This window comes from Mobula hypostoma, chromosome 11 (assembly GCF_963921235.1).
Source record: "Mobula hypostoma chromosome 11, sMobHyp1.1, whole genome shotgun sequence".
NCBI classification, from domain to species: Eukaryota; Metazoa; Chordata; class Chondrichthyes; order Myliobatiformes; family Myliobatidae; genus Mobula; species Mobula hypostoma.
In genome coordinates this window covers 81182998-81715532 of record NC_086107.1, presented here as the reverse complement: position 1 = coordinate 81715532, position 532535 = coordinate 81182998, and the positions used below count along the sequence as shown (strand labels likewise).

General features: G+C 46.2%; 5 protein-coding genes across 16 annotated transcripts in view; 1 reads left to right on the top strand and 4 right to left on the bottom strand.

The window, feature by feature from the left end:
* The window catches only part of LOC134353873 (serine/threonine-protein kinase BRSK2-like), a 288528-nt gene extending 238541 nt beyond the window's left edge, over positions 1 to 49987 (bottom strand). For both annotated transcript variants that reach the window (XM_063062367.1, XM_063062369.1), the window contains exon 1: positions 49830 to 49987. In XM_063062367.1, coding sequence (XP_062918437.1) covers positions 49830 to 49914 — 85 coding nt within the window. In that variant the 5' untranslated portion in view covers positions 49915 to 49987. The remainder of the gene's footprint in view (positions 1 to 49829) is intronic.
* Positions 49988 to 140891: 90904 nt separating this feature from the next.
* On the bottom strand, positions 140892 to 376110 carry LOC134353871 (serine/threonine-protein phosphatase 6 regulatory subunit 3-like). Of its 2 annotated transcripts, XM_063062365.1 has the most exons (24): positions 375685 to 376110; positions 324086 to 324318; positions 300595 to 300781; positions 296320 to 296457; positions 289508 to 289573; positions 285362 to 285474; positions 253627 to 253740; positions 237009 to 237174; positions 232727 to 232879; positions 230902 to 231069; positions 229101 to 229165; positions 218689 to 218804; positions 213204 to 213289; positions 211179 to 211268; positions 203056 to 203153; positions 201051 to 201108; positions 199652 to 199785; positions 196436 to 196554; positions 194007 to 194172; positions 190592 to 190701; positions 173421 to 173604; positions 166059 to 166181; positions 160292 to 160390; positions 140892 to 141090 (listed from the first exon to the last, which is right to left on the bottom strand). In XM_063062365.1, the coding sequence occupies exons 2-24, from the start codon at positions 324310 to 324312 to the stop codon at positions 141087 to 141089; spliced, it is 2784 nt and encodes a 927-aa protein (XP_062918435.1). In that variant the 5' UTR covers positions 324313 to 324318; positions 375685 to 376110; the 3' UTR covers positions 140892 to 141086. The 2 variants fall into 2 exon arrangements, with proteins under 2 accessions (XP_062918435.1, XP_062918436.1); XM_063062366.1 differs by lacking the exon at positions 160292 to 160390.
* Positions 376111 to 376203: 93 nt separating this feature from the next.
* Positions 376204 to 387678, top strand: LOC134353870 (uncharacterized). 4 transcript variants are annotated; one of them, XM_063062363.1, is made up of 4 exons: positions 376204 to 376224; positions 378799 to 378840; positions 380031 to 381369; positions 382613 to 387678. In XM_063062363.1, exon 4 carries the CDS (start codon positions 383907 to 383909, stop codon positions 385038 to 385040), a length of 1134 nt encoding a protein of 377 aa, XP_062918433.1. In that variant the 5' UTR covers positions 376204 to 376224; positions 378799 to 378840; positions 380031 to 381369; positions 382613 to 383906; the 3' UTR covers positions 385041 to 387678. The 4 variants fall into 4 exon arrangements, with proteins under 4 accessions (XP_062918433.1, XP_062918434.1, XP_062918432.1 ...); XM_063062364.1 differs by having other exon boundaries at positions 376218 to 380178; positions 381205 to 381369; XM_063062362.1 differs by having other exon boundaries at positions 376218 to 380251; positions 381205 to 381369.
* Positions 387679 to 408992: 21314 nt separating this feature from the next.
* On the bottom strand, positions 408993 to 433204 carry hspbp1 (HSPA (heat shock 70kDa) binding protein, cytoplasmic cochaperone 1). Of its 7 annotated transcripts, XM_063062355.1 has the most exons (10): positions 433084 to 433145; positions 431600 to 431828; positions 429485 to 429627; positions 428175 to 428361; positions 423828 to 424052; positions 421175 to 421330; positions 420628 to 420675; positions 415046 to 415142; positions 414543 to 414654; positions 408993 to 410590 (listed from the first exon to the last, which is right to left on the bottom strand). In XM_063062355.1, exons 3-10 carry the CDS (start codon positions 429608 to 429610, stop codon positions 410516 to 410518), a joined length of 1026 nt encoding a protein of 341 aa, XP_062918425.1. In that variant the 5' UTR covers positions 429611 to 429627; positions 431600 to 431828; positions 433084 to 433145; the 3' UTR covers positions 408993 to 410515. The 7 variants fall into 7 exon arrangements, with proteins under 7 accessions (XP_062918425.1, XP_062918424.1, XP_062918423.1 ...); XM_063062354.1 differs by lacking the exon at positions 431600 to 431828 and having other exon boundaries at positions 433095 to 433204; XM_063062353.1 differs by lacking the exon at positions 431600 to 431828 and having other exon boundaries at positions 433084 to 433189.
* A 6361-nt stretch (positions 433205 to 439565) lies between these two features.
* Positions 439566 to 484837, bottom strand: LOC134353868 (histone-lysine N-methyltransferase KMT5C-like). Its single transcript, XM_063062352.1, has 9 exons — positions 484770 to 484837; positions 477681 to 477807; positions 474767 to 474932; positions 472259 to 472368; positions 463288 to 463451; positions 451020 to 451039; positions 449383 to 449519; positions 448552 to 448721; positions 439566 to 443113 (listed from the first exon to the last, which is right to left on the bottom strand). Exons 2-9 carry the CDS (start codon positions 477788 to 477790, stop codon positions 441549 to 441551), a joined length of 2442 nt encoding a protein of 813 aa, XP_062918422.1. The 5' UTR covers positions 477791 to 477807; positions 484770 to 484837; the 3' UTR covers positions 439566 to 441548.
* Positions 484838 to 532535: the final 47698 nt, after the last annotated feature.

Below are 532535 nucleotides of genomic sequence, written 5' to 3'. Positions count from 1 at the left end.
GGTATTTATCAAGAGCACTGCATCCAGCATCCTCTCTGACTTTCTACCATCAGACAGGAGACTCCGATGCACAAAGACAAGAACGGTCAGGATGGGAAACAGCTTCTTCCCTCAGGCCATAAGGCTTCTGAACTCCCTGCCGCATCGCATTTCATGTGTCACTGGATAATTTGCACTGTACCCTGCAATATTTCACTTATGCACTCCTGAAACAGGAGGCGGACAAAGTTAAGGTGCTCTAAACGGCAACTCCTTTGCTTGTAACTTCAGAAACAGTTCTATTTCCATCTTTAATATCTTTATTCTTCCCTTTCAGGGTTCTTTTGAAGACCCTGACCTGGAGTTGCATGCTGACTTCAGTCCTTTGTGGGAATGGGACCCATTCTCGGGGTTCCATATCTGGTGGTTGCCCAGGGTTCGGCTTGAATTCGAAAGCCTAAGATCTCCGGGCTTTGGAGACGAGTGGATCAAGGGTCAGTGTCACGGCAGGAGAAAAAGCTCAGAAAAAGCGACGTCACGGACTTTTCACATCGTAAACCAGTGAGTTATTTGTTATATCTCCCAGCTCGCTGGTGAAAAACAGAGACGCATCCTTCTCCCTTATTAAGGAGAGAGAGAATCTGCAGTATGTCAAATGTCGGATGAAACGCGAAGTCTTTGGGGTAACTGCAAGTCTGTGTCTTTGCTATTGCTTTGCTCACGCTGGGTGCTCGGTGGTGGTACTGATGTCTGTTTTTTTTACCGGTGGGGGGAGGGAGATTGTTGCTCGCTGTCGCTCACGTGTGGGAGGGAGGGGAGCTGAGGGGGACTTTGGGGTTCTTATGTTTATTTGTCGTTCATTCTTTGGGATACTTCTCTGTTTTTGTGGATATTTGTGAAGAAAAAGCATTTCAGGATGTATATTGTATACATTTCTCTGACATTAAATTGGACCTTTGAAACTTTTTTATCTATGTGTAATTCATTTGTAGATTTAATCCTCAAATTTCTAAGTTATTGTGTGTTATGTATACTATTGTGCATTACACCCTGGTCCAGAGGAATGTAGTCTCATTTGGCAGTATACATATACATATATAGTTAAATACCAATAAACTTGACTTGACTTGACTAAAGCCACTTAGATCACATTTCTTCCCCATCCTGAACTTAGTCTGAACAACAACTGAACCTCTTGACCACTGCATGCATTGAGTTGCTGCCACATAATTGGCCGATCCAATTAGCCAGTCTTCCATGGATCCAATGGCTATTACCTTTTCCACCAACCTGCCATACAAATTTCAAAAGCATCAGTACACCGAGCATGCTAACAAACTTCTACAGGTGTACAGTTAAGCGTATCCTCTACTCTCTGCGATCTCTTACATTCCTGCCCATTTGTATTACCCCACCAGACCAAGAATTGAGTACAAGAGCAAAGAGGTCCTTCTGCAGCTGTACAGGGCCCTGGTGAGACCACACCTGGAGTACTGTGTGCAGTTTTGGTCTCCAAATTTGAGGAAGGACATTCTTGCTATTGAGGGAGTGCAGCGTAGGTTCACAAGGTTAATTCCCAGGATGGCGGGACTGTCATATGTTGAAAGATTGGAGCGACTGGGCTTGTATACACTGGAATTTAGAAGGATGAGAGGGGATCTGATTGAAACATATAAGATTATTAAGGGATTAGACATGCTGCAGGCAGGAAGCATGTTCCCGCTGATGGGTGAGTCCAGAACCAGAGGCCACAATTTAAGAATAAGGGGTAGGCCATTTAGAATGGAGTTGAGGGAAAACTCTTTCACCCAGAGAGTGGTGAATATGTGGAATGCTCTGCCCCAGAAGGCTGTGGAGGCCAAGTCTCTGGATGCTTTCAAGAAAGAGATGGATAGAGCTCTTAAAGAGAGCGGAATCAAAGGTTATGGGGATAAGGCGGGAACTGGATACTGATTGTGGATGATCAGCCATGATCACAGTGAATGGCGGTGCTGGCTCGAAGGGCCGAATGGTCTACTCCTGCACCTATTGTCTATTGTTCTATATACCAACTGCCCTCTGGGTAGGAAAGTTGCCCCTTAGATTCCTATTAAATCTTTCCCCTTTCATCTCAGTTCCCCAGGTCGCAGGGAGAATATGTAAATTATATACATGCACACACACACACACACACACACACACTCTCTCACAGACACACATACACACACACCACACACAGAGAGATACACATACACACTCACACACACACACATAAACACAAACTTACACCTCCTTTGGTAGAGACTTATTTATAGCCCGCTACCCAGTATGTTGAATTATTATTTAAATGTTATTTTCTGTGCAGTTTAACAATTAATGGCCTGCTGGTATTTTAAATAATTATTTATGTACATATAAGTGTTAAGTATGTTTCCTAGTGGTCACAGTATGTATATACAGTTGTTGCAAGAGCCCCCTAGTGGTTACACAATTCTGACTCCTTCTGGAAGCTTCTCTGGTATCACATTACTTTTAATTAGGTGCTACCTGATTGGTTAACTTTTATCTACAAATTTAAATGGAATGTTTCTCATCTATGGTACAAGAAAGACTAAATACATTGCCCTGCCATCTCTTTAGTCTTTTTCAGTTCTTTGTTCTTAGCTAATAGACTTTTAATACTCCCCATTTCCTATCCTTGTTGTTCCATTGGCATTTAATAAAACGATCATGAAGCAGCACGTTTTACGTCTCTTTCTTGACTTCCAAAAGGACCTTGTATCAATACATCAGAATCCAGCATGCAGACTGGTAAAAAAATAGCAAATTGCATTCATGAAGCATATCTAACAAAATTGAAGGAAGTTGTGAAGGCAGCTCAGTCTATCACACAAAACAGCCTCCCTTTGTTGGGCTCTATCTGCCCTTCTGCTACATCAGGAGAGCAGCCAGCAGAGTCAAGGACTTCTCCCTCCCCAGATACTCTTTCTCCTCTGCCTTTCCATCAGGCAGAAGGTACAAAAGCCCAAGAGCATGCACCACCAAGCTCAAGGACAGCGATTAAGATTCAAGATTATTTGTAAGACCATAGGCTAAAAGTAATGGGAACAGATGTAAGACATTTGGCCCATCGAGTCTGCTCTGCAATTTCATCACGGCTGATCCATTTTCCCTCTCAACCACATTCTCCTGCCTTCTCCCTGTAACCTTTCATGCCCTGACCAATCAAGTACCTATTAACCTCTGCCTTAAATATACCCGATGACTCGGCCTCCATAGCCACCTGTGGCAACAAGTTCCACAGATTCACCACGCTCTGGCTAAAGAAGTTCATCCTCATTTCTGTTCTAAAGGGGCATCACTCTATTTTGAGGCTGTTCCCTCTGATCCTAGACTCCCCCACTATAGGAAACATCTTCTCCACATCCACTCTATCTAGGCCATTAAACATTTGATAGGTTTCAATGGGATTCCCCCTGTCATTCATCTAGATTCCAGTGAGTACAGGCTCAGAGCCATCAAATGCTCCTAATTTAACTCTTTCATTCTCAGAATCATTCTCCTGAACTTGCTCTGACCCTCTCCAATGCCAGCATGTCCTTTCTTAAGTCATCATCATTATGTGCCTTGTCTTATGACATGGATGATTATGGTCTTCCATCTCTCTTCAATCTGAGAAGTTCCAATAAGCTCTTTAAAACTTTCATTTGTCCATCCCCTGATGTAACTCAGGAATGTCATGTGCCGCCCCGATCAAAATCACCCAAAATAACAACAAAAACAAGGAGCAACCAGAACCCATAAATACATCCTAAGGTGAACTACGGAGCCCAATCCACAAACCGCATCAATTAAACCTTCCCCAATTGTCAGAACTCCAGCACAACCCTCTGACAGCATCATGCAAGAGGGAGAGAGAGACCTCAGTACACGTCCTAGAAATTCCAGCTGCCGTTTCCTGAGTGATGAAATCAGCTCTCTTCTTATTCCGGTTTTTTGCAACACTTCCTCATTTATTACTCTGTCCTTCCATAAAATTTTCATCATTCTTCCCAAAAACCAGATTTCTTCATCTTCGAGCCTTCCCTCATTTTGCTTTGATATTGTCCAGCATTCGCTTCCATATGTCAGTGTGGAATGAACGCAGTACCACAACTCTCTGAGTTTCGTACCCAGAGAAACGGTTGTTCTTTGGTATCTTGCTCCAACACTCAAAACACTCAAACGTGCATTTAATTATCCCAATTCTCCTTCCATTTTCACCATCAGCCTGACTGTCACGTTATTGAACTTCCCATGAACTTCCCATGTTTGCCTAATTGTTTCTCAGATAAGGGCCCAACACTGCTCAAAATACTCCATATGAGGCCTCACCAGTGCCTTATAAAGCCTCAGCATTATATCCTTGCTTTTATATTCTAGTCCTCTCGAAATGAATGCTAACATTGCATTTGCTTTCCTTACCACTGACTCAACCCGTAAGTTAACCTTTAGAGAATCATGCACAAGGACTCTCAAGTCCCTTTGCACCTCAAATTTCTGAATTTTCTACACTTTTCGGAAACAGTCTATGCTTCTACTCTTTCTTACACTTCCCGACACTGTATTCCATCCATTTCTTCTTTACCCATTCTCCTAATCTGTGCTACTTCTTCAAATCTACCTACCCCTCCACCTATCTTTGTATCATCTGTAAACTTGGCCAAAAAGTCATCAATTTCGTCATCCAAATCATTGACATATAATGTAAAAGAAGCGGTCCCAACACTGTAGAACTAATTGTGGAACACCATTAATTACCAGCAGCCAACCAGAAAGGACTCCCTTTATTTCCACTCTTTGCCTCCTGCCAATCGGCTAATGCTCTATCCATGCTAGTATCTTTTCTGTTATACCATGGGCTCGTAGTTTGCTAAGCAGCCTCGTGTGACACCTTATCAAAGGCCTTCTGAAAATCCAAATCTACCTCGCTTTGGAATTTTACTTGATTTGACTACCGGCTCCGTACTTTCTCAGTAACTGTAACACTGTATCTTGAAATTTCTTATCTTTTACTACCTCACTATAATTATGTCTGGCTGATCTGTCTAACTGACACACAAAACAAAAGCTTTCCATGGTACATCGGTATCTATGACAATAATGTGACAGCCCTCACCACCACTGAGCACATTTACAAGGAGCGGTGCAGAAGAAAACAGCCATTATCAGGGACACACGCCATCTAGGCCATATCCTCTTCACACTGCTACCATCAGGCAGGAGGGACAGAAACCTTACGTCCCACAGCACCAGGATCCAGAGCCATTGTGGATAACTTCACTCAACTCTGAACTTACTCCCAATCTATAAATTCATGTTCAAGTACTCATCAACTCATATTCTCAGTATTTTTTATTTGCATAATTTGTCTTCTTTTGCATATTCGGTGTTTGTCAGTTTTTGTTTATATAGTTTTTCCATAAGTTCCACAGTATTTCTTTGTTTCCCTTTAAATGTCCACAAGAAAATGATTCTCAAGATAGTATACATATAATATGTCTTGAGGAAATAACAAGATAGACAAAGGAGAATCGTTGTGGATGTTGTGTATTTGGGTTTTCAGAAGGCCTTCGACAAGATGCCACACGTGGAGGCTGCTTAACAAGCTAACAGCCCATGGTATAAAACAGGGGTCCCCAACCTTTTTTGCACCGCAGACTGGCCGACTGGGGACGGCGGGGGGGGAGGGTGTTCAAGTAGGGTTAAACTCACCTCAACATGTCTTTTACAGAAGGTTGCCAACTTTACCACTCCCAAATAAGGGACAAAAGTAGCAGTCAAATCCGAGGACACTTTACCCCAGGAAAGACTACCATGACCATGAAGCCTTGCGCAGGCACCTGTGTGCGCATGCACGTACGTGCTGACTTTTTTCCCACAAATCGGTTTTGCCTTCATCTTCCTGACTTATACTGTACATACATTATTTCTATTTTATATAGGCTGTGTGTATTTATCATATCATTCCCGCTTTTACTATATGTTAGTGTCATTTATTTTCGGTTTTATGTGTCATTTGGTATGATTTGTTAGGTTATTTTTTTGGGTCTGGGAATGCTCAAAAATTTTTCCCAAACAAATTAATGGTAATTGCTTCATCGCTTCACGCCATTTTGGCACAAAAGGTTTCATAGGAACGCTCTACCTTAGCAGGGGAAATACAGGACAAGGGCAGTCCTGTATGGGACAAACAAATTTAGCCCAATATACGGGATGTCCTGGCAAATACGGGACAGTTGGCAACCCTATGTTCAAGTTCAACAGTGTGTGACAGGGAATGAGAAAGGTGTAGCTGACTCATATTGTTTCCTCATGGCCCGGTAGCACATGCTTTGCAGCCCGGTACCGGTCCGCGGCCTGGTGGGTAGGGACCACTGGTATAAAAGATACTAGCATGGATAGGGCATTGACATATATGTACTTAGATAATAAAGTTATTTTGACTTTGGAAAAAAATACTTTGACTTTAACAAGATAATAGATGGGAAACCATCCCACAGGACATCACTATATAATAACTAGTGTGTGTGTATACATATATATAATCACTGTAAAATAACATTATATATTTCTGTGTCTGGGAGTTGAATAAAGAGAGGCTAGGGAAAAGTTTGCTGAAAAAATTTGATTCTTAAAGTGTAACTACAAAAAAGGCAGTGAGATGAAGGGTGTTTCATAGATTAGGTAGCAAACAGGATATTGTGAGTGGTGAGTTAAAATCTCAGATGCAAAGTGCTGGATGAACTCAGAATCTGGCTTCTTCCCACATCATTTCCAGTGTTGATGAAGGATCTCAGCCCGAAAGATCGAATGTTTATTCTCCTCTACAGATGCTGCCTGACTCTCCGAGCTCCCCCAGTTTCTATGCATTTCTCTGGATTTATTGCATCTGAACAATCTCTTGTGTTTAAGCTTTCAGAATCAGAATGAGGTTTATTATCACGGGCATATGTCAGGAAATGAATTATTTTGCAGCAGCAGAACAGTGCAATACATAAAAATACTGTAAATTATAGATGTAATAGGAAAAATATACTAAAGGAATAGATTAAATTAGTGCAAAAAGAGGGCAGAAATAGTGAGGTAGTGTTCATGGGTTCATTAACCTTCAGAAATCTGATGGTGAAGGGGAAGAAGCTATTCCCAAAATGTTGAGTGTGTGCTTTCAGCCTCCTATAGCACCTCTCTGATGGTCGTAATGAGAAGAGAGTGACAATGCTGTAGTGAGAGCAGGAGATGAATTACTTAATAAATACTACCTAATACTTAATAAATATTCGCAGAGGAACAACGTGTAATCAAGAAAGCATCAGTTCTTCTTTAAGAAGCCTTCAAGCTCTGTGGACTGTGAATAAGTAAATTAGTGAGAAGTCACATGAGACCTCCAGATGGAGGGGGTGGGGTAGCAGGAGGTGGCGAGGGGGAGGGATGTGAGACTTTGTGGGGGGAAGGGGAGGGCGGGGTGGCAAGTCACAGCGGGCCAAGACAGCTGTCAGTCGAGTCAGGTAGTGACAGATGGAAGATAAGGGTGCTCAGGGAGAGACAAAAACAGCTGAATAAAAGGTTCAGAACTGGGATAGAGGCTGGAATTAGACAGTGGGATAAGCAGAGGGAATGAACATCAGAACCACAACGTTGTGCAAGCTCTTTAACCTAACCCAGGATCAACCCTTCCCTCTCACACAGCCCTCTGTTTTCCTATCACCACAGCACCTTTCTCTTCACCACCCCCGCCCCCCGCCACTGAGCCCATCTACGCGGAGTGTTATCGCAGGGAAGCAGCATCCATCATCAGGGACCCCTACTACCCAGGTCATGCTCTCTTCTCACTGCTGCCATCAGGAAGAAGGTACAGGAGCTTCAGGACTCACACCACCAGGTTCAGGAACAGTTATTACCCCTCAACCATCAGGCTCTTGAACCAGAATGGTTACCTTCACTCAACTTCACTTGCCCCATCACCGAAATGCTTCCCTAACCTATGGACTCACTTTCAAAGCCTCGTCATCTCATGATCTCAGTATTTATTGCTTATTTATTTATTATTATTATTTCTGTCTTTTTGTATTTGCACTGGTTGAACTGGTCTTTTGCTGATTCTATTATGGTCATTATTATATTATGGATTTATTGAGTATGCTTGCCAGAAATTGAATCTCAGGGTTGTATACAGTGACGTGTATGTACTCTGATAATAAATTTACTTTGAACATTTGAATTTTGAAACGTCCTTAATGTTTGTGGGTTATTGTTAGCTGTGACTGACCATGCTTTCATTGTAGGGTTGAGCGAGCTAGGCTCTTTTCTGGAGTGCAGGAGGGTGAACGGTGACTTGAAAGAGGTGTACAAGATGACAAGAGGCATAGAATGAGTGGACAGTCAGAGACGCACAAAGCAGTACCCCTCTTGTCCAACAACTGCATTGCTTTCCGAGCCGGTCTGCCTAGCGGGGGAAATGGCCTCCGACACCTGGCTCACTATCAGGCTTATTAGCACTGATGCACTCAGTGGCCATTTTATTGGTACTTCCCATATCTAATAAAGTGACTGAGTGTATGTCCATGGTCTTCTGCTACTGCAGCCCATCCACTTCAATGCTCAATGTGTTGTCTGTTCAGAGATGCTCTTCTGCACACCACTGTAGTAATGCATGGCTATTTGAGTTACTGTCTCCTTCCTGTCAGCCTGAACCAGTCTGGCCATTCTCCTCTGACCTCTCTCATTAACAAGTCATTTTCACCCATAGGTTTTTGTTTCTCGCACCATTCTCTGCAAACTCTAGAGATTGTTGTGCACAAAAATCCCAGGAGATCAGCAGTTTCTGAGATATTCAAACCACCCTGTCTGGCACCAACAATCATTCCACAGTCAAACTCATTCACATCACATTTCTTCCCCAGTCTGATGTTTGGTCTGAACAACAACTGAACCTCTTGACCATGTCCGTGTGCTTTTGTGCATTGAGTTGCTGCCACATGATTGGCTGATTAGATACTTGCATGAACAAAGTGATCACTGAGTGTATGCTATGAAATTTGTTGTTTTGCAGCAGCACAGTGTAATACATTAAAAGTTACTATAAGTTACAATAAGAAATATGAAAAGTAAATAATTAGTGCAGAAAGAGAGCAAAATAGTGAAGCCGTGTTTATGGGTTCATGGACCGTTCAGAAACCTGATACTGAATGGGAAGAAGCTGTTCCTAAAGCACTCAGTGTGTGTCTTCAGACTCCTGTACCTCCTCCCAGATGTAGCAAGGAGAAGAGGACGTGTCCTGAATGGAGAGTGTTCTTCACGATGGATGTCGCCTTTTGAAATTGTACTCGATGGTGGGGAGGCTGGAGCTGCTGAGTCTACAACCCACTGCAGCTTTTTCCGATCGTGTGCAGGGGTCCCTCCATACCAGATGGTGATGCCACCAGTTAGAATGCTCTCCACGGTAATCTGTAGAAACTTGCTAGTGTCTTCGGTAACACGCCAAATCTCCTCAAACTCCTAATGAAATACAGTTGCTGGTAGGCCTTCTTCTTAACTGCATCAATATGTTCAAAGTTTGAAGTAAATTTATTGCCAAAGTCACCTGAGATTCATTTTTGCAGGCATTCACAGTAAATACAAAAAACACAATAGAATCACTGAAAGACTGCACCCAGAGGATACACAAACACCGATGTGCAGAAGACAACAATCTGTGCAAATACTAAAGAAAAAAACAATAATGATTATAAATAAGTAATAAATATCCAGAACATGAGATGAAGAGTCCCTGAAAGTAAGTACAGACGTTGTGGGAACAGTTCAGTGATGAGGTAAGTGAAGTTCAGGGAAGTTATTCCCTCCGATTCAAAAGACTGGTGGTTGAGGGGTAATAACTGTTCCTGAACCTGGTGTGTGGGTCCTGAGGCTCCTGTACCTTCTTCCTGATGGCAGCAGTGAGAAGAGAGCATGACCTGGATGGTGGGAGTCCCTGATGGTGGATGCTGCTTTCCTGCAACAACACTTCATGTAGATGCGCTCAGTGGTGGGGAGGGATTTACCAGTGATGGACTGGGCCGTATCCACTACTTTTTGTAGGTTGTTCCATTCAAGGGCATTGGTGTTTCCATATCAGGGTGTGATGCAGCCAGTCAATATACTCTTCACCACACATCTATAGAAGTTTGTCAAAGTTTTAGATGTCATGTCAAATCTTCACAAACTCCTAAGGAAGTAGAGATGGGGCTGTGCTTTCTTTGTAAATGCACTTACATGCTGGACCCAGGACAGATTTTTTTAAACAAAAAATACTTGATTCACAGTAAATTATTTACAATAAACCATTCAATAACTGACTACATTACCATTACATTCTGCACAGTTCAACAGTTTCAGCCACTCACGTGGCACTCTGATGGTTCATATTCTACAACCATTATTGAGGGGTATACCCCCTGCCATCCAACTCCTCCCACTCCCGCAAGAGAAGAACCCTAAGCCGTGGTCTTTCCCCAGCGGGCCCTTGTGGTAACTGCACCAAGCTTCAGTGCGTCCCTCAGCACGGACTCCTGCAGCCAAGAACGTGCCGGTCGGCAGCATTCTGCCACAGACATCTCCATGGGCTGGTAGACCATCAAGTTTCGGGCCGACCGAAGAGCGTCTTTCACCGAGTTGATGATCTGCCAGCAGCACTGCGTGTTGGTCTCCATGTGCGTCCCCGGGAACAGCTAGTAGATCAGAGAGTCCTCTGTTACGCAGCTGCTGGAGATGAAACATGACACTAGTCCGTCCATCCTCCTCCACACCTTCTCTGTGAACTCACAGTGGGCAAAGAGGTGGGTTACAGATTCCGCCCCACTGCAGTCCTCCCGTGGGCAGTGGGGTGTGGAGACGATGTTCCGGGCGTACAAAAGGGATCTGACTGGGAGGGCCCCTCTCACCACCAGCCAGGCGAGGTGAGAGGGTCCCAGGACAGATACTCTGAAGTGATAACATGGAGGAATTTAAATGACTCTCTCCATGGTTAACACAACACTTTACAGTACCAGCAGCGCAGGGCTCAATTCACGCCACTGCCTGTAAGGAGCTCGTACATTCTCCCGTGACTCGTGGGCTTCTCTGGGGGCTCCAGTTTCCTCTCACTGTCCAAAAATGTACCAGCCGGTGGGTTAATTAGTCATTGCCCCACCGGACACTCGGCTCTCAGCTGTGGCTTCAAGTAGCCATTTGCATGTGACAGCGGTGACACCCCAGGACACCACTTCGACAGGCCGGCTAAACCAGGTGAGGGTAGTCGGCGGCCTCAGACCCCAGCGAGATGGAGACATGCCTGTGAAGTCAGCTCTGGCGGGCTGGGAGGATGAGATCTACAGTAAGCCCCAACGGCCAGGAAGACAGTACTACAACGCTCCAAGGAGAGCGAAGGGCATGACAAGGCACAGAAGACGTCATGGTCATCCACTGCAACTAGGGAAGACCCCAGTTTGTGACGAACACTCATACCACTGGACCCGGACTTCTGAGGTTGAGAGAGTGAAACTGCCCCAGTGGATTGTGACTAGTGGTGTCCCACAAGGATCTGTTCTGGGACCTCTACTTTTCGTGATTTTTATTAACGACCTGGATGTTGGGGTAGACGGGTGGGTTGGCAAGTTTGCAGACGACACAAAGGTTGGTGGTGTTGTAGATAGTGTAGAGGATTGTCAAAGATTGCAGAGAGACATTGATAGAATGCAGCAGTGGGCTGAGAAGTGGCAGATGGAGTTCAACCCGGAGAAGTGTGAGGTGGTACACTTTGGAAGGACAAACTCCAAGGCAGAGTACAAAGTAAGTGGCAGGATACTTGGTAGTGTGGAGGAGCAGAGGGATCTCGGGGTACCTGTCCACAGATCTCTGAAAGTTGCCTCATAGGTGGATAGGGTAGTTAAGAAAGCTTATGGGGTGCTAGCTTTCATAAGTCGAGGGATAGAGTTTAAGAGTTGCGATGTAATGATGCAGCTCTATAAAACTCTGGTTAGGCCACACTTGGAGTACTGTGTCTAGTTCTGGTCACCTCACTATAGGAAGGATGTGGAAGCACTGGAAAGGGTACAGAGGAGATTTACCAGGATGCTGCCTGCTTTAGAGAGTATGCATTATGATCAGAGATTAAGGGAACTAGGGTTTTACTCTTTGGAGAGAAGGAGGATGAGAGGAGACATGATAGAGGTGTACAAGATAATAAGAGGAATAGATCGAGTAGACAGCCAGTGCCTCTTCCCCAGGGCACCACTGCTCAATACAAGAGGACATGGCTTTAAGGTAAGGGGTGGGAAGTTCAAGGGGGATATTAGAGGAAGGTTTTTTACTCAGAGAGTGGTTGGTGCGTGGAATGCACTGCCTGAGTCAGTGGTGGAGGCAGATACACTAGTGAAGTTTAAGAGACTCCTAGACAGGTATATGGAGGAATTTAAGGTGGGGGCTTATATGGGAGGCAGGGTTTGAGGGTCGGCACAACATTGTGGGCCAAAGGGCCTGTACTGTGCTGTACTATTCTATGTTCTATGTTCTATGAACGGCTTTTCCACTTAAAAACTCTCCCACCCAGGTTTCCACATGATGGACAGCCACCATGAATGCCCCCAAGAAAAGAATCTCAGGGTAAGACTTGGACTTTGATTATAAAGTTACTTTGAACTTTGAGACTGGATCGGCAGATTTTTTTTTTCCCTAGAGTGAAGGTGACCTTGGATGTTCATAAAGTAATGAAAAACATAGATAGCATAGATAGTCAAAGTCTCTTTCCCGGGGACAAGAGGGGAGGTCAGTAGATGCATGTGCCTGGAGTTGGAGGGGCTTGTTTTGTTGTTGCTTTGTTGGGTTCTGTTTTTTTGCATTCTGTTGTTCTGGTATATTGGCGACAGAATGTGTGGTGTCATTTGTGGGCTGCCCCCAGCATATCCTTAGGTTGTTAACACGAATGATGCTCAAAACATTTATTCATCTCCATACATGCTGTCTGACCTGCTGAAGTCCTCCAGCATTTTGTGTGTGCTGCATTTCACTGTATGTTTCAATGTACATGTGATAAACAAGTGAATCTGACTCTTAACACCACTACCTGAAAGCTCGTGGATTCTCCTGTCCTCAATATTCACACAGCAAACCTCCAGGAGGAAAAAAAACTCTTCCAATTTCCAGTTACAGCTTCCAGGTTTAGACAGTCACAACATGTGAGCTTTCATCCGGGATACATTCAATACCCTTTAGATAGCCAATGATCTCAGTTTCTCCTTTTAAGTTCACAGAGATGATTTTGGGGACACAGCAGGGAGTGAGGGTTCAATTGGGGGTTTAGAAACAAAAATGTGGGGAGTTAGAGGTCAGGAAATCCAAGGTCCAAAGTTTAGTAGCACGGATGGGTTGCACTCCAGGTTCATGGATCGAAGGCCATCCAGCCCAGTGGATGGATGTTGGATCAGTAAGTGCTGTGGAGGACCAGTGAGGGCGAGGCCTAGTGACCCTTCAGGTCAGCAGGTCCTGGATTCAGAGGTCTGTCCATTCAAGAGGCACAGGGGGCCAATGACCCCCATGTCAATGAGTCATTGAGTCCAGAGTTCGTGGGCTGAAGTTCAGGGTCCCGTCATCAGAGAATCCTGGGGTCAATACCTATGATCGAGGTTTGAGGGGTGAAAACGCAAGTCAATGAGTCCGTAGGTTGAGGCCTGATGGCCAAAGCCCTGGCTCTACAAGTCCAGAGAGGAAGTCAAAGTGCCAAACTGTGCCTGTCTGTACTACTGGAGGCGGCCTGTTCTGGGGTTGCAGGTCTGTCTGTGTGAGGGGGAGGCTGGCAGGGAGGAAAGGGGCTTGTTTCGATTTGTTGTGGCTGCTTAAGTCATTCTGCTAAACATTGTGGGCATGCTATGTTGAACCGGAATGTGTTGACACTTCAAATTTCAAAGTAAATTTATTATCAAAGTACATATGTTACCGCATACAAACTTGAGATTCGTTCTCTTGCGGGCATATTCAATAAAGTTATAACAGAATAATAACCGTAATAGAATCGATGAAAGACTGCACCAACTTGGGTGTTTAACCGGTGTGTAAAAGACAATAACCTGTGCAAATACAAAACGAAAGAAACAAAAATAATAATAAATAAATAAACAATAAATATCGAGACATGATACGAAGTCAAAAACCATTTCCTTGGTCTTGCTGACATGGAGTAAGAGATTGTTGTTAAGGCACGACTCAGCCAGAGTTTCAATCTCACTCCAATATGCTGTTTCATCACCACCTTTTTGCAGGCTGCCCTCCACCCAGCACAACCTTGGCTGTTAACACAAATTGCACATTTCACTGTATGTTTTGATGCACATGTGATAGATAAATGAATTGGAAAATAAAGTTGCTCAGCACCCTGATCGGGTAATATACTGCCAGTCCTTCATTGTTATTGGGACCAAACCCCAGAACTCCCTTCTCTGTGATGGGTACATGGAACACCCTGCCAGAGGTGGTGGTAGGGGCATTTAAGAAACTCTTAGATAAGCACATGGATAATAGAAAATGGAGGGTTATGTGGGAGGGAGGGTTTGATTAACCTTAGAGTAGTTTAAAAGGTTGGTACAACTTTGTGGGACAAAGGGCCTGTGCTGTGCTGTAATGTTCTATGTACTATGTTCTAACTATGGGATCACCTTCACCGCAGATTCCACAGCAGCTGAGGAAGGAAGCTCACACTGCCTTCACAAGGGCAGTTACAGATATGCCTTTGCCAGCAACACAGACTTCCCAATAAAATGGAAAGAAACAAGGATGGTTTGCTCTCCAAAGTGCTTTAGTATTTTAATGAAACACTTCACTTAACCCAGTGCAAACTGAAAAATTCCTCATGGTTGAGACCCAGAAGCTGGAAAAAGTGATGCATGAATATTTTATGACTCAATGTGCAATCAGGCCTCGACACACTACTCAGCTTGAATTCACATTTGTAAATCACCCTGTGTCTGAGCGTGGAAGAAACATCACTTGCTAAGGGAGGAACAAGCTCTCTGAAAAATGTCTAACTGCCGATCTGCTTAACAAAAGACCAGGGGCCAGGTTCATGACTTACAAGGGCTACATTTGAAGAGAAGAGCCATGTTTGGCAATCTGTGGCTGGGACACTGAGAACACCTTAAACAAATAATACTGATTCATCAACCAAGATCAGATCAGTAACTGTCAAGAAAATTAAGAAACAAATGTTTGACCATAATACCATAAGACCTAAGAGCAGAATTAGGCCATTCGGCCCATCGAGTTTGTTCCACCATTTCATCATCGCTTATCCATTTTCCTCTCAAACCCATTCTTCTGCCTTCTTCCTGTAGCCTGTCATACCCTGACTAATCAGGAACCTATCAAACTCTGAATTAACTTGGCCTCCACAGCTGCCTGTGGCAATAAATTCCATAGTTTTACTGCCCTTTGATTAAAGAAATTTCTTCTCATCTCTGTTCTAAAGAGACATTCTTGAATTCTAAGGCTGTGCCCTCTGATCCTATACTCTCCCACTACAGGAAACATCCTCTTCACATCCACTCTATCTAGGTCTTCGAACATTCCATAGGTTTAAAAGAAATTCCCCCTCATTCTTCTAAATTCCAACGAGTACAGGCCTAAAGCCTTCAATCACTGCTTGTATGATAACCCTCTGATTCCCTGAATCATTCTCGTGAACCTCCTCTGAACTCTCTCCAATGTCAACACATCCTTTGTTAAATAAAGGGCCCAAAACTGTTCATACAAATCCTTCAGGGAGATAGTACAGGAGGCTCAGTTAGGGAAAATACAAGAACAGAGACCATAAGAGCAGAATCAGGCCATTTGGCTCATTGAATCTGCTTCACTATTAAATCACTTTCCTTCTTAATCCCAGTCTCCTGTCTTCTCCCTGTAACCTTTGACACCCTTATTAATCAAGAACCTACCAACTCCGCTTTAAATATTCCCAATGACTTGGCCTCCGCAGCCGCCTGTGACAATGAATTCCACAGATTCACCACCCTCTAACTGAAAGCATACTTCATCATCTCATAAAGGATCCCTTAGTGCAAGAAATTTGCAAATAAATCATCAAGAGAGACAACATCCAAATGCGAGAGAGAATGTGATCGATGGAAATAAGGAAGGAATGAAACTTCTTGGATTTCTATATTAGGAGAAGTCATTTTATCATGAGGATGAGCTGAGCGAGCTAGGACTTCCTCTTTGGAGTGAAGGAAGATGACAGGTTACCTGCTAGAGGTGTACAAAATGATAAGTGGCATAGATAGAATGGACAGCCAAATACCTTTTCCCAATGTTGCAATGGCCATTTTGAGGCAATTGGAGGAAAGCATAGGGGAAAGTCAGTGGTAGGTTTTATAGAGAGTGATGGCTTCATGGAATAGCCGACCAGGAGTGGTGGGAGAAGGAGATAAATTAGCTAAATTTTTAAAACTTTTAGATAGTCATGTGGATGATAGACAAATGGAGGCTCTGTAGGAGGGAATGTTAGATTGATCATGGAGTAGGTTAAAAGGCTGGCACAACATCAGTGGCCCATACAGTGCTCTATGTTCTCCAGCTTCACTGAGGATCGTCAAATTGTCAAAGTGGCGAGGCATGTGAGTTCTTGAGATCCCAAGAGTGATGCTGTCCGGAGCTTAGCCATCTGGTGCTTAGGTCCTGGTAGAGTGACCCATGGTGGTAAGGTCCAGAGCTGGTGGAAGATGGTGAGACATCACAATGGCAGTGAAGGCGGAGGAAGGCTACAGCAGTTGTTTTGCGTTCCATGCTACTGGACTCTGACCCTGTTCTGTCAAGCACCGTGTGGTGGCTGCTGTGCATCAGCCTCCCCACATTAAATAAAGTCACACAGAACCATTCCCTTGGGAGAACATCACACCCAACTCTACTACTGCTAAAGGCCAATTTCTTACATACAGCTGCTTCTTAATGCAAATATCTCATCAGCCAATCATGTGGCAGCAACACAATGCATGAAGCATGCAGGCATGGTCAAGAGGTTCAGTTGTTGTTCAGACCAAACATCAGAATGGAGAAAAAAATGTGATCTAAGTGACTTTGACCATGGATTGATTGTTGGTGCTAGACGAAGCAGTCTGAGTATCTCAGAAACTGCTGATCTCCTGGGATTTGCACGCACAACAGTCTCTGAAGTTTACAGAGAGTGGTATGAAAAACAAAAAAGCCATCCAGTGAGCAGCAGTTCTGTGGGCAAAAACACCTTGTTAATGAGAGAGGTCAGAGGAGAATGGCCAGACTGGTTCAAACTGACAAGAAGTCTAGTCAAGTCAATTTTATTGTCATTTAACTATATGCATGTACAAAGTGTATATAACATGTATAATCATATAATGTATACAGAAACAAATCAACATTTCTCTAAACCTGGGTATAAAGCACAGTAGTGCACACAACACATGATAACTTATGAAGGTAAGGATAACATCTACAGATGAATCACACATAAATAACAAACTGAAGTGCATCAATATTGAATATTGTAAGGTACGGAACAGATTAACCAGTGGCACTTCAAATACAATGCAGCAGGGAGTTCAGAAGCCTAATGATCTGGGGGAAGAAACTATTTCCCATCCTGCCCGTTCTTGTTTTCATGCATCGGAGTCTCCTGCCTGATGGTAGAAAGTCAAAGAGGATGCTGGATAGATGGGTGGGATCATCAATAATACTAATGAGCGCTCCTGACAAATGTCCTGGATGGATGGTGGGGAGACCCTTATGATCCTCTCAGCTGTTCTCACAGTCCTTTGTAGGGGCTTCCGGTCTGATGGTTGACTGCTCCCATACCAGATGGAGGTGTAACTTGTCAGGACACGCTCAATGGTGCTCCTGTAAAACACAGTTAAGTCGGCGGTACGGGGAGGAGCCTGGCTTTCCTCAATCTCCTTAGGAAGTGGTGACACTACTGCGCCTTCTTGTTCAGGGAGGTGATATTAGGGACCAGGTGAAGTCATCCGTGATGTGAACTCCCAGGAACTTGGAGCACTTAACTCTCTCTATAGAGAAGCCATGTATTCCCCAGAGGGGGGTGGTTTGTCTGCACCTTCTTGAAGTACACCGTGATTTCCTCTGTCTTCTCCACATTCAGGCTTAGGTTGTTCTTCTCACACCAGTCCACCAGCTGCTCCACTTCCTCTCTATACTCCGTCTCATCATCGTTCTTGATAAGACCAACCACTGTTGTGTCATCCACAAACTTGACAACACCGTTTGAGCTGGATCCTGTGACACAGTCATGCGTCAGCAGTGTGAACAGCCCCGGGCTGAGCACACAGCCTTGGGGAGAGCCAGGGCTCAGGGTAATGGGACAAGAGATGTTGCTGCCCACATGGACTGACTGTGGCCCTACCGTTAAGAAGTCCAGGATGCAGTTGCAGAGGGAGGTGTTGCGACTCAGCAAGGACAGTTTCCCCACCAGTTTCTGGATATGAAGGCATTGAACACTGAACTGAAGTCTATAAACAGCAGCCTGGCATATGAGACCCCATTTCCCAGGCGGAAAAGGACAGAGGCTACTGCATCGCCAGTGCATCAATTCAAGCAAAAGGCAAACCAGAAAGGGTCCAATGTAGCCGGGAGAAAGGCTTTAATGTGCTCCATGATCAGCCGCTCAGAACATTTCATAATGGTTGATGTAACTGCTACTGGATGATCATCATTTAGGCAGGTTACCGTCACCTCCTTTGGCACTGGAATGATGGTTGCTGCCTTGAAAGCCAAGGGGACAATAGACTGCTACAGAGAAATGTTGAATGTATCTGTCAGCTGAGCCGTGCAGTCTTTCAGAACCCGACCTGGTATATTATCAGACCCCACAGCTTTGCATGGGTTGACTTTGGCCAGGGTCTTCTTCACCTCAGCTTCAGCCAAACAGAGTGTCTGTTCCCGAGGGGCGGGGTGCCTTCCTTGCCAGCACTTTGCTCTGTGCTTCAAACCGGGTGTAAAAGACATTCAGCCTCTCAGCGTGTGAAGCATCCTGGTCACTGACGTGCCGGGTAGATTTGTCATCTGTAACCCTCTGAATTCCCTGCCACATGTGCCTCGTGTCTCTGGTATCGCAGAAATGACTGTAAATTCTCTGAGAATGCTCCCATTTTGCCTTCCTGATGGGCAGCTTTTGCTCCCCTGAGAGCTGTCACATCACCCGATCCAAGGGCTTCACCACGATCCCTCAACCGTGCACAGACCTCTGCAGTGAGCCATGGCTTCTGATTTGCGCTCACCTGGTTGTGTTTCATGATGGTAACATCCTCAGAACACTTCCCTATGTAGCTGCTCACCGAAGCCACATACCATTCCATGTTAACGTGATTGCCATTGGTAGCAGCCTCCCTGAAGACGACAGTAACTCAAATAACCAGGCATTACAACAGAACAGCATCTACCAACACACGACACGTTGAACCTTGGCCGCAGCAGCAGAGGACCACACCGCGGTTTCACTCCTGTACCTAATAAAGTGGCTACTGAGCGGATATTCTCTCAATCTGATGAGCCGAGGGTGAGATTGAACAAAATCACCCAGTATGCAAGAAGGTTTAATGCAGTATCCATTTACTTCCTACGCCCCAGGAAACATCGCAGCCTTCCCGACAATAATCAGCTGACCCAGCACAATCCAGTCTGCCTGTGAAGCAGAGAGGGCCATCAGAATCGATTGCAGACAGCCCGGCCAAAACCGTCTTCACACCAAGATCTAAATAATGAATGGGATGGAGAAGTTTCTTTTTAAAGCAAAAGCTCTTGAGATAGTGGATCCAGATACCCCCATCATTTACTGCTCATTCCTAGTTGCCCTTGAACCAGGGATGCAGTGCTCCCAGGAGACACAGGTGTGCCCAGGTTGGCCAAGAACAGCACATTTCCTTCCCTGAAAGGATATTACAGAAACCAGATGGGTTTCTGTGACAGTCCAGAAACTCAATGGTCACTGCAGCTGAAATTAATCTGCATTGTTATTAAAACAAACAAATCTAGTGCTAGTTCCACCCTCAATAGCTCACATCTCCCCAGCCATCGGATTTCTAAATGGTCCATATTCCTCTCCAGCAATATTTCATTTTATTGGAGCTAAATGTAATTTATGTCTTCCACTCTACTGCTGCTGCAGGCAACTTTCATGAATATGTCAGTGATAATAAATAATAAAGTTTAACTCCTTACTTCACCCACACGTCACACCCCAAAATAAACAATACAGAGTATCAGACGATGAAGGGTCTCGGCCCAAAACATCGACTCTTCATTCCTCTCCACAGATGCTGCCTGACCTGCTGGGTATTTTGTGTGTGTTATGATGAATGTGAGTTGCTGGTTAAGTGGACTCATCACACTCTGTATCACAAGTTTCTGATGACTGACTAACATCTGCTGGCAGCATCTGGTTTAACTTTCCTTCTCATGTTATCTCCTCTTGCCCACTGACCCTCAGCTCCCGGTACTCCCCTAATCTGCATCCTCTCACTTGGTCCTGATTTGATTTCCCAGATCCTGGCTAGTTAGCCGATCACCAGCAGGGTGACAGATTATTCTCCACCAGTGACCTCTGCATCTCTCCAAGCAAGGGAGGGTCTTGCTCTACCCAGCTTCACCACAACCACCGAATGGTGGGTGGACCTAGAACAATGTAAACCAAACCATGTGTGTGATAGACCATGACACAAAATACAGACCCAAGAAATAACCACAAGGAGCATGCAAAGCTTTGGAGGCCAAGTCATCGGGTATACGAGGGGTGATTGATAAGTTCGTGGCCTAGGGTAGAAGGAGTCAATTTTAGAAAACCTAGCACTTTTATTTTTCCTACATTTATACACTTAGTCCAGCGGTCAGGGAGCATACGGATCCCTTCTTTGTAGAAGTCGGCATCTCGGACCTCCAGAAAGTGGTCCACAACAGGAGTGACTGACAAGTTTGTGGCCTAGGGTAGAAGGAGATGACTCATTAACTTCAAACTTCCTGCATTTTCACTCAGAGTTGTACTGCAAGTGCATGTAACAAGAGCTGTATAACTCATCTCCTTCTACCTAAGGCCACAAACTTATCAATCACCCCTCATATTTAAAGTGGAGGTTGATAGGTTCTTGTTTAGTAAGGGTATCAAATGTTACAGGGGGAAGGCAGGAGAATGGGATTGAGAGGGATAATAAATCAGCCATGATGGAATAGTGAAGCAGATTCAATGGGCCGAATGCCCTGATGTGCTCCTATGTCTTATGGAAATTATATGAGGTCCAGAGATGTAATTGGTTGCTTCATCACCTGTTAAGTCCCTAAGGTTGCTGTAGCTGGGGGTGCTAGTGGGGATAAGCTCCCATTACCTACTGTATTAAATGTTCCCAATGGCATGCGTCTCAAATAGCCTCTGACAACCAAGTCCAGCTCCTGGCCTTCACGTGTGGCTTAGCTACTAAGCCAGGTGGAACTGTTTCTACTGACAGAAGGGGCAAAGGCTGGTTACCAGCGCATAAATCAGCCACTTTAGGCAGGTGGGGCAATTGGTAGTTCATGTAGAAGGAAAACTCTGATCTCAAACTTGCACTACCTTACGGCTATACCCACTCATGGGGAAGGCTTCAGGAGTAAACCTTGAGGGAAAAACCCAGAGTTGGAATCCTAAGACAGTCCTACATTGAGTTCAACACTGACCAGCAACTCCTGAGACACTGCTGGTACCAAACTGTATCAGACTCTGCTGTTCCTTTGAGCTCCTCTGATGTATGGAGGGGGGAGTTACCTGGGCAACAGCTTGCTCTCCGTATCATACTGCCCAGGCTTGCGTATCTATACAACTGGGACAGAACATCCATGGTCGACCGTGACACGGTCAATGGAGGCCTCACTTGTGGTCACACTTCAAGTGTCTAGACCTCAAATTCTGGGAATCTGTAAACATCGCCAGCACTTTGTCCTGGCCTAGTCGGAGCAATACAGCATGGATACAGGCCCCTCGGCCTAACCAGTCCGTGATGGTCACGTTGTCCATCCAGCTGGTCCCAATTTCCTGGGTTTGGCCCATATCCCTCCAAATCCCACACCTCCACATACCTACCTAAGTGCTTCTGAAATGATGCTACTGCCCATTCACAGAAATGCGAAGAAATTTTTTTAGTCAGAGGGTGGTGAATCTATGGAATTTGTTGCCATGGGCGGCAGTGGAGGTCAAGTCATTGGGTGTAGTTAAGGCAGAGATTGATAGGTATCTGAGTAGCCAGGGCATCAAAGGTTATGGTGAGAAGGCTGGGGAGTGGGACTAAATGGGAGAATGGATCAGCTCATGATAAAATGGCGGAGCAGACTCGATGGGCCGAATGGCCGACTTCTGCTCCTTTGTCTTATGTCTTATCGTACCTGGCTCAACCCCTCGCTATGGCAGCTCGTTCCATGTACTCATCAGCCTCCCTGTGGAAAAAAGTTGCTCTTCAGGTCCCTTATAAAGTTTTCCCCTCTCACCGTAACCCTGTGCTCTCTTGTTTTGGACTCCCGTACCCTGGGGAACAGTCTGTTACCATCTACCTTACCGATGCCTCTCATAATTTTAAACATTTCTGTAGGGTCGCCCTTCTTTCTCCTGCATTCCAAGTAATAAACACCTAGCTTGTCCCACCTCTCCCACTAACTCAGTCCTGCAGTCCTGGCCACAGCCTCGCTTCACAAAACATTTTCCAGTACTGTACTCCTTCCAGTTGAACCACACCTTCCTTACAACAGGATGACCAAGAGAGTGCACAATACTCCAAGTTTGGCCTCAGCCAGCACATTAACAACTGCAACATAATGTCCCTACTCCCTTACACAATGCCCTGACTGATGAAGGCCAACATGCCAAGTGTCGTCTTTACCACCCTGTCTACCTGTGACCTCATTTTCAAAAAACTATACACTTCTGCTCCCATGTCCCTCTGTTCCATTGCACTTCCTTATACCCCACCATTCACAGTATAGTCCCTGACTGGTTTGACTTTCCAGAATGCATTACCTCACACTCGCCTGTATCTAAAATCCATTCGGCACTCCCCAGACCAATTCCCTAACTGATCAAGGTCCCTGTAGTCTATAACCACTTTCTTCACTATCAATAACATCTGCTCATTTTCAGTCAATCACAGATTTACTGACCAAGCCTTGTGCATTGGCACCCAAATAATTTATATAAGTAACAAACAACCAGGGTCACGAATAATATAGAAACATAGAAAATAGGTGCAGGAGTAGGCCATTCGGCCCTTCGAGCCTGCACCGCCATTTATTATGATCATGGCTGATCATCCAACTCAGAACCCCGACCCAGCCTTCCCTCCATACCCCCTGATCCCCGTAGCCACAAGGGCCATATCTAACTCCCTCTTAAATATAGCCAATGAACTGGCCTCAACTGTTTCCTGTGGCAGAGAATTCCACAGATTCACCACTCTCTGTGTGAATTTATTTATTCTCTCTTTTGTACTTGCAGAGTTTGTTGTGCTTTGCACATTGCTTGTCCGCCCTGTTGAGTGCGGTTTTTCATTGATTCTGTTATGGTTCTTGGATACACTGAGTATGTCAGCAAGCAAATGAATCTCCGGATTACACATGGTGACATTATTGTACTTTGATAATGAATTTAATTTGAACTTTGACCCCAGCTGCACATCACTAGTCACTGGCCTCCATTTCTAGAAACCAACTTCAACCATCAATCTGCTTCCTACCCATGACCCAACTTTGAATCCACCCGCCTAGTTCTTCCAGATTTGCGTGGGACTGCAGCTTGCAGACCAGCCTACATAAGGGATCAGTCAAAGGCTTTGCTAAAGTCCAAAAAGACATCATCCACTGCTCCGTCCTTATCTGCCTTTTTTGGCTATTACTTCAAAAAATTCATCAAGCACATCTTCCCATGCACAAAACCATGCTAACTCCTCCTAATCAGACTCTGTCTATCCAAATACTGGTAGATCCTGTCCCTCAGAATTCCCTTCAGCAACCTCCCCACTACTGAGTGGCCTGTAGAACCCTGGTTTGTCTTTGTTACTGTTCTTAAAACAACAAAACAACGTTAACCACCTTCCAGTCTTCAGGAACGTCATCAGCGGCTAATGAGAACACAAGTATCTCCACAAGGATCTCCACAATTTCCTCTCTAGCCTCCCACAAATTCCAAGGAAGCTTTGGTCTGGCCCTGAGTATTTATCCACAATAATGTACCATAAGTCTGCTAATATTTCCCTAATCTCTTGAGCAACCATGGGCACAATTATACAGATATACGTTTCATTCAGTAAATGCCATCCTGTTGAAGATTAAAAACAGGGCTTCACAGGTGGTTTACAGCGTCAGTGATCGCCATCTGGGGTTCAATTCCCACTGCTACAAGGTATTGTATGTTCTCTCCATGACCATAGGGGTTTCCTCCCAGTGCTACAGATTCCACATTCCAAAGACGTACAGGTCTTTGGAATGCGGAAACCAGGGTGTACATGGAAGTTCAATTACTTATGGAGCATGTTGGAACAGGACGGTAGGGCTAATGTTAAAATTAGAAGGACTGAGATTGCAAAGTGGACGTCTGAGCGTTTGAACAAGGTACTACAGAATAACATAATTTCTCTGGGTACGAAACTCAGAGTGCTGCAGTGCTACGTTCATTCCACACTGACATATGGAATGCTGAACAATATCAAAGCAAAATGAGAGAAGACTTGAAGCTGCAAAAATGTGGTTTTTGGGAAAAACTATGAAAATATCATGGAAGGACGGAAAAACAAATGAGGAAGTGTTGCAAAAAGCCAGAAGAAGAAGAAAATTGATATCGTCAATCAAAAAAGAACAGCTGGAATTTCTGGGACACGTACTGAGGAAAGAGAAGCTCGAACATCTTGCAGTGACAGGAAAAATTGATGGGAGAAAAATTCATGGTCAACACCTCATGACATTCATGAGCTACATCAAGAGATGAACAGGAAAAAGTTTTGAAGAGATTACTAGAATTTGCCAGATGAAAGGCAGATGGAAGACTATGATCGCCCACATCATACGACGCAGCACATAACGATGATGATGACAGCTTAAGCTTAGTGAGTTGTGGTATGCACTGCCCCCAGCATGACCTCGGATTATGTTGGTCACTGAAGAAAATGACTCATTTCACTGAATGCTTTGATGTTTTGATGTACATGTGACAAATAAAGGGCCAAAACTGGAGCAACAGAGAGATCGATCGGAGGGTGCAGCGTTGGAGGAGGGTAGAGGGATAGAGAGAGAGCCAGACTGGAACACAAGGCTGAGCATGTTGAAATGAAGAGTTTGCTGCATGGGAGCCAGGCTGGGTCAGTGACCACATTTAAGAGATATTTTGACAAGTACGTGGAAAGGTTTAGAGGGATATGGGCCAAAAGGGAATAAGTTTTTGGGCAGCTTGATCAGCATGGCCTAGTTGGGACAAAGAGCATGTTTCCCTGCAGGATTAATTTATGATTCTATAAACTTCCTTCAGTCCTCTGACTTGAGTCTCTTGCAAATCTACAATTTTCGATGCTCCTTTCCTGCCCTCAGTTGCCCTGACTCCTCCAACCCCTTTCCCAAATTCTTGTTGCCTTTTCCTCTTCAAGTAAGAGGCTCTTTAAATGGGTAATGCACAAAAGACGTAAGAGGAGCTCAGCAAGTCAGGCAGCATTTATGAAGAGGAGAGTGGCCCATGGGAAAAAAGGGAAGAAGGGACACCAAGATAGCCTATCACCTGCCTCTATTGCTCCTCCTCCTTCTCCCTTTCTTCCATAGCTCACTCTCTTCTCCTATCAGATTCCTTCTTTTGTCAACCCTTTACTTCTTCCACCTATCCCCTCCCAGCTTCTCACTTCATCCCCTCTCCCGTCACCCACCTTTCCCCTCACCTGATCTCACCAATCACCTACCAGCTTGTTCTCCTTCCTCTTCCTTCTTATTCTGGCATCTTCCCCTTCCTTTCCAGTCCTGATGAAGGCTCTAGGGCCACGATTTTGGTTCTGATTCTTCTTCATAGATCATTGCAGGACTTGCATGTGTCCAGGACAATGAAGTGGCCAGGAAAATCATTGCGGACACTACCCACCCTACAAACTGCCTTTTCCAAAGCTCCCTCTGGAAACTGCCATAGGGCTGTTTAAACAAAGACTTCACACCATCTTAAAAGTCTCTTGCAACAGGCAGTTAATCTAATCAACCATTCTAGTTAGCACCCCCCCCCCCCGTATCTATTACCTTGTCACTGCACTGTAAACACTTTTTACAATGCTGCCTGCATTCTGGTACCTATGCACATTTTACTCCACATTTGTACCCTAACTTTATCTCTTGTACAATTCTTTATCACCACTGAGGGTGGCGGAGTGGAGATATATCTCTACCAAAAGAGGTGTAAGACACCCCTTCCCTCCAGTACCTACAGGTCACTCTTGGGCAAGGTGTAGCACCTGCTTTGCCACCCGATCAGGGTCATGTGAACCCATGGGAGCAGGTGGTGGATGGTCGTACAAGCAGCTGGTGCACATCATAAGTCCTGGTTTTACGACCACTGACACCAGCAGTCTCTGAAGAGTATTGATAATGGCTGGGGTCACCCGTCTTGTAAAGACACTGTCCAGAAGAGGTCAATGGCAAACCACTTCTGCAGAAAAATATGCCTAGAACAATCATGGTCATAGACCATGGTCACCTACGTCATACGACATGCCACATAACAATGATGCTGATTGCTGAATGTTGTTTTTTGCTGCATGTTACACTCTGACCAACACACCACAGCAAGCTCCTAATACATTGAGTCATAGAGGAGTACAGCACAGAAACAGGCCCTTCAGCCCATTTAGTCCATTCTGAGACCGTCAGACTGCCTACTCCCATAAACCTGCACTAGGGCCATAGCCCTCCATATCCTTGCCATCCACGTACCTATCCAAGCTTCTCTTAAACTTTGAAATCCAGCTCGCATGCACCACTTGTGTTGACAGCTCATTCCACACTGTCACAACCCTCTGAGTGAAGAAGTTTCTCTAGTGTTCTCCTTAAACCTTTCACCCGCAACCCATGACCTGTTTGTAGTCCCACCCAACCTCAGTGGAAAATGCCTGCTTGCATTTACCCCTCATCTATACACCTCATAATTTTGTATACCTCTATCAAATCTCCTCCCAATCTTCTACGTTCTAAGCAATACCTTCCTAATCTATTCAATCTTTCTTTTTAGCTCAGGTCCACCAGACCCGGCAATTCCTTGTAAATTTCTCTGAACTCTTTCAACCTTGTCTACATCTTTCCTATGGGTTGGTGACCAAAACCGCACTCAGTACTCCAAAATAGGCCTCACCAACATCTGATACAACTTCAACATAAGGTCCCATCTCCTGCACAATATATTGATTTATGAAGGCCAATGTGTCAAAAGCTTTCTTTTTTTTTCTACTTGTGATGCCACTTGAATTGTGGACGTGTATTCCAAGATCCCTTTGTTCTACCACACACCTCAGTGCCCTACCATTCATCGTGTAAGACCTACCCTGGTTGGTTCTACTGAAGTGAAAAACCTCACACTTGTTGGCATTAAATTCCATCTGCCATTTTTCAGCCCCTTTTTCCAGCTGATGCAGATCTGACTGCATGCCAAGATTGCCTTCCGTGCTGTCCACTCTTGGTTTCATCCGCAAATTTGCTGATCCAGTTAACCACATTATCATCCAGATCATTGATATGGATGACAAACAACAATGGACCCAGCACTAATCCCTGCGGCACACCACTAGTCACAGCCTCCAGTCACAGTGGCAACCATCTACAACCACTCTGTGGCTTCTCTCACAAAGCCAATGTCTAATCAAATTTACTACCTCATCCTGAATGCCGAGGCGACTGAACCTGCTTGACCAGCCTCCCACGAAGGACATTGTCAAATGCCTTATTAAAGGCATTTAATGGAAGGGGCAGAGCTGAGGATGATGGCACTAAAAGGCAACTCCTTTGCTTGCATCTTCAGGAACAGCTCTATTTCCATCTTTACTATCTCTTTTTCCTTTTTCAGGGTTCTTTTGAATACTCTGGCCTGGACTTACACGCTGACTTCATTCCCTTGTGGAAATGGGACCCGTTCTCAGGACCTTGTGACCAGCCACTTTTCGATACGCCAAGGACGCAGCCTGGAATACTGGCACACCTTCAGGGCACTGGATTTTTGTGACTCTGGAGGCGGGTGGATTTGAGGTCGGTAATGTGATGTGGGAGAACACGGAAGATCGGAAGCAGCGAGCGGGCTGCTGGCTGTGTGCCCAGAGACCCGAGTTCTTTGCGCACAGAGCTCAGAAAAGGTGACGAAACAGACTTTTAACACCATAACTCAGTGAGTTGTTTTGTTATGTCTCCCCTTTCATTGTGAAAGGGGGACACCTCTTTCTCCCTTATTAGGAAGAGAAAGAGCCTGTGGTATATCGAATACTGGGTGAACGAGTAGTCTTTGGGGTCTGCAAGTCTGTGTCTTTATTGATGCTTTGCTGCACGCATGAGTGCTCAATGGAGGGTGACAATGCTCTTTTGCTGGTGGGGAGGGGAGGGGAGTTGTTGCTTTGCTGCTGCTTGTGTGTGGGAGGGGAGCTGGGGGGGCTTTGGGATTCTAACATTCAACTGTCATTCATTCTTTGGGGGCATTCCTCTGTTTTTGTGGATGTTTGCGAAGAAAAAGAATTTCAGGACGTACATTGTATACATTTCTCTGACTTTAAATGTACCTATTGAAACCTAAAGTCCATGTAGACAACATCCACTTTCCTGGTAACTTCCTCGAGAACCTCTAAAAGATTGGTTAGAGATGACCTACCATGCACAAAGCCATGCTGACTATCCTTAATCAGTCCATGTCTAAGCAAATACTTATATATCCGGTCTCTTAGAATACCTTCCAATAACTTTTCCATAACTGATGTCAGAAACACTGGCCTATTATTTTTTGGTTTCAGTTTAGAGCCTTTTTAAACAGTGGAACGACACTGGCTGTCCCCCAGTCCTCTGGCACCTTTCCTGTCGCTAAGGATGTTTTAAATATCTCTACTAGGGCCCCGGCAATTTCTGCACCTGTCTCCCTTAGGGTCCGAAGGAAGACCTTTTCACGCCCTGGGGATTTATCCATCATGATTTGCCTCAGGGTAGCAAACACGTCCTCCTCTGTAATCTGTACTGGGTTCATGAAGTTGATGCTGCTTTGCTTCACTTCTATAGACTCTGTATCCTTCTCCCGAGCAATGCATTTAACATCTCCCCCATCTGTTTTGGCTGTGTTCATGGATTACCATTCTGGTCTTCCAGAGAACCAGTTTTGTCCCTTGCAATCCTTTTGCTCTGAACATATCTGTAGAATCTCTGGGGGGGTGGGGTATCCTTCACCTTGTCTGCTAGGGCAATTTCATGCCTTTTTTCAGCCCTCCTGATTTTACTTGCTCTGGTATTGGGAAATGAACCCAGTCAGGTGTCAGATCTCTCAGTGGGAGAGCATTTTGGAGATATTGATCACAATTGGAGAGGGATCGGAACAGACAAGTTAGGAAAGCATTTAATTGGAGTAAGGGGAAATATGAGATTAGATTATGAAGACACGTAGTCCCCTTTTATTGTCATTTAGTAATGCATGCATTAAGAAATGATACAATATTTCCTCCGGTGTGATATCACAAAACACAGGACAAACCTAGACTGAAAAAACTGACAAAACCAAATCATTATACATATAATTACAACAGTGCACAATACCATAACTTGATGAAGAAGGTCCGTGAAGTTCAAAGTTTCTCAAATGTCCCACATCTCACGCAGACGGGAGAAGGAAGAAAAACTCTCCCTGCCATGCTGACCACAATCCGACTCTGAGTCATCCAAAAACTTCGAGCTCTGATCAGCCCAACGACACCAAGTACTGAGTGGCAGCTCTGCTGAACGATTCAACCTCCTTCTCGGTCGCCGAAAGCAGGCAAGGCCGGGGATTTTGAGGCCTGCCCTCCAAAAGATTCCCGACCACACAGTAACAGCAGCGAACGGGCGAACGGGCGTTTCAGAAATTTCTCCAGATGTTCCTCTGTGCTTTCACGTCCATTCTCCATCAAATCAGAATTGTCCACGGCCCCTATTTAACAGATACGACATCATTTTTCACCGGAGAGTTGCGCACGCACGGCGTGCTGCCATCTTCTCCTCCCGAGGAACTTGGAAGCATAAATTGGGAACAAATGTTCTCAAGGAAATGTACGGTAGAAATGTGGCAAATGTTCAGGGGATATTTGCATGGGGTTCTGCATAGGTACGTTCCAATGAGACAGGGAAAGGATGGTAGGGTACAGGAACTGCGGTGTACAAAGGCTGCTGTAAATATAGTCAAGAAGAAAATAAGAGCTTACAAAAGGTTCAAAAGATAGAGATCTAGAAGATTATAAGGCCAGCAGGAAGGAGCTTAAGAATGAAATTAGGAGAGCCAGAAGGGGCCATGAGAAGGCCTTGGCAGACAGGATTAAGGAAAACCTCAAGGCATTCCACAAAAATGTGAAGAGCAAGAGGTTAAGACGTGAGAGAATAGGACCAATGAAGTGTGACACTGGGAAAGTGTGTATGGAACCGGAGGAGATAGCAAGGGTAATAATGAATACTTTGCTTCAGTATTCACTACAGAAAAGGATCTTGGCGATTGCAGGGATGACTTACAGCGGATTGAAAAGCTTGAGCATATAAACATTAAGAAAGAGGATATGCCGTAGCTTTTGGAAAGCATCAAGTTGGATAAGTCACCAGGACCGGACGAGATGTACCCCAGATAACTGTGGGAGGTGAGGGAGGAGATTGCTGAGCCTCTGGCGATGATCTTTGCATCATCAATGGGGACGGGAGAGGTTCCGGAGGATTGGAGGGTTGCGGATGTTGTTCCATTATTCACGGAAGGGAGTAGAGATAGCCCAGCAAATTATAGACCAGTGAGTCTTACTTCAGTGGTTGGTATGTTGATGGAAAAGATCCCGAGAGGCAGGATTTATGAATGTTTGGAGAGGCATAATATGATTAGGAATAGTCAGCATGGCTTTGTGAAAGGCAGGTCATGCCTTACCAGCCTGATTGAATTTTTTGAAGATGTGACTAAACACATTGATGGAGGTAAAGCAGATGTAATATATATGGATTTCAGCAAGGCATTTGATAAAGTACCCCATGCCAGGCTTATTGAGAAAGTAAGGAGGCATGGGATCCAAGGGGACATTGCTTTGTGGATCCAGAATTGGCTTGCCCACTGAAGGCAAAGAGTGGTTGTAGACGGGTCATATTCTGCATGGAGGTCGGTGACCAGCAGTGTGCTTCAGGGATCTGTTCTGGGACCCCTTCTCTTTGTGCTTTTTATAAATGACCTGGATGAGGAAGTGGAGGGATGAGTTAATAAATTTGCTGAAGACACGGAAGGTTGGGGGTGTTGTGGATAGTGTGGAGGGCTGTCAGAGGTTACAGTGGGACATTGATAAGATGCAAAATTGCGCTAAGTGACAGATGGAGTTAAACCCAGGTAAGTGTGAGGTTGTTCATTTTGGTAGGCCAAATATCATGGCGGAATATAATATTAATGGTAAGACTCTTGGCAGTGTGGAGGATCAGAGGGATCTTGGGGTCCGAGTCCATAGGATACTCAAAGCTGCTGTGCAGGTTGACTCTGTGGTTAAGAAGGCATACGGTGTATTGGCCTTCATCAATCGTGGGTTTGAGTTTAAGAGCTGAGAGGTAATGTTGAAGCTATATAGGACCCTGGTCAGACCCCACTTGGAATACTGTGCTCATTTCTAGTCACCTCGCTACACGAAAGATGTGGAAACCATAGAAAGGGTGCAGAGGAGATTTACAAGGATGTTGCCTGGATTGGGGAGCATGCCTTATGAGAATAGGTTGAGTGAACTCAGCCTTTTTTCCTTGGAGCGACAGAAGATGAGAGGTGACCTGATAGAGGTGTAGAAGATAATGAGAGGCATTGCTCTTGTGGATAGTCAGAGGCTTTTCCCCAGGGCTGAAATGGCTAGCACGAGAGGGCACAGTTTTAAGGTGCCTGGAAGTAGGTACAGAGGAGATGTCAGGGGTAAATTTTTTATGCAGAGAGTGGTGAGTGTGTGGAATGGGCTGCCGGCGACTGGTGAAGGCGGATACGATAGGGTCTTTTAAGAGACTCCTGGATAGGTACATGGAGCTCAGAAAAATAGGGGTAACCCTAGGTAATCTCCAAGGGAAGGACATGTTCAGCACAGCTTTGTGGGCCGAAGGGCCTGTATTGTGCTGTAGGTTTTCTATGTTTCTATAATATACATATTTAACTCGCTACTTTTAGATAAGTAGTGCAAACAGAGATTAAAAAGAGAGAGTGTTCAGGTTGTATTGTCCATTCAGAAATCTGATCAGTGGGGAAGAAGCTGTTCCTAAAATGTCAAGGTCCTGTCCCTCCTCCTTGATGGTAGCAATGAGAAGATGGCATGTCCTGGTTGATGGGGTCCTTAATGACGCATGCCACCTTTTTGAAGACGCCTGAATGCTGGGGAGGCTAGTGCCCGTGATAGGGCTGGTTGAGTGGACAACTTTCCGCAGCTTTTCCCAGTCCTGTGTAGGATGAGTGTAAATGGGATGACGATTGGGTGTGACAACGTGCTTGTTCCATGATAACTCACAGCTAACCTCAACATTAAAACAAAAAGGTCAGGTACCTGAATAGGAAAGGTTAACAATGAGACAGGTACATGGATAGGAAAGGTTAATAGTCAGACAGGTATCTGGATAAGAAAGGTTAGCAGGGGTCAGATACGTGGATAGGAAAGGTTAGCAGGGGTCAGGTACGTGGATAGGAAAGGTGAGCAGGGGTCAGGTACGTGGATAGGAAAGGTTAGCAGGGGTCAGGTACGTGGAAAGGAAAGGTTAGCAGGGGTCAGGTACGTGGATAGGAAAGGTGAGCAGGGGTCAGGTACGTGGAAAGGAAAGGTTAGCAGGGGTCAGATACGTGGATAGGAAAGGTTAGCAGGGGTCAGGTACGTGGATAGGAAAGGTGAGCAGGGGTCAGGTACGTGGAAAGGAAAGGTTAGCAGGGGTCAGGTACGTGGAAAGGAAAGGTTAGCAGGGGTCAGGAGCCAGACCACCTGAAATCATATAAAAAAATCTAGGGTGCCTAAGACTTTTAAAAATGCAAACACGAGGAAATCTGCAGATGCTGGAATTTCAAGCGACACAAATAAAAATTGCTGGTGAACACAGCACGCTAGGCAGGATCTCTAGGAAAAGGTACCGTCAACATTTCAGGCCGAGACCCTTTGTCAGTCCTGATGAAGGGTCTCGGCCTGAAACGTTGACTGTACCTCTCGCTAGAGATGCTGCCTGGCCTGCTGCGTTCACCAGCAACATTGATGTGTGTTGCTTAAGACTTTTGCACAGTTCTGCAGGTAGCTCTGTACATAGATTGATTTATGCCTGTACATGAGATGCCTGGCAGGAAATGATAAAGTAGTGGTGGTTGGGGGTGTGGAGGGGTGGGTGAGTGGGTGAAGTAGTGGTGGTTGGGGGTGTGGAGGGGTGGGTGAGTGGGTGAAGTAGTGGTGGTTGGGGGTGTGGAGGGGTGGGTGAGTGGGTGAAGTAGTGGTGGTGGGCGTGTGGAGGGTGGGTGAGTGGGTGAAGTAGTGGTGGGAGGGGGTGTGGAGGGGTGGGTTAGTGTGTGAAGTAGTGGTGGTTGGGGATGTGGAGGGGTGGGTGAGTGGGTGAAGTAGTGGTGGTTGGGGGTGTGGAGGGGTGGGTTAGTGGGTGAAGTAGTGGTGGTTGGGGGTGTGGAGGGGTGGGTTAGTGGGTGAAGTAGTGGTAGTTGGGGGTGTGGAGGGGTGGGTGAGTGGGTGAGGTAGTGGTGGTTGGGGGTGTGGAGGGGTGGGTGAGTGGGTGAAGTAGTGGTGGTTGGGGGAGTGGAGGGGTGGGTGATTGGGTAAAGTAGTGGTGGTTGGGGGTGTGGAGGGGTGGGTGAGTGGGTGAAGTAGTGGTGGTTGGGGGTGTGGAGGGGTGGGTGAGTGGGTGAAGTAGTGGTGGGTTGGGGTGTGGAAGGGTGGGTTAGTGGGTGAAGTAGTGGTGGGAGGGGGTGTGGGGGGGTGGGAGAGTGGGGGAAGTAGTGGTGGTTGGGGGTGTGGAGGGGTGGGTGAGTGGGTGAAGTAGTGGTGGTTGGGGGTGTGGAGGGGTGGGTTAGTGGGTGAAGTAGTGGTGGGTGGGGGTGTGGAGGGGTGGGTTAGTGTGTGAAGTAGTGGTGGTTGGGGGTCTGGAGGGGTGGGTGAGTGGGTGAAGTAGTGGTGGGTGGGTGTGTGGAGGGGTGGGAGAGTGGGGGAAGTAGTGGTGGTGGGCGTGTGGAGGGGTGGGTTAGTGTGTGAAGTAGTGGTGGTTGGGGGTCTGGAGGGGTGGGTGAGTGGGTGAAGTAGTGGTGGGTGGGTGTGTGGAGGGGTGGGAGAGTGGGGGAAGTAGTGGTGGTTGGGGGTGTGGAGGGGTGGGTGAGTGGGTGAAGTAGTGGTGGTTGGGGATGTGGAGGGGTGGGTTAGTGTGTGAAGTAGTGGTGGGTGGGGGTCTGGAGGGGTGGGTGAGTGGGTGAAGTAGTGGTGGTTGGGGGTGTGGAGGGGTGGGTGAGTGGGTGAAGTAGTGGTGGGTGGGGGTGTGGAGGGGTGGGTGAGTGGGTGAAGTAGTGGTGGTTGGGGGTGTGGAGGGGTGGGTTAGTGGGTGAGGTAGTGGTGGTTCGGGGTGTGGAGAGGTGGGTGAGTGGGTGAAGTACTGGTGGGTGGGGGTGTGGAGAGGTGGGTGAGTGGGTGAAGTAGTGGTGGTTGGGGATGTGGAGGGGTGGGTGAGTGGGTGAAGTAGTGGTGGTTGGGGGTGTGGAGGGGTGGGTGAGTGGGTGAAGTAGTGGTGGTTGGGGGTGTGGAGGGGTGGGTGAGTGGGTGAAGTAGTGGTGGTGGGCGTGTGGAGGGGTGGGTGAGTGGGTGAAGTAGTGGTGGGAGGGGGTGTGGAGGGGTGGGTTAGTGTGTGAAGTAGTGGTGGTTGGGGATGTGGAGGGGTGGGTGAGTGGGTGAAGGTGGTGGTTGGGGGTGTGGAGGGGTGGGTGAGTGGGTGAAGTAGTGGTGGTTGGGGGTGTGGAGGGGTGGGTTAGTGGGTGAAGTAGTGGTGGTTGGGGGTGTGGAGGGGTGGGTTAGTGGGTGAAGTAGTGGTAGTTGGGGGTGTGGAGGGGTGGGTGAGTGGGTGAGGTAGTGGTGGTTGGGGGTGTGGAGGGGTGGGTGAGTGGGTGAAGTAGTGGTGGTTGGGGGAGTGGAGGGGTGGGTGATTGGGTAAAGTAGTGGTGGTTGGGGGTGTGGAGGGGTGGGTGAGTGGGTGAAGTAGTGGTGGTTGGGGGTGTGGAGGGGTGGGTGAGTGGGTGAAGTAGTGGTGGGTTGGGGTGTGGAAGGGTGGGTTAGTGGGTGAAGTAGTGGTGGGAGGGGGTGTGGGGGGGTGGGAGAGTGGGGGAAGTAGTGGTGGTTGGGGGTGTGGAGGGGTGGGTGAGTGGGTGAAGTAGTGGTGGTTGGGGGTGTGGAGGGGTGGGTTAGTGGGTGAAGTAGTGGTGGGTGGGGGTGTGGAGGGGTGGGTTAGTGTGTGAAGTAGTGGTGGTTGGGGGTCTGGAGGGGTGGGTGAGTGGGTGAAGTAGTGGTGGGTGGGTGTGTGGAGGGGTGGGAGAGTGGGGGAAGTAGTGGTGGTGGGCGTGTGGAGGGGTGGGTTAGTGTGTGAAGTAGTGGTGGTTGGGGGTCTGGAGGGGTGGGTGAGTGGGTGAAGTAGTGGTGGGTGGGTGTGTGGAGGGGTGGGAGAGTGGGGGAAGTAGTGGTGGTTGGGGGTGTGGAGGGGTGGGTGAGTGGGTGAAGTAGTGGTGGTTGGGGATGTGGAGGGGTGGGTTAGTGTGTGAAGTAGTGGTGGGTGGGGGTCTGGAGGGGTGGGTGAGTGGGTGAAGTAGTGGTGGTTGGGGGTGTGGAGGGGTGGGTGAGTGGGTGAAGTAGTGGTGGGTGGGGGTGTGGAGGGGTGGGTGAGTGGGTGAAGTAGTGGTGGTTGGGGGTGTGGAGGGGTGGGTTAGTGGGTGAGGTAGTGGTGGTTCGGGGTGTGGAGAGGTGGGTGAGTGGGTGAAGTACTGGTGGGTGGGGGTGTGGAGAGGTGGGTGAGTGGGTGAAGTAGTGGTGGTTGGGGATGTGGAGGGGTGGGTGAGTGGGTGAAGTAGTGGTGGTTGGGGGTGTGGAGTGGTGGGTGAGTGGGTGAAGTAGTGGTGGTTGGGGGTGTGGAGGGGTGGGTTAGTGGGTGACGTAGTGGTGGTTCGGGGTGTGGAGGGGTGGGTGAGTGGGTGAAGTAGTGGTGGTTGGGGGTGTGGAGGGGTGGGTGAGTCGGTGAAGTAGTGGTGGTTGGGGGTGTGGAGGGGTGGGTTAGTGGGTGAAGTAGTGGTGGTTGGGGGTGCGGAGGGGTGGGTGAGTGGGTGAAGTAGTGGTGGGTGGGGGTGTGGAGGGGTGGGTGAGTGGGTGAAGTAGTGGTGGTTGGGGGTGTGGAGGGGTGGGTGAGTGGGTGAAGTAGTGGTGGTTGGGGATGTGGAGGGTGGGTGAGTGGGTGAAGGTGGTGGTTGGGGGTGTGGAGGGGTGGGTGAGTGGGTGAAGTAGTGGTGGTTGGGGGTGTGGAGGGGTGGGTTAGTGGGTGAAGTAGTGGTGGTTGGGGGTGTGGAGGGGTGGGTGAGTGGGTGAAGTAGTGGTGGTTGGGGGTGTGGAGGGGTGGGTGAGTGGGTGAAGTAGTGGTGGTTGGGGGTGTGGAGGGGTGGGTGAGTGGGTGAAGTAGTGGTGGTTGGGGGTGTGGAGGGGTGGGTGAGTGGGTGAAGTAGTGGTGGTTGGGGGTGTGGAGGGGTGGGTGAGTGGGTGAAGTAGTGGTGGTTGGGGTGTGGAGGGGTGGGTGAGTGGGTGAAGTAATGGTGGTTGGGGGTGTGGAGGGGTGGGTGAGTGGGTGAAGTAGTGGTGGTTGGGGGTGTGGAGGGGTGGGTGAGTGGGTGAAGTAGTGGTGGTTGGGGGTGTGGAGGGGTGGGTGAGTGGGTGAAGTAGTGGTGGGTGGGGGTCTGGAGGGGTGGGTGAGTGGGTGAAGTAGTGGTGGTTCGGGGTGTGGAGGGGTGGGTGAGTGGGTGAAGTAGTGGTGGGTGGGGGTGTGGGGGGGTGGGTGAGTGGGTGAAGTAGTGGTGGTTGGGGGTTGTGGAGGGATGGGTGAGTGGGTGAAGTAGTGGTGGTTGGGGGTGTGGAGGGGTGGGTGAGTGGGTGAAGTAGTGGTGGTGGGGGTGTGGAGGGGTGGGTGAGTGGGTGAAGTAGTGCTGGTGGGGGTGTGGAGGGGTGGGTGAGTGGGTGAAGTAGTGGTGGTTTGGGGTGTGGAGGGGTGGTGAGTGGGTGAAGTAGTGGAGGTTGGGGGTGTGGAGGGGTGGGTGAGTGGGTGAAGTAGTGGTGGTTGGGGGTGTGGAGGGGTGGGTGAGTGGGTGAAGTACTGGTTGTTGGGGGTGTGGAGGGGTGGGTGAGTGGGTGGAGGTGTTGATCAGCCTCACTGCTTGGGGAAAGGACCTGTTTTCTGAGTCTGATGATGCATTCACTTTCTTTTCCACCAGCTCAGCTTGCAAGGTGTTGTAGAAACTGACAACTGCAGGCCGTTGGCGGAAATTTGCCTGCAGGAATTTCCCCAATTGTCAATATTTTATCCGTTATATGACCTCAGGTTTTTCCGAATCTCCGGCATCATACAGCAACTCCTCTACCAGTATGAATGCTGAAGGACAGTATTAAATTAGTTGATCTGCTGTGGTGTTAAACTCAAAAGCTGCAGAACTACTGTAATGTTTCACCTAACTCCTCTGCCAAAACATCCTGTATCAGGGACGTAGAAAAGGGGACTTTCTGAGATTAATTGTAGAGCAGCATGATCACGACTCCAACAGCTGCCACAATATTAGCAGCTTAACCCCTGTAGATGAACAAAACAAATACATATATACAGAATTATCAATTAAAATAGTCTTAATTCAAGCGCGATGGACAGCGATTTTCATCTTAACATCCATATTGTCAGACTGTAAGAGCATAATTTAAAGCATTGAGAGAGAGAAAGAGAGAAGGGGAAATAGAGAGAGAAAGAGAAGGAGGAAGGGAGAGAAAAGAACGAAGAGAGGGTGGGACAGGGAGGGAGAGATGGTTAGAGTTGGGGTAGGGGGGTAGAGGGGGCATAGAAAGTGCAGTTGAGGTGAGGGTAGAGAGGGGGTAGGTAGAGAGAGGGGGTAGGTAGAGGGGGTTAGAGAGAGGAGGGTTTAGAGGGGACGGGGGTTTGGGGGGGCTTAGATGAGAGGGGGACTGGGGAGGTAGAGAGAGGGGTGTGGGGCAAGGGGGAGTGGGACAGAGAGTGGGGGACAGAGAGAAAGACAGAGGGAGAGACATTGCGAGAAATGCAGAGAAATAGAGAGTACAAAAGGCAGAGGGAGAGAGCAAGAAAGCCGGAAAGCAGAGAGAGGGAAGCAGAGGAGTTAGGGAGAAAGGCAGAGGGAAGGAAAGGGGCAGAGAGAGGGAAGAAGAGTGAGTGTAACACAGAGGGAGGCAGAGAGAGCGAGAGAATGGTAGACAGTGAGACAGACAGACAGGCAGAGTGAGGGGTGGGGGATGGGGATAGGGGGTGAGGGGGTGAGGTGGGGTGAGAGAGAAAGACGGTGCGAGAGAGCACAATGGGCACTCAGAGATAGGCAGAGGGACAGAGAGAGAAAGTCAAAGGGAGGGAGAGAGGGAGAAAGACAGGGTGGGGGGGGAGAGAGAGAGACAGAGAGAGAAAGGCACAGGGAGAAAAAGAGTGGGACAGGCACATGGAGAGAAAGAGTAAAACAGAGGGGGAGAAAGAGACAAAGGCACAGTGAGAAAGGCAGAAGGAGAGAGAAAAAACAGGCAGTTTGAGAGGGAGACAGGCAGAGGAGAGAGATAGAGAGAGGCCTGGGGGGAGGGAGCACGAAAGGAAGAGGGAGAAAGGCATGAAAGTCAGGGGAGAGACAGCAAGTCAGAGAGAAAGGCAGAGAGAGAGGTAGAATGAGAAATGCAGAGAAACAGAGAACAAGGAAGGCAGAGGGAGAGTGGGACAGAGACTAAGAAAGACTGAGGCAGAGGAGTTAGAGGGAACGGCAGAGAGGAGAAAAGCGGGGGAGGGAAGGAGAGAAAGATAGAAAGAGGGAGGGAGGGATAGAGCGGTGGCAGATGGAGAGGGGGAGTGAAAGAGAAGGGGCAGAGGGAGAAAAGAGAGAGAGTAACAGAGGGAGAGGGAGAAAGGCAGAGGAATGCAGATAGAGAGAGAACCACAGATGGTGGGAGAGAGAGAGAGAAGCAGAGAGGGACAAAGAGAAAGAGAAAGAGGTGCAGTAGGAGAGAAAGATGGAGAAAGGCAAAGTGAGGCAGTCAGTGGGGAGGGAGAGAGAGAAAGACTGGGGAAGAGAGAGAGAGGCGGGAGGAGGGGGGAGGGAGAGGCGGGAGGAGAGGGGGAGGGAGAGGCGGGAGGAGAGGGGGAGGGAGAGGCGGGGGAGAGGGGGAGGGAGAGGCGGGGGAGAGGGGAGGGAGAGGCAGGGGGAGAAAGAGAGGTGGGGGAGAGAGAGAGGGAGAGTGGGAGAGGGAGGGGGGAGTGGGAGGAGAGGGGGAGGAGGGCGGAGTGAGAGGGGGAGGAGGGGGAGTGAGAGGGGAGGGGAGGAGGGGGAGTGAGAGGGGAGGGGGAGTGAGAGGGGAGGGGGAGGAGGGGGGAGTGGGGAGTGAGGGAGAGAGGAGTGGGAGAGGGGGAGAGGCGGAGGTGGTGGGAGTGGGAGAGGGAGGAGGGGAGGAGGAGGAAGGGGGAGTGGGGAGAGGAGGGGGAGGGGGCAGAGTGAGAAGGGAGGGGGAGGAGGGCGGAGTGAGAGGGGGAGGAGGGGGGAGTGGGGAGTGAGGGAGAGAGGAGTGGGAGAGGGAGAGGGGAGGGGGAGGTGGTGGGAGAGGAGTGGAGGAGGTGGAAGGGGGAGTGGGGAGAGGGGGAGGGGAGGGGAGGAAGAGGGGGAGGGGAGGAGAGGGGGGAGGGGAGGAGAGGGAGAGGGGGAGGGGAGGGAGGGGGAGGGAGGGGGGAATGAGGGTAGGAGGGAGGATGGGGAGTGGGGAGTGGGGGAGGGGAGGGGGAGGGGGGAATGGGAGTAGGACAGAGGGTGGGGGAGTGGGGAGTGGGGAGTGGGGGAGGGGAGTGTCAGGGAGGGAGGGGGAGTGGAAGAGGGGGAGGGGAGGAGAGGGGGAAGGAAGGTGAGGAGGGGGTAGAGGGGGGTGAGGAGGGGGGAGAGGGGGGTGAGAGAGGGAGGAGGGGGGAGTGGGGAGAGGGGAGAGGGGTACTGGGGAGAAAGATGGAAGAGAGAAAGGGGAAGTTAAGAGTGGGTGAAGGCGGGGTGGGGGAAGGCAGTGGGAGAGAGGAAGGTGTACACACATACACTCTCTCTCTCTGAGAGTGACACACTGATATGTACAAACTAAAGGGCAAAGAGGGTGATGCAGACATGCACACTCTCACAGGGGCACAGAGTGAGTGTGAGAGTCACACACACAGGTGCTCAGAGGGCAGAGAGAAAACACACACACACAAATATTGACGGTACTCTGTCCTCCATGCTGCCTGGCCTGCTGAGTTCCTCTAGCATTTGTAAGCCAGACAGAGGGTAAAATGGCATACCCTGGCAGTAGCCTGGAGTTTATATGGAACAGCCTGGACCACAACATCACCTCTGAACCAGGAAGTTATGGTTTCAAGTCTCACAGCAGAGAATCTCCTCAAGGCACTCTCCCCATTTATCACAAGAACACAACAGAACACAAGTGACGGAGTGGGTCAATTGGCTTGTCAAACCCCTCAGCATTCATTATGCTAATAACTGAGCTGTTCTGCATTAATTTGTCCCATTTCCCAATAATCCTCAGTTCGTCAATTTGTTAAATGTATCCACCTCATCCTTAAACATGTGCGTTGATGTGGCCATTACCATCCTGGTTAGAGAATTCCAGAGATTTACTACCCTCCATCAGCACTAGCTTCTACAGTGTGTTTCTGTCTCCCTTGTTGGGCAAACAAGATGACCTCAGTCTTGTTATGTCCTCTTGGGATCCCACCTGTTTGGACAAGGCCATCCCATATTCACCCCAACTCCAAGGAACAAGCTGTTTAGTTTTTATTGATAGGACATCCCTCACATCCCAAGACTTAGCCTGGTTAATCTGCTTTTCGCAGCCTCCATTGTTACCACATCCTGACGCTGGACATGCACCAGTCCTCCCTGATGGGTCATCTGGGGAAAGGGTGGTACGGGTTGGTGCCCCAGGGTCCCCGGGTACGTGTTGGTGCCCCGGGGTCCCCGGGCATGGGTTGCTGCCCCGGGGTCCCTGGGTACGGGTTGGTGCCAACCCAAGTCGTAGGTTGTGCTGCAGGCACAGCTATCCCCAGTACATCCTCGGACAGTATCGGTTGTTAACGTAAATTACGAATGTTTCGGCGCATGTAATCTGGTTTCCTTCCACCGTCTGAAGATGTCGGGGTTCAGGTCGGTGAGTGTGGGTTCGCTCTGTGTGCACGGCAATGCTTTCAGGCTGCTCCCAGCACGTTCCCCGATTGTGCAGGTCGTCATAGAAACTATACCCAAAGAGGAAAACTGGGACAATTTTCTTCAGCCCTCAGAAAGTTGCCGAATTTCGCTGGTGCCATCTTTTTGATGTACATGTAATCTTTAACATTAAGCAATGTGTTGCCTCAATTGTGACAAAGTTGTGGACGAGACAGACACATTTGCAGAAAAATAACTTTGATACACACACAAAATGCTGCAGGAACTCAACAGGCCAGGCAGCATCCTTTGGCAGGTGTTGGCCCGAAACGTCGACTGTACTCTTTTTCATGGAGTTTGCACATTCTCCCCATGACAGCAGCTTTCCTCTGGGTGCTCTGGTTTCCTACCACAGTCCAAAACCACGTGCAGCCAAGGGTTCTGCACAGTGAGTTGAGGGCATGCTGTGTTGGCGCTGGGAACATGGCAACACTTGCAGGCTGCTGGTCATCAACGCAAAACAAGGCACTGCGATATGTTTCAATATACACGTGACAACTAAATAAAGCTAATGACATCTAAAATGTGGTAGAAAGTACTACCCAGATAAATTATAGATGAAACCATTGGTAGTTGCTCAATATACTAGTGTGCTGTTGAAATAACATTAGATAAATGACCAGATTTACAATGACAGAGGCTCCATTATATATTGTATATGTGTTCTATACATTGCTGACAGCTCATGCGGTGAGTACGTTAAATCCACAATCACATATCACACTGACAGGTTTTGCACACAGCCGTCCTACACCAGACCTCTGAGTTACTATGGGAGGTGAGAGAGGGTCTCATCTGAATCACCGGTTTTATACTCTGGAAAGAAACAGTGTCACTAATTTTGGACTAAACTCTGAAGGATCAGAACAAAATAGATACCCAATTTGAAAAGTAATATCCAACTTTATAAGGGATAACATTCTGTAAATATGGACCAGTGACAGGTTGGGTACAACCCTGACCACACTGCATATACACTCCTATACCCACCGGGTACAACACTGACCACACTGCATATACACTCCTATACCCACCGGGTACAACACTGACCACACTGCATATACACTCCTATACCCACCAGGTACAACACTGACCACACTGCATATACACTCCTATACCCACCGGGTACACTGTCCACACTGCATATACACTCCTATACCCACCGGGTACAACACTGACAACACTGCATATACACTCCTATACCCACCGGGTACACTGACCACACTGCATATACACTTCTATACCCACCGGGTACACTGTCCACACTGCATATACACTCCTATACCCACCGGGTACAACACTGACCATACTGCATATAGACTCCTATACCCACCGGGTACACTGACCACACTGCATATACACTTCTATACCCACCGGGTACACTGACCACACTTCATATACACTCCTATACCCACCGGGTACAACACTGACCACACTGCATATACACTCCTATACCCACCGGGTACACTGTCCACACTGCATATACACTCCTATACCCACCGGGTACAACACTGACAACACTGTATATACACTCCTATACCCACCGGGTACAACACTGTCCACACTGCATATACACTCCTAAACCACTAGGTACAACACTGACCACACTGCATATACACTCCTATACCCACCGGGTACACTGCCCACACTGCATATACACTCCTATACCCACCGGGTACACTGTCCACACTGCATATACACTCCTATACCCACTGGGTACAACACTGACCACACTGCATATACACTCCTATACCCACCGGGTACAACCCTGACCACACTGCATATACACTCCTATACCCACCGGGTACACTGTCCACACTGCATATACACTCCTATACCCACTGGGTACAACACTGACCATACTGCATATACACTCCTATACCCACTGGGTACACTGACCACACTGCATATACACTCCTATACCCACCGGGTACAACACTGACAACACTGCATATACACTCCTATACCCACCGGGTACACTGACCACACTGCATATACACTCCTATACCCACCGGGTACAACCCTGACCACACTGCATATACACTCCTATACCCACCAGGTACAACACTGACCACACTGCATATACACTCCTATACCCACCGGGTACAAGACTGACAACACTGCATATACACTCCTATACCCACCGGGTACACTGACCACACTGCATATACACTTCTATACCCACCGGGTACACTGTCCACACTGCATATACACTCCTATACCCACCAGGTACAACACTGACCATACTGCATATAGACTCCTATACCCACCGGGTACAACACTGACCACACTTCATATACACTCCTATACCCACCGGGTACACTGACCACACTGCATATACACTCCTAAACCACTAGGTACAACACTGACCACACTGCATATACACTCCTATACCCACCGGGTACACTGTCCACACTGCATATACACTCCTATACCCACTGGGTACAACACTGACCATACTGCATATACACTCCTATACCCACTGGGTACACTGACCACACTGCATATACACTCCTATACCCACCAGGTACAACCCTGACCACACTGCATATACACTCCTATACCCACCGGGTACACTGTCCACACTGCATATACACTCCTATACCCACCAGGTACAACCCTGACCACACTGCATATACACTCCTATACCCACCGGGTACAACACTGACAACACTGCATATACACTCCTATACCCACCGGGTACACTGTCCACACTGCATATACACTCCTATACCCACCGGGTACAACACTGACAACACTGCATATACACTCCTATACCCACCGGGTACAACACTGACCATACTGCATATACACTCCTATACCCACCGGGTACAACCCTGACCACACTGCACATACACTCCTATACCCACCGGGTACAACCCTGACCACACTGCACATACACTCCTATACCCACCTAGTACAACACTGACCACACTGCATATACACTCCTATACCCACCTAGTACAACCCTGACCACACTGCATATACACTCCTATACCCACCTAGTACAACACTGACCACACTGCATATACACTCCTATACCCACCTAGTACAACACTGACCACACTGCATATACACTCTTATACCCACCGGGTACAACACTGACCACACTGCATATACACTCCTATACCCACCGGGTACAACACTGACCACACTGCATATACACTCCCATACCCACCGGGTACACTGTCCACACTGCATATACACTCCTATACCCACCGGGTACAACCCTGACCACACTGCATATACACTCCTATACCCACCGGGTACACTGTCCACACTGCATATACACTCCTATACCCACCGGGTACAACCCTGACCACACTGTATATACACTCCTATACCCACCAGGTACAACCCTGACCACACTGCATATACACTCCTATACCCACCGGGTACAACACTGACCACACTGCATATACACTCTTATACCCACCGGGTACACTGTCCACACTGCATATACACTCCTATACCCACCGGGTACAACCCTGACCACACTGCATATACACTCCTATACCCACTGGGTACAACCCTGACCACACTGCATATACACTCCTATACCCACCGGGTACAACACTGACCATACTGCATATACACTCCTATACCCACCGGGTACAACACTGACCATACTGCATATACACTCCTATACCCACCGGGTACACTGACCACACTGCATATACACTCCTATACCCACCGGGTACAACACTGACCATACTGCATATACACTCCTATACCCACCGGGTACACTGTCCACACTGCATATACACTCCGATACCCACCGGGTACACTGTCCACAATGCATATACACTCCTATACCCACCGGGTACACTGTCCACACTGCATATACACTCCTATACCCACCGGGTACAACCCTGACCACACTGCATATACACTCCTATACCCACCGGATACACTGTCCACACTGCATATACACTCCTATACCCACTGGGTACAACCCTGACCACACTGCATATACACTCCTATACCCACCGGGTACAACACTGACCATACTGCATATACACTCCTATACCCACCGGGTACACTGTCCACACTGCATATACACTCCGATACCCACCGGGTACACTGTCCACAATGCATATACACTCCTATACCCACCGGGTACACTGTCCACACTGCATATACACTCCTATACCCACCGGGTACAACCCTGACCACACTGCATATACACTCCTATACCCACCGGCTACACTGTCCACACTGCATATACACTCCTATACCCACCGGGTACAACCCTGACCACACTGCACATACACTCCTATACCCACCGGGTACAACACTGACCACACTGCATATACACTCCTATACCCACCGGGTACAACCCTGACCACACTGCATATACACTCCTATACCCACCGGGTACACTGTCCACACTGCATATACACTCCTATACCCACCGGGTACAACCCTGACCACACTGCATATACACTCCTATACCCACCGGGTACAACCCTGACCACACTGCATATACACTCCTATACCCACCGGGTACAACACTGACCATACTGCATATACACTCCTATACCCACCGGGTACACTGACCACACTGCATATACACTCCTATACCCACCGGGTACACTGTCCACACTGCATATACACTCCGATACCCACCGGGTACACTGTCCACAATGCATATACACTCCTATACCCACCGGGTACACTGTCCACAATGCATATACACTCCTATACCCACCGGGTACAACCCTGACCACACTGCATATACACTCCTATACCCACCGGATACACTGTCCACACTGCATATACACTCCTATACCCACTGGGTACAACCCTGACCACACTGCATATACACTCCTATACCCACTGGGTACAACCCTGACCACACTGCATATACACTCCTATACCCACCGGGTACAACACTGACCTTACTGCATATACACTCCTATACCCACCGGGTACAACACTGACCACACTGCATATACACTCCTATACCCACCGGGTACAGTGTCCACACCGCATATACACTCCTATACCCACCGGGTACACTGACCACACTGCATATACACTCCTATACCCACTGTGTACAACACTGACCACATTGCATATACACTCCTATACCCACCGGGTACAACCCTGACTATACTGCATATACACTCCTATACCCACCAGGTACAACCCTGACCATACTGCATATACACTCCTATACCCACCGGGTACAACACTGACCACACTGCATATACACTCCTATACCCACCAGGTACACTGTCCACACTGCATATACACTCCTATGCCCACCGAGTACAACACTAACCACACTGCATATACACTCCTATACCCACCAGGTACACTGACCACGCTGCATATACACTCCTATACCCACTGGGTACACTGACCACACTGCATATAGACTTCTATACCCACCGGGTACAACACTGACCATACTGCATATACATCTCAATACCCACTGGACACAATCCCTTTGACACTCCTATACCCACTGGGTACAACCCTGACCACACTGCATATACACTCCTATACCCACTGGGTACAAACCTGACCACACTGCATATATACTCCTATACCCACTGGGTACACTGTCCACACTGCATATACACTCCTATACCCACCGGGTACACTGTCCACACTGCATATACAGTCCTATACCAACTGGGTACAAACCTGACCACACTGCATATATACTCCTATACCCACCGGGTACACTGTCCACACTGCATATACACTCCTATACCCACCGGGTACACTGTCCACACTGCATATACACTCCTATACCCACTGGGTACAAACCTGACCACACTGCATATACACTCCTATACCCACCGGGTACAACACTGACCACACTGCATATACACTCCTATACCCACCGGGTACAACACTGTCCACACTCATATACACTCCTATACCCACCGGGTACAAACCTGACCACACTGCATATACACTCCTATACCCACCGGGTACAACACTGACAACACTGCATATACACTCCTATATCATCTAGATACAACTCTGTCCACACTGAATATCTACTCTAATACCCCCTGGATACAACGGTATCCACACTGCATATACACTGCTATACCCACTGTCCACACTCATATAAACTCCTCTACCCGGTGGTTAAAATCATGTCCACTTTGGATATGCACTGCTATACCCACTGGATACAACTCTGTCCACACTGCATATACACTCCTATACCATCAGGATACAATCTTGTCCACACTGCATATATACTCTGATATCCACTGGGTACAACACTATGGATACACTCCTATGTCATCTGGATACAACACTGTACACACTGCAAATACACTCCCATACCTTCTGGGTACAACCCTAACCACCCTGCATAAATACCCTGTCCACACTGCATATATACTCCTATACTCAGTGGATTCAACTGTGTCCACACTGCATACACACTCCTATACTCACTGCATACAACCCTGTCCTCACTGCATATATATTCTGATATCCACTGGGTACATCCCTGTCCCTAACTCTTTTACTCATTGTGTACTACCCTGTCCACACTGCATATACACTCCTATACCCAAAATACTGTGCAGATGCTAGGGTCAAAGCAACACTCACAACATGCTGGAGGAACTTAGCAGGTCGGGCAGCATCCGTGGAAATGATCAATCAACGTTTCGGGCCGGAGAAGCATTCCTATACCCACTGGGTACAACACTGTCTACACTGCATATATACTCCTATACCCACTGGATACAACCCTGACCACACTGCATATACACTCCTAAACCACTAGGTACAACACTGTCCACACTGCATATACACTCCTATACCCACTGGATACAACACTGTCCACACTGCATTGGACTCAGCATTACAACACACACACACACAATTATTTTATAAGGTATACGTAACGGACTATTATAATGATCATGGAAACTTACGATGCAGATAAATGCCATTGATCCTACTCCAAAGCAGCACTGATAAATACGGTTGTATTTATTTGCGACTCTCTCCATTGTGCCTACGTGGTTTATAGTTCCGCAGCATGGGTTTGCATTACGTCTTCGCTGGTCTGCCTGTCACTTGCCCAGGTTCCGGGGACGGAGACTGCACTAAGCATTCCCTTGCGGTTAACGCAGCGCCTGGAAGCGCTTCCCTCCGCAATCAACTTCCGAATCAATTCTCTCACTGCTTCCAAACAGCACCGAGAAACCCCAATGCAAGCAACTGAGACGCGGCGAGTATGAAACGCAATCCACTGAACACACGAACCATTCTAGGCTTCATTTGCATGTAATTTTTAAAAAAACTAACTTCCCGGGACCTTTAAAAATGATCTTTTTTCTTCTCCTCAAAATGACGTATACCTGTAATATGCATTCATTTTCTGTAGCAACATAAGGGATTTATAACTCGCCGCTGCCGTCTATACATATTTACATTTGTTTGAAACACTTTCGATTATAAACAGCCAATATCGATTAAATTCAAATCCAAATTAAATTCAATTAAATATCCAAAATGAGAACAGAAAGCTTTTGGAAATCTAAGTATATACTGTATCAATCAATTTACTTCGCTATTAACGTAATCCAAGACAAAAAAAAATCCTTAGGTCGGCGTAGCAGGTTCAAAATGCACAACGATTTACTTTCAGGAAAATTTTGCAATTAACAATATGCACGAAAAAAAATTCAATGCAACTGAACATTTCAATCGGAATCCCCTTAAAGTTCAAATTAAAAATCTGCACGCTCCCTTTATACGGCAGCCCTGCAGAATGAATCGGTATTGGGCTGTCACCGCTCAGAATTTAAAACAACGAGGCTCAAATTCAACCTCTTTTATGTTGCTTTTTTTTACAAATCAATTCTTGAGAATAATGCAATGTTGTACATGAATTAATTAATTACCCCTGGTCTTAGAAGGCATTTGACTGAAATGGCCAGCGCATCCTGTCGCTCAAGGATAGAACGGTAAATAAATCTTACGTGCAAAACAATAAACCCGCTCTGCAAAACCTTAGATTAATTGATTGTCTGTGTCTTTTCCGGCTCCGACACAGATCACAAAGGGGCAGTGGCTTGCATTGAAGCGCACATTTCATCATCAGATGCACAATATCAGATAGATTGTTCAAAAAATGGTTCCAAACCTGTCTGTCCTTTTCCAAGTGTCTTCTCAAGCCGGTACGGTCCCACATATTGTGCACAGCCTGCCTCTTTTGTGGATGTTGACATTGTCTCGATTAAACCTCCTTTTTTTGCTCTTGGGTTCTAATTTACGTTTTGAAATTATGTTTGAAAACCGCCCTCTTTTATTCCTGTCTCCCAACCCTCCCCCCACCCTCCCCAAGACCCTCGGGTTAGTAAGACAGGAGATGCAGAGTATCCTGTGCCCCGGTCGGCAGCATCCTCTCCGCTGTCTCGGGACTGATCCAGCCTCTGTTCTCAGCTCATCATCCGACCTGCTCTTCCCTTTTTTTTAATGCCTCCATCCGGGAACCCTCGGTGACACCCAATCGCTTTTTAACCCTTTGCCTTCCTGGGGATACCGAGCATTCAAGAATCAGGATTCAAGATTGCTTATTCTCATTCTTCAGTAGCCCACCAGCACCACTACTTTATCATTTCCTGTCAGAGTCTCCTACTGCGCAGACACTCCTGTGCCTAGCATCACTTTATGAACACACAGTCAATGTACATAAGCTATTTTATATATTTATAGCTATTTTCTTTTTATTATCATGGCCTGGCTGTGTCTGTGCTCGTACCCATGTCCGTGTCGCGTGTCGCATGATTGCGTGCATCTGTCCATGTTGCATTATTGTGTGTATGTACCTGCATGCGTGTGTGTGCATGTGTGTCCGTGTGCTCGTGCGTGTCCACGTCCGTGTGTGTTGTGCCATATCAAATCCGGAGTAACAATTACTTCAATCTCCTGTACAGTTGTCATTAAACAATCTTGAGAAAGTGTAAAGGAAAATGGAATGATTATTACTCAGCATCTGAAGCAGTCGGGAAAAAGACAACAATAAACTGAACATGTTAAAAATACAATGCATAGCATGATTGAAGTCTTCTACAGTTATGAAGAGACCATCCAAGATGCTTGTTTTACAAACAACAATAGGCAAAAAGATATATGCACAGAATATGCATATTTTTATAGAGAATATGCAGACTAACACACATTTGCCCAGTTTTAAATAAGCATGACATCAGAACAAAGAAATATTTGCTATTGAAATATTTTTAATATTCATAACATGGCTTCATAGATCGGAGTACTGAGTTGGGATGTTGAGTTGAAGTTGTATAAGACGTTGGAAGTGCCAGATTTGGAGTATTGGGCGTGGTTCTGGTCACCTATCCAGAGGGGAGGCAGTTCGAGTGACAGTATTTCAGTGCCAGAAACCCGGGTTCAATTCCCACCGTCTAGAAGGAGTTTATACGTTCGCCCCATTCCTCTCACTGCTCTGGTTTCCCCCCAAGTTCCAAAGATGTACGGGCTAGTAGGTTAGCTGCTCACGGGGGCGCGACTGGGCAACACAGCCTCGTTGGGCTGGAGGGCCTGTTACCCCAATGAATAGCAACAAGATTGAAAGAGTACAAAGAAAACGTACGAGGATTTTGCCAGGACTTGATGACCTGAGTTATAGGGGAAGTTCAATAGGTTAAGATTTTTCCCCCTGGTGTAGGAGAATGAGGGGAGATGTGATAGAGGTATACAAAATTATGAGGGCTATAGATAGGGTAAATGCAAGAAGATGTTTTCCATTGAAGTGGTGAGACCAGAACAGGAGGTCATAGGTTAAGGGGGAAAGGTGTAATGTTTAAGAGAAACCTGAGGGAGAACTCCTTCACTCAGAAGTTAGTGAGAGTGTGGAACGAGCTGCCAGCAGAAGTGATGGATGTGGGTTTGATTGCAACATTGAAGGGAAGTTTGGACAAGTACATGGCTGGTGGGGGGGGGAAGGTATGCAGGGGTATGGTTCAGGTGCAGGTGGATGGGACTAGGCAGACTAACATTCTGGCACAGACTGGATGGGCCGAACGTCCTGTCTCCGTACTGCAGTGCTCCACTCGGTATTATTATACACTGTCAAAGTACGTCAAGTGTGATTTTAATAATCTGGCCGAATCCAACACTACAGATTTCTGACTTACATCATTTTGAATCTTTACTGGTCTCTGACAAGGATTTAGTGGGTTACTGAGGTACAATCAGGGGTTCCCAACCTTTTTTATGCCATGGACCGATACCATTAAGCGAAGGGTCCATGGACATGTTGGGAACTCCTTCGTCCAGTAATGGGTGGGCGGAGCAACTGCCTCATGACTCCGGTGACCTTGAGTTCAATCCTGGTCTCCAGTTCTCATTGACGGAAGGGACCAACGACTGCTTCAAAATTTACATTAGAACCAAACAGCGGCAGTAAAAATTGATGATAATATAAGCAGTTGGACTAAAATTCAAAGAGGAGTTAGACAGGGATGCATTGCCTCACCGGAATTATTTAATATCTATAGTGAAATGATTCTCAGAGAACTACAAGACCTAGATGGAATAAAAATTGGAGGTGTTAACATCAACAATATAAGATATGCAGATGATACCACCCTAATAGCAAGTGCTGCAGAAGACCTACAAATCCTCCTAGACAAAGTAGTACAGACAAGTGCAGCTTTTGGTCTAACCATCAACTGTAAAAAAAAAATCCAAATGTATGGTAATATCAAAACAGCAGGATACTCCCAACTGCCAATTGTACATCGGTAACCAAGAGATTGAACAAAAGACCAGCTTTAATTACCTTGGTAGCTTTATATCACAAGATGCTAGAAGTAAAGTAGAAATAAAAAGAAGAATTGCCATTGCCAAAACCAACTTCCAAAAAATGAAACCCTGTTACCTTTTAGACACATTTCTATGACAACAAGGCTTAGGCTACTAAAATGTTACATCTGCTCAATCCTGCTGTATGCTTCAGAAACATGGACTATAACACCAGAACTCCAAAGAAACTTAGAAGCAACAGAAATGTGGTTTCTTAGAAGAACGTTGAAAATATCATATAGAGATAGGGTAACTAAAGAGACAGTACTCCAACGTGCCCATACAAAAAGATCTTTAATGAGAACATTAAATGAGAGGAATCTTAAATTCCTGGGCCATATCATCAGAAAGGGAGAAATAGAATGCCTGACATTACAAGGCTGTATGCCTGGGAAACGTGGAAGAGGAAGGCAAGGAAGAAAATATATGGACACTGTGAAAGAACTAACAGATCTAAGTGTACGAGATACCATTGACGCTGCGAGGGATCGTTCGATGTGGAAAGCCATGATCGCCCAAGCGTGTAATGCACAGGGCACATGAAGAAGAGGAGAACCATAGCATAGAGATAGGCCCTTCACCCCAGTGAGTCTATGCTGACTGTTAACAGCAATCCTCCAGTAACTCCAGTTACCCTCCGCACATTTCCATTACAGATTTACAAAACTAATATTCATTTCTGGCCATCTCAATGTGGAGACTTTGCAGAAAAGATTTACCAGGATGCTGCCTAGATTGGAGCCATGAGGAGACGTTAGTCAAGCCGCAGCAATTTTCTCTGGAACGACATACACTGAGCAAAGATTTGATTAGATGTTCATAATATGACTTGAGGCTCAGATAGAATCCTACATAAAGTAGCGAACACGGACCAATGCATCACAGGTAAAGCCCTCCCCATCATCGAGCACATCTGCACGAAGCATTGTCACTGGAAAGCAGCATCCATCATCAGGGACCCCCACTACCAGGTCATGCTCTCTTCTCACTGCTGCCGTCAGGAAGAAGATACAGGAGCCTCAGGGCTCACACCACCAGGTTCAGGAACAGTTATTACCCTTCAACCATCAGGGTCCTAAACCAGAGGGAATAACTTCACTTACCCCATCACTGAACTGTTCCCAAAAACTATAGACCCACTTTCAAGGACCTTTCATCTTATGTTTCAATATTTATTGCTTATTTATTTATTATTATTTATTTCATTTTTGTATTTGCAGTTTGTTATCACTTGCTCACTGGTTGGACCCATAAGTTGGTGCGGTCTTTCATTGATTCTATTATGGATTTTATTTTAAGATTATGAGGACACTCCGTCCTCATTTATTGTCATTTAGAAATGCATGCATTAAAAAATGATACAACGTTATTGAATATTTATTGAGTATGCCCACAAGAAAATGAATCTCAGGGTTGTGTTTGGTGACATACGAGGGGTGAATAATAAGTTCATAGCCCAAGGTAGAAGGAGTCAATTTTAGAAAACCTAGCACATTTATTTTTCAGCATAGACCCCTCCGACATTTACATTTAGTCCAGCGGTCGTGGAGCATACGGATCTTGGACCTCCAGGAAATGTCCACAGCAGGGGTGATTGATAGGTTTGTGGCCTAAGGTAGAAGGAGATGAGTTATACAGCTCTCGTTACATGCACGTGCAGTTCAACTCTTTGAGTGATGATGCAGAAAGTTTGAAGTTAATAACTCATCTCCTCCTACCTTAGGCCATGAACTTATCAATCACCCCTGCTGTGGACACTTTCTGGAGGTCCAAGACCGTATGCTCCACGACCGCTGGACTAAGTGTGTAAGTGTAGGAGGGGACTATGCTGAAAAATAAATGTGCTAGGTTTTCTAAAATTGACTCCTTCTACCTTAGGCCACAAACTTATCAATCACTCCTTGTATACGTACTTTGATAATAAATTTACTTTGAACTTTGAAAAGCCAACCAGTTTCTTTTTCCCAGGATGGAAGTGTCTAGTATTTGTACCGGAGCACATGTCCTTAAGGTGAGGCTGTTATACAAAGGAGATGTGCAAGACACGTTTTATTTTTTAACTCCAAGAGTGGTGGCTGCCTGGAGTTCACTGCCAGGGATGGTGGTAGAGACAGACAGCACAAGAGCACTTAAGAGACTCTGAGGTTTGTTTTATTTAAAGACACTGATCCTTCCGGCCCGGTGAGCCCACGCCACCTAGTTACATTCATATCACCAGTTAACCTACTAATTGGTACATATTTGGACTGTGGGAGGAAATGGGAACACCTGGAGGAAACCACAGTCACAGGGAGAAGGGACAAACTCCTACAGACAGCTGGTGAATTGAACCTGGGTCTCTAGTGCAAACTAACTGCTACCCTGCTGTGTCACTCATGAATATATATTGATAGATATAACGAGTATAGGTAGACAGATGCATATGCAGAAAAGGGATGGACAGGGCCAATGTGTAAGGGAAAGGGATCAGATTAATTAGGAGTTTGCAGTTTAATTAGCATGATACAGACATCGTACACCAAAGGACCTGTCTTGTGCCGTACTGTTCCACAGTACTGTGGAAAAGTCTTAGGCATCTTTATACAGTTAAGGGTGCCCAAGTCTTTTGCACAGCAACGTAGATCAGAGAGCGAGTTTGTAAATCTGGTGGGAACAGAGGATAATAGACAATAGACAATAGGTGCAGAAGTAGACCATTCGGCCTTTCGAGCCTGCACCGCCATTCTGAGATCATGGCTGATCATCTACTATCAACACCCAGTTCCTGCCTTGTCCCCATAACCCTTGATTCCCCTATCCATAAGATACCTATCTAGCTCCTTCTTGAAAGCATCCAGAGAATTGGCCTCCACTGCCTTCTGAGGCAGCGCGTTCCATACCTCCACAACTCTCTGGGAGAAGTTGTTCCTCCTCAACTCTGTCCAAAATGACCTACCCCTTATTCTTAAACCATGCCCTCTTGTACTGGACTCTCCCAGCATCTGGAACATATTTCCTGCCTCTATCTTGTCCAATCCCTTCCCCCCTCAATCTCCTTAATTCCAGCGTGTACAAACCCAGTCTCTCTAACCTCTCTGCGTAAGACAGTCCGGATATCCCAAGAATTAACCTAGTGAACCTACGCTGCACCTCCTCCACAGCCAGGATGTCCTTCCTTAACCCTGGAGACCAAAACTGCACACAATACTCCAGGTGTGGTCTCACCAGGGCCCTGTACAAATGCAAAAGGATGTCCTTGCTCTTGTACTCAATTCCCTTTGTAATAATGGCCAACATTCCATTAGCCTTCTTCACTGACTGCTGCACTTGCTCATTCACCTTCAGAGACTGATGAACAAGTACTCCTAGATCTCTCTGTATTTCTCCCTTACCTAACTCCACACCGTTCAGATAATAATCTGCCTTCCTGTTCTTGCTCCCAAAGTGAATAACCTCACACTTATTCACATTAAACGCCATCTGCCAAGTTTCTGCCCACTCACCCAGCCTATCCAAGTCACCTTGAATTCTCCTAACATCCTCATCACATGTCACACTGCCACCCAGCTTAGTATCATCAGCAAACTTGCTGATGTTATTCACAATGCCTTCCTCTAAATCATTGACGTAAATCGTAAACAGCTGTGGTCCCAATACCGAGGCCTGTGGCAACCCACTAGTCACCACCTGCCATTCCGAGAAACACCCATTCACTGCTACCCTTTGCTTTCTATCTGCCAACCAGTTTTCCATCCATGTCAATATCCTCCCCCCAATGCCATGAGCTCTGATTTTACCCACCAATCTCCTATGTGGTACCTTATCAAATGCCTTCTGAAAGTCAAGGTACACGACATCCACTGGATCTCCCACGTCTATCTTCCTGGTTACGTCCTCGAAAAACTCCAATAGATTAGTCAAGCATGATTTGCCCTTGGTAAATCCATGCTGGCTCGGCCCAATCCTATCACTGCTATCAAGATACGCAGCTATTTCATCTTTAATAATGAACTCTAGCATCTTCCTCACTACTGATGTTAGGCTAACAGGACGATAGTTCTCTGTTTTCTCCCTCCCTCCTTTCTTAAAAAGTGGGATAACATTAGCCATTCGCCAATCCTCAGGAACTGATCCTGAATCTAAGGAACATTGGAAAATGATCAACAATGCATCCGCAATTTCCAGAGCCACCTCCTTTAGTACCCTAGGATGCAGACCATCTGGACCTGGGGATTTGTTAGCCTTCAGTCCCATCAGTCTACTCATCACCGTTTCCTTCCTAATGTCAATCTGTTTCAGTTCCTCTGTTACCCTATGTCCTTGGCCCATCCATACATCTGGGAGATTGCTTGTGTCTTCCCCAGTGAAGACAGATCCAAAGTACTTAATAAATTCGTCTGCCATTTCTCTGTTTCCCATAACAATTTCTCCCAATTCATTTTTCAAGGGCCCAACATTGTTCTTAACTATCTTCCTTGTCTTCACATACCTAAAAAAACTTTTGCTATCCTCCTTTATATTCCTAGCTAGCTTGCGTCCATACCTCATTTTTTCTCCCCGTATTGCCTTTTTATTTAAGTTCTGTTGCTCCTTAAAAATTTCCCAATCATCCGTCTTCCCACTCACCTTAGCTCTGTTATACTTCTTTTTTACTGCTATGCTATCTCTGACTTCCTTTGTCAACCACTGTGGCCACTTTCCCCCCTTTGAATCCTTCCTTCTCCGGGGTTAAACTGATTTTGCACCTTGTGCATTATTCCCAAGAATACCTGCCATTGCTGTTCCACTGTCGTTTCTGCTAGGATATCTGACCAGTCAACTTTGGCCAGCTACTCCCTCATGGCTCCATAGTCTCCTTTGTTCAACTGCAATACTGACACTTCTGATCTGCCCTTATCCCTCTCAACTTGCAGATAAAAACTTACCATATTATGGTCACTACCTCCTAATGGCTCCTTTACTTCAAGATCAGTTATCAAATCCTGTTCATTGCAAATCTTGTCTGTAGGATGTTGGGAATGGTGAGGGTGGAGTGCCACAGGAGGAGTGTGGGACAGGGGGCACAATGGTGAAGGTGGAGTGCCACAGGAGTGTGGGACAGGGGGCACAGGAGGGATGCCAGGGGTGGGAGGTGACGGGGGTGCAGACACACCCAGCCCTGAGACATCAGACAAGGTCATTAGATTCCAAACAATTGGCTTATTGATCATTGCAGACTTTCTCTCTGGTGCTTCCCTCTCTCTCCCCTCTGCCCTCATCCCTCCCCTTTCCCCAACTATGATTCCCCTCTTCCTGCCCCCTTCCCATTCTCAGTCCACAACAGAGACCCATATCAGAATCAGTTTTATCATCACTCACATATGTCATGAAATGTGTGTTTTTTTTTGCTGCAGCAGAACAGTGCATTACGTAAAATTACTACAGTACTGTGCAAAAATCTTAGGCACCCAGCTGTATTTATGCGTCTAAGACTTTTGCACAGTACTGTGTGTACATTCTAACTACCAAGCCCCCCACACATTGATTTACATTGACCAATTTAACCTATCAACCTTCATGCCCTTAGTGTGTGACAGTAAAGGGGGAGATTAGGGAGAAGTTACAGTGCACCTGTGGTTGGGCTCTACCTGTTGTTGGCAAGACCACACTCAGAGTATTGTGCGCAGAGGTCAGCCAGCTCTAGGAAGGAGGGCACTTGGCCAGAGAGGGCGCAGAAAGGATTCACTCGAATATCACTGGGCTTGAGCTGTATGGAGCGGCTGAACGGGTCGGGACCAGTTTTCGCCGGAGCGTAGGAAACTCAGCAATCACAGAGGCTGATTTATTTTTCCTTTCAACCCCATTCTTCTGCCTTCTCCCCTTAACTCTTATCAAGCAAGAAATGGGATGAATATAGTGGGTATTGTGGACTGTTTGTGTACTCTTTGACTCCATGGAGTGCTGAGCCTCTGTAGATGACTGAAAAATGCTCCCCCCCAAAAAAATCAGAAAATCTGAAAGATAAACAGAGGATGCTGGAAACACTCAGCAGGGCAGTTAGCATCTGTGGAGAGAAAAAAAGCAGAGATAATGGCCAGAACCAGGAAGGTAGATACAGTAGGTATCTCTAGACTTACAGAGAAGGGACGGGGATGGAACACAGGAAGTATCTGTGAAAGGGGAGACCAAGAGAAGATGATGGACAGTGACTGGTGTCAAGCAGGAGAGGGGATGAAGGTTCAGGCTGTTAACCTGTGGAGTGCAAACAGAGGCAGCAGAAAGGAGGGGGTAAAAGTACTGAAAGTGTGGTAAAGTAAGCATTAGCTGCTGAAAATCTGAATTCAAAAAATACTCAAAATTGGTCAAAGCAGTCAGGCAGCGGCTGTGGAAAGAGAAGAATAGTTAGAACATAAAAACATAGAAAACCTACAGCACAACACAGGCCCTTCGGCCCACAAATCTGTGCCGAACATGTCCTTACCTTAGAAATTACCTAGGGTTACCCACAGCCCTCTATTTTTCTAAGCTCCATGTACCTGTCCAGGAGTCTCTTAAAAGACCCTATCGTATCCGCCTCCACCACCATCACCGGCAGCCCATTCCACGTATTCACCACTCTCTGCGTAAAAAACTTACCCTGACATCTCCTCTCTACCTACTTCCAAGCACCTTAAAACTGTGCCCTCTCATGAAAGCTATTTCAGCCCTGGGAAAAAGCCTCTGACTATCCACATGATCAATGCCTCTCATCATCTTGTACACCTCTATCAGGTTCTACCAGACCAGCAGGGGATTGAAAAGCAAAACAAGTCTGGAGACACTGAAATGAAAACAGAAAATGTCATGGCCATAGAGCACAGAAGACAGAAACAGGCCCTCCAGCCCACATAGTCTTTGTCAAACTATTATTCTGCCTAGTCCTATTGACCCACACTCAGACCACAGTCCTCCATAACCCTTCCATCCATTATCCATCCAAACTTCTCTTCCATGTTGAGATCGAACCTGCATCAACCACCTCCACTGGCAACCTGTTCCACACTCCCAGCACCCTCTCTGGAAGAAGTTCCTCTTAAGTATTTCACCTATGACCTTTCGTCTCATCCACCCTCAGTGGGAAAATTCCTGCTTCCATTTACCCTGTTTATATCCCTCATAGTTTTCTATACCTAAGTGCTGGGAACACTTGGCAGGTCAGGCAGCATCTGTGGGGATATAACAGAGCTAACATCGCAGGCGATGAACACCCACCATAGGAGGTGACCACACTGAAGTGCCAGCCCTGCCTTTTGTCCACCGTCTCTCTCTCTCAGGCTGTTACCTGTTCTCTAATGGAGCAACTTTCTGCTGGTCCATAACACGGGGACATCATCATCCTTTTGACTTCCACCATTACACAGTCCCGACCCACGCCCATCAAAAGGGACCGATTCGTGACTACAGCCCATGCACCTCCAGAAACGTCTCTCAGCACCTCCTCTCCCACTTCCTGCAAAGACTTAAAGATCAGAAGACTAAAAAAAGAGCTTTATTTGTCACCTGTACATTGAAACATAGAGTGAAATGTGTCATTGGCATCAATGACCAACACAGTCCGAGATGTGCCCGCCAGTGTCACTGCCCTTCTGGTGCCAACATAGCATGCCCACACATCTAGTTATTTCGTTAGTTAGTTAGTTAGTTAGTTGGTTAGTTAGTTAGCTGTTTAATTGGAGCTACAGCATGATAACAGGCCCTTTCAGCCCAAGAGCTGCACCCATGTGACCAATTAACCGACTAACCCATACATTTCGCAAACTGGGAGGAAACCGGGGCACCCAGAGAAAACCCTCACTGTCACGGGGAGGACATACACTGTCACGGGGAGGGAGGACATACAAAGTCCTTACAAACAGTGTCAGGGACTGAATCACAACTGCTGGTGCTGTAAAGCATTGCTAACCTCTATGCTTGTACCGCCCCATTCCACTTCATGCCACTCCCCTAGCTCCTGTCTTGATTGTAGCTGCACTACTGACAGTAACTTACATAATAATACCTCTGAGATACCTTCCCTTCCAAAAGGCTCCTTCAACGACAGTACAACTTCTCTGTTTCCTGCACCAATTACATCTTCCCCTCCAGATGAAAACACAGCTGTCCATTTCTCTCCTCAGATGCTGCCTGACCCACCTCAGCAAATCAGCAAATCGTATTTTGCTACACTTTCCCCTCCCTTCCCTTTCCAGCCACATGAAGGGTTCGTTTTCTCCGTGACTCTCTGGTTCACACTTCCACCTGTCAACACCCATGTGCAGCCTCAGAGGACATGACACCTGCCTTTTTACCATTTCCCTTTCCATGTGAAGCAGCAACTCACCTGCAGTTCAATGGGTGTCCACGACGTGGTCTCATCCAGGCTGTGGGACCAAAAAACAGATTTGGTGATCACCTAGCATTCTGTCTGCAGGGATAACTCTGAGGTTCTTGACAGTTTACAGTTGAACTTCTCTCTCTCTCTCACACACAGTCTCATCACTTGCACTTTTTCATCAAAACAATATAAGCTTAAAGACCAGGATCTCGCCTTCTATCTGTGCACATGATTGTTTGCAAGTATCTGACAACTTCAGATAACCAGTCTTTCCAGTTTATGTTGGAATTAAAGCAGGGAATTCTGGGAGGATCAGGGGCTTGGGAAAGTGGGGAAAGGGGTAGAATATAGAACATAAAACAGTACGGGCTCTTCGGCCCATGATGTTAGACCATTGGAAATGGGAGCAGAATTAGGCCATTCAGCCCATCAAATCTGCTTTGCCATTCCATCATGGGGCTGATTTATTGTCCCTCTCAACCCCATTCTCCTGCCTTCTCTCTGTAACCTTTGACGCCCTGACTAATCCAGATTCTATCATCGTCCGCTTTTAAAGATACCCAATGGTTTGGCCTCCACAGCAATGAATTCCACAGATTCTACGACCCTCCTCATCTCTGTTCTAAAGTAGTGTCCTTCTGCATTATGCCAGCCTCTGAACCTCCTCCGAGATCAATCTAACACTTCCTTCCCACATCGCCCTGCTTTGTTCTGTCTCCCACGGCCCTGTATCAGATACTTCAGCCACCTTAACAGCAATGTACCACTCTGTGTATAGAATACCTACCTCTGACACCCCCACCAACCCCACCCCCACCAACCCTCTGACACCCCCACCATACCCCACCCCCACCAACCCTCTGACACCCCCACCATACCCCACCCCCACCAACCCTCTGACACCCCCACCAACCCCACCCCCACCAACCCTCTGACACCCCCACCATACCCCACCCCCACCAACCCTCTGACACCCCCACCAACCCTCTGACACCCCCACCAACCCCACCCCCACCAACCCTCTGACACCCCCACCAACCCCACCCCCACCAACCATATAGAATACCTACCTCTGACACCCGCACCATACCTTAAAATCACCAACCACCTTAAATTTACCCCCTTTTGGGCTGGAATTTCTGGGCAATGATCTCTCATGGTGACATGTTGGTGACAGTGGACCTTAGCTGATTCTCTCTGAACAGAATATTTTAGCCTGTTTTGCTAAATCTCTCCGGCACTTTAAAAAAAAATTGGTTCAGATTTCCAGCATCTTCAATTTTGTTTTCTTTTGCATTTCAATCGGGTTTTAAAGTCAAAACCTATATTTTTTGTCATTTGCACAAGTACATTTAGTGGCCACTTTACTAGGTACACCTGTACACTTGCTCACTAATGCAGATACCTAATCAGCCAATCACATGGCAACAATTCAATACATGAAAGCATGTGGACATGGTCAAGAGGTTCAGAGCAAACATCAGAATGGGGAACAAATGTGATCTAAGTGACTTTGACTGTAGAATGATTGTTGATGTGGTTTGAGTACCTCAGAAACTGCTCATTTCCTGGGAATTTCACACACAACACCTCTAAGAGTTTACAGAGAATGGTGCAAAGAACAAAAAACATCCAGTGAGTAGCAGTTCTGAAGCCAAAAACACCTTGTTAATGAGGAGAATGGCCAGACTAGTTCAAGCTGACAGGAAGGTGACAGTAACTCAAATAACCACACATTACAACAGTGGTGTGTAGAAGAGCATCTCTGAATGAACAACACGTCGAATCTTGAAGCGGTTGGGCTACAGCAGCAGAAAACCTCAAACACACACTCAGTGGCTGCTTTATCAGGTAGAGGAGATGCATAATAAAATTACCACTGAGTACACATATGCACACAGGAGCAATGAAAAGCTTACTGACAGTAGCATTCACAAGAAAAGCATAAACTGAACAGTAAGTAAATACAAGAACAGAGAGGCCCATTTTAATGCAAGGTAATCAAGGTGGTCACGCTGTTGCCAGGACCGATATGACTCGGTGTTTCTCTCTCCCCAGATGCATGCTGACTTGCTGTGCTCTGTTTCTCACTGTTCCAGCTGGCTCATTTCTCTCCACTACCTTCCCTCTATTGATACCTTGTCCACGTGGATTACCTGCCATTAAGTTCAAGTTTAATTGTCATTCAGCCACATACATGAACACAGCCAAATGAAACAGCGTTCCTCTGTGGCCAACATGCAAAACGCAGTGCCGACAGCATACAGCACAACATACGATCACAAATAATAATACAGCTCATGTCCCTGAGTGGCATGGCTGGTGCAGTATGGGATGTTAACAAGCCTTCACTGCCCTCTCTGACAGCAGAGTTTTCCATCTTCTCTTGCTTTCCAACCTATTACAGACATTTCCTTTGACTGTTCCACCTCTCCCCTCTCTCTGCAAGTCCATCTGTGTTTTCTAAACTCTCCCAGCTCTAACAAAAGGTCACCGACCTGAAGCATCAGCTATACTTCTCCCTAAAGACGCTGCCTGACCTGCCGTGTATTTCTGTGTTTGTGCTTCAACATGCTAATTTTTAAAAAAAATCTAATTCTGAGCAGTTTTCTTTAGGAAGGGTAATAGATCACAAAGAGATCAGTACAGCGCCCCCCCCCCATCTATGTGCCATTTAAGAGACTCCTAAATGTCCCTAATGTATTTGCCTCTACTTCCACCCTTGGCAGCACTTCCCACACACCCACCACCCTCTGTGTAAAAAACCAACCTCTGACATCTCCCCATGCTTAAAATTAGGCCCCCTTGTACAAGCCATTTCCATCCTGGGAAATAAAGCACATTTTCCACTCAATATATGCCTTTTAATATCTTTTACACCTCTATCAAGTCACCCCTCATCCTCACTCGCACCAAAGAGCAAAGCCCTGGTTCAATCAACCTATCCTCATAAGACATGCTCTCTGATCCAGGCAGCATCCTGGTAAATCTCCTCTGCGCCCTCTCTAAACCTTCCCCATTCTTCCTATGATGAGGAGACCAGAACTGAACGCAAACATCCATTGTGGTCTAACCAGAGTTCTATGGAGTTGCGACATTATCTTGCGGCTCTTGAGCTCATCCCCTGGCTAACAAAGGCCGACACACGGCACCCAGTCTTAAACACCCGGTCTGGTTGCATGGCAAGTTTGAGGGACCTATGGACGTCAGCCCCAAGATCCCTCTGTTCCTCTATGCTGTTGAGAATCCTGCATTTAACTTTGTATTCTGCCTTCAAGTTTGATCTTCCAAAGTGAATCACTTCACAATTTTCCAAGTTGAACTCCATCAGCACAGATCCAGTTTAATTATCATTCAAACCATACATAGATACAGCTGAATGAAACAGTGTTCCTCTGGGGCCAAGAGCAAAAAATTCAAAAATGCAAGCAAAATAGTGAGGAACATTCAGAATAGCAAGTAACATAATTCAAAATAGTGAGCAAGGAAGCATACCCACTCAAAAAAAACCATACATATAGTCCAAGACCTTGAGTGACCTGTCTGGCAGTCTCCCGGCAGTGCAGACGCATGCAATCCAGCCTGTCATTCCACCACTCGAACACAGAGGGGCAGCACTGACGGGAGAGACCAGGCCCCAGCTGAGCAGAGACGCCACGCGGTAAGTGCTTCCGCATCTCTCACCCGGCAAGCCTGAGGCTTGAGGCCTAGTTCTCGCTACAGCTCCCATCTCATCTGACCCACCACCAGACCAGGGTATCAGGCCTGTGGCAACTTACATTATCACTGTCCAACAGAGTCTTGCGATTGCAAGAGAAATGCCTGAGATAATCTCCCACGGTTATACTGCACCAACTTCAATGCTTCTGAGTAGCGGGCAGCAACACAGTCTGCAGCCAGGTTAACAAACTGATATCCCAGCCGGGTCCTCAGACACCAAACCAGCTCTTCAATATCCCAAATGGGTCCTTTCCCAATATCCTGAGTGGGGCTTGTTTTGCCGTTGATGTTGTTACTTGTGTGTTCTGCTGAACATTGTGGGCACACTGTGTTTGCACAGGAACGTGTGGGTGACATTTGCAGACTGCCCCTTAGGTTGACACAAACGGTGCATTCCTCTTGTGTTTCTATGTACAAGTGACAGATAATCTTGAATCTTGTGTGGGATTCCTCGCACATTATGCAAAAGGATTGGTAGACTAATCAGTCACTGTAAATAGCCTGCAGCAGATGAGCACACAACTAGGGGGAGGTGGCGCGAACATGGGGGAAAGGAGGAAAGAGTTAGTGGGACCCATGATCGGCTCCATTACTTCTCGTCGATTAAGGCGTCAAGCAGGATGGGAATCGACAAGGACAAGAGCAGCGGATCGGTGGGTGTTCAGTGTTTGACCAGTCCCTCTCTCGCTCTCTCCCTCTCGCTTGCTGCCGCTGCAGAAAGTTGCACGCTGCAAGGTTTGATCGGCGTGGCTCGTAGCTGTGGAGGACTCTGCCAATCATGTTACACGTGCTTCAGGATTCTGGTTACTCGTTTTCATTGGTCGTATGTGTGATTTGATGGGGGTGCTTCGGTGCTCTGCAGCCTGCAGTCAATGAACAACACAGTGCCAGGCTGAGCGAAACTTAACACTTCTGGACTCTGCAGTTTGATGTTTAATACTCTTGTCTGTTGTTTGCTCGTTCTTGCTGCTTGCATGATTTGTTCCTTAGCTTGTGCGTTGGATATTTGATGCTTTCTTTAGACAATAGACAATAGACAATAGGAGCAGGAGTAGGCCATTCGGCCCTTCGAGCCAGCACCGCCATTCACTGTGATCATGGCTGATCATCCACTATCAGTATCCAGTTCCTGCCTTATCCCCATAACCTTTGATTCCGCTATCTTTAAGAGCTCTATCCATCTCTTTCTTGAAAGCATCCAGAGACTTGGCCTCCAGAGCCTTCTGGGGCAGAGCATTCCATATATCCACCCCTCTGGGTGAAAAAGTTTTTCCTCAACTCCGTTCTAAATGACCTACCGCTAATTCTTAAACTGTGGCCTTTGGTTCTGGACTCACCCATCAGAGGGAACATGTTTCCTGCCTCCAGCGTGTCCAATCCCTTAATAACCTTATATGTTTCAATAAGATCCCCTCTCAGCCTTCTAAATTCTAGAATATACAAGCCCAGTCGCTTCAATCTTTCGACATACGACAGTCCCGCCATCCCGGGAATTAATCTTGTGAACCTACGCTGAACCCTCAATAGCAAGAATGTCCTTCTTCAAATTTGGATACCAAAACTGCACAAAACACTCCTGGTGTGGTCTCACCAGGGCCCTGTACAGCTGCAGAAGGAGCTCTTTGCTTTTATACTCAATTCCCCTTGTTATGAAGGCCAGCATGCCATTAGCTTTCTTCACTGCCTGCTGTACTTGCATGCTTACTTTCAGTGACTGATGAATGGGTTCCATGGTTTTCTTCATTTTGTGGCTGTCTGTGGGAAGACGAGTCTCAGGGTTGTGAACTGTGAACATACTCTGACAGTAAATGTACTTTGAACCTATGCACTAGGACTGTTGGACTGATGGACTGGCTGCTGCGCGCTCTGAACACATTATTTATTAATTTACTGCCACACTAACCTATCCAACATCGAGGACATAATATACACAAAGGTGCTGGAAAAGGGCAAGTAACATCATGAAGGGTCCCACCCACCCTGCTCATGAACTGCTTGTCCAACTCCCATCGCACGTAAGGAGAAGGCTACGCTCACGCCAGGAACACCAGACTCAAAAACAGCTACTTTTGCCAAGCACTAAGGCTGATTAACACCTGCAACCACCAACCCACCCCTCCACACCCCCACCCACCACTACTTCACCCACTAACCCCCCTCCACACCCCCACCCACCACTACTTCACCCACTAACCCACCCCTCCACACCCCCACCCACCACTACTTCACCCACTAACCCCCCCTCCACACCCCCACCCACCACTACTTCACCCACTAACCCCCCTCCACACCCCCACCCACCACTACTTCACCCACTAACCCCCCTCCACACCCACACCCACCACTACTTCACCCACTAACCCACCCCTCCACACCCCCACCCACCACTACTTCACCCACTAACCCCCCCTCCACACCCCCACCCACCACTACTTCACCCACTAACCCCCCTCCACACCCCAACCAACACTACTTCACCCACTAACCCCCCCTCCACACCCCCACCCACCACTACTTCACCCACTAACCCGCCTCCACACCCCAACCAACACTACTTCACCCACTAACCCACCCCTCCACACCCCAAACCACCACTACTTCACCCACTAACCCCCCTCCACACCCCCACCCACCACTACTTCACCCACTAACCCCCCTCCACACCCCAACCAACACTACTTCACCCATGAACCCACCCCTCAACACCCCCACCCACCACTACTTCACCCACTAACCCACCCCTCCACACCCCCACCCACCACTACTTCACCCACTAACCCCCCTCCACACCCCAACCAACACTACTTCACCCACTAACCCACCCCTCCACACCCCAAACCACCACTACTTCACCCATGAACCCACCCCTCAACACCCCCACCCACCACTACTTCACCCACTCACCCACACCTCCACACCCACAACCACCATTACTTCACCCACTAACCCACCCCTCCACACCCACAACCACCACTACTTCACCCATGAACCCACCCCTCAACACCCCCACCCACCACTACTTCACCCACTAACCCACACCTCCACACCCCCAACCACCATTACTTCACCCACTAACCCACCCCTCCACACCCACAACCACCACTACTTCACCCACTAACCCACCCCTTCACACCCCCACCACCACTACTTCACCCACTCACCCACCCCTCCACACCCCCAACCACCTTCACCCACTCACCCACCCCTCCACACCCCCACCCACCACTTCACCCATTATCCCATTCCTCCACACCCCCACCCACCACTACTTCACCCACTAACCCACCCCTCCACACCCCCAACCACCACTACTTCACCCACTAACCCACCACTCCACACCCCCAACCACCTTCACCCACTCACCCACCCCTCCACACCCACACCCACCACTACTTCACCCACTAACCCACCCCTCCACACCCCCACCCACCACAACTTCACCCACTAACCCACCCCTCCACACCCCCAACCACCACTACTTCACCCACTAACCCACCCCTCCACACCCCCACCCACCACAACTTCACCCACTAACCCACCCCTCCACACCCCCAACCACCACTACTTCACCCACTAACCCACCCCTCCACACCCCCACCCACCACTACTTCACCCACTCACCCACCCCTCCACACCCCCAACCACCATTACTTCACCCACTAACCCACCCCTCCACACCCACAACCACCACTACTTCACCCACTCACCCACCCCTCCACACCCCCACCCACCACTACTTCACCCACTAACCCACCCCTCCGCACCCCCAACAACCTTCACCCACTCACCCACCCCTCCACACCCCCACCCACCACTACTTCACCCACTAACCCACCCCTCCACACCCCCACCCACCACAACTTCACCCACTAACCCACCCCTCCACACCCCCAACAACCACTACTTCACCCACTAACCCACCCCTCCACACCCCAACCCACCACTACTTCACCCACTAACCCACCCCTCCACACCCCCACCACCACTACTTCACCCACTAACCCACCCCTCCACACCCCAACCACCACTACTTCACCCACTAACCCACCCCTCCACACCCCAACCCACCACTACTTCACCCACTAACCCACCCCTCCACACCCCCAACCACCACTACTTCACCCACTAACCCACCCCTCCACACACCCAACCACCACTACTTCACCCACTCACCCACCCCTCCACACCCCCACCCACCACTACTTCACCCACTAACCCACCCCTCCACACCCCCACCCACCACTACTTCACCCACTAACCCACCCCTCCACACCCCCAACCACCACTACTTCACCCACTAACCCACCCCTCCACACCCCCAACCACCACTACTTCACCCACTCACCCACCCCTCCACACCCCCAACCACCACTACTTCACCCACTCACCCACCCCTCCACACCCCCACCCACCACTACTTCACCCACTCACCCACCCCTCCACACCCCCAACCACCATTACTTCACCCACTAACCCACCCCTCCACACCCCCAACCACCACTACTTCACCCACTCACCCACCCCTCCACACCCCCACCCACCACTACTTCACCCACTAACCCACCCCTCCACACCCCCACCCACCACTACTTCACCCACTAACCCACCCCTCCACACCCCCACCCACCACAACTTCACCCACTAACCCACCCCTCCACACCCCCAACCACCACTACTTCACCCACTACCCCACCCCTCCACACCCCAAACCACCACTACTTCACCCACTAACCCACCCCTCCACACCCCCAACCACCACTACTTCACCCACTAACCCACCCCTCCACACCCCCAACCACCACTACTTCACCCACTCACCCACCCCTCCACACCCCCAACCACCACTACTTCACCCACTCACCCACCCCTCCACACCCCCACCCACCACTACTTCACCCACTCACCCACCCCTCCACACCCCCAACCACCACTACTTCACCCACTCACCCACCCCTCCACACCCCCAACCACCACTACTTCACCCACTAACCCACCCCTCCACACCCCCAACCACCACTACTTCACCCACTCACCCACCCCTACACCCCACACCCCCCACCACTACTTCACCCACTAACCCACCCTCCACCCCACCCACCACTACTAACCCACTAACCCACACCTCCACCCCCCACCCACCACTACTTCACCCACTCACCCACCCCTCCACACCCCCAACCACCACTACTTCACCCACTAACCCACCCCTCCACACCCCCAACCACCACTACTTCACCCACTAACACCCACCCCTCCACACCCCCAACCACCACTACTTCACCCACAAACCCACCCCTCCACACCGGCAACCACCAGTACTTTACCCAATCACCCACCCCTCCACTCCCCCAACCACCACTACTCCACCCACTCACCCACCCCTGCACACCCCCACCCACCACTACTTCACCCACTTACACACCCCTCCACACCCCCACGCACCACGACTTCACCCACAAACCCACCCCGCCACACCCCCACCCACCACTACTTCACCCACTCACCCACCCCTCCACACCCCCACCCACCACTACTTCACCCACTCATCCACCCCTCCACACCCCCAACCACTACTACTTCACCCACTCACCCACCCCTCCACACCCCGACCCACCACTGCTTCACCCACTCACCCACCCCTCCACACCCCCAACCACCACTACTTCACCCACTCACCCACCCCTCCACAACCCCTCCCACCACTACTTCACCCACTCACCCACCCCTCCACACCCCCACCCACCACTACTTCACCCACTCACCCTCCACTCCACACCCCCAACCACCACTACTTCACCCACTCACCCACCCCTCCACACCCCCAACCACCAGTACTTCACCCACTAACCCACCCCTCCACACCCCCACCCACCACTACTTCACCCACTCACCCACCCCTCCACACCCCCAACCACCACTACTTCACCCACTCACCCACCCCTCCACACCCCCAACCACCACTACTTCACCCACTCACCCACCCCTCCACACCCCCACCCACCACTACTTCACCCACTCATCCACCCCTCCACACCCCCAACCACTACTACTTCACCCACTCACCCACCCCTCCACACCCCCACCCACCACTACTTCACCCACTCACCCACCCCTCCACACCCCCACCCACCACTACTTCACCCACTCACCCACCCCTCCACACCCCCAACCACCACTACTTCACCCACTCACCCACCCCTCCACACGCCCACCACCACTACTTCACCCACTCACCCACCCCTCCACACCCCCAACCACCACTACTTCACCCACTCACCCACCCCTCCACACCCCCAACCAGCACTACTTCACCCACTCACCCACCCCTCCACACACCCAACCACCACTACTTCACCCACTCACCCACCCCTCCACACCCCCAACCACCACTACTTCACCCACTAACCCACCCCTCCACACCCCCACCCACCAGTACTTCACCCACTAACACACCCCTCCACACGCCCACCCACCAGTACTTCAACCACAAACCCACCCCTCCACACCCCCACCCACCACTACTTCACCCACTAACCCCCCTCCACACCCCCAACCAACACTACTTCACCCACTAACCCACCCCTCCACACCCCAAACCACCACTACTTCACCCATGAACCCACCCCACCACACCCCCAACCACCACTACTTCACCCACTAACCCACCCCTCCACACCCCCAACCACCACTACTTCACCCACTAACCCACCCCTCCACACCCCCAACCACCACTACTTCACCCATGAACCCACCCTTCCACACCCCCACCCACCACTACTTCACCCACTAACCCACCCCTCCACACCCCCAACCACCACTACTTCACCCACTAACCCACCCCTCCACACCCCCAACCACCACTACTTCACCCACTAACCCACCCCTCCACACCCCCACCCACCACTACTTCACCCACTCACCCACCCCTCCACACCCCCAACCACCACTACTTCACCCACTCACCCACCCCTCCACACCCCCACCCACCACTACTTCACCCACTCACCCACCCCTCCACACCCCCACCCACCACTACTTCACCCATTAACCCACCCCTCCACACCCCCACCCACCACTACTTCACCCACTCACCCACCCCTCCACACCCCCACCCACCACTTCACCCATTATACAACCTGACCCACCACTACTTCACCCATTCACCCACCCCTCCACACCCCCACCCACCACAACTTCACCCACTAACCCACCACTCCACACCCCCAACCACCACTACTTCACCCACTAACCCACCCCTCCACACCTCCAACCACCACTACTTCACCCACTAACCCACCCCTCCACACCCCCAACCACCACTACTTCACCCACTCACCCACCCCTCCACACCCCCACCCACCACTACTTCACCCACTAACCCACCCCTCCACATCCCCACCCACCACTATTTCACCCACTAACCCACCGCTCCACACCCCCAACCACCAGTACTTCACCCACAAACCCACCTCTCCACACCGCCAACCACCACTACTTCACCCACTAACCCACCCCTCCACACCCCCAACCACCACTACTTCACCCACTCACCCACCCGTCCACACCCCCACCAACCACTACTTCACCAACTAACCCACCCCTCCACACCCCCAACCAGCCCTACTTTACCTAATCACCCACCCCTCCACTCCCCCAACCACCACTACTCCACCCACTCACCCACCCCTGCACACCCCCACCCACCACTACTTCACCCACTAACACACCCCTCCACACCCCCACGCACCACTACTTCACCCACAAACCCACCCCGCCACACCCCCACCCACCACTACTTCACCCACTCACCCACCCCTCCACACCCCCACCCACCACTTCTTCACCCACTCACCCACCCCTCCACACCCCCAACCACCACTACTTCACCCACTCACCCACCCCTCCACACCCCCTCCCACCACTACTTCACCCACTCACCCACCCCTCCACACCCCCACCCACCACTACTTCACCCACTCACCCTCCACTCCACACCCCCAACCACCACTACTTCACCCACTCACCCACCCCTCCACACCCCCACCCACCACTACTTCACCCACTAACCCACCCCTCCACACCCACAACCACCTTCACCCACTCACCCACCCCTCCACACCCCCAACCACTACTACTTCACCCACTCACCCACCCCTCCACACCCCCACCCACCACTACTTCACCCACTCATCCACCCCTCCACACGCTCAACCACTACTACATCACCCACTCACCCACCCCTCCACACCCCCACCCACCAGTGCTTCACCCACTCACCCACCCCTCCACACCCCCACCCACCACTACTTCACCCACTCACCCTCCACTCCACACCCCCAACCACCACTACTTCACCCACTAACCCACCCCTCCACACCCCCACCCACCACTACTTCACCCACTCATCCACCCCTCCACACCCCCAACCACTACTACTTCACCCACTCACCCACCCCTCCACACCCCCACCCACCACTACTTCACCCACTCATCCACCCCTCCACACCCCCAACCACTACTACTTCACCCACTCACCCACCCCTCCACACTCCCAACCACTACTACTTCACCCACTCACCCACCCGTCCACACCCCCACCCACCACTGCTTCACCCACTCACCCACCCCTCCACACCCCCAACCACCACTACTTCACCCACTCACCCACCCCTCCACACCCCCTCCCACCACTACTTCACCCACTCACCCACCCCTCCACACCCCCACCCACCACTACTTCACCCACTAACCCACCCCTCCACACCCACAACCACCTTCACCCACTCACCCACCCCTCCACACCCCCAACCACTACTACTTCACCCACTCACCCACCCCTCCACACCCCCACCCACCACTACTTCACCCACTCATCCACCCCTCCACACCCTCAACCACTACTACATCACCCACTCACCCACCCCTCCACACCCCCACCCACCAGTGCTTCACCCACTCACCCACCCCTCCACACCCCCACCCACCACTACTTCACCCACTCACCCTCCACTCCACACCCCCAACCACCACTACTTCACCCACTAACCCACCCCTCCACACCCCCACCCACCACTACTTCACCCACTCATCCACCCCTCCACACCCCCAACCACTACTACTTCACCCACTCACCCACCCCTCCACACCCCCACCCACCACTACTTCACCCACTCATCCACCCCTCCACACCCCCAACCACTACTACTTCACCCACTCACCCACCCCTCCACACTCCCAACCACTACTACTTCACCCACTCACCCACCCGTCCACACCCCCACCCACCACTGCTTCACCCACTCACCCACCCCTCCACACCCCCAACCACCACTACTTCACCCACTCACCCACCCCTCCACACCCCCTCCCACCACTACTTCACCCACTCACCCACCCCTCCACACCCCCACCCACCACTACTTCACCCACTCACCCTCCACTCCACACCCCCAACCACCACAACTTCACCCACTAACCCACCCATCCACACCCCCACCCACCACTACTTCACCCACTCATCCACCCCTCCACACCCCCAACCACTACTACTTCACCCACTCACCCACCCCTCCACACCCCCACCCACCACTACTTCACCCACTCATCCACCCCTCCACATCCCCAACCACTACTACTTCACCCACTCACCCACCCCTCCACACCCCCACCCACCACTACTTCACCCACTCACCAACCCCCCCACACCCCCTCCCACCACTACTTCACCCACTCACCCACCCCTCCACATGCCCACCACCACTACTTCACTCACTCACCCACCCCTCCACACCCCCTCCCACCACTACTTCACCCACTCACCCACCCCTCCACACCCCCACCCACCACTTCACCCATTATCCCATCCCTCCACAACCTGACCCACCACTACTTCACCCATTCACCCACCCCTCCACACCCCCACCCACCACAACTTCACCCACTAACCCACCACTCCACACCCCCAACCACCACTACTTCACCCACTAACCCACCCCTCCACACCCCCAACCACCACTACTTCACCCACTAACCCACCCCTCCACACCCCCAACCACCACTACTTCACCCACTCACCCACCCCTCCACACCCCCACCCACCACTACTTCACCCACTAACCCACCCCTCCACATCCCCACCCACCACTATTTCACCCACTAACCCACCGCTCCACACCCCCAACCACCAGTACTTCACCCACAAACCCACCTCTCCACACCGCCAACCACCACTACTTCACCCACTAACCCACCCCTCCACACCCCCAACCACCACTACTTCACCCACTCACCCACCCGTCCACACCCCCACCAACCACTACTTCACCAACTAACCCACCCCTCCACACCCCCAACCAGCACTACTTTACCTAATCACCCACCCCTCCACTCCCCCAACCACCACTACTCCACCCACTCACCCACCCCTGCACACCCCCACCCACCACTACTTCACCCACTAACACACCCCTCCACACCCCCACGCACCACTACTTCACCCACAAACCCACCCCGCCACACCCCCACCCACCACTACTTCACCCACTCACCCACCCCTCCACACCCCCACCCACCACTACTTCACCCACTCATCCACCCCTCCACACCCCCAACCACTACTACTTCACCCACTCACCCACCCCTCCACACCCCCACCCACCACTGCTTCACCCACTCACCCACCCCTCCACACCCCCAACCACCACTACTTCACCCACTCACCCACCCCTCCACACCCCCTCCCACCACTACTTCACCCACTCACCCACCCCTCCACACCCCCACCCACCACTACTTCACCCACTCACCCTCCACTCCACACCCCCAACCACCACTACTTCACCCACTCACCCACCCCTCCACACCCCCACCCACCACTACTTCACCCACTAACCCACCCCTCCACACCCACAACCACCTTCACCCACTCACCCACCCCTCCACACCCCCAACGACTACTACTTCACCCACTCACCCACCCCTCCACACCCCCACCCACCACTACTTCACCCACTCATCCACCCCTCCACACCCTCAACCACTACTACATCACCCACTCACCCACCCCTCCACACCCCCACCCACCAGTGCTTCACCCACTCACCCCCCCCTCCACACCCCCACCCACCACTACTTCACCCACTCACCCTCCACTCCACACCCCCAACCACCACTACTTCACCCACTAACCCACCCCTCCACACCCCCACCCACCACTACATCACCCACTCATCCACCCCTCCACACCCCCAACCACTACTACTTCACCCACTCACCCACCCCTCCACACCCCCACCCACCACTACTTCACCCACTCATCCACCCCTCCACACCCCCAACCACTACTACTTCACCCACTCACCCACCCCTCCACACCCCCACCCACCACTGCTTCACCCACTCACCCACCCCTCCACACCCCCACCCACCACTACTTCACCCACTCACCCACCCCCCCACACCCCCTCCCACCACTATTTCACCCACACACCCACCCCTCCACACGCCCACCACCACTACTTCACCCACTCACCCACCCCTCCACACCCCCTCCCACCACTACTTCACCCACTCACCCACCCCTCCACACCCCCACCCACCACTTCACCCATTATCCCATCCCTCCACAACCCGACCCACCACTACTTCACGCATTCACCCACCCCTCCACACCCCCACCCACCACAACTTCACCCACTAACCCACCACTCCACACCCCAACCACCACTACTTCACCCACTAACCCACCCCTCCACACCCCCAACCACCACTACTTCACCCACTAACCCACCCCTCCACACCCCCAACCACCACTACTTCACCCACTCACCCACCCCTCCACACCCCCACCCACCACTACTTCACCCACTAACCCACCCCTCCACATCCCCACCCACCACTATTTCACCCACTAACCCACCGCTCCACACCCCCAACCACCAGTACTTCACCCACAAACCCACCCCTCCACACCGCCAACCACCACTACTTCACCCACTAACCCACCCCTCCACACCCCCAACCACCACTACTTCACCCACTCACCCACCCGTCCACACCCCCACCAACCACTACTTCACCAACTAACCCACCCCTCCACACCCCCAACCAGCACTACTTCACCCACTAACCCACCCCTCCACACCCCCAACTACCACTACTTTGCCCAATCACCCACCCCTCCACTCCCCCAACCACCACTACTCCACCCACTCACCCACCCCTGCACACCCCCACCCACCACTACTTCACCCACTAACACACCCCTCCACACCCCCACGCACCACTACTTTACCTAATCACCCACCCCTCCACTCCCCCAACCACCACTACTCCACCCACTCACCCACCCCTCCACACCCACAACCACCTTCACCCACTCACCCACCCCTCCACACCCCCAACCACTACTACTTCACCCACTCACCCACCCCTCCACACCCCCACCCACCACTACTTCACCCACTCATCCACCCCTCCACACTCCCAACCACTACTACATCACCCACTCACCCACCCCTCCACACCGCCACCCACCACTGCTTCACCCACTCACCCACCCCTCCACACCCCCACCCACCACTACTTCACCCACTCAGCCTCCACTCCACACCCCCAACCACCACTACTTCACCCACTAACCCACCCCTCCACACCCCCACCCACCACTACTTCACCCACTCATCCACCCCTCCACACCCCCAACCACTACTACTTCACCCACTCACCCACCCCTCCACACCCCCACCCACCACTACTTCACCCACTCATCCACCCCTCCACACCCCCAACCACTACTACTTCACCCACTCACCCACCCCTCCACACCCCAACCCACCACTGCTTCACCCACTCACCCACCCCTCCACACCCCCACCCACCACTACTTCACCCACTCACCCACCCCCCCACACCCCCTCCCACCACTACTTCACCCACTCACCCACCCCTCCACACGCCCACCACCACTACTTCACCCACTCACCCACCCCTCCACACCCCCTGCCACCACTACTTCACCCACTCACCCAACCCACCACAGCCCCACCCACCACTTCACCCATTATCCCATCCCTCCACAACCCGACCCACCACTACTTCACCCATTCACCCACCACTCCACACCCCCACCCACCACAACTTCACCCACTAACCCACCACTCCACACCCCCAACCACCACTACTTCACCCACTAACCCACCCCTCCACACCCCCAACCACCACTACTTCACCCACTAACCCACCCCTCCACACCCCCAACCACCACTACTTCACCCACTCACCCACCCCTCCACACCCCCACCCACCACTACTTCACCCACTAACCCACCCCTCCACATCCCCACCCACCACTATTTCACCCACTAACCCACCGCTCCACACCCCCAACCACCAGTACTTCACCCACAAACCCACCCCTCCACACCGCCAACCACCACTACTTCACCCACTAACCCACCCCTCCACACCCCCAACCACCACTACTTCACCCACTCACCCACCCGTCCACACCCCCACCAACCACTACTTCACCAACTAACCCACCCCTCCACACCCCCAACCAGCACTACTTCACCCACTAACCCACCCCTCCACACCCCCAACCACCACTACTTCACCCACTCACCCACCCCTCCACACCCCCACCCACCACTACTTCACCCACTAACCCACCCCTCCACATCCCCACCCACCACTATTTCACCCACTAACCCACCGCTCCACACCCCCAACCACCAGTACTTCACCCACAAACCCACCCCTCCACACCGCCAACCACCACTACTTCACCCACTAACCCACCCCTCCACACCCCCAACCACCACTACTTCACCCACTCACCCACCCGTCCACACCCCCACCAACCACTACTTCACCAACTAACCCACCCCTCCACACCCCCAACCAGCACTACTTCACCCACTAACCCACCCCTCCACACCCCCAACCACCACTACTTTGCCCAATCACCCACCCCTCCACTCCCCCAACCACCACTACTCCACCCACTCACCCACCCCTGCACACCCCCACCCACCACTACTTCACCCACTAACACACCCCTCCACACCCCCACGCACCACTACTTTACCTAATCACCCACCCCTCCACTCCCCCAACCACCACTACTCCACCCACTCACCCACCCCTGCACACCCCCACCCACCACTACTTCACCCACTAACACACCCCTCCACACCCCCACGCACCACTACTTCACCCACAAACCCACCCCGCCACACCCCCACCCACCACTACTTCACCCACTCACCCACCCCTCCACACCCCCACCCACCACTACTTCACCCACTCATCCACCCCTCCGCACCCCCAACCACTACTACTTCACCCACTCACCCACCCCTCCACACCCCCACCCACCACTTCTTCACCCACTCACCCACCCCTCCACACCCCCAACCTCCACTACTTCACCCACTCACCCACCCCTCCACACCCCCTCCCACCACTACTTCACCCACTCACCCACCCCTCCACACCCCCACCCACCACTACTTCACCCACTCACCCTCCACTCCACACCCCCAACCACCACTACTTCACCCACTCACCCACCCCTCCACACCCCCACCCACCACTACTTCACCCACTAACCCACCCCTCCACACCCACAACCACCTTCACCCACTCACCCACCCCTCCACACCCCCAACCACTACTACTTCACCCACTCACCCACCCCTCCACACCCCCACCCACCACTACTTCACCCACTCATCCACCCCTCCACACCCCCAACCACTACTACATCACCCACTCACCCACCCCTCCACACCCCCACCTACAACTGCTTCACCCACTCACCCACCCCTCCACACCCGCTCCCACCACTACTTCACCCACTCACCCACCCCTCCACACGCCCACCACCACTACTTCACCCACTCACCCACCCCTCCACACCCCCAACCACCACTACTTCCCCCACTCACCCACCCCTCCACACCCCCAACCACCACTACTTCACCCACTCACCCACCCCTTCACACCCCCAACCACCACTACTTCACCCACTAATCCACCCCTCCACACCCCCAACCACCACTACTTCACCCACTCACCCCCCCCTCCACACCCCCAACCACCACCTTCACCCACTAACCCACCCCTCCACACCCCCAACCACCACTACTTCACCCGCTCACCCACCCCTCCACACCCCAACCACCACTACTTCACCCACTAACCCACCCCTCCACACTCGCAACCACCACTACTTCACCCACTCACCCTGCACTCCACACCCCCAACCACCACTACTTCACCCACTGACCCACCCCTCCACACCCCCAACCACCACGACTTCACCCAGTAACTCACCCCTCCACACCCCCAACCAGCACTACTTCACCCACTCACCCAGCCCTCCACACACCCAACCACCACTACTTCACCCACTCACCCACCACTCCACACCCCCTCCCACCACTACTTCACCCACTCACCCACCCCTCCACACGCCCACCACCACTACTTCACCCACTCACCCACCCCTCCACACCCCCAACCACCACTACTTCCCCCACTAATCCACCCCTCCACACCCCCAACCACCACGACTTCACCCACTAAGCCACCCCTCCACACCCCCAACCAGCACTACTTCACCCACTCACCCACCCCTCCACACGCCCACCACCACTACTTCACCCACTCACCCACCCCTCCACACCCCCAACCACCACTACTTCCCCCACTCACCCACCCCTCCACACCCCCAACCACCACTACTTCACCCACTCACCCACCCCTTCACACCCCCAACCACCACTACTTCACCCACTAATCCACCCCTCCACACCCCCAACCACCACTACTTCACCCACTCACCCACCCCTCCACACCCCCAACCACCACCTTCACCCACTAACCCACCCCTCCACACCCCCAACCACCACTACTTCACCCACTCACCCACCCCTCCACACCCCAACCACCACTACTTCACCCACTAACCCACCCCTCCACACTCGCAACCACCACTACTTCACCCACTCACCCTGCACTCCACACCCCCAACCACCACTACTTCACCCACTCACCCACCCCTCCACACCCCCAACCACCACGACTTCACCCAGTAACCCACCCCTCCACACCCCCAACCAGCACTACTTCACCCACTCACCCAGCCCTCCACACACCCAACCACCACTACTTGACCCACTCACCCACCCCTCCACACCCCCTCCCACCACTACTTCACCCACTCACCCACCCCTCCACACGCCCACCACCACTACTTCACCCACTCACCCACCCCTCCACACCCCCAACCACCACTACTTCCCCCACTAATCCACCCCTCCACACCCCCAACCACCACTACTTCACCCACTCACCCACCCCTCCACACCCCCAACTAGCACTACTTCACCCACTCACCCACCCCTCCACACCCCCAACCACCACGACTTCACCCACTAACCCACCCCTCCACACCCCCAACCAGCACTACTTCACCCACTCACCCACCCCTCCACACACCCAACCACCACTACTTCACCCACTCACCCACCCCTTCACACCCCCAAACACCAATACGTCACCAACGAACCCACCCCTCCACACCCCCACCCACCAGTTCTTCACCCACTAACCCCCCCTCCACACCCCCAACCAACACTACTTCACCCACTAACCCACCCCTCCACACCCCCAACTACCACTACTTTGCCCAATCACCCACCCCTCCACTCCCCCAACCACCACTACTCCACCCACTCACCTACCCCTGCACACCCCCACCCACCACTACTTCACCCACTAACACACCCCTCCACACCCCCACGCACCACTACTTCACCCACTAACCCACCCCTCCACTCCCCCAACCACCACTACTCCACCCACTCACCCACCCCTCCACACCCACAACCACCTTCACCCACTCACCCACCCCTCCACACCCCCAACCACTACTACTTCACCCACTCACCCACCCCTCCACACCCCCACCCACCACTACTTCACCCACTCATCCACCCCTCCACACTCCCAACCACTACTACATCACCCACTCACCCACCCCTCCACACCGCCACCCACCACTGCTTCACCCACTCACCCACCCCTCCACACCCCCACCCACCACTATTTCACCCACTCAGCCTCCACTCCACACCCCCAACCACCACTACTTCACCCACTAACCCACCCCTCCACACCCACACCCACCACTACTTCACCCACTCATCCACCCCTCCACACCCCCAACCACTACTACTTCACCCACTCACCCACCCCTCCACACCCCCACCCACCACTACTTCACCCACTCATCCACCCCTCCACACCCCCAACCACTACTACTTCACCCACTCACCCACCCCTCCACACCCCCACCCACCACTGCTTCACCCACTCACCCACCCCTCCACACCCCCACCCACCACTACTTCACCCACTCACCCACCCCCCCACACCCCCTCCCACCACTACTTCACACACTCACCCACCCCTCCACACGCCCACCACCACTACTTCACCCACTCACCCACCCCTCCACACCCCCTGCCACCACTACTTCACCCACTCACCCAACCCACCACACCCCCACCCACCACTTCACCCATTATCCCATCCCTCCACAACCCGACCCACCACTACTTCACCCATTCACCCACCACTCCACACCCCCACCCACCACAACTTCACCCACTAACCCACCACTCCACACCCCCAACCACCACTACTTCACCCACTAACCCACCCCTCCACACCCCCAACCACCACTACTTCACCCACTAACCCACCCCTCCACACCCCCAACCACCACTACTTCACCCACTCACCCACCCCTCCACACCCCCACCCACCACTACTTCACCCACTAACCCACCCCTCCACATCCCCACCCACCACTATTTCACCCACTAACCCACCGCTCCACACCCCCAACCACCAGTACTTCACCCACAAACCCACCCCTCCACACCGCCAACCACCACTACTTCACCCACTAACCCACCCCTCCACACCGCCAACCACCACTACTTCACCCACTAACCCACCCCTCCACACCCCCAACCACCACTACTTCACCCACTCACCCACCCGTCCACACCCCCACCAACCACTACTTCACCAACTAACCCACCCCTCCACACCCCCAACCAGCACTACTTCACCCACTAACCCACCCCTCCACACACCCAACCACCACTACTTTGCCCAATCACCCACCCCTCCACTCCCCCAACCACCACTACTCCACCCACTCACCCACCCCTGCACACCCCCACCCACCACTACTTCACCCACTAACACACCCCTCCACACCCCCACGCACCACTACTTTACCTAATCACCAACCCCTCCACTCCCCCAACCACCACTACTCCACCCACTCACCCACCCCTGCACACCCCCACCCACCACTACTTCACCCACTAACACACCCCTCCACACCCCCACGCACCACTACTTCACCCACAAACCCACCCCGCCACACCCCCACCCACCACTACTTCACCCACTCACCCACCCCTCCACACCCCCACCCACCACTACTTCACCCACTCATCCACCCCTCCACACCCCCAACCACTACTACTTCACCCACTCACCCACCCCTCCACACCCCCACCCACCACTGCTTCACCCACTCACCCACCCCTCCACACCCCCAACCACCACTACTTCACCCACTCACCCACCCCTCCACACCCCCTCCCACCACTACTTCACCCACTAACCCACCCCTCCACACCCCCACCCACCACTACTTCACCCACTCACCCTCCACTCCACACCCCCAACCACCACTACTTCACCCACTCACCCACCCCTCCACACCCCCACCCACCACTACTTCAGCCACTAACCCACCCCTCCACACCCACAACCACCTTCACCCACTCACCCACCCCTCCACACCCCCAACCACTACTACTTCACCCACTCACCCACCCCTCCACACCCCCACCCACCACTACTTCACCCACTCATCCACCCCTCCACACCCCCAACCACTACTACATCACCCACTCACCCACCCCTCCACACCCCCACCCACCACTGCTTCACCCACTCACCCACCCCTCCACACCCCCTCCCACCACTACTTCACCCACTCACCCACCCCTCCACACGCCCACCACCACTACTTCACCCACTCACCCACCCCTCCACACACCCAACCACCACTACTTCCCCCACTCACCAACCCCTCCACACCCCCAACCACCACTACTTCACCCACTCACCCACCCCTTCACACCCCCAACCACCACTACTTCACCCACTAATCCACCCCTCCACACCCCCAACCACCACTACTTCACCCACTCACCCACCCCTCCACACCCCCAACCACCACCTTCACCCACTAACCCACCCCTCCACACCCCCAACCACCACTACTTCACCCACTCACCCACCCCTCCACACACCAACCACCACTACTTCACCCACTAACCCACCCCTCCACAGTCGCAACCACCACTACTTCACCCACTCACCCTGCACTCCACACCCCCAACCACCACTACTTCACCCACTGACCCACCCCTCCACACCCCCAACCACCACGACTTCACCCAGTAACTCACCCCTCCACACCCCCAACCAGCACTACTTCACCCACTCACCCACCCCTCCACACACCCAACCACCACTACTTCACCCACTCACCCACCCCTCCACACCCCCTCCCACCACTACTTCACCCACTCACCCACCACTCCACACGCCCACCACCACTACTTCACCCACTCACCCACCCCTCCACACCCCCAACCACCACTACTTCCCCCACTAATCCACCCCTCCACACCCCCAACAACCACTACTTCACCCACTCACCCACCCCTCCACACCCCCAACCACCACTACTTCCCCCACTAATCCACCCCTCCACACCCCCAACCACCACTACTTCACCCACTCACCCACCCCTCCACACCCCCAACTAGCACTACTTCACCCACCCACCCACCCCTCCACACCCCCAACCACCACGACTTCACCCACTAACCCACCCCTCCACACCCCCAACCAGCACTACTTCACCCACTCACCCACCCCTCCACACGCCCACCACCACTACTTCACCCACTCACCCACCCCTCCACACCCCCAACCACCACTACTTCCCCCACTCACCCACCCCTCCACACCCCCAACCACCACTACTTCACCCACTCACCCACCCCTTCACACCCCCAACCACCACTACTTCACCCACTAATCCACCCCTCCACACCCCCAACCACCACTACTTCACCCACTCACCCACCCCTCCACACCCCCAACCACCACCTTCACCCACTAACCCACCCCTCCACACCCCCAACCACCACTACTTCACCCACTCACCCACCCCTCCACACCCCAACCACCACTACTTCACCCACTAACCCACCCCTCCACACTCGCAACCACCACTACTTCACCCACTCACCCTGCACTCCACACCCCCAACCACCACTACTTCACCCACTGACCCACCCCTCCACACCCCCAACCACCACGACTTCACCCAGTAACCCACCCCTCCACACCCCCAACCAGCACTACTTCACCCACTCACCCAGCCCTCCACACACCCAACCACCACTACTTGACCCACTCACCCACCCCTCCACACCCCCTCCCACCACTACTTCACCCACTCACCCACCCCTCCACACGCCCACCACCACTACTTCACCCACTCACCCACCCCTCCACACCCCCAACCACCACTACTTCCCCCACTAATCCACCCCTCCACACCCCCAACCACCACTACTTCACCCACTCACCCACCCCACCACACCCCCAACTAGCACTACTTCACCCACTCACCCACCCCTCCACACCCCCAACCACCACGACTTCACCCACTAACCCACCCCTCCACACCCCCAACCAGCACTACTTCACCCACTCACCCACCCCTCCACACACCCAACCACCACTACTTCACCCACTCACCCACCCTTTCACACCCCCAACCACCAATACGTCACCCACGAACCCACCCCTCCACACCCCCACCCACCAGTTCTTCACCCACTAACACACCCCTCCACACGCCCACCCACCAGTACTTCACCCACTAACCCCCCCTCCACACCCCCAACCAACACTACTTCACCCACTAACCCACCCCTCCACACCCCAAACCACCACTACTTCACCCACTGACCCACCCCTCCACACCCCCAACCACCACGACTTCACCCAGTAACTCACCCCTCCACACCCCCAACCAGCACTACTTCACCCACTCACCCAGCCCTCCACACACCCAACCACCACTACTTCACCCACTCACCCACCCCTCCACACCCCCTCCCACCACTACTTCACCCACTCACCCACCCCTCCACACGCCCACCACCACTACTTCACCCACTCACCCACCCCTCCACACCCCCAACCACCACTACGTCCCCCACTAATCCACCCCTCCACACCCCCAACCACCACTACTTCACCCACTCACCCACCCCTCCACACGCCCACCACCACTACTTCACCCACTCACCCACCCCTCCACACCCCCAACCACCACTACTTCCCCCACTAATCCACCCCTCCACACCCCCAACCACCACTACTTCACCCACTCACCCACCCCTCCACACCCCCAACCACCACGACTTCACCCACTAACCCACCCCTCCACACCCCCAACAAGCACTACTTCACCCACTCACCCACCCCTCCACACGCCCACCACCACTACTTCACCCACTCACCCACCCCTCCACACCCCCAACCACCACTAATTCCCCCACTCACCCACCCCTCCACACCCCCAAACACCACTACTTCACCCACTCACCCACCCCTTCACACCCCCAACCACCACTACTTCACCCACTAATCCACCCCTCCACACCCCCAACCACCACTACTTCACCCACTCACCCACCCCTCCACACCCCCAACCACCACCTTCACCCACTAACCCACCCCTCCACACCCCCAACCACCACTACTTCACCCACTCACCCACCCCTCCACACCCCCAACCACCACGACTTCACCCAGTAACCCACCCCTCCACACCCCCAACCAGCACTACTTCACCCACTCACCCAGCCCTCCACACACCCAACCACCACTACTTTACCCACTCACCCACCCTCCACACCCCCTCCCACCACTACTTCACCCACTCACCCACCCCTCCACACGCCCACCACCACTACTTCACCCACTGACCCACCCCTCCACACCCCCAACCACCACTACTTCCCCCACTAATCCACCCCTCCACACCCCCAACCACCACTACTTCACCCACTCACCCACCCCTCCACACCCCCAACTAGCACTACTTCACCCACTCACCCACCCCTCCACACCCCCAACCACCACGACTTCACCCACTAACCCACCCCTCCACACCCCCAACCAGCACTACTTCACCCACTCACCCACCCCTCCACACACCCAACCACCACTACTTCACCCACTCACCCACCCCTTCACACCCCCAACCACCAATACGTCACCCACGAACCCACCCCTCCACACCCCCACCCACCAGTTCTTCACCCACTAACACACCCCTCCACACGCCCACCCACCAGTACTTCACCCACTAACCCCCCCTCCACACCCCCAACCAACACTACTTCACCCACTAACCCACCCCTCCACACCCCAAACCACCACTACTTCACCCATGAACCCACCCCTCCACACCCCCAACCACCACTACTTCACCCACTAACCCACCCCTCCACACCCACAACCACCACTACTTCACCCACTCACCCACCCCTCCACACCCCCAACCACCACTACTTCACTCATGAACCCACCCTTCAACACCCTCACCCACCACTACTTCACCCACTAACCCACACCTCCACACCCCCAACCACCATTACTTCACCCACTAACCCACCCCTCCACACCCACATCCTCCACTACTTCACCCACTAACCCACCCCTCCACACCCCCACCACCACTACTTCACCCACTCACCCACCCCTCCACACCCCCAACCACCACCTTCACCCACTCACCCACCCCTCCACACCCCCACCCACCACTTCACCCATTATCCCATCCCTCCGCACCCCCACCCACCACTACTTCACCCATTAACCCACCCCTCCACACCCCCACCCACCACTACTTCACCCACTAACCCACCCCTCCACACCCCCACCCACCACTTCACCCATTATCCCATCCCTCCACAACCCGACCCACCACTACTTCACCCATTCACCCACCCCTCCACACACCCACCCACCACAACTTCACCCACTAACCCACCCCTCCACACCCCCAACCACCACTACTTCACCCACTAACCCACCCCTCCACACCCCCAACCACCACTAATTCACCAACGAACCCACCCCTCCACACCCCCAACCACCACTACTTCACCCACCCACCCACCCCTCCACACCCCCACCCACCACTACTTCACCCACTAACCCACCCTTCCACACCCCCACCCACCACTACTTCACCCACTAACCCACCCCTCCACACCCCCACCCACCACTATTTCACCCACTAACCCACCCCTCCACACCCCCAACCACCAGTACTTCACCCACTCACCCACCCCTCCACACCCCCACCCACCACTACTTCACCCACTAACCCACACTTCCGCAGCCCCACCCACCACTACTTAACCAACTAACCCACCCCTCCACTCCCCCAACCACCACTACTCCACCCACTCACCCACCCCTGCACACCCCCACCCACCACTACTTCACCCACTAACACACCCCTCCACACCCCCACGCACCACTACTTTACCAAATGACCCACCCCTCCACTCCCCCAACCACCACTACTCCACCCACTCACCCACCCCTGCACACCCCCACCCACCACTACTTCACCCACTAACACACCCCTCCACACCCCCACGCACCACTATTTCACCCACAAAACCACCCCTCCACACCCCCACCCACCACTACTTCACCCACTCACCCACCCCTCCACACCCCCAACCACCACTACTTCACCCACTCACCCACCCCTCCACACCCCCACCCACCACTACTTCACCCACTCACCCACCCCTCCACACCCCCACCCACCACTACTTCACCCACTCACCCACCCCTCCACTCCCCCAACCACCACTACTCCACCCACTCACCCACCCCTGCACACCCCCACCCACCACTACTTCACCCACTAACACACCCCTCCACACCCCCACGCACCACTACTTCACCCACAAACCCACCCCGCCACACCCCCACCCACCACTACTTCACCCACTCACCCACCCCTCCACACCCCCACCCACCACTACTTCACCCACTCATCCACCCCTCCACACCCCCAACCACTACTACTTCACCCACTCACCCACCCCTCCACACCCCCACCCACCACTGCTTCACCCACTCACCCACCCCTCCACACCCCCAACCACCACTACTTCACCCACTCACCCACCCCTCCACACCCCCTCCCACCACTACTTCACCCACTCACCCACCCCTCCACACCCCCACCCACCACTACTTCACCCACTCACCCTCCACTCCACACCCCCAACCACCACTACTTCACCCACTCACCCACCCCTCCACACCCCCACCCACCACTACTTCACCCACTAACCCACCCCTCCACACCCACAACCACCTTCACCCACTCACCCACCCCTCCACACCCCCAACCACTACGACTTCACACACTCACCCACCCCTCCACACCCCCACCCACCACTACTTCACCCACTCATCCACCCCTCCACACCCTCAACCACTACTACATCACCCACTCACCCACCCCTCCACACCCCCACCCACCAGTGCTTCACCCACTCACCCACCCCTCCACACCCCCACCCACCACTACTTCACCCACTCACCCTCCACTCCACACCCCCAACCACCACTACTTCACCCACTAACCCACCCCTCCACACCCCCACCCACCACTACTTCACCCACTCATCCACCCCTCCACACCCCCAACCACTACTACTTCACCCACTCACCCACCCCTCCACACCCCCACCCACCACTACTTCACCCACTCATCCACCCCTCCACACCCCCAACCACTACTACTTCACCCACTCACCCACCCCTCCACACCCCCACCCACCACTGCTTCACCCACTCACCCACCCCTCCACACCCCCACCCACCACTACTTCACCCACTCACCCACCCCTCCACACCCCCTCCCACCACTACTTCACCCACTCACCCACCCCTCCACACGCCCACCACCACTACTTCACCCACTCACCCACCCCTCCACACCCCCACCCACCACTACTTCACCCACTCACCCACCCCTCCACACCCCCACCCACCACTTCACCCATTATCCCATCCCTCCACAACCCGACCCACCACTACTTCACCCATTCACCCACCCCTCCACACCCCCACCCACCACAACTTCACCCACTAACCCACCACTCCACACCCCAACCACCACTACTTCACCCACTAACCCACCCCTCCACACCCCCAACCACCACTACTTCACCCACTAACCCACCCCTCCACACCCCCAACCACCACTACTTCACCCACTCACCCACCCCTCCACACCCCTAACCACTACTACTTCACCCACTAAACCACCACTCCACACCCCAACCACCACTACTTCACCCACTAACCCACCCCACCACACCCCCAACCACCACTACTTCACCCACTCACCCACCCCTCCACACCCCCACCCACCACTGCTTCACCCACTCACCCACCCCTCCACACCCCCACCCACCACTACTTCACCCATTCACCCACCCCCCCACACCCCCTCCCACCACTACTTCACCCACTCACCCACCCCTCCACACGCCCACCACCACTACTTCACCCACTCACCCACCCCTCCACACCCCCTCCCACCACTACTTCACCCACTCACCCAACCCACCACACCCCCACCCACCACTTCACCCATTATCCCATCCCTCCACAACCCGACCCACCACTACTTCACCCATTCACCCACCCCTCCACACCCCCACCCACCACAACTTCACCCACTAACCCACCACTCCACACCCCCAACCACCACTACTTCACCCACTAACCCACCCCTCCACACCGCCAACCACCACTACTTCACCCACTAACCCACCCCTCCACACCCCCAACCACCACTACTTCACCCACTCACCCACCCCTCCACACCCCCACCAACCACTACTTCACCAACTAACCCACCCCTCCACACCCCCAACCAGCACTACTTCACCCACTAACCCACCCCTCCACACCCCCAACCACCACTACTTTGCCCAATCACCCACCCCTCCACACCCCCAACCACCACTACTTCACCCACTCACCCACCCCTCCACACCCCAACCACCATTACTTCACCCACTCACCCACCCCTCCACACCCCCAACCACCACTACTTCACCCACTCACCCACCCCTCCACACCCCCAACCACCACTACTTCACCCACTAACCCACCCCTCCACATCCCCACCCACCACTACTTCACCCACTCACCCACCCCTCCACACCCCCACCCACCACTACTTCACCCACTAACCCACCCTTCCACACCCCAACCACCACTACTTCACCCACTCACCCACCCCTCCACACCCCCAACCACCACTACTTCACCCACTCACCCACCCCTCCACACCCCCAACCACCACTACTTCACCCACTAACCCACCCCTCCACACCCCCAACCACCACTACTTTGCCCAATCACCCACCCCTCCACTCCCCCAACCACCACTACTCCACCCACTCACCCACCCCTGCACACCCCCACCCACCACTACCTCACCCACTGACACACCCCTCCACACCCCCACGCACCACTACTTTACCTAATCACCCACCCCTCCACACCCCCAACCACCACTACTCCACCCACTCACCCACCCCTGCACACCCCCACCCACCACTACTTCACCCACTCATCCACCCCTCCACACCCCCAACCACTACTACTTCACCCACTCACCCACCCCTCCACACCCCCACCCACCACTGCTTCACCCACTCACCCACCCCTCCACACCCCCAACCACCACTACTTCACCCACTCACCCACCCCTCCACACCCCCTCCCACCACTACTTCACCCACTCACCCACCCCTCCACACCCCCACCCACCACTACTTCACCCACTCACCCTCCACTCCACACCCCCAACCACCACTACTTCACCCACTCACCCACCCCTCCACACCCCCACCCACCACTACTTCACCCACTAACCCACCCCTCCACACCCACAACCACCTTCACCCACTCACCCACCCCTCCACACCCCCAACCACTACTACTTCACCCACTCACCCACCCCTCCACACCCCCACCCACCACTACTTCACCCACTCATCCACCCCTCCACACCCCCAACCACTACTACATCACCCACTCACCCACCCCTCCACACCCCCACCCACCACTGCTTCACCCACTCACCCACCCCTCCACACCCCCTCCCACCACTACTTCACCCACTCACCCACCCCTCCACACACCCAACCACCACTACTTCACCCACTCACCCACCCCTCCACACCCCCAACCACCACTACTTCACCCACTCACCCACCCCTCCACACCCCCAACCACCACTACTTCACCCACTCACCCACCCCTTCACACCCCCAACCACCACTACTTCACCCACTAATCCACCCCTCCACACCCCCAACCACCACTACTTCACCCACTCCCCCACCCCTCCCCACCCCCAACCACCACCTTCACCCACTAACCCACCCCTCCACACCCCCAACCACCACTACTTCACCCACTCACCCACCCCTCCACACCCCAACCACCACTACTTCACCCACTAACCCACCCCTCCACACTCGCAACCACCACTACTTCACCCACTCACCCTGCACTCCACACCCCCAACCACCACTACTTCACCCACTGACCCACCCCTCCACACCCCCAACCACCACGACTTCACCCAGTAAATCACCCCTCCACACCCCCAACCAGCACTACTTCACCCACTCACCCAGCCCTCCACACACCCAACCACCACTACTTCACCCACTCACCCACCCCTCCACACCCCCCACCCACCACTACTTCACCCACTCACCCACCCCTCCACACGCCCACCACCACTACTTCACCCACTCACCCACCCCTCCACACCCCCAACCACCACTACTTCCCCCACTAATCCACACCTCCACACCCCCAACCACCACTACTTCACCCACTCACCCACCCCTCCACACCCCCAACTAGCACTACTTCACCCACTCACCCACCCCTCCACACCCCCAACCACCACGACTTCACCCACTAACCCACCCCTCCACACCCCCAACCAGCACTACTTCACCCACTCACCCACCCCTCCACACGCCCACCCACCACTACTTCACCCACTCACCCACCCCTCCACACCCCCAACCACCACTACTTCCCCCACTCACCCACCCCTCCACACCCCCAACCACCACTACTTCACCCACTCACCCACCCCTTCACACCCCCAACCACCACTACTTCACCCACTAATCCACCCCTCCACACCCCCAACCACCACTACTTCACCCACTCACCCACCCCTCCACACCCCCAACCACCACTACTTCCCCCACTAATCCACCCCTCCACACCCCCAACCACCACTACTTCACCCACTCACCCACCCCTCCACACCCCCAACTAGCACTACTTCACCCACTCACCCACCCCTCCACACCCCCAACCACCACGACTTCACCCACTAACCCACCCCTCCACACCCCCAACCAGCACTACTTCACCCACTCACCCACCCCTCCACACGCCCACCACCACTACTTCACCCACTCACCCACCCCTCCACACCCCCAACCACCACTACTTCACCCACTTACCCACCCCTCCACACCCCCAACCACCACTACTTCACCCACTAACCCACCCCTCCACACCCCCAACCACCACGACTTCACCCAGTAACCCACCCCTCCACACCCCCAACCAGCACTACTTCACCCACTCACCCAGCCCTCCACACACCCAACCACCACTACTTCACCCACTCACCCACCCCTCCACACCCCCTCCCACCACTACTTCACCCACTCACCCACCCCTCCACACGCCCACCACCACTACTTCACCCACTCACCCACCCCTCCACACCCCCAACCACCACTACTTCCCCCACTAATCCACCCCTCCACACCCCCAACCACCACTACTTCACCCACTCACCCACCCCTCCACACCCCCAACCACCACTACTTCACCCACTCACCCACCCCTCCACACCCCCAACCACCACGACTTCACCCACTAACCCACCCCTCCACACCCCCAACCAGCACTACTTCACCCACTCACCCACCCCTCCACACACCCAACCACCACTACTTCACCCACTCACCCACCCCTCCACACCCCCAACCACCACTACTTCACCCACGAACCCACCCCTCCACACCCCCAACCACCACTACTTCACCCACTAATCCACCCCTCCACACCCCCAACCACCACTACTTCACCCACTCACCCACCCCTCCACACCCCCACCACCACTACTTCACCCACTCACCCACCCCTCCACACCCCCAACCACCACTACTTCACCCACTAATCCACCCCTCCACACCCCCAACCACCACTACTTCACCCACTCACCCACCCCTCCACACCCCCAACCACCACGACTTCACCCACTAACCCACCCCTCCACACCCCCAACCAGCACTACTTCACCCACTCACCCACCCCTCCACACGCCCACCACCACTACTTCACCCACTCACCCACCCCTCCACACCCCCAACCACCACTACTTCCCCCACTCACCCACCCCTCCACACCCCCAACCACCACTACTTCACCCACTCACCCACCCCTTCACACCCCCAACCACCACTACTTCACCCACTAATCCACCCCTCCACACCCCCAACCACCACTACTTCACCCACTCACCCACCCCTCCACACCCCCAACCACCACTACTTCACCCACTAACCCACCCCTCCACACCCCCAACCACCACTACTTCACCCACTCACCCACCCCTCCACACCCCAACCACCACTACTTCACCCACTAACCCACCCCTCCACACTCGCAACCACCACTACTTCACCCACTCACCCTGCACTCCACACCCCCAACCACCACTACTTCACCCACTGACCCACCCCTCCACACCCCCAACCACCACTACTTCACCCACTCACCCACCCCTTCACACCCCCAACCACCACTACTTCACCCACTAATCCACCCCTCCACACCCCCAACCACCACGACTTCACCCAGTAACCCACCCCTCCACACCCCCAACCAGCACTACTTCACCCACTCACCCAGCCCTCCACACACCCAACCACCACTACTTGACCCACTCACCCACCCCTCCACACCCCCTCCCACCACTACTTCACCCACTCACCCACCCCTCCACACGCCCACCACCACTACTTCACCCACTCACCCACCCCTCCACACCCCCAACCACCACTACTTCCCCCACTAATCCACCCCTCCACACCCCCAACCACCACTACTTCACCCACTCACCCACCCCTCCACACCCCCAACTAGCACTACTTCACCCACTCACCCACCCCTCCACACCCCCAACCACCACGACTTCACCCACTAACCCACCCCTCCACACCCCCAACTAGCACTACTTCACCCACTCACCCACCCCTCCACACACCCAACCACCACTACTTCACCCACTCACCCACCCCTTCACACCCCCAACCACCAATACGTCACCCACTAACCCACCCCTCCACACCCCCACCCACCAGTTCTTCACCCACTAACACACCCCTCCACACCCCCACCCACCAGTACTTCACCCACTAACCCACCCCTCCACACCCCCAACCAACACTACTTCACCCACTAACCCACCCCTCCACACCCCAAACCACCACTACTTCACCCACTGACCCACCCCTCCACACCCCCAACCACCACGACTTCACCCAGTAACTCACCCCTCCACACCCCCAACCAGCACTACTTCACCCACTCACCCAGCCCTCCACACACCCAACCACCACTACTTCACCCACTCACCCACCCCTCCACACCCCCTCCCACCACTACTTCACCCACTCACCCACCCCTCCACACGCCCACCACCACTACTTCACCCACTCACCCACCCCTCCACACCCCCAACCACCACTACTTCCCCCACTAATCCACCCCTCCACACCCCCAACCACCACTACTTCACCCACTCACACACCCCTCCACACGCCCACCACCACTACTTCACCCACTCACCCACCCCTCCACACCCCCAACCAGCACTACTTCACCCACTCACCCACCCCTCCACACGCCCACCACCACTACTTCACCCACTCACCCACCCCTCCACACCCCCAACCACCACTACTTCCCCCACTCACCCACCCCTCCACACCCCCAACCACCACTACTTCACCCACTCACCCACCCCTTCACACCCCCAACCACCACTACTTCACCCACTAATCCACCCCTCCACACGCCCAACCACCACTACTTCACCCACTCACCCACCCCTCCACACCCCCAACCACCACCTTCACCCACTAACCCACCCCTCCACACCCCCAACCACCACTACTTCACCCACTCACCCACCCCTCCACACCCCAACCACCACTACTTCACCCACTAACCCACCCCTCCACACTCGCAACCACCACTACTTCACCCACTCACCCTGCACTCCAAACCCCCAACCACCACTACTTCACCCACTGACCCACCCCTCCACACCCCCAACCACCACGACTTCACCCAGTAACCCACCCCTCCACACCCCCAACCAGCACTACTTCACCCACTCACCCAGCCCTCCACACACCCAACCACCACTACTTGACCCACTCACCCACCCCTCCACACCCCCTCCCACCACTACTTCACCCACTCACCCACCCCTCCACACGCCCACCACCACTACTTCACCCACTCACCCACCCCTCCACACCCCCAACCACCACTACTTCCCCCACTAATCCACCCCTCCACACCCCCAACCACCACTACTTCACCCACTCACCCACCCCTCCACACCCCCAACTAGCACTACTTCACCCACTCACCCACCCCTCCACACCCCCAACCACCACGACTTCACCCACTAACCCACCCCTCCACACCCCCAACCACCAATATGTCACCCACGAACCCACCCCTCCACACCCCCACCCACCAGTTCTTCACCCACTAACACAACCCTCCACACGCCCACCCACCAGTACTTCACCCACTAACCCCCCCTCCACACCCCAAACCACCACTACTTCACCCATGAACCCACCCCTCCACACCCCCAACCACCACTACTTCACCCACTAACCCACCCCTCCACACCCACAACCACCACTGCTTCACCCACTCACCCACCCCTCCACACCCCCAACCACCACTACTTCACCCACTCACCCACCCCTCCACACCCCCAACCACCACTACTTCACCCATGAACCCACCCTTCAACACCCTCACCCACCACTACTTCACCCACTAGCCCACACCTCCACACCCCCAACCACCATTACTTCACCCACTAACCCACCCCTCCACACCCACAACCACCACTACTTCACCCACTAACCCACCCCTCCACACCCCCACCACCACTACTTCACCCACTCACCCACCCCTCCACACCCCCAACCACCACCTTCACCCACTCACCCACCCCTCCACACCCCCACCCACCACTTCACCCATTATCCCATCCCTCCACACCCCCACCCACCACTACTTCACCCATTAACCCACCCCTCCACACCCCCACCCACCACTACTTCACCCACTAACCCACCCCTCCACACCCCCACCCACCACTTCACCCATTATCCCATCCCTCCACAACCCGACCCACCACTACTTCACCCATTCACCCACCCCTCCACACCCCCACCCACCACAACTTCACCCACTAACCCACCCCTCCACACCCCCAACCACCACTACTTCACCCACTAACCCACCCCTCCACACCCCCAACCACCACTAATTCACCAACGAACCCACCCCTCCACACCCCCAACCACCACTACTTCACCCACCCACCCACCCCTCCACACCCCCACCCACCACTACTTCACCCACTAACCCACCCTTCCACACCCCCACCCACCACTACTTCACCCACTAACCCAACCCTCCACACCCCCACCCACCACTATTTCACCCACTAACCCACCCCTCCACACCCCCAACCACCAGTACTTCACCCACTCACCCACCCCTCCACACCCCCACCCACCACTACTTCACCCACTAACCCACACTTCCGCAGCCCCACCCACCACTACTTAACCCACTAACCCACCCCTCCACACCGCCAACCACCACTACTTTGCCCAATCACCCACCCCTCCACACCCCCAACCACCACTACTTCACCCACTCACCCACCCCTGCACACCCCCACCCACCACTACTTCACCCACTAACACACCCCTCCACACCCCCACGCACCACTACTTTACCAAATCACCCACCCCTCCACTCCCCCAACCACCACTACTCCACCCACTCACCCACCCCTGCACACCCCCACCCACCACTACTTCACCCACTAACACACCCCTCCACACCCCCACGCACCACTATTTCACCCACAAAACCACCCCGCCACACCCCCACCCACCACTACTTCACCCACTCACCCACCCCTCCACACCCCCACCCACCACTACTTCACCCACTCACCCACCCCTCCACACCCCCACCCACCACTACTTCACCCACTCACCCTCCACTCCACACCCCCAACCACCACTACTTCACCCACTCACCCACCCCTCCACACCCCCACCCACCACTACTTCACCCACTAACCCACCCCTCCACACCCCCACCCACCTTCACCCACTCACCCACTCCTCCACACCCCCAACCACTACTACTTCACCCACTCACCCACCCCTCCACACCCCCACCCACCACTACTTCACCCACTCATCCACCCCTCCACACCCCCAACCACTACTACTTCACCCACTCACCCACCCCTCCACACCCCCAACCACCACCTTCACCCACTAACCCACCCCTCCACACCCCCAACCACCACTACTTCACCCACTCACCCACCCCTCCACACCCCAACCACCACTACTTCACCCACTAACCCACCCCTCCACACTCGCAACCACCACTACTTCACCCACTCACCCTGCACTCCACACCCCCAACCACCACTACTTCACCCACTGACCCACCCCTCCACACCCCCAACCACCACGACTTCACCCAGTAACCCACCCCTCCACACCCCCAACCAGCACTACTTCACCCACTCACCCAGCCCTCCACACACCCAACCACCACTACTTCACCCACTCACCCACCCCTCCACACCCCCTCCCACCACTACTTCACCCACTCACCCACCCCTCCACACCCCCAACCACCACTACTTCACCCACTCACCCACCCCTCCACACCCCCAACCACCACTACTTCCCCCACTAATCCACCCCTCCACACCCCCAACCACCACTACTTCACCCACTCACCCACCCCTCCACACCCCCAACTAGCACTACTTCACCCACTCACCCACCCCTCCACACCCCCAACCACCACGACTTCACCCACTAACCCCCCCCTCCACACCCCCAACCAGCACTACTTCACCCACTCACCCACCCCTCCACACACCCAACCACCACTACTTCACCCACTCACCCACCCCTTCACACCCCCAACCACCAATACGTCACCCACGAACCCACCCCTCCACACCCCCACCCACCAGTTCTTCACCCACTAACCCACCCCTCCACACCCCCACCCACCACTACTTCACCCACTAACCCACCCCTCCACACCCCCAACGAACACTACTTCACCCACTAACCCACCCCTCCACACCCCCAACCACCACTACTTCACCCATGAACCCACCCCTCCACACCCCCAACCACCACTACTTCACCCACTAACCCACCCCTCCACACCCACAACCACCACTGCTTCACCCACTCACCCACCCCTCCACACCCCCAACCACCACCTTCACCCACTCACCCACCCCTCCACAACCCGACCCACCACTACTTCACCCATTCACCCACCCCTCCACACCCCCACCCACCACAACTTCACCCACTAACCCACCCCTCCACACCCCCAACCACCACTACTTCACCCACTAACCCACCCCTCCACACCCCCAACCACCACTAATTCACCCACGAACACACCCCTCCACACCCCCAACCACCACTACTTCACCCACCCACCCACCCACCACTACTTCACCCACTAACCCACCCTTCCACACCCCCACCCACCACTACTTCACCCACTAACCCACCCCTCCACACCCCCACCCACCACTATTTCACCCACTAACCCACCCCTCCACACCCCCAACCACCAGTACTTCACCCACTCACCCACCCCTCCACACCCCCACCCACCACTACTTCACCCACTAACCCACACTTCCGCAGCCCCACCCACCACTACTTAACCCACTAACCCACCCCTCCACACCCCCAACCCCCACTAGTTTGCACAATCACCCACCACTCCACTCCCCCAACCACCACTACTCCACCCACTCACCCACCCCTGCACACCCCCACCCACCACTACTTCACCCACTAACACACCCCTCCACACCCCCACGCACCACTACTTTACCAAATCACCCACCCCTCCACTCCCCCAACCACCACTACTCCACCCACTCACCCACCCCTGCACACCCCCACCCACCACTACTTCACCCACTAACACACCCCTCCACACCCCCACGCACCACTATTTCACCCACAAAACCACCCCGCCACACCCCCACCCACCACTACTTCACCCACTCACCCACCCCTCCACACCCCCACCCACCACTACTTCACCCACTCATCCACCCCTCCACACCCCCAACCACTACTACTTCACCCACTCACCCACCCCTCCACACCCCCACCCACCACTGCTTCACCCACTCACCCACCCATCCACACCCCCAACCACCACTACTTCACCCACTCACCCACCCCTCCACACCCCCACCCACCACTACTTCACCCACTCACCCTCCACTCCACACCCCCAACCACCACTACTTCACCCACTCACCCACCCCTCCACACCCCCACCCACCACTACTTCACCCACTAACCCACCCCTCCACACCCCCAACCACCACTACTTCACCCACTCACCCACTCCTCCACACCCCCAACCACTACTACTTCACCCACTCACCCACCCCTCCACACCCCCACCCACCACTACTTCACCCACTCACCCACCCCTCCACACCCCCAACCACTACTACTTCACCCACTCACCCACCCCTCCACACCCCCACCCACCACTACTTCACCCACTAACCCACCCCTCCACATCCCCACCCACCACTATTTCACCCACTAACCCACCGCTCCACACCCCCAACCACCAGTACTTCACCCACAAACCCACCCCTCCACACCGCCAACCACCACTACTTCACCCACTCACCCACCCCTCCACACCCCCAACCACCACTACTTCACCCACTCACCCACCCGTCCACACCCCCACCCACCACTACTTCACCAACTAACCCACCCCTCCACACCCCCAACCAGCACTACTTCACCCACTAACCCACCCCTCCACACCCCCAACCACCACTACTTTGCCCAATCACCCACCCCTCCACTCCCCCAACCACCACTACTCCACCCACTCACCCACCCCTGCACACCCCCACCCACCACTACCTCACCCACTGACACACCCCTCCACACCCCCACGCACCACTACTTTACCTAATCACCCACCCCTCCACTCCCCCAACCACCACTACTCCACCCACTCACCCACCCCTGCACACCCCCACCCACCACTACTTCACCCACTCATCCACCCCTCCACACCCCCAACCACCACTACTTCACCCACTCACCCACCCCTCCACACCCCCACCCACCACTACTTCACCCACTCACCCACCCCTCCACACCCCCAACCACCACTACTTCACCCACTCACCCACCCCTCCACACCCCCTCCCACCACTACTTCACCCACTCACCCACCCCTCCACACCCCCACCCACCACTACTTCACCCACTCACCCTCCACTCCACACCCCCAACCACTACTTCACCCACTCACCCACCCCTCCACACCCCCACCCACCACTACTTCACCCGCTAACCCACCCCTCCACACCCACAACCACCTTCACCCACTCACCCACCCCTCCACACCCCCAACCACTACTACTTCACCCACTAACCCACCCCTCCACACCCCCAACCACCACTACTTCACCCACTCACCCACCCCTCCACACCCCCAACCACCACTACTTCACCCACTCACCCACCCCTCCACACCCCCAACCACCACTACTTCACCCACTAACCCACCCCTCCACACCCCCAACCACCACTACTTCACCCACTCACCCAGCCCTCCACACCCCCAACCACCACGACTCACCCAGTAACTCACCCCTCCACACCCCCAACCAGCACTACTTCACCCACTCACCCAGCCCTCCACACACCCAACCACCACTACTTCACCCACTCACCCACCACTCCACACCCCCTCCCACCACTACTTCACCCACTCACCCACCCCTCCACACGCCCACCACCACTACTTCACCCACTCACCCACCCCTCCACACCCCCAACCACCACTACTTCCCCCACTAATCCACCCCTCCACACCCCCAACCACCACTACTTCACCCACTCACCCACCCCTCCACACCCCCAACTAGCACTACTTCACCCACTCACCCACCCCTCCACACCCCCAACCACCACGACTTCACCCACTAACCCACCCCTCCACACCCCCAACCAGCACTACTTCACCCACTCACCCACCCCTCCACACGCCCACCACCACTACTTCACCCACTCACCCACCCCTCCACACCCCCAACCACCACTACTTCCCCCACTCACCCACCCCTCCACACCCCCAACCACCACTACTTCACCCACTCACCCACCCCTTCACACCCCCAACCACCACTACTTCACCCACTAATCCACCCCTCCACACCCCCAACCACCACTACTTCACCCACTCACCCACCCCTCCACACCCCCAACCACCACTACTTCCCCCACTAATCCACCCCTCCACACCCCCAACCACCACTACTTCACCCACTCACCCACCCCTCCACACCCCCAACTAGCACTACTTCACCCACTCACCCACCCCTCCACACCCCCAACCACCACGACTTCACCCACTAACCCACCCCTCCACACCCCCAACCAGCACTACTTCACCCACTCACCCACCCCTCCACACGCCCACCGCCACTACTTCACCCACTCACCCACCCCTCCACACCCCCAACCACCACTACTTCCCCCACTCACCCACCCCTCCACACCCCCAACCACCACTACTTCACCCACTCACCCACCCCTTCACACCCCCAACCACCACTACTTCACCCACTAATCCACCCCTCCACACCCCCAACCACCACGACTTCACCCAGTAACCCACCCCTCCACACCCCCAACCAGCACTACTTCACCCACTCACCCAGCCCTCCACACACCCAACCACCACTACTTGACCCACTCACCCACCCCTCCACACCCCCTCCCACCACTACTTCACCCACTCACCCACCCCTCCACACGCCCACCACCACTACTTCACCCACTCACCCACCCCTCCACACCCCCAACCACCACTACTTCCCCCACTAATCCACCCCTCCACACCCCCAACCACCACTACTTCACCCACTCACCCACCCCTCCACACCCCCAACTAGCACTACTTCACCCACTCACCCACCCCTCCACACCCCCAACCACCACGACTTCACCCACTAACCCACCCCTCCACACCCCCAACCAGCACTACTTCACCCACTCACCCACCCCTCCACACACCCAACCACCACTACTTCACCCACTCACCCACCCCTTCACACCCCCAACCACCAATACGTCACCCACGAACCCAACCCTCCACACCCCCACCCACCAGTTCTTCACCCACTAACACACCCCTCCACACGCCCACCCACCAGTACTTCACCCACTAACCCCCCCTCCACACCCCCAACCAACACTACTTCACCCACTAACCCACCCCTCCACACCCCAAACCACCACTACTTCACCAACTGACCCACCCCTCCACACCCCCAACCACCACGACTTCACCCAGTAACTCACCCCTCCACACCCCCAACCAGCACTACTTCACCCACTCACCCAGCCCTCCACACACCCAACCACCACTACTTCACCCACTCACCCACCCCTCCACACCCCCTCCCACCACTACTTCACCCACTCACCCACCCCTCCACACGCCCACCACCACTACTTCACCCACTCACCCACCCCTCCACACCCCCAACCACCACTACTTCCCCCACTAATCCACCCCTCCACACCCCCAACCACCACTACTTCACCCACTCACCCACCCCTCCACACACCCAACCACCACTACTTCACCCACTCACCCACCCCTTCACACCCCCAACCACCAATACGTCACCCACGAACCCAACCCTCCACACCCCCACCCACCAGTTCTTCACCCACTAACACACCCCTCCACACGCCCACCCACCAGTACTTCACCCACTAACCCCCCCTCCACACCCCCAACCAACACTACTTCACCCACTAACCCACCCCTCCACACCCCAAACCACCACTACTTCACCAACTGACCCACCCCTCCACATACCCCCAACCACCACGACTTCACCCAGTAACTCACCCCTCCACACCCCCAACCAGCACTACTTCACCCACTCACCCAGCCCTCCACACACCCAACCACCACTACTTCACCCACTCACCCACCCCTCCACACCCCCTCCCACCACTACTTCACCCACTCACCCACCCCTCCACACGCCCACCACCACTACTTCACCCACTCACCCACCCCTCCACACCCCCAACCACCACTACTTCCCCCACTAATCCACCCCTCCACACCCCCAACCACCACTACTTCACCCACTCACCCACCCCTCCACACGCCCACCACCACTACTTCACCCACTCACCCACCCCTCCACACCCCCAACCACCACTACTTCCCCCACTAATCCACCCCTCCACACCCCCAACCACCACTACTTCACCCACTCACCCACCCCTCCACACCCCCAACCACCACGACTTCACCCACTAACCCACCCCTCCACACCCCCAACCAGCACTACTTCACCCACTCACCCACCCCTCCACACGCCCACCACCACTACTTCGCCCACTCACCCACCCCTCCACACCCCCAACCACCACTACTTCCCCCACTCACCCACCCCTCCACACCCCCAACCACCACTACTTCACCCACTCACCCACCCCTTCACACCCCCAACCACCACTACTTCACCCACTAATCCACCCCTCCACACCCCCAACCACCACTACTTCACCCACTCACCCACCCCTCCACACCCCCAACCACCACCTTCACCCACTAACCCACCCCTCCACACCCCCAACCACCACTACTTCACCCACTCACCCACCCCTCCACACCCCAACCACCACTACTTCACCCACTAACCCACCCCTCCACACTCGCAACCACCACTACTTCACCCACTCACCCTGCACTCCACACCCCCAACCACCACTACTTCACCCACTGACCCACCCCTCCACACCCCCAACCACCACTACTTCACCCACTCACCCACCCCTTCACACCCCCAACCACCACTACTTCACCCACTAATCCACCCCTCCACACCCCCAACCACCACGACTTCACCCAGTAACCCACCCCTCCACACCCCCAACCAGCACTACTTCACCCACTCACCCAGCCCTCCACACACCCAACCACCACTACTTGACCCACTCACCCCCCCCCCCACACCCCCTCCCACCACTACTTCACCCACTCACCCACCCCTCCACACGCCCACCACCACTACTTCACCCACTCACCCACCCCTCCACACCCCCAACCACCACTACTTCCCCCACTAATCCACCCCTCCACACCCCCAACCACCACTACTTCACCCACTCACCCACCCCTCCACACCCCCAACTAGCACTACTTCACCCACTCACCCACCCCTCCACACCCCCAACCACCACGACTTCACCCACTAACCCACCCCTCCACACCCCCAACCAGCACTACTTCACCCACTCACCCACCCCTCCACACACCCAACCACCACTACTTCACCCACTCACCCACCCCTTCACACCCCCAACCAGCACTACTTCACCCACTCACCCAGCCCTCCACACACCCAACCACCACTACTTGACCCACTCACCCACCCCTCCACACCCCCAACCACCACGACTTCACCCAGTAACTCACCCCTCCACACCCCCAACCAGCACTACTTCACCCACTCACCCAGCCCTCCACACACCCAACCACCACTACTTCACCCACTCACCCACCCCTCCACACCCCCTCCCACCACTACTTCACCCACTCACCCACCCCTCCACACGCCCACCACCACTACTTCACCCACTCACCCACCCCTCCACACCCCCAACCACCACTACTTCCCCCACTAATCCACCCCTCCACACCCCCAACCACCACTACTTCACCCACTCACCCACCCCTCCACACGCCCACCACCACTACTTCACCCACTCACCCACCCCTCCACACCCCCAACCACCACTACTTCCCCCACTAATCCACCCCTCCACACCCCCAAACCACCACTACTTCACCCACTCACCCACCCCTCCACACCCCCAACCACCACGACTTCACCCACTAACCCACCCCTCCACACCCCCAACCACCACTACTTCACCCACTCACCCACCCCTCCACACGCCCACCACCACTACTTCACCCACTCACCCACCCCTCCACACCCCCAACCACCACTACTTCACCCACTACCCACCCCTCCACACCCCCAACCACCACTACTTCACCCACTAACCCACCCCTCCACACCCCCAACCACCACTACTTCACCCACTCAACCCACCCCTCCACACCCCCAACCACCACTTCACTTCACCCACCACCCACCCCCACACCCCCAACCACCACTACTTCACCCACTCACCCACCCCTCCACACCCCCAACCACCACTACTTCACCCACTAACCCACCCCTCCACACCCCCAACCACCACTACTTCACCCACTACCCACCCCTCCACACCCCCAACCACCACTACTTCACCCACTAACCCACCCCTCCACACCCCCACCACCACTACTTCACCCACTCACCCACCCCTCCACACCCCCAACCACCACTACTTCACCCACTCACCCACCCCTCCACACCCCCAACCACCACTACTTCACCCACTAACCCACCCCTCCACACACCCCCACCACTACTTCACCCACTCACCCACCCTCCACACCCCCACCACCACTACTTCACCCACTCACCCACCCCTCCACCCCCACACCACCACTACCACCCACTCACCACTCACCATATCACCCACCCCTCCACACCCCCACCCACCACTACTTCACCCATCAACCCACCCCTCCACACCCCCACCCACCACTACTTCACCCACTAACCCACCCCTCACACCCCCACCACTACTTCACCCACTCACCCACCCCTCCACACCCCCAACCCACCACCACTACCACCCATTCACCCACCCCTCCACACCCCCACCCACCACAACTTCACCCACTACCCACCCCTCCACACCCCCACCACCACTACTTCACCCACTAACCCACCCCTCCACACCCCCAACCACCACTACTTCACCCACTACCCACCCCTCCACACCCCCAACCACCACTACTTCACCCACTCACCCACCCCTCCACACCCCCACCCACCACTACTTCACCCACTAACCCACCCTTCCACACCCCCACCCACCACTACTTCACCCACTAACCCACCCTCCACACCCCCACCCACCACTACTTCACCCACTAACCCACCCCTCCACACCCCCAACCACCACTACTTCACCCACTCACCCACCCCTCCACACCCCCACCCACCACTACTTCACCCACTAACCCCTCCACACCCCCAACCACCACTTCACCCACTCACCCACCCCTCCACACCACCCACCACCACTTCACCCATTAACCCACTAACCCACCCCTCCACACCCCCAACCACCACTACTTCACCCACTAACCCACCCCTCCACACCCACAACCACCACTACTTCACCCACTAACCCACCCCTCCACACCCCCAACCACCACTACTTCACCCACTAACCCACCCCTCCACACCCCCAACCACCACTACTTCACCCACTCACCCACCCCTCCACACCCCCAACCACCACTACTTCACCCACTAATACCCACCCCTCCACACCCCCACCCACCACTACTTCACCCACTAACCCACCCCTCCACACCCCCACCACCACTACTTCACCCACTCACCCACCCCTCCACACCCCCACCCACCACTACTCCACCCACTCACCCACCCCTCCACACCCCCACCCACCACTACTTCACCCACTAACACACCCCTCCACACCCCCACCACCACTACTTCACCCACAAACCCACCCCCCCCACACCCACCACCCCCCCACACACTACTTCACCCACTCACCCACCCCTCCACACCCCCACCCACCACTACTTCACCCACTCACCCACCCCTCCACACCCCCAACCACCACTACTTCACCCACTCACCCACCCCTCCACACCCCCACCCACCACTACTTCACCCACTCACCCACCCCCACCCCCACACCCCCACCCACCACTACTTCACCCACTCACCCCCCTCCACACCCCCAACCACACTCTCACCCCTCACCCACCCCTCACACCACACCACCCACTACCCACCCCTCCACACCCCCACCACTCACCCACCCTCCACACCCCCACCACACTACTTCACCCACTCACCCACCCCTCCACACCCCCACCCACCACTACTTCACCCACTACCCACCCCTCCACACCCCCACCCACACTACTCACCCACTCACCCCCCCCTATCCACACCCCCACCAACTACTTCACCCACTACCCACCCCTCCACACCCCCACACCACCACTACTTCACCCACTACCCACCCCTCCACACCCCCACCCACCACTACTTCACCCACTTCCACCCCCCACCACTACTCACCCACCCCTCCACACCCCCACCCACCACTCTTCACCCACTCACCCACCCCTCCACACCCCCCCCACCACTACTTCACCCACTCACCCACCCCTCCACACCCCCTCCCACCACTACTTCACCCACTCACCCACCCCTCCACACGCCCACCACCACTACTTCACCCACTCACCCACCCCTCCACACCCCCACCCACCACTACTTCCCCCACTCACCCACCCCTCCACACCCCCAACCACCACTACTTCACCCACTCACCCACCCCTCCACACCCCCACCCACCACTACTTCACCCACTAACCCACCCCTCCACACCCCCAACCACCACTACTTCACCCACTAACCCACCCCTCCACACCCCCAACCACCACTAATTCACCAACGAACCCACCCCTCCACACCCCCAACCACCACTACTTCACCCACCCACCCACCCCTCCACACCCCCACCCACCACTACTTCACCCACTACCCACCCTCCACACCCCCACCCACCACTACTTCACCCACTAACCCACCCCTCCACACCCCCACCCACCACTATTTCACCCACTAACCCACCCCTCCACACCCCCAACCACCACTACTTCACCCACTCACCCACCCCTCCACACCCCCACCCACCACTACTTCACCCACTAACCCACCCTTCCGCACCCCCACCCACCACTACTTAACCCACTAACCCACCCCTCCACACCGCCAACCACCACTACTTTGCCCAATCACCCACCCCTCCACACCCCCAACCACCACTACTTCACCCACTAACCCACCCCTCCACACCCCCAACCACCACTACTTCACCCACTCACCCACCTCTCCACACCCCCAACCACCACTACTTCACCCACTCACCCACCACTCCACACCCCCACCCACCACTACTTCACCCACTAACCCACCCCTCCACACCCCCACCACCACTACTTCACCCACTCACCCACCCGTCCACTCCCCCAACCACCACTACTCCACCCACTCACCCACCCCTGCAAACCCCCACCCACCACTACTTCACCCACTAACACACCCCTCCACACCCCCACGCACCACTACTTCACCCACAAACCCACCCCGCCACACCCCCACCCACCACTACTTCACCCACTCATCCACCCCTCCACACCCCCAACCACTACTACTTCACCCACTCACCCACCCCTCCACACCCCCACCCACCACTGCTTCACCCACTCACCCACCCATCCACACCCCCAACCACCTGTACTTCACCCTCTCACCCACCCCTCCACACCCCCTCCCACCACTACTTCACCCACTCACCCACCCCTCCACACCCCCACCCACCACTACTTCACCCACTCACCCACCCCTCCACACCCCCAACCACCACTACTTCACCCACTCACCCACCCCTCCACACCCCCACCACCACTACTTCACCCACTCACCCACCCCTCCACACCCACAACCACCTTCACCCACTCACCCACTCCTCCACACCCCCAACCACTACTACTTCAGCCACTCACCCAGCCCTCCACACCCCCACCCACCACTACTTCACCCACTCATCCACCCCTCCACACCCCCAACCACTACTACTTCACCCACTCACCCACCCCTCCACACCCCCACCCACCACTGCGTCACCCACTCACCCACCCCTCCACACCCCCACCCACCACTACTTCACCCACTCACCCACCCCTCCACACCCCCTCCCACCACTACTTCACCCACTCACCCACCCCTCCACACGCCCACCACCACTACTTCACCCACTCACCCACCCCTCCACACCCCCACCCACCACTACTTCCCCCTCTCAACCACCCCTCCACATCCCCAACCACCACTACTTCACCCACACACCCACCCCTTCACACCCCAACCACCACTACTTCACCCACTAATCCACCCCTCCACACCCCCAACCACCACTACTTCACCCACTCACCCACCCCTCCACACCCCCAACCACCCCAACTTCACCCAGTCCCCCAACCCCCCACACCGCCAACCAGCACTATTTCACCCACTGACCCACCCCTCCACACACCCAAGCACCACTGCTTCACCCACTCACCCTTCCCTCCACACGTCCAACCACCACTACTTCACCCACTAACCCACCCCTCCACACCCCCAACCACCAATACGTCACCCACGAACCCACCCCTCCACACCCTCACCACCACTACTTCACCCACTGACCCACCCCTCCACACCCCCAACCACCACTACTTCAACCACTCACCCACCCCTCCACACCCCCAACCACCAATACGTCACCCACGAACCCACCCCTCCACACCCCCAACCACCAATACGTCACCCACTCATCCACCCCTCCACACCCCCAACCACTACTACTTCACCCACTAACCCACCCCTCCACACCCCCACCCACCACTGCTTCACCCACTCACCCACCCCTCCACACCCCCAACCACCACTACTTCACCCACTCACCCACCCCTCCACACCTCCTCCCACCACTACTCCACCCACTCACCCACCCCTCCACACCCCCACCCACCACTACTTCACCCACTCACCCTCCACTCCACACCCCCAACCACCACTACTTCACCCACTCACCCACCCCTCCACACCCCCACCCACCACTACTTCACCCACTAACCCACCCCTCCACACCCCCACCCACCTTCACCCACTCACCCACTCCTCCACACCCCCTACCACTACTACTTCACCCACTCACCCACCCCTCCACACCCCCACCCACCACTACTTCACCCACTCATCCACCCCTCCACACCCCCAACCACTACTACTTCACCCACTCACCCACCCCTCCACACCCCCACCCACCACTGCTTCACCCACTCACCCACCCCTCCACACCCCACCCACCACTACTTCACCCACTCACCCACCCCTCCACACCCCCTCCCACCAATACTTCACCCACTCACCCACCCCTCCACACGCCCACCACCACTACTTCACCCACTCACCCACCCCTCCACACCCCCACCCACCACTACTTCCCCCACTCACCCACCCCTCCACACCCCCACCCACCACTACTTCCCCCACTCACCCACCCCTCCACACCCCCAACCACCACTACTTCACCCACTAACCCACCCCTCCACACCCCCACCACCACTACTTCACCCACTCACCCACCCCTCCACACCCCCAACCACCACTACTTCACCCACTCACCCACCCCTCCACACCCCCACCCACCACTTCACCCATTATCCCATCCCTCCGCGCCCCCACCCACCACTACTTCACCCATTAACCCACCCCTCCACACCCCCACCCACCACTACTTCACCCACTAACCCACCCCTCCACACCCCCACCCACCACTTCACCCATTATCCCATCCCTCCACAACCCGACCCACCACTACTTCACCCATTCACCCACCCCTCCACACCCCCACCCACCACAACTTCACCCACTAACCCACCCCTCCTCACCCCCAACCACCACTACTTCACCCACTAACCCACCCCTCCACACCCCCAACCACCACTAATTCACCAACGAACCCACCCCTCCACACCCCCAACCACCACTACTTCACCCACCCACCCCTCCACACCCCCACCCACCACTACTTCACCCACTAACCCACCCTTCCACACCCCCACCCACCACTACTTAACCCACTCACCCACCCCTGCACACCCCCACCCACCACTACTTCACCCACTAACACACCCCTCCACACCCCCACGCACCACTACTTTACCAAATCACCCACCCCTCCACTCCCCCAACCACCACTACTCCACCCACTCACCCACCCCTGCACACCCCCACCCACCACTACTTCACCCACTAACACACCCCTCCACACCCCCACGCACCACTATTTCACCCACAAAACCACCCCGCCACACCCCCACCCACCACTACTTCACCCACTCACCCACCCCTCCACACCCCCACCCACCACTACTTCACCCACTCATCCACCCCTCCACACCCCCAACCACTACTACTTCACCCACTCACCCACCCCTCCACACCCCCACCCACCACTGCTTCACCCTCTCACCCACCCATCCACACCCCCAACCACCACTACTTCACCCACTCACCCACCCCTCCACACCTCCTCCCACCACTACTCCACCCACTCACCCACCCCTCCACACCCCCACCCACCACTACTTCACCCACTCACCCTCCACTCCACACCCCCAACCACCACTACTTCACCCACTCACCCACCCCTCCACACCCCCACCCACCACTACTTCACCCACTAACCCACCCCTCCACACCCACAACCACCTTCACCCACTCACCCACTCCTCCACACCCCCAACCACTACTACTTCACCCACTCACCCACCCCTCCACACCCCCACCCACCACTACTTCACCCACTCATCCACCCCTCCACACCCCACCCACCACTACTTCACCCACTCACCCACCCCTCCACACCCCACCGACGCACCACTACTTCACCCACTCACCCCCCCCTCCACACCCCCTCCCACCACTACTTCACCCACTCACCCACCCCTCCACACGCCCACCACCACTACTTCACCCACTCACCCACCCCTCCACACCCCCACCCACCACTACTTCCCCCACTCACCCACCCCTCCACACCCCCAACCACCACTACTTCACCCATTCACCCACCCCTCCACACCCCCACCCACCACTACTTCCCCCACACACCCACCCCTTCACACCCCCAACCACCACTACTTCACCCACTAACCCACCCCTCCACACCCCCACCACCACTACTTCACCCACTCACCCACCCCTCCACACCCCCAACCACCACCTTCACCCACTCACCCACCCCTCCACACCCCCACCCACCACTTCACCCATTATCCCATCCCTCCGCGCCCCCACCCACCACTACTTCACCCATTAACCCACCCCTCCACACCCCCACCCACCACTACTTCACCCACTAACCCACCCCTCCACACCCCCACCCACAACTTCACCCATTATCCCATCCCTCCACAACCCGACCCACCACTACTTCACCCATTCACCCACCCCTCCACACCCCCACCCACCACAACTTCACCCACTAACCCACCCCTCCACACCCCCAACCACCACTACTTCACCCACTAACCCACCCCTCCACACCCCCAACCACCACTAATTCACCAACGAACCCACCCCTCCACACCCCCAACCACCACTACTTCACCCACTCACCCACCCCTCCACACCCCCACCCACCACTACTTCACCCACTAACCCACCCTTCCACACCCCCACCCACCACTACTTCACCCACTAACCCACCCATCCACACCCCCACCCACCACTATTTCACCCACTATCCCACCCTTCCACACCCCCAACCACCAGTACTTCACCCACTCACCCACCCCTCCACACCCCCACCCACCACTACTTCACCCACTAACCCACACTTCCGCAGCCCCACCCACCACTACTTAACCCACTAACCCACCCCTCCACACCGCCAACCACCACTACTTTGCCCAATCACCCACCCCTCCACACCCCCAACCACCACTACTTCACCCACTAACCCACCCCTCCACACCCCCAACCACCACTACTTCACCCACTCACCCACCTCTCCACACCCCCAACCACCACTACTTCACCCACTCACCCACCTCTCCACACCCCCACCCACCACTACTTCACCCACTAACACACCCCTCCACACCCCCACGCACCACTACTTTACCAAATCACCCACCCCTCCACTCCCCCAACCACCACTACTCCACCCACTCACCCACCCCTGCAAACCCCCACCCACCACTACTTCACCCACTAACACACCCCTCCACACCCCCACGCACCACTACTTCACCCACAAACCCACCCCTCCACACCCCCACCCACCACTACTTCACCCACTCACCCACCCCTCCACACCCCCACCCACCACTACTTCACCCACTCATCCACCCCTCCACACCCCCAACCACTACTACTTCACCCACTCACCCACCCCTCCACACCCCCACCCACCACTGCTTCACCCACTCACCCACCCATCCACACCCCCAACCACCTGTACTTCACCCTCTCACCCACCCCTCCACACCCCCTCCCACCACTACTTCACCCACTCACCCACCCCTCCACACCCCCACCCACCACTACTTCACCCACTCACCCACCCCTCCACACCCCCAACCACCACTACTTCACCCACTCACCCACCCCTCCACACCCCCACCCACCACTACTTCACCCACTAACCCACCCCTCCACACCCACAACCACCTTCACCCACTCACCCACTCCTCCACACCTCCAACCACTACTACTTCACCCACTAACCCACCCCTCCACACCCCCAACCACCACTGCGTCACCCACTCACCCACCCCTCCACACCCCCACCCACCACTACTTCACCCACTCACCCACCCCTCCACACCCCCTCCCACCACTACTTCACCCACTCACCCACCCCTCCACACGCCCACCACCACTACTTCACCCACTCACCCACCCCTCCACACCCCCACCCACCACTACTTCCCCCTCTCAACCACCCCTCCACATCCCCAACCACCACTACTTCACCCACACACCCACCCCTTCACACCCCAACCACCACTACATCACCCACTAATCCACCCCTCCACACCCCCAACCACCACTACTTCACCCACTCACCCACCCCTCCACACCCCCAACCACCCCAACTTCACCCAGTCCCCCAACCCCCCACACCGCCAACCAGCACTATTTCACCCACTGACCCACCCCTCCACACACCCAACCACCACTGCTTCACCCACTCACCCTTCCCTCCACACGTCCAACCACCACTACTTCACCCACTAACCCACCCCTCCACACCCCCAACCACCAATACATCACCCACGAACCCACCCCTCCACACCCTCACCACCACTACTTCACCCACTGACCCACCCCTCCACACCCCCAACCACCACTACTTCAACCACTCACCCACCCCTCCACACCCCCAAACACCAATACGTCACCCACGAACCCACCCCTCCACACCCCCAACCACCAATACGTCACCCACGAACCCACCCCTCCACACCCCCACCCACCAGTACTTCACCCACTAACACGCCCCTCCACACGCCCACCCACCAGTACTTCACCCACAAACCCACCCCTCCACACGCCCACCCACCAGTACTTCACCCACAAACCCACCCCTCCACACCCCCACCCACCACTACTTCACCCACTAACCCACCCCTCCACACCCCCTACCAACACTACTTCACCCACTAACCCACCCCTCCACACCCCAAACCACCACTACTTCACCCATGAACCCACCCCTCAACACCCTCACCCACCACTACTTCACCCACTAACCCACCCCTCCACACCCCCAACCACCACTACTTCACCCACTAACCCACCCCTCCACACCCCCAACCACCATTACTTCACCCACTAACCCACCCCTCCACACCCACAACCACCACTACTTCACCCACTAACCCACCCCTCCACACCCCCACCACCACTACTTCACCCACTCACCCACCCCTCCACACCCCCAACCACCACCTTCACCCACTCACCCACCCCTCCACACCCCCACCCACCACTTCACCCATTATCCCATCCCTCCACACCACCACCCACCACTACTTCACCCATTAACCCACCCCTCCACAACCCCACCCACCACTACTTCACCCACTAACCCACCCCTCCACACCCCCACCCACCACTTCACCCATTATCCCATCCCTCCACACCCCCAACCACCACTACTTCACCCACTAACCCACCCCTCCACACCCCCAACCACCACTACTTCACCCACTCACCCACCCCTCCACACCCCCAACCCACCACTACTTCACCCACTAACCCACCCCTCCACACCCCCAACCACCACGACTTCACCCACTAACCCACCCCTCCACACCCACAACCACCACTACTTCACCCACTAACCCACCCCTCCACACCCCCAACCACCTTCACCCACTCACCCACCCCTCCACACCCCCACCCTCCACAACTTCACCCACTAACCCACCCCTCCACACCCCCAACCACCACTACTTCACCCACTATCCCACCCCTCCACACCCCCACCCACCACAACTTCACCCACTAACCCACCCCTCCACACCCCCAACCACCACTACTTCACCCACTCACCCACCCCTCCACACCCCCACCCACCACTACTTCACCCACTCACCCACCCCTCCACACCCCCAACCACCATTACTTCACCCACTAACCCACCCCTCCACACCCACAACCACCACTACTTCACCCACTAACCCACCCCTCCACACCCCAACCCACCACTACTTCACCCACTAACCCACCCCTCCACACCCCCAACCACCACCTTCACCCACTAACCCACCCCTCCACACCCCCAACCACCACTACTTCACCCACTCACCCACCCCTCCACACCCCCACCCACCACTACTTCACCCACTAACCCACCCTTCCACACCCCAACCCACCACTACTTCACCCACTAACCCACCCCTCCACACCCCCAACCACCACCTTCACCCACTAACCCACCCCTCCACACCCCCACCCACCACTACTTCACCCACTCACCCACCCCTCCACACCCCCAACCACCACTACTTCACCCACTAACCCACCCCTCCACACCCCCACCCACCACTATTTCACCCACTAACCCACCCCTCCACACCCCCAACCACCAGTACTTCACCCCCTAACCCACCCCTCCACACCCCCAACCACCACTACTTCACCCAATAACACACCCCTCCACACGCCCACCCACCACTACTTCACCCACTCACCCACCCGTCCACACCCACACCAACCACTACTTCACCCACTAACCCACCCTTCCGCAGCCCCACCCACCACTACTTAACCCACTAACCCACACTTCCACACCCACAACCACCACTACTTCACCCACTCACCCACCCCTCCACACCCCCAACCACCACTACTTCACCCACTAACCCACCCCTCCACACCCCCAACCACCACTACTTCACCCACTCACCCTCCCCTCCACACGCCCAGCCACCACTACTTCACCCACTCACCCACCCCTTCACACCGCCAACCACCACTACCCACCCACTCACCCACCCCTCCACTCCCCCAACCACCACTACTTCACCCACTCACCCACCCCTCCACACCCCCACCCACCACTACTTCACCCACTCAACCACCCCTCCACACCCCCAACCACCACTACTTCACCCACTAACCCACCCCTCCACACCCCCAACCACCACTACTTCACCCACTAACCCACCCCTCCACTCCCCCAACCACCACTACTCCACCCACTCACCCACCCCTGCACACCCCCACCCACCACTACTTCACCCACTAACCCACCCCTCCACACCCCCAACCACCACTACTTCACCCACAAACCCACCCCTCCACACCCCCAAACACCACTACTTCACCCACTAACCCACCCCTCCACACCTCCACCCACCACTACTTCACCCACTAACCCACCCCTCCACACCCTCAACCACCACTACTTCACCAACGAACCCACCCCTCCACACCCCCAACCACCACTACTTCACCCACAAACCCACCCCTCCACACCCCCAACCACCACTACTTCACCCACTAACCCACCCCTCCACACCCCCAACCACCACTACTTCACCCACTAACCCACCCCTCCACACCCCCAACCACCACTACTTCACCCACTAACCCACCCCTCCACACCCCCAACCACCACTACTTCACCAACGAACCCACCCCTCCACACCCCCAACCACCACTACTTCACCCACTCATCCACCCCTCCACACCCCCACCCACCACTACTTCACCCACTAACCCACCCTTCCGCAGCCCCACCCACCACTACTTCACCCACTAACCCACCCCTCCACACCCCCAACCACCACTACTTCACCCACAAACCCACCCCTCCACACCCCCAACCACCACTACTTCACCCACCAACCCACCCCTCCACACCCCCAACCACCACTACTTCACCAACGAACCCACCCCTCCACACCCCCAACCACCACTACTTCACCCACAAACCCACCCCTCCACACCCCCAAACACCACTACTTCACCCACCAACCCACCCCTCCACACCCCCAACCACCATTACTTCACCCACTAACCCACCCCTCCACACCCACAACCACCACGACTTCACCCACTCACCCACCCCTCCACACCCCCACCCACCACTACTTCACCCACTAACCCACCCCTCCACACCCCCAACAACCTTCACCCACTCACCCACCCCTCCACACCCCACCCACCACTACTTCACCCACTAACCCACCCCTCCACACCCCCACCTACCACAACTTCACCCACTAACCCACCCCTCCACACCCCCAACCACCACTACTTCACCCACTAACCCACCCCTGCACACCCCCAACCACCACTACTTCACCCACTCACCCACCCCTCCACACCCCCACCCACCACTACTTCACCCACTCACCCACCCCTCCACACCCACAACCACCATTACTTCACCCACTAACCCACCCCTCCACACCCACAACCACCACGACTTCACCCACTCACCCATCCCTCCACACCCCAACCCACCACTACTTCACCCACTCACCCACTCCTCCACACCCCCACCCGCCACAACTTCACCCACTAACCCACCCGTCCACACCCCCAACCACCACTACTTCACCCACTCACCCATCCCTCCACACCCCCACCCACCACTACTTCACCCACTCACCCACCCCTCCACACCCCGAACCACCATTACTTCACCCACTAACCCACCCCTCCACACCCACAACCACCACTACTTCACCCACTCACCCATCCCTCCACACCCCCACCCACCACTACTTCACCCACTAACCCACCCCTCCACACCCCCAACCACCTTCACCCACTCACCCACCCCTCCACACCCCCACCCACCACTACTTCACCTACTAACCCACCCCTCCACACCCCCACCCACCACAACTTCACCCACTAACCCACCCCTCCACACCCCCAACCACCACCTTCACCCACTAACCCACCCCTCCACACCCCCAACCACCACTACTCCACCCACTCACCCACCCCTGCACACCTCCACCCACCACTACTTCACCCACTAACACACCCCTCCACACCCCCACGCACCACTACTTCACCCACAAACCCACCCCGCCACACCCCCAACCACCGCTACTTCACCCACTAACCCACCCCTCCACACCCCCACCCACCACTGCTTCACCCACTAACCCACCCCTCCACACCCCCAACCACCACTACTTCACCCACTCACCCACCCCTCCACACCCCCAACCACTACTACTTCACCCACTCACCCACCCCTCCACACCCCCACCCACCACCACTTCACCCACTCATCCACCCCTCCACACCCCCTACCACTACTACTTCACCCACTCACCCACCCCTCCACACCCCCACCCACCACTGCTTCACCCACTCACCCACCCCTCCACACCCCCAACCACCACTACTTCACCCACTCACCCACCCCTCCACACCCCCTCCCACCACTACTTCACCCACTCACCCACTCCTCCACACCCCCAACCACCACTACTTCACCCACTCACCCACCCCTTCACACCCCCAACCACCACTACTTCACCCATTATCCCATCCTTCCACACCCCCACCCACCACTACTTCACCCACTAACCCACCCCTCCACATCCCCAACCACCACTACTTCACCCACTAACCCACCCCTCCACACCCCCAACCTCCACTACTTCTCCCAGAAACCAACCCCTCCACACCCCCAACCACCACTACTTCACCCACGAACCCACCCCTCCACACACTCACCCACCACTACTTCACCCACTAACCCACCCCTCCACACCCCCAACCACCACTACTTCACCCACTCACCCACCCCTCCACACCCCCACCCACCACTACTTCACCCACTAACCCACCCCTCCACACCCACAACCACCACTAATTCACCCACTAACCCACCCCTCCACACCCCCCCACCACTACTTCACCCACTAACCCACCCCTCCGCACCCTCAACCACCACTACTTCACCCACTAACCCACCCCTCCACACCCACAACCACCACTAATTCACCCACTAACCCACCCGTCCGCACCCCCAACCACCACTACTTCACCCACTCACCCACCCCTCCACACCCCTAACCACCACTGCTTCACCCACTCACCCACCCCTCCACACCCCCAACCATCACTACTTCACCCACTCACCCACCCCTCCACATCCCCAAACCACCACTACTTCACCCACTCACCCACCCCTCCGCACCCCCAACCACCACTACTTCACCCACTCACCCACCCCTCCACACCCCCACCCACCACTACTTCACCCACTCACCCACCCCTCCACACCCCCACCCACCACTACTTCACCCACTCACCCACCCCTCCACACCCCCAACCACCACTGCTTCACCCACTCACCCACCCCTCCACACCCCCAACCACCACAACGTCAACCACTCACCCACACCTCCACACCCCCACCCACCACTACTTCACCCACTCACCCTCCCCTCCACACCCCCAACCACCACTACTTCACCCACTCACCCACCCCTCCACACCCCCAACCACCACTACTTCACCCACTCACCCACCCCTCCACACCCCCACCCACTACTACTTCACCCACTATCCCACCCCTCCACACCCCCAACCAGCACTACTTCACCCACTAACCCACCCCTCCACACCCCCACCCACCACTACTTCACCCACTCACCCACCCCTCCACACCCCCAACCACCACTACTTCACCCACTCACCCACCCCTCCACACCCCCAACCACCACTACTTCACCCACTCACCCACCCCTCCACACCCCCAACCACCACTACTTCACCCACTCACCCACCCCTCTACACCCCCAACCACCACTACTTCACCCACTCACCCATCCCTCCACACCCCCAACCACCACTACTTCACCCACTCACCCATCCCTCCACACCCCCAACCACCACTACTTCACCCACGAACCCACCCCTCCACACCCCCAACCACCACTACTTCACCCACTCACCCTCCCCTCCACACCCCGACCCACCACCACTACTTCACCCACTCACCCTCCACTCCACACCCCCAACCACCACTACTTCACCCACAAACCCACCCCTCCACACCCCCAACCAGCACTACTTCACCCACTCACCCACCCCTCCACACCCCCACCCACCACTACTTTATCATTTGTCATAGTCACCTTACGTACAGGCACTCCGATGCCTAGTGTCACTTTATGGACATAAAATCAATGTACATGAGCTGTTTTATGTATTTATAGTTATTGTGTTCTTTATCGTATTTTTTTTGTGCTACATCAGACTGAGAGTACCAATTACTCTATTCTCCTTTACACTTGCGTACAGGAAATTACCTTAAACAATCTTGAATTTACTTATTTGGAGATGACAGCACAGTAACAGCCCGATTACACCCGTTTCCAATGAACCTACTGACCCGTACGTCTTTGGAATGTGCGAGGAAACCGGAGCACCCGAAGGAAAAGCTTGGAGTCACAGGGAGACCATAGAAACTCCTCACAGACAGCGAGCAGGAAACGAACCCGGGTTGCTGGAGCTGTTATAGCATTTCTCTAACCGCTATGCTCCTGTGCCATTCAATATGGAAAGAGTAAGCATAATAGAGGGGTAAGGAAGGCAGAGGGAAGAAAGAAGTGGAATTAGAGGGTTAGTGAGGAGGGGGCAAAATAAGAATACACAAAAGCAGAGGGAGAAATATGAAGGCGGGAGTGAAGGAGAGAAAGGACAGGATTACGCCAAGCAAGTATGTATTGTTCAGATGCTCATCCTGTTAACTGTAATAGAAATACCGAGCTCTCTTGAGTCGAGTACGATGTTCTCCTCAGGGGTTGTCTATGAGTGAGTCCTCAGGTGACTCTGGAGGCCAAATTGCATACTGGGCTCACTCGAGTCGAGTACGATGTGCTCCTCAGAGGTTGTCTATAAGTGAGTCCTCAGCTGAGTGTAGAGGCCAGTCTGGGATCCATATATTCTGGTGCATTGTTGCCAATAGTAAGAGGTGGCTGTGGCTCTGTGTTCACTCTCTGCTTTCACAGCTGCAGCTTGTTTTCTGTGGCACAGTGGAGAATGCCCTCTCGCGACAGAGACCCGTTAGCTGTAGAAAGCAGCTGAGAATGATTTACAATGAAGCCCCCAGTGTGTCTAATATTACCTCTGAATATCATGTTACACAACATCACTGCTCAGCAACATAACTTCACCATTTGGCAGTCTCACTGTTTAGAGCCACTTAGGTATGATTACGTTAAATCATATTCTGAAACCTCTCTCCAGAAACCAAAGCACAATATCCAGACTGACACACTGGGGCAATACTGAGGGAGCTGGCACTGGCATGATGAAAGGCCATTGGTCCTGACCATTAACTCAATTCCTCTCTCCACTCCTCAGAGGCCGACTGACCTGCTGAGCGTTTACAGCATTTCCTGTTTTTGCTTCAGATTTCCAGCATCTACAGCGTTTTTTTCCTGTTGATTTTCTTTATTAATACGTTGTAGGTGGACGTGAGGAATGATGAGAAGAAGAGGAATTCTTCAGGACTCCACCTATTCGTCAACGAAGAGTAGCACGGCAGCATTGCGGTTAGTGCAGTTGCTTTACAGTTCCAGCAGTTCAGTTCCCGCTGTGGGGAGGAGTTTGCATGTCCTCCCCACGGCTGTGTGGGTTCTCTCTGGATGCTCCAGTTACCTCCTACAATGTATTGGTCAGGGTTAGGGTTAGTGAGCTAGTGCCATGCCATGTTGGCGCTGGAAGTGTGGCAACACTTGCAGGCTGCCTCCAGCACATCCTCACTGATTAGATTTCACACATTTCACTCTGTTTCAATGTATATGTGACAGATAAAGCCAATCTTTCTCTTAATCTTGAACTTGCCCAGTGATCTCCCAGACCGGTGGGATCTTGCCTGCATGTAAGCTGCCATCTTCCATTAGCTGTGGCAAACCTTGGGGCATTGAAATTCACAAAGGGCCGAGTAATTTAAATTATCTTTAGATTTGTGAAGGAGGAAGGAAAGATAATGAGGGGAGCGAGCTACAGATGTAATTAAACAAACATAAAGGGGAGAGAACAACAGGAATTCTGCAGATGCTGGAAATTCAAGCAACACACATCAAAGTTGCTGGTGAACGCAGCAGGCCAGGCAGCATCTCTTGGAAGAGGTGCAGTCGACGAAGGGTCTCGGCCTGAAATGTCGACTGCACCTCTTCCTACAGATGCTGCCTGGCCTGCTGCGTTCACCAGCAACTTTGATGTGTGTTGCATAAAGGGGAGAGTAAGCTCGAAGATTCAAAGTGTGTTTATTGTCAATGAATGTATAAATTATACAACTTGAGATTTGTTTGCTTACTGGCAGCCACAAAGCAAGGAATCCGAAAGAATAGAATTTTAAAAAATTAAGACCAACCCTCCTCCACCCCTAGTGCCCACAGAGAAAGAGGAAGAAACAAAACAAATCACATAAACAATAGAAGCAAGCAACGACAACAGCATTCCAAACCAACTTGAGCCCTTAAATCTAAATCCCCAGAGCAGCCCAGAGTAGGCCCAAAGCCTCGGCATTCAGTTCATCATATGAGCGGGGCAAACCACTCCGAAGTTCACAGACACGAAGCACAGCAGCCGGGGGCAGTCTCACAACCTTGGCATCAAGGAGAGAGGGGCCCCCAGACTGTCTGGGCTGGCATTTAATTTGTCTGAACCTTGCACTACAAAGCAGGCCCCGCCACGGCAAATTGCTCCAGGCCTAGGTTTCGCTGCCGGGGAAGCCATTCTCAATCACTCCAAATGGGCTGGAATTTAGATTGTCCAAACAGTGTACCGTACCTCACATTAGGAGCCGAGCCTCACTGCGATGAATCGCTCCAGGCCTAGAACACACCGCCCACTTGGGGCCTGGATTTCGCTGCTGAAGAAGCCATTCTCAACCTCACCAAATCTGCTCCCTGAGAGCGATCCACCCTCACACCCAGACAAGTTTGACGGGCATTGGGACTCCCCTGCTCGGTCTTCCCCCCTCCGAACCATTCTTTTTTTTAAATTTCAAAATATACTTTCTTCAAAATTAAAATTATATACGATAAACCATTCAATAACTTCCCATCCTTTACATACGTTTCCATTATGGTCTGTATATATCCATTCTTTTGGCCACCCACATGGCGCTCCAGTTGTTCACCTTACCATATCATTGTTGAGGGGTATACTCCCCACCACCTGACCCCTCCCACTCCCACGGGTGAAGAAACCTATACCGTGGTCCTTCTCCATCGGGCCCTTGCGGTGGCTGCACCGAGTTTCAGTGCGTCCCTCAGCACGTACTCCTGCAGCGAGAATGTGCCAGTCGGCAGCATTCTCCCACGGACATCTCCATGTGCTGGTAGATCATCAAGTTTCGGGCCGACCGAAGAGCATCTTTCACCGAGTTGATGATCTGCCAGCAGTACTGGATGTTGGTCTCCATGTGCATCCCCAGGAACAGCCCGTAGATCAGAGAGTCCTCTGTTACACACCTGCTGGGGATGAAACGTGACACTAGCCCGTCCATCCTCCTCCACACCCTCTTTGCGAACTGACAGTGTGCAAAGAGGTGGGTCACAGACTCCTCCTCACTGCAGTCCTCCCGTGGGCAGTGGGGTGTGGAGACAACGTTCCGGGCATACAGGAGGCCTCTGACTGGGAGGGCCCCTCTCACCGCCAGCCAGGCGAGGTCCTGGTGCCTGTTGGTGAGATCTGGTGATGAGGCATTTTGCCAGACGAACTGGACAGTCTGCTCAGGGAACCACCCCACTGTGTCCATCACGTCCTTCTCCTGCAGTGCCCGCAGGATGTTCCGTGTCGATCACTGCCTGATGGCCCTGTGGTCAAAGGCGTTCTCCTGGAAGAACTTTTCTACAAAGGACAGGTATGGCGGCAACGACCAGCTAACTGGGGCGTTGCGCGGGAGTGGGGCCAGACCCATCCTTCGTAGTCAGGGCGACAGGTAGAACCTGGGCACCTAACCATTCAGTCCAACGAGCACAGCTCCAACTCCAAGTGTGCTGGTTTTGCAGCGCACATCTCTCGAGTTCATTTCACCCTCACTTGCCCCTTCCTTGTGATAGTTTACCACAAAGTGCTATCAGTAATGTTTTTAATCAAATTCCTTTGCCAGCAAGGTATCACACGTCTTCGGTAGCACCACTCGACTTTATTAACAAGCAACCCAAATCACGGAGATAATTGCATGAAAGGTCACTGGAATGGGTGTAACAACATTTACATTGGAGGAGCTGATTTCTCAAACTTCAAAGTAAACCTTGTTATCAAAGTCCATATATCACATACTGTACAACTTCAAGATGTACTTTCTTGCTGATCTTTACAGAAAAGTAAGGAAATAAATTAGAATTTACCAGAAAAAGACCGACAAAGCACCAACGTGCAAATAAAAAATGATACTGAGAACACGAGCTGTGGAAGTCATTGGAAGCTAGTCTGTAGGTTGTGGAATCAGTTTGGAGTTGTGGTCAGTGTCGTTGAAAGCAGCGTACATGATCGGGGCATCCAGGTCACGCTCCCTTCTCACAGCTGACACCAGGGAGGAGAAACAGGAGCCTCAGGACCCACACCACCAGGCTCAGGAGCAGCATGGGTAACTCCACTCAAAGTTCAAAGTAAAGTATGGATCACCACATACAACCCTCAGATTCATTTTCCTGTGGGCATTCATAGTAAATCCAAAGAAACAAAAACATATTAATAATAATAATAAATAAATAAGCAATAAATATTCTGAACATGAGATGAAGAGACCTTGAAAGTGAGTCCATTTTAGTGATGGAGGAAGTGAAGTTGAGAGAAGTTTTTGCCTTTGGTTGAGAAGCCTGCTTGTTGAGGGGTAATAATTGTTCCTGAACCTGGTGGTGTGAGTTCGAAGGCTCCTGTAGCTCCTTCCTGATGGCAGCAGCGAGAAGACGGCATGGCTCGGATGGTCGGGGGTCAGCGATACAGAAAAAACAAAGCCATGAGAATGGTAAACGGTTCTTTGAAGAGACAGTACAGACACATCAGACCGAATGGACTATGTCATTAAAGTAAACACACTGGTGTGACATTCCCCAAGAAGAAATCAGTTTGCTTGCTATTTTTCCAGTAGAGGTATCAAAACAGCCAGTGATATTTCTAAAAAGCAATGCACAGAAAGTGCTGGGGGAACTCAACAGGTCAGGCAGCATCTATGGAAATGAACAAAGAGTCAACGTTTTGTGGCATGACCCTTCTCGAGGACTCTCTTGAAGTGATATTTCTATCCCGTCAGCCTCCTCCTCACCCTATGTGAGGATCAAGTCACTCAGCAGTAATTTTCAGTTGCAATTAGAAGTAGTCAGCCAAGCTCATTAGATGCAATCAAATATGTTGCATTGCTCTAGCACAGAAACACTAAAGAGGAAGAATTATTCCCAAAAATCACATTCCCTTTCACTAAAATCTGCTTCTGTGCTATACGACTCTATGACATTCAAATAAGATTCTTGCACACTGCCATTATCGGCCCTATCATCCAAATACCATCATGATCATCGTGTGGTGTGTCCATCTGGCAGAGGCACAATACAGCAATAGGCCCTCCCAGCCCAATCACACCCATATGATCAATTAGCTTCCTAACCTGGACATCTTTGGGGTGTGGGAAGAAATCCGCAGGGCCACGGGGAAAAAGTACAACCTTCTTACAGGCCGCCGCGGAAATCGAACCTGGGTCGCTGGCGCTGTAATAGTGTTACGCTAACTGCGCTGCCCGGGCCGCTGGCGCTGTGACAGTGTTACGCTGGCCGCGCTGCCCGGGCCGCTGGCGCTGTGACAGTGTTACGCTGGCCGCGCTGCCCGGGCCGCTGGCGCTGTAACAGTGTTACGCTAACCGCGCTGCCCGGGCCGCTGGCGCTGTAATAGTGTTACGCTAACCGCGCTGCCCGGGCCACTGGCGCTGTGACAGTGTTACGCTGGCTGCGCTGCCCGGGCCGCTGGCGCTGTGACAGTGTTACGCTGGCTGCGCTGCCCGGGCCGCTGGCGCTGTGACAGTGTTACGCTGGCTGCGCTGCCCGGGCCGCTGGCGCTGTAACAGTGTTACGCTGGCTGCGCTGCCCGGGCCGCTGGCGCTGTAACAGTGTTACGCTAACTGCGCTGTCCGGGCCGCTGGCGCTGTGACAGTGTTACGCTAACCGTGCTGCCCGGGCCGCTGGCGCTGTAACAGTGTTACACTGGCCGCGCTGCCCGGGCCGCTGGCGCTGTGACAGTGTTACGCTGGCCGCGCTGCCCGGGCCGCTGGCGCTGTGACAGTGTTACGCTAACCGTGCTGCCCGGGCTGCTGGCGCTGTAATAGTGTTACGCTAACTGCGCTGCCTGGGCCACTGGTACTGTAACAGTGTTACACTGACCACGCTGCCCGGGCCGCTGGGGCAGTGACAGTGTTACGCTAACCGTGCTGCCACGGCCTGTACGGCAGGAGTTCGCACCGAAGGATCGGGACATGATTTCTTCTTCCAGATCTGATGCTCAGAAGAAGTGTTACTCATCACCTGATCCCTACGTGTCAGTATCTCAACGTGCGAGAGATAAGAGAGGGCGAGGAATTGAAGTGAAGATGTGGTTCAGGAGACAGCATCAGACCAGGTGTAGCAGGAATGTTCAATGTCACCAGGATAAATCTGTGGAACTCCTACCTGCAGTAGAGTGGGAGAAGTGGATATACCCCAGTCCATCACGGGTAAAACCCCTCGCCACCACTGAGCACATCTACGTGAAACACTGTCACAGGAAAGCAGCATCCTTCATCAAGGATCCCCACCACCCAGGCTATGCTCTCTTCTTGCTGCTGCCATCAGGCAAGAGGTACAGAAGTCTTTGGTCCCACACCACGAGGTTCAGGAACAGTTATTACCCTTCAACCATCAGGCTCCTGAACCAGAATGGATAACTTCACTCACCCCAACACTGAACTGTTCACCAACCACAATCAGCTTGAAGAGTTTGAAGAGCACAGAAAGCGGGGTGGAGAGGTCAATGAAGAGGAACAATTAGGGGCCAACGTATTATGATTAGTGTACTCACACCCTGAACCTCTCCACACTGCAATCGTGATCCAGAATATGTGTAACCTGAGATTATGCTCATGGATACATGGTACCCCATAAAATTAGAGGCAAGCTCACACAAAGGCAGCACTTTCAAACACAGAATCAGAATCAGGCTTAAAACCACTGGCATATGTCATGAAGTTTGTTTTTGCGGCAACAGTACATTGCAATAAATTATTTAAAAGTCGATAAATTACAATCAGAAGTATATATAAAAAGAATTAAATTAAGTAAGCAGTTCAAAGAGAGTAATGAAAGAAGAAAATAGATGCTGAGGTGGTGTTCATGGGCCCATCGCATCAGTCCAGAAATCTGATGGCAGAGGAGAAGAAGCAGTTCCTGAAATGTAGGGTGTGTGTCTTCAGGCTTCTGTACCTCCTCCGTGATGGTAGCAGTGAGAAGAGGGCATGTCCTGGGTGATGGGGGTCCTTAATGATGGATGCCACCTTCTTGAAGCACCGCCTTTTGAAAATGTCCTCGATGCCGGGGAGCTGGTGCCCATGAAGAAGCTGGTTTGAGTTTACAACTTTCTGGAGCTTGTTCTGATCCTGTGCAATGCCCACCATCCCACATACTAGACAGTGATGCCAACCAGATAGAATACTCTCCACGGTACATCTGTAGAAATTTGTGAGTGCCTTTGGTGACATACCAGGTCTTTTCAAACTCCTAATGAAATATAGCCAGTCATGCCTTCTTAGTAATTGTTCATGGTGTTGAGCCCAGGACAGATTTTCAGAGATGTTAAACTTGGGACTGCAGCTATACATACCAGAAGCAATTTACAGCAGCCAACTAACCTTTCAGCCAGCATGTCTGGGGATGTAGGAGGGAACCAAGGCACCCAGGGGAAATCTGCATGGTCATGTGGAGAAAGTGCCAACTCCACTCAGACAGCTACAAAGAGGAACTCAAGGCGTAGAGCAGTCTGTGGGAGAAGAGGATTTATTGACGATTTGGGTTGAAGCTCTGCCTCAGGGCTCCCTCACTAATGCCCCTCGGGCTGGGGGAGGAGGAAATGGCCCATCCTTGTTCATGACACCATTAATGAGCAGCCGTCTGCCTCCTCCTGCACTGTCACTGATCATAGTGTACTCGGAGAGCTCTCCTTCACAGCCTTTAACCTGATCGTGCCTCAGTCCTGCACTTCCCACATAGCAGCTGGCACAACCCTTCACAATACCAGAAAACTGGGTTCAATTCCCTCTGCTGTCTGTAAATAGTTTATTTGATCTTCCCCTTTCCTCCCATATCCCACTGAAGTACAGGCATGCTATGTTAGCGCTAGAAGTGCGGCGACTCCTGCGGGCTGCTTCCTAGCACATCCTCTGACTGTGCTGGCTTCTGACACAAACCACCCATTTCACTGTATGTTTCGATGTATATGTGACAAATAAAAGATCTCTAGAAGATCTGCTGTCCCAATTGGCCCATTGCTTCTGTCTGCTCTTGCCCCACTGAAGTTATCTCCTCATATCCTGTCTCCTCTGGTCCAGACCCTTCCCACTTGCATCCAGGACACCTTGTATGTCAACCCCACTTGGACAGCTTCCAGTAGCAGAGTTTTTCCAGCACGTTGTTGCTCCAGATTCCAGCATTTGCAGTGTCCTACCAACAAGGCCAGAGATCAGGACTGAGCCTGGGTCACTGTAGCCACTGCTCTACATCTGCATCAGGTGGACGTTGTCCATGATCCTGGTGCAGAACGTAACGCACTTGGAACATTGTGAAAAGTTTTGGGCCCTTTATCGAAGAAACAATGTGCTGTCATTGGAGAGGTTCAGATGGGGTTAACAAGTATGATCCCAGGATTAAAAGGGTTAACATAAGAGGAACATTTAATGGCTCTGCGCCTGTATCCACTGGAGCTTAGAAGAACAAGGGGGGATCTCAATGAAACCTATCAAATATTTAAATACCTGGATAGAGTGAACGTGGAAAGGATGTTTCCGATTGTGGGAGAGAGTAGAACCAGAGGGCACAGCCTCAGAGTAGAAGGACGTCCCTTTAGAATGTCCCTCTTTATACTCAAAATTATGAGGGGTATGGAGAAGGCAAATACAAGCAGGCTTTTTCCACTGATGTCAGGTGAGATTAGAACTAGAGGTCTTGGGTTTAAGGGGAACATCACCACTCAGAGGGTGGTGAGAGTGTAGAATGAGCTGCCAGTGCAAGTGGTGCCTATGGGGTTGAGTTCAACATTGAGGAGAAGTTTGGATCGGTACATGGACAGGAGGGGTATGGAGGGCTATGGTTCAGATGCAGGTCGACCGGACTCGGCAGATTAATGTTTCGTCATGGACTAGTTGGCCATTTCTGTGTTATATAGCTCTTTCAGATGAGGAGGAATTTCTTTAGCCAGAGGGTGGTGAATCTGTGTAACTTATTGTCAATGACGGCAGTGGAGACCAAATCATTGGGTATATTTAAAATGGATTAGAAAAACTGATCTGGATTAGTAAAGGTATCAAAGGTTACGGAGAGAAGGCAGGAGAATGGGGTTGAGAAGGATAATACATCAGCCATGATGGAATAGCAGAGCAGACTTGGTGGGCTGAAGAGCCCAATTCTGTTCCTATGTCTTATGCAGACTGGTGCCAAACAGAACTGTGTCACTGCTTTAACACTTTCCTCACCACCATCTCGCACCACCTTTTCCAAAATTCCCAATAATCTACAGGACAAATGGAAAACTGATCAACCTACATCCCCTCCACTCCTGAATGAAGGTCCCATTCCTTCCTGTAACTTGCTGATCTCTGAGACCTCAGAGTTCAAACAGGCAACATCTACACCTACGTGCATTCGGGTGGCCAAACTCCAAGTCATCAGCATCTCACTCACTGAAGCACAAGGTGACGGGCCTTGCACTCATCACCGACGAAAATGTCCTCTACCATCTGTCCCCACTGTACAACACTGCCAGTAAAGGTTTGTGATGAGACGGGGAACTATGGACTACTTCCTATTACCTTGGAAGCTGTCTCTAAGGGTAGCACAGTCGAGTAGCTGTGAGTGCTATTCTTCACAGTGTCACTGATCAGAGTTCAATTCCCATTGCTGTCTGTAAGGAGTTTGCACGTTCTCTTCATGACCACGCGAGTTTCCTCCCATATTCCAATGTTGTAGGGGTTGGGGTTAGTAAGTTGTGGGCATGCTACATTGGCACTGGAAGCGTGCCAACATTTGCAGGCTGCCCCCAGCACATCCTCGGACTGTGTTGAACATTAACGGAAACAACATTAAACTAACCTTTAAAATCAGATAAGATGCTGTTAATGGAAGTGTCAGCACAGCCTTCCAGTGACTGAGAAACAGTGTGCTTGCAAACCAAGATCTCAACCAAGGCAACAGAGTTCACCTGTCTCAAAGTTCAAAGTAAATTTATTATCAGGTACACCTCGTCAATCATGTGGGAGGTGATTGGTAGTCTCATAACAAAGTCAGCAAGACCAAGGAGTTGACTATTGACTTCAGGAGAAGGAAGCCAGAGGTCCATGAGCCAGTCCTCATTGGAAGATCGGAGGTGGAGAGGGTTAGCAACTTTAAATTCCTCGGTGTTATCATTTTGGAGGACCTGTCCTGTGTCCAGCATGCAAGTTTAATTATGACGAAAGCACAGTAGCACCTCTACCTACTTAGAAGTTTGCAAAGAATTGACATGACATCAAAAACTTTGACAAACTTCCACAGATGTGTAGAGGAGGGTAAATTGACTGGCTACATTACAGGCTGTTATGGAAACACCAATGCCCTTGAACAGAAAATCCTAAAAGCAGTGGATACGGCTCAGTCTATCATGGGTAAAGCCCTCTACACATCTACATGGAGTGTTGTCACAGGAAAGCATGTCCATCATCAGAGACCCCCAGCACCGAGGACATGCTCTCTTCTTGCTGCTGCCATCAGGAAGAGGGTACAGGAGACTTGGGACTCACACCATAATTATTACCCCGCAACCATCAGGCTCTTGAACCATAGGGGATAACTTCACTCACCCCATCACTGAAACCAATGGCCTCACTTTCAAGGACTCTTCATCTCACATTCTTGAAATTTATTGCTGATTTATTCATTATTTTGTATTTGTACAGCTTGTGCTCTTTTGCACACTGGCTGAATGCCCAAGTAGGTGTGGTCTTTAATTGATTCTATTATGGTCATTATCATTGGTTTATTGAGTATGCCCACAAGAAAATGAAATCTCAGGGTTGTATATGGTGACACATATGTACTTCGATAATAAATTCACTTTGAACTTTAGAGAGAGTGCAGAGGAGTTTTACCAGGATGCCATCTGGATTAGAGAGCGTGTTTTATGAGGATAGGGTGAGTGAGCTAGGGCTTTTCAGTTTGGAGTGAATGAGGATGAGAGGTGATTTGACAGAGGTGTACAAGGTGCTAAGAGATATAGATAGAATGGGTAGCCAGAGACTTATTACCCAGGATAAAAAAGACTACTGCAAGAGGGCATAATTTTAAGGTGGATGGAGGAAAGTGGGGGAGGGGGGGAGTGTCAGAGTTTTTTTTACAGAGAGATTGCTAAGTGTGTAGAATGCAAGGAATAGTGGTAAAGGCAAATACATTTAAGAAACTCTTAGATAGGAATATGGATGATAGGATAGAAAAATGGAGGGCTAGGTTGATCTTAAGAGTAGGCAAAAATGTCGTCACAACATGGCAGAAGCCTGTACTGTTCTTTGTTTTGAATTATAAAGAGTCTGTGAAAGAGAGCTATTGAATCAGTTCAGTGTTGAGGTGAGTGAAGTTATCCACACTGGTTCAAAAGCCTGATGGTTGTAGGGTAATATCTATTCCTGAACCTGGTGGTGTGGGACCTAAGGCTTCCATACCTCCTGCCTGATGGCAGCAGCGAGAAGAGAGCATGCCTGGATGGTGGAGGTCCTTAATGATGGATGCTGCTTTCTTATGGCAAGGAAATATTCCTATATTCTCCAGAGGTTTAGACTATGTACAGCAGGGAACTCTAAAGCATAGATGAAGGATCTCGGCCTAAAACATTGACTGTTTATTCCTTTCCTTAGATGCCACGTGACTTGATGAGTTCCTCCAGTGTTTTGTGCCTGATGCTTTGTGTTTTCTTCATTGTTCAGAAATCAAGCTCTCATCAGGGGGTTGATATTGTAAACTTCTCCAAACAATTTAGGTATTTTCACATTGTATAAAGGATTGGTATCCTTTGGTTGGTGGTTGCTCACGGCTGGAACAGTGAGAAACAGGGCACAGCAAGTCAGCACGCATCTGGGGAGAGAGAAACACCAAGTCATATCAGTCTTGGCAACAGCGTGACCACCTTGATTACCTTGCATTAAAATGGGCCTCTCTGTTCTTGTATTTACTTACTGTTCAGTTTATGCTTTTCTTGTGAATACTATTGTAAGTAAGCTTTTCATTGCTCCTGTGCATACACGTGCACTCAGTGGTAATTTTATTATGTATCTCCTGTACCTAATAAAGTGGCCATTGAGTGTGTGTTTGTGGTCTTCTGCTGCTGTAGCCCATCCACTTCAAGGTTCGATGTGTTGTGCGTTCAGAGATGCTCTTCTGCACACCACTGCTGTAACTTGTAGTTATTTGAGGTACTGTCGCCTTCCTCTTAGTTTGAACCAGTCTGGCCATTCTCCTGACCTCTCTCATTAACGAAGCAATTTCACCCTCAGAACTGCCACTCACTGGATGTATTTTTGCACCATCCTCTGTAAACTCTTAGAGGTGTTGTGTGTGAAAATCTCAGATCAGCAGTTTCTGAGATACTCAAACCACACCAGCAATCATTCCATGGTCAGTCACTCTGATCACATTTCTTCCCCCATTCTGATGATTGATCTGAACAACACTGAACCTCTCGACCATGTCTGTATGCTTTCATGCATTGAGTTGCTGCCAGATGATTGGCTGATTAGATATTTGCTTTAGCTAGGTGTACAAGTATAGCTAATAAAGTAGTCACTGACTATATGTACTTAATGATGCAGCTGAAAGTATGCCTTTCATTCTACCTTTATCTTGTAGCTGTGCACCTGACAATAAACGCGACTTGATTCTGTCCATATACAGTTGAATCTTGAGGAAAAGAAAAATAATCTGTTGGGAAAATATTCCTAGCAGTTTAGGAACAAACCTGTTGGAGCCACTTCATAAATAACCAATCTTGCAGAATTTTACTTTTGTTTCACAGAGGAGTGCTGCTGCCAAAAGTGTCACTGTTAAATGAAGAATTCCATTTTCCAACAGCCAATATAACTAAACACCACTAGACACTCTCTCCTTCTTTCCACTAGCACCCCCACCCCCCACAATCGAGCAGAAGATACAACAATCTGAAAACACGTACTGCCAGGCTCAGGGATAATATCCCATTTTTATGACCATGTGCCCTTGTACGATAAGATGGCCTCTTGACCTGACAGTCTAACTGATCATGGTCTTTGCCCTTTACTGTCAGCCTGCACTACACCTTTGACTGTAATTTTATTCTCATTCTCTCTTCCCTTGTATACCTTAGCATACTGCTCTGTTGAAATCTGTATGGTTGGCTTGTAGAAGCTTCTTCAGTGTCTCAATACGTGTGACAATAATATACCAATAACAAAATGCCATTTAGAGTACTGTAGTGGCTAGCTGTGCACCCTTGGCTTCCTAGTCTTGGCTAGCACTCATTCTCAACCAATGTCACCAGGAGCTGAAAATTAAAGTAAATTTATTAACAAAGTACGCAGACCATACACAACCTTGAGATTCATCTTCTTGCAGGCACCCGCAAAACAAAGAAACACAACAGAATCCACAAAAAACACAAAGACCAACAGATATCCAACGTCCAAGATGTCAAATCATACAAATAATAAAAAAGTAATCAAGTAACACATAGAACAGGAGCTTTACAGTCTGTGAAAGTGAGTCCACAGGCTGTAAAGCCCATCCAGGAGCCCAGTGGCTGCAGGGCAACATACAACTCCCGAAACTGGCAGCTTGGCACCCCAAGATTCCTGAACCTCCCGCACAATGGAGTAATAAGAAAGGAAGGCTGACCGAAGGCAGACAGATGACCCTAAACACCAGTCTGGGGTCTCAAAGCTTTAATCTGGATTGAAGTCCATCCCAGCCATGGCCAACCTCCGTCTTTAAGGTGCCATAACTGCATTCCCGAGAGTCAAGTTCGTCACATCCTTCAAAAGATTGCCTAATCCCTAGTTCGTTTAATCAGTTCAAAAGTACATTTCTTAAACGGAAGCTTTAGGCTGCAGATTCAGAAGTATATCTAATAGGTTTGTGAACTGCCTGCAAAATGTTGCTGTAGGTTATGTTGGTGCCAGAAGCACACCTGCGGGCTGCCCCCAGCACATCCTTGGACTGTGTTGCTATTGCTCACCTCATTGTTAGCTGGGAAACCTTACTGTGCACAAAGTGGTGATCCCATTTCTCTAAAAGAGATGTCTCCCACCTCTCACCTTATGTTGGTAGCTTATAATATAGGTGTTCAAAATCAACATTCTTAGTGTTACCAAAACACAAAGCAAACATCCTCAATTTCAACTGAATCCGTCAAAAAGTTAATTACAGACCCAGTAAGAACCAGCCAAGCTGAAGTTATACAACAGGCAGCATCTACAGAGAGGAATACAGAGTCGATATTTTGGACCAAGATCCTTCATGCCAATCATGTTTAGCTGATGCTGTTGCTTATGTTAGTGTGTTGGCGCTGGAATGTGTGGCAACAATTGTGGGCTGTCCCCCTGCACATCCTTAGGTCGTGTTGGTTTTTAATGCCAACAGCATGTCACTGTATGTTTTGATATTCATGTGATAAGTAAATTAATTTCAATCTAAATGCTGCTGATTCGATGCCTGTGGGTCTAAACCCAGGAAATCCTTACCTGAAAGCTCTGTAAATGCAGCTTCGTCAGGAGGGGTCTGGTGGTTTGAGGTGCTCATCACCACACGATGCTGCAGGAACTCAGGTCAGGCAGCATCTATGGAGAGGAATAAACATCCGACAGTTCAGGACAAGACCCTTCAAGCCCTGATGAGGGGTCTCGCCTGAAATGTCAACTCTTTATTCCTCTCTATCAACACTGCCTGGCCTGCTGAGTTCCTCAACATTTTGTGTGTGTGTGTTGCATGTTGCTCTGCATTTCCAGCATCTGCAGAATCTCATGTGTTTATGAATTGATACGTTACTTGGAGTTAAGGAGATTATTAATCAACTACAAATCTCAGCTGCAGCACAATTTTACCAACCATCTTCAGTAAAACCCTGGGCCTTTTTTCATCTTTCATTACAGTAAATATTCAATAATCCTTTGAAATAGATAGAATATTTTATTACAACAAATAGGTTTGTCAGCCCTACGAACGTGTTTATGTCTGTACAGTTGTGGTATATAAACAATATTTCTCCTAGAATATACGGTTACTTTTACAATAAACGAAAAATGCTTTAATAGATTCGCTCTCTCACGTTGTTTTCAGTGTTTGTTACCAAAAGAAACAGTAATCAGCCAGACAACTGCTACAGTTTAAATTTTATTACCATTTGCTGCACACATCAAACATCAATAATCTTAAAAGAGAAAGGATTTACCTTGCTTCAACCCACCCTGGCTGGATTTCAAAACTTTTATTTTGTGCCAATTATGGGTGCTGACCGCTTCTGCCACTAGGTTACTTTCAGTGAGTTCTTATGTTAATCCCACGATGACTATGTCCCAATCTCTAATGAGGAAGCTGGAAGCCACCAGTTTAACGTCAGCTTCCCAACAGAACTGGAGGGAACAGGGTGAGGCTGATCTGTCAACCTGCATCTCAAAATGTTCTTCCCCGCATCTTGAAGATGAGTATTTTTGGGGATAAGGCTTTACAGTGGATAATTGTTACAAGCATTGCTCTGCATTGAATAGGCCTTGTTTCTGCAGGGTTCAGGTGTAAGGGGAGGAGGAAATCTGAGCAGAAACTGTTTCTTGCTCCATATTCCAGCAGCAAGGAGCACCTTGAATAGCAAACAGAAGTGGGGACTCATTGAGGTATCTTTGAATAATGCCTTGTGTGATATCAATCAATAACACTGGCTATGCATCAAGTTGGGTTTGGTGACTCACCAAATTAACCAACGGACTATGTAAAGGGAATAACCCACTCGGCCTCCTAAGGCAGCAACCTTATTTTGGGCACAAGTTCGTATGGCTTAAGACATTGTTTGAAGCTCTTGGAGTACCCATTACCCTATTAATATTTGCTACATGAGGTATAGAAGAATTAAGAAAAAAAGGTTTCAAAACAACAAAATACTGCTCTAAAGAGTGAATGTTTACTCTTAGGCTGTGATATTGGTTGGTGGCAGTTGTCATAACAATCAGTGGATAAACTCATGGGCCAGCTGTGTGCTGCACACTTCTCCATACAGCTCACTAGCTGCCTCTTGTGGGGGTGCTCAAGGCCTGCAGCCAGACAGCATGGAGCTTTTCACAAAAATTCAAACGTTCACTCTCTCAGAGCTGCCAGGCTTCCCCGGCAATTAAGCTGACACATAAGGTGAGTGTTAGAGTTTTGATCACCCAACACCTAGGGTCCAGGGTTGATTGAGGAAATTTCCCAAATTATGGACAGAACTTAACTTGCAACCTTCCTTGGGTTTCTGCAGCACTGGTTTCTCCAGAATTTTGCTACGTCAATATGAAACTCCAGAACAATTCTCATTTCGTGAGCGAATTTTAACCAAATCAGCACATCCTCAACATTGGCTTCAGCCACTGATGGGCCTTTGAAGTAACAGAATAATTTAATGTAGCGTGTCAGAGAAGACATCTTTTTCCCATCATTTGCAAAGGATGGCATAGATTTTAGCACTGCACCAGGGCAACAAGGTGCGGAACTATAGAAGTTTTTGGGGAAGGCTACCAAAATTAACAACCAGACCATGATAAGTGAAATTCCACTTCATGAGTCATGCTATCATTTGCTTCAGGAAATGTTCTTCACCCAGCTGCCCCCGTCAACACATTACTTCCTCCCCTGCAGTGAAGCACAAGCTGCGAACACATTTGCAGTTGGCTGGACAGAACATGTGGCTTGTTCTACAGTTGGCTGCTAGTTTTCAAATAAGAAAGTGCAATTTCTTTATGGTCCTATTAGCTTTAAGCCTCTTTAGTAGAAAAATTCATCGCATACTCAAGATTGGGATTTGTATCTCCCTCCTGGCTTTTATGGGATGTTCGTCCATCTTCCCAGCCACTGCAACCACCGCCACCGCTCCCCCCCCCCCGGCCTCAACACCCCACAAACCGAGCTCTGGCCAAACTGCTCAGCACCAACATGAGGTACAGAAAGAAGTTGGTGGTGAGAATCCAGGCTTACTGTATGGGAGTTTGCCAACCACAGAGCTCAACGCTGACCAGCAAACCGTTATGTCGCAATCTGGCAACCAACCGCTCTTAAGGCGAATGGGCTAAGCATTCTACTGTGCTCTGAATGTCTGTGATTCCATAAGCACCAGGAACAATTTCACTACTCGCTTATAAGATCTTTTGGAATCCAGCCAATCATGGGCATGGAAGATCAAGTCCATCTCTTCCTAAAACATCATTTTGCACAAAAAAAGTTTTCTCCATTATGAAAATATAGATAGCTCACCATTTAATATTTAACACTGATCAGCTCATGGCATCAAAGACCCCAAAAGTTTGAAACAGTCACCAAGGTAGAAACCATATGAATTACGTGAAGCATTTTCTTTAAATAAAAATAGATGAACTATAGATGTTGATCACAGCTGTACTGCTACTGGGTTGAAGGTACCTATCTTGAAAGCCAGTGTCCAGACACTGGTTACTTGCCTTTGGCCAAGGCAGAGGAATCTACAGATGTACTCCACAACACCCGCGCCCCCCCCCCGCCAAAGTACTGGAAGAGTATAACCCTTGCCTGCCAAAAGGGCAAATGTAACATCCTTCTGGATTCTCTCACAGGAGGGCAGCCATCAACTTTTTTTTTTTGGTTTCGTCTTGATGCTTAAACACAACTCAAGTTGGAAGAGCCGTGCACGAGTAGAATTCCTTTTTTAAAAAAAAAATGTTGCAAGGTGGGAATGTTCAGCCTCAAACACAACCTCGGTCCAGTTCCCTGAAGTAGCATCACTGTTAAAGCTTATAAGTACCTAATGGGCAGAACATCATCCTCTCCACACTGTTGTGGCTGGAACTCTCTATACAAGCAGCAAAGCAAGAATTCTCACTGGGGGAAGGGGGAGGAGGTACATATGTGAGCAAGTGAGTGAGACTGCGTGTGTGCGTGTGCGTGTGTGTGTGTGTGCCAACATGCTGATCTTAAGTACAAACATTTTGGTGATTTGATTCAATACAAATGCCTATTTTGTAGCCCGCAGAGGAAGTGACCTGTTGGAGGGGTAAGATGTGTTGGCGGTTAACCCCGTGTTCTTTCTGTTTCAGTTTTACTGGCTTTAAATAAAAAATGTACATCTAATGGCAAAATTAAGCAGCCCAGTTCACTTACCTCCTGCAAATGCAAATTTGTCCTAGTCCCTTCCAAGATATTGAGAATTTTAGAATCAGTTTAATTTGTCCCAAACGGGTCACTTTTACTGTACATAAAAGAATTGGGATTCTGTGGATTTTAACTGCCAGATACATCAAAGAATGAAAGGAAGGTAAGAAATGACATTAATCACTGGATTAAGACCCTGCAGATTCATGCACTAGAGGGCCTTAATCAAGTGATAAACCTCTACACTAATTTGTCCACAGCAGACAGGATCTGAGGGACAGCATAAAGACTACTGGCCTCTCAGTGTGATCTTCGTTTCAATAACATTGATTGTGGAGAGACACAAATACATTTGGATCTATGAAGATTGGAGACCAGTAGTTCTGCTTAACTAAGCAGATAAATTCAACTACAGCATTCAGTCTTACGATTTACCTGAACCATCCTATCACTTGTATTAGAGAGAGAATATTTGTGTTCTCTTTATGAACTATCTGACTCGTGATGGGGAACAACGCTCTGTCCACACGCACACACTGTTAGAAACAAACATTTCCTTGGATTCCATGAGCTGAGTTATATATATTGTATTGCTGGTTTATAATAACTCTTTTTTTCCCTTGCCCACCCTTCCTCCCCCTCCCACCTCCCGACACCTTGCCCGCCCCTCCCAATCCCCTCCCCCCTCATTTCTTTGTCAAATCAGTGCAGCCGAGAGGTTGCCCCGGGAAGGCGAAGCTTTTGACGGCTTCGGCGGCGATTCTCTGCTTCGGCGGCGGAGAGTGTAGAGACCAGCTCCCAAACCGGAGTGGGCACGGTCCAGGAGTTTCATTCAGGGTGCACCGAGAAGGACCTTCCTCATTGCACTCTACAGTGCTACCTAAGGAGGGAGGAAAGAAAGAAACAAATTGATTCATGTTCCACCTGGTGTTTTAATATCCAGTGGTCTCTTACAGACTCTTGTCAAAATAATGGTTTGTGAGAACAAGCTGCCAGTTAAAAATTAAACATTTAAAACTCAAAACAAAATAGATTCTGAGGGATAACTTGGTCTTAGACTCTCACCCCAAAAGGTGTCTCACCATTTTCCCAGAAACACCATGAAAACACCAATCCCCAGGAACAGAAAATGGTGGATGCAGCCCAGTCCATCACAGGCAAAGCCCTCGCCACTACTAAGCACATTTACAAGGAGCGCTGCACAAAAAAAGTAGCATCTATCATCAAGGACCCCCACCAAAAGTGCCATATGCTTTCCTCATTGTTGCCATCAGGTTAGGAGGTACAGGAGCCTAGATCCCACATCAACAGGTTCAGGAACAGTTATTACCCTACAACAATCAAGCTCCTGAGCTGGGTGTGGATATCATCACTCACCTTAACTCAGAACTGATTCCACACCTCACACTCATTTTCAAGGTCTGTACAATTCATGCTCCCTGTAAATCTGGTTCTGATTCTATCATATATATTACACACACACACACACACACACACACACACTGGAGCCAGGATGCCCATGGCATTTGCACAGTAATATAAAAAGAAATAAAAAGAAATTCACCACCTCCCCCCGGAAGTTTTCATGTTGTGTTTTACAACGTTGAATCACAGTGGATTTAATCTGAGTTTTTTTTTACACTGATCAACAGAAAAAGACTCATATTAAAGTGAAAACAGATGGCCACAAGTGATCTAAATTAATTACAAATATAAAACACAAAATAATTGATTGCATAAGTATTCACCCCCTTCAAGTCAGTATTTAGTAGACGCAACTTTGGTAGCAATTACAGTCTGTGTGGATAGGTCTCTATCAGCTTTTCACATCTGGACACTGCAATCTTTGCCCTTTCTTCTTTACAAAACTACTCAAACTCTGTCAGATTGCATGGAGATCATGAGTGAACAGCCCTTTTCAAATCCAGCCACAAATTCTCAGTTGGACTGAGGTATGCGGCACAGGGTGATGCAGATGCAGGCACACCCAGCCCTGAGACACCAGGCAAGGTCACTGATTCCAAACAATTGGTTTATTGATCATTACAAAATGTCTCTCTGGCACTTCCCACTCCCTTCCCATTTTCCCAACCAAGATCCCTCTCTCTGCCCCCTTCCCACTCTCAGTCCACAATAGAGACCCATATCCAAATCAGGTTTATCATCACTTGCATGTCATGAAACTTGTTTTTGTCGGCAGCAGTACAGTGCAATACATGCAATTACTATAGTACTGTGCAAAGGTCTTGGGCACCTTGGCTACATATATGTGTCTAAGACTTTTACATGGTACTCTATTTCTTCATTTACCTGCAATGCCTGCAAGAAGATGAATCTCAGTATAGTATATGGTGACCTGTACGTACATTAAAAAGTTTAGACCATAAGACATAGGCGCAGAATTAGACTATTCAGCCCATCGAGTCTGCTCCACCATTCCATCATGGCTGATTCTGGATCCCACTGAACCCCATACACCAGTCTTCTCGCCATATCCTTTGACCCTGACAAATCAGGGTCAGGGTAATGTGAGTTGCCTTAATGACTATTGTCCAGTTGCACTCACATCTACAATGATGAAATGCTTTGAAAGGTTGGTCATGACTAGACCAAACTCCTGGCCCAGTAAGGACCTGGACCCATTGTAATTTGCCTATTGCCGCAATTTGTTAACAGCAGATGCAATTTCAATTGCTCTTCAGATGCTCTTCACACTGGACAACACAAACACCTATGTCGGGATGCTGTTCATCAACTATAGCTCAGCATTTAATACCATAATTCCCACAATCCTGATTGAGAAGAAACAGAACCTGGACCTCTGTACCTCCCTCTGCAATTGGATCCTCAACTTCCTAACTGGAAGATCACAATCTGTGTGGATTGGTGATAACATCTCCTCCTCGCTGACGATCAACGCTGGTGCACCTCAGAGGAATGTGCTTAGCCCACTGCTCTACTCTCTCTATAACCTTGACTATGTGGCTAAGCATAGCTCAAATACGATCTATAAATTTGCTGATGATACAACCATTGTTGGTAGAATCTCAGGTGGTGACGAGAAGGCGTACAGGAGTGAGATATGCCAACTAGTGGAGTGGTGTTGCAGCAACAACCTGACACTCAACATCAGTAAGACGAAAGAGCTGTTTGTGAACTTCAGGAAGGGTAATCCTCATAGAGGGATCAGAAGTGGAGAGAGTGAGCAGTTTCAAGTTCCTAGGTGTCAATGTCTCTGAGGATCTAACCTGGTCCCAACATATCAATGCAGTTGTAAAGAAGGCAAGACAGCGACTACACTTCATTAGGAATTTGAAGAGATTTGATATGTCAACAAATACACTCAAAAACGTCTATAGATGTAATGTGGAGAGCATTCTGACAGGCTGCATAGGGTTGTAAATTTAGTTGGCTCCATCTTGGGTACTAACTTACAAAGTACCCAGGACATCTTCAAGGAGCAGTGTCTCAGAAAGGCAGCATCCATTATTAAGGACCTCCAGCACCCAGGGCATGCCCTTTTCTCACTGTTACCATCTGGTAGGAGGTACAGAAGCCTGAAGGCACACACTTAGTGACTCAGGAACAGCTTCTTCCCCTCTGCCATCTGATTCCTAAATGGACATTGAACCCTTGAACACCACCTCACTTTTTAAAAAAATATATATCATTTCTGGTTTTTTTTGCACAATTTTTAATCTATTCAATATATGTATACTGTAATTTATTTACTTATTTATTATTATTTTCTTTGAACTGCTGCCACTAAGTTAACAAATTTCACAACACATGCTGGTGATAATAAACCTGATTCTGATTCACAAAGCTATCAACTTCCGCCTTAAATATACCCACAGATTTGGCCTCTGCCGCAGAGCATTCCATAGATTCACCACTCTCTGGCTAAAAAATTCCTCCTTATCTCTGTTCTAAAAGCTCGCCCTTCAATTTTGAGGCTGTGCCCTCTAGTTCTGGATACCCCCATCATAGGAAACATCCTCTGCGCATCCACCCTATCTAGGTCTTTCAAACTTTGGTAGGATTCAATGAGATCCCCCCTGCATTCTTCTAAATTCCAGTGAGTACAGGCCCAAAGCTGCTAAACACTCCTCAAATTTTCTTTCCCTTTGACTTTACCTTATATTACTACCACCATATCTCCTGAGAACTGACAAACAGACTGTGAAAGGAAGAGAAGGCATACATTTAAAAGAAATTTGCAGATAAGGCTACAGATTACAAGAATATAAAATCAAAGGCTTTGGTGAAATGCATTGTTTGCATTAAATCAAATCAGTGAAGATTGTGCTGAAGGGCAGCCTCTGAATGTCACCACACTTCTGGCGCTAACATAGCACACCCACAACTCAATAACTCTTGCCCCATGTGTCTTTGGAATGTGGGAGGAAACCAGAGTGTCCGAAAGACACTCATGTGATCACAGGGAGAATTCATGAACTCCTTACAGACAGTGGCAGGAATTGAACCCTGATCTTACAGAGCTGGCACAGTGGAGCATTGTGGTAACTGTTACACTGCCAGTTTAAGCAGGATCGTATTCACAGCAGCTGCTTTAATGTTACTGGATCTCCAGGAGAACAGATTCTGTGTTATTGCTGGGAGAGTTGGCAGGGTAATCAATGGAGAACTTAAAAGTTCTAGAGTTAGAACTTGATACTCAGATTTTTGGGGCAGTGTAAAATGTTCACACTCCAAAATTCTACCGAATGGGTGTACACCAGCTTCTTTATCTCAGTGAAATTTAAGAAACTCTTAGATAGGCACAGTCTTAGAAAGAAAGTTATGCAGGAGGGAAGAGTTAGATTGATTTTAGAGTAGGTTAAAAGTCCAGCACAAAAGTAGTACGGTACTGTAATGTTATTTGTTCTAAACTCCACTGTAGGGTGTAAACACATGCGACTTTGCTGGGGTTTGAAAGAGAAAGCTGGCCCAAACTAAACTGGAAGATGTACTTGGAAACCAACACCTTACCTCTCAAAGTCCAACCTTACATCCTGGTTGTGAGAGGTGAATTGCTGTGGAAACGGGTAAGGTTAGCCAACAGCTCTGCTGAAGCCCTATAGGTCAAGCCCCTGTACAGTGGATACAATGGATTACAGAAACAGAAACATTGATGAACTCCAACCATACCATTGACATTGTGAGAAGAACGCAGGGAAAGTCATCAGGATCCTGCATAGCCAATAACTCTTTTGTTACCAAACTCCATATCTATCTTGGGAACCATGTACCAGGCAAGAAAAGGTAGAAACTGTTAATTCTTGGACTGAGTGAGACAAGACAGACATCTTGTCTGGAGAGACTCGACTGACAGATGGGATAAGTATCATCTACTCAGGCCATCAGAGTAGTGATGCACCACATACATAGGGTGTAGCCTTCATGATGACACCAGAAGCACACTGAGCCATCAGTTCCAGAATTATTACTGCTAGCTTTAAAACCAAATGCAAGAAGATAAAAGCTCAAGTAATCCAATGTTACCCACCAACAAAGAACACTAATGAAGAAGATGAAGACGAGTTCTACAAGACACTCAGGGCAGTCATCAGCAGAGGGATGGCAAAAGACCTGACCATTGCCATAGGAGATTTTACTGCCAAAACAGGCAGAAATAACGCAGGACATGAACAGGTGATGGGGAAACAGTCTCAGAAACATTACCAAAACCAGGGAACGATTTACTGAAACTTGTGCTAACTTCAAGCTACTTATTGCAGGAAGCTTATTCCCACACCAGCAAATATACAAGGCAACATGGATATCATCAAACAAGTTAACAGAGAAACAGATCAACCACGTATACATCTCTAAGTTTTGAAGATCACTCCATGATGTAAGACTGAAATGTGGTGCAGATGCAAGACCACATCACCATCTGCTGATTACCAAAGTACAGATGAACCTAAAAAGAAGCTGAGCACCACACAATCAGCAGCTAAAGTACGATGTGAGCTACCTGAAAAACTAAAGAAATAGCTCAGAGATTTGCCCTCACATTTTCCATGTACTTGAGGGCCTTGATATTGAAGACAAATGGACTACTGTCAAAGAGTCAATAAATGAAACTTGTGAGGAGGGGCTGGGAAAAAGGACATTTGAGCACAAGGAGTGGATTGCCAGGAACAAAGGAAACAATCAACAAGAGGAGAACACTAAAAGGAAAATGCAATAGAAACAGAACTAGGAATGAGAATGTGGAGGTAGAGGGAATATGACAGAGTGCTTAGGAAAGTAAGGAGAAACATCAAATGGGACAGGAAAGGGTATATCAACCCCCTTGCATCCCAAGCAGAAGAAGCCTCAGCAAATGGGAATATGAAAAAACTATGCAATGCTACCAAGAAACTAGCTGGCAAATTCAACGAGATCAACGCCCAAGTGAAGAATAAAGATGGAAATGCCCTAACTAAAGAAGACGAACAGCTCCAACATTGGGCACAGTACTTCAACGAGCTTCTGAACAGACCATCTCCTCCAGAATTTCCTTTAATTCCAGAAGCACCAACAGACTTGGATGTCAACTGTGCCTAGTCAACAAAGGAGGAAATCATCCAGGCAATCAAGAGGCTAAAGTCAGGAAAAGCAGCTGGCCCAGACAGTGTACCACCAGAGGCGTTGAAGGCAGACCTAAACTTTCAGCTGATACACTATACAATTTGTTCTGCAACATCTGGGACAAAGAGATGCCACAAGACTGGAAGGAGAGTCACATCATCAAGCTTCCAAAGAAAGGTGATCTATAAGACTGTTAAAAACTACAGAAGTATATCTTTAATGTCTGTGGTTGAACAGTTGCTAAACAGAATTATTCTGCAACACCTTCAACAAGCTGTTGACACAACATTGAAAGACCAGCAAGCAGGCTTTAAGAAAGATTGCTCCTGCACAGACAAGATAGCTACCTTAAGAATAATCATAGAACAGTTAATCAAATGCAATACATCTCTCTACATCAACTTCACTGACTATGAGAAAGTCTTCGATAACTTACACAGAAACACCTTATGGAAACTCATGAAACATTATGGAACACTCCAGAAATTTATCAATATCATCAGGAACTCTTACAACATGTCACGCAAAGTCATACATGAGGAAAACTGTCAGAAAGCTTCAATGTCAAGACTAGGGAGAAGCAGGAATGTTAGATGGCTCTTTTCCTGTTCTTTTTGGCAATAGACTGGATTATGAAACAGACAAGTGGACGAATGAAACGGAATCCAGTGGACTATTTGGCAGCAACTTGATGACCCGAGGGTCTGCAGGTGACATCGCCCTACTGTTTAGCTCTAACCAACGGATGCAAAAAAAAAATCAACACTCTTGACCGCTAACTCCACCATGTTGGGTTAAAGACCAAATGTAGCTAAAACAAAAGTGATGAAGATAAACTGTACCAGCAATAGACCCATAGTGATGAGAGATACAATTCTGGAAAAAGCGACCTTCTTTGTCTATCTTGGAAACATTGTGAATATATACACGGTGGAACGGATGAGGATGTCAAAGTCAGGATGAGCAAGGCCAGGGTAGTTTTCAACATCTTGAAGAAAGTGTGGATATCCAGAGTCATATCGAGAAAAAACAAATCAGAATCCTCAACTCAAGTGCTCCTATATGCCTCTGAAACCTGGAGGACAACAAAGAAGACACTACAAAAACTGCAGGCTTTCAGCAACCAATGCCTGAGAAGGATACTAAACATCAGATGGACTGACAAGGTAGCATTGTAGGAAATCCAGGAACCCAGAGATACAAATACACAAACAGAAATGGAGGTGGATTAGCCACACCTTGAGGAAGTCAACCAAAAATATCACCAGGAAGACATTAAAATGGAATCCCCAAGGTGAAAAGGGACAGCCAAAGAACACATGGAGGAGAGGTGTTGAGGTTGAAATTAGAGAAACTGGCTCAGAACAGAGAATGATGGAGACAGGAGTTCATCGATGGCCTTTGCTTCAGTGGGAGCTAAGGGCCCGAGAAGAAGAAGAACTGATACCTTGATGTATCTGTCTGGTAACAAGTGTTACGAGAATACACATAAAATTAAGATGTTTGCTGGCCTGGGCTAGCATCAGTGGCATCAGCAGTTGGTCTGCCACCTGCCCTCAGGGGAAGGAGATGTGTAATGAAGGGATGTGGGAGAGAGAGCTGTCTGGAGCGGCTCCCCCCTTTGAACCCTGAACTGTTTGAAGTGATGGACAGGCGATACCCCAGCAGGGGGATAAAAAGGGACAAGTTCGCTAAGACAGGACACACGCCACCCGAGGTAACGAGACCCTGGAAGCGGTGCGCCTCTCACGAGTGGGTGAGAAGCATCAGACAACGACAAGGGTGGAAAGGTACGATCAGCGGGAACCCGGTGTGTGTCCGCCCTTGCCTGGGTGCCGGGTTCACTGCAGAGGATCGACCGCATCTGGAGGAGGGGTCACAGTCGGTGACCTCAGGTGACATCACCAAGGACCCGCCCAAATGCTGTTTGTGAGCCATCTCGCTGGTCTGTGAGTGAAGCCGTTCTGAATGATCAGTTGTTCCTATTCTATGTCTCTCTTCCCCCACCTTGTCCATCGCCATGGCAACGATTACTGCGAACTGGACTACTAACTGGACTGAACTTTGAGTCATTTTGAAATTGGTCATTTACCCCTAGACAACGATAGAAACATAGAAACATAGAAACATAGAAAATAGGTGCAGGAGTAGGCCATTTGGCCCTTCGAGCCTGCACCGCCATTTATTATGATCATGGCTGATCATCCAACTCAGAACCCAGCCTTCCCTCCATACCCCCTGACCCCTGTAGCCACAAGGGCCATATCTAACTTCCTTTTAAACATAGCTAATGAACTGGCCTCAACAGTTTGCTGTGGCAGAGAATTCCACAGATTCACCACTCTCTGTGTGAAGAAGTTTTTCCTAACCTCGGTCCTAAAAGGCTTCCCCTCTATCCTCAAACTGTGACCCCTCGTTCTAGACCTCCCCAACATCGGGAACAATCTTCCTGCATCTAGCCTGTCCAATCCCTTTAGGATCTTATACGTTTCAATCAGATCCCCCCTCAATCTTCTAAATTCCAACGAGTACAAGCCCAGTTCATCCAGTCTTTCTTCATATGAAAGACCTGCCATCCCAGGAATCAATCTGGTGAACCTTCTTTGTACTCCCTCTATGGCAAAGATGTCTTTCCTCAGATTAGGGGACCAAAACTGCACACAATACTCCAGGTGTGGTCTCACCAAGGCCTTGTACAACTGCAGTAGTACCTCCCTGCTCCTGTACTCGAATCCTCTCGCTATAAATGCCAGCATACCGTTCGCCTTTTTCACCGCCTGCTGTACCTGCATGCCCACTTTCAATGACTGGTGTATAATGACACCCAGGTCTCGTTGCACCTCCCCTTTTCCTAATCGGCCACCATTCAGATAATAATCTGTTTTCCTATTTTTGCCACCAAAGTGGATAACTTCACATTTATCCACATTAAATTGCATCTGCCATGAGTTTGCCCACTCACCCAACCTATCCAAGTCACCCTGCATCCTCTTAGCATCCTCCTCACTGCTAACACTGCCACCCAGCTTCGTGTCATCCGCAAACTTGGAGATGCTGCATTTAATTCCCTCATCCAAGTCATTAATATATATTGTAAACAACTGGGGTCCCAGCACTGAGCCTTGCGGTACCCCACTAGTCACCGCCTGCCATTCTGAAAAGGTCCCGTTTATTCCCACTCTTTGCTTCCTGTCTGCTAACCAATTCTCCACCCACACCAATACCTTACCCCCAATACCGTGTGCTTTAAGTTTGCACACTAATCTCCTATGTGGGACCTTGTCAAAAGCCTTTTGAAAATCCAAATATACCACATCCACTGGTTCTCCCCTATCCACTCTACTAGTTACATCCTCAAAAAATTCTATGAGATTCGTCAGACATGATTTTCCTTTCACAAATCCATGCTGACTTTGTCCGATCATTTCACCGCTTTCCAAATGTGCTGTTATCACATCCTTGATAACTGACTCCAGCAGTTTCCCCACCACCGACGTTAGGCTAACCGGCCTATAATTCCCCGGTTTCTCTCTCCCTCCTTTTTTAAAAAGTGGGGTTACATTAGCCACCCTCCAATCCTCAGGAACTAGTCCAGAATCTAACGAGTTTTGAAAAATTATCACTAATGCATCCACTATTTCTTGGGCCACTTCCTTAAGCACTCTGGGATGCAGACCATCTGGCCCTGGGGATTTATCTGCCTTCAATCCCTTCAATTTACCTAACACCACTTCCCTACTAACATGTATTTCGCTCAGTTCCTCCATCTCACTGGACCCTCTGTCCCTTACTATTTCTGGAAGATTATTTATGTCCTCCTTAGTGAAGACAGAACCAAAGTAATTATTCAATTGGTCTGCCATGTCCTTGCTCCCCATAATCAATTCACCTGTTTCTGTTTGCAGGGGACCTACATTTGTCTTTATCAGTCTTTTCCTTTTTACATATCTATAAAAGCTTTTACAGTCCGTTTTTATGTTCTCTGCCAGTTTTCTCTCATAATCTTTTTTCCCCTTCCTAATTAAGCCCTTTGTCCTCCTCTGCTGAACTCTGAATTTCTCCCAGTCCTCAGGTGAGCCACTTTCTCTGGCTAATTTGTATGCTACTTCTTTGGAATTGATACTATCCCTAATTTCTCTTGTCAGCCACGGGCGCACTACCTTCCTTGATTTATTCTTTTGCCAAACTGGGATGAACAATTGTTGTAGTTCATCCATGCAACCTTTAAATGCCTGCCATTGCATATCCACCGTCAATCCTTGAAGTGTCATTTGCCAGTCTATCTTAGCTAATTCATGTCTCATACCTTCAAAGTTACCCCTCTTTAAGTTCAGAACCTTTGTTTCTGAATTAACTACGTCACTCTCCATGTTAATGAAGAATTCCACCATATTATGGTCACTCTTACCCAAGGGGCCTCTCACGACAAGATCGAGCTTGATTGATGCTGTTATCTTAATTCTGTGCACATGTGTGGTTATCATTGTTGAATTGTTGCATTTATTATCCTTTCGATTACTGTGTTGCTTGTTTCTTTAATAAAACTTTCTTAGTTCTAGTACTCCAGACTCCAACTGAGTGATCCATTTCTGCTGGTTTGGCAACCCAGTTACGGGGTACGTAACACAAGACTAACTTATGGAGACAGCACACAGTTATGCCTATCTTGTGACGTCCAGAGCATGGACAAAGGGAAAGGCACTGAGCAAACAGAATAGATCAATAGGTTCACAGAATCTTCAAAGGGGCAAACGTCGAAGGTAGGGGTTCCTAACATTTTTTTATGCAAAGGACCCCTACTATTAACTGAGGAGTCTGTGGACTCCAGATTGGGAACCCCTAGTCTAAGGGAGTAGAGTTGGTGGATACGGCTTGCACTAATGACCCCAACGGCTCACAGAATGGGGCTCTGGAGGAACAAAGTCACAGGTTTTAGCAAGGACCATATTTTCTACTTTTGGTGAGAGATGAGGGGCTGAGGCGCATCGGTCAAAAAACTAAATGTCCTTAAAACCCCATGCAATTAGCAATCATTTGTGCAGACAGCACTCATAAAGCTTCGTGCTTATGCACGGAAAGCCTTCACTTTTTGCGCGGGCTTCTGAGTGAGTGTGCACATTTTTCGTCTCAGTGTGGTTCATTGCTCCTGTAATGTAAGTTGCTCTGCAAATACAGTGGCTAACATGACTTGGTTCACAGCTTCAGAGGTCCATTGCTTTTCAGACCTGAAGATAGGTCTTGGCTCAAAATATCGACAGTTTATTCATTTCCATAGATGCTGCTTGACTGCTGAGTTCCTCCAGCATTTTGTGTGTGTTGTTTTGTAAAGGGTTAATCTTTGTGCTTGTTGAAAATTTCACTACCACTATGGCCTTGAATGTAACTGAACTGGCTGCAGAAACTTTGATTATTATTAAGGGAACATGAAAGTTAGTTGTACACTGGGGTGGGATTCAGGAAGAGAAAGATTGATTATAATTCGATGGTTTGAGGTGGTGTTAATGTATTGGTCCACTGACTTCAGCATTCCACATTAGTGGAGACGGTTTAAAGTAGAGTGTTCAGGGAGCAGCTTTGTCGGGCCCTCACCTCACCAACGGGCTGGTCATGCAGACATGCCACCTCTCCAGGAAGTCTCCGCATATGAATAGTGGCTCCCTGATGCCCGCAAATTATATACAATATGACGGAAATCAATTTTTTTTGAGAGCAAGCAAGCGAAAGCAAGTGAGAGAGTGTGTGAGTGAGAGAGAGCGCGCGCGAGAGCAAGCAAGCGAGAGAGAAAGCAAGAGCGTGAGAAAGCGAGAGTGCGCGAGTGAGAGAGAGCGAGAGCGCATCATGGCAGAGTGTTCCAAAAAAAAATATAAAACGTATTTCACCCCAGACTACACTAAAGTGTACCCCTGCCTAATAGGGGTCAAAAATAATGACAGTGTTGCTCACTGCACTGTTTGCAACAATGACTTTTCTATTGCCCATGGTGGGTTAAGACTGTAGAAGACATGTTGAGGTGAGTTTAACAGGCGTCATTCGTTCATTAGCATAGCTAACGTTATTTAAACTAGCTGGCTAGCTGCTAAGGAGCTACTCTCCCGCAACTTGACGGTGCTACCTCCCTGAAATGAGTTTTTGAAGGGTGGGATGTCTGGGTCATGTACAGCATCACAGATCAAGTGGGTGGTGTGCTGTAGTGAGATGGGTCCTCACATGCCGAGATAAGTATTTTGATGTTTGCTCTGTTCTGTCCTAATAAACATAGTTTTGTAGGTCTAAGTAGATATTTATAGCTTATGTCTTTCTATCTTATCAAGTTGAATCCAAGGACCTATTGCTTTAACAAAACACAGGCCCTTCTAGCCAAATGAGCACATGCTGCCCTGATCAATTGCCTATTCTCTTTGGAATGTGGGAAGAAACATCCACGGTCACGTGGAGAACGTACAAACACTCCTTAGGCGAACAGAATGGAGGTTCTGTGGATGAGAACCAGATTCCAGGATGGTACGTTGCCTCCCGGGTGCCAGGGGCCGAGACATTTTGGATTAGATCCACAGCATCCTTAAGTGGGAAGGTGAGCAGCCAGATGTTGTGGTCCGCATTGGTACCAATGACAGGGGCAGGAAGGGTGATGAGGTCCTGCAAAGTGAGTTCAGGGAGTTAGGTGCTAAGTTCAAGTACAGGACCTCCATGGATATAATCTCAGGATTGTTACCTGTGCCATGTGCTAGTGAGGCCAGAAAGAGGAAGATCATACAGTTTAACACGTGGCTAAGGAGTTGATGCAAGAGGGAAGGCTTCAGACTTTTGGATCATTGGGCTCTCTTCCAGGGAAGGTGAGACCTGTACAGAAGGGTCGGTTTGCATCTGAACTAGAGGGGGAACTAATATCCTTGCTGAAAGGTTTGCTAATGTTGCACAGCAGGGGGGTGGGGTTAAACTGAAGTTGCAGGGGTATGGGAACCAGAGCACCAGACAGATGTAGGAGTGGTTGTAGAGAAAAATGTTGTTAAGCCCACATACAAAACCAGGAATCAAAATGCCGAGCATGATGGGGTTAATGTTCTGAGTTACAAATATTTCAATCCAAGAGTTTCGTAGGAAAGGTGGATGAGATTAGGCATGGATCAGTACATGGGATAATACCATTGTAGGCATTAGTGTGACTTGGTTGCAAGAGGGGCTGGATAGGCAGCTCAATATTCCGGGGTTCTGCGTTTTAGACATGATAGAGTGGGAGGGATTAAAGGGGGAAGGGTGGCATTACTAGTCACCCAGAGAAAATGTCACGATAACGCTCAGTCAGGACAGACTGGAGAGCTCGGCTAGTGAGGCTTTATGAGCAGAACTGAGAAAAAGAAATGTATGGCCACATAAATGGGATTATATTATAGACCACACAACAGTCCGTGGGATTTAGAGGAAAAAATTTGTAAAGATTGCAGACTGTTGCAAGAAATACAAGGGTGTGATAGTAGGTTATTTTAACTTTCCACATATTGACTGGGACTCCCGTACTGGATGGGAAAGGGTTTGTCAAGTGTGTTCAGGAAAGTTTCCTTAATCAGTATACGTAAGTCCTACCTACAGAGAGTGTGATACTAGATCTCCTATTAGGTGACAGAAGTTTGTGTAGGGGAACACCTTGCATTAAGTGTTTATAATGACATTAGTTGCAAGGTAATTATGGATAAGGATAGGTCTGGTCCTTGGGTTGAGATTCTAAATTGGAGAAAGGGGAATTTAGATGGCCTCAGAAGGGACCTGGCAAGTGTGGATTGACACAGTTTGTTTTCTGGCAAAGGTGCACTTGGTAAGTGGAAGACCTACAAAAGTGAAATTTTGAGAGTAGAGTTTATATTCCTGTCAGAATAAAAGGCAAGGATAACAGGTTCAGGGAACCTTGGTTTTGAGGAACAATGAGGCCCAGGTTAAGAGAAAAATAAGAATGTGCATGGCAGGTAGGAACAAATGAGATTCTTGAGTACAAGAAATACAAGAAACACTTAAGAAAGAAATCAGGAGGGCAAAAAGAAGGCACGAGGTTGCTCTAGCAAATAAGGTGAAGGAAAACCTGAAGTGCTTTTACAGATATATTCGAAGTACAGATTACAGAGGGGGAGGTATTTGCTATTTTGAAGCAAATTAGGGTGAATAAATCCCAAAGGCCTGACAAGGTGGTCCTTGTCAAAAGGACCTAGTGCAGAAATTGCAGGGGCCCTAGCAGAAATATTTAAAACATCCTTAACCATGGGTGAGGTGCTGGAGGATTGGAGGACAGCTAATGTTATTCCATTGTTTAAGAAAGGTTCTGAGAATAAGACAGGAAATTATAAATTGGTGAGCCTGACATCAATAGTTTAAAGTTATTGGAAGGTATTCTAAGGGACCGGATATATTAGTATTTGGGTAGACACGGACTGATTAGGGGTAAGTCAACATGGGTCTGTACGTAATAGGAGTTTTTCCAAAGAAGTTACCAGGAAAGTCGATGAAGGCAAGGCTGTTGATACTGTCTACATGGATTTTAGCAAGGCCCTTGACAAGGACCCACATAGGAGGTTGGTCAAGAAGGTTCAATTGCTTAGCAATACGATGAGATTGTAAATAGGATTTAACATTAGCTTCACGGAAGAAGCCAGAGTGGTAGTAGGTGGCTGCTTCTCTGACTGGAGGCATGTGACTAGTGGTGTACCACAGAGATCAGTGCTGGGTCCGCTGTTATTTGTCATCTATAACCAATGATCTGGATGATAAGGTGGTAAACTGGATCAGCAAATTTGTGGATGACACCAAGATTGAGGGTGTAGTGGACAGTGAGGAAAGCTAACAAAGCTTGCAGTGGGATCTGGACCAGCTGGAAAAAATGGGCTGAGATATGGCAGATGGAGTTTAATGCAGTCAAGTGTGAGGTGTTGCACTTTAGGAGGAACAACTAGGGCAGGTCTTACACAGTACAACAAAGAGATCTGGGAATACAGATCCATAATTCCTTGAAAGTGGCGTCCCAGATAGATAGGGCTGTAAAGAAAGCTTTTGGTATATTGGCCTTCATAATTCAATGTATTGAGTACAGGAGATGGGGATGTTAGGTTGGAAATGTATAAGATGTTGGTGAGGCCTAATTTAGAGCATTGTGTCCAGTTTTGGTCACCAACTACTGGAAAAATTTAAATAAGTCAAGTCAAATTTATTTATAAAGCACATTTAAAAACAACCCATGTTGACCAAAGTGCTGTATAAACCATAACAGGTAGCTAAAAATAATAAATACAAGAAACACAGATATAAACAACAAGGCACACAGCTTATAGGCACAAAATAAACAATACATGAGCCTAGGCACAAGCCAAAAATCAGCCACATCAGGAAGATTCAAACGCTAGTGAATAAAGGTAATTTTTGAGCCTGGACTTAAAAGAGTCAATGGATGGGGCAGATCTGATAGGGAGGGGAATGCTGTTCCACAGTCTAGGGGCTACAACAGCAAAGGCACGGTCACCCCTGAGCTTAAATTTAGATCGTGGGACAGCCAGGAGCCCCAAGTCAGCCGACCTGAGGGACCTGGAAGTAGAATAAGGGGTTAGAAGGTCCGTGATATAGGAGGGGGCCAGCCCAATTAGGGCTTTATTATCAAACAGGAGGACCTTAAAATCAATTCTAAACCGTACTGGCAGCCAGTGGAGAGAGGCCAGGATATGCGTAATATGGTCCCTCTTCCGCGCGACTGTGGTGTTCTGGACCAGTTGCAGGCGAGACAGGGATGACTGACTAATCCCAGTATACAGGGAGTTGGAGTAGTCCAAGCGGGAGGATATAAGGGCGTGGATGACTTTCTCGAGATCTTTGAAAGAGAAAAACGACTTGATGTTGGCGATAGTACAAAGTACAAAATAAGACTGCAAGAGTGCAGAGAAAATTTACAGGGATGTTGCTGGGACTTGAGGACCTGAGTTATAGGGAAAAGTTGAATAAGTTAGTATTTTATTCCCTAGAATGTAGAAGATTGAAGGAAGATTTGATAGAGGTATACAAAATTATGAGGGGGTGGATAGGGTAAGTGCAAGCAGGATTTTTCCTTTGAGGTTGGGTGAGACTACATCTAGAGGTTTTTGGACAAGGGTGAAAGGTGAAATGTTTAAAGGGAAGGTTATGTAGAGTTTCTTCAGCCTGGTTGGTGAGAATGTGGGACCAGCTGCCAGCACAAACTGTGGACGCAGGGTCGATTTCAATATTTAAGGAAATTTTGGATAGGTACATGGATAGGAGGGGTATGGCGGCCTCTGGTCTGGTTGCAGGTTGATGGGACTAGATTAGTGGTTTGGTGTAGACTACTTGGGCCTGTTTCTGTGCTGTCGTGTTCTATGATTCTATTCCAGTTTGGCTTGGACTAGCTGGGCCAATGGACCTGTTTTTGAGCTGTTGTGATCTATGACTCTACAATCACTAATGTAAAAAATACAGCTTGCATCCAAACTTCTTACAATGTGCCATCAAAGAAACCTGACCTCACAGCATTCTATGACATCTTCGAAGTATACACAAGGTCAGTAGTACCTTCCCAAACAGGGACTATAGTCATACATCCCCTCATTCTATCAACTCACGCAAATGCCCAGGCCTGAAGGACAACAGCTACAACAGTTACATGGATTGAGTGGATACGCTGGGATAATTCACCCTAACTCAAAGAAGCTTAGAGGGGATTTGAAAGCAACACATAAGGATACAAGACCATAAACATAGGAGCAGAACTGGGCCATTAAGACCATCGAGACTGCTCCGCCATTCCATTATGGCAGATTTATTTTCCCTTTCATTCCCATCTCCTGCCTTCCCCCATAACCTCTGACATTCTTACTAATCAAGAACCTATCATCCTCCACTTTAAATGACTTGGCCTCCGCAGCCCTCTGTGGCAATGAATTCCACAGATTCACCACTCCCTCTGGCTAAAGCAATTCCTCCTCATCTGAGGCAGTGCTCTCTGGCCCTAGACTCTCCCCATATACTGGGACTGCTTCTTTTCATGTTATATGTCAATGATTTGGATGCCAGAACTGATGGCTTTCTGGCCAAGTTTGTGGACTATATGCAGAAAGGTGGAGGGCCAGGTAGTGTTGAGGAAGCAGGGAGTCTGCAGAAGGATTTAGACAGACTGAGAGAATGGGCAAAGAAGTGGCAGATGGAATATAGCCTACAGAAATGTACGGTTATGCACTTTGGTAGAAGGAATAAAGGCATGGACTATTTTCTACGTGGGAAGAAAATGTAAGAACCCAAGGTGCAAAGGGACTTGGGAATCCTTGTTCAAGATTCTCTAAAAGTTAACTTAAAGGTTGAGTCAGTAATATATGTTTGCTCAATCATTTTAGAAAAGACCAGAATAGAAGAGCAAGGATGTAATGCTGAGGCTTTATAAAGCACTGGTCAAACCACAAGGAGTATAGTGAGCAGTTTTGTGTCTCTTACCTGAAAAGATATGCTACAAGACCATAAACCATAAGATAGAGGAGCAGAATTAGGCCATTTGGCCCATCAAATCTATACCGCCAAACTTTCCTCTCAGCCCCAATCTCTTGGCTTCTCCCCTTCATGCCCTGACCAATCAAGAATCTATTGACCTCTGCATTAAATATACATAAAGACTTGGCCTCCACGACTGCCTGTGGCAAAGAATTCCACAGATTCACCACTCTCTGGCTAAACAAGTTCCTCTTCATCTCCATTCTAAAAGGACACCCCTCTATTCTGGGACTGCCCTTCGGTTTAAGCTCCCTCAATATAATTGGACTGCTTCTTTTCGCATTATCTGTCGATGATTTGGATGATGGAACTGATGACCTTCTGGCATTGGAAAGGATCCAGACGTCTTTCACGAGGAGGGTTATCCTGAGGAATGTTTGATGGCTCTGTGTTTGTACTCACTGGAAGTTTAGAAGAATGGCGGGAAGGGGATCTCAGTGAAGCATACCAAATATTGAAAGGCCTACGTAGACTGAATGTGGAGATGAAACTTCCTATAGTAAGGAAGCCTCAGACCAGAGAGCACAGTTTCAGAATAGAGGGATGTCCAATTAGAACAGAGTTGAGGAGGAAATTATTTGGCCAGAGAGTGGTGAACCTGTAGAATTCTTTGCCATGAATGCCTGGGGAGGCCAAGCCATTGAGTATATTTAAAGTGGAGCTTGACAGGATTTGATCAGTCAGGACATCAAAGGTTATGGGGAGAAGGCAAGGTAATGGGGCTGAGTGATAATAAATCAGCTATGATGTAATGGCGGAGCAGACTTGATGGGCCAAATGACCTAACTCTGCTGTCTTATAGGAAACATCCTCTTCATATACATTCTATCTAGGCCTTTCAATATTCAGTAGGTTTCAATGAGATATCCCCCTCATTCATCAAAACTCCAGTGAGTACAGGCCCTGAGCCATCAAATGCTCCTGACACATTAACCCATCCTCTCCAATGACAGTACATCTTTTCTTAGATCTCACTGAGGCCCTTCGTTGGATGAAGCTGACCATGGATGTTGTGTGCCAGCTGTCTAGGTGATATGCAAGCCAGGACAGTACGATATGGAGAGCAAGCTGCTCCAAGCAGGAGGCTCCCCCTCTCCATGCAGATGATGAATGCAAAGGAACAGCAGAGACCAATAGTTTGGCACCAGTGACATTGCAGGAGTTGCCAGTCATCGCTGAACTCAATGTAGGGCTATCTTAGGGACTCCACCTCCTGATTTTTCCCTTGAGGTTTACTCCTGAAGCCTTCACCATGAGTAGGTATAGCCGCAAAGTAACGGAGGTTTGAGATCAGAGTTTTCCTTCTCTTAGATGAGCTGCCAACCACGCAGACCAGTCCCATCTGCCCGAAGTTCCTGTCAGTAGAAGTGGTCCCACCAGGCTTAGTAGCTAAGCCACACATGAAGGCCAGAAGTTGGAGTTGGCTGTCATAGGCTATTTGAGGTGCATGCCATTGGTTGCACTTAATAAACAGTGGGAGCTTATCCCTGCTACATTTCTTACATGAGGGGCCCAAAACTGTTCACAATACTCAAAGTGAAGTCTGACCAATGCCTTCTAAAGCCATAACATTACATTATACAAAAGGTAGAGATGAAGCAATGACAGGGGCATAGGTTTGAATGTGCACAGTAAAAATCCAGACACAAGGAAACACGCATTTACTGAAGATGACTTAGCATACAACTGCTTTATAGAGTGTGTAAACATATTTAATAGTGGATTGTGTATCTGCTTAAAGGAAAATATATGTGAAGAACTAAGTTCACCATGTTGCTGTTCTATAGTTTGCTATAAAATTTTGTGGAAGTATACGTGTTAGGTGTACCAATAGTGCAAACAAAGATGAGTTATTCAGGCCAGGATATTGTCGATGTGGATTACGTGACCGCTGATGTCATGGTAACTGGCGGTAAATGATATTTTAATCACTATGCTGACTGGGGCTGTGCATCAGTGCCACCTCCCTGCAAACTCACTTGTTTTCCATTTTCGCTGATGTCCCATCCACAGCACCATTTAAAACCGGAGAGAACGTCTTCTGACTCCTTGCCTCGTCATCAGATACCTTTGATGTGCTAATCACAACAGAAACCAAGTCATTACTTTGTGGGGTTAAAGGAAATCTTCTCCACCCCCTAACTGCACCCACACCCCTGGTTCTTGTGATACCCTTGCCAAGCCTGTACTCATCCAGGTGGAGGGAATCTTTCCACTTGCATCCGCCTATGGCCCAAAGCTCTAACAAGACTAGGTAAGAGGCAACACTAAACCCCAATTCTAAGTGGCTGTGCTGACATCTCAAACTCAAAACCATTGGTCTCAAGATAAAAATAGCTAGAATCTCAGAATGCAAAATTCAACAACCTTGGATATTGGCAGAAACACATTTAGTCACATCGAAAGCATTGAGATTTTATTTATTTTTATCATTGTAAATGGGCATTATCATTGTAGATGGGTGCTATCATTGTTAACAGAGTCTTCAAAATGGGGGCTAACATTCTTAAACAGCCCTCAAAATTCTGATATAAACACTTCAAATCTTTTGTAATAAAAGAGGGCATCAAAGGTTACGGGGGGGGGGGGGTCTCATGTGCCAAATGGCATAGTTCTGCTCCCATGTCTTATGGAAATATTCAAAGTAAAACAAAATAAAACCAGTTCACATGTAAGAAGGCAAAACGTCTCCCTACAGAGATCAGAAACCCTCGACAACAAGATTACTATGGAGTTAAAGTAAAAAGACTTTCATAAGCTCAGAAGTCAAGGCAATAGAGACTGCCAATGCTGGAATCTTAACAACAGAACAATGGAAGAACTCAGCACATCAAAAAATTGTTTTATTATAATGGTGCCAGTAACATTATACTGTCTTACATAAAGATGCACCTCACACTTTATTCAACCTGTCAATCTTCAGGCCATGCCACCAAGGAACTTGTCCTAATGAAATATTGTGACTATGTGCTGGATCATAACTAAATGTATTGTGTGTTTGTATATGTACTGTGCTTTTCACCTTTCCCCCAGAGGTATGCTGTCTCGTTTAGCTGTCTGTATGTGTAATGATTGAATAACAATAAACTTGAACATCTGTGGAGACAAAATGTGTACGTCAACATCTACCATTGGAAATGGGGAAGAGGAAAGATTACCAGTAACACACAGAAAATGCTGAGGGAACTCAACAGGTCAAACACCATCTATGGAGGGGGTTAAAGAGTCGACATTTCGGACCGAGACCGTTCACCTGGACCAGTATATAGCAATGCCAAAGTTGAAAGGTGAGAGGTGGAATTAGATAGGGAAAGGATCGTATGCAGGTGAAACCAGGTGAAGGAGGGGAAGGAAATGTGAACATAGAGAGGAGAAACCCAAGTGGGTGTGTGGAAAAGAATAATCTATACATGTGGTCATGTGAGCTACATGAAAATGGAAAATCCAATGTTTATACCTAAGCCACCCAAGTGTTGCTCTTCCAATCTGGGTTTGGCCTGTCTGTAGCAATGGAGAAAATTGAGGACAGACTGGTTGGTGAGGGAGTTAGAAGGAGAGTTTAACATGCAACCAGAAGCTGAAGATGGCTGATGAAGATGGAGTGCACAAGCTTAGGTTTCTCCAATGTACAGCAGGCACCAAGTGCAGCAGCCCACGTTGGAAGAGGCGCAGATGAACCTCTTCCTCCCTTGAAAGGGCTGTTTAGGCTCCTGGGTGATGTCAAAGGAGGTGAAATGACAGGTGTCACACCTCCTGCAGTTGTGGGTGAAAGTGCCAGGGAACTGGGGCTGGGAGAGTTGAGCAGTTCAGGCAGTCATGAAGAGAGTGGTCCTTGCATACAGAGGAGAGAGGGAAAGATATTACTGGCGGTGAGATCCTGTTGGATGTTGGGTGAGGAGGTTGGTGTGGTGACATGCAGGGACTAACATAATTGTACCACGTTTAGCCTTTCAGGGTGGGGGGTGGGCGGGGGTGCTGATGGGGGAGGGAGATTGAGAAGCAAATGAAACTGTAACAGATGGGCAAAACATGATGCAGGGATTGAAAACAGACACCTAACAAAGATATACAAGGGAACCCAAAAATAACATCTCATGGAGGAGCTCTTGTTAACCAAATGTAACAAGTCCTTTTGAAAAGGTGGAACTGAGAGACTGAACAGCCATTATTAATGGTGACTCTTTACAACTGGATGCAGAATAGACATCTTAACTTTTTACACAGAATACAGATGAGAAACATGGTGGTATCCAATATCCTCCATGAAGGTCACTCAACATCCAGGACATGCCAACTTGTCATGTTGACAATTCATGAGCTGATAGGTGAAATTGAAGATGCACATTTAACGTTTTGGGAATGGCTTCTTCCCCTCCACCATCAGATTTCTGAGTGATCCATGAACAAAGCCTACTCCAATCTCCTTTTACACAAGTATTTCAATATGCTCTCATTCAGTCTCCCCATTCTCACGACCTACGTATGGTGCCTGCCTTTCTCAGTGCCTACACTTGCCAGGGTTCAGTTTCAAAGCCATTGATGATCTCAGTCCGCATCTCTTTACAAGCACATAACAACATCAGTACTTGGACAACTCTGCCATTTAACATCAATGTTGAACAGTTTCCTCAACCACCTAACAGACCAGCTCTCATCTTCCTTGAGATCCCCACAGGCTGTGTTAGTGGAAGCCAATGCAATCCATTTGACATTGTGAAGTCTAGGGCCATCAAGATGTTTGATCAACAGCCACCACAAGAAATTCTGCAGATGATGGAAATCCAAAGCTGAAGGAACTCAGCAGGTCAGGCAGCATCCATGGAAATGAACAAAGTCAACATTTTGGGCTGAGACCAAATAATCTTCATACAATACTTCCTGATGCAGCAACACTCTCTTGCACAACCTCAGTGCTGTCAAGTACACTTCACTCCTATTCCAACAAACACTACATTTCAAGTTCACAGCACTAAGAAATATATCAATCTGACTCCTTACATTCACTTGACATGTACTGGGGTTAGGCAGAGGGAGCACTTCACAATGCACCAAAGAATTTTGAGATGTACTCACTTTAGAAACACAAGATTCAGCAGCTAACTTGAAGACACCACCACCCAGAATAAAATAAATAAGCACTCTCATGTTAAGTGTAAAAGTGATGCTGTTTAAAGGTTAACTGTTTGTAGGGAGAGTGGAAGAACTCCACCCTGCCATAATTAGATGGGATCTCTATGTTCAGCCAATGTAACAATGAAATGTAAGAGTAAATTATGTGCACAGATCTCCTGGGTGGGGCTTGAACTTATTTATCCAATTTTCTCCAAACTATCTTAAACACTTCCTATGATAAAAATAACCCCAGATCCAACAATGCCATGTGAAAAGTACAACTGTGCTCTTCACATTATTTGCCACTGATTCTCCAAACTACAAAAATACTTACATCAGTCACTACATCAAATGGATATGTTAATTGTGAAAATATTTAATGCATGCAGTTAACATCTCCAGTGGAAACAGCAACAGAATTGCAAGCCTTTCCTACAATTCCTGACATTTGTCTTATTCAAAGTTCATTTATGCTTTCTGTGCCGAATTAAAAATTACTCAAATACCCAAAAATTATAAGTGGACAATATAATCAACAATTACATACAGTGTAGCATGCGAAAAAGCACCTTTGTTCCATCTGCAACAAGCAGAATTCCTGGTGGCCAACCATTTTAATTCTAATCCTCATTCCAACATGTTGGTCCACGGGCTCCTCTACTGTCATGATGGGGCCACTCTTTGGAGGGAGGAGTACCACCTCATATTCCAATCTGACAGTATGAACATTAATTTCTCTAATTCCGCCCAACCTCCCTCCTATTCCCCATTCAATTTCCCCTTTTTACCCCTTCTCCTCAGCACCCATCAAACCCCTGGTGCCACTCTTCTTTCCCCTTCTCCCATGCTCCACTCTCCTTACCTATCAGATTCATTCTTCCTCAATTCTTAAACTTTTCCACCCATCAGCCCCTCCCATACCAACCCACCGTTCCCTGTCGCCTGCTGACAGTCTCACCAATCATCTGCCAGCTTGTACTGCTTCCTCTCCCTCACCTGTTCTAGCTTCTTTGCCTTTGCTTTCCAGTCCTGATGATGGGGCTCAATGGCCCAAACCACTGACTTTTTATTTCTCTCCATAGAAGCTGCCTGACATGCCAAGTCCCTCCAGCATTTGGTGTGTGTTACTCTGGATTGCCAGCACCTGCAGGATCTCTGGTGTTGTTAATTATTATATACAGTATAGGATTTTTTTCCAGTTACGAACAGCACTAACAATGTATTTCTTTGTTAGCTGCCACTCAGCAACTTTCTATTTGCATTGCTACACTTCCTCATACCATGTCTGAATTTCTCTCATCTTCATATGTCATCTTATCAAATGCCATCTGGAAACCTTGTATAGTCCTCTGTAATGTCCCTACTTACCCAGCCTCTTTGCCATAAACAACTATTTAAAATTTGTTAAATGGCTCTTTAATTAGTCGCGATCTTCAAACTGATTAACCCATGCATTGCAAAACACACATTAACCATGTGTGGAAAATGGGGATGCCACAGCAGTGTGGCGGTTAGTGCAACCCTATTACAACTTGGAGTTCAGAGTTCAATTCTGATGCTGTCTATGAGGAGTTTGTATGTTCTCCTTGTGAACTGTGTGGGTTTCCTCGAGGTGTCCTGGTTTCATTGTAAATTGTCCTGCAATTAGGCTAGTGTTAGTAGGTGGATTGCTGGGTGGCTGGAAGGACCTGTTCCAAATGGTATCTTTAAATAAATAAATAACTAAAATGAACATCCTGTGGCCAAATTTTTTGGAAAAAAATCTTTTACTTATTTCCCAAAGATGTACACTCAGTGGTCACTTTATTAGGCGCTCTTGTACATACACTTGCTTGTTAAGGCAAATATCTAACCAGCCAAGGTCAAGAGGTTCAGGTGTTGTTCAGACCAAACATCAGAATGGGGAAGAAATGTGATCTAAGTGACTTTGATTGTGGAATGATTGTCGGTACCGGATGGATTTGAGTATCTCAGAAATCTGCTGATCTCCTGGGGTTTTCTCCAGAGTTTACAGAGAATGGTGCGAAAAACAAAACAAACATCCTGGGAATGGCAGTTCTGAGGGTGAAAATGACTTGTTAATGAGAGATCAGAAGAGAACGGCCAGACTGGCTCAAACTCACAAAAAAGTGACAGTAACTCAAATAATCATGTGTTACAACAGCGGTATGCAGAACAACATCTGGGCTACAGCAGTAGAATATCATGATGGACTCCACTCTTGTACCTAATAAAGTTTCCTCTGAGTGTGATGTTAGCTATTTTAATGCTCTGAGACACAGTGTGCAGGATGAATAATAATTGTTAATATGGTTTGACTCTGAGCTTCTCTGATCATTGAGTCACGGTTATACAGCATGAAGTAAAGTCCTTCAGCCTAACTCATCCATGCTGGCCAAGATTTCTGCCTCGGTTAGAGGTAGAGATCTTGTCCAACATGGATGAGTTTTATAGGCATCCTACTTACCTCCAGTCTAAACCTCAGCTATCAATGTACCTGTCTAAATGTATCTGCCGCTACTGCTTCCTTGGGCAGTTTGTTCCAAATATCCACCATTCTCTGTGGAAAAAGTTACCCCTCAGGTCTCTTTAAAATCTTTCTAAGCTATTTCCCCATATTCATTAAATTCATACCTCTGTTCATGCCGCTCAGATTCTGAAGCTTGGGGAACAGGACTAACTTTTGAGGCCTCGGAGCTGTCTTGTACACTTCCTGCAGTAGGCCCAACTTCGGAGGTAGTTAAGAGTTCTTCCTCACTGCACAAGAAATTTAGACCATTGAGCTTCATTAAGGGAGGGGGATTTCATCTTCCTGATCCCCTTCAGAAACAAAACCATTGCAAAATGTGTTCATTGTTAATAAATATTTAACTATTACAAGCACAGAGTACACTGCCTGGTAAAAGTATTCAGCCCCCAACCCTTTGTTCACATAAATGTGTATTACAACTAGGGATTTTGATCAATTTAATTGAAAATTTCTATTTGTGAATCACATGCTCCATTTTTTTTAAACAGCTGAACCCAAAAGAAAACGGAAAATCGTAAAGCATTGAAAAACTAAAAATTCAAAAACTGAAATGTCAGCAATTCAAAAGTATTCATCCCCCTTTGCTCAGTACTTATTTAAACCACCTCTCGCAGCTATTACAGCCAGTAGTCTTTTTGGATAAATATCTACTAGTTTTGCACAACATGATGGAGCAAGATTTGCCCATTCCTCCTTGCAAAATTGCTCAAGCTGTGCCAGGTTAGTTGGGGAGCAACTTGGACAGCAATCTTGAGGTCTTGCCAAAGAACTTCAATCAGGACTGTGACTTGGCCACTCAAGGATATCATTTTTCTTCATTTGAAGCCACTCCATAGTTGCTCCAGCAATGTGCTTTGGGTTGTTTGCCCTGCTGTTCTTCCCCAGTTTAAGCTTTCTGGCAGAAGTTAGCAGGTTTTCATCCAGGATTTCTCTGTATTTAGCAGCATTCATCTTCCTGTCAATCCTGATCAGATTTCCAGTCCCTGCTACTGAAAAGCATCCCCATAACATGATGCTACCTTGCCATACTTTACAGCAGGGATGGTGTTAACCTGGCTGATGTGCAGTGTTAGATTTATGCCGCATGTATGGCTTCAGAGTTGAGGCCAGAAAGTTCCACAAGACCTTCTTCCATATCTTTATAGTATGTTCTAAGTAATGCTTTGCAAAGTATTTACGGGCAAGGATATGATTTTTTTTTAAGCCAGGACTTCTTCCTTGCTACTCTTCCACAAATACTCTTTTAGTGCAAGGCCTTTGTGTGGAACTATGTTCTTCATCTCCAGTTGTAGCCACTGACTTCTGCAGCTTACTTAGAGTGACCGTTGGTGTCACAGTAGCCTTTTTTTTACAAGTTTCATTATTCTGCAGCAATTTAAGTTCAGAGGTGCGGCCTGACTTAGGCAGTGCGGCTGTGGTTTCATATTTTTTCCACTTTTTCACGATTAACTGCACTGAGCTCTGAGGTATGTTCACTGCCTTTCAGATAGTCTTGTACCCTTCCACTAGATTTGTGCTTCTCTATTATCATTTCCTTGACTTGTCTTGAATGCTCTTTTGTCTTCATTTTAGTTTGGTCTGTTGAAAACCTACCATAATAATGGACCTTACAGAGCGAGGGGGTATTTATTCTTATGAATTCATTAAAAATAGGCGATCCTCCAATTTTCTACAGCAACAAATTGGGTGAATTGGTAAGGTAATATGTATATTGCTACTGAGGAAAGGTAGCGTAGTAATTACAAAAGGGATGAATACTTTTTCAGCCTCACAATTTTGGTTTTTAGTTAATTTTTGACAGGTTCTGGAATTTTCCTTTTGATTTGACGTGACACACAATCTTTCATAGATTAGCTCAAAAAATCCTACTTGAATACATTTTAAATTTAGAAAATGAGACAGTAAAATGTGAAAATAGTTGTGAGGGCTGAATATTTTTTCAAAGCATTGTAAATGCTTGAGCACACAACAGCCAAACAAAATTGCAGAGTGAATTCTCAAGTGGAAGCAGGGAAGCAGTGGAAAGACTAATGGAACCTGACTCTTCACTATCAAATACCGTCAAAACAGTTACTTCTTCCCAGTAGCAGCTTTCTCTTTTCAAGATGAACAATTACCCTTCATTAAAATTTCTGCATTCACAAGAATAGCTTTGGAAATTTTGACAGCATGATCAGAATGAATTGAGATGTTTTGGATGGAAGGCTGAGAATTATATTTTCCCTCCCTGCCTTCATGTTGACTTTGAGCGTGTGTCATACAGTTTGCAAGGGGCGGACACACTGTCATTGGAGAAAATACTTCACATTCCACAGTGGAGTTTTGCGACATAGATTCTGCGATCACATTCAGAGCAGTCACAGTCTCTGCCAGCCAATGTAACTTCAATCACCAATTCAGATTGGGTTATTTTGTCAAATCTTTTCTGACCCACAAAATAATTTCAATGCATTCTGCAAAGAAACTTGTAGATGTACCAGATCATGCCTATCCCTCCAAAATAAAATACAGTGAAATAATTATAGATGTTCATTATTAAAGAAATTTAATTTACTTGCCAAAGATGAAAGTAATCTTTTATTAAGATAATCAGATGATCCAGGATTTAGCTATCCAGGATTTAATCGTTACCAGGCAAAGCATGGAAATTATTGAAGATTACACGAACCAGGTTGGTAGTGTAAAAGATCATCGTAAGCTAAAACAAGATACCGACAGGATGTAGAGCACGATACATTTTGGAAGGTCGAACTTGAAGGCAGAGTATAGAGTAATTGACAAGATTATTAGCTGTGTGGGGGAACAGAGAGATCCTGGGGTCCATGTCCATAGATCCCATCAAAGTTGCCCTGCAAGTTGATTGGGTGGTTAAGGTGTTGGCCTTCACTGGTACGAGAGGGAAAGCAACCAGAAGTCGTGATACATGTTGGGACCAACGACATAGGCAGGAAGAGGGATGAGGTCCTGAAGTGTGAGTTTCGGGAATTAGGCAGAAGGCTAAAGAATAGGACCTCAAGGGTGACGTTCTCAGGATTGCTGCCAGTGCTATGTGACAGAGATGGTAAGAATTGGAGGAGATGGCAGTTGAATGCGTGGCTGAGGAGTTGGTGCAGGGAGCAGGGTTTTAGATTTTTAGATCATTGGGATCTCTTCTGGGGAAGGTGGGACTTGTACAGATTGGATGGGTTGCACCTGAACTCGAGGGGGAGCAATATCCTTGCAGGTAGGTTTGCTAGCATGGTTCAGGAGGGTTTAAACTAATTTGCGAAGGGGATGGGACCCAGAGCAACAGAGCAGTGAAAGAAGTGCATGGAGTAAAGCCAGATCTAACATACAGAGAGGCTTTGAGGAAAGAGAAGCAGAATAAACGGTGTAAAGACATAAGGTAGAAGGGCTGAAGTGTGTGTACCTCAATGCAAGAAGCATCAGGAACAAAGGTGATGAACTGAGAGCTTGGATACATACATGGAATTATGATGTAGTGGCCATTACAGAGACTTGGCTGGCACCAGGGCAGGAATGGATTCTCAATATTCCTGGATTTCAGTGCTTTAAAAGGGATAGAGAGGGCGGAAAAAGGGGCAGAGGGGTGGCATTACTGGTCAGGGATACTAATACAGCTACAGAAAGGGTGGGTAATGTAGCAGGATCCTCCTTTGAGTCAATATGGGTGGAAGTCAGGAACAGGAAGGGAGCAGTTACTCTACTGGGGGTATTCTATAGGCCCCCTGGTAGCAGCAGAGATACAGAGGAGCAGATTGGGAGGCAGATTTTGGAAAGGTGCAAAAATAACAGGGTTGTTAACATGGGTGACTTCAACTTCCCTAATATTGATTGCCACCTGATTAGCTCCAAGGGTTTAGATGGGGCAGAGTTTGTTAAGTGTGTCCAGGATGGATTCCTGTCACAGTATGTGGACAGGCCGACCAGGGGGAATGCCATACTAGATCTAGTACTAGGTAATGAACCGGGTCAGGTCACAGATCTCTCAGTGGGTGAGCATCTGGAGGACAGTGACCACCGCTCCCTGGCCTTTATAATTATCATGGAAAAGGATAGAATCAAAGAGGACAGGAAAATTTTTAATTAGGGAAAGGCAAATTATGAGGCTATAAGGCTAGAACTTGCGGGTGTGAATTGGGATGATGTTTCTGCAGGGAAATGTACTATGGACATGTGGTCAATGTTTAGAGATCTCTTGCGGGATGTAAGGGATAAATTTGTCCCGGTGAGGAAGACAAAGAATGGTAAGGTGAAGGAACCATGGGTGACAAGTGAAGTGGAAAATCTAGTCAGGTGGAAGAAGGCAGCATACATGAGGTTTAGGAAGCAAGGATCAGATGGGTCTATTGAGGAATATAGGGAAGCAAGAAAGGAGCTTAAGAAGGGGCTGAGAAGAGCAAGAAGGGGGCATGAGAAGGCCTTGGCGAGTAGGGTAAAGGAAAACCCCAAGGCATTCTTCAATTATGTGAAGAAAAAAGATGACAAGAGTGAAGGTAGGACCGATTAGAGATAAAGGTGGGAAGATGTGCCTGGAGGATGTGGAAGTGAGCGAGGTCCTCAATGAATACTTCTCTTCTGTATTCACCAATGAGAGGGAACTAGATGACAGTGAGGACAATATGAGTGAGGTTGATGTTCTGGAGCATGTTGATATTAAGGGAGAGGAGGTGTTGGAGTTGTTAAAATACATTAGGACAGATAAGTCCCTGGGGCCTGACGGAATATTCCCCAGGCTGCTCCACGAGGCGAGAGAAGAGATTGCTGAGCCTCTGGCTAGGATCTTTATGTCCTCGTTGTCCACGGGAATGGTACTGGAAGATTGGAGGGAGGCGAATGTTGTTCCCTTGTTCGAAAAAGGTAATAGGGATAGTCCGGGTAATTATAGACCAGTGAGCCTTACGTCTGTGGTGGGAAAGCTGTTGGAAAAGATTCTTACAGATAGGATCTGCAGGCATTTAGAGAATCATGGTCTGATCAGGGACAGTCAGCATGGCTTTGTGAAGGGCAGATCATGTCTAACAAGCCTGATAGAGTTCTTTGAGGAGGTGACCAGGCATATAGATGAAGGTAGTGCAGTGGATGTGATCTATATGGATTTTAGTAAGGCATTTGACAAGGTTCCACATGGTAGGCTTATTCAGAAAGTCAGAAGGCCTGGGATCCAGGGAAGTTTGGCCAGGTGGATTCAGAATTGGCTTGCCTGCAGAAGGCAGAGGGTGGTGGTGGAGGGAGTACATTCAGATTGGAGGATTGTGACTAGTGGTGTCCCACAAGGATCTGTTCTGGGACCTCTACTTTTCGTGATTTTTATAAACGACCTGGATGTGGGGGTAGAAGGGTGGGTTGGCAAGTTTGCAGATGACACAAAGGTTGGTGGTGTTGTAGATAGTGTAGAGGATTATCAAAGGTTGCACAGAGACATTGATAGGATGCGGAAGTGGGCTGAGAAGTGGCAGATGGAGTTCAACCCAGAGAACTGTGAGGTGGTACACTTTGAAAGGCCAAACTCCAAGACAGAGTACAAAGTAAATGGCAGAATACTTGGTAGTGTGGAGGAGCAGAGGGATCTCGGGGTACATGTCCACAGATCCCTGGAAGTTGCCTCACAGGTGGATAGGGTAGTTAAGAAAGCTTATGGGGAGTTAGCTTTCATAAGTCGAGGGATAGAGTTTAAGAGTCGCGATGTAATGATGCAGCTCTATAAAACTCTGGTTAGGCCACACTTGGAGTACTGTGTCCAGTTCTGGTCACCTCACTATAGGAAGGATATGGAAGCATTGGAAAGGGTACAGGGGAGATTTACCAGGATGCTGCCTGGTTTAGAGAGTATGCATTATGATCAGAGATTAAGGGAGCTAGGACTTTACTCTTTGGAGAGAAGGAGGATGAGAGGAGACATGATAGAGGTGCACAAGATAATAAAAGGAATAGATAGAGTGGATAGCCAGCACCTCTCCCCCAGGGCACCACTGCTCAATACAAGAGGACATGGCTTTAAGGTAAGGGGTGGGAAGTTCAAGGGGGATATTAGAGGAAGGTTTTTTACTCAGAGAGTGGTTGGTGCGTGGAATGCACTGCCTGAGTCAGTGGTGGAGGCAGATACACTAGTGAAGTTTAAGAGACTCCTAGACAGGTATATGGAGGAATCTAAGGTGGGGGCTTATATGGGAGGCAGAGTTTGAGGGTCAGCACAACATTGTGGGCCGAAGGGCCTGTACTGTGCTGTACTATTCTATGTTCTATATGTTCACTAGTTGGGGAATTGAGTTCAAGAGCTGCAAGTTAACATTACATCTCTGTAAAACTCTGCTTAGACTACACTTGGAGTACTGTGTTCAGGTCTGGTTGCCTCATTATAGGAAGAAAATGGAAGCTTTCGAGAGGGTGCAGAGATTTACCAGGAGGCTTAGAAAGCATGAGGAAATGTTGAGCAAGCTTGGGGTTTTCTCTTTGGAACGAAGGATAATGACAGGTAACTTGATAGAGGTGTATAACAGACTGCATCTTTTCCCCAGGGTAGAAATGGCTGTCACAAGAGGGCATAATTTAAGGTCATTGGAGGAAAGTATATAGGGAATGTAACAGGTAGATTTTTTTCACACATATTGGTGGGTGTGTGGAACACACTGCCAAGAGTGGTAGTGGAAACAGATACATTAAGGTCATTTAAGATACTCTGAGATAGGCACATAGATGATAGAAAAATGGAGGCTATATGGGAGGGAAAGGTTAGATTGATCTTGGAGTAGGGTAACAGATTGGCACGACATCTTGTGCTGAAGGACCTGTACTGTTCCGTGTTCGATGTTCTATCCAGAATGACACTAACAGATGATTCAGAAACTCTGATTTTATCACTGTACATCTTAGCACAATATACTCTACAAGTCTAATATACCTCTATAAAAGTCGCACTGCCACATACAATCGAATTCCTCTCTTGTGATGGGGGCGCGGTACAGCAGCTTTTTAGTTAGCACAGCTCTCTCAGCGCCAGGGGCCTGAGCTGAGTGCTATGTGAGTGGTGCTTGCACGTTCTCCCTGTTTATCACATGGGTGCCTTCCTAGTGCTCCAAGCTTTCTACAAACATGCTAACTGGCCACTGTTCATTTCAACTAACAGAAGGTGAGTGGCTAAAGAATTGAAAGGTAAATTTACAGAGTCACAGGGGAATAAGGTTGAATGGCACCAGCTCTGAAGGCACTCCTCCACTGGGAGCCATCATGGACTCATTATGGGGTTGTTGTAAGTACGTCACATATATTATAAAAGCTTCAGTTAACCTTATGAACTCATCTGTAAAGTTATCCAACACCACCTTAGGCCAGACCTGTAAACAGTTCAGGACCCAGATCCTTTATGGCATCGATGTCCTTCATCCTTGCCTTGCAAAGCCTCGAATATAACACATGGTAACTCACATATTTCAGTACAGTTATCCCCAACTACTTTTCATAAATACCTTGTGCGTGTTTTAGTTTCTGGATTGTTCACCTCAGACGATAAGACCGTTTCTGGCACGGAGCCATTGAGAACTGCCATGTTTTCTATAGCCGCTTTTTCCGTGCCCGTCTGTGACATCATACCCGTTTTCATGGCGTCTGGCACTTTGTCATCTTCTCCACTGCTATGCATGTCTAAAGTCTCTGCAGAAACAGATTAAAATAACATTTTACGTTATGAGGCAGTGGATGTCATTTACTTAGATTTTCAGAAGGCATTTGATAAAGTGCCACATGAGGCTGCTTTACAATATAAAATCCTATGGCCTTACAGGAAAGATATTGGCATGGATTGCGGAATGGCTGACAGGCAGGAAGTAGCGAGTAGGAATAAAAGAGGCCTTTTCTGGTTGGATGCTGGTGTCTAGTAGTGTTCCTCAGGGGTCAGTATTAAGACCACTGCTTTTCACATTGTTTATCAATGAGTTAGATAATGGAATTGATGGCTTCGTGGCAAAATTTGTGGATGATACAAAGATAGGTGGAGAGGTAGGTAGTGCTGAGGAAGCAATTCGATTGCAGCAGGACTTAGACAAATTGAGAGAATGAGCAAAAAAGTGTTAAATGGAATACAGTGTTGGGAAATGTATGATAATGCATTTTGGTGAAAGGAACAATAATGCAGACTATTATCTAAAAGGGGAGAAAGTTCCAACATCAAAGGTGCAGAGGGACTTCGGAGTCCTCGTGCAAGACTCCCAGAAGGTTAATTTACAGGTTGAGTCTGTGGTAAAGAAGGCAAATGCAAATATCCTATTTCAAGGGGAATAGAATATAAAAGCAAGCAGATAATGCCAAACCTTTATAAGACACTAGTCAGTCCGCATATGGAGTATTGTCAATGGTTCTGGACACTGTATCTCAGAAAAGATGTGTTGTCACTGGAGAGTCCAGAGGAGGTTCACAAGGATGATTCCAGGAATGAAGGGGTTAACATACGAGGAGCGTTTGGCAGCATTGGGCCTGTACTCACTGAAATTTAGAAGAATGCTGTGGGTGGGGGTGGGTGGGGAGAGATTTCATTGAAACCTACCTAATGTTGAAAGGAATAGATAAGGTGGATGTGTAGAGGATGTTTCCTGTGGTGGGGGTATCCAGCCTCAAAATTGAGGGGCGATTCTTTCAAACAGAGGTAAGGAGGAATTTTTTTAGCCAGAGTAGTAAATCTGTGGAATGTTCTGCCACAGACTGCGGTGGAGGCCAAGTCTGTGGGTACATTTAAGGCGGAAGTTGATCATCTGCTGATTGGTCAGGACATCGAGGGATAGGGCAAGAAGGCAGGTATATGGGGTTGAGTGGGATCCAGGATCAGCCATGATGAAATGGCGGAACAGACTCAATGGGCTGAATGGCCTATTTCTGCTCCTATGTCTTATGGTTTTATGATCTTCACACACCCTTCCCTCACCACAGTCCAATCCTATTGCTTCTGAGCACTTCTCCCTCTGCTGCCTCCAAGGCAATGACATGCCAGGGTTAGACCCCAGAAGCAAAGATGGTCATTAGCATCACATCGCAGCCTCAAATAGCAGGTGTTGCAAGCTCTGTTCAAAACTAGACTGCATTACAGCGATTCTTGAGAGATGTCCCCAGCAGAGCAAATTCCAGCATCAAGTTTATCAACAATGGATCATTATCCCCCTGGCTCAGTCGGGTCTAGAGTGATCTTTAAACTCTCTCATCATTTTGCCCACATTCATCTAACTGGGGACTGACTCTGCATGAAGTTTAGGTTTTCTTGGGCTGTTACTAACTGAGCTAAATCAGTTCAGTCTAATCTGGTTGTCTTCATACTCATGCTCCAGTTTCAATTATTAATATACTTTATCATGGCTATAATGGTGGAGGGTATAGTTTTCCTCTCTCACTTACAGAATAGCACAGTATGGTAGACAGTAACAGATACTTGATACAGAAAAGGATCTTGGCGATTGTAGGGATGACTTGCAGTGGACTGAAAAGCTTGAGCATGTAGATATTAAGGAAGAGGATGTGCTGGAGCTTTTGGAAAGCATCAAATTGGGTAAGTCACCAGGACCGGACGGGATGTACCCCAGGCTATTGTGGGAAGCGAGGAAGGAGATTGCTGAACCTCTGGCAATGACCTTTGCATCATCAATGAGGAAGGGAGAGGTTCCGGAGGATTGGAGGGTTGCGGATGTTATTCCCTTATTCAAGAAAGACAGTAGGGATAGCCCAGGAAATTATAGGCCAGTGAGTCTTACTTCAGTGGTTGATAAGCTGATGAAGAAGATCCTGAGAGGCAGGATTTATGAACATTTGGAGAGGCATAATATGATTAGGAATAGTCAGCATCGCTTTGTTAAAGGCAGGTCGTGCCTTACCAGATGATTGAATTTTTTGAGGATGTGACTAAACACACTGATGAAGGTAGAGCTGTAGAGATAGTGTATATAGATTTGATAAGGTAAGGTACCCCATGCAAAGCTTATTGAGAAAGTAAAGAGGCGGGCCAGCTGGTGGCGCAATGACATCAGCGCCGGACTCTGGAATGGAGGTCTCCAGGTTCTCTCCCAAGTACGCCTCTCATCTGTGCCGGGTTGAGTGTCGACATCGCAACTCGACCTCGTAAAATAAAGGGAAAACATACTGCGAAATGGCTATGTGAGTAGTGGCGCACCACACAGTCTCTCTCTCTCTTTCTCTCGCTCCGCGAATTGTAAAGGCATGAAAATGACATCATCCCGCCAACATTGCGCACACGTACAGATGCAGACGCCAAAAAAAAGAGAGAAAGTAAGGAGGCATGGGATCCAAGGGGACATTACTTTGTGGATCCAGAACTGGCTTGCCCACAGAAGGCAAAGAATGGTTGTAGACCAGTCATATTCTGCATGGAGGCCTGTGACCAGTGGTGTGCCTCAGGGATCTGTTCTGGGACCCTTACTCTTCGTGATTTTTATAAATGACCTGGATGAGGAAGTGGGGGGATGGGTTAGTAAATTTGCTGATGACACAAAGGTTGGGGGTGTTGTGGATAGTGTGGAGGGCTGGCAGAGGTTGCAACGGAACATTGATAGGATGCAAAACTGGGCTGAGAACTGGAAGATGGAGTTTAACAAGAGAAGTGTGAGGTGGTTCATTTTGGTAGTCAAATATGATGGCAGAATATAGCATTAATGGTAAGACTCTTGGCAGCGTGCAGGATCAGAGGGATCTTGGGGTCCGAGTCCATAGGATACTCAAAGCTGCTATGCAGGTTGACTTTGTGGTTAAGGCGGCATATGGTGCATTGGCCTTAATCAATCGTGGGATTGAGTTTAAGAGCCGAGAGGTAATGTTGCAGCTATATAAGACCCTGGTCAGACCCCACTTGGAGTACTGTGCTCAGTTCTGGTCGCCTCACTACAGGAAGGACGTGGAAACCATAGAAAGAGTGCAGAAGAGATTTACAAGGATGTTGCCTGGATTGGGGAGAATGCCTTATGAGAATAGGTTGAGTGAACTTGGCCTTTTCTCCTTGGAATGACGGAGGATGAGAGGTAACCTGATAGAGGTGTACAAGATAATGAGAGGCATTGCTCTTGTGGATAGTCAAAGGCTTTTCCCCAGGGCTGAAATGGCTAGCACGAGAGGGCATAGTTTTAAGGTGCTTGGAAGTAGGTACAGAGGAGATGTCAGGGGTAAGTTTTTTCACGCAGAGAGTGGTGAGTGTGTGGAATGGGCTGCCGGCGGCGGTGGTGGAGGCAGAAACGACAGGGTCTTCTAAGAGACTCCCGGATGGCTACATGGAGCTTAGAATAGAGGGCTATGGGTAAAGCTAGGCAGTTCTAAGGTAGGGACATGTTCGGCACAGCTTTGTGGGCTGAAGGGCCTGTATTGTGCTGTAGGTTTTCTAGGTTTCTGTACAAGGTCCTGGTAGCAGCCCCTGCATAAGTCCAACTGGGCTGTAAAGGGGCCAAGGTTTAAAACTAAACTATGACTAAACCATAGTCCTGACGAAGGGTCTCGGCCTGAAACGTCGACTGCACCTCTTCCTAGAGATGCTGCCTGGCCTGCTGCGTTCACCAGCAACTTTTATGTGTGTTGTATGACTAAACCATCATTGCTTGTCCAGTCAAGTATTCAAACAGCATAATGCAAATTACATGAGAGAGAGGGCAGCACGGGAAGGTGGAGGCTAGTGTATCACTTTACTGTGCCTGCAGTCAGGGTTTAAATCCCATTATCTGTAAGGAGTTTGTATGTATGTTCTCCCTGTGACCACATGGTTTTCCTCTGGCTGCTCTGGGTTCTGCCCACATTCCAAAAGATGAGTGGGCATGCTATGTTGGCACAAAAAAGCATGGTGACATTTACAGGCCCAGCACATCTTGGACTGTGTTGGTCATTGATGCAAATGACGTACCTCAATGTATGTCTCGACGTACATGTGACAAACAAAGATAATCTTCAAAATCTTTAACATTGTGTTTTAAAAGACTGAGGTTTTTGGAGAAGAGTGGGACTGAGATAAAAAAAACACCCAGAGCAGGGGTTCCCTAACTCGAGCTCACCGAATCCTTGATTAATGGTAAGGGTCTAGGGGTTCCCATATCCCTTAGTTAATGCTAAGGGTCCAGGAGACCCAAACTGGGCTCCATGGACCCCTCGGTTAATAGTAGGGGACCAGGAGTTCCCAACCTCAGACAATCGACCCCTCGGTTAATGGTAGGGGTCCAGGAGTTCCCAATCTGGGGACAACCGACCCCTTGGTTAATGGTAGGGGTCCAGAGGTTCCTAAACTGAGATTCACGGACCCCTTGGTTAATGATAGGGGTCTAGGGGTTCCCAAGTCTGCCTTTTTTACACTGCTGTATCCAATCCTACATCTCGACAAGTAGACATAAAATGTTGGAGGACCTCAGCAGGCCAAGCAGTGTCTTGCTTGAATTTCCAGCATCTGCAAATTTTCTTGTCTTTGACTATCGCCAATTAGCCTGTGTCTATCCAAATACTTACATATCTGGTTCCTTAGAATACCTTCTAATAGATTGTCAGTTGTCAGATACAAACGTTTGTACTTTCAAGGTGAACACTGGGGTACGACAGGGATGCTTACTGTCCCCTTTTCTCTTCCTGCTAGCAGTGGACTGGATTATGAAGCAAACAACAGATGGCAAGAAGAATGGAATACAGTGGACATTGTTCAGATAGCTAGATGATCTTGACTTTGCTGATTATTTAGCACTACTGTCACACAGCCATGCCCCGATGCAGGAGAAAACAGATCTTCTAGACTCCACATCGCAGAAAATAGGGCTACACATCCATGTAGGGAAAACAAAATTACTAAAAGTAAATGCAGGAAACAACAGTTATCCTGAGAAATGCTCCTCTAGAAGTTGAGTCATTTGTCTATCTGGAAAGCACTGTCAACAAGGAAGGACGTACAGATGGGGATGTAAAGACCAGGATCCAAAAAGCTAGAGGAGCCTTCAAATACTACGTCCAGTTTGGACGGCAAAAAAACTAAGGTTAAGAACCAAATTGAGAATCTTCAACTCAAATGTCAAATCTGTCCTCCTATTTGGCTCAAACTTGGAGACTGACATCAGAAGTAATCAGAAAAATCCAGACCTTCATCAACAAATGCTTGCGTCAGATTTTGGGGCTAACATGGACAGATTATGTGAACAATACAGATTCATGGCAAAGGACCAACCAGACACCAATTGAGGCAGAGATCAAGAGAAGGAAGTGGTGCTGGATAGGACACACGTTGAGGAAGCCTCCGAATAGTATCACCAGACAAGCTCTCACATGGAATCCTCAGGGCAAGCGAAATCGAGGTAGGCCCAAATCCACATGGAGGAGGAAAGTGTTAACTGATGCCAGGAGAGTGAGAATGACATGGTCACAGCTGAAGAGATATGCACAAGACAGGTTGATCTGAAAAGAGGTTGTTGATGGTCTATGCTCACTAGTGAGTTGAAAGGCAAAAGAGAGAGCTTGCCCACTACCGATGTCAGGCTCACTGGCCTCCAATTTCCTGGCTTATTCTTAGAGACTTCCTTAAACAACAGAGCAACATTAAATATCCTCCAATCCTCTGGCTAAAGATATTTTAAATTTTTCTGCTGGGGCCCCTGCAATTTCTGCATGAGCCTCTGACAAAGTCTGAAGAAACACATTGCAAGTTCCTGAGGATTTATTTACACTACTTTGTCTCAAAGCAGCAGGAACACCTCCTCTTCTGTAACCTGTACAGGATCCAAGACCCCACTGCAGCTTTGCCTCACTTCTATAGACTCTGTGTCCATCTCCCAAGTACAAACGTTTGTAAATATAGATGAAAAGAATTGCATTTGAGATCTCCTGCATCTCTTTTCGTTCCATGTATAGATTACCACACTGATATTCCAGAGGACCAATTTTGTCCCTCGCTATCCTTTTGCTCTTAATATATCTGTGGAAGGATTCTTCCTTGCTTTGTCTACTAGAGCAACCTCACATCTTCTTTTAGTCTTAAGTGTTACCTTGCATTTTTTGTACTTAAAATACCTCATTTGCACCTGACTGCCTACATCTGCTAGGTACTTTCATAGCCAGGGCTTCAATATCTCTCTAAAACCAAGGTTCCCTAAAACTGTTATCCTTGTGTTTTATTCTGACAGGCACATACAAACTGTACATACAAAAATTTCACTTTTCAAGCTCCCCATTTACAAAGTACACCTCTGCCAGAAATCAACCTGTCCCAATCCATACTTGCCAGATCCTTTCTGATACCATCAAAATTGAATTGGCCTCTCTCGAATTTAGAATCTCAAACCAAACCAAGGACCAGACCTATTCTTTTCCATTACTTTGAAACTAATGGCATTGTAGTCACTAGATGTAAAGTGTTCCCCCTACACAAACTTCTGTCACCTGCCCTGTCTCATTCCCTGATAGGAGATCAAATACTGCATATTTATTTGTTGGGACTTCTATGTACTGATCAAAAAAAATCAGCTGACTACGATGGTGCTCGACAGCGACTTCTTTGACCTTATCTATAATATCAGTTTAATTTCTACCTTTAATGTCTCTCTTTGTCCTTTTTGAGGTGGATGGGGCTCTGTCGAAGACCCTGACCTAGAGCTACACTCAAACTTCGGTTCTTTTTGGCAATGGGACCTGCTCGCGGGGCTCACCGACCCAGCTGTTTATCAACATCCCAAGGACGCAGCCTAGAAGACAAGTGTGCCCTCAGGGTTCGGAGGCTTTGCGGGCCTAGGGACGAGCCGATTCTATGCCGGTGCTGCCGAATGAAGTGTTGTGGAAGAAAATAGAATATCAGGAACAGTGGATCAGCTGTTGGAGGCAAATCGAGCACTCTCCCTCTCTCTCGTTGCTGGAGGAGAATTTGTTGCTGATTCTCGAGTTGCAGAACTTGAAAAAAATGACATGACTCCGTAAATCAGTGAGTTGTTGCTTTCATGATGTTTGTGTACAGGAGGGGGAAGTAACAGGGGCTTCGGGGCTCTAACGTTTTTACTGTCACTCATTCTTTGGGGCTTTTTTCTGTTTTCGCAGATGTCTGTGAAGAACAAGAATTTCAGATTGTATACATTCTCTGATATTAAATGGAACAATTGAAATATTAAGGAAACTTTTCTAAACACATTTGACAAACTCCTTCCCATCCAGACCTTTTACACTTTGGGAGTCCCAGCCAATATGGGGAAAGTTAAAAATCACTTACTATCACAACCTTAGGTTTCTTGAAACAGTCTGCAATCGCTCTACAAATTTGCTCTTCTAAATCCCCGTGAACTGTTGGGTGGTCTATAATATAATCCCATTAATATATGGTCATACCTTTTTTGTTCCTCAGGGGTACTCATGCCTCACAAGATGAGCTGCAACTCCAGTTTAACCACCCTTCCCCAGCCCTGTGCAGCACTAGCAAACATTATCACTAGGATATTAGCCCCCTCCCCTCCAGTTCAGGTGCAAATGCTCCCTTCTGTACAGATCCCAATTTTCCTGGAAGAGAGCCCAATGATCCAAAAATCTGGAGCCCTCCCTCCTGCACCAACTTCTTAGCCATGTGTTACCTATTTATGGCCTCACTAGCATGTGGCACAAGTAGCAATTCTGAGGGCACAACCTTACAGGTCCTGTCCTTTACCTTAGCACCAACTCCCTGAACGTTCTCTGCAGGACCCTGTCAACCATTCTACCCATATCATTGGTACTAGCATGGACTACAACCTCTGGCTGCTCGCCATCCCCCTTAAGAATGCTGTGTACTTGATCCGAGATGGCAGGCAACAAACAATCTGGGAATCTTGTTGTCGTCTACAAAATCCCCTTTCTGTTCCCGTAACCAACGAATCCCCTATCACTATAGCTCACCTCTTCCCTTCTGAGCCACAGAGCCAGAGACCTAAATGTTGACCTGCTAGGTCATCCACCTGCCCAACAGTATCAAAAGCGTTCAAAAACTTGTTGAGGGGAATGGTCACTGAGGTACTCTGGGCGGGCTGCCCTTATCTCGCCTGATAGTCACCCAGTTACCCTTGCCCTGCACCTTGGGTGTAATTACCTCTATGTTCTATCAACCCATCAGCCTCCCAAATGATCCAGAGTTTATCCATGTCCAGCTCCAACTCCATAATATGGTCTGCAAGAAGCTGCAGCTGGATGCACTTCTTGCAGGCGTAGTCTTCAGGGACACTGATGGTCTCCCTGCCTTCCTAGATCCCAATTGAAGCATTCCAATATCCTGTTTATCATCCCCACTGTTCTAAATGTGTAATAACATAAGATGGCACTAAACCACCACTCCTTTGCTTGCATCTTCGGAAACAGCTCTATTTCCATCTTTACTATCTTTATTTTTCCTTTTCAGGGTTCTTTTGAAGCCCCTGACCTGGCATTACACGCAGATTTCAGTTCTTTGCGGGAGTGGGACCTGTTCTCAGGGTTTCAGGACCGGCCGTTGTTTGGCATGTCAAGGGTTTGGCCTGAGAGTCGGCCTCGTGTTTGGAAGCCTAAAATCTTGGGCTCTGGAGACGGGGTGGATCGAGGGTCAGTGTCACAGCAGGAGACTCGTGTGTCATTGGGGAGGCTGGAAAATCTTTCACTGTGGGTCTGAAGACCTGAGATCTTTGCGATCTTCAGGCACAGAGCTCCAAACAGACTTTTTAACAACGTAAACTAGCAGGTTGTTGTTATGTCTTCCGCTCGCTGTGAAAATGGGGGACGCCTCCCTCTCTCTTACTAGGGAGAGAGAGAGAACCTGTGGCTTGTCGAATGCCGGATGAAATGCAATAGTCTTTGGGGTAACTGCAAGGCTTATGTCTTTACTATTGCCTAGCTCACGCTTGTGCTCGGTAGCTGGTGCACCTTTTTTTGCCCGGGGGGGAGGGGCCGGGTATTGTTGCCTTGCTGCCACTTACGCACGGGAGGCGGGGAGCTGGGGGGACTTTGGGGTTCTCACGTTTGACTCTCGTTCATTCTTTGGGGCACTTCTCTGTTTTCATGAATGTTTTGTGAAGAAAAAGCATTTCAGGATATATATTACATACATTTCTCTGACAATAAATTCGACCTTTGAACCTTTAAATTATGAAAAATCTACCTACGGCCTATGCCTCTCCTGGAGGAAGTCTTGATGAGCCAAAGCCTCAACTGTCCACTCTTAACACTGGCCCACTCACACAATGGCCACTCTACTTAAACCTAACTTCTTTTTATTGGCCTTGCCAAGTGCCTAATTATGCACAATCCAATGACTCTACAGGAAATGTGGCGAGCAAGATGTGCCAACTGCTCTCTCTCACTTCTTTTTAACCAGCTCCCTCTCTCTCGGAGACATAGATGTCTCCTTGGGACTGTGATGCGCAAAATGTGCCAACTGCCCCTGCTCGCTTCTTTTAAACTCTCTCCAAGCAATATGGTATTGCCTTGGGACTGTGGTGCACAAAATGTGCTGACTGCCCCCACTCGCTTCTTTTAAACTTTCTCCCTCCAAGCAATTTGGTACCTTCTCAGGACTGTGGCACGTCTCTTTTAAACTGTCCACCCCTCCAAGTAATCAGGTGTCTCCTTGGGACTGTGGCACACAAAATGGACGGGCAGCCCCGGTTAACTACTTTTAAACTCTCCCTCTACGTAATCTGGAGTCTCCTCAGGACCATGGCCCCAGAATGGATGCTAGGACAATTATATATAAAACAAGAAACAAAATATCACAGCATCAATCTTGCTGTTCACCAACTGTTCTTAGTTTGACTTCTTCATTTCAATTGAGTCATGAATACTGAAGGCAGAAATTGAGGACCGAAATTTCCAAGGTCTTTCGTGGCAAGAAAATTCTGGAATGCAGAACTCCAAAGTATTTCCAGATATTGGGGTCCGAGTCCATAGGACACTCAAAGCTGCTGTGCAGGTTGACTCTGTGGTGTGGAGGAGATTTACAAGGATGTTGCCTGGATTGGGGAGCATGCCTTATGAGAATAGGTTGAGTGAACTTGGACTTTTTTCCTTGGAGTGACAGAGGATGAGAGGTGACCTGATAGAGGTGTATAAGATGATCAGAGGCATTGATTGTGTAGATAGTCAGAGGTTTTTTTCCCAGGGCTGGAATGGCTAGCATGAGAAGGCACAGTTTTAAGGTGCTTGGAAGTAGGTACAGAAGAGATGTCAGGGGTAAGTTGTTGTTTGTTGTTGTTGTTGTTTTTTTTTTACGCAGAGAGTGGTGAGTGTGTGGAATGGGCTGCCGGTAACGGTGGTGGAGCCGGATACCATAGGGTCTTTTAAGAGACTCCTGGACAGGTATATGGAGCTCAGAAAAATAGAGGGCTATGGGTAACCCTAGGTAATTTCTAAGGTAAGGACATGTTCGGCACAGCTTTGTGGGCCGAAGGGCTTGTATTGTGCTGTAGGTTTTCTATGTTTCTATATATATTCAGGAGTGTACAAAACAGTGCAGCCAGTTGTTTGATGTTAATACTGAGAATAGATAGAGAACAACAGTAGGGAAGACAGCACGGTCACAGCTTCCAACAACAACTCTTCTTTAACCGTGATGAAATTTGGCTACTTACAGGAAAGATATCAATAAGACTGAAAGAGTACAGAGAAAATTTACGAAGATGTTGCTGTGACTTGAGACCTCAAGTTATAGGGAAAGGTTGAATAGGTTAGGAATTTATATCCTGGAGCGTAGGAAAACAAGGGGAGCTTTGATACAGATGTACGAAAACTATGAGGGGTATAGATAGGGTAAATACAAGCAGGCTTTTTCCACTAAGGTTGGGTGAGACTAGAACAAGAGGTTAAAGGTAAAAGGTTGAAATATTTAAGATGAATCTGAGTGTGGTGCGAGTGTGGAACAAGCTGCCAGTAAAGTGGTGGGCGAGGGCTTGATTGCAACATTTAAAACAAGCTTTAATAAGAATGTGGATGGGAGGGTTGTGGAGGGATATGGTCCCGGTGTGGGTCAATGGACTAGGCGGAAGAACAGTTTGGTATGGACTAGATAGCCCGAGGGGCTTGTTTCTTTGCCTTAGTGCTCTAGGATCCTATGATTCTAATTTGGCATGTCCTCACGAAAAAAAGCAAAATTGAGGGATTGTGGTAGAAATGAATCAGATGTCAGCATAGATACCAAGTTAACTTGCATGCTGAGGTACAATTTATATCAAGTTGGCAATGACTATTTTACATCTATTCTTACCCCAAATATTTCCCTAAACCCCATTTTAGTTTGCCTCACATAGAGGACATGCAAATGCCACACAGAAAATTCCAGCTGCTGGGATTGAATCTACATCACTGGACCTACGAGGCAGCAGCTCTTCCAGCTGTACCAGCCACTACTTGAGTGAATGAAAAGATTATAAATATCTCTTCAAATATGTGTGCATATGCAAATCTTTTCACATATGTTGTGTAAAGTTTAGTTAACAGGCCAAGGTTAAATAACTGACAAAATCAAGATGCATAGCTGCAATTAAGCTAAAGAATTATTTATAGTTGGGTAAAAGCAGAAAACTAATTAAAATGAAACTTTATTCAAAACAAGTTATGGTACATTTGCCTAGCTTTGATCTTGAGGCAACAAATTTAAGGCATAATTAAAATAATAACATCGTGCCCATTCATTGCATGGCAGTTCGAAGTGAAGGAGGCAGAAGTTAAATAACAACAGTGAAGATGACTGACTTGTGACATAGAAATCTTCAAATGCAGACAGTCTCGGACAGGACAGTTAGAGGATATAACAGAAGTAACATTTTCCTTAAAGCAGTTATAAAAACTACCCTCGTAGTTCAGAGCAAAAGTTGCAAGGGCAGACAAAAGGATGAGATAGTTGGAATGAGCTATGAGTATGATAGGGGAACTTGGGAGAGAGAGGGGGAGAAAAAGAAAAAGGGAGGAAGAGAGAGGGAAGGAAAAGAGAGGGGGGAAGAAAAGGAGAGGGGGGAAGAAAAGGAGAGGGGGGAAGAAAAGGAGAGGGGGGAAGAAAAGGAGAGGGGGGAAGAAAAGGAGAGGGGGGAAGAAAAGGAGAGGGGGAAGAAAAGGAGAGGGGGAAGAAAAGGAGAGGGGGAAGAAAAGGAGAGGGGGAAGAAAAGGAGAGGGGGGAAGAAAAGGAGAGGGGGAAGAAAAGGAGAGGGGGAAGAAAAGGAGAGGGGGAAGAAAAGGAGAGGGGGAAGAAAAGGAGAGGGGGAAGAAAAGGAGAGGGGAAGAGAGAAAGAAAGGGAGAAGGGAAAGAGGGAAAGAAAGAGGGGAAAGAGGGAAAGAAAGGGAGAAAGGAAAGAGGGAAAGGAAGGGAGAGGGGAAAGAGGGAAAGAAAGGGAGAAGGGAAAGAGGGAAAGAAAAGGAGAAGGGAAAGAGGAAAAGAAAGGGAGAGGGGAAAGAGGGAAAGAAAGGGAGAGGGGAAAGAGGGAAAGAAAGGGAGAAGGGAAAGAGGGAAAGAAAGGGAGAAGGGAAAGAGGGAAAGAAAGGGAGAGGGGAAGAGGGAAAGAAAGGGAGAGGGAAAGAGGGAAAGAAAGAGGAAAATGGGCATGGGGAGAGAGAGAAAAATGAAAAAAATAAAACATGGCAGGAAATTCTGAAACTGGGGCAAAATAATAGTCATAGTCATACTTTATTGATCCCGGGGGAAATTGGTTTTCGTTACAGTTGCAACATAAATAATAAATAATAATAAAACCATAAATAGTTAAATAGTAATATGTAAAATTATGCCAGGAAATAAGTTCTGTCAGTGATAAGTCATGTCAAAGAGCAGAACGGACAGTGGAAATCACAGGTAGCTGAGGTGTCAATGTAGTTCTCTTGGTTCTGGATTGTCTTTCAACAATTGATTGCTGGTGTTTATAATGTAAAAGCACCATAGAATATGAAATCAACTGAATGGAATTAAGTTGTTAATCTGCAACAAAAGGCAGGAAAAGGTTCAAATCATTGAATAATTTGCTAGTTTAATTTTCCTGACATTCTGAGGATGAGATCACATACGCAGTGGTCACATCTAATCAGCCAATCATGTGACAGGAACTCAATGCATAAAAGCATGCAGACATGGCCCAATCAAACATCAGAATGGGAAATAAATATAATCTATGTGACTTTGACTGTGGAGTGTTTGTTGCTGCCAGACAGGGTAGTTTGAGTATCTCAGATACTGCTGAACTCCTGTGATTTTCATGTACATCAATCTTTAGTTTCCAGAGAATGGTGTGAAAACATCCAGTGGGTGGCAGTTCTGTGTGCAAAAATGCCTTGTTAATGAGAGAAGTCAGAGGCCAGACTGGTACAAGCTGACAGTAACTCAAATAATCAGGCGTTACAACAGTGGTGTGCAGTAAAACATCTCTGAATGCACCACACATCAAACTTTGAAGTGGATGGGCTACAGCAGATGACAAGGCACAGGAGCTACATAATAGAGTGGCCAATGAGTGTACAGGTCCTGAGTGAACTGAAGTGGGTACACCACTAGAATCCAACGTAGAATGGGATCCATAGGAAAGGATTGGAGCTCTACATAATAAGCAAAAGGATCCAGTATGACTTATAACCCTGAACTATTCAATGCCTGCACCTCCTTCTGCAACTGGATTCTCGACTTCCTCATTGGAAGACGACAGTGTGCATATCGGAAATAATGTTTCCATCCCATTGACAATTGACACTGGTGCAACTCAAGGATGCGTGCTTAGCCCACTGCTCTACTCTCTCTACACCCATGACTGTGTGGCTAGATGGAGTCCAAATGCCATCTTTAAATTTGCTGATGATATAACTATTGTTGGCAGAATTTCAGACAGGACAACAAACATGCAGGAACAAGATAGATCAACTAATTGAGTGGCGTCGCAGCAACAACTTTGCACTCAACATCAGTCAGCTCAAAGAAGTGTGGACTTCAGAAAGGGTAAGACGAGGGAACACAAACAAGTTCTCATTGCGGGATCAGAAGTGGACGGAGTGAGCAATTTCAAGTTCCAGGGTGTCAACATATCTGAAGATCTATCCTAGGCCCAACATATTGATGCAGCTATAAAGAAGGCATGACAGTAGCTGTATTTCATTAGGAGTTTGAGGAGATTTCTGCAGGTGTACAGTGGAAAGCATTCTAACTGGATGCGTCACTGTCTGGTATGGTGGGTGGGCACTGTACAGAATCAAAATATATATGTATATAGTGTGTGTGTGTCTGTGCGTGCGTGTGTATTCACCCCCTTGGAAGTTTTCATGGTTTATTGTTTTACAACATTGAATCACTGGGGATTTAATTTGGCTCTTTTGACACTGATCAAAAGAAATGACTCTTTCATGTCAAAACGAAAACAAATTTTTACAACTTGGTCTAAATTTATTACAATTATTAAACACAAAAATAATTGATGGCATAATTAGTCACCCCCTTCAAGTCAGTACTTAGTAGACGCACCTTTTGCAGCAATAATAGCCTTCAGTCAGTGTGGATAAGTCTCAATCAGCTTTGCACATCTGGACACTGCAATTTTTTCCCATTCTTCTTTACAAAACTGCTCAAGCTCTGTCAGATTACATGAGGATTGTGAGTGAACAGCCCTTTTCAAGTCCAGCCACAAATTCTCAATTGGATTGAGGTCTGGACTCTGACTTGGCCATTCCATGACATTAACTTTGTTGTTTTTAGGCCATTCCTTTGTAGACTTGGCTTTATGCTTGGCGTTATTGTCTCGCTGGAAAACAAATATCCCCACAAGTCACAGTTCTCTTGCAGACTGTATCACATTTTCCTCTAGGATTTCCCTGTGTTTTGCTGCATTCAGTTTACCCTCTACCTTTACAAACCTTCCAGTGCCTGCTGCAGTGAAGCATCTCCACAGCATGATACAGCCACCACCCTGCTTCACAGTAGGGATGGTGTGTTTTTGATGATGTGTAGCATTTGGCGTACGCCAAATGTAGCGTTTAGTCTAATGGCAAAAAAACTCAATTTTGGTTTCATCAGATTGTATAATGTTCTTCAAACTGACTTCAGAGTCTCCCACATGCCTACTGGCAAAGTCTAGCTGAGATTTCATGTGAGTTTTTCAACAGTGGCTTTCTCTTTGCCTCTCCCATAAAGCTGTGACTAGTGAATCACCCAGGCAACAGTTGCGTGCGCAGTCTCTCACATCTCAGCCACTGAAGCTTGCAACTCCTCCAGAGTTGTCAAAGGTCTCGATGGTCTCCCTTACTAGTCCCCTTCTTTCATGGTCACTCAGTTATCGAGGGTGGTCTGCTCTAGGCAGATTTACCTAGAGCCATTTTCTTTCCATTTGTTGATTGACGTAACTGTACTCCAAGGGACTTGGAAACTTTCCTCCTTTACTCTCTGTATACCCATTACTCCTTTACTCTCTGCCACCCACAGCTCCAATCTAAATTGGCCAAATCTCAAATAATAACGAGCCAATCCAGAGAGAAGAAGTCAGAACCCTGACAGAGTGGTGTCAAGAAAACAAAGGAGCTGGTTATGGACTACAGAAGGAATGGAGACAGGCTAACCTCTATAGACATCAGTGGATCTGCGGTTGAGAGGGTGAATAGCTTTAAGTTCCTCAGTATCACCGAGGATCTTGTAGTCTGTACATACTGGCTCTGTGGTGAAAAAAAGCACAACAGAGCCTCTTTCACCTTAGACGGTTGAAGCAGTTTGGTATGGGCCCCCAAATTCTGAGAACTTTCTACAGAGGCACAATTGAGAGCATCCTGACTGGCTGCATCACTGCTTGGTATGGGAACTGTACTTCCCGAGTGGTGCGGACAGCCCAGTGCATCTGTAAATGTGAACATCCTAATATTCAGGACATTTACAAAGACAGGTGTGTATGCCATCCAGGAAACGGTACCACAGCATAACAGCCAGGAACAACAGCTTCTTCCACCAGGCCACCAGACTGATTAATTCATGCTGATACAATTGTATTTCTATGTTATATTGACTGTCCTGTTGTACATATTATTATAAATTACTAAAAATTGCACATTGCACATTTAGAAGGAGACGTAACGTAAAGATTTTTACTCCTCATGCACATGAAGGATGTAAGTAATAAAGTCAATTCAACTCTTGTATCCATCACCTGACTTGTGCTTTTCAATAACCTTTTCACGGAGTTGCTTGGAGTGTTCTTTTGTCTTCATGGTGTATTTTCTGTCAGGATACTGATTCACCAGATACAGGTATATTTTTACAACAATCAATTGAATCAATTTGACTGCACACAGGTCTCCAAAAACAGATCTCCACTTCACTCTAAAACCAATTGGATGCACCAGTGATGATTTGGTTGTCATATTAAACTGGTGAATACTTACGCAATCAATTATTTAGCTTTATATTTGTAATTAATTTAGATCACTTGGTAGAGATCTGTTTTCACTTCGACATGAAAGAGTCTTTTTCTGTTGACCAGTGTCAAAAAAAAAGGCAAGTTAAACCGAATGTGATTCAATGTTGTAAGACAATAAAACATGAAAACTTCCGGGGGGCGGGGGGTCAACACTTTTTATAAGCACCATGGCACACACTTTCTGTACTTCAGATTTTAATTATTATGCATTGCAATGTACTGCTACCACATGACAAATTTCATAACATATGCCAGTGATATTAAACCTGATTCTGATGATACTCCACAATACTCACTTTCTTCAGATGTTTTGTCACGTCCGTCACCACTACTCTGGAGCTCACTGGCAGGAGCAGAATTGATTTCCATAGATACAGGAGAGTTTGTTCGCAAGCGTCCAGAGGGGCTGAAAGAAATTAATTCCAATTAATAGAAGCCTGGATGGGTGCCACACTTCTCACCAGAATCCACTGCTTCATTTTTCTGCTTTGTCGTTTATCGTTAATGTTATGCAGACCCTCAGAAAAACAAAAAAACAGCAGATGCTGAATATCAAAATGTAGACTTTCTGTTAGGTCCTTGACTATCAAAGTTGGATGACAAGCTGTTTAAAGTTCGGATGGCTCCAAGTTTTTTTTTAACTTGTAATTACCCAAAACCAATCATTGAAATCTTCTTGTCCCAACTTGCAACATCCCAGCATTTTTTACCTACCTAATTTCTCCCATTCCAATTAAAGATGGATACAAGGCCAACAGGACTTTGCCAAGAGGCTGCCCTCTTTGGAACGGGCTATTATGCATATAAACACTCAGGATTGATCTGTGGAGAGCATTCTTTTTGTCCAGATCCCATTCTTAAGGGCAGCGTGGTAGCAAAACAGTTAGTGCATCACTTTACATCAACACTTCACTGATTGTGGTTCAATTCCTGCCACTACCGGCAAGGAGTACGTTCTCTTCATGACACTCGGGTTCCTCTGGGTACTCTGGTTTCCTCCTACATTCCAAAGACATACGGTTTAGTGTTAGTAGGTTATGTTGTGCCAGAAACATGGTGACGCTTGCAGGCTGCCCAGTGCAATCCTTGGTCTGTGCTAGTTGAGGCAAACCAATATATTTCTCTGTATGTTTCAATGTTTTGATGTACATGTGATCAAGTTCAACATCAAAACATTGAAACATACAGAGAAATATATTGGTTTGCCTCAACTAGCACAGACCAAGGATTGCACTGGGCAGCCTGCAAGCGTCACCACGTTTCTGGCACAACACAACCTACTAACACTAAACGGTATGTCCTTGGAATGTAGGAGGAAACCAGAGTACCCAGAGGAACCCGAGTGTCATGAGGAGAACGTACTCCTTGCCGATAGTGGAATTTATTATTAAAATACATACAGATGCAAGGAAAGGTTTGTGAACCATTTGCAATTACCTCGTTTTCTTCATTAATTACTCATAAAATGTGGTCTGATCTTCATTTAAGTCACAATAACAGACAAAACACAATCTGTCTAAACTAATAACACAAAAACAATTGTACTTCTTGTCAATACTGAGTACGCCATTTAAACAAATCACAGTCTAAGTTCAAAAAAGTATGTAGATCTCTGGGGTAATGCCTTCTACAAAAGCTATTTGGAATCAGGTGTTCTAATCCATGAGATGAGATTGCTGGTGTGGGTTGAAGCAGTGCCTTGCCTTATAAAAGACACACAAAGTCAGGTTACGGACAGAGCCTGCTCTTCTGAAGAAAGATCTGTAAATCAACAACAGAATGGTCTAAAAAGGAGAAAATCTGTGTTTTGGAATGGCGAAGACAGAGTTCAGACCTTAACCCAATTAAGATGCTGTGGCATGCCCTGAAGAGGATTGTTCATGCAAGGTATCCCAGAAATATTGATGAACTGAAACAGTTTGTATGGAGGAATGGTCCAAAATTCCTCCTTGCCATTGTGCAAGTCTGATCAGCAACTACAGGAAACTTTTGGTGGTGGTTATTGCTGCTAAAGGAGGTTCTACTAGCTATTAAATACCTACTTTTTCCAGCCTGGACTGTGAATGCTTGAGCAATGTGTTCAATAAAGACATGAAAAGTACAATTGTTTGTGTTTATAGTTTAGGCAGATTGTGTTTTTCTAATATTATGACTTAGCTGAAGATCAGACCACATTTTATGAGTAATTAATGCAGAAAACCAGGTAATTGCAAAAGATACACTATTTTTTTCTTGTTACTATATATGTCACCATATACTACCCTGTGATTCATTTCCTTGTGGGCATTCACAGTAGAATCAATAAGTATACACAAACAATCATGCAATAGACAAACTGTGCAAACACAAAAATAAATAAATAATATTGAGAACATGAGTTGCAGAGTCCTTAAGTCAGCCCATTGGTTGCGGAATGAGTCCAGTGTTGAGGTGAGTAAAGTCATCTATGCTAATAAGAAGTGCACCTTCCAAAAACCAAGCAACCCATTTGACAACACGCCCTGAAATCACTGGAACAGGTATAGTAGCAGATGAGCTGTTAATCAGGAAAGAAGTGCAGCATCCACATACGGAGGCAGCAAAGGAATGAATGAGTCTTGGTAGGAGGTGGGCTGAGCAGGTGGTCCTTGTGAGGGAGAAAGATAATCAATCCAGTCACTTTAACATGGACAATAAACTATGGTACCTCAAAGTTCAAACGTCAAAGTCTGTACATGTCACCATATACTACACAGATGATTCATTTTGTTGCAGGCATTTACATTAGAATAAAGAAACAACAGAATCGTGAAAAATTACACAAAGATTGAAAAAAACAACCAATGTGAAAAAGACCTGTGCAAATACAAAAATATTTAAAATAAATAAATAACACTGACAACTTGAGTTGTAGAGTCCTTGAAAATAAGTCCATAGGTTGTGGAGTCAGTTCAGTGTTGAGGTGGGCTTAATGGATGCAGGGTAATAACTGTTCCTGAACCTGGTGATGTGGGACCAAAGGATCCTGTCCCTCCTTCCTGAAGGCAGTAGAGAAGAGAACATGACCTGGATGGTGAGGGACCCTAATGATGGATGCTGCTTTCTTGTGGCAGTGCCTTATCTAGATGTGCTCAGTGTGGGGAGGACTTTGCCTGTGATGGGCTGGACTGTGTCCACACTTGTAGGCTTTTCCATTCTGGGACACTGGTGTTTCCGTAGCAGTCCATGATACAACCAATTAGGATACTCTCCACTCTGCATCATTTGCTAGAAAAAAACTCTTTTCCTAGCCATAAATAACACTGGAGGTGTGACACAGCCTTGTCTCCCAGTCAGTGCATTAATGTCTGCAATTGTAGGATAAAGGAATCAATGGTTGTGCTTTGTCCTTATCCTGCACATGCACTGACGCCAGTAAAAGACAAAATCTACCACTGTTCTGAAGGTCTCCTCAGCCAGTCAGTTCAATGCTACATTCTAAGTTCACAGATAAACTTGAAGGGAGGGAAGAGAAGGGAGAAAAGAAAAAACAATTGGAACCACATTTCCAAGCAACATACACAGGAACTCAGGCCAGACAGCATTTATGGAAAAGAGTACACTCTTCCACAGATGTTGCCTGCCTTGCTGAGTTCCTCCAGCATTTTGTGTGTGTTGCTTGGATTTCCAGCATCTGCAGATTTTCTCTTAATTGTGATTGGAACCATATTTTCTTCCAGTTTCATCACTTACCCAGCCTGGGAGGCAAAGCTAGCGAATACTGCCCAACCTTCTAAAGGAGGCGGTGACGTCACGTGTTCTGCGTTGTCCCATGCACTAAATCCAGCATCTGCAACACTCTGGCTCGCACTGTTATTTGCCATAGGTACAGCATCGAAGTCTGCTGTCCAACCAGATTCTGAAGATCAAAGCAACACTTCATTGGTAACACATCAGACAGGATTCTCCTAACTAAAAGCAGAATTGAACCAGAATAGCCCTCACTCCATTTGTCACCTGTTGAGCTAACTACAGTATTAGCAAGTGCTATGTAACTGCAGAAAGCTACATCTCAGTAAAGTTTACACATTGCTTTATGAAATGGAAATACTAAATGTACATAATTGTAAAATCGCTTAAATGTTGATTCAGATTAATATATGACACGTACATTGAAACATACAGTGAAATGCATCATTTGTGTTAACTACCAATACAACCTAATGAACTGATGGAGCAGCCCATAAGTATCGATGCACATTCTGACGCCTATATAGCATGCCCACAATGCTTGGCAGAACAACATAGGACACAACAACAGCAAAACAAGCCCCACTCCTCCCTCCCACATATCCAAGTGGATACATTATCCTCCAGTTCCAGGTTTGGTCTTCTACTCCAGCAGGCCAGTGGATTCGCAGACATTGGACTTTGACTTCTCCAGCAGACTAGCAGACTTGAGGGTGTTACACTTAGTAACAAGTAATTGAAAGATTTCAAAAAAAATTGCAGCCTTCCATCTGAATTGTATAAGGCATGTGCTTAGGTGAGGCTCTAAGCTCTGCTCTCTGTGAACACACGGCTAGGCAAAGCTCAAACACCATCACTAAATTCACCGATGACACTACTGCTGTTGGCAAAATCTCAGATGCCAATGAGGAGGCTTACAGGAGCAAAACACATCAGCCGGTTAAGTTCTGTCACAACAACCACCTTGCACTGAACGTCAGTGAGACCAAGGAACAGATGGTGGACTTTAAGAGAGGGAAATCGGGAGGACTTGCACCAGTCCTCATCAAGGGGTCAGCAGTTTCAAGTTGCTGGACATCAACATCTCAAAGCATCCATCATCGCTCCAATATACTGATGTAACCATAAAAATGGCATGCCAGCAGCTCTCGTTCATTAGGAATGGGAGGAGATTTGGTATGTCACCACTGGAAAATTACTAGGTATACCATGCAAAGCATTCTGACTGATTGCATCACTATCTGGTATGGAGAGGCCACTGCACAGGATTGTAAGAGGTTTCAGAGGGTTGTACACTCAGCTAGCTCCAACAGGGGGACAAGCCTCCCCACCATCAAGGACATCTTCCAAAAGTGGTGTCTCAAAGAGGCAGCATCCTTCATTAAGGACCCTCATCATCCATGACACGTCCTCTTCTCATTACTACCATCAGGGAGGAGCTACAGGAGCCTGAAGACCCACACTCAACCTTTCATGAACAAATTCGTTCCCTCTACTATCAGATTTGTGAACGGCTCATGAATGCTACCTTGCTATTCCTCTTTCACGACTAATGCAATAAAACCATGAAACATAGTTGAAGTAGGCCATTCAGCCCATTGAGTCTACTCCGCTATTCTATCATGGAGGAAATTCCATAATGCTGGTGAGAATAAATCTGATTATGATTCTGAAAATAAGCATCGACCACAGATGTGCTAATGATCAAACTAATGCAGTTGAGTGTCCTTTACTCTGCATCTCTGCCTTCTATGTTTTACCTGAGAGCTTCTGATGCAGAGGGAGGGCTATAGAGATGCGTGTATTTTACTTGTTAGCATAAGTAGTCCTAATTTGAGAGGCACATGAGAAGCAGCAGAAAATGCACCAACTTCCTCACAGGATCGTAGACTGCTACAGTCAACTTCCTTCCTTTCTAGGAGAAACAGTCCTAGTGGTTGAAAATTCACAGACATCTGATGCACAGGAGCATAGGATTAGTACATTGCGTTACAGCAGCCAGCTGTAAGGCTGGAGTTTGATTTCTGTCACCATCTGTAAGGAGTTTCTACTTGTCCCTGTGACCTCATGGGTTTCCTCCAGATACTCCAATTTCCTCCCTCATTCCAAAGACGTACAGGTTAAGATTAGTAATTTGTAGCATGTTGTGTTGGTGTCAGAAGTGTGGCCACACTTGCGCACTGCCCAGCACGACCCTACTGATTTGATTTGAGGCAAACGATGCAGTTCATTATATGCTTCAATGTACATGTGACAAATAAAGCTAATCTTTAAATGTCTAAGTAACGCCAGGTGATCACACAGGACTACTTTGCAGTCCACAACAGCTATTTCCCATTGGTATCAATAGACACAGAAGAGAACACATTACCATGACCAGTAGTCTGCCATACTTCAGTGTAATTAGATCAAATATCCCATCAATCACACACCTTTGCTTGGGTCTGCTTCCATCCTTGAGTCTGTTGGCTTTATGGTCATCTGTCCCCCTTCTTCATCTTCCTCCTCTTCAGAGTCTCTACTTCCCTCACTGTCCGTACTTCCAGAGCTCCTGCAACACGGGCATAAAATTAGGCCTTTATCTTCTGATTCTGAAAAGGAGATTTACCAGGATGCTGCTGGATTAGAGAGCTAGGACTTTTCTCTTTGGAGTGAAGGAAGATGAGATGTGATTTGGTAGAGGGTATACAAGATGACAAGAGGCATAGAGTGGACAGGATGGAAATGACTAATACAAGGGGGCATAATATTAAGGTGATTGCAGGAAAGTATGGGGGGGTAGATGCCAAAGATAAGTGTGTGTGTTTTTTTTAAACACAGAGTGATGGGTGCATGAAACACCCTTCCAGAATAGTGGTAGAGGAAGAGAGTAAGATACATTAGGGACATTTAAGAATCTCTGAGATGGGCACATGTAGGAGGTGTGACGAAAAACCAAGTTATCAGAAGATTGATGCTGATGAGAGAGATAAGAGAGACAAAGGGAGAAGTGTTCAAAATGTTAATGAGAGAAGAGAGAGATTAACAAAAAGAGACACAGTTCCAAGTATTGACAGACCAGTCGCTTTGAACCTGAACTGTTTGAAGTTTGATGGACAGGCGATACCCCAGCAGGGGGATAAAAGGAACAGGTTCGCTAAGGTACGACAGACACCAAGAGATCACGAGATAACGAGTCCCTGGAAGTGCGGTGTGCCCCCACAAGTTGGTGGGAGTTTGGAGGTCTGGTCACGGGACCGACCATAGACGCACAGGGTGAAAAGGTACGATTGGCGGGAACCTGGTGTGTGTGTCCGCCCTTGCCTGGATGCCAGGTTCACCGCGGAAGAACAATCGTATCCGGAACGGAGGGATCACAGTCGGTGACCTCAGGAGACAGTAAAAGGGCTCGCCCGAAAGCTAACTGCGAGGAACATCAAAGGTCTGTTTGAATCAGAAATTTGCATATTCGCTCTCTCTCTCTCTCTCTCTCCCCAACGGCACAACAGCGATTACTGCGAACTGTACTCAGCTAAACTGAACTCTGCGTCACTTGAGACTGATCATTTTACCCCTAGACTGCGATAGAGCTTGATTGATTCCTATTATCCTAGTTCTGTGTACATGTGTGTTTTATCATTGCTAACCTGTTGCATTTATATCCTTGCGATTAGAGTACTGTGTTACTTATTTCTTTAATAAAACTTTCTTAGTTCCAATAATCCAGACTCCAACTAAGTGGTCCATTTCTGCTGGTTTGGCAACCCAGTTACGGGGTACGTAACAGAGGGAAGGATTGATTTTAGAGTAGGTCAGATAATCAGCCCAACATCTTAAGCCACAGGGCCTGTATGGTGCTGTAGTGTTCTATATCCTGAGAAATAAAGACTGGTACTGAAAACTCTATCAGTATTAGGACTGAGTTGGACTTCAGCATCAGTTGTGTAGAGGCATAAATGCACGAGATTCTGCAGATTACTAGAAAACTTGAGTATTACATACAAAATGCTGGAGGAACTCAGGAAGTCAGGCAACATCTATGGAGGGGAATAAACAGTTGACGTTTTGGGCTGAGACTCAGAAAGTGGCTAGAAGCCAGAATAAGAAGGTGGGGTAAGGGGGATGGGGTTGAAGAGTCAGAGAGCAGCAGAGATCACAGAAGGGGGAAAGAGGGTCTCATTGAAATCCCAATGAGAAGACTTAAACTTCTTCAGGGTAGGCATACCTCAAAGAAACTTCAAAGTGAAGCAGTAAATCATAAATACAAGAGATCCCTAACCGTAGCTCATTACTTTGAACGTTTGAGATTCAGTGGATGATGAAAATCTTGAGCAACACACACAAAATGCTTGAGGAACTCAGCAAGAAGTGCCTCTCTCACGCCTCTTCTGCTCACCTGCCCATCACCTCCCTCTGGTTTCCCTCCTCTTTCTCTTTCTTCCATGATCCATTGCTCTCTCCGATCAGATTCCTTCTTCTTCAGCCCTTTACATCTTCCACTTATCCTCTCCCAGCTTCTTACCTCATCCCCACCCACCCATCTTCCTCGTCATCTAGTCTTAGAGATTACCTGTCAGCTGTACCCCTTTCCCTCCAAGTTCAAAGTACATTAGTTATCAAAGAATGCATAAGGTATACAACCTTGAGATTACTTTTCTCGCAGACAGCCACAAAACAAAGAAACGCAATAGAACAGTTTTAAAGAAAATCTCCACACAACAGGAACATCAAACACCCAATGTGTGAAAAAAGAACAAATCATGCAAACAATAAAAAGTAAACAAATAACATTAAAAGCAGAGTGCCTGAAAGTGAGTCCATAGGCAGAGAGCCGCTGAGGCAAGTGAAGCCTGTCCAGGAGCCCGACGGCTGCAGGGTAACAGTTGTTCCCGAAACCGGCGGCATGGGATCCAAGACTGATACACCTTCTGCTTGATGGCAGCAGCGAGAAGAAGGGGAGACCGGTCAAACACAGGCAAACAGAGCTGAACACCTGTTCATTTTCCACTCTTGTCCTCGACAATTTTAATTTTGCTCAACGCTTTAATGGGCACAGAGTAACGCAGCTGACGATGGGATTGTGTCCCACCATCGGAAATCGATGCAGACACCCCCAGCGATGGCTGTACCTGCACTCTCCGCTCTCATCCACACTGAATCCCTCAACAGGTCGCAAAAGCACCAGATTGTTGAGTTGGCTCAAAAATACATCCTTAAAAGGGCAATTAGAGGCTGCAATCAATCGTAGTTCAGAAGTATATTTCAAAGAAGAATATCTAGTAGCTTTGTGAGCTGTCTGCAAGATATCGCCATTGGTTGCTGGTGCCATCTCTCCCCCCCCCACCCCCCCCAACAACCTTCTTATTCTGGCTTCTGCCCCCTTGTTTTCCAGTCTTGATGAGGATCTCAGCCCGAAACATCGACTGTTTATTCCCCTCCGTAGATGCTACCTGATCTGCTAGGAGCAGCACTTTATGTGAGCTGCTAGGAAAAATACTGCCCAAAAGTCAGTGGCCATGAAAGGATGTAGACAAAGGAAGGAGTCTCATTCTACCCTAAACTCCAGACTTTGAGAGTTTACAGAATGGTTGCTGCTGCTTATAACCCCACACCACCTACACTCAGGAGGGGAAGGTGAAAAAGCTCTTGCAGTGACAAAAATCACACACCTGGTAACATGGTGAGCATCCGCTGCGAAGTGCAGGTCCTTTTCCTGCCACACTTCATCCTCATCCGAGCCTTCGTCGTCGTTGAACTGCCGTATTCGCTCCTTCCAACACTCCTCAAACAGGCTGGTGTTTGGCTGAGAGGCAGAACGAAGAAAATTGCACTTGCATTCCAGTATCACTTAAAATATTTCAATTAGGTAGTGATTATTAGCAATTTCTCTGTAAGGTTTCAACATGGAAATCAACAGCTGCTGATCACTATTTGAATAAAGTATTTGACATGCTAATGATTTCAGACTGCTCATCTTCACTCGTGGTGGATCAGTGAATCAACCACTGCCATGAATAACCAGTTAAATTCCTGGTGTAATATTCATTACCTAATGACAGATATGATGCTGGAACTAAATTGAAAGTTACTTTTTGGCTAATGAGGGCAGGAGATAACTAACTTCAAGGTTTATTTTTGAGGCTTTGAGTTCAAGTAGTCAGGAAATTACGTTGCATATGTATTACGCTCTAGTAAGGCCGCATTTGGAGTGCTGCCTACGGTTCTGGTATCCCCATTACAGGAAAGATGTCGAGGCTTTGGAGAGGGTGCTGAAGAGGTTGAAAAGACAGGTCTATAACGAGAGGTTGGACGAACTTGAGTTGTTTTCTCTGGAGCGGCGGAGGCTGGGAGCAGATCTGATAAGGTTTATAAAATTGTGAGAGGTATAGATAGAATAGACAGACAGCATCTTTTTCTCATTGTTGAGGGCATGCATTTAAGGTGAGAGGTAGTCATTTTAAAGATGTAAGGGGCAAGTTCTCCATCCCCCACTGAGCGGTGGGTGCCTGGAATGCACTGCCTGGGGTAGTAGAAGGTACATTAAGGACTTTTAAGAGATGCTTGAATAGGCACTCGAATCGAGAGAAATAGAAGGATGTGGACATTTCGCAGGCAGAGGAGATTAGTTGGCTGTTGATTTATTTATTTATTTCCTAATTTATTTGGTTTGGTACAACACTGAGGGCCAAAGGGCCTGTTCCTGTGCAAGCTTGTCATCAGTGATCAGAAACAGAAACTTGTACCATACCACTGATTAGTGTAGCACACTAGTAGGGAAAAGTTTGCAAATTGTCACCTTGATTAACAGATTGGCAAATTCCACTGTTAAATGGTGTGAAATAAACCAAATATCAAACAAATATAATCAAGATAATTAAAGCAAGTCCTTTTACAGGATATCAGCTTTAGTAGGATGGCATTCTGATCCTCCAAAATTTTATTTTCATAAACTATGGATTCATTAAAACCTTCGTATTTTCAGTAAATCAAAAGGAGTCAAGCAAAGGCATATAGTCATTGCACAATATGCCTGTGAAATTGTTTAAAGCATCTTCAAGTTATACTCACACCATCACTGTTGGCATCGAACACAAAGCTGATATTAGCTGCTCTCTCAAATGGGGAGCTGTTGATCAAACAGCAAACAGAAGATCATCAATATTTACCTCTGAACATGAAAAGTTAGCTTGGGTGAAACTAATTTCTAAAACATTAAGCCATAACAAGATGGAAAAACAGAAACAATATGACTGCTGGTAAATCCACATCTTACAATGCACACTCGTTTCACGGTCACAAAACCATCACAGGAGAGGGCCTGTTGCACGTTGTGCCAAGATATCAGATGGATCATCACAAACAATCAACTGTGCAGTAAGGTATGCTGACTTACTCAGAAGGGGCTCAATTTAAAGAGTTTACACTTAACTCAAAGCAAATGGCAAACATGGTCCTTGAGGAACGTTGTTTCGCTTTTACTGTGTACCAGCAGTTTATGGTCGAAATGACAATAAAATAGATGTCCCAGTGTGAAGGAATGGACTGAGGAAATCACTAAGATTTCATCACATGAACACATGTTGGAAAGAATTAACAGTGAGGGAAAAGTGCAAGACGCGTGGGATCAATTTTGGTTGTATGTTAATTTAAACTTAAATTAGAACTTCTTTCTGTCTGTAAGTTTTATTTGTTTTTCTGTCAGAGGATGGCTGTGTAAATATGCTGTACTGTATCTGCTCTGTGATATGCTGTGCTGCTTTGTAAAATAAGAATAAATAATAAAAAATTTGAATTAAAAAAAAGAAATGACAATAAAAAGCGACTTGACTTGACAAATAATGTCCATAAAAACAATCTCTCACTTAAAACCGTGGTCATTAGGCTGGACTGACAGGGGCAATTACCCATTCATCTCCATCATAACACTGTCACTATATGCAGACCATTATTTCAATTTTATTTTCAAAATGCTCACATACTGCCAATTTAATTATGGATTTTATCATTCTACTAGTAGAGTTTATGATAACTGACAGTGCTTCAAAGAACATATTTTATGCCCTCTGGTTAGCAAAACACCGATTGGCTTAACCTATTAAACTCTTCATATTTGAACATCTCTGGATATCATCAACCTTCATCCTAAAATATCTCAAATTCCACCCCCCCCCCCGCCCCAAAAACCTGAAGCTCATTAGTTCAATGGATCAAAATTCACCTTTTCTGCATTACAGCACTTGGCGTCGAGGGGAAGATCCAAAGCTGAGATTCAAGCCCATTTGGAGTGCAAACATTCTCTTTCACCCCACCCCATAGGTTTGCCTCATTTAGTGATGGATTCTGAGGGATTCACACAAATGTAGGAGCCTAATGTAGTAGGTGGAGATAAAGTAGAGAAAATGCACACTTATAGGCCATTTGTTTTCTTCCAACTTTTATAAGATTCCAATAAGCTACTTGGATTGTGTTTGTGAACAAACAATTTGACAACTACTTCCTGACAGCATTCCACATTCAGAATCAGAATCAGCTTTATTATTGCTGACAAATGTTGTGAAATTTGTTGTTTTTGTGGCAGCTTTACAGAGCAAGGCATAAAAAATTACAAGATATGATGGAAAAAATATAGTGCAAAAGAGAAATAATGAGATAATATTCATGAGCTATTCAGAAATCCAATGGAGGAGGGGAAGAAGCTGTTCCTAAAATGTTGAGTGTGTATCTTCAGGCTCCATGTACCACCTCCTTGATGGTAGTAACGAGATGAGTGCATGCCCTGGATGATGAGGGACTTTAGTGATGGATGTCACCTTCTGGAGGCACTGCCTCTTAAAGATGTCTTCGATGGTAGAGAAGCTAGTGCCCATGATGGAGCTGGTTGAGTCTACAACATGCTGACATCCAACCTCAAAATGACTTATGTAAATGTCTCACCTGTAATTACCATAATTTTACCTCTACCTGCCCATGAGGAAGTGCTAGACATTCAGTATACCTCTTCTAACAATCGCTTAGAATTATCTTCCCATGTGATTCATCTGTGGAAATAGTCAAAACAATGAACAGAACTAACTTGACACTTTCTTCCTGCTCGGCAAATTCTTCATCGTTGAAGCCAAACTGGTCGATAAAGGCGGAGGTCATCTGTTGAACCTGATAGTCTGAGAATGCCTGCAAGATCACAGTTTGGATACAAGTACTGATTATAAAATTATCACCAGAGAATCAAAACGGAGATAATTGCAGACTAATTATAACAGCACTTGACGTGAGCATCAGAAACTCTGTGGGCTCATGTCTTCCTATTAATTTGTGGAATCATATTTAAATTGGGGCAGCACAGAAATGCAGCGGTCAGCGTAATGCTTTACAGTACTAGCTGTAAGATTGGGTTAGATTCCCACTACTGTGTATAAGGAGTTTGCACATTCTCCCATGACCAAATGGACTTCCTCCAGGTGCTCTCATTTCCTCCCACATTCTAAAGATGTACAGATTAGGTTAGCAAGCTATGGGAATGCTATACTGGCACAAGAAGCATGGTGACACTTGCGGGCTGCCCCCAGCACATCCTCTGACTGTGATGGTCGTTGACACAAGATGACACATTTCACTGTTTGTTTTGACGTATGTGACAAACAAAGCTAATCTTTATCTTTAAAAATCCTTAAATGATTCACTCATCCTGATAGCCATCATCTCCAGGACTCAGCATTGAGAAAAGTGGAATACATAATACCCTACAAGACATCTTTAAATGTGAAATACCCTTAGAGAGTAAGCCCATATATTTTGGGTATATACCTCAAGAATGGTTGAAAAGAGATAAATATTTAATGAATGTACTGCTGGTGGCTGGTAAAAAGACCCTTACCAGGAAATGGTTATCACAGGAGAGCCCGACTTTAAATGGACATTTACAAAATGGAGAAGATAACAGCATCTGTTAATCATAAGTTGGAACAATTTTATTCATACTGGAGAAAATGGTTTAACTACACAACACCTCATAGGCCTGAATTTATTCTCATGAGTCAATGAATATGTTGTTAAAAAAAGATCACTCCCTACTCTGTACATAGTTTTCTTCTTTCGATTGTTCTTTCTTTCCTCTCCTTCCTATAAGTGTATACCTCAGATAATTATGTGAAGATTTGTGACAAATATAATTATATGATATATATGTACAGTATCTAAATGTATCTTATGGAAACGTTTGTTTGATGATGAAATTCAATAAAAAAATAAATTACAAAAAGCAAGAGGTTAAACAGGACAGAGGATTGCAGTCAGTGAGATGATTTGCAGTGTAACACGGAGATAAAAATCGAAAGTGGCAATGAATACTGGACTGAAGGTGTTATAGTTGGATGCATGCCATACACCGAATAAGACAGATGATCTTGTAGCGCATTTGCAGATTGGCAGGTACAATGTTTTAGCCATCACTGAATCGTGGCTGAAAGAAGATTATAGTTGAGAGCTTAACATCTAAGAATACACACTGCAATGAAAGGACAGGTGGGTAGGCAGAGGGGTAGCCTGGCTCTGTTGATTAAAAAAATGAAATCAAATCCCTAGAAAGAGGTGACATAGAATCGGAAGGTGTAGGACTCTTGTGTGGAGAGTTAACGAATTGCAATGGTAAAAAGGCCTTGATGGGAGTTACATACAGGCCTCCGAACAGTAGCCAGGATGTGGGCTACAAATTACACTGGAAGATAGAAAGTGCATGTTGCGATAGCCATGGGGGATTTCAATATGCAAGTAGATTGGGAAAATCAGGTTGGCTGCTTTTGGATCCCAAGTGAGAGAATTTGTAGAATGCCTATGAGCTGGCTATTTAGAGCACTTGAGGTGATTCCACTATTCTGGATAAGGTGCTGTGTAATGAACCATATTTGATTCGGGAGTTTAAGGTAAAGGAACTCTTAGGAGACAGCGATCAAAATATGATAGAATTCACCCTGAAATTTGAGAGGGAGAAGCTAAAGTCAAATGTATCAGTATTATAGTAGAGTAAAGGGAATTACAGAGGCATGAGAGAGGAGCTGGCCAAAGTTGTTTGGAAGGGGACATGAGCAGGGATGATTGCAGAAAAGCAATGGCTGGAGTTTCTGGGAGCAATTTGGCAGTACAGGAGATAGATACATCCAAAAGAAGTATTATTCCAAAGACAGGATGACACAACTGTAGCTAACAGGGAAAGTCAAAGCCAACATAAAAGCAAAAGAGAGGGCATATAATAGAGCAAAAATTAGTGGGAAGTTAGAGGAATGGGAAGCTTTCAAAAACCAATAGAAATCAACCAAAAAAGCCATAAGATGGGAAAAGATGAAATAAGGTGGTAAGCTAGCCAATAATATCAAGAGGATACCAAATGTTTTCTCGCGTATATAAAGAGTAAAAGAGAGGTGAGAGTAGATATCAGATCAGTGGGAAAAATAGGTAGTAATGGGGGACAAGGAAATGACAGATGAACTGAATGAGCATTTTGCATCAGTCTTCATTGTGAAAGACGCTACGCTGGAAGTTCAAGAGTGTCAGGGGGCAGAAGTGAGTGCAGTTTCTAAAATTAAGCAGACGGGGTTTAGGAAGATGAAACGTCTGAAGGTAGAAAAGTCACTTGGACTAGACGGACTACACCAAGATTCTGGCACGGTTCCAGAGGACTAGAAAATTGCAAAATGATAGGAGAAGACAGGAGGGGGAGGGATGGAGCCAACAGCTGGACAGGTGATTGGCAAAAGGGATATGAGAGGATCATGGGACAGGAGGCTCCATCCCTCCCCCTCCTGTCTTCTATCATTTTGAATCTCCCCCGGCCCTCCCACTTTCAAATCTCTTACTAGCTCTTCCTTCAGTTAGTCCTGACGAAGGGTCTCGGCCCAAAATGTCGACTGTACCTTTTTCCTAGAGATGTTGCCTGGCCTGCTGCATTCACCAGCAACTTTGATGTGTGTTGCTTGAATTTCCAGCATCTGCAGAATTCCTCGTGTTTACATGATAACAACCCTGTTATTTTTGCACCTTTCCAAAATCTGCCTCCCAATCTGCTCCTCGGTATCTCTGCTGCTACCAGGGGGCCTATAGAATACTCCCAATAGAGTAACTGCTCCCTTCCTGTTCCTGACTTCCACCCATACTGACTCAAAAGAGGACCATGCTACATTACCCACCCTTTCTGTAGCTGTATTAGTATCCCTGACCAGTAATGCCACCCCCCTTTCCCCCCACCCTCTCTATCCCTTTTAAAGCACAGAAATCCAGGAATATTGAGAATCCATTCCTGCCCTGGTGCCAGCCAAGTCTCTGTAATGGCCACTACATCATAATTCCATGTGTGTATCCAAGCTCTCAGTTCATCACCTTTATTCCTGATGCTTCTTGCATTGAAGTACACACTCGCTAGCCCTTCTACCTTCCTACCTTTACACCCTTTATTCTGCTTCTCTTTCCTCAAACCTTCTCTATATGTTAGATCTGACTTTACTCCATGCACTTCTTTCACTGCTCTATTGCTCCAGATCCCATCCCCCTTGCAAATTAGTTTAAACCCTCCCGAACCACGCTAGCAAACCTACCTGCAAGGATATTGCTCCTCCTCGAGTTCAGGTGCAACCCACCCAATCTGTACGGGTCCCAACTTCCCCAGAAGAGATCACAATGATCCAAAAACCTAAAACACTGCTCCCTGCACCGACTCCTCAGCCACACATTCAACTGCCATCTCCTCCAATTCTTATCATCACTGTCACGTAGCACTGGCAGCAATCCTGAGAACGCCACCCTCCAGGTCCTGTTCTTCAGCCTTCTGCCTAGTTCCCGAAACTCACACTTCAGGACCTCATCCCTTTTCCTGCCTATGTCGTTGGTGCCAACATGTATCACGACTTCTGGTTGTTTTCCCTCTCGTACCAGGATGTTGTGCACCCAGTCAGAGACATCCCGGACCCTGGCACCCGGGAGGCAACAAACCATGCTTCTGCATCAAATGTACGCTGTAGGTACCGCGTACCCTACGCCATAGGGTGACGTGCATCTCCCCAAAAAATGTAACTCACGCATCGCGGCAATGCAGACCGCAACAACTGTGATTGGTCCTCTTGGTAGCATCGCATTTCCTCCTATGCATTTCCGGTTGCTTTCCTCCGCCATGTCTGTACACTGATGCGAAATAAATGGTTGGAGATGATGTCGGGAGGATGTCAAATCTACCTGCCGACATCTGAAAATATTTGAAATGCATTTCCTTGTCCATGTCTCTCACGAAGAAACTCAACACAGTGGCATAGAAACCCCATTGCCAACTAGCGTTTTGGCGATGATTTGCAGAGCAAGGCAGACACAACTACGCATACTCGCTACGGCGTAGGGCTACGCAAATGTATAAATCAGGCTTACGGCATAGCCCGTACGCACAAGTATAAATCAGCCTTTAGAATGGAGATAATAAGGAATTTCTTTAGCCAAGCTTGATAAATTTGTGGAATTCCTTGCCACAGGTGGCTGAGGGCCAGGTCATTGGCGAAGGTTGACAGATTCTTGATAAGCCAGGGTGTGAAAGGTTATGGGGAGAAGGCAGGAGAATGGGGTGGATAGGGGGTGGATCAGCCATAATCAATTGCAGAGCAGATTTGATAGGCCAAATGGCCCAATTCTGCTGTTATGTCTTCGTATCTGGGGGGGGGGGGGGAGACAGAGCATTTCAACTATAGTCACAATATATCCTGAATATCTTGAGTATTCAAATAATTACAGGGTCTAAAGTGAGAATAAAAAGCTGTGCCTGCCTGAAGGATTATGCCAAATTTGCTGGTTCTGAGAAATCTCAAGAAAAACCTTTGAGAGAGAGCACCAGAGTTGCTCAATTCTGGGGTCATCAGATCTGAACCTGATTCAGTGCATGCTTATCACAAGTTAGTGGACTCGCTCTGGATCAGAACCAGAGACGGGAATTTGAATCCCATCAATGGCAGCCAGGGAATTATTTATATTAAAGAAAATCAATCTGGAACTTAATTTTTAAAAATCAGTTTCATAATGATAATTGTTGATCAGTATGGATGCGGCAGGTGAAAGGACTTTTCTGTACTGTATGACTCTATGACTAACATCCACAACCCTGGAACAAAAAATATCTTGCAGATCTTGACAAGGCCACCTCACCAACTTTGCATTATATTCATCTTTAACACTGAGAGGTGGACACAAGGTGATGACTGTTAGTATTAAGTAGCAACTCAGTGCAAACTGGGCATCAAAGATTAGACCCGTCTGTTGAGGCTCAGTATCACTTCAGTAAATGACATCAATAGAACATTGGGTTAGATTAGTTGTAATTGTCACATGTACATCAAAACATACAGTGAAATGTGGCATTAGTGTCAATGATCAACACAGTATGAATTTGTGCTGAAGCAGCCTGCAAGTGTCACTACGCTTCCAGTGACAACACAGTATACCTTTACTAATTCAGAAGTCTTTGGAATGTGGGAGGAAACCAGAGCACCTGGAGGAAACCCACGTGGTCACGGGGAGAAAGTACAAACTCCTTTCAGACAGTGGTAACATTGAACTTCGACTGCTGGTGCTGTAAAGCATTTCACTATCCACTACACTACAGTGTCACCATTGGAGAGAGACCAAATCCATCTAGTCAATTTGCCTAATTTGACAATAACTGCTTGTATTTACTTAGCATCTTTAACAAAGTAATTGACTTCAGCCCAAGCATTATCAAAAGAAATCGACACCAAGCATGAGGAGACTTTAGGACAGATGCCTGTTAACTGAAGGTGAAGCATGTTTTGACCATTATTCAATTTTCACAAGTGAACAGTAGATTTAAATGGAGCATGGGGACATCATAAGGCAAACTGCTAGCAACAGACTGGACTCTCGTAAAAGGAAAAAGATGCTGATGGAGGGGCAATGAGAATTAAGGAGAGAATTCCATAGTTTGGCCAAGGCAGCCACTGGTTACAACTGAGAACTTGTGTAAGGTCTGAAGAGATTTAGGAAAGCTGAAGGGCCAGAGATGTTGAAATGAATACAAGGGAGAGAGACTTTGAAATAATTTGCAAAACAATTAATTTGAAATCTTAAAGCAAATGGTTGTCAGGTGTATCTGTAATTGTTGGTTCCAAACAAAATTTCGGATGAACTCAAACTGAAGGACGGGAAGATGAGGTCAGTTAAGCAAGCATTAGAATAGTCAATTCCGGGCCGGCTGGTGGCAGAATGACATCAGCACCAGACCCGGGAGCGGAGGTTCCCGGGTTCTAAACCAGTCGGGTCCACTCCCGAGTACGCTTTCCATCCGTGCTGGGTTGAGTGTTGAGATCGCAACTCGACCTTGTAAAATAAAGGAAAAAATACTGCGAAATGTCTGTGAGGAGTGGCGCGCCACACAGTCTCTCTCTCTCTCGCTCCGTGCCTTGTAAAAGCCATGAAAAAGACACCATCATGGACGCACAGACACGCAAGCACACGCCAAAAAAAAAGTCAATTCCAGATATAACAGAAACAAATGATGATGCATTTCAGTATGCTTCAATGTACACATGATAAATAATTTGAATCTTGAACATGGAAGAGTAATAAGTGTTCCATTAGCTAATGATACAAGAATCAGTCAAACTGCCTACTATAGATTGACTGATTTAGCCATTTATTTACTTACTTAGAGATGCAGCACAGAATAGGCCCTTCCGGCCCTTTAAGCCACGCTGCTCAGGAACCAACAACCCCTATTTAACACAACCTAATCGTGGGACAATTTACAAAGACCAATTAATCTACCTAATATGTCTGGACTAGGAGGAAACTGAAGCACTCAGGGAAAACCCGTATGTTCCATGGGTGGACACACAGAGAATGCTGGGATTGAACTTCAAACTCCGTCGCCCCGAGCTGGTGCGCAAAGGCTGCTGCACAACAAAGTACATAGAAAAGGAAATGCTTCTTTGGTGAGGGTTGCATACAGGGCAGTACCCCAGACTTCAGTACCATCATAACAGTTCATGACTTGGATGTGGGAGCACAGGCACCATTTCATAAGACTTGAAATTTAAAAGTGCAGTGCCTGAGGAAGTCTGTAAATGGCTTCAGGACGACACACAGGTTGTTAGAATGGGCAGGCAAGTTTCAAAAAGGGAAACTTTCTCTACATTGCAGGAGGAATGAAGAGATACAACATGAACTTTTTGGAGACAAAGAGCACTGCAGCACAGAAATGGGCCTTTCAGCCCATCTGGTCCATGCAGACTATTATTTCACCTAGTCCCATCGACCTGCACCTGACCTCTAAACCCCTCCCAATCATGGGCTTATTCAAATTTCTCTTAAATGTTGAAACCAAACCTGCATCCATCCCTTCCGCTGGCAGTTCGTTCCACACTCGCACCACTCTGAACGAAAAAGTTCCCCCTCAGGTTCCCCTTAAATATTTCACCTTTCATCCTTAAGCTATAACCTCTAGTTCTAGTCTCAAACACCTCAGTGCAAAAAGCCTGCTTGCAATTACCCCTCAATTTTGTATACCTCTATCAAATCTCCCTCTTTGTCCTATGCTCCAGGGAAGTCCTGACCTATCCAAGCTCTCCCTATTACTCAGGACCTCAAGTCCTAGCAACATTCTTGTAAATTTTCTCTGCAATCCTTCAATTGTACTGATATTTTTCCTGTAGGTAAGTGACCAGAACTGCACACAATACTCCATATTAGGCCTCACCAACATCTCATTCAACTTAAACATAACATCCCAACTCCTGTACTTCGATGAATACCCTTTTTCTTAAATATAAAAAAAGTATGCAAGAAAAGACTTGGAGGTGATTGCCTGCAAATCCTTGAAGGTTGTAGGGTAGTCTTAAATGAAGCAATACATAAAAACAAACAAGATCTCAGGTTTTGTAAACAGAGCCATAAAGTCAAAAACAACAAGTTATTTTAAATCATTAAAACATCACTCCAGTTGGGACTGAACTAACGTGTCCAACACTGGGCACAAGACAGAAGAGGCTGAGCAGGGGAAGGAGGAGAATGGTAAGGGACGAAGAAAATATGTGAACTGATGAAAAGTCAGGACTTAATATTTCTCCTTCTAAAGATGCTCTCTAATCTACTTGTTATTTCCAGGCTCCATGCTTTAATATTGTGAGAACTGCAGCCCATGCTGTTTGTGGTTCTTACCTGCTGCAAAACAGCTTCCTGAGGAAAGCTGAATTCTTTCAGATCATTTTCATCGTCGTCACTTGAGGAGTGTAGGTTCCGCATATTTACCTGAATAATAAACGTCAATTTTATTTACAGTAAAACTAATGTAGCAAAACCAAAATATATTCCAACAATATCTGCATTCTAAATATTTGCATTTTTAAAGCCCTTTGTTCTAAAATCACAAGGTTGTCACAATGACTCACGGCAACAGAGCTCCAAATGCCTGAAGCTACTCTCAATGTCAGAGAGGACACTTTATCCTGGCAAAGCAGAATATAGAAGGAAAAGCTGCTGACATTGGAGTGGGAGTAACACCTCCTGATTGTGCAACCAGAAAGAAGGACCAGCTTCAAACAAGAAATACATTGATATGGTGCCTACTTTATTTGACGCAGGGTTTTGACCTGAAACAAGGACAGTTCCCTCCCTGCTCTCAACCCCTACAGATGCTGCTCAACATGCTGAGTTCTTCCAACAACACACATCAAAGTTGCTGGTGAACGCAGCAGGCCAGGCAGCATCTCTAGGAAGAGGTACAGTCGACGTTTCAGGCCAAGACCCTTCTGCAGAATTCCTGTTGTTTGAGTTCTTCCAGCATTTTGTTTGTTGATCCAGATTCCAGCAGAGCATTACAATGCTGTGAGGAATTTTGGCCCCCTATCCAAGGAAAGGTGTGCTGTTTCTGGTCAGGATCCAGAGGAGGTTTAGTGCAAGAAGCATCTGACATTACTGGGCCTGTACTCATTGGAGTTCAGAAGGATGAGTGTGGATCTCATTGAAGCCTATCAGACACAGGAAAGCCTGCATAGAGTGGACATAAGAACAGATGCTTCCATTGGTAAGAGTCCAGGGTTTGAGGGTACAGCTCAGTATAAAGGGGTGTCCTTTTAAAAATGAGATGAGATGGAATTCTTCATCCAGAGGGTGGTGAATCTATGGAGTTCATTGCAGAAAGGCTGTTAAGGGCATGTCTGTGGACATATTTAAGGCAGAAATTGATTTACCTTAAATTGTTCAGATCTTGATTGGTAAGGAGCTTATGGGCTACAGGGAGAAAGGGGTTGAAAAAAACCATCAGCTGTGATTAAATGGCAGATCAGACTAAATGAGCCAAATGGTTTAATTCTGCTCCTGTGTCTTTGGTCTATTCCAGCGTTTGTCATTCCGCCTTTCCTGTGTGCCATTGTGGTTGATATGCCTACACGTATTCCACATCAGAGTACAACCCTGACAAATGAAGAAAGGCCAACATTAGCACCTGCCCACCCTCCCCAGAAATGACTGCTTTTAATGCACAGACTCAACAGGTCTGTTGCAGGTCAAAATCTAAACCAAAATTTATTTTGACACATTAACACATTTTGATTATTGGTCCTCAACTTACAGTCAGCAGACACTAAAATTGTAAAATAATCAGGAAAGGTTCCCACTTAAAATCCAGCAACCTGGGTGGAAAGATTGTACACAACTGGAATTTCCCGCAATTCCTTCCATGGAATGGCATGCCTACACTGAAAGGGATGAAGATTCAAAACAGGCATCTGAGTGAGATAGTGAATAATTTGTGGTACTGTGCCCTGTCAAGTTACTTCGAGGAGAAGTTACATCTTCAGAATGCAGCATCTGAGACATGCCCTCTTCTCGTTACTACTGCTAATGAGGTGGCACAGGAGCCCAAGGTCGCACACTCAAAATTTTAGGAACAGCTTCTTCCCCTCACCATTAGATTTATGAATGGTCCATGAAGCTACAAACACACTACTTCACTATTTTTCTCTCTTTTTGCATTAATTATTTTTTATATATTTCTTATTGTTACTTAAAAGATTTGTTTATGTCTTGCACTATACTGCTGGCATAAAACAGCGAATTTCATGACACCGATACCTTGAGGCACAGAACCTTTGGCAAAATTAAATCCACAGTGATGTTCAGCCAAACGAGGTGGCAGTGATTCAGCACGGGCCTGCAACCCTCAGGTAACAGTATGGCACTCACCAAATCAACAGTGTTCTTCTTGTTCATGTCAGAGAGTGATCCCAGCACAAACTTGTCCCACCGCTCCCGATCTTCATCTGGTAGTTCTGAAAATAAAAATTGTTCATGTGAACCCTGCATCCACTTAGTGTGACAAGTACATGACAAAGATAAGGAAAACATTCTCAGCCCCATTGCTCTTAAAGTCTTCCTGAAGATGCTCATTAAAATATTCTCTCAATGCATATCCTGTCAGGATCTTACTCAACCAGTTTATCATACTTTCAACAAAAAAAAAAATCACCTTTATACGTCCTCACTTCCAGTCTCTACCATGGGTAACTGTCACCCCTGGCCACTTGTGACCTTACTAAGTAATGTTAACCAGTTACACAAGAGATCCTGATCAGGTCTTGACGCAAGTTTTCGCCCTGAAGCATCAACAGTTCCTGCTGAGTTCCTTCAGCAGATTGTGTGTTAGAAATAGCAGGAAAGTTCAGCCCCAGAACCTGCTCTGCCATTTGACAAGGTCATAGCTTCTCCTCAATTCCTCAAACATCCATCAATCTGAGTAAAGAACTTTCTCTGCATTTCAGCTCTAAATGGCCTGTGCAGAACACGAATTTCAATGAAGTACTACAATTAAATTTTACTGAGGCACGTTAGTAACGGTACACGCTGGGCAACTTACACTGTGGGAGTGACAAACCAAGCCCACCAAGACGAAAAAAGCATGCGCGAAACGAGAGAGCCCTCTGTCAACAGGAGGCCCAACTGATTCACTGCATATTAGCTTACCATATTCTTGTAATCAATCCAATATGGTTTAGCCTGTTCCTTTATTTTCAGCCTGTGACTTTTGATCAAGATTCCTCCACTAAAGGAAAGTATCCTTCCCACATCCACTTAGCCATCTAAGAATTCAATGTGTTTCTATAAGATTACCTCTCATTTGAAATTCCAGAGAATAGAAAACAGATTTTCTCGCTTTCTCCTTATGACTGACACCATGAGTCAGGGGAATCTTTGCCCACTATAGCAACCACATACATTTTGTTTAAAAGACAAAACTATTAAAACTAAACACAATACTCCATGTAAGGTCTCCATAAAAGCAAACATAATTATGGTGGTAAAATGGGGGACAGCTTTGTTGAGCACCTCTGCTCCATCTACCAAAAGTGTAATTTCCCCAGTGACCAACCATTTTATTTCCTCTTCCCATTTCCATTATGACATGACAGTCCATGGTCTCCTCTTTGCCAAGATGAGGCCACTCTCAGGGAGGAGCAGCAACACCTCATATTCCCTCTAGGAAGCCTCCAACCTGATGTCATCAACATCGATTTCTCCTTCCAGTCAATGTTTCCTCCAAGGTGTACGCATGTGTGTGCACGCATCTTTTGCTACTAGTGCACAAAGGAATTTAAACTGTGCACAGAAGGTTGTCGCCTTCTACCTCATTGGCATGTTAAGTACATTTCACAGTTGCTCACAATCACATTTTCTTTTCTGGTTTCTGATGCAGACGGTGTTGACAACGTGGAGTTTGCGATGATACGTCTACAGATTTTATAACTGGTTTATTTATACCGTCTTTATTGAAGAAATTATTGATTCACTATGTCACAATTCGAAGAAGCAAAATTTGTGAAGTGCAAAAGAACTGCTAGTTCAAATAAAGCAAAATGGCTTGCTGAAACAGTAGAAACTGCTACACCGAAATCTTATGAGGTCAGGAACATACAGCGATGAGAAATATTTATGTACAATACAGAAACCGGTGTTACCTTCGTGTACTGTCCTGAAGCAAAAGGTGCTGGAGAACTTGCAAGTGGGAAGAAGTGGAGTGATATTTAGAAACTTGACTTTGTAAAGCGTCATTTACCAAGCAATCACATATAGATGGTGTACAAAAGCTCTGGCAAGAAAATCCTTCATTACCCGCTAAAGGCCTGCTATGAATGCTTTGTGAGAGTGCAGATGAACGAGAGCAAAAACAATCAAACCCACAGGAGATCAAAGTTCTTATTGACGTTTTGCTAGCTGTTAAAACGAATACCTCTATATATAAAATCCAGTGCACACACGTTGTCATCACTGGGCAAAAAGTTACGCAGTACAAGATTTTTGCGCACACTGGTCATTACAAATTAGAGAGAACATTGCTTCCTGCAATTTCCACCCCTCTCCCCTTCCCTCTTCTTCTATTCCTCACTCTGGGTGCTTACCTCTTATCATCATCTGCCTATCACCTCCCCTTTGTGCCCCTCCTTCTTCCCTTTCTCCCATGGTCCACCACTCTGCTCTATCAGATTCTTTCTTTTCCAGCCCTTTATCTTTCCCACCTGCCTGATTTTACCTTCTAGCTTGTCCTCCTTCCCTTCCACCCAAGTTTTTATTTTGGCATCTTCCCCCTTCTTTTCCAGTCCTGATGAAGGGTTTTGGCATGAAATATTCTCCTTTTATTCGTTTCTATAGATGCTGCCTGACCTGCTGAGTTCCTCCCGCATTTTGTGTGTTACTCTGGATTTCCAGCATCCGCAGAATCTGTCATGTTTATGATATGCTCCTCATCATCTGCTCTGCTAGCAACATCCTCTAACACAGGGGTTCCCAACCTTTTTATGACATGAACCCATACCATTCACTAAGGGGTCCATGGACCCCAGGTTTGGAACCCCTGCTCTAACATCTAACACTGCTCAATAGTATTATTTCCAAGCTGAGGCCTCATAAAGGAACTGACCAGATATGGAATATTGAACAGGATTGGGCCTCATATCCAAGAAAGGATGTGATGGCAATAGAGAAGATCCAGAGGAGATTCACGAGGATAATTCCAGAAATTAAAAGATATGAGGAGTATTTGATGGCACTGGGCCGTATTTGCTGGAGTTATAAAAACACGGGCAGGGTGGAAGTGGGGGTTGAATCTCATAGAAACCTATCCAATATTGAAAGACTTTGACTTAGTGGACATGGAGAGGGTGTTTTCAGTAGTGCAGGAGTCTAGGACCAAGGGGCAAAGACTCAGAATACAAGGAGGCCCTTTTAGAACAGAGACGAGCCAGAGGATGGTGAATCTATGGAATTGCCACAGACATCTGTTGAAACCAAGTCATTGGTATATATACAGCAGAGGTTGATAGCCTCTTGATTAGTAAGGATGTCATCAGCTATAGGGAGAAGGATGGGAAATGGGGTTGAGAGGGATAATAAATCAGCCATGATTGAATAGCAGAGCAGATTTGATAGGTTGAACGGCCTAATTCTGCTCCTGTGTCTTAGGATGACAAAATCACTGCTGAAGGGTTAGCACAGTTTGTTATTTTTTTCCTCTCTTTCCTGGCTTAAATGATGGAGATACATTTGCTGTCCTCCAATCTTTAGGAACCTGCTCAAGAATCATTAGAATTTCAGAAAATAACCAGAAACTCCACTCTCTCCACAACCACTCTGCAAAACTCTGGAATAAATTAGTTTTCAGATTTTTAACTTTGTTAGTATTATTTCTTTTCTAACACTTATTCTTTCCGTTTCCTCAATTGCGCTTGGTTCTCCAGAATATCTGACAAGCGTTGTTTTCCTCCTTCAAGGTAGATCCAAAGCATTTGTTCCTCTGCCATTTCCTCATTCTTCATTATAAATTCTTCTGTCTCTACCCTTAAGGGATCCGTGTCTGTCCTTACTAAGGCTTTTTTTTCTGCATACCTTTAGAAGTTCTTACAGTGTGTTTGCATTCCTCACTGATATTCTTTCACCAACACTATATTACTACTATATTACCATACGTACTCTGTGTTGCTATGTGCTGTGGGTGACTGTTGGTACTGTCTTTTACACCTGGGCCCTAGATAAGCAGTTTCATCAGGCTACATTCGTGTGTATGGTTGAATAACAAGTAAACTTGAAAATTTCAGCATTAATTTCCTGATCGTTCTTTGCTGAATTCTAAAATTCCCAGTTCAAGCCTACTGTTTCTTTTGCAACTTTATAAGACTTTTAAGATATAATACTTGTTGCCAAAATTCATGGTTGGACTAGTTTTCCTACACGGACCCCTCTGTTAATGGTCGGGGTCCATGGCATAAAAAAAATGGTTGGGAACTCCTGCTTTAGACCCTCGCTAATGCTAGCGCCAATACAGTTGACCTAGACTACCTGGGTCAAACTGCCGTTTATAACTACCCTTGTTTCACCCACTGCAAAACCACCATCACACATGGTCAAATATATTCCTAATGTTTAATTATAAGCATGGATAACTGTGATTTTATCTTGCCTTGTCACATTTTCCATCAGAAATACAATGCTTTAGTAAAGATTCCATCTTCAGAGACTTTTTCCAAGAGTTGCTAGTTTGGAAATAGCAGGGGATACAGGTTCGTTTTCAACACTTAAGAGAAATTTGGAAAAGTACTTAGATGGGAGGGGTGTAGAGCGCTACATTCCAGGTTCAGGTTGATGGGACTAGGCAGAATAACAGTTCTACACAGACTAGCAGCAGAGATGTGGTTTTTGAGGAGGATGCAAAAAATATCATGGACGAAATGAATATCTCATGAGGATGTCATGAACAGAGCAAGCACAAAAAGAGAAGATCATGAAAAGGCAAGACGACTTTATTGGACATATGATTAGAAAAGAGAAGTTAGAATGCATGGTAATTATGGGAAAGACTGAAGGGAAGAAAGCAAGAGGAAGGCAAAGACAAATGATGATGGAGACAGCAGCCAGAGAACTAGAAATGAATACCAATGAATTGATCCACTTGACCCGAAACAGGAGTGTGTGGGCCATGGCAGTTAAAGCTCAAACTGGGCACGGCACCTGATGATGATGATGATGATGGCACAGACCAGATGAGCTGAAGGACGTTTTTCTATGCTGTAGTGCTCCATGATTCTAGATGGAATTCTGTATCATGTAATAGTAATTAAAACATGGTAAGGATTCCATCTGCAGAGATTTTCTGTAGATGGAAGTCAGAATGGACAATAGAAATGACTGTTCACTCTTAATCAATCAGTCATGCTCAAGAATTAATGCTGTTAGTATGTTTTCAGCGCTGTTGATGCATGGATCTTTTGAACTGGTGGGTATATAGCAAACTGAGTAACAGATTGCAAAGGTCAGGGTATCGAGGCTGGAGTTGAGGGATGAGCTGGCATTCAGCTTGCTGCTCGTGAGGTTTACTCATCTCTGCGCTGAACTGAAGCTGTGGCCTGCAACCAACGGACTCCTGGATCGGTTGTGACTGGCTTCACTTTCGTGAACTGCAGTTCTGAATGTTATTTGCTTACTTTTTGCACAATTTGTTTTTTTTTCTGCACATTGTGTTTACTGGGTTCCATGGTGTTTCTTTGCTTTGTGGCTGGAGATGAAGGAGATGAATCTCAAGGTTGTATATAGTAAGCATAGTTTGATAATGAATGCACTTTGAACTTTGAAATCAAGTTTGGGTCTTTGCTTTCTACCGTCATACAACTAAAAAAAAAAATACCTTTAATCATCTGTGCTATTGAAGTGTGGTTAGGACCATTTTCTGAGTTCTGTGCCATGGCGTTTGCTATTCTTGTTAAATGACCCATGTACCCTTTTCGCCTGCCACCTTCGGACCTAAGAGAAATTAACACAAGAAGCAAAACACATGTAAGCCAGATTCTTAAATATAGTTCTATTAAGCAACAAAAATTCTTAAGTTTCCTCCCATGCTAGAAGATTAGAAGATATCATATGTATATATCATATCATATTAGCTATCATATGTAAATTGAAAAATACCATGAAATGCATCATTGGCATCAAATCAAATCAGCGAGGACTGTGCTGGGGGAAACCCACAAGTGTTGCTACACCAGCATAACTTGCCCACAACTCACTGACCCTTACTGTCTGTAGAATGAAGAAAACTGGAGCGCCCAGACACAATCAAGAGTACAAACTCCTTACAGGCAGCGCGGGATCACTGGCGCTATAAGTGCCACACTTCCATGCTGCCCACTAAAAGGGAAAGGCAACGTTACACCAAAACAAGTAGCTCACATCCCACCTTGCCTCTCAGCAAGGGAAGCTGATGGGTGCACTTTAAAGGTTTCTGGAAGAGTCAAGCACGCATTTCCTCCCACAGTCCAAGCGAGCTACCCAATTATTTGTTACTTAATACAATCTAACAGGGCTAGGAGGACTGACAGACCATTTTCATCCATGCAGGAACAGCTATGAGATGCTCTACCTGGTCTCAGCTTTTAGTGGGATTAGACCAACTGGGATTGCCCTTGGATAAGATTAGGGAAGTATTGATAAGGGTAGAACTTTTTTCCAGCTGAAACAGGGTCAGTGCCAGATAATTCGCAAATGAACCCAAGAAGGCATAAGGAGGAGTGTTCTGCATTGCAAGATGAATGATATTGGGTGCTCTGTCAAAAGGAAGTGGAAGAGAATTGAGCGTCCCAGGGTCGATGCTGAGGACTGAGGCCCAAAGACCAAAGATCAAATTGGAAGTCTGGAAGTCGAGACTTTTTAGGCAGAGCCCGAGTCAGATAAACCTCTGAAAGTCTGCACACGGATGGGAGGGAGGAATGAGGCGTGTTTTGCTCTTGTTGTTTTGTTGCTTGTTCTATTTTGTGTTGTTCTGCCGAGCATTGTGGGCACACAATGTTGAAGGCCCAATGCTTGTGACTACGAAAACAACAGGAATTCTGCAGATGCTGGAAATTCAAGCAACACACATCAAAGTTGCTGGTGAACACAGCAGGCCAGGCAGCATCTCTAGGAAGAGGTACAGTCGACGTTTCAGGCCGACGTTTCTTGGCTCCATCCCTCCCCCTCCTGTCTTCTCCTATCATTTTGGATCTCCCCCTCCCCCTCTCAAATCTCTTACTAACTCTTCCTTCAGTTAGTCCTGACGAAGGGTCTTGGCCTGAAACGTCGACTGTACCTCTTCCTAGAGATGCTGCCTGGCCTGCTGCGTTCACCAGCAACTTTGATGTGTGTTGCTTGTGACTACGAGTACGCTGGAAGCTGGAGGCTGAAGACTGGGACTGTACATGGGTGGAAGTGAGGAATGGCGTTTGGTTTGCTGCTGTTGTTGTGTTCTGTATTGTTCTGCTGAGCACTGTTTACATTCTATGTTGGTGGCACAATGTGTGGCAACATTTGCAGGTCACCCCCAATACACCCTCAGGTGTGTTGGCTGTTAATGCAAATGACACATTATACTGTATCTTTCTTTTTTTTTAAATTTTATTTTTATTTGGATAAGGAATTCACAATTATCATGTACTTTTTTCACACATATAACCTTTTCCATTTTTTTATATGTATAAAACTACAATTATTTATACATTCTTAAGTACACATTGAGATGATATAAAAGGAAAATAAACATTTAAATAGATAATTATGTACTGTGGTAAATCTAACCTATTAGGCTAAGTAATGAAATTAGTTGTTAAGAAAAATGGTAATAATAGTTTCCATACAACCCTTCTGGACCATTTCCACTGGTCCAAAATGTTGCATACAAGCCTATATACCAACCATTGTAGGTGTTTATATCCCAATTTGCTCGTGCTTGTTCCTGCCCGCAGACATAATTATCCAATCCCTATGTACTTATTTACTTAAGTTTTTCATTTTTTTTTATCCCTTTCCCAAATCTTTCCCTTTACTTGTGTTAATTCTCTATTTCCCAAAAAAAAAACAAACATTTAGACTAGGGGTGCTTACGTTAGCAATATTACTGTGTTGATGAGAAGAGCAATATAAATCATTAGGAGAGTCATCTAAAGTCTGCTCGCATTGGGGTTATATATTCAATCCATTTATTCCAGATTTGATAAAATGTTTCTTCTTGAGTTCTCAGAGAGTAAGTCAACTTTTCCATTTTAAATATTTCCAAGATAATTTCGTACCAATCTTCTAATGTAGGTGGTATTGGATTTAGCCATTTTCTAGTGATTGATTTTTTTACTTGCCGCTAAGAGGGCCTGCAGCAACTTTATATCTTCCTTCTGTTCAAGGAACAATACATGCCCCAAATAGAGCGTCTCAAAGTTCAGAGGTAACTGGGACCTAAGTACCTAACTAATGTTCTATGAATACCTTCCCAAAATAGACTTAATTTAGGGCAATCCCAGAAAATATGAAAATGATTTGCCTCCTTGGAGCCGCACCTTCTCCAACACATCACATTTGTATCTTTATATTTTTCCTGATATGGGGTCTTGAAGTATCTTATAATGTTTTTCCAACAATGTTCTCTCCAAGTCAAAGAATTAGTCGAGGACCATTGAAAGCTGCAGATTTTCCCCCAAGCCTCCTCTGAAAGTACCAACCCCGCTTCTTTCTCCCACTTCTCTTTAATATACAGTGTATTTACATTTTTAGCATGGGAGAGTGCATTATATAGGCGAGAAACTGATTTACCAGGTATTGAACTGCAAGCCGAATTCAGAATCTTGAAAAATTCTAATTCTACTGTTGATAGGTCTGTATATCTACAACTCTGGTTAACATAGTTTTGTATTTGAAGGTACCTAAAAAAGTCATTATGTTCTAGGCCATGTTTGTCCTGCAGGATTTGGAAACTTTGTAATACTCTTTTATCTATAAATGAGAGGTAGGTTGTAAGACCTTTCTTTATCCATAGCTCAAATCTTTTATCTCCTCTGTTGGGAAGGAATTCGGTATCATATGCACACCATCTAAAGAGTTTTAACATGTTATTAATTCCACATGAATTAACCACCTTCTGCCATACTTTTAATGTAAGATTTATCCAAGCATTATTAAATTTTTCCAACTGGGCCATCAATCCTTTGTCAGCTATTGAGGCCTGAAGAGGAAAACTGTCAACTAATCCAAATTCTATTTCCTTCCATCTAGCCTTATATTCCCTATTACACCAATATAACAGAGGGGTTATCTGTGAGGCATAAAAATAATTTCTCAGGCAAGGAAGAACCATACCTCCTCCTTCCTTCCCTAACTGTAAGGTGTTATATCGAATTCTAGGTTTCCTTCCTTGCCAAATGAAGCGGGAAATCCATTTGTCCCATTCCCTGAATTGATTATCATCCACCTCCACTGGTAAAGTACGGAAAAGATATAATAACCGAGGAAGAATATTCATTTTTATAGTATTTATCCTTGAATTTAAACTTAAAAAGGGGATAAGATTCCATCTATGCATATCTGCTTTTATCTCTGAGATTAATGGCCCATAATTTACCTGTGACAGTGTTGAAAGATCCTTCGGCAGGGTTATTCCTAAATATTTTAATGATTTAGCTTCCCACTTAAGATCGTATGTATCCTGCAATTTTTTGGATGGTGTATAATTTAGGGACATAACCTGCGTTTTCTTTACATTTATTTTATAACCTGATATTTTCCCAAAGTCATCCAACAGTGTAAACAATCCTATAAATGATTTTTCTGGTTCACTCAGATAGACCAAAACATCATCTGCGAATAACGCCACTTTCTGTTCAATCCCTGCCACCTTGATACCTTTTACGATTTCGCTCTGTCTTATTAGTTGGGCAAGTGGTTCAATATATAGCGCAAAAAGGAGAGGAGAAATTGGGCATCCCTGTCTAGTGCCTCTCTCTAAAATGAAGGAGTCAGAGAGGTCCCCATTTATCTTAATTCGGGCTGTAGGGCTGTCATATAGAGTCTGAATTACTTTAATAAACCTTTCTTGAAAGCCGAATCTTCCTAACACTCTGTATAGGAATGCCCAACTAACCGAATCAAAAGCTTTCTCAGCGTCCAATCCTACTACCATTGTCTCTGTCTCGTTCTTATTAACCTGTTCTAATATGTGCCGAGTTCTCCTTATGTTGTCCTGTGTTTGTTGTTGAATAAGTCCAGTCTGGTCTAAATGGATTAGGCCAGGTAAAAGCTTTTCCAATCTGCGCGCTAATATAGATGTAAATAATTTGTAATCTAAATTAAGAACACTAATTGGCCGATAATTGCCACATTCTAGTTTATCTTTACCCTCTTTAGGAATAACTGAAATAATCGCTTCTCTCCAGGAAGGTGGAGTTTCTCCTCTCTGCAAGATCTAATTAAAGGTGTTAAGTAGTAATGGGGCTAACTGTGTCTTCAGGGACTTGTACCACTCTGAGGTAAACCCATCAGAACCCGGGGACTTTCCAGCCTTTAACCTAGAGATGGCCACGTTCAGTTCTTTGACAGTTACTGGTTCTAATAAACTTTCATTTTGTAAATCTGTAAGTTTAGGTAGATCTAAAAAATTCAATACACTGTCTATATAGGGCTCATTGGGGGCCCGGGGTTGGGAGTACAGCTCTCGATAATATGTTTCAAAACTCTCTTGAATTTTCCCTATTGTACTCTCCACAAGCTTTGTCTTTGGATTCTTTATTTTATGAATTGTATTGTCTGCTTGTTGTTTTCGTAATTTATATGCTAATAATCTAACTGATTTACCTCCTACTTCATAATTCTTTTGTCTCAGGTAAAGAAAATTTCTTTGAGTTTCCAACGTATAAATATCATCAATTTCACTTTGCAATTTCCTAATTTCCTGTTTTCGATTTGAATTACTTTTGTTGCTATCTACAACTTGAAGTTGCTTTAATTTTCCTTGAAGGTCTGCTAATTTTTGTGCATTGATTTTTTTCATGTGAGTAGTAATGGAAATAATTTTCCCTCTCAGTACAGCTTTCAATGTATCCCATAAAATCACTGGTGATGTTTCTCCCGTGTCATTAAGGTCTAGATATTCTTTGATTTCTCCCCTTAATCTCTCCATTACTTTCGGGTTATTGAGTATATGTGAGTTTAGCCTCCATAGTGTTTTCCTCATTTTCCTTTCCAGGATTAGAGACATAGAGACTGGGCTATGATCCGACAGATCAATTGTTGCAATATTACAGTTTTTTATCCTGTGTCTATCTGTATTAAAGATAAAGAAATAGTCTATCCTTGAATAGGCTGAATGAGGGAAAGAGTAATATGTATAATCTTTACTAGTAGGGTGTAATTCCCTCCAGACATCTATAATTCCCAACTCCTCCATCAATGAATTCACTTTCCGAGTCAGAGGTTTATTCTGAGTAACTATTCTTGAAGAATCTAATATAGGATTTAATCTAATATTAAAATCCCCTCCACAAATTACTACCCCTCGAGAACTGACCATTAGGTCAAAAATGTGTCTATAAAATGACCATTCACTACCTGGAGGAGCATGATCATTCAGCAATGTTATTTCTGTACCTTCTATTCTTCCTGTGATTTTTACAAACCGTCCTTCTTTGTCTCTAGTCTCTGAAATATGTTCATAATTAAGAGTACTTGATATTAAAGTAGCTACCCCTCTTTTGTGACTCAATTTATATGATGAATAAAATACATGCTTAAAGCCCATTCTTTTTAATTTTCCATGTTCAGATTGGCTCATATGTGTTTCCTGGAGGAAAGCTATTTGTGCCCTCTCTTTTTTCAATTTAGACATAATCTTATTTCTTTTAATTGGATTCAAAACCCCATTGACATTATAGGAAATTATTTTTACCAATTCAGTTTGCATTTTTCTCTAGTAGAAAAAAAGCACTCTCCTTTTCTAACCAAACAGTAAGCAATCCCTTCTCAACAGTAAACCAAGACATATAACCACACCCTAGACATTTCTGAACGTATAACATTTGAAAATTTTTCCCGACTTCCCACAGTGAGGCCTGAGCACCGACCCGCCTCAGTTCAGAGGGATAACCTCTATCTTCACCCTGTGTTAGAGGGCCCTCAGCAGTTTGAATAATCATAGAGAATTTTCTCCTATTTATGTCTCGACCATATTGCTATCATTCAAGTTATTCCGCCTAGTTTATTTCCAGTTACCAGTTTTCATTTTACTTTTAAGTCCGATTTACTCTTTTCAGTCATTTCTCTTAATTAATCTGTATTCTCTGTACATTCGCGTCTGAACATTTGCAGCTTTTCCTTGTAGTTTGACACTCTGGTTCGAGTGGAGCGTCCTCGCCCCACTAACTGCCACGACTTCTGCCGAATCCTCTCCAGTAGCGACTCCGGTTGGGTGATAACTTTAATAGGTAGTCCCCGGTCTGCCAGGTCCAACGTTGCCTCCTCCACCGTAGTGTAAGTTTTTGTCCCTTCATCGTAAAAGACTCTCAGCCGAGCTGGATACAGGGTCTGGAATCTGATGTTGTTTTCCTTCAGGACTCTCCGTGTTTCCGTATATTCCTTCCGTCTGGCAAGAATCCCCGGTGCGTAGTCGTGGTCTAAACTGATTTTGCAGTTGTTCCACATGAAACCTTTCTTTTGCCATGCTCTTTTAAGCACCTCTTCCTTCGTTCTGTAACTGAGAAATCTGATTAGAATTGATCTGGGCTGGGCGCCTGCCGGAGGCTGTGGTGCCAACGCGCGGTGAGCCCTTTCTATCTGTAGGTCTTTTGCGGCTGGTATATCAAGGTTCTCTCTAAGCAGCTTCTCCACGAAGGGAATCATCAATCCGGGTTTACCTTCGGTTCCTTCGGGAACTCCGTAGATCCTCACATTTTCCCTTCTCGAGCGGCCTTCTTGATCTATTAGTTTCCACTGGAGCTGGTCTTGTAGCTTCAGCATTTCTGCTATCACTTCCTCGGCGTTTTGTAGCTTCTCTTCAATTCCAACAATCCTTGCTTCGGCTTCATCTATCCGCGAGTTAGTTTTTACTATTTCTCCTTTAATATCTTCCAGCTGTTTGCTGTTATCTTGTCGGAACTCGCGAATCTCTCCGAGAATCAAAGACAGAGTCACCGATTCCCCCTTATTATCTCCGTCCTGGCTTGCCGTGGGGGAGCTAGGCCCGTCGCCTTGCTGCATCTCTTTATGTTTATCAGCCTTCGAAGCGGACTTTTTATTCTTGTTCTTAGACATCATCCTTGCCCCTTTTATTAATATAGTTATGCAATATTAAGTATTTGTCTAAATTCGATTTTGGGGCAGTTTACCTTCTTTTTTTCGAGAGACCTTTTCCTTACGCCACCATTCCCTTGATGACCCGGAAGTCCCGCCTATACTGTATCTTTCAATGTACATGTGACAAATAAATGTGAATCTTGAATAATGGTGACATTCAATAAGTAATTAAAGAGATGCATGAAATATTTTCAGGACTAAATGGTGGGGGAGGTGGCAATTGAATTAATTGGGTAGCTCGGTTGGACTGTGGGAGGAAACTGGAGCACCTGGGGGAAACCCATGCACACACAGGAAGAACATACAAACTTTCTTACAGAGAATTAAAACGAACTCTGTATTCCAATGCCCCAAGCTATAACAGTGTCAAGCTAACTGCCATATTACCGTGGCACAATTTGTTGTTGAGGTTCCTTCTTGTGAGGGCAACCTCCTTGGTTTCTATAGTTTTTTTTGCCTTTTTTTGAAATGAGTTGCTAGCTCAACACTCAATCCAGTACCGATGGAAAGCATGCATGGCGCTGGCTGGAATCGAACCCAGGACCACTCGCCTCGAAGTCCGGTGCAGATGCCACTACACCACCAGCCAGCTTTATGTGCAGAGTAATCTTCCGCTTTCCATATTCTTCAACTCATTCTGACACCACACCCAGGCTGATGTTGGCATAATTAGCAGGCAAGAGCTAGAAGCACAAATGGAAATAATTCTAGGCATTGTATTGGAGAGACTGCAAAGGAGGTTCACGAGAATGATCCTGGGAGCGAAAGGTCTAACGGACAAGGAGCATTTGATGGCTGTGGGCCTGTACTCGCTGGAGCTTAAAAGACTAAGTGGAGATATTGGAAGTCCTGAACGAGTTGATGTGGAGAGGATGTTTCCATTAGTGGGATAGTCTAAGACCAGAGACAGAGCCTCAGAATAGAAGAACGCTCATTTTGAACAGAGATGAGGAGGAATTTCTTTACCCAGAAGGTGGTGAATCTGTGGAGTTCATTACCACAGACGGTTGTGGAGGCTGTCACTGGGTGTACTTAAAGCGGAGATTGATAGGTTCCTGATGGTTATGGGGAGGCAGGAAAATGGGGTTGAGAGGGAGAATAAATCAGCCACAATCCAATGGCAGAGCTGACTTCATTGGCAGCATGGCCTAACTCTACTCCTACGTCTTATGGTCTAAGACAATAATGTCTCTTCTCTGAATAGACAGGAGGGACATTCAACCAATAAAGCAAGTTACTCCCAAGTAAGAGGAATATGAGTGACGTGTGTATCCAATGAGTCAGTAAGGGAGAGCAGCAGGCCATTCACATTAGGCTCTGCATGCAGCACATATACATACACACACACACACACACACACACACACACACAGTACAGGAGTTGGAATGTTAAGTTGAAGTTGTACAAGATGTTGGTAAGGCCTAATGTGGAGCATTGTGTGCAGTGTACAGAAAAATGTCAATAAGATTGAAATACTGCAGAGAAAATTTACAAGGATGTTGCCAGGACTCGAGGACCTGAGTTATAGTGAAAGGTTGTATAGGTTAGAACTTTATTCCCTGGAGTGCAGGAGAATGAGGGAGGATTTGATAGATGTATACACAATTATGAGGAGTATAGACAGGGTCAATGCAAGCAGGGTTTTTCCACTGAGGTTGGGTAAGACTGCAACTAGAGGTCGTGGATTAAGGGTGAAAGGTGAAATGCTTAAGGGAAACATGAGGGGGAACTTCTTCACTCGGAGGGTGACGAATGTGGAATAATCTGCCAACAGAAGTGGTGCACATGAGGTCGATTTCAATATTGGAAGGACATTTGGATTGGTACATGGATGGGAGGGGTATGGTGGACCATTCTCCGGGTGCCAGTCAATGGGACTATGCAGATTAATAGTCTAGTACAGACCAGAAGGGCCGAAGGGCCTGTTTCTGTGTTGTAGTGTTCTATGACTCTGATTCCAAAACACCACCATGTGAACATGGTGCGAGGGGATAATCAGGAAGGATGACCAGAAACATCCATAGTTTTGGGTGAGCTAGGGCTTGTCTCTTTGGAGTGAAGGAGGACGACTGGCAACTTGCTAAAGGTGTACAAGATTATAAGAGGCACAGATGGAGTCAAACCCCAACACCTTTTCTCCCAGGGCAGCAATGGTCAGTGCCAGAGGACATCCTTTTATGTTGAGTCGAAGAACGTTTAAGGGGAGATGTCAAAGGTAGGCTTTTATTTTTAAAATGGCAATTATCTGGAACTCACCACCAGGGTGATGGCGGATACATGAAGCGATTTAAGAGACTCTTAGATAGGGACAAGGATAAAGAAAAACAGGGGTTTATGGATTGAGTAGGAGTGAAGGGTTCACGACCATGTGGGCTTCCTCTGGGTATTCCGGTTTCCCCCCACATTCCAAAGATGCACAAGTTAGTAAGTTGTAGGCATGCTATGTTGGCATTGGTAGCATGGCAAAATGTGTGACTACCCCCAGCACATCCTCAAACTGTTTTAGTCACTGATGCAAACGACACACTTCACTGTATGTTTTGATGTTTATGTGACAAATAAATAAAGCTAATCTTTAAAAGGCCGGCACATCGAGGGCCGAAGAGCTCGTACTTTGAGGCCTTTACTAACTTGGCAACATACAAACTCAGTGATTATCAGAGGGATGAAATGCAGCAGGCAGCTCGAAGGCAGGATTAGCTTGTGGCTACAGTCCATATAGTTCAATTATGTTCGGCTCCAGAAAATATAGGAGATGACTCCCCAGTCCTGCTCCAGCAGACAGCAACATAATCTAGGGCATTAAGTTGGGCTTTAAGTCAATTTTCACTCACCAACTGTTTTATTATATAAAGGGCAGGGGTGATGACTTACACCTTTTTATAATTTAGCTGATCTGCAATTTGACCTACTGTACCTTCTTGACCAGTATAACCTTCAGTTTCTCTGTATACTTACTGGACTTTTTCATTTTCCTCCCAGGCCGACACTACTCTGTGCATTAACTGGCATTTCTGGAAGAGCTGATGGAGGGGACAAGATGGATAACACAGATAGAACAGTTAGTATGTGTTGAGAATATCGAGCTCTACCTCACCACTATCTCTCCTGGTCCGCTTTTTTGACAGCCCTGAGTGCACTGAGTGAGATGTCAGGAAGTCTTTAGCCCTTCCCTGATCTCGCCATCAATTCAAGCTCTGCCCTGAGCCACTACTTCTGGTTGATCCAACCTACTCAAAATCTGAACATAACCAAAAGATTATGCAAATACTGGAACCCAGAGTCTCACGCACACAAAATGTTGAAGGAAGTCAACAGGTCAAGCAGCATCTATGGAGAGAATGAACAGTTGAGGTTTCAGGTTCTCAGGTCCTGATCAAGGGTCTCAGCCTGAAACATCGACTGTTTATTCCCCTCTAGATGCCCCCTGACCTGCTGAGCTCCTCCAGAATTTTACTACTTCATTCGTAATCCACCTCACTTTCCTACGGCTATCACTCCTCTCCAAACCTGCCTCAGTCTATCTTCTAAAATCTTCCAATCATGATTTGAACTTGGCCAATACACTCCCAATTAGCTTTCTGCCTTTCACCATCTTTAACCTAACCCAATGCTCTTCTCTGTTCTACTCTATGATGTATTTCACTGTACACGTGACAAGTAATTCTGAATCTGAATCTTAAGCGGGCCCTGATTTGCATCAACCTATTCCTCTATCATACTGGAGTTTGATCTCAAAGATTTCTAGCCCAGCAACATCTTGAAACTGAAATTCTCCTGAGTGAGTTTAAATCCCAACAGGTTTTTGCCATGTCCCATCTCTGCATCCTACTGAAGCACTAATTTTGAATTGCACGTTTTGATCCTGCAACCAAGGGTCATCTGCCACACCCACTGGCAACATACTCAATGATGCAGTCCACAATGGGAAGACAACTCTCTTATTCATCTCTCAGACAGAGATTATAGGTTTATGGCTGCACCATGGGCAGGCCGAGAATGGCAAAATAATTAGTGAACTTTCGCAGCCTTTATTTCTGATAATTAAACAGCTCCTGGAAAGAACTGCATAAATAAATTACTGCAATCCGACTCATGTAATGCCATGCTTCTAGTTCCTCTGGTAAAATCAAGTGCCATTCAATTTTTAGCCACATATTAAAATTAAAACAAAGATAATTTCTCCAACTTTTAGAGAATATTAAAGACCAGAATCTTTCAAACTTGCTAACAATGGAGCTCTGCTTGACAAATGAACACACTGGGAACAAAGGCATTTAAACGCTTTAACCACAGATTGCAAGCAATGTCCAGTCTCTACTCTTTAGGCAAAATATTTTTTAATGTAAGCTTTGTGCTCACTAAGTTGGAAGCAAAAAATAGAAACCTTTTTTCCAGAAGCCCACTCTCAGAATCAAGCACAGATCATGCAGCTGAATCCTCACTGACTAGTTTACGTACTGTACACCTGACTTCATTCTCTTTCTGAGGCATTTCCAAGCACTACACAAGTGATCTCATGGCGTTTATACAAGACAACAACATAGTGGCAAATTTGGATAGTTTTGCTCTGTGCATATGTCCTATTTAGTCAAGCTCGTGGAAGACTACTCCAGAATTACTTTGCTTCAAGACTGTAACAAAAAGCTGCCCTATCTCATTTAGCCTCTCCCAGATGCAAGTAGAAACCTTCGATGAAGTGGCAAGAGTCTAAGTGTTTATGCATTTTTAAAATGCAAATGAATTATGATTTACATACGTGTCTGATGAGCGGGTTATCTCGGGTGGTTTCAGAGTTGTCTTCGGTGTGATTTCCCACATTAGTTTCAGTGCTATCTTCTGCTGGGGGATTGCCCAATGCCGTGCTAATACACAGCTCCACTTGCAAGTGAAGGAAGTTATTCCACACATACTTGAAGTAGAGATCCTGGTGACATAAAAAAATAAGGGATATCAGTATGAAATGATAATAAAACAGACGAAGAAGGATTACGACAACTAATTGCCTAGACAATCTATGGACAGCAAATAAGAGAGATTCAGTCGTACTGAATAAAAGGACAAAACCTTTATCGTAAAGCATGAATACAGATTCTGATTCTGAATTCCACCATAGATGGCTGTGAAAGGAGCAGGGCTGGACATGGGGCTAGCAACCACATCCCATAAAATCCCAGTAGAAGCTCCAAAGGCCTCAGCCCTGGGAGAGGCAGGATCTTCGAAGATGGGCTACACCTAGAGACAATGAGGCTCGGTCCTCTGGCCCAGGGCAGAGGACTCTGGCAAGCTGCTGTTGGTGGCCTATGTCCCAGAAGGTGTGATGGGTTTAAGTAACTGATGAATATAGTCGTTTCCATGCACGACCCTGTGATAAACAGGAGGCAAGCAGAGTTTTCACTTTCCTGTGACTCCAAAGCCTCTTGCTGGATTTTAGTATTGCAGCCATCTTCCAGAACTACAGTACTGTGCAAAATCCTCAGGCACCTATATATAGATAGAGAGCCGAGGACTTTTGCACAGTATGGTATGCCTATTCAGACCTTAAAGCCCACACTTCATGTCACAGCATGTTTCCGACTGAGATCAAAGGGCAGCAACATAGAGCAAAAATCTGGCTGCTCATTCATAATTGGATTATGAATGAAGTAGGCTACACCATTCTCTGCTCAAGACCAGTTCTAATATGCCAGTTTCAGTTTCTGACAGCTTACAACTGAGACTGGGTCTCAACCCAAAACCTCCAGTGGTCAATATCCTTATCTGTTGAAACAATGCTTAGTTACAACATATCGTGTGACTAATACCGAAGAAACAAATTTATATGAACAGATAATCATGTACTACGGTATCGTTCGTCAGTCTATCGCTCCATTATCATTTAGAGGGTATTAAGTCCTCAATCTGTGGCTTCCAAGGTTCTCCACTTAATGAAAATATCCAGTTTATTTCTGATAGTTCTGGACAAATCATCCCTTTTTTACCACCTCAAAGCAGAATTAGGAATGGGGATGTCTCAAGTGTCGCAGACAGCTAGAAGAGAAATTGTTGTCTTAGATCATAAGACACAGAAGTAGAATTAGGCCATTCTGCCCATCAAGTCTGCTCCGCCATTGGATCACGGCCGATTTATTTTCCCTCTCAACTCCATTCTCCTGTCTTCTCTCCCTATAACCTTTAAAGCCCTTACTATCAAGAATCTATCAACCTCCGCTTTAAACATACCCAATGACTTAGCCTCTACAGTCGTCTGTGGCAACTACAGAGGTTTTTGCACAGTACTGTAGTCTGTCGTCCCAGCATCATTCTCATGAACCTCCTCTGGACGCTCTCCAAAGTCTACAACTGCTTCCATTTGTGCTCTAGCTCTTGCCCCCTGGTTGTAGCCTGCCCGCTATTGGAAACATTCACTCTAATTTCCGATTTTCAAAATTCAGCAGGTAGTCCTTTTTGAAAAGGGATTCAAGATCTTACACAATGCGTAAATTCAGTATAATACAGTACACTCTCCACTTGTGTTAGAACAGGGATCATTTCCTTCACTTGCTCATTAGTAGATGGTACAGGACAGGCCTCCTCATACTCACCAGAAGAACATCCAGTGTGTTTAACTCCATCAATTCCTGATTCACAGTGCTATTGTTCACCTGCAAGATACTAGTGACGAGCTTGACCACATGAACCCGCGTGTTTCCCAGTGGTGGGTCCAAGGTGCCCCAGGTAGTCACCATCTTAGTTTTCTATGTAGAGAGAAGAAATGGGAAACAAAATGGCAAAGAGAGAATTAAATTGCAGGATTTTGTGTGTGTGTGTGTGTGTGTGTGTGTGTGTGTGTATATATATATATATATATACACACACACACACACACACACACACACACATATATATATATATAGTCTCCAACTGGAGGTTTGTTTTTTGATAAGTTCTATGGTAATTCTGTGACATTTGGCATCAAAATTCCCTGTTTAGAAAAAAGAGCAAATCCATTGCCCTCAAAAAACTATAGAACATAGAACAGTACAGCATAGTACAGGCCCTTCAGCCCACAATGTTGTGCCGACCCTCAAACCCTGCCTCCCATATAACCCCCCACCATAAATTCCTCCATATACCTGTCCAGTAGTCTCTTAAAATTCACTAGTGTATCTGCCTCCACCACTGACTCTGGCAAAGCATTCCATGCACCAACCACTCTCTGAGTAAAAAACCTTCCTCTAATATCCCCCTTGAACTTCCCACCCTTTACCTTAAAGCCATGTCCTCTTGTATTGAGCAGTGGTGCTCTGGGGAAGTGGCGCTGGCTATCCACTCTAACTATTCCTCTTAATGTATACCTCTATCATGTCTCCTCTCATCCTCCTTCTCTTCAACGAGTAAAGCCTTAGCTCTCTTAATCTCTGATCATAATGCATACTCTCTAAACCAGGCAGCATCCTGGTAAATCTCCTCTGTACCCCTTCCAATGCTTCCACATCCTTCCTATAGTGAGGCGGCCAGAACTGGACACAGTACTCCAAGTGTGGCCTAACCAGAGTTTTATAGAGCTGCATCATTACATCGCGACTCTTAAACTCTATCCCTCAACTTATGAAAGCGAACACTCCATAAGCTTTCTTAACTACCCTATCTACCTGTGAGGCAACTTTCAGGGATCTGTGGACATGTATCCCCAGATCCCTCTGCTCCTCCACACTACCAAGTATCCTGCCATTTACTTTGTACTCTGCCTTGAAGTTTATCCTTCCAAAGTGTACCACCTCACACTTCTCCGGGTTGAACTCCATCTGCCACTTCTCAGCCCACTTCTGCATCCTATCAATGTCTCTCTGCAATCTTTGACAATCCTCTACACTATCTACAACACCACCAACCTTTGTGTCGTCTGCAAACTTGCCAACCCACCCTTCTACCCCCACATCCAGGTCGTTAATAAAAATCATGAAAAGTAGAGGTCCCAGAACCGATCCTTGTGGGACATCACTAGTCACAACCCTCCAATCTGAATGTACTCCCTCCACCACCACCCTCTGCCTTCTGCAAGCAAGCCAATTCTGAATCCACCTGGCCAAACATCCCTGGATCCCATGCCTTCTGACTTTCTGAATAAGCCTACCGTGTGGATCCTTGTCAAATGCCTTACTAAATTCCATGTAGATCACATCCACTGCACAACCCTCATCTGGTCAACTCCTCAAAGAACTCTATTAGGCTTGTTAGACACGATCTGCCCTTCACAAAGCTATGCTGACTATCAGACCATGATTCTCTAAATGCCCACAGATCCTACCTCTAAGAATCTTTTCCAACAGCTTTCCCACTATAGACGTAACGCTCACTGGTCTAATTACCCGGACTATCCCTACTACCTTTTTTGAACAAGGGGACAACATTTGCCTCCCTCCAATCCTCTGGTACCATTCCCGTGGACAACAAGGACATAAAAGATCCTAGCCAGAGGTTCAGCAATCTCTTCCCTCACCTCATGGATCAGCCTGGGGAATATTCCGTCAGGCCCTGGGGACTTAACCGTCAATATATTTTAACAACTCCAACACTTCCTCTACTTTAATATCAACATGCTCTCGAACATCAACCTCACTCATATTGCCCTCACTGTCATCAACTTCCCTCTCATGGGTGAATACCAAAGAGAAGTATTCATTGAGGACATCGCTCACTTCCACAGCCTCCAGGCACATCTTCCCACCTTTATCTCTAATCAGTCCTACCTTCACTCCTGTCATCCTTTTGTTCTTCATATAATTGAAGAATTCCTTGGGGTTTTCCTTTACCCTACTCGCCAAGGCCTTCTCACGCCCCCTTCTTGCTCTTCTCAGCCCCTTCTTAAGCTCCTTTCTTGCTTCCCTATATCCCTCAATAGACCCATCTGACCCTTGCTTCCTAAACCTCACGTATGCTGCCTTCTTCCACCTGACTAGATTTTCCACCTCACTTGTCACCCATGGTTCCTTCATCCTACCATTCTTTATCTTCCTCACTGGGACAAATTTATTCCTAACATCCTGCAAGAGATCCCTAAACAGCAACCACATGTCTATAGTACATTTCCCTGCAAAAACATCATCCCAATTCACACCCGCAAGTTCTAGCCTTATAGCCTCATAATTTGCTCTTCCCCAATTAGAATCAGAGAGGACAGGAAAATTTTATCCTTTTCCATGATAATGCTGAAGGCCAGGGAGTGGTGGTCACTGTCCCCCAGATGCTCACACACTGAGAGATCTGTGACCTGACCCGGTTCGTTATCTAATACTAGATCTAGTACGGCATCCCCCCCGAGTCGGCCTGTCAACATACTGTGACAGGAATCCATCCTGGACACACTTAACAAACTCTGCCCCGTCTAAACCATTGGAACTAATCAGGTGCCAATCAATATTAGGGAAGTACACCAGTAGAGCATAGGAAAATGCCTTTCGGCCTATCCAGTCTATGCCAAACTGTTATTCTACCAAGTCCCATCAACCTGCACCCATACCATAGCCCTCCATACCCCTCCCATCCAACTTCTGTATCATGCTGTGATCATGCACCACTTCTGCTGGCAGCCTGCTTCACACTCTCACCAACCTGAGTAATGAAGCTCCCCTCAGATTCTACTTACCTATTTCACCTATCACCCTTAACCTATAGTTCTAGTCTCATCCAACCTCAGTGTAAAAAGCCTCCTTGCATTGACCCTACCCATACTTATAACTTTACATCCCTCTACTGAATCTCCTCTATGCTCAAAATAATGGAGTGTTAACCTATTTAATCTTTCCGTATAACTCAGGTCCTCAAGCCCCAGCAACATTTTATAAGTTTTGTCTTAAACTGCTATCAGTCACTCAGACCATTGTTAATTCCTAATTCTTCTGCGCTACATTCCCATATCCTATTGTGCGTAAAAGAAACAAATTTAGGATAGACCATACAGCTGAATACCAACAACAGATTGGGTTAGACTAATTCCAATTTTTATACTCTTCCCCAAGTGGAGAAGTTCTATATCCATCCAAACAGTCAATCCCTACAACAAATAAGGTCCAAAATCTATATTTTAATGCTAGGGGAAGCATCCTGTCAGCACCTTGGTGCAATTAGAAGTTATAGCAATAGTACAGCACTATTCTGCAAAATTCACCCTGAAGCAGAATTTCACTCAGTGGCCACTTTATTAGGTACCTTTGGAGTCAGTAGTTCCTGAGATACTCAAACCACACTGTCTGGCACCATTTTCACACACAAGAGTCTCTAGAGTTTACAGAGAATGGTGCGAGAAAGAAAAAAGGCATCCAGTGAGCGGCAGTTCTGTGGGTGTAAACATCCTGTTAATGAGAGCGGTCAGAGGAGAACGGTCAGGCTGGTTCAAGATGACAGGAAGGTGACAAAATCCAATAACCCACAGTGGTGTGCAGAAGAGCAGCCCTGAACAACAGCACATCAAACTTTGAAGTAGATGGGCTACAACACCTAGACCACGAGTTTCACATCTGTACCTAATAAAGTGGCCACTGAGTGTACGTTCACTGCATCCTTCACCCCCAGATGAATTACATCCTTCATTTTACTTTCATAAGTACAGGGAAAAAAATGACAAGGTTTCCAAGGTGGAAACAATCCAGTTTTTAAATCAAAAAATTAAGGACGGCCATTTGACCTCAGCTTGAAGTGAGAGTATTTTAATTATTTACGTGTGATAAGTTTAATCACATTGTATGTGATTAAACTTCTGTAGCTGTTATGGTCAGAACTAACACACACAGTATTTTCAGTCCCATGGGTGTACGAGTTCAGGAGCTCTGGAACTTGTCTCAAAGCCATAACAGTGTGATAAAATGAAATTAATTTCAGACTTACCTTTGGTGGGTCAAGGAGGAGCTGATGGAAATCTCGTAGTCTCAGTTTGATAGCCTGGAGGGTTCCTGCACTGACCTGACTGCAGGCATGATCCATTCCAGGGGGGCACAGATCCAGCTGGCCATCGATGTTGCAGAAAAGTCCACTCATACCACCCAGATCAGACCTGGAGGAAACACATCCAACACAAAACAGGCAGTAAGCATTGAAGTTGTCAGCTACAACCTTTTGCTGAGCAGAGCTGATTATCAAAACAGACTTTTCTGATACGATGGTAGCACACATGGTTGCCTCTGTGTCCTCACAAAGGTGTAACTCTTTGCCCCCATTGTCATTTTTACTGCAAGACACTGCTGGATATTAAGAACATAAAGTATGGCAGAGCTAACCCCGATACTCAATAGTGGTACCCATTTGGCAAGGTGTCAGAGGCAGTCTGCCGTCCAACAGATGGTGCAAATGATTATCCTGGGGAATCTTTCTTGTGATCACAAAACCCTGTTGGACATTAGTAATGTAGAATACCGCAAGTCTGGGCACAGAAGAACACTGGTTTGTTGGCAAGACCCAAGGTAGAAAAGCTGTGTGGCCTCAGTTGTTCCCCTCAGCTGCGGGGTCACCTGTGGCAAGGAGGAGATGGCAGAGAGCAAGGTGTTGCTGCTCGTTTGGGGGCTGGACCCTCCCATTGGTGCTGTTCTCCAGTGTTTGCATGGAGGAAGATAAACTGGTTTGCGTTCACCTGTGGCTGCATTAGACCATGATGAGGATTGCCACGGACTTGATCTTGCTGAAACATGGCTACAGGATAACGACCCATGCACCATCAATCTAGAGGCCATGATGCTCACAGCCTTGGGAGATATGTATCCCAAGGATATATGTGACTACGTGGTTTTCTGCTATCCTCATTATATGTGCTGTGTTTGACTGTTGGTACTGTGTTTTATACTTAAGCTGTGGAGGAATGCTGTTTCATTTGGCAGTATTCATGCGTATGGTTGAATTGACAACTGAACTTGAATTTGAAAAATGATTGAATCGATGAATGCTAATGAAATGCTGACAGAATTTCTCCATTCACTATAAAGAGCATCCTATGAATGCGTCACGGTTTGATATAGCAACTGCTCTGGCTGAGACAAGAAACTGCAGAGTTGTGGATGACAGCAGATCACAGAAACCAGCCTCCCCTCCTTGGGCAGTGCCTATGCTTCTGACCGGCTCAGTAAAGCAGCCAGCATAATCAAAGACCTCACCCACCCTGGATATTCCCTCTTCTCCCCTCTCCCATCAGGCAGGAGATACACAAACCTGAAAGCGTGCTGTACCAGGCAGAAGGACAACTTCCATCATGCTGTTATAAGACTATTCAATTGTTTTCTAGTACAAGAAAAACCCTTGACCTCAGAATCTACCTTGTTATGATCTTGCAGCTTACTGTCAACCTGCACTGAACTTTCTCCGATTTTTTCTGATTTCTTATTATTGCTTTACATTGTACTACCTCAATGCACCATGTAATGAATAGATCTGTATGAACAGTGTGCAAGGCAAGCTTTTCACTGTATGTCTGTACATGTGACAATAATAAACCAATTCCAATACCAATCAAACTGGGGGGTAGATCTCAGGAAGCAAGGCACTTTAGGGGAAGAAATCCAAGAGCTTAGGATACATGTTCTATTATATTATGTTATTATATCCAGATGTTGACACAGCTGTCAGCTCTTTTATACAATAAAATGGACTTTTATCTCACTATCTACCGCATTACGACCTTGTTTAACTGCACTGCACTTTCTCGGTATCTTTTAAATTTTATTATGTATTTTATGATTGTTTAATTTTGTTCTACCTCAAAGCACTGTGTAAGTATTTGATTTGTATAAACAGTATACAAGAATATGGAATCAAGATAGCGTTAACTCAGGCTCAGGGCGTGGAATGGTCTTCCCTAGAAGATTAGCTTCTCATGGTCACACAAGTGAAATGTTTAATTTTCATGCATGTACATCTGCAATGTTGATCAACTGGTCAGTGTGAGGACTTCACAGTAACTCACATTTGATTTTGAAATACACAAAAAATTGGCAAACTTGAGCATATTACATTTCAGGTGCACTTTATACAAAAGTGCCAAGATTTATAACTGCTGAAGACTGAGTCCATATTCAGAGGCGCCAAGGGGACTGACCCAGTCAAAAATTTTCAAGTATTTCAAGATGGAGTTCTCTTTATTAGAAAGGGTAATTTAAGAGATTCTGCACTGCATCAACCGAAGAGCAGTTTGTTCACTGAAAACGCTCAAGCAGGTCAGATAGCATTTTGGGAGAGGAGAGGGTACTTGTTTCAGGCCAATACGCTTTCAGTGGATCTGTAAAAAGTTGGAGACGGAAACAGTTCCCTAAACAAGTATAGAGGCAGGGGAAAAAATGGATGGGGACTAGACGAAAGAAATGCATTGAAATTATTTCAGATTTATAACAATCTGATCTATGTGTCTAACTAGCTGTTTTATTTTTATTCATTTATAGACCACTGGTGTCATTAGCAATGCAGGCATCCCTAACCATGTTCAGAAGTTAGTGCCAGTTCATAGAGCATTTTGCTATTGACTTATTATTGTCACATGCACCAAGATACAGTGTTTATACAGATCAAATCATTACACAGTGTATTGAGCTAGAATAAGGTAATAAAATAACAATACAGAATAAAGTGTAAAAGTTACTGAAAAGTGCTGTGCAGGTAAATGATATAAAGTGCAAAATCGTAATGAGGTACATTGTGAGGCCAAGCATCTATCTTATTGTTCAACAGGTCTGTTCAATTGTCTTATAACAGAGGGATGGAAGCTATCTTTAAGCCTGGTGGTACACACTTTCAGGCTTTTGTATCTTCTAGCCAACATTGGGCAAAATGCCAGGGGTGGATACAGTCTTTAATTATACTGGCCACCTTACTGCCGTATGGACAGAGTGCATACAGCAGGGATGTCAAACTCATTTTAGGTCACGGGCCAGATTGGGCAAAATGCGACTTCATGCGGGCCGGATCAGTTATGCACGCTTTTTTTAAATATAATTTTTATTGAGTTTTCAAAGTGAATACAAGAGAAAATAATATCTACCCTCCCCCCCCCCAAAATATACTCCTACCTAAAGAGAAAAGAAATTAAAAAAAAGAACCACCTAAATATTGGAAGGTTTGCACATGCTCCATGGGATTAAAAATAAATTTAATATATATTTGTTAGTTTCCCCAAGGAACCAAGATCTTTATGATCGGAGCTGTAAATAAGGGCTCCAAATATTCAAAAATGTTTCATATTTATCTCTTAAAATCTAAAACATTACTTAGCTTCTCAACTCTCATAGTTCCCTGGGGAATCTCTTTGAACTTCACCACGTTGCTATGTGTTTCCCTCTCAATCATCCAGGCAAAAAGAAAAAAAAATAGGTAAGATACAAAAAAAGAAAAAACAAAATACCCCCCCACTAATGTTGTGAATGAAAAGATACACAACACTACCCCTCTCCATTGTGCCGGTTGTGGCTATTGCCACGCTTGCACACATGAATAACGTAGCGATTGGTCAGTGTTTCTTCCAGCTCCCCCGTAACAAAAAATTGTGTATATATATATATAAAAAAATTAATGTCATTATTCCCAGCTAATATTCCTCAAATTTTAACCTTTCTTCCCCTCCCTCATATAATTAATAATATATTTATATAGTCATCTGCCTAAAAATCCAACAGGCCTAATCCTTGATCCAGTCTTCATCTTCAATCCATCTCGCTCCCCTGAGTTTGTTCTTGTATCTGGTGAATATTCAAAGAATCTCGCACAAACTCCTCCGCTTTCCGGTGATCGTCAAAAAATCTTTTTTCTCCACCAGGGAAAAAAATCTTCAAGGTTGCAGGATAACGCAATATAAATTGATGACCATGATCCCATAGGGCTTTTTTCACTGAATTAAATTTCTTCCTTCTCTTCAAAAGTTCATAATTTATGTCAGGGTAGAAAAAAATTCATCAGTGGCCCTTTTCTCTTCTTGGCAGCTTGGACAGCCGCCTGTAGAATCCTTTCTTTGTCTTGAAATCTTAAGAATTTAATAAAAATTGATCGTGGATATTGGTCATCTTGTGGTTTTGGGCTTAGAGCTCTATGTACCCACTCAATTTCAATTGATCGGTCTTCCTCTTTCATTTGCAAGGTTTTCGGGATCCATCTTTGAAAAAATTCTATTGGATTATCTCCCTCTATACCTTCTTTAAGACCAACAATTTTAATATTATTACGTCTACTAAAATTTTCCAACACGTCCACTTTCTCCAAGAGTCGATTTCTTTCCGTGTTCTAGACAAGCACATCATTTTCTGTTTTTTCCACTCTATTGTTAATATGCTCCATTGTTCTTTCCATCTTCTGAAGTTTCTTATCCATTTTATCCTGTCTTTTCATAGCTTTATCATAGCACATCTTCACGTCTCTAAGCTCTGTTTTTAATTTTCTTAGTTCAGCCGTTAATTGCAATAAAGCCTCTCTTATGTCTCCGTCATCTCCTTTACTTTCAGTCTCTTCCAGTTCTTCCTCCTCTTCTTCATCTGTATTCTCTGCGATATCCAATTCTGACTCTGAGTCGCTTTCAGTTGGTGTGGCCGTCGGTTCTTGTAGTTTAAGTTGCGTTGATTTGTGCATGTGTACTTCTTTGCGCATGCGCAATTCCGGCATCTTCTTCCGAGAGACCGCTACTGCCGCCATTGCTCCCCGATCTTCTACACCAGAGATAAAATACGTCTCCTCCGAAGGCGATCCAACCTGAATCCAAGGCTCCATTGCTGCAGTAGGCCCTTTTTTCTTCCCATCTCGCAGCGACTTCACAACAACAGACTTCTTCTATTGCGGTTTACGAAGCATATCGTAGAGTAGTCTTCTCAGGGCACACCAGCTCAGCCGCCGTCAGCATGCATGCTTTGATGAATTCTCCTTCTGAGTATGGCTTTGACGCAGTAGCTATTTTATTGGCAATAATATAGCTGGCCTTGACAGCTCCATCATGAGTCTCTTGACTTTTGGTGAACACTGATTGCTGTTTTTTCAGAGCTGCTTCAACCTCGTTTACCTTTTGCGTTCTGAGTCGTCCTGCGTACTCATCATATTTTTCTCTGTGTGACGTCTCATAGTGTTGTTTGATATTGTACTCTTTTGCCACAGCCACTTGTTGCAAGCATATCAGACACACAGGTTTGCCGTTGACCTCACAGAAGGAGAAACAATCTTTCCAATTCCTGTTGAATATCCGACCTTCGATGTCAACTTTTCTTTTCTTGGAAAGCATTTTGAACCACAGCAGCAAACAGTCTCAGCCTTGCTACAGGTGTTACTTACCTGAGTACTCTGTATGTTTATACTGTGTCTGATGACGTAAGTGGGGTCCTAGTGGTCTTCAGTGCAGGGTGGTAGGTGCTTATGCACAGCAGGTGGTTAACTGCTGCCTGTTGTTTTCCAAGTACACACAACAAGCTGCTGACGCAGCAGGCAGTACAGACAGCGGTGGGAGAGAGAGCGGCTGCCGTACAGATACATAATAAATGGTTGTGAATATACTTTTTCCCCCCAAATCATCCCGCGGGCCGGATTGGACACCTTCATGGGCCGGTATTTTGACACCCCTGGAATAGAGGGTAGGCTGGTTCCTGTGATGTGCTGAATTGTGGTCAAATAGTTAGAAAGTAATGCGGTCAAATCTAAAGTTGCTGGCTTGGATCAAATGAGGCGAATCACTTCCCATTTGCTCGAAAACATTAAAACCATAATTTGAAATTTCCTCCACAAAAAGTAACATCACATTACAATGTTAACACTTTCTTTGCTGTACTTTTTAAACAGTTAACTAGTCCATGTTAAATTCTCCCACTTCCCTTTCACCACAAAAACCTCATACTTTTTGCTACCATCTCGCAACTCTGCATGAAATGGACTCTTGAGGATTCAAAAGCATATTCTGTACAGGAGATTACCCAATATCCATACTATACCAGAATAAGAAATAGGGGAAGTATACACAGCCCTACAAAATTGATCTATAACTTTGTAGCTGATTGGATTTTGTCCCTTCAACTCAAATCTCCACCCGTCCTCTATTCCCCCAAAATTCATCTCAGATTTGAAAACACTCAAAGATATCAACACTCCTGGAACAATGAACAGGGACCCAGCCCTACAAAACATTGACACGAGGAAATCTGCAGATGCTGGAAATTCAAGCAACACACAAAAAATGCTGGTGGAACACAGCAGGCCAGGCAGCGTCTATAGGAAGAGGTACTGTCGATGTTTTGGGCTGGGACCCTTCGTCAGGACTAACTGAAAGAAGAGATAGTAAGAGATTTGAAAGTAGGAGGGGGAGAGGGAGATCCAAAATGATATTGCTAACTGCCAACTGGACATCAACCGTCTCGACTTCATCACACCTCGTTCCCATTCCAACCTCATTTCTTCCAAATGCTCTGCTCTCCACTCCCTCTGCACTAATCCTAACCTTACTATAAAACCCGCCGATAAGGGGGGTGCTATTGTAGTCTGGTGTACTGACCTCTACCTTGCCGAGGCACAGCATCAACTCAAGGATACCTCCTCTTATTTACCCCTCGATTATGACCCCACTAAGGAGCACCAGGCCATTGTCTCCCACACCATCACCAACTCCATCAGCTCAGGGGATCTCCCATCCACTGCTACCAACCTTATAGTTCCCATACCCCACACTTCCCGTTTCTACCTCCTATCCAAGATCCACAAACCTGTCTGCCTAGGGTAGACCTATTGTCTCAGCTTTCTCCTGCCCCACCGAACTTATTTCTGCATACCTCGACACTGTTTTATCCCCCCTTGTTCAATCCCTTCCCACCTATGTTCATGACACTTCTTATGCTCTGAATCTTTTCAATGATTTTAAGTTCCCTGACCCCCACCGCTTTGTTTTCACCATGGATGTTCAGCCCCTATATACCTCCATCCCCCACCAGGAAGGTCTCAAAGCTCTCCACTTCTTTTTGGATTCCAGACCTAACCAGTTCCCCTCTACCCCCACTCTCCTCTGTCTAGCAGAATTAGTCCTTACTCTTAACCATTTCTCCTTTGGCTCCTCCCACTTTCTCCAAACTAAAGGTGTAGCCATGGGCACCCGTATGGGTCCCAGCTATGCCTGCCTTTTTGTTGGCTTTGTGGAACAATCCATGCTCCAAGCCTATACTGGTATCTGTCCCCCTCTTTTCCTTAACTACATCAATGACTGCATTGGCGCTGCTTCCTGCACACATGCTGAGCTCGTTGACTTCATTAACTTTGCCTCCAACTTTCACCCTGCCCTCAAGTTTGCCTAGTCCATTTCCGAAACCTCCCTTCCCCTTTCTTGATCTTGCTGTCTCTGTCTCATGAGACAGCTTATCCACTGATGTCTACTATAAGCCTATGGACTCTCACCACCATTCAGGGCCCCAGACAGACCATCCAGGTGAGGCGACGCTTCACTTGTGAGTCGGCTGGGGTGATATACTGCGTCCGGTGCTCCCGGTGTGGCCTTCTATATATTGGCGAGACCCGACGCAGGCTGGAAGACCGTTTCGCTGAACACCTACGCTCTGTCCGCCAGAGAAAGCAACATCTCCCAGTGGCCACACATTTTAATTCCATGTCCCATTCCCATTCTGATATGTCTATCCACGGCCTCCCCTACTGTCAAGATGAAGCCACACTCAGGTTGGAGGAACAACACCTTACATTCCATCTGGGTTGCCTCCAACCTGATGGCATGAATATTGACTTCTCAAACTTCCGCGAATGCTCCTCCTCCCCTTCACACCCCATCCCTTATTGGAGGTGTGGGTTCTAGAGGTGCCTTGCCCTGTAGAAGACACACAAAGTCAGCCTGCTCTTCTGAAGAAAAATCTGTTTATGTCCACCATGCCTCGATCAAAACAACTTTCAGAGGAACTTAGAAGAATTGTAGAAGTGCATGAAGCTGGAAAAGGCTACAAAAGCATTTCTAAAGACCAGAGTGTTCATCAGTCCACCATAAGAGAAATAGTCTACAAATGGAGGAAACTCAGTTGCTAGGAGTGGCCGCTCTGCAAAGATCACACTGAGACCACAACGTGCAATACTGAAGGGGGTGAAAAAGAACCTAACAGACAATAGGTGCAGGAGTAGGCCATTCAGCCCTTCGAGCCAGCACCGCCATTCACTGTGATCATGGCTGATCATCCACAATCAGTATCCTGTTCCTGCCTTCTCCCCATATCCCTTGCCTCCGCTATCTTGAAGAGCTCTATCTAACTCTTTCTTGAAAGAATCCAGAGAATTGGCCTCCACTGCCTTCTGAGGCAGAGCATTCCACAGATCCACAACCCTCTGTGTGAAAAAAAGTTTTTCCTCAACTCCATTCTAAATAGTCTACCCCTTATTCTTAAACTGTGGCCTCTGGTTCTGGACTCCCCCAACATCGGGAACATGTTTCCTGCCTCTAGCGTGCCCAATCTCTTAATAATCTTATATGTTTCAATCAGATCCCCTCTCATCCTTCTAAATTTCAGTGTATACAAGCCCAGTCGCTCCAATCTTTCAACATATGACATTCCCGCCATCCCTGGAATTAACCCAGTGAACCTCCGCTGCACTCCCTCCATTGCAAGAATGTCCTTCCTCAAATTTGGAGACCAAAACTGCACACAATACTCCAGGTGGGGTCTCACCAGGGCCTTGTACAACTGCAGACGGACCTCTTTACTCAACTCCCCTTGTTAGGAAGGCCAACATGCCGTTAGCTTTCTTCACTGCCTGCTGTACCTGTTTGCTTATGTAACGCTCAGCTATATCGGCTTGTGTTTAACTAGGGGAAACCTTGTCCGCCACCCAACCTTGTCTCCCGGTTACGTCGGTTGCTGTGCAATGCCACCTGATTTGGCCTCAAACATCAATCATCAGCCAGCACACAATGTACATTTTACAAATTACACTTTATAAATCTTACTAGGACTATGAGATTAATAGTGATAGAATACAAAAGGGAATGAAAAAGGCTCCAGACATATCGAAGTTCAATTTCTTGGTGCACATAGTTGGAGCTCAGGGCCTTGCTTCTTCACCCTGAAATCCACTCTGACCCCCTCGACTTGCAGCTCGGGACCATCCGAAGTGATCGAGCAGAGCGCTCCCAGCACGACCGTCGTCCTCCCGGTCTCTCCTCCAACTCCCCGCCAAAATCCCCTTTCCCAGCCATATGAGACAGCATATCACCCCAAAAAATAACATGGACACCCATTGGTTCAGTCACTCTCTTATCAATAAGATAACCCAAAAAACTGCAGCGAAAGAACCTTCTCAGCATTTAACATAACAAAGGAGTCATCTTGATTAACATACGCAGTAACATACAAGAAGAAACCCCTTACACTTACTTTCAGTGACTGATGAACAAGGACACCTAGATCTCATTGTGCTTCCCCTTTTCTTAACTTGACACCATTCAGATAGTAATCTGCCTTCCTGTTCTTGCCACCAAAGTGGATAACCTCACATTTATCCACATTAAACTGCATCTGTCCACTCACCCAACCTGTCCAAGTCACCCTGCATTCTCATAACATCCTCCTCACATTTCACACTGTCACCTAGCTTTGTGTCAGCTGCAAATTTGCTAATGTTACTTTTAATCCCTTCATCTAAATCATTAATGTATATTGTAAATAGCTGTGGTCCCAGCACCGAGCCTTGCGGTACCCCACTAGTCACTGCCTGCCATTCTGAAAAGGACCCGTTAAACCCTACCCTTTGTTTCCTGTCTGCCAGCCAATTTTCCATCCATGTCAGTACCCTACCCCCAATACCATGTGCTCTAACTTTGCCCACTAACCTCTTATGTGGGACCTTATCAAAGGCTTTCTGAAAGTCCAGGTACACTACATCCACTGGCTTTCCCATGTCCATTTTCATAGTTACATCCTCAAAAAATTCCAGATTAGTCAAGCATGATTTCCCCTTCGTAAATCCACGCTGACTCGGACCTATCCTGCTACTGCTGTCCAAATATGCCACTATTTCATCTTTTATAATTGACTCCAACATCTTCCCCACCACTGATGTCAGACTAACTGGTCTACAATTGCTTGTTTTCTCTCTCCCTCCTTTCTTAAAAAGTGGGATAACATTAGCTACCCTCCAATCCGCAGGAACTGATCCTGAATCTATAGAACATTGGAAAATGATTACTGATACGCCCACGATTTCTAGACCCACCTCCTTAAGTACCCTGGGAGGCAGACCATCAGGCCCTGGGGATTTATCAGCCTTCAGTCCCATCAGTTTACTCAACACCATTTTTTGCCTAATGCAAATGTCCTTCAGTTTCTCTGTTACCCTAGGTCCTCTGGCCACTATTACATCTGAGAGATTGTTTGTGTCTTCCCTAGTGAAGACAGATCCAAAGTACCCATTCAGCTTGTCTGCCATTTCCTTGTTCCCCATAATAACTTCACCCGTTTCTGTCTTCAAGGGCCCAACTTTGGTCATAACTAATTTTTTCCTCTTCACATACCTAAAGAAGCTTTTACTATCCTCCTTTATATTCTTGGCTAGCTTACCTTTGTACCTCATCTCCCCTCCCGTATTGCCTTTTTAGTTATCTTCTGTTGCTCCTTAAAAGTCTCCCAATCCTCTGGCTTCCCGCTCATCCTTGCTACGTTATACTTCCTCTCTTTTATTTTTATACCATCCTTGACTTCCCTTGTCATCCACAGTCGCCCCTTACTCCCCTTAAGAATCTTTCTTCCTCTTTGGAATGAACTGATCCTGCACCTTCTGTATTATTCCCAGAAATACCTGCCATTGTTGTTCCACTGTCATCCCTGCTAGGGTATCTTTCCAGTCAACTTTGGCCAGCTTCTCCCTCATGGGTCCATAGTCCACTTTGTTCAACTGTAATACTGACACTTCCAATTTTCCCTTCTCCCTCTCAAATTGTAGATTAAAACTTATCATATTATGGTCACTACCTCCTAATGGCTCCTTTACCTTGAGTTCCCTTATCAAATATGGCTCATTACACAACACTAAATCCAGAATTGCCTTCTCCCTGGTAGGCTCTAATACAAGCTGCTCTAAGAATCCGTCTCTGAGGCTCGCCACAAACTCCCTTTCTTGGGGTCCAGTACCAACCTGATCTTCCCAGTCTACCCGCATGTTGAAATCCCCCATAACAACCGTAGTATTACCTTTGCGACATGCCAATTTTAACTCTTGATTTAACTTGCACCCTATATCCAGGCTACTGTTTGGGGTCTGTAGATAACTCCCATTAGGGTCTTTTTGCCCTTACAGTTTCTCAGTTCTATCCATACTGACTCTACATCTCCTGATTCTATGTTCCCCTTCGCAAGTGACTGAATTTCATCCCTCACCAACAGAGCCACCCTATCCCCTCTGCCAACCTGTCTGTCCTTTCGATAGGATGTATATCCCTGAATATTCATTTCCCAGCCCTGGTCCTCTTGCAGCCATGTCTCTGTTATTCCCACATCATACTTGCCAATTTCCAATTGAGCCTCAAGCTCATCCACTTAATTTCTTATACTCCGTGCATTCATATATAATACTTTTAATCCTTTTAAAGTAATAATTTTACTCCCCTCACCTTTCACATCAATTCCTATTGCACTTGGCCATACTCTCCGATCCCTTCCTGAGCTTTCTGACCCGTTAATTCTGTTGTCTTTCTTAACTTTTCTTATTCTCTCTTTCCCTTTAACTCCATCCTTATATTTCCAGTTCATCCCCTCCCCCCCCCCACCCACTACTTAGTTTAAACACACCCGTGTAGCAGTGGTAAACCTGCCTGCCAGAATGCTGGTCCCCCGTCTGTTAAGATGCAATCCGTCCCTTCTATACAATTCATCCTTACCCCAAAATAGATCCCAGTGGTCCAAGAGTCTAAATCCCTGCCTCCCGCACCAGCTCCTCAGCCACACATTCAGATCCCCTATCTCCCTGTTCCTGTCCTCTCCAGTACAAGGAACTGGAAGCAAACCGGAGATAACCACCCTGGAGGACCTGCTTTTCAGCCTTCTTCCGAGTTCTCTGAAGTCACGCTGCAGAATTTCTTTCCTCATCCTCCCGACATCATTTGTGCCCACATGCACCACCACTTTCAGCTGTTCACCTTCACCCTTGAGAATGTCCTGCAATCGGTCTGTGACATCCTGGATCCTGGCACCAGCGAGACAACACACCATCCTTAAATGCCTGTTGCCACAGGAACGCCTTTCTGTACCTCTCACTATGGAGTCCCCTACTACCATGGCTCTGCCTGACTTCTGTCTCCTCGGCTTTGTTTCTGTGCCAATTTTTGACTCGCAGACCCGTCCGCCTCTCAGACTGGCAGTGTCTTCTGTCCCGACAGCTTCCAAGAGGGTGAACCTGTTATCAGGAGGTACATCCCCGGGGTCTCCTGTACTCCAAGCATCCATCCCTTCCTCATTGTCACCCGCCTTCTCGCTTCTGGTATCTTCGACATAACGATGTCGCGGTAGATCCTGTCCAGAAAACTTGCGGTTTCCCGGATGAACCTGAGGTCATCCAGTTGCTTCTCTAGCGCCTCAACACGGTCCTTCAGGAGCTGAACCTGGACACAATTTCCACACTTGTAGCAACCAGAAGCACCATCAACGTCCCTGACCTCCCACATCATGCAAGCAGCACACTGACCTGTCATTTCTTCACCACTTCTCACCCTCTCCAACTGTGGCGTAGTCTCCTCTCTCAGCCTTCTCGCCGAAGACTCTCGAGACAAAGACTCGCATTTTTCTCACAAGGCACCTCCCTTGACAAGGCCACTCCCCGACAGACCGCTCCCTGATTATATTGGCTGATATTCTGACTCATTTCACTTGTCGCACCTCGGCCAACCTCGAACGTTTGCGTTGCTGGATGGTCTCGACCGCTCCTTCTCAGCCAATCCCCTCACTCACTTCTTCACTGGTCGCACCTCGGCTGACCTCGAACGTTTAATAATGACAGCAGAAGACCTGCTGAAATCTCTAGAACTCTCTGTTCATGTGTCCACTATAAGAAAAGCACTGAACAAGAATGGTGTTCATGGATGGACATCATGGAGGAAACTACCGTTCTCCAAAAAAAACATTGCTACATGTCTCAAGTTTGTAAAAGGCCACCTGGATGTTCCACAATGCTTCTGGGACAATGGTCTGTGGACAGACGACACAAAAGTTGTATTTTTTGGCAGAAATGCACACTGTTATGCTTGGAGGAAAAAGGCACTGCACACCAACACCAAAACCTTATCTCAACTGTGAAGCATGGTGGAAGGAGTATCATGGTTCTGGGCTGCTTTGCTGCCTCAGGGCCTGGACAGCTTACAATAGTTGAGGGAACAATGAACTCAAAATTGTACCATGATATTTTGCAGGAAAATGTCAGGGTAGCTGTCTGTCCCCCGAAGCTGAATAGAAGTTGGATGATGTAACAAAACAATGATCTGAAACACAAGAGTAGATCAACAACAGAATGGTTTAAAAAGAAAACTTGTATTTTGGAATGGTCAAGTCAAGAGTCCAGATCTTAACCCAGTTGAGATGCTGTGGCATGACCTGAAGAGGGCTGTTCACGAGGGTATCTCAGAAATATTGATGAAGCAGTTTTGTATGGAGGAATGGTCTAAAATTCCTCCGCGCCGTTGTGCAGCTTTGATCAGCAGCTACAGAAAACCTTTGGTGGAGGTTATTGCTGCTAAAGGAGATTCTGCCAGTTATAAAATACATACTTTTTCCAGCCTGGACTGAGAGTAATTAAACAATGAGTCTAATAAAGACATGAGAAGTACAATTGTTTGTATGTTATTAGTTTAGTCAGATTGTGTTTGTCTATTATTGTGACTTAGATGAAGATCAGGGCACATTTTATGACTAATTAATGCAGAAAACCATGCAATTGCAAAGGATTCACAGACTTTCTTGCAAATGTACATTGAAATAAATGGTGAAATCTATCATTTGTGTCAACAACCAGCACAGTCGAGGATGTGCTGGAGGCAGCCTGCAAGTGTTGCCACACTTCCTGCTCCAACACAGCATACCCAAAACTTACTAGTCCTGACATGTATGTATTTGGAATGTGGCAGGAAACTAGAGCAGCCAGAGGAAACTGACGCGGTCAAAGGGGGAACGTATAAAACACCCCTGTGGGAATCCTGATCACGATCACTGGTGAACATTACATAATCTGTTACACTACTGTGCTGCACACTCTTTGTGTGCTCCTTGAAGAAGATGGAAAGACACTGGGCATTCTGTAATAAAGCGCATCACCCACTGTAGGAGACCAAGACGCTGACCTGCTCCTGCATCCACAATACAAACCAAGCTTGTTGATCTGAATGTATACTTTACAGTAGACTCTATGATGATGAAGCTTTGCCAACTGGTCAATATCTTCCCATGAGTGATAATCATTTTTCTAGTCCACTTAGCTCAGTTACTAGCATTTTAACCTCGAGACCAAAAAGACTGATGACTCATGTTCCCATACCAGACATCTGAGTTACAGTGAAAACTTTGCCTTGCATACTATTTATACAGGCCAAACCATTACACGGTACATTGAGCTAAAATAAAGTATAACAATAACAATGCAGAATAAAGTGTAAAAGCTATCAAAAAAAAGTGCTGTGAGGGTAAATGATGAAGTACAAGATTATAACAAGGTAGATTGCGATGTCAAAAGTTCATCTTTTTGTACTGAAGAGCCATTCAGCAGTCTTGTAATAATAGGATGCAAGGTGTCCTTAGGGCTTCAGGTTTTTGCCTAAGAAGATGCAAAAGGAGAGAAGAAAGAATATCCAAGGTGGGTGGAATCTCTGATGATACTGGTTGCTTTACTGAAGCAGGGATACGTATAGATAAGAGTCCACAGAGCGCAGGCTGGTTTCTGTGATGTGTTTAACAATATCCACAACTCTCTGCAATCTCTTGCGGTCACATGCAGAGCAGTTAGCATATCGAGCCACTATGCATCTAGAAAGAATGCTTTCTATGGTGCATTGATTAAAAACTGGTGAGAGTCGATAAATGTCATATTGAATTGCTTTAGCCCCTTGAGGAAGTGAGGTTTAATGGCCATGATATCCATGTGGTTGGACCAGGATATGCTACTGGTCATGTTCACGCCATGGGACCTGAAACTCTCAAGATCAACAACTTTGAAGTAAACAGGAGCATGTGTTATTTGAGATTTGACCGGCTACACTGGTATCATCTGCAAACCTGTAGGTGGAGTTGGAGCAGAACCTGGCCACGCATTTATGAGTGTACAGGCAGTAGTGTGGGGGCTGATGACGCAATCTTGTGCAGCAGTGGTTAGAATAATCGTGATGAAGGGATTGCTGCCTATCCTTACTGATTCTGGACTGCTGGTCAGAAAGTCAAGGATCCAGCAGCAGGGTCCAGAGCCTCATGACGAGCCCGCTTGGAATAATAGTATTGAAGGCAATAAACAATAGCTTTACTATAAACACAAGAAAGCCTGCAATTGCTGGAAATCCAAAGCAACACACACAAAACGTTGGAGGAACTCAGCAAATCAGGCAGCACCTACGGAAATGAATAAACAGTCGATGTTTTGGGCCGAGGCCCTTCTGCAGGAATGGTAAGGAAAGAGGATGCAAGAATAAAAAAGGTAGGGCAAGAGGAAGGAGGATAGCTGTAAGGTGATAAGTGAAGCCAGGTGGGTGGGAAAGGTAAAGGGCTGGACAAGAAGGAACCTGATAGAAAAGGAGAGTGGACATGGGAGAAAGGAAAGGAGGAAGGGCACCAGGGGGAGATGATCAGCAGGTGAAAAGAGGTACGAGGCCAGAGTGGGGAATAGAATAAGAGGGGAAAGATTGAGATTTTTTTTAAATCAGAAGGAGAAATTGATATTCATGCCATCAGGTTGGAAGCTACCCAGGTGGAATATAAGGTACTGACATCCACCCTGAGGGTGACCTCATCATAGCACAAGAGGGAGCCATGGACCGACATGTCGGAACAGGAATGGGAATCAGAATTAAAACGTCTGGCCACAGGGACGTTCTGCTTTTGTTGGGGGTGCTCAACAAAGTGGTTCCCTAATTTACGACGGATCTCACCAACGTAGAGAAGGTTCCATTGGGAGCACAAAAGACAACCCCAGCAGATTCGCAGGTGAAGTGTTGCCTCACCTGAAAGGATTGTTTGGAGCTCTGAGGGAGGAGGTGAACATAATAGCTTTACTGTTACTTTTTTTTTGATATGAACATCAAATAAAATGGCTGTCACCACAAGTTTCATTCTTGACTTCTAAAGAATTTTCTGCATAATATCATCTCCAGATCCAACACAAACATGATTGATATCATTTTTTATGGCCAAAGTCATAACTTTGTACATTTACTTCTCAAGTTCCTGTGATGTAGGACACTGCCAATATCCATGTACCTCTGCCTTCAAACAAAATGTGATCTATTCAAAATCTCGACAGCAATGAAAACACTGATTTCAGTGCCTTTTGATATTAACACACATACCGGGGTCTACGTGTTTCCAGCAGTGTCAGCAGCACCTGGATCCCGTTTACAATCACAGATTCATTCTTCTCACCATCAAACATGTTACTGAGCAGCTGCTTTATAGTCTCCTGTCTGAGGAAGAAAATCAGAGATTGCGATCAAAAATCAAATACTGTAGAAGCAAATTACCTACATCCTGCAAAACCATGTTCAAACTGTAGCACTTGTGTCCAACTTTCAATCAACAGTTGGAGTTCGAGACCCATTTACACTTGCCTTGGTGTATCAGTGAGGCTGATTAATTGGAACTACGGCAACACACAAAATGCTGGAGAACAAGATTCCCTTCGTCAGTGAGGCAATGCTAGAAAAATCCTCTTGCCAGATTCCCAATGGAACCCTTGTGCAATTGGCTACAGTTAGCAGGGCCAGTGGACAGATTGTCCATAGTGCGGGAGACAAAAACAGATACCTCCTTCCTTCACCAACCAGCCACATCCTGATCTGTTCCCTTGTTGCTTTACACATTGGTTTTTATATTTCCTCCCGATGGGGCTGAATAGTTCTCCGAAAGATCCTATCAGTCCTGTCTTGCACTCAGTCGAGTTTATTGTCATGTGCACAAGTACCATGAAGTACAGGTTCAATGGGAAATTTTAAACACTAGAGATTCTGCAGATGCTGGAAAACCAGAGCAACACAGACAAAATGCTGGAGGAACTCAACAGGTCAGGGACTATCTATGGAGATAGATAACAGTCGACATTTCCGGCTGAGACCTTTCAGCAGAACCTGAAAGAAACATAGAAAACCTACAGCACAATACAGGCTATGCCAGACATGTCCTTACCTCAGAAATTACCTAGGGTTACCCATAGCCCTCTATTTTTCTAAGCTCCATGTACCTATCCAGGAATCTCCTAAAAGAACCTATCACATCCACCTTCACCACAGTCGCCAGCAGCCCATTCCACGCACTCACCACTCTCTGTGTAAAAAACTTTCGCCTGACATCTCCCCTGTACCTACTTCCAAGCACCTTAAAACCGTGCCCTCTCATGTTAGCCATTTCAGCCCTGGTAAAAAGCCTCTGACTGTTGACACAATCAATGCCTCTTATCATCTTATACACCCCTATTAGGTCACCTCACATCTTCCGTCGCTCCAAGAAGAAAAAGCTGAGTTCACTCAACCTATTCTCATAAGGCATGCTCCCCAATCCAGGCGACATCCTTGTAAATCTCCTCTGCACCCTTCTTATAGTTTCCACATCCTTCCTGTAGTGAGGAGACCAAAACTGAGCACAGTACTCCAAGTGGGGTCTGACCAGGGTCCTATATAGCTGCAACATTACCTCTCAGCTCCTAAACTCAATCCCACGATTGATGAAGGCCAATGCACTGTATGCCTTCTTAACCACACAGTCAACCTCCGCAGCAGTTTTGAGTGTCCTATGGACTCGGACCCCAAGATCCATCTGATCCTCCACTCAATACCATTGATACTATATTCTGCCATCATTTTTGGCCTACCAAAATGAACCACCTCACACTTCTCAGCCCAGTTTTGCATCCTATCGATGTCCCGTTGTAAACTCTGACAGCCCTCCACACTATCCACAACACCCCAACCTTTGTGTCATCAGCAAATTTGCTAACCCATCTCTCCACTTCCTCATCCAGGTCATTTATAAAAATCACAAAGAGAAGGGGTCCCAGAACAGATCCCTGAAGCACACCACTGGTCATCGGCCTCCATGCAGAATATGACCTGTCTACAATTATTCTTTGCTTTCTGTGGGCAAGCCAATTCTGGATTCACAAAGCAATATCTCCTTCGATCCCATGCCTCCTTAATTTCTCAATAAGTCATATCCTCAAAAAAAAGGCTCATAAGGCAGGACCTGCTTCCGATAAAGCCATGCTGACTATTCCTAATCATATTACGCCTCTCCAAATGTTCATAAATCCTGCCTCTCAGGATCTTTACATCAACTTACCAACCACTGAAATAAGATTCACGGGCCTATAATTTCCTGAGCTATCTCTACTCCCTTTCTTGAATAAGGGAACAACATCTGCAACCCTCCAATACTCCAGAACCTTGCCCGTCCCCATTGATGATGAAAAAATCATTGCCAGAGGCTCAGCAATCTCCTCCCTCGCCTCCCACTGTAGCCTGGGGTACATCTTGTCTGGTCCTAGTGACTTATCCAACGTAATGCTTTCCAAAAGCTCCAGCACATCCTCTTTCTTAATGTCTATATGCTCAAGCTTTTCAATCTGCTGTAAGTCATCCCCACAATGGCCAATATACTATTCCATAGTGAATACTGAAGCAAAGTTTTCATTAAGTACATCTGCTATCTCCTCTAGTTCCATACACACTTTTCCACTGTCACACTTGATTGGTCCTAGTCTCTCACATCTTATCCTCTTGCTCTTCACATACTTGTAGAATGCCTTGGGGTTTTCTTTAATCCTGCTCGCCAAGGTCTTCCCATAGCCCCTCTGGCTCTCCTAATTTTACTCTGAAATTCCTTCCTGCAAGACTTGTATCTTCTAGATCTCTACCATTACCTAGTTTTTTGAACCTTTCGTAAGCTTTTCTTTTCTTCTTGACTAGATTTTCAACAGCCTCTGTATGCCCTGTACCCTACCATCCTTTCCGTCTCATTGGAACGTACCTATGCAGAACTCCACGCAAATACCTCCTGAACATTTGCCACATTTCTGCCGTACATTTCTCTGAGAACAACTGTTCCCAATTTATGCTTCCAAGTTCCTGCCTGATATCTTCATATTTCCCCTTAGTCCAACTAAATGTTTTCCTAACTTGCCTGTTCCTATCCCTCTCCAGTACTATGGTATAGGAGATAGAATTGTGATGACTATCTCCAAAATGCTCTCCCACTGAGAGACCTGACACCTGACCAGGTTCATTTCCCAATACCAGATCAAGTACAGCCTCTCCTCTTGTAGGTTTATCTACATACTGTGTCAGGAAACCTTCCTGAAAACCACCAACAAACTCTACCTCTTCTAAACCCCTTGCTCTAGGGAGATGCCAAACAATACTGGGGAAATTAAAATCTCCGCCAACAACAACTCTGATATTATTACACCTTTCCAGAAACTGTTTCCTGATCTGCTCCTCGATGGCCCTGTTACTCTTGGATGGTCTATAAAAAACACCCAGAAGAGTTATTGACCACTTCCTGTTTCTAAGTTCCACCCACAGAGACCCAAAATAGGAGGAAGAAGCCAGAATAAGACAACGGGGGTGGGGGTGGGGGGGTGAGAAGGAGTACAGAATAAGACAGCGGGGGAGGGAAGGAGTACAGAAAAAGACAGCGGGTGGGAAGGAGTACAGAATAAGACAAAGGGGAGGGAAGGAGTACAGAATAAGATAGCGGGTGGGAAGGAGTACAGAATAAGACAGTGGGGGAGAGAAGGAGTACAGAATAAGACAACGGGGGGAGGAGTACAGAATAAGACAGTGGGGGGGGAGGGAAGGAGTACAGAATAAGACAACGGGTGGGAAGGAGTACAGAATAAGACAACGGGAGGGAAGGAGTACAGAATAAGACAGCGAGGGGAAAAAGAAGGAGTACAGAATAAGACAGCGGGTGGGAAGGAGTACAGAATAAGACAACGGGGGGGGAGTACAGAATAAGACAGCGGGGGGAGGGAAGGAGTACAGAATAAGACAATGGGGGAGAGAAGGAGTACAGAATAAGACAGCGGGGAGGAGGGAAGGAGTACAGAATAAGACAGTGGGGGGGAGGAGGGAAGGAGTACAGAATAAGACAATGGGGGGAGGGAAGGAGTACAGAATAAGACAACGGGGGGAGGGAAGGAGTACAGAATAAGACAGCGGGTGGGAAGGAGTACAGAATAAGACAGCGGGGGGGAAGGAGTACAGAATAAGACAGCGGGAGGGAAGGAGTACAGAATAAGACAGCGGGTGGGGGGAGGGAAGGAGTACAGAATAAGACAAAGGGGGGGAAGGAGTACAGAATAAGACAGCGGGGGGGAAGGAGTACAGAATAAGACAGCGGGGGGGAAGGAGTACAGAATAAGACAGCGGGGGGAGGGAAGGAGTACAGAATAAGACAGCGGGTGGGAAGGAGTACAGAATAAGACAGCGGGGGGGAGGGAAGGAGTACAGAATAAGACAATGGGGGAGGGAAGGAGTACAGAATAAGACAGCGGGTGGGAAGGAGTACAGAATAAGACAGCGGTGGGGGGGAGGGAAGGAGTACAGAATAAGACAACAGGAGAGAAAGAGTACAGAATAAGACAGCGGGGGGGGAGGGAAGGAGTACAGAATAAGACAGCGGGTGGGGGGAGGGAAGGAGTACAGAATAAGACAAAGGGGGGGGAAGGAGTACAGAATAAGACAGCGGGTGGGAAGGAGTACAGAATAAGACAACGGGAGGGAAGGAGTACAGAATAAGACAGCGGGGGGGGGAGAGAAGGAGTACAGAATAAGACAGCGGGTGGGAAGGAGTACAGAATAAGACAATGGGGGAGAGAAGGAGTACAGAATAAGACAACGGGGGGGAGTACAGAATAAGACAGCGGGAGGGAAGGAGTACAGAATAAGAAGAATAAGACAACGGGGGGGGAAGGAGTACAGAATAAGACAGCGGGGGGAGGGAAGGAGTACAGAATAAGACAATGGGGTGAGGGAAGGAGTACAGAATAAGACAGCGGTGGGGGGAGGGAAGGAGTACAGAATAAGACAGCGGGTGGGAAGGAGTACAGAATAAGACAGCGGGGGGGAAGGAAGGAGTACAGAATAAGACAACGGGAGGGAAGGAGTACAGAATAAGACAGCGGGTGGGAAGGAGTACAGAATAAGACAGCGGTGGGGGGGAGGGAAGGAGTACAGAATAAGACAACGGGAGAGAAAGAGTACAGAATAAGACAGCGGGGGGAGGAGTACAGAATAAGACAATGGGGTGAGGGAAGGAGTACAGAATAAGACAGCGGTGGGGGGAGGGAAGGAGTACAGAATAAGACAACGGGAGAGGAGACAGAATAAGAAGCGGGGGGAGGGAAGGATACAGAATAAGACAATGGGGGGGAGGGAAGGAGTACAGAATAAGACAGCGGGTGGGGGGGAGGGAAGGAGGATACAGAATAAGACAAAGGGGGGGGAAGGAGTACAGAATAAGACAGCGGGTGGGAAGGAGTACAGAATAAGACAACGGGAGGGAAGGAGTACAGAATAAGACAGCGGGTGGGAAGGAGTACAGAATAAGACAATGGGGGAGAGAAGGAGTACAGAATAAGACAACGGGGGGGGAGTACAGAATAAGACAGCGGGGGGAGGGAAGGAGTACAGAATAAGACAATAGGGGAGAGAAGGAGTACAGAATAAGACAGCGGGGAGGAGGGAAGGAGTACAGAATAAGACAGTGGGGTGAGGGAAGGAGTACAGAATAAGACAACGGGGGGAGGGAAGGAGTACAGAATAAGACAGCGGGGGGGAGGGAAGGAGTACAGAATAAGACAGCGGGGGGAGGGAAGGAGTACAGAATAAGACAATGGGGGAGGGAAGGAGTACAGAATAAGACAGCGGGGGGGGAGGGAGTACAGACAGGGGGGAATACAGACAGCACGGGGAAGGAGTACAGAATAAGACAGGGAGGAGGGAAATAAGAAGAAGGAGTACAGAATAAGACAATGGGAAGGAGGACAGGGGAGGAGTACAGAATAAGACAGCGGGGGGGGGAGTACAGAATAAGACAAGAGGGAAGGAGTACAGAATAAGACAAAGGGGTGGGAAGGAGTACAGAATAAGACAGCGGGTGGGAAGGAGTACAGAATAAGACAGCGAGGGGAAAAAGAAGGAGTACAGAATAAGACAGCGGGTGGGAAGAAGTACAGAATAAGACAACGGGGGGGGAGTACAGAATAAGACAGCGGGGGGAGGGAAGGAGTACAGAATAAGACAATGGGGGAGAGAAGGAGTACAGAATAAGACAGCGGGGAGGGAGGGAAGGAGTACAGAATAAGACAACGGGTGGGAAGGAGTACAGAATAAGACAGCGGGGGGAGGGAAGGAGTACAGAATAAGACAACGGGAGAGAAAGAGTACAGAATAAGACAGCGGGTGGGAAGGGAAGGAGTACAGAATAAGACAATGGGGGAGGGAAGGAGTACAGAATAAGACAGCGGGTGGGAAGGAGTACAGAATAAGACAGCGGGTGGGAAGGAGTACAGAATAAGACAACGGGAGGGAAGGAGTACAGAATAAGACAGCGGGTGGGAAGGGAAGGAGTACAGAATAAGACAACGGGTGAGAGAAGGAGTACAGAATAAGACAGCGGGTGGGAAGGAGTACAGAATAAGACAGCGGGTGGGGGGAGGGAAGGAGTACAGAATAAGACAAAGGGGGGGGAAGGAGTACAGAATAAGACAGCGGGGGGGAGGGAAGGAGTACAGAATAAGACAATGGGGGAGAGAAGGAGTACAGAATAAGACAGCGGGTGGGAAGGAGTACAGAATAAGACAGCGGTGGGGAGGAGGGAAGGAGTACAGAATAAGACAACGGGAGAGAAAGAGTACAGAATAAGACAGCGGGGGGGAGGGAAGGAGTACAGAATAAGACAATGGGGGAGGGAAGGAGTACAGAATAAGACAGCGGGGAGGAGGGAAGGAGTACAGAATAAGACAGCGGGTGGGAAGGAGTACAGAATAAGACAGGGGGGGAGGGAAGGAGTACAGAATAAGACAACGGGAGGGAAGGAGTACAGAATAAGACAGCGGGGGGAGGGAAGGAGTACAGAATAAGACAGAATACAGAATAAGACAATGGGGGGGACAGGGGTACAGAATAAGACAGTACAGAATACAGAATAAGACAGCGGGGGGAAGGAGTACAGAATAAGACAGCGGGGAGGAGGGAAGGAGTACAGAATAAGACAGGGGGAGGGAAGGAGTACAGAATAAGACAACGGGGGAGAGAAGGAGTACAGAATAAGACAGCGGGTGGGAAGAAGTACAGAATAAGACAACGGGGGGGGAGTACAGAATAAGACAGCGGGGGGAGGGAAGGAGTACAGAATAAGACAATGGGGGAGAGAAGGAGTACAGAATAAGACAGCGGGGGGGGGAAGGAGTACAGAATAAGACAGCGGGGGGGAGGGAAGGAGTACAGAATAAGACAACGGGGGGGAAGGAGTACAGAATAAGACAGCGGGGAGGAGGGAAGGAGTACAGAATAAGACAATGGGGGGAGGGAAGGAGTACAGAATAAGACAACGGGGGGAGGGAAGGAGTACAGAATAAGACAGCGGGTGGGAAGGGAAGGAGTACAGAATAAGACAACGGGGGAGAGAAGGAGTACAGAATAAGACAGCGGGGGGAGGGAAGGAGTACAGAATAAGACAATGGGGGAGGGAAGGAGTACAGAATAAGACAGCGGGTGGGGGGAGGGAAGGAGTACAGAATAAGACAACGGGAGGGAAGGAGTACAGAATAAGACAGCGGGTGGGAAGGGAAGGAGTACAGAATAAGACAACGGGGGAGGGAAGGAGGACAGAATAAGACAGCGGGTGGGAAGGAGTACAGAATAAGACAGCGGTGGGGGGAGGGAAGGAGTACAGAATAAGACAACGGGAGAGAAAGAGTACAGAATAAGACAGCGGGGGGGGAAGGAGTACAGAATAAGACAATGGGGGAGGGAAGGAGTACAGAATAAGACAGCGGGGGGGGGGAAGGGAAGGAGTACAGAATAAGACAAAGGGGGGGGGAAGGAGTACAGAATAAGACAGCGGGTGGGAAGGAGTACAGAATAAGACAGCGGGTGGGAAGGGAAGGAGTACAGAATAAGACAACGGGGGAGAGAAGGAGTACAGAATAAGACAGTGGGTGGGAAGGAGTACAGAATAAGACGGCGGTGGGGGGGAGGGAAGGAGTACAGAATAAGACAACGGGAGAGAAAGAGTACAGAATAAGACAGCGGGTGGGAAGGAAGGAGTACAGAATAAGACAATGGGGGAGGGAAGGAGTACAGAATAAGACAGCGGGTGGGGGGAGGGAAGGAGTACAGAATAAGACAGCGGCGGGGGGAAGGAGTACAGAATAAGACAGCGGGTGGGAAGGAGTACAGAATAAGACAACGGGAGGGAAGGAGTACAGAATAAGACAGCGGGTGGGAAGGAGTACAGAATAAGACAATGGGGGAGAGAAGGAGTACAGAATAAGACAGCGGGGAGGAGGGAAGGAGTACAGAATAAGACAAAGGGGAGGGAAGGAGTACAGAATAAGACAGCGGGGGGAGGGAAGGAGTACAGAATAAGACAATGGGGGAGAGAAGGAGTACAGAATAAGACAGCGGGTGGGAGGGAAGGAGTACAGAATAAGACAGTGGGGTGAGGGAAGGAGTACAGAATAAGACAACGGGGGGAGGGAAGGAGTACAGAATAAGACAGAGGGTGGGAAGGAGTACAGAATAAGACAGCGGGGGGGAGGGAAGGAGTACAGAATAAGACAATGGGGGAGGGAAGGAGTACAGAATAAGACAGCGGGGGGAGGGAAGGAGTACAGAATAAGACAACGGGAGAGAAAGAGTACAGAATAAGACAGCGGGGGGGAGGGAAGGAGTACAGAATAAGACAGCGGGGGGAGGGAAGGAGTACAGAATAAGACAGCGGGGGGAGGGAAGGAGTACAGAATAAGACAGCGGGTGGGAAGGAGTACAGAATAAGACAGCGGGTGGGAAGGAGTACAGAATAAGACAATGGGGGAGGGAAGGAGTACAGAATAAGACAGCGGGGAGGAGGGAAGGAGTACAGAATAAGACAATGGGGGAGGGAAGGAGTACAGAATAAGACAATAGGGGAGAGAAGGAGTACAGAATAAGACAGCGGGGGGAGGGAAGGAGTACAGAATAAGACAACGGGGGGAGGGAAGGAGTACAGAATAAGACAGCGGGTGGGAAGGGAAGGAGTACAGAATAAGACAATGGGGGAGGGAAGGAGTACAGAATAAGACAGCGGGGGGGGAAGGAGTACAGAATAAGACAGCGGGGGGGGAGGGAAGGAGTACAGAATAAGACAGCGGGGGGGAGGGAAGGAGTACAGAATAAGACAATGGGGGAGGGAAGGAGTACAGAATAAGACAGCGGGTGGGGGGAGGGAAGGAGTACAGAATAAGACAAAGGGGGGGGAAGGAGTACAGAATAAGACAGCGGGTGGGAAGGAGTACAGAATAAGACAATGGGGGAGAGAAGGAGTACAGAATAAGACAACGGGGGGGAGTACAGAATAAGACAGCGGGGGGAGGGAAGGAGTACAGAATAAGACAATGGGGGAGAGAAGGAGTACAGAATAAGACAGCGGGGAGGAGGGAAGGAGTACAGAATAAGACAGTGGGGGGAGGGAAGGAGTACAGAATAAGACAACGGGGGGAGGGAAGGAGTACAGAATAAGACAGCGGGTGGGAAGGAGTACAGAATAAGACAGCGGGTGGGAAGGAGTACAGAATAAGACAGCGGGTGGGGGGGAGGGAAGGAGTACAGAATAAGACAATGGGGGAGGGAAGGAGTACAGAATAAGACAGCGGGTGGGGGGAGGGAAGGAGTACAGAATAAGACAAAGGGGGGGGAAGGAGTACAGAATAAGACAGCGGGTGGGAAGGAGTACAGAATAAGACAGCGGGGGGGAAGGAGTACAGAATAAGACAGCGGGGGGGAAGGAGTACAGAATAAGACAGCGGGAGGGAAGGAGTACAGAATAAGACAATGGGGGAGAGAAGGAGTACAGAATAAGACAGCGGGTGGGAAGGAGTACAGAATAAGACAGCGGTGGGGGGGAGGGAAGGAGTACAGAATAAGACAACGGGAGAGAAAGAGTACAGAATAAGACAGCGGGGGGGAGGGAAGGAGTACAGAATAAGACAATGGGGGAGGGAAGGAGTACAGAATAAGACAGCGGGTGGGGGGAGGGAAGGAGTACAGAATAAGACAAAGGGGGGGGAAGGAGTACAGAATAAGACAGCGGGTGGGAAGGAGTACAGAATAAGACAACGGGAGGGAAGGAGTACAGAATAAGACAGCGGGGGGGAGTGACAGGAAAGGAGTACAGAATAAGACAATGGGGGAGAGAAGGAGTACAGAATAAGACAACGGGGGGGGAGTACAGAATAAGACAGCGGGGGGAGGGAAGGAGTACAGAATAAGACAATAGGGGAGGGAAGGAGTACAGAATAAGACAGCGGGGGGAGGGAAGGAGTACAGAATAAGACAGTGGGGGGGGAGGGAAGGAGTACAGAATAAGACAACAGGGGGAGAGAAGGAGTACAGAATAAGACAGCGGGTGGGAAGGAGTACAGAATAAGACAGCGGGGGGAGGGAAGGAGTACAGAATAAGACAATGGGGGAGGGAAGGAGTACAGAATAAGACAAGGGGGGGAGGGAAGGAGTACAGAATAAGACAGCGGGTGGGAAGGAGTACAGAATAAGACAGCGGGTGGGAAGGAGTACAGAATAAGACAGCGGGGGAGGGAAGGAGTACAGAATAAGACAGCGGGTGGGAAGAGTACAGAATAAGACAACGGGGGGGGAGTACAGAATAAGACAGCGGGGGGAGGGAAGGAGTACAGAATAAGACAATGGGGGAGAGAAGGAGTACAGAATAAGACAGCGGGGAGGAGGGAAGGAGTACAGAATAAGACAGTGGGGGGAGGGAAGGAGTACAGAATAAGACAACGGGGGAGGGAAGGAGTACAGAATAAGACAGCGGGTGGGAAGGAGTACAGAATAAGACAGGGGAGGGAAGGAGTACAGAATAAGACAATGGGGGAGGGAAGGAGTACAGAATAAGACAGCGGGTGGGAAGGAGTACAGAATAAGACAGCGGTGGGGGGAGGGAAGGAGTACAGAATAAGACAACGGGAGAGAAAGAGTACAGAATAAGACAGCGGGGGGAGGGAAGGAGTACAGAATAAGACAGCGGGTGGGGGGAGGGAAGGAGTACAGAATAAGACAGCGGGGGGGGAAGGAGTACAGAATAAGACAGCGGGTGGGAGGGAAGGAGTACAGAATAAGACAACGGGAGGGAAGGAGTACAGAATAAGACAGCGGGGGGGGAGAGAAGGAGTACAGAATAAGACAGCGGGTGGGAAGGAGTACAGAATAAGACAATGGGGGAGAGAAGGAGTACAGAATAAGACAACGGGGGGGGAGTACAGAATAAGACAGCGGGGGGAGGGAAGGAGTACAGAATAAGACAACGGGGTGAGGGAAGGAGTACAGAATAAGACAGCGGTGGGGGGAGGGAAGGAGTACAGAATAAGACAACGGGAGAGAAAGAGTACAGAATAAGACAGCGGGTGGGAAGGGAAGGAGTACAGAATAAGACAACGGGGGAGAGAAGGAGTACAGAATAAGACAGCGGGTGGGAAGGAGTACAGAATAAGACGGCGGTGGGGGGGAGGGAAGGAGTACAGAATAAGACAACGGGAGAGAAAGAGTACAGAATAAGACAGCGGGGGGGAAGGAAGGAGTACAGAATAAGACAATGGGGGAGGGAAGGAGTACAGAATAAGACAGCGGGTGGGGGGAGGGAAGGAGTACAGAATAAGACAAAGGGGGGGGAAGGAGTACAGAATAAGACAGCGGGTGGGAAGGAGTACAGAATAAGACAACGGGAGGGAAGGAGTACAGAATAAGACAGCGGGTGGGAAGGAGTACAGAATAAGACAACGGGGGGAGGGAAGGAGTACAGAATAAGACAATGGGGGAGAGAAGGAGTACAGAATAAGACAACGGGGGAGGGAAGGAGTACAGAATAAGACAGCGGGGGGAGGGAAGGAGTACAGAATAAGACAATGGGGGAGAGAAGGAGTACAGAATAAGACAGCGGGGGGGAGGGAAGGAGTACAGAATAAGACAATGGGGGAGGGAAGGAGTACAGAATAAGACAGCGGGTGTGGGGAGGGAAGGAGTACAGAATAAGACAAAGGGGGGGGAAGGAGTACAGAATAAGACAGCGGGTGGGAAGGAGTACAGAATAAGACAGCGGGGGGGAAGGAGTACAGAATAAGACAGCGGGGGAGAAGGAGTACAGAATAAGACAGCGGGAGGGAAGGAGTACAGAATAAGACAATGGGGGAGAGTAGGAGTACAGAATAAGACAGCGGGTGGGAAGGAGTACAGAATAAGACAGCAGTGGGGGGAGGGAAGGAGTACAGAATAAGACAACGGGAGAGAAAGAGTACAGAATAAGACAGCGGGTGGGAAGGGAAGGAGTACAGAATAAGACAACGGGGGAGAGAAGGAGTACAGAATAAGACAGCGGGGGGGAGGGAAGGAGTACAGAATAAGACAAAGGGGAGGGAAGGAGTACAGAATAAGACAGCGGGGGGAGGGAAGGAGTACAGAATAAGACAAGGGGAGGGAAGGAGTACAGAATAAGACAGCGGGCGGGAGGGAAGGAGTACAGAATAAGACAATGGGGTGGGAAGGAGTACAGAATAAGACAGCGGGGGTGAGGGAAGGAGTACAGAATAAGACAGCGGGGGGAGAGAAGGAGTACAGAATAAGACAAAGGGGAGGGAAGGAGTACAGAATAAGACAACGGGGGGGAGGAGTACAGAATAAGACAGCGGGGGGGAGGGAAGGAGTACAGAATAAGACAAAGGGGAGGGAAGGAGTACAGAATAAGACAGCGGGGGGGAGGGAAGGAGTACAGAATAAGACAGCGGGGGGGAAGGAGTACAGAATAAGACAGCGGGAGGGAAGGAGTACAGAATAAGACAATGGGGGAGAGAAGGAGTACAGAATAAGACAGCGGGGGGGAGGGAAGGAGTACAGAATAAGACAGCGGGGGGGGAGGGAAGGAGTACAGAATAAGACAACGGGGGAGGGAAGGAGTACAGAATAAGACAGCGGTGGGGGGGAGGGAAGGAGTACAGAATAAGACAACGGGGGAGAGAAGGAGTACAGAATAAGACAGCGGGTGGGAAGGAGTACAGAATAAGACAGCGGGGGGTAAGGAGTACAGAATAAGACAGCGGGGGGGAAGGAGTACAGAATAAGACAGCGGGAGGGAAGGAGTACAGAATAAGACAATGGGGGAGAAGGAGTACAGAATAAGACAGCGGGTGGGAAGGAGTACAGAATAAGACAGCGGTGGGGGGAGGGAAGGAGTACAGAATAAGACAACGGGAGGGAAGGAGTACAGAATAAGACAGCGGGTGGGAAGGGAAGGAGTACAGAATAAGACAACGGGGGAGAGAAGGAGTAAAGAATAAGACAGCGGGGGGAGGGAAGGAGTACAGAATAAGACAAAGGGGAGGGAAGGAGTACAGAATAAGACAGCGGGGGGGGAGGAGTGCAGAATAAGACAGTGGGGGGGGGAGGGAAGGAGTACAGAATAAGACAGCGGGTGGGAAGGAGTACAGAATAAGACAACGGGAGGGAAGGAGTACAGAATAAGACAGCGGGTGGGAAGGAGTACAGAATAAGACAACGGGAGGGAAGGAGTACAGAATAAGACAGCGGGTGGGAAGGAGTACAGAATAAGACAGCGGGTGGGAAGGAGTACAGAATAAGACAATGGGGGAGAGAAGGAGTACAGAATAAGACAACGGGGGGGAAGGAGTACAGAATAAGACAGCGGGGGGAGGGAAGGAGTACAGAATAAGACAATGGGGGAGAGAAGGAGTACAGAATAAGACAGCGGGTGGGAAGGGAAGGAGTACAGAATAAGACAGCGGGGGGAGGGAAGGAGTACAGAATAAGACAACGGGAGGGAAGGAGTACAGAATAAGACAGCGGGGGGGAAGGGAAGGAGTACAGAATAAGACAATGGGGGAGGGAAGGAGTACAGAATAAGACAGCGGGTGGGGGGAGGGAAGGAGTACAGAATAAGACAAAGGGGGGGGAAGGAGTACAGAATAAGACAGCGGGTGGGAAGGAGTACAGAATAAGACAACGGGAGGGAAGGAGTACAGAATAAGACAGCGGGTGGGAAGGAGTACAGAATAAGACAACGGGAGGGAAGGAGTACAGAATAAGACAGCGGGTGGGAAGGAGTACAGAATAAGACAACGGGGGGAGGGAAGGAGTACAGAATAAGACAATGGGGGAGAGAAGGAGTACAGAATAAGACAACGGGGGGGAGTACAGAATAAGACAGCGGGGGGAGGGAAGGAGTACAGAATAAGACAATGGGGGAGAGAAGGAGTACAGAATAAGACAGCGGGGGGGAGGGAAGGAGTACAGAATAAGACACAGGGGGAGGGAAGGAGTACAGAATAAGACAGCGGGTGTGGGGTACAGAATAAGACAGCGGGGGGAAGGAGTACAGAATAAGACAACGGGGGGGGAGAGAAGGAGTACAGAATAAGACAGCGGGTGGGAGGGAAGGAGTACAGAATAAGACAGCGGGGAGGGAAGGAGTACAGAATAAGACAGCGGGGGGGGAGGAGTGCAGAATAAGACAGTGGGGGGGGGAGGGAAGGAGTACAGAATAAGACAACGGCTGGGAAGGAGTACAGAATAAGACAACGGGAGGGAAGGAGTACAGAATAAGACAGCGGGTGGGAAGGAGTACAGAATAAGACAGCGGGTGGGAAGGAGTACAGAATAAGACAATGGGGGAGAGAAGGAGTACAGAATAAGACAACGGGAGAGAAAGAGTACAGAATAAGACAGCGGGGGGGAAGGAAGGAGTACAGAATAAGACAATCGGGGAGGGAAGGAGTACAGAATAAGACAGCGGGTGGGGGGAGGGAAGGAGTACAGAATAAGACAGTGGGGGGAGGGAAGGAGTACAGAATAAGACAACGGGGGGAGGGAAGGAGTACAGAATAAGACAGCGGGTGGGAAGGAGTACAGAATAAGACAACGGGAGGGAAGGAGTACAGAATAAGACAGCGGGTGGGAAGGAGTACAGAATAAGACAGCGGGTGGGAAGGAGTACAGAATAAGACAACGGGGGAGAGAAGGAGTACAGAATAAGACAGCGGGGGGGGGAGGGAAGGAGTACAGAATAAGACAACGGGAGGGAAGGAGTACAGAATAAGACAGCGGGTGGGAAGGAGTACAGAATAAGACAGCGGGTGGGAAGGAGTACAGAATAAGACAATGGGGGAGAGAAGGAGTACAGAATAAGACAACGGGGGGGAGTACAGAATAAGACAGCGGGGGGAGGGAAGGAGTACAGAATAAGACAATGGGGAGAGAAGGAGTACAGAATAAGACAGCGGGTGGGGGGAGGGAAGGAGTACAGAATAAGACAACGGGGGGAGGGAAGGAGTACAGAATAAGACAGCGGGTGGGAAGGAGTACAGAATAAGACAGCGGGGAGGAGGGAAGGAGTACAGAATAAGACAATGAGGGGAGGGAAGGAGTACAGAATAAGACAGCGGGTGGGAAGGAGTACAGAATAAGACAGCAATGGGGGAGGGAAGGAGTACAGAATAAGACAGCGGGGGGGAAGGGAAGGAGTACAGAATAAGACAATGGGGGAGGGAAGGAGTACAGAATAAGACAGCGGGTTGCATTTATAGCGAGAGGATTCGAGTACAGGAGCAGGGAGGTACTACTGCAGTTGTACAAGGCCTTGGTGAGACCACACCTGGAGTATTGTGTGCAGTTTTGGTCCCCTAATCTGAGGAAAGACATCTTTGCCATAGAGGGAGTACAAAGAAGGTTCACCAGATTGATTCCTGGGATGGCAGGTCTTTCATATGAAGAAAGACTGGATGAACTGGGCTTGTACTCGTTGGAATTTAGAAGATTGAGGGGGGATCTGATTGAAACGTATAAGATCCTAAAGGGATTGGACAGGCTAGATGCAGGAAGATTGTTCCCGATGTTGGGGAGGTCTAGAACGAGGGGTCACAGTTTGAGGATAGAGGGGAAGCCTTTTAGGACCGAGGTTAGGAAAAACTTCTTCACACAGAGAGTGGTGAATCTGTGGAATTCTCTGCCACAGCAAACTGTTGAGGCCAGTTCATTAGCTATGTTTAAAAGGAAGTTAGATATGGCCCTTGTGGCTACAGGGGTCAGGGGGTATGGAGGGAAGGCTGGGTTCTGAGTTGGATGATCAGCCATGATGATAATAAATGGCGGTGCAGGCTCGAAGGGCCGAATGGCCTACTCCTGCACCTATTTTCTATGTTTCTATGTTTCTATGTTTCTATGTTGCGGGAGGGAAGGAGTACAGAATAAGACAAAGGGGGGGGGGAAGGAGTACAGAATAAGACAGCGGGTGGGAAGGAGTACAGAATAAGACAGCGGGGGGGAAGGAGTACAGAATAAGACAGCGGGGGGGAAGGAGTACAGAATAAGACAGCGGGGGGGAGGAGTACAGAATAAGACAGCGGGAGGGAAGGAGTACAGAATAAGACAATGGGGGAGAGTAGGAGTACAGAATAAGACAATGGGGGAGAGTAGGAGTACAGAATAAGACAGCGGGTGGGAAGGAGTACAGAATAAGACAGCGGTGGGGAGGAGGGAAGGAGTACAGAATAAGGCAACGGGAGAGAAAGAGTACAGAATAAGACAGCGGGGGGGAGGGAAGGAGTACAGAATAAGACAATGGGGGAGGGAAGGAGGACAGAATAAGACAGCGGGGAGGAGGGAAGGAGTACAGAATAAGACAATGGGGGGAGGGAAGGAGTACAGAATAAGACAGCGGGGGGGAAGGAGTACAGAATAAGACAGGAGGAGGGAAGGAGTACAGAATAAGACAGCGGGGGGGAAGGAGTACAGAATAAGACAGCGGGGCGGAGGAGTACAGAATAAGACAGCGGGAGGGAAGGAGTACAGAATAAGACAATGGGGGAGAGTAGGAGTACAGAATAAGACAATGGGGGAGAGTAGGAGTACAGAATAAGACAGCGGGTGGGAAGGAGTACAGAATAAGACAGCGATGGGGAGGAGGGAAGGAGTACAGAATAAGGCAACGGGAGAGAAAGAGTACAGAATAAGACAGCGGGGGGGAGGGAAGGAGTACAGAATAAGACAATGGGGGAGGGAAGGAGGACAGAATAAGACAGCGGGTGGGGGGAGGGAAGGAGTACAGAATAAGACAAAGGGGGGGGAAGGAGTACAGAATAAGACAGCGGGTGGGAAGGAGTACAGAATAAGACAACGGGAGGGAAGGAGTACAGAATAAGACAGCGGGGGGGAGTACAGAATAAGACAGCGGGTGGGAAGGAGTACAGAATAAGACAATGGGGGAGAGAAGGAGTACAGAATAAGACAACGGGGGGGGAGTACAGAATAAGACAGCGGGGGGAGGGAAGGAGTACAGAATAAGACAACGGGGTGAGGGAAGGAGTACAGAATAAGACAGCGGTGGGGGGGAGGGAAGGAGTACAGAATAAGACAACGGGAGAGAAAGAGTACAGAATAAGACAGCGGGTGGGAAGGGAAGGAGTACAGAATAAGACAACGGGGGAGAGAAGGAGTACAGAATAAGACAGTGGGTGGGAAGGAGTACAGAATAAGACGGCGGTGGGGGGGAGGGAAGGAGTACAGAATAAGACAACGGGGGAGGGAAGGAGTACAGAATAAGACAGCGGGTGCGGGGAGGGAAGGAGTACAGAATAAGACAAAGGGGGAGGGAAGGAGTACAGAATAAGACAGTGGGTGGGAAGGAGTACAGAATAAGACAACGGGAGGGAAGGAGTACAGAATAAGACAGCGGGTGGGAAGGAGTACAGAATAAGACAACGGGAGGGAAGGAGTACAGAATAAGACAGCGGGTGGGAAGGAGTACAGAATAAGACAATGGGGGAGAGAAGGAGTACAGAATAAGACAACGGGGAGGAGGGAAGGAGTACAGAATAAGACAACGGGGGAGGATAAAGAAGGAGTACAGAATAGACAGCGGGGGGAGGGAAGGAGTACAGAATAAGACAAGGGAGGAAGAGGGAAGGAGTACAGAATAAGACAGCGGGTGGGAAGGAGTACAGAATAAGACAGCGGGTGGGAAGGAGTACAGAATAAGACAATGGGGGAGAGAAGGAGTACAGAATAAGACAGCGGGTGGGAAGGAGTACAGAATAAGACAGCGGGGGGAGGGAAGGAGTACAGAATAAGACAATGGGGGAGAGAAGGAGTACAGAATAAGACAGCGGGTGGGAAGGAGTACAGAATAAGACAGCGGGGGGGAGGGAAGGAGTACAGAATAAGACAATGGGGGAGGGAAGGAGTACAGAATAAGACAGCGGGTGGGGGGAGGGAAGGAGTACAGAATAAGACAAAGGGGGGGAAGGAGTACAGAATAAGACAGCGGGTGGGAAGGAGTACAGAATAAGACAGCGGGGGGGAAGGAGTACAGAATAAGACAGCGGGGGGAGGAGTACAGAATAAGACAGCGGGAGGGAAGGAGTACAGAATAAGACAGCGGGGAGGGAAGGAGTACAGAATAAGACAATGGGGGAGAGTAGGAGTACAGAATAAGACAGCGGGTGGGAAGGAGTACAGAATAAGACAGCGGTGGGGAGGAGGGAAGGAGTACAGAATAAGGCAACGGGAGAGAAAGAGTACAGAATAAGACAGCGGGGGGGGAGGGAAGGAGTACAGAATAAGACAATGGGGGAGGGAAGGAGGACAGAATAAGACAGCGGGGAGGAGGGAAGGAGTACAGAATAAGACAATGGGGGGAGGGAAGGAGTACAGAATAAGACAGCGGGGGGGAAGGAGTACAGAATAAGACAGGGGGAGGGAAGGAGTACAGAATAAGACAATGGGGGAGAGTAGGAGTACAGAATAAGACAGCGGATGGGAAGGAGTACAGAATAAGACAGCAGTGGGGGGGAGGGAAGGAGTACAGAATAAGACAACGGGAGAGAAAGAGTACAGAATAAGACAGCGGGTGGGAAGGGAAGGAGTACAGAATAAGACAACGGGGGAGAGAAGGAGTACAGAATAAGACAGCGGGGGGGAGGGAAGGAGTACAGAATAAGACAAAGGGGAGGGAAGGAGTACAGAATAAGACAGCGGGGGGGAGGGAAGGAGTACAGAATAAGACAAAGGGGAGGGAAGGAGTACAGAATAAGACAGCGGGCGGGAGGGAAGGAGTACAGAATAAGACAATGGGGTGGGAAGGAGTACAGAATAAGACAGCGGGGGTGAGGGAAGGAGTACAGAATAAGACAAAGGGGGAGAGAAGGAGTACAGAATAAGACAAAGGGGAGGGAAGGAGTACAGAATAAGACAATGGGGGAGAGAAGGAGTACAGAATAACACAGCGGGGGGGAGGGAAGGAGTACAGAATAAGACAACGGGAGAGAAGGAGTACAGAATAAGACAGCGGGTGTGAAGGGAAGGAGTACAGAATAAGACAACGGGGGGAGGGAAGGAGTACAGAATAAGACAACGGGGGGAGGGAAGGAGTACGGAAAAAGACAGCGTGTGGGAAGGAGTACAGAGTAAGACAGCGGGTGGGAAGGAGTACAGAATAAGACAATGGGGGAGGGAAGGAGTACAGAATAAGACAGCGGGTGGGAAGGAGTACAGAATAAGACAAAGGGGAGGGAAGGAGTACAGAATAAGACAATGGGGGAGGGAAGGAGTACAGAATAAGACAGCGGGTGGGAAGGAGTACAGAATTAGACAATGGGGAGGGAAGGAGTACAGAATAAGACAGCGGGTGGGAAGGAGTACAGAATAAGACAATGGGGGAGGGAAGGAGTACAGAATAAAACAGCGGGGGGGGAGGGAAGGAGTACAGAATAAAACAGCGGGGGGGGAGGGAAGGAGTACAGAATAAAACAGTGGGGGGGAGGGAAGGAGTACAGAATAAGACAATGGGGGAGGGAAGGAGTACAGAATAAAACAGCGGGGGGGAGGGAAGGAGTACAGAATAAGACAAAGGGGAGGGAAGGAGTACAGAATAAGACAACGGGTGGGAAGGAGTACAGAATAAGACAATGGGGGAGAGAAGGTGTACAGAATAAGACAACGGGGGGGAGTACAGAATAAGACAGCGGGGGGAGGGAAGGAGTACAGAATAAGACAATGGGGGAGAGAAGGAGTACAGAATAAGACAGCGGGGAGGAGGGAAGGAGTACAGAATAAGACAGTGGGGGAGGGAAGGAGTACAGAATAAGACAACGGTGGGAGGGAAGGAGTACAGAATAAGAGAGCGGGTGGGAAGGAGTACAGAATAAGACAGTGGGGGGGAGGGAAGGAGTACAGAATAAGACAATGGGGGAGGGAAGGAGTACAGAATAAGACAGCGGGTGGGGGAGGGAAGGAGTACAGAATAAGACAAAGGGGGGGGAAGGAGTACAGAATAAGACAGCGGGTGGGAAGGAGTACAGAATAAGACAGCGGGGGGTAAGGAGTACAGAATAAGACAGCGGGGGGGAGGAGTACAGAATAAGACAGCGGGAGGGAAGGAGTACAGAATAAGACAATGGGGGAGAGTAGGAGTACAGAATAAGACAGCGGATGGGAAGGAGTACAGAATAAGACAGCAGTGGGGGGGAGGGAAGGAGTACAGAATAAGACAACGGGAGAGAAAGAGTACAGAATAAGACAGCGGGTGGGAAGGGAAGGAGTACAGAATAAGACAACGGGGGAGAGAAGGAGTAGAGAATAAGACAGCGGGGGGGAGGGAAGGAGTACAGAATAAGACAAAGGGGAGGGAAGGAGTACAGAATAAGACAGCGGGCGGGAGGGAAGGAGTACAGAATAAGACAATGGGGTGGGAAGGAGTACAGAATAAGACAGCGGGGGGAGGGAAGGAGTACAGAATAAGACAAAGGGGGAGAGAAGGAGTACAGAATAAGACAAAGGGGAGGGAAGGAGTACAGGATAAGACAACGGGGGGAGGAGTACAGAATAAGACAGCGGGGGGGAGGGAAGGAGTACAGAATAAGACAAAGGGGAGGGAAGGAGTACAGAATAAGACAGCGGGGGGGAGAGAAGGAGTACAGAATAAGACAGCGGGGGGGGAGGGAAGGAGTACAGAATAAGACAATGGGGGAGAGAAGGAGTACAGAATAACACAGCGGGTGGGAAGGGAAGGAGTACAGAATAAGACAACGGGGGGAGGGAAGGAGTACAGAATAAGACAACGGGGGGAGGGAAGGAGTACAGAATAAGACAACGGGGGGAGGGAAGGAGTACAGAATAAGACAGCGGGTGGGAAGGAGTACAGAATAAGACAGCGGGTGGGAAGGAGTACAGAATAAGACAGCGGGGGGGGAGGGAAGGAGTACAGAATAAGACAGCGGGGGGGGAGGGAAGGAGTACAGAATAAGACAGCGGGGGGGAGGGAAGGAGTACAGAATAAGACAATGGGGGAGGGAAGGAGTACAGAATAAGACAGCGGGTGGGAAGGAGTACAGAATAAGACAAAGGGGAGGGAAGGAGTACAGAATAAGACAATGGGGGAGGGAAGGAGTACAGAATAAGACAGCGGGTGGGAAGGAGTACAGAATAAGACAAAGGGGAGGGAAGGAGTACAGAATTAGACAATGGGGAGGGAAGGAGTACAGAATAAGACAGCGGGTGGGAAGGAGTACAGAATAAGACAATGGGGGAGGGAAGGAGTACAGAATAAAACAGCGGGGGGGGAGGGAAGGAGTACAGAATAAGACAATGGGGGAGGGAAGGAGTACAGAATAAAACAGCGGGGGGGAGGGAAGGAGTACAGAATAAAACAGCGGGGGGGAGGGAAGGAGTACAGAATAAGACAAAGGGGAGGGAAGGAGTACAGAATAAGACAGCGGGGGGGAGTACAGAATAAGACAGCGGGTGGGAAGGAGTACAGAATAAGACAATGGGGGAGAGAAGGAGTACAGAATAAGACAACGGGGGGGGAGTACAGAATAAGACAGCGGGGGGAGGGAAGGAGTACAGAATAAGACAACGGGGTGAGGGAAGGAGTACAGAATAAGACAGCGGTGGGGGGGAGGGAAGGAGTACAGAATAAGACAACGGGAGAGAAAGAGTACAGAATAAGACAGCGGGTGGGAAGGGAAGGAGTACAGAATAAGACAACGGGGGAGAGAAGGAGTACAGAATAAGACAGTGGGTGGGAAGGAGTACAGAATAAGACAGCGGGGGGGAAGGAAGGAGTACAGAATAAGACAATGGGGGAGGGAAGGAGTACAGAATAAGACAGCGGGTGGGGGGAGGGAAGGAGTACAGAATAAGACAAAGGGGGGGGAAGGAGTACAGAATAAGACAGTGGGTGGGAAGGAGTACAGAATAAGACAACGGGAGGGAAGGAGTACAGAATAAGACAGCGGGTGGGAAGGAGTACAGAATAAGACAACGGGAGGGAAGGAGTACAGAATAAGACAGCGGGTGGGAAGGAGTACAGAATAAGACAGCGGGTGGGAAGGAGTACAGAATAAGACAATGGGGGAGAGAAGGAGTACAGAATAAGACAGCGGGTGGGAAGGAGTACAGAATAAGACAGCGGGGGGAGGGAAGGAGTACAGAATAAGACAATGGGGGAGAGAAGGAGTACAGAATAAGACAGCGGGGAGGAGGGAAGGAGTACAGAATAAGACAATGGGGGGAGGGAAGGAGTACAGAATAAGACAGCGGGTGGGAAGGAGTACAGAATAAGACAGCGGGGGGGAGGGAAGGAGTACAGAATAAGACAATGGGGGAGGGAAGGAGTACAGAATAAGACAGCGGGTGGGGGGAGGGAAGGAGTACAGAATAAGACAAAGGGGGGGGAAGGAGTACAGAATAAGACAGCGGGGGGGAAGGAGTACAGAATAAGACAATGGGGGAGAGAAGGAGTACAGAATAAGACAATGGGGGAGAGTAGGAGTACAGAATAAGACAGCGGGTGGGAAGGAGTACAGAATAAGACAGCGGTGGGGAGGAGGGAAGGAGTACAGAATAAGGCAACGGGAGAGAAAGAGTACAGAATAAGACAGCGGGTGGGAAGGGAAGGAGTACAGAATAAGACAACGGGGGAGAGAAGGAGTACAGAATAAGACAGCGGGGGGGAGGGAAGGAGTACAGAATAAGACAATGGGGGGAGGGAAGGAGTACAGAATAAGACAGCGGGGGGGAGGGAAGGAGTACAGAATAAGACAAAGGGGAGGGAAGGAGTACAGAATAAGACAGCGGGGGGGAGGGAAGGAGTACAGAATAAGACAAAGGGGAGGGAAGGAGTACAGAATAAGACAGCGGGCGGGAGGGAAGGAGTACAGAATAAGACAATGGGGTGGGAAGGAGTACAGAATAAGACAGCGGGGGTGAGGGAAGGAGTACAGAATAAGACAAAGGGGGAGAGAAGGAGTACAGAATAAGACAAAGGGGAGGGAAGGAGTACAGAATAAGACAATGGGGGAGAGAAGGAGTACAGAATAACACAGCGGGGGGGAGGGAAGGAGTACAGAATAAGACAACGGGAGAGAAGGAGTACAGAATAAGACAGCGGGTGTGAAGGGAAGGAGTACAGAATAAGACAACGGGGGGAGGGAAGGAGTACAGAATAAGACAACGGGGGGAGGGAAGGAGTACAGAATAATACAACGGGGGGAGGGAAGGAGTACGGAAAAAGACAGCGTGTGGGAAGGAGTACAGAGTAAGACAGCGGGTGGGAAGGAGTACAGAATAAGACAATGGGGGAGGGAAGGAGTACAGAATAAGACAGCGGGTGGGAAGGAGTACAGAATAAGACAAAGGGGAGGGAAGGAGTACAGAATAAGACAATGGGGGAGGGAAGGAGTACAGAATAAGACAGCGGGTGGGAAGGAGTACAGAATAAGACAAAGGGGAGGGAAGGAGTACAGAATTAGACAATGGGGAGGGAAGGAGTACAGAATAAGACAGCGGGTGGGAAGGAGTACAGAATAAGACAATGGGGGAGGGAAGGAGTACAGAATAAAACAGCGGGGGGGGAGGGAAGGAGTACAGAATAAAACAGCGGGGGGGGAGGGAAGGAGTACAGAATAAAACAGTGGGGGGGGAGGGAAGGAGTACAGAATAAGACAATGGGGGAGGGAAGGAGTACAGAATAAAACAGCGGGGGGGAGGGAAGGAGTACAGAATAAGACAAAGGGGAGGGAAGGAGTACAGAATAAGACAACGGGTGGGAAGGAGTACAGAATAAGACAATGGGGGAGAGAAGGTGTACAGAATAAGACAACGGGGGGGAGTACAGAATAAGACAGCGGGGGGAGGGAAGGAGTACAGAATAAGACAATGGGGGAGAGAAGGAGTACAGAATAAGACAGCGGGGAGGAGGGAAGGAGTACAGAATAAGACAGTGGGGGAGGGAAGGAGTACAGAATAAGACAACGGTGGGAGGGAAGGAGTACAGAATAAGAGAGCGGGTGGGAAGGAGTACAGAATAAGACAGTGGGGGGGAGGGAAGGAGTACAGAATAAGACAATGGGGGAGGGAAGGAGTACAGAATAAGACAGCGGGTGGGGGAGGGAAGGAGTACAGAATAAGACAAAGGGGGGGGAAGGAGTACAGAATAAGACAGCGGGTGGGAAGGAGTACAGAATAAGAGAGCGGGGGGGAAGGAGTACAGAATAAGACAGCGGGGGGGAGGAGTACAGAATAAGACAGCGGGAGGGAAGGAGTACAGAATAAGACAATGGGGGAGAGTTGGAGTACAGAATAAGACAGCGGATGGAAAGGAGTACAGAATAAGACAGCAGTGGGGGGGAGGGAAGGAGTACAGAATAAGACAACGGGAGAGAAAGAGTACAGAATAAGACAGCGGGTGGGAAGGGAAGGAGTACAGAATAAGACAACGGGGGAGAGAAGGAGTAAAGAATAAGACAGCGGGGGGGAGGGAAGGAGTACAGAATAAGACAAAGGGGAGGGAAGGAGTACAGAATAAGACAGCGGGCGGGAGGGAAGGAGTACAGAATAAGACAATGGGGTGGGAAGGAGTACAGAATAAGACAGCGGGGGGAGGGAAGGAGTACAGAATAAGACAAAGGGGGAGAGAAGGAGTACAGAATAAGACAAAGGGGAGGGAAGGAGTACAGGATAAGACAACGGGGGGAGGAGTACAGAATAAGACAGCGGGGGGGAGGGAAGGAGTACAGAATAAGACAAAGGGGAGGGAAGGAGTACAGAATAAGACAGCGGGGGGGAGAGAAGGAGTACAGAATAAGACAGCGGGGGGGGAGGGAAGGAGTACAGAATAAGACAATGGGGGAGAGAAGGAGTACAGAATAACACAGCGGGTGGGAAGGGAAGGAGTACAGAATAAGACAACGGGGGGAGGGAAGGAGTACAGAATAAGACAACGGGGGGAGGGAAGGAGTACAGAATAAGACAACGGGGGGAGGGAAGGAGTACAGAATAAGACAGCGGGTGGGAAGGAGTACAGAATAAGACAGCGGGTGGGAAGGAGTACAGAATAAGACAATGGGGGAGGGAAGGAGTACAGAATAAGACAGCGGGGGGGGAGGGAAGGAGTACAGAATAAGACAGCGGGGGGGAGGGAAGGAGTACAGAATAAGACAATGGGGGAGGGAAGGAGTACAGAATAAGACAGCGGGTGGGAAGGAGTACAGAATAAGACAAAGGGGAGGGAAGGAGTACAGAATAAGACAATGGGGGAGGGAAGGAGTACAGAATAAGACAGCGGGTGGGAAGGAGTACAGAATAAGACAAAGGGGAGGGAAGGAGTACAGAATTAGACAATGGGGAGGGAAGGAGTACAGAATAAGACAGCGGGTGGGAAGGAGTACAGAATAAGACAATGGGGGAGGGAAGGAGTACAGAATAAAACAGCGGGGGGGGAGGGAAGGAGTACAGAATAAGACAATGGGGGAGGGAAGGAGTACAGAATAAAACAGCGGGGGGGAGGGAAGGAGTACAGAATAAAACAGCGGGGGGGAGGGAAGGAGTACAGAATAAGACAAAGGGGAGGGAAGGAGTACAGAATAAGACAACGGGTGGGAAGGAGTACAGAATAAGACAAAGGGGAGGGAAGGAGTACAGAATAAGACAGCGGGGGGGGAGGGAAGGAGTACAGAATAAGACAAAGGGGGAGAGAAGGAGTACCGAATAAGACAACGGGGGGGGGGGGGAGGAGTACAGAATAAGACAGCCGGAGGGAGGGAAGGAGTACAGAATAAGACAGCGGGGGGGATGGAAGGAGTACAGAATAAGACAGCGGGGGGGAGGGAAGGAGTACAGAATAAGACAATGGGGGAGAGAAGGAGTACTGCATAAGACAGCGGGGGGGAGGGAAGGAGTACAGCGTAAGACAGCGGGGGTGTTGGTGGAGGGAAGGTGTACAGCAGGTAGTCTGATACACCCTGCACATTGACTCCTCGAGAATTAGGCCAAATAAATACATCCAGGGTCAATTCTACATCATTCTTGGAAAGATTTCATCTCATACGAAAGTTTATACAATTTAATTAAAGTGATCAAGTGGAGTGGTACGAAACCTCAAACATTTTACTGTAAGAACCCCACATCAGTTTTCTGCTGGAAAAGAGAAATATGCCATAAGAACTGGAGTGGTACGAAACCTCTAAAGTTAAAGGGCAGGACTTCCAGGGTTGTGATCTCAGGGATGCTACCCATGCCAAGTGCTAGTAAGGCCAGAACTAGGAAAATTATACCGTTTTCATGTGGCTGAGGAGTTGATGTAAGGAGGAAGGAAGGCAGGCATAAGATTTCGGGATCATTGGGCTCTCTTCCAGGGAAGGTGGCGTAGAGTAATGTAATTGGTGGAAACTTACATAATTCACAAGCACCAGTGAGTTGGGGTTTCACTTCAAGAGGCTGGTCTGACGTGATGACATAATTATGGAAAGGGTTTTTAGCACTCTTTGTGTTTAGTTTTTTTTTGGTGTACAATAAACGAGTTGCTATGGCTTTTTTGAAACATAAAACGCCTCCATCATTTTATTTGTAAAAACCTGCACAGAAGGGACGGTTTGACCCTAAACTGAAAGGGAGACTAATATCATAGCCAGAATGTTTCCTCGTGCTATGTGGTGGGGTTTAAACTAGAGTTGCATGAGGATGGGAACCAGAATATCAGAAGTTAGTGGAGAGGTTGTAGAGGCAGATGCCGGTAAGACCTCAGACAAAGTCAGGAATCAAAAGGTTGAGCATGGTGCAACCAGATCCCTGAGCTACGTATATTTCAATGCGAGAAGCAACATAGAAAAGGCAGAAGAGCTCAGGAAATGGATCAATACCTGGAATCATGACATTGTAACCATTAGTGAGACTTGGCTGCAGGAGGGGCAGGACTGGCAGCTCAATACTCCAGGTTCCATTGTTTTAGATGTGCAGAGCAGGAGGGATTAAAAGAGGAGGTATGGCATTACTAGTCAGGAAAAATGTCACAGCAGTGTTCCGTCAGGACAGACTGAACAACTCCACCAGTGAGGGAGTATGGGTAGAACTGAGAAATAAGAAAGCTATGACCACGTTAATGAGGCTATATTGCAGACCACCCAACAGTCCTAGGTATTTGGAGGAACAAATTTGTAAAGAGATTGCAGTCTGTTGCCAGTTGGTGATTTTAACTTTCTACATATTGACTGGGAATCTTATATTGTAAAAGGACTGGATGGAATAGAATTTGTCAAGAATGTTCAGGAAAGTTTCCTTCATCAGTACGTAGAAGTCCCAGTGAGGGAGCGTATGAGACTTAATCTCCCATGAGGGAATGAGACAGGAGATGACAGAAGTTTGTGTAGGGGAACACTTTGCATCCAGTGACCACAATGTCATTGGTTTCAAAGTCAATATGCAAAAAGATACAGTGCTTATCAGAAGTATTCACCTTCCTCTTGGAAGTTTTCATGTTTTATTGATTTACAACATTGAATCACAGTGGATTAATTTGGCTTTTTTGACACGAATCAACAGAAAAAGACTCTTTCGTGTCAAAGTGAAAACAGATCTCTACAAAGTGATCTAAATTGATCACAAGTATAAAACACAGTAGATGCACTTTTGGCAGCAATTGCAGCCTGGAGTCTGTGTGGATAGGTCTCTACCAGCTTTGCACATCTGGACACTCCAATATTTCCCTTTTCTTCTTTGCAAAACTGTTCAAGCTCTGTCAGATTGCATGGGGGTCATGAGTGAACAGCCCTTTTCAAGTCCAGCCACAAATTCTCAATTGGATTGAGGTCTGGACTCTGACTTGGCCACTCCAGAACATTAACTTTGTTGTTTTTAAGCCATTCCTGCATAGTCTTGGCTTTATGCTTGGGGTGGTCATCTTGCTGAAAAACAAATGTTCTCCCGAGTCGCAGATCTCTTGCAGACTGCAACAGGTTTTCCTCCAGGATTTCCCTGTATTTTGCTGCATTCATTTTACCCTCTACCTTCACAAGCCTTCCAGTGCCTGCTGCAGTGAACATCCCCACAGCACGATGTAGCTACCACCATGCTTCATGGTAGGGATGGTGTGTTTTTGATGATGTATGGTGTTTGGCTTACGCCAAACATAGCGTTTAGCCTAATGGCCATAAAGCTCAATCTTGGTTTCATCAGACCATAGAACCTTCTTCTAGCTGACTTCAGGGTTTCCCACATGCCTTCTGGCAAAATCTAGTTGAGATTTCATGCAAGTTTTTCAACAGTTGCTTTCTCTTTGCCTCTCCCATAAAGCTGCGACTGGTGAAGCACCCGGGAAACAGTTGTTGTATGCACAGTCTCCCCCATCTCAGCTACTGAAGCTTGTAACTCCTCCAGAGTTGTCATAGGTCTCCTGGTGGCCTCCCTCACTAGTCCCCTTCTTGCACGGTCACTCAGTTTTTGAGGATGGCCTGCTCTAGGCAGATTTACAGCTGTGCCATATTCTTTCCATTTCTTGATAATCAATCTTAACTGTACTCCAAGTGATAATCAGTGACTTCAAAATTTTCTTGTATAGGCCGATGAGTCTGACATCAGCTGTGGGAAAGTTATTGGAAGATATTTCTAAAGGATCTGATATATAAGTATTTGAGTGCTAATTAAGGGTCTTCACTTGAATCACTGACTGTATTCTCTTTTCCATAGATGCTGCCTGGCCTGTTGAGTTTCTCCAGCATTTTGTGTGTCTTGCTTGGATTTTCAGCATCTGCAGATTTTCTCACCTCAGTACCTGAATAGACATGGACTGATTAAAGATAGTCAGCATGGCTTCATGTGTGGTAGGTCATGTTTATCCAATCTTAGAGTTTTTTTTTGAGAAAGTTGCCAGGAAAGTGAATGAAGGCAAGACAGTTGATGTTGTCTACATGGACTTTAGTACGGCATTTGACAAAGTCCCACACGGGAGGCTGATCAAGAAGGTTCAGTTGCACAGCATTCTGGATGAGGTGGTAAATTGGCTTTGTGGGAGAAGCCAGAGAGTGATAGTAGAACATTGGCACTCTGACTGAAGGCCTGTGACTAGCGGTGTGCCGCAGAGATCGGTGCTGGGTCCTTTGTTGTTGTTCATCTATATCAATGATCTAGATGATGATGTGGTTGATTGAGTTATTAAGTTTGCAGATGACACCAAGACTGGGGATACAGTGGACAGCGAAGGTTTTGCAGAGGGATCTGCATTAGCTGAAAAATGGCAGATGGAATTTAATGCAGACCAGTGCGAGATTTTGCACTTTGGTAGGACCAACAAGGGTAGGTCTTACACAGTGAATAGCAGGGCACTAAGGAGTGTGGCTGAACAAACGGATCTGGGAATACAGATCCATAATTCATTGAAAGTGGTGTCACGGGTTGATAGGGTTGTAAAGAAAGCTTTCAGCACATTGGCCTTCATAAATCGAAGGAGTACAGGAGATGGGATGTTATGTTGAAGTTGTTTGAGATACTGGTAAGGCCTAATTTGGAGTATTGTGTGCAGTTTTGGTCACCTACATACAGGAAAGATATAAATAAGGTTGAAAGAGTGCACAGAAAATTTACAGGGATGTTGTTGGGACTGGAGGATCTGAGTTACAGAGAAAAGCTGAACAGGTTAGGACTGTATTCTCTGGAACATAGAAGATTGAGACAAGATTTGATAGAAGTATACAAAATTATGAGGGGTACAGATTGGGTAAATGCAAGCCAGCTTTTTCCACTGAGGTAGGGTGGGACAACTAGAGGTCAATGCAGGTCAATGGGAGTAACACACACACAATGCTGAAGAAACTCAGCAGGCCAGGCATCTATGGAAAAGAGTACGCAGTCGACAGGTCAGGCTGAGACCCTTCATCGAAACTGGATAAAAGATGAGAAGTTAGAACAAAACAGTGGCAGGGGGAGGGGAAGAAATATCAACTGTTTACTCCTCCATAGATGCTGCGTCGCCTGATGAGTTCCTCCTGCATTTTGTGTGTGTCGCTTGTATTTCCAGCATCTGCAGATATTGTTGTCTTGATGGGAGTAGGCAGTTTAAATGGTTTCAGCATGGACTAGATGGGCCAATGGGCCTGGTTCTGTGCTGTACTTCTCTATGATCACCAAACACAGTGCTTAGGGTAGGTGCCTGTCCTTTCCCTAACAGGAGGCAACAAAGCATTCGGGTCACAGCCTGAGAATATAGGGGCGACCTTTTAGAACAGAGACGAGGAGGAATTTCTTTAGTCAGAGAGTGGTAAATCTGTGGAATCTCTTGCCAAAGGCAGCTGTGGACGTTGATAGATTTTTGATTGGTCTGGGCATTAAGGGATATGGGAAGAAGGAAAGAGATTGGGGCTGAGAGGAAAATTGGATCAGCCATGATGAAATGGTGGAGCAGACTCAAAGGGGCAAATAGCCTAACTCTGCTCCTACATCTTATGGTCTAAATATCGTACCGGCAAGAAGGCCTGGGTGAGAGCAAACCTCACACCAAGGCCACAATGATGCTAATACCAAGCTAGGCAAAAAAAGGGATGAGGAAAGCATCTTTGCATTTCAGTAGTTATTTGTGTCACCGGGTGTGGCACTGAGTTACAAGAGGAACCTTGAACTGAATGCATGGAGCTGATACCGCCTAAACTCAAAGGTCAGCAGGAACAACAGACGATACAGTAATTCCCAAACGTGCACCCTAGATGTTCACATCTGCCTCCATGATCACGAAATGTACTGCAGTTACTCATCTACGTGCCTTTAACAGTTCCTCCCAGTCCACGTCCTTTAATACTTAGAAGGTGTGACAGACACATGGAATCTCTCTTCCACTGTGCTAATAATGTGAAAATATATTGCTATTTTTTAAAAGTTAATTGACCTAGATCCTAAAACAATCAATTTTTGACTACATAGATTTCAGCAATTCAACTTACTTCAGCAGCACCTTCTGAAATATGGACGAATCAAGTATAAAATCATAAAGACATAGGAAGAGAATCAGGCTATTCAGCCCGTCGAGTCAGCTATGCTGTTTGATCATGCCTGATTAATTTTCCCTCCCAACCCCATTCTCCTGCCTTTTCCTTATAACCTTTGACGCCCTTACTAATCAAGAACTTATCAACGTCTGCTTTAAATAAACCCAATTACTTGGTCTCCACTGCCATCCATGGTAAGGAATTCTACAGATTCACCACCCTCTAGCTAACAAAATTCTTTTTTGTTTCTCTTCTTAAGGGACATACTTGTACTGTGAGGCTGTGCCTTCTGGTTCTAGACTCCCCCACTACATGAAAGATCCTCTCCAAGTCCAGTCTTTTGAGGCCTGATAGATACAAAATAATTACTCCAGTTGCTGAGTTTCTAGAGTTCAGCCATTACACTCTTCACAAGGATTGGGCAGACATAATACCCCACAGGAAAAAAAACATCTTAAAGCAATATCAGAGCTACAAGTCAAAACAGAAATCAGTAAGCTTACTTCTCAAGTGTGGCGAGCAGCTGATCTGGTTCGGGACTGTCCTGAATTTGAATCATTTGTTCACGGCTCAGTCGGATAATGTCGCAGAGAGACTGGGATGCATTAGAGTGTTGCTGTGACGATGGAAGCAAAAGCACAAAGAAAGATGGACAGTCAGTTTCAGTGAATTAGACAGTACAGAACCATTGATTCAGAGGTAAAAGTTCAAACCCCATCATGGCAGTCATCATCAATTCACTTCAGCAACATTTCAGTAACAGCGACAATAAAGCTATCAGATTGTTATAGGAATTCATCTGCTTCAGAATCAGGTTTAATATCACAGACATGGTCAAGAGGTTCAGTTGTTATTCAGAGCAAACATCAAAATTGAGAAGAAGTATGATCTAAGTGAAGTTGACCATGATTGTGGTACCAGAGAGGGTAGTTAGAGTATTACAAAAACTGCTGAATTCCTGGGAATTTCATGCACAACAGCCTCACTAAAAGTTCACAGAAAATGGAGTGAAAACAAAAAAAATCCAGTATATGGCAGTTCCGTGGGCGAAAATGCCTTGTTAATGTGAAAGGAGAATGGCCAGACTGGTTCAAGCTGACAGGAAGGCAACAGCAACTCCAATAACCACGTGTTATAACAGTGGTGTGCACAACTGCATCTCTGATTGCACAACACATTGAATGTTGAAGTGGATGGGCTACAGCAGCAGAAGAGCCCACTTCTGGTTCCACTCCTGTACCTAATCAAGTGGCCACTGAGTGCAGCTTCATCAGCGTTACCTTTAACTTTCTCTCTGATTCAGTTATGTTCACATGCCATGAACAAATGAAGGATACTCCCAAACTTCAAGACCAATAACTGCTTTTAAAGTGCATTCATTGTCCAGTCACCTGTAAATATAGCCACTAATTTGCACACAAGATAAATGACCACCTGAACTTTGTTTTGTCAGGTGAATGAGAAAGATAGCTTTGCCAGGGAAAGGGGTTAACTTCCTGCTCTCTCTTTTAGCATAGTGAATAATTTAATGCTCATCTAGGGAGATGGAACCTTGAAGATTCAAGCTAATATCTGACAAAGCAATATTACTTCACCACAACACATAAAATGCTGCAGGAACTCAGCAGGTCAGGCAACATCTACGGAAGGAAGTAAGCATTCAACCAATTTCAGTCCAAGACCTTTATCAAAATTGAAAAGGAAGCTGGAACAAAACTAGAATAAGAAGGTATGTGTGTGGGGGAGGGGGGTACCTAGCTGGCAGGTGTTAGGTGAAGATAGGTGAGGGGGAAGGTGGGTGGGTGGAGGAGGAGAATGAAGTAAGAAGCCGGAGATGACAGACGTAAGTGGTAAATGGCTGACGAAGGAACCTGATAGGGAAGGAGCCAGGGGCACTAGAGTAAGCTGATGGGGAGGTGAGGCAAAGGGGTAGGGGTGAGAGGGGAGAGAATGAATTGATGAGAGAGAGGGGAGGGAGAAAAATTATCAGAAGTTAAGAGAAACTGCTGTTACTTCAGCATAGCATATGAGCATTATACTCAAATCTGTACAGGGATCTTGAAGCTGTGGCCAACTCAAGGGTGTTACTTCATTGGGACTTCAGTCTTAAATGACGTAGCTCCTATCTCAACTCCTACTTTCAAATTAATTAAACACATTAAATTATCATGATAATTATCTTATATCCCAGTGCAACCAGGATGCTGGAAGGAAAATAAAATATGATCAATCAGTAGATACCATTTATAGAAGTACAAATGAAGTACTTTTTCCCAAAGTGAAAATGTGCATTGCAAATTGGAGATACACATCTGCTGCCAAGATGACACCTGCAGGTTAGCCTTTGATTTTCAGATTTCAGGCCTCTGAACAAAGTATCAGCAGTCAAATCTATCCAACACTTCATTTTCCCTAGACTGTAGGAGGAAGATTTGGCTAGAGGTAGTAAACCTACAAAGAACTGAAGTATATTTGTTAATGGCATTTCAGCAGATGAAAGAAAGCCATTTCTCTTTATGAAATTGTTACTCAGAAACATGCATGGGCCTCAACTAACTTTTTATTTAGTAATACAGCACGGAAAAGGCCCTTCCGGCTCTACAATCTGCACCACCGAGCAACCCACCAATTTAATACCAACCTAATCACAGGACAATGGACCACTAGGAGGAAACCCAGGCAGTTGATGGGGAGAATGTACAAGCACCTTACAGGCTGCACCAGAAATGAACTCAAAACTCCGTACTGCCCCAAGCTGAATAGCGTCACACTAACCGCTACACTACTGTGGCACCTAACTTTTGGAAAAGATACTTCTAGACATGTGGGGATTGCACCAATACGCTTTTAGGTCACTAAATCCTGTGAAAATGATTGATTTAATCATAATGGTTTGTATCAAGTTTCTTGACTGATAAAATATGTGTAACACTTGATTTTGTTTGTGTTGAGTTGGCTGAAATCGACCCACAGAAACATGAAACATTTAAATTAATGGTGTTCACAGGCAAAGCTCTTTTATAGTTAATTCAGGTTCTCGATATTTATTACTTTTTATGTTTGTATTTGCATAATTTGTTCTTTAGCACGTTTTTCATTGATTCTATTGTGTTTCTTTGTTCTACCGCGAACGCTTGCAATAAAATGACTCTCAGGGTAGTATATAGTGACATATATGTACTTTGATAATAAATTTACTTAGAACATAGTGTTACTTCCAACATAGGAAGTACAGCAGCTAGTTTGCACTGCAAGGTTGATAAACAATGGTGACCAAATAACTGATTTTGTAATGTTAACTGAACAAAAAAATATATTCTAGGTTTTCAATAACAAGCACAAAACTACAGTGGAGTATATAGGGTATGCTGCACTTCTGAATCTGACTGAGTTTCATCTACTCTTTCACATGCACCCAATTGATCTCATGTCATTGTTTTGAAAGGAGGGCTGGCTGTACAGGGATAACACTTCAAAGTTCTCTACTGGCTTCCAAACATTTTAGGATGTCTAAGGATTATGAAAAGCACGATAAATATGAAAGTCATTTCTTTGCAGAAGTCCTGAAGCTTTTTTGAAATAATATCATAGGATTATTTATGTGCAGTGGAAATAACACTTGATGTCTTGGTCAAAAGAAAGCACTTTCAACAGAATACTACTTCCCTGAGTGAGCCTTTAACTTTCGACCATATAATCTAGGAAGTTCACTGCTCATCGAGGCTTATCCTGTTGCTTTAGTACATTAGACTTTCACCACACATCAACCAAGTAATAATCTTTCATTAGTGAATACGGATATTCTGTTCAGTTAAACAGAAACCTGCTCAAATACTTATGCTGGCTCCCTGCACAATTTGAATGCTGCAGAACAAACCTAGATTCAAGTAAATAATTTTAACTAATTCACAGTTAGTCGATTGCTATTACAGCTCAGGGCATCGAAGTTCCATTCCTGTGCCCTCTGTAAGCAGTCTGTACGTTCTCCCTGTGATAACATAGAATATCTCCGGGTACTCTGGTTTCCTCCCACAGTCTAAAGACATATCGGGTGGTAGGCTAATTGGACATTGTAAATTGTCCCGAGTTTAGGCTAGGGTTAAGTGGTGGGCTGCTGGTCAATATGTCTCACTGAGCCCGAAGGTCCTGGTCTGTGCCATATCTCTAAATAAATAAATAACCCATTTACGCAAAGCTTGAACATGTGAACCTCACATCTTTATAATATTTCACACTAGTAGCTTTACTCCAGAATTATATCCAGAATTGTTAGCTTTCATTTTACTGATTTGCATGTTCTAGCAACTTTGGATTTAAAGAAAAAGTTGCACAAAAACAGTTTTCTTTAAACTATTTGCAATGACTGTACCCTAACTGCAGAACTTACAGTTTGAAGACTATCTTCAAGCTTGGGTGAATGCCAGGCTTTGAGAAAAACTACACCTCATGCAAGATCAATTTCTAGTCAAACAGGAAGCTAACTATATCGATAATATTTTTCTCTTCAACAATATTGACAAGATAATGGGCTTAGCAGTAAAATGCACTGTGCAAATTAACAGAAACTCAGCACGAGGCTGGTCAATTGAATGAATTAGCCAGTGAACTTATTCTACATTTCCTGGACTGTATGCAATGCTGGCACTTACATCCTCATCTTTTGAATGGTGGATCATCTCAATGAGCCTCTGGATAATTTTCTCCTCGTTTAGCCACTGTTGGAACACAAAAGTGGTTAGAGATGAAAAATAAATGTAGCTCTTGGCACAGAATCAAAGTACATTCACCTCTCTCGATAACTCATGGGAAAGCTTGTTTCATAGTGATGTAGTCTGGGCCGAAAGCTATGTATTTTCCACATTGGCAGCTTCTACCTAAAGAACTAAAGCAAGCGAAGAAACCATCATGCCTCTGCTAACACCTCTGAAGGACCCATAAAAACACACCCTGCAATCTCCTCACAGTCCCGTAATCCTCACCACATATTAATGGAAGCGGGAGTATAACAGGGCTTGTATGATAATAAGACCAGTAGTTTTAGTGAATCTTTATTATAATGAAAAACTAGTGGGGAATGGGAAGGGGAAAGAGCATAGAACTACCCTAGTCAGATAGAAACTCTGGAAATAATCAGGCCAGGCAGCACCTGAGAAGAGAAGAAAACAGTTAATGTTACAAGTATTGTAAATCACCTACAAATCAAAATTAGGGAAAGCTAGAGATCAAAGAAGATTTGAGTTGCAGAGAAGAAGGAAGGGTGAAAAAGGGATATCTGAAATAATACTACTAATTTTTTTTAGAAGGAATATCTAATTCATTATAAAAATTTTAACTTAATTAGCTTCAACCACATTTTCTGACAACACATTCCAGATCACTAAATAGAAAAGTTCAAGGAAATACAGATCAGCTTATAGTAAATAATTCTATTTAATTTGACTACATGCTAAGGTAAATCAATTAAATTTTGATTCAGTACTCAATGTTGTCAAATACATAGACTCCTCAAAGACACTCCTATAAAGACTGGCATTTCAGCATTCTTGTATGAGTTTTATATTTCTATAAAGGACGTGCATCTCAGTCAACTTTTAAAATCAGATGTACAGCAGCGAAACAGGCTCTTTGATCACTACATCCATGCCAAACATTTTGCCAGCTGCATTAATCTCGTTTTCTGCATTCATTTCATAACCTTCTATGTCTTGCCTATTTGAACGTCTAAATGTTTCTTAAACGTAGTGGTTTTGTCTGATCCCAACAGACCCTCTGACAACATACTCCAGATGTCCATCACTTTGTTAAATATTTATCCCTCAGATCAGTTTTAAAGTTCCTTCCTCTCTCCTTAAACCTAAGTCCTCTTGTTTTTGATACTGCTACTGCAGGAACAAGATTTTGACTGTCTAGCCTACCTATGCCTCTCATAATCTTATATACTTCTGTTAGAATCAGAGTCAGTTTAATATTACTGATATATGTCATGAAAGCCATTGTTTTGCGACTGCAGTACAGTGCAATCGAGAGGTCAGGTCAGCCCTCATCTTCCTTCCCTCCAGGGTAGACAATACAATCTTTCCCCGTATCTTAAAACCTGCAATTCAAGCAAAATCCTGCACTCACTCCAGCACAATCACATTCATTCTATAGTGTAGAGACCAGAGCTATGCGCACTTTGGTTAGCACTGTTCAGTGTTTTGAACCAACCAACCAGATCATGACGTCTAATCAATATCGATTTGGGCCCCAGAGGAGTCTACAAGCTGGCATTCTGAAGATTTAACTCCTTCAAGTGTGCACTGATGATGGCTCCTCTATTGGAGCCAAAATATCTGCAAAGATTTTGCCAAACTCAGCGATCAACCAACTTCCAAACAGTTGGAGCTTTATTGCCATTGCTGAGGACAGTGAGATTACAGAGCTACTCCATTTACTGCAAAACAGCATACTGGCAATTCCATTACTAAAAACGCAATGGCTCAATTTAAAATAACATCCGAGTTTCTGAGACTGACATCTAAGTTACAACTGAATTTTAAAAAACACACCACTTTAAAATGGGGCATTGTTCAGTTACATGACAGCCCTGGGAAAAAGTCTGGATGTCTGTGCCGAGATGTTTCTGATCTCCTACCAGATAGAAGGAGATTGAACAGGTGATTTACTGGGGTGGGATGAGTCCATCACGATTTTGTGAGCCCACTGCAGATATCGTGTGTTGTAGATGGTTTCTACATCTGGTAGTCATGTCTCAATGATGTTCTGTACAGTCCTGATCACTCATTGCAGTGCTTTTTGATCGATCTTGTTGCCGCTAGTGTCCCATACTGTCATGTATGTGCTCAATTACACATTTACCAGCAGCTTTTGGGGCAGAACTGCTCTCTTTAAACTCATATCAAGGAGGTCTTGGTGGTCCAAGAGACTCCTCTACGATGTTTACTCCCAAGATCTTAAAGCTGGAGAGTTTCCTTTCGATGTATAAGTATACCGTTACAAGGGATACCAGCAGACTTTGGGCAACATTCCATAAGCCATTCATAATAATTAGCCTGCCCAGCCAAAAGCAACAACTGCTTTAGGGGAAAAAAATGGTCAGCCTAATTATGCCGCGTGGAAAGGGAAGGGGGACATTATGGTCAAGAGATGACGCCAAACATTGTCGGGAAGCAGCAAGGAGAGGGAGAGAACAAGAATCGGAGGAGGCCAGGGCCGCACGACTCCAGGATCAAAGAGTCAGGACAAAAAATGATGAGAGAAGAGGAGACAGAGGAAGAGAGGCATGCACGTCTCCAGAATGACAAAAACAGGCACAGAAGGAGGAGAGGGGAAGAGACAAAGGAGCTGAGAAATACACGTCTCCAGAATCAGAGACAAAGAACAAACAGCAAAAGAAATGGAGACGGGGGATGAAAGGACTGCACGTCTCCAGAATGACGAGAGGCACGAGGGTGGCAGGTAAACCAGAAATTATGCCATCAAAAGTGTCCTTCGTTAAATGAGGAGGAGCTATATTCACTTTGCTACACGTCGTTCTTCTTTAATAAACTGAGGTTTTCTACATCCGTTTCCAAAGCAAAGCGATACCAATAGCATTCAGGAAAATTTAATGTTCATTCTGGTCACAACAAACTGCACTACCCTTCTCTCAAAGGGTGCCCCAGTGGGTCACCCTGTTGTCTAGTTTCCTATGATGGGAGAGTCTAAGACCAGTGAACAGAGCCTCAGAATAGAGGGGCGTCCTTTTAGAACGAAGATGAGGCAGAATTTCTTTAGTCGGTGTGTGGTGAATCTGTGGAATTCTTTGCCACAGGCAGCTGTGGAAGCCAAGTCTCTATGTATATTTAAGACAGAGGTTGATAAGGTTCTTGAGTGTTCAGGGAATGAAGGGAAACGAGGAGGAGGCAGGAGATTGCAGCTGAGAATAAAACTGGATCGGCCATGACTAAATGGTAGAGCAGACCTGATGGGCCAAATGGCCTAATTTGCTCCTATATCTTATGGTCTTATGATCTATACTGACATGAACAATGGGACCTTCCCAAACACATCAATCCAAAGGCATGACAGTGTTCAAGTGTTGAGTAATGTATACAGTTCCCTTAATTAAGGGACACCACAACATTAAAAAGGTAAACAACAGGAATTCTGCAGATGCTGGAAATTCAAGCAACACACATCAAAGTTGCTGGTGAATGCAGCAAGCCAGGCAGCATTAAAAAGGTAGTTCAGAGAAGAATCCACTAGACTGGTCAAGAACTGATGGGAGTGTCTTATAAAGTCAGGTTGAACCAATTGTACCTGATTCACTGTTGTTGCGAAGAATGGAAGATGGCATAATTAAAACATGCAAGATTCCCGGGGGCTGGATAGAGTCAATGCTGGGAGGATGCTTCACCACATAAGAGAGCCCAAGATCACATCGTATAGTCTCACAATATGGGGGTGCACCTTTAAAACCTAGGTGAGAAACAATTTCTTCTTTTATAGGTTTGTGAATCTTTGGAATTCCTCGTCCCAGAAAGTTGAAGAGGCTTAATCCCTGTCTATATCCAAAGCTGAGTGGATAGCTTTTAATCGATTATGGGAAGGATTACAGGAAGGCAGAAGAAAACCGACTCGAGAGAAGTTGAATCCACCATGACCTTACTGAATGGCAGACTAGGCTTGAGGGAACTACTTCACTACACTTCTGCTCTCAATTCTCCTTATCTTCGACACATCAACTATCAATCAGAACATCCTCGGGTATTCCTCCAACGACACTCTCCATCAGATACATCTTCCCATTCTTTTCAGCAATGCAAAGAAATTACTCCCGTTGCAACAAACTAGTTCACTCAGTGACACAGCATGGAAACAGGCCCATTAAATCCACACTATTTACCAGCAACCACGACTTGTGCTAATTCTAACATCCCATTTTTGAGGCAACATCTATCAAAGATCCCCATCACCCAGGCCATGTCATTTTCTCGCAGGAGTTACAGAAGCCTGAAGTCCCACACCACCAGGTTCAAGAACAGCTACCTCCCTTCAATCATTCAGTACACGAACAAATCTGCGCATACCTAATCACTCAGTATAGCAACACTCTGGCCACTTTGCACAATGGACAACTTCTGTTTGCTGTGTTCTTACTGAATAATTTGTATAATTTATGCTATTAATTTCTATTTTTCTTGTGAATATTGTGTATCTGATTCGATGTGCCTGTGATGCTACCGCAACTACTGTACTGTGCAGTACTGGACACCAGATTCTTATATATAAATTTTGTTTTAGATGTTTATTTTCTGCTTTCTGCGTGTGTTAATGTTAAAGAATTTTCTGTATTTTGTTAAAGTAAGTAACATATTAAGTAAAAGATGACTTTTCAAACAAAAATTTGATTACTTTGCAGGTATACAGCCCAGTGCATGATTAAACAAAGATAAGACAGGTGCTAATGATCAGTGACATAATGAGTTGAATGAACTAAAATGATTAAATGACATAGAAACTGGTGTAGAAAGAATCAAACTGGACGAAGGACAACCAAACTAAAAGGTGAGGTTGTAGCAGACATGATAGTTTAACTTTTAAATTAATTCTTACACCATGGCAAGAGAAAGCATAGCAACAAGACACAAGATAATCATCCTACATCAGCAAGATCTCTCCCAAGAAGAAATTTCCTGGCAGACAGGAGTTTCAAGATATGCTGTCCAAGCTCTTCTGAAGCACAAAATTACGAGCAAGGTTGAGGACCAGAAATGCAGTGCACAGAAACAAAGTGCAGCAGACAAGAGATACATCAAACTAATGTCTCTTCTAAATCAGAATAAGTCCAGCACTGCTATCAGCTCTGAACTTACAGAACCCTCTGGAACCATGCACACCTTTCTACAGTCTGGAGAAGTCTTGTCAGAAATGGTCTTCATGGAAGTGCTGTTGCCAAAAAAAAACATTCCTCCAAAGTGAAAACAAAGCCAAGAGATTCACCTACACACAAAAACCCAGGGACCGGGCTGGTGAACAATAGCAGCAAGTACTCTGCACTGACAAGTCAAAACTTGACAGATTCTACCATTCACCTACAAACTACACACAATTTGTCACAGGAACTAACCTACAATTCCTCGTGCCTTTGTAATGTGAGAAGAAAACAGAGCTAATTAAAGGAAAGCCAGATGATCACCGACAGAACGTTCAAACTCTACATAGACAACATCCATTAATAAATTAAAGATTAATTTACTTGTCATGTGTATGACACATAGTAAAAGCACAAATGTGTCATATCAAATCAGCAAGGATTGCAATGGGCAGCACGCAAGTATCGCAACACTTCCAGTGCCAACAAAGCACACACAAAACTTACTAACCCCAGCTCACATCTTTGGAACATGCAATTGACACAGTCACAGGGAGAACAGACAGATTCCTGAGACAGTAGCAGGAATCGAACACCGATCTTACAACTCATGCTGCAAAGGGTTGTGCTAGCCCGTATGCTGCCGTGCCACCTGTGGTTAAGACCAAACCTCAGAACAATGAGGTAAAACAGCAGCTTGACTAACTGTGACAACTTGGCCATCCAAATCACCTATGTAAAGTTTCACTTGCATGTACAAATCCTTCCAACTCACCATCCCTGGTACCAAGCACTCCCTCCAGATGAAAGGATAATTTATTTGTGCCTTTTCAATTTGTAAGCTGTAAACTAGACATTCTATTCTAGAGCAGAGAGAAAACACCCAGATTGGGAGATACTTTACCAACCATTCCATTTAGCTCACAATCATGACCCTGATCTTTAGTCATTTACTATTTTAATTCTCTACACCACCCTGATCATATTTTCTTTTTTTCCTCTGCCTCCTACATTGTTCCGAAGTTTAACAGCAGCTCAAAGAATTTATCTGTTAGCCATGAATTTTAGTGTTCCACACTTAACATCCAAGTTTAATGATTTCAGATTGCAACTACCTCCCATATTTTAAAGCAGGGTGGTGAAAATGACTCAGCCATTTCTACTTGCATCTCGTCCAGACCCAGCTCTTGTTCCTTCACTTTTTCTCCAACTACATTTGCTTATCTTTTATCATTTATTCTCTCCCTATCACAGTCCTTGCTTTTTGTCCTCCCTTCTCTGTTCTGTAAGTACTTAAACACCTGTTATATATATCTGGTATGTTTCAGTTGTAATGAAAACCATCAACCCAAAATCTTAAAAATGTGTTTCTCTCACTTTACCTACTGAGCATTTCCCACATTTTTCAATTTTTATTTTTTGTGCTCAGAGTTTTTTGAGGACTGTGACATTCCATTCAAAATGCCTCAAAGAGCAGGAGGCAAAATTTGCAATCCCATGAACTCATTCAGGAAAAGTGTTGCATTAACATCGGGTCCCAAATGCAGTGGAATACTGCTTGAGGCACTGAAAACAGCACAGACACCGGAACGTAAATCCACTTACATTCAGAACATCCTGCCTGAGGTTGGGCTGCTCCACACATGTAAGAAGCCTGAGTAGGAGGTCCATAATAGCCGAAGTTCCTATGTGTTTCAACAGCAAGCCTACAAAATCATCCTTTTTCCGTAGAAAATCCACTATCTGCCAAGGAAAGTAATGTATTATAATTTTAGTTAGGGTCAAAATAACATTTATTTACACTTTAAACACAGCAGCTGTCACAATAGGGTCCAGCTTTCACTTTACCAATTTTCATATTGCAACAGATTTGAACCTAATCACCTCTGATGATTCAGAAATACAAGAGATTCTGCAGATCCTGGAAAGCCAGAGTAACGTACAAAATGCTGGCGGAACTCAGCAGGCCAGGCAGCATCTGTGCAGAGGAATAAAAAGAGTCCACATTTTGGGCCAAGGGATTTCCTGATGAAGGGTCTTGAGCCAAAACATCAACAATTTATTCCTCTTCATAGATGCTGCTTGACCTGCTGAGTTCCTCTAGCATTCTGGTGATTCAGATTTTATTTAAATTCATCACATGTGAAACAGATAAACAGACTGGGATTCAAAGGGTTGCAATTGAAAATTACAAATTGAAACACGAAAATTATGTTAATGCTGATTTGATTTACTGCAACCTAATAAATGAATTTAATGAACACATTTTGCAAAAGGTTCAAATTCAATACCTGCTGTGAACTCACAGTAAATAATGGCCTGGAGGTGGGAACAAAATGTAACAATTCCAAATTTGCCACTTAACAGAAAGGGTGCCACGGTAGAGTAGCGATTCACACAATGCTGTTAGAATTCGGGGCATTCCGGATTTCAACTCCAGCACTGTTTGTAGTCCTCCTCCAGGAATGCACAATTTTTCTCTGGCAGCTCTGGTTTCTGCCCGCAGGCCAAAGACATAGCAGGTAGGTTAATTGTCCTATGATTAGGTTAGGCTTATTTGGGGTAGTAGGGTTGTGGGGCGGTGTGGCTCGAAGGACCACAAGGGGCTACTCTGCGCTGCATTGCTAAATAAACAAATAAACAGTAAATCCCTCGTGAAACAACACCAACACAATTGAAAAGATGACTTTTAAGCCCGTTTTCTTCTGTTTCCCATTAAGCCCACGTCTCAATCTAGAAATAATATGTTACTATGGTGCAGTAATGACCCAGGATGACGTGAATTGTATTAAAGACAAGAATAAAGACCATTTTCCCCTCAAGTGTTGTCACACTGTGCACCAACGCAATCCTGTCAGGTTAAGAGAGGTGTTAATCCTATTCTAAAAATACCCTAACAGAGAATAAAAGTGCACAGTTGAAAGGAATGCTAACCATTTCAGATGGGTTAAACCTTCTAGTTAGATCCCCCCCAGCCCCACCCCTCATCTATTACCACTGCAAACACTTTAAACCACTTTTTATAATGTTCACAAAATGCTGGAGAACTCTGTGGGTCAGGCAGCATCTAGGGAAATGATCAAACAGGCGACGTTTTGCGCTGAGACCTTCATCAAGACTGGACCTGAAGAAGGGTCTCGACCTGAAACGTTGACTGTTTATTCATTTCCACAGATGCTGCCTGACTCGGATTTCCAGCATTTGCAGAATTTCACGTTATTATAATGTTGTTTACATTGTAAGTACATGCTGATAGGTTCCTTAAGGTTGTTATAACATGGGGTGGCAATGGGGATAAGTTCCCACTACCTATTGAATGCTCACAATGGCATATACCTCAAATAGCCTCTGATAACCAAGTCCAGTTTCTGACCTTTATGTATAGCTTAACTACTAAGCCCAGCAGAAGCACTTCTACTCTCAGGAGAAGGGGCAAAGGTGGGTTACTGGGGCCTTAAAACCAGCTGCTTTGGGCAGATGGGGCTCCTCAGCTGTAGTTGGCAACTCATCTAGAAGGAAAACTCTGATCTCAACCCTCTGCTGCCTTGCAGCGTTACCCACTCATGGGGAAGGCTTCGCGGGTAAACCCCGAGGGAAAAATTCAGAGCTGGAGTCCCTAATGCAGTCCTATGTGGAGGGGGAGCTTGCTGTATGGGCAACAACTTGCTCCCTAAGTTGTACTGCCCGGACATGCATATCTAGACAGCTAGGACACAACATCTATGGTAGGTCCTAACTGAAGGAGGCCTCACTCACTCACATGATGATACTTATGTATTTAAACACATTTTATTCCATATCCTTACTTCTAACTTTATTTTAAAATTATTCTTTATAATTGCTGAATGTTGACTGTAGTTGCATGTCATGCCAACACACCAGAGCAAATTCTTAATGCACGTAAATGCATATGGCCTTTACTAACGTTGGCAGATGGTGTTTTTACTGATAAACTGAAACTCTCATGCATCAAGTGAAATACTAATTATTATTTAATATTTTCTAATCCAGATTCATGACTTCGATTAAATCACTGTTTGCCCTTTCATACAGCAAGTTCCCCAACTGGATGATTGTCAAGCACAATCTACCAAATGTAACCATAATTCCCAGCTCAGTGAGGTTAGCCACATCTTCAACTACTGAAAATACATAAAAGAGCAATAGCATTAGGTGGCATGATATCAAAACACTGACCAATAAAACCAACTTAGAGACTTCTCCACAGATCCCATTTGCAGCCAGGAATCAGAAGTTATATGGCCCTTCATGCACCAAATCCTAATTTAATTTGCTTCCATAGGACCGTATCTTTCTACACCTTGCCTTTGAAAAGAGGATGTGCTGTCCAATTACATCTATGTGACCAATTAAACTACTAACTCGCATTTCTTTGGAGTGTGGGAGGAAACGGGAGCACCCAGAGAAAACCCACACAGTCATGTACAAGCTCCTTACAGACAGTGGCGGAACTGACCCTGGGTTGCTGGCACTGTGATAGTGCTACACTAACCACTATGCTACCAGCCGTCCTAGTTCTACTGATCTTTCTCTGAAACCTTTGCAGCCTCAACTTCTCGTTGTCAAGTACCTGTGCTCATATGGTCTATATTAGTCCACACCAGTAATGCCAAAGTATTTTTAAATTATAATCACAAGCCACAAAAAACCAAATGGTACATACAGCTTCCATGGTTCTGCATTACAGAGAACAACTGCTCTTTCCACAGAAGACTACTTCCATCTTGTGGCAAGACTTTCACCTTTCCCCTGTCAGTAATCTTCTCTCATCACAAATTCTGCTGTTTACGTTCTCACTCACACAGTCTCTCCCACCCATCGTTCTGCTGCTTGCCAACCTGCTGCTCAGAACCTCCTAACAAACACTAACCCAAGGACAATGCAAAGAACTTTTGCTGACCTTATCTTAAGACAGGGACACTCCTGCATATTAACAGGTTTGCAGGAAAAGAGAAATTTCAGCCACGGTATGGCAAAGTTTTGCAATTCACTACCCAAGAGAGTTGTGGAGGCCCAGTCATTTAGTGTAGTCTAGACCAAGGTCAAAAGAATATGGGATATTTTGTCAATATTGAGGGTCAACTAAGAAATGGGGGGATGTTGGACAGATACATGGATGGGAGGTGTATGGAGGGATATGGTCCGTGTGCAGGTCAGTGGGACTAGGCAGAAAATGGTTCGGAACAGCCAAGAAGGGCCAAAAGGCCTGTTTCTGTGCTGTAGTTTCTATGGTTCTATCTGTAAAGTGGCACTGAGGTCTGTGATCTTACTGATGGCTCACACTTCCCCATATAAAGTTCCATTTGGCTCCCGTCCTGCTTTTGTTTCAGACGCTCCTATGTCCTAAGTGTCAAGTATCCTGATGAATTTGAAACTATAAAAGATTTCATCATCCTGATACAACTACTGCAAGAAAGATACAAACCATGGTAGATTTATAATCTGGATATAATATAATCTTCCAACCCTGCAGCTTCCTGCACACGATTGGGACCAGATGGGCACCATGGTAGCGTAGCGGTTCACACGATGCTATTACACCTTGGGGCATCTGTGTTTGGAGTTCAATTCCGACACTATCGGTAAGAAATTTTTACACCTCCCCATAAACACATGCTCTGGTTTCCTGTAACTGGGCTAGGATTAAATATGTGGGTCGCTGGGAGGTGTCTTGTTCGGCCAGAAGGGCCTGTTCCGCACTGTATCACTGAACAAATAAATAAGTTATATAAATAAAGATTTTAGAAAGAAAACCTAGTGACCTACCTGTTCACTCATAATATAGTTTTCCAACCCTTCAGTTTCCTGCACACAACTCTGGAACATGACAACCTTGGACAGAAAAATCCAGTGACCTACCTGCTCACTCTTTCTGTTGATGAGGATGCCCATCACTTTACTGAAGAAACTTGCCAAAAGAGGATTAAGAACATTGTCATTCTGCAGAAAGGCATAGAGGCGGCTCAACAGCGACTCATCCTCGCCCAAGGCATCATTAACCTGAGTCACGTCGGCTGTCAATATCTCACAGGATATATTAGGGTACCTGAGATAAGATACATTTTAAATGGTAAGTGGAACGTTCCAGATTATAAGGCATTTACTTAATAACAACAGTTCTCAAGGAAGCAAATTCATCTGTGTTATACACACAAAATACTGGAGGAACTCAGCAGGTCATGCAGCATCTATGGAAGAACAGAATCTAGGGTTTGGTCTGAGACCCTTCATATGTTAGGGAAAATGAGAGAGAATCTCACTGAAAAACAAGCAAATCTTTCAAATCTTGGAAGGTTAGAAATAGAGCTGATATTTTCCCTGTCTGACTGCTTACAATAAGTGTCCCTTGCACTGCTCCAACAGGGACACTGCCTCAAAATAACAGGTTCAGCAGGAAACAGAAATTTCCGACATGGCCTGGCAATTTTTTTTGCTTTCACTATCCAAGAAAGCTGTGTTGACTCAGTATAGTCAAGGCTGAGCTCAATAGAATTTGGAACATGACGGGGATTGAGGGATGTTAGGCAAGTTCTGGAAAGTGGCAGAGGTCTGTGATCTTACTGAATGGCTCACTCTTTCCGATATTAAGTTCCACCTGGCTCATTCTTGCTTTTGTTTAAATATTCCCAAGTCCTAATATACTGTTCTGAAGAATTTGAAACTTTACAAAATATTTCAAAGTCCTAATACATATCCTGCAGGAAGATACAATACTAATAAAACTCAATTCAACTGAGATAGTAGTGTGGGAGAGCAAGTCTCCTCCTCGCTGCACGTTAAGAGATGGTGAGGGTGTGTGAACAGCTCTGTTTAAGTCACTGCAGAGCTGAAGTTGTGCTCATGAGGACTGGAAGTGGCGTACTTCCTAATTTATTCAGTGTCAGCAGTGAGCACTTCAACTACAGCTGACCACATGATGTTACATAAAACATACCAACAATATAGCCAAGGCCACACATCAAGATCTCATTGGCTGGAAAGGAAGGGATATACAATTTTTTAAATGCACCTTGCACTGCACTGCTATAACAGACACTCTCAAGCATGCTGCAAATTTCTTGTAAGTGGATTTTGCTCTCCTCCACACTCAACGATCTGAGCAAATTTAACTCAAATGTGGTGTGCCACTTCAATGCACCATCTCATGAGCAGCTTTAACCACAGCACACGCAATTACAAAACAGTAGTACTGCACTTGGTTCGGTATTTGTTCAGTGAATTAGATTAAACTAAATACTGAACCTTGGGACCAAGTTCTATCCTTTCAGCCTGATGATTCAACCAGTAATAGGGTTTTATCGACTATAATATTCTGTTACACAGCAAATTATTGTTCAATGCAGTTTCCTTGTTCAGGAAGAAGTGGAGCACAAGATCCCAGCATAGGGATAGAGGGGTGAGTAGGTATCAGCCTGTGATGCCCCGATACAGAAGCAAGCCCAATGGTCAAACTACAGCACTGTTTAGTCATTTAACCTATCTAGAATCATGCAGCACAATTTGTTCATTTTGGTAGGTCAAATATGATGACAATATAGTATTAATGGTAAGACTCTTGGCAGTGTGGAGAATCAGAGGGATCTTGGGGTCCCAGTCCATAAGACACTCAAAGCTGCTGTGCAGGTTGACTCTGTGGTTAAGAAAGCATACAATGCATTGGTGTTCATCAATCATGGGATTAAGTTCAGGAGCCGAGGGGTAATGTTGCAGTTATATAGGACCCTGGTCAGACCCCATTTGTGCTCAATTCTGGTCGCTTCACTATAGGAAGGGTATTGAAACTATAGAAAGAGTGCAGGAGAGATTTACAAGGACGTTGCCTGGATTGGGGAGCATGCCTTATGAGAACAGGTTGAGTGAACTCTACCTTTTTTCCTTGGAGCAACAGAGGATGAGAGGTGTATAAGATGATGAGAGGCATCGATTGTGTGGATAGTCAGAGGCTTTTTCCCAGGGCTGGAATGGCTAGCACGAGAGGGCAGTTTTAAGGTGCTTGGAAGTAGGTAGAGAGGAGATATCAGGGGGTAAGTTTTTTTTCCCCCACACAGTGTGGTGAGTGCATGGAATGGGCTGCCGGTGACGGTGGTGGAGGCGGATACAATAGGCTCTTTTAAGAGACTCCTGGACAGGTACATGCAACTTAGAAAAATGGAGGGCTATGGATAACCCTAGGTAATTTCTAAGGTAAGGACATGTTCGGCACAGATTTGTGGGCCGAAGGGCCTGTATTGTGCTGTTGTTGTTGTTCACCCTTCGTGAGTTGAAGATGACCATGGCTTCAAAGTCAAATGGGAGATTGGTGGCTGTGGGTCCGGAGGTGACTGATGAGGCCAATCCGGGCCCTGAAGGCTCGCCCACATGTGGGACACAAGTGGGTGGGTGCTGTCGTGGCAGTGGATGCTGCTCGGGTCTTGCGCACAGCACGCTTTCGTTGCGCCTCGATGATGCGCCTGACTTCAGCTGCACGGGCTCCTGTGGTGATCTTGCTGCGCCAAGCTGGATGGTCAAGGGCAAGCGTCTCCCACGTGTTGATGTCGACACCCAGGCCTTTGAGGGACGCTTTGAGGCAGTCTTTGTAACGTTTCTTCTGCCCCCCCCCCCGACTGAGCGCTTGCCCTGACACAGTTCTCCGTACAACAGCTGCTTAGGCAATCGGCTGTCTGGCATTCTGACCACATGTCCAGCCCACATGGCTTGGGCTTTCAGCAGGAGGGTGTAGATGCTGCACAGCCCAGCTCGTTCCAGGATTTCCGTGTCGGGGACTTTGTCCTGCCAGCTGATGTGGAGGAATCTGCGGAGACAGCTCAGGTGAAAGTGGTTGAGCAGACACGCCAAACAGCTCAACCACTTTCACCTGATTGTGCTGTAGGTTTTCTATGTTTCTATATTTCTAGCACAAGAGGCGACCATTCAGCTCATCACTGCTGTGCAGATTCCTTGGTAGCAAATGGGTTGAATGGCTTATTTTTTACTCCTATGGTCAATTAGTTCCACTTCACTGCTCTTTTCCCATTGTTCAGTTTTGTTTTCTTTTTCAAAGTTTAAAATTTCCTACTGAATACAGTGTATTCCGGTTAATTGAGACACATTAAAATCTGTATATTTCGGCCCAATTAAGCTGTTGCCCCAATTAGCCGAAGTTTCATGGAAATAGTTAAAAAGGTATTAAAAAAAGACAAACTACCATTTATCTGAGTAAAACTGATTGACTGTAAATAAACAAAATCAGCGCGGACACCTACTGCAAATAATGGACTACCTTCATACAATGCTTTTGATGACTGCATACTCCAAATTTTCATTTTCATTATAACATTCACGATAAGTGTCGATACCTTCAAATTCTTTGTAGTTCCTAACTTGTTGAAGTAGTGAAATAGTTTCATTCTCACTGCCCACCGTTTCTGGCATCTCCAAGCCTGAATGCTTAAAACCGCGGCGAGTAAAACAGTTCTGAGTTGTCTTACTACTTATTTCTCGACAACTATCAGTGACAAAAATCACTGCTTTTTGAACACAAACACACACAAATGATGCCATTTTAAAATGGTTCACTTTAAATACAGTATAGTATCTATCGCCACATAAGTGCATGTAATTAGAAACTTTTCGAGAACAGTCTCCTGTCCCAAGTAAACAAAGGGGATCCCGGCGATTTTCTCATGAGTTTTTGTTCTTTAAATGCTGTCCCAAATAAGTGGCTACCCAATTAATCTATCTAGGAATCCACTGCATTTCAAAGTTTGATCAGTTTGTTTTAAATTCTGATATTTTTATCTGATAAATCTGATATTTTTATGGTATTAGCAATGACTTCCATGGTAAAGAAGTTAACAAAAAGAATATACAATATACCTTCTATATCTTTGTTATAGCTGTTATTAAATCACCAGCTTCATTTTCCAGAGGCCCTACATTTACCCTACCCACTGTCTCCCTATTTATATCCACAGAAACTCTTACTGTTTGATTATATTCTACAGGCAAGTTTTCTTTCAAAACAAATTTCTCCCGTCTTATGAGTCTTCTACTGCTGATGAAAATAATTCAGTTCTCTTCTTTACTACTATGCTCTGCCACTTTGTAGACCTGAGTTTACAATTTTACATTATCCCTATTTTGTTTGTTAACCATTGATTCTGTTTTTTTATGGTTTTGATTGAGAACTAAAACCTTGTACAGCATTATTAAATAACTGCCTGTTTTCCTCTAATGACTTGTCTCTTAGCTTGGTTACCCAATCCCAACTTAAACAAATCCGCTCTCATACGATTAAAATAGCCCTGATTTAAAATGAAAAGTACTGGTTATGGACCTGTAATGTTCATCCTTAAACTGCATATGCAATTCTATCATTCTGTGGTCAGTACCCCCCAAGGAGATCTTAAACCACAAGATCCCTTATTCATATCACAAACCCCCAAGTCTAAAATAGCCTATTTCTGGATAGACACTGCAATCCCTGGCACATTCCACAAATTCTTTTTCTACAATTGCTACGTCATTTGGTTTTTCCAATCAATATGCAAATTCAAATCTTGCATGATAGTTGCAGTTCCTTTCAAGCATGCTCTTAATATCTCCCCACTTATGCTATAGCATATTAAGAGGTCATTTTGGGGATCTATGGACTACTCCCACTCCTTTTCCATCCTGTTATTCAAGATTTCAACCCAAACTAATTCTACATCACAGTCCACAGTAATTAAATTACAACTCAGCACTGCTCTGACGCCTTCCCTGATCAACCAAGCTAGCCCACCTCCTTTCCCCTTTGACATGATGCTGGGCAGGCAAACAATGGAGTCTGTGCACTAGAGATGACCGAATGTAATTAGGGTTCAATACCAGGAGATTAGATTAAAAATTGAGATTAGGTTCATTTATCACATGCACATAGAAACACGGTGAAATGCATCGTTTTGCGTCAACACAAATCACAGTCCGAGGACTTTGCTGGGGCAACCCACAAGTGTCGTCATGCTTCCAGTGCCAACATAACATGACCATAACTCGTTAACACTAACAATACACTTTTGGAACATGGGAGGAACAGGAACTCCCAGAGAAAACCCATGTGGTCACAGAAAGAAAATACAAACTAATTATAGACAGTGGCTGGAATAGGACCCCAATCGGAGATTACTGGCACTAACCACTACTTTACCGTGCCGCCTCTGGCACTGGTAGCCTGGGAGGGGACACAGTTGTGATCCTGCACTGAATTCACAGCATCTTGGGGAATCTCCACTGTTGGTGTTTGTGGTCAGTCTCTTTGGAACCTTGAGATTCCTGCCGCAGTTAGACAATGTCTCCGACGTGTATGGGAAGGTCAGGAATACCGCTGTTTGGTAGCCCAGAACCTTCATGCCAGATCTGCAGCCTTAACCTTCAAATCCTTTTCATCAAATTGGCTAAGCCTCATCTACTGAAGTTGATGAGTAGTCCATGCTTTGTTGTGGACCTTTTCATCAGGGTCAATGTAGGGACTGGCAAAGAACATCTCTGCAGCTCTCTCTAATGCTTCAGTGAGAAATCAAAAATACATTGCAAGTTAACCCTCTGAACCTGTGATTCATCTGCACCCTGGAGTTCTATCACAGAGTTTGGAGTGGCATGGATCTTTGATTGAAGAGTTTCCTCATATATCCTGCAGATTAGCTCCCTCGCACAAGGCTTGTTGGAGATGAGATGAGGTGCAACATTACGGCAAGATAGATTAAGAGTTAAAACAATAACGAGCAACACGCACAAAATGCTAGATGAGTTCAGCATTCAGGTAGCATCTATAGTGGGAAATAAATAGTCAAAATTTGGGTCTTGCCCTGAAACATCACGTTTATTCCCCTCCATAGATGCTGCCTGACTTGCTCAGTTCCTCCAGCATTCTGTGTGTTGCTCAAGATTTCTAGCATCTACGGAACCTCTTGTGTTTAGAATGATGTAGTTTTTTTGTACAGTTTAACATCAAGATCCTGTTGTGAACCTCCTTCTTATGATCACTGCTTATTGCATTGTATATCAGAACCAAGACATGAAGCCTGTTGATCCCTTTTTTTTGGCCTCCTCCTCCCCTCCCTATACAAGTCATTCTCAGCCCCTTGCCACAAGATCTCTGCTCTCCCTTAACTATACCTCCTGTAAACTAGATATTAAATGGACTCAAAAATGAGTTACTTCCACCAAGCAGTAAGGCTGATCAACACCTCCACCAACTAACCCACTAACCCAGCCCTCCACATCTCCACCACTACTTTATCATTTCCTGTCAGTCACATTATGTACAGACACTCCTGTGCCTAGATCACTTTAAGAACATAACAATCAATGTATTTATTGTGGGTTTTTATTGTGTTCTTTATCATATTGTGTTTTCTTTTGTGCTTACACTTGTATACTGGAAATAACATTAAAGAATCTTGAACCTTAACTGCCCTCTCATACGGGTCAAGATCCAGTGAAAACAGTTTTAAAGTTAAGGAAGGGTTTCTCCCTGGTATCATATCTAGTATTTATCCACCTACCAGCATTACTATGCTTCTTATACTGCAAATATAACTACATTTCAAAATATACTTGGTTGGCTACAAACACTTTGGGGATGTTCCAACACTATGAAAGATGCCTCATAAATACCTTTCTTTCTAAAAAGCTACTGTTTTATTTAGACCTCCTGTCATGTATTTTCAATTTTAAATTTAATTACAGACTTAAAAATGACATTACATTTCTCAGGAAAGAAACCTCCAATTTTGGGGCACCATGCAGCATAGCAGTTAGCATGATGCTATTACAGCTTGCGGCGCCGGAGTTCAAAATTCAATCTCAGCATCCTCCGTAAGGAGTTTGTACGTCTTTCTTGTGGAATGCATGGGTTTCATCCGGATACTCCGGTTCTCTTCTCCCCAATGCCCCCCCACAGTCCAAAGACATACTAGTAACTGGGTTAATTGTACACTGTAAATTGTACCATAATTAGGCTAGGGTTAAATCGTGAGTTGTCATGGGCTACTGGGCTCGATGGGCCAGAAGGGCCTATTCCACGCTGTATCTCAATAAAAATAACAAAAATAAGTTTCTTGATATTTATTTTTGCTGTGATTTTGTTCCCCACCACACCTACATCCATTTCAGCTACTCCCCTCCACAGCCCCTCAGCATCCTTCACCATCTGCATGCACTGCTCCTTTACTTTTACACTCCACACCTAATAGCTACACTGACAAGTGTTTTCATATACCTGCTGCTACCAAGAATTCCTCCTGACAAGAGTCATCTTATGTACAGATACCCTGCACTTCAGCATCACCTTATATACATACAATCAGTCTATGTATATAAGCTCATGTTATGTATGTACAGTTACGCTCAGTCACTTGCACATTGTGTTTTATAGAACTGCATTTATACTTATTATGTCTTCGTTTTTCGTATTGTGTTCTGTAAGCTTATTGTTTTTTTATGCTGCATCAGATCCACAGTAACGTTCATTTTGTTCTCCTTTACACTCACGTACTGAAGAATGACAATAAACAATCTTGAATATTGAGATAAACAATCTCAAAATAAGGGAGAAACATGTCAACTTTTACAGCCTCGAAGTCCAAAAGCTATGAGATGAAGCTGCTTGCATTTCTTCTCAGTGTATACAAGGAGAGGAATAACCAATATGCCACAAGATCACCCAGCTCCGCCAAAAGTATTGTGAGATACATAAAAGTCAAACTAATTCAGCTTCCCCTCAGCGCAGCGCTGAGCTGGTTATAAGCTGCATTCTTGGTATATTGCCCAAATGCATAATCTTCTGACCTAGATATGAAATTGCTAACAATTGTAATATTACAAATATTAAAACATCAACTGCAGAAGCATCATTCTTGTACTTTGTAATATTAATATCCAAACTCCAATCTCCTGTGGGAGGGATAATGATGTATGGGGAAACAATTTAAGGTAAATTACTGACTGCAGAACTACAATTCAATTTTTTGGTACAGGATTTTTAAACTAGCATTTTGGGATCACATTCTGTAATCTTGCCCGTTTATAATTAGGCTTCAAATGCTGTTTAGATGAAGAAGAGTTTGAATGCCTGGAATTTATATTTTATCTGCGAACTCCTCTCTGCAGGAAGCGTAAATATAAGGACAACTTAATGTACACAATAGTTAGACCTCAGATGTTCAGCAGAATAATATTTCTCACTTATTTATTGAGATACAGCACAGTATAGGCTCTTCAGGTCCTTCGAGCTGTTCCACCCAGCAATCCCCAAATTTAACCTTAGCCTAATCACAAGACAATTTCCAATGACCAATTAATCTACCAACTAGTATATCTTCGGACTATGGGAGGAAACCCACATGATCACGGGGAGAATTATGTGCAGCAGTGAGAATTGAACCTGGTTTGCTGGTACTGTAAAGCATCGTGCTAGCATGCCACCTCCTGATCTTCTCACAGAAAAAAGCATGGCTGCAAGGATCAGAAGTTAGCTGTACCTCACAGCTCTTGGAGAGGAGTGGGCAGGCTGAGGAAAGAGGTATGGAGTGGTGTTGATGCATCATTACCAATTGTAAGCGGACAAAGTTTTTATTAATGTGGTGGCTTCAATCTGAGGGGTAACAGGATGACTGCTGTGAAAATTGGGAAGATCTTTAAAGAGATTCTATGAGATTGGGGGCTGAAACCAATTTGCTCAGTCAAGGCAATACTTCAGGTTAAAGAGTCAGTCAACCCACAACATTAACTCTGCATCTCCTTGCACAGATGCTACGTGACGTGTGTTTTCAGCAGTTCAATTTCACATTTCCAGCATATGCTCTCAGTCACGCTATGATGTCAGAACAATGAAACAACTTCACAGAAATGTTCAGTGGTAACTTTTAAAGAACTATAATGATGATATAGCCAGGCTGAGAACCATCCTTGCTGACATTTCCTATCAGAATCAAATTTTCATACCTTTTACAAAATGTGCATGAAACAATCTTTAATAATTCAAGGACTGGAATGAAAGTACATTGGTTCAAAGTAAATTTATACTTCAACAAAATACAAATGATACAGTGTCAAAGATCATACATCAGCATGTACAGCCTTGAGATTAATTTTCTTGTGTGTATTCACAGTAAGTACAAGAACAATAGAATCAATGAAAGACGGCACCCAACAGGATGAACAATCAAAGCAACACACACAAAATGCTGGAGGTACTCAGCAGGACAGGCAGCATCTATGGAGTGGAATAAAGAGTTGCCATTTTGGGCTGAGTCCCTTTTTCAGGACTCAATGTGCAAAAGACAACGAACTGTGCAATATAAAAAGATGAATGAAATAATAATGAAGTAGTGATAATAAGTAAATAAGCAATAAATATCAAGAATCTGAAATGAAGAGTCCTTGCAATAGGTTGTGGAAAAAGTTCAATGATGGGAGGCTGAAGTTGAGTAAAGTTATCCCCTGGTTCAGGAGCCTGATGACGGGTAATAATTGTTCCAGAACCTGGTGGTGTGAGGGGGATCATGTACATCCTTCCTTACGACAACAGTGAGAAGAAAGTATGGTAGGATCCCTGATGATGGATGCTGCTTTCCTGCAACAGCATTTCATGGAAATGTGCTCAATGGTTGGGAGGGCTTTACCAGTGATGGACTGGACCGTATCCACTACTTATCATAGGCTTTTCCATTCAAAGGCGTACAAAGCTGTGATGCAACCAGTGAATTTATTCTCCACCACACATTTATAAAAGTTTGTCAGAAGTTTTAAATGACTGAATGTTCACAAACTTCTAAGAAAGTGGAGGTGCTGCTCTTAAATGATAACACCAAGGAATGATCATACTTCTTCCTATAGATACTGCCTGGCCTGGTGCGTTCCACCAGCATTTTGTGTGTGTTGCTTGAGTTTCCAGCCTCTGCAGGTTTCCTCGTGTTTACACCAAGGAATTTGAAGTTTCTGACCCTCTCCACCTCTGATCCTCCAATGGGGACTGGCTGATGGACCTCCAGTTTCCTCCTCCAGAAGTCAACAAATCAGCTCCTTGGTCTTGCTTACACTGAGTGATAAGTTGTTGTGGCACAACTCAGCCAGATTTTCAATGTCCCTTCTACATGTTGATTTGTCACCACCTTTGATTCAGCCTAAGACAGTGGCGTTGTGAGCAAACTTAAATATGTCATTACATTGAAAGCTGAGCTGTAATCAGTAAACAGAAGCTTGAGGTAGGTATTAGTATTGTCCAGATGATCTGAGGCCAAGTGAAGAGTCAGTGAGATTACATCTGTTGTGGACCTATAGCTTTACAGTCATAAGTGTAAAGCAAGTAGAGCAGGAGGCTAAGCATGCAGTCTTGTGGTGCACCTGGGCCAACTGAGATTGTGGAGGAGATGATGTTACCAGCGAAATGACTGGGGTCTGCAATTGCAATTGCACAAGGAGGTATTGAGGCCAAGGTCTTTTAGCTTATTGATTAGTTTTGAGGGGATGATACTATTGAATGCCAAGCTGTAGGCAATGAAGAGCATCCTGATGCATGCATCACTGTTTCTCCATTTCACTGGTACACAAAATCGAGCACTTAATTCAAAATCTCAGTTCAAGATAATCAGATCAAATTTCCTAAGCACCCAATCACATTTTGATCTTCAAATTACTGGAGAAGTCCTCAATTTCCTTTGATACTGGCAGGTATCAGTTTGCCTCTCATCACCATAGGTCCACAGCAGATGTAATCTCACTGACTCTTCACTTGGCCTCAGATCATCTGGACAATACTATACCTACCTCAAGCTTCTGTTTACTGATTACAGCTCAGCTTTCAATGTAATTATACCCTCAGTTCTAATCAACAAGCTCCAAAACCTAGGCCTCTATACCTCCCTCTGCAAATGGATCCTTGACTTAACCACCAGGAGACCAGTTAGTGTGGATCAGAAATAACATCTCTCTTTGCTGACGATCAACACTGACACACCTCAAGGATACACGTTTAGCCCACTACCTTACACTCTCTACACCCACAACTGCATGGCCAGGCACAGCTCAAACGTCATCTGATGACACAACTATTGTTAGTAGAATTTCAGGTGGTCACAATGAAGCACACAGGCGTGACAGAGATCAGATGGTTGAGTGGTGTCGCAGCAACAACCTTGCACTCAACGTCAGTAAGAAAAAGGAATTGACTGTGTACTTCAGGAAAGATAAGTCAAGGGAACACACACCAGTCTTCACTGAAGAACCAGAAGTGGAAAGGGTGAACAGTTTCACGTTCCTAGGTCTCAGCATCTCTGATGAACTATCCTTGTCCCAACATATTGATGCAATTACAAAAGTGGCATGAAAGCAACTATATTCCATTAGAACTTTGAGGAAAATTGGTATGTCACCAAAGGCACTCGCAAATTTCTATAAATGTATTGTGGAGAGCATTCTAACTGGTTGCATCACTGTCTGGTATGGAGGGGGGCACTCCACAGGATTGAAAAAAGCTGCAGAAAATTGTAAACAGCCAGCCTCATCATGGGCACCTTCAAAACACGATGGCTCAAGGTGCCGCCCATCATTAAGGTCCCTAATCACCCAGGGACATAAACATCCCATTGAATGTTTCTAGTCAAAAACTGTGATACCTATTGGATTCTGTATTTATTCTCTGGTTGGACATAATCAAACACACTAAACTGAATCATTGTGTTCTATTTTGTACGTCTAATGAACAAACATTGTATGCTCTAATCTCTTCTCTTTGCTACCATGAAGGAGGTGGCAGAGCAGCCTGAAGACACACACTCTAAAGTTTCAGGAACAGCTTCTCCCTTCCCGCAACACACATCAAAGTTGCTGGTGAACACAGCAGGCCAGGCAGCATCTCTAGGAAGAGGTACAGTCGACGTTTCAGGCCGAGACCCTACATCAGGACTAACTCTCCCTTTCCGCTATCAGATTCTGAATGGACAATGAACCCATGAACCCCAGTATTTTTCCCCTCTCCTTTTGCACTAATAATTTATTTTTTTTAATATATACTAATGATAAAAGTTATACTGCTGCTACAAAATAGCAGATTTCCTGACGAAGGGTCTCGGCCCGAAACGTTGACTGTTACTTCTTCCTAGAGATGCTGCCTGGCCTGCTGCGTTCACCAGCAACTTTGATGTGTGTTGCTTGAATTTCCAGCATCTGCAAATTTCCTCGTGTTTGAATTTCTCAACATATGCCGGTTATATTCAACCTGAAACTGAGGTACCTAGTCACTATTGACTTAGGAGAGGAAGTAGCAGGTATTCCCAAATGCCTACACAGAATAATGGGAACACAGTTCAGGGCTGGGAAAGAGGAGGCAGAAATAAAAAATGTTGCAGATTGAAGCATACAATATTTGTTCATTAGATGTACAAAATAAAATTCAGTTTAGTGGATTTGATCATGTCCAACAAGGGAATAAATGCAGGATTCAATAGGTACAGTTTTTGATTAGAAACTATACGAGTGGGAAACCAAGGAACAAAAGTCATACTTATACCATATTTCAACATTGAATTAAAAATAATCCCTTTGGTTGCTTCAGGTTGTAATTGATAGAAGATGAGATGATGGGAAGAGCATCACTGGGAAGTAAAGTGACAATAAAATAAACCTACCAATACCAAGGCTTGGATAAAGAGGACGTGGAGAGAGTGTTTCCTATAGAGGAGAGTCTAGGACCAGACGACACAGCCTCAGAATAGAGAAGTGTCCATTTAGAACAGAGATGAGAAGCAATTACTTTAGCCAGAGGTTGGAGAATCTATGGAAATCATTGCCATAGATGGCTGTGGAGGCCAAGTCATTGGGTATATTTAAGGCTCAGGTTGGCAGGTTCTTGATTAGTCAAGGTGTCAAAGGTTGTGGGGAGAAGGGTCAGTATTCATTCAGCAGAAGACAAGTTGTATTGGGTTCGACAACAGACTTCTGCAACATTCATGGACTCAGGGTCTTGGACTATTTTTTTTGTGTGACTGTAGCTTACTGATATCTTATATGTGCTTGCTATCCTATATGCGCCTTGAGCTGTGTGACTGTTGATATTGTATTTTGTACTTTGGCCCTGGAGGAACACTGTTTTGATCGGCTGTATTCATGGGTATTCATGTATGGTTGAATAACAATTAAACTTGAACTTGAAAGGAATAATAAAACGAGCATGATAGAATGGCACAGTAGGCTCAATGGGCCCAAATGGACTAATTCTGCTCCTGTAGTCTAAACATTACTGAAACTGTACATAACCGAATCTATTATAAGTCCAATACCAAGTCATATAAGCCATAATTTTAAAAATACATAGAAAACCTATAGCACAATACAGGCCCTTCAGCCCAGAAAGCTGTGCCAAACATGTCTTTACCTTAGAAATTACCTAGGGTTACCCACAGTCCTCTATTTTTCTAAGCTCCATGTACCTATCCAGGAGTCTCTTAAAAGACTCTTATCATATCCAGCTCCACCACAATCGCCGGCAGCCCATTCCACGCACTCACCACTCTCTGCGTAAAAAACTTGCCCCTGACATCTCCTCTGTACCCACTTCCAAGCACCTTAAAACTGTGCCCTCTCATGCTAGCCATTTCAGCCCTGGGAAAAAGCCTCTGACTATCCACACGATCAATGCCTCTCATCATCTTATACACCTCTGTTAGGTCACCTCTCATCTTCCATCACTCCAAGGAGAAAAAACCAAGTTCCCTCAACCTATTCTCATAAGGCATGCTCCCCAATCCAGACAACATCCTTGTAAATTTCCTCTGGACCCTTTCTATGGTTTTCACATACTTCCTGTAGTGAGGTGACCAGAACTGAGCACAGTACTCCAAATGGGGTCTGACCAGGGCCCTATATAGCTGTAACATTACCTCTCGGCTCCCAAACTCAATTCCACGATTGATGAAGGCCAATGAACCGTATGCCTTCTTAACCACAGAGTCAACCTGCACAGCAGCTTTGAGTGTCCTATGGACTCAGACCACAAGATCCCTCTGATCCTCCACAATGCCAAGAGTCTTACCATTAATACTATATTCTGCCATCATATTTGACCTAACAAAATGAACCACCCCACACTTATCTGGGTTGAACTCCACCTGCCACTTCTCAGCCCAGTTTTGCATCTTATCAATGCCCTGCTGTAACCTCTGACAGCCCTCCACACTATCCACAACATCTCCAACCCTTGTGTCATCAGCAAATTTACTAACCCATCCCTCCACTTCCTCATCCAGGTCATTTATAAAAATCACAAAGAGTAGGGGTCCCAGAACAGATCCCTGAGGCACACCACTGGTCACCGACCTCCATGCAGAATATGACCCGTCTACAACCACTCTTTGCCTTCTGTTGGCAAGCCAGTTCTAGATCCACAAAGCAATGTCCCCTTGGATCACATGCCTCCTTACTTTCTCAACCTTATCAAATGCCTTGCTGAAATCCTTATATACCACATCTACTGCTCTACCTTCATCAATGTGGTTAGTCACATTCTCAAAAAATTCAATCACGCTCGTAAGGCATGACTTGCCTTTCACAAAGCCATGCTGATTATTCCGAATCATATTATGCCTCTCCAAATGTTCATAAATCCTGCCTCTCAGGATCTTCACCATCAACTAACCGACCACTGAAGTAAGACTCACCGGTCTATAATTCCCTGGGCTATCCCTACTCCCTTTCTTGAATAAGGAAACAATATCTGCAACCCTCCAATCCTCCGGAACCTCTCCTGTCCCCACCGATGCAAAGATCATTGCCAAAGACTCAGCAATCTCCTCCCTCATCTCCCACAATAGCATGGGGTACATCTCCTCCAACTTGATGCTTTCCAAAAGCTCCAGCACATCCTCTTGCTTAATATCTACATTCTCAAGCTTTTCAGTTCACTGTAAGTCATCCCCACAATCGCCAATATACTGTTCCATAGTGAATACTGAAGCAAAATATTCATTAAGTACATCTGCTATCTCCTCCAGTTCCAGACACACTTTTCCACTGTCACACTTGGTTGGTCCTATTGTCTCACATCTTATCCTCTCGCTCTTCACGTACTTATAGAATGCCTTGGAGTTTTCCCTAATCCTGTCCGCCAAGTCCTTCTCATGGCCACTTCTGGCTCTCCTAATTGTCAACAACTTAACTACTGTCCTATTTTGATTAGTTTATCCCAGACTTGGGGTATAGCACCTTAACTAGAGAGGAGATAGGAAATAGAAAGTCACACCTCATCTTCTACAGATGGAGAAAGGCCAAGAAAACATTGAAACTATGTGTTTGATTTATAAGGAGAGACTGAAATGGCTTGGTTTGTTTTCCATCAGGCAAAGGAGGCCAAGACATGATATCATAAAAACAAGAAAGTCTGCAGATGCTGGAAATCCAGAGCAACACACACAAAATGCTAGAGGAACTCAGCAGGTCAGACAGCATCCATGGAGAGGAATGAACAGTTTGATGTTTCAGGCCAAGACTCTACTTCAGGACTACACTGTCCACGGATTAGGGTGAGGAGGAGGTGGTTTAAAGAGAATCTGAGGGGTAAACGTTTTGCACAAAGTAGTTAATATCTGGAATTACCTGGCAGAGGGGGTGCCAAAGGCAGGAATAGTAGTAACATTTAAGAGGCATCTGGACAGATACACAAACACGCCAAAGTTAGAGGAAAGTGGAATTGACGCACACATAGATTCGTGTAGATAGGCATGTATGCTCAGCATGCACTCAGTGGCCACTTTATTAGGTATACCTGAACACCTGCTCATTAATGCAAATATCTAATCAGCCAATCATGTGGTAGCAACTCAATGCATAAAAGCATACAGACATGCTCAAGAGGTTTAGTTGTTGTTCAGACCAAACATCAGAATGGGGAACAAATTACTTTGATCGTGGAGTGATTGTTGGCACCAGACAGAGTAGATTGAGTGTCTCAGAAACCGCTGATCTCCTGGGATTTTCACACACAGCAGTCTCCAAAGATTACAGAGAATGGTGTGAAAAATAAAAAAGAAAAATCCAGTGAATGGCTGTTCTGTGGGCAAAAAAGCCTGGTTAATGAGGGAGGTCAGAGGAGAATGGCCAGACTGGTTCAAGCTGACAGGAAGGCAACAGTAACTCAAATAACCATGTGTTACAACAGTGGTGCGCAGAAAAGCATCACTGAACACACAACACATTGAACCTTGAAGAAGATGGGCTACAGCACCAGAAGACCACGAACATACAATCAGTGGCCACTTTATTAAGTGCAAGAGGTACCTAATAAGGTGGCCACTGAGTATATTTCATTGGGCAAAAAGGGGATCAAGGTTTAAAGTGATGAAGATGTGGTTAAAGGGCTTCAGTAAAATGTGAGCTGACTACAAAAGCTGAAAGGAACATCTGTTTCTGATTATGACAACGACAATGCCGATTGGAAGCTTAGCTTGGAGAAGAATATAAGACTATAAATGTTGTAGTCTGGGATAATTACGATAGCTTGATGGCACAAGTAAGAGTTTGCAGTGAGGACAGAAAAATGCTTTCCCAATATTTCATCAACACCAGAAGGCAGGCAAGTCACCTGATGACATGGAGGATTGTGGAGAACAGCTGTTAATACGTGTGACTAAAATGAAGGGTGCACAGGTGCACTGGAAACAACGTAAATGTGACCTGGTCACTTTATGAAAGTCAGAAATCAGCCGTGGATTTTTAACAATTATGTTACAGGATTAGAAACTCAGTTTGGGGAAGAATACAAGATGACAAATGTTTATTGCAATCTGCGGCAGTTGCTACAGAGAGGAACTAGATCTGTGGCAGAAATAGAGTGGTGCAGTAAGCAGTGCTACTGCCTTCCTGCTCCAACAATTCAGACTCAGTTCTGGCCTCTGATGCTCTCAGTGCTTGGTCTGTACCTTCTCCCTGTGATTGCATGGGTTTTTCTTGACTTCCAGTTTCAAAAGAGAGATTAGCTTAATTTGTCACATGTACATTGAAATATAGTGAAATGAGTCGTTTGCGTTAAATGAAATCAACGCAAATAGTGCTGGGCAAGCGTCGCCACCATAGCATACCCGCAACTCACTAACCCTAACCATTGGAATGTGGGAGGTCATGATGAGAGGTGCATCAGATGAGGCAGGATTGGGCTCAGGTTGAACAGAACACTGGGAAAAGACAGCAGGTTTGGCAGCACTCGTGTCCCAAAACTTGTAACTCGTTTTTTTATTTGCACAGATTGCTATAGGATTCAATAACTTTCATGTCGTCATTTCAAATTTCCTGCATCTTCAGCTTTTTGATTCTCAGGTTAACCTATGATGTAAATACTGAACCAAGCATCTCAGATGTTCAATTATTTACATTCTCATGTGGAAGAGCTGACAAATGAGTGACAGTGAAATCATACACGCTAATAACCAAGAAAAAGGATTAAAATTTCAGAGAATAATTTACACTCAACATAATCTCATTATGATCTTACACTTTATCATTTACCTGTACTGCACTTTTTCAGTAGCTTTTACACTTCAATCTGTATTATTGCTTGACATTGCAGCTCAATGCACTGCACAATGATTCAATCTGTATAAACAGTATACAAAACAAGCTTTTCACTGTATCCCTTACTCACTCTTCCTTCAGTTAGTCCTGATGAAGGGTCTCGGCCTGAAACGTCGACTGCACCTCTTCCTACAGATGCTGCTTGGCCTGCTGCGTTCACCAGCAACTTTGATGTGTGTTGCTTTTCACTGCATCTTTGTTCAAGGGACAATAATAAACAACCACAACCCATGTCTTATATGCAAGAAAGAACAAGCTCTAGTTCTCCAATGGAAATCTTTGTTTCCACGACAGCTACCTTGCACTGTTGATGAAACAGCTAGCACAACCAAAGATCCTACCCATCCTGGTCATTCTCTTTGCTTCCTCCCTCCCAGTTGGCAGAAGATACAAAAGCCTGAAAGCACATACTACCAGGCTCTAGGAAAACATCTATCCTGTTATTATAAGGCTACTGAATGGTTGCCTAACACGACTTGACCTCACAATCTACCTCATGATGGCCTTGCATCTTATTGTCTGTCTGCACTGCACTTTGTAACTATACCCTTCATTCTGCTTTCTGTTGTTTCCCTTCTACTAGCTCAGGGCACCACTGTAATGAAACAGTTCAGTATGGATAGCAGACAGTACTATACCCTGGTGCTAATTTTTCACTGTAGCTCGGTACCTGTGACAATAATAAACTAATTTACCAATGATGATCTCAAATTATAAAGACATTTCAGCCAAATCATCACGATAGGCATTTCTCCCCATATTTGTTTTTCAGCATTTTGTTATTGTTGCCAGTATTTCTGCCTGTTGCTAACTGCCCCTCGAAGGGGCATAAGTGAAGGTTCTCCCGGACTGTTTTTAGCTTGTGAGTTCCATGATTTCAGCACAGCAATCCATTTCTAAATCAGAATGTGGGCAATTTAGAGAAGAACTTTCAGGTAGGGGAGAACCCATGCACTCGATCTTCTCAGTGGAAGATTCAAAGTACAGGTGTCCCCCACTTTTCGAATGTTCGCTTTATGAAACCTCGCTGTTACAAAAGACCTACATTAGTTACCTGTTTTTGCTAACAGAAGGTGTTTTCACTGTTACGAGAAAAGGCAGTGCATACCCCGAGCAGCCAAGCTCCTATCCCGGAACTGCATTCTAGCTGGCATTGCTTAAACATGTGCCTGTGAGCATCTCTGCCTTATGTCAATTTATTTTGAGCATCCGTTAGCAAGATGAGTTCTAAGGTATCGGAAAAGCCTAAAAGAGCTCGTAAGGGTGTTACACTTAGCGTAAAACTAGACATAATTAAGCATTTCGACCGTGGTGAACGAAGCAAGGACAAAGTGAATTTGGCTTGTGGAAGTTGACGAAGACGATGTTGAAGAGGTTTTGGCATCCCATGACCAAGAACTGATAGATGAAGAGCTGATGAAATTGGAAGAGGAAAGGATAACAATCGAAATCGAATGCAGTAGCGAACGGACCGAAAATGAAGTCGTCCAGAAACTGCAAGTGAAGCAACTGCATGAGATTTTTGCTGCAATGATTGCAGAAAAGTACGACTTTGATTTTGAAAAGGTACGTAGGTTTAGGGCATATTTGCAGGATGGTTTGAGTGCTTACAAAGAACTGTATAATAGAAAACTGCGTGAGGCTAAGCAGTCAAGCATACTGTCGTTTTTCAAGCCTTCCACATCAGCCACAGCAGACGATGAACCTCAACCTTCGACATCAAGGCAGGCAGACATAGAACAAGATGACCTGCTTGCCCCGATGGAAACAGACGACAATGAGATGACACCTCAGTGTCCCACCACCCCAATGATCCCAACCTCCGGGCCGCAGACTGATACATTGCCGCGAAGCATGCAGTGGTGCAGTGGTAGCCGGGACACACCCAGCAGATCTTTAAGAAAAAAAAGCCGAAATAAGCAAGCTAATTAATTAGGTGCCGGCCTGGCACATAAATGTTGGCCCAGGTCAGAAGCGACGAAATCGGCAATCGCCTCTGATCTGGGCCGACATTTACATGCCGGGCGGCACCTAATTAATTAGCTTATTTATTTCGGCTTTTTTCTTAGAGATGTGCTGGGTGCGTCCCGGCTACCGCTGCACCGCTGCACCACTGCACGCTTTGCGGATCGGTATCAGTTGGCGGCCCGGATGCTGGGGACCACTGCACCACCCCAACCTCTGACGACTCAGCCTAACACACCATCAGTGTGCTCGGCACTGTCTTCCTGATTCCAGTAAGTGATACTACACTGTCCACACATTATTTCTACTTTATATAGGCTGTGTATTTTAATGTGTTATTTGGTATGATTTGGCAGTTTCATAGCTTAAAAGTTACCGGACAGTGTTTCTGCCAAGAGCGCTTGCGCCGTGTTTCTGCCGAGAGCGCTTGTGTGAGATTTTCGCTACGGAGAACAGTGCAGGCAATGATTGTAGAAAAGTATTTCTACTTTATATAGGCTGTGTATTTATCATACCATTCCTGCTTTTACTGTATGTTACTGTTATTTTAGGTTTTATGTGTTATTTGGCATGATTTGGTAGGTTATTTTTGGGACTGCGAATGCTCACAAATTTTTCCCATATAAATAAATGGTAATTGCTTCTTCGCTTTACAACATTCCCGTCTTACGAACCGTTTCATAGGAACGCTCTATCTTCAGATGGCAGGGGAAACCTGTACATTTATTATCAAAGTACCCGTTGGTAGTAACAAGAAGAGAGGGTGTTAGGTCAGACACAGGCAGATGGGATGGGCTCAGGCAGGGGATCCTGGCTGAAATATGGTAGGATACACAGTAGATTAAGGCTATGATAGATGTTGTTGAAATAGCCTAAATATGGTACTGTACACGCACCAGATACTATGCAGCATTAGTGAAGGCAGCGAATGATGGTGACTGCAGTGTCAAGGGAGCCATTTTGCACCAAATTCTACTAAACTTATTTAAAGTCGCTGAAACTGTACTCAATCACAAGTGTTCGATCACACTTCTGACCGGCGTCTTGTAGACAGTGGAAAGGCTTTGGATGGTAGAAGTCATCAAAAAGTATCCAGCCTCTGATTTTCTCTCAGAGCTATGGCATTTATGTTGAGTTCCGTGTCTGTGGTGACCCCCATGATTTCAATAAGGCACAGCTTAGTGTTGGTAATTCTAATAAGTATCAGGAGTATTTGGTCAGACATTCTTGGACTGCAGGTGAACAGTGCCTGCACTTTGGACACAAATGTTACCTACAACTTATCATCTTACACCTGCTTGTTGTCCATGCCTTGCTGCATATAGGCATAGTCATTTCATTGACAACAATATCCTGATGGAACATATGGTTTTGGAATTCCCTTCCAAAAAAGTTGCCGACACCTACTGGTACTGGTACCTGCCAAAAATATCGGAATATTTTAAGTTGATTTGGGAAATATTCACTGTCACAATAAAATATAGTATCATATTTTTCCCCCTTGAAGAGTGAAGCTCTTACAGATTACTGAATCGCAGCCCAACTACAACTGGGTTTCAAGTCACTATGCCACTAACTGCAATAAGGCCGAATAACATCCAGCCATGTTATCACGGTCTGCTCATCATGAAGATCTAACAGCTGCAAGTATACAATCCATAAGTGGACGAGGTCTCTTGATTTTGAAACCCAGAGTGGCTTGAAATAAAACAAAATATCCACTATTCAAGAGACTTTCTCACCAGGCAGAAATGGCTAATATGAGGGGCATCATTTTAGGGTGATTAGAAGAGAGTATCGGGGGGGGGGGGGAAATGACAGCGTGGTGGGTGCGTGGAACGCTCTGCGGGGTAGTGGGTAGGGGCATTTAAGGAACTCTTAGATAGGCACACGGATGATTGAAAAATGTAGGGAAGGGGTAGATTGATCTTAGAGTAGGTTAAAAGGTAAGCCCAACATCATGGGCCAAAGGGCCCATATTATGTCATAATATTCTACATTCTAGGCATAGTGGAAACCATAAATGGTCTCCAGCAAACAGGAAGCTATAAGTTCCAAGAGAGTTTTTTTAAAAAGTGAGTAGGAAGAAAATTAACAATCAAGTAAAAAGACATTCTAACAAATGAAAGTGAGAGTTTGAAGTTAGGAATAAAGGGTAAAGATGCAGCAAGATAACTCAAGCAGCCTGTATGGAAGTCAAAGAGGTTACACTTAAAATGTTTATACAGATTCATGTGCAGATATGACTTGTAGAGCCACAATTCCATAATCATGCCCCGTCACCCAGCTCAAGTGGGAAATCTATCTTCCAGACTGGGAAGAAATATAATTGTGCCCTTTACCTTGGCAGTCAGGACTGTCTAATGTGTAACTGATACAAATACACTCAGTGGCCACTTTTTTAGATACTTCCTATACCTAATAAAGTGGTCACTGACTGTATGTTCCTGGTCTTCTGCTGCCGTAGCCCCTCCACTTCAAGTTTTGACGTGTTGTGTGTTCAGAGATGCACTTCTACACACACTTTTGTAACTCAAGGTTATCTGAGATACTGACATCTTCCTGTCAGCTTGAACCAGTCTGGCCATATCCTCTGACCTCTCTCATTAGCAAAGTGTTTTCGCCCATAGAACTGCCACTCACTGGATTACTTTTTTTTGGTTTTTCACTCCATTCTTTGTAAACTCATGAAACTGCTGTGCATGAAAATCCCAGGAGATCAGCAGTTTCTGAGATATTCAAATTGCCCCATCTGGCACCAACAATCATTTCACAGTCAAAGTCACTTAGATCACATTTGTTCCCCAGTCTGATATTTGGTCTGAACAACAACTGAACCTCTTGACCATGTCGGCATGCATGTATGCATTGAGTTGCTGCTACATGATTGGTTGATTAGATATTTACATTAATGAAGTGTACAGATGTGCCAAATAAAGTGGCCACTGAGTGTACTCTAATGCAACTCAAGATCTGATCCCACTCTATGGCATCAACAAAGCTTACCTCAGAGTGGTGTTTGAGTTTTTTGTAAATTTAGTGACGCCATGCGGAATAGGCCCGTAAGGCCCTTCAAGACATGCCGCCCAGCAACCACCCTCCTCCCAATTTTAACCCTATCCTAATCACGGGACAATTTATAATGACCAATTAACCTACTAACCAGTATGACTTCGGAATGTTGGAGGAAACCAGATTACCCGGAGAATACCCACACATTCCATGGAGAGGACATACCAATTCCTTACCGAAGATGCTGGAAGTGAACTCTCAACTGTGACATCCCGAGCTGTAATAGCATCATGCTAACCGCTATGCTACTGTAATCTCTTCCAGGGAGATAAAAAATGAACATTTTATTCAAGTACCTATTCATTATGTTAACTATCAGTACATCTCAAAAGTGCATGCATGGACACTGGAAGATGAGCAGTTGAGCTCTGATGCCACAATCATTCAGCCTACAAATTATAGAATAATAAATAAAAAGTCACTTCAATGTCCTAATGAAAACATCACTTCCAGGCCTTTCAGCCCATCTAGTCCATGCCAAACCACTGAATATCTCAGGATATTTAATAAAATAAAGGCCATCTGCTCAAAATGCCAATTGTTTATTCCTCTCCAAAGATGCTGCCTGACCTGCTGAGTTCTTTGTGTGTTTCTCTAGATTTCCAGTATCTGCAGAATCTCATGTTTAAATAAAAGTACACTATTTATAAACCATGAAATGTTATAAGATCATTGAAAAAAATTTCATTAGTACCAAACATCTAAATTACAACACTGCAGAACAAACTCTTACTTGTATCGAACTTTCTCGTCCATATCCTCCGAAGGTTCCACTGTAATGCAGGTGACAAGTGCCTCCATGTTGTGTGGCCGTGTGAGAAACTCCACCAGTTTGCGGTTATTGGCCTTGCATTCCTGGAGCACGTCCTCCTCATCCATAAGCTCAAAGAGTGTGACATCCTCACGTTCTAAAAGTGTGTCAATGTGCGACGTTGTGTGAAGGTCAAACTTCCAAAACATAATGAGCTGCAGAACACCAAGAAAAGAGAGGTACAGTTATAACTGATCATTTAACATAATACAAATTATCATGGATGGAATACGTCTACATTTTACATTAGAAAATGCTGACAGCACCATCCTACAGCTTGTTCATGTAACTCTCAGTACTACGTGGACAAAGCTGTAGGTATTGGGAGGGGCAGGTTGGTAGCATAGCAGTTAGTGTGACGTTATTACAGCACTGGTGACCCAGGATCAACTCCTGCCGCTATCCGGAAGAAGTTTGTACATTCTTCACCTAACCATGTGGGTTTCTTCTGGATACTCTGTTTTCCTCCTACATTCCAAAGATGTACGGATAGTAGATTAACTGGTCACATGGTGCAATTGGCAGACATGGGCTCGTGGGCCAGAAGGGCCTGTTACTGTGCTGTATCTCTAACTCTAAAATCTAAATACTTCTGTCTCTTCATTGTCATAGATTAGTCTTTGAACATTACGCAAACCATACCTTTCACATGCTAGAAGGGTTCAAGGTGTGGCTCAAGTTTTCTCAAGAGTAGTAACTGATGAGAAATAAATAATGGAGACAAATACGATAATGCAGCCCAAGATCTGATCACCACTCAGTGGTACCTCAAAGCCTGGTGTAACCCCATTCAAGTACTGACAAAGCACTTTGCAAAAATGCCCATGTCCTAAAAATAAATAAAAAGGAGCAATTAAGGCGAAGAATATTCAAACAGATTACAGCTGTATACAGAACAACTAGCTGTCTAAGGTGGAGGGAAGTATGAGCTTGCAAAATGGAGATACTCTCTAGTTGACTAAAACTTATCCATGCAGATATGCATTTAAGATAGGGAAATCAGATTTAATATCAATGATATATGTTGTGAAGTAAACTTGCAGTGCAATATGTAAAAAGATTAAAATTAGAAATAGAAATAAAATAAGTAGTACAAAAAGTGAGAAAATGTTCATGGTCTGTTCAGAAATATGATAGTGGAGGAGAAGCGTTTGTACCTACTGAAGATGAAAGATTACTTATCATCTTGATCTAAAAGGATCATCTAAACTCACACTTAACAGAGCTACTTGGGTAAGGGACCTCAGCTGGTATCAATGGAAATATCCATGAGCACCAGTTCTTTGGGAGGAATGGATAATTCGATGGGATTGAAATTTTAATAGAAGTAAACTTAATGAGACAAAATCTCAGAAATAACTATCTGAAGTTACAGTAAAGTAATATTTCATCATTTAAAAAAAGTGAATCATATGTACACAGATGGGAGTGAGATAGATTTGTAAGAATAATGACTTTATCATGGGCAGACACCATCAGCATGCCAGATACGAAGACAGGACAAGCAATTAATACAGATAAATGCTCATATGATATATGCCAGTGACTTTAAACCTGATTCTGAATCCGGCAATTCAGTGTTGTTTAATATTTAATGTCATTTCCAGTATACAAGTGTAAAGGAGAATGAAATAATTGTTACTCCAGATTATTTGCAGTGTCTGCAAATAAGGTGACTGACAGGAAATGACAAAATAGTAGTGGTGGGGGGATGTGGAGGGGTGAGTTGTTGGGTGGAGGTGTTGATCAGCCTTGCCTTTTAGGAAAAGTAACTGTTTTTGAGTCTGGTGGTCCTGGCAAAGAATCTTTATCACTATTTTGCATCCAAAAAAAGAATCAGACCACCTGTTTAGAGATGGGAATACTAGGTCATAGTCATAGTCATACTTTATTGATCCCGGGGGAAATTGGTTTTCGTTACAGTTGCACCACAAATAATAAATAGTAATAGAAATAGTAATAGTAATATTATTAGTACATAGTAATAGTCATAGAAATGATAAATAGTAATAGAATAGTAATAGAAAATAGCCTCCCTGATCCTGGCTTTCAGGTCCCTCTGTATTGCCCTCAGCTCCTCCCTATTTCCATCTCTAAACGCCCTCTTTTTAGCGTTCAGGATGTCCTTAATGTCCTTTGTCACCCATGGATTGTTATTTGAATAACAAAGGCGAGAGGAAGCAAAGGCCATTAAATTTCAACTTAAACTGAGAAATCAGACAAGACCCCAAAGTTAGCATTCTTCCAATACAATAATGCAATACCATGGTTTTAGATTACCAGCATCTGATTTATGCGTCTTTTATAATACTGTCATCTGAATGAGTAAGCAATTTTGATTTATGAAGCTATTTCTTGCTGCAATGAACTGCATGCTACTCTGTGCTTGTATAAAAAATTCCCCTAATGCATTTTACAATCTTTTTGATTTATGAAATTTTGTTCAGTCTTTTCTTGGAATGCATCACTTACCTAAACAAGGAATGGATACACATAACAGCATACAAAATAGCAGAGGTGGGCCATTGGCCTTCAAGCCTGGTCTACCATTCGGGAATATCACCAATTCTCTATCTCAAAAATATGCTTTCTTTCCCCATCTCCTGATTCTTTTAAGATCTAGTAATCTTTTGATCTCTGGTCCAAAGACCACAGAACCACCAATGCTCCAAGATACAGAATTCCAAAGATTCACCATGTTACAATGCCATATACAAATTCATCAAAGACACCACTGTGGTTGGATAAATCACAGGTCATGATAAGTTAGAGTACACAAGTGAAACAGGACAGCTAGTTGAGTGCTGCCACAACAGGGCCTTGCTCAATGTCAGTAAAATAAAAGAAATGACTGTTGACTTCAGGAAGGAACAGGAAAGCTAACATCTGCCAGTCCCTATCAGTGGATCAGTAGCGGAGAGGGTCAGAAACTTTAAATTTCTGGGTGATAACATATCGGATGATCACTTCTGAGCCCAGCACATCGATGTAATCACAAGGAAAGTGTGCCAGCATCTTTATTTCATGAGGTAGTAATGAGGTTAACAAAACACCCCAACAAAGTACTAGAGATTTACTGTTGGAAGTTTTGTGACTGGTCACATCAAATGCCCAGAAACACAAGAATAATAGACTCAGCCCAACATCACAGGCACGTTGCTCTCCACCACTGGCAGAAAGAACCTCACGATACTATATCACCCACCATTTCAATTTCTTGCAGCTATGGATTACAGGACAGGACTGTGAAGTCTCTTTGAGACATGTTTACCTTGAAGAATTTTAAATCTGCTTTTTGATGGCAGTTCAGTGAGATCCTCTCTTACTGCTTCCCCTCTATGATCTCTGCTGCTCAGCTTGTACTATTTCCCCTCCCTCAGTTTCTTCCCGCTTTCTTTCCAGCCTGATGAAGGGTCTCAGCCCAAAGCATCAAATCTTTATTCCTCTCCATAGATGATGCCTGACCTGAGTTCCTCCAGCATTTTGTACTTTTTTTTTGAAAAGGACATGTGCAAAGACGAGTGTGATGATGAGGAGGCATACAGGAGTGAGACAGCTAGTTGGACGGTGTCACAACAAAGACCTTGCACACAATGTTAGTGAACCCACAGAATTGATAGTGGACTTCAGGAAGGGGAAGTTGAGGGAACACCGACCAGTCCTCATTGGGGAAAAGGTGAGCAGTTCCTGGGTGTCAACATCTCTGGAGATCTATCCTGAGCCCAACAAATTGATGCAATTATAACGAAGGCACGACAGCAGCTATATTACATTAGGGGTTTCAGGAGACTTGGTATATCTCCAAAGACACTCTCAAATTTCCACAGATGTATGATCATGTACATATTCTACAAATGTACACATCATGGAGAGCATTCTGACTGGTTGCATCACTGTCCAGTATGCAGGAGCCACTGGACAGGTTTGGAAAAAGCTGCAGGAAGTTGTAAATTCAACAAGCTCTATCATGGGCACAAGCCTCCCCAGCAGTGAGGACATCTTCAAAAGGTGATGCCTCAAAAAGTAGCATTTGTCATTAAGTAACCCCATCACCCAGGACATGCCCTCTTCTCATTGCTACCACACAGGAGCCTGAAGATGTTTCAGGAACAGCTTCTTCCCACTGTTATCAAATTTCTGAATGAACAATGAACCCATTTACATTACCTCACCTTAGCTGCTCTCTTCTTGCACTACTTATTTAATATATATATTTCTGATTGTAATTTATAGTTTTTTTTATTATGTATTGCTGCAGCAAAACAACATACTTCAGTGACATTAAACTTGATTCTGATACGCAAGTCCCTTTGGACATCAACATCTCACCATTTAAATAGCTAACGTCTGTTTTTTTTTCTACCAGTAGAAAACCCCACATTTTCTATTTTATACTCCATCTGCCACATGCTCTCCACTCATTTGGCCTGTCCACAGTCCTTTGAAGCCTCTGCATCCTCATCACTCGCATTCCCACTTAATTTCATGCCATTACAAAATTGGAAATATGAAAGTGGCACTCTCAGCCAAATCATTGATAGAGGATGCCAATATTTGGGTCCCTGCAGTATTCATTAGTCACAGCCTGCCAACTTAAAAAGTACTCACTTGTCTTTACTCTTTTCTTAAATCTCAAAACATACTTGCGCTATTCCCATTTCTATCTGCACTAATCTTATTCATCCATCACCCATACAGGATTTTATTAAGAGCTTTCCTTAAGCCCAAATACACGACATCTAGTTGCTCCGCAACCTACTCTATTGGATACATTCTTAACAGATAACAGATTAGACAAACTTGATTTCTCTTTCATAACTCCATGTCAACTATGCTGACTGATTAATTCCTTAGTATCTTCTTATGATCTCCTTTATATTAGATTCTAACATTTTCCCTATAACAGATTTGGTTGCTCCCTATTTCCTCTCTCTCTTCATTCTTTCATAGTGGGGTTTGGAGATGCTACTCTCCAACCTGGAGGAACTGTGCCAGAATCTATAGAATTCTGGAAGATGATTACCAGAGAATTCTCTCTCCCCATAGCCACCTGACTCAATCCTCTGGAAAGTAGATCATTGTCATCAGGATTTATCAGTTTCTGGGTGCATTAACATCTCCTGTTATTTCTTTACTGATGTTTAGTTTAGTTTTCATCTGCATGGGACCCTGGCTGCTCCAGTATCTCCAAGGGTTTTTTGTGACTTCTTCCTTGAAAACAGACAAAATATTCTTAATTCCTCCATTTCATTGTTCTCTGTTGCAAATTTTCTTTGCCGGCAAGAACCCACATTTGCCATTGTTAGCCTTCTTCTGACACTGCTACAGAAGCTCTTATGGTTTGCTTTAATGTTTTTCACTGGTTGCCCTTATATTCTACTGCTCTTTATGGTTATCCTTTGCTGAATTTTTGGAAAGCTCTTGCTTCTGTCTTGCAACACACATCAAAGTTGCTGGTGAACGCAGCAGGCCAGGCAGCATCTCTAGGAAGAAGGTGCAGTCGACGTTTCAGGCCGAGACTGTTCATCAGGACTTGTACCTCTTCCTAGAGATGCTGCCTGGCCTGCTGCATTCACCAGCAACTTTGGTGTGTGTTGCTTGAATTTCCAGCATCTGCAGAATTCCTGTTGTTTGCTTCTCTGTCTTATTGCTTTTCTTGGCAACTATTAAAAGACTTTCCCTAGATATATTACAACCTTTAATTTCAACTGTAATCCATAGGTGGATCATTTTTCCCATCTTTGAGGATCAATGTTTATCTGTTGCAAAATGCCTGCCATTGACTTGTCCACTCTACCATTTAAAACATGTTCCTGTACACTATGACAGGAGTCCAGTTATTAAAATATAGCCCCAACCCTCCGCTACCCTATCTGTGAAAAAATCTATTAACCCTACACTGGCCTCATTTTCCACCTCAGAACCCACAAACCCACATTGGAACAAGCCACCCTTGATCCCATAGGCTTCTCTATTTACCAATGCATTATAACTTCACAATTTCCTCTGATTAAATTGAAACTCCCTGGTTCTATATGAACCACATCACTTTACAAACAATGCTAAATTTTATCATATTATAATCATTTGGAATCCCTTTACAAAAAGATAACTCCTCCTCAATGCACAATACCAGGTTTGAAAAATAGCCTGCTCCCCAGTTAGTTCTTGGTCCAGTAATCAATATTGTATATGTTCATTCCAAGTTATTAATACTAAACACAAGAGGTTCTGCAAATGCTGGAAATCTTGAGAATTCTGGAGGAACTCAGCAAGTCAGGCAGCATCTATAGAAGGGACCGAACAGTTGATGCTTTGGGCCGAGACCATTCACCTAGGACCACTGTCATATCTGATCAGATTTTTTTCTACTTCAGCCCTTTACCTCTTCAACCTATCCTCTCCCAGCTTCTCACTTCATGTCCCCTCCACCATTCACCACCTTCCAACTCACCTGGTCTCAGCTATCAACTGCCAGCTTGTACTCCTCAATCTCCCCCCACCTTCTTATTCTGCATCTTCCCCCATTGTTTCCAGTTCTGATGAAGGGTATTGGCCCAAAATGTCAAATGCTTATTCCCCTCCAATAGATGCTGCCTGACTTGCCAAATTCTAAACTATATCCAGATTAAAGTACATTATCAGTACGGTCCTGTCAAGGCGCACATAGACAATTTTCCCTAAAATAACCCCAAAGTCTTCAGAACTCTATACCATAAGACCATAATAGCATAAGATATAGGAGCAAAAATTGGGCCATTTGGCCCATCAAGTCTGCTCTGCCATTTCATCATGGCTGATCCAATTTTCCTCTCCTGCCTTCTCCCTGTATCCCTTCATGCCCTGACCAATCAAGAATCTCTCCCTCTCTTCTACATGTTCATTTTCTCTATTCCATTTCTGAACTTCTTTATGCACGGCACTAGGAACACCTTCAAGCTGTAATTAACATCTTTTCTAGATTCCTAAAATTTGCTTGCAGGATATCGCCCATCCTTCGACCTGTATTATTGTACAACTTCAGGCTCTTTGGTATGTTCTATAGTCATTTAGTATGCCCTTGTCCATGGCACCAGCAAGATAACATACCAAATAGGAACACAAGACCTCCAGGAGGATCACAACCTTGTCATGGTTTGGAGTCTTGCGTGCTTCAATGGCCCAGAGAGCTATGTTGGCTGGAGTTATGCTTTTGGACTTGGTAGAGTCAGTCTTGTCAAACAGATCAAAGGAGAGAAGCCAGAGTAAGAGTGGTCCACCGGTCTTCCAGATTCAGGGCAAAATACTGGTAAAATAAAACTGTTAAGGAAATAGCAATAAAGAATCCTTCTACATCTGAATGCGATGGTATTACTGAGTCTCTACCCTGGGCTCACATGGCCACCGGTAGCGAAAACTGAGAGGAAGCTAGTGGCATAATGAAGGAAGCCCTGAACACCTCCAGAGATGGAGGACCTTCATTGCTGCCCTAAACGCCAGCAGCGTAATGGGCAGTAAGGAACACAAAAGATTCAACAGATGCTGAGCAGCATTCTCAAAATGTTGGAGGAACTCATGGCAGGCAGCATTTATGGAGAGGAATAAACAGTTAATGTTTCAGGCCGAGACCCTTCATCAGGACTGGCCTGATAAAGGTTCTGGCCCAAAACTATTTATTCGTCTCCATAAATGCTTCCTGACCTACTGGGTTCCTCCACCATTTTGTGTGCGATACCAAGCAGGAGCCACAAAATGCATATCTGAACTTTTAACCATCACTCTCCCTGAGCCACTTGGACTACCATGTTTCAGGTTCTGGCTGATTTGTTCAGGATCTATCACCCTCAAGCACCCAAAAGAAAAACCTGAATGCAATGTAGATCCAAGGGATTTCTAGACCACCTGCTTGCTCCTACTAGGCCAAATGACCATCACATCTTGTGTCTGCACACTCTTTAGCTGAGGTGTGGCAAAGTTCCCAAAAACAAGTCCTGAGCTTCTCAACACACTGCTGGTTGAGGAAGCTGTCACATGCAAATTGGCTGCTATCCTCATGCATTCTTAACCACAATGTTAGCATTGGCAGCTTAGCAGCTAAAAGTATCAGGAGATTCCAAAGTGCTTTGTATAGACATATTGTGATGCATAAATTTCCTCAAAATTAATAGCCCATCTACAAACGCTATCTCAAATATGAAGTTAAATTGAGCTATGTCGCCACACCTTAATAGGGGTCACTGCCTGAAGGAAAGAATTACAATGCTGGGGGAAGGGGGAATTCTAACAATTCTGAACACTGACGGATGAGATGAGCATTACATTAAATTAAAGGGAACCATAACCACAGGCTAAGGGGAGGGGAAAAACAATTTTAAATTGTGTAAGTGAATCTGCACATGTATGCCCACAAAATGTTTCAATCTGACGTACCCACCACTGGCTGGCTTCTTCCAAAATGAGTAGCTGTCTGACCAGAACTCCATGCAACCGGCAACCTCCATGGAATGGGACATGAGCAGCACCCATGGGTGCTGAACTCAACTGAAGGACAGGGGGAGTGGGGTTTAAGGGTTCACACTAGATGACCAAGCAAGCTACATGGGTGCTTCAAAATTTACTCTACCATTTGTAGCCAACACTATAAAAAGGAAGTCAACCCGCAATATTGGTTTTGAAATAAATAGCCATGCTGAGGCATGCATGAAAGCTGATTACAGTTAGGAATGGATTTGCTGGAGTTTAAAATATAGCACTCTCCAGTTTCAAGACATGCGTGATGGATCAGATAGCCCACTGGAACAGGTCAGAAATCCTAAACTAAAAATTGCATCACAGTGCATCCATTTTGAGTCCTGCCATATCTTTAAAATGAATCTTCTCTTGCTCCAGTTCTTTTTTTAAACCAAAAGAAGATAGGATTTTAGTTCAAACATGCAATTACCCAATAAATCTTCTTCCTCTCAATTTCAATTATACTAATCTTGACATGTTCTAGTTTTATGAAGACAATGACAGAGATGCTGCTGGATAAGTTGCTCTATGTATCTCACAGATGTGACTACACACAGGGAATACCAACTATCTATTCAACTGACAACAGTAAAACACTGAAATATCTTCTCATTTGTTGTCTTCATAATGCCTTCTTCTATTAACCAAAATAAACTTTATTCACAATTATAGTAAGTATATACAATAATATAGGGCAGGTGGGGCTCGTCAGCCTTGGACGGCAGCCCACCTAGAAGGAAAACTCTGATTTTTCACCTTCGCTGCCTTGCGGCCATACCCAACCATGGGAAAGGCTTGAGGAGTAAACCCTGAGGAAGAACTCCGGAGCCAGAGTTCCTAAGGCAGTTTGATGTTGCTTATTGCCCTTCCCTTGGACTACATCAGTGATGTGGAGAGGAGAAACCCACTGCATAGGCAACAGCCGGTTCTTCAAATCTTCCACCCTGGAGAGGACAGTTCACCAGAGGGGCAAACCCATGATCCCCTGGGATCGATGGCTGCCTACTATACAAAGATAAACCATGCAAAGCCTTTTCATTCCTGAACAATGCATTTAATAGTGTTAACACCTTCTTCCAAACTGATGACATCTTTGCCACTCATGTGACTCCCTGGGGGTAATAGAATATTTTGAGCCCTTTGCCACTCAACACAGCCTCTCGCTGACCAGTAGTGAAAGGCTCCTAGACTATGGTCCTTCCCTAAAGAGCCTTTGTGTTGACTGCACCAAGCTTCAGTGCTTTCCTCAGTATGCACTCCTGCAGCTTGGAACATGCCAGTCAGCAGTATTCTTCTATGGCTATCTCAGGCCAACAAATTCAAGCACAACAAAGGGACGTCTTTCACACTCTCATCTGGGTATTGTCCATAGATCCAAGAGTCCTCCGTCACACAACTGCTCAGGATGAACCACGACATAGGCCCTTGCATTAGTACAGCAATGCCTAGTCGACTATGGGGCTTACAGGACCAGAGCCATGCTTTCCAACACTGGGCACAGACAGTACTTCAGCACATAGAGGCACTTGCTGCCCATGTACTCGGGTTCAACACAAGGCCTGATGCAGACAGACATGAAGGTGGTCATCAGGATGACGGTGACATTGGGTTCACTTTTGCCCCTGCCGTCCAGGGACTTGTGCATTGGGACCTGTCTGACTTACTCCATCCTGGATCTCCAGATGGCCTGAGTGGTTTCTAAGCTAGAAGAGAAAGGGATAAGCTACATCTGTGCCGAGCACTGCAGTTCCAAAAACACCTTATACCAGATGATCAAGTTCTTCCCTGTTATTGGGAGGGCGCGCCCTCCCTACAGTCCTAAGTTTTCTTCCCAATCTGCTCCAGCCAATTCTTATTACATGCCTGAGTCCCTCCAAACTCGATCTCCAGCACCTACAGGCACAGTGAAGAGACGCTAGATCATTCAGGCCACTTGACGAAGAGCAAGGCCTTGCTCTTTACATGGTTGACTTTGGCTCCTGATGCCAACTCAAATTGGTTGTAGATTCTGAAAAGTCTGCAGACTGACTTCAGATCTGAAAAGTCTGCAAACTGACTTCAGATCCAAGCAGAAGACAGTGACATCATCAGTTACAGGGAGATTTTCACCTGGGTGCTTCCACTTCCTGACAGCATTACCCCTCTTACGTTCTCGACCTTTCTGATGGCTTCGGGAAAAGGGTCTATATAGCACACAAACAAGATAGAGCAGAGTGAACAACTTGATGGGAAAGCTATCTACAGCGGTCTTCATTGAATGTCTGTTCAACCAAGGGGAGCAGCACATGAACTCAAGACATACCTATGGTTTTCCAAGTGCACTTACATCAAACTGAAATTAAACACAGGGTGATGGTTAACTTGAGGCTCAAGTTTCCAGTTCCTGAAATAGCTTAACATGAGAGATTCCATCTGGGTGGACTCCAACCTGACAATATGAACTTCAATTTATTTAACTTCTGATAATTTTTCCTTCCTGCCACTTCTCTCTTTTTCCATTCCCCATTCTGGTTCTCTTATCCTCACCTCCTCCCTCTGATGACCCTTCTCTGTCCCTTTTTCTATATGGTCCGCTTTCCTTTCCAATCAGATTTTCCTTCTCCTTCAACCCTTTACCTTTTCCACCTCTTAACTTCTTATTTCAGCCCCTCTCCTCTACCCACCTTCCCTGGTCTCAACTATCACCTTCCAGCTTGTATTCCTCACCGACTTCCCAGCCTTCTTATTCTGGCTTCCGTCCTCTTCTTGATGAAGGGTCTCAGCCCGAAAAGTTGACTGTAGATTGCTTTATATTTATAAAGTTGTTTTTTCTTTATTGGGTTCTTTCTGCTTAGTGGGCTTTTCTAATGCCGTGTCAGATCCAGAGTAACAATCATTTCATTCTCCTTTATATTCCTATGGAAAATTGACAGTAAACAATCTTGAATCTTGTTTATTTCCTGACTTGTTGAGTTCTTCCAACATTTTGTGTTTTATATTCTTTTTTCCACTCTGTGTACTGCAATGTGAACCTTTGTCCCTCATCACGCCAACACTCATCTGTAAGAGAAGCTCTCGGTGCAGCCATCAAAGAGCGGTAAAACTGCACACATTGGACTGCAGGTGATAGGCCATGGTGTGATGCAACCCAACACCAAGGTTCTGGGCCATCACAGCCCATAGGTCTAATGTGAATTAGGGACCAGGGTCAGAGGAAATATCAGATGGGGTGCCAAACCAATCAACCCAGATGCTGATGAACACCCAAGCCACATCTGCAGCCGTTGCTGCTAGAGGAACGACTTCTGGCCACCTGATGATATGCTTCACCATGGTAAGGAAGTGCATGAAACTGTGGGAGAGGATGGGGGGAGAGAGGGAGCAGAGGACTAACCAAGTCCACATCGACACAGTCAAACCGTCGCTCAGTGATCACAAAAGGTGCCAATGGCACCCAAACATGACAGTTAATTTTTGCCTGCTGGTACACCACACAGGCTGCACTCCAATTGCGCATGTCCCTTCTAAGGCCATGCCACACAAACTTTAGTGTAAGCAGTTTCTGTGAGGCCTTATAGCCCAGGTGCAAGAAGCCATGAATAGTTTTTTAAAAAGTCCTCCTCCAGTTAGCGGAATGATGGGGCAAGTGCGACCACTTGAGATTTCTCATAGGAGAGATACCCCAGCTTCCCTTAAGTTAATGTCAGCCAACCACAAGCCCGTAACTGCTGCTCAGTAAGCCTGGGCCTCTGGGTCAGTAACTTGGTCGGCTGCCATGCCAGCATAGTCAACCCTCATGTATATGCCTCTCACGGCCAGTTGTTGAGGCAATCAGCCACAGCATTACTTTTCCCCTTGATGTGTTGCATATCAGTTGTGAACTCTGATATATAGGCCAGGTGGCATTGCTGCTGTGCAGACAAAGGGTCTGATACTTTGACCATTGCGTGTACGACAGGTTTGTGGTTAGCAAACACTGTGAAATGGCGACCCCCTGGAAAAGAACAAAACTGATGGACAATCAGACAGAAGCAGAGAAGTTGGTGGTCAAACATGCTGTATGTCCTTCAGGGGAGATAGAGCTGCCGGCTGAAGGAGAGCGGCTGCCACATGCCTCCGACCAACTGTTCATGCAAAGCACCCGCAGCAGAGTCTGAAGTGTCAGTAGTAATGACTGTAAGTGCTTTGGGGAGCGGGCGCCCCAGTACAGTCACGTTGGAAAGAGCTTGTCTGGTGTCATCAAATGCTCTGGTCATGTCCACTGACCAGTCAAGCACATCACTAGGGACACCATACATATACTCTAAGGGGAAGCATAAGGTCAGCAATTCACAGAATGAAATGGTGATAGAAATTCACTATACCTAAAAATTTTTGTTTTTTCAGTAGTGCGGGCTGGTGGGAAATCCTTAATAACAGCTACTTTTGATAGAAGGGTTTTCACACCTTCTATGGAGATGTGCTGGCCAAGAAAGCCCACAAAGCATGTGCAGAAACTCAGATGCAAAATGGGGTTATCACAGCCGTCCTGGGAGCATCCTCCAAGCACACACGCACCTGATGGTAGCCTCTAAGTCAACCTTAGAAAAAAATTAACTTTCCGGCTAAACATGCCAGAAGTCTTGGATGAGTGGGACCAGGTAACAATTGGGTATGGTGCTCTCATTGAGGCAACAATAATTGTCACACGGGCAGCAACCACCATCGGACTTAGAGACCATCAAGAGGTGCAAAACCCAAGGGCTATTTGACTTGCGTACAATGCCAACTCTTTCCATGTTGGCAAACTCAGCCTTCGTGGTTGCCAATTTTTCAGGGTTCAGTCTATGAGTGGGCATGGACCGTTGGCCAGATGTAGAAATGTGGAGCTCAACCCCATGTTTTGTAACTGTGGTTGAGAACGTGGGCTTGGTGAGGTTTGGGAATTTGCCCAGCAGTTGAGTGAACTCACATACAGTGGTGCACGCACTTGACAGAATTGTTGTAAGAAACAGGGAGCAGGGTAACAACCCAAAGTCCGTGACATACACAAGCTGGCGGTAAATAAGATCCCCTAAAAGAACTTGGGCACACAAGGAATCTGCACCAAGCAGAGTTCTAGCCACTTTAGCCAGGACGAAGTCCCACGCGGAACATCACTCACTAAAGCAGAGCGTCGCCCATCGTGCCTTGCAAGTCTGGATCCTGCTGCTGTCAGCAGCCTCCTGCGAGGTTTCATTGCTCTTTGCCTTCTCATCAGTAGGTGATGCTGGCAGCACACTGGAACCCATGGTGTTCACAGATCTCTCATGTCTCAATGTGCCGGCACTTGCTAGCATTTGTACCAAAATGAGATTGGTAAAAGCACAGACCCAGCATTGTCTGTTTCACGTGCACGCGTTGGAGGCCCTCCTGACCAGGCAGGGAAAGGAGGAATGATGCACCATTGACTAGCTGAGTGTAGACTGTCAGCAAGCTCCCTATAGTCCTTCACGGATGCATTAGCGAGGACTACGCGAACTTTATCAAGCTTCTGCAGAACGAAAAGTTCTTTAAAAATAAAACGAAGATGGTGATTTCCCAGGAGAGACAGTGTGTGGTCTATTAGCTCTGAAGGCCTAACATCCCCCAGACCAGGTAAAGAAAGCAAGTGTTTGGCACACTCAGGCTCCAGTAGTCCAGAAGTCTGTAATAGCGAGTTTTCAGTATGTGTTATTTTTCGCGTTCAGGTAAGTGTTCAAGCAGACTCACCACTCTTGTTGCTGTGGAACTACTGAGCGACACTACTATGTAGTAATATTTAGTGTCGTCTGCGGAGATCTCTCGCAGCGCGAGTTGGGCCTCAGCTTGTACAAGCCAAGCGATGGCATTTTGCTCTCAAAACTCAGGCAGTTTCACAGCAACTGCGTTGGCTGTAATGTTGAATAACTCTGGAATCATGCTAGATTATCGGGGTTACCAATGTAGGTTTCATAAATAAAATGGCAGCTGCGTTTTAAGTTGAAGGGAAAGTGTAACAACTCCTTTAATGTCCTCCAAACACAGAACATAAAGCGCAGCTTAAAAAAAACCTACATATCATTACCAGGCCAGCCTCCTAAAGTGAACTGCAACTCAATGTCAGTGGTTGTGAATTATGCTTTCCACCCATTACCTTACGCTACACACCCCTCATTCTCTAGTAGGACTCTTTCCTGTGGTGCCACAACAGATCGGTAGAAAGAATACAACTGCAGGCAATGTAGTGGTTATTTTAGTTGAAAGAGTGAGAAGCCATTTCACTCAAATACCTTAGCACCACCTGATTCAAAGTTTTGCAATTAATATCAAACCAAGGCTTACACAAGTTACAAAGTAGTCTTCTTATAAATCACAGGAAACTTGTTGTTAATTCTGCCAACATTGTCTTTCTAAGTGAATGATCAAAACCAGACACTTCCCACGTATATTCTTGATCTGCCACGGAACTATATTCAACTATATATACACTCATTTGTGTCACTTTAAAGCATAAATGTGAGACATATGCCAAAATTCTGCAAGAAAGAAAATACAGTTATAAATCAAATTGTACAAAATGAAACCAGAATAAGGGCAAAGGAACCAAGTTTTAATATTCCCTGAATATACCCTGAATTTATTGTCCAATGATGTCACCAGTACTTTATCTGAACTAAAAATACAGAGCAGATCCAGTCCTAGTTTGGAAGTACACAGATCTATACATAAATAATATATTTGCATACCATTTACACTTCACGTGGACATACGATCATTAATTTACTCTACAAAAGAATACAGTAAACATTAGCCCATCTCACCTTCTACTCCATTTGATAACAGCATGACTCATCTTGTACTTCAGTACTACTTGCCTGTGTTACTCCCATATAACTTAATTCTCCTAACACTCAAAACTCTGCCGTGCTCATTCGCTCCCTCTCCTTTGAATATACTGTGCCTCCACTCTCGCAAGGAGAATTCCACAGATTCACCACAATCTGGATGCAGAAATTTCTCCTTAATTCAGTCGTAGGGCATTGGTCCCTAGTTCTGGAGACTCCAGCCACGGGAAAGATCATCTTCACATTTACCCACCTGTGCCTCTTAAGAGTTTATGCTTCAGCGATCCCTTGATGACTGCAATTCCACCTGTCCAACAGACAGGTCCCTTCCTTCCTCCAGATACCAGCATTTAGCAAGTCATAAAATAGACACTAAATAATAGAAATACAAGACACTGGCTGTTCTCTCTAGAATTGAGGCTCAGAGATCTGATCATTATTTGCCCTATGTAGTTATAGTACACCTATGTAGTACATCTATAAACTAGGCTGTGGTTGGAATATTCCAAAAAAATCATAAGCCAAAGACCTTGATGAGCACATACAAGTGGTGGGTAGAATCAGAGAGAATTCAATAATTCATTTCATTCTCTTCCCTACTACCATCAGGCTGGAGGTGGAAGTCTTGGGGTCCCATGCCACCAGGTTCAAGAACAGTTGTAACCTTACAACATTGGGCTCCTGAACTGGCATGGATGACTTCACTCACCTTAGCACCGAACCGATTCCTTACACAGCCTTAGACTCACCATCAGGGGCTCAGCTTTATGAATGTTTTTTCTTGGATTCTTTATTGTACTTCTTTATTTTCCTGGGGGTACTTGCAAGAAGACACACCTTGAGGTTTAATATAAAACACGCGAGCAGAATTTGGCCATTCAGCCCATCGAGTCTGCTCTGTCATTCCATCATAGCTGACTCCAGATCCCACTCAACAACCTCATACACCAGCCTTCTCACCATACCTTCTGATGCCCTGACTAATCAGGAAACTATTGACTTCCGCCTTAAATATACACACAGAGCATTCCACAGACTAACTACACTCTGGCTTTAAAAAAATCCTCCTTATACCCCCACCATAGAAAACATCCTCTCCCCATCCACCCTATCTAGTCCTTTCAACTTTCGGTAGGTTTCAATGGGAATCTCTCGCATTCTTCTAAACTGCAGTGAGTACAGGCCCAAAGCTGTCAAATGCTCCTCATATGTTAACCCCTTCACTCCTGGAATCATCCTCATGAACCTCATCTGGGCTGTCCCCAATGACAACACATCCTTTCTGAGATATGAGGCTCAAAACTACTGACAATACTCCAAGTGCAGCCTGACTACTCCAACCTCATAAAGGCTCAGCATTATCTTCTTGCTTTTATATTCTATTCCCTTTGAAATAAATGCCAATATTGCATTTGCCTTCTTTACCACAGACTCAACCTGTAAATTAACCTTCTGGGAATCTTGAACAAGGACTCCTCATTCCCTCTGCACCTCTGATGTTTGAACTTTCTCTCCATTTAGGTAACACTCCGTGTTATTTCCCAATACAGCATTCCATATGCCACTTTTTTAACCCATTCTTCCAAATTGTCTCTGCTGCAATCGCATTGCTTCCTCAGCACCGTGTACCCCTTCACCTATCTTCGTATCATCCACAAACTTTGGCACAAAGCCATCAATTCCATTATCCAAATCACTGACAAGCAATGTGAAAAGTAGCAGTCCCAATACAAACCCTGAGGAACACCGCTAGTCACTGATAGCCAACCAGAATAAAGCCCCCTTTAATCCCACACATTGCCCCCTGCTTGTCAGCCATTCCTCTATCCATGCCTGTATCTTTCCTGTAATACTATAGAATTTTATTGTGTTAAACAGTGGTGTAAATACTTCGATAATAAATTTACTTTGAACATTGGCTATTAAGTCAGAAAATGACAGCGATGCCAGAGAGGCCTCTCCGATTTACAAAAAAAAACTTTATCTGCCATTTTGAATGCAATGTATTTTCGTTAATTCCTTTCTCTACTCCTAGTCATGCCTGAAGGTAATTGACTATTTGCCAGGTTTCGCATGCAAGGAGTTTGGGCTCATGAACTATTCAGAGAGTATATAGGCAACCACTTCCGTGACAAAGGCAAACATATCCAGTACCTAATCATTTTCTAATTGGGTGTTTATCTGCATGCTTGCAAGTATGAAACGTCATGATCTGTCACTAAAAGAACAGTGAACTCATTTCATCCAGCCATATAACACAGTATTAGCCAATGAGGTAGCTACATGCCACCTCAGACTTTTAGTTGTGATATAGACAACTCTCATTATGACTCAAGTGCACTTTTGAATCATACATATAATATCCAACACCTGCAACTCTACTCAACTAACCTGTTGGAATCATCAGTAATAAAACAAACCCTTCTTTGGAGCACTTCTCTGTAACCAATGGGAAAATGTTAACTCATGTAATACCCACCATAATGTGCCAATACTTACTACTTTTGCTAAATAAACCAAGGGTGACCCTCAAAACAAAATATTCATGACAGTCTTCAAACTGAAAGCAAGGAAATGTGCCAACGTACATAAACATGGTCCATTTCTGACAACTCCCTCCCCCTTCTCCTTCTCACAGACTATCTCTGGAGACAGCTTATCCACTGATGTCTATTATAAACCAACGGACACAGACACAGCTACCTGGACTATACTTCTTCCTACCTTGCTACTTGTAAAAACACCATCCCCTTCTCTCAATTCCTCGGTCTCTGCTGCATCTGCTCTTAGGATGACGCTTTTCATTCCAGAACAAAGGAGATTACCTCCTTTTTCAAAGAAAGGGGCTTCCCTTCCTCCACCATCAACGTTGCCCTCAGCCACATCTCTTCCATTTTACACACGTCTGCTCTTACCCCATCCTCCCACCACGTTACCAGAGATAGGGTTCTTCTTGTCCTCCCCTACCATCCTACCAGCCTTTGCGTCCAACATATAATTCTCCACAATTCCTGCCATCTCCAACGGGATCCCACCACCAAGCACATCTTCCCTCACCCCCTCCCCTTCTGTTTTCCACAAGGATCGCTGCTTATGCAACTCCCTTGTCCATTTGTCCCTCTCCACTGATCTCCCTCCTGGCACTTACCCTCACAAGCAGAACAAATGCTACACCTGCCCTCCTTACACTTCCTCCCTCACTACCATTGAGGGCCCTAAACAGTCCTTCCAGGTGAGGTGACACTTCACCTGTGAGTCTGTTGGAGTCGTATACTCCTGGTGTGGCCTCCTGTATATCAGTGAGACAGGACGTAGATTGGGAGACTGCTTCACCGAGCACCTGTGCTCCATCTGACAGAAAAAGAGTTATCTCCCAGCGGCCACCTACTTTAATTCCACTTCCCATCCCCATTCCGATATATCTATCCATGGCCTCCTTCACTGTCATGATGAGGCAACACTTAGGATGGAGGAACACCACCTTAATAATTCCATTTGGGTAGCCTCCAACCTGATGGCATGAGCATCGATTTCTTGAACTTCCGGTAATACCCCCACCCCTCTCACCTTCACCATTTCTCATCCTCTTTTCCCTCTCTCACCTTATCTCCTTGCCCGCCCATCATCTCCCTCTGGTGCTCCTCTCCTCTTTTCTTTCTACCATGGCTTTCTGTCTCTTTCACCAATCTACTTCCCAGCTCTTTATTTCCCCCTTCAGGTTTCACCCATCACCTTGTGTTTCTCCCTCCCCTCCTCCCACCTTTTAAATCTACTCCTCAGCTTTTTTCTCCTATCCTCCTAAAGGGTTTCGGCCCAAAGCGTCAACTGTACTCTTTTCCATTGATGCTGCTTGGCCTGATGAGTTCGTCCAGCATTTTGTGTGTGTTGCTCGGATTTCCAGCATCTGCAGGTTTTCTCTGGTTTGTGACTTCAAAACTCCTGCTGACTTATGCACAATTAGCTGTACTCTTCATCAGCTAATCATTTCTGAAGCATCTAGATGAGTAAAGGAATTAAGTGTATGTGCCGGTATCACTGAGGAAAGGAATAGCTGTTTTATTTACCTTTCTCAACCAGACACCTTAAAAAAAAGTCTGGTTAGGGCAAATGTCACCAGGTTTCTCAGTGAATTATCCTCAGTGATTTCTCATAAGATCAAATCATGAACCTCACTATCGTGTAATTAGAACACAGGGCATTATAGCACAGCACAGGCCGTTCGGCGTATGATGTGGTGCAGACCTTTTAACCTACTCTAAAATCAACCTAACTTTCCTCTCCCACATTAATCCAACATTAGACAATACACTTTTAGACAGGAGTCACAAAATACAAAGAGCATTTTGTTGAATCAAAATAGCATGGCATTCCTTGCACACTCAATACCAAGCACCAATACGAGTTCTCGTAAGAGCAGAATGATATTCCTCCACAACTAGCACAAGTATCTCAGTATAGCCTAGCCTTTTTCACCTCAGACAGTTGAAGAAGTTTCCTATGGGCCCCCAAATCCTAAGAACATTCTATAGGGGCACTATTGAGAGCATCCTGACTGGCTGCATCACTGCCTGGTATGGGAACTGTACCTCCATTAATCGCACGATTCTGCAGAGAGTGGTGCAGACAGCACAGCACAACTGTAGTTGTAAACTTCCCACTATTCAGGACATTTACAAAGACAGGTGTATAAAAAGGACCCGAAGGATCATTAGGGATCCAAGTCACCCCAAGGACAAACTGTTCTGGGAAACGGTACCACAGCATAAAAGCCAGGACCAACAGGCTCCGGGACAGTTTCTTCCACCAGGCTATCAGACTGCTTAACTCATGCTGACACAACTGTACATATTGACTATCCTGTTGTACATACTAGTTATTATCCAAATACTACTAAAACTCTCATGCTCTGTCTGTCTGTTTGTGACCTCCAATTTGCGCAAACGGTGCATTGTAGCGGCACTTTTTTTAGGCTAAATCGAACTAAAATGCGCTAACTTACAGAATGCAGGCAAAGTTCAGGGTTATATATTCGTTTAAATTGCTCATTCGCCAAAATCAACAGGCTCCCTTTTAACCCGAGAGCCAATCGGCCATGATGGAAATCGGGACACGACAGCCCAACGCATGTGCACGGCCAGCCTCAGCAGCGACACCTACCGGAGCAAAAGGGCAGGGCAGCTCTATTTCGAGGGGTCACATTCTGCTAATCACCATCAGCATGTGCAGGATTGGGACAGATTTAACTGCCACCCATCAGTAAGAGATAATCAAATCTTATTGTAATAACGTACTTCGAGACACTCATAAAACCCTTTGCTGCAGACAAAGGACAGTGGTGACTATATCACATCCATTTAGGAGAGCGCCAACCATATCATCAAGAATAATCAGCATCCTTTGCTGTTATTGCTTCGTATCTTCGATCCAGCATTAGGGTAAAAAAAAAGGTCAGCCTAATTATGCCGCGTGGAAAGGGAAGGGGGTCATTATGGTCAAGAGATGACCCCAAATGTCGTCGGGAAGCGGCAAGGAGAGGGAGAGAACAAGAATCAGATGAGGCCAGGGCCGCACAACTCCAGGATCAAAGAGTCAGGACAAAAAAAGATGAGAGAAGAAGAGACAGAGGAGAGGCATGCACGTCTCCAGGATCAGAGACAAACAACAAACAGCAGAAAAGATGAAGAGACGGGGAATGAAAGGGCTGCACATCTCTGGAATGACAACGAGAGGCACAAGAGTAGCAGATAAAGCAGAAATGATGCCATCAAAAGTGTCCTTTTGTTGAATAAGGAGCAGCTATATTTGCTTTGCTACACATGTTCTTCTTTAATAAACTGAGGCTTTCTACTTCAGTTTCCAAAGCAAAGTGATACCAGGAAAATTTAATGTTCATTCTGGTCACATCAGAGGGCACTACCCTTCTCTCAAAGGGTGCCCCAATGGGTCACCCCGTTGTCTAGTAAATTACTATAAATTGCACATTACACATTTAGATGGAGATGTAAAGATTTTTACTCATGTATATGAAGGATGTAAGTAATAAAGTCAATTAAATTCAAATACAATATATTCTGGAACCTAGAGAGAAACGGAGTGGGGGAAACTGTGCTGTGTTTTTAAGTTTTCTTTCTGATTCTTGCCTGTAACCATATTTGCCCAAAGTTCACATTCAGATAAAGAAACAATTATCTTCTCCCAAAAAAAATCATTCTAATGATTAGCAACACACACAAAATGCTGGAGGAACTCAGTAAGTCAAGCAGTATCTATAGAAGGGAATGAACAGTCAAAGTTTCAGGCTAAGACTCTTCATCAGGACCCAAGTTGAGTCCCAATAGAAAGTCTCAGCCTAAAATGTTGACTGTTTATTCCACTCCATGGATGTTGTCTGATCTGCTGAGTTCCTCTAGCATTTCCTGGTTGTTGCTCTGGACTTCCAGCATCTGCAGGACCTCTTGCGTTTAACCCTCAGGAAAAGAAGCAATTTTGGGAAAGTAGCATTTAAAATCCTGATTTCAACCTGGATTTGTGCTTACTCCCATAAACATCAATAGTAACAATGAGAGCTGTTGAATGGTTTCTCTGTACCCTGTATTCACAGAAGCAATACCTTTCAACAACCACTACTATGGATATCTAACTGGTTCACTGAAGCACGTGATTAACCAAGACGTAACCTTACTGCTACAACATACAGTATTCAACAAGATTTTAAGACTGAACCACAAGCTCCAAAAAAAAACTAATTAGAATAGATCAGTGATAATGTAGACAGAACGTGTTTTATTTACCTTTCTCAAATTAGAAGGAAAATCTTTGGAAGCTATTTTGTTAAGCTCATTTGCCTTTGACCGCTAACCCAATGTTTGCTAAGCATTGCATTTTACCTAACACTAGCCACATGCAGCTACCCTGAAACATTACCAATATTATTTTTAAGTACAGCTTTCTGCATACACTTGTTCAGCATCTTCACTACATCACCTTTTTTAAACTATCACTTCCCACATCCTGCTTTAAGAATCTGAATTACTTTACAACCTTTCAACCACCCACTTCAATTAGCACCGACTCACCTATTGATTCCAAATGCAGCTTCCATCTTGGTAAAAGACAGACAAGCTTAAAGAAGTGTCAAGCACTAGTTATTTTTTTCGTTCCCTATTGCTCACATTATGGTGTGGATCACAGGAACTGGTAAACCACAGATGCATGTAGGGATATGGATACGAGCCCAATGATCAACCCACTAACAGTCTCACAAGACAAGGCATTGTCCACTGTCAATGACAATGATCCCAATGAACCCATGCACACTAACTCACTATTTTTGCACTACTTATTTGATTATGTATATATATATATATATATACATACACACACACACACAAAGCAACTATAAATTACAATATTTCTTATTGTTATTTAGTTTTTAAATGTATGCAATGTATGCTCCTGTAAACAACATATTTCATGACATATGCAGTGATATTAAACCTGATTACAATGGTCTTCGAAATTGTCAATATTGGAAACTGGGTAGCAGAAGAGATTAAAATATAGTTGCAAGAAGAAGTTTGTGAACCTTTTGCAATTACCTGGTTTTCTGCATTAATTACTCAAAATGTGGTCTGGTCATCATCCGTCACAATAATAGACAAACAAAATCAGCCTAAACTAGTAACATACAAACAATTGTACTTTTCATGACTTTATTAAACACATAGTTTAATCATTCACAGTCCAGGCTGGAAAAAGTATGTAAATCCTTGTATTTAATAACTGGTAGAACGTCCTTGAGCAGCAATAATTTCAACCAAACTTTTCCTGTAGCTGCTGATCAGACTTGCACAATGGCAAGGAGGAATTTTAGAACGCTCATCCATACAAAACTGTTTCAGTTCATCAATACTTCTGGGATACATTAAAGGAACAGCCCTCTTCAGATGATGCCACAGCATCTCAATTGGGTTTAGGCCTGAACTCTGACTTGGCCATCCCAAATCACAAATTTTTTTTCTTTTTAGACCATTCTGTTGTTGACCTCCTCTTGTGTTTCAGATCATTATCTTGTTGCATCATCCAACTTCTATTAAGCTTCAGGTGACAGACTGCTACCCTGACGTTCTCCTGTAAAATGTCTCGACACAATTTTGAATTCTCTGTTCCTCAATGATTCAAGCTGTCCAGGCTCTGAGGCAGCAAAGCAGCCCCAAACTATGATGCTCCTTCCACCATGCTTCACAGTTGGGATGAGACTTTGGGGTTGATGTGCAGTTGCCTTTTTCCTCCCAATATAGCGCTGTGCATTTCTGCCAACAAGTTCAACTTTTGTCTCATCTGTCAAGAGAACATTGTCCCAGAAGCACTGTGGAACATCCAGACTTGAGACGTATAGCAATGTTCTTTTTGGAGAGCAATGGTCTTCTCTGTGGTGTCCTTCCATGATCATTCTTATTCAATCCTTTTCTTATAGTGGACACATAAACAGAGATTTAGCAGGTTCTAAAGATTTCTGCAGGTCTTTTGCTGTTACCCTTGGGTTCTTTTTCACCTCCTTCAGCATTGCACATTGTGCTCTTGGTGTGATCTTTGCAGGATGCTCACTCCTAGGGAGAATAGCAACAGTACTGAGTTTTGCAGGCCAGGCATCATCTATGGAAAAAAGTACAGTTGACGTTTTGGGTTGTGACCCTTCAGCAAGACTGGAGAAAAAAATGAGCAGACTTAAAAGGTGGGGGAGGGAAAAGAGAAACACAAGGTGATAGGTGAAAACAGAAGGGGGAGGGATGAAGTAAAGAGCTGGGAAGTTGATTGGTGGAAGAGATACAAGGCTGGTGAGGCCAGAAGGCCATGGAAGAAAGAGAATGTGGGAGGAGCACCAGAGGGAGGCAATGGGTGGGGAAGGAGATAAGGCAAGAGAGGTAAAGGGGATGGAAAATGGTGGAAGAGAAGTGTAAATGCGGGGGGAGCAGGAAGGTTTGAGAAATTGATGTTCATGCCATCAGGTTGAAGGCTACCCAGACGGAATATAAGACGTTGTTCCTCCAACCTAAGAGTGGCCTCATCACAACAGTAGAGGAGGCCATGCATTGACATATCGGAATGGGAATGGGATGTGGAATTAAAATGGGTGGCCCCTGGGAGATCCCGCTTCTTCTGGCAGACGGAGCATAGTTGCTCGACGAAAGAGTCTTCTGATCTACGTTGGGTCTTGCGAATATACACGAGGCCACATCGGGAGCACCAGACACAGTACATGACCCCAAAAGACTCACATGAGAAGTGCCACCTCGACTGGAAGCACTATTTGGGGCCCTGAATGGTAGTAAGGAGGAGGCGCAGGGACAGGTGTACTATCATTCTCCCCACCTCCCCCAATCACTGAATACCATCATCATTGGCAGCCTCCAGTGCACCTGTACCCAGTCACTACTGTAGGTGTAAAATCAGTCTTGCAGGTAGCGAGCAATCACTGCGGCAGCCTTCTCATTGCCTTCGTAAAACAGCCACCACAGCAACCTTCTCATTGCCTTGGTAAAAAAACCAGAATAATCAAAGAACCCAACCACCCCACATGTGTTCTCTTCTTCCTCCTCCTGGGCAGAAGATGCAAAAACCTGAAACCACATGCCACCAAGCTCAAAAATAGCTCCTATGCCACTCTTACAAGACTAATGATTGGTTTTCTAGTACAATAAGACTTCACAACATACCTTGTTTTGATCTGCACCACAACACCCTATTTTGCACTTTCTTACTGTTTTAATTTGTGCTACCTCAATGAATTGTGACGGATTGATCTGAAAGGACACTGTTGATGTGACAACAATAAACCAATTTCCCCATTTACATTAAAATCTTTATAAAAGAGACAGATCACCATATAAACAACAGGAATTCTGCAGATGCTGGAAATTCAAGCAACACACATAAAAGTTGCTGGTGAACGCAGCAGGCCAGGCAGCATCACTAGGAAGAGGTGCAGTCGACGTTTCAGGCCAAGACCCTTCGTCAGGACTAACTGAAGGAAGAGTGAGTAAGGGATTTGAAAGTTGGAGGGGGAGGGGGAGATCTAAAATGATAGGAGAAGACAGGAGGGGGAGGGATGGAGCCAAGAGCTGGACAGGTGATAGGCAAAAGGGATACGAGAGGATCATGGGACAGGAGGTCCGGGAAGAAAGACGGGGGGGGGGTGACCCAGAGGATGGGCAAGAGGTATATTCAGAAGGACAGAGGGAGAAAAAGGAGAGTGAGAGAAAGAATGTGTGCATAAAAATGAGTAACAGATGGGGTACGAGGGGGAGGTGGGGCCTAGCGGAAGTTAGAGAAGTCAATGTTCATGCCATCAGGTTGGAGGCTACCCAGACGGAATATAAGGTGTTGTTCCTCCAACCTGAGTGTGGCTTCATCTTTACAGTAGAGGAGGCCGTGGATAGACATGTCAGAATGGGAATGGGATGTGGAATTAAAATGTGTGGCCACTGGGAGATCCTGCTTTCTCTGGCGGACAGAGCGTAGATGTTCAGCAAAGCGGTCTCCCAGTCTGCGTCGGGTCTCACCAATATATAAAAGGCCACATCGGGAGCACCGGACGCAGTATATCACCCCAGCCGACTCACAGGTGAAGTGATGCCTCACCTGGAAGGACTGTTTGGGGCCCTGAATGGTGGTAAGGGAGGAAGTGTAGCACTTGTTCCGCTTACACGGATAAGTGCCCGGAGGGAGATCAGTGGGGAGGGATGGGGGGGACGAATGGACAAGGAAGTTGCGTAGGGAGCGATCCCTGCGGAATACAGGGGGGGGAGGGAAAGACGTGCTTAGTGGTGGGATCCCATTGGAGGTGGCGGAAGGTACGGAGAATAATATGTTGGACCCGGAGGTTGGTGTGGTGGTAGGTGAGGACCAGGGGAACCCTATTCCTAGTGGGGTGGCGGGAGGATGGAGTGAGAGCAGATGTACGTGAAATGGGGGAGATGCGTTTAAGAGCAGAGTTGCTAGTGGAGGAAGGGAAGCCCCTTGCTTTAAAAAAGGAAGAGACCTCCCTCGTCCTAGAATGAAAAGCCTCATCCTGAGAGCAGATGCGGCGGAGACGGAGGAATTGTGAGAAGGGGATAGCGTTTTTGCAAGAGACAGGGTGAGAAGAGGAATAGTCCAGATAGCTGTGAGAGTCAGTAGGCTTATAGTAGACATCAGTGGATAAGCTGTCTCCAGAGATAGAGACAGAAAGATCTAGAAAGGGGAGGGAGGTGTCGGAAATGGACTAGGTAAACTTGAGGGCAGGGTGAAAGTTGGAGGCAAAGTTAATAAAGTCAACGAGTTCTGCATGCGTGCAGGAAGCAGTGCCAATGCAGTCGTCGATGTAGCGAAGGAAAAGTGGGGGACAGATACCAGAATAGGCACGGAACATAGATTGTTCCACAAAGCCATATATACTTTATGGAAAAGTTTGAGCTGGGGCTTTTCTCTTTGGAGCGCAGGAGAATGAGAGGTGGTAGAGACAAAAATGTTAGGGACATTTAAGAGACTCTGTGGATAATAGTAAAATGGAGAGTCATGTGGGAGGGAAGGGTTAAGTTGATTAAGAGTAGGTTAACAACAACAACATGGGCCAAAGTGCCCATACTGTGCTGTAATGTTCTATACTTGTAACCTTGTATACTGATGAATGATGTTGAACTTGAAAAAAGGCAGATCTGAAATTAAGTTAGACAGTTTGGTTTAAGATTAATTTGATTGAGTTGTATTTTTATGGAAGTAAAGATGTTATCAAAGATAGACTGATAATGTCAACAACAAGACGCAAAAGGGAAACTAGGGCCGGAAGGAATGGGGTAGTAGATAAAGGCCCCAGTGTTTAAGCAATAAAGTCAGATTTAAGTTAGAGAACAGGAAATGATTATTGAAGACACTGGCAAGGAAGGAGGAAGACTGAGCATAATAATAAGTGGCACAATTTTGAATGTAAATTCTTTGAGTGCTTTCATTTGGAATGCTGCAACAAATAATCCAGAGTAGAGTGCACCATGGAGAAGAGCTGACAGTAAAGAATACAAGCTTAGAATTAGAAGCTCAAGGATAAACCAGGGAAATGACAGCAAATGTTCTTAATGAAGCGGATTTAAATATCATGTACCAAGACCGACAGTCTACCCTGATGCAGATGATAAAGGAATCACCCTCGTTTCAAGGTTGATCTTGGGGCGGGGTGGGGGGGGGGTCATTTTTGATTTGTAGAAGTGAGATACAACTTCTACATGGTCTTCTACAGCTGAATGGCTTGCATCCCATGTAATGGAATGAGACTGGGGAACCATGGCTACAGGACAGAAACAAAAGCATGTTTCCGCATGACGGACACACGGTTTATGTCAATTCTACATCAGGTCAGTGTGGACAACCAAGGGGAGGATGAAAGATTTCACCAAAGTTAGAACCATTTCATCCAAATTTATTTAATGAAATTTGGCACTGTTCCCTTGAAGAAATTTGAATACAGCGACTTTAGTGAATGTAAATTATTTGCAAATACCATGCAAATGGCAGATCCACAAGCAACAAAACTCAAACATTTTTCTTGCTACCATCTAACCCCCAACTACAATTTCTTAGACAGAAGATAGATATGTGTGGTGTTAATCTAATACTGTGCATCAGCCAGGTAACACCATCCCTACTAGAAAGTATGGTGGACAGCGCATCATGCTATGGGAAGCTTCTCAGCAGCTGGGTCTGGAAAGCTGATCAGGATTGATGAGAAGATGAATGCTGCTAAATACAGAGAGATTCTGGATAAAAACCTGCAACCCTCTGCCAGAAAGCTTAAACTCAGGAGAAAGTTTGTCTTTCAGCAGGACAACCACCATTGCCAAAGCAACCTTGGGGTTGCTTCATAATGAAAAAAATCTGATGTTCTTGAGTGGTCTAGTCAAAATCCTGACCTTAACCTGATTGAACATCTCTGGCAAAACCTCAAGATTGCAAGTTCAAGTTTAATTGTCACTCAACCATACATGAATGCAGCCAAACAAAACAGCGTAACTCCTGGGGGCCATGGTAAAAACAATCATACACATCAGTAAAATGCATTCACACAAAAAATATATAGTCCAAGATCGAGTCCATGAATGTTGCAGCAGTCTGCAGTTGAACACAATACAGCTCATCTTCTGCTGAGTGAACAAAGGGGATAACACCGACTCCAGCTTGGACACTGCGCCACACCACCTCCAGTGGAGCGCAACGACTCTCTTCTGAGTGGCTGTAAACAGACGACACATCAGCTTGAGAAAGGCTATGCAGCTCCTCCGCCATCCACCAATAAATCAGTGAATCGAACTTGCAGTATTAGTATTGTCCAAGTGATCCAAAGCCAGTGAGATTGCATCCGCTGTAGACCGACCTATTGTGATAGGCAAATTGCAGTGGGTCTTACTGATGCTTACTGAGACAGGAGTTGATTCTAGCCATAACCAACCTCTCAAAGCACTTCATCACTGTAGATGTGAGCGCTACTGGGTGATAGTCATTAGGGCAGCTCATGCTGCTCTTCATGGGCACTGATATAACTGTTGCCCTTTTGAAGCAGGTGGGAACTTTCAACTATAACAGTGAGAAAGAGAAAACGTCTTTGAACCACCCACCAGATGGTTAGCACGGGTCTTCAGAGCCCTACTAGGTATTGCCTCAGGGCCTGTGACCTTGTGAGGGTTCACCCTCTTAAAAGATAATCTGACATTGACCTCCGAGACAGAGATCACAGGGTTACCGGGTGCTGCAGGGATCCCCATAGCTGTAGGTTTATTCTCCCTTTCAAAGCGTGCATAAAAGGCATTGAGCTCATCTAGGAGTGAAACATCACTGCCATTCATAATGTTAAGTTTCACTTTGTACGAAGTAACGGCCTGCAAACCCTGCCAGAGTTGACATGCATCCAATTCAGCTTCTAACCTAGCTTAGAACTGTTGGATCTATCCCTCATCAGACCAAGAACCTCCTGGTTCATCCGCAGCTTTTGATTCTGATATATACAGTATGCTCTCATAGGCACAGGTTTTAATGAAGTCAGTGACAATTGTGGCGTACTCATTCAAACTCGAAGATGAACCCCTGAACACAGTTCAGTCCCCCGACCCAAAGCAATCCTTTAAGTGCTCCTGTGCCTCCCTCGTCCATACCTTCTTAGTCCTCACTACTGGTGCTGCAGTCTTCAGTCTCTGCCTATACTCGGAGTTGAAGAATAACCAGGTGACCAGACTTTCCAAAGTGTTGGCGTGGGATGGCATGGTAAGCGCTGATGATGGTAGTATAACAGTGGTCCAATGTGCTGGTTAGTATGGCATTAAAAGTGATTTGTTGGTAATAATTATTTAGAGACTTTCTCAAGGTGGCATCAGGGTGCACTGTTTCATGCCTGTTAATTACGTCGCACAGTTCATCTAGAGCCTGTTTGACACTGACCCGACGTGGGATGTACACTACTACCAAGATGATGGCTGAAAACTACCGCGGCAGATAAAATGGATGACATTTGATCGCAAGATGGTCCAGGTCGGATGAGTAGGACTGGGACAGCACTGCCACGTTTTCACACCATCACCTCCTCTGCCTTTGAAAAACTCAGCAGTTCTGTCTTGGCAGTGAATTGTGAAGCCATCGAGCTCTATCACTGAGTCTGGAATGGCAGGGCCATCAGAGTCTCCATGACACAAAAAACACAACAGGTCTTACTGTCCCTCTGGTATAACAATCTTGCTCCGAGATCTGTATATTTGTCAGCAGGAAGAGTCAGTATTGGGAGTTGCAAGCCACGTCTCAAACAAGCTTTTGTGTAGTGGACACCAGAAGCCAGGAGGAATAACATTTCTGCATCAACTCCATAAAATCCTGGCTAACTGCTTCACACAGGACAAACGACCATCCCAAGAATGAACTAAGTACACTGTCATTGAATACTGTATTCCCTCTCAGGCAAACACGTCCTTTCTTAGGTAGGGTGACCAGATCTATATGTAGTATCACCAGAAGCCTATAACAATTCAGTAAGACTTGTTTTACTCTTCATACACTCCAGTAATGAGGGCCAACATATCATGGACCTTCCCTTTGGTGTACCTGCAAGTTACTTTTCAGTGACTCAGAAACAGTGCAGCACAACAGACCCAAATGTAGTGCCAACTTTTTAAACCTCCTCCATGATCTAACACCCCCCCACCCACACAGCACTCCATTGTCCTAACCAACACAACTCTCCCACTGTGTTATAACCAAAAATTCATGTACAAGGATACCCAGGTGTCTCTGAACACCAATACCTTATGACCTGTCATTATTGTTTAAAGAGTCCAATTTCTTATTTTTGTCCCCTAATAAAACAGATTACCTCATCTTTCTACATTAAATTCCACCTCCCTCTTCACACAAAGCCTCACTGCACCTTCCCCACACCACTTATTACCAGAAAATTGAGATAGTGGGACATCACCTACAGCATCCTGTAAGTTAGTTTGTCAATTCAAAACTGGCCTGTTCACCCTCATTGTTTACTGTTTATTAATCTATGCTCACAAGACTTCCTTACTCTCCAGTCCCTTAATTTTAATTACTTGTTGTGTAGCACCTTACCAAAGGGCTCCCGAATATCTAAATGTACCATATTCACCTGTTCTCCCATATCTATTCTGCAAGTTAGAATCGCAAAACATGAACAAATAATATAAATCATATAAAAATAAAATCCATGCTGTTCCTGTCCAATTTTTAAGGCTGAATTACCAGCTGCTTAATAATGTATTCAAACATAATTCCCTAGTACTGATGTCAGCTAGCTGAACTGTGGTTCCAAATTTTGTTTTTAAAATCAGGGAAGCTAGTGGCCCATAGGGAGAAGCGCTAGAATGAATGGCATTCATTTTAAGTGGGTTCAAGTAATGGACAGCATAATAGCATACCAGTTAGTGCAATTGCTTTACAGTATCAGTGATTATTGATTGGGAGGTCGATCCCTGCTGCCGTCTGTAAAGAGTTTGTATGTTCTCCCAATGACCACATGGGTTTCTTCCCATATTCCATACATACGGATTAGGGTTAGTAAATTGTGAGCATACTATATCGGCAACAGAAGCATAGTGACACTTGTGGGCAGCCCCCAGCACATCCTCTGACTGTAGATTGCTGTCTCAAACAATCATTTTACTGTATGTTGCAATGTACATGTGACAAATAAAGCTAATCTCTGATCTTCAATCTTTCTTTCTTCCATCTCTTTGTTCTTGAATAATGGGAGTTTTAAAAAAATGACAGTGCATCTCATTTCCAAAGGCACCTTTTCAAAATGTTGGGATGCAATCAGGTTGCAAAAGTTAATGAGAAATTAATTCAACTAAAGCATTTATTTTTTTAATGTTAATGTCTCATTTAGTTTAGGTGTCATTCTCAGGAGCTTTTCTGTCTTTGAATGCAGGGAGTAATTAATTTTATTTATTTAGAGATAAAGCACGGTAACAGCCCTTTTGGCCCAATGAGTTCATTCTGTCCAATTACACCCATGTGACCAATTAACCCATGAACCGGTATGTCTTTGGAATGTGCAGGCAAACCAAACCACCCAGTGGAAATCTATGAGAACAAACTCCTTACAGACTGAACCTGGGTCGCTGGTTCTGTAATAGTGTTACACTAATTGCTATGCTATCAAACAGCCCAAATTTCTCTTCCATTTTCTTAATTTATTTAAGAATAGGCCCTTCCTGCACTTTCTAACCACAATGCTACCGTGCTGCCAATGGTTTAGTGATCAGCATAAATTCTTGCAAAAATGTCTCAATTCAACTTGCGAGAACTTAGTTAATCTTTCCTTTTTACATAGCTTTCATGATCTTCATATTTCTCAGTGGTGTATTCACATATTTTATCAGTTCATATTAATTAACTAAACCTAGTCTGAAATCTTTATACTCCTCAGTTGTACTGCTCATTTTGGCAAGATTATAAGTATTTTCCATTAATCTAATAATACCGTTAACTTGCAGCCCATAAGTGTCGCCATACTTCAGGCACAAAGATAGCATGCCCACAACTCACTAACCCTAGCACAGTGTGGGAGGAAAGTGGAGCATCCAGAGGAAACCCACGTGATCACAGGGAGAACAAACAAACTCCTTACAGACAGCCCCTAATTGAATGCGAATCTTACATTTGATGCTGTAAAGATAGTGGTTACTGCTTTGGTAATGTGCCACCCTAAAACTCTACCATATTATGGTTATTCTTCTCTAAATCTCCTTTAATTATCAAATCAATTGACCCTTTTACTGCACAAATCTGTATCTAAAATAATCTCAAACAACAGGAATTCTGCAGATGCTGGAAATTCAAGCAACACACATAAAAGCTGCTTGTGAACGCAGCAGGCCAGGCAGCATCTCTAGGAAGAGGTGCAATCAGGACGAAGGGTCTCGGCCCGAAACATCGACTGCACCTCTTCCTAGAGATGCTGCCTGGCCTGCTGCGTTCACCAGCAACTTTTGTGTGTGTTTCTAAAATAATCTCTTTACTGGATCTCAGCAAATATTTCTGTCCATGAAATCATCCTCCTTGCAGTTACGATTAAATTGTTTTGACTATTCTATAGGGGATTATAGTCCCCAGTGACTATTGGATCTTTGTTAAATTCTGAGATTAGAGGTAAAGGAACCATACGGGTGCCCATACATAGTTTGGCTCCTCCCACTTCCTCCAAACTAAAGGTGTAGCTATGGGCACCCGTATGGGTCCTAGCTATGCCTGCCTTTTTGTTGGCTTTGTGAAACAATCTATGTTCCAAACCTATTCTGGTATCTGCCCCCCACTTTTCCTTCGCTACATTGACGACTGCATTGGCGCTGCTTCCTGCACGCATGCTGAGCTCGTTGACTTCATTAACTTTGCCTCCAACTTTCACCCTGCCCTCAAGTTTACTTGGTCCATTTCCGACACCTCCCTCCCCTTTCTAGATCTTTCTGTCTCTATCTCTGGAGACAGCTTATCTACTGATGTCTACTATAAACCTACTGACTCTCACAGCTATCTGGATTATTCCTCTTCTCACCCAGTTTCTTGCAAAAATGCCATCCCCTTCTCGCAACTCCACCGTCTCCGCCGCATCTGCTCTCAGGGTGAGGCTTTTCATTCCAGGACAAGGGACATGTCCTCCTTTTTTAAAGAAAGGGGCTTCCCTTCCTCCACTATCAACTCTGCTCTCAAACGCATCTCCCCCATTTCACGCACATCTGCTCTCACTCCATCCTCCCGCCACCCCACTAGGAATAGGGTTCCCCTTGTCCTCACCTACCACCCCACCAGCCTCTGGGTCCAACATATTATTCTCCGTAACTTCCGCCACCTCCAACGGGATCGGGATCCCACCACTAAGCACATCTTCCCCCCCCCCCCCCGCTTTCTACAGTAATCGCTCCCTACGCGACTCCCTTGTCCATTTGTTCTCCCCACCATTCTCTCTCCTGGCACTTATCCTTGTAAGCGGAACAAGTACTACACATGCCCTTACACTTCCTCCCTTACCACCATTCAGGGCCCCAGACAGTCCTTCCAGGTGAGGCGACACTTCACCTGTGAGTCAGCTGGGGTGATATACTGAGTCCAGTGCTCCCGATGTGGCCTTCTATATATTGGCGAGACCCGACGCAAACTGGGAGATCGTTTCGCTGAACACCTACGCTCTGTCCGCCAGAGAAAGCAGGATCTCCCAGCGGCCACACATTTTAATTCCATGTCCCATTCCCATTCTGATATGTCTATCCACGGCCTCCTCTACTGTAAAGATGAAGCCACACTCAGGTTGGAAGAACAACACCTTATATTCCATCTGGGTAGCCTCCAACCTGATGGCATGAACATTGACTTCTCTAACTTCAACTAATACCCCACCTCCCCGTCGTACCCCATCCGTTATTTATTTATATACACACATTTTCTCTCTCTCCTTTTTCTCCCTCTATCCCTCTCACTATACTCCTTGCCCATCCTCTGGGTTTCCCCCCCTCCCTCTTTTCTTTCTCCCTGGGCCTCCTGTCCCATGATCCTTTCATGTCCCTTTTGCCAATCAACAGTCCAGCTCTTGGCTCCATCCCTCCCCACTCCTGTCTTCTCCTATCATTTTGGATCTCTCCCTCCCCCTTTCAAATCTTTCACTAGCTCTTCTTTCAGTTAGTCCTATGAAGGGTCTCGGCCCGAAACGTCAACTGTACCTCTTCCCAGAGATGCTGCCTGGCCTGCTGTGTTCACCAGCAACTTTGATGTGTGTTGCTTGAATTTCCAGCTTCTGCAGAATTCCTCGTGTTATCATTTTCAACTATTTAGTTTAAGGTCTTATCTAAAGCTATAGTTATTACATTTGCTTAGATACTGGTCCCAACCCAAGTTAAGTGAAGGCAACCTTGATAGAACAGCTATTTGTTAAAACCAGTATTGGTATCAAAACACAAATTCTTTTACATTGAAACTGAAAATACCGAGATTGTACATCTGGTTAACGTAAATCTACAATGAGAGAAACGGGGTTCAATTTGCAGGCTGGTGATCATGTGACCTGCTAAATACCTGAAACGTTTTGTTTTCAATTCAGATTAGCAGCATCTGAAACTTCCCACCCCACACAAGTCTTTGCACCACACATCCAAATCTCTGCTCTTCTTCATCCTGTGCCGTTTTGCATGTATCGAGGAGGACAGTCATTGTAATTCTTTCCAATTTGGATTGCAAGTGGTTATATTCCTTGATCTGATCCATGTCACTAGCTCCCACATGGACCATATCTGGGTCCTTTGCTTCTACTTCAGGTACAGTCCTGAACAGAAGATCTTAACTCTGGCACTGGGCGGGCCATGCAGCCTTAGGGGTTTACATGTGGCTGCAGAGAAGAGCTTAACTCCCACAAAGTGCTGGAGGAACTTAGCTGGTCAGGCTGTATCTATGGACAGGAATAAACAGTCAACATTTCCGACTGAGACCATTTCATCAGGACTGGAAAGGAAGAGGGAAGATACCACAATAAAAAAAGGTGGGAAGGAGAGGAGTGCAAGCTGGCAGGCGATAGATAGAGCAGCAAAGATCAGAGGGGGAGCTGTGGGAGAGGGTCTCATTGAATTCCCATAGATAAGATTTAAACTTCTTCAGGATGGGCACACTGTACCTTGAAGATGCTTCACAGTGGGGTAGCAAATCGTAAACACGAGATTGTGCAGATGCTGGTAATCCTGAGTAGCACCCACAAAATGGTGGAAGAACTCAGCAGGCAGGCAATCTATTTTACCCCAACACAACCAGTGTCGTTTTCCCTCCCAGCTTGAATTAATTTACCACAGTGCTGTGTGTGTTCATTCTCCCTGAAGTCTGTTCTCACCCGCACAGGCTACAAGTCTAGCTGCTGGCTCCTACCCTACTATCTCCAAGGCCCCTTCCTGGCCTCAGTCACGCACTCCTGATTAATTGAACTTAATCAAGGGACATAACTGCCTCCTGAAACAAACTGTCGAGAAAGCATCCCTTTGCTTGTTGTACTGTAGTGTCCAACCTCAACTCTGAGCTAAAGTTCCTGACACAAATGCGGGTGCTTACTGTGGATATGGATGGTGTTGTTTTCCATTAGCTGTAACACACCACCCACCCTGCCATGCTTGTCTAAAGTAACACACACAAAATGCTGGAGGAACCCATCAACTGAATCTTCTCTTAATTTGTTAATTCTTTACATTTGTGACTATAATTTGTTTCATCTGTCTGCATTGAGCTTGCTCAGTTCAATGACTAATCTAATTTCCTTTACAAATCTAATGCTGCAACATTCTTCCGACAGATTAGGCTCATTCATATATTTAACCCAACACATTACGTGTTCACCCCATTCAACCTGAGAAAATGGGAGGGTAAGAAGTGTTAATTTCTGACTGCAAAGATCATCCTACGTTGGGATAATAGATAGATATACTTTATTGATCCTGAGGGAAATTGAGTTTCGTTACAGCCGCACCAACCAAGAATAGAGCACAAGTATAGCGATACAAAAACCACAAACAATCAAACAACAAAATGCAAACTATGCCAGATGGAAAAAAGTCCAGGACCAGTCTATTGGCTCAGGGTGTCTGGCCCTCCACGGGAGGAGCTGCAAGTTCGATGGCCACAGGCAGGAACGACCTCCCGTGCCACCCAATGTTGAATCTCAGTAGAATGTAGCCGAAGTCCAACAGTAAAAAGTTCAATATCCGGTCTACAAACCCGTTCTTCGATCGTAGTATGACCAGAATTGTACCATCTATTGTTAACCAGAACAGTAAGCCCCCAACTCCTTTATGCTTACCGCTCTCAGTGCACTTCCGGTCAGCCAGAACGGTCTGGAAGCCGTCCATGGAGAAGTTTTGATCGGGTATGTCCTCGTGCAGCCCCGTTCCAGTGAAACACATAAAACTGCACTCCTGAAATGTTCTCCGACGCCTGGCTAGCGCCGTGAACTCGTCCATTTTATTACCCACTGAATTCCTCTTCTCCATAAGTCTCTGTTGTCTCGACCCGGTCCTCTTTCCTTGACTTTGTGATCCCCCTCTGCATCCTCTGTGTGTTTTCCTCCAGATTTCAGCAAGGGTGTCCGCCGCTCTGCTCGCTAAACCGGCCGGTATAAGCGCAAGCAGCTGGTCTCTGGAATGAACAATGCGACCATGCTTCTGTCCCGTGTGTCAGGATGTAACTATTTCCAACGCTAAAAACCCAAATAAAACTCTCTCTACCAGTATGTTAGAGAGGGTGCAGCTTCAACGTGTTACCGTGAAAAAAAATACAAAAAATAACGTAAGTTAAAAGGTAAGAAGAAAAAAGTAAGAATCCGATTGGAACGGCTGTAACAGGCTGCATGCACGACCGGCGCATGCACACTCAATACCAATATTAATATTCACCTGACGAATAAGAGGCAAGAAGTGATCACATTGAATCATAAATATTCTTGACATGGAAAATGCACCGATACTGTTTCCACTGATGGGGTGTTTAAAACCAGAGGTCACAGTTTCAAAATAAGTTGGCCATTCATTGCTGAGATGGAGAGAAACTCCTTCACCGAATTTTCTTGCCAAGGAAGGGGATGGAGACTCAGAGTACCAACTTAGATGAGAAAGTTGTAGGGTGGGCAAGCTGGTTTGCAAATGACACAAAGGTTGCTGGAGTAATAGAGAGTGTAGAAGGTTATCATAGGTTACAATGGGCTACCGATAGGATGCAGAGCTGGGCTGAGAAATGACAGATGGAGTTCAACCCAGAAAATGTGAAGTGATTCATTTTGGAAGGTCAAATTCGAAGGCAGAATAGAGGGATAATAGCAGGATTCTTTGTAGTGTGGAGGAACAGACAGATCTTGAAGTCCACACCCATCATAGTTGTCACACAAATTGACAGGGTTGTTTAGAGGGATATAGTATATTGGCCTTCATTAATCTGGGGACTGAGTTCAAAGGCCATGAGGTAACATTGTAGCTCCATAAAACCCTGATTAGACTTCACTTGGAATATTGTGTTCAGTCCTGGTCACCTCATTATAGGAAGGATGTGGAAGCTTTAGAGAGGGTGCAGAGGAGATTTACCAGGATGCTGCCTAGATAACTGTATGTCTTATGAAGATAGGTTGAGCAAGCTAGGGCTTTTTTTTGGAGGTTGGTGAGGAGGAGGATGACTTGACAGAGGTATACAAAATGATAAGAAGGTTAAATCAAGTGGATAGCCAGATAAATTTCCCAGGTGGCTATTACGAGGGGGCAGAATTTTAAAGTGATAAAGGAAAGTAAAGGAGGGGATGTCAGAGGCAAGTTGTTTTTTTTTCAAAAACACACTGAGTAGTGTTTAGAACACCATGCCAGAGGAGATGGTAGAGTTATTGACATTAGAGATTTTAAAAGATTCTTATATAGGCACATGGATGGTAGAAAAATGGAGGCTGTGTAGGAAGGGTTAGATTGATGTTAAAAGGTTAGCGCAACATTGTGGGCCAAAGGCCCTGCACTGTGCTGTAATATTCTGTGAACAGTCAAGGCAGTCGACTAACCCCTTCAACATCCAAATATCCAAGAATGTTATTTAGTTCAGGGGTGGCTTCAAAATAAATGTCCAGTCATTATCTTGTTTATTAATGGAGGAGGCAGAAGGAGATAAATAGCCTACATACTTGCGCTTTAATTCCAAAATTACTCAGATGGTAGTCCCAGCCCAGGGAAATTACAGACCAAAATGCTGGAGCAGATGAGGCAATGTTACATAGTTACCAATTTTGGCAACATGCCATTGAAAAGGAGTGCGCTGTGCCAAGAATGTTCTACTTTAGATATAGTGGATACTGTAAGAAGTGTGTGATTACATGGTTACCAAGGTTTTTTGGTAACATTTCACAAACAAAGCATGGCTGGTGGGGGGAGGGGAGAAAAGAGGAAGATTTACACAAGCTGGCGTGCAGCTGATGTGGGAACATTTATTCCAGTTTATTTTCTGCCATGTAATTATTGAACCCTGCTGAAGTGCTGTCACCCTCCTGGCAACTCGGCATTCTTTATCCTGAGACCTCAGATGTAAGTGGCAGTCAACTACATCAACTTGCAGCTCATCCTGTGCCTAAATACTCTGACTCAACAGCAACAATGGAGAAAAACACATTCAGATTTTGTTATTCTTCACATGACTTGTCAAGACTCCTATACGATAAGTAATCAATTAACTCAGAAGAAAGGAAAACAATATAGCTCAACTTGAAAAATACCATCATTGACTGAACAGCTTTAGATATATATCGACTACCCTCAAAGTTCCATACCAAATTCGTTCTTAAGCAAATTGTTTCCTGTACAGACTAAAATAGGATACAATGAAAAGCTGACAGATGGCTTGGCAGTTCTGTCAATCAACAGATACTACCATGCAGTGTGAAGACCCAAGAAAATGATGAGGCAACACCTGAACAATACTTCATATTCTTTCGCACAAGAGATTCAGCAGATATTGGAAATACTGAAGAACACACAAGAAATTAGGTAGATAAGTCCCCAGGGTCTGATGGGATTTACCCAAGGAGGCAAGAGATGACACTGCTGATCCTTTGACCTGTACCTTTGTGTCCTCTCTAGCCACAGACCCGATCCCAGAGGACTGGCAAGTGGCTAATGTTGTATCTCTGTTTAGGAAGGAAACAAGGGAAAATCCTGGAAACTATAGAACGGCCAGTTATAGGGAAACTGCTGGAGAAAATTCTTAGGGATAGGATACACGAGCATTTGGAAACCCATTGCCTAATCAGGAAGAGCAAGCATAACTTTGTGCATGGCAGGTCATGTCTTACCAACTTGTTTGAGTTTCTTGACAAGGTGACAAGAGAGATTGATGAGGATAGGGCGGCAGATGTTGTCTACATGGAGTTTAGTAAGGCATTTGACGAAGTCCCTCATGGGAGGCTTATACAGAAAATTAAGATGTATGGGACCAGAGGCAAATTGGCTGTCTGGATTCAGAACTGGCTTGCACATAAAAGACAGAGTGTAGTGGCTGAAGGAACTTATTCAAGCTGGAGGTCTGTAATTAGTGGAGTTCAGCAGGGACCTGTGCTGGGACATCTGCTGTTCGTAATGTACATAAATGACCGGGATGAAAATATAGATGGGTGGGTTAATAAATTTGCAGATGATACCAAGATTTGTGCAGTTGTGGATAGTGTAGAATACTGGCAAAGAATACTGCATGATATAGATTAGTTGCAGATATGGACTGAGAAAGGGCAGATGGAGTTTAACCCAGACAAATGTGAGGTGTTGCACCTCGGTAGGGCAAATGCAAGGAGACAGTACACTGTTAAGGGCAATGACCTTAGCAGTGTTGTGAGCAGAGAGACCTTGAGATCCAAGTTCACAACTCCTTGAAAGTGGCTACACAGGTCAATAAGGTGGCTTATCAAATGTTTGTTTTTATTAGTCAAGGGAATGAGTTCAAAAGTCAGGAAATCATGTTGCAACTTTATAGAACTCTGGTTAGGCCACATCTGGAGTATTGCGTACATTTCTCATAGCAACCCCCCCCCCCCGCCATAGGAAGGATGTTGAGGCTTTGCAAAGGGTGCAGAAGAAGTTTACCAGGATGCTGCCTGGTTTAGAGAGCATGTGCTATGACAAGAAGCTGGATAAACTTGGATTGTTTTCTCTGGAGTGTCAGAGGCTCAAGAGAGATCTGATAGAGGTTTACAAGATTAAGAGAGGTGCGGAAAGAGAAGACAAAGAGTATTTGTTTCCACGGTTGAAATTTCTAATACTAGAGGGCATGCATTGAAAGAAAGAGAGGGTAGATTCAAGGGGATGTGAGGGGTAAGTTTTTTTTCCCCCTCGAAGAATCGTAGATGCCTAGTATGGTGGTAGAGGCAAATACATTAGAGGCTTTTAGGTGATGTTTGGATTGGCACATAGATGGAGGGATACAGACATGGTGTAGGGTGGAGAGATTAGTATTTGGGTGTTTTTGATCCAGAAGATACTCAAAGAAAGAACTACAGACTGAGTGCCATAGTAGTGTAGCAGATAGTGCAACAATATTACAGCTTGGGGCGTCAAGAGTTCAATTCCAGCATCCTCTGTAAGAAAGTTTGTACATCAGTGTGTGGGTTTCCCCCAGGTGCTTATACTGGTGAGTAGGTTAGCTGGTCGTGGTAAATTGTGCTGTAAATAGCTGGGTTGCTGGGCAGTGCAGCTCACTGGGCCTGTCCCACACTGCAAATCAACATCAAATAATAAAATTACCAAGAAACAGCAGGTAGGTGGAGTTGACATAATTCCAAATGTGCTTATTGTGGTTAACCTTTTCCTAAAAAGATTGAGGTAACACTCAAAGCATGTTGTACAACCACACTTGGCAGTTATTTTCTTGAGGTGGAGAGGGAGAAACGCAGATATATTTTACAATGCAGAATAATCCTGTGCTACTTTCACAGTATCCCCAGATTTCAAATCACATAGTACAGCTAAAACTGGAATGTTGCAAATTAGTCAAACTGTGGCAGTCCACCTTAGCAGCATTCACTGGACAAAAAGGAAGCCATTACATCAAGTCAATGCAACAATCACAACACGCTGGAGGAACTCAGCAGGTCAGGCAGCATCCGTGGAAAAGAACAGTCAACGTTTCGGGCCGGAACCCTTCATCAGGACTGAAGAGGGAAGGGGCAGAGGCCCTATAAAGAAGGTGGGGGGAGGGTGGGAAGAAAGCTGGTAGGTTCCAGGTGAAAAACCAGTAAAGGGAAAGATAAAGGGGTGGGGAGGGGAAGCAGGGAGGTGATAGGCAGGAAAGGTGAAGAAAGAATAGGGGATAACACAATGGGTAGTGGAAGGAGGCGGAACCATGAGGGAGGTGGTAGGCAGCTGGGGGAGGGGGCAGAGTGAAACAGGGATGGGGGAAGGGAGGGGGAGGGAATTACCAGAAGTTGGAGAATTCTATGTTCATACCAAGGGGCTAGAGACTACCTAGATGGTATATGAGGCATTGCTCTTCCAACCTGAGTTTAGCCTCATCATGGCAGTAGAGGAGGCCATGTATGGACATATCCGAAGGGGAATATGAAGCAGAGTTGAAGTGGGTGGCGACTGGGAGATCCTGTCTGTTGTGGCGGACGGAGCAGAGGTGCTTGACGAAGCGGTCCCCCAATCTGTGTTGGGTTTCACCGATGTAGGGGAGGCCGCACTGGGAGCACCGGATCCAATAGATGACCAAAACAGACTCACAAGTGAAGTGCGGCCTCACCTAGAAGGACTGTTTGGGGCACTAAATGGTGGCAAGAGAGGTGTAGGGACAGGTGTAACACTTACGCTGACGGGGATAAGTGCCAGGTGGGAGATCCGTGGGGAGGGACATGTGGACCAGGGAGTCGCAGAGGGAACGATCCCTGCAGAAAGCAGAGAGGGGTGGAGAGGGAAAGATGTGCTTAGTGGTGGGGTCCTGTTGAAGGTGGCAGAAGTTGCGGAGGATAATGTGCTGGATCCGGAGGCTGGTGGGGTGGTAGGTGAGGACAAGTGGAACTCTGTCCCTGCTGTGATGACGGGAGGATGGGGTGAGGGCCAAAGTGCGGGAAATGGAGGAGATGCGGGTGAGGGTACCATTGATGACTGCAGAAGGGAAACCACGATCCTTAAAGAAAGAGGACACTTGAGATGTCTTGGAACGGAAAGCCTCATCCTGGAAGCAGATGCGGCGGAGACGGAGGAACTGGAAATAGGGTATGGCATTTTTGCATATTGCAGGATGGGAAGAGGTATAGTTGAGGTAGCTATGAGATGTCAGTGGACAGTCTGTCTCCAGAGATGGAGACCAAGAGATCGAGAAAGGGGAGAGAAGTGTCCGAGATGGACCAAGTGAATTTGAGGGCTGGGTGGAAGTTTGAAGTAAAGTCGATGAAATTGACGAGCTCAGCATGGGTGCAGGAAGCAGCACCAATGTAGTTGTCAATGTAGCGAAGGAAAAGTTGGGGAGCAGTACCAGAATAGGTTTGGAGCACAGACTGTTCCACATAACCTACGAAGCGGCAGGCACAGCTGGGGCCCATGCGAGTGCATCGGTGAAACCTGATGCAGATTGGAAGGCGGCTTTGTCGAGCACCTTCGCTCCTTCCGCCACAACAGACAGGATCTCCCGGTTCCCACCCACTTCAACTCTGCTTCACATTCCCCTTCGGATATGTCCATGCATGGCCTCCTCTACTGCCATGATGTGGCTAAACTCAGGTTGCAGGAGCAAAACCTCATATACCATCTGGGAAGTCTCCAGCCTCTTGGTATGAACATTGAATTCTCCAACTTCCGGTAATTCCCTCCCCCTCCTTATCTCACTCTGCCCCCTTCCCCAGCTGCCTATCACCTCCCTCATGGTTCCATCTCCTTCCACTACCCATTGTGCTTTCCCCTATTCTTGCTTCATCTTTCCTGCCTATCCCCTCCCTGCTTCCCCTCCCCCACCCCTTTATCTTTTCCCTTACTGGTTTTTCACCTGGAACCTACCAGCCTTCTCCTTCCCACCCTCCCCCCACCTTCGTTATAGGGCCTCTGCCCCATCCCTCTTCAGTTCTGATGAAGGGTTCCGGCCCGAAACGTGGACTGATCATTTCCACGGATGCTGCCCGACCTGCTGAGTTCCTCCAGCATGTCATGAGTGTTGCTTTGACCCCAGCATCTGCTGATTATCTTGTGTTTACATCAAATCAATGAGAGGATGATAACCTATTGTGCAAGATTCACTGCTCCTCATTCCAGGGGAGACACAGAGACACTGTAGTAAACACGAGATTCTGCAGATGCTGGAAAACTTGAGAAACACACACTAAATGTTCAAGGAACTCAGCAGGTAAGGCAGCATCTATGGAGAGGAATAAACAGTCAACATTTTGGACTGAGACCCTTCATCAGGACTGGAAAATAAGAGGAAAGAAACCAGAATAAAAAGGTGGGGGTTGGAGGGAAGGAGAAGCTGGCAGGTGATAGGTAAGATCAGGCAAGGAGAAACACAGTGGGTTGAGAATCCATACAAGCATGCACTTATCCAACTGGTCATCCTCTTTACACTTACTTAAAGGGTCGGTATGCTACACAACTCAATGACAGTGACCATGCCGTGTTGACACCAGTGTGTGTGTGACCCCAGCATATCCTTAGGTTGTTAACATAAACGATGTATTTCACTGTGTGTTTCGATATACATGTGATTAGGATACTTGTGTCTGCATGTTTTCACAGATTATCAGCAAGAGTTCCTTGTCTTGGGCTGTAAGCTTCCGGTTCAAGTGCAACTTCCTGAACATCACATTTGACCGAAGACTGGGATCCTCTTTTCACTGGTTGCCTAGACAATCCAGCAAGCACCAACACACCAATGGACCACAAATACACAGCTAACCACCACTTAGAAAGACCATCGTATAAAATAAAATTATCCTCAGCAAAAAAAAACTTTCTCTGGTAGATCAGACCAATCCAAATTACTGTAACATTTTTCTCAGAAGCAGTAGTATGTATGAAATTTCAGCAGCTATTAAAATTGGCATGGAGCCTAATTAATGCTGTTCCCCAACAGTCCCTGGAATAATCAGACTCTACAAGCACATCTTGGGAAGGGTCTCCTCAGATTTCCATCAGAAGGTGGTAGGCTGAACTTTTAAGTAATTAATTGAGTATTAACAATTCTTTGAATAAGACCATTTCTTCCTAACACAATCATTTACAAATCAAACCTGTTTCCTCACAGCCTGCTTCATACAGGAAAGGCATGTTCCTGCTAGAAGGAAGGACACAGCTGGAAAAATCTGAAAACCTTGTATATCCAGAGAGGTGATGAATTTCGTCAAGAAGAAAAAGTAAAAGCATGTTAAAAAAGTTCAGAAGTTAGGATCAAACAAGGAAACATTAGAAGTATAAAGAAGCCATAAAAGAACTAAAGAAGGGAATCAGGAAAGCGAGGAGGGACCATGAAAAGTCTTGGGCAAGAAGGATTAAAGTGAATCTCAAGTCAATCTGCATATACATCAAGAATAAGGGGATAACTGGGTGGTGGGGGGGGGTGAGAGACATTTGTTTGGATGCAGAGAATATGAATGAGTACTTTGCTTCAGTGTTTACCAAGAAAAAAGATATGGAGGACCAGGTGATCAGTGCTGAGTGTATAAATACATTAGGGCATTTAGAGGTCAAGGAGGAGGAAATGTTGGGCTTCCTAATGAGTGCTAAGGTGGATAAGTACACAGGGCCCGATGGGAATTACACCAGAATATTGAAGGAGACAAGAGATGAGATTGTTCTTCATGTATCTTCATGTCCTCTCTAACCACAGATCAGGTCCCAGGGGACCGGCAAGTGGCTTAAGTTGTATCTCTATTTAAGAAGTGAACAAGGGAAAATCCTGGAAATGATAGAATGGTGAGTCTCATGTTAGTTGTAGGGAAACTGCTGGAGAAAATTCTTAGGGATAGGATATACCAGCATTTAGAAACCAATGGCCTAATTAGGATGAGCCAGCATGGCTTTGTGCGTGGCAGGTCTACATGGATTTTAGTAAAGCACTTGACAAAATCCCTCTTGGGAGGCTAATCCAGAAGATTAAGATGCATGGGATCACTGGCAAATTGGTTATGTGGATTCAGAACTGGCTTGCATAAAGAAGACAGAAGGTAGTGGTTGAAGGGAGTTATTCAAGCTGGAGGTCTGTAATCAATGGAATTCCGCAGGGATCTGCGCTGGGACCTCTGCTGTTAGTAATGTATATAAATGAAGAAGATCATCCTGAGAGGCAGGATTTATGAACATTTGGAGAGGCATAACATGATTAGGAATAGTCAGCTTGGCTTTGTCAAAGGCAGGTCGTGCCTTACAAGCTTGATTGAATTTTTTGAGGATGTGACTAAACACATTAATGAAGGTAGAGCTGTAGATGTAGCATATATAGATTTTAGCAAGCATTTGATAAGGTACCCAATTCAAGGCTTATTGAGAAAGGAAGGAGGCATGGGATTCAAGGGGACATTGCTTTGTGCATCCAGAACTGGCTTGCCCAGAGAAGGCAAAGAGTAGTTATAGACAGGTCATATTCTGCATGGAGGTCAGTGACCAGTGGTGTGCCTTAGGGACCTAGTCTGGGACCCCTTCTCTTTGTGATTTTTATAAATGACCTGGATGAGGAAGTGGAGGGATGGATTAGTAAATTTGCTGATGACACAAAGGTTGGAGGTGTTGTGGATAGTGTGGAGGGCTGACAGAGGTTACAGCAGGATATTGATAGGATGCAAAACTGGGCTGAGAAGTGGCAGATGGAGTTCAACCCAGATAAGTGTGAGGTGGTTCATTTTGGTAGGTTAAATATGATGACAGAATATAGCATTAATGGTAAGACTCTTGGCAGTGTGGAGGACCAGAGGGATCTTGGGGTCCGAGTCCATTGGACACTCAAAGCTGATACGTAGGTTGACTCTGTGGTTAAGAAGGCATATGGTGTATTAGCCTTCATCAATCGTGGGATTGAGTTTAGGAGCCAAGGGGTAATGTTGCAGATATAGGATCCCGGTCAGACCCTACTTGGAGTACTGTGCTCAGTTCTGGTTGCCTCACTACTGGAAGGAAGTGGAAGCCATAGAAAAGGTGCAGAGGAGATTTGCAAGGACGTTGTCTGGATTGGGGAGCATGCCTTATGAGAATAGGTTGCATGAACTCGGCCTTTTCTCCTTGGAGTGACGGAGGATGAGAGGTGACCTGATAGAGATGTACAAGATGATGAGAGGCATTGATCGTGTGGATAGTCAGAGGCTTTTCCCCCAAGGCTGAAATGGCTAGCACAAGAGTGCATAGTTTTAAGGTGCTTAGAAGTAAGTACAGAGGAGATATTAGGGCTAAGTTTTTATGCAGAGAGCAGTGAGTGCATGGAATGGGCTGCCGGCGACGGTGGTGGAGGCGGATACAGTAGGAACTTTTAAGAGACTCCTGGATAGGTACATGGAGTTTAGAAAAATCGAGGGCTATGGGTAAGCCTAGGTAGTTCTAAGGTAAGGACATGTTTGGCACAGCTTTGTGGGCCGAAGGGCCTGTATTGTGCTGTAGCTTTTCTATGCTTCTTTGCTCAAGATGAAAATGTAGATGGGTGGGTAGTAAATTTGCAGGCGATACATTACCAAGATTTGTTCACCTTCTGACCGAGCTAACTTTCTAAACTGAATCTTTCCAGCAATATCAAAGGCAACAAATTGCCACAGAGTAATGACATATCCTTTACCATGAATGAAACTGTAGCAGTGTAAATAAGATAGCCAGACTGAATCATAGCTTGCCAAGTTGTCAGCAACTACAAAAAAGTTCACCTTTTTTTTTTATTAAGTAAGCAGTCAAGCCCCAATGGCATCTTTAACATCAGATGGGCAAAAAAGGATGGGAATGCACTCTCAAGTCTCAGGTGGAGCAAAGCACCCTCAAAGTGCAGTGTTCTCTGATGGAGTGACATTAAGGTTCTCATAAATAGTACTTTACAGTAAATTCTACCTTTGCCAATAGTCAAGTCCATGGGATCTGCAGGTGCTGAAAATCCAGAGTAATCCGTACAAGACACTGCAGGAAATCAGCAGGTCAAGCAGCATGAATGAAAGGAATAAACAGTCAACATTTTGGGTTAAGACCCTTCATCCGGAGTCAAGTATCTTGTTTTCTGGCCTACAGCCCAGGAACTAACTTCTCATGCCACTTGCTTAGCGCAATACATTTTTTTTTGTTATTGAACACAATGGGCTCACCAAAAATGATGACATGCATGGATGGACAAAACTCTGCAGAGCTTCAGGTAATCTGTGAAGTTATGTCATTCTAACCCAAATAACCTTCCACATATCAAACACTCTACACAGTGTGCTTTGTCCATCTTGTTCCCAATCTCTTCATTGTTTACCCTTATTTTTTGCAAACATGTTCTCACCTCTTCCGATATTGAATTATTACTGTATACATTCCGCGTCCTCCAGTAGCTCAAGCCCAAGTGCCAGTTGTGAAAGGAGAGACTGAACAACCGAAAGATCTAACTACTAACCACAGTCACCACTTACTCTTGCACGCATTGCACTAGAATGTATGGATCCCGAATCGGTATCTACAGTCACTCGAGGACCCACCAGTAGAGAACATCATATTCAACTCAAGCGTCACATTACTAGACTTGAATCTATTTAAGAAACAAATCTTATGCAATGAATTGAGAACAGATGAGTGAGAAAGGAGACCATTACTTATCTAGAGATTAATTGACAAAGGGAAATCTTAGAATTCACCTCAGTCTACCTAATTTTTGATGATTCAACTATCAACTAGATAAATGTCCCACGGGTTCAAAGGTATTCTTTTTTCACTGTAGGTGGTGCCTTGCTGAAGACTAATGGAGATTCTATACTACTGTGATACTGAATGTATTTCAAGTACAAACTGGAAAGTTGCCAGTAAAGATCACTGGATTGTGGTTATAAAAAGGGAACGTGTAACATATGCCAGTAATGACACACAGCTTTATTACTTTTCCCATACTACTGACATCTGAAAGAAAACAGGTTTGATTCCATTAAAAGAAGTTCAATCACCAAAGAAATGTATACTTTAAAGCCATGTATCTGTGAATACGCTAACCTGTACAGAATCTGTACACTACTTTTCTAGTTACAGAATAGATTGAAACATCATTTATCATCATAAGGAAAATCTATTTTTTAAAAACTCATTGATAGGTGTCTGGAATAAACTCCAATGCAACAAGGAAGAAACTGCTCAGGGTATTGAAAGTACAACTTTACATGAGAGCTTTGATGAACTCAAGCGCATTACTAATTTTTCATGTTTAGTTCCCCCAAGGACAAACTTATCTTATACAAGTCCAGAGAGCTAAAACTGAAAATGAAAAGGCATCTGGAGACAGCGACAGAATAAATGCTTAAATTAAATAAACTTTTACCAGAATCATTCTGAAAGATAAATCTGAATCTCCTTGTTTGGTAAGTTGAGTATTTACTTTATTTAGATTGGCCCTTCTGGCCCAACAAGCCACACCGCTCAGCAACCCACTCATTTAACACCAGCCTACTAATTAGCCTACCAACTGGCACAACTTTGGACTGTGGGAGGATACCGGAGCACTTGGAAGAAACCCACACGTACATAGGAAGAACGTACAAACTTTCTTACAGACATCACCAGAATTGAACTCCAAACTGTGACGCCCCAAGCTGTAACAGCGTCACATTAACCACTACGCTACTGCGCTTTTATTTTAGGTTTTCAGCATCCCTGTTACCAAAGCAGCACCACAGATAACTTCTAATACCTTAACCAAACAATTAATTGCTTATGTCCAAACGCTTAAGTACCTGTAGAAAAAGATACAAATGTTGAAAATCAGAAATAAAAACAGGAAACGCTCTAAGTATTGCACTCGCCAGGCACATCTGTGGACAGAAACAGAAGAGGCACATACACAAAGTGCTGGAGCAACTCAGCAGCTATGGAGGGGAATGGGGTTGACATTGTGGACTGAGACCCTTCATCAGGACTGAATGCTTGTAGGTTCACGGAACTTGAGTAGGAGCTAGAACTAAGCATCCAGTTCTGATGAAGGGTCTCAGCCCAAAACGTCAATTGTTTATTCCCCTCCACAGATATTGCCTGACTTGCTGAGTTCCTCCAGCACTTTATGCAAGTTGCTCAAGACCTTCAGCTTCGGCAAATTCTCGTGTTAGAAACAAAAGCTGATTCTCCAGGTAAGTGAATTTTCATCAGAACTTTTTTAGTCTTGTTAAGTCTGCTTCTCTCTGCAAAGCTGCTACCTGGTTGAGGCATCACAAGCAGTGTTAAAATTTACTTGAACATGGAAGTCAGGTGACTTAACAATTATAAAGGCCAATAGGCTCATCGAGTTACAGTAGCTCTCTGTACAATAATCCCAAACACCAGCATGCTCTATCCCTGAAAGTTTATTGCCCTTAACTACCTACTCAATTCCATTTTCACAACTAACCCTGCTTCTACCGGTTTCACACCATCACTACCCACTGAGTAAGACAGACCTTTCCTGCATTAACACTCTGCCCCTGCCCCCTCCCCACAGAGCCTTGAATCAACATCTATCCCTTGCACAAACTGCTAATGGGAACAACTTTTAGAGCACAGATCATAGCACAGTACAGCACTGACCCACCATGCTGTACTCAACCACTTAAGTTAATAACCACATAGCCAGCTAAACTAATCTCTTCTGCCTACACGATGTCCATATCCTTCCATTTCCCTCACATTCAAAGTCTCTAATGTTTCTGCTTCTATCACCACCCCAGGCACCCACCGCTCTTGTACAAGAAACATCTCCTTCGAAATTACTCCCTCTCACCTCAAATGGATGCCCTCCAGTGTTTGACATTTTAAGTCTTGGAAAAAAGGCTCTCTGCCTATTTTATCTATGCCATTCATAATCTTATAAACCTCTATCAGGTCTCCCCTCAGTCTCTGCCTCTTCAGAGAAAACAACCCAAGTTTGTCCAACCTCTGGTTATAACACATGCTCTCTAATCCAAGCAACATCCTCTTCTGCACCCTCTCCAAAGCCTCAACATTCTTCCTATAATGTGATGACCAGAACTATATGCTATACTCCAGATGTGGCCTCACTACAGTTTTATAAAGCTGCAGCATAACTTCCTGACTTTTGAACTCAATGACTCAATTTGGAGTCTAAATGCAATTAATAAACATAGACTTTTAACTATGTTTGAAACTAATTTGCCACTCTTATAAATTTCTCTCAAAGCTGAAAATTCAAAGTAAATGTATTATCAAAGTACATATGTCACCCTGAGATTCATTTTCTGCTTCAAAGAGAATAATATGGATGATATCAAAGCTGAGCCCGATCCCATCCCATGCGCAGCCAACACCCTAACAGCAAACATCAAGCCCCCGAACCTCTACTGAATTTTATTCTTCAACCCTGGTACTTCCTCATTGGCCTAGTCCTCAATCATCAGAAGATCCAAGTATCATGAAAGGAAAAAAATAAAATGCAGTTGCCAGAAAATATGAAAAAAAGGCAAAAGGAAAATGCTGGAAATATGCAGATCAGGCAGATTCTGCAAAAAGAGAAGAGGATTTATAGTTTCAGGTTGATGACTTGCTTCAGGAGCACAGACTGAAACATAAACTACTTTTTTTCTTCACAGATATTGGGCAAGGTGTTTGTTTTAATTTCAGTCATTATTGTTATAACTGTTGCACCTCCTTCATCAGCCAGCAACAACGTTCCAAAAGCACCTCGTTCGGTGAAATACAGTTTGAGACCCTTTGGGGTGGAACGCTCTATGCAAATACTGATTTTTATTCCTTTCCGTATCGCTAACATCAGTGACCCAACCAACAACAGGAGCCCATATTTTCAGGAATTACTGCTGAAGCACGAGTGTTAGGACAGAGAATTGTCCGATCTATAGAGCTCGGCAGCTCCCCAGCATTTTGTGTGTTTTAAATGCAATTAATATTTTATTTTATAATTAATTTCCACCTTAAATAAAGACCACATCACACACTCTAAGAAGTTAAAAGCGCAGAGCTGAAGCAGTGAGTGGTCTGCGGCGCCGGCCTCAGCCGAAATGGAGTGAATTCCAACAAGTTAACTTACTTTGACTCAGTGTGAGTGGGGGCTGCCCACCGCCAGACGGGAATAAACGTGCTTCTTGCTGAATGGAGATAGTGAAATGCAAAGTAACCTGCTGCCGAGAAGCTGCATTGGGCGCCTGTCTGATTCCTTCGGCCTCCACCTCCGCAACCCGCCCCGCACGGCTCGCCCTTCTGACTCGGCTACGCTCTTCGGGAAAGTCCGGGGATTGACCTATTTCCGCTGGGCCTCGAGGGAGGGGGCGAGATCTTCCCCCGTAAAGAAAAAGAAATAAAATAGAGTTGACGTGAAAAAAGTACGAGCGAAGCAGCCAGCGGCTCGAGTTAGAAAAAGTGGCTGAAGCGTCAGTCGTCCCCCGGCTCGCCGCCGCCTCCGCTGCTATTTACACTTGCTCACTCGCTCCGGATCTGTTCGCACAACATGTCCGCCCGCCACGGTCCTCCTGTATCCCAAACTGCGCCGCGCTTCCGCCACGGTCCTCCTACATCCCACGCTGCGCAGCGCCGCCGCCATAACTGGAGGCGGAGATATGCCATCTTGCTGGTGCTTTGTTCTCCTCAACAAACAGTCTGATGCTTTTTACTAATTACTATATTAATATGTAGCTACAACATGCATTTTATACTGTAGGATAATGTTTATATATATGTGTTTGTGTAATGTGTTACGCTATAAAATTCTATTAGACAGGTACATATGCAACATTTTAAGCGTATACATGTGCATATATGTTATATAGGTACATATATATATACGGATTAAAATGATATTTATATTTGTGCATTATATTACAAAACCCTATGTAGATGCATGTACATATAGTATTAAAGTTTATACTCGTGGACTATATTACATTATAAGATGATGTTACTTTATATGTTGTGTGTGAGTTATATATACTGCGTTGTGCACCTTGGCCCAGAGTAGTGTTTTTTTGACTGGGGTGTACACGTATATGGTTGAATGCCAATAAGCAACGCATACAAAATGCTGGAGGAACTCAGCAGATCAGGCAGCATCTATGAAAATAAATAAACAGTTTGAAGTTTCAAGCCAGGACTGAAAAGGAAGGGGAAGACTCTAGAAGAAAAAAAGGTGGTGGGAGGGGAAGGCAGATGGCTAGAAAGTGATAGATGAAGCCAGCTGGATGGAAAACATAGTGGATGTGGTTAATTAGGCCATCAGTTAATTGGGGCAGCTACTGATTTGCGACAACTCTGAAAGACCAAAAGCTACTTGAGAACGTAGCTGGAATTTCCATTGTTCATTTGGGACACTGCCACTTAATTGGAGCAGGAGACTGTTGTTGAACAGTTTCTAACTTGTGTTAGTCGCATGCACACCGTGCTTAGAGTGAACAGTTTGTAAATAGCATCAGTTGGTGTGTGTTTGTGTTGAAAATGCAGTGATTTTTGTCTCTGATAGTTTGTGAGAAATGAGCATTAGGGCAATTCAGAACTGTTTCATTCACCGTGGGAGTGAAAATGAAACTATTTCACTATTTCAACAAGTTAGGAACTACAAAGTATTTGAAGGTATCAATAATCATCTTGAATATTACAATGACAATGAAGATTTGGAGGATGCGATTGTCAATAGCACTGTATGAAGGCAGTCCATCATCTGAACTAGGTGTCTGTGATTATTTTGTTCATTGCAAACACTGGATGAATTCCTCTGTCGCAGTTTTATAGTACTGTAGTATTATAATTTGTTCTGTATTTCATTTAACTACATAATTTGTTACTCAGTTTGCCTTTTTTTATACTTTAACTTTTTCCATGAAACTTCGGCTAATCAGGGTAGCCATTTATTGGCAGACGCAAATGTACTGGTCCCAATGTGTCCCAATTAACCAAAATCCACTGTATTCTGTTACTTATAAGACCATAAGACATAGGAGCAGAATTTTAGGCTATTTGGCCCATTAAATCTGCTCCGCCATTCAATCATGGCTGATCCTTTTTTTCCTGTCTTCTCCTCAACCCCAGTTCCCAGCCTTCTCCCCGTAACCTTTGACGCCCTGACTAATCAAGAACCTATTAACCTCTGCTTTAAATATACCCAATGACTTGGCCTCCACAGCCATCTGTGGCAATGAATTCCATAGATTCACCACTTCTGGCTGAGGAAATTCCTCCTCATCTCTGTTCTAAAGAGATGTCCTTCTATTCTGAGGCTGTGCTCTCTGGTCCTAGACACCCCTGTCATAGGAACCATCCTCTCCACATCCACTCTCTCTAGGCCTTTCAAGGCCAGGCCCTCCAACATGGTAGTGCTGTCTTTTAAGCTTTGTATGCACTGTTAAATCTCCCAGATCTTCATGAGATAAATGTGTACCGACTAAGACACAGCTGTCACAAGAAGACACAGATACTCACCAGAATCATCCAGTAATCAGTAGACAACATAATATTCATTTCCTAGATACTGTTGTGAGTAACACTGGGCTATTAGGAATAAAAAATTTTAATTTAATTTTCTTAATTGCTTCTTACATAATTGCTTTTAGTGTGAATATCAAGGGGCAAAGGGCCAATTAACCAGATTCACGTTTTATGATGACAACTCCACGAATAGCTGCAAGCAATCTGATTTTACATTGTCATAGAGGTTTCGTTATGAGGACTCCCCAACATCCAACGAACTTTTCCTGCATTTACGAGTCCTTCTATACCGAAAAAATGAAGATATTCAGAGAAGGAGAATGACAAGCAGACAGCAATGCCATTTTATTCTCCAGAATCTGGTGTGACCCTGGGATTTAGGTTTGCCAACTCTGGATCTTTCAGAGAGCATGGAAACAGGCTCTTTGGCCCATCTAGGCTGAGCTGGGCATTGACCTCCCCATTTAACACGAATCTAATATTATTCTTTAAAGGTAAAGGTCAGCTTTATTTGTCACATGTGACACATACGGTGAAATGTGTCGTTGCGTCCCACGAGTCTCACCACACTATATACTATGCCCACAATGTACTGACCCTAACCCGTTTGTCTTTGGAATGAGGGATGAACCAGAACACCCAGAGGAAACGTACACAGTCAAGTCGAGTTTATTGTCATTTAGCTATATACGTACATGTAATGGAACGTGACAATGTTTCTCTGAACCAGGGTGTAAAGCACAGGAGTACACATCAACGATAACATATGAAGGTAAGGGTAAGATGAACTGTGCATAAATAAACATAGTAAAGTGCATAAATTACATATTGTCGGGTACAGAACCAATCAACCGGTGACTCTTTGAATGCATGCGGCAGGGAGTTTAGAAGCCTAAAGACTTGGGGAAGAAACTTGTTTCCCATCCAGACTGTTCTTGTTTTTATGCATCGGAGTCTCCTGCCTGATGGTAGAAAGTTAAAGAGGATTCTGGATGGATGGGTGGGATCCTTAGTAATACTAGTGGCCCTGTGTACGCAGCGCTCCTGACAAATGTCCCTGATGGACGGTAGGGAAGCCCCTGTGTTCTCACAGTCCTTTGTAGGGACTTGCGGTCGGATGCTCGGCCACGCCGCTTGTCAGGACGCTCCTACAAAATGCAGGTAAGATGGGGTGGAGAGTGGGAGCCTCACTTGCCTCAGGAAGTGGAGGTGCTGCTTGTTCAAGGAGGTGATGGTAAGGGACCAGATGAGGTCATTCATGATGTGAACTCCCAGGAACTCAGTGTACTTAACTCTCTCTACAGGGGAGAGTGTAGAAGCACTCATGGAGGGGATGTACAAGCTCCACACAGCCTCTGAGGTCAGGAGGGTTTAAACTACTGTACCAGGTCTGTGAGCTTGCGAGTCCAGTGAGGAAGTTGGAAAAACATAGCTGCAAGTCCACTGGAGAATGGAGACCTGGAATGGGGTTCAACGACTGTGAGTGTGGATGGGAGGAAAGAGGTTCATTGCTGAACATTGTGGGCATGCTGTTGGTGCTGGAATGTGTGGCCCCAGGACGTGTTGATTGTTAACACAAACGACGCAGTTCTCTGAATATTTCTATGTATGTGTGGTAAATAAGTGAATATGAATCTGAAAACTAGTCTGGGACTGCAGCAGGTAAGAAAAATGAAACAAATATAAAGATTAAAACCAGCACATTAGCTTCAGGTGACAGACTGCTACCCTGACGTTCTCCTGTAAAATGTCTCGACACAATTTTGAATTCTCTGTTCCTCAATGATTGCAAGCTGTCCAGGCTCTGAGGCAGCAAAGCCAGCCCCAAACTATGATGCTCCTTCCACCATGCTTCACAGTTGGGATGAGACTTTGGGGTTGATGTGCAGTTGCCTTTTTCCTCCCAATATAGCCGTGTGCATTTCTGCCAACAAGTTCAACTTTTGTCTCATCTGTCCACAGAACGTTGTCCCGGAAACATTGTGGAACATCCAGGTGGTCTTCTGCAGACTTCAGATGTACAGCAATGTTCTTTTTGGAGAGCAATGGTTTCCTCCGTGGTGTCCTTCCATGAATGGAATGTCCTTCAATTCCTGCTGCTGTCAAGTTTGTACGTTCTCTCTCTGACCACATGGGTTTCCACTGGGCACCCTGTTTTCCTCCCACATTTCAAAGAAACACAGGTTAGTAAGGGTTACTAATTCTTGGGCATGCAGTGCTGGTGCCAGAAGTATGAAGACACTTGCAGGCTGCCGCAAGCACACCTCGAGCCATGTTGGTCACTGACGCAAACGATGCGGCTCACTGCATGTTTCCATGTACAGTACACTTGACTAATACAGCTAGCCTTTAAGTCAACTAGAGGTCATGGGTTAAGTGTGAGAGGTGAAACAATTAAGGGGAACATGAAGGGAAACTGCTTCACTCAGAGGGTTGTGAGAGTGTGAATCGAGCTGCCAGTGCAAGTGAAATTTGGATAGGTACATGGATGGTCAGGGTATGGACCAGGTGCAGATCAATGGGAGTAGGTAGTTTAAATGGTTCAGCACCGACTCGATGGGCTGAAGGGCCTCTTTCGGTGCTGTACTTTTCTATGAAGTCCAAAAGGGAAGTCAAGCATGGTGAGGACAGGGAGTAAAGAAGGTGTGATGGGCTAGCTGATTTGACCTTAGCACAAAAAGGTTGGCAAGCAAGGCAGAAAGCTACAGAGTACAGACCAACTCATGGGATTGTGATATCACAGCACCCAACAGCATGGCAGCAAAGCAGCTTAACTCCAGCGATCAGAATTCAATTCTCCGCTGCTGTACGTTCTGCGCATGACCACGTCGATTTCCTCCTGGTGCTCCGGTTTCCTCCCACATACCAAAAAGACGGATGGGTTAGGGTTAGTATGTTGGTGCCAGAAGCGTAGCAACACTCGTGGGCTGCCTCCAGCACATCCTCGGACCATGTTGGTCACTGATACAAACAACACATTTCATTATGTGTTTCAATATGTCTCAAATAAAGCTAATCTTTAACTATTGTGGATAAATGGAGGAGGAGACAATGGCGCCTTATGGCAACTCCTCTGCTTGCTTCTTTGGAAACTGCTCTATTTCTATCTCTAATATCTCTATTTTTTCTTTTGAAGACCCGACCTGGAGTTACATGCTGACTTTAGCTGTTTGTGGGAATAGGACCTGCTCTTGGGGTTTCATGACTGGCCGTTATTTGATATGCCAAGGGCTCAGCCTAAGAGCTTCACTCACCTTCGGAGGTCTGGGATCTCGTGACTCTGGAGACAGGCAGACTGAAGGTCGGTGTCTCGGTAGGAAATCGGTGTGTCGTGGGAGACAGAACATCTCTGGCTGTGTGCCCAGAGACCCGAGATCTTTGGGCACAGAACTCGGAAAAAATGATGCAACGGACTTTTATTGTCGTAGATCAGCGAGTTGTTTGTTATGTTTCCCCTCTCGCTGTGAAACAGGGACACCTCTCTCTCCCTTATTAGTATGTTGAATACCGGGTGAAAGAGTAGTTTTTGGGGTACTGCAAGTCTGTGTCTTTGCTGTTGCTTTGCTGCACGCTTGAGTGCTCAGTGGTGGGTGCCGATGCTTTTTTATTGCTTGGGGGGGGGGTGATCATTGCTTTGCTGCTGCTTACACATGGGGGGGGGCAGTTGGGGGGGACTTGGGTGTTCTGACATTTAACTGTGATTCATTCTTTGGGGGCACTCCTCTTTCCGTGGATGGTTGAGAAGAAAAAGCATTTCAGGATTATATTGTATGTATTTCTCTGACATTAAATGTACCTTTGAAACTTTTGAAATGGTTAAAGGATGAGCAGAACTGACAACTGATTGTTTCCAGGTGCAGGTGGTTTGGGGCAACAGAGGTGAAGGTATGTGAGGAAGTGGGGTTGCAGTTTGATTAGGGATATCACCACGCAGAGAGAATATCCTGTGGGAACGGCTAGCGAAGCCATATGGGTAGAAGGCCATATAGAAACATAGGCTGAAAAATGGCAAGTGGAATTTAATGCAGACAAGTGTGAGGTGTTGCAGTTCGGGAGGACCAACCTGGGTAGGACTTACATGATAAGTAATAGGGCACTGAGGGATCTGGGAATACAGATCCATAATTCATTGCAAGTGGTATCACAGGCAGATAAAGTCATTAAGAGACCTTTTGTCACATTAGGCTTCATAGATCAGGAGTTGGGATGTGATGCTGAAGTTGTATAGTATAATACATTGGTGAGGCCTGTGGAGAATTGTGTGCAGTTCTGGTCAAATACCTACAGGAGAAATGTAAATAAGGTTGGAAGAATACAGAAAAAATTTACAAGGGTGTTGTCAGGTCTGGAGTTCTAGAATGTAGAAGAATGAGGGGAGATTTCAGAAAGTTGAGAAATTCAGCCAGCTGCACTATGGGGAATGGACAATGAACCCACGAACACTGCCTCAGTATTTTTTTCTTTTATTTTGCTCTCTTTTTGCACTGCTTAAAGACAATTTTATATATATTTCTTAGCATAATTTATAGTTTTTTTAATTATAGGTGTATTGCAATGTACTGCTGCCACAAAACAATCTATTTCACAACATATGCCAGTGATAGGAAGCCTGACTCTGAGTCTCTTCACTCTCTGGAAGGCAAGCTGCATTACCTCTACCTGCAGTTGACCCAGCATAAGATGAGAAATTGTTGCATGCTTGTTCTTGCAGAAATGTGGCTGTGGGGCAGCATCTGATGCACCATCAATCATCAGGCTGTGTCGCTCAGGGACTTGTACTAATATTATTTGTGACGGTACTTGCTGTGTGTGACTGTACATGCTGAGTTTAACTGTACGTGCTGTGTGTGATGTGACGAGAATACACATAAATTAAGATGTTTGCTGGCCTGGGCTAGCATCAGTGGCATCAGCAGTTGGTCTGCCACCTGCCCTCAGGGGAAGGAGAGATAAGGAACACAATGAAGCAGCATTTGGAGATGTTAATGAAGGAGCCATCAGTCTGGGTATTGTCAAGATCGGCTCCCCCTTTGAACCCTGAACTGTTTGAAGTGATGGACAGGCGATACCCCAGCAGGGGGATAAAAAGGGACAGGTTCGCTGAGGCAGGACGCACACGACACCCGAGGTAACGAGACCCTGGAAGCGGTGCCCCCCCCCCCCGCAAGTCGGCGGGAGTCGTTTGGAAGGCTGGTTGCGGGACCAAGCCATAGACGCACAGGGTGGAAAGGTACGGTCAGCGGGAACCTGGTGTGTGTCCACCCTCGCTTGGGTGCTGGGTTCACTGCAGAGGATCGACCGCATCTGGAGGAGGGGTCACAGTCGGTGACCTCAGGTGACATCACCAAGGACCCGCCCGAAAGCTGCTTGTGAGCAATATCGCCAGTCTGTGTGTGGAAGCCGTTTTGAATGATCATTCGTTCTTGTTTTCTCTCTCCTTCCCCCCACATTGTCCATCGCCATGGCAACGATTACTGTGAACTGAACTAAATTGAACTGGACTTTGTGTCACTTTGAAATTGGTCATTTACCCCTAGACAACGATAGAGCTTGATTGATCCTGTTATCTTAATTCTGTGCACATGTGTGTTTATCATTGCTGAACTGTTGCATTTATTATCCTTTTGATTACTGTGTTGCTTGTTTCTTTAATAAAGCTTTCTTAGTTCTAGTAATCCAGACTCCAACTGAGTGATCCATTTCTGCTGGTTTGGCAACCCAGTTACGGGGTACGTAACATAAGTGGGGTTCTCATCTGTGATTTTGAACGCTAAATTTGGGACGGAGTAAATTGATTGGGTCAAAATTCCCGAAAGAAAGAAAAGACAAACAGCAGAAATGGAGGCTGAGGAATTTATAAAGGCGCCGACCTTGGAGGCATTAGAGGATGCCAGGAAATCGGAATTGGTAGCTGTGGCCAAACGGTTGAATCTTGCTAAGGGGAAGTTGACAATGAGGAGAGAGGAGATACACAGAGCTATCGTAGAGCACTATGTATCTAAAGGTGTGTTTCCCCAAGGGGAGCTGGGGGTGGTGTCTATTGAAAAACCTGCTGGAGACGCGGTACAGGTGCAGCTTGAAAAACTGAGACTCGAGCACGAGTTCCGGGTACGGCAGTTGGAGCGAGAAGAGAAAGAGAGGGACAGACAGTTGCAGCGAGAAGAGAAGGAGAGAGAGTTAGAAAGGAAAGAGAGAGAGTTAGAAAGGCAAGAGAGAGAGAGGCAGTTGGAGCGAGAAGAGAGGCAGTTGGAGAAACAGAGGGAAAGGGAATTCGAGCTGGAGAAGTTAAGGTTAAGGGCAGAGCAGGGGCTCGTGCCAAACCAAGGTGGAGGGTTCCGGGCGACCCAGGAGGTTAGGCTGGTTCCCCCATTTGACGATACCGACGTGGATCGGTACTTTCTCCATTTCGAAAAAGTGGCTATAAGTCAGGACTGGCCGAGGGATAAGTGGGCTGTTTTACTTCAGAGTGTACTGAAAGGGAAAGCCCAAGAAGCTTACTCAGCTTTGTCCGCAGAAGATGCCCAGGGGTATGAGGTGGTGAAAGAGGCCATCCTCTGGATTTATGAGTTGGTCCCGGAGGCATACCGGCAGAGGTTCCGGAATGCGAGGAAGCAGTGGGACCACACGTATTTGGAGTTTGCCCGTGAGATGCAGACATATTGTGAGCGTTGGTGCGCCTCAAAGGGGGTAGAGGGGGATTATGACAGACTGCTGCAGCTGATCCTGATTGAGCAGTTTAAAGGTTGTGTCCCTGAGGGTATGAGACCCTACCTAGATGAGAAAGAGGCAGCCACGTTAGCCGCAACTGCTAAGTTAGCGGATGAGTATGCGTTGACGCATAAAATGAAGTTTGCCCCGAGTAAAGGCTACCAGAAGGGTAGTCAGGATGGCGGGGAGAGTCCGCCAGAAAAGTCAGAAAGTAAGCCGGGGACTAGTGAGAAGGATAAGGTAGACCCGGGAGCAGTCTGGTAGGAAGTCTCCTGGGGTCGTCTGTTATAATTGCGGGAAAGTCGGACACTTTGCGTCCAGGTGCTTTGCCCCAAAGAAGGAGATTGGAAAAGGGAAAACAGCGATTTTGACTGGCTGTATCGAGCTGGTAAACGAACCGCTAGGGAAGGACAGGTCTGCCAAAGTTCAGGAAGGGCGCGAGAAGTTTATCACGGCCGGATTGGTGTCAGTGAAGGAGGGGTTAAAACCAGTTCCAGTGCGGATCTGGAGAGACACGGGAGCATGTCAGTCACTAATACTGAAGAGTGTATTAGAGTTTAGCTGAGAGACCCAGACTGGGGAAGTCAAGGTCAAAGGTATTGGAGAAGGGACAGAGACAGTCCCTTTGCACCAGGTACACTTACAAAGCAACCTGGTCTCTGGACTAGTCACGATCGGGGTGAGGTCCGAATTACCGATGAAAGGCGTGGAAGTCTTGCTCAGTAATGACGTCGCCGGGGGAATCGTGTTCCCAGTCGTGAGATTGACAGGTCAGCCTGCCAGCATTGAAGCCCCGCCCATGGACTCACAGGTTCATCACGGGACCGCGGTAGTGAATTTAGCTGAGACGTTTCTGCCAGTCTTGTAACGGAAGGGGGTAGAAAGTGAAAAGAAGGAGTGTAGTGAGGCAAGAGGTAGTGAGGGAGCTGGGACAGACGTAGCAGTACCCAGGAAAGAATTTGTGCAGACGCGGGAGCGAGACGAGGGGCTGATGGTTTCGGCAGAGACAGCTCTCTCTGACACAGACTTGACAAGGAAACTAGTAGGCTATTGTGTGGGGGAGGAAGTGCTAAGGAAGCAAGGGGGACCAAGTACCGTGCCCGCAGATGAGGAGTGGGGGGTGGTGCAAAAGAGTTATGGGGATGCAGTTTTTAACCTGGCCCACGAGGTACCCCTGGTGGACATTTTGCGGTACTGGAGGGAACAGTTGGTGGAATCATGAAAGAGGTTTACCGGCTGCCCAGAGGGAAGGATGTTATTGATTATGGCCGACGCGAACTGAGACGGTCACAGGCTTTTGATATGCTAACAAACCTAGTTGGTGTTAGCGTGAAAATCAATGAAGCTAAGGGCCCCCTGATAAGAGAAAAAAACTATTTTGAAAAGATTAGTATGGTATCGATCAGATGGGAGAAGGCTATTGTTTTGGCCAGGTCTGCTGATAAGGTCTCTCCCTTAATCCCCGAACAAAGCGACTCTTTAGGAGAAGTAATTAAACAACTCGCACCCGTGTGTTTGATTGTCCCGAGGCGATGCAAAGAACTGGGATGTTGGGTGGTGTCTGTTACAATAGGTCAGCCTAGTAAACAATATTCATATAGAATGAGTAATTCAGTGACTAAAGGGCTGACGAACACAGACGTGTGTATTGGCAATTTAATACGGCTGTCTGAAGCCAGCTTGATAGTGAACCTTGAAAAAAATGAGTTTGGCCACACGAAGGTCACTTACCTGGGAATTGTGGTGACACAGGGGCAGCTGGCAGCGATGCAAGCTACAGTGCAGGCTATCACTGACCTCCCAACCCTGACAGACAAGAGGGCCCTCAGAAGGCTCTTGGAGATGGTGGGGTACTGTAGGAAGTTTTGCAATAACTCTGCGGTCACTACCCCTCCCCCTCCTACTAAGCCCTTGCGAGAGAAAACTAAGTCGGAATGGGACGACCCTTGTTATTGTGGTCCGGGACAAAACCAAATGAGAGGTTACATTGATCGCAATTCATCAGTGTTTTTGGCCACTGTGAAGTTTGCTAAATTGGAGCCTGGTCTAAGGGATTATTAATAACACATATAAAAGGAACAGGAAAATGTGATTGCTGACTGTCAGGTGTTGACAACTTTAAATTCTCTGTATTAGCCAAATAGCTGATAAAGATGTATATTTGTGTGTATCAAATAATGTACTCATGTTTGTAATTTTTACCCCGGTAAAAATCCTTAAAGGGGGGAAGTGTGACGAGAATACACATAAATTAAGATGTTTGCTGGCCTGGGCTTGCACCAGTGGCATCAGCAGTTGGTCTGCCACCTGTCCTCAGGGGAGGGAGAGATAAGGAACACAATGAAGCAGCATTTGGAGATGTTAATGAAGGAGCCATCAGTCTGGGTATTGTCAAGATCGGCTTCCCCTTTGAACCCTGAACTGTTTGAAGTGATGGACAGGCGAGGAAGGCTGGTTGCGGAATCAAGCCATAGACGCACAGGGTGGAAAGGCACGATCAGCGGGAACCCGGTGTGTGTCCACCCTCGCTTGGGTGCCGGGTTCACTGCAGAGGATCGACCGCATCTGGAGGAGGGGTCACAGTCGGTGACCTCAGGTGACATCACAAAGGACCCGCCCGAAAGCTGCTTGTGAGCAATATCGCCGGTCTGTGTGTGGAAGCCGTTTTGAATGATCATTCGTTCTTGTTTTCTCTCTCCTTCCCCCCACATTGTCCATCGCCATGGCAACGATTACTGCGAACTGAACTAAATTGAACTGGACTGTGTGTCACTTTGAAATTGGTCATTTACCCCTAGACAACGATAGAGCTTGATTGATGCTGTTATCTTAATTCTGTGCACATGTGTGTTTATCATTGCTGAACTGTTGCATTTATTATCCTTTCGATTACTGTGTTGCTTGTTTCTTTAATAAAACTTTCTTAGTTCTAGTAATCCAGACTCCAACTGAGTGATCCATTTCTGCTGGTTTGGCAACCCAGTTACGGGGTACGTAACAGTGACCATACGTGCTGCATGGGATCGTACGTGCTGTGTGTGACCGTGTATGCTGTGTGTGACTGCATGCTGTGTTTTGCACCTTGGACCAGGAAGAAAGCTCTTTTGTTTAGCTGTGTACCCATGTATGGTTGAATGACAATTGAACATTAACTTGAACTTGGATGTTGGAAATCTGGAGCAACAGATAATAACTAGAGGATCGCAGCAGGTCAGACAGCATCGATGGAGAGAAATGGGCAGCCAATGTTTTAGGCCTGGAAAGAGAGAGGAGGAAGTGGTGGAGCAAGAGCTGCTGGGCCCAGGTGAGGGAGGGGGAGAGTGATAGGTGTAGGAGCAATAGAATTGTAATTGTAGGTGATTTTAACCTTTCGTAATATTAACCAGGACTGGCTTAGTGCTAAAGGATTAGCTGAGGCAGAATTTCTTAACTGTGTCCAGGAGTTTTCTGAAGTAATATGTCGGTGGTCCAGCTACAGAGGGAGCATCATTGACCTTGACCTTGTGAGATCAGCATAGAACAGGCTGACATTGAGAAATAGAATGTGCTAGAACGTTTGAAAAACATTAGGATAGATAAGTCCTTGGGTCAGATGGGATATACCCCAGGTTACTATGAGAAGCGAGAGGAGAAGATTACTGTGCCTTTAGTGACGATCTTTGCATCCTCCCTGGCTGCAGGATTGGAAGGTGGGAACTGTTACTCCTTTGTTCACAAAAGGTACATAGGATAATCCTAGGGATAACAGACCAGTGAGTCTTATGTCAGTGGTGGGAAAACTATTGGAGAGGATGCTTAGGGTCAGAACTTACAAGCATTTGGAAAAGCATATTGTGATTAGGGATAGTCACCGTGTATTTGTGAGGAGCATATCATGCCTCACAATCCTGACTGAATATTTTGAGGAAGTGACCAAACATATTGATGAAGGCAGAACAGTGGAGATTATGTATCTGAATTTTACTAAGGCACTGCAGAAGCTTCCGCATGGTAGTCTCATTCAGAAAGTCAGGAGGAATTGGATTTGGAGAAACCTGGCAGTGTGGGTTCAGAATTGGCTTGTGCACAGAAGGCAGACAGTGGTAGTGTCTTCTGCCTGGAGTTGGTGACCGCTGGTGTTCCACATTGATCTGCTCTTTGTGATTTTTATATATGACTGAATGAGGAAGTGGTAGAGTGGTAGACTTAGTTAAGTTTCCAGATGACACAAAGTTTGGTGGTGTTGTGGACGGTGTAGAAGGTTGTCATAGGTTACATAGGACATTCACAAGATGCAAAGCGGTGCTGTGAAGTGGCAGATAGAATTCAATCCAGAAACGTGTGAAGTGATACACTTTGGAAGGTCGAACTTGAAAGCAAAATGCAGATTTAAAGGCAGGATTCTTAACAGTGTGGAGGAACAGAGGGATCTTGGGGTCCACTTCAAAGTTTCTAAGGTGGTTAAGAAAGTGTATGGTGTGTTGGCTTTCATTAGCCTGGGATTTGAGTTCAAGAGCCCTGAGATAATGTTGCAGCTCTTTAAAACCCTGGTTAGGCCATACGTGGAGTATTGTGTTTATTTCTGGGTGCCTCATTTTGGAAGGATGTGGAAGCTTTAGAGAGGGTGCAGAGGAGATGTACCAGGATGCTGCCTGGATTTGAGAGCAACTCTTATGATGATAGGTTGAATGAGATCTGTTATGACGATAGGCTGAGCCAGTGCGTAAAAAGAGCTACCTTTTAATCAGGACAGCGATCAGGAGTGTAAAGGGGGAGTTTTGTGGTAATTGAGGAGATACTAATTAGCAAGAGGCATTGTATAAAAAGAGCTACCTTTTGGTCAGGTCCATGTTCCAGATTGAAAAAGCAGACCTTCGAGCCAGTTTTCTCTGAGTTGGACAATCCACACCAGGGGTGCGTAAAAAGACCTGCTTTTTAATCAGGGTGGCGATCGAGATTTCAAAGGCAGGGTTTCACAGTAAGTTCTCTGAGTTGTGGAGTGACCAATCCACAAAGGGGATTCATTAGAAAGGGCCAGTGAAAATAGCACAGGTGCAAGTGGAGCGGCCATTTTTGAGTGTGCCAGTCGTTAGAGTGTCTGGCTCATCGGCTTAGGCGAGATCAGTTTGGGGTAAGGTAGATTGTCTCGTAGGTTACTCTCTCTCTCTTCTTATTTGTTCATTCCTCATCTGTTAGTGCACAGTATAGTGAGAACGGCTCCAGGGCAGTGTATTGTACTGTGTGTGGGATGTGGGAAGTCTCAGAGACCTCCAGTCTTCAGGTAAACACACTTGAACCAGGTACACCTAGCTGCAACTCCTGAGAGAACATGTTAAGGAACTGGAACTGCAGCTCGATGACCTTTGACTCATACTGGAGAATGGGGAGGTGATAGACAAGAGCTACAGGGAGATAGTCACCCCTAGGTTGCAGGAGATGAGTAACTGGGTGACTGTCAGGAGAAGGAGGGGAAATGCACAGCCAGTGCAGAGTACACTCGTGGCCGTTGCCTTCAGTCATCAGTATACGACTTTTAGATATTATTGAGGGGAGAGCCACAGTGACCGCGTCTCTGGCACTGAGTCTGGTACTGAGGAAGGGCAGAGAGGTGAAGACGACTGCAATGTTGATAGGAGATTCCATAGTCAGAGGAACAGAGACGAGGTTCTGTGGGCACGATAGAGACATTCGGATGGTATATTGCCTCCCTGGTGCCAGGATCAGGGATGTTTCAGATTGAATCCATGGCATTTTCAAGGGTGAGTGTGAGTAGCCAGAAGTCTTGGTGCATATTTGCACCAATGACATAGGAAGACAAGATGAGGAGGTCCTGAAGAGAGATTTTAGGGAGCTGGAGGTAGAAAGATGAGAAACAGGACCTCCAGGGTAGTAATCTCTGGATTGCTGCCCGTGCCATGTGTCAGTGAAGGTAAGAATAGGATGATTTGGCAGGTGAATGCGTGGCTGAAGAACTGGTGCAGGGAGCAGGAGTTCAGATTTGTGGATCATTGGGATCTCTTCTGGGGAAGGTATGGCATGTACAAAAGGGACGAGTTACACCTGAACATGAGAAGATCCAATATCCTTGCAGGCAAGTAGGCTAGAGTTGTTCGGGTGGGTTTAAACTAATTTGGCAGGGTAAAGGGAACTGGAGTGATAATGCTGAAAATGAGGTAGTTGGCTTACAAACAGAGGCAATGTGCAGTGAGACTCCTAGCAAGGAGAGGCTGATGATAGGGCAAAACTGCCGTCAACAGGATGAGTTGCAATGTAAAAGGTGCACAAAATCGAAAAGGGTGAATACAGGACTGAAGATGTTATATTGGAATGCACGCAGCATACAGAATAAGGTGGAAGAACTTGTAGCACAGTTACAGATTGGCATGTATGATGTTATAGGCATCACTGAATCATGGCTGAAAGAAGATTATAGATGGGAGCTTAATGTCCAAGGATACACATTGTATCAAAAGGACAGGCAAGAAGGCAAAGGAGTGGTGTCGCTCTGTTGGTAAAAAATGAAATGAAATCAATAGAAAGAAGTGACATACTGTCAGAAGGTGTTGAATCATTGTGGATAGAGCTAATGAACTGCAAGTGTAAAAAGACCCCGATGGGAGTTGTATACAGACCCCCAAGCAGTGGTAAGGATGTAGACTACAAATTACAATGGGAGATAGAAAATGCATGCCCAAAGGACAATGTTACAATAGTCATGGGGGATTTCAATATGCAGGTAGATTGGGAAAATCGACTGATGCTGGATTCCGAGAGGGATGAATTCTAGAATGCCTACAAAATGGCTTTTTAGAGCAACTCGTGGTTGAGCCCACTAGGGGATCAGCTATTCTGGATTGGGTGTTGTGCAGTGAACCGGAATGATGTGAGAGCTTAAGGTAAAAGAATCTGTAGGGGAAGGTGATCAAAATATGATTGAATCTACCCTAAAATTTGAGGAGTAGCTGAAGTCAGATGTATCAATATTACAGTGGAGTAAAAGGAATAATGGAGAAGTGAGAGAGGAGTTTCAATTGGTTTCAATAAGTACATTTAATGTCAGAGAAATGTATGCAATATACATCCTGAAATTCCTTTTCTTCTCAAACATCCAGGAAAACAGGAGTGCCCCAAAGAATGAATGACAATTAAATGTTAGAATCCCAAAGCCCCCCCAGCTCCCCCCCCACGTATAAGCAGCAGCAAAGCAACGACACCCCCCACCAGTAAAACAGCATCAGCGCCTCCCACTGAGCACTCAAGCGTGCAGCAAAGCATCAGTAAAGACACAGACTCGCAGTACCCCAAAGACTACTCGTTCATCTGATAATTCAACATACCACAGGTTCTCTCTTTCCCTAATAAGGGTAAAAGAGGTGCCCCGTTTCACAGCAAGAGGAGAGACATAACAAAACAACTCGCTGATTTATGGTGTTAAAAGTCAGTTGCGTCGCTTTTTCTGAGGCTCTGTGCCTCTGAGCACACAGCCAGCAGGAAGCCCACTGCTTCTGATCTTCCTTGAATCAGCCCGTCTCCAGAGCCACAAAAATCCAGCACCCTGAAGGCGCGCTAGTCTTCCAGGCTGTGTCCTTGGGATGTTGAAAAGCGGCCGGTCGTGATGCCCCAAGAGCGGCTCCCGTTCCTGCAATGAACCAAAGTCAGAGTGCAACTCCAGGTCAGGGTCTTCAAATGAACCTTGAAAGGGAAAAAAAGAGATATCAAAGATAGAAATAAAGCTGCTTCCAAGGAGGCAAGCAAAGGAGTTGCAATTTAGTGCCATCATCACTAAGGTCCACCCTGTTAGCCAGAATTGATTGGAAAAGAACACTGACAGGGATGATGATAGAGCAGCAATGGCTGGAATTTTTGGAAGCAATTTAGCATCATGGAATATATACGTCCCAAAGAGGAAGAAGTATTCTAAAGGAAAGATGACACAACCACAGCTAACAACAGAAGTCAAAGCCAGCATAAAACCCAAAGAGAAGGCATATAATAGAGAAAAAAATTAGTGGGAAGTTAGAGCATTGGGAAGCTTTTAAAAACCAACAGAAGGCAACTAGAAACGGTACTAAGAAGGTAAAATTGGAACACAAAAGGAAGCCGGCCAATAAAGTGGATAACAAAAGTTTCTTCGGATACAGAAAATGTAAAAGAGAGGCGAGAGTGGATATTAGACCACTAGAAAACAACGCTGGAGAGATAGTAATTGGGGACAAGGAAATGGCAGACGAACCGACTAAGTATTTTGCATCAGTTTTCACTGTGAAGACACTAGCAGTGTGGTGGAAGATCCAGGTGTCAGTGGTCATGAAGTGTGTGAAGTTGCCATAACTAGGGAGAAGGATCTTGGGAAACTGAAAGGTCTGAAGGCAGGTACCGAAAGTCACCTGGACCAGATGGGGTACCCCCCAGAATTCTGCATGAGGCCGCTAAAGAGATTGTGGAGGCATTAGTCATGATCTTTCAAGAATCACTAGATTTTGGAAGACTGGAAAATTGCAAATGTCACTCCACTCTTCAAGAAGGAAACGAGGCAGTAGAAAGCAAATTATAGATCAGTTAGTCTGACGTCAGAGGTTGAGAAGATGTTGGAGTCGATTGTTAAGGAAGGGTTTCAGGGTACGTGGAGGCAGATGTTAAAATAGGCCAGAGTCACCCTGGTTTCCTCAAGGGAAAATCTTGCCTGACAAATCTGTAAGAATTCTTCGAAGAAGTAACAAGTAGGATAGACAAAGGAGAATTGGTCGATGTTGTGTACTTGGATTTTCAGAAGGCCTTTGACAAGGTGTCACACATGAGGCTACTTAACATGCTATGAGCCCATGGTATTACAGGAAAGGTTCTGGCATGGTTCAAGCAGTGGCTGATTGGCAGGAGGCAAAGAGTGAGAATAAAGCAAGCCTTTTCTGGTTGGCTGCCAGTAACTGGTGGTGTTCCACAGGGCTTTGTGTTGGGACCGATTCTTTTTATGTTAAATTTCAATGATTTGGAAGATGGAATCGATGACTTTGTAGCAAAGTTTGCAGACATTACGAAGATGGATGGAGGGGCAGGTAGTTTTGCGAAAGTATAGGAGTTACAGAAGGACTTAGATTAGGAGAATGGGCAAAGAAATTGCAAATACAGTGTTGGAAAATGTGTAGTCATGCACTTTGGTAAAAGAAATGAAAGGGTTGACTATTTTCAAAACAGAGAGAAAATATAAAAATCAGAGATGCAAAGGAACTTGGGAGTCTTTATGCAGGATTCCCTAAAGGTTAATTTGCAGGTTGAGTTGGTGGTGAGGAGGGCAAATGCAATGTTAGCATTCATTTCAAGAGGTCTAGAATATAAAAGCAAGGTTGTAATGTTGAGACTTTATAAAGCACTGATGAGGCCTCAAGTGGAGTATTGTGAGTTGTTTTGGGCTTCTTAGATGTTGAAATCAAGGTTGCATGCACCACTTGTGCTGACAACTCATTCCACATTCTCACGACCCTCTGAGTGAAGAAGTTTCCTCTCATGTTCCCCTTAAACATTTCACCTTTCACCCTTAACCCATGACTTCTAGTTGTAGTCCTCCCAACCTCACTGGAAAAAAGCCTGTTTGCATTTACCCTTCATCGACTGTATATGTGGAAGTCGAATCTGGATAAAGTCACTCAGAGACCGTACAAGTACAAACTCTTTATTCAAAGCATCCAGAGCTTACTCAGTTAGTTGCTCAAACAGGAACAGTCCGTGACTGTTCCTGCCCGATCCACCAACTAACTCACAATTCCCCTTACGAATGGGCATATTCATTCAGATACCCCACACAAGACAGGCTGGAGCCAAAGTTATCTACTACATGACAGTCCAGAAAGACAAATTACAAAATAGGCATAATGGCCTCACATACACAAAACAGACTGGAGCTGTCCTATCTCTACACATGACTGCAGAAGGAGATAAGCATCCTGAAGCCCTAGCTGGCTACCTTCAAGAAGAAATATCGCTCAGCATTGAATAACAAAATTAGCACATTTGTTGATCATCAGCGGTTTCTTTCAGAAAAACAGACTGCTATTGTTTAATGTGTTAACCCTTTTACATACTTTATCATATAATTTCACCATCTAATCTAATCTAATACTCCTCATAATTTTGTATACCTCTATCAAATCTCCCCTCAGTCTTCTACATTCTAGGGAATAAAGTTCAAACCTATTTGATATTTCCATACAATTCAGATCCTCAAGTCCTAGCAACATCTTTGTAAATTTTTTCTGTACTCTTTCAAACTTATTTACATCTTTCCTGTAGGCAGATGACCAAAACTGCACACAATACTCCAAATTAGGTCTCACCAACCACCTCACTTTTTTTTGCTCTCTTTTTGCACGACTTATTTAATTTACTTGCTCTATACACTTTTATTGTCTATGTATTGCAGTGTCCTGCTGCCACAAAACAATAAATTTCACCACATATGCCAGTGATTTGGATTCTTACTTGAAGCTCAGAGACTTATTCTACCCACATTTCTGATCCTGTAAGACCATATGACTGTAAGATATAGGAGCAGAAGTAGGACATTCGGCCCATTGAGTCTGCTCTGCCATTCAACCTTGTGCCGATCCAATTCTTCCAGTCATCCCCACTTCCCTGCTTTCACCCCATACCCTTTGATGCCCTGGCTAATCAAGAACCTATCTATCTTTGTCTTAAATACATCCAATGATTTGGCCTCCACAGTCGCTCGTGGCAACAAATTCCACAGATTTACCACCTTCTGATTAAAATAATTTGTCCGCATCTCAGTTCTAAAAGGACGTCCTTCAATCCTGAAGTCGTGCCCTCTTGTCCTAGAATCCCCTACCATGGGAAATAACTTTGCCATATCTAATCTGTTCAGGCCTTTTAACGTTCAGAATGTTTCTATGAGATCCCGCCCTCATTCTCCTGAACTCCAGGGAGTACAGCCCAAGAGCTGCCAGACTCATACAGTAACCCTTTCATTCCTGGAATCATTCTCATGAATCTTCTCTGAACCCTATCCAATGTCAGTATATCCTTTCTAAAATAAGGAGCCCAAAACTGCACACAATACTCCATGTGGTCTCACAAGTACCTTATAGAGCCTCACATCACATCCCTGCTCTTATATTCCTTACCTCTAGAAATGAATGCCAACATCGCATTCACCTTCTTCATAACTGACTCAACCTGGAGGGTATCTTGCACAAGGACTCCCAAGTCCTTTTGCATCTCTGTATTTTGAATTCTCTCCCCATATAAATAATAGTCTGCCCGTTTATTTCTTCCACCAGAATGCATGACCATACACTTTCCAACATTGTGTGCTCCTCCACCTATCTTTGTATCATCGGCAAATACAGCCACAAATCCATTAATACTGTAGTCCAAATCATTGACATACATCATAGAAAACAGCGGTCCTGACAGGGTTCCCAGCGGCCCCCTGTGGAACACCACTGGTAACCGGCAGCCAGCCAGAATAGGATCCCTTTATTCCCACTCTCTGTTTTCTGCTGACCAGCCAATGCTCCATCCACGCTAGTAACTTCCCTGTAATTCCATGAGCTCTTATCTTGCTAAGCAGCCTCATGTTTGGCAACTTGTCAAAGGCCTTCTGAAAATCCAAGTACACCATGTCTACTGCATCTCCTTTGTCTACCCTGCTTGTAATTTCCTCAAAGAATTGCAGTAGGTTAGTCAGGCAGGATTTTCCTTTCAGGAAACCATGCTGGCTTTGGCCTATCTTGTCATGTGCCTCCAGGTACTCTGTAACCTCATCCTTAATGGATTCCAACAACTTCCTAACTGCTGATGTCAGGCTAACAGATCTATAGTTTCCTTTCTGCTGCCTCCCACCCTTGTTAAATAGCGGAGTAACATTTGCAATTTTCCAGTCATCTGGTATAATGCCAGAATCTATTGATTCTTGAAAGATCATTGTTAATGCCTCCGTAATCTCTCCAGCTTCTTCCTTCAGAACCCAAGGGTGCATTCCATCAGGTCCAGGAGATTTATCCACCCTCAGACTATTAAGCTTCCTGAGCACCTTCTCAGTCTTAATTTTCACTGCACATACTTCACTTCTGACACTTTTGAATGCTCAGTATACTGCAGACGTCTTCCACTGTGAAGACTGATGCAAAATACGCATTCAGTTCCTCTGCCATCTCTGCATCTCTCATTACAGTATCTCCAGCATCATTTTGTACTGGTCCTATATAGACCCTCAATTCTCTTTTACTCTTTATATACTTAAAAAAGCTTTTAATATCTTCTTTGATATTAGTCACCAGCTTCCTCTCATAATTCATCTTTTCGTTCCGAATGATCTTCTTAGTTTCCTTCTGCAAATTTTTATAAGCTCCCCAATCCTCTATCTTCCCACTAGCTCTGGCTTCCTTGTATGCCCTCTCTTTTGCTTTTACTTGGGTGCTGACTTCACTTGTCAGCCACGGTAATGTCCTTCTCCCCTTTGAAAATTTCTTCTTATTTGGAGTATATCTATCCTGTACTTCCCTCATTTTTTGCAGAAACTCCAGCCATTGCTGCTTTGCTGTCTTTCCTGCAAATGTCCCTTTCCAGTCAACTTCGGCTAGTTCCCCTCTCATGCCATTGTAATTTCCTGTCCCGTGTGCTGAGGCTTCACCAGTTTTACTGCAGTTGGAAAGGTCCTGTTATATTAATGAGTTGGGGGAGAGGGAGGGCCACCTACCTTTGGCTCAGTCAGGGACCTTCACCTTTTCACTGGTCGGTTAACACTGGCAGATGCCTGTGTCTGGATACATCACCTTTAATGACAGCCTGTTATCAGCAATTGTGTGAAAGGACTAAGGAGTTGACTCTTTAAGAGGAAGCCTATAGAGCGAGATAGATCAACTGGTTGAGTGGAGTTGCAACAAAGTTGCACTCAACATCAGTAAGATAAAGGAGTTGATTGTGGAGTTCAGGAAGGGGAAGTTGAGGGAACACACTCTAGTCCTCATCGAGGGGTCAGAAGTGGAAATGGTGAGCAACTTCAGGTTCCTGATTCTGATTCTAACAATACCATCCCAAGGAGGTGCGGGACTGTCCCTCTGTCTCTCTGCAGCCTCACTCCTGTGAGATATTGCACCCAGGAAGACATCCTGGGGTTGGAAGCCTGTTTGGGTGTGAGGGGCGGAAAAGGGACCGGCTTTGTTGATCACAAACAAGAGAAATGAGGCTTTCATTCCAGAATGAAGGAAATGTCCTCCTCCTTCAAAAAAAGGGGCTTCCCTTCCACCACCATCAACGCTGACCCCACCCCCATCTCTTCCATTTTACGCACGTCTGCTTTTACCCCATCTTCCCGCCACCCTACTAGGGATAGGGTTCCTCTTATGCTCACCTACCACCCTACCAGCCTCTGTAGCCAACACACAATTATCAAAAACTTCTGCCATCTCCAACAGGATCCCACCACTAAGCACATCCTTCCCTCTTTTGGCTCTTTGCAAGGATTACTCCCTACGTGACTCCCTTATCCATTCGTCCCTCCCACTGATCTCCCTCCTGGCACTTATCGTTGCAAGCGGAACAAGTGCTACACCTCCTCCCTCACTATCATTCAGGGCCCTAAGCACTCCTCCCAGGTGAGGCAACACTTCACTTGTGAGTCTGTTGGAGTCATATACTGTGTCCGGTGCTCCTGGTGTGGCCTCCTGTATATCAGTGAGACGGACATAGATTGGGAGACCGCTTCACCGAGCACCTGTGCTCCATCTGCCGGAAAAAGCAGAATCTCCCAGTGGCCACCCATTTTAATTCCATTTCCCATTCCCATTCCGATATATCAATCCATGGCCTCCTCCACTGTTGTGATGAGGCCATACTCAGGTTGGAGGAACAACACCTTATATTCAATCTGGGTGGTCTCCAACCTGATGGCATGAACATTGATTTCTCGAACTTCTGGTAATGACCCCACCTCCCCTCCTTCACCATTCCTCACCCCTTTTCCCCCCTTACCTTATCTCCTTGCCCGCCCATTGCCTCCCTCTGGTGCTCCTCCCCCTTTTCTTTTTCCATGGCCTTCTGTCCTCTCCTATCAGACTCCCCCTTCTTCAGCCCTGTACCTCTTTCACCAATTAACTTCCCAGCTCTTCATTTCATCCCTCCCCCCTCCAGGTTTCATCCATCACTTTGTGTTTCTCTCTCCCCTCCCCCACCTTTTAAGTCTACTCCTCAGCTTTTTTTCTCCAGTCCTGCCGAAAGGTCTCGGCCTGAAACGTTGACTGTACTTTTTTCTGTAGATGCTGCCTGGCCTGCTGAGTTCCTCCAGCATTTTGTGTGCGTTGCTTGGCATTGTTGATGTTATTGTTTCTTGGGCTGTTCTGCTGAACATTGTGGCATACCACATTGGCGTCAGATTGTGTGGTGACACTTGTGGGTTGCCTCTGGCACATCCTTGGGTTATGTTGGTTGTTAACGTACATTTCACAGTATGGTTTGATGTACGGGCGATAAATCCACTCAGTGGTCACTTTATTAGGTACACCTGATCGTTAATGTAAATATGTGCAAAAATGTAGCAGCAACTCAATGCATAAAAGTATGCACACAGGGTCAAGAGGTTCAGTTGTTGTTCAGATCAAACACCAGAACGGGGAAGAAATATGATCCAAGTGACTTTGACCGTGGAATAATTGTTGGTGCCAGATGGGGTGGTTTGAGTATCTTCAAAATTGCTGATCTGCTGGGATTTTCACACAAAGCAGACTCCAGAGTTTACGGAGGATGGTGAGAGAAACAGAAAACACCTGTGTGCAGACGTGCCTTGTTAATGAGAGAGAATGGTTCAAGCTGACAGTAAGTCATGTTTCAACAGTGATGTGCAAAAGAGCAACTGCGAATGCACAACACATTGAACCTTGAAGTGAATGGGTTACAGCAGCAGAGGATCGCGGACCTACACGCAGTGGCCACTCTGTTACGTAAAGGAGGTATCTCATAAAGTGCCTACTGAGTGTAAATCTGAATAGAAACGTAGAAAACCTACAGCCCATGATGCTGTGCCAAAGTACGAGTTTACTTTCCACACACAATGTGTTATTACCAGTAACAGCAATAAGTGACACAGGCTAACAATAACAAGTCTGGAAAATGAGCAACTGGGATTTGAAGAAATCCAAGAAATAATTCTGGAGGACAGTTCAGTCCTTGGACTGTGATATGAATTGTCATGTTTTCACAGTTTATTGAGGCTTGCTATAGAACTCAAATGGCAATCACTTGTGCCCCACTTTGGAGATGGGAGTGAGGACAACTATACCTTTCAACTTTCCCTATTGCAACTATCCCATTACAATGGTGACTTGACAGAAGCATAGAAGATAATGAAGTGATGGAGATGGTGTAGACAGCCACACCTTTTCCCCGAAGTGGTAATGGTCGATAGCAGAGGGGTATCATTGTAGTGTTGCAGTTGGTTCACACTTTACAGTCCCAGCTGTAAGATTGTGGTTCGATTCCCACTGCCTTCTGTAAAGAGTTTATATGTTCTCCCCGTGTGCATATGAGTTTCCTCCGGGTCCTCCAGTTTCCTGCCACACTGCAAAGACATTAGGGGTTTAAATGGCCCATACTTAAGGATTAGGGTTAGTAAATTATGGGCATGCTATGTTGGCATCAGAAGTGTCAGGTGCTGATCACAATCTTCACTGATTTGACTTGACACAAATAACTCAGTTCACTGTATGTTTCGATGTACTTGTGACAAATAAAGCTAACTGAATCAGGTGGACAGCCAGAGACCGTTTCCCAGAAATAATATAGACCAGGATAATATAGACCAACCGGAATTGTGGGCAGGAAAATGGCAGATGGAGAATACTGGGATCAGGGATCCAGCAGTGGGAACAGAGGCTCCCCCCTCCCCCGCTGTGAGAAATAAGACGAGAAGACCAAAGGATCCATCACCCACCAGCCTCAGCCTGAGTGCACTGCCTTAGGATCCAAGATCTAGGAATTTCCTGTGATGAGTAACACACACAAAATGCTGGAGGAACTTGGCAGGGCAGGCAGCATCTATGGAAAAAAAACATACAGCTGGTGTTTGGGGCACAGGATCGAAATAAGCTGCAGAGTAGTAAACTTAACTCCATCATGGGGACTTGCCTCTATGGCATCAAGGACATCTTCAAGAAACAATGCCTAATAAAGATGGCATCTGTCATTAAGGAGCCCCATCACCCAGGACACGCCCTTTTCTATACTGGGTTGGGTGTTATGTAATGAACCGGAGGCTATACTGCATTGAGTATTATGTAGTGAACCAGAGGCATTTAGGGAGCTTAAGGTTAAAGAACCCTTAGGAACCAGTGATCACAATATGATTGAGTTCAGCTTGGAATTTGATAGGGAGAAAGTGAAGTCTAATGTAGCAGTATTTCAGTAAAGTAAGGGAAATTAGATTAGATTATGAGGACATTCAGTCCTCGTTTATTGTCATTTACAAATGCATGCATTAAAAAATGATACAACGTTCCTCCAGAATGATATCACAAGAAAACACAAGACAAACCAAGACTAAAACTGACAAAACCACATAATTATAACATATAGTTACAACAGTGCAAAGCAATACCATAATTTGATAAAGAGCAGACTGTGGGCACGGATAAAAAAAAAGTCTCAATGTCCCGATAGACTCATCATCTCACGCAGGCGGCAGAAGGGAGGAACTCTCCCTGCCATGAACCTCCAAGCACCGCCAACTTGCCAATGAAGCACCCGACCGCAGCGGACTCTGAGTCCGTCCGAAAACTTAGAGCCTCCGACCAGCCCCTCTGACACAGCCTCTCCGAGCACCATCCTCTGCCGAGCGCTTCGACCCTGTGCCGGCCGCCGAGCAACAAGCAAAGCTGAGGACTCGGGGCCTTCTCCTCTGGAGATTCTGGACCACACAGTAGCAGCAGCAGCGAAGCAGGCATTTCAGAAGTTTCACCAGATGTTCCTCTGTGCTCTCACGTCCGTCTCCATCAAATCAGGATTGTGCACGGCACCCTACTCGAGAAATAACAGACATCACCACCGGAGTGGCCGCTGCGAGCTGCGTGGCGCTGCCATCGTCTCCTCCTGTAAGGTGATATGAGAGAGAGGAGTTGGCTAAATTAAATTGGAAGGAGCTGCTGGCAGGGATGTCAGCAGAGCAGCAATGGTGTACGTTTCTGGGAAAATGAGGAAAGTGCAGGGCATGTGTATTCCAAAAATGAAGAAATACTCAAATGATAAAATAGTGCAACCATGGCTGACAAGGGAAGTCAAAGCTATTGTAAAAGCAAGAGAAAGGGCATACAACAAAGCAAAAATTGGTGGGAAGATAGAGGGTTGGGAAATTTTTAAAAACCTACAGAGAGCAACTAAAAAATTCATTAGAAGGGAAAATATGAAAGCAAGCTAGCAAATAATATCAAAGTGGATAGTAAAAGTTTTTTCAAGTATATTAAAAATAAAAGAGAAATGAGAGTGGATATAGGACTGCTAGAAAATGAGGCAGAAGAAATAATAACAGAGGATAATGAGATGGCTGATGAACTAAATGAGTATTTTGCATCAGTCTTCACTGTGGAAGACACTAACCTGATGTTGTAGTGTGTGAAGAAAGAGAAGTGGGTGCAGTTACTATTACAAGACAGAAGGTGCTCAAAAAGCTGAAAGACCTAAAGGTACATAAGTCACCTGGACCAGATGAACTGCACCCTAGGGTTTTGAAAGAAGTAACATTAGAGATTGTGGTGGCATTATAAATGATCTTTCAAAAATCATTAGACTCTGGCATAGTGCCAGAGGACTGGAAAATTGCAAATGTCACTCCACTCTTTAAGAGAGGAGGAAGGCAGCAGAAAGGAAATTATAGACCAGTTAGCCTGATCTCTGGTTCGGAAGATGTTAAGAGTCAATTGTTAAGGATGAGGTGATGGAGTGCTCGGTGACACAGGACAAGATAGTACAAAGTCAGCACGGTTTGCTTCAGGGAAAATCCTGCCTGATGAACCTGTTAGAATTCTTTGAGGAGATTACAAGTAGATAGATAAAGGGGATGCAGTGGATGTTGTATATTTGGACTTCCAGAAGGCCTTCGACAAGGTGCTACACATGAGGCTGCTTACCAAGTTAAGAGCCCATGGTATTACAGGAAAGTTACTAACATGGTTAGAGCATTGGCTGATTGATAGGAGGCAGCGAGTGGGAATAAAAGGATCCTTTTCTGATTGGCTGCCAGTGACCACAGGGTTCAGTGTTGTAACCACTTCTTTTTATGCTGTATATAAATGATGTAGCTGATGGATTAGGTGGCTTTGTTGCCAAGTTTGCAGATGATATGAAGACTGGTGAAGGGGCAGGTAATGTTGAGGAAACAGGTTAGACAGACTAGGAGAATGGGCAAGAAAGAAGCAAATGAAATACTATGTTGGAAAAAGCATGGTCATGCACTTTGGTAGTAGAAATAAATGTGCGGACTATTTTCTAAATGGGGAGAAAATCCAGGAATCTGAGATGCAGAGGGACTTGGGAGTCTTTGTGCAGAACACCCTGCAGATTAACTTGCAGGTTGAGTCGGTGGTGCGGAAGGCCAATGCAATGTCAGCATTCATTTCATGAGGTCAAGAATATAAGAGCAGGGATGTGATGCTGAGGCTTTATAAGGCACTGGTGAGGCCTCACCTTGAGCATTGTGAGTAGTTTTGGGCTCCTCATCTTAGAAGAGATGTGCCAGCATTGGAGGGGGTCCAGAGGATGTTCACAAGGATGATTCCAGGAATGACAGGGTTATCATACGAAGAATGTTTGATGGCTCTGGGTCTGTACTCACTGGAATTCAGAAGGATGAGGGGGGGATCTCACTGAAACCTTTTGAATGTTGAAAGGCCTGGACAGAGTAGATGTGGAAAGGATGTTTCCCGTGGTGGGAGAGAACAGCCCTCCGACACCGAGCACCATCTCTGCCAAGGACCCCATTATCCCTAGTCATACCCCAAACACTGCTGCTACAGAAAAACCATTACGTTAGCAGTGAAACCTTTCCCAGGGTGTTACATATACACACACTTACTGTAATTCATTTTTCCTCTGTTATTATGTATTGCGTTATACAGCTGCTGTAAAGACAACAATTTTGCAACATATGTTGGTGGTATTAAACCTGATTCTGAATAAACAGTCAATGTTTTTGGAACAAACCCTTCATCTGGATCTGCTGAGTTCCTCCAGCATTTTGCGTGTGTTGCTCAGGGTGTGACCCGCAGCAGAAAAGCAACAGTCAACCATCCTAAAGAATAATACAAAGTTAGAAGTGTGGGTATGGAATTAAAATGTGCATAAATACCAGCATATGTTTATTTACAATGTAAGCACCATTATAAAAAATGGTCTAAAGTGCAGTGATTGAGGTAAAAAAATATAGGGGTGGAGGGCTGACGAGAATGATTGATCATATTAACTGCCTGGGGGAAGAAACTTTTAAGATGGCGTGAATTTTCAGTTTGAACAGCCCTATGAAGCTTACCAGGAGCTTTTGGAAAAGGCAATCTTTTCTTGTGGATAGTGCCCGCAGTGATTCTTCCTGCCCTGGACACATACAAGCCAAGTCCTGCAGTGATGGGAGACTGCAGCCAATGCCCTTTTCTGCTGATCTGATGTTCACTGTAGGTCATTTATATTGTGAGAGGATGCTGTGTCAAACTAGGCAGCAATGGCTGATGTGAGATGCTCTCTATGATGGCTCTATTTGCCATCATTGCCCTACTTGTGCCAATTGCCCTCTTTGTTCAATAAGGAAGACTGCACCCAGGCTAGGAACATTACAGCTCCATCCACAATACTGGACAGACCATACTCTTAAGAGGTGGTCACGCTAACCTGCACAAGATCTGCTCAGTGATATCTCAGGTCCATGGACTCAATGGAATTGTTGCACAAACATGAAGGAGAGGGACAGAAAACCACCCAGAGAAACTACATTTGTAATAAAGGCAGAAGATTCAGCAGGTCAGGCAGCATCAGCGAAAAGAGAAACATTGAACAATCAGGTCATGGTCGAAACCACAAGTCCACTGGAGTTTGAAAAAAATGGCCCTTCATGCAGTTTGACAAGTGTCAGCATGTGTGGGTGGGAGGAACAGGGCATGGTTTGTTGATTCTTGTTGGCAGTGGGATGTCTGGAGGCATCTTTGAGCATCCCGCAGCAGCTCCTTATTAACACAAACAACACATTTCAGTGTCTTTTTCAATGTACACCTGATGAATAAATGAATCTGAATATTCAGCAGAACCTCAGGCTTCAAGAGAGCAGCCATCGCCACCTAGTTTGAAGGCTCTAGTGCACAGGCTAAAAAAAAAGCCGCAGAGGGTTGTACTCTCAGCCAACTCCATTATGGCCACTAGTCCCAACATTGAGATCTCCAAAAGGCGGTGTCTCAAGAAGGCAACATCCATCATTAAGGACCCTCACTTCCAGTACACACCCTCTACTCATTACTACCTTCAGAACAGAGGTACAGGAGCTTGAAGACCACACACGATTCAGAAACAGCTCCTTCCGCCCACCATCAAATTTCTGAATGGTCCATGAACCAATGAGTACTGCTTTCTTTTTTTTACACCACTTATTTTTGCAATTTAGAATAATTTACAAATGTACCGCTGTCACAAAAGACAGTTTTCCTGTCATCTAGGTCCGTGACAATAAATATGATTCTGAAACCATCATTGTTTCTCTTCCCACAGATGCTGTGCATCCACTGTGGAAAAAGTATCTACACGCCTTAGAATTTTGTATATCTCAATCAAATCTCCCCTCGTTCTCCTACACTCCGGGGAATAAAGTTCTAAAGTATTCAACCTTTCCGTGCAACTCAAGTCCCAGCAACATTCTCGTAAATTTCCTCTGCAAATTTTCAATCCTGTAGGTAGATCTAGAAGACGAAAGTAAAATATTACTGGGGAGAAGGAATTCAGTACACGGGCCAGATTTATGTCACTGTGCATTGCTTTACCACCAACTGTTGTGCTTTTAAATACGGGCTTCCTTTTCTCCCCATCCTCATGGCCTGGACACAGTGGACATGGAGAGATTGCTTCCGTCAGTAGGAGAGTCTGAGATCCAAGGGCACAGCCTCAATAAAGGGACATCACTTATGTTGACATCAGAATGTGTGATGACACTCGCATACGACCCCAGCATATCCTTAGGTTATGTTGGTTGTTAATGCAAACGATGCATTTCACTGCATGTTTCAGTGTACATTTGATTAGTAAATGAATCAGAATCTGAGGAATTTCTTCAGCTGACGGGCGGTGAATCCATGGAATTTGTTGCCACAGAGGCAGAGACTGATTAGTTTGGGGGGGTGGGGGAGAGTTAACATGAGACAGGAGAATGGTGTTGAAAACAATCGGCCTCATTGAATGGCAGAGTAAACTCAATGGGCTGAATGGCCTATTTCTGCTCCTATACAGTACTGTGCAAAAGTCATATGTGTATATCTTATATAGGATGTTGGGAATGGTGAGCTTGGGGTGTGGGACAGGGGGCAGAGGAATGCCAAGGCTGGGGCTGGCACGGGTGCAGATGTTCCTAGCTGAGATACCAGGCAAGGTCATTTGATTTCAAAAATTTGGTTTATTAATCATTACAGAATGTCTCTCTGGTGCTTCCTGCTCCCTCCCCTCTCCTGTTCCCACTCTCAGTCCACAATAGAGAACCGTAATCAGAATCAGGTTTGTCTCACTCACATATGTAGTGAATTTTTTTTGTGGCAGCAGTACAGTGCAATACATAAAATTACTACAGTACTGTGCAAAAGTCTTGGGCACCCTAGTTATATATACACTGACTATAAAAAGTATTCATCCCCCACCCAGAAGTTTTCATGTTTTATTGTGAATTTTATTTCACATTGAATTTAATTTGGCTTTTATTGACACAGTCAACAGAAAGACTCTTTCATGTCAAAAATGAAAACAGATATCTACAAAATGATCTAAATTAATTATAAATATAAAACACAAAATAATTTATTGTATAAGTATTCACCCCCTTCAAGTCAGTAATTAGTGATGCTTCCTTGGCAGCAATTACAGCCTTGAGTCTGTGTGGATAGGTCTCTACCAGCTTTGCACATCTGGACACTGCAAATTTTCTCTATTTGTCTTTACAAAACTGTTCAATCTCTGTCAGTTTGCATGGGGATCATGAATGAACAGCCCTTTTCAAGTCCAGCAACAAATTCTGAATTGGATTGAGGTCTGGACTTGGCCACTCCAGGACATTAACTTTGTTGTTTTTAAATGAAACCCCTTTTTATTGGGTGTCTCTGGAAATGCAGCTCATTAGCCCCTCACTAACAGCCACTGGACTCTGCAGTGAGAAACCCACCTTTCTGAATGCCATTGGAAATCTATCTCGAACAAATAGGTTTCTCATGGGAGTGTTAGTCCTTCCTCTTTGAAGCCATTCATCTGCACAAAGCACCTTGTGCAACAGGGACGGCATTCTCAGTCATCTTCCCTCCTGTCTTCTAACTCCCGAAAAAAAACCTCTCTACACCAGTGTTCTCCAGAACCTTCTCCCAATTCCACCATCCTGACTGGCAGACACTAGATTACTAAATTGAAGAACAAAGCCTCTTTTTATCTCAGCTCAAACCCAAACAGGCTGAAAATAGAACAGACTGTTTTTACAGAACTGCTAAAGTGAAATACCTATAGCATAGCAGTAAAAATCTTAACCAGGGCATTACATAAGCTCTTCCTGTGTAGCTTGGGGTTATTGTCTTGCTAGAAAACAAATCTTCTCTTAAGTCACAGTTCTCTTGCAGACTGCATCAGGTTTTCTTCCAGGATTTTCCTCCCTCTATTTAGCTGCATTCATTTTACCCTTTACCTTCAAATGCCTTCCAGGACCTGCTGCAGTGAAGCATCCCCACAGTATGATGCAAACACCACCATGCTTCACAGTAGAGACGGTGTGTTTTTGATGATGTGTGGTGTTTGGCTCATGCCAATTATAGCATTTAGTCTGATGGCCAAAAAGCTCAATTTTGGTTTCATCAGACTATAGAACCTTCTTCCATCTGACTTCAGAGTCTCCCATATGCCTTCTGGCAAACTCTAGCTGAGATTTCATGTGAGTTTGGCCCCCCCCCCCCCAACAGTGGCTTTCTCTTTGCCACTCTCCCATAAAGCTGCAACTGGTAAAGCATGCAGGCAACAGTTCTTGTATGCGCAGTCTCTCCCATCTCAGCCACTGAAACTTGTAACTCCTCCAGAGTTGTCATAGGTCTCTGGGTGGCGTCCCTTACTAGTTCCCCTTCTTGCACAGTCACTCAGTTTTTAAGGACAGTCTGCTCTGGGCAAATTTACAGATGTGCCATCTTCTTTCCATTTCTTGATGATTGACTGTACTCCAAGGGATATTCAGTGACTTGGAATTTTTCTTATATCCATCTCCTGACTTGTGCTTTTCAATAACCTGTTTGTGGACTTGCTTGGACTATTTTGTCTTTCATGGTGTAGTTTTTGCCAGGATAGTGACTCACTAGCAGCTGCACTTTCCAGATACAGGTGTATTTTTTCTACAATCAATTGAAACACCTTGACTGCACACAAACCTCCAAAAACAGATCTCCAGTTAACTAATTATGTGACTTCTAAGACCAATTAGCTGCACCCACCAGTGATGATTAGGTGTGTCATATGAAAAGGGGGTGAATAATTATGCAATCAGTGATTTCGTGTCTTATATTTGTAAATGATTTAGATCACTTTGTCGAGATCTGCTTTCACTTTGACACGAAAGTCTTTTCTGATGATCAGTGTCAAAAAAGCCAAATTAAATCCACTGAGACTCTATGTTGTAGAACAATAAAACCCAAAGACTTCGGGGGGGGGGGAGGGGGTGAATACTTTTTATAGGAACTGTGTATATGTGTGCCTAAGACTTTTGCACAGTGCACGTTAGCTACATTGATGAGCACAGTATGGTCTTCTCCCTTTCATCATCTTTCTGTGTTTACACAGAATATATACAGGGAATATTTCTGGAACATAGGAAAGCCATTTGGCCCACTGAGACAGAGTTGGCCTGCCTAACCACAACTTCCAACACTGGATCCAAAGTCCCCCAACAAGTCCAAAGCTAAGTTTTATATAAATGTAGTGAGGGATTCCGCCCCCCCCCCCCCACACACACACAGCTTGGTAGCAACAAAAGGGAAAAAAAGAGGCCCACAGAGTCAACGGGGTCAAACGTCACTTTAATGTTTTACAGAAACTGAATCTTCCTTGAAGCAGGAACAAGGATCTCACAAGATGACACTAGCCTGCTACAGTCTGGGGTCAATCTGAAAGTTGTGCCTTCCAGGTTCTTACGCACAATAACCACTATATTCAAATGACTGCTTTGAAATGTAAAATACAGTGCACAGAATGCTGGACAACTTTCACAAACAGCAGCTCGGAAGTTCTCCAAGATATTAATGGATGTGTAGAAAAGACTGACACAACTAATGATCTGTACAGCTGAACAGGCTCAAGAGACAAGTGGCCTCTTCCTTGCATCTCTGCAGCCCTTCAGAGCTCCACTGACCCAAAGACTGCAGGTATAAAGTTAAGTCAATCCGCTAACTCTCAGTAACACCACAGGTACCGATCTGGCAACCACAAACAGTCTAATGAACTGCCCTGTTACACTCAGGCCTCTTCTCCCCTTGCATTATTTTCAGATGTACAGATCTTAAAATATTATAATACTTGTGCAAGAGAAGAGTTAAAAAACAAAAACACTTGATGCTGTTGGAACTCAGCAGGTCAGGCAGCATCTATGGAGAGGAATAAAGAGTCTCGGTCCAAGATGTCTACTGTTTGCCCCTTTCCACAGAAGCTGCCTGGCCTGGTGAGTTCCTCCAGCAGTTTGTGTGTGTTGCTCTAATTTAAAAACACTTATCCACACCTTCCCTCCCAAGTTAATTTTCCTTTGGAGCACTGCTGTTCTGAGCACCTCAGGCTATGGGGAAATTCACAGCGGAAGCTACAGCAGTGTCAAAGAACCTGGCAGTTATTCAGCCAGTTCACTGCCCAGGAGTTTGTGTCTTAGTTCAGAAGCATGAGATCAGCACCTCCTGTTCCTTAGAAATAAACTGTACATTCCCTGGCACGACACCAGGAACGTCAAGACAGCTAGATTGCAATGTTAGTCGAGTGAGTCTGGGATTCTAAAGAAGACAGCCAGTGATAATAACAAATCTCCAATTCCCTCACTGGGATTTAGTCCTAAAAAACAACAGATGCAGAGAAAGAGATGGTGGACAGAGAATGACAAACTGTAAACTGTGGTGGACACATATTGCTGTGTGTATTTTTATCTTCACTAAATGGAGAAAGCTGTACACAGAATAAAAAGACGGTGACTGGGAAACGATGGGACATTGAGACAGATTGCTGTGTGTATTTTTATCTTCAATAACTGGTCATTACTGACTGGAGAAAGCTGTACACAGGATAAACAGATAGGGTGACCGGGTAACATTGGGATGGTGAGACAGTTTGAAGGAACATGAAAAGACTGAAATAAATATCTGGTAAACAGTCCTTTTTCCCCAATATGTGTAATACACAAGCTGATTCACAATGCACCAGGCTTCCAAAGCTTTACAGATTGCAGTTACAGGAAGCTGTTTGAAAGGCTGGATAAATTCTTTCCAACAATGCAGTGTAAGAAACCTCTTCAAAGACATCTCGGATCACCGGTCCATCCCATTCTCCTCGGGCTGGTTGAAGCATACACGGAGAAGCTGCTCACAGAATTCCAACTCTTCCTGCAAGTCAAATTAGACAGGATTCATTGCTTTTCCTCACTGTTAGGTCACTGCCCCTTCCATTTCCACTCTTTCTCTGAAAGACGATGCATTTCACAACACTGTGGTTCTAAATGTTGAGCAGCACAGTATCCTATCTGTTAGTGTAACACTTTATAGCAACAGTGATGGAAAGATCAGAGTTCAATTCCCACTGCTGTCTGTAACTAGCCATTAAATATTGAAAGACCTAGATACAGTGGACATGGAGAGGGTGTTTCAAATAGTGGGAGAGTCTAGGACCTGAGAGCATAGCCTCAGAATACAAGGATGTTCCTTTAGAACTGAGATGAGGAATTTCATTAGCCAGAGGGTGGTGAATCTGGGGAATTCCTTGTCACAGATGGCTGTGGAAGCCAGGACACTGGGTATATTTAAAGTGCAGGTTGATAGGCTCTTAATTAGTAAGGGTTATGGAGTGAAGGCAGAAGAATGGGATTGGGGGGGGATAATAATTGAGCATGAGAGATTGGCAGAGCAGACTTGATGGGCCAATTGGACTAATTCTGCTCCTATGTCTTATGGTTTAATGTAGGGAGTTTTTAGTTCTTCTCCCTCATTCTAAGGACCTATGGGTTAGGGGTGGGGTTAGTGAGTTATGGGCATGTTATATCAATAGACAATAGGTGCAGGAGTACGCCATTCGGTCCTTCGAGCCAGCACCGCCATTCACTGTGATCATGGCTGATCATCCACAATCAGTATCCAGTTCCTGCCTTATCCCCATAACCTTTGATTCTGCTATCTTTAAGAGCTCTATCCATCTCTTTCTTGAAAGCATCCAGAGACTTGGCCTCCACAGCCTTCTGGGGCAGAGCATTCCGTATATCCACCACTCTCTGGGTGAAAAAGTTTTTTCTCAACTCCGTTATAAATGGCCTACCCCTTATTCTTAAACTGTGGCCTCTGGTTCTGGACTCACCCATCAGCGTGAACATGCTTCCCGCCTCCAGCGTGTCCAATCCCTTAATAATCTCATATGCTTCAATAAGATCCCCTCTCAGCCTTCTAAATTCCAGAGTATACAAGCCCAGTCGCTCCAATCTTTCAACATATGACAGTCCCGCCATCCCGGGAATTAACCTTGTGAACCTAAGCTGCATTCCCTCAATAGCAAGAATGTCCTTCCTCAAATTTGGAGACGAAAACTGCACACAGTACTCCAGGTGTGGTCTCACCAGGGCCCTGTAAAGCTGCAGAAGGACCTCTTTGCTCTTATACTCAATTCCCCTTGTTATGAAGGCCAGCATGCCATTAGCTTTCTTCACTACCTGCTGTACTTGCATGCTTGCTTTCAGTGACTGATGTACAAGAACACCTAGATCTCATTGTACTTCCCCTTTTCCTAACTTGACTCCATTTAGATAATAATCTGCCTTCCTGTTCTTACCACCTAAGTGGATAACCTCACATTTATCCACATTAAACTGCATCTACCATGCATCCGCCCACTCACCCAGCCTGTCCAAGTCACCCTGCATTCTCATAACATCCTCCTCACATTTCACACTGCCACCCAGCTTTGTGTCATCGGCAAATTTGCTAATGTTACTTTTAATTCCCTCATCTAAATCATTAATATATATTGTAAACAGCTGCGGTCCCAGCACTGAACCCTGCGGTACCCCACTGGTCACCGCCTGCCATTCCGAAAGGGACCCGTTAATTGCTACTCTTTGTTTTCTGTCAGCCAGCCAATTTTCAATCCATGTCAGTACTCTGCCCCCAATACTATGTGCCCTAATTTTGCCCACTTATCTCCTATGTGGGACCTTATCAAAGGCTTTCTGAAAGTCCAGGTACACTACATCCACTGGCTCTCCCTTGTCCATTTTCATAGTTACATCCTCAAAAAATTCCAGAAGATTAGTCAAGCACGATTTCCCCTTCATAAATCCATGCTGACTCAGACCGATCCTGTTACTGCTATCCAGATGTGTCGTAATTTCATCTTTTATAATTGACTCCAGCATCTTTCCCACCACCGACATCAGGCTAACTGGTCTATAGTTCCCTGTTTTCTCCCTTCCTCCCTTCTTGAAGAGAGGGACAACATTAGCCACCCTCCAATCCACAGGAACTGATCCTGAATCTATAGAACATTGGAAAATGATTACCAATGCATCCACAATTTCTAAAACCACCTCCTTAAGTACCCTGGGATGCAGACCATCAGGTCCCCGGGACTTATCAGCCTTCAGACCCAACAGTCTATCCAACACTATTTCCTGCCTAATATAAATTTCCTTCAGTTCATCCATTACCCTAGATCCTTTGGCCACTATTATATCTGGGAGATTGTTCGTGTCTTCCCTAGTGATGACAGATCCAAAGTATCTGTTCAACTCGTCTGCCATTTCTCTGTTCCCCTTAATAAATTCACTCGGCACTAGACACATGGCAACATTTTCAGGCTGTTCCCAGCACAATCCTTGCACGGTGTTAGATATCGACACAAATAATGTATTTCAGGATACGTGTTGACATACATGTGACAAATACAACTAATCTTTAATCTCATTGTTAAATGCAATTGAAATTTCTCCCAGTCCCTTCCACCCAAGCTCTCTGAGTCTGAGGAGGATGAGAACTGAAAATGGAGGGTATGTTTTCATTATTGACATGAATGCTTCTGATTATTACTGATTAACAGCTTCGAGGCAGAGTAAAAGGCTAAAAGTACAATCTAATCAGTATGATAGCGGTTGCAACGCCAGCAGTCTCCAGTCGGGGTTCAGTTGCTGCCGCTGTCTCTGAGGTGTATGTACGTTGTCCCTGTGACTGCGTGGCCTTCTCTGGGTGCTCTGGTTTACACCCACATTCCAAAGACATTAGAGCTAGTGACTTGCAATTTATTCTCCTGGCAAAACACAGAATGGTGGTACTAATATCAAAAATAACAAAGGAATACAGCAGTCAGCACCAGCCTAAAGAGAAGAACAGTACTGTGCATTGAAAACTCCAGGGCCCCCACAGGCTGTGTCCTTTCTGCGTACTCAAAGGATGGGATTTTCTCTTTGGACTAAAGGAGAATGAGAGGTGACTTGATAGTGGTGTACAAGCTGATAAGAGGCATGGATAGAATGGACAGCCAGAGACATTTTCCTAGGGTGGAAATAATTAATAGGAGAGGGGAATAATTTTAAGGTGCTTGGAGGAAAGTATAGGGAGGATGTCAGAGGTAAGTTTTTTCCCCACACTGAGTGGCGATTGTGTGGAACATCCTGCCAAGGGTGGCTGTACAGGAAGAATCATTAGGGACATTTAAGAGACTCTTATATAACCATATAAATGATAGAAAAATTGAGGGCTATGTAGAAGGTAAGAGTTAGATTGATCTTGGAATAGGTTAAAAGGTCGGCACAATATTATGGCCTGAATAGTCCTGTACTATGTTCCAAACATCCCATACTTATTCTGCAGTTTTGTCCTTTCTATGGATATATTAATAACTGATTTACTGTCAGCATCAACATGGGTGATGCCAACAGGCTCGATAAACGATTAGAAAGGCTGGCTCTGTTAAACTGGACACACTGGAGGCTGTGGTAGAAGAAATGACCCCCTGTGGAAAATCCTGTCAATTCTGGACAATGTTTCCCACCCTCTACATGCCACCTTGGCTGAACAGAGGAGCACCCTTAGTAATAGGCTAAGACAATTGTGCTTCTCTAAAGAGCGCTATATGATGTCATCCTTACCCTCGCCATTGGGCTCAATAATGAGTCAAGCTATAGCAGAGGTAGTGATGACCCCCCCCCTTCCTGTTGAGGTCACTTGTTTTTTACTCTTTCTTATTTCTCTTCTAATATTTGTATATCTGTGTACTTGTAATGCTACTGTGACACTGTAATTCCCTTTGGGATCAATAAAGTATCCATCTATCTGACCAGTTTCAGAATTATTTATGCACCTGAAACTCCTCTTGGTCTTTCAGCATCCGTGATCTCTCAATTAAAAGATTCTCTAGGCCCAGCTCAGGTTCCTGACACTGCCTGACTCCACCAGGGAAGTTGGTCACCAGGCTGCAAGGGAAAGAGGCATACAGTAATTTGTAAGCAGAGTGATAATCCTGTTTTACACATAGCCTTTCCTCTTACTGGGAGCAGTACATCAGAAAGTAGATATTGAAATGCAGTACGCAATGGGTTAGAGACTGAGCAAGAGAGAGCGTGAGGGAGACAGAGAGCATGAGAATGAGGGAGAGAGCGCATGAGAAAGGGAGGCAGTGAGAAAGGCGGGTACTGAGACGTCGAGTGAGAGATGAATAATAAAAAATGGCAGAAGAGGGTTTTAAAAAATCAGACAGGTAGAGCAGAGTTGATGGCTGAATGGCCCAGTTCTGCTCTTGTTGTCTTACAGAATTAAAAGACGCAATAGTTGAGAGACTGGAAAGGAAGGCATTTGTCCACCCACCTGCACAGTGCACCCAGAACATGCTCATGAAAGGGATCATGCTCTGTCTGTATGAGCGACACCAGCTGCTGCACCATTCCCATTGAGCAGAGAACGTCTGTAGAAGGAATAAAGCACACTCTTTATTGATGGATTTCTGATTTTGAGGATGTCAAGGTCTTGGCTATACTTTATTGAAAAGTCTTTATTTTCCAGCTGAACTCGTTCCATTTTCTTACAGGGAACTGCCTCTCTGTCACCTGGACTGCTGGGAGTAGGGTATTAAGTAGTGTGTGTTCCTCATTGTTTCCTTCACCCCTCCTTGTCCTGAGCCCAAGCTGCAGTGCAGTTCCACACAAACCAAGCTCATAAATTGAACACATTACCCCAGTCTAAGTGTTGGCAGGCTATTCTAAAATTACAAACCACATGATGTTGACCAAGATCCCCATGTGACTTTCCATTAGTGGAGGGGGGAGGGGGATTTGAGAGGTCAAGCCAAGCCTAGTTTAATCCTTTCTCTCAATAATTCAAAGACTCATTGGTTTATTATTGTCACATGTACCAAGATACACTGAAAAGCTTTTGTTTGCATGCGATCCACACACGCATTCTTCAGTACATCAAGGAAAAACTCTGCAGAATAGTGTTAGAGCTACAGAGAAAGTGCAGTGTACGAGCCAGAGTGAGATCAGAGTCCATCTTTATCAGAGCTCTGTACAAGCAGAATATTTTGTCCATGGTTATATGGCATATCCACAGATGAAAAAAAAGACATTCAATATCCATCTCAGTTCTTCCAGCAATCCTCCAAATTTTGGAGTAATTTCAGTTTTTCTTCAGATCCTAACTGACTGTTGAGACTGCCCCTGCAGAGTTAACATAATTTAATGCTTTCTTTTTTTCAGGATTGAGGTGTCAAGGACAAGGCACCACCTGAATGAGACAGTGTTCTTTTGGTGAGAGCCCAGAATCAGAATCAGGTTTATTATCATAGGTTGGGAAATTTGTTGTTTTACATTGCAAGGCATGAAAATTGAAGTTACAGTAAGTACATATAAAGCAAATAGTGCAAAAAGAGAGCAAAAGGTGAGGGACTGTTCACAAATCTGATGGTGTTGGGGAAGAAGTTGTTCCTAAAACATTGAGTGCGGGTCGTCAGGCTCCTGTACCTCCTCCCTGATGGTAGTAATGAGAGGGCATGTCCTGGACGGTGAGGGTCCTCAGCGATGGATGTTGACATCTTGAGGCACTGTCTTTTTAAAACGTTTTTGATGGTGGGGAGGCTAGTGCCAATGATGTATCTGGTTTGAGTTTAAAACTTTCTACAGCGTGTTACGATTCTGTGTATTGGAGCCTCCTTGCCAGACAGTGATGCAATCAGTCATATTGCTCTCCACGGTACATCTGTAGAAACTTGCTAGTTTTTGATGACATACCAAACCTCCTCAAACTCTGAATGAAGTATAGCCACTAGTGTGCCTTTGTGATTGCACCAACACATTGGGCCCAGGATTTATCCTGGGATGTTGACGCAGGAAGACTAAACTGCTCACCTTTTCCACTGCTGACCCCTCAATGAAGACTGGTGTGTGTTCTTCTAACTTTCCTTTCCTGAAGTCCACTATCAATTCTTTGGTCTTACTGATTTTGAGTGCAAAGTTATCGCTGTGACACCACTCAACCAGCTGATCTTTCTCACTCCTGTACGCCTCCTCGTCACCAGCTGAGATTCTGCCAAAAACAGTTCTGTCATCGGCAGATTTATAGATGGCAGTTGAGCTATGCCTAGCCATATGGTCATGACTGCAGAGAGCGGAGAGCAGTTGGCTAAGCATACATCCTTGAGGTGAGCCAGTGTTGATTGTCAGCAAGGATGAGATGTTACTTCCAATCCGTATTTGAGTTCCCGATGAGGAAGACGAAGATCCAGTCGCAGAGGTTTTAAAGTTTATTGATTAGTACTGAGGGGATGATAGTGTTGAATACTGAGCTGTAATCAATAAACACTGCTGTTGGCTAGGTGTTCCAAGGCTGAGTAGAGAGCCAGTGAGTCCTGTAGGCCTGTTGTGACAGTAGATAAATCTCAGCAGGTCCAAGTCTCTGCTCAGAAGGGGGTTAATTCTAGCCACGAGTAACCTCTCAAAGCACGTCATCCCAGCAGAATTGTTGATAGTCATTGAGCCAGCTCACCTTGCTCTTCTTGGGCACCAGTACGATTGATGCCCTACTGAAGCAGTAGATAAGTTTCAGAATTTGGCTCCAGCAGTAAATTTCTACAACAGATTGGGGTGCGACTTGGAGGGGAACCTGCAGATGGCAGCATTCCCTTGCATCTGAAACCTTAGATTGTTTGGGTTGCAGAGATTATGGGTTTGGGAGGTCTTGTTAGGAGTGACCCAAGCAAGTAACTGAAAGTCAAAGTAAGTTTATCGAAGTATGTATACATTACCATATACTCCCTTGAGATCCATTTCCTTACAGGTATTTACAAGAAAATATAACAACACAATAGAATTGACAAAGAAAGACCGAAACAGCTAATGGAGCATTTAAATAAATAACTAATATTGAGAACGGGATTGAAAAGTCCTTGAGAGTGAGTCTGTAAGTTATGAGATCAGCTCAGTGTTGTACTGAATGCAGTTGTCCATGCTGATCCAGGAGCTTGATGGTTGAAGGGCAATAACTGTCCCTGACCTGGTGGCGTGGGACCTCAGGCCCCCGTCCCTCTTCTCCGATGGTAGTGGTGAGAAAGGAGCACGGTGGTGCTTCTAGATGATAGATGCTGCTTTCTTATGACAGCACTCCATGGTGGGGAGGGCTTTGCCTGTGAAGGACTGTGCTGTTTCGATCACTTTTTGTAGACTTTCCCACCCCTGGACATTGGAGTTTCCATACAGGCTGTGATACAACATACAACTTTAGTGCACACTGTGGGGTGATACACGGAGTAGCTGCAGTGGTGGAAGCACACAAAGTAAGAGGGTATTCTGTGTCGAGATTTTCAGGTGCTTTTTCAGTACAGTGGAAATTATTTCATCACACTCCTTGTTGATGGTGAAAGGACTTCCAAGGATCAGTGAGGCATTCTAGGATTCAGATTTATTATCGCACGTCCATCAAAACATAACAGTGAAATGCCTTGTTTGAGTTAACAGCCAACACAGAAAAGCATGTACAGGGGGCAGCCTTCAAGTGCTGCCACACATTCCACACCAGCATACCATGCCCACTATGTATAGCAGAACAATAGCAAAACAAGCTCCTCTTCCTCAATCACACACACACATCCACACAGACAAGCCTCCAGCAGACTTGCAGACATCAGGTCTCCAACTTCCCCAAGGCTTTGGCCATTTGGCCTCGATTTCCAGACTCACTGACTTCAGTCTTCGACTTTTAGGGCTTCAGTCTTCAGTATTGATCCCAATAGTTGCCAATGACAGGACCCCAAAATCCAGAACTCTGGACACGTTGATGTTGGGGCCCCTACACTTGTAGCCACAATACTTAGGTAGCTAATTCATTTGAGTCGCTTGTCATGTGGGGAACTTGGCACTGTAATGCCATTGAATATCATGGGCAAGTGTCTCTTTTGCTTAGCATTTTTTTGGTGCAGATGTTATTTACCACTTAGTAGCCTATGTCCAAATGTTGTCTGGGTCTTGCTGTATGCAGCTATACCCTTCTTCACTTGCTGAAGAAACAGAAATTAGAAGTCAGTTATAACTCTGCAATGGAGAAAAGCAGTAAAAGAGGAGTAACACACAATGCTGGAGAAACTCAGCAGATCAGGCAGAATCTTGGACAGGAATCATGGAGAGATGGCATGTGCTCGGACGCAGTGGCCTCTCCAGGGCCAACTAGAGGTATTTTTGTCTTTTTTTTAAAAACATGTTTTTTACGATTGCAAGACAATGTTGGACTTAGTGGAACCGTGTTGCTGCCTGCTGCAGAAAGGCATCAGAATTGGTGTGTGAAGGAAGTGTGCAGTCTAACAGCGAGCTTCTCTTGCAATTCCAAGACCCTGTTGGTCATCGTTAAGGTAAAATACTGCAAGTCTGGTTCACTAGTTTATTGGTGAGACTGCATTGCCTTGGTTGTATTGAGAACAAAGCCTCATGCCACAAGTTTGCCTGTTGCAGCAGTGCACAAGGGGAGATGCCAGAGTGATTTGGCACTGCACCCATCTGGCCCCTCCCACCGGTGCTGTCCTCCAGCGTTCGCTCAGTGTAAGAACAAGCTGGATTGCATGTTTGTGGCGCACATTCGTCTGCAGAGTGCTGAGTACTGCAAGTGCTTGTCGATAACACTCATGCACCATCAACTGACAGAACATGTCACGCAGGGACTTGGGCTATGTGTATTTGTTGTGGCTGTATGTTTACTGCTATACGTGCCTTGTGCCGTGTCTGACTGTTGGTACCCTGGCACCTAGAGGAACCCTGTTTCATTTGTCTGATTCATGAATGATAATTAAACTTGAACTTGAATCAGTTGTTTCCAGCATGAACCCCTCATTGGAATGGAAAGAAAGGTGGAAGAAGCCAGAATAAGTTCCAGAGACAATAACTAGTCTTGTTGCTTCAGGCAGGAAGCAGCTGGAGAGGAATAACTAACTTCATCAAAGCACATCCAGGGTTAAAGGAAGTTCATTGGGAATACTCCAACCCATGCAGAGCAATTCTGCTGCTAAGTGGGGAGGCTAGCACATCACTTTACAGTCCAGTTGTTTGCTGTTGTAAGGAGTTTGTACATTCTCTCTGTGAGCACATGGGTTTGCTTCCACATTCCAAAGACGTGTGGGTTAGGGTTAGTAAGTTGTGGGCATGCTATGTTGGTGTCAGAAATGTGGTGACACTTGCGGGCTGTTCAGTCCAACATTCACTGATTTGATTAACACAAACGATACAATTCACTATAATGTTTCCATGTATATATATTTCACTTCTTAATGTCTTTTATGTTTGTTTTTCGTCTTGGATGTGATTCTGGAATTGTTGGAACCTGTGAGTTGCTGTTTGGAGATCGTTTGGGTGTTCCAGTGTTCTGCAGTCTCCAGGAGAATTCCAGGATGCAGAGGCAGCGTGGGTGAACCTCATGGTGAGCAGACTGCAGAATGGGGTGCAAGCCGACGTTCACCAATTAAAGCAACGAGGGAGACTGAAGCATGGAGGTGAAAGCGGAAGGCGATTGCCGGCTGCCAGCCTTTTGATCGCTCTGCTACTGAAGAGGGGAGAGCCTGCCACTGTGCCTGGAGAATATCACTCAGGTTTTCTGTGCCTTATAGATTTTTATATTCTGTGTTTTTCACCCAATCTTTCTATTTTTTTGTGCGGGGGGGGGCTGTGAATTTGGGGGTTGATGTGCCTGTACAGTTTCTTTTTTTTGTGTGGTAAGTGAGGATTTAGGGGTTGATGCCTTCCTTTTCTTTCTTGGTTTCATGGCCACCTAGAGGAGGAGAATTTCAGAGTTGTATACTTTGATAACAAATGAACCCTTGAACCTTTGTACATGGAACAAGTAAGGGCAGGATCAAAGTAAGGTAAAAGGCAGCCTCCCCACCCCCACCCATGGTAGATTAGCCTGCCAATACTTACTGGCAAAATTCAGCTGGTGTGGAACTGCATCCGTGCACGAGACACCACCTTCAGCAGGGAAGGAGAATAAAACAGGAGAAGGAAAAACAGTTAAAACCCCAGCATGGTAGTGTAGTAGCTAGCACAATGCTTTACCGCACCAGCAATCAGGGTCCGTACGTTCTCCCTGTGACTGCGTGCGTTTGCTCTGGGTGCTCCGGATTCCTCCCACACTCCAAAGAAGGGTTAGGGTTAATGAGCTATGGCAACACTTGCCGGCTGCCTCCTGCACATCCTTGGACTGTGTTGGTCGCTGACGCACTCAATGTTTACCGATGTACATGTGATAAATAAAGCTCATCTTAATCTTAATCATAGCACATTGGTACTGGCAAGAACATGTCCCTGCTAACCTGTCAAACCCAATCCTCCCCTTCCAACCCCCACGCCAACCGGCACCCTTGCCTTGCTCATCCTTTTCCCTAATGCAGTGGCTTAATATGACAGCTTCTTTAATGGCAACTCATTGTGGATTTTAATACAGCAGGTTTAAATGGCAGTTTCTGACCTTTGTGCTCAGGGCTGTTGATGAGCAGGTTCTGCAGCAGGAACGCGGCCTTCACCTTCAGCTTCTCAACGTTGCTCTGCATGGCCCTCATCAATACCGAGAAACCGTCGTGGTCAACAAACTCCCGCAGGCCAGCCTCCTGCTCACGCACCAGACCTGCAGGAGACACGGTCAGATTTCCAAATGCAGCATGGAGCCACAAACACGCGGACCCACTGTTCAGATATCCACATCCGTTCCCAGAGATAAAACAGGAAACTGTCTGGATTAGGGAGCATGTCTTACAAGGAAAGGTTCCCTTTGGAGTAATGAAGGACACAGCAGGAGGTACAGAAGCCTTAGGTCCCATACCACCAAGTTCAGAAACAGTTATTTCCCTACAACCATCTGGCTCCCAAACCAGTGTGGATAACTTCACTTATCTTAACTCTGAACTGATCCCACAATCTATGGGCTCACTTTCAAGCACTCTACAACTCATATCCTCAATGTTATTTATTTATTTATCACTATTATTATTATTATTATATTTGACAGATTGTCTTCTTTTGCACATTGACCATTTGTCAGTCTTTCATTGATTCTATTATATTTCTTTGCTCTACTGTGAGTGCCCACAAGAAAATGAACCTCAGGGTAGTGTATGGTGGCATATACGTACATTGATAATAAATTTACTTTGACTTTGAGAGGCATAGATAGAATGTCTTTCTCTCAGGGCAGCAATGGTTAATATCAGAGGGCATCCATTTAAGGTGTGTGGAGAAAAGTTTGGGGACATATCAGGGGTAGGTTTTTTTTACATGGACAGTACTGGATGCCTGGAACACACTGCAGGGGGTGGTCATAAAAGGTGATATAACAAAGACATTTAGGTAGACACATGGATGGTAAAATGGAAGGTTACGGGCTGTGTAGGAGGGAAGGATTAGATCGATTCTGGAGTAGGTCAGCACAACATTGTGAGGTTCTGCCATCCTTCCAATAATTTTAGAACTACTGCACTTGTTTCCAATCCCATTAATAAAGAAAATAGATAATTCTCTTTTTAGCTCTTCATAATTCAATGCACCTCTTCTACCCCAAAGAAACTCAGGATTTACAATTCCTTCCTCCAGAAGTTAAGCAGCGTCATGCTCACCACCCAAACTGAACTGTTCAAACATCAGGCTTTGACCCATGAGCAAGGTCCCATCAGCAGCCTGAGCCTCAGGCTCAGTTGTTTTATCCTTGGGTTTTTTCTGTTGAGGGACCCTATTTCAAAACCCATCCATACTGCTTGCCCCTCCTTTCTAATCCTGAAGTTGGCCCTTGCTTGTGGGAGTTTGGAGGGAAATGAATCTACGACTGTGAAGTTAGTTCTCATTGGAGAATCAGAGATGGAGAGGGTCAGCAGTTCTGTGTTATAATTTTTGAGGACTAGCAGTGCCTTCAATTCCTTAGCAGTTTGTGGAGATTCTGAATGACACCTGAAACTCTGATGCATGGAACTACCAATGCCATTCAACAGAAAATCCTACCAAAAAATAGTGGATACATCCCAGTCCATCACAGGTAAGCCCTCCCAACCACCGAGCACATCTACATGAAACACTGTCACAGGAAAGCAGCATCCATCAGGAAGAAGGTACAGGAGCCTCAAGACTCACACTACCAGGTTCAGGAACAGTTATTACCCCTCAACCATCAGGCTCTTGAACCAAAGGTTCACTCAACTTCTCTTGCCCCATCATTGAAATGACCCCATAACCAATGGACTCACTTTCAAGGACTCTTCATCTCATTTCTTAATATTTATTGTTTAATTATTTATATTATTATTTCTTTCTTCTTGTATTTGTACAGTTTGTTGTCTTCTGCACTCTGGTCATAAGACATGATGATATATTGAATGGGGGGCAGGATTGAAGGGCTGAATGACCTTCTCTAACAGTAACACAAGGGATTCTGCAGATTCTGAGGTGCGCTGTTGAAAGAACTCAGCAGGACAAGCAGTATCTATAGAGAGAAATAAACAATTTGCATTTTGGGGCTGAGACCGTTCATCAGGAACGCAAAGGAAGGGGAAAGACGATAGAATAAAAAGGCAGTGGGGGAAGGAGAAGTAGTATAAGCTGGCAGGTGATGGGTAACGCCAATTGAGGGTGAGGATGGATGGGTGGGAGAGGGGTAATAAAGTGAGAAGCTGAGAGGTGATAGGTGGTAAAGTGAAGAGCTGAAGAAGGAATCTGATTGGAGAGGACAGTGGACCATGGAAGAAAGGGAAGGAGGAGGGTGGTGGTAGGCAGGTGAGGAGACAAGAGGGGGTAAGAGGGGAGACAGAATGGGGAATGGAAAAGAAGAGAAGAGGGAGGGGGGAGAAATTATTGGAAATTAGACAAATCAATGTTCATGCCATCAGGTCAGACGCTACCAGACAGAAGACAAGGTGTTGTTCTTCCAACCTGAGGGAGGCCCCATGCCTCATTTTGGCAGTAGGGGAGGCTGTGGTGCGACATACAGTGACTCTGTAAAGTATCCATAGGCAAACCAAGAAAAAACGGTTTTCTTTAACACTGGGGACAACCAAAGAAACTACTTGCATAAGCTGGTCTCCCTCCCTATCTACAGCACTCACCCCCCTCAGAATCTCACTGAGAGTAGCAGCACTTACATGATATGGCAAAGAGAGCCTTGATTCGAACCATGTCGTTGTTGTCGCTGTTGAGAAGATCTAGGAGTTTGGGCATTGTGCCCAGGTTTAGAACGTGCTCCTGCACAAAGGGGTTATTTTGGCTGCACGTCCCAATGAGGTGCGCTGTTCGCCATCGTAGCTCAGGGTCCAAACATTCCAGGAAATTGCTCACCACCAGCTGCATGCCAGCCAGCTTACAGAAGTCTAAACAAAGCGTAGAAGTTGCAGGAAGCAAAATGTTAACATAATATCTAGGCAAGTATAGAGTACAGACAGCTGAGGTAAGAAAGGTCTTTGAAAAGCACAGCTTCCCCTTTGCACACCAGGGGTCTGGAGACCTGATAAGCGGTCTAAGGCACACACATCAACTAAGGGACAATTGCTTTACTAACTTCAAAGTATCACCAGTTGTTAGATTGTCATTTCTATTGTAACACCTCTATTGTGACCGGCGATTGATCTTGCATGTAAAGAATTGAAACAATTTACAGTTTACCATATGTATAAAAATGGCATTTCACTGTTCAAAATTCACAGCAGTGTGCTGACAGAATCACAATCACAATCAGGTTTAATATCACTGGTATATATATGTTATAAAATTGTTGTTTTGTGGAAGCAGAATATTGCAATACATAATGAAAAAACTGTAAATTACAATGAGAGATATATATATAGTGATGATCAATAAACCGATTGTTTGGTGTCTGGTGACCTTGCCTGGTGTCTGAGAGCTGGGTGTGTCTGTACCCACACTGCGCCTCCTCTGCTCTTACACTTCTTTTCTACCACCTGTCCCACACCCCTCCTGTGGTGCTGAACCCTCACTATTCCCAACACCCTGCCGGATTTATAAACTTGCTCTCTGCTCCACGTTAACAAATACAGTATTGTACACAAGTCTTAGGCACTCTAGCTACATACACAGTTGCAAGAAAAAGTTTGTGAACCCTTTGCACCTACCTGGTTTTCTGCATTAATTGCTCACAAAATGTGGTCTGATCTTCATCCATGTCACAATAATAGACAATTGCTGCTATCCTTCCTAGCAGTGAGTGTCCTGCAAAGATCACACCAACAGCACAATGTGCAATGCTGAAGGAGGTGAAAAAGAACCCAAGGGTACAGCAAAAAGACCTGCAAAAATCTCTAGAACTTGCTGAAGTCTCTGTTCATGTGTCCACTAGAAGAAAAGCACTGAACAAGAATGGTGTTCATGGTAGGATACCACAGAAGAAACCATTACTTTCCAAAAAAAAACATTGCTGCATGTCTCAAGTTTGCAAAAGACCACCTGGATGTTCCACAATGCTTCTGGGACAATGTGCTACGGATGAATGACACAAAAGTTGAACTTCTTGGCAGAAATGCACACCTCTATGTTTGGAGGAAAAACGGCACTGCACACCAACACCTCATCCCAACTGTAAAGCAAGGTAGAAGGAGCTTTATGGTTTTGGGCTGCTTTGCTTGCAATCGTTGAAGGAACAATGAATTCAAAATTGTATCAAGACATCTTACAAGAGAATGTCAGGGTAGCAGTCCATCACCTGAAACTTAATAGAAGTTGAATGATGCAACAAGACAATGATCCAAAAATCAACAACAGAACAGTTTAAAAAGAAGAAAATTAGTATTTTGGAACGGCCAAGTCAGAGTTCAGACCTTAACCCAATTCAGATGCTGTGGCATGACCTGAAGAGGTATCCCAGAGATATTGATGAACTGAAACAGTTTGTATGGAGGAATGGTCTAAAATTCCTCCTCGCTGTTGTGCAACCCTGATCAGTAGCTCTAGGAAACGTTTGGTGGAGGTTATTGCTGCTATTTCCAGCCTGGACTGTGTATTAAACAATGTGCTCAATAAAGACATGACAAGTACAATTGTTTGTGTGTTATTAGTTTAGGCAGATTGTGTTTGTCTATTATGGTGATTTAGATGAAGATCAGACCACATTTTATGAGTAATGAATGAAGAAAACCAGGTATTTGCCAAGGATTCACAAACTTTTTCTTGCAACTGTACATTGAAACATACAGACTTTTGCACATTCTGTACATATGAAAAAATAATAAAATTAAGTGGTACTTAAAAAAGAGAGAAATATATACCAAAGTAGTGTTCATTGGTTCATTGTCCATTCCGAAATCTGATGGTGGAGGGGAAGAAGCTTTTCCTGAAACGTTGAGTATGTGTCTCCAGGCACCCGTACCTCCTCCTTAATGATAGCAATTAAAAAAGGGCACATCCTGGGTTTTGGAGGATGCTGCCATTTTGAGGCACCACCTTTTGAAGATGTCCTCGATGCTGGGGAGGCTGGTGTCCTGCTGTGGCTGACCGAGTTTGCAATTTTCTCTGACATGTACAGTGGCCCCTCCATACCAGAGCAGTGTTGCAACCAGTTAGAATACTCTTCACGGTACATCTAGAAAGTTGCCAGAGTCTTTGGTAACATACCAAGTCTCCTCAAACTCCTACTGAAATATAGCCACTGTTATGCCTTCTCTGCAATTGAATGACAGGGTCCATGCTGTTCCCCTAGTGCACAAATAAAGTGGACCACATCCTTGATGGGTTTGGAGGCCTGTGTGCTAAGTTGGCTGGAGTCAGGGCTTATGCTTTGGCTCTTGGTCAGGTCACCCATGCCAAACAACTCAAAGGGCAGAGGACACACTGAGAGTAGTCCACCAGTCCTCCAGGTTTGGGGGTTCAACTCAAGGCTAACAACTCTAGCTGATAAAGCAAACCTGTTACAGAAACAGCAATGAAGAATTCTTCTACGTCTGAGTGCAGTAGTATTCCTGAATCTCCACTTGCATGACTGACAATAGTGAAAACCAAGAGGAAGCTACTTACGTGATGAAGGAAGCACAGGAAACAGCCATAGGTGCAGAACCTTCACTGCTGCTCTAAACGCCAGTGGTGTAACGGCCAGTAAGTATTGAGGATCCATTGAGTTTCAGAGTCCAGTCTACTGGTGTCGACAAAAGCACAAATCACACTAGATCCTGAGCCTCTGAGGCAATAGGGGGAGAAACTCAGGCCACATCGGAGTTTGCATAGTAGTGTAGCAATTAGCATACTGCTTTACAGTGACAGTGTCCCAGGTTCAATTCTTGCTGCTGTCTGTAAAGAGTTTGTACGTTCTCCCCGTGACTGCGGGGGTTTGCTCTGATTTCCTCCCACATTTTAAAAAAGCATTATGGGTTAGTGAGTAGCTGGAATGCTATGTTGGCACCAGAAATATGGCAACAGCTGTGGGATGCCCTAGGACATCCTCAGACTAGGATAGTCGTTGACACATTTCAATGTTTGTGAATGTTACCAGTCACTGGTTACCCCATGCCTGAACACTGCCTGGGTTTTGTTGGTGGACTCACTTCAAAACAGAAGGGAATCCCTAATGCTTGCTCAAGTAACAACACTAAAACAGACTACCTGAGTGTTATCTCAGTTGTTTGTGACAGCTTCTTGTATACCAACTGGTTGACAGCAACTACGATTCAAAGCCTCTTTGCCAAATTCCAAATGCTTTGATGTGTCCCAAAGTGGTGACAATGCAACTTTTTAAAACTGGAACATATAAATGTGGGACATGACTCTACTCATTACTTACATCAGCAAGCCTGAAGACCCACACACAACATTTCTTCCCCATCAGATTTCTGAATGATCCATGAACACCATCTCACCATTCATCTTTTGCACTTTTTTATATTGTAACATAGTAATTTTCTTCTTGCACTGTACTGCTATGAAACATATTTCAAGATACAGGTCAGTGATAATAATTCTGATCATGAAGAGCCACACTCAAGATTCTAGGAACAGCACTTTCAAGTTTACTGTCATCTGACTATACATATATACAACCAAATGAAACACTCCTCCGGACCACAGTGCACCCACAAAACATATATCACACAAACAAACCAAAATAATACCACCCATTAATAAAATATAATTCAGAATGCATGCAGTGTGCCGCACAGGGTAAACAGTACAGTAATCAGCTCACTGTCTAGTGACAAGATCTCGGTAGTGGCAGGGTATTCATTAGTCTCACAGCCCAAGGGAAAAAGCTGTTACCCAGTCTGACAGCCCAACCGCTGATATGCTTCTGTACCCGCTTCCTGACGATAGTTGGTCAAAGAGATGGTGGGATCCCCCCTACCATCAGATTTCAGAACAGCCCATGAACCCAACCTCGCCATTCCTCTTCTGAGCTCTTTATTTTTTAAATGTAGCTTTTTTAGAATGTCGTGTTGCTGCAAAACAAATATAACCCATTCTGATTCTGAAGCCTTACAGAAAATGTCCACTACCTCCCGCATTGTCGAGGTTTTCACACAAGTCAGCCACTGTATCAAGTGCATTCCAGCGCCTTTCGTCATCACCAGTATCATCTTCAGGCATTTCTTTCAGGATTTCGAGACAATCTTTGAGTTGTTTAATCTCATCCAAGTGCCCGTTAAATGCATCCGATAGCGCATCCTGCAGCCACTGTCTGCGCTGAGGGAACATGGAGAAAGAAACTTTCAATAAACTGCAGGGACTCACCCATAGTAAATAGCCTGTATTGTTACTCCAGCAATGGGGTTTAAATAACACTCAGTTAATTAAGCAGGTCAAAAGCAAGATACATAATCCACAGATTCTTTACTCCAGTCCAGACAGTCTGCATATTTTGGATCATGAAAAGACTACAAATATTGGAAACTGAAGTCTAAAGAAAGGTCTGTCAACATTTGGAAAGTTGATTTAAATAATCAGTGGTTCATGAAAATCAAGGTTCAAGATATCAAGATTGAAGGTTATTTATCACATGTACTGTACATTGTCAGGTGGTGGGGTGGAGATGCAGCTCTACCAAAAGTGAAAGGTGCTCCTTCCCTCCTTCCACTAATCTGCAGGTGTAGCACCCCCCCATCAAGGTCACATGAAGCTTTGGGAGCAGCTGGTGCGATTGCTGACATCAGGCAATCTCTGAAGTGTAGTGATAATGGCTGGTGTCACCTGACTTATAAAGACACTGCCCAGGAGGCGGCAATGGCAAACCAATTCTGTGCACTGACTTTAAATGACTCTGCAACTCTCCTTCTCAGCATTGTTTATTTTTGTATTTATATAGTTTGTCTTTTGCACATTGGGTTGTTTGTCAGTCTTTATTTATATATAGTTTTTCATAAATTCTATTGCATTCCTTTATTTTCCTGTAAACCTTCAAGAAAATACAGAATTATCAGGGGTATAGATAAAGAGTAAATGGAAGCAGACTTTCGCACATTGAGGTTGGGTGACAGTACAACTAGAGGTTAAGGGGAACATGAGGGGAAATTTCTTCACTCAGAGGGTGGTGACAGAGTGGCATGGGCTGCCAGTGCAAGTGGTGGATGCGATTTCGACTTCAACGATTAAGAGAAGTTTGCATAACTACATGGATGGGGGGGGCACAGAGGGTGGAGGTTGATGGGACTGAGCAATTTAAATGGTTCGGCATTGATTAGATGGGCTGAAGGGCTTTTTTCTGTGCTGTTGTTTTCTTTTACTCCAAAACAAATCTCAGGGTAGGATATAGAGACATGTAGGTATGTACTTTGATGATAAATTGATGTTGACATTGAGTCATACTTGCCTCTTCTGGCATGGGCTGCAGCTCAGGTGCTGTGTCACCCACTGACCCTGCCTCCACAGCAAGTCTCAACAGACCCTGCAAATTATTTGGATGCTGCCTGTTTCTCCCAGGTCCACCTTCAGCCATTTTAAAGAAATTTCAATCTGGAATAAGCAGATAAAGAAAAAGCCTTTATATACAGTAAGTGAAACCAACAAAATCCAATCAAACTTCTGTCATTGAGACCCAGAAGTTGAGACCCGGCTGTCAGAGCCCCAGGTACATGAATCTCTGTGAATTCACTAGGGAAGTCGAAGGTCCAATGCCTGCAAGTCCACGAGTCCCCTGGAGGCTGGAGGCCAAAGACGGTCTGTGCTGGGGTTAGAGGATTGTATATGTGTATGAGACGGTAGAATGGATGAATGGGCTCGTCTTGCTGTTCTTTTGTCGCTTACTGTGCTCTGTGTTGTTCTGTCAAGTCACATTGGTGCCAGAATACGTAGTGACACTTGCCTCCAGCACATCCTTGGGCGTGTTATTGTTAATGCAAACGATGCATTTCACTGGACGTGTAATGTTTCAATGTACATGTAACAAACAAAAAACACTGTGCTCAGATCTGGTCGCCTCACTACAGGAAGGATGTGGAAACCATAGAAAGGGTGCAGAGGAGATTTACAAGGATATTGCCTGGATTGGGGAGCATGCCTTATGAAAACAGGTTGAGTGAACTCAGCCTTTTCTCCTTGGAGTGATGGAGGATGAGAGGTGATCTGATAGAGGTGTATAAGATGATGAGAGGCATTGATCGTGTGGATAATCAGAGGCTTTTTCCCAGGGCTGAAATGGCTAACGCGAGAGGGCACAGGTTTAAGGTGCTTGGAAGCGGGTACAGAGGAGATGACAGGGGTAAGTTTTTTTACGCAGAGAGTGGTGAGTGCGTGGAATGGGCTGTCGGTGACGGTGGTGGAGGTGAATACGATAGCGTCTTTTAAGAGACTCCTGGACAGGTACATGGAGCTTAGAAAAATAAACGGCTATGGGTAACCCTAGGTAATTTCTAAGGTAAGGACATGTTTGGCACAGCTTTGTGGGCCGAAGGGCCTGTATTGTGCTGTAAGTTTTCTATGTTTCTGTAACAGCAAAACAAGCTCCTTTTCTATCCCTCCTACCTACCCATCCTCTCACATACACAGACAGGTCTCCTACTCCTGGACAGGCTGCCTCTGAGCCTCCAGTCCTTGGCCCCAAACTCTCAGACATCAGGCCTCGAACCTGGCCTGTACTTTCATGTATTGGGCCTCTGACCTGTGGATAAGATGACCCAGGGGCTTTGATCTTTGGGTCTTTACCTCTGGACTCACTGACATCTCCGGACTTCAACCTTTGGCTTTGGTTTCTGGACACTGCCCTTTTGGTATCGACCCAAGGACTCACCAATGACAGGTTTGAATTTAGGGACAGAGGATGAAAGTTTCTATTTCGGTTAGGCAATAATGCCACGTATTAACACACCAGCCTGACATGAGAAAAAAGACTGGATCAAAATCTTCAGGTATCAGGAAGGAAAATTAAATATAACAGACGACATAACCTCAAATTCGGTCTGGGTAGCCTCCAATCTGATGGCATGAACACTGATTTCTCCTTCTGATAAATTATTCTTCCTTCCCCCTTTTCTTCTTCTATTCGCCATTCTGGCCTCTTCTCCTCACCTGCCTATCCCTCCCCATGGGGCCCCACCTTCTTCCCTTTTCCCCTATGGTCCATTCTCCTCTCCTATCAAATACCTTCTTCTCCAGACCTCTACCTTTCCCACCCACCTAGGGTCACCTAGCACCTTTTAGCTATCCTCCTTCCTCTCACCCACCTTTTATTCTGGCATCTTCCCCCAGTCCTTTCCACTCCTGATCAATGGTCTCTGCCCTAAAACATCAACTGTTTATTTATTTCCATAGATGTTGCCTGACCTGCAGAGTTCCTCCAACATTTTGTGTGTTGCTCTCAATATAATGGAAGATTTTAAGATCATCTCAAGCATAAACAAACAGTAGGGTGACGTGGGTGAGTCGGAGTTATGATGGCACTCAGCGGAGACTCCTTTGTGTTCGCCTACAAAAACAGCTTAATTTCTACCTTTGATGTCTCTCGTTTTCCTTTTCAGGGTGGATGGAGTTCCGTTGAAGATCCTGACCTGGTGTTACACTCAGACTTTGGTTCTTTGCCATGGTGGGACTCGCTCTTGGGGGCTCATGACCGGCTGCTTTTCGATATCCTAAGAACGCGGCCTAGAAGATGAGCGTACCTTCGAGGTTCCAAGGTTTCATGGCCCTGTGGACGGGCTGATTCTAAGCGGTGCCACCGACTGAAACGTCGCAGGAGAAAATAGAACATCAGGAATAGTGCTGTTAGAGACTCTGTACTTGGCAAGTCGCGCTCTCTCACACGTTGCTGGAGGAGGAGACTGTTGCCGATTCTCTGGGCAGTGGGGAGGCGGCACAACAGATTTTTAACACTGTAAATCAGCAAGTTGTTTTGTTACGTCTCTGCTCTCGCTGTGAAAGGGGACACTTCTTTCCCCCTTTATTTCCTTATATGTCGAATTATCAGGTGGGTGATTAGCTTTTGTTGTACTGCAGATTATGTCCTTATTGGGGGCTTTGATATTGCTTGCTTGGTGGGTGGAGGGTGTTGATCCTTTTTTGCAGGTGGGGGTGGGGGAGAGTCATTGCTTTGCTGCTGCTTGAGAGTGTGGGGGTAAGTAGGGGGCTTTGGGGTTCTAACTTTTTAACTGTCACATTCTCTGGGGCTCTTCTGCTTTCTGGATGTCTGTGAAGAACAAGAATTTCAGGATGTATATTGCAAACATTTCTCTGATATTAAATGGAACTACTGAACTAAAATTCATTTTTACCTCCCTGAGGTGCTGATAGCTAAATTCTCAATTCTAATGATTAGGAGACTGACAATGAGCTACTGTCAAACAGACCCAAGCCTTTCCAAAAGCAACCTGAATCATCCTATCCAGAGCAACAAGCAAGATGCTGGATGAACTCAGATCAGACAGGATCAATGGAGGAAAATGTTTTGAGTCTAGACCAGGGGTTCCTAACCTGGGGTCCGCAAATTCCTCAGCATAAAAAAGGTTGGAAACTCCTGGTCCAGACCCTTCACGTGAACTATCTAAGACAAACAACAGCCACATCCTACGAATAAATGACAATAAAAAGTGACTGCCTTACTGCCAATGTCCCTAACTTATTCTGACGACAATTTGATCGGGGAGTGCATACAAACTGCAAAACTAACCCACACTAGTTTCAAGCTGAAAGCCACTGACCAAACATCCCGCACTGAGCAGTGTGATCGATACCAGTGGGGCTGATGGATGGATAAGTCCTCCCCCCCCACCCCAACGGAGCCGATTCTCCAAAACCTTGGCTGGTCCAACCCCGCACAAAGACAAAAACCCACCGGACCGAGCTGGTCCCTGTCACAGCCGCATGTGACCCACAGGACCCTGGGATGGAGCGGTGCCCAACGCTTCTTGGGATCCCAGCTTCACCGACCCCCATCCTCTTCCACACACCACCCTCCCCGTCTCCCCTCCAAACCCTCACCTAGATCCCACCTTCTCCTCCTTTCCAGATTCTTCCAGCGCTCTTAACTCATGGTCGCCACCATTTTCCCGGAAGTTGCGGAACAAATCATTTGTGACGTATATTAACCGGAAATGACATCGTTTGCTCCGCAATTGGAAGGTGAGGGCTGTTCTATCTCCCCGAAGACCAAAAGTGGTATTTGAATAGTATGACCCATGCCCTTTATAGCTCATTAAGTACTTCTGAGATGCAATCTGTTGTTATGTAAGCATAACAGGAATTTTGTGAAATTCAATACGTATTACGGACCCTTGGCATTCAGTCCCGCAACTGGGCAGTTAGAGAACACCCTAATCCAAAGGGTGACAACGTGCTGTCTACAGGACATTTAGAATTTTAAGATTAATTTCCAGAACTCTTCTCCCAGGAATACCCCCGCCACAAAAAAAATCACAGAGGATATAAACAGTATTATATATTATACAATATTATATTACAGCTCTTGCTGTAACGATACCATTCTAAAAAAAGGGAGAAGTGATACTATCAGCATAACTGATGTAATTATTCTCAATTCGCTGCATTTTGCTGGTGCAATCTGCCTGCTTTTATTTGGATGAACTGCTACAATTCCTGTCATAAATTCTGTTTCTTGTCCTTTTTAAGTACAACAAAAATCTGGTCATCTGGTATGCATTAGCAGATTCTCTGGACTATAAGATGTTAGTTCCATTAATACTCTAACATATTTAATTGAATTAATTTCAAAGTAGTTTATTTTCATTATGTGTGTTAGGATGTTAATTGTCATTTGCACAAGTCCATGTGTGCACAGATGCAAAGAAAAACATTGCAGTGGCAACACAGGCACAGTGCTTCAGAAACACAACATTCACAATAAAACATTAAACATAAATCAGACACATCAAAGAACGCATTTGGAACAAAAATTGTCCATTTTCATGCAAAATAATCATAGTGTTGCTAAAGTGATGAGGGTTGTGTAGGTTCATTCAAGAACTGAATGGTGAAGGGAGATCACTATTCTCGAGCCTGGTGGCAAGGGACTTCAGGCCTCTGTATCTCCTGCCTGTGAGAAAATGGCATGCCCCAGGTAGTGGGGATCTTTGATGTTGACTTCCATCACCGGAGAGCAGCATTTGTAGAAACTACCGACGGTGGGGAGGGATGCGCCCATTAGCCCACTACTATCTGCACTTCCTATGTTCCTGCACGCTTACCACACCATGATGCAACCAGTCAGGATACTTTCAACAGTGTATTTATGAAAGTTTGTTAGAGTGGTGACAAGCTGAATCTTCTAATAAAGTAAAGACACCTAGCACACCTTCCTATAGTGCATCTCTATACTGGACCCAGGACAGGTCATCTTCATCTTCAAACAATTCCAATATTTTAAGATATACCAATAGCTGAGTGATTAGGATTCCTTTATCACTTCAGGATCTAAATGCTGGTACTCCCTCCCCAACAGTGCTGAGGGAGCACCTTATGCAGAAGAACTGTAGCGGTTCAAGAAGACGGGAACAATTAAGGATATGTAATAATGGCCGGCCTTGCATGGTGGTGTAGCGGTCAGGGTAATGCTATTACAATGCCTGCAACCTGGGTTCAATTCCACCTGTCCGTACGAAGTTTATGTGTTCTCTCCATGACCGTGGATTTCCTCCCACATTCCGAAGTATAGATGTAACATGGATCACATGGCTGTAATTGGGCAGCACAGGCTCACTGGGCCGGAAGAGCCTGTTACCGTGCTAAATCTCTATATCTAAATCAAAATAGAAGAGAGCAAGATTGAAGGAAGGGATAGCTCATTGCTAGCGGAGCTGTCGTTTACCAATACAGTATAGGGAGAGGCAATATCATGAACGGATGTGAAAACAAGCATCTATTGCATTCAAAGGATTTGAAAATGCTTGCTTGGGCCAATTAGGTCACTGTGGTGACATTCATTTTATCTTGAGCTAAAAGACACCACTTTAACCTTTCATTACTTTTAGTTAGTCTGCTGGAACCCAGTGAAGGACTGGAGAGCACACATACTTCCCCATTCCTTCCCCTGCATCATAGAGTCACAGGGCACTACAGCACAGAAACAGGCCCTTCAGCCCATGCTGAATTAAGACCATAAGATATAGGAGCACCCCACATCCTTTGATGCCCTGGTTAACCAAGAACCTATCTATCTCTGCCTTAAATACACCCAATGACTTGGCCTCCACAGCTGCTTGTGGCAACAAATTCCACAGATTTACCACCCTCTGACTAAAGTAATTTCTCCGCATCTCAGTTTTAAAAGGACATCCTTCAATCCTGAAGTCATGCCCTCTTGTCTTAGAATACCCTACCACGGGAAATAACTTTGCCATATCTAATCTGTTCAGGCCTTTTAACATTTGGAATATTTCTATGAGATCCCCCCTCATTCTCCTGAACTCTAGGGAACACAGCCCAAGAGCTGCCAGACATTCCTCATACGGTAACCCTTTCATTCCTGAAATCATTCTCGTGAATCTTCTCTGAACCCTCTCCAACGTCAACATATCCTTTCTAAAATAAGGAGCCCAAAACTGCACATAATACTCCAAGTGTGGTCTCACGAGTGCCTTATAGAGCCTCAACATCACATCCCTGCTCTTATATTCTAAACCTCTAGAAAAGAATGCCAACGTTGCATTTGCCTTCTTCACAACTGACTCAACCTGGAGGTTAACCTTTAGGGTATCTTGCACAAGGATTCTCAAGTCCCTTTGCATCTAAATCATTGTGAATTCTCTCCCCATCTAAATAATAGTCTGCCCGTTTATTTCTTCCACCAAAGTGCATGACCATACACTTTCCAACATTGTATTTCATTTGCCATTTCTTTGCCCATTCCCCTAAACTATCTAAGTCTCCCTGCAGGCTCTCTGTTTCCTCAACATGCTCCTCCACCTATCTTTGTATCGTTGGCAAATTTATTTCCATTAATACCGTAGTCCAAATCATTGACAGACATCGTAAAAAGCATTACTGTGTAAATGCTGCCCACTTGTAATTACCTGTTGTAAAGAAATAACAGATCATACTCAGCATAAAATTATAAAGTATGTATATTTACAAATTTCAGCTTTATTGATCAGTTAGTAGGAAAAAAGAAAGAAAAAATAAGAAGGGCCCATTACAATTAACCCAGTTCAAATGTGCACATAAGTTGGAGCTCATCTTGTTTTTAACTCAAACGCTGGACCATTGGTCTGCATGAAAGCGCACACACCACCTTCCGAATGTCACTTGAAATCCATCTTGAACAAACTGGTTCCCCAGTGGGATTATTGGTCCCTCCTCCTTGTAGTCATTCATCAGCAAAGCACCTTGTGCAACAGGGACGGCATCCTCAGTCATCTTCCCTCTTGTCTTCACCCAGCTCCCACCAAAAAGACCTCGACCCTCACCAGTGTCTGTCACCAAAATCTCTCCACCTAGTATTCACTGGAACCTTCTCCCAATTCCACCATCCCGACTGGCTGACACAACATTCCTAAGTTGATCTTTAGCTCAAACCCAAACATGCTAAAAACAGAAGAGACTGCTCTTACAGTCCATGTAAAATGAAATACCTACAGCTTTGCAGTAGAAATCTTAACCAGAGCATTATGTTATGAATGATCAAACTATAATATGGAAGTCACTAGCAGTATGCCAGAAGTTCAAGTGTGTCAGGGGCAGAATCGACTGAAGTTGCCGACACTAGGGAGAAGGTGCTTGGGAAACAAAAAGATCTGAAGGTCGATAAATCACCTGGACCAGGTGGTTTACACCTTGGGGTTTTGAAAGAGGTTCCTCAAGAGATTGTGGAGGAATTAATGATGACCTTTCAAGAATCAGTCGATTCTGGCATGGTTCTGGGGGACTGGAAAATTGCAAATGTCACTCAGGTCTTCAAGAAGAGAGACAGGCAGAAGAAAGGAAATTATAGGCCAGTTAGTCTGACCTCAATGGTTGGGAAGCTGTTGGAGTTGATTGTTAAAGATGCGGTTTCAGAGTTCTTGAAGGTATATGATGAATAAGCCAAAGTCAGCATGGTTTCCTAAAGGGAAAATCTTACCTGACACATCTGTTGGAATTCTTTGAAGAAATAACAAGCAGGACTGACAAAGGAGAATGGGATAATGCTGTGTACTTGAGTTTTCAGAAAACCGTTGTCAAGGTGCCACACTTGCGGCTGCTCAAGAAGTTAACAACCCATTACTTGTTACTTACACCTGTTAGGGTGTATTCTCCAGATACCTTATAACGTAACCGTAGCCTTCAGCCAGGAGCAGATGTCATCAGGTGGTTCCTAACCTTCACCGAGTGTTTCGACCCTTAACCACGACACTCTCCAGTTGGTGGGCCAGCAGTGGTGGCCAAATCACTGCCTGTCTGCTCCTGGTTGTAATTTCCTCAAAGAATTGCAGTAGGTTAGTCAGGCAGGATTTTCCTTTCAGGAAAATTGTTATTCTGCCTAGTGGCATCAACCCACAGCTGGACCATAACCCTCCATTCTCCTCTCATCCATGTACTTAAACAAACTCATAAATGTTGAAATTGAACCTGCATCTACTGGCAGCTCATTCCACTGTGAGCGAAAAAGCAGGTTCAATTTCAACATTTATGAGTTTGGAGTTCCTCAAGTTCCCCTTAAATATTTCACCTTTCACCCTTAACTTCTAGTTCTGTTCTCACTCAAGCTCAGTGGAAAACCCCTGCTTGTATTTACCCTATCTATACCCCTCAGAATTTTTGTATACCTCTTTTAACTCTCCAATTCTTCCAACACTCCAGGGGAATAAAATCATAATCTTTCCCTATAACTCACGTCTTCAAGTCCCAGCAACACCCTTGTAAATTTTTGCTGTACTTTTTCAAGCTTATTGATATCTTTCTTGTATGATCATGAAGATTAATGCCACTGAATGGATGTAATTGTTCTGAGAGCATAACCTCAATGGGTCGAACAGCCTCGTTCTCCTTTCTAAATACAATCACGAGTAGCATGGTGTGGTAATGTGGATAAGCTCCCACTGTCTATTAGATGCTCCCAGTGGCGTGCATCTCAAATAGCCTCGAACAACTAAGTCCAGCTCTCGGCCTTCACATACAGTTTAGTTACTAAGCCTAGTGGAAACGTTTCTGCACAGGAGACAGGGCAAAGGTACATAACTGGCTCCTTAAAGTCAGTTGCTTCGGGCAGATGGGTGGGACCTATCAGCTGTGATTGGCAGCTCACCTAGGAGAAGGAAAACTCTGATCTCAAACCTTCTCTGCCTTGCGGTTATACCCATCATTGGAGATACTTCAGGAGTAAATCCAAAAGAAAAGTTCAGAGCTGAAGTCCCTAAGGCAGTCCTAAATTGAGTTCAATGCTGACTGGCAACACCTGCAACATCACTGGTGCCAAAAGGTCTCTGTCGTTCCTTTGGGTTCATCAGCTGTGTGGAGAGGGTGAGGGGGAGCCTTCTCATGAGCGACAGCTTGGTCTCCATAGTTGTTCTGCCCTGGTTTGCGTGTCAACTGGCAGCATTGCAGCAACATAGACAGCTGGAAAGCAACATCTGTGGTCGACACCGACCAGTGGAGGGCCCCCCATTGTGATTCTGCTTGGGCACTCAAGATGAGTTGGGAAGTTTGACTTAGGAGGTAGAGACATGCCCATCAACAAAAAGCCGATGTTCAGAGGGGTTTTGGGGTTACACACATCCCATCTCGACCTCTCTGAGGAGCAATGTTTAGGTTGTTGTCACATCAAAATGTAAAGCTTCATGAATAGACCTTCAGACACGCTCTCTGAAGACTAAGATCACATTGACTATTACTTACCAAAGGTGCTCCACTAGGTGGCAGCCTTACGCCTACCCCGTACACAAGACAGTCTGGCCATATTCTGCTTTGACTCCATTTTAAAGGGATTAGCTTTGTCATAAATGCATCGAAACATGCAGTGAAATGCGTAGTTTGCGTCAAATCAATTCAGCAAGGTTTGTGTTGGGCAGCCTGCAAGTGTCACAACGCTTTTGGCGCCAACACAGCACACCCACAACTTACGTGATCTAACTAGTATGTCTTTGCAATGTGGGAGGAAACCAGAGCACCCAGAGGAAACCAAGTTGGTCTAGGGGAAAACATAGACTCCTTACAGATAGTGTTGTGAATTGAACCCTGAGCTTATATCTGATGCTGTAATGTGCTAACCATTATACTTCTGTACTTCCCCAGAAATGCACTCAGTGGGATGGGATGAAGTGTAACATGGGGCAAAATTGAAAAGGGTAATGAATATAGGACTGCAGTACACACAATAAGGTAGATGATCTTGTAGTGCAGTTAGAGATTGGCAGGTACGACGTGGGCATCACTGAGTTGCGAACAAAAAGTACTGAATGAGAAAATGTAATAATGGCAGATTTCTGCCCAAGATAAATACTCCAAAATTGATTAGATTCATTAAAGGGATATTTATTTGCACCTTGAAAACATTTAAAAAAGTGATACTGATGATTTAGCTTCAACAGTCAGTGCCAGTACTCAGTTACTTTGGTTGCTATTTACAAACATTTTAAATTACTGTCCTCAAATAACAAAGAGATGATGTACACACCTAGTGATTGTACATTGCACCTCTGTACAATAACAAAGTGCATTTATAAAACACCTTAAAATAAAATACCACAAATTGGTTAGCACACAGCAAACTATGTAAAGAACAGAGATGATAGAAAGATTGGGGAATTGCCTAATGCTGTGTTTATTTGCTTACCTTGGGTAAATATTTTGATGTCAAGTGGGGTTTTGGGGAAGGCAGGTGGAGAATATCAAATTCCTAGACTCAACACATACAATAAACTCCTGCTTTTACCAGAATTCCTGTTAAGGGTCTACCCTTGATTGCACAGGAACTCAAGGAACCAATAATATAATACTCTTATTCCATTATTTCCTGAGAAAAAAAAGAAAACATTTTTCAACAACCACTGCAGATTGCACACACAGAGTTGCATTTATGCAGATCCTATGTACCATAAAATTCATAGATGACTGCTCTGGTACCAAGGCTAAAAGAACCACCTCAAAGCAGGGGCTCCCAACCTGGGGTCTACGGACCCCTTGCTTAACAGTATTGGTCCATGGCATAAGAAAAGTTGGGAACCACTGCCTTAAAGCTTGTTCTTATAACAGCATCTATCTATATATCTGCATTATGAGACCAAGCTCAAAGGACACACCCTGTGTTTGCAAGGTCATTACATTTATTAATTGAACAAAAAAAACTGATGGACATAGGAAAAGCAAGGAGAATTGTTTCCCAAGCTCCCAAAGTTGTAATGATAGTGCTGGAAGCAAATTAAAAGTTAAACGTAAGAAGAGGGAAGAGGTGTTCCAGGTTTTTGAGGCAAGGTCACAGAAGTGGAATTACTGTAACTGTATGGCTCTTTCAAAGAGCCAGCAAAAATGTGATGCACCAAATGTATTCCTCATGTCGTGCGTGAGTCTATGAGATCAGACGATAATACCATCCCCATTATTAGACCCAAAACAGATCTTTTCTGGTCACTTAGAATCACCTAGGAGTAACAAATATCCTCGTATCTGCTTGTGGACTTCATAGACGGGGAGAAAAGCTGCTTTAAAAACTGTACATCTTTCTTGTATGAGGAAAATTATCAAGCACATTAGCCAATTGAAAAGCACCAAGAGTTGTTATCCTGAGGTTATAGAAGCTTTACATATTGACCTTGGAACAGGGTCAAGCAATTGTGAGAGAGTATTTCAAATGTTACTCAAAGGAATACTTTACTGTTTCAAACTGACTGAATCTGCCAGTTCATGAGTTACTTACATTAATAACATGTGGTTGGACAGTCACAACCACTTCCAAGTTAGCCCTACAATTTACTTCTGTTTGTCTAATGCCTCCATTCCCCATTCTCTTGTGCCCTGTGCTGAGGTGGTAGCCCTGGTTCACCAGCAGGCACCTCACCCATGCGCAGTTAACATGAGCTGGCAGCTCCACCACTTCACTTCTCATCCAGGAAGTGGGTCGATGGATATCTGCCGGGAGAGGAAGTCCGGGCCAATTTTGCATCTTCACCATCAGCCGCCCCCTACACAAATGGCGTTGTTAATTACAGCAGAAAAAAACTTTTAGTCCAACATCCTCATGGGAATTCACCCCCAATTCTGGCATCAACCCACCTGGGGTTTGTCTGTTAATACATCTCAATCCTTCACTGGGATGGGGAAGCAACAAACAAAGAACACATGTTCCAGTATTGTGGCAAAATCGTGCAAACTGGAGTAAGCACAGGGCCAACCAATAACACAACAGTTAGAGGGGATTTTGCATCGAGCCTCTGTGCATGAGGAAGGTTGGTCCTCTCCACATAGAATACTTCTTTAGGTTAGGGGAAGACGAACCCCTTGTTGTCCCAGTGTAGCACTCAGACAGAGCTCTCACTTGCTGAAGAGGAGATATCGAAGTCAATGGAACCATGGCTGACCACCAAACGCAGGCGTTTCGATCGAGCGAACGGTGTGAAAACTGCAGGCCTTTTGTCTTCCTCCACTGAGGGTACAAAGCAACCGTGGGAGAGAAAGCCCTTATCAAACCCTCTATCCTCCGATGATCCCAACCCCGTTGGCTCTGTGAAACGCCTGGAGCGCTTCTGCCGTGTCGAGTTTGGCTGCCAGTTGCAGTGGTCTGTCGAGTCTGGCTTGCTTGCCAGTTCCGTTCCCTTTGCATCAGGCTCCTTCCTTTTAACGGCTCGTTTCAGTGAGTGCCGGCTGCCTTTTCTCTGCACACTGCTCGTCCGCTTGTTGCACCTGGCATGGAAGCGTGGCTGAGGGTGACCTGAAGTCCTTGAAGATCCACTGTCTGCAATCTGCTCAGACCCTACTCTAGGATCTGGCCTTCTGCTTGCTTCCTCTGATTCCAAGCTCATCTTCGCTGTCAGCTTTCTGCTGATATACCATGTGCGGGTGGCAGTCTCGTAGATCTTTGAAATGTCCTCCAGAACGACATGTACATCTCGAATTTCTGAGCAGCTCACAGTGCATACTGGGTCTTGGCTAGCGTTCAGCTGAGGTATTGTCCTGCCTTGCACTGAGCTCTGCACTTTGTTCTTAATACTGGGTACAAATACAGTGTCTTTGCTCAAGTCGATCTTCACAAAATGGGTCAAACCAAAAGCTTTTCTCAGTAACATTGCTGGACTCTCTGAGGTACTTCTCTTTTGATTTGTCCTTTTGTTCAATGCCTTTCTCTGTCGCCAGTGTCTCCTCTGCCTCCTTTGCAGGGAGTTACAACGGCTAGACTGTGCATGAACAGGGGGCATACTCATGGAAATCGCTTCCTTTGAGCTCCCTAAATCCACTGGTGTTTGGTCTGGGGAAAGAATATTCCCTCCAGTTGTTGAATCAACAATTACTGGTTTCTCCATGGTGGACTCTCTGAAATTAGGTTTAGGTGCGGTGAGTCTGCTGGTGCTCACAGGAGTTTCCCCATTGGTCACACCTTCCAGTTGCTGAGAGGATGCTAGGCATTGCTTCACATCTGATTCTTCCCAGAAATGGCCCCCAAGTTGTGTTGTAGTTGTTCCAGTCAACTTAGTACAGGTTCTGGCTAGATCTCTACAGTCATACAAACCCACTCGCAAATCCTTTAAGACAACACCTTCAGGCATGTGGAATGTTACAGACGTTTCAGGATCAGTTTCCTTAACTGTGGGGGGCAATTTTGAAGGACACCCAAACCCACAGTGAAGATCTTTTGCCATCCCCTTCTGCACTCCAGACCTTTCCATGTGGCAGTTCGTCTGGTTTGCATTCTCTGGAAACTCCGCCTGCCTTGCTGCCTTGTTGGTTTCACTGGTCTGGACATTCTGCTGCTGTAGAGGCATTGATGGAAGTGTAGGCAGTGACTTGGAGCAGGAGTTCTGTGGGGCCTGCCTTCTCCGTATCCTTCGTCGATTTCTCCTTTTACTTAAGGAGAGCCTTTGGGCTGAAGCTGAAATTGAAAAAGATAATTACTTAGCAAGCAAGCTCAACATTATAAAGTCCCTCCAAGTACAGTTCTTCTTCCTCCATTTCACACTGAAGACAATGAACTAATTGGTACCTCCACCGAGTGTGCATCAGCCAGACGGTGATATTTGGCAGGCATAGGACATTATAGCACTCTTCAGCCCATAATGCCATGATGTTGTGCCAACCTTTTAACCTACTACTCCATGGTCAATCAACCCTCCCCTCCTACATTTTCTCTATCATCCATGTGCCTACATGAGAGTTTTGTAAATGTCCCTAATATAGCTGGCAGGGTGTTCCAAACACCCACCATTCTCTATATTAAAAAAAATTACCGCTGACATGATCCATACTTTCCTCCAATCATCCTAAAATTATTTTCCCTTCTATGAGCTATTTTCAACCGATGATAAAGTCTGTTTGTCCACTCGAAGTAAGTCTCTTATCATCTTGTACACCTCTCATCCTCAATCGCTCTGAAGAGAAAAGCCCCAGCTTGCTCTACTTATCTTCATAAGACATGTTCTCTGATCCAGGCAGCATCCAAGTAAATCTCCTCTGCACCCTCTCTAAAGCTTCCAAATCCTTCTTATAGACCAGACTGAACACAATATTCCAAGTGTGCTCTAACCAGGGTTTTATAGAGATGCAACATTTCCTTGCGTCTTTCGGGGGGGGGGGGTGGAGGGGAAATTCACAAACAATGATTTCTACAGTCTCACGCACAATCAAGGTTGAGATGAATTAATCCTCCCAACTCCACCATCTCATTAGTGATTATTATAAAGATCCCATTACTCTTTGCTAAGCTTAATGGCCCATTATGCTAACATGAAGTCAGGAAAGGTTGGGATCTTGTCCTCCCCACCCCTCCTCATATACCAGTGGATGGTTATTATGATTATCTCAGTCAGCAGTGAGACCTATGCAACATGTTCCTACTGAAAACTTTCTATGGTCAATCATCACTTTAAATACTGTGTGTGATTCTCATCGTTAAGAGGCTGAGAAGACATTTAAACACTGAAGATAGCATAAGGCAAGCAGCAAAGTCAATCTCTGGACTGTGTCGGAAAGAAATGACAGCTCTACAGTTTTGAAGAAAGTCACTGTCATGCTGATGAACAAATTTTAAATAGTTTGGACATGATAAACATAGAAACATAGAAAATAGGTGCAGGAGTAGGCCATTCGGCCCTTCGAGCCTGCACCGCCATTCAGTATGATCATGGCTGATCATCCAACTCAGAACCCTGTACCAGCCTTCCCCCCCCATACCCCCTGATCCCTTTATCTAACTCCCTCTTAAATATAGCCAATGAACTGGCCTCAACTGTTTCCTGTGGCAGAGAATTCCACAGATTCACCACTCTCTGTGTGAAGAAGTTTTTCCTAATCTTGGTCCTAAAAGGATTCCTCTTTATCCTCAAACTGTGACCCCTCGTTCTGGACTTCCCCAACATCGGGAACAATCTTCCTGCATCTAGCCTGTCCAATCCCTTTAGGATTTTATATGTTTCAATAAGATCCCCCCTCAATCTTCTAAATTCCCATGAGTATAAGCCTAGTCGATCCAGTCTTTCATCATATGAAAGTCCTGCCATCCCAGGAATCAATCTGGTGAACCTTCTTTGTACTCCCTCTATGGCAAGGATGCCTTTCCTCAGATTAGGGGACCAAAACTGCACACAATACTCCAGGTGTGGTCTCACCAAGGCCTTGTACAACTGCAGTAGTACCTCCCTGCTCCTGTACTCGAATCCTCTTGCTATTAATGCCAGCATACCATTCGCCTTTTTCACCGCCTGCTGTACCTGCATGTCCACTTTCAATGACTGGTGTATAATGACACCCAGGTCTCACTGCACCTCCCCTTTTCCTAATCGGCCATCATTCAGATAATAATCTGTTTTCCTGTTTTTGCCACCTAAGTGGATAACCTCACATTTATCCACATTAAATTGCATCTGCCATGAATTTGTCCACTCACCTAACCTATCCAAGTCACCCTGCATCCTCACAGCTAACACTGCCACCCAGCTTCGTGTCATCCGCAAACTTGGAGATGCTGCATTTAATTCCCTCATCTAAATCATTAATATATATTGTAAACAACTGGGGTCCCAGCACTGAGCCTTGCGGTACCCCACTAGTCACTGCCTGCCATTCTGAAAAGGTCCCATTTATTCCCACTCTTTGCTTCCTGTCTGCTAACCAATTCTCTATCCATATCAATACCATACTCCCAATACCGTGTGCTTTAAGTTTGCACACTAATCTCCTGTGTGGGACCTTGTCAAAAGCCTTTTGAAAATCCAAATATACCACATCCACTGGTTCTCCCCATCCACTCTACTAGTTACATCCTCAAAAAATTCTATGAGATTCGTCAGACATGATTTTCCTTTCACAAATCCATGCTGACTTTGTCTGATGATTTCACCGCTTTCCAAATGTGCTGTTATCACATCTTTGATAATTAACTCTAGCATTTTCCCCACCACCAATGTCAGGCTAACCGGTCTATAATTTCCCGGTTTCTCCCTTCCTCCTTTTTTCAAAAGCGGGGTTACATTAGCCACCCTCCAATCCTCAGGAACTAGTCCAGAATCTAAAGAGTTTTGAAAAATTATCACTAGTGCAGCCACTATTTCTTGGGCTACTTCCTTAAGCACTCTGGGATGCAGACCATCTGGCCCTGGGGATTTATCTGCCTTTAATCCCTTCAATTTACCTAACACCACTTCCCTACTAACATGTATTTCCCTCAGTTCCTCCATCTCACTGGACCCTCTGTCCCCTACTATTTCTGGAAGATTATTTATGTCCTCCTTAGTGAAGACAGAACCAAAGTAATTATTCAATTGGTCTGCCATGTCCTTGTTCCCCATAATCAATTCATCTGTTTCTGTCTGTAGGGGACCTACATTTGTCTTCACCAATCTTTTTCTTTTCACATATCTATAAAAGCTTTTACAGTCAGTTTTTATGTTCCCTGCCAGTTTTCTCTCATAATCTTTTTTCCCCTTCCTAATTAAGCCCTTTGTCCTCCTCTGCTGGACTCTGAATTTCTCCCAGTCCTCAGGTGAGCCACTTTTTCTGACTAATTTGTATGCTTCTTCTTTGGAATTGATACTATCCCTAATTTCCCTTGTCAGCCACGGGTGCACTACCTTCCCTGGTTTACTCTTTTGCCAAACCTGGATGAACAATTGTTGAAGTTCATCCATGCGAATGATAGGAGGACACTGACTGAAATGAATAAAGGCAAGTTTCATATTGATATTCACAATTTGTGGATAATACCAGTGGACAGCAAGGAAGATGATCAAAGCTTGCAGTGGGATCTGAACCAGCTGGAAAAATGGAAGATGGAATTTAATGCAGAGTAGGTGTTACACAGTGAATGGTAGGGTAATAAGGAGTGCAGTAGAACAAAGGAATCTGGGGATACAGGTCAATAATTCATTGAAAAATGGCATCACAGGTAGACAGGTTGTAAAGAAAGTACATTGTCCTTCATAGATCCAAGTATTGAGTACAGGAGATGGGATGTTATGTTGAAGTTGTGTAAGATGTTGGTTAGGCCTAATTTGGAGTACTCTGTGCAGTTTTGTTCACTTACCTACAGGAAAGATGTAAATCAGATTGAAAGAGTCCAGAGAAAATTTACAAAGATGTTGCTGGGACTGGACGACCCAAGTATAAGGAAAGATAGAATAGTTTAGAACTTCATTCCCTAGTACGTAGAAGATTGAGGGAAGATTTGATGGAGGTATACAAAATTATGAGGGATATAGATATGGTAAATGCAAGCAGGTTTTTTCCACCGAGGTTGGGTGAGACTACAACTAGAGGGCATGGGTTAAGGGTGAAAGGTGAGAAGTTTAAGGGGAACATGAGGGGAAACTTCTTCAGAGAGGATGGTGAAAGTCTGGAACAAACTGCCAGTACAAGTGGTGGATGCGATTCCGATTTCAACGTTTAATAGAAGTTTCGATAGGTACAAGGATGGTACGGTATGGAGAGCAATAGTGCGGGTACAGGTCAATGGGACTTGGCAGTTTAAATGATTCAGCACGGAATAGATGGGCCGAAGGGCCCATTTCTCTGCTGTAGGTATCTGTGACTCTATATTAGGAATTACAAGCAGATCAAAGAAGTGAAATGAGAAAAAACAAAATTAGAAGCAGCAGTAAGCCATATAGCTATTCACTAAAATTACGAATAATCCTCTGCTTTATCTACTTTCCAGCTCAATCTCCAGACCCCGATAATGTTATAATGAATTGAACTGTATGAACAGTATTGCTGAGGGGTCTTGGCCTGTGACATTGACTTTGGTTTCTCTCCATATGTGCAGCCTTACCTGCTGAGTTCCTCCAGCACAGCGTGTGCTTTGAACAGTATGAAAGAGAAGTTTTTCACTGTACCCTTGTACATGTGGCAATAATATACCATAATTTACCCATTTAGGTTCAATGAATCACACCCAGTTCTCTGAGACAAAAACAAAAGATTTCACAACCAATGTATTCTCATTTCAGTTCAGAGTGGGTGATCGCTTATTCTGAGACATTGCCTCCTGTTTCTGGGGCTTCCAGCTTGCGAGAATGGTGCTAGAAATAGTGTAGGTGAAACCCTGTAAGCATTTGAATGCTGCAGAAACATTCCAGCTGGATACATTAAGGTGGGTCAAGTTGCCGTACAGTTGATAAGGTGGTTAAGAAGGTGTACGGTGTGTTGACCTTCATTTGTCAGGGTACAGCCGCGAGGTAACGTTGCAGCTCGGTAACATTCTGGTTAGACCACACTTAAAATATTGTGCTCAGTTCTGGTCGCCTCATTATAGGAAGGATGTGGAAGCTTTAGAGAGGGTGCAGAGGAGATTTACTTGGATGCTACCTGGATCAGAGAGCATGTCTTATGAAGATAGGCTAAGTGTGTTAAGGCTTTTCTCTTTGGAGTTAAAGAGGACAAAAGATGACTTAATAGAGGTGTACAAAATTATAAAAGGCATAGATTGAGTGGACAGCCAGAGATTTTTTTTCAGGGTGGAAATGACTAATATGAGAAGGTATAAATTTAGGTGATTGGAGGAAAATATAGGAGAGTTGTCAGAGGTAAGAGTTTTTACTATGAAGAAGGGAGAGGTTAGATTGACCTTAGAGGAGGTTAAAAGGCTGGCATGATATCATGGGCCGAATGGCCTGAACTGTGCTGTACTGCTCAATGTTAAATGTGGTAATTGTTTTCTTCATCTGTAATTATCCCTGTTAGTGCAGTTCTCAATTTCCTGATTGGTTTTCATCTGACTGATAGACTGAGTATCCTTTTCAATGTTCCACCAGCCTCCCTACCTCAACAATGGAACCTGCCCCTCTCATGGTAGCAACATTCACTGGTGAGAGTACTTACTTTTCCACAGTGCCCTATCAACAGTTTTCTGGTAGAGAGATGCACGTGCTCTTCCTTTCCCTTTCTCTTTCATGCGACTCAGGCGGCTGTCAGTCTCTCTTAGCCTGTAGTTGTAGACAGCATTCATTTCCACAACTCGCTTCTTCATCCTGAAGGCTCCTTCACCTCTCCTGTAAGAATTCGAAGATCAATTCCATTTAAGAATAAAATAAAGGGTCTCCACAAACACAAGACATGCTGCAGATGCTGGAAATCACGAGCAACACACATGGAGGAACTCAGCAAGTCAGGCACCATCTAGAGAGGGGTAAAAGGGTCCTCACTATTGGATTTCTTATCACTGGGTTCTTTTCTGCCACCCCAAAGCATGTGCAGCCCACTACGAACTGCTGTGGACTGACAGGCTTGCTGAGCCATTTCAGAATGCAGCTAAGAATCAACGGACTGTTGTGGGTCTTTAAATCAGACCAATGATGGTTGGTAGATTTTCTTCTCAAAGCATAACGGGAACATAATGGTTTTTAAACATCAATCAGTAACTTATGGTCACCATTACTGAGAATAACTTCAAATTACAGATTTGTTCATTTAAAAAAAAATTAATTCCCAGCTGTAGTGGTAGGATTCTAACTCATGTTTTCAGATCAGGCCTTTGGATAGGAGTTAGCAATTTAGCTCCCTCCCACTCTCCACTTCTTTATCCATTGCTGAATGATGCCACCATAAGTCTCAGAAGACTTGTGCTCAAGTGTACATTTCAGTAATCATGACCTTCAACTAAACAATACCTTCCAGCAGATGAGGTGGTCTGGAAACCATCTTATTCCTCACCTTTCACATGTGTAGCATTCGCACAGCTCATTGTTTTCACCAAAAAAACTGTCACCATAGTAACAGGTAATTTCATCTCCAGGCTCAATATCTCGAAGTACTTTGACACATGCTCGGTCACCTTCAGTTGGAACAAACTGTGAGGAAAATACAAGGTAAATGTACTTGTAGAATAGGAGACCAGTTGTGCTATGATATGATGTGTAACAATAGACCAATCATCATGGGTGCAGTCTTCTATCTGTGAGTTTCTATGCCTAGCAATCCTGTCTCTGGAATTCCTTGAACTCTGTACCTCAGTCTCTTCATTAAAGATGCTGCTTAAAAACAAGAACATAGAACAGTACAACATAGTACAGGCCCTTTGACCATAATGTTGTGCCCACTTTTTAACCTACTCTAAGATCAATCTACCCTTTTCTCCCATAATGCCCTAATTTTTTCTTTCATCCATGCACCTAAAAGTCTCTTAAATATCCCTAACGTGGCTTCAACCACAACCACAACGTGCAGCATGCTCCACGCACCCATCACTCTCTGTAAAAACCTACCTCTCACATCCCTGCTATACTTTCCTCAATCACCTTAAAATTATGCCTCTTCAACTATTTCTGACTTTTGATCATCTGTTCTCATATCTTCTGACAGGGCTTAGTGTCAAATTTTGCTTGCTAATACCTGTGAATTGGGATGCTATGATAAAGTTGTTATATAAATGCAAGATGTCATTGTTGTGAGGAAGTACAAAAGATTTACTACAAAGAGGGAAGCTGTTCACAGAGTATGGTTCAGATGACAGCCACTTTCTGTTCTATATTTTCCCAAAGCCATAAACGTACACTCAGTAGCCACTTTATCAGGTATAAGAGGTACCTAATAAAGTGGCCACTAAGTGCATTCTTCTAATAATGCCACAATTCCCTAGTCCTACACCAGGATATTGGGGTGTTTGGGGTGTGCAGGGAGGGGTAGCACCTCTGGTGAAGGCCTTGTCATGTCCATTCAGAGGCAGCTCACTCAGCTTTCACCCCCACCGGACACTCGGTTCTCACCTGTGACTCCAAGTAACTGTTTGCATGCGACAGCAGCTACACCCCGGTACACGGCTTCAACAGGCTAGCTAAACCAGGTGTGGGTAATGGGCAACCTCATAAGCTAGTGAGATAGGGACATCCCTGTCCCAGCATGTGACATCAGCTGTGGCGGACTGGGTGGATGAAATCTACAGTAAGATCCAACCTCAGGAAGGCGGTACTGCAACGTTCCATGGAGAGCGAAGGGCATGACAAGGACAGACCCCAGTTTGTGATGTTTGTTCATACCACTGGACTTGGACTTCTGATGTCAAGAGAATGGAACTGCCCCAGTGCACTTTAAAAACTCGCCCACACAGATTTCCCTGTAGTCATCGGATAACTGCCATCATCACACCAAGATATCAGTTCCTGGTGTTGAACTTTAAACCTGTTGATTCATAATTTAAATGATATGTCAACAATTTCTTGACAGAAAAAAAGGATGACAGTAAAACATAATGTCACACAGATTTAGGATTTTTTTTGTGTTGTGTCTGATTCAACAGCTGTTACTTAAAGACAAAACCATGTGAAATAATGTGATAACGGCCACTCTCTTACCTTACAGTTTGGTCTGCAGTCTTCAGGACAAGGAGAAGGAGAGAAAAGAAGAAATAGCATTACAATATAAACACATATTTATAAACACATATTTTGAGTTATAGCCTGTTTTATTTGCAGTGTACCAGACCACTGATTCAGGTATATACATTTGAATTTATAGCAGCTGAAAGTTACAGCAACCCATGAAACAACAGAGTGTTATGAAAACCTGTGGGGTTCACTAATGTTTGCAGAAAGGAAACTCTGACGTCCTTACCCAATCTAACCCCAGACACACCAACCTTGTTTCAGGGGTGTTGCCAGCAATGTTTATACTCCATGAAGAGACGTTTATAAAAACATTTCTAACTACAGCTAGAAGTATGCACAAACACACAGACACACATGCACGCATATTTCAATATCCATTTAGAATCATAACAGAACCATTTTAATTTAGCAAAGATTGCTTTGAGTTGCCTATTCTGCTAGTTCAAAGCCTCAACAATAGAAGACAGATGAATTCCTAAGGACAGATGGTATCAGTTCCAAAGAGTTGAGCGATCAGGGGAGATTAGAGGTGAACTGAAGAGAGAATCAAGAAACCTTTGAGGAGTAGCTGTGGACTGGGAGCATGCAAATGTGATAGAAATAAAGTTTGCATTTGTATTGCATCTTTCAAAGCCTCGAATGGATCCAATCGATGAAGTATTTTGAAGGTGCAATCAATGCAGGAAATGCAGCAGGTAACCTGTATACACCTAACTCCCACAAGTACCAGTAATGCAGTGACCAACCTGTTTCTGATGTAGGTTGAAGTGTAAATGCCAAATAGACTGTTTCTCTGACATAAATAGATAGATACTTTATTAATTCCAAAGGAAATTACAGTGTCACAGTAGCATTGCAAGTGCACAGATATACAAATACTAGAAGTAAGAAAGAATAAAAAAAAAGTTACCAAAAACAGTCTAGTGGCAGGGGGTCATCATTTTTCTGACTATAGGTTGACTCATCATAGAGCCTAATGGCTAAGGGTAAGAATGACCTCATATAGCGCTCTTTGGAGCAGCACAGTTGTCTTAGTCTATTGCTCCTCTGTTCAGCCAAGGTAACATGCAGAAGGTGAGAAACATTGTCCACAATTGCCAGGATTTTCTGTAGGATCCTTTGTTCTACCATAGGGTTCTTTGTTCTCCCACAGTTTCCAGTATGTCCAGTTTGACTCCTATAACAGACTCAGCCTTTCCAATCAGTTTATTGAGCTGTTTGCATCACCCCTGTTGATGACATTGCCCCAGCACGCCACCACATAGAAAATTGTACTGGCAACAACAGACTGGTAGAACATGTGAAGGAGAGCCCCGCTTACTCCAAAGGACCTCAGTCTCCTCAGGAAATAGAGGTGCCTCTGCCCCTTCTTCTACACGGCCTGGGTGTTCATGCTCCACTCAAGTCTGTCATCTAAGTGCACTCCCAGGTACTTGTAGGTCCTCACCACATCCATGTCCTCAACCATATTCTCTACCTAAAAATTATCTCATATTTCCCATGGCATGAAATTAAATAAATTCATATCTAGATCTGAGAAATATGAGGAAATTATGCTAACTAGTTACATTTCTAAATTTTAAGCAATTTCCAGGATAATGACAGGATCTGTAATTTTCTTGGTATTGCTGGAGCACATTACATTAACATCTACATCCTAGACACTTGTATCATAGATAAAATATTAACTTTATTTGTTACATGTACAACAAAACATCGAAAAATAGAGCAAAATGCACTGATTGATCTGTAAGAGGGGAGGGAGGCAGAATAAAGGAAATTATAGGCCAGTTAGCCTGACTTTAGTGGCTGGGCAAATGCTGGAGACCATTATTAAGGATGTAGTTTCGGGGTTCTTGGAGGCATGTGATAAAATAGACCAAAGTCAGCATTATTTCCTTAAGGGGAAATCTAGACAGACAAATTTGTTGCAAACAACAGGAATTCTGCAGATGCTGGAAATTCAAGCAACACACATCAAAGCTGCTGGTGAACGCAGCAGGCCAAGCAGCATCTGTAGGAAGAGGTGCAGTTGACGTTTCAGGCCGAGACCCTTCGTCAGGACAAACTGAAGGAAGAGTGAGTAAGGGATTTGAAAGTTGGAGGGGGAGGGGGAAATCCAAAATGATAGGAGAAGACAGGAGGGGAAGGGATAGAGCCAAGAGCTGGACAGGTGATAGGCAAAAGGGGATGCGAGAGGATCATGGGACAGGAGGTCCGGGAAGAAAGACAAAGGGGGGGACCCAGAGGATGGGCAAGAGGTATATTCAGAGGGACAGAGGGAGAAAAAAGAGAGTGAGAGAAAGAATGTGTGCATAAACATAAGTAACAGATGGGGTACGAGGGGGAGGCGGGGCCTTAGCAGAAGTTAGAGAAGTTGATGTTCATGCCATCAGGTTGGAGGCTACCCAGACGGAATATAAGGTGTTGTTCCTCCAACCTGAGTGTGGCTTCATCTCCACAGTAGAGGAGGCCGTGGACAGACACGTCAGAATGGGAATGGGATGTGGAATAACGCCATCCCCTTCTCGCAATTCCTCCGTCTCCGCCGCATCTGCTCTCAGGATGAAGCTTTTCATTCTAGGACAAGGGAGATGTCTTCCTTTTTTAAAGAAAAGGGCTTCCCTTCCTCCACTATCAACTCTGCTCTTAAACGCATCTCCCCCATTTCACGTACATCTGCTCTCACTCCATCCTCCCGCCACCCCACTAGGAATAGGGTTCCCCTGGTCCTCACCTACCACCCCACCAGCCTCCGGGTCCAACATATTATTCTCCGTACCTTCCGCCACCTCCAACGGGATCCCACCACTAAGCACATCTTTCCCTCCCCCCCTCTCTGCATTCCACAGGGATCGTTCCCTACACAACTCCCTTGTCCATTCGTCCCCCCCATCCCTCCCCACTGATCTCCCTCCTGGCACTTATCCGTGTAAGCGGAACAAGTGCTACACATGCCCTTACACTTCCTCCCTTACCACCATTCAGGGCCCCAAACAGTCCTTCCAGGTGAGGCAACACTTCACCTGTGAGTCGACTGGGGTGATACTGCGTCCGGTGCTCCCGATGTGGCCTTTTATATATTGGCGAGACCCGACGCAGACTGGGAGACCGCTTTGCTGAACATCTACGCTCTGTCCGCCAAAGAAAGCAGGATCTCCCAGTAGCCACACATTTTGATTCCACATCCCATTCCCATTCTGACGTGTCTGTCCACGGCCTCCTCTACTGTGCAGATGAAGCCACACTCAGGTTGGAGGAACAACACCCTATATTCCGTCTGGGTAGCCTCCAACCTGATGGCATGAACATCGACTTCTCTAACTTCCGCTAAGGCCCCGCCTCCCCCTCATACCCCATCTGTTACTTATTTTTATGCACACATTCTTTCTCTCACTCTCTTTTTTCTCCTCTGTCCCTCTGAATATACCTCTTGCCCATCCTCTGGGTCCCCCCCCCATCCTTGTCTTTCTTCCCGGACCTCCTGTCCCATGATCCTCTCGTATCCCCTTTTGCCTATCACCTGTCCAGCTCTTGGCTCTATCCCTCCCTCTGCTGTCTTCTCCTATCATTTTGGATCTCCCCCTCCCCCTCCAACTTTCAAATCCCTTACTCACTCTTCCTTCAGTTAGTCCTGACGAAGGGTCTCGGCCTGAAACGTCGACTGCACGTCTTCCTACAGATGCTGCTTGGCCTGCTGCGTTCACCAGCAACTTTGATGTGTGCTGTTAGACAAATTTGTTGGAATTCTTTGAGGAAATAAGAAGGATAGACAAAGAGATTCAGTGAATGTTGTGTCCTTGGATTTTCAAAAGACTTTGACAAGGTGCCATACATGAGGCTGCCTAGCAAGCTAAGAGCTCCTTGTATTACAGGAAAGATACCAGCATGGATGGAAGATTGGCTGACTGGCAGGAGGCAAAGAGTGGGAATAAAGGAGGCCTTTCTGATTGTCTGCTGGCGACTAGTGGTGTTCCACAGGGGGTCAGTGTTGTCACCACTTCATTTCACACTATATTGCAATGATTTGGATGATGGAACTGATGGCTTTGTAGCCAAGTTTGCAGACGATACGAAGTTAGGTGGAGACGTGGGTAGTGCTGAGGAATCAGGGAGTCTGCAGAAGGACTTGGACAGACTGGAAGAATGGACAAAGAAATGGCAGATGGAATGTAATGTCGGGAACTGCCTGGTCATGCACTTTGGAAAGAATAAAGGCACAGACTATTTTCTAAGCGGGGGAAAAAAGTTCAAAAATCTGAGGCGCAAATGGACTTGGAAGCACTCATAAAGGATTCTCTAAAGGTTAATTTGCAGGCTGATCCGGCAGTAAAGAAGGCAAATGAAATTTTAGCATTCACTTCCACAGGACTAGAATATAAAAACAAGGAGGTCATTCTTTTTCTTCTGAAGCTCCTCACCCCTACTACAGATTATTAGAGTCCTCTGTCCTGCACCAGTCTTTCAGGTTTTCCCAGGTGAAGCCCATCGTTATGGTGTGTCCTTCTTCTCTCAGGGATGAGGCCTTTGGAGCTTCTGTAGGCACTTCTGTAGCACTAGGGATGGGGTTGCTATCCCAATGCCTACAAGGATGTAAACGCTGAGGCTTCATAAGGCATTGGTCAGACCACACTTGGAATACTGTGAGCAGTTTTGGGATCATTATTCAAGAAAAGAAGTGCTGACATTGGAGAGGGACAAGAGGACGTTCACAAGAATGATTCTGGGAATGAAAGGGTTAATGCGTGAGGAGTGTTTGATGGCTCTGGGCCTGTACTTGCCAGAGCTTAGAAGAATAGGGGGATGGGAATCTCACTGAAACCTATTGAATATTGAACAGAGTAGATGTGAGAGGATGTTTCCTATAGTGTGTGAGTCTAGGACCAGAGGGCATAGCCTCAGAATAGAGGGACATCCATTTAGAATTTCTCTAGCCAGAGGGTAGTAGAATTCATTGCCACAGACAGTTATGGAGGCTAAGTCATTGGTATATTTAAAGTGGAGGTTGATAGGTTCTTGATTAGTCAGGGCATCACAAGTTATGTGGAGAAAGCAAGAGCTGAGAGGGATAATAAATCAGCCATGATGGAATAGCAGAGCAGACTCTCAGCTATGTGCAGTACTTCGCCATGTATTCAACATGAGCCTGAGGCTCTGGAGGGTTCCTGTACTGTGGAAGACGTCCTGCCTCGTCCCTGTGCCGAAGACGCCGCGCCCCAGCGGCCTCAATGACTACAGACCGGTGGCATTGACCTCCCACATCATGAAGACCCTGGAGAGACTTGTTCTGGAGCTGCTCTGGCCTATGGTCAGGCCACACTTAGATCCCCTCCAGTTCGCCTACCAGCCCCAACTAGGAGTTGAGGATGCCATCGTCTACCTGCTGAACCGTGTCTACGCCCAGCTGGATAAGCCAGCGAGCACTGTGAGGGTCATGTTTTTTGACTTCTCCAGTGAGTTCAACACCATCCGCCCTGCTCTGCTGGGGGAGAAGCTGACAGCGATGCAGGTGGATACTTCCCTGGTATCATGGATTCTTGATTACCTGACTGGCAGACCACAGTACGTGTGCTTGCAACGCTGTGTGTCCGACAGAGTGATCAGCAGCACTGGGGCTCCACAGGGGACTGTCTTGTCTCTCTTTCTCTTCACCATCTACACCGCGGACATCAACTACTGCACAGAGTCTTGTCACCTTCAGAAGTTTTCGGATGACTCTGCCATAGTTGGATGCATCAGCAAGGGAGATGAGATTGAGTACAGGGCTACGGTAGGAAACTTTGTCACATGGTGTGAGCAGAATTATCTGCAGCTTAATGTGAAAAAGACTAAGGAGCTGGTGGTAGACCTGAGGAGAGCTAAGGTACCGGTGACCCCTGTTTCCTTCCAGGGGGTCAGTGTGAACATGGTGAAGGATTACAAATACCTGGGGATACAAATTGACAATAAACTGGACTGGTCTAAGAACACTGAGGCTGTCTACAAGAAGGGTCAGAGCCATCTCTATTTCCTGAGGAGACTGAGGTCCTTTAACATCTGCCGGACGATGCTGAGGATGTTCTATGAGTCTGTGGTGGCCAGTGCTATCATGTTTGCTGTTGTGTGCTGGGGCAGCACGCTGAGGGTAGCAGACACCAACAGAATCAACAAACTCATTCGTAAGGCCAGTGATGTTGTGGGGATGGAACTGGACTCTCTCACGGTGGTGTCTGAAAAGAGGATGCTGTCTAAGTTGCATGCCATCTTGGTCAATGTCTCCCATCCACTACATAATGTACTGGGTGGGCACAGGAGTACATTCAGCCAGAGACTCATTCCACCGAGATGCAGCACAGAGTCACTCCTGCCTGTGGCCATCAAACTTTACAACTCCTCCCTTGGAGGGTCAGACACCCTGAGCCGATAGGCTGGTCCTGGACTTATTTCATAATTTACTGGCACAAATTACATATTACTATTTAACTATTTATGGTTCTATTACTATTTATTATTTATGGTGCAACTGTAACGAAAACCAATTTCCCCCGGGATCAATAAATTATGACTATGACTATGACCATGACTATAAGGGCTATTTACACTGCCATGTGTTTTGATTCTATGATTGTAATAACCACAACACAGTCTGAAGATGTCCTGTGGGCAGCCCACCAGTGTTGCCATGCTTCCAGTGATAACATAGCATGCCCACAACTTACTAACTGTTACTAACCCATATGCCTTTGGATTGTGGGAGGAAAACAGAGCACCCAGAGGAACCCGTGGTTACGGGGAGAATGTACAAGATCCTTGCTGACAGCGGTGGGAGTTGGTGGTGCAAAGCATTATGCTAACCGATATGCTACCGTGCCACCACAGGTTGTAGTTCGAACAAAATAGAATCCAAAGACTGACTCAATGCTCCTTGTTCCAGTCTTGAGGTGTCATTAAAACTTTATGCTGCATCATTAGCTGATACCGAGCTATTTCAGAGTCAGCTAGTCTGGCTCTATGAACAGGGCAAATAAATCAGAGCACCAATGACAATGTCCTTTCAGTGACACTTCAACAAACAAGTCAGCTTAACATCCAGACCTGACATAGAAACATAGAAAATAGGTGCAGGAGTAGGCCATTCGGTCCTTCGAGCCTGCACCGCCATTCAGCATGATCATGGCTGATCATCCAACTCAGAACCCTGCACCAGCCTTCCCTCCATACCCCCTGATCCCTTTAGCCACAAGGGCCTTATCTAACTCCCTCTTAAATATAGCCAATGAACTGGCCTCAACTGTTTCCTATGGCAGAGAATTCCACAGATTCACCACTCTCTGTGTGAAGAAGTTTTTCCTCATCTCGGTCCTAAAAGGCTTCCCCTTTATCCTCAAACTATGACCCCTCGTTCTGGACTTCCCCAACATTGGGAACAATCTTCCTGCATCTAGCCTGTCCAATCCCTTTAGAATTTTATACATTTCAATCAGATCCCCCCTCAATCTTCGAAAATTCCAGAGAGTATAAGCCTAGTCGATCCAGTCTTTCATCATATGAAAGTCCTGCCATCCCAGGAATCAATCTGGTGAACCTTCTTTGTATCCCCTCTATGGCAAGAACGTCTTTCCTCAGATTAGGGGACCAAAACTGCACACAATACTCCAGGTGTGGTCTCACCAAGGCCTTGTACAACTGCAGTAGTACCTCCCTGCTCCTGTACTCGAATCCTCTTGCTATGAATGCCAGCATACCATTCGTCTTTTTCACCGCCTGCTGTACATGCATGCCCACTTGCAAAGACTGGTGTACAATGACACCCAGGTCTCGATGCACCTCCCCTTTTCCTAATCGGCCACCATTCAGATAATAATCTGTTTTCCTATTCTTGCCACCAAAGTGGACAACCTCACATTTATCCACATCAAATTGCATCTGCCATGAATTTGCCCACTCACCCAACCTATCCAAGTCACCCTGCATCCTCTTAGCATCCTCCTCACAGCTAACACTGCCACCCAGCTTCGTGTCATCCGCAAACTTGAAGATGCAGCATTTAATTCCCTTGTCTAAGTCATTAATATATAATGTAAACAACTGGGGTCCCAGCACTGAGCCTTGCGGTACACCACTAGTCACTGCCTGCCATTCTGAAAAGGTCCCGTTTATTCCCACTCTTTGCTTCCTGTCTGCCAACCAATTCTTTATCCACATCAATACCATACCCCCAATACCATGTGCTTTAAGTTTGCACACTAATCTCGTGTGGGACCTTGTCAAAAGCCTTTTGAAAATCCAAATATACCACATCCACTGGTTCTCCCCTATCCACTCTACTAGTTACATCCTCAAAAAATTCTATGAGATTCGTCAGACATGATTTTCCTTTCTCAAATCCAAGCTGACTTTGTCCCATGATTTCACCGCTTTCCAAATGTGCTGTTATCACATCTTTGATAACTGACTCTAGCATTTTCCCCACCACCGATGTCAGGCTTACCGGTCTATAATTCCCCGGTTTCTCTCTCCCTCCTTTTTTCAAAAGCGGGGTTACATTAGCCACCCTCAAATCCTCAGGAACTAATCCAGAATCTAAAGAGTTTTGAAAAATTATCACTAATGCATACCTATTTCTGGGGCTACTTCCTTAAGCACTCTGGGATGCAGACCATCTGGCCCTGGGGATTTATCTGCCTTCATCCCTTCAATTTACCTAACACCACTTCCCTACTAATTTCTCTCAGTTCCTCCATCTCACAAGACCCCTGGTCCCCTATTTCCAGAAGATTATTTATGTCCTCCTTAGTGAAGACAGAACCAAAGTAGTTATTCAATTGGTCTGCCATGTCCTTGTTCCCCATGATCAATTCACCTGTTTCTGACTTTAAGGGACCTACATTTGTCTTAACCAATCTTTTTCTTTTCACATATCTATAAAAGCTTTTACAATCAGTTTTTATGTTCCCTGCCAGCTTTCTCTCAAAATCTTTTTTCCCTTTCCTAATTGAGCCTTTTGTCCTCCTCTGCTGAACTCTGAATTTCTCCCAGTCCTCAGGTGTGCCGCTTTTTCTGGCTAATTTGTATGTTTCTTCTTTGGAATTGATACTATCCCTAATTTCCCTTGTCAGCCACGGGTGCACTACCTTTTCTGGTTTATTCTTTTGCCAAACTGGGATAAACAATTGTTGTAGTTCATCCATACGATCTTTAAATGCTTGCCATTGCATATCCACCGTCAACCCTTTAAGTGTCATTTGCCAGTCTATCTTAGCTAATTCACATCTCATACCTTCAAAGTTACCCTTCTTTAAGTTCAGAACCCTTGTTTCTGAATTAACTATATCACTCTCCATCTTAATGAAGAATTCCACCGTATTATGATCATTCTTACCCAAGCACGACAAGATTGCTAACTAACCCTTCCTCATTGCTCAATACCCAGTCCAGAATGGCCTGCTCTCTAGTTGGTTCCTCGACATGTTGGTTCAGAAAACTATCCCGCATACATTCCAAGAAATCCTCTTCCTCAGCACCCTTACCAATTTGGTTCACCCAATCTATATATAGATTGAAGTCACCCATTATAACTGCTGTTCTTTTATTGCACGCATTTCTAATTTCCTGTTTAATGCCATCCCCAACCTCACTACTACTGTTAGGTGGCCTGTACACAACTCCCACCAGTGTTTTCTGCCCCTTAGTGTTATGCAGCTCTACCCATATTGATTCCACATCCTCCCGGCTAATGTCCTTCCTTTCTATTGCATTAATCTCCTCTCTAACCAGCAATGCCACCCATCTCCTTTTCTTTCATGTCTATCCCTCCTGAATATTGAATATCCCTGAATGTTGAGCTCCCATCCTTGGTCACCCTGGAGCCATGTCTCTGTGATCCCAACTATATCATATTCATTAATAACTACCTGCACATTCAATTCATCCACCTTGTTACGAATGCTCCTTGCATTGACACACAAAGCCTTCAGGCTTGCTTTTACAACACTCTTAGCCCTTATACAATTATGTTGAAAATTGGCCCTTTTTGATTTTTGCCCTGGATTTGCCAGCCTGCCACTTTTACTTTTCACATTACTACTTTTTGCTTCTACCCTCATTTTACACCCCTCTGTCTCTCTGCACTTGTTCCCATCCCCCTGCCACATTAGTTTAAATCCTCCTGAACAACAGTAGCAAATGCTCCTCCTAGGACATTGCTTCCAGTCCAGCCCAGGTGCAGACCATCCTGTTTGTACCGGTCCCACCTCCTCCAGAACTGGTTCCAATGCCCCAGAAATTTGAATCTCTCCCCCTTGCACCATTTTTCAAGCCACGTATTCATCTGAAATATCCTCTTATTTCTACACTGACTAGCACGTGGCACTGGTAGTAATCCAGAGATTATTACCTTTGTGGTCCTACTGTTTAGCTTATCTCCTAACTCCCTAAGTTCACCTTGTAGGACCTCACCCCGTTTTTTTTACCTATATCGTTGGTACCTATGTGCACCACGACCACTGGCTGTTCTCCCTCCCACTCCAGAATGTCCTGCAGCTAACTTTCAAGACATAATATATACAGTGCCTTGAAAAAGTATTCAGCCCCCACTACTGTTTTCACAGTTTACTGTCTAAATTTCTAAACTTAAAATATATTGAAGTAGGATTTTTGAGCTACTCTACAAAACACTGTGCATCACGTCAAATCAAAAGAAAAATTCCAAAACCTGTCAACAATTTACTAAAAATTAAAAATCAAAATTGAGGCTGAGAAAGTATTCAACCCATTTGTAATTTCTACGCTAACTTTCCTCAGGTGCAATATACTACTCACCCAATTAGTTGATGTAGAAAATTGGAGGATTACCTGCTTTCAATGAATTCATAAGAACAGTGTAAATACCTGCCCTCTCTGTAAGGTCCAAGAGTATGGTAGATCTTCAGCAGACCAAACCAACATGCATTCCAAAAAAATGCAGACAAAAAAGCATTCAAGACACTTCAGGGAAATGATAATAGAGAAGCACAAATCTGGTGGAAGGGTACGAGACTATCTCAAAGGCAGTGAAAGGCAGTGCAGTCAATTGTGAAAAAGTAGAAACAATATGAAACCACTGTCACACTGCCTAGGTCAGGCCGCCCCTCTAAACTTAGTCACTGGAGAATAATGGCACTTGTAAGAGAGGCTACTTTGATGCCAACATTCACACTGAGTGAGCTGCTGAAGTCAGTAGCTCCAACTGGAGTTGAGGTTCATGGCTCTACAATCTCTAAGGCCTTGCATAGAAAGGGTATTTATAGAAGAGTGGCAAGGAAGAACCCTAATAAAAAAAAAGCATATCCTTTCCCGTAAAGACTTTGCAAAGCGTCGCTTAGAAGATACTGTAAGGTGGAAGAAGGTCTTGTGGTTGGAAGAGACAGAGTGGAACTTTTTGGCCTCAACATTTAGCAGTACGAGTGGCATAAATCTAATATACTGCACATCAGCCAGGTAACACCATCCCTACTGTAAAATGTGTAAAATCATGCTGTAGGGATGCTTATCAGCAGCAGGGACTGGAAATCTGGCCAGAACTGACTGGAAGATGAATGCTGCTAAATACAGAGAGATCTTGCATAAAAATTTGCTAGCCTCTGCCACTGGGGAGGAAGTTAGTCTTTCACTAGACAACAACACAAAGCACAATGCGAGAGCAATCAACCAAGGAGTGGCTTCAAGTGAAGAAAATTGATGTCGTTCAGTTGCCCAGTCAGAGTACTGACCGTATCCGATCAAAATCTTTGGCAAGACCTCACTGTTGCTCCCAAACTAACCTGGCACAGTTTAAGCAATTTAACTACGAGGAATGGGTAAACCTTGCTCCATCATTTTGCACAAAGGTTATTACTGGCTGTAATAGCTGCGAGAGGTGTTTCAACTAAGTACTGAGCAAAGGGGAGTGAATACTTTTGAACTGCTGACATTTCAGGTTTTGAATTTTTAGTTTTTCATGCTTTACAATTTCCCTGCTTTTTGGGCTCTACTGTGAAAAAAGGAGCATATGATTCACAAATAAAAATTCTCAGTTAAATTGGTCAAAAATTACTTGAAGTACTCACTTATCTGAACAAAGAGTTAGGGGACTGAATACTTTTACAAGGCACTGTACTTTCTCTAAGTGTACGATTCTATAAAGTAAAACAAGGAAACATTTGCAACAACGGCACATTCTCTACGAGTTTTTTCATTTCTTCCACTGTTAAATAGAGTATCAAGTGTACAAACATACCATGGTTGATGAAGGATGCGGGCCCTAGCCAGAGCTGAGCACATTTCTTTCTGGTCGAGTACATCACACTGAAGTCATTCTCTCCAGGACGCAGGAGGGACTCATCCTCTTCGGAAAGCTCTGCCAAGCAGCCAACAAGCAGTTCAATCTTATCATTCTCTTTCCTTTTGAACAGGAACAAAAGTGCCAATTAAACAGGAGAAAAGCACTCACTGTTTGCAAAATGAAGACAACAAGTCTGCACACTTTGTTATGTTAGGTCATCCCAGTCAAGGACACAGCAGTGATGTTCTCCCAAACTAATTAAGCTAATGACACCTAATCCCTTCTGTCTGCACAGAGAACATTACAGCACAGTACAAGCCCTTTTAAACCTACTCTAAGACTTTTGAAACCCACTCTAACCCTTCCCTCCTACATAGCCCTCCGCTTATCTTTCATCCATGTGCCTGTCGAAACATCCCTTAAATGTCCCTAATGTATCTACCTCTACCAACAACCCAGCAGTGCTGGTCCATGTCCCTCTATTCCCTCCTTAAACACTTCTTAAATACTTCTATCATACATGCTTCCACTACCACCCTGGCAGCACATTCCAGGCATCCACCACTGTCCGCGCAAAAAAAAACTTGCTCCTTTAAGCTTAGCCTCACTCATCTTAAATGCATTTCCTTTAGTATTCGAATTTCGGCCCTGGAGAAAAAAGGTACCACCTACTTATTCTATCTACTGTATACCTCTCACAGTTTTAAAAAATTCCATCTGTTAGGAATGTTATCAATAATCAATTGTACAGTACAAAATGGGCCCTTCAGCCCTCCATGTCAATGTTATCCTTCTTCCTCCTGACTACATTCTGTGCATACATTCAGTGGCCACCTGTTTGTTAATGTAAATATCAAATCAGCCGATCATGTGACAGCAGCTCAATGCATAAAAGTATGCAGACGTAGTCAAGAGCTTCAATTGTTGTTCAGAACAAACATCAGAATGGGGAAGAAATGTGATCTTAGTGACCATAGATTGATTGTTGGTGTCACAATAGTTGGTTTGAGTATCTCAAAAACTGCTGCTCTCCTGGGATTTTCACAGTACAGTCTCTGTAGTGCAAAAAGCAAAACAAAAGCAACCAGCGAGCAGCAGTCCTGTGGGCGAAAATGCCTTGCAATTGAGAGAATGGCCTTGTCACAGGAGAATGGCCAGACTAGTTCAAGCTGACAGGAAGATGACAATACCTCAAGAACCTCACATTACAACACTGGTGTGCAGAAGACCATTTCCAAACACACATGTCAAACCTTGAAGAAGATGGGCTACTGCAGCAGAAGACCACAAACATACATTCAGTGACCACCTTATTAGGTACAGAAGGTAACTAATGAAGTGGTCACTGAGTGTATTTGCACACATTAGGTTCATAACCTTCTATGCATTGCCTACTTGAAGTGCTTGTCCAAAACAAAGTGGTTATATTTCTTTTTACCACCTCCTCCGACGAGTTCCAAATATCAAGCACTCTGTGTTTAAAAAAAATTAACCCTCAAATCTCTTTTAAAACTCTTTCCTCTCAATTTGAATTTATGCCTCCCTACTTTTTGATACAGAAACCGGCATAAGCACCGGCCTGATGGGCCACAAGGCCCAGGTCAGACTTTAACTTCAACTTTTTGATACCCGTCACGCTTTCTGATTCAGACTCTGAAACCCATCTATGCCTCTCATGATAGCATAGCAGCTACTGCATCGCTTTACAACGCCATTGACCAGGGTTCAATTCCTGCTGCTGTCTGTAAGAAAGTTGAATTACCTTGAATACAGACAAGTGTGAGGTATTGCATGTTGGAAGGTCAAACCAAGGTAGAACATACAGGGTTAATGGTAAGGCACTGAGGAGTGCAGTAGAACAGAGGGAACTGGGAATACAGATACAAAATTCCCTAAAAGTGGCGTCACAAGTAGATAGGGTCGTAAAGAGAGCTTTTGGTACATTGGCCTTTATTAATCAAAGTATTGAGTATAAGAGCTGGAATGTTATGATGAGGTTGTATAAGGCATTGGTGAGGCCGAATCTGGAGTATTGTGTTCAGTTTTGGTCACCAAATTACAGGAAGGATATCAATAAGGTTGAAAGAGTGCAGAGAAGGTTTACAAGGATGTTGCCGGGACTTGAGAAACTCAGTTACGGAGAAAGGTTGAATAGGTTAGGACTTTATTCCCTGGAGCATAGAAGAATGAGGGGAGATTTGATAGAGGTATATAAAATTATGATGGGTATAGATAGAGTGAATGCAAGCAGGCTTTTTCCACTGAGGCAAGGGGAGAAAAAAACCAGAGGACATGGGTTAAGGGTGAGGGGGGAAAAGTTTAAAGGGAACATTAGTGGGGGGCTTCTTCACACAGAGAGTGGTGGGAGTATGGAATGAGCTGCCAGATGAGGTGGTAAATGCAGGTTCTTTTTTAACATTTAAGAATAAATTGGACAGATACATGGATGGGAGGTGTATGGAGGGATATGGTCCGTGTGCAGGTCAGTGGGACTAGGCAGAAAATGGTTCGGCACAGCCAAGAAGGGCCAAAAGGCCTGTTTCTGTGCTGTAGTTTCTATGGTTTCTATACTTTCCTTACTCTCCTGTTTTGGTCAATTTTCAGGATATAAACTAAATTTTCATAAGAGTGAACTTTTTCCTTTGAACAATTTGGTATCAATTAATACTAACCTTCCTTTTAAAATTGTAAGAAATCAATTTACTTATTTGGGTGTAACAATTACTAAGAATTATAAATATTTACTTAAAGCAAATTTTCTTACCTTACTGAATTATGTTCACCATTACATCTGTACACATGGGGGATGAGAGAGGACCCAAACTGTAAGCTCTGCGGTCAAAAGGGGTCACTGGCTCATATACTGTCCGGGTGTAAAACAGCTCTAACTCAAGGATGGTATAGGTGGCGCCATGCTAAGGTGCTTCTCGTTCTTGCTGACACACTAGAGCGTGAGAGATGCAAGAAGAGGACAGCTGGCACAGATTTGAGGAAGGCCATCACCTTCATCAAAGAGGGAGCCAGGCCTTTCGTAACCAAACAACCAAAGCCCAATCTGCTGCTAACGGCCAGGTCCTGGGAGATGAAGGTCAATGTGGGAAGGAGGTTGCAGTTCCCGGATGTGGTGCACACAACCCTACGCCCGGACTTTGTACTGTGCTCAACTGAAGACAAGAAAATAATTCTGGTTGAGCTGACAGGGAGGAGGGATGGGTAGAGGCCCACGAGAGAGAGGCCTTGAAGTACCAGTCCTTAGTGCAGGAGTGTAAAGACAAGGGATGGCAGGCATGGTTGTTCCCTGTGGAGATCGGCTGCAGAGGTTTCCCAGCCAAATCAGCATGGCAGTTGTTGTCAGATCTGGGCCTGGATGAAAGGAGCAAAAAACAAGCAGCTCGTAGGATGGGGGAAGAGGCAGAACGAGCCTCTTGTTGGATTTGGAGTAGGCGACAGGAGGTAAGCTGGAAGCCAGGAGCAGATGGGCAGTGATTTGGCCACCACTGCTGGCCCACCAACTGCAGAGTGTTGTGGTTGAGAGTCGAAACACTCGGTGAAGGTTGGGAACCACCTGATGACATCTGCTCTTGGCTGAAGGTACGGTTACCTTATAAGGTAACTGGAGAATGCACCCTAACAGGTGTATGTAACAAGAAATGTAAAAAGGGCACTATCAAAATGGTTGCCCCTTTCATTATCGTCGATTGGCCGAATTAATTCTATTAAAATGAATATCTTGCCTAAATTTTTATACCTTTTACAGGCCTTACCCATTTATATTCCTAAATCCTTTTTTGACTGTCTGGATTCTATCATATCTTCATATATATGGAAAAATAAACTTTCTCGACTAAATAAAGTTCATCTTCAAAAAGCTAAAAAGAATGGAGGTTTAGCTTTAGCAAATTTTAGGTTTTATTACTGGGGGGCAGTCAATATATGGAACCTCACGTTTTGATCTCACGCTAGGCACAAGACAAACTGTTGCAAGAAACATAAGGTTGTTACAGTAGGCGATATTAGTTGTCCAGATTTTGACTGGGACTCCCGTACAGTAAAAGGACTAGATGGGATAGTGTTTGTCAAACATGTTCAGTACATAGAAGTCCCAACGAGAGAGTTTGTGACACTTGGTCTGCTTATTAGGGAATGAGACAAGATAACTTTGCATCTAGTGACTATAATGACATTAGCTTCAAAGTAAATATGGAAAAGGATAGGTCTGGTCCATGGGATGAGATTCTAAATTGCAGAAAGGCCAATTTTGATGATATCAGAAAGGACCTGGCAAGTGTGGATTGGGGCAGGCTGTTTTTTGCCAAAGGTGTACTTGGTAAGTGGGAGGCCTTCAAAAGTGAAATTTTGAGAGTACAAAGCTTGTATGTGCCTGTCAAAATAAAAGGTAAAGGTAGTAGCTTTAGGAACATTAGTTTTCAGGAAAAACTGAGCCCCTGGTTAAGGAAAAAAAAGAAGTGCACACATATAGGACAGAAGGAACAAATTAGGTACTTATGGAATGCAAGGGAAAACTTAAGAAAGAAATCAGGAGGGTAAAAGAAGGCATGAGGTAGCCCTAGCAGACAAGGTAAAGGAGAATCCTTGGGGATTCTACAAATAGGTTAAGAGCAGGGGATAATTCGTCTTCTGGAAGATCAGAATAGTAATCTATGTGTGGAGCCAAAAGAGATGGGGGAGTCATTAACGCAAACAACAAGAATTCTGCAGATGCTGGAAATTCAAGCAACACACATAAAAGTTGCTGGTAAATGCAGCAGGCCAGGCAGCATCTCTAGGAAGAGGTGCAGTCGACGTTTCAGGCCGAGACCCTTCGTCAGGACTAACCTAACGTTAGTCCTGACGAAGGGTCTCGGCCTGAAACGTCGACTGCACCTCTTCCTAGGGATGCTGCCTGGCCTGCTGCGTTCACCAGCAACTTTTATGTGTGTTGGGGGAGTCATTAAATTGATTTTTTGCAGCTATATTTTCTCAGGAGACAGACACAGAGACTACAGAAGTGAGGCAAAGCAGTAGCAAGATCATGGACCTGATAACAGATTACAGAGGAGGTGTGTGCAGTCTGAAGACAAATTAATTTGGGTAATCCCCAGGGCCTGACAAGGTGTTCCCTCTGACCCTATGGAAGGCAAGTGCAGAAATTGCAGGAGCCCTAGCAGAGATATTTAAGTCATCCTCAGCGACAGGTGAGGTACTGAAGCATTGGAGGATAGCTAATGTTGTTCTGACAATTAAGAAAGGCTCTAAAATCAAACCAGGAATTATAGGCCGGGAAGCCTGATGTAAGTAGTGAGAAAGTTAATGGAACTATTCTAAGGGACCAGATATCAGAACACTTGCATAGACAGTAACTGACTAGGGATAGTCAGGATGACTTTGTGCGTGGTAGGTTGTGTCTAACCAATCTTATAGAGTTTTGAGGAAGTTACCAGGAAAGTTGATGAAGACAAGGCAGTGGATGTTGTCTACATGGACTCTGGCAAGGCATTTAACCAGGTCCTGCATGGGAGGTTGGTCAGGAAGGTTCAGTCACTTAGCATTCAAGATGAAGTAGTAAATTGGATTAGACATTGGCTTTGTGGGAGGAGCCAGAGAGTAGTAGTAGACAGTTGCCTCTCTGACTGGAGGCATGTAACTAGTGGAGTGCTGCTGGGTCCGTTCTTGTTTGTCATCTATATCAGCAATTGGGATGATAATGTAAACTGGATCAGCAAATTTGTGGTTGACACCAAGATTGGGGGCGGGGGGGGGGTCTAGTGGACAGTGAGGAAAACTATCAAAGCTTGCAGCTGGAAAAATGGAAGATGGAATTTAATGTAGACAAGTGTGAGGTGTTGCACTTTGGTAGAACCAACCATGATATGTCTTACACATTGAATGGTAAGGCACTGAGGAGTGCGTTAGAACAAAGTGATCTGGGAATACAGGTCCACAATTCTTTGAAAGTGGGGGCACGGGTAGTTAGGGTTGTAAAGAAAGCTTTTGGCACATTTGCCTTCATAAATCAAAGCATTGAGTGCAGGAGATGTGATGTCATGTTGAAGCTGTTTAAGAGATAATTTGGAGTATTGTGTGCAGTTTTGGTCACCTACCTACAGGAAAGATGCAAATAAGGTTAAAAGAACACAGTGAAGATTTACAAGCATGTTACCAGGACTGGAGGACCTGAGTTAAAAGGAAAGATTGAATCAGTTAGGACTTTATTCCTTGAAATGTAGAAGACTGAGGGGAGATTTGATAGAGGTGTACAAAATTATGAGGGGTACCCGATAGGGTAAATGCAAGCAGCTTCTTCCAATGACTAATGAGGTCATGAGTTAAGGGTGAAAGATGAGAATTTTAAGGGAGAACATGAGAGGAAATTTCTTCACTCAGAGGGTCGTGAGAGTGTGAATGAGCTGCCAGTGCAAGTGGTGCATGCGAACTCGATTTCAGCAATCAGGAGAAGTTTGGACAGGTACGTGGAAAATAGGGTTATAGATGGTTGTGGTGCAAGTGCAGGTTGATGGGACCGGACAGCTTAAATGGTTCAGTATTGATGAGATGGGCCAAAGGGGCTGTTTCTGTGCTGTAAGTTACTATCACTACAACATAAGTCACCGTACATAGAGTGACTGACAGGAAATGATAAAGTAGCGGTGGTTGGGGTTTGTGGAAGGGTGGGTTAGTAAGTGGAGGTATTGATTAGCCCTACTGCTTGGGGAAAGTAACTGTTTCCTGGTGTCCTGGTGTGGATGCTAGATAGCCTCCTCCCTGATGGGAGTGAGACAAACAACCATGAACAGGCTGGGTGGGATCCTTCATAATGTTACTGGTTTCTGTACGTATGTCCTTGATGGTGGGCAACCTGGTGTCGGTGATGCACTGGGCAGTTTTGACTACCTTCTGCAGACCCTTCTGTTCGCTGCAGTGCAGTTTCTGTACCATGCAGTGATGTAGTTTGTTAGGATGCTCTCTTCAGTGCATCTGTAGAATGATGTGAGTATACGTACATAGTCCAGCTCTCTTCAACCCCCTCAGAGAGTGGAGGCCTTGGTGGGCTTTCCTATTTGTGTAGAATGTGTTTTGGGACCATGAGATGTGCACTCCCAGGAACTTGAAACTGCTTGCAGTTTCCAACGTTGTGTCGCCGATGCTAAAAGGGGTGTGTGTGAATGGTGCGGGTTCTCCTGAAGTCGAAAACCATCTTCTTTGTCTCAAAATCATTTCGGGGGCGGGGGGGAGGAAGAGAAGAGAAATGTAGTTATAATTGGGTGTGGCATAGTCAGGGGAATAGACACAATGCTCTGTTGCAAGGATCTAGAGTCCTGAAGATTTTGTTATCCTATGAGGAGCATTTGATGGCTCTGGGCTGTATTCACTGGAGTTTAGAAGGATGGGAGTGGGGGGGGGGGTGATCTCATTGAAACCTATTGAATATTGAAAGGCCTGGATAAAGTGGATGTGGAGCAATGCTTCCATTAGTGGGAGAGTATACGACCAGAAGGCACAGCCTCAGAATATAAGGATATCCCTCTAGAACAGACATGAGGAGGAACTTCTTCAGCCAGAGAGTGGTAATTCAGTGGAATTCATTGCCACAAACAGCTGTGCTGACCAAGTCATTAGGTATATTTGTAGCAGAGGTTGATAGGTTCTTGATTGGTAAGGGCGTCAAAGATTACAAAGTAAAGGTTTTTAATCAGTGAGGGCATCAAAGATTACAGGGAGAAGGTTTTTTGATTAGTAAGGGTGTCAAAAGTTACAGATTGGGGTTTGAGGAAAATAAATCAGCTATGATCAAAAGGCAGAGAAGATTCCATGGGCAAAACAGCTTAATTCTGATCTATGACTTGTGTTCTTATGGTCTAAAATGCATAGGCAGGCTCCTGTTTAGTTCCTTATCCAAAGTCATATACGAAAGTGTCATGAAAAGTTAGCCTGGGCTTAATGGTCAGGTCTTATAGTGGACCTTAAACTTTTGATTGGGTGCACAGTAGCATAGCAGTTAGCCTAACGCTATTACAATGCCAGTAACCTGGGTTCAATTCCTGCTGCAGCTCTTAAGGAGTTTTGTACATTTTCCCTGTGACTGCATGCATTTCCGCCGGTTTCCTCCCACATTCCAAAGATGTACAGTAAAGCCTGATTTATACTTCTGCGTTAACTGGACGCCGTAACTTACGCAAGTGACTTACGTGCATTGTGAGCATTTATACTTGTACATTGGTCTGTCTGCGCCGCTCTGCAATTCACGCACGTCACGCATGTGCACTCACCTGCCCGCGCAAGGCTTCATGGTCATGGTAGTCTTTCTCCTGGTAAACAAGACGCAAGCGTCTTTTTTCGTAAAAGCGAAATGTGTCCTCCATAATTTCGGAGGTCTGTAAAGCTTTATGGAAAGCATTGCAGCCAGAGTTCCTTCCCTGCCCTTCAGTCGCCCAATGGGAAGCTATTGCAGCGTAGGATGAAATTTGATGCTACCAAGCGGACCAATCACAGCTGTTGTGTTCTGCATTGCCACGCGCGCGGTTACATTTTGGGAGAGGTGCGCGTTGCAGCAACGCAGGCTCTGGCATAGGGATCCGCGTTGGCTTTGCATAGGGCTTGCGGCGACGCAGTACTTACGGCGATGCGTTGACGCAGAAGTATAGATCAGGCTTTAGGGTTAGTGATTTGTCAGCATGCTATGTTGGCACCGGAAGTGTGTAACAATTGCAGGCTGCCCAGCACAATCCTTGATTTGATTTGATGCAAATGAGGCATTTCACTGTATGTTGCAAAGTACATGTGAGAAATAATACTAAACTTTATCTTTACATATTCCAAATTAACATTTATCTCATTAATCTGGTTGTAACTTCAGCACAAATTAGTTAAGTGAAAGGCCATTATCTTAACCCTTGTCACAGATCCCATTAAAGGCGAGGAAACATACCACTTTCTCAATGACACTATCTTGGCTCCATTGGATTCTGAAGAATATCGATTACACGGGAGAATTTCAAAGCCACTTTCAGGTAGGAATATTCGAAGGTAACGAAATACCTAAAGTAGGGTCAAAATTTCAGGAATTCATCAAATAAACATATTTCTCTGAAAGATCATTTTAAAGAGTAAACTTTATTCACACACACGTGCCTGTGTATATATTTGCTTGTTTTTACAATGTGTATATTTTTATTATTTCTGTACACGTGTATAATCAAACAAATGTTTTCTCTATTCTGGGGCTGAGCTTCAAATGATCTGAAATACCACAACTGCTGCAGAACTCCTCGGGAATGTGTTGTGGAGCTTTCGATTATTATGAGGGGGAATCTCATTGAAAACTATCAAATACTGAAAGACTTAGATGGAGTGGATATTGAGAGGATGTCTCCTACAGTAGGGGAGTGTAGGACCACAGGGCACAGCTTTATAATACAAGGAAGACACTTTAGAACAGAGATGAGGAGGAATTTCTTTATCCAGAGGGTGGTGAATCTGTGGAATTAATTGCCACAGATGGTTGTGGAGGCCAAGTCACTGAGTGTATTTAAAGAGTATGTTGATAGGTTCCTGATTAGTAGAGGCATCAAAGATTATGGCAAGAAGGCAGGAGAATGGGGTTGAGGGATAATTTTGTAGTCCACTTAATATGTTCTGTATATAAGACCATAAAATACAGGAGCAGAAGCCATTTTACCCATCAAGTCTGCTCTGCCATTAGCCATGATCAAATGGCAGAGCAGACTTGATGGGTCAAATGGCTTAATTCTGCTCCTGTATCTTATGGTCTGAAATACAGAACATATTAAATGGATTACAACATTAAAAGAATTTTAGAAAAAAAATGCTGATTCATATTTACAAGGTTATACGAATTGTTTTCAATTGTCCCTATCAACTGAGACCTCAGATTTGTTACTTATATTGAAACAAGTTAGTTGATATAGATGGGACTATTACATGTGGTAGAGAGTCTAAGACTGGGGAAATAGGAGGGGGATACGAAGTGAAAATTAACGATAGATCTTGCTGTCTGCATACTCTAGGTGCTGTGAAGTTGACCCACAGTTAAAAATGACTACTTGGATAGCCATATTATGTACCCGATTGTTGCCAATACTTGGGGAACCAACTCCAGTGCAATGGTGCACTATGGAGACCAAATTGAGGAATAAAATGGAACCATTTAGAAAAGCAGCACTTGGGTAAATAAGCTCTGAGATTTATAACTGCTTCTGAAAGTTGTAGAAAATACCCTAATCAGTACATAGGTGTGTTACACAGTCTCGTCCTGGTAGTTAGCAGGAGAATACACCACATGATGTTGAAATGCCACCTGAAACTGAGGCAGAGGCTTCACCGGAAAAAGTTAGAATAAGACCAGGGGTAAGAACTGGAGAACTTCTCACAATTCTGTGCACGTCACACTCTATCGATCTGGCCACTCAGGTGGTATTATTTTGTCTCTATGTGCTGGATTGTAACTATAAGGAGGAGAAGATGGCGACGCGTCGCAGCGCGCAGCGGCCACTCCTGTCAATGATGTCTGTTATCTGTCAAGTAGGTACCGTGCACAATCCTGATTTGATGGAGACAGACATGAGAGCACTGAGGAACATCTGGTGAAACTTCTGAAATGCCTGTTTCGCTGCTGTTGCTACTGTGTGATCCAGAATCTCCGGAGGGGAAGGCCCCGAGTCCTCAGCTTTGCCTGTTGCTCGGTGGCCGGGGCGGAGTCAAAGCGCTCGGCAGAGGATGGTGCTTGGTGCTCAGTGTCGGAGGCTCGAAGTTTTCGGATGGACTCAGAGTCGGCTGCGGTCGGGTGATTCCAATGCATCGGCAAGTTTGCGGCGCTTGGGGGTTCATGGCAGGAAGAGTTTCTCCTTCTGCCGCCTGTGCGGGATGATGGGGCTATTGGGACATGAGACTTTTTTTTACCGTGCCCATGGTCTGCTCTTTATCAAAATACAGTATTGTTTTGCACTGTTGAAACTATACGTTATAATTATGCGGTTTTGTCAGTTTTAGTCTTGGTTTGTCCTGTGTTTCTGTGATATCTTTCTGGAGGAACATTGTATCATTTTTTAACGCATGCATTTCTAAATGACAATAAACGAGGACTGAGTGTCCTCATAATCTAATCTAATCTAATATGTGCTGCGTGTGGCTATATGTACTGTGTTTTGCACCTTGAACCAAGAGAAACGATGTTTTGTTCAGACGTATACATGTGTATGTTTGAACGATAATAGACTTTAAAATAAAGATGCAGACACGAGTGAGGTCGGGAAAAAGCACGTGGCCACGATTCTCACAGCCGAACTGCTTGCAGGATTCTATCTGGGCTCAAGCAGGACAACTGGGCATGGTGACTGGGTATTTATGAAACTGCTTCTGGCAAGGCTCAGAACTTTCAGGAAAGGGTAAAAGCAAAAACATTCACTTGTTCACTCACCTGAGCTTTGAATATTTCTTCTTCAAGAGACGTTTTGTGCAAGAAGTAGTGCCAGGCCCAGTCACCCAGAGTCAATGCTCGATACACAGTTTCCAAATCCTGTGACTTAAGAAACTTTTGAAGAATATCCCTGAGGTATTGGTGCCTCCTTACGACTGGTCGATGGCTGGAATGAAATAAAAATTCGTCATTTAGAGTTAGGCTTATGGCTTCAGACTCAAGCAAGAAGACAATAAGAGGCCCTGCAGGTATCAGTGTATTTTCCAAAAGTTTAATACTAAAATATAGTTCCAATGGAAGAAAGTCAGCAATCAAAGAAAAATTTGTGTAGTATTTCTCACAATCTAATTTCTTGATTTTTTGTTTGGACTTTGTTATTCTAAATAAACATTACCTTATGGAGACCAGAGGCAGATAGGAAGATTCTCAAAATCAAGGTGGCAATGGACAGAGATGGATAGGTCACAGATTGAGTCAAATGTCTGCATGGCCACAATAGACAGTCGAGTGGGAAGATGGAGTGAAAACCATGGGAAAGGAAATTACAGAGGCATGAGAGAGGAGATGGCCATACTTGATTGGAAAAGAACACTGGCAGGGATGATGGTAGATCAGCAATGGCTGGAATTTCTGGAAGCAATTTGGAAGGCACAGGACACATACATCCCAAAGAGGAAGAAATATTCTAAAGGAAAGATGACACAGCTGTGGCTAACAAGAGAGTTTATTATTATATTAATAAAAATTAGTGGGAAGTTAGAGGATTGGGAAGTTTTCAAATACCAACAAAAGACAACTAAAAAGTCATTAAGAAGGTAAAGGTGGAATACAAAAGTAAGCTAGCCAATAATATTAAAGAGGATGCCAAAAGTTTCTTCAGATACATAAAGTCTAAAAGAGAGGTGGGAGTAGATATCGGACCACTGGAAAATGATGCTGGAGAGGTAATAATTAAGACACTAGCAGTATGGTGGAGGTTCCAGTTACCAGGGGTCATGAAGTGTGAAGTTACCATTGCTAGGGAGGTTCTTTGGAAACAGAAAGATCTGAAGGTAGATAAGTCACCTGGACCAGATGGTGTACACCCCAAAGTTCTGAAAGAGGTGGCTGAAGAGATTGTAAGCAATGATCTTTCAAGAATCATTAGATTCTAGAAAAGTTCCAGAAGACTGGAAAATTGCAAAAGTCACCCCACTCTTCAAATGAAAGGAAATTATAGGTCAGTTAGTCTGACCTCAGTGGTTGGGAAGATGTTGGAGTTGATTGTTAAAGGTGTGGTTTCAGGGTACTTGGAGGCACATGGTAAAATAGGCTGTAGACAGCATGATTTCCTCAAGGGAAAATCTTGCCTGACAAATTTTTTGAAGAAATAACAAGCAGGATAGACTAAGGAGAATCGGTCGATGTTGTGTACTTGGATTTTCTGAAGGCCTTTGACAAGGTGCCACACATGAAACTGCTTAACAAGCTGCAAGCCCACAGTATTATACTTTATACTTTCTTGTCGCCAAACAATTGATACTAGAACGTACAATCATCACAGCGATATTTGATTCTGCGCTTCGCGCTCCCTGGAGTACAAATCAATAGTAAATATTAAAAATTTAAATTATAAATCATAAAATAGAAAATAGAAAAATGCAAAGTAAGGTAGTGCAAAAAAACCGAGAGGCAGGTCCGGATATTTGGAGGGTACGGCCCAGATCCGGGTCAGGATCCGTTCAGCAGTCTTGTCACAGTTGGAAAGAAGCTGTTCCCAAATCTGGCCGTACAAGTCTTCAAGCTCCTGAGCCTTCTCCTAGAGGGAAGAGGGACAAAAAGTGTGTTGGCTGGGTGGGTCGTGTCCTTGATTATCCTGGCAGCACTGCTTCAACAGCATGCGGTGTAAAGTGAGTCCAAGGACAGAAGATTGGTTTGTGTGATGTGCTGCGCCATGTTCATGATCTTCTGCAGCTTCTTCCAGTCTTGGACAGGACAATTTCCATACCAGGTTGTGATGCACCCTAGAAGAATGCTTTCTACGGTGCATCTATTAAAATTAGTGAAGGTTTTAGGGGACAGGCCAAATTTCTTTAGTTTTCTCAGGAAGTAAAGGTGCTGGTGGGCCTTCTTGGCAGTGGACTCTGCTTGGTTGGACTAAGTCAGGTTACTTGTGATATTGACCCCGAGGAACTTAAAGCTTTTGACCTGTTCCACTTGCGCACCACTACTCCTTCTGAAGTCAACACCCAATTCCTTCACCTTGCTGACGTTGAGGGAGCAATGTATTACAGGAAAGATTCTAGCATGAATAAAACAGTGGAGGAAGCAAAGCGTGGGAGCCTTTTCTGGTTGGCCAGTGACCTGGTGCTCCACAGAGGTATGTGTTGGGACTGATTGTTTTTACGTTATATGTCAATGATTTGGATGATGGAATTGATGGCTTTGTTGCAAAGTTTGCAGACAATACGAAGATAGGTGGAGGGGCAGGTAGTTCTGAGGAAATAGAGAGACTACAGAAGGATTTAGATTAGGACAATGGGCAAAGAAGTGGCAAATGGAATACAGTGTTGGGAAGTGTATGGTCATGCACTTCGGTAGAAGGAATGAAAGGGTGGACTATTTTCAAAATGAGAGAAAATACTAAAACCTGAGGCGCAAAAGAACTTGGGAGTCCTTGTGCAGGAATCCCTAAAAAATAATTTGCAGGTTGAGTCTGTGGTGAGGAAGGCAAATGACATGTTAGCATTCATTTCAAGGGGACTAGAATATAAAAGCAAGGATGTAATGTGCTTCCTGCAGAAACTACAGAAAATGAACAGTGGCTCAGTTAAGATAATAGAAATGACAAGTTCAGGAATGAGGGGTGGGCAGATGTGAACAGTGAAGAAACAGAAGATGTATGGAGAGATACAGCAACTTGATGAATGCTTACCTGATGTTCATTTTGTGAGTTTGAAAACCCAAGTACGGATCGAGTACGAGGCTTGTAGCAAGGTCATCGTACTCACATAAATCTCTAGCTGTTACACGTATGGATTCCATGTCCTGCAATCACCATACTAGAGTTTACAGGGTTTAAAAAGAAAGAACACATTAGAATAAACAACACACAAAACAATAAACTGCTACAGATGTGCAAAAATTTGGCGCTCAAAGTTCAAAGTAAATCTATTATCAAACTGTATATATGTCACCATATACTACTCTGAGATTCATTTTCTTGCAGGAATTTACAGTAAATACAAAGAAACACAATAGAATCAGTAAGAAATGACATACAAAAGATGGACATCAACCAACGTTCAAAGGGCAATAAATTGTCAAATACAAAAAGAAAAACAAAATAATAATAGATGTTGTAATAAATAATATTAAGGACATAAGTTGTGGAGTCCTTAAAAATGAGTCCATAGGCTGTGGAATCAGTACAACGTTGGGGTGAGCGAAGTTATCCACACTTGTTCAGGAGCCTGGTGGTTGAGGGGTAATAACTGGGCTGGGACCTGAAGCTTCTGGACCTCCTTCCTGATGGTAGCAGCAATAACAGAGCATGGAGGTGTGGACCCCCTCTTCCACTTACCAGATAGAGACAAAGATTCAACTCCAAATTGATCAATATTATATATTCACAACTTATTAATTGGAATAAACATTATTATGACAAGCTCTCGGGCTCAACAAATCTGTGCTATCGACCACCTGTTTACACCAATCCAACATGAACCTAATTTCTCTCTTCTCTCCACATTTCATCATCTCTCTACAGATTCTACCACCCCCTACACAGTGGGGGTAATTTACAGAGGACGATTATCTACCAACCAGAGGAAGGAAACCGGAACACCTGGAGGAAAAGCACATGGTCACAGGGAGAACATACAAGCTCCACATAGCACTCGAAGTCAAGGCTGAACCTGTGTCACTGAAAGCACAGGGGAATGGCTCTATCAGCTGTTTAATTGTCACTTTAACACAGTCACCAATAATTAAAGTCATAGAGTTATACAGCACAGAGACAGACCCTTTGCCAAAATCATTCATGGCAAGCAAGATGCCTTCCCATTTGCCTGTGTTTGGCCCATATCCCTCTGAACCTTTCCTATCCAGGTACCTGTCCAAGTAGCTTTTTAAAGTTGTAATTGTTCACACTTCTACCACTGCCTCTGGCACCTCCAACCTTGTACATGAATAACTTACTCCTCAGACCCCCTTTAAGTATCTTCCCTCTCCCCTTCTCATGTTAAAGATGTGCCTTTTTGCACTTTCCAACCATGGGAAAAAGGCTATCTTTGCTCCCCTCCCACCTACCCACCTGTGATATTATAAACCCTGATAACAACACCTCTTGGTTTCCTACACTTGGGAGAAAAAGCCCCAATCTATCTTCATTTGACTTGAATTTAAAAACCATAAGTAGCTGAGAAAGTAGGGGAGGGGTGACCAAGGCCTGGCTGAGAGGTAATGTTACAGCTATATAGGACCCTGGTCAGAACTCACTTGGAGCACTGTGCTCAGTTCTGGTCACCTCACTACAGGAAGGATGTGGAAACTATAGAAAGGATGCAGAGGAGATTTACAAGGATGTTGCCTGGATTGGAGTGTACCTTATGAGAATAGGTTGAGTGAACTTGGCTTTTTCTCCTTGGAGTGACGTAGGATGAGAGGTGACCTGATAGAGGTGTATAAGATGATGAGAGGCATTGATCACGTGGTTAGTCACAGGCTTTTACTCAAGGCTGGAATGGCTAACACAAATGTACACAGTTTTAAGGTGCCTGGAAGTAGGTACAGAGGAGATGTCAGGGATAAGTTTTCATGCAAAGAGCGGTGAGTGCATGGAATGGGCTGCCAGCCATGGTGGCGGATACGATAGGGTCTTTTAAGAGGCTCCTGGATAGGTACATGGATCTTAGAAAAATAGAGGGCAATGGGTAACCTGAAGTAATTTCTAAAGTAAGTACATGTTCAGCACAGCATTGTGGGCCCAAGGGCCTGTATTGTGCTGTAGATTTTCTATGTTTCTATTTTGAAATGTCTCAATTCCTCATCCATATACAGCACCCGAAGCTGCATTGTACATATGGTCTACAGCTCATCTTCAGTTTTGTGAGGAGTTAATGGATTTCAGCCAATTTAGGCCAGTTATAGTCATTAGAGCCTGTACTTTTCGATTAAGGAGGTGGCTGGTCATTCAGTTACGATCCTTGCATGATTACCACATGAACCCTGCCTGTTACATATCATTGCCTGCGATGTGACCTCAGCCATATGGATTTTGAAATTGGATTAGGTTTAGTACTGATGTTCTAAGCTCATCGACATTACCAGAAACAAATAATTGTATACCAATTTGTGTCACATTATGTACATATAATCAATCTATGTATATAGCTATCTCATATACTTTTTGTGTTTTTTAAATTGCGTTCTTTATCTTATTGTGTGTTTTTTTTCCTGTGCTGCTTTGGATCTGGAATAACAATTACTTCATTCTTCTTTACACTTGTGTACTGGAAATGACATTAAACAATCCTGAATCTTGAACATTATCTCATTGCTGACCTCAAAACTTGTCTAGCTCTTAATGAGTGAGGTGAGACTAGTTTCAGAGAACAAATTAGGTCACAGGCACGGAAAAAAACAGCAAATCTCTCCACAGAGCACCAGCTAGAGGCATAAAACTTTTCAAAAGCTGTCCATGTTTTGCACTATTTATTGATATATTTCTTATTGTAATTTAGTGTTTTTATGTATTGCATTGTACTGCTGCCATGTCAATGATAGTACAACTGGATTCTGTTTCTGATGAAGATGTGCAGGATTGTGATACCAACACTAAGCGATTCCAGCAACTCTATGAGATACAATTTCCGAGCCTGCTGTATTGTCATCACAGTCTTACTGTGATACTAATACATTTGACTCATTTGGCACTTCACCACACAGCATATAGAGTGAGACTGATTTTCAGTCCCCCTCCACAGAGTGGAACAGGTCCTTCAGGCCAAACAAGCTGCTCCGCCCAGCAACCTGCCCATTTAACATTTGCCAAATCACAGGACAATTTACAATGACCAATTAACCCACTAGCCACTACGTCTTTGAAATATGGAAGGAAACTGGTGCACCTGGAGGAAACCTACGCGTTCCCAGGGAGAACGTGCAAAATCCTTACGGACGGTGCCAGAGTTGAACTTCAAATGCCTAACTGCTACGCTACTGTGACATACAGTTCTATCGCTCCCATGTAGTTAGCCACAGAGTGACTGACATCTGCAATTTTAAAAAAATTAAATGACTACCCTGGGTAGTAAGTCCCTTATTCCTGCTCTGCCACTTATGGAGATCATGTCTGATTTTTAAACTCAGTATTGCTTTCTTGCATTCATCCTATTCCTCCATTTTCTTTGTCTAAAAATCTATTGATTTAAATTTACTCCCCACAATCTTTCTGGATAGAGCATTCCAAAGATTTATTGCAATCTGTGTGAAGAAATTCCTTCTGGTACCTGTCCTGACCTGATTCTATATAGATCAGACTTGGCCCTAGGGAAACATCATCTCTAACTTCTTGTGCTTTGTAAAAATGTATGTTTTAATGAGATCACCTCATCCTTCAAAACAAAATATAGACATTGTTTAACTAATTTCTCATACAGCAAACCTGCCACCCCAAGTGTAAATATGATGAAGTTTCATTGTATTCCTTCAGTTGTAACTGTAGGGTGCCGCTGTCATGTAGCGGTTAGTGCAACACTGTTGCAGTCGGGGTTTGGAGTTCAATTCCAGCACCAGCTGTAAGGAATTTGTAAGTTCTCCCTATGACAGCATGGGCTCCTTCGAAGTTCTCTGATTTCCTCGCACAGTCCAATCTCGTACCAGTGAGTAAGTTTATTGGTCATTGTAAATTTCCATGTGATTAGGCTCATGTTAAATAGGTGGGTTGCTGGGCGGCATGGCCTTTTGGGCCAGAAGGGTCTTGTTCTGCATTGCGCTGTATCACTAAATAAATAAATACCCTCCTTACATACAGGCAGCTCAGTAGCATAGCAGGTAGCCCAATGTTTTACAGCCGCTGTCTGTAAAGCATTTATACGTTCTCCAGTTTCCTCTCATATTCCAAAAAAACATACGGATTAGGGTCAGGGTAAGAAAGTTGTGGGCATGCTACGTTGGCGCTGGAAGCACGGACTTTGTTGGTCATTAATGCAAACAACTCATTTCACAGTGTGTTTCAAAGTGCACGTGACATAATAAAGCTAACCGCTTATCTTATAAGGAGACCAGAGCATAATACACCAGATGGTGTCACCAGGATCCCATGTAACTGATGCAAGGCATCTTTAACTTTGCACTCAAATCCCCTTGCAATAAAAGCCATTATTATCCATTTTCCTAAAAGCTTGCTGCAATTGCATGTTAATTTTGAGTGATTTGTGAAGAAGGATACCCAAGTCCCTTTGAACACCTACACACCTTTCAAAATCTCAACATTAAAAACTATTCCCACCTTTCCAATTTTTCTTCCATCAAAAGAAAAATTACATTTCATGTGCCAAGTCCTTGTCCATTCATTGAATCTGTATCTATCTTTGGCAGCCTTTCTGAATCCTTCTCACAGCCCACACCACTTTAGAACATCTGCAAGTTTTATATCATGCATACACCTGATTCTAGACCTTGAAAGGGTAGACGTGGAGTTGAAGCTTCCCCCACACTATATATCTATAAACCAGTAGTCACAGACTAAAAATAAAGACTGGCAGTTGGCCTCCCAGGGCAGAGGTGAGAAGAAACTTACTTGTTCACAGGGTTCTAAATCTTTGGTATTCTCTGTCCAAGAATGCTGAGTATATTAAAAACAGAGACCAGAGCTAGTGTAACAGTTAGCATAACACTTTACAGCACCAGTGATCCCAGTTCAATTCCGCCACGCTATACATTTTTGTATGTACTCCCTGTGACTGCGTGAGTTTTCTCCGGGTGCTCTGGTTTCCTCCCACATTCCAAAAACGTACCCATTAGGGTTAATAATTGTGTGGGCATGTGGCTAAGTGGTTAAGGCATTGAACTAGGCAACCTGAAGGTCGTGAGTTTGAGCATCAGCCGAGGCAACGTGTTGTGTCCTTGAGCAAGACACTGAATCACACATTGCTCTGCGACGACAATGGTGCCAAGCAGTATGGGTCTTAATACCCTTCCCTTGGACAACTTTGGTGTCGTGGAGAGGGGAGACTTGCAACATGGGCAACTGCTGGTCTTCCATACAACCTTGCCTAGGCCTGCGTCCTGGAGAATGAAGACTTTCCAGGTGCAGATCCATGGTCTCGCAAGACTAACGGATGCCTTAAGGGTTAATAAGTTATGAACGTGCTGTTTTAGTGCCGAAAGCATGGTGACGTTTGTGGTCAGACTCTAGTATAAACTATGCTGGTCGTTGGCCAGACTTCCAAAACACACACCATATTTTGGGCTCTGTCTTGGGAAAAGATTGCCAAGCTGAACAGCGGGAATATTTCAGGGACGTGCTCTGAAACCTCCATGAAGAAATGCAACTCTGGAAAACTCCTAGGAGCTTCAAGTGGAGACTTGTTGGGACCTCAAAGTGGAGAAGCATTCAGGTGACAATGAAAAACTCCAGTCCATGCTTTGGCAGTGCGTGTAAGGAATATTTCAGAGGTAGAAGAAACACATCACTTCACAAATGACCCAACCACCTCTTGCCCCATCTCAGGTAGAGTCTATGGTTCTTACTGCAGCCACCAGAGAAGAAGCAAGTCATCTCCATCCTGAGGAACCACCCAAGAAGACTTACTATCTTCTGGAGACAATAGAAACTGAAGATGTTCAAATCGTGCAACAAATTGGACCATTAGACATAGGAGCATAATTAGGCCGATTGGCCCAATGAGTCAGCTCTGTCATTTCATTATGGTTGATTTATTATCCCTCTCAGCTCCATTCTCCTGCCTTTTCCCTGGAACCACTGACTCCCTTACTAATCAAGAGGATATCAACCTCTGCTTTAAATATACCCAATGACTTGGCCTCCACAGCCATTTGTAGCAAAGAATTCCATAGGTTGAGTGCCCTCTGACCAAAGAAATTCCTCCTCATCTCTGTTCTAAAGTTACATCCTTCTATCCAGAAGATATGGTCTCTGACCCTCGACTCCCCAACTACAGGAAACATCTAGACATAGTCAAGACCAGTAGCCAGCATCTTCCCTCTATCTTCCAGCCCACGGCAGCTATCACTTTTCTTCCATGCATCTGCCTGATCCACTAAAGTCCTCTAACATATAGCTTTGTTGATCTAGTATTTTCCGCTTTTTAAAATTTTATTTTGGCCACACAGGACCTGACAACAGTAGTGGGGGGTCCTGGAGCATCATACACAAAACGTTGGAGGGATTTAGCAGATTCATGGAGGAAATTGAACAGTCAACTTTTTGGGTGGAGACACTTCATCTAGCATTTCTGGACTGGAAACGTTGGCTGTCTATTTCCCTCCTGCCTGGCCCAGGGTCTTTCTAGCGTTCTGTGTGTGATGCTCCATCTGCAGACTCTTGTGCCTACAAGTCCAGGAGCCTGGGATCCTGTGTGTGGGACAGGATGTAACGAGGTGCGGATCTCATAAGGGGGAAGGATGAAACCGGTGTGCTTCGACCTCTACATCTGCCCACCTTTCAACGGGGCTGCAGACGCTAGAGAAATGTAGGGTTATTGTAGGGGGAAGAAATGGAGGGGTGGGCAACCCAGAAACCCCTCAGGTCTAAAACATGCAGTAGGGAGGGTGGGGAGTGACTCCAACGGGACAACGTGAGGACTGGGCAGCTGGACTTCATCATATCACGGCAGCAAACAAAGAGCAAGGGCTTGCATCTCATTTCCATCAGCTGAAATCATCCATTCGTCATCACCAAAATCCCCCCTACCCAAACCCATTCGAGCACCGTTAACTTCCCAGCTCTTTTTCATTGGGGGGGAGGGGAGATATAAAATTCACCCGGCAAGCTTACCTTTAAACCACTGAGACAATTTCGAGTCTCTTCGCGCGTCACACAAACCCGGAGCGCGGCCATTCCCCCCGCCTCCAAAGTACAGCCAATTGGCTGTAATTCGCACATGACCTCACCGTTCTGACTCCTGATTGCGCGAAGGAACATCCATCCAGGTTCGTTTCCGCTTGGCAGCAGGTTAGGGTGTGGCGGAAGTGGAGGCCGTTCTGAAGCCTATGTTGCGTTGCTAGGCGACTTTTCCATCCGAATCGATTTATTTGTAACATAGAACATCATATATGAAAACATCTGAAAAGAATGACAATGCATTCGGCTTATTAAACACTAAAATAACTTTTCAGATGTATTTGGAAATAATTACATTTAGAACCCGATTAACCTGGAGATTAACCTTAATCGCTTGTAACATCTCCAGCAAGTAAATAGGTTCAGGAGCACAACTGCAATCAACTTTTGGTCTTTCTTTGACCATCACAGTGAAAGAAAGATATGATAAAATTTCCATTGTTGACCGCATTCTTTCCAAAGACAAAGCAATGACACCTAATATCAAAATAATTTGGACATTGAGGCATCTCTGAACATGGGATTCTTAGCTGGGTTTGTAATCAAGCGTTACTGGCATGGTCTTTTATATGTAGGGAAGACTATATGTATATAGCCTTTTGAATGTGGGAGGACCGGAGAAAATCCACCCCGCCATGGGGAGAACGTACGGAGAGCGGTGGGATTGAACACTGATTGCTGATCTCTGGTGATGTAATAGCGTTATGCTACACTGCTGTGCCGTCCTGACAATCTGGCAATCTTTCCTCTTCCTTCTAAGTCTTCATGCACTGTTTTGACATGAAATGTTGACACACACTATGAAGGTGTCATCAACGTATCTGAAGAAGCATTTGGGGTATAAGGGCCCTCTCCTCAGTCCTCCATGTAGAATTTAGGAATAGCCAGTAACAAGAGCAATCCCATGGTCACTCCGTCTGTAAATTCAGAGTCGTTCCCCTTACAGAGGAAGTATGTCAAAGTAAGGGTGTGTTCAAAAAGGTCAATGGTACCCTTATCAAACCTTGACCACAGGAGGACCAAGCTGTCCTTAATGGGAACTCTCGTGAACATGGACACCACGTCGAAACTGACCATTATATTATCTGGACCCAGAGAGTCTCCCCAAGGAAATAAGACAATTACACACGACATTCCCTCGGAATGGCTGCAAGGTGAAGAGCCAATGGAAAAATCAGGAAACCTAACAATGAGGAGGAACCTGTTGCTTCCGCCTGTCTTCCCTGTATTTCCACGGTTTCTGGAAGGATTGCCAGGATCCTGAAGAAATTTTGGATTAATACCATTCACAAACCTGTAAGGAAGCTCAAATCACAGCTTATGCAGGTCAAAGATGATCCGGTTGGCTGGTGTTTACAGGATTTCCTGTGAATGTGGATCAGCGTAGATCAGCCAGTCGGGACGCACAGTGGGAACCCGCATCAACGAACACAGGAGGTGTATCCGTCTGGGTTACCCGGAGAAATTGGTGGTAGCAGACACTACATTCGCAATTGCCATAGGATTGACTTCAATGGCACAGAACTACTGTGCCACACCAATGGCTTTTGAGACCACTTGGTAAAAGAAGCCATTGAAATAAAACTGGATAAGATTTTTAACAAAGATGAAGTCTTGCTCGAAGGAAGAACAGGAATTCAATTGTAAACAAGCCGAGAAAGCGGAAACCTGATTAGATGAGAACTAACCAATCGGGAGGGAGAGACAATGGAGGTTTAAATACCATTGGACTAGACATGCGCAGGCATCATCCCTGATAAAGATGACAGAGTTTGTCATCGAAGTGTCAGTTATAATTGATACCTTGGCCCGGCTGGAATCCCGAAAAGAGTGCTTAATCAAACAATAATTACGATATTACTTAAATATCGCCTGGTAGCACTCACATTGACAGTGATGTAATGCTTTGAGAGGTTGGTTATAACTAGACTGAACTCCTGCCTCAGCAAGGACCTGGAGCCATTGCAATTTGCCTATCGCCACAATAAGTCAACGGCAGACGCAATCTCAATGGCTCTCCATGTGGCTTTAGACCACCTAGACAACACAAACACCTATGTCAGGATGCTGTTCATCGACTATAGCTCAGCATTTAATACCATCATTCCCACAATTCTGATTGAGAAGTTGCAGAACCTGGGCATCTGTACCTCCCTCTGCAATTGGTTCCTTGACTTCCTAACCGGAAGACCACAGTCTGTGCGGATTGGTGATAACATATCCTTCTGGCTGACGATCAACACTGGCTCACCTCAGGGGTGTGTGCTTAGCCCACTGCTCTGCTCTCTGTATACACATGGCTGTGCAGCTAGGCATAGCTCAAATACCATCTAAAAATTTGCTGATGATACAACCATTGTGGTAGAATCTCAGGTGGTGAGGAGAGGGCATGCAGGAATGAGATATGCCAACTAGTGGAATGGTGCCACAGCAACAACTCCTCCCTGCTCAGCTATACATTCCAACGCAATATAAAATGCATCTCAACTATATACACGGTATAATATACAGACATCTACACAGAGTAAATTTGAAATTGTCCCGTTCAAGCCAAATCACTGTGGAGGATTTCTTACTCTTCAGAGATAGCACCTTTCCTGACAAGGGGGATCACTCTGCTTGGCAGGTGAGGCTTGTTGCTGTGAAACAATCTCAGGTTCTGGGGCCTCCTCTATGTGTCATTTCAGGTGCAATCTCCACTGCGTAGGACGGTGTTCCAGTTCTGTCCTTAATCTTTCTGAGTACCCACTTTTGATCACCTCAATGTTCCCTCACCAGAGCAGCTTATCAAGAAGTGAAAAATCAAACCTCCAAGTTTGAGAAGCCCTAAATTTGTCTCAGCTGTTAGTCCTGCATAGTCCTTCTGAGCAACACACAAAATGCTGGAAGACCTCAGCAGGCCAGGCAGCATCTATAGAGCAGTGAATGGTCCAGCAAAATCCACATGAATCCTCTGCCAGGGCAATGTAGGCCATTCCCAAGGATGGAGAGGAACAACTCTGGACATCTTCTGGGCGTCTTGGCATCCTGAACAGTCCATGGCAAGCTGATTGATCTGCTGATCTATCCCAGGCCACCAGACAAAACTTCAAACCAATGCTTTAATTTTGACCATGCCTAGATGTCTGGCATGAAGTTCCTCCAACAATTTAGCTCTCAGCTTGAATGGTACAACAACTCTCAATTCCAATGTAAAGCAAACTACGTCAAGGGCAAGGTCATCTTGGCACTGGGGAACTGGGAGTTCTGCTGCATATTCCAGTCAGTTTGGGTGGCCATGTAGACCCAAGACAGTGTGGGGTCTTGTCTGATTTCCTTTTGGATCATCTCTGCCATAGTAGGGAGACTTTAGACTTACATTAGACCAGTGAGTTTTACTTCAGTGGCTAGTAAGTTGATGGAGAAGATCCTGAGAGGCAGGATTTATGAACATTTGGAGAGGCACAATATGATTAGGAATAGTCAGCATGGCTTTGTCAAAGGCAGGTCATGCCTTACAAGCCCGATTGAATTTTTTGAGGATGTGACTAAACACATTGATGAAGGTAGAGCAGTAGATGTAGTGTATATGGATTTCAGCAAGGCATTTGATAAGGTACTCCATGCAAGGCTTATTGAGAAAGTAAGGAGGCATGGGATCCAAGGGGACATTGCTTTGTGGATCCAGAACTGGCTTGCCCACAGAAAACAAAGAGTGGTTATAGACAGGTCATATTCTGCATGGAGGTCAGTGACCAGTGTTGTGCCTCTGGGATCTGCTCTGGGACACCTTCTCTTCATGATTTTATAAATGACCTGAATGAGGAAGTGGAGGGATGGGTTAGTAAATTTGCTGATGAAACATAGGTTGGGGGTGTTGTGGATAGTGTGGATGGCTGTCAGAGGTTACAGCAGGACATCGATTAGGATGCAAAACTGGGCTGAGAAGTGGCAGATGGAGTTCAACCCAGATACGTGTGAGGTGGTTCATTTTGGTACGTCAAATATGATGGCAGAATATAGTATTAATAGTAGTCATAGTCATAGTCATACTTTATTGACCCTGGAGGAAATTGGTTTTCGTTACAGTTGCACCATAAATAATAAATAGTAATAGAATCATAAATAGTTAGATTGTAATATGTAAATTATGCCAGTAAATTATGAAATAAGTCCAGGACCAGCCTATTGGCTCAGGGTGTCTGACTCTCCAAGGGAGGAGTTGTAAAGTCTGATGGTCACAGGCAGGAATGACTTCCTATGACGCTCTGTGCTGCATCTTGGAGGAATGAGTCTCTGACTGAATGTACTCCTGTGCCCACCCAGTACATTATGTAGTGGATGGGAGACATTGACCAAGATGGCATGCAACTTAGACAGCATCCTCTTTTCAGACACCACCATCAGAGAGTCCAGTTCCATCCCCACAACATCACTGGCCTTACGAATGAGTTTGTTGATTCTGTTGGTGTCTGCTACCCTCAGCCTGCTGCCCCAGCACACAACAGCAAACATGATAGTACTGGCCACCACAGACTCGTAGAACATCCTCAGCATCGTCCGGCAGATGTTAAAGGACCTCAGTCTCCTCAGGAAATAGAGACGGCTCTGACCCTTCTTGTAGACAGCCTCAGTGTTCTTTGACCAGTCCAGTTTATTGTCAATTCGTATCCCCAGGTATTTGTAATCTCCACCATGTCCACACTGACCCCTTGGGTGGAAACAGGGGTCACTGGTACCTTAGCTCTCCTCAGGTCTACCACCAGCTCCTTAGTCCTTTTCACATTAAGCTGCAGATAATTCTGCTCACACCATGTGACAAAGTTTCCTACCGTAGCCCTGTACTCAATCTCATCTCCCTTGCTGATGCATCCAACTATGGCAGAGTCATCCGAAAACTTCTGAAGATGACAAGACTCTGTGCAGTCTTAATGGTAAGACTCTTGGCAGTGTGGAGGAGCAGAGAGATCTTGGGGTCCGAGTCCATTGGACACTCAAAGCTGACTCTGTGGTTAAGAAGGCATACTGGCCTTCATCAACCATGGGATTGAGTTTAGGAGCCGAGAGGTAATGTTGCAGCTATATAGTACCCTGGTCAGACCCCACTTGGAGTACTGTGCTCAGTTCTGGTCGCCTCACTACAGGAAGGACGTTGAAACCATAGAAAGGGTGCAGAGGAGATTTACAAGGATGTTGCCTGGATTGGGGAGCATGCCTTATGAGAATAGGTTGAGTGAACTCGGCCTTTTCTCCTTGGAGTGACGGAGGATGAGAGATGACCTGATAAAGGTGTATAAAGAGAAGCATTGATTGTGTGGATAGTCAGAGGCTTTTTCCCAGGGCTGAAATGGCTAGCACAAGAGGGCACAGTTTTAAGGTGCTTGGAAGTAGGTACAGAGGAGATATCAGAGGTATATTTTTTACGCAGAGAGTGGTGAGTGCATGGAATGGGCTGCTGGCGACAGTGGTGGAGGCGGATATGATAGGGTCTTTTAAGAGACTTCTGGATAGGTAGATGGAGCTCAGAAAAATAGAGGGCTATGGATAACCCTAGGTAATTTCTAAAGTAAGTACATGTTTGGCAGAGCATTGTGGGCTGAAGGGCTTGTATTGTGCTGTAGGTTTTCTATGTTTCTATGCTACTATTGGAGAGAATGCATCAAGAGGAGTATCCTTTTGTAAATGTTTCAAGTATTTCCTTTTCCAAGGGTAAACAGGACAATCCATCAGCATTTCCATGATTAGTAATTCTATCCTACAAGAAACTGAGCCCATTTCTGCATTCGTGATGCTGCTGTTAGTGGAACACCCGTCTATGGATTGAAAATGGACACGAGTGATTGATGATGAGTAATGAAGGTAAGCTCTCTCCTATACCTGTACTGGTTGAAATGTTTTATTCCCCAAACCAGACTCAAGGCTTCTCTGTCAATTTGTGCCTAAATTTTTCTCTGTAGTGGTAAGAGAACTTGATGTAAAGGCTGTAGGGTGTTCACTTCCATCTGTGGAGATTGTAGGAATTGACTGTAGGAAGTGGTTCTGATACCGGTAGCCACTTTCTATTTCTAGTAGTCTGTGCATCTTGACCTTGGGAAGGTGCATTTAGTTCTCTGGAGTGTTCTCTTAGTAATCCCTCTGTTGCTCCCTTTACGATCTGATCTCTCCTCTTGGTTTCCTCATCCACAACATCGTCTGATGAATCCTCTGTATCTATATCTCCATTGACTCCTTTCTTTTTGGTCTTCCATTCTTCCAGCTGGGCTTTGGTCTTTGCATCTATTTTTACAAGCAGCTTTTTGTCTCCCACTTGAAGTTCATGCAATAAAGTTAATGCATGCCGAGTAGATTCTGGTTCTTTATACTCACAAAACCCGAATGCTTGCAACTTCCTTGAAGCTCCTTGAACTCTCTTCCAGCTTAAAACCAAGCCACATTTTGCAAGTAACTGCCTGATTAATATATCAGAGGCTTTTGCAGATAAGGGTGAAAGGTGAGAAGTTTAAAGGGAACATGAGGGGAAACTTCTGCGCTCAAGGGTCGTGAGAGCGTGGAATGAGCTGCTAGCACAATGATGCATGTGAGCTCAATTTCAACGTTTAAGAGAAGTTTGGATAGGTACATGGATAGTAAGGATATGGAGGGCTATGGTGCCGGTGCAGATCGATGGCAACAGGCAGTTAAATAGTTTTAGCATGGACTAGATGGACCAAAGGGCCTGTTTCTGTGCTGTACTTCTTTATGACTCTGTATGTTTCCTACAACACGGTTGTAGCTGGATCACTGCTTTCGTCACTTCCATGCTTCCTCTGAGCAGCATGGTCCTTCCTTGCCCCAATCTGCTTTCCAACCAGAGGCACAGAGGTTGGCTCCAACACCTGTTTGCTCTCTGTTGGGAAATAGTTCATGGTGTACAGATGGAGACAATTTCGGCATCATCCAGTACCTTTCCAAATTCACTTTCAGTTGGCTTCATTGCAGGGGATGTGGCATGCAAACGGTGGATGGATCTCCAAGTTGTAGAGGTCTCAGCAAAACACGCCCCCACAATGCTAGTCCTTCTGTTTTTACCACGAACAAGCTCAATGTGGCTCCTGGATTGTTGTATTTCACTGTTTCCTATCAGCTTGTCATTCACACAGGAGGTTTCTCTTCTCCAGTAAAAGTTCTTAGATGGATACTTGCAGGCTTCAGTTTGGTATTTTTGAAATGCTGTTCAATCTCATTTTGTAGAATGACTGAAACCGCTGACCAATGTCCAGTTCTATTTTAAATCAGAATCAGAATCAGGTTTATTATCACCAGCATATGATGTCAAATTTGTTAATTTAGCAGCAGCAGTTGAATACAATACATAATCTAGCACAGAGAAAAAGAAATAATAATAAATAAAATAAAACATAATAAATAAACAAGTAAATTAATTACATATATTGAATAGATTTTTTAAAATATGCAAAAACAGAAAAACTGTATATTAAAAAAAGTGAGGTTGTGTCCAAAGCTTCAATGTCCATTTAGGAATTGGATGGCAGAAGGGAAGAAGCTGTTCCTGAATCGCTGACTGTGTGCCTTCAGGCTTCTGTATCTCCTGCCTGATGGTAACAATGAGAAAAGGGCATGCCCTGTGTGCTAGAGGTCCTTAATAATAGTCTCTGCCTTTCTGAGACACCGCTCCCTAAAGGTGTTCTGGGTACTTTGTAGGCTAGTGCCCAAGATAGAGCTGACTAGGTTTACAACCTTCTGCAGCTTCTTTCGATCCTGTGTAGTAGCCCCTCCATACCAGACAGTGATGCAACCTGTCAGAATGCTCTCCACAGTACAACTAAAGAAGTTTTTGAGTGTATTTGTTAACATGCCAAATCTCTTCAAACTCCTAATGAAGTATAGCTGCTGTCTTGCCTTCTTTATGACTACATCAGTATGTTGGGACCAGGTTAGATCCTCAGAGAACTTGACACCAGGACCCTGAAGCTGCTCACTCTCTCCACTTCCGATCCCTCTCTGAGGATTGGTATGTGTTCCTTCGTCTCACCCTTCCTGAAGTCCACAATCAGCTCTTTTGTCTTACTGACATTGAGTGCTGGGTTGTTGCTGTGGCACCACTCCACTAGTTGGCATACCTCACTCCTGTACACCCTTTCGTCACCACCTGAGATTCTACCAACAATGGTTGTTTCATCAGCAAATTTGTAGATGCTATTTGAGCTATGCCTGGCCACACAGTCATGTGTATACAGAGAGTAGAGCAGTGGGCTAAGCACACACCCCTGAGGTGCGCTAGTGTTGATCGTCAGTGAGGAGGATATGTTATCACCAATCCGCACAGATTGTGGTCTTCCGGTTAGGAGGTCAAGGATCCAATTGCAGAGGGAGTTACAGAGGCCCAGGTTCTGCAACTTCTCAATCAGGATTGTGGAAATGATGGTATTAAATGCCGAGCTATAGTCGATGAACAGCATCCTGACATAGGTGTTTGTGTTGTCCAGGTGGTCTAAAGCCGTGTGGAGAGCCACTGAGATTACATCTGCCATTGACCTATCATGGCGATAGGCAAATTACAAAGAGTCCAGTTCCTTGCTGAGGCAGGTGATCAGTCTAGTCATAACCAGTCTCTCAAAACATTTCATCACTGTCGATGTAGAACATAGAACATAGAACATAGAACATAGAATAGTACAGCACAGTACAGGCCCTTTGGCCCACAATGTTGTGCCAACCCTCAAACACTGCCTCCCATATAAGCCCCACACCTTAAATTCCTCCATATGCCTGTCCAGTAGTCTCTTAAACTTCACTAGTGTATCTGCCTCCACCACTGACTCAGGCAGTGCATTCCACGCACCAACCACTCTCTGAGTAAAAAACCTTCCTCTAATATCCCCCTTGAACTTCCCACCCCTTACCTTAAAGCCATGTCCTCTTGTATTGAGCAGTGCTGCCCTGGGGAAGAGGTGCTGGCTATCCACTCTATCTATTCCTCTTATTATCTTGTACACCTCTATCATGTCTCCTCTCAACCTCCTTCTCTCCAATGAGTAAAGCCCTAGCTCCCTTAATCTCTGATCATAATACATACTCTCTAAACCAGGCAGCATCCTGGTAAATCTCCTCTGTACCCTTTCCAATGCTTCCACATCCTTCCTATAGTGAGGCGACCAGAACTGGACACAGTACTCCAAGTGTGGCCTAACCAGAGTTTTATAGAGCTGCATCATTACATCGCGACTCTTTAACTCTATCCCTTGACTTATGAAAGCTAACACCCCATAAGCTTTCTTAACTACCCTATCCACCTGTGAGGCAACTTTCAGGGATCTGTGGACATGCACCCCCAGATCCCTCTGCTCCTCCACACTACCAAGTATCCTGCCATTTACTTTGTACTCTGCCTTGGAGTTTGTCCTTCCAAAGTGTACCACCTCACACTTCTCCAGGTTGAACTCCAGCTGCCACTTCTCAGCCCACTGCTGCATCCTATCAATGTCTCTCTGCAATCTTTGACAATCCTCTACACTATCTACAACACCACCAACCTTTGTGTCATCTGCAAACCTGCCAACTCACCCTTCTACCCCAACATCCAGGTCGTTAATAAAAATCACGAAAATTAGCGGTCCCAGAACAGATCCTTGTGGGACACCACTAGTCACAATCCTCCAATCTGAATGTACTCACCCCGCCACGACCCTCTGCCTTCTGCAGGCAAGCCAATTCTGAATCCACCTGGCCAAACATCCCTGGATCCCATGCCTTCTAACTTTCTGAATAAGCCTACCGTGTGGAACCTTGTCAAATTGCCTTACTAAAATCCATGTAGATCACATCCACTGCACAACCCTCATCTAGTCACCCTCGTCTGGTCAACTCCTCAAAGTACTCTATTAGGCTTGTTAGACACGATCTGCCCTTCACAAAGCTATGCTGATTGTCCCTGATCAGACCATGATTCTCTAAACGCCCATAGATCCTATTTCTAAGAATCTTTTCCAACAGCTTTCCCACCACAGATGAAACGCTCATTGGTCTATAATTACCCGGACTATCCCTACTACCTTTTTTGAACAAGGGGACAACATTTGCCTCCCTCCAATCCTCCGGTACCATTCCCGTGGACAAAGAGGGCATAAAGATCCTAGCCAGAGGATCAGCAATCTCTTCCCTCGCCTCGCGGAGCAGCCTGGGGAATATTCTGTCAGGCCCCGGGGACTTATCCGTCCTAATGTATTTTAACAACTCGAACACCTCCTCTCCCTTAATATCAACATGCTCCAGAACATCAACCTCACTCATATTGTCCTCACCTTCATCAAGTTTCCTCTCATTGGTGAATACCGAAGAGAAGTATTCATTGAGGACCTCGTTCACTTCCACAGCCTCCAGGCACATCTTCCCACCTTTATCTCTAATCGGTCCGACCTTCACTCCTGTCATCCTTTTTTTCTTCACATAATTGAAGAATGCCTTAGCGTTTTCCCTTACCCTACTCACCAAGGCCTTCTCATGCCCCCTTCTTGCTCTTCTCAGCCCCTTCTTAAGCTCCTTTCTTGCTTCCCTATATCCCTCAATAGACCCATCTGATCCTTGCTTCCTAAACCTCATGTATGCTGCCTTCTTCCACCTGACTAGATTTTCCACCTCACTTGTCACCCATGGTTCCTTTACCCTACCATTCTTTATAGACCTCACCGGGACAAATTTATCCCTAACATCCTGCAAGAGATCTCTAAACATCGACCACATGTCCATAGTACATTTCCCTGCAAAAACATCATCCCAATTCACATCCGCAAGTTCTAGCCTTATAGCCTCATAATTTGCCCTTCCCAAATTAAAAATTTTCCTGTCCTCTCTGATTCTATCCTTTTCCATGATAATGCAAAAGGCCAGTGAGCGGTGGTCACTGTCTCCCAGATGATCACCCACTGAGAGATCTGTGACCTGACCCGGTTCATTACCTAGTACTAGATCTAGTATGGCATTCCCCCTAGTCGGCCTGCCCACATACTGTGGCAGTAATCCGTCCTGGACACACTTAGCAAACTCTGCCCCATCTAAACCCTTGGAACTAATCAGGTGCCAATCAATATGAGGGAAGTTAAAGTCACCCATGATAACAACCCTGTTATTTTTGCACCTATCTAAAATCTGCCTCCCAATCTGCTCCTCTGTATCTCTGCTTCTACCAGGGGGCCTATAGAATACCCCCAATAGAGTAACTGCTCCCTTCCTGTTCCTGACTTCCACCCATACTGACTCAAAAGAGGATCCTGCTACATTACCCACCCTTTCTGTAGCTGTAATAGTATCCTTGACCATTAATGTCTTCCCTCCTCCCCTTTTTCGGCCCTCTCTATCCCTTTTAAAGCACTGAAATCCAGGAATATTGAGAATCCATTCCTGCCCTGGTGCCAGCCAAGTCTCTGTAATGGCCACTACATCATAATTCCATGTATGTATCCAAGCTCTCAGTTCATCACCTTTGTTCCTGATGCTTCTTGCATTGAGGTACACACATTTCAGCCCTTCTACCTTACTGTCTTTACACCATTTATTCTGCTTCTCTTTCCTCAAAGCCTCTCTATATGTTAGATCTGGCTTTACTCCATGCACTTCTTTCACTGCTCTATCGCTCCGGGTCCCATCCCCCTTGCACATTAGTTTAAACCCTCCCGAACCATACTAGCAAACCTACCTGCAAGGATATTGCTCCCCTTCAAGTTCAGGTGCAACCCATCCAATCCGTACAGGTCCCACCTTCCCCAGAAGAGATCTCAATGATCCAAAAATCTAAAACCCTGCTCCCTGCACCAACTCCTCAGCTATGCATTCAACTGCCATCTCCTCCAATTCTTACCATTACTATCACGTAGCACTGGCAGCAATCCTGAGAACGCCACCCTTGAGGTCCTGTTCTTCAGCCTTCTGCCTAGTTCCCGAAACTCACACTTCAGGACCTCATCCCTCTTCCTGCCTATGTCGTTGGTCCCAACATGTATCATGACTTCTGGTTGCTTTCCCTCTCGTACCAGGATGTCGTGCACCCGGTCAGAGACATCTCGGACCCTGGCACCCGGGAGGCAACAAACCATGCAGATGTCCTTCTCACGTCCACAAAATCTCCTGTCTGCTCCCCTGACTATAGAGTCTCCAATGATGACAGCTCTCCTCTTCTCCGTCCCACCCTTCTGCACCACCGGGTTAGACTCAGTACCGGAGGCCCTGCCACCATGGCTCACATCTGGTCGGTCGTCCCCACCAACAGTATCCAGGACGGTAAACTTGTTATTCAGGGGAATGGCTACAGGGGTGCTCTGCACTACCTGTCTGCTCACCTTCGCTTTCCCCCCTCTGACTGTCACCCAACGACCTGCTTCCGACAGCCTAGGCGTGACTACCTCCCTGTAGCTCTCATCTATGACTGCCTCATTCTCCCTTATGAGTCAAAGGTCATCCAGCTGCTGCTCCAGATTCCTTACACGGTCTTCCAGATCGCCCAGCCGTATGCACTTCTGGCAGATGTGACTCTGCGGGAGAGGGCTGTTCCCCCAAGACTGCCACATCTCACATAAGAGGCACATCACTGTCTCAGGAAACATTGTAAAGACTAACTGCGAGCAAGCTTGTCCTCCGCCTCTTCTCGTCGAAGCCTCTCGAGTCAAAGCCTCAAAGTTCCACTCCTTCTCTGGCCCACTCACTCACTCGCTGTGAGTGCTACCGGGCAATACTCATTAAGGCAGTCCACATTATTCTTCTAAGGCACTGGTATAATTGTTCCCTTTTTGAAGCAAATGGGAACTTCTGCCCATAGCAGTGAGAGGTTGAAAATGTCCTTGAATACTCCCGCCAGTTGGTTGGCACAAGTTTTCAGAGCCTTAGCAGGTACTCCATCGGGACCTTCCGCCTCACTCACAGTCTAACATCAGCTCCTGAGACAGAGATCACAGGGTCATCAGGTGCAGCAGGGATCTTCACAGCCGTAGTTGTGTTCTCCCTTTCAAAGTCTGCATAGAAGGCATTGAGTTCATCTGGTAGTGAAGCATCGCTGCCATTCATGCTATTGGGTTTCGCTTTGTAGGAAGTAATGTCTTGCAGTCCCTGCCAGAGTTGCTGTGCACCTGATATCGCCTCCAACCTCATTTGAAATTGTCTCTTCACTCTTGAAATAGCCCTCCACAAATCATACCTGGTTTTCTGGTACAGACCTGGGTTGCCGTTGAATGCTCGATGACCTTCGTCTGGTCAGGGAGAGTGAGGAGTTGATAGAGTGGAGTTACAGGCAGGTGATCACACCGGGGCCACGGGAGGCAGACAAGTGGGTCATGGTTAGGAGCGGGAAGAGGAAGAGTCAGGTAATAGGGAGTACCCCGGTGGCTGTGCCCCTTGACAATAGGTACTCCTGTTTGAGTACTGTGGTGGGGGACAGCTTACCTGGGGGAAGCGACGGTGGCCGTGCCTCCAGCACAGAGTCTGGCCCTGTAGCTCAGAAGGGTAGGGAAAGGAAGAGGAGGGCAGTTGTAATAGGGGACTCGATAGTAAGGGGGTCAAATAGGCAATACTGTGGACACAGTCCAGAGACCCGGATGGTAGTTTGCCTCCCTGGTGCCAGGGTCCAGGATATTTCTGATCGTGTCCAAGATATCCTGAAGTGGGAGGGTGAGGAGCCAGAGGTCGTGGTACATATAGGTACCAATGACATAGGTAGGAAAAGGGAAGAGGTCCTGAAAGGAGAATATAAGGAGTTAGGAAGGGAGTTGACAAAAAGGACCGCAAAGGTAGTAATCTCGGGATTACTGCCTGTGCCACGCGACAGTGAGAGTAAGAATGCATTGAGGTGGAGGATAAATGTGTGGCTCAGGGATTGGAGCAGGGGGCAGGGATTCAAGTTTTTGGATCATTGGGACCTCTTTCGGCGCAGGTGTGACCTGTACAAAAAGGACGGGTTAAACTTGAATCCTAGGGGGACCAATATCCTGGCGGGGAGATTTGCCAGGGCTACTGAGGTGACTACTGGACTCCCTCACGGTGGTGTCTGAAAAGAGGATGCTGTCTAAGTTGCATGCCATCTTGGTTAATGTCTCCCATCCACTACATAATGTACTGGGTGGGCACAGGAGTACATTCAGCCAGAGACTCATTCCTCCAAGATGCAGCACAGAGCGTCATAGGAAGTCATTCCTGCCTGTGGCCATCAAACTTTACAACTCCTCCCTTGGAGGGTCAGACACCCTGAACCAATAGGCTGGTCCTGGACTTATTTCATAATTTACTGGCATAATTTACATATTACTATTTAACTATTTATGGTTCTATTACTATTTATTATTATGGTGCAACTGTAACAAAAACCAATTTCCCCCTGGGATCAATAAAGTATGACTATGACTATTAAACTAGAATGGTTGGGGGGTGGGAATCAAATTAAAGAGACTAGGAGAGAGGAGGTTAGTTCACAGCAGGGGGATGGGAACCAGTGCAGAGAGACAGAGGGGTGTAAAATGAGGGTAGAAGCAAAAAGTAGTAAGGTGAAAAGTAGAAGTGGCAGGCCGGCAAATCCAGGGCAAAAATCAAAAAGGGCCACTTTTCAACATAATTGTATAAGGGCTAAGAGTGTTGTAAAAGCGCGCCTGAAGGCTTTGTGTGTCAATGCAAGGAGCATTTGTAACAAGGTGGATGAATTAAAAGTGCAGATTGTTATTAATGAATATGATATAGTTGGGATTACAGAGACATGGCTCCAGGGTGACCAAGGATGAGAGCTCAGCATTCAGGGATATTCAATATTCAGGAGGGATAGACATGAAAGAAAAGGAGGTAGGGTAGCATTGCTGGTTAGAGAGGAGATTAACGCAACAGAAAGGAAGGACATTAGCCGGGAGGATGTGGAATCGATATGGGTAGAGCTGCATAACACTAAGGGGCAGAAAACGCTGGTGGGAGTTGTGTACAGGTCACTAACAGTAGTAGTGAGGTTGGGGATTGTATTATACAGGAAATTAGAAACGTTGCAATAAAGGAACAGCAGTTATAATGGGTGACTTCAATCTACATATAGATTGGGTGAACCAAATTGGTAAGGGTGCTGAGGAAGAGAATTTCTTGGAATGTATGCGGGGTGGTTTTTTCAACCAACATGTCAAGGAACCAACTAGAGAGCAGGGTATTCTAGCCTGGGTATTGGAAGGGTTAATTAGCAATCTTGTCGTGAGAGGCCCCTTGGGTAAGAATGACCATAATATGGTGGAATTCTTCATTAAGATAAAGAGTGACATAGTTAATTCAGAAACAAAGGTTCTGAACTTAAAGAAGGGTAACTTTGAAGGTATGAGACGTGAATTAGCTAAGATAGACTGGCAAATGACACTTAAAGGGTTGACGGTGGATATGCAATGGCAAGCATTTAAAGATTGCATGGATGAACTACAACAATTGTTCATCCCAGTTTGGCAAAAGAATAAATCAAGGAAGGTAGTGCACCCGTGGCTGACGAGGGAAATTAGGGATAGTATCAATTCCAAAGAAGAAGCAGACAAATTAGCCAGAAAAAGTGGCTCACCTGAGGACTGGGAGAAATTCAGAGTGCAGCAGAGGAGGACAAAGGGCTTAATTAGGAAGAGGAAAAAAAATTATGAGAGAAAACTGGCAGGGAACATAAAAACTGACTGTAAAAGCTTTTATAGATAGGTGAAAAGAAAAAAATTGGTTAAGACAAATGTAGGTCCCCTACAGACAGAAACAGGTGAATTGATTATGGGGAGCAAGGACATGGCAGACCAATTGAATAACTACTTTGGTTCTGTCTTCACTAAGGAGGACATAAATAATCTTCCGGAAATAGTGGGGCACAGAGGGTCCAGTGAGATGGAGGAACTGAGGGAAATACATGTTAGTAGGGAAGTGGTGTTAGGTAAATTGAAGGGATTAAAGGCAGATAAATCCCCAGGGCCAAATGGTTTGCATCCCAGAGTGCTTAAGAAAGTAGCCCAAGAAATAGTAGATGCATTAGTGATAATTTTTCAAAACTCTTTAGATTCTGGACTAGTTCCCGAGGATTGGAGGGTGGCTAATGTAACCCCACTTTTTAAAAAAGGAGGGAGAGAGAAACTGGGGAATTATAAACTGGTTAGCCTAACATCGGTGGTGGGGAAAATGCTACAGTCAGTTATCAAAGATGTGATAACAGCACATTTGGAAAATGGTGAAATCATGGGACAAAGTCAGCATGGATTTGTGAAAGGAAAATCATGTCTGACGAATCTCATAGAATTTTTTGAGGATGTAACTAGTAGAGCGGATAGGGGAGAACCAGTGGATGTGGTATATTTGGATTTTTAAAAGGCTTTTGACAAGGTCCCACACAGGAGATTAGTGTGCAAACTTAAAGCACACGGTATGGGGGTAAGGTATTGATGTGGATAGAGAATTGGTTGGCAGACAGGAAGCAAAGAGTGGGAATAAATGGGACCTTTTCAGAATGGCAGGCAGTGACTAGTGGGGTACCGCAAGGCTCAGTGCTGGGACCCCAGTTGTTTACAATATATATTAATGACTTAGACGAGGGAATTAAATGCAGCATCTCCAAGTTTGCGGATGACACGAAGCTGGGCTGCAGTGTTAGCTGAGAGGAGGATGCTAAGAGTATGCAGAGTTACTTGGATAGGTTAGGTAAGTGGGCAACTTCATGGCAGATGCAATTTAATGTGGATAAATGTGAGGTTATCCACTTTGGTGGCAAAAACAGGAAAACAGATTATTATCTGAATGGTGGCCGATTAGGAAAAGGGGAGGTGCAACGAGACCTGGGTGTCATTATACACAAGTCATTGAAAGTGGGCATGCATGTACAGCAGGTGGTGAAAAAGACGAATGGTATGCTGGCATTCATAGCAAGAGGATTCGAGTACAGGAGCAGGGAGGTACTACTGCAGTTGTACAAGGCCTTAGTGAGACCACACCTGGAGTATTGTGTGCAGTTTTGGTCCCCTAATCTGAGGAAAGACGTTCTTGCCATAGAGGGGATACAAAGAAGGTTCACCAGATTGATTCCTGGAATGGCAGGACTTTCATATGATGAAAGACTGGATCAACTTGTTGGAATTTAGAAAATTGAGGGGGGATCTTATTGAAACATATAAAATCCTAAAGGGATTGGACAGGCTAGATGCAGGAAGATTGTTCCCAATGTTGGTGAAGTCCAGAACGAGGGGTCACAGTATGAGGATAAAGGGGAAGCCTTTTAGGACCATAATTAGGAAAAACTTCTTCACACAGATAGTGGTGAACCTGTGGAATTCTCTGCCACAGGAAAAAGTTGAGGCCAGTTCATTGGCTATATTTAAGAGGGAGTTAGATATGGCCCTTGTGGCTAAATGGATCAGGGGGTAAGGAGGGAAAGCTGGTACAGGGTTCTGAGTTGGATGATCAGCCATGATCATACTGAATGGCGGTGCGGGCTCGAAGGGCCAAATGGCCTACTCCTGCACCTATTTTCTATGTTTCTAATCCCTATTACTGATCCAAAAAGGTTACATCAACAAATCAAGAATATCACTGGTAAAAAGCTCCTCTGTTCTTCAGGTGGATGTTTGAAAGCAAAGGATGCTACCATTATCATGGAAAAAGATGACATTATGAACAGATGGACCGGTATATTCAGGAATTGTTTGGGGATGATCGAGGCGAAAAATCAGAAATTAAGAAAATCATTGAAGGTCCAAGTATTTTAAAATCTGAATTTCATAATGCAATAAATAAGATGAAGAAAGGAAAGGCAGCAGGTTCTGATGTAATAGAACAAATTATCACCCTTGAAGATTATGGAATTGAAAAACTTACTGATTTAATCAATGATATTTATGAGACTAGAATAATACCAGAAGAGATGAGAAAATCAGTATTTATCACTCTTCCTAAGAAATCTGGAACAATAGAATGTGAATTACATAGGACCATAAGTTCAATGAGTCATATCACCAAGATACTTCTCAGAATTTTGATGACAAGAGCTAAAAGTAAGATACAAGCTGAAATAGGTAAAGAACTGTGTTGTTTTGTGAAAGACAAAGGTACAAGAAATGCAATATTGATGTTAAGGATACTATTAGAACGAGCTATTCAAGTGCAAAAAGATTTGTTTGTTTGTTTTATCGACTACACAAAAACATTTGATAAAGTGAAGCAGAATAAGTTATTTGAAATATTACAGAAAACTCTAGATCTAGATTCTAAAGACCTCCGCCTAATCAGAAATCTGTACTGGGAGCAAACTGCTGATGTAAGAATAGATGGAGAACTGAGTTAGATAACAAAAATCAATAGAGGCGTTAGACAAGGGTGTGTTTTCTCCCCTGATTTATTTAATGAGTACAGTGAAACAATATTACAAAATTTCAGATATGCAGATGACACTGTGTTAATTGCAAGTACCGAGGAAGAACTACAAAACTTAATTGATAGAATTGTTGAAGAAAGTGCAAAAATGGGTCTATCTATCAATTGCAAAAAGACAGAATGTATGGTGTTAGCCAAAAAGAAGGAGAATCCTATCTACAGGCTGAGAATAAATGGAGAAGACATAAAACAAGTGCAGAACTTTTGCTACTTTGGAAGCTGGGTGACATCAGATGGCAGGTGCGACATGGACATCAAAAGAGGAATAGGGGTGGCAAAAGACACCTTTACGAGAATGAAGAGTATACTGACCAACACTAAACTAGGCATGACAAAGATGCTTGGAAATGGGTTCAGAGGAGATGTCAGGGGTATGTTTTTTACACAGAGAGTGGTGAGTGCGTGGAATAGGCTGCCGGCAACGGTGGTGGAGGCGGATACAATAGGGTCCTTTAAGAGACTCCTGGATCAGTATATGGAGCTTAGAAAAGTAGAAGGCTATGGGTAACCCGGGGTAATTTCTAAATTAAGTACAGGTTCAGCACAGCATTTGGGCCAAAGGGCCGGTATCGTGCTGTAGGTTTTCTATGTTTCTATGTTTCTAAGAAGACATTTCTCTGACACAGTGGTGTCAAGTAAACAGCCTCTCCCTCAATGTTGTGAAAACAAAGGAGCTAGTTGTCGATTACAGGAGGAATGGAGACGGGCTAACCCCTATTGACATCAATGGATCTGGGGTTGAGATGGTTAGCAGCTTTAAGTTCAATAGACAATAGACAATAGACAATAGGTGCAGGAATAGGCCATTCGGCCCTTCGAGCCAGCACTGCCATTCACTGTGATCATGGCTGATCATCCACAATCAGTATCCAGTTCCTGCCTTATCCCCATAATCTTTGATTCCGCTACCTTTAAGAGCTCTATCCATCTCTTTCTTGAAAACATCCAGAGACTTGGCCTCCACAGCCTTCTGGGGCAGAGCATTCCATATATCCACCACTCTCTGGGTGAAAAAGTTTTTCCTCAACTCCGTTATAAATGGCCTACCCCTTTTTCTTAAACTGTGGCCTCTGGTTCTGGACTCACCCATCAGCGGGAACATGCTTCCTCCCTCCAGCGTGTCCAATCCCTTAATAATCTTATATGTTTCAATAAGATCCCCTCTCAGCCTTCTAAATTCCACAGTATACAAGCCCAGTCGCTCCAACATATGACAGTTTCAACATATGAAAGTTCCGCCATCCCGGGAATTAACCTTGTGAACCTACGCTGCACTCCCTCAATAGCAAGAATGTCCTTCCTCAAATTTGGAGACCAAAACTGCACACAGTAATCCATGTGTGGTCTCATCAGGGCCCTGTACAACTGCAGAAGGACCTCTTTGCTCTTATACTCAATTCCCCTTGTTATGAAGGCCAGCATGCCATTAGCTTTCTTCACTGCCTGCTGTACTTGCATGCTTGCTTTCAGTGACTGATGTACAAGAACACTTAGATCTCGTTGTACTTCCCCTTTTCCTAACTTGACTCCATTTAGATAATAATCTGCCTTCCTGTTCTTACCACCAAAGTGGATAACCTCACATTTATCCATATTAAACTGCAACTGCCATGCATCTGCCCACTCACCCAGCCTGTCCAAGTCACCCTGCACTCTCATAACATCCTCCTCACATTTCACACTGCCACCCAGCTTTGTGTCATTGGCAAATTTGCTAATGTTACTTTTAATTCCCTCATCTAAATCATTAATATATATTGTAAACAGCTGCAGTCCCAGCACTGAACCCTGCGGTACCCCACTGGTCACCGCCTGCCATTCCGAAAGGGACCCGTTAATTGCTACTCTTTGCTTTCTGTCAGCCAGCCAATTTTCAATCCATGTGTAACGTTCTGTTATATTGGCTCGTGTATGTCTAGGGGAAATCCCGCCCAGCACCTGCTTCAACACTCCCCTCAGGGTCAGTCGCCACCCGAATCAATCACAAACATCAATCATCAGCCAGCACACTCAGTAAATTTTAACAAATACACTTTATAGATATTACTAATTCTATGACATTAATATGCATTTGATACAGAGAGGAAAGTAATGGAAAAAAAAAGGCGCCAACACTTATCAAAGTCCAAGTTCTTCGCACGCTACCGTTGGAGCTCAATTCGACGTCAGACGACCACCCGAATTCCGTCGACTCACGGCTCAGGACCACCCTGAGTGATCGACCGGAGCCTCTCCACACGTCCGCCGTCCTCCTCATCTCTCCTCCGACTCCCCGCCAAAACCCAGTCCACAGTCATATCATACAGCATGGCATCCGAAAACAAAACGATACATAACCACCCATTGGCTAATAGAACCTTGTTATCATCATTTTAAAGTAAAACAAACTGTTAGCGCAAACTCTCTGCAGCGTAAAACACAACAAAGCCGCATTCCCCAGATTAACATAACAAAATCACCATTTTAAATGTAACAAAAGAAAGACCCCATACACATGTCAGTACTCTGCCCCAATACCATGTGCCCTAATTTTGCCCACTTATCTCCTATGTGGGACCTTATCAAAGGCTTTCTGAAAGTCCAGGTACACTACATCCTCTGGCTCTGCCTTGTCCATTTTCATAGTTACATCCTCAAAAAATTCCAGAAGATTATTCAAGCACGATTTCCCCTTCATAAATCCATGCTGACTCAGACCGATCCTGTTTCTGCTATCCAGATGTGTCGTAATTTCATCTTTTATAATTGACTCCAGCATCTTTCCCACCACTGACGTCAGGCTAACTGGTCTATAATTCCCTGTTTTCTCTCTTCCTCCCTTCTTGAAGAGAGGGACAACATTAGCCACCCTCCATCAGCATCCACATCACCAAGGACTTCACAGTGCTTCTTTCACCTCAGATGGTTGAAGAACTTTGGTATGGGCCCCCAAATCCTAAGAACTTTCTACAGGGACACAATTGAGAGCATCCTGACTGGTTGCGTCACTCACAACACGCTGGAAGAACTCAGCAGGATGAAGGGTTCCGGCCCGAAACGTCGACCGATCTTTTCCATGGATGCTGCCTGACCTGCTGAGTTCCTGCAGCGTGTTGTGAGTGTTGCTTTAACCTCAGCATCTGCAGAGTAGTTTGTGTTTATGGTTGCATCACTGCCTCGTATGGGAACTGTACCTCCCTTAATCACAGGATTATGCAGAGAGTGGTGTGGACAGCCCAGTACATCTGTAGTTGTGAACTTCCCATGATTCAGGACATTTACAAAGACAGGTGTGTAAAAAGAGGCCCAAGGGGTCTTTGGGGACCCGAGTCACCCCAGTCACAATCTACTTCAGCTGCTACCATCCGGGAAACGGTACAGCAGCATAAAAGCCAGGACCAACAGGCTCCGGGACAACTTCTTCCACCAGGCCATCAGACTGATTAACTCACACTGATTTGTGTGTATTTCAATGTTACATCGACTGTTCTATTTATTATAAATTATTATAAATGACTATGATTTCACATTGCATTGTAGGTTTTCTATGTTTCTATGCACATTTAGATGGAGACGTAATGTAAAGATTTTTAATCTTCATGTATGTGAAGGATATAAGAAATAATGTCAGTTCAGTTCAGTTCTCAGTGCATCATTACCGAACTGGCAGTGGTCAGACCATCTCTTCAATTCAGCCACGTACACGGAAATGGTCTCCCCTTACTTCTGATTCCACTTATGATGCCTAAAGCATTCTGCAATCAACAATGGCATTGGTTCATAGTGTTCCTGCATCAGTTTTACAGTATCAGCAAAACTAACGGCCTGGTTGGAGCAGTCAAACTTCGAAGCAAACTGTATGGCTTTAAACCTAAAGCACTTAGCAAAATTGGTATTCGCTTTTCATTGGCTATTTCTTTTCCTTCAAAATACTGCTCAGTTTGATCGACATATAAAATCCAGTTATCTGTTGTGCAATCAAACGTGTCAATCTTTCCAATGTAGCCAGCCATTTCTTTTTTTTTAATGATTATTACCACCAGGTACTCACTCTTCATGAACCTATGGACCCTTCCTCTCTCTTTGTGAACCCACAAACCCTTCCTTTCTCTTTATGAACCCATGGACCCTTCCTTTCTCTTTATGAACCCACAAACCCTTCCTTTCTCTTTATGAACCCATGGACCTTTCCTTTCTCTTTGTGAACCCACAAACCCTTCCTTTCTCTTTGTGAACCCACAAACCCTTCCTTTCTCTTTGTGAACCCATGGACCTTTCCTTTCTGTTTATAAACCCACAAGCCCTTCCTTTCCCTTTGTGTACCCACGAACCCTTCCTTTCTCTTTATGAACCCACAAACCCTTCCTTTCTCTTTATGAACCCACAAACCCTTCCTTTCTCTTTGTGAACCCACAAACCCTTCCTTTCTGTTTGTGAACCCTTGGACCTTTCCTTTCTGTTTATGAACCCACAAACCCTTCCTTTCCCTTTGTGAACCCTCAAACCCTTCCTTTCTCTTTGTGAACCCACAAACCCTTCCTTTCTCTTTGTGAACCCACGAACCCTTCCTTTCCCTTTGTGAACCCATGGACCTTTCCTTTCTCTTTGTGAACCTACAAACCCTTCCTTTCTCTTTGTGAACCCACAAAGCCTTCCTTTCCCTTTGTGAACCCATGGACCTTTCCTTTCTGTTTATGAACTCACAAACCCTTCCTTTCTCTTTGTGAACCCACAAACCCTTCCTTTCTCTTTGTGAGCCCATGGACCCTTCCTTTCTGTTTATGAACTCACAAACCCTTCCTTTCTCTTTGTGAACCTACAAACCCTTCCTTTCTCTTTGTGAACCCACAAAGCCTTCCTTTCCCTTTGTGAACCCATGGACCCTTCCTTTCTCTTTGTGAACCCACAAACCCTTCCTTTCTCTTTGTGAACCCACGGACCTTTCCTTTCTGTTTATGAACTCACAAACCCTTCCTTTCTCTTTGTGAATCCACGAACCCTTCCTTTCCCTTTGTGAACCCACGGACCTATCCTTTCTCTTTGTGAACCCACAAACCCTTCCTTTCTCTTTGTGAACCCACAAACCCTACTTTTCTCTTTGTGAACCCACAAACCCTTCCTTTCTGTTTATGAACCCACAAACCCTTTCTTTCTCTTTGTGAACCCACGGACCTTTCCTTTCTCTTTATGAACCCATAAATTTTTCTGTTTCCGGACTTTGTTGAATGTGTCTTCCCGTTTGAAGACGATATGCTAGCTGCTTTTTTTTCTCAACATGCCTTACTGCGTTTTTTAAGTTTGAATAGCTTGCTGTGCTTCAACAGGTCGGTAGTTGTATTGGGTTTGTTTTGAAAATACCTCATGGTCAGTATTATGCTTCGTAATTTCAAAACATTAAACTAATTCAAGGCAGAGACTGGAGTCCAAAATGCGTGTCTAAAGGCATCTTGTTTAAGCGAGGTGCACACTTATCATGTGGTAGCGTGGTGACATATGCAATTCACACATCCATACGTATAACCGTAATGAATTATTTAAGTGAACAAGAATTGTTAAATCAACCAATATATGTGTGTATCCATATATATATATATGGATACACACACACACACACAAGATTACTCAAATATTATTTGAACATTAAATACGCAAAACCCATGGTTCCCTCAAAACCTTCACGGAATGTGCAATCATAAACCTATGCTTAAATGATGTGATTGGTTTCTTTGGAGACAGTCCCACTACAAGTCTGGACACATAAGCACACATACACACATAAACACACAGAAACACACACACACACACACACACACACACACACACACACACACACACAAACAAACATACACACACACACCTACAGAAACACACATACGCACACACACTCACAAACACACACACACCCACACAAACACACTCACAAATACACACACACAGTCACACAAACACAAACACACACACACATACATACACTCACACACACACATACACACATACAGTCACACTCACGCGCGCGCACACACACACACACACACACACACACACACACACACACACATGCTATTGGTCAGGTTGCACTTGCAGAATTGGGAGCAGTTTTGGACCTGTTATCTAAGGGAGGATATGCTGGCATTGGAGAGAACCTGTTTCCAATGATGACGCCGGGAATGAAAAGGGTTTACATACGAGGAGTATTTGATGGCACTGGGCTTTCGTGAAATGAGGGGGATCTCATTGGAACCTACCGAATATTGAAAGGCCTGTGTATAGTGGATGTGGAGAGGATGTTTCCAATAGGGTGAGTCTAGGACCAGAGGGCACGGCCTCAGCTGAGGAATTTCTTTTGCCAGAAGGTGGTGAATCTGTGGAATTCATTGGCACAGATGACTGTGGAGGCCAGGTCATTGGGCACATTTAATGCGGAGGTAGATACATGTGTGATTAGTAAGGGGGGGTCAACGTTTATGGGAATAAGGGAGGATAAGGGGTTGAGAGGGAAAATAAATCAGTCATGATTGAAGGGTAGAACACTTGATGGACCGAATAGCCTAATTCTGCTCCTATGTCTATGGTCTTCTGAACATGGACCAGCTACTGGGGGAGCAATAAAAATGTGCCATCTTTGGAGTAATGAATAGGCCAACTATATATCCCTTTACGAAGTCTGGATATGTAACTTCAATGAAGTTTGAAACGCAAGCAGAAATCTGCACAATTGTGGTGAAACTGGAAGACTAACATTTCCTGTAATGTTTAATGTAAGGATGTAAACTGTTTTGCAAACATCCTTGGAAAGTTAGTGTTAGCATAGAATTACGCATAACTAACTGGAATCTCTAACGTTCATTGTGATTGAGGCTGACCTCTGAGTCGCAGAGTCAAAGCCAGAAACAGGCCCTTCGACCCTTCTAGTCCATGCTGAACTATTAATCTGCCTAGTCCCAATGACTGGCATCTGGACCGTAGCCCTGCATACCCCTCCCATCCATGCACTCATCCAAACCTCCCTTAAAAAGTTGCAATCAGAACTAAATCCACTGGCAGCTCGTTCCACACTCTCACCGCCCTCTGAGTGAACAAGCTTCTCCCCATTGACCCCTTAAACATTTCACCTTTCACCCTGAACTACTGGACAATTAAAGCAAAATGTATTGCAAATCTGAAATCTGAAAGAAGTTGTTTGAAAGTGTTGCCCGTAAATCTTGTGGCAAAAATCGGTGGTGATTTTCCAGGATTATGCAATTAAGTGTCAGTGGAACAGAAATTTGACCATCTTGGGTCATTTTGTGTAACTCCTGAAATTTAGCCAGACAGTTCCAACCTTTACTTAAACTCAGAGGACACACACAGGAAATCTTGTAGAGCTGTTCTTCTGCAGGAGAACTTGCAGACTGCTGTTGGCCACTCCTGGGACAGCGTGATCTTCCCAGCACAGCACTGGAGCGGGCGACTGGCAAGGTAAATGTTTCATTCCTTGTATTCGGTAGACTCCACCCCACCCATTCTCCCAACTGCAGGGACATCATAATTCCCACTGCTATCTTTCAGGAGTCTGTGACTATGTCAGGGTGATCAGGTTTCCTCCCATATTCTAAAGGCGTATAGGTGAGCAGGATAAGTCATTACCTGGCCTATAATGGACACAGTGGGCTCATAAGGGCGAAAGGCCCTGTTACTGTGCTGTATTTTTAAGTAAATAAATAAGCCCTGATTCATGTCAGGGACTGCCCTCTTTTAACCTTGGCTATGCAACTTTTCACCCTTCCCAGATCCACGAGACATTCTTTAAAAATGACAGTTCCCAATCCACTGAATGGACTTGTAGTTCTGTTCCTCAATAACTTGCTACCCATCCACCTCTTGATAAGTCATAGAACATAGAAGAGTACAGTACAGTACAGGACCTTCAGCACACGCTGCCAGGGTCATTGGTTGAGATAGATACATTAGGGACATTTACGAGACTCTTAGATAGGCTCACTTCATTTGTCATGGGTAGTTACACTTAGTGGTCATTTTATTAAGTACATGTGTACAGTCAAGTTAAATTAAGTTTATTGTCATTTAACTATATATATGTTTGTAATAAAACCATGTAATGTATATAGAAATGATACAATGTTTCTCCGAACCTGGGTGTAAAGCACAGTAGTGCACATAACACATGATAACATAAGAAGGTAAGGATAAAATCTACAGATGAATCACACATAAATACCAAACCAAAGTGCATAATTTAAATACTCGAAGGTACAGAACAGATTAACTGGTGACACTTTGAATTCGATGTGGCAGGGAGTTCAGAAGCCTCATGCCTGGGGGAAGAAACTGTTTCCCATGCTGACCATTCTTGTTTTTATGCATCAGAGTCTCCTGCCTGATGGTAGATAGTCAAAGAGAATGCTGGATAGATGGGTGGGATCATCAATAATACTAAAGACCTTGTATGCAGCGCTCCTGATAAACTTGCTAGTTATTGCAAATATCTAATCAGCAACTCAATGCAGAAAAGCATGCAGACATGGTCAAGAGGTTCAGTTGTTGTTCAGACCAAACATCAGAATGGAAAAGAAATGTGATGTAAGTGACTTTTACCATGAAATAATTGTTGGTGTCAGGCATGGTGGATTGAGTATCTCAGAAACTGCTGATTCTCTGGGATTTTCACACACAACAGTCTCTGGAGTTTAGACAGGATGGTGGGGAAAACAAAAACAAACATACAATGAGCGGCAGTTCTGTGAGCAAAAACGCCTTGTAAATGAGGGAGGTCAGAGGAGAATGGCCAGACTGGTTCAAGCTAACCGGAAGGCGACAGTAACTCAGATAACCACACTTTAGGACAATGGGGCACAGAAGAGCATCTCTGAATGCATAACACGTTGAAACTTGAAGTGGATGGGCTACAACAGCAAAAGACCACAAACATACACCCAGTGGCCGCTTTATTAGATACAGGAGATGCCTAATAAAGTGGCCGCTGAATATATATGTATTAGGAATTTGCTGTGACGTAACATATTAACAAAAAAATTAAATTTAACAACTATAAAGAATAAGGAATTATATAAAAGAAGCTAGAGATTAAAGTAAATGTACATAAATTCCAGCATGGATTTACAATGTGAAAAGCATTATGAAAGGTGGTTTAAAGTGTTTAAGTTACAGTGTACTGACACAGGTTATAGATAAACGGGGGAGGGGGGAGGCTAACTAGAATGGTTGATCAGATTAACTGCCTGAGGGAAGAAGCTATTAAGAAGGCATGAAGTTTTTGTTTTAATAACCCTATTATACTTCCCAGTAGGGAGCTTTAGGAAAATGCAGTTTTCCGGGTGGGCTGTGTCCACAATGATTTTTCCTGCCTGCTTTGTTGTCCTGGACACATATAAGTCCTGCCGTGATGGTAGACTGTAGAGAGTGGCCTTTTCTGCTGAGCAGACAGCCACTGTAGTTTTAGTACGTTGTGAGGGGATGTTACACCAAACCAGACAGTAATGGCTGATGTGAGGATGCTCTCTATGGTGGCAGAGTAGAATTGCACCAGGATGTGCTGGGAAAGATGGAATTTTACTAACTGCAAAAGGGATGGCTACGTAGGAAAGAAGGGTTAAATTGTGGGTTAAATGGTTGGCACAACCCTGTGGGCTGAAGGGCCTGTAATTACAGACCTCTTCTATGTTCCATGTTCTAAACGTGTGATCAGAACTCAGCTCAAACTTCAGGCAGCCAGGATCTGCTGATGAGTTGAAGTTTTGCTGTGTGTTCCTAGGCTGTTTCTGAACCTTGTAAAAATATGTTGCTAATAAATAAATACTTGTCCTATAAAAGAAAAACTGAAACAGTGAAGGAAGAATTACTCAGCACTGGAGGCAGTTGTACCGGGAGAGACGGAGCTGATAGATCAGGGAGGGACAGACTCATGCAACAAACAGGGAGAGAGTGCTGCAACAGCTGTTGTGTTTTATAACTTCAGAAGGAAAACATGGGAGCCAGGAAAACGAGTTCACTTAGTTCTTCAGTGAGGTGCTCACGTATGATGTGGTGGCATAACAATGTGGCCATCCAGGTACTTCTTACATATAACTCGTAACGAATTATGTAAATAAACAAAGAATGCGTAATCAAACATATATACACATATACATATATATACACTATATAATACAAATACTATATAGACACACAGCACGGTAAACTTTAAATTGTCCCATTCAGCTCGAAAGATTTAATCACTGTGGAGGATTCCTTAGGCTTGTGGGATAACGTCTTTCCTGACTGAGGTGGTAGGGAGAGGTGCAGGCAGTCAGTTTGCTTGGCAGGTGAGGCTTGTGGCTGTTAAAACAAGCTCAGGTTCTGGGGTCTCCTCTGTGCTGGTTGTAGGAGTTGACCGGGACTGCACGAAATGGTTCTGACAGCTCTGGGCACCTTTCTTCTATACTCTCCTCAACTGATCGATGTGCCATCTCCAGATGACATCAGACACAATCTCCACTGGGTAGGAGAGTGGTCCAGTTCTGTCCTTAATCTTTCCAGGTACCCAGTTTTGATCACCTCTGTAGTCCCTCACCAGGACTGTTTGTCCAGGAGTGAAACATACGCAACTCCCTTGTCCATTCGTCCCCCCGATCCCTTCCCACCGATTTCCCTCCCGGCACTTATCCTTGTAAGCGGAACAAGTACTACACATGCCCTTACACTTCCTCCCTACCATTCAGGGCCCTAGACAGTCCTTCCAGGTGAGGCGACACTTCACCTGTGAGTCGGCTGGGGTGATATACTGCGTCCGGTGCTCCCGATGCTCCCGATGCGGCCTTCTATATATTGGCGAGACCCGATGCAGGCTTGGAGACTGTTTTGCTGAACAACTACGCTCTGTCCGCCAGAGAAAGCAAGATCTCCCAGTGGCCACACATTTTAATTCCACTTCCCATTCCCATTCTGATACGTCTATCCACGGCCTCCCCTACTGTCAAGATGAAGCCACACTCAGGTTGGAGGAACAACACCTTATATTCCGTCTGGGTAGCCTCCAACCTGATGGCATGAACATCGACTTCTCTAACTTCCGCTAATGCCCCACCTCCACCCCGTACCCCATCCGTTATTTATTTACTTATTATTATTAATTATTTTTCTCTCTCTCCTTTTTCTCCCTTTGCCCCTCTGACTATACTCCTTGCCCATCCTCTGGGCTTCCCCCCTTCCCCTTTCTTTCTCCCTAGGCCTCCTGTCCCATGATCCTCTCATATCCCTTTTGCTAATCAACTGTCCAGCTCTTGGCTCCATCCCTCCCCCTCCTGTCTCTCCTATCATTTCGGATCTCCCCCTCCCCCTTTCAAATCTCTTACTATCTCTTCTTTCAGTTAGTCCTGACAAAGGGTCTCGGCCCGTAATGTTGACTGTACCTCTTCCTAGAGATGCTGCCTGGCCTGCTGCGTTCACCAGCAATGTTTATGCGTGTTGCTTGAAACATCCACCCTCCTTGTTTGAGGTTCCCTCAATTTGTCTCAGCTGTTTGTCCTGAATACTCCTCCTGAGATTGGGCTTGAGGAGATCCAAGCATGAACACTCGGGACGACCCAGGATCAGCATGGCTGGAGAGTTGTTGTTTGTGGAGTGTGCTGCATTGCGGTATGCAAGGTGGAAATTGGCGAGTTTCTGACTCAGGGTCAGTGTCAGTGCAGTGCGTTCTGCTGACATTGCTCACAGAGCATTCTTCAGATTCTGGATGAAACTTTTTGCCAAGCCTGTTGTAGCTGGGTGGCACGGTGCAGATGTGATATGTCTTATTCCATTCATTTTCAGGAATGACTGAAACTATTCTGCAGCAAGCTATGGTCCGTTGTGTTGTGTAGTTAATATATCAATAACATTAGACTAGTCTTGTTTGATTAAGCCTTCTTGTTTGTTTCAAGAATTCATCATGTGTTATATGTATAACACGTGAATTGCATACGTCATCACGCTACCATGTGATACGTGCGTCCCTTGCTTAAAGCAAATACGCAGTTAGACTCATGTTTACGACTTCTATGTCTTTCTTTGAATTAGTTAAAATGTTTTGAAGTTACAAAACTTAACACATTGTCATTGATGAAGTGTTCTGGACCGCCAGTCCTTGAGAAGAGACGTCACCAGTGTGCAAGGCCATGGTGGAGTTTATTGGGATCACTTCCAGACACTTTGTAGTTGCATCCACTACTACAAAGAAACATGTGCCCATGAACGGTCCGAAAAAATCCACCTGAATCCTTTACCAGGTCATTCCCAGGGATGGAGAGGCTCTGCTCTTGGCATCTTCTGGACATGTTGCCATCCCAAACATTGCATGGCAAGTTTCTTGATCACAGGCCACCAGACAAAAATTTCAAGTTAGTGCAAATGGTGGATTCTAGCTATATACATGCACTTAAGACTTTTGCACAGTACTGTATATGACTTCTGATCAGGGAGAAAGACTAAATGCAACAAGGAGAGACTGAGTAATGATACAGGTCGTTGATGTTGTAACATTTTATGTGATTTTATACGTAATAAGGCCCATATAAATCCTGACGCTGGGGTCTTGATCACCATACAGTCGCCATACCTGGGAATTCTCTGTGTCTGACCCAGAGTCTCTGATAATTCACAGGAGTTCCTCATCTTTAAGGAAGTTCAGGTGAAGATGCTGTGTGGACGGCATCACCTTGTCTGTCATTTTAACTTTTGACCGTGGCCCTATCCCAGGGAAAACATGGCTCCCTGGTGTTGCTCCGCTGCCTTGTTGAAAGTTTGCCCCCTGTAAAACAGGCAGTTTGCCAGCCAGCAGTCACTGAGGACCCCACAGGAGGGAGATCTCCCACAAGTTGCTCCCAAGTATCTGGTAAATTTGAGAGATGCATTTGGATGTTTTTCCTCAATCATCTGGGTGTCCTGGTTTCACTGAAGGATTTGTACACCAGAGATTATTGTGTGAGGCGGAATGATAGGTTGACAGTCACATCTGCTTTGATCTCATTGAATGGCTGGCTGAGAAGCAGAGTGAAACCTTTCTCCTGCTCTTAGCTCACACATATACATACACCCATTGGCAACTATACAGGTGATCATTAATGCAAATATCTAATCAATCAATCAGGTGGCAGAAACCCTAACCATGCAGACCTGATCAAGAGGTTCACTTGCTGTTCTGACAAACATTAGGACGGGGAAGAAATGTGATCTAAGCGACTTTGACTGTGGAATGATTGTTGGTGCCAGACGGGGTGGTTTGAGTATCTCAGAAACTGCTGATCTCCTGGAATTTTCAGACACAATGGTCTCTAGAGTTTACAGAGAATGGCATTGTCTATTTAAGTGTTGAAGTACTCCTAAATGTAGTAACATATCGATGCAGCTGTGAAGAAGGCAAGACAGTGGCTATACTTCATTAGGAGTTTGAAGAGATTTGGTATGTCAACAAGTACACTCAAAAATATCTATAGATGTACCATGGAGAGCATTCTGACAGGCTGCATCACCGTCTGGTACGGGGGAGTGGGGGGAAGCTACTGCACAGGACTGCAAGAAGCTGCAGAGGGCTGTAAATTTAGTCAGCTCCATCTTGGGTACTAGCCTACAAAGTACCCAGGACATCTTCAGGGAGCAGTGTCTCAGAAAGGCAGCGTCCATTATTAAGGACCCCCTTCACCCAGGACATGCTGTCTTCTCATTGTTACCACCAGGAAGGAGGTACAAGAGCCTGAAGACACACACTCAGCGATTCAGGAACAGCTTCTTCCCCTCTGCCATCTGATTCTTAAATGGACGTTGAATCCTCGAACACTACCTCACATTTTAAATACATATTATTTCTGTTTCTTTGCACGATTTTTAATCTATTCAATATATGTATACTGTAAACACGAGAAAATCTGCAGATGCTGGAAATTCAAGCAACACACACAAAATGGTGGTGAACGCAGCAGGCCAGGCAGCATCTCTAGGAAGAGGTACAGTTGACGTTTCGGGCCAAGACCCTTCGTCAGGACTAACTGAAAGAAGAGATAGTAAGAGATTTGAAAGAGGGTGGGGGAAGGGGAGATCTGAAATGATAGAAGAAGATGGGGGGGCGATGGAGTTAAGAGCTGGGAAGTTGATTGGCAAAAGGGAAACAAACCTGGAGACATGGGAGAAGGAAAGGGGGAGGGGAGCACCAGAGGAAGATGGAGAGCAGGCAAGGAGTGATTGTGAGAGGGAAAGAGAGAGAGAAAAAGGTGGGGGGGGGAATAATAAATGAATAAATAAATAAAATAGGGGATGGGGTAAGAAGGGGAGGAGGGGTATTAGCGGAAGTGCTCCGCTCCCTTTCTTTCTCCCATGTTTCCAGCTTTGTTTCCCTTTAGCCAATCAACTTCTCAGCTCTTAGCTTCATCCCTCCCCCTCCTAATTCCTCCTGTCATTTCGGATCTCCCCCCTCCCCCTCCCTCTTTCAAATCTCTTATTATCTCTTCTTTCAGTTAGTCCTGACGAAGGGTCTCGGCCCGAAACGTTGATTGTACCTCTTCCTATAGATGCTGCCTGGCCTGCTGTGTTCACCAGCATTTTATATGTATACTGTAGTTGATTTATTTATTTATTTATTATTTTTCTTTTCCTCTATGTTATGATTTGCATTGAACTGTGGCTGATAAATTAACAAATTTCACAACATATGCCAATGATAACAAACCCGATTTTGATAATTGTATTTGATTCTGCCACCTCCTCAAGAGCATGGTCCAGATGTCAGCCATTCTGGTTAAAGAACATTTCCCCTCAGATCCCCTATAAAATTCCTTCCTCTCATCTTAAACCTTTGCCCTCATTTCTTATACCCCTACCATGGGGAAAGATTCTGACTATCTAGCCTATTCGTCCCTCTCTTAACTTTATATACTTTTATCAAGGCCCCCTCAACCTCTCACACTCCAATGAAAGCAAGCCCAGCCTTTTTCATCTCTTTCCATACCAAAGTACTCCAGCCCTGGCAACATCCTTGTGAAACACATACAAAGTGCTGGGGGAACTCACTGGTCAGGCAGCATCCATGAAGATGAATAAACAGTCGAGGTTTCGGGCCGAGATCCTTCATCAGGACTGAAAAGGAAGAGGGCAGGTGAAAGAGTACAAGCTGGTAGGTGATAGGTGAAGCCAGGTGAAGCCAGGTGAAGGGGAAGGCATATGGGTGAGGGAAGAGGGGAGGTGGGAGGTGATGGATGGAAGAGGTGAAGGGCTAAAGAAGAAGGAATCTGGTTGGAGAGGAGATTGGACCAAAGGAGAAAGGAAAGTAGGAGGGGCAGCAGAGGGAGGTGAAGGACATGTGAGGAGAAGAGAAGAGGTAAGAGGGGAGCCAGAAAGGGGAATGGAAAAAGAGAGAAGGTGAGGGGTGGGGGGAATGACTGGAAGTTGGAGAACTCAATGTTCATGCTGTCAGGTTGAACATTCTGGGGAATCTCCTTTGACCTCTCTCCAGCCCAATCACATCCTTCCTGCAATTTAATGCCTAGAGCTACATACAATACTCCAAGCATGGTCGAACCAGTGTTTTAATCTCTCTCATAATTGTTCATATTATCTTACAATGTAGAGAGGGCCATTCAGCCTAGTGACTATGCTGACCCATTCCTCTGACCATCCACCTATTGTTGGGTAATTAACGACCACCAATGTGTCTTTGGGATGTAGAAGAATCTGGAGCCCATCTACATGTCTTTAGGATGTAGAGGAGTCTGGAGCCCACCAACATGTGTTTGGGATGTAGAGGAGTCTGGAGCAGAGCAGGTGAGGAAATTCATACGGTCATAGGGAGAAGGTGTAAAATCCACTAACACAGTGGCAGAGGTCAGGATTGAACCTGAGTCCCTGGAACTAAAATGGAGCAGCAGTAGGCGCTGCATCATTGTGGGTTAAGCTTCTGTAATCTCTTTCTTAATGATCAATATTGGCCAGCATCACTTTTAAGCCTACTGAATGTTGAAAGGCTTAGATGAAGTAGACACGGAAAGGGTGTTTTCAACGGTGGGAGAGTTTAGGACCAAAGGGTACAGCCTCAGAACAGAAGAGAGATAAGGAAGAATTTACTTAGCCAGAGGGTGGCAAATCTGTGGAGTTTATTGCCACACATGGGTGTGGAGGGCAAGTCATTGGGTATATTTAAAACAGAGGTTCAGTGAGGTAATCATGGTTAGCACAATGCTTTACAGTGGCAGCTTTTGCTGACTGTACATTCTCCCTGTGACTGCATGGGTTTTCTCTGGGTGATCTGGTTTCCTCCCACAGTCCAAAGGTGTCCAGTTAGGGTCAGTGAGATGTGGACATGCTACGTTGGCACCAGAAATGTGGCGACACTTGTGGGCTGCCCAGCACAGTCCTCACTGATTTGTTTAGATTCATTCTGTTTCGATGTACATTTGACAAATAAAACTATGCTTTGTATCTTTAATCCAGATGCTTGATTATTAAGGGGATCAAAGGGGTTGGGGGAGAAGGCAAGAAATTGGGTTGAGAGAGAAAATAAATCAGCCATGACCGAATGGTGGTGCAAACTCGGGTCAAATAGCTTCATTCCACCCCTTTATCTTTGACCTTATGGTCAAAGTGGGGAAGATTTCCCTGTTCCCAACAACAGTACAGTGGGATCGTCTAACAGATACACCGAGTTTGCATTTAATAACTTACCTCTGAACCTGCATCTCTGACAGTGCAGCAGCCAATAATACGCACTAAGAGTTTCTTGGAACTTGGAGTTCAATAGCTGTGTGACAATCATAATAATAATAATGTAGGTCACATCTGGAATTTTCCCGGGTAGCGGATGACTTCCACTCACGCCATTCTGATGTAGTTAGAATCCACGGACGAGACAAGTTACAACAATGGTGTGCCAATGCCTTCTGCCGGGTGAGTTTTTTTCAAAGAGATCACCAGCTCGTAACCCCGCATGGATGGACAGCGTACCGCAGGGAGCCAGCTGGGTTTGAACTTCAGAACCAGCAGTCCAGCGCTGATGCCACTACGCCACCAGCCAGTAATCATACAGCTCGATAAAGCCCTGATTAGACCACTGCCTGGGAGATTGTGTTCAGTTTTGATTGCCTCATTATAGAAAGGATGTTGTAGCTTTAGAGAAGGTGCAGAGGAGATTCACCAGGATGCTACCTGGTTTAGAGTGCGTATCTTTATGAGGATAGGTTGAATAAGCTGGGGCTTTTCACTTTGGAGCGAAGGAGGGTGGGAATTGACTTAATAGAGGTGTACAAGATGATAAGAGGTATAGATTGAGTGGCAGCCAGAGACTTTTTCCCAGGGCAAAAATATGAGGGGGCATAATTTTAGGGAGGAAAGTAAAGGGGCAGGGGTGTCAGAGGTAAGTCTTTTACGCAGAGAGTGGTGGATGTAACACCCTGCCAGGGTTGGTGGTAGAGGCAGGTTCGTTTGGGGAAGTTAATAAATTCTTAGTTAGGCACATGGAGGGAAGGGTAGATTTGATTTTAGAGAAGGTTACAAGGTGACACAACATAGCAAGAGGCAATATTGAGCCAAGTTGGAAGCCCAGGCTAACCAGAGGGATGCCAGTAGACTATGGCAGGGTCTAAATGAGATCACTGGGCGCAAAGAAAAGGCTGGGAATATCAATAACTGTGGCGCTTCTCTTCCTGACGAACTTAACGTATTCTACGCAAGATTTGAACAGAAGAGGAGCGTCCCGCTCCCTCCGGATGAACCGGACCTGGTGGCATTGAGATTCATCATCACCGAGGAGGGCGTGAGAAGAGCCTTCGTGACGATAAATCCTAGGAAGGCGACGGGCCCGGATGGCGTCCCAGGACGGGTTCTCCGGGCCTGTGCAAGCGAGCTAGCTGGAGTGATTGCTGACATCTTCAACTGCTCCTTGCTTCAGTCTAAGATCCCCTCGTGTTTTAAGAAGGCAACGATAATCCCAGTGACGAAGAAGAGCAAGGTGGCATGTCTGAATGACTATCGACCTGTGGCTCTGACATCAATTGCTATGAAGTGCTTCGAGAGATTGGTTATGGCACACATCGACTACAGCCTACCGGTCAACCTCGACGCTTTGCAATTCGCCTACCGGAGCAACAGGTCAATGGCAGATGCCATCTCTCTGGCCCTACATTCCTCCTTAGAACACCTGGAGAATAAAGATGCATACGTAAGGTTCCTTTTCATTGACTACAGCTCTGCCTTTAATACCATCATTCCAAATAAACTGATTCCTAAGCTCCAGAACCTGGGCTTTAGCACTCAGATCTGCAGCTGGATCTTCAACTTCCTCACAGACAGGACCCAGGCTGTAAAAATAGGGGAGAAGCTCTCCTCTACAATCACTCTGAGCACCAGTGCCCCACAAGGCTGTGTACTCAGCTCCCTGCTGTACTCACTGTACACCCATGATTGTGTAGCCAAGTTTCCATCAAACTCAATGTATAAGTTTGCTGATGACACAACAATTGTAGGCCATATCTCGGGTAATGATGAGTTTGAGTACAGAGAGGAAATTAAGAACCTGGTGGCATGGTGCGAAGACAATAATCTATCCCTCAACGTTAGCAAGATGAAGGAATTGGTTGTTGACTTCAGAAGGAGTAGTGGACTGCATGACCCAATTTACATCGATGGTGCGCAAGTGGAACAGGTCAAAAGCTTTAAGTTCCTCGGGGTCAATATCACAAATGACTTGACTTGGTCCAACCAAGCAGAGTTCACTGCCAAGAAGGCCCACCAGCACCTTTACTTCCTGAGAAAACTAAAGAAATTTGGTCTGTCCCCTAAAACCCTCACTAATTTTTATAGATGCACCGTAGAAAGCATTCTTCTAGGGTGCATCACAACCTGATATGGAAGTTGTCCTGTCCAAGACTGAAAGAAGCTGCAGAAGATCATGAACATGGCGCAGCACATCACACAAACCAATCTTTCGTCCTTGGACTCACTTTACAGCGCACGCTGTCGGAGCAGTGCTGCCGGGATAATCAAGGACACAACCCACCCAGCCACACACTTTTTGTCCCTCTTCCCTCCGGGAGAAGGTTCAGGGGCTTGAAGACTCGTACGACCAGATTTGGGAACAGCTTCTTTCCAACTGTGATAAGACTGCTGAATGGATCCTGACCTGGATCTGGGCCGTACCCTCCAAATATCCGGACCTCCCTCTCAGTTTTTTTGCACTACCTTACTTTCCATTTTTCTATTGTCTATTTATGATTTATAATTTAAATTTTTAATATTTACTAATTTTTACTATTTTTAATATTTTTAAATACTTAATATTTGTAATCCAGGGAGTGTGAAGCGCAGAATCAAATATCGCTGTGATGATTGTACATTCTAGTATCAATCGTTTGACGACAATAAAGTATAAGTATAAAGTACATGGCGGACCAAAGGGCCAGCTCTGTGCTGAAATGGTCAGTTCTATTTTCTCTGGACTTGAACTCACAACCCGTGAGTTGGAGGCAAGTCTATAAGCAATGGCTGACAACTAACAGTGAAAACAAGATCAGACCCTGAAACTTTTTTCTCGGATAGGCCACATTTTCTGTTTTAGTTTCAGATTTTCTGCAATTTCCCCCCTTTTTTAAATCCTTTATGAGCTCAGCTTCGGATTCGGATTTATTTATCACACGTACATTGAAGCTACAGTGAAAAGCATTCTTTACATTACTGACCTACACACCCAAGGACAGGGGCAGGCTGCAAGTGAGATCAATGTAGCATGCCCACAACATCTTGCAGAACAACAACAATAACAACAAAACAAAACTAGACAACAGCAGCAAAACAAGCCACTTTCGCACACAAACATGCAGGCCTCCAACCCCAGGACAGGCCCCCTCCAGGCTTCCAGTCCTTGGCCCCGGAATCTTAGACTCCCAGACATCGGGCCTCCAACTTGGAACGTCATCCCAGGACATACTGATCACGGGGTTGTAGGTTAACATAATTGGTGGAAATGTACATAATTCACAACCATTAACACTGAATTGGGGTTTCGTTTTAAGAAGCTGGTCTGACATGATGAAGTCATTACGTAAAAGTGCGCTTTTGTTGTGTAGGTTTTGGAGTTCAATAAAATGTGTTATGCTTTCATTAAACATAAACATCTCATTTCATTTTATTTGTGATAATCTACATCGATGACCTCAATGCTCTACGATTCTGGAGTTATTGAACATGTTGGCCAATGCTGTCACTTTGAAACTTCTGGAGTTTTGGGAGCAAAATGCAGTCATGTGGTTTGTACAAGCAGATGCCCAGTTTGCTCAGTGAGAAATCACTGCTAATGACACCAAATTTTACTATGTGGTAGTGTTGCTCGGTAATTCCGCAGTGGCAAGAGTGGTGAGTTTGCTTCGGCACTTGCCTGAACATAGTAAATACAAATTGCTGAAAACTCATTTTTTACAGTCTTTTGGACTATTGAAGTCTGAGCATGGTCTCGGCAATGCTAGGCCTTCAGAACTTGTAGACCATATGCCACCTCTCCTGGGAAATCAACATCCTTGTTTTATTTTTAAAGAATGCTTCATATGTCAAATTCCTGATCAAGTTTGCGTAGCCCTCACTAATGCACTACAGGACTATGTATAATATATATATAAGGACTATAGGGAGCTTGCTAAAATAGCTGACAATCTACACTCAGCCAGGCAGTGATGCATCATTCCTCCTCGTTTCTCTACCTCAATAAGCCTGGTGAGCAAGGCCCTCTACATAAGGACGCCTGTGGCTGCAAAGCAGACGATGCGGGGGCTGTGCTTTTACCACGCTCACTTTGACAGGAATGCTAGGAAGTGCCAACCGCCTTGCAGCTTCGACAGTGCTAGTGCATCAGGACATCAGAGATCTGTGATTACTGTGGATTCCAGCTCTCAGGATCGTCTACTGATCATCACAGACACCCTTTCAGGTCAACGTTTCCTGTGTGACATGGGTGCTGCCAGCATCGTCTGTTGATCAGAAGGCAAAGAGTGATGAAACCTCGCTGGAGGCAGTCAACGGCAGCCGGATCCAGACCTACGGGACACGATGGGTGACACTCTGCTTCAGTGAGCAACATTACACATGATACTTTGTTCGGGTTAAAGTGGTTAGACATCTGCTTGATGCAGATTACCTATGTGCCCAAAGACTGTTAGTCGATCTTAAGAACTGCCAGTTTCTGGACGTCAAGGACTTTGGTTCATTATTCTGCTCCCCAGTAAGCTCCCCAGTAAGTTCCCCACAACGACTCTGTCAAGCGCACGCACCACATATGAGTCTGCTCAACTGCTGGGTGAATTCCCAAACCTCACCCAGCCTATATTCTCCATGACAGTCACTAAACATGTGGTCGAGCACCACATTCCCACAACTGGCCCAGCGCTCTACGCCTGTGCGTGTAGACTGGACCCATAAAGCTGGCAACTGCGAAGTCTCAGTTCCCAACATGGAAAGACTTGGAATTGTATGCTGGTCGAATAGCCCCTGGGCTTCGCCCCTAAGTCCGATGGTGGTTGCTGTCCATGTGGTGATTATCGATGCCTTAACAAGGCACCTAATCAACTGCTTAGCTGGTCAGCTGACATGACCAGGGTATTTGATGTTACCAATCGAGCTGTTTCTAATGTGACCCTATTGGAGCACCCACTCCACAATGCAGCCATAGCCATTACCACTGACACATTAGACTATGTTGTGTGTGCTGTGCACAAACAGTTGGTTGGAGGCACATGACAGCAGCTTGCCTCTGTCCTCTCAAAACAAAGTACAGCACATTTGACTGTGAGCTTCTCGCTCTCCTTCTGGCTGTTTGCCATTTCCTTTTTCTTCCAGAGGGTCGCCATTTCACAGCATTCGTTGACCACAAACCCCTTGTGCAATGGCCAAAATATCAGACTCTTGGTCTGCAGGCAGCAACACCACCTGGCCTATATGTCAGAGTTCACAACTGATACACAACATATCAAGAGGAAAGTAATGTGGTGGCTGATGACCTCTCACGGCCAGCTGTTGCGGCCCTACACATAGGGGTTGTCTATGCCAGAACAGCAGCCACCAAGTTACTGACCCAGAGGTCCAGGCTCACCGAAGAGCAGCCACGGGCCTGCGGTTGGCTGACATTATGTTTGGGAACACTGGGGTTTCTCTTCGGTGCAATGTCTCAACAGTTTGCCCTCACCCCATCGTACTCGCAGACTGGAGACCGACTGTTTTTGACTCCCTACATGGCCTCTGGTATCTGGGCCAGCAGGCTACACAGAAACTGATTGCACTAAAATTTGTGTGACATGGCCTCAGAAAGGATGTGCATGATTGAACTGCAGCCCGTGTGGAGTGCCAGCGGGCAAAAATTAACCGTCATGTTCAGGTGCCATTTTGAGGACCTTGTTGATCCTCTTACCCACCCCCCCCGGCCGTTTCATGCACCTTCTTATCATGGTGGACCGTACTACCAGATGGTCAAAGGTCATCCCCCTAGCATCGACAATGGCCGCAGATATGGCTTGGGTGTTCTCAGCACCTGGGTTGCTCAGTTTGGAACCCCACCTGATATTTCCTCTGAAAGTTCATTTCCAATCTCTGGGCTGTGATGGCCCAGAATGTCAGTGTTGGGTTACTTCACACCACGGTGTATCACCCACAGTCCAGTGGACTATGCAAGCGGTTTCACTGCTTCTTAAAAGCTGCTCTGAGGACTTCCCTGACCAATGATTGTTGGCATGGTCATCTCCTGTGGGTCCTGCCGGGGCTCAGAACAGCTCCAAGAGAGGATCTGCAGTCGTCCGTGGCTGAGTTGGTATACAGACAGCCACTACAAGTGCCAAGTGATTTCATTCCTGATGCCTCGACTGCCTGATTGGCCTTTCAACAGTGTTCCACCCTCCTCAGTAAATTCAATTCTTTTTCACCCATTTTTACCTCATGGAGTACAGCACTCTTGGGTTCCTGTTGATCTACATTCTGCCTTGTTTGTTTTCATTTGCCTTGAAGCACACTAACATCCTCTTAGGCTCCCTTACGATGGCCCGTTCCACATTTTGGAATGGGGAGAAAAGACTTTTATCATTGATAAGAGGGGTAAGCCTGAAAGTATTTCAGTAGATCCCCTTAAACCGGCACAACAAGATGTGGAAGATTCTACTGCCGTGCCCCTGACATCACAACTTGACCATGAGCGTGTCAACGGACCTCTGGACGAGCCAGGACTCTGTGATCCCTCCACCCATGGAACACAGAACCTGAGCCGAGCTCCAGACAGGCTCACAATGCTGGTTTTAGTAAATTCTTTGGGGGGAGGCCTATGTATGGTAATGTAATTGGGAGAAATGTACATAATTCTCAACCATTGGCATTGAGTTTCACGTTAAGAGGTTGATCTGACATGATGATGTTGTTGCATAAAGATTTTTAGCGTGCTTTTGTGTTTAGGTTTTGGAGTTCAATAAAATGTGTTGTGTGTTGCATTCAACATAAAACAACTCACTCTGTTTTATTTGTGAAAACCAACAGGTTTGACCCTTGGGCCTCAACTTCTAGACTTGCATGGGCGTCTGATCCCAGTGATCCAGGCCCTCGACACTCCTTTGCTAATATTCCTGATTTAATGTTTTCCACTGGATTTGCCTCAGCTAACACTATGCCTCAAAAGCATTTTGAGTGAGATGTATTAGTTCTGGGAAACAGAGTACTCCCTTTACCCACTTCTCTTCAGTTCTCCCATTCAGAGGTTACCTCCAACGGCCCATCGTAACAGAGAAGACTTAATGTGTTCAGTTTGTCTTTGGCAAAGCCAACCAGGATACTCCTGTTTATTTTCTCACAGTAAAGGTGGTGGTGTGCCTTCAAAAACTTCTCTGTTAGAGGACTGTTTACAGACTGGAGTAACCTCTTCCAGCATCACAGGGGGAGCTGATCTCCTCACGGATAATTTCCACAGCTATGTGGCAGATAGTTTTCCTCCTTCCTTCTTTCATTTTGCAGGCTGGGTTTATTTCTTCAGTCTTTCCACTGGCTACGCTTGCCTGCTGGCAGTTTGTGTGCAAAGAAAGGGGGTCGTGTGAGTGCAGTGCACTCCTCCCTCAGCTTGGCCCAGACTGACCACGGCACACTCCGCCTGCAAGGGCAACAGACTGCAGACAGAGGCCAGGCACGGCTGTGGCTGTGGGAACAGCGAGTTCCCATTTTGGGACAAAGCCAGTAAATGTTGGATTTATATAGCTGGCAAGGTAATGATTTGTGATTTGGGTCCTTTAAATAGAAGCAAGGGGAGAAGGTGCCATTCATTGTCAGAGTGCTCACAGCTACTGGGGAGACACAAGAGCGTATCAGTTAGGAGGGGAGGGAGGGAACGTCGATTCAGACCATGAGAGACCAGCATCGGGCATTTTCACGCCTTACAAGGTTAGGGTATCGGTTAGAGTATCGCTTTACAGCACCAGCAATACAGGTTCAACTCCCGCCACTGTCTACAAGGAGTGGGTTTTCTCTGGATGTTCCAGTTTCTTCTTGTATTCCAGACACATTCGGGTTAGTAAGTTGTGGGCATGTTATGTTGGCACCAGAAGCTTGGCGAAGCATGTGGTCTCCCCACAGCGCATCTTTGAACTGTGTTGGTTGTTGATATAAATGGTGCATTTACAGTATATTTTAACGCACATGTGACAAATGAAGCCGATCTTTATCTTTATCTGTTGTAATACAGGAAAGTAGGCAACCTACTTCAACACAATAAAGTGCCACAGAGTGTAACGTTGTGACGATTCAGTGTTTGGTGATGGGGAAAAAGAAACCTGCAGATACTGCAAATCTGAAAGAAAAACAGAAAATACTGGAAACACTCAGCACGTCAGGCAGCATTTGTGGAGAGAGGAAATGTGTTGATAGATTCATGCAGCCCAGCTGGTCCATGCCAACCTTGATCCTCCTCTAAGCTAGATCCCATTTGCTTGATAAACTTCAGGGTGGAAAGGTGGAGATATGTCTCTACCAAGGGAGGTTTCAAGCCTGCAGGTCACCCTTCAGGAAGGTGTAAAATCTGCTTGGTGCCCCCCCGCCCGCCCTGCCACCCACCCCTCCGATCAAGGACATGTGAAGGCATGGGAGCAGCTGGTGTATATCACAAGTCCTGGTTATGTGACCACTGACACCAGGCAGACAACCCTTGAAGAGTATTGATAATGGCTGGGGTCACCCCTCTTGTAAAGACACTGTCCAGAAGCAGGCAATGGCTTCCACTTCTGTAGAAAAATTTGCCAGGAACAATCATGGTCTAAGACCATGTTCACCCACGTCATATGACACGGCCCTTAATGAATGAATTATGATCCATGTACACATCCAGGCATCTTTTAAGTGTTATTACTGTACCTGCCTCAACCACTCGATTGGTGTCTGCAAAAGAAGTTGCTCACAGCTCCCTTCTAAATCTTTCCCCTCTAACCTTAAACCTAAATCCTCTAATTGTTCATTCTCTTTCCCTGGGAAAAAGGTCTGTGTGTATTCATCTTATCTCTGCCCCTTGTGATTTTATACACCTCTGTAAGGTCACCTCTCAGTCTCCTACGCTCCAAAGAATAACGTCCTAGCCTGTCTAGCACCTCTCTATAGTTCTGGCCCTTCGAGTCCTAGCCACGTTCTTGTAAATCTTCTTCACATTCTTTGCAGCTTAATGACATTGTAGCCAATATTGTGTACAGCACTCAGTGTCTGGCCTCACCGGGGTCTGAGGGTTTGTCAGAATGCTGTATCGTTAGGATAATTAGTGACATTGGAATGAAGGATAAAGAGTGTAACAGAGTGAATTTCCAGATTCATCCTTGATGAAGATCCATGGGATCTGGTACATCTTCCTGACCAAGTAGTCAGGATCTGGTCCACCAACAGTACAGAGATCAAGCAGTGGAGTATCAGCAAAGTTGGCTGGTTTGTTATGTGTTGTGTTGTATGACTTAGGCGATCATGGTCTTTCCATATCCATGGTTGCTTTTGGTAAATTTTTCACAGAAGTGGTTTGCCATTGCCTTCTTCTGGGCAGTGTCTTAACAAGATGGGGGACCCCAGCCATTATCAGTACTCCTCAGAGTTTGGCTGCCTGACGCCAGTGGTCACATCACCAGGACTTGTGATATGCACCAGCTGCCCATACAACCATCCACCAGCTGCTCCAAAGACTTCATGTGGCCCTAATTGGGTGGCTAAGCAGGTGCTACCCCTTGCCCAAGGGTGACCTGCAGGCTAGCCGAGGGAAGGAACACCTTACACCTCCTTTGGTAGAGACATATCTCCAACTTGCCACCCAATCAGCGTTGATGACTTCTAATAAGTTTTATTAAAACTTCATGCTGGCTGGAATTTTAGAGTCATACAATGGCCATTCAGCCCATTGAACAAACACTGACCAACCAGCACCCATGAACACAAATCCTTTCATTTTACCACCCCTGGGGGCAGCTTAGTGTCCTGTTTTCCTCCCAACATGAATGTTTTCAGGATGCCGGAGGAAACCAGAGCTCTTGGGGAGGTGGGGTCCCATGCCGTTACAGGGAGAACGTGCAAACTCCACACAGACAGTGCTGGAGATCAGGTTTCAACCTGTGAGGCAGTGATTCTATTAGCTGCTCCTATTTTGTCCCTCTCACCTCAGGCCTACAGGTTATTTACAGTTCCATAGGAACTAACAGGATGAGAAGCCAGAAAAGGCCTTTTGGCCCCTTGTGCCTCTTGTACCTTTCAATAAGGTTAAGGGTGATCTTTTACCCCAGTGCCACTGACTTCTTCAAACCCATACCTTGGGAGGAGGATATTTCCACCAAGAACAGAATTTGGTGGTGGGGTGGAGATACATCTCTACCAAACGAGGTGTAAAGCGCTCCTTCCCTCAACTAGCCTGCAGGGCACCTGCTTAACACCTGTTCTTGGATTTTCATAAGGCCTTTGACAAGGTACCACACATGAGGCTACTTAACAAGCTACAGGCCCATGGTATTACAGGGAAGATTCTAGCATGGATAAAGCAGTGCCTGACTGGCAGGAGGCAAAGAGTGGGAATAAAGGGAGCCTTTTCTGGTTGGCTGCTGGTGACTAGTGGTGTTCCACAGAGGCCTACGTTGGGACTGATTCTTTTTACATTATGTGTCAATGATTTGGATGACGGAATTGATGGTTTTGTTGCAAAGTTTGTAGATGATACAAAGGTAGGTGGAGGGGCAGGTAGTTTTGAGGAAGCAGAGAAGCTGCAGAAGGGTTTAAATTAGGAGAATGGGCAAAGAAATGGTAAATGGAATACAGTGTCGGGAAGTGTATGGTCAAGCAATTTGATGGAAGAAATAAAAGTGTTGACTATTTTGTAAATGGAGAGAAAATACACACATCTGAGACGCAAAGGGACTTATCCTTGTGCAGGATTCCCTAAATGTTAATTTACAAGTTGAGCCTGTGGTAAGGAAGACATATGTGATGTTAGCGTTCATTACAAGAGGACTAGAATATAAAAGCAAGGATGTAATGTTGAGACTTTATAAAGCACTGGTGAGACCTCACTTAGAGAATTGTGAGGGGTTTCGGGCCCCTTATCTTAGAAGGGATATGTCGAACTGGAGATTCAAGGAGGTCCATGAAAATGATTCCAGGATAAACAGCGTCATTTGAAGAGCGTTTTATGGCTTTGGGCCTGTATTCACTGGAATTTAGAAGAATGAGGGGTGAACTAATTGAAACCAATTGAATGGTGAAAGGCTTTGATAGAGTGGATGTGGAGAGGGTGTTTCCTATGGTGGGAATGTCTAAGACCAGAGGAACCAGCCTTCGAATAGAGGGGCATCCTTTCAGAACAGGGGCGAAGAGAAATTTCTTTAGCTAGAGTGTAGTGAATCCGTGGGATTCATTATCCTAGGCAGCTGTGGAGGGCAAATCTTTATGTATATTTAGATTCTTTAATTTTTAAGTTCTTAGATTCTTAAATCCTTATGTGATTTTAGATTCTTGATTAGTCAGGGCATGAGGGAATTTGGGGGAAAGGCAGGAGGTTGGAACTGAGAGGAAAAATGGATCAGCCATGATGTCATGGTGGAGTAGGCTTGATGGGCCAAATGGCCTAATTCTGCTCCATTATCTTATGGCCTTATGCATGTCTCTGTATAAACGTCTCTTAAAGATGTTTATTGCATCTGGTTTCACCACCATCTGTGGAAAACCATTCCAGATTTCAATCAGTCTCTGAGTAAAAAAAAAATGAACCCCTCAGCCAACCTTTAAAACCCTTTCTCTAGCCATAAACCTCATCCCTAGTCTTGATATGCCTACTATGGAAAAAAGAATCTGATTATCGGTGACCAGTAATATTCGACATGGATCCATTCCTGTGCTCCTGCTCTTTGTGATCTTTATAAATGACGAGGATGAGGAAGGGGACGGGTGGGTTAGGAAATCTTCAGCTTGCACGAAGGTTGGTGATGTTGTGGATAGTGTAAAAAGGTTGTCATAGGTTATAACGGGACAGTGACAAGATGCAAAGCTGGGCTGAAAAGTGGCAGATGAGGTTCAGGCTGGAAAAGTGTGAAATGATTCCCTTTGGAAGGTTAAACTTGAAAGCAAAGTGCAGGATTAATGGTGGGAATCTTAGCTGGGTGGAGGAACAGAGAGATCTTGAGTTCCATGTCCATAGATCTCTCAAAGTTTCCACGCAAGTTGCTAGAGTAGATAATAAGATGTATAGTGTGTTGGCATTCATTTGTCGGGAGATTGTGTTGATGGTAATGTTGTTGCTTTACAAATGCTTGGTCAGATCACGGTGGTCGTTAAGTTTTGGCCACCTCATTATAGGAAGGATGTGGAAATTTTCGAGAGGGTGCAGAGGGAAAGTTACCAGGATGTTGTTTGCATTAGAGAGCATGTCTGATGAGAGTAGGCTGAGTGAACTAGGGCTTTTCTTTTTGGAGTGAAGGAGGATGAGAGGTGACTTGATAGAGGTTGTCAAGATGATAGCAGGTATAGATTACGTAGGCAACCAATAACTTTTTCCCAGGGCAAAAATATGAGGGGTCATAATTTTAAGGAGGAAACTATAGGGGTGGAAGTGTCAGCAATGGGATGGAAAGTGTAAGGGACTTGTCAGAGGTATGGTTCATACACAGAGGGTGGTGGTTACGGATTGTTCTGCCAGTGGTGCTGCGAGAGGCAGGTACATTACCGAGATGCTTAGGTTGGTAAATGGATGATAGGAAAATGGAGGCTGTGTGGGAGGGAAGGGTGAAATTAACCTTGGAGTAGGTTGAAAAGCCAGCATAACTTTATGAGCTGAAGGTCCTGTACTGTGCTGTAATGTTCAATGTTCTATGTTCTATCTATCCTCTA

Excerpts from the sequence above, each read along its gene's own strand:
- LOC134353871 (XM_063062365.1), bottom strand. The coding sequence starts at position 324,312 with ATGTTTTGGAAGTTTGACCTTCACACAACGTCGCACATTGACACACTT. Across the intron at positions 285,475-289,507 it reads ACCATTCAAAAGATGAGGAT|CAACACTCTAATGCATCCCA; the intron begins GTAAGTGCCAGC and ends CCATCGTCACAG. Across the intron at positions 166,182-173,420 it reads GAAACTAAAACACGCACAAG|TGAGGAAGAACTCTTAACTA; the intron begins GTATTTATGAAA and ends TTTCTTGTGCAG.
- LOC134353870 (XM_063062363.1), top strand. The coding sequence starts at position 383,907 with ATGGAGGCTGAGGAATTTATAAAGGCGCCGACCTTGGAGGCATTAGAG.
- hspbp1 (XM_063062354.1), bottom strand. The coding sequence starts at position 429,610 with ATGGCTGAAGGTGGACCTGGGAGAAACAGGCAGCATCCAAATAATTTG. Across the intron at positions 420,676-421,174 it reads CAACAGCCCTGAGCACAAAG|GTGGTGTCTCGTGCACGGAT; the intron begins GTCAGAAACTGC and ends TCCCTGCTGAAG. Across the intron at positions 410,591-414,542 it reads AAGACCAAGAGGAGTTTCAG|GAAGAGTTGGAATTCTGTGA; the intron begins GTGCATAAATAA and ends TTTGACTTGCAG.
- LOC134353868 (XM_063062352.1), bottom strand. The coding sequence starts at position 477,790 with ATGGAATCCATACGTGTAACAGCTAGAGATTTATGTGAGTACGATGAC. Across the intron at positions 463,452-472,258 it reads ATAGTGTCATTGAGAAAGTG|GAAAGAGAATGATAAGATTG; the intron begins GTATGTTTCCTC and ends CCTGTTCAAAAG. Across the intron at positions 448,722-449,382 it reads GAATGCTACACATGTGAAAG|GAGAGGTGAAGGAGCCTTCA; the intron begins GTGAGGAATAAG and ends GAATTCTTACAG.